The 576,716-nt window shown below is 40.1% G+C and overlaps 15 protein-coding genes and 1 pseudogene across 32 annotated transcripts; all 16 read right to left on the bottom strand.

The window, feature by feature from the left end:
• Positions 1-610: 610 nt before the first annotated feature.
• On the bottom strand, positions 611-10,834 carry LOC105748996 (annotated as a pseudogene).
• LOC100919382 (zinc finger protein OZF) lies at positions 10,204-24,640 on the bottom strand. 3 transcript variants are annotated; one of them, XM_031957110.1, is made up of 5 exons: positions 24,220-24,640; positions 22,860-23,084; positions 16,536-16,662; positions 15,374-15,469; positions 10,204-13,644 (listed from the first exon to the last, which is right to left on the bottom strand). In XM_031957110.1, the coding sequence occupies exons 2-5, from the start codon at positions 22,890-22,892 to the stop codon at positions 12,686-12,688; spliced, it is 1,215 nt and encodes a 404-aa protein (XP_031812970.1). In that variant the 5' UTR covers positions 22,893-23,084; positions 24,220-24,640; the 3' UTR covers positions 10,204-12,685. The 3 variants fall into 3 exon arrangements, with proteins under 3 accessions (XP_031812970.1, XP_031812971.1, XP_031812972.1); XM_031957111.1 differs by lacking the exon at positions 24,220-24,640 and adding an exon at positions 23,539-23,951; XM_031957112.1 differs by lacking the exon at positions 22,860-23,084.
• Positions 24,641-24,850: 210 nt separating this feature from the next.
• LOC116422027 (zinc finger protein OZF-like) lies at positions 24,851-42,121 on the bottom strand. Of its 2 annotated transcripts, none has more exons than XM_031957099.1 (5): positions 41,888-42,121; positions 40,790-40,969; positions 34,521-34,647; positions 33,448-33,543; positions 24,851-27,948 (listed from the first exon to the last, which is right to left on the bottom strand). In XM_031957099.1, the coding sequence occupies exons 2-5, from the start codon at positions 40,862-40,864 to the stop codon at positions 26,519-26,521; spliced, it is 1,728 nt and encodes a 575-aa protein (XP_031812959.1). In that variant the 5' UTR covers positions 40,865-40,969; positions 41,888-42,121; the 3' UTR covers positions 24,851-26,518. The 2 variants fall into 2 exon arrangements, with proteins under 2 accessions (XP_031812959.1, XP_031812961.1); XM_031957101.1 differs by having other exon boundaries at positions 40,920-40,969.
• Positions 42,122-49,512: 7,391 nt separating this feature from the next.
• Positions 49,513-65,005, bottom strand: LOC116422029 (putative protein ZNF720). Its single transcript, XM_031957113.1, has 3 exons — positions 64,853-65,005; positions 51,658-51,784; positions 49,513-49,599 (listed from the first exon to the last, which is right to left on the bottom strand). The coding sequence occupies exons 1-3, from the start codon at positions 64,880-64,882 to the stop codon at positions 49,520-49,522; spliced, it is 237 nt and encodes a 78-aa protein (XP_031812973.1). The 5' UTR covers positions 64,883-65,005; the 3' UTR covers positions 49,513-49,519.
• A 19,225-nt stretch (positions 65,006-84,230) lies between these two features.
• LOC100923396 (zinc finger protein 32) lies at positions 84,231-98,145 on the bottom strand. Its single transcript, XM_031949413.1, has 6 exons — positions 97,262-98,145; positions 96,345-96,394; positions 93,287-93,413; positions 92,151-92,246; positions 86,785-87,500; positions 84,231-84,404 (listed from the first exon to the last, which is right to left on the bottom strand). Exons 2-6 carry the CDS (start codon positions 96,372-96,374, stop codon positions 84,231-84,233), a joined length of 1,143 nt encoding a protein of 380 aa, XP_031805273.1. The 5' UTR covers positions 96,375-96,394; positions 97,262-98,145.
• Positions 98,146-110,458: 12,313 nt separating this feature from the next.
• Positions 110,459-128,419, bottom strand: LOC100924801 (zinc finger protein 568). Of its 3 annotated transcripts, none has more exons than XM_031957107.1 (5): positions 127,443-128,413; positions 126,983-127,031; positions 116,872-116,998; positions 115,727-115,822; positions 110,459-111,686 (listed from the first exon to the last, which is right to left on the bottom strand). In XM_031957107.1, exons 2-5 carry the CDS (start codon positions 127,010-127,012, stop codon positions 110,554-110,556), a joined length of 1,386 nt encoding a protein of 461 aa, XP_031812967.1. In that variant the 5' UTR covers positions 127,013-127,031; positions 127,443-128,413; the 3' UTR covers positions 110,459-110,553. The 3 variants fall into 3 exon arrangements, with proteins under 3 accessions (XP_031812967.1, XP_031812966.1, XP_031812968.1); XM_031957106.1 differs by having other exon boundaries at positions 127,799-128,413; XM_031957108.1 differs by lacking the exon at positions 110,459-111,686 and adding an exon at positions 114,678-114,931 and having other exon boundaries at positions 126,983-128,419.
• A 5,520-nt stretch (positions 128,420-133,939) lies between these two features.
• LOC116422028 (zinc finger protein OZF-like) lies at positions 133,940-139,197 on the bottom strand. The gene is made up of 2 exons (XM_031957105.1): positions 139,020-139,197; positions 133,940-135,426 (listed from the first exon to the last, which is right to left on the bottom strand). The coding sequence occupies exons 1-2, from the start codon at positions 139,054-139,056 to the stop codon at positions 134,009-134,011; spliced, it is 1,455 nt and encodes a 484-aa protein (XP_031812965.1). The 5' UTR covers positions 139,057-139,197; the 3' UTR covers positions 133,940-134,008.
• Positions 139,198-155,204: 16,007 nt separating this feature from the next.
• LOC100915214 (zinc finger protein 345-like) lies at positions 155,205-174,745 on the bottom strand. Of its 3 annotated transcripts, XM_031957096.1 has the most exons (6): positions 174,130-174,745; positions 171,167-171,289; positions 168,778-169,268; positions 162,838-162,964; positions 160,317-160,412; positions 155,205-156,786 (listed from the first exon to the last, which is right to left on the bottom strand). In XM_031957096.1, exons 3-6 carry the CDS (start codon positions 169,009-169,011, stop codon positions 155,315-155,317), a joined length of 1,929 nt encoding a protein of 642 aa, XP_031812956.1. In that variant the 5' UTR covers positions 169,012-169,268; positions 171,167-171,289; positions 174,130-174,745; the 3' UTR covers positions 155,205-155,314. The 3 variants fall into 3 exon arrangements, with proteins under 3 accessions (XP_031812956.1, XP_031812957.1, XP_031812958.1); XM_031957097.1 differs by lacking the exon at positions 171,167-171,289; XM_031957098.1 differs by lacking the exons at positions 171,167-171,289; positions 174,130-174,745 and adding an exon at positions 173,729-173,763.
• A 4,266-nt stretch (positions 174,746-179,011) lies between these two features.
• Positions 179,012-211,272, bottom strand: LOC105749191 (zinc finger protein 2 homolog). Of its 3 annotated transcripts, XM_031957104.1 has the most exons (8): positions 211,085-211,267; positions 210,061-210,264; positions 206,256-206,578; positions 201,829-201,955; positions 200,690-200,785; positions 185,782-185,822; positions 182,244-182,370; positions 179,012-181,074 (listed from the first exon to the last, which is right to left on the bottom strand). In XM_031957104.1, the coding sequence occupies exons 3-8, from the start codon at positions 206,556-206,558 to the stop codon at positions 180,971-180,973; spliced, it is 798 nt and encodes a 265-aa protein (XP_031812964.1). In that variant the 5' UTR covers positions 206,559-206,578; positions 210,061-210,264; positions 211,085-211,267; the 3' UTR covers positions 179,012-180,970. The 3 variants fall into 3 exon arrangements, with proteins under 3 accessions (XP_031812964.1, XP_031812962.1, XP_031812963.1); XM_031957102.1 differs by lacking the exons at positions 179,012-181,074; positions 182,244-182,370; positions 185,782-185,822 and adding an exon at positions 189,629-196,213 and having other exon boundaries at positions 211,085-211,272; XM_031957103.1 differs by lacking the exons at positions 179,012-181,074; positions 182,244-182,370; positions 185,782-185,822; positions 210,061-210,264 and adding an exon at positions 189,629-196,213 and having other exon boundaries at positions 211,085-211,272.
• A 12,569-nt stretch (positions 211,273-223,841) lies between these two features.
• On the bottom strand, positions 223,842-238,165 carry LOC100929704 (zinc finger protein 2 homolog). 3 transcript variants are annotated; one of them, XM_031957093.1, is made up of 6 exons: positions 237,974-238,165; positions 236,974-237,207; positions 232,787-233,865; positions 229,303-229,429; positions 228,525-228,620; positions 223,842-224,678 (listed from the first exon to the last, which is right to left on the bottom strand). In XM_031957093.1, the coding sequence occupies exons 3-6, from the start codon at positions 233,843-233,845 to the stop codon at positions 224,146-224,148; spliced, it is 1,815 nt and encodes a 604-aa protein (XP_031812953.1). In that variant the 5' UTR covers positions 233,846-233,865; positions 236,974-237,207; positions 237,974-238,165; the 3' UTR covers positions 223,842-224,145. The 3 variants fall into 3 exon arrangements, with proteins under 3 accessions (XP_031812953.1, XP_031812954.1, XP_031812955.1); XM_031957094.1 differs by having other exon boundaries at positions 236,974-237,175; XM_031957095.1 differs by having other exon boundaries at positions 236,974-237,064.
• A 9,688-nt stretch (positions 238,166-247,853) lies between these two features.
• Positions 247,854-425,408, bottom strand: LOC111718933 (zinc finger protein 300-like). 6 transcript variants are annotated; one of them, XR_004232628.1, is made up of 5 exons: positions 414,339-415,272; positions 411,599-411,725; positions 410,465-410,560; positions 406,688-407,093; positions 247,854-248,933 (listed from the first exon to the last, which is right to left on the bottom strand). XR_004232628.1 is itself a non-coding variant. In XM_031957091.1 (4 exons), exons 1-4 carry the CDS (start codon positions 415,260-415,262, stop codon positions 406,798-406,800), a joined length of 1,443 nt encoding a protein of 480 aa, XP_031812951.1. In that variant the 5' UTR covers positions 415,263-415,272; the 3' UTR covers positions 402,411-406,797. The 6 variants fall into 6 exon arrangements, 2 of the variants coding, with proteins under 2 accessions (XP_031812951.1, XP_031812952.1); XR_004232629.1 differs by lacking the exon at positions 247,854-248,933 and adding an exon at positions 409,538-409,630 and having other exon boundaries at positions 406,973-407,093; XM_031957091.1 differs by lacking the exon at positions 247,854-248,933 and having other exon boundaries at positions 402,411-407,093.
• On the bottom strand, positions 249,301-265,200 carry LOC111718748 (zinc finger protein 420; the record flags this gene model as incomplete). The annotated part of the gene is made up of 7 exons (XM_031949412.1): positions 249,301-250,426; positions 250,595-251,223; positions 251,305-252,450; positions 255,644-255,739; positions 256,764-256,890; positions 258,003-258,171; positions 265,133-265,200. Coding segments are annotated over 7 exons (2,802 nt in total), but the record flags the coding sequence as incomplete, so codon positions are not given.
• LOC111718848 (zinc finger protein 883-like) lies at positions 265,201-382,548 on the bottom strand. The gene is made up of 8 exons (XM_031949411.1): positions 382,424-382,548; positions 361,772-362,246; positions 357,183-357,309; positions 356,065-356,160; positions 354,070-354,321; positions 267,249-267,339; positions 265,581-265,821; positions 265,201-265,359 (listed from the first exon to the last, which is right to left on the bottom strand). Exons 1-8 carry the CDS (start codon positions 382,546-382,548, stop codon positions 265,201-265,203), a joined length of 1,566 nt encoding a protein of 521 aa, XP_031805271.1.
• Positions 401,821-500,891, bottom strand: LOC111718837 (zinc finger protein 260-like). 2 transcript variants are annotated; one of them, XR_004232627.1, is made up of 7 exons: positions 500,639-500,891; positions 499,590-499,683; positions 493,708-494,282; positions 490,262-490,388; positions 489,326-489,421; positions 484,323-485,987; positions 401,821-402,218 (listed from the first exon to the last, which is right to left on the bottom strand). XR_004232627.1 is itself a non-coding variant. In XM_031957087.1 (6 exons), the coding sequence occupies exons 3-6, from the start codon at positions 494,260-494,262 to the stop codon at positions 484,456-484,458; spliced, it is 2,310 nt and encodes a 769-aa protein (XP_031812947.1). In that variant the 5' UTR covers positions 494,263-494,282; positions 499,590-499,683; positions 500,639-500,891; the 3' UTR covers positions 481,720-484,455. The 2 variants fall into 2 exon arrangements, 1 of the variants encoding a protein (XP_031812947.1); XM_031957087.1 differs by lacking the exon at positions 401,821-402,218 and having other exon boundaries at positions 481,720-485,987.
• Positions 446,443-457,395, bottom strand: LOC105749245 (zinc finger protein 345-like; the record flags this gene model as incomplete). The annotated part of the gene is made up of 4 exons (XM_031957090.1): positions 446,443-449,498; positions 452,325-452,420; positions 453,351-453,477; positions 456,400-457,395. Coding segments are annotated over 4 exons (1,785 nt in total), but the record flags the coding sequence as incomplete, so codon positions are not given.
• Positions 500,892-516,221: 15,330 nt separating the features above from the next.
• Positions 516,222-548,088, bottom strand: LOC100929703 (zinc finger protein 2 homolog). Its single transcript, XM_023495480.2, has 7 exons — positions 547,816-548,088; positions 546,099-546,192; positions 529,364-530,442; positions 524,602-524,725; positions 523,456-523,551; positions 520,206-521,360; positions 516,222-517,373 (listed from the first exon to the last, which is right to left on the bottom strand). Exons 2-6 carry the CDS (start codon positions 546,133-546,135, stop codon positions 520,255-520,257), a joined length of 2,442 nt encoding a protein of 813 aa, XP_023351248.1. The 5' UTR covers positions 546,136-546,192; positions 547,816-548,088; the 3' UTR covers positions 516,222-517,373; positions 520,206-520,254.
• Between the last annotated feature and the right edge of the window lie 28,628 nt (positions 548,089-576,716).

The following is a 576,716-nucleotide window of genomic DNA, read 5'->3' as shown; positions in this document are numbered from 1 at the left end:
CAACAGGATGTAGTTTTAGAATTTCTCATGTCTTTCTATCTCTCCAAACTGCCAATCATAGCCAGAAAGTTTGGTGAAGGCTCTGAGGTATTGGGTCTAGTCGGAAGCTGAGGATCCAGCAAGAAATGGCAATGAGTGGGATTCATATTCAAGCTCCACTTTGGTTTCTCAAAGCAGTCAGAGTTGGAAGAGATCCTAACCCTAATCTAAAAGCTCAAAGACCTGTGGAGTTAATGTAAGTTCACAAGGCCACAGAGGTTCAGAATCCAGAATTCAACCCTTGTCCTGAGTCCTGATCCTACTGTACTGCCTTTCAAGTAGGGCACCAGGGGAAAGAAGGATCCAGTATGCTTCTGAAGCTGTCTCCTATCCCTAGTCATCTTTTACTTCCTTCCTCATACTCCCCATAAGGTTAAAGGTAGAAGGATAATTATGGAAGGCAGTAGCACAACCATCTTCTCCCAGTGATCTCTATCAAATCCAATTTCCCCTTATTTTAATGCCTTGACATTTCCTCACAGATCTGGTGAGAACCAATCAAATTTTTATGAAACTTTTTCTATATTAATTTCATTGATGAGATTTCTTTCCATTGTGGATTCTTTGATGTTCTGATGTTAAGATTTCCCTTTTGACTAAAAGCCTTTCCACACTGGTTACATTCATAAGATTTCTCTCAGTGTGGATTCTCTGATGTAGAGTGAGAGATTTTTGTATATAAAACCCTTTCCACACTGGTTACAATCATAAGGTTTCTCTCCACTGTGCAATCTCTGATGTAAAGAGAGAGATTGTTTTTGTCTGAAACCCTTTCCACACTCGTTACATCCATAAGGTTTCTCTCCAGTGTGGATTATTTGATGTACAGTAAGATGTCCTTTTTTCTAAAAGCCTTTCCACACTGGTTACACTCATAAGGTTTCTCTCCAGTGTGAATTCTCTGATGTACAGTAAGAGATTCCTTTTTTCTAAAAGCCTTTCCACACTGGTTACATTCATAAGGTTTCTCCCAGTGTGGATTCTCTGATGTCTAATAAGAGTTCCCATTATTGTAAAACATTTTCCACACTGGTTACATTCATAAGGTTTTTCTCCAGTGTGGATTCTCTGATGTATAGTAAGAGTTGTATTATCTCTAAAAGTCTTGCCACACTGGTTACATTCATAAGGTTTCTTATCAGTGTGGCTTCTCTGATGGAAAGTAAGAGATTTTTGTATATAAAACCCTTTTCACACTGATTACATTTGTAAGGTTTCTCTCCACGGTGGAATCTCTGATGTGAAGTGAGAGACTGTTGGTGTCTAAAACCTTTACCACATTGGTTACACTCATAAGGCTTCTCCCCAGTGTGGATTCTCTGATGTACAGTAAGATATCCCTTGTATCTAAAAGCCTTTCCACACTGGTTACATTCATAAGGTTTCTCATCAGTGTGGATTCTTTGATGTACAGTGAGATGCCCCTTATTCCTGAAAGTCTTTCCACATTGGTTACATTCATAAGGTTTCTCTCCAGTGTGAATTCTCTGATGTACAGTAAGATATCGATTATATCTAAAAGTTTTACCACACTGGTTACATTCATAAGATTTTTCTCCAATGTGTTTTTCCTCATGTGTAGCACAGATTTCTCTCCAAATGAAGTTTTGCTTGTGAGTACTTTCTTTCATTTCAAGTCTGATCTCACTTTCTGTAACAATAAAAGAACATGTAAAAAAAAAGGAGAACAACAGGAAAAGACACCACACACACACACACACACACACCATTCCCTCCATCAACAGAATAGAAGCCGAGTTAAAATCTATTTCCCCAGGCAAAGAGAAAACTCTTATATGCTCAGAATCAGTCCTTAAAGATCCCATTAGCTCACATCCCAAACATGATGTAATTTCTAATGGGCTTCAAGCACAAATAAATTCAATCCTCACAATAAATCTGTGATAACACAGAATACTTTCATTCCCAGTATAAGCCCAATTCAGGACATTATTCCACAGGGGTTGAGGAACTTGTCTCCAAAAGCAGCAGCTGAGACTGGAATTCACACCCAGTGAATGGGCAGACTATGTCTTCAGGATTTGACAAATTAGTTCAACTCCCATTTTTCCCTTTTCCTTTCATTGTGCGCATTTTCTGGTGATCATTTTCTATTATGGGCCAGAATTCTGAACTTGAAAGAAAGGATTCTTAAATGATGCTAAGTCAGTGGAACTCATAGAGATAATGGTTGTTTAGCCTGGTGCTTAACAGTTCTCTAGTCCAGTACTTAGTACTTAATAAGGTTCCACAAGATTCACATCTATGATAAGAGAGCATATAAGGTGGGACAACCTCAGCCAGAATCAGAACTAGGGAAGACAGAGACAGTGGTGGTCCTCTTGCCTCCCCACAGAAACCAAGATACATTCAGGAGGACCTCAAGAAAGCTGGCCTGGGCCTCAAGCAAGGATACAATAAAGGATTTGGACTTCAACCTCTGGCTACTCGTGTGATGATTACTGAACTGAAACAAAGGCTACTTCCAGAGACCCCAAGAAAAACGAACAAAGAGAATATTACAACTTTCAGTTTTAATTTTTGCCCGTTATATTATCTAGTCACATTCAGAATGCGTTTGTTTGTTGGTTTTAACCTGAAGTATAAGATTTTATTTTGATGTAATACTTTTTTATTGATAGCCACTGCTTATCCTCATTTCCCTGCATATCCTTTTAACAAACACAATGTTTTAAAAATGTTGGAAATCACCCACATCTGAAAATGTGTCTCATATAGAAAACTGAGTTAATCATCCTGTGGCATGGAAGGGCAGAGCTTGCTATTGTACATCTTTCCCTTTTCAAGTTCACAACCTCCTTGAAGGAGGGAGACAATAATCCAAGGATTTGACCTAAAATTTGTCAGTACAGAGACTGGAGAAGTTGCAAATTGTCCACTGGGACAAGAAGTATATGTTTATATGTAGCTTAACTATTATCTTTCTCAGTAACACAATCAGTAACACAATCTCAGTGATCACAATCAGGAATACACAGCTTTTGGGGTTCATGGGGTTCTTTCCTCAAACTCTGCCAGCTTCTAAGTGCAACTAGATTCTTTCAGATTCTCAACTTGACAACAAATTGTTTTCAAAATTCCAGGAAGGTTGGACATTCACGAATAAAGGGCCACAGGCCTTCAAGGACCCTCAGTGGCTCTTTCACTGCCCCAGAACAGGTCTCTCATTCCCGAGTTACCTAATGACATGATCATATCTCATTAAACCTGTAATCTCCAGATCAAGACATTATCTTGGGACAGGATTCTGAGAAGATGGTGAAGTATGTTGAAAATTCAAGCTTCCCTATTTCCCTCGCAAATAGAACCAATTTGTGTCTGAGGGAAAGAGAGTGGTGAAAATCAAGATCTGAAGACCACAGATTGAGGATTAATATGGGGAAGTGTGCTACCTCTGTGGAAACATCCCATGGGATCTCTTCAGAATGTTGGGTGTGGTTGCAACCTCAGCAGGGCCCACAGAGACTTTTGCCTACTGGAGTAATTGGGAAGTAGGGATATGAATCTGGGAAGACCACGGAACCTTCACAGATTAGAAACTCCAGGCCCAGCTGTGTTGCTGAGACTGGAGATTCTGTGACTGGACCAGGAATAACTGAAAAGAATTCCAAGGCTGGTCTTTCCCCAGAACCGAGCATTTACTTCATGGTAGCTCCTAGGAGTCTCTTAAACCACAACTCTCACATCTCTGCTGTCACCTCACTCACCTGGAGAGCAGCTCCTCAGGCTTTCTTGGTCCAGCACCCAGGGTGCTTGCTTTGCTTAAAATAAGAGATCACATCTTCTCTGGGAACTAGAAGCCCTGATCATGGAAATAAGGTAGATATCAAGGAGAGAAGCTTGAAACTGAATTCTTTTTAGGGAATGGGGTGAGGATCCAGAGCGGCCCCATTGTGAGATTTGTTAGATTCTTACAAGGTACTAAAAGAGTGGATTTGATAGAGACAATAATTATCTAATTTAGCCTGGTTCAGTATGATTGATGTGATTCTACAAGGAGATGTTATAGGCCAGAACTTGAAACAAAGTACTAAGTGGAACTGAGGAGACAGTGATTTAATCCTACAACAAATAATGGTTTCCTAGTGATATAATGATTGGTGTATACTTGGTGTACAGCATATAAGCAAAAGCTCTCAGGGCCAGACACAGAAGCCCACTAGAAGCTCTGAGAGGCTCAGACAGATTTATTCCATCATCCACTTTTGTTGCAGCTTGAGGCTCAGCACAAACCTTTGGATTTGGAGGAGAAGCCCACTAGAAGCTCATTCAGAGGGAGCTAGAGGCTGAAGCTGGCAGAGACAAAGGACAAGTGGAGGAACCCTCGGAACCAAGGAGAGAGATAGGCCTCTAAGAAAGCTAACCTGGCCCAAGAAAGGAGACAATACTAGGAAGGAGAAAATAAAGGATTTGGACTTTAATCCCTGGTTGCACTTGTGGATTGATTACTGGTTGCCTCCAGAAGCCCCCAAGAAACCTGCTCCAAAGAACAATATATTTTAGAGAAGAACATTACAGAGATTCACCCCATTCTATTGAAACATATGAGTGTATGGTCACCCACTAGTGCTTGTAATGCAAGAAAGCACAATAGGGTTTGTCCCATTATCCTGTTGTACAATTTTTATTTGAAGAAAGAGTCACATAATCTTCTCCCCTTCCCCACCAGTTATCCTATTAGGTTCATTTCTGGAAGAAACCTCTAATCCCAGTCCTGGATAAAAGGGTAATTGTAAAATTATTCTGTACCTATTTCTATTAGTTCTTTATCTGGATGCAAGTCACATCTTTCTTCATTTCAGCTTTTTCATTAATTTGGGTATTTAGAATAATCAAATTAACTTAATTGTCAGAAGTTTTCCTCAACAATGTTGTTCCTAAATGTATTGTAAAGAAGGCATAAGGCACAGCCATGGGAAACAGTAGATGAAAATGAATGCTCATTCCCTTCCCTTCCTTTCCCACCACTGGTGCTGAAATTTGAAGGCAAGAGGAAAGGAGCTTCAGGATAAGTTTTTGTACTAGAAACAACCATGGGCTTTGGGTTACAAAATGATGCTTGGAAAAAGAAGAGTATTCCCAATCCTAGCCCCGTGCCAAAGAGGGACAGGTTATCAGCAATAGATCTGCTGGAGCAATTTTCAGACTGGTAGACCAATCTGTCCAGGTAGAGGTCAACCAAAATCAGCTGATTAGATCCTTGTATAAGATGCTTCCACACTGGTTTGATGTTTGACTTGAAGCAATCTACAACTGGTAAGTGACAGCTTCAGGAACAACCAAGGACACCCTCAGTTTTCTATGATATCAGGCAAATTTATACAGGAGGACTCTGATGCTTGCATATAGCAGACCAGCCCTTTCTCCTTTCTAACTGATAAACTTCCCTAACTGTGTACCCAAGGAAATGAAGATACATCCCTAGATTGCAGCTTCAGAGTTGCCCAGGGAAATGTCCTTACCCAGGGAGAGCAAGTTCCGGGCATTCTCCAGCATGACCTCCTTGTACAACTTCTTCTGAGAAGGATCCAAGAGGCCCCACTCCTCCTGGGTGAAGTCCACAGCCACATCCCTGAATGTCACCATGTCCTAAGACATCAAAAATCATGAGAAATAGAGCTGAAAGTCACTTCAAAATTCAAGAATCCAACCAACCCTCTCCAATTTACAGGAGCAAACTCAAGCAGAGAAGGGATTTGCTCAAAACTCGACACCGCTCCTGCAAGAATGGTCATTAAGAGTCTTTTGAATTTTGAGGAAAAGCATTTTATAGAAGCAGTTGGAGTAAAGCTGAGAAATGTCTTATTATTGAATACATTTCCTTGTGGAATCAGAAAGAGTTTGTGTTTTATCTGTGAGGCAGTTGGATCTGTGCAGAGCAGGAGGGTGATGGGAAATTTCTTCCTCAACGAAAGGGATTTAAGTAATGTATTCTAAGGAAATTCTGTAAAGAGTCTGAGAAGTTAGCAAGTACAGCACGCTCTGGGAAAAAATTTATTTCTTCTGTAAGGTTCCCTGGGGATGATGTTGGTATGGCAAAACAGATCATACCTTTATTGGTCATTGCTTTCCTTTGTTTAAGGCAAATATTCCTCAATTTTATATTTCATTACAGGGGAAAAAGAGGCTTCCTTCATTAATTAAAAAAAAAGGGAAAATATTGCCATTTACTTTATAAGAAATAAATGTTTTACAAAGATGCCTAGCAATGAACAATCTGGGGAGAAACAGAAATGTTTGGAGAAATAAAGAAACCACAGGTCACTCTGATGAGACGGCTCTGAGTTGTGACCCACAACTGTGCTTTCCCCAGTTCCCATCACAACCTTACACAGTGAAAAGAACATCCCTTTCCAGATAAAAAGCAGCTGTCTTATAATAAAGGAGGGAAAACGACTCACATGTACAAAAATATGTATTGGAACCCTTTTGTAGTAGCAAGAAACTGGGAACTGAGTGAATCCCCATGAATTGGAGAATGATTGAGTAAGTTATAGTTTATGAATGTGATGTAATATTATTGTTCTATAAGAAACGATCGGCAGGATGATTTCAGAGAGGCCTGGAGAGATCTACATGAACTGATGCTGAGTGAAATGAGCAGAACGAGGAAGTCATTGTACATGGCAACAGAAAGATTATAAGATGATGAATTCTCATGGATGTGGCTCTTTTCAAGAATGAGGTGTTTCAGGCCAGGTCCAATGATCTTGTGATGGAGAAATAGGATCATGGGGAGTGAGTGCGGATCATAGCATAGCATTTTCACTCTTTTTTTGTTGTTGTTGGTTTGAATTTCATTTTCTTTTTCATTTTTTTTCCTTTATGAGCTGACTTTTCTTGTGCAGAAAGGAAATTGTATAAATATGTATGGCTATTTTACATTAACATATATTGGATTACTTGCTATCTAGGGGAGGCGGTGAGAAGAAAAGGGTGAGAATTTGGAACACAAGGTTTTGCAATGGTTATGGGGGAAAATTATCTTTGTTTTCAAAATAAAAAGCTTCAAAAAAGAAAAAAAAAGAAAAACAAAGTCCTTCCATACATTCCTTTTTTTTTTTTTTTTTTTTTCTTTTTTGCTGAGGCAATTGGAGTTAAGTGACTTGCCCAGGGTTACATAGATAAGAAATGTTAAATGTCTGAGGCCAGATTTGAACTCAGGTCCTCCAGACTTCAGGGCTGGTGTTTGTGATTGCTGATGTGGGTCAGGTCTGGATGGAGGGCACTCACCTGCTCAGGTCCTAGGCTCCCAGGGCTCATTCTCTCAGGCTCCCGGCTCCCTGTGTACACAGAAAAGTAACCAAGGTGACTCCGTGTTGTAAAGTTCCTCCAACTGGGCCCTCATCTCTATCTACCTGAGAGTCCTGCTGCTCTCAGCCTTTATAGCCCCACAAAGGGACCAGCTACCAAAGGTCTGAATAATGGAGGTCACAGCCAACCAAGGCAGCGTTTTAATTCTTTGCTTTTCAGAACCTTACGAGACCACCAGGAGCCTCCTGGAAAGTCCAGACAAAACCCATACTGGGATTGAGCTCTGACGGTTATGAAAGAAGGGCCAGGGAAGGAGATCTGGGCAACAGTGGGAATGTCTGCGAAGCAAGACAGACCAATGCAGGTCATGGAGGGAGGTCAGGGCCACTAGATTGGAACAGCTGAATCAGGGAAAGCAGGAAGCTGTTGTCCCGAGGTCGACCTGGGAGCTGAGGAAGACTGCAGACTGCGGGGCTGCTCTGCTAGAGCCTGGGCTGGGAGTCCGGAAAGGGAAAGTGCAGACAGGGAGCGGAAAGCCCAGGAGCTAAGGAGAAGCAGCCCAAGAGCCGCGAGTTCAGATAAAAGGAAGCAGGAAAGAGGGTGGGTCACTGGGTCCAAGTGAGCTATTGGGACCAGGAAGACGGGATACTTAAAAGAGATTGGGTCTGGAGGATCTGAAGGGAGATAGGACCTCCCGGTCCTGATCAGAGGCTGAAATCGGGACCCCCGGATTTCTAGGGACAAAGTCTGAAATCTCGGAGGTAAATCTGGGCACGGGAGCCAAGAAGTTGGGGAGCTCATCCAGCAGAGAGGCTTAAGTGGGTGCTCTCCGCAGACCTGGAAGACACTCTCCCCAAGGTTAGAGGAGGAGACTCTGGCTGGGGCAGTCCGCGGAAGCCAGCAAGTGCGAGGAACGCTGGCTCCCACCTACCTGGGAGATGCGCGCACGGTTCTGACTTCCAGAAGTCAAAGCGACCTGAGCACCCCGGAAAAAGGAGAGAGCCCGGAGCTCCCTGGGAAGGGAGGACGACCAGAGAGGTAGGCAGTCAGATGGCAGCTCCAAGACTTCCGGCTTCCAGCCAACACCTCCGGGAGGGTCTTCTTAGTCCTCAGAGTCCCGCCCTGTCCATCTCCCAGATGGATGAAGCTTTCTCCTCCGCTCCCGGGCAGGGCGAGGACTGCAGGCCCTTCCCCCGGCCCAGTGCGCTCTTCCACCCCAAAGTCTTCCCAGGCGCCCCAATCCCACCACCACCACCGTTTCTGGATCTTCTTCCTCAAATCCTCCTTGGAGCTCCCTCCATTAGCTCTTTGCGGGTCACAGACTCATCCACTTTGGGGTTTTTACATGTAGCCAAACTTTGACATCCTGTTTTCCCACTTTATCTGTTAATCTTTCTTATCATCATCGTGTAATAAGATTTTGTGATCCCCTGATTTTATGGGGAGGGGGCGTCCGTTCTAACAATAAGTCTGTAGCCCCAAATCTTCTAGGTTTGGAATCTGCCTCAGGAACCCCACTCCCTTCCCCTAATCTGACCATTCCTTAGTGAGATAGCTCTCCCACAGAACAAACTCCAGAGACAATAATAAGACCACTCCTCAATTCATTGCCCACTGGTAATCTTGTCAGTAATAATGGGGTAAACCCAGGATCAATCCTTCCAAAGACCAGTCCTTCCTACTTATGGGCCATAGAATTAGCATATCTATGATTGAAAGCTGGATAAAAGTATCTCCTTGCTTCTTTTTCCCTGCTGAAATTCCTTTAGAATTCCAGCCTGCTTTTGTAATGACACTATAATGACTATTGCCATGCAACTTTGCCCCTTGACTAGGAGATGAGTTCAAGCCTGCAAATTCTTTTGAGATACCTCACAACCCCCGTCAGGGAACTCAAACTTTTAGGGTCCCCATTTTCCCAACCTCAACAATCATAATATCTATTTCTGATTTCCTTTTTGGTGAGTTTGTGTGTGTATGTGTTTCTGTGTATTTTTCCATTTGATTTCTTGACTTTTGTGATCCTGGGCTAGGAGGACACTTTCCCAAGCATCTGGTATTGGGTTTGGGCTCTGACTGCTGGCCTGAGGGGTGGGGGTCTCAGTCCTGCTTTGCTGGGATGTAGCCTGAGCCTTCCTGGCCTGGAGGCCACCTGTGCTAGATTGTATTCACCCTTGACCTTAGTGAGACAGATCTTTCCTGCTAAAAAAAAATGGAGAAATTGTTTCACCTTGTCCTTTTATTAGTTCTTCTGCCCCGGGATTCAATTTGAGGTTTATTTTATACTTGGAGGCTAGTCAGGTACAGATCCTGCCATGGTCTGCCATGTTGGCTCCAGTATGCTGGATTTTCTGCTGAGAGGGGAGCAAGCAAGCATTTTGGAGCACACATTGGGAGGGGAGAACAGAGGAAGAAGAGGGTATTGGAGAGGTTTGGTTAGAATAAAGGAAGTGAGGAAGTCAAAAGGAAGTGAGGGAGTCAGTAGAGTTTAACCATTAGTGATCAGAGTTTCAGGGAGTCGGGAGGCAGAGTCAGGAGGCATTTAGGGTTAGAGTCGGGAGAATAGAATATGAGGGGGTGGGAATCAGCACCAAGAAGCAGCAGTGGGGGGTGGGGGGGATGATCACTGAGGGAGGCAGATCATTACTGCTCAGTGCCCTCCATCCAAGTCCAACCTGGTAGCAGGTGGTAGGAAGTTCAGGGGTTGTTCTACACAGCAGTTAGGGTTATAGTCTATGGACTGTACAGTCTAGTGTTACAGGACCCACCTGCTAGTGGCTGCTGGGGATCTAATTTGGACTGACAGAATAGATCCCTTCATATGAGATAATGATAATGACACAAGGAGACTGAGAGGCTGTTGCATTTTTTGACCTTGTTCCTCTTCCCTTTTTTCCTCCCATTTATTTCATTCCCAATTCACAAGCAACATCTGTCTCAGTATAGGCTAATTTGTAATTCCTTTAAGTGTTAATGACCTACAACTACAGGGGTTTTAGGAGAACCCATCTGCCCTTATTGGTATAGTACCCTTGAACCGTTTAAAGGATCTAGCACCTCGCTTGGCCTTCCAAGGAAATCTGGAGCCTCCCCCAAACCAAGGGACAGCCTTCCATCAAGAGGAGCTCACTGATCCTGAAAAAGGAGGTCAGAAGCTCTATTATGATTATACAAGTCCTTTAATAATCAAATGGGGTACTTTCACTGGGACACAGTATGGGGTGGCTGCCAGATAATTGAGTGAATGGCCAGAAAAACCCCCAAATAAGTTCTATGGTAATTACAGAAATCTGACAGAAGGAGGAGTTAGAGAGCCTCTTTGCATACATTAATGCGGTTTTGGCTGAAGTTTTGATTTAGGCTCAGGACTGAAGCTCCTTTTCGATCTTGTATGCAAGGCTTATGTTCTAGGATACCGGCCTGAACAAGCAAGGCCACGAACTGGTCACTAGGTGCCTGCTGGGACTGTTACCTTCTCGCGGGGGCTTTCATCGGTGGGGACCCCACAAGGCTGTGTCATGGTCAGTGGAATAAGTTCCTAGACACACACAAGGTGATGTTTTTGGACCCAGTCCTTGAATGAGCACTCACCCTCACCTACCTGGCTTTCAACCTCCTGACAGGGATTTCAGCCATTGGGAGCCACACCAAGTGGGAAAGACCCAAGTCTAGCAGTGAGAAGCTGCCAGAGAAGGACCAAAGAGAGGCTGGCAGCTTGGGGGCTGCAGGTAGTCACAAGCAGGGAGGATGCTTGGTTCTAGTGCTGGAGGCAGCCCTCGGTGATGGAGTCGGGTTATGTGGCTGGGCAGGTGCAAAGAGTAGTTTTTAGTCGTTTACTAAGAGGTCTCTGGGAGAGATGAGGGCTGGGTGCTTGCTCCTGGGCTGTTTAAGATTTTTCCAATGACTTGATCATGAAGGCAGAGAGAGTACTCAACTATATTTCTGACAAAGCAAAGCTGGGAGAGAATGAATAATTGGATGACAGTCAGGATTATAAAGAATCCTCCAGGGAAGAGACCTGGGCCTAATATCAGAAAATGAAGGTCAATGTCTATTGCAGAGACTTGTATAAACTGATGTAAGAGAAGGGAATAAATCTTGAAAGACCATTTATACCATAACCAAAACATCTGAAAGGCAAAGAACTTTGGAAGAGGCAAGAGGTCCGATCACTCCAATGAACAGTGAAGGATTCTAGTGGACCAAGGATGATGCAGAATGAGACATCCATTTTAAAACATGGCTGATGTGAGAATTTCTTTTGGTTTACTCTGCATATATGTTACAAGAGTTCCCTTTTCCTTTCCTGTTTTTCTCCACTGGATGAAGACTGTTAGGGACAGACAAGGAATGCCTGTCAATTGAAAAACGAATCAAAATAAAACTAAGAACGAAAAAAAAAAGATGCATTTACTTTTGTAAATTTATACACAAATTTATTCCAGGGCAGGGAAAGATACCCAAATTATTCTGAAAAAAAGGAACTGAGGCTTTGAATAGACCTGCCACAAGGTCAGCATGAGTAAGACCTGGGATGCAATAGTCAAACAGTTTAGTGTCATACTGGAAGGCAGTAAATGAGCCAGGAACAGGCAGGGGATTGATGAAGGGCAAATGATGAGATGCAAGAATGGAGGGTAAGAGATCCCCTAATAGCAAGGCCATCTCCTTGGCTGGTGGCAGGTTTTGTGAAAGAATTCGCAAATCCCAGTGAATACAGGCTAGAGGTTTGTGGCAAAGGATGGGTTTACTGCAGTAAGAAGCCAACTTGCTAGGAAGACAGACTTCTCAGGATGTAGTTTTAAAATTTCTCATGTCTTTCTACCTCTTCAAACTGCCAATCATAGCCAGAAAATTTGGTAAGTCTATGAATTATTGGGTTGAATCTGAAGCTGAGGATCCAGCAAGAAGCAGCAATGAGTGGAGTTCATCTTCAAGCTGCAATTTGGGTTCTCAAAGCAGTAAGAGCTGGAAGAGATCCCAACCCTATCTAAAAGAATGAAAACTTGTGGAGTTAAAGTAAGTTCACAAGGCCACAGGGGTTCAGAACCAAGAATTTCAACCCTTGTTCTGAGTCCTGATCTACTGATCTTTCAATCCCACTGTACTGCCTTTCAAGTAGGGGACCAGGAGGGAAAGAAGGATCCACTATGCTTCTGAAGCTATCTCCTATCCCTAGTCACCGTTTACTTAACCTTCCTCATCCTCCCCAGAGGGTTAAAGTTAGAGAAGGCTAACTATGGAAGGTAGTCACACAACCATCTTCTGCCAATGATCTCTCCCAAATCCAATTTCTTCCTTATTCTGATGCCTTAACATTTCCTCACACATCTGGTGAGAACCAATCAGGTTTTTATGAGCTTTTTCCATATTAATTACATTCATAAGGTTTCTTTCCATTGTGGATTTTCTGATGTACAGTAAGATGTCCCTTTTGTCTAAAACCCTTCCCACATTGCTTACATTCATAAGGTTTCTCTCCAGTGTGGATTCTCTGATGTGAAGTAAGATATCTCCTTTTTCTAAAAGCCTTTCCACATTGGTTACATTCATAAGGCTTTTCTCCACAGTGGATTCTTTGATGTACAGTAAGATCTCCCTTTTGTCTAAAAGCCTTTCCACATTGGTTACATTCATAAGGTTTCTGGTCAGTGTGGATTCTTTGATGTATAGTAAGATGTCCCTTCTGTCTAAAAGCCTTTCCACATTGGTTACATTCATAAGTTTTCTCTCCAGTGTGGATCATCTGATGTTTAATAAGGTTTTGCTTATACCTACAAGTCTTTCCACAATGGTTACACTCATAAGGTTTCTCTCCAGTGTGGATTCTCTGATGTACAGTAAGAGATTCTCTTTTTATAAAAGCCTTTCCACATTGGTTACATTCATAAGGTTTTTCATCAGTGTGGATTCTCTGATGTACAGTAAGATGTCCCTTCTGTCTAAAAGCCTTTCCACACTGGTTACATTTATAAGTTTTTTCTCCAGTGTGGATTCTCTGATGTTTAATAAGATTTTGCTTATATCTACAAGTCTTTCCACATTGGTTACATTCATAAGGTTTCTCCCCAGTGTGGATTCTCTGATGAAAAGTGAGAGATTGTTTTGTTGGAAAGGCCTTTCCACATTGCTTACATTCATACGGCTTCTCCCCAGTGTGGGTTCTCTGATGTACAGTAAGATTTGCCTTATCTCTAAAAGTTTTTCCACACTGGTTACATTCATAAGGTTTTTCTCCAATGTGTATTTTCTCGTGTGTAGCACAGATTTCTCTCCAAGTGACGGTTTGCTTCTGAGTACTTTCCTTCATTTCAAGTCTCATCTCACTTTCTGTAACAATAAAAGAACAGTTTTTAAAAGGGGAACAACAAACAGGAAAAGACACCAGACACATACACACACACACACACACACACACACACACACACACACACGCTCAGTTAAAATCTCTTTCCCCAGGCAAAGAAAAACTCTTACAAGGGCAGAATCAATCCTTTAAAGATTCCATTAGCTCACATCCCAAACATGATGTCATTTCTAATGGGCTTCAAGCACAAATATATTGAATCCTCACAATAAACTTGTGACAACACAGAATACTTTCACTGTCACTACTTTCACAACTCAGGCCACCAGCTCAGAAGATAGAGGAACTTGAGCCAAAGTCCTATAGTTGAGACAGGAATTCACACCCAGTGAATGGGCAGGCTCTGCCTTCACTATTTTTGACAAATTAGCTCGATTCTCATTTTTTCCCTTTTCCTTTCATTGGTTGCATTTTCTGGTAATCACTCTCAGTTTTATTTTTTGTCTGTTATATTATCTGAAGTCATATTCAAAATGTGTTTGATTTTTTTTAACCCAAGGCATGAGATTTTGTTCTGATGCAATACTATTTTATTGATAGCCACTGCTTATCATCATATCCCCCTATATATACTTTTAACAAATACAATTTTTTAACAATGCTGGAAATCACCCACATCTGAAAATATGTGTCTCACATAGGAAACTGAGTTAATCGTCCTGTGACATAAAAGGGCAGAGCTTGCAATTGCAACTCTTTCCCCTTTTCAAGTTCCTAAGCTCCTTGAAGAAGGGAGACAATGATCCAAGGATTTGACCCCAAAATTTGTCAGTACAGAGACTGTATGAAGTTGCAAATTGTCCACTGGGACAACAAGTATGTGCATATATCTACCTTAACAAATATCTTTCTCAGTAACTTCAAATGATCATGATCAGGAATACACAGGTTTTGGAGTTCATGGGGTCCTTTCCTCAAACTCTGGCAGCTTCTAAGTGCAACAGATTCTTTCAGATTCTCAGCTTGACAATCATTTCCAAAATTTCAGGAAGGGTGGACATTCATGAATAAAGGGCCACAGGCCTGCAAAGACCCTCAGTGGCTCTTTCACTACCCCAGAACAGTTCTCTCCTTCCTGAGCTGCCCAATGAGATGATCACATCTCATTAAACCTGTAATCTCCAGATTAAGGAATTATTTTGGGAGAAGATTGTGGGAAGAGGGTGGAGTATGTTGCAAAATTTTAAGCTCTCACCATTTTCCCCACAAATAGAACCAATTTGTATCTCAGGGCAAAGAGTGGTGAAAAATCAAGATCTGCGGCAGAAGAGGAGTCCTCCTGATCCCATCTGAGGAGATCTGAAGAAAGACCCCAGACAGAGGATTAACTTGTGGGAAGTGTGCTACCTCTGCAAAAACATCCCAAGGGGAGCCCTTGGGAAAGCTGGGTGTGGTTGCAACCTCAGCAGGAACCAGCGACTTTTGCCTACTGGAGTAACTGTGAAGTAGGGATATGAGTCTGGGAAGACCAAGGGAATCTTCCTAGAATAAAATCTCCAGGCCCAGTGGCATTACTGAGACCTGAGATTCAGTGAGTAGACCAGGAATAACTGAAAAAGAGATCTGCCTAAAAAGTATCTAAGAAAGAATTCCAAGGCTGGTCTTTCCCCCAGAACTTAGCATTTACTTCATGGTAGCTCTCTGGAGCCCCTTAAACCACAACTCTCACATCCCTGCTGTCACCTCACTCACCTAGAGAGCAGCTCCTCAGGCCTTCTTGGTCCAGCACCCAGGGTACTTGCTTTTGCTTAAAGTAAGAGACCACATCGTCTCTGGGAACTGGAACACCTGAGCATGGAAATAAGGTAGGTATCAAGGAGAGAAGCTTGAAATTTAGTTCTATTTAGGGAATGGGTGAAAATACAGAGCTTCCCCATTGAGATTTAGCCCATTATGTTTAAACACATGAGCCTATAGTCACCCATTAGTGCTTGTCATGCAAGAAAGCCACAATAGGATTTGTCACATCATCCTGCTGTACAATTTTTATTTGCAGGAAGAATCAAATAATCTCCCCCCGCCCCCCATCTGTTATACTATTAGGTTCATTTATGGAAAAAACTTCTAAACCCATGACTGGATAAAAAGGGTAATTGTAAAATTATGTAAAAAAAAAAATTGTAAAATTGATACATATTTCTATTAGTTCTTTATTTGGATGCAAGTCACATCTTTCTTCATTTCAGTTTTTTCATTAATTCGGGTATTTAGAATAATCAAAGTAACTTAATTGCCAGAAGTTTTCCTCAATAATGTTGTTCCTAATGTATTGTAAAGAAGGCATAAGGCAAAGCCCATGGGAAACAGTAGATGAAAATGAATGCTCATTCCCTTCCCTTCCTTTCCCACCACTGGTGCTGAAATTTGAAAGCAAGAGGAAAGGAGCTTCAGGACACATTTCCTATACTAGAAACAACCATGGGCTTTGGGCTACAGAGTGATGCTTGCTAAAAAGAAGAGTATTCCCAATCCTAGCCCCATGTCAAAGAGGGACAGGTTGTCAGCAATGGATCTGCTGGAGCAATTTTCAGAGCTTTGGTAGACCAGTCTGTGTCCAGGTAGAGGTCAGCCAAAATAAGCTCAGATTAGATCCTTTTGTGAGATGCTTCCACACTGGTTTGATGTTTGACTTGAAGTTACCTAGAACTGGTAAGAGACAGCTTCAGGAACAACAAAGGACACCCTCAGTTTTCTATGATACCAGGCAAATTTATACAGGAGGAATCTAGTGCTTGGACATAGCAGACCAGCCCTTTCTCCTTTCCCACTGATACACCCCCAAACCCTGCACCCCAGGAAATGATGATACATCCCTAGATTGCAGCTTCAGAGTTACCCCGGGAAATGTCCTTACCCAGGGACAGCAGGTTCCGGGCATTCTCCACCATGACCTCCCTGTACAATTGCTTCTGAGGAAGGTGCAAGAGGCCCCACTCCTCCTGGGTGAAGTCCACAGCCACATCCCTGAATGTCACCAAGTCCTAAAGCACCAAAGTCATGAGATGTAGAGCTGAAAGTCACTTCAGAATTCAAGAATCCAACCAACCCTCCCCAATTTACAGGAGGAAAGTCAAGCAGAGAAGGGATCTGCTCAAAGCTCATGTCATTTGTGACTGCAAGCACGGTCATGAAGAGTTTTATTGAATTTTGAGGAAAAGCATTTTATAGAAGCAGTTGGACTAAAGCTGAGAAATGTCTTATTATTGAATGTATTTCCTTATGGAATCAAGAAGAGTTTGTATTTTATCTGTGAGGTAGAAGGATCTGTGGAGAGCAAGAGGGTGATGGGAAATTTCTTCCTCAGCAGAAGTGATTTAAGTGATGTATTCTAAAGGAAATTCTGTAAAGAGTCTGAGAAGCTGGCAAGTACAGCATGCTCTGAGAAAAAAAAAATTATTTTTTCTAGACTATAGCATTGGTTCAGGACAAAGCCCATGGCAGCTCTAAGAATAGACAGGGAGGGAAAGCATGTAGGTACTTGTTGACTTTTATTACTAATTACAAATTAATTCATTTGCAAACTTGCCAGATTTCTTGATATCAAATGTGTGAGCAAAGTCATCAGCCCTGAGAAATGAGATAGTTTGGGTTATGGAATTCCGAAATAGGGAAATTGTTTTGCAAGTTTATGTGTAATACGGAAATGATTTCTGATTAATCTTTACAACATAATGACTTTAAACTCAAGAAGAAAAGAAAAACAAGTAAAAGATATTAAGAGAAATCTCTTGGGTACTATGAGTCCTGGCAAACTTCTTTTGTTACTGTAACTTCGTGAGAGTAAAATAACAGTATTTAGCCTTAAACTGTTATTAGTGAACCTTGCCATTTGTGATAAAATCTCTTGGGACTGTAACTGATATTGTGAATTTGAATCCAGGTATAATCGACAGATCATCAAGTCAGTAATCCACATTTGAGAGAAATGTCATAAACTTCTCAGAGGAATGTGATCCTGAACTGCTACTACTGGAGGTCTGCATCTGGACAAATGTGGAGTAGCTTATCTTTGGCTAGCCCAAGGTGGATCCTTTTAGCCCAGTTTCCCCTCTGTGTTCCTTTGAACAGGAATGTTTCATACCTAAATTGTCCTGAGTTTGACTACAAGAGCAAATGGTTACTGTGTGGTTGGTTCTCAACTGTGACTTGAAGTCAAAGCAAAAATGCTTTCTCCTGCCATTTATGTGCCATTAGGCTTGAGTAGGAAGGAACAGTTTGATGCTGTTACAATCATATCGCTGGTTTTCATTTCCATGTATAGATATAGATATATAGATACACGCACGTACATATATAATTAGATCCTTAAATGTATCAAAAGGATGTGAGAATAATGGGGTATTCTTTGATCCAGCAATGCTGCTACTGGGTCTGTATCCCAAAGAGATCATAAAACAGGAAGTTTGTAGCAGTTTTCTGTGGGAGCAAAGAATGGGAAACTGAGATGCCCATCAGTGGGGGAATAGCTGAATGAATTATGATGTATGATATATGCAATATTATTCTATAAAAATGAGAAACAGATTGATTTTAGAAAGGCCTAGAAAGATTTACAAGAAGTGATGCTCAGTGAACAAGCAGAACCAGAAGAATATTGTACACAATAGGAAGATTGTGTGATGAGCGACTGTACTAGACTTGATTCTTCTCAGCACTTCAGTGATTCAATCCCAATAAACTTTAGATGGAAAATGCCATCTGCATCCAGAGAGAGAAGTATGGAGACTGAATGTAAATCAACACATGTTCTGCTCACTTCTTTTTTCTGTTTTTTTCCTCTTTCGTGGTTGTCCCTTTTCCCAATATGATTCATAAAGAAATGTGTATTTTGAAAGTTAATATACATGTATAGCCAGAAAAAAATAAACCAATTTAAAAAATAAAATAAAGAAAAAAGCTAGGAAAAACCAAATTAAAAACCCACAATTAAATACCAAATTAGAGATTCTGAAAATGAGAGACTGAATGTAAAACAACACATGCTATGTTCATTGTTTTTTTCCCTTCTAGTTTTTTTTTTCTCATGTAGTTTTTCTTTTTTGTTCTGATTTTTCTCTCCCATGATTCATAAGGAAATATATTAAAAAGATGAATGTACATGTATAACCAAAAAAAGTTGTTTTTTACATATAACTGGGGAAAATGGCTTATTTATTATTATTTTTTTTTTTTATTTTTAAGAATAATTGAGTGTTAATACAACTAAAAATCAGGGATGGCTCTGGAAGTATCTCCATCTCAGCCCACAGAGTGAAGTGATCAGACAACTGGAGAGAAGGAGATTACCAGGGTCCTTCTGTTGGCATTGGGAGCAGGTCTCTGCTGCTTTGCTTACACATGGATCAAGGTAGCAGTCCCAAGATTAGAGTTTGTGGCCACTGGGGAGCAAGGACCCTCCTCTAGGACAGAAAAGAGTGCTTGTTGCTGCTCACAGACCAAATACAAGATACACAGACAACTCTCTTTTAGCTCATATCACCTTGGCAAAACTAAAAAGTTACAGTGCACCTTCCACCCTGAAAACAGAGATCCGCCTTAACAAAGAGTTACAAATCAAAAAACAGTCTGGGAAAATGAGCAAAAAGAAAAGAAAATCTGAGTATAGAAAATTACTACGGTGACAAGTACAATAAAAAAAACAAACTAATTAGGATAACACAAGATTTAGAAACTTCTACATCAATAGAATAGAATACATTTTTGGAATATAATATTCTGAAGGGCAAATGGGATTGAACTACAACCATGAATCACCTCCCAGTCAAACTCAGTATAGCCCTTCAGGGGGAAAACATAGATTCCAATGAAATAGAAGAGTTTCAAGTATTATTAATGAAAAGACCAGAGTTGAATAGAAAATTGGACTGTCAAATAAAAGACTCAGGAGAAGTATAAAAAGGTAGAGAAATTTCATAAGGGATTCATTAAGTTAAACTATTTGCATTCCTATAAAGGAAGATGATACTTCTAATTTCTAAGAACTTTATCATTATTAGAGCCCTTGGTAAGAATATATATAAATGGAGGGCACAGATGTGAGGTGAATATGATAAAAATGACATTTAAAAAACATGAAATTGTGGTAGCTAGATGGCACAGTGGATAGAGCACCTGTGCTCTGAAGTCAAAATGACCCGAGTTCAAATCAGGCTCAGACAATCAGTACTTTCTAGCTATGTGATCTTGGGCAAGTCACTTGATTCCAATTGTCTCAGGCAAAAATGAAGAAAGGAAAAAAGAAAAGAGAAAAATATAAAATTAAGAGGTGAGGAAAAGGAATGTAGTAGGAATAAGAGAAAGGGAGAGAGAGTGGAATAAATTATCTCACACAAAAGAGGCAGAGAAGAGTTTTTACAGTGGAGGAAGATTTGGGGGAAATGACAGGAAAGACTAGAAACTTACTCTCATCAGAATTGTGTCAAAAAAGGACAACACACATTCACTTGGGTATAGAAATATATCTACAGAAAAATAGGAGAGGGAAGATAAAGAAGGGGGGTTTGGATAGAGCACCAGCCTTGAAATCAGGAGGATCTGAGTTCAAATCTGACCTCAACATTTAACATTTCCTAGCAGTGTGACGATGGGCAAGTCACTTAACCCCAATTGGTTCAGCCAAAAAAAAGGAGAAAGAGAGAGAGAGAGAGAGAGAACGGGGGTAATGCTCACAGAGGGGAGGGAAATTGATAGAGATGGTAGTCTAAAGTAAAACAGTTTGAGGAGGGACAATGTGAACGGAAGAATAGGATGGAGGGAAATAAAGGTAGCAAATATAAGTGTAAAAACAAACTGACGAAAGTTTCTCTAATAAAGATCTCCCCTCTCAAATATACAGATAAATGAGTCAAATTTATAAAAAGAGCCATTTGTCCATTGTAAATGATAAAAACAGGAAGTCAGTTTTCAGATGAATTAATCTGAAATTCTCTATAGCCATATGGAAAATCACTATTGATTGGACAAATGCTAATTAAAACAATTCTGAGATACTGCCTTACTTCTATTAGATTGGCTATCAGAAAAGAAAATCAAAATGACAAATATTGGAGAGGATGTGGGAAAACTGAGACACTAATACTGTTGGTGAAATTGTATACTGATCCAACAATTCTGTAAAGCAATTTGGAACTATACCCACAGGACTTGTAAAACTACCTACACCCTTTGACCCAGCAATTCTACTAGTAAATCTGTATTCCAAAGAGATAAAACCAGGAAAATGATCTATATGTACAAAAATATTTATAGCAACTCTTTAGTGGTGACAAAGAAGTGGAAACTGAGGTGGATGCTCATCAATTGGGTAATGGCTGCACAACCTGCAGTATATGTTTGTGATGGAATATTATTGTGCTAAGCGAAATGATGGGCAGGATGCTCTCAGAAAAACCTGGGGAGACTTTTATGAACTGATGCAAAGTGAGATGAACAGAACCAAGAGAACACCGTACACAGGAGCAGCAATATTGTATGATGATCAACTGTGAATCCTTAGCTATTTTCAGCAATAAAGTGATCCAAAAAAATTCTGAAAGAATTATTGTGAAATAGTTATCTTCTGAGAACTGATGGCGTCTGGATGCCTACTGAAAGATACTTTTGTTTACTTTTTCTTTTTTTGTTTTCTATCACATCATGACTACTTCTTAATGAGGGTGAAAGGGAGGGAGGGGAGAATTTGAACACTGATTCTGAAATAATTAATGTTTAAAATATTTCTACATGCCTTGGGGAAAATATAAATATTAAATGAAGAACAAAGAACAAAAGTATCCTGCCAGAATCCATTCACAAAGGAGACAAAAGTCAAAACAAAGAAAATAAACCCCAAGCCAATATCATTAGTGAATATTGCCTCAATAATTTTAAACCAAATCCTGTCCTATATTTGACAATATATTTGACATCTATGGAACAGATGGATCCCCTCCCCACTCATGGTGCCCATTCCCTTTGAAGTGGACACAAACAGCGGCAGCAAACGTGCTTAGTGTATCTTGTGCTGCCTTATCCAGGTTGTCACCTGTCAACAACCCTGAGAATTGTGGCAACTGGATCAAATGAGAGAAAAAGTATAAGCTGAATAAGGAGGCACATAATGGGGAGATATAAACAGCCCCAACTTCCTTCCCAGTCTTCCTACCCCTCATTCCCTTGTTTTTCTTCTCCATTCCCTGGACTCTGTGCCTTTACAATGATCATCTCCCATGATGGGAAAGTTCTCAATCCTGAATTCGGGCTTTGGACTTCCTTCAAGTCCCAGCTAAATTTTTACTTTCTGGAAAAGTTATTTTTTCTGGTTCCCCAAAGTATTAGGACATTCCCTCTCAGAATTAACTGCCTTTTATGCAGTCCTGAGTTTGTGTGGAAACAGCTACTGACAAGTTGGGGCTACTGAGTGGCCCTGTCGATGGAGGGCTGGCCTTGGACTCAGGAGGATCTGACTTTGAATCTTGTCTCAGACACTAGCTGTGTGATCCTGGGCAAGTCACTTCACCCTGCCTGCCTCAGTTACCTCATTTGTAAAATGAGCTGGAGAAGAAAATTCCACTCCCCTTCAGGGTCTGCCAAGAAACTCCATAAGAAATCATAGACATTCAGATGTCACTCAACTAACTGAACAAGCCGCCATATTGTTTTTTCCTTCATTGGGTCCAAGGCAGTTTTGAACAGTGCCCCACAACACATCCATTTCCTAAAAGCTGTGTGACCCGGAGAAAGCCACTCCAGCCCTTTTGTCCCCAGTGTCCTCATCTGGAAAATGAACTAGAGAAAGAAACAACAAAGCCTCTCTGCCAAGAACAACCCAAATGGGATCACAAAGATTCAAGAGTTGAACATAACTAAAAAACCATTCAACAAGCACTGAGTGGACCCAAGAAATGATAACTGGGAGGATTAGGGAAGATGGGAGAAGACATCCGGGACTTCTTCTGATGAGGGAAAATTAAAAACCAGCAGGGGAGTTAGTGCTGCAGGTACCCAAGTTCCAGTGAATCCGTTTAAAACATGGAAGAAAGCAGGGCAGTGCTGTGACTACCTTATTCCATTTGAAGCCTGCTTTTTTGAAGAAAGAGTCTGTGAGTAAGGGTTAGTCAGCTTCACAGACTGTCCTCTAGGCTTATGGAAACGATCTCTTTGGCTGCTGTGGGTCAGGCTCTGGACAGACCATACTCACCTGGGCTGGGGGGCTGGGGCTCCCAGGGGCCATTCCCTCTGGCTCCAGACTCCCTGATTGGGCCAGGCTTTGGTCTTCTGCAGACTGACCTAGGGAAGAAGGATCCCAGAGAGGGATCTCTAGTCTCTTTCCATGCAGGAGGCTGACCTACCAGGATGTCCAGAGGGTGAGGCCCCACAGCAGTAAGAAAGGCCCTGGTCCTGATCTCAGGAGAGAGACTCTCACCTGCAGAGAGAGAGAGGAAGCAGGAAGGGTCAGACTTGGAACTGAAGATGGTCTCAACAGGAAAGCTACTTTCCTTCCTCTTTTACTCCTACTCTTCTGCCCTCTCCTCCTACAGAGACCCCAGAGGTATAAGGGTTTGGGATCCCAGATGGGATGAGACCAATCAGAACTCTTCTTCCAAATGGTTCTCTGCTCTCCCTGCATCCCCCTCCCCATACTATCTGAATAACTGACTGACTGTGTGATCTAGGAGGACTGAGGATGGGGAAGACTGGAAGGGAACCACCAGGGAAGGATCAGGGGAAGCCTGGGATTGGAAGACAAGGTTCAGTCTCGGATTCAACCAAAGATTGCTCTTTACTTTGAAAGTAGAGGGGCCAGGGAAACAGGAGGCTTGGGAAGGGAGGAAGAGTGGGGTCTGGGAGGCAAGACTTAACACAGCTCTAACAGATACCTTAGGGACACAAGAGTGACAGAAGTGCTCCGTGAGGACAGCTGAGCCTGGGAAAGCAGAAGTTTCTGCCTTGAGGTCTGACTAGGAGCTAGGGAGGACTTTGGGACCTTCTGATAGAGCCTTGGAATTCTTAGAGAGAAAGTGGACACAGACAGCCCGAAATCTGAGAACCAGCTCAAGAGACAGGGTTCAGTTAACAAGAGAGGGTAATTGTGTTCAGTGGGGGGAGGGAGGGAAGGGTAATGGGGGTAGGAAGGCAAGACTCCTGGATCCTTAAAGGGATTGGATTTGAAGGCAGGAAACTGAACCTGTAACCAAGAGATGGGGCCAGGGAGGCAAGACCCCTGGGTCCTGATCACAAGGCTGAAAGTAGAACTCCCAGACTCCTCTAGGCAAAGTTGGAAGTCTGGGATGCAAATCTGGGGAGCATAAGTCGGGAAGTTTGGGGAAGGAGTTGGGCGTCTGGAAAAGACTCAGGGCTGGGAAGGACATTCAGCAGGCGGAGAGGAACCCTGAAATGCAGCTGCTTCTGGCACACCTGAGGACACGCTCCATGAGGTCATGTGAGAAAATGAGACCCCCCTTTGCCCTTCCCCCATGGCAAAGAGAGCCAGCTGAAGCCAGGAAATTGAGGGGCAGGGGGGGGAGGGAGAGAACTCAGTGTCTCGGGCTCAGACCTACCTGGGACCTGCGAGCACAGAGCGGGCTTCCAGAAGGCAGAGAGAGCTCAGCTGCAGGCGAGGGAGGATGATCTCAGGCCTGGGAAGGAGAAGGATCTCTGATGCAGGGGAGTGGTCTCAGCTTCAAGGGAGGCAAGGGGACCATAGCTGCAAGGAAGGCAGGGGACCTCAGATTCAAGGAAGGCACGGAAATCTTAGCTGCGGGGAGGAGAGGGGATCCCAGCACCCAGAGAATGGAGGGAAAGCAGAGGGATCTCAGCTTCACGGAGGGCAGGGGGATCGTAGCTGGAAGGAAGGCAGGGGGATCTCAGTTCCAAGGATAGGGAGGGGATCCCATCTCTCAGGGAAGGGGAAGGGTCTCAGATGCAGGGAAGCCAGAGTGATCTTAGTCAAACATTTCCTAGCTTCCTGTCCTCAGCTCAAAGACTCCCTGCTTCCGGATTACTGCGGAGGGGAGTGGGGAGGGGAGGGTGTGGGTCCTCCTAGTCCCAAGACGGAGACTCTGTCCAGCAGCTGAAGCCTCTGGGTTGATTTAACCCTTTCTTCTCATCACACCCTGTGTCATCACTTAGGACTCCTCCCGCCTTTGCTCCCTGATCCCCTCCCCCACCACACAATAACCCCCTCTCCTGCCCGAGACCCCTCCCAGGCTCCCAAACTCCGCCTCCGGGCTCACACTCCCCCTGGGCCACCGCCTGCCAGGCTGCGCCCCTCTGAGAGCTCCTCTTTCCCAAAGCCGCCTCCCATCCCCTCCTCTTCCTCCCCAGCAGAAAGACTATCCAGCTACCCCGGCAGCCCCACATTAAGCCAAAGCGATGGATCTTATTCTTTGAGGAACTTGCCCCAAATGGCTCGCGGGGAAATCGGGGCACTACCGTTACTACTTGCGGTGGTAAATGGGGATTGGATTGCACGGAGCTCTCCCACTAGGACTGGGATCTTTGCCCCTTTTGGGTCTCCCTTGACAAGCAGACCGGACTTGAAGGCAAAATACCCTTCACATTGGGCTTTTAGGTCATGTGATCGGGAGCTGTAACAGTGAGCATGAAAGGTGATCGAGTCAGCCTGGCTCTCTTACTGGGCTATATATAGGGTGTATTCAGAGAAGAGGTAATAGGTTTTGTTGGTAATATGGTGAGTTTGAGATGCCCATTGGCTATCTACTTCAAAATGTCTGGAAGGAATTTGGATGGGTGCACTAGGACATTAGGCTACATCCCACAAAGTTTTGGTATGTTATCTCATTGCTGTAATTGTTGGAATGAAATTATTTTTCCTATGATTTGCTCTTGTACCTAATCAGCCTCTAATTATTTTTATTTTAGTGTTTTATTTAAACATTTACTAGTAAAGCTACTTTTTAACTTTCATCTTGATACAGTTTCAAGTTCCAAATTATTTGACTTCCTCTCTCCAGCTCCGCTCCCCAAAATGACAAGCCATGTGATATAGAATTTACATATGCAATCATGGTCCACATTATTCCATATTAATCACATTGTGAAAGAATCAGAACTGAAGTTTTTCTTTATATAAAAGTACCTGATGGAAGAACTGAACAACTGAAGTCATGGGCTGTTTCTGTGAGATTATTACTGTTGGCCCTTGGCTCTTGAAGTGGACTGAGGCCATCAGAGAGTGATAATCTTGACTAGCAAGTGGGATGGATTCTCTTTGTTGAACTTATGTGAGACACAGGCAAGAAGAACATGGGATGGACAGAAAACATACTTCTTTTTTTTTTTTTTTTTAAAGCTTCTTATTTACAAAGCATATGCATATTGCACTAACTGCAGAGGACTTATTCATTTAGGAATGTGTAAGTTTCCTAATTCAACAGGATGTAGTTTTAGAATTTCTCATGTCTTTCTGCCTCTCCAAACTGCCAAACATACCCAGAAGGGTTCTCAAAACAGAGCTGGAAGAGATCCTAAGCCTAATCTAAAATGAAGACCTGTAGAGTTAAATTACGTTTACAAAGCCACAAAACCCAGAATTTCAACTCTTGTCCTAAATCCCAATCTAGTGATATTTCAGTCCCACTGTACTGCCTTTCTAATACACCAGGTGGGAAAGAAGGATCCCATATATTTCTGAAGCTGTCTCCTATCCCTAGTCATCTTTTACTTTCCCTTCCTCATCCTCTCCATAAGGTTCAAGATAGAAGGATAATTATGGAAGGCAGTAGCACTACCATCTTCTCCCAGTGATCTCTACCAAATCCAATTTCTTCCTTATTTAATGCATCTCCTCACAGTTCTAGTGAGAACCAATCAAGTTTTTTTATGAAACTTTCCATATTAATTACATTCATAAAGTTTCTTTCCAGTGTGGATTCTCTGATGTACAGTAAGACCTCCGTTTTGTGTAAAAGCCTTTCCACATTGGTTACATTCATAAGGTTTCTCTCCAGTGTGGAATCTCTGATGTTTATGAAGATGTCCTTTATTTCTAAAAGCCTTTCCACACTGGTTACATTTGTAAGGTTTCTCTCCAGTGTGGATTCTCTGATGTGCAGTAAATGATTCCTTATACCTGAAAGCCTTTCCACACTGATTACATTCATACAGTTTCTCCCCAGTGTGGCTTCTCTGATGTCTAATAAGAACTCCCTTTTGCCTAAAACCCTTTTCACACTGGTTACATTCATAAGGTTTCTCCCCAGTGTGGATTCTCTGATGAAAAGTGAGAGATTTTTTGCATGTAAAACACTTTTCACACTGGTTACATTCATAAGGTTTCTCTCCAGTGTGGCTTCTCTTATGTACAATCAATGATTCCTTATAGGTGAAAGTCTTTCCACACTGGTTACATTCATAAGGTTTCTCTTCAGTGTGGATTCTCTCATGTAGAATAAGTGAGCTATTGTCTGTAAAACCCTTTCCACATTGGTTACATTCATAAGGTTTCTCTCCAGTGTGGATTCTCTGAGGTTTAGTAAGAACTCTTTTTTGCCTAAAACACTTTCCACATTGGTTACATTCATAAGGTTTCTCTCCAGTGTGGATTCTCTGATGTCTAATAAGACTTCGCTTATGTCTAAAACCCTTTCCACATTGATTACATTCATAAGGTTTCTCTGCAGAGTGAATTCTCTGATGTAGACTAAGATCTCTCTTATACCTAAAAGTCTTTCCACATTGGTTACATTCATAAGGTTTCTCTCCAGTGTGGATTCTCTGATGACCAATGAGACCTTTCTTACTTCTATAAGTTTTTCCACATTGGTTACATTCGTAAGGTTTCTCCTCAATGTGGATTCTTTGATGTACGGTAAGATGCATCTTATTCCTGAAAATCTTTCCACACTGGTTACATTCATAAGGTTTCTCTCTGGTGTGGATTCTCTGATGTGCAGTAAGAGATCTCCTTTTTCTAAAACTCTTTGCACAATGTTTACATTCATAAGGTTTCTTACCAATGTGAATTCTCCGATGTACAGTAAGATCTCCTTTTTGTTTAAAAGCTCCACTGTGGATTCTCTGATGTATGGTAAGATACTCCTTATTCCTGAAAGCCTTTCCACATTGGATACATTCATAAGATTTTTCTTCACTGTGGATACTCTGATGTAGAATAAGAGATTGCCTATTCTCAAAACTCTTTCCATACTGGTTACATTCATAAGGTTTTTCTCCAATGTGTATTTTCTCACGTGTAGCACAGATTTCTCTCCAAGTGAAGTTTTGCTTGTGAGTACTTTCTTTCATTTCAAGTGTGATCTCACTTTCTGTAATAATAAAAGAACATTTCAAAATGGGGGGAATAACAAACAGGAAAAGACACCACACATACACACACACACACACACACACACACACACACACATTCACACACACATACCCTTCCCTTCCCTCCATCAACAAAATGGAAGAAGCTCAGTTAAAATCTATTTCCCCAGGTAGAAAAACTCTTACATGGGTAGAATCAGTCCTTAAAGATTCCATTAGATCACATCTCAAGGATGATTTAGTTTCTAATGGGCTTCAAGCACAAATATATTGAATCCTCACAATAAACCTGTGACAACACAGAATATTTTCATTGTTACTATTTGCCCAGCTCAGGCCACCAGCCCAGAGAGAGAGACTTGAGTGAAAGCCCTGCAGCTGAGACAGGAATTCATACCCGTGAATAGGCTGGCTCTTGTAAGAAGAGCAGGACTAGGGCATTCACAAATGAAGTGATTGCCCAGGGTTAAGCAGTTTGTTCTTTACAGATGACACCAACTTAAGCACATGGTAGAATGTCAGTGCCTTGAAGAGTAATATTCAAAAATCAATATTAATATTTGGAATTAATATTCAGGGAGAACCAGTAGAAATCCTGCCTAGAAGGAAGGCAGAGACTTCTTACAAAGTGAAAAACTTCAGACTTCATGAGTGCAAGTAGCTGAAGTGAAGATCTCTCATAATCCTAAAGTAGATCAAGCCTATACACCTAAGTTTTGGTTTCTTGAAAATCATGTGGTAGGGGAGGGAAAGAAAGATTTAACCTGTCAACATTCCAGTTCCTAATCAGGGAACACAACCTCTATAGCCAATCAGAATTTATATGAGGGGTACTGGGAGTGGGTCTGGGTTTTTCTAGGAGTACTCTGTATAAAAGTTGCAAGTGGGCACTGGGGGCAGCTGTCTCCTGGCTCCGGACACATCCCTTTGGCTGGGAGTCTGGATGACCGCCTGGCCCTCATGAAGTTCTAATAAAGCTTTTGTTCTATACCTTGAGACGCCCCTGAGAGTTTACTTTTGGATAAAATTGTCTCATACACTTCATTAGGCATAGGATAGGAACAACTTAACCAAGGACATTTACAAGCTTTTCTAAGTCTTTGGAATTCCCCAGAATTTGTTATAAGAAGGAAATTTGGGGAATGGAGAATGTTTATTGATCCAAGAAAAGGAAATGGACACGTGGAGATAATGAAAGCTCTTCAGCTTGGGTTTCCATCTCTCAAATTGCCTAAGGAATGGTCTTTTAGGATAAAAATTCTATTCCTCTAGATAAGGAGGATATGAAAGAATTTATTTTTCACTGCCCAGCATTAATTCAGCTGGGCCTTATAAAGGATTTGAATGGACAGATTTGTCACAGGGTATAAAGAACAGCCCTACTTTGTGTAAAGGGTGTGTGGCTGCTGACCTTGCTCCTGTGAGAAAAGTATCTCCAAGAGTTATGGTGGTATTACCTTTAAGAGAAGACAGTGTTTTAGACCCACAATGCTAGCTTACAAAAGAAGCTCTAGAGACTCTAAAAGAGATTGAATTGGCTTTATCTAATATGGCTGAAAAAATGACTAAAGAAATATTGGAAATATCAAATTTTGTTACAAAAAGGCACCCACAGCAATCCTTCATCAAGGAGACAGTATGAAGAAGTGGTGAACCTCTAGCACAATCAAAAAAAATTCATTTTACCTAGTGTTTGTGTTTAGAATTTCAATAAAAGCCATTGAGAGAGTAGTAAAATTATCTGGGACAAGACCTGGCAAAATATACACCAATTATACTAATACACAAATTGATGTGTGTTATGAAGCCATCCAGATGGAAAAATTTATTGGCTACAACTCCAAGCCTTGCACATGGGTATGTAAAAATAATTTTTGATTCGATCTATTCAGTAGATGTGGTACAAAGAATTGTCACAGCTCAAATAAAATTTGTAGTCTTTAATATATATTATCAGCTCTTTATAGAACTTCGAGAGTGAGTGAGAAAGCGCTCGGGTAATTATATCCTACATGTATATTTTCATGTGAACTTTCAGATCATATTTTTATCATCAGGTTGCTAGAGCCTTATATCTACAAATTGTGATAACTAAAGAGGAAGCTCAGAGCATAGCAAAAGGCTGTACAGTTTGACTTTCCTTTTACTCTCCTATGTTCTCTCTAGGACAAAACCCTTATGGTTTGAAATTTAATGCTTTAAGGCAAATGGACATTACTCACTTTAAGAGATAGTGTGTCCATGTAACTGTGGATATACATTCTCAATTCCTTATGGCTTCATTCCAATCTGGAGAAGCAGTGAGGCATGTGATCGGCCATCTTTCCATTGTAGGAATCTCACATGCCCTTAAGATAGGTAATGGATTAGCTTATACATCTTCTGCCTTTAGATCTTTTGCATTGAATTTGACTTTGCCCATTCCATTAGCATTTCTTATAACCCTACTAGCCAAGTCATCATGGATAGACTATTTATAACCCCAAGATGTTCCAGTTCATACAAGAGAAGGAATTTTGGGATATGCACAAGATGTGGCGATACATACATGTGATTGCCTGCAATTTTTACATTGTTTGGATTTTACTCCAGCAATGCACTTCTGACACACAGAAAGTGAAGCTAACTAGCAGACTGACTAACAAGGACAAGAACTTTCTTTCCACACTGATGTGGAAAGGCCTGGATGGCACCTGGAAAGGCCCAGGCTGGATCAAGGTTTGGGGCCCCGGATATATTCTTTTCATTTTGGATGCAGATCCAACAGCAGAAGAGGGATCCCAACCAGAGACATTTATGACCTGGGGATCCAAGAAGAGAAGGGCACACAACAGCCCAGAGGGACCAGCCAGATGTCAGCAGACCTTTAGATGCTGATGGCAGCCATGTCCCTCCTGACTGTGACACCAGAGACAGCAGACACAGCTCCAGTGTAGCAGCTGAAATGGACTGTCTTGGGGTGATGTGCAATATAAACAGACTGTTGAATGCACAATGGGCCTGCTTGCTTCTCCCATGCCTGCTCGCCATATGGTGGCCTGGGGAGAGGCTTTGCCCTGTGGTTTCTATTTATGGACTATGCCTCTAAATTAGTGGGTGAAAAACCAACATGTCCACCTGCCAATGTAACTGAGGACATGAATTTGCTTCTATACACCTTTCCCTGTGTTTTCTTTCAAAAGATGGATACAATTGTAACTAGATATTGTAACAAATGTAACTAGAATTGTGACAAGTGTAACTAGAATTGTGGCAAGTATAACTAGAATTGTGACAAGTGTAACAAATTGTAACACCCTACCTCACTGATATTTTACCTTACTGATATCCTACCTTGTTGATATCCTACCTCTTTGGAATATTAGCTCCTTGAGTACAACTTTATTGAATGGGTTGAACGCTTGGTCACTGTTGAGCCTAGTTCTCATTGTCATACTTTTATTTATTGTTCTGCTACCTCTTACCTCCTTGGGCATGATACTCTGTGATCTCATGGATCAAGAGAACTATTGCTGATGCTAAAAGTTAGCTTGATGAGATGACCAATTCCCACTTTACGCAAGAAGGGAATTGTTAGGTCAAAGGACAAATGTTTCAGCCCAGTGCAAAAAGGAAGTAAAGAAGCCGGAGATGCTTGAGGTTCCCAGAGGTAATTTCTGTGGTCAGAGATTGCCTAGTGAGTGGGACTCTGCTCATATGGAGATAGCCTCATTAATGGGAGTGTCTCCTTCTTTGATTAGCTGTGCATGTGGCCTCACAGACCCTATTTAAGCCTGGTATAGGAAGGGGTCAGCCTCTTTTTCCTGGGATAGCCAAGAAGATGGATAGCTGAGAGGTAAGGAGCCAGATAGTGAACTCGTGGATCTTTCGCAGACCTGGCGTTCACATGGGAGTTAACAGGTCAGAGCAATATGTGAGCAAGTATAATAAAAGACTTAAAGTTTGCATGTGGCTGTTCTTGAGCACGCTATTGGTTGGTTATTCAACTACGGTTTACCAAATCGTAGCCAAAGACATCTGAAGAACTCAGAAGAGGTAAGCCCGGTTAAAGTTGGTGTATACACTGCAAAGATCAGTGGCCAGAGGATTCTTTGAAGCTCTGGGAATTAGGAGAGACTGGCAATGTAAAGAGCAGGACTAGGACATTTGCAAATGAAGTGACTGCCCAAGGCTAAGCATTTTGTTCTTTACAAGCTCTGCCTTCACTATTGACACATTAGTTCAATTCTCATCTTTTCCTTTTCCTTTCATTGTGTGCATTTTCTGGTGATCACTTTCAGTTTTATTTTTATCTGTTACATTATCTGGTCACATTCTAGAATGTATTTGTTTGGTTTTTAACCTGAGATATGAGATTTTGTTCTGATGCAAGACTTTTTATTGACAGCCACTGTTTATCATCATATCCCCCTGCATAATCTGTTAACAAACACAATTTTTAAAAATGCTAGAAATCACCCACATCTGAAAATATGTGTCTCATATGGAAAACTGAGTTAATTGTACTGTGGCATGGAAAGGCAGAGCTTCCTATTGCAACTCTTTCCCCTTTTGAAGTTCACAAGCTCCTTGAAGGAGGGGAAACAATGATCCAAGTATTTGACCCAAAAATTTGTCAATACAGAGACTGTATGAAGTCATAAATTGTGCACTGGAACAATAAGTATGTGCATATATCTACCTTAACAATTATCTTTCTCATTCAAATGATTATGATCAGGACTACACAGATTATGGAGTACATGGGGTCCTAACCTCAAACATTGATGGCTTCTAAGTGTTACAGATTCTTTCAGATTCTCAGCTTGACAAAAATCATTTCCAAAATTCCAGAAAGGTTAGATATCCATGAATAATCTCCAGATCAAGATATTAACTTGGGAGAAGATTCTGGGAAGATGGTGGAGTATGCTGCAAAATTTCAAGCTCTCACTATTCTTCCCACAAATAAAACAATTTTGTGTCACAGGGCAAAAAGAGAATGGTGAAAAATCAAGAGCTGGGACAGAAAAGGAGTCCTATGATCCCATCTGAGGAGCTCTGAAGAAAGACCCCAGACTGAGGATTAACTTGTGAGAAGTGTGCTACTACTGTGGAAACATCCTATGGGGATCCCTTGGGAAAGCTGGGTATAGTTGCAGCCTCAGAAGGAACCAGAGATTTTTGCCTACTGGAGTCATTGTGAAGTAGGGATATGAGTCTGGGAAGACCAAGGAACCTTCCTAGATTACTTTTGCCTACTGGAGTAACTGTGAGAAGAAGAGATTGGGAAAACCAAGGGAACCTTCACAGATTAGAAACTCCAGGCTCAGCTGTGTTGCTGAGACCTGAGATTCAGTGACTGGATCAGGAATAATTGAAAAAGAGATCTGCCCAAAAAGTATTTGAGAAAGAATTCCAAGGCTGCTCTTTCCCCCAGAACCCAGCATTTACTTCATGGTAGCTCCCAGGAGCCCCTTAAACCACAACTCTCACATCCCTGCTTTCACCTCACTCACCTAGAGAGCAGCTTCCCAGGCCTTCTTGGTCCAGCACCCAGGGTGCTTGCATTTGCTTAACATGAGAGATCACATCATCTCTGGGAACTGGAAGCCCTGAGCATGGAAATAAGGTAGGTATCAAGGAGAGGGTTCAAAGTGAGTTTATTTTTAGGGAATGGGGTGAGGATCCAGAGCTGCCCCATTTTGAAATTCACCCTATTCTATTGAAACAAATGAATCTATGGGAACCCCTAGTGCCTTTCATGCAAGAAAGCCATAGTAGGGTTTGTCACATTTTAGGTTCATTTCTGGAAGAAACTTCTAACCCCATTCCTGGATAAAAAGGGTAATTATAAAATTATGCTGTACATATTTCTATTAGTACTTCATCTGGATGCAAGTCACATGTTTCTTCATTTCAGCTTTTTCTTAATTTGGGTATTTAGAATAATCAAAGTAACTTAATTGCCAGAAGTTTTTCCTTAACAATGTTGTTGTTAATGTATTGTAAAGAAAGCATAAGGCACAGTCCATGGAAAACAGTAGATGAAAATGAATGTTTATTCCCTTCCCTTCCTTTGCCACCACTGGTGCTGAAATTTGAAGGCAAGAGGAAAGAAGCTTCAGGACAAGTTTCCTATACTAGAAACAATCATGGGCTTTGGGCTACAGAGTGATGCTTGCTAAATAGAAGAGTATTCCCAGTCCTAGCCCTGTGCCAAAGAAGGACAAGTTTTCAGCAATGGATCTGCTAGAGCAATTTTCAGAGCTTTGGTAGACCAGTCTGTGTCCAGGCAGAGGTCAGCCAAAATCAGCTCAGAGTAGTTCCTTGGGGGAGATGCTTCCACACTGGTTTGATGTTTGACTTGAAGCTACCTAGAACTGGTAAGAGACAGCTTCAGGAGCAACCAAGGACACCCTCAGTTTTCTATGATAGCAGGCAAATTTATACAGGAAGAATCTGATGCTTTGACACAGCAGACCAGCCCTTTCTCCTTTCCCACTGATACACCCCCCCAAACCCTGCACCCCAGGAAATGATGATACGTCCCTAGATTGCAGATTCAGAGTTAACCAGGAGATGTCCTTACCCAGGGACAGCAGGTTCCAGGCATTCTCCACCATGACCTCCTTGTACAACTCCCTCTGAGGAGGGTCCAAGAGGCCCCACTCCTCCTGGGTGAAGTCCACAGTCACATCCCTGAATGTCACCAAGTCCTAAAGCACCAAAGTCATGAGATGTAGAGCTGAAAGTCACTTCAAAATTCAAGAAGCCAACCAACCCTCCCCAATTTATATGAGGAAAGTCAAGCAGAAAAGGGATTTGCTCAAAGCTCATGCCATTTGTGAGTGTCAGTCAGCTCCTGCAAGAATGGTCATTAAGAGTCTTATCGAATTTTGAGGAAAAGCATTTTATAGAAGCAGTTGGAGTAAAACTGAGATATGTCTTATTATTGAATGCATTTCCTTGTGGAATCAGCAAGAGTATGTGTTTTATCTGTGAGGTAGAGGGCTCTGTGGAGAGCAAGAGGGTGATGGGAAATTTCTTCCTCAGCAGAAGTGATTTAAGCAATGTATTCTAAGGGAAATTCTGTAAAGATTCTGAGAAGTTAGCAAGTATAGCATGCTCTGGGAAAAAAGTTTTATTTCTTCTGTGAGGTCCCCCTGGGGATGATGTTGGTATGGGCAAAACATATTATACCTTTATTGGTCATTGCTTTCCTTTGTTTAAGGCAAATATTCCTCAATTTTTATATTTCATTACAGGGAAACAAGAAACTGGAAAAGAGGCTGCCTTCATTAATTAAAAAAAACATAGGGAAAATATTGCCATTTACTTTATGAGAAATAAATGTTTTACAAAGATGACTAGCAATGAACAATCTAGAGAGAACAGCAATCATAAAAATAAGTTAAGAAGCCCAGAGATGGACCCTATATAGGAGAAGGTGGGCAGAACTGGGAATACCCTGATACTCGGGAGGGGCCATCTCTATTTCCCACCTGCTACAAGTACATCATTTTGGATTTCTTCTTTGAAACATCTGGTTTTTGTTCTAATGTGGACTTTCAGCTTATTCACTCCCTTTGTCAGCAAGAACCCAACCTGCCATTATCAGGCATAACCAAGTCCCAAACTGGCCTGTCTGCATAGAGTGACTGGGAGAATGGAAATCTTTTTCATCCTCCACTATCTATCCCTCAAACCTTTGGGCATTTATAAACAACATTTGAGATTCTGATTACGATGTTTTGGGCTTGGGACCCGATCTGCCAGGTGGATCCCATCTGGTTCCTCTTTGATCCCTCCCTGTGAGCTCCCAAATGTTTGCCTGGTACTTCCCCCTCCTGCCCTAAGAAACCTTCAATCCTGTATCTCACCCATCAAACATGTACCCAAGATCAAGAGTTTTGCCAAGTCCTTCTCAGGACAAAACCCACTATGGAGTAGTCTCTCCCTCCCTCCTCATAGTGCCTTCAATTTACTGGTGACTTTGTCCTTAAGACAGCTAACCCTATACAGTTATAAATAGTATAAATATATAGTATAGCTAACTATAACTAACTTTGGTTAGTTTGCTAAACTACCTTATGCTTCTAGGGTGCCATTCAATGTAACAATCTTTTATGTTCCTTTAATGGAGCCTTCCAAATTCTTTTCCAGAGTAATCCTATTGCTCTTTTAGATCTATTTCCTACTTCCCCCTGCTGGTTCTTATTTTATCTCTTCATTTTGTCTATAATTTCTTCTCCTAAATAATAAATAAAAAATAAATAAATAAACCTACCTTTTGCAAAGAGAATGGCTTTTGTGGACTTGTGACATATTTCTTTCTAACTAGGAAGTGCTACCCTGACCTTCTCATAGTCTTTGTGTGATCCACATTTCAGCTTTCCTTTTCTCTGTTCTATTTTTTCACTTCTGAACAAATGAGGAATTTATTGCTCTTTTACACTTTTTGAGATTCCCATGGATTACTAAATCTTTCCTTTTCTCTTGGGTCCCTTTCTCAGTAAAGGCAGGCAGTCCTTTTCCTGATGGACAAGTCATCTCTGATTGATTCCTTAACTCACATCTAAGAGAAGATGTTGCAAATCTTTCTTTCACAAGCATCCCACAGCCCCATTTACCAAGATGAGGGGGGCTAGTGCACTCCTAACCTTCTCTTAAAGAGAAAGCCCAGCTACCTCCTCATTATTCACTGGCTAGCCTCCTTCGGGACTTTTCTGACTGGGCTTTCCACAAATCCCTGAATCAAGAGGCTCCTTCCCACCCAGACCTCTTTCCATATTTCTTGGGCCTCTTGATTTCTTTTGATCATTGCCAAGATGCAGGAATAGAATACTGAAATTCTGCCATGGTAACTCTTCCCAAAGAAACAAAAGAGAGAATAGACAGGGAATAAAAATATACAAAAGTGAAGGACAGCCCAGAGGAAATGAAGTAAACAACAATTAACAGTCAAAAAACATCTGCCTTTGCTGAAAGCAAGTGTATTGAAGGGAAACACAGCTTGAACAGAGAGAAGCTAATGATGGGAGGTCTCATGGAATGAACACTGGTTTAAGAAAATGGACACCATCCTAAAGGAAATGGTCAAAAAGAAATGCTCATTTCTGTACAGAGAAAATGAAAATCCAATGGAAAGAACCCCTCACTCACCCACAGAAAAACCCAACCCAACCTGGAAAAGAAAAACAAAGCCATGGCTACACACTCACATCCAGGTCAGAAACTCACAGAGCTCTCAGCAGGAGGCCCAGGATCAGACCACTTTCAGCATAGGCCCCTTTCCTGCCCCTGAGATGCTGTAGTAAAACAATCCATACACCAAGGAAAGCAGCAACAGGACCAGCCCAGACCTTCCCTTCAGGAGGGCTGCAGAGCCCAGCTCTGTCTTCAGGTCTAAAGTCAGGAAGTCTGCTGGACAGACAAGCAAAACGGACCCTCCCTAAAATAAGCAATATCCTCATCTAAGACACTCAGGGCAGCCAGACCAAAGAGTGCCTCCTGTCTCCAAGCACTGCCTCAGCTGAGGGAATTTGGGCACAAACCCAAGCAGGATTCTGGGAAAAGGAAGACCAAGAGATAGACGAGCTAATGAATGAGATCCTCGAGGGGAAACTGGTTGGAGAAGAAATAAGGGCAGTGACAGAAAGAATCAAGAGTTATAAAAACCTTGCCCACACAGACAACCCTCTCAACATTTGTACAGACCAAATGGAAGCCACAAGGCAATGGCAAAAACTAAAGCAAATGCAAGAGACTTTTTAAAAAAAAAAAAAAGGGAAGTGAATGTAAAACATAAGAAATAAGTCACACAGAAAAGAGAGCAAGGCAAAAGTTGTATTACAGATATCACCAGACTATCAGAATACCAACAAACACCAGCCTAGATACAAGACTTCAAGAAACTTAAGGAGAAATAAAGAAATCACAGATGACTCTGATGAGATGGGCCCCGAGTTGTGCCTCACAAATGTGTTTTCAGGGGTTCTAATAACAACCTTGCACAGTCAAAAGAACACCCCTTTCCAGATAAAAGCAGTTTTCTTATATTAAAGGATAGAAAAGTCCCACATGAACAAAAATGTTTGTGGCAGCCCTTTTTGCAGTGGTGAGAAACTGGGAACTGAGGGGATGTCCCTCAATTGGAGAACAGCTGGACAAGTAATGGTACATGAAGGTGATGGAAGAAACAATCTGTAAGAAACAATCAGCAGGACAATTTCAGAAAGGCATGAAGAGTCTTACATGAACTGATGCTGAGTGAAATGAGCAGAACCAGGAGATCTTTGTACATGGCAACAGCAAGATTATAAGATGATGAATTCTCACAAATGTGATTCTTTTCAACAATGAGGTGATTCAGACTAATTCCAGTGATCTTGTGATGGAGAGAGAAGTCTACACCCAGAGAGAAGAGTATGGGGACTGAGTGAGGATCATGGCATAGCATTTTCACTCTTTTTGTTGTTGTTTGCTTGAATTTCTTTTTCTTTTTCATTTTTTTCCCTTTATGATCTGACTTTTCTTGTGGAGAAAGATAATTGTATAAATATGTATGGCTATTTTAGATTTAACATATATTGGATTACTTGCTATCTAAGGGGGGGGGGTTAAGGAGAAATGGGTAGGAAATTGGAACACAAGGTTTTTCAATGGTCAATGGTGAAAAATTATCTTTGAATGTTTTCAAAATAAAAAGCTTCAAAAAAAATAAAGAAAAAGAAAAACAAAGCCCTTCCATACATTGTTTTTTGTTGTTGTTTTGTTTGTTTGTTTGTTTGTTTTTGCTGAAGCAACTGGGATTAAGTGACTGCCCTGGGGCACACAGATAGGAAGTGTTAAGTGTCTGAAGCTAGATTTGAACTCAGGTCCTCCTGACTTTAGGGCTGGTGCTCTATCCACTGCACCACCTAGCTTCCCCCCATAAATTCTTAATGAAAAGAATTAAAAATAAATGGAGAAAAACTTTGAAGATCAAACACAAGTAAAGAGAAATGAAAAAAAGAAATTTGGGATGAACTAGAATTTCAGAATAAAACAAATTTGTCCTTCAGTGACTCAAAAGGACAAACTTGTTTAATTCAATCATGATGAGATGGCAAGTGTCTCCTCTCATCCCTACTGGGGCTCACAGAGGGAATCAAAGCAGAGTAAAGCTGGGAGTGGTTCTGTCATGTCTTGATGATCTTCAGGAGAGAGTGGAAAGAGGGAAAAAGGAATACCCTAAGATGACTTGAGAGAAAGGAGGGATGGAAAATCTTATCTAAGGTAGGGAGGGTCCCTAAGTCAACATCTCTACCAACAGGGAGGAAGGAGTAGTTGGGGACATCTGAGTTCTGAACCTCAGTCATCTAGTCCAAGGAAGGAAGAATACACACAACACAGAGATGAAAGGAGAAATACATTTTACTCAGCAGTGAAAAAGTGGGGAAGAATTCAAAGGGGAGGCAGAATAAGAGGCTGGAGTGATCCCCAGATGTCCCTGACTATATAAATAAAATAAAAAGGAGATAATACAATGTAGCTTGCTGATTTTCCTGTGAGGATCCATGAAGATACTGGCAAGGTGCTTAACTCAAGTGTCTGCAGCTTAGTAGATACTTTATAACAAATGCTGGTTTTCTTCCTTTGCCCAGGCTAGAAGTTAAGTTGAAAACTGCCCTGATGGTTGTCAAAGGTGGTACCTCCCTGCTGAGCTTATCAGCCACCCTCTCCTGGAGTTCTGTCCTTCCCTGCTACATGGTTAGGTCAGTCCTGTTTATTTATAACATGACAAAGTTGCCCCAGAAGCAGACACACAGAGTGGGCAAAGGCTCCACGTGCCTCCCTTCAAGCAGGATTCTGACGGGCTCTGGACAAAGCAGGGAGGCTGCCCGGAGGCCTCAGGATCCACCCCTGGGAAAGCAGGTCCTGCAGATATGACAGATTTCCCAAGATGGCCCATTGCCACCCCCTGCTCTGCTGACCAGTGCACTTCCCCAGGAAAGCAAGGGGAGCCCTGTGCACTCAGGCTAAAGAACTGCAGTGTCCTGACTGGACGCCCGCTCTGTGCTGTGCTCAGGTAAGCCTCCTTTTACTGGTGGGAGGCCCTAGCAGAGTCTGACTGTTGCTGAACATGCAAACTAAGCATTGCCAGGGGTCAGTCCCATCCATGAAACTCTTCCAGGTCAAACCAGGACCTGCTGAAGGCGACAGCAGGGTCACAGCTTCCAAGAAATTGCCCCAAGTCCCATGACTCACTGACGCGGCTCTTTTCACCCTTCCTTTCTCGCTGCTGTTCTCATGTTTCTCATGCTGTTCTTTCTGCCAGTGCCTGGCTCTCTACTCGGGGTAACCCCAATGACACCACCAGGAAACCGAGTTCAACAGTAACAGGGCCCATCGTGCTGGAGCCGGGAACCCCAGGGGCAAGGAGGAGAATCCCAGGAGCTGCTTTGAAACAGCAGAGATCCGGCCCTGGACCAGGAGAGGTCTTAGAGACATCAGGGCCTAGATCATGCCCAGGAGTTTGTGCCCTGGGGACAAAGGACTGCTGCAAAGGGCAAGAACTGGGGAAGCCATCAGAGCTCTGCTCCAGGTCCGGACTGACAAGGGTGAAAGGTGAAGGGAAAAGGGAGACGGGTGAAGGTTGAAGGTTTTAGGGCTTTCCTGGACCTCCAGTTATTAATGAAGGGAGAGCCTGACTACCAGAAGAAGGAGGGAGGGGAGGGTGTGTGTTTGTCTGTCTGTCTGTTTGTCTGTCTGTCTGTCTGTCTGCCTGTGAGCATATGCGCCATGCTAGGCAGGAGGAAGAGGGGGAGGAAGAGGAGGAGGAGGAGGAGGGGAAGAAGAGAACAGTGTTGTTCCTACTGTGCTCAAGCTGATGCCGACTTTGGTAAAGGCACAGCACAAGTCAGGCAGTGCCAGCTTCACACCCCCCTCCATGGCTCCAGACACCTGTGATGGCTGATGGGGGTCAGGTCTGGAGGACAGCACTCACCTGAGCAGGTCTCAGGCTCCCAGAGCCCATTCCCTCCGGCTCCGGGCTCCCTGTATACACAGAAAAGGAACCAAGGTGACTCCAGGTTGTAAAATTCCTCCCGCTGGGCCCTTGTCTCTCTCTCCCTCACAGCCCTGCTGCCTCCAGCCTTTATGGCCCCACAAAGGGAGCAGCTACCAAAGGCTTGAGTAATGGAGGTCACAGCCAACCAAGGAGGTTTGAATTCTTTGCTTTTCAGAGCCCAGTGAGACCACCAGGAGCCTCCTGGAAAGTCCAGACCAAATGCAGGCTGGGATTGAGCTCTGAGGGCTGTGAGAGAAGAGGGGCCAGGGAAGGAGAAGGTCTGGGGAGCAGGGGGAGGGTCTCAGAGGCGAGACAGACCAATACAGGTCCCGGCAGGGAGGTCAGGGCCACTAGAGGGGAACAGCTGAGCCTGGGGAGGCAGGAAACCTGTGTCCCCAGATCCATCTAGGAGCTGAGAACGACTGTGGGGCTGCTCAGGGGGAGCCTGGGCTGGGAGTCCCTAAAGGGAAAGTGCAGCCAGGGAGCTGCAAGCCTGGACCAAGAGCCACGGATTCATTAAAGGGGGAGCAGGAAAGAGCATTGGTCACTGCTCCCAGGTGAGCTCCTGTGGGGTAGGAAGACGGGATACTTAAAGGGATGGGCTCTGAAGCAGGGTCTGAATCTCTTAGCAAGAAGTGGGTCCAGGGAGACAAGACCCCCGGGTCCTGATCAGAAGGCTGGAATCAGGGCTCTCGGATGCCAAGGGTCAAAGTCTGAAATCTCGGAGATAAATCTGGGCAGGGGAAGACAGCAAGCTGGGTGCATATCCAGCAGCGAGGCTTAAGGGGGTGCTTCCGGTAGACCTGGAAGATACCCTCCACGAGATGAGAGGAGGGGTTGGAGATTCCGTACCCGGGGCAGCCCGCGGAAGCCAGCAGGCGTGGAGGACGCTGGCTCTGACCTACCTGAGAGCTGCTAGCACAGTTCTGGCTTCCAGAAGCCAAAGCGATAGGAGCTCCCCAGGAAAAGGAGGACGAATCCAGGGGCAGGCAGCCAGATCACAGCTCCAAGACTTCCGCCTTCCAGCCAAGCCCCTTTGGGAGGGTCTTCCTGGTCCTCAGAGCCTGGTCCTGTCCATCCCGCAGGAGGATGGAGCCTTCTCGCCCCGGAGCTGAGCCAAGCCTGTAGGCCCCGCCCTCGGCCAATTGTCGGTTCCGCCACCCCCCCCCCCAATCCCTGCACCTCCCCCGTTCCCAATATTCTCCCTCCCCTTTGGTTTGCTTCTTTAAATCCTCCTTGGAGCTCCCTCCCGTCCCTCTCTGTGGGTCACAGATTCATCCACATTTGAGTGTTTACACACATGTAGCTAACTGACATCTTGTTTTGCCACCTTATCTTTCAAGCTTTCTTGTCACGGTACTATCTTTTTATGGACTACTTTTTTGGGGGAGAGTGTAGGGTGTGTGTATGTATTTTTCCATTCTATAGCTTGACTTCTAAAATTCATATTAAAGTTGGATTGTGGTTCTGGGACAGGGAGGCACTTCCCAAGCTTCTTCCCTTGGGGTCTGGTTCCTGGCTCCTGGCCTGTTGGGGCGGGGGCTCTCAGTCCTGCTTTGCTGGAGTGCAATCTGCTTCTTCCTGGGCTGGAGTCCACCTGTGCTGGATTGTACTCTTCCTTGACCTCTGTGAGACAGATCTTTCCTGCTGAACTTCTGGGCTGAAAAATGTTTCACCTTGTCCTTTTGTTGCTTCTTCTGCCCCGGGATTCATTTTGTGTATTATTTTATACTTGGAGGTGAGTCAGGTAGAGTTCCTTCCATGCTCCATCATGTTGACTCCACCATGCTGGATTTTCTGCTGAGGGGAGCAAGTGTTTTGGAGCACACATTGGGAGGGGAGAATAAAGGAAGAAGAGGCCTTTGGAGAGGTTTGGTCAGCATAAAGGAAGTGAGGAAGTCAGTAGAGAAGGAGGGAAAGGTCGACCATTAGTGATCAGAGTTTCAGGATAAGTGGTGAGAATAGAGTATGAAGGGGTGGGAATCAGCTCCAAGAAGCAACATTGGGGAGAAATGATCGTTGAGAGAGGCAGTAGTAAGTGATAGGAAGTATCAGGAGGTCTGTTACCTAGCAAGCAGGGTTACAGTCTGTGGAGGAGGGGAACATGTAGGGTCCAGTATTCCCCTCCCAAGGAAATTTGGAGGCTTCCCCAATCCAAGGGGCAGCCCTCAACCAATGGGTCTTATTCATTCTAAAAAAAATTATAAAAATCCTTTTATAATCATATGGGTTACTTTCATAGTGACCCAGTGAGGGTGACTGCCATATAATTCAGTGAATAGCCAGAAAGACACTGAATAATTGTCATAGTAATTTTAGAAATCTCACAGAGGGAGGAGTTCGAGAGCCTCTTTGCATACATTAATGCAATTTTGGCTAAAGTTTTGATTTACTGCTCAGGATTTAGCCTCCTTCTAGAACCTGTGTGCAAGGCTTGTGTTCTTGGATACCGGCCTGAACAAGTAAGGCTACATACGGGTCATTATGTCCCTGCTAGGACTGTCACCTCCTTACTAGGGGTTTCACTGGTGGGGATCCCACAAGGCTGTGTCATGGTCAGTGGAATAAGTTCCTAGACACACACAGGGTGATTTTTTTTAGACCCTCATCTACCTGGCTTTCATCTTCTTGGCAAGGCTTTCAGCCTTTGGGAGCCACACCAAGTGAGAAAGACCCAAGTCTAGAATGAGAAGCTGCCAGAGAAGGACCAAAGAGAGGCTGGCATCTTGGGGGCTGCAGATAGTCACAGGGCGGCTGCTTGGGTCTATTGCTGGCAGCAGCCCTCAGTGATGGAATCAGGTTGTGTGGCTGGGCAGGTGCAAAGAACAGTTTTTAATTGTCCAATGCCAACATACCAAGAGGTCTCTGGGACACATGTGGGCTAGGGGCTCGCTCCTGGTCTGTTTAACATTTTTCCAATGACTTGAATAGTGAAGGATTCTAGGAGAGCAAGAATGATACAGAATGAAACCTTGGATTTAAGACATGGCTGATGTGAGATTTCTTTTGGTGGACTATGCAAATTTATTCCAAGAGTTTGCTTTGTCTTTCCTTTTTCCACTAAGTGAGGAATGTAAAGGAGAGAAATAAATATCTTTCAATTGAAAAAGGAATCAAAATAAAACTAAGAAAGAAAAAAATGAATTTACTTTTGTAAAGGTTCACACAAATGGGACTGGCTCACTGAGGGATCTGCCACAGAAATGAGGATGGAGCCTTGGCGTCTGGATATGACATCACCGCTGCCACAGAAATGGGCGGAGCTTCATCATTCACTGGCGCCTCTTTGGTCCCACAAGACAACGCCAAGCAGTGAATTAGGAAAAGGAACAAGGCTTCCTCTCAGGACCAGGGTTTTCTCTAGTGGCCGCTTCCGGCTGCCCAGGGCTGTGGCAGTAGTTAACAGTCCAGGACCCACTGCAGAAAACGCATCAGTGCCTCCCAATGAGCTGGCTGACCAACCAACCAAAACCACAGCTGCCTCTTTGCAGTTCCTGACAGAACAGCTCCCGTAGTAGAGGACCCCAGGGAACTGTCAGTTGACCCCATGGCATGGCCTTAGCATAACTGGTTCTGTCATTTATCAAGGGACCCAGGGGATTGCTGATAAAGCATTTTCTGAAATTCCTCTGCTGGGATAATTTACATTGCTCATAATTCTCATAAGAGAATTGTAGAAGAAGAGATGAGCCGGCTTCACAGGAAGGGAGAATACTGATAGGTGGACAGCCAGAACACTCTACAAGTGCCCTTGAATTGGTAGGAGAACATAGGGAAGGACTCCTTCATGTGGGATGGATCCTCTGAGGGGAACTTATGTGAGACTCAGGCAAGAGCCCCACAGGATGGACAGACAGACAGCATCTACACTGCTGGAAGGAATTAAAAGAGATTTGAAGAGATCACTGATCAGACCAGCTTTCTGAGTATTCAGGAGTCACAGAGTATATAGTTTATCTTGATTTTGCTCACTTCAGTCTATCTCCATTCATTTACATATCCCCATGCTTCTCCAAATTCTTCCTAGCCACTGTTTCTTATGGCACAATATTCCAATATGTTCATGAACTTTAATATCTTCTCCAACTGAGAAGCACTCATTTTCTATTTTGCATCTATATTGCTTTTCCTACCACCCCTCAAATATACAAACGAAAACACTGCAATGATTATGTTAGTGAAGCTAGAACCAATTTTCCCTCACTTCCTTACAGCTGATGCCTTTCTATAGGGTCTCTGTCTCACAAAGTATAGGCACTTGACCCTTTTTTAATAAACCTGAATACCAAATGGCTTTTCAGAAGAGTTGGATCAATTCATAGCTACATATGCATCAGGCTGCTGTAATTCTATGTACACAGTCTTCAACGCTATGTCCAGCTTTTGGAGTCATCTCTGCTGATTTGGTGGATGAAAGCTGAAACCTCGGAGTTGAAATCTTTCTTAAAAGTATCTTTAAAAAAATTTCCTGTCTGAACAAATATGGCAGGAAACCTATTTCATTAGTTGCACAGGAGTTGTGTATTTAGGAATGATGTGCAAGTTTCCTAATTCAACAGGATGTAGATTTAGAATTTCTCCTATCTTGCTGCCTCTGCAAACTGCCAATCATAAATCATATCCAGAAGGTCTGAAGTGAGTTATTGGGCTGAATCTGAAGCTGAGGATCCAGCAAGAAGTGGCAATGAGTAGGTTACCTTCAAGCTCCACTTTGGGCTCTCAAAGCAATAAGAGCTAGAAGAGACCCTAACCTTAATCTAAATGCACCAAAACCTGTGAAGTTAAATTGCTTTCCTGAGGCCACAGAAGTACAGAACCCAGAATTTCAACCTTTGCCCTCAGAGTCCCAATCTACTGATCTTTCCATTTCATCATACTGCCTATCAAGTGTCAAGGTTGAAAAGGAGGATCCAGTACACTTCTAAAGCTCTCTCCTATCCCTAGTCATCTTTTATTTTCCTTTCCTCATCCTTTCTATAAGGTTCTAGCTGTAAAAGGTTAATTATGGAAGGAATTAGCAACACCCTATCTTTTCCCAATGATCTTTAGAGAATCCAGTTTGCTCTTTATTTTAATACCTTTTCATTTCCTCACAGATCTGGCAAGAACCAATCAGATTTTTCCATTAAACTCTTTCCATATTCCTTACTTTCATAAGGTGTCTCACCACTGTGAATTCTCTGATGTCCAGTAAGACTTCTCTTATATCTAAAAGCCTTTCCACAATGGTTACATTCATACGGTTTCTCTCCAGTGTGGATTCTCTGATGTACTGTAAGTTGTCCCTTTCTTCTAAAAGTATTTCCACACTGGTTACATTCATAAGATCTCTCTTCAGTGTGGATTCTCTGATGTTCAGTAAGAGATTCCCTTTGTATAAAAGCCTTTCCACATTGGTTACATGCATAAGGTTTTTCTCCAGTGTGGATTCTCTGATGCCGAGTTAGATATTGCCTTTTTTTAAAACGTTTTCCACATTGGTTACATTCATAAGGTTTCTCCCCAGTGTGGACTCTCTGATGTACAGTAAGATGTCCCTTATAGCTAAATGTCTTTCCACATTGGTTACATTCATAAGGTTTCTCCCCAGTGTGAATTCTGTGATGTATAATAAGAGCTTTCTTAATGCTAAAAGTCTTTCCACACTGGTTACATTCATAGGGTTTTTCTCCACTGTGAATTCTCTGATGTACAGTCAGATCCTGCCTTTTTTTAAAACCCTTTCCACATTGATTACATTCATAAGGTTTCTCTCCAGTATGGATTCTTTGATGTACAGTAAGAGTTCCCTTTTCTCTAAAAGTTTTTCCACAATAGTTACATTCATAAGGTTTCTCTCCAGTGTGAATTCTCTGATGTACAGTAAGTTGTCCCTTTTCTCTAAAAGTCTTTTCACACTGACTACATTCATAAGGTTTTTCTCCAGTGTGAATTCTCTGATGAAGAGTAAGAGATTGCCTTTTTTTAAAACTTTTTCCACACTGGTTACATTTGTTAGGTTTTTCTGAATTATGTAATTTCTCATGTGTAGCCCGGATTTCGCTCCTAGTGAAGTCACGGGGACTCATGAATCTTTGCTTGTGAGTACTTTCCTTCAGTTCAAGTTGGATCTCTCGCTCTGAAAATAAATAAGAAAATAAGAAAAATAACCAATAACAAACAGTATAACATACTACACACACACACACACACACACACACACACACACACACACACTTATATCAATTTCCCCCCATCATTAGAATAGAAACTCAGGTATTTACTATGTCCCCAGACAAAGAGAAAAATCTTAAATGTGCACAATCAATCTCTTAAAAATCTTATTAGCTCACATCTGAAGGATGATAGAATTTTTAATGTGTTTCTAACACAAATACATTGTATTCCCACAGTAAACCTGTGAAATACAGAACACTTTCATTCTCACTACTTGGACAACTCAGACCATCAGCTCAGAGGGACTGAGGGACTTGACCTAAACCCTGCCAAATGAGACTGGAATTCACACTCTGAGAATGGGCAGGCTCTGCATATAGTATTTGACTAATTAGTTCCATTTTCATTTTTTCCCTTTCCCTTTCATTATTTGCACTTTCTGATGATCACTTTCATTTTATTTTCTATTACATTATCTGATGTCACATACAGAATATTAACACTATTGTTTTTGCATATTTCTTTTTAAAATTTTATCTAAGGCATTTGTGATTTTGTTCTAATGCATTACTTTAAAAAAAAATAGCCATGGCGTATTTCCTTTAAAAAATTTATCATCATATCCCCCTACATATCTTTTTAAGAAAGGCAATTTTTTATTCAATGGAGGAAATTATCCACATCTGAAAAATGTGTTGCATACAGAAATTTGAACTTCAAAGATGAAAATAATTTTTTGAAAATTAAAATTGGGCAAGGGGAAACCATTGAAGATATGAGATCAAGAAGTAACAAAACATTATAAAGAATGAGAAAAAGACCAAAATATGAAACATCTTAAATCAATCAAAGCTATCAAAAGAACTTGGCCTGCAGCCAAAAAATATCATATCCAGAAAAATTATGTATAAATTTGAATGAGAAAAAATGGACAATCAATGAACTTGCAGATTTTCAGAGGCTTTCTTTCACCCAAACCTAAACTTAACAGAAATTTAACCTATAAGAGCAAATATCAAAAACAGTATTAAGGAACTCAACATGGACAAATTGTTTAAACAAGGATAACTAGTTTGCTTGTTTTTTTTCTTTATGTTTAAGATTCACATCAACAATAGGGGTAACTACACCTAGGGAGAGGACTGAGGGAACTGAGTGTGATTCACAACATAGAATTTTCACTCTTTTTGTTGTTGTTTGCTTACATTTTATTTTGCTTCTCTTTTTTTCCTTGTTTGACATAATTGGATAAATATGTATACGTATATTGGATTTAATATATATTTCTACCATGTTTAACATATATTAAACTACTTGCCATTTAAGGGAGGGGTTGGAGTAAGGGAGGGAAAATTGGAACACAGGGTTTTGCAAGGATTAATGTTGAATAATTGTCCACTGTTTTGAAAAATTAAAAGCTTTAATAAAAACAAACAAACAAACAAAAACCCAATCGAGTAGCTCTAAAAAAAAAGATTGGCAGAGTTAAGGTAAAAATAGTAATGAAGTTCAGAGGAAGAATAGACACAGAGAGACAATAGAAGTAAGAGAAGGGCTCGTAGTTCTACTCACATAAGGAATGAGTTCAATAAGCAACATTCCATATGTACCATGAAGGACAGAGCGCACCCCTGAGTGGGGAGGGATGGGCTGATAGGGAAGCAACATGTGAGGGAAGAAGGCAAGGGAGGGAATCATTCAGTGGGGGAAGTTTAAGTAATAGCAAGGCAAATTATAAAGCAGATTTTAATTTAAGAGTCAGTTCGTACAGAGAGGCATGTTAATGTAAATGAAGGAGCAGAGGTGTTTGTGAGTGTATGTATGATGGATATATCTACCTATGTACACATAAATATATCTCAACATAGCTTGCTGGAGGGTCGGAGGGATGAAAGGGGAAAAAATTATGTAAATAAGATGCACAGCACCCAAGAACAATTTACAAGGAAATAAAGAACAAATGGAGAGTCTGAATATAATTTCTTCTACTTAGATACTTTCTTGATCTGGCAATTCATTATTATATATTTTGAATCCCTCCCTGACGTTTTACTAGGCACATGAAAATGTCCTCTTTTGTTTTACTTTATTTTGTTTTGCATTCCTTTCCTGTTTTTCTTTTGTTCTTGCTGTTTTTTCAAATAGAATAGAATTTTTCAAAAGATATCTGGATCTGCATTCTTGCAGGAGTGATGGCAAACTACTATAAAACTATGGTCAGTAAGAATGCACAGTAGAGCCTATTATGAAATCATCATGGGAGACCACAATGTTTCTACAAAACAGACCTTAACGAGCTACTCATTGAAATGCTGAGGTTATTTTTTTACCACAACTCTTATATCCCTGCTTTCATGCCACTCACCTAGGTGAGCACCTCCTCACGCCTTCTTGGTCCAGCAACCAGGAGTCTCCCTTTGCTTAAAATAAGAGATCACATCTTCTGTGGAAACTGGAAGCCCTGAGGATGGAAAGCAAATTATCATGAAGGAGAGAAACTTGACATTTATTTCTCTTTAAGGAATGGGTTGAGGATCCAGACTTGCTCCCTTTTGAGATTCACCAATTATATTGAAACATATGAGTCTATGGTCATCTCCTAATGCTTGTAATGCAAGAAACCCATAAAAGGGTTTGTCACATTATTCTGTTGTATGACTTTTTGGGGAAAAGTGTTAAATGCTCTTCCCCTCACCTGTTATCCTATTAGGCTCCATTCCAGCAGAAACTGTTGAAATCCAGCTCCAGTAATGAATTTAAGGGTGTGTAAGTCAGGGGCCAGGTGGAGTGAAGTTTGATATGAACACTTCAAATTTTAATGATCAGAAATGATGAACAGAACCAGCTACACTCAGAGAAAGAACACTGGGAAATGAATGTGGACCACTTGCATTTTTGTTTTTCTTCCCAGGTTATTTTTACCTTTCTGAATCTGATTTTTCTTGTGCAACAAGAGAACTGTACAAATATGTACACATATATTGTATTTAAGATATACTATAACATGTTTAACATGTTTGAGACTTCCTGCCATCTACAGAAGGGGTAGAGGAAGGAAGGACAAAGTTGGAACAGAAGTGATGGCAAGGGACAATGATGAAAAATTATCCATGCATATATTCTGTCAATAAAAAGCTATAATAAAAAAGAGAGAAAAACCCACCAATTTTATTGATCAGAAAGGCAAATATATATACCTCCAATGCTTGGATACTTGATACAAAATCCATTCTTTGATATTCCTATGGCAGGATCTACTGAGATGGAAATGGTTAAGTCTGGATCTTGGTTACTTAGAGATATAAACAGTTGAGATTCACATTAGAGTAAAATTATCATACCAATGTCCTCAAATACCTTTCTCCCAAATACTTTTAGTCTTCATTGTGAGCTGTTTTTCCTGTCCCTTTAAACTACTGAATAGCAGATTTTGCATTTTTAGTTGACAGACTTATCATTATATTAAAATGTATGTCTTTGGTATTCAACAAGAAAAGGGAGAATGGTGAGCCAACTTACTGTAAGATTCAAGACCTGGCATGTATACTTATTGTGTATCTCATTTATATTTTAATATATTTAACATCTACTGGTCATCCTGCCATCTGGGGAGGGAGTGGGGGAAAGCGGGGAAAAATTGGAACAAGAGGTTTGGCAATTGTCAATGCTGTAAAGTTACCCATACATATAACCTGTAAATAAAAGGCTATAACATAAGAATAAAAATAAAAAGATTCAAGACCTGAATGGATTCTTACCTCATGGCACTCTACAACATACCTGGGTAAATTAGATTATGGAGCCTGATGTAAAATTGTGCTATTCATATTTCTATTTGTCCTCTATCTGGATGCAAATCAAATCTTTCTACATTTCTGCTTTTTCATTAATATGGGTATTTAGAATAGTCAAAATAACTTATTTACTGGAAGATTTTCTTAAACAATACTGTTGTTAAAGTATTGTAAAGAAAGCACAAGGTCCAGCACCTGGCAAATAGTAGGTGAAAAGAAATGCTTATTCCCTTCCATTCCTTGCTTAACACTTGTGCCGGAATTTGAGAGTAAAAGGATGGCAACATTCAGGATAAATTTCTTATACTAGAAACAACTATGAGCTTTGGGCTACAAACTGCTTGATAAAAAGAAGACTATTCCAAATCCCATCCCCATTCCAAAGAGGAACAGATTGTTAGGAACAGCTGCAGGAGTAATTTTCAGAGCTTTGCTAGATTAATCTGTGTCCAGGTAGAGGTCAGTCAAAAGAATTTGAGACTAATTCCTTGTGTGAGATGCTTCCACATGGGTTTGATTTCTCACTTGAAGCTTCCTAGAACTGCTAAGAGAGAGCTCCAGGAGCAACACACCCTCAGTTTTTACCATAAAAGGAGAGACATACAGGAGGACTCTGTTGCTTGGACACATCAGACCAGCACTTTCTCGGTTCTGATATACCCCCAAACCCTACACCCAAGGAAATGAAGATATGCCCTTTGAGTTACCCAGAGAAATGTCCTTACCTAGGGAGAGCAGGTTCTGAGCATTCTCCAGCATGACCTCCTTGTACAACTTCTTCTGAAGATGGTCCAAGATGCCCCACTCCTCTTGGGTAAAGTCCACAGCCACATCTCTGAATGTCACCAAGTCCTAAAGCACCAAAATCATGAGAAATAAAGTTGAAAGTCACTTCAAAATTCAAGAATCCAACCAAGCCTCCCCAATTTACAGGAGGAAACTCAAGCAGAGAAGGGATTGGTTCAAAGCTCACGCCATTTTTGAGTGTCAGTTAGCTCCTCCAACTATGGTAATTAACAGTTCTATTGAAATTTGGGGAAAGTGTTTTATAGAATCAGCTGGAGTAAAGCTGAAAAAATGTCTTATTATTGAATGCATTTCACTGTGGAATCAGGAAGAGTTTGTGTTTTATTTGTGAAGTTGACAGATCTGTGGAGAGCAAGAGGGTGAGGGAAGTTTGTTCCTCAGCAGAAGGGATTTAACTGATATATTCTAAAGAAAATTCTGTAAAGACTGCGAGAAGCTGGCAAGTACAGCATGCTCCGGGAAAAACAAACAAACAAAACAAAACTGTTGCTTCCTGAGGTCCCTCTGGCTATGATGTCGATATAGGCAAAATAGCTACTGCCTTTGTTTGTAATTGCTTTCATTTGTATAAAGCATAACTTTTAAACTTGAATATTTCACTGCTGAGAAACAAAATTACTAGAAAGGATGCTTCCTTTATTAATTAAAAATGAATTCATGGAGAAAATATTGCCAATTTCTTTATGAGAAATAAATGTTTCATAAAGATGCCTAGAAATCTATCATCTTGGGAGAAACAAGAATCATGAAAATAAGTTAAGAACCCAATAGATGGAGCATATATAGGAGAAAGTGGCCAGAATGGAGAACACCCTGATACTTGGGAGGGTCATCTATATTTCCAACCTGCTACATATAAATCATTTTGGATTCTTCTTGAAACATCTGATTTACAGTTCCAATGAAGCAGTAATGAAATGAACCAGCTATGCCCAGCAAAAGAACTCTGGGAGATGACTAAAACCATTACATTGACTTCCAATCCCTACATTTTTGCCCACCTGCATTTTTTGATTTCCTTCACAGGTTAATTGTACAACATTTCAGAGTCCGATTCTTTTTGTACAGCAAAATAATGGTTTGTTATGTATACTTATTGTGTATCTAATTTATATTTTAATATATATAACATCTACTGGTCATCCTGCCATCGAGGGAGGGTGGGAGGAAGGAGGGAAAAATTGGAACAAGAGGTTTGGCAATTGTCAATGCTATAAAGTTACCTATACATATAACATGTAAATAAAAGGCTATTAAAAAAAAAAAGAAATATCTGATTTAGAGTCTGGTGTGGACTTTGAGCTTTCTCACTTTCTTTGTCAGGAAGAACCCAACCTGCTATTATCAGGAATAACCAAGTCCCAGGCTATCCTGTATGCAGAGAGTGATGGAGGGAATTTCTCAGTCTCCATTGTGTATCCCTCAAACCTCTGGGCATCTATAAAAACCTTTGACATTCTGTTGAACATGTTTTAGATCTGGGACCGAATGCCAGGATCATCCCATTTAACCCCTCTTTGATCCCTCCCTGTGAGCTCCCAAATTCTTGTTGGGTACTTCCCCTCCTGCCCTAAGTAGCCATCAGTGCTATATTTCACCTATCAAAAATGTACCCATGAAAACGTTTTTACAGTCAAAGGTTCTGATAAAGGCCTCATTTCCAAACTATATAGAGAATTGACTCTATAAGAAATCAAGTCATCCTCCAATTGATAAATGGTCAAAGGATATGAACAGACAATTCTCAGATGAAGAAAGTGAAACTATTTCTAGCCATATGAAAAGATGCTCCAAGTCATTATTAATCAGAGAAATGCAAATTAGACAACTCTGAACTACCACTACTGTCAGATTGGCTAGAATGACAGGGAAAGATAATGTGGAATATTGGGGAGGATGTGGGAAAACTGGGACATTTATGCATTATTGGTGGAATTGTGAATATATCCAGCCATTCTGGAGAGTGATTTGGAACTATGGTCAAAAAGTTATCAAACTGTGTATACCCTTTGATCTAGCAGTGTTTCTACTGGGCTTATATTCCAAAGAGATCTTAAAGAAGGGAAAGGGTCCTGTATCTGCAAGAATGTTTGTGGCAGCCCTTTTTGTAGTAGCTAGAAACTGGAAATTGAATGGATGCCCATCAATTAGAGAATGCCTGAATAAATTGTGGTATATGAATGTTATGGAATATTATTGTTTGGTAAGAAATGACCAGGAGGATGATTTCAGAATGGCCTGGAGAGACTTATATGAACTAATGCTGAGTGAAATGAGCAAGACCAGGAGATCATTATAAACTTCAAGAATACTATATGATGATCAATTCTGATGCATGAGGCCCTTTTCAACAATGAGATGAACCAAATCAGTTCCAATTGAGCAGTAATGAATTGAACCAGCTACGCCCAGCGAAAGAACTCTGGGAGATGACTATGAACCATTACATAGAATTCCCAATCCCTCTATTTTTATCTTCCTACATTTTTTATTTCCTTCACAGGCTAATGGTACACTATTTCAAAGTCTGATTCTTTTTGTACAGCAAAATAACTGTATGGACATGTATACATATATTGTATTTAACTTATACTTAAACATATTTTACATGTACTGGTCAACCTGCCATCTGGGGGAGGGGGTGGGGAGAAGGAGGGGAAAAATTGGAAAACAAGGTTTTGCAATTATCAATGCTGAAAACATACCCATGCATATAGCAATAAAAAGCTATAATAATAATAATAATAAAAATGTACCCATGGTCAAGAGCTTTGCTAAGTTCTTTTAAGGACAAAACCCATTACAGGTCACCCCCCCCCCCCCCCCCCACCATAGTGCCTGCACTTTAATGGTTGCTAGGGTTTGGGCCCCTGACAAGAGGGAGTACAGTGGCCACCTCAACCTGTGATACATAATAAGGGATCAGCTTGACAGTCACAGAATAGTTGCTTGTAAGCAGGTTGTTGACATGTCTGGATGGGCTGTCCTCCCATTGGCAGATACCATGCATAGGCAAAACCCATGAGCTGCTTTTCTGAATGGTGATTGGCGATTGCCTACTGTTCACATACTGATCATGCTTGCAAACAAGTATATCAACAAGGCTGTGCGGCATAATAAACTGGAGCTCTTTTCACAGTCTATGAATCTCCCGCCCCAATCATCTTGCCTCTGAGATCAAAGGACCCTTATACTTTGAGCTCTCAATCAGGAGGGCTGCAACAACTGGTGCCTGAGAAACAGGGACTTGAAATGAAAGGAGCCAGGGTGATCACTGTGTGGTCAAGCACTACTACAACCTCCAAGAGTGGCTCCAGAGGGAGAGCCCGCTGAACTGTGTTGTTTCTAGATCAGGCAAAGGGTGGCAGAGACAGTTAAGTAACCTACTGGGGCAGAAAATGTCTGCTAAACCAGTAAATTGGCAAAAAGATGGAAAGACAGGAACCATTTTCCCCTTAATAGGTGACCTGCATATTAACTTATAGGGTAGGGATATTTTACACCAATTAAGGATGATAATCACCACCGATTTTTAGGAGGGGGTCATTGCTGCTGTGGCCTCCACTGCTACAAAAATGATTTGGACTACTGACACCCTGATATGGGTGGAGCAATGTCTCCTGACTAAAGAAAAAACAGCTGCTCTGCATCAGTTAGTACAAGAACAATTAGAGTTAGGACACATTGAGGAAACAAACAGTCATGGAACTCCCTTGTATTTGTAATAGAGAAAAAGCCAATTTTAAGCCAAGCTATAAAATACTCTCTGGTAAATAGGGATAGAGATACCATAAAAGATAACACCTTTTCTTCATTAAGAACTCTCCCTAAGACTGAGATCATCAATGAATGAAATGAAATGTAATGAAAAACGGTCCTGAAGAGTGGGAGGGACTCTCTAGGGTTCTAATGTGGGGGCCAGGATATGCTGTATCTCCACAGGAGAAAACTTTCAGCAGTGGATCCCCACTCAAAGTTGTCCATAGAACAGAAAAGAAAAACAAGGAAGAGATGATGGTCAAAAAGGAGAAGACGTGCCCCCAGGACTACTTTCTATATATATGGATTTGTATTACACACAATCAGAGTAACAACAAAGGCCAAAAGATGGTTTATCATGATGGACCTACCCTGGTCCAGGATTGTCTCATGGGGGTGTGGTATCATGTGATGCCTGCTGGGCATGCAGGAGACGCCCTCTCATGGTGACACCCTCATCCACACAGAGCGTTGCAGCAGTGTGTCTACATCATCAGGCTGGCCCCTCAGAAAGCACAAGCCTCCATGGGACACATTCTTGTCACTCAAGAATGGGACCGGCAGTTGGCAGATGGAAAACACTCTTGGGTCTGGGCTTCTTGGATAAATGGCAGGAGAGTGGGATACCAGTCCTACACTAAAGCCTGTCTGGGAGGGAGACTCTGTAACTGTTACCAAGGAAATGTTAGATTTATACAATGTTACTTGTTGGAATTGTGCAGTCAGTGATTCTCTAGATAATGAAATTGAAAGTCAGACTGTGTGCTCACTCAGGTATCAATGCTTCCTGACAAAAGTGAGAAATGTATCATACTAAGACTGATCATATGTTCAATCCCATAATAGAAAAGAAGGAAACAGACCTTAGTCTCGTTAGAAAAGAGAAACATATTAGCTGGGTCATATCAGGTATCAATCACTCTGTGGATTTCAAATTATAGCATCATCAGTCTCTCTTGCAATGTCCATGTCTAATGTACTAAACCGTGTACTATGAGCTAGATATAGAGAGGAACTAGCTAGGAATGGCTCAATGAGTATTGCCCAACAAGCTAAGGTAGATGAACAATTGGATCAGATAATAAAAGACTTAAGGGAAGTGTCATTGGAAACAGGAGCAGAAGTAGAGTTATTGAAACTCCAGGCTGAATCTAACAATGTAACTACAGATATACAAAGGTTTGTGTAAACCTTTTGCTGTATCATCATACATGACCAAGATTGGGACAGTACCAAGAGGCATTTGAATGGTTTATTTGTCAATAACACAATTGAAGAGGACATAGAAAGTTTATATAATTTAGCATCTGATATAAAGCTTCTCATGAAGATTTGAATCCAGATAAGATGCTGAAAAAATCATACATTGGTTTGATAATACCTCTTCATGGTGGTTAAAATTTGAATCATGGATTGCCCTGTGTGTTGTTATGTTGTTACTACTTTGTTGTTGCCCTGTAATATTAGGATGCTTTCATAGATCTTTCTCCACCATCCTTTCAGAGGTTGCAGCTCAAGAAAGGACTTTTTATCTCAAAGATAAAAAGGGGGAATTGCAAGGTTATGGGACTCTACCAAGAGGGAGTACAGAGGCCACCTTGACCTTTGGTGCACAATAAATTTTCTGCCATGTTGCAGAAACGCCATTGTTGAGCAAGGAGCACTGATGTGTGTCGTGGGAAAGGGATTAGCCTGAGGGTCACAGCTAGTAGTTCATGAGCAGGGATGCCTGAATAGGGCTTCTGTGAGCAGGTTACTGGAATGGCTGGATCATCTCTCCTCCCATTGGCAGATACCATGCACACACAAAGCTCAAGAGGTGCTTTTCTGAATGGGGATTGTGTACTGTTCATGTGCTGATCATGCTTGCAAAAATGTATATCAACAAGGCTGTGTAGCATAATGAACTCGAGCTCTTTTCACAGTCTAGGAGTCACCCACCTCATTAATCTCACCTCTGAGATCATAGGGTTTTTAAACTTGGAGCTCTTAATCAAGATGGCAGCAACAAATGGTGACTCTGTCTTTACTATAGCTAACTCGATAGTTACATATATATTATAGATAACTATAACTAAGTCTAGTTTGCTAAACTCCTTTATGTTGCTAGACTGTCAGTCAATGGAATAATCCACCACTTTCCCTTAATGGAGCCTTCCAAATTATTTTCTTGGGTAACCCTATTGCTCTTTCAGCACTATTTCCTATTTCCCTCTGCTGTCTCATATTTTATCTCTTCATTTTCTCTATAACCTCTTCTCCTAAATAAACCTACTTTTTGGCAAAGAGAATGGCCTTTGTGAATTTGTGATGATTATTTCTAACGAGGAAGTGCTACTCTGACCTCCTCATGGTCTGCACCTAATCCACACTTCACCTTTTCTTTTCTTTGTTCTATATTTTCACTTCTGAACAACTGGGGAATTTATTATGAAGTACCATCCCAACATTTAAACTAGCAGTTGCCTAACCTTGGAAGCTTAGATAACTACTTAGATAACAATTATCTAACAAGTGATGATAATTAATATTAATAATAATAACAAATAAAAGTACAGTGAAATCCCTGTGGCCCAAAAGGAACAACTGCTATTTCACCATACTCTGCATGACTTAACTCACCTGATCTCCAAGACAACCCCAGATAATGCTCTAGATCCTGGGCTCTACCCCTTGCACACAATGGATAAGCACAAAGGCCACATCCTGCACCCAATCCCCCTGCAAACACCCCTACTGGGCCCATCATTGAAAAGCTCCCCATTCTCTCAGGCCTTAAGTGTTGTTTTTCAATCAGCCCCCTCTTTAACTCCCTGGAACATCTGAGGTAGCATGAGGTCTTAAGACATTCTGTCAATCCCCAGATAAGTAGCTAAGGACTAACTTTTTGTTTCCTTGCTTATGGTGACAAAGACCTTGTAAGCTAGAGGCTTACTTCAAAAGAGGATGGAAGAACAGACAGGCCCTCTTTCATTTCAGGGAAGCAGGCCCATGTTGATGTTCCAGGCTCCCTAGAACCAAACAGTTTCAGTCTTAGTATATGTCCTCTCCCGACTCATTTCCCAGTCAGTGATTGTGGAGTCTGGTAAAATCCTCTGCGGTAATAAGTACCATTTCTGGTTCTGTTTGAGCCTGGGCATCAGGTGAGAGTGGGTTGGGAAAGTCAGACATGACAGAGATCCCTCTTTCAAGGTGTCCCTGAGATGTCAGGAGACACATCTGTTTCTATAACATGGGAAAACAACATCTCTCCCTGGTCCCTTTAGACCACCTTTTGACTCATTTTCAGGAAGGATTTAAAGATAGTGTTGACTATGTTTACCAGACTAAATCTAATAATAATATAAGACTAAATTGATCCTGTTCTGTCAAAAGGAGTGGCCAAGGGAAAAGTCAGTTAGCTTCTGCATCTGGTATTATAATGTACTGACTGTGTGATTTATAGTAAGTTATTTTATCTCTGCCCAGTGTTCTGATTTGCAAAAAGAAATAGTTGTTCACATGATGGCAAAGGCACTTAGCATAAAGCAATGCTATGATTGGAAAGAACTGCTTCGTATTTGATTTTTTTTCTCTAAGATATGTTATTTGAGGTATGACAATAAAAGTAATTTCAAACTAAAGGGATAGCCAAATTGTCATCTCTTTGCCCTGACACTGAAGTTACTTATCCTCAATTGCCTCAAGCAAAAAAAAAATATTAAAAACAAAGTTCTAGTGGGTTACCCTAAGGGATCACATAGTAGTATCCCCTAATTAGATGCAGTATGTTGCTTTCTAAAATGTATATTGGGTAATTTTGTAAAAATTGTGAACTATGATTTAAAATGTCAGTTCTGCTAAACATATGTATCAGTTTTATGCAATTTGGTCCAAAATTTTGTGAATCTTAAAGTTTAGAAAAAAAAGTGATTTAATAACAAGGGACAAAAAGATTGATTTGCAAAAGCAACTGATAGTTTGAATGGAACATCTAGTTAGAATATCCCAAGGTAAAGTATTGATTTTTTTAAATAAGCTTTTAATTGGTGTGTATGTTAAAATTGGAAAAGACTATAAATTACATGAGATTCCTATCCATTTTTGTGATAGGCTGTATTATATTTATTTGGTTATTATGAAAATTGTGAAATTGCTAAGTTATTTGGAGTTATTGTTGTAATGTTGAAACCTAAAATTTTGGGGTATCATGTGGATTATCTAGATGCCAGATGATGACAAGCATGAAAGTTGGGTTTTGGGTTTGGGTGATGTTCTGAAGAATTCACACTGGCCATTACCTTTAGTAAAAGGTAGATTTATTGTGGAAAGGTGTAATGGGCTGAAAACTCTAAGCAGATGCACTGAGGTCAGAGCACTTAAAGCCAATTACCAATTGGACAATGTGCTTGGAGAAAGAATGGCCCTGCCCACTACGCTGCAGGCTTGATCTGTAGTATAGGAGATTGGGTGGAGGAGTTGGTGGGTGGAGTGAGAAAACCAGAGTCCCTCCTGGCCGGATTTGTGTAACGTTTTGCTCTCACTTCGTATTGCCATCCTGTTCACCTCCACAAAGAATAAAGATCAAGGACTTTCGTTTATCCTAACTCCAACTGATTCTAAAATATCCAGTGTGCTAACGCGGTCATTACAGAAGGGGCAAGCTCTTAGTGGGATTTGCTATTTGCTGGAGGGAAGGAAGCGGCCCATGAGGTTGAGGCAAGTCCTTAGCTGGCAGGCTAAATGCTGAAAGGGACTTGATACCCTAAAAGAGTTAGTTTGCTATAAGGAGAAGAGGGGTTGGGGAGTATGGTGGAGTTGGGAGAGACTACACGTGAAGTGGCAGAAGGGGAAAGGGAAAGATCTGTCTGCTTGGAAAGGAGATTTAACTCTCCCTCCCTCCCCACTGGATATGGCTGCTTCTTAGAAGTGAAAGAACAAACTCCACTCACTAAAGCTCAATTCCACCCCCCCTCCCTTGCACCTTCCCCCCTTGCTAGTTAAATGAAATTACTTTAACATTAATCGCTTTTATTGTTTAAAGGAATAGCTTACATTTACATGGTGTTAATAGCTGAAGGTCTGTTTTGATTTTAGTTTATGGCTGCTTTATGGCAAGGTCATTTTTAATGCTGCATCAGATTCTGCTATTTAAAAATGCGAGAACATTTTAAGATGTTATTAGAACTTCAAGTTCTCTGAAAATGATTATTTCTACCAAGGTTTCCATCTGTCTTCAGCAAATGATTTACTATTCATTTAAGTGCATAACAGTCTCCTTGTTTAATGAATATGGAACTGTTATGGGCCATATAAGCTGGGACAAACTCAGCCAGACAGATTCATTTCATCTCCCACCTTTGTGGTGGTGGGAGGCTGGAGCTGTCGGACTGAGACAGACTTCAAGACAGAGACCATCGCGGTGGTCCTCCTGCCTCCCCCACAGAAACCAAGACACATTACAGAGAACCCCAAGAAAGCTGGCCCGGGCCCCAAGCAAGGAAACTAGACTGTGAAAGAGGCAATAAAATTTTTTGGACTTCATCTCTGGCTATTCTCATGGTAGTTACTTAATTAAAATGAAGCCTAGTCCAGAGACCTCCAGAAAACCAACTGGAACACTACATGGAACAAATATTATCTAAAGTTTTCTTAAAGTATCTAGAGCAGAAATTTAACCTGATATCCCTGCACTAGTTGTGACTGTATTTTGCAGGTACATTTGATCAGTTATGCACAATTGTTTGAAAGATTTTTTTGTGTTTATATATGCCTGAAGCCCCTGATTAGTGAAGAGATGAAATCTCTTGGGACTGTGACAAATTTTGTTTTGAATTTAGAATGTGCATATGATTGCCTGATGGATCATTAAGTCAGTAACTCATAAATTTCCAGAAAACAGTCATATGTTATTCAGAGGGGTACCTTACACATGGATTTCTCATCTGAGCAAGAGCTAGAAGGACAACCTCAGCCTCTGCTTAAGGTGGTATCCTTCTGTCTCAGTTTACCAGTTCTGTTTCTTTGCTTCCCTACTGATTATTCCTGAATCTGACTATGAGGTGGAAATTGTTACTGCATGATTGGTTGTCAGAGGTCAAGATGCTGTCAGGTTTATGCTCCCAAGCCTGAAAGACCAGTTTTGGTGTTATAATCATGCCCCCTGTTTTTCCTCCTATACCACATTTCTACAATCACAGCAAATGATCACTGGAAGCCATGAATACAATTCAATTATGTAATCGTTCTCTGTTTTCAATCTGACTTTACATAGTCAATACATACTAAATAATGAGGTGAATGAGTATTTGGCCTAGTTATCTATCACTTTATGTCTGTAGGAAATAAAGTCCTTAAAGGTTTTCAAAATAATGTAAGAACAATTGATACAACTGAGTGTAAGACCTATATTGTTTATTGAGACTATAGCTGACACATCTTTACCATTTGTCTGTACTATCTCATCACAACCTTGCACTGACAAAAGTTCCTATCCCAGATAAAAGCAGTTATCTTATCTTAAAGGAGGGAAACATGCGCAAAAACATTTGTAGCGGCCCTCTTTGTAGTGACAAAAAACTGGAAACTGAAGGGATGCCCATCAATGGGAATGGTTGAGTAAGTTATGGGATATGAATGTTATGGGATATTATTATTCTGTAAGAAATGACCAGCAGGATGATTTCAGAGAGATCTGGAGAGACTTACAGGAACTGATGCTGAGTGAAGTGAATAGGATAAAGATAACATTATACACAGCAACAAGAAGATTATATGATAATCAATTCTGATGGACGTGGCTCTGTTCAACAATGAGATGATTCAAGGCAATGCCAATGATCTTGTGATGCAGAGAGCCACCTACACCCATAGAGAAGACTATGGGAACTGAGTGTGAATCACAACATAGCATTTCACTCTTTTTGTTGTTGTTTGCTTGCTTGCATTTTATTTTCTTTCTAAATTTTTTCCTCTTATGGTTTGATTTTCTTGTGCACTAAAATAATTATATAAAGATGTATGTCTATATTGGGCTTAAAATATATTTTAACCATGTTTAATATATATTGGATTAGTTGGCATCTAGGGCAAGGGATAGGGGAGAAAATTGGAACACAAGGATTTTGCAAGGAGCAATGTTGAAAATTATCCATGCATGTTTTAAAAATAAAAAGCTTCAATAAAAAAGAAATTAAAAAAAAATAAAAGCAACTATCTTAGAGATCATGGGGAATTGAGTGAATGAATCAGTTCCATAAATGTAACAGAAGACTCTTGCATTGAAGTCAGATTAGCATAAAACCTGACCAAGATTCCAGAGGAACAATAATAATTAAACATCCCGTCTATAATTTACAGTTGGAAGACTGGTACAGACTGAGAAATAATTTTTAGGATATAGTGGTGGGATTTTTTCTCCCATCAGATTAATGGTACATTGTGGGTAATGGATATGGTTTTATTTGTGTTCTCAGTGGAACAGTGAGTGAGGGGGGAAAAGGTAGATCTCTTGATTGATATGAATGTATGTGTACAGGTGTGTATACATATATAAGAACTCCGATGAATGCAATGATCAAACAATTCCTGAGGACTCATGGTGACATGTTTTCTATGTCTTGATAAAGAAGCAATTCTCAGAGTACAAACAGAGATATAATGTTCCTTAGAAATTTTGTTTAGCTTGACTATATACATTCTTATGAAAAGTGGTTAATTTTTTTTTTTTTTTTTTTTGGCTTTCTCAATGGAAGAGAATGGCAGAAAGGAGGATAGAGAAGCCTAATTTTTTGTTGTTAAAAAAAAATAAAATAAATCAATAGTCTCATTTACCTAATGCACTCAATCTCCAGATCTTTGTGAGTATATAAATAAAAATAAAATGGGGATAATGAAATTTAGTTTGTAGGTTTTGTTGTGCGATCATGGAGATATTGGTATGATGCTTAATTCAAGTGTCTGCCACTTAGTAGGTACTTGATATCTGTCCTTCCCCTGCTACATGGTTAGGTCAGTTTTGCCCATTTATAACATGACAAAATTGTCCCAGGAACAGACTTGCAGAGTGGGCAAAGGCTCCATGTGCCTCCCTTCAAGCAGGATTCTGACGGGCTCTGGACAAATCAGGAGGCTGCCCTGGAGGCCTCAGGATCCACCCCTGGGAAAGCAGGTCCTGCAGATATGACAGATTTCCCAAGATGGCCCATTGCCACCCCCTGCTCTGCTGACCAGTGATCTTCCCCACGAAAGCAAAGAGAGCCTTGTGCACTCAGGCTAAAGAATTGCAGTGTCCTGACTGAACACCCGCTCTGTGCTGTGCTCAGGTAAGCCTCCTTTTACTGGTGGGAGGACCCTGCAGCTCTGACTCTTGCTGAACATGCAAACTAAGCATTGCCAGGGGTCAGTCCCATCCATGAAAGTCTTCCAGGTCAAACCAGGACCTGCTGAAGGTGACAGCAGGGTCACAGCTTCCAAGAAATTGCCCCCAAGTCCCATGACTCACTAACACGGCTCTTTTCATCCTTCCTTTCTCCCTGCTGTTCTCATGGTCTCTGCCAGTGCCTGGCGCTCTGCTAGGGGTAACCCCAATGACACCACCAGGAAACCAGGTTCCACAGTAGCAGGGCCCATCGTGCTGGAGCCGGGAACCCCAGGGGCAAGGAGGAGAATCCCAGGAGCCGCTTTGAAACAGCAGAGATCAGACCCTGGGCCAGGAGAGGTCTTAGAGACATCAGGGCCTAGATCATGCCCAGGACTTTATGCCCTGGGGACAAAGGACTGCTGCAAAGGGGAAGAACTGGGGAAGCCATCAGAGCTCTGTTCCAGGTCTGGGCTGACAAGGGTGAAAGGTGAAGGGAGAAGAGAGATGGGTGAAGGGCTTTCCTGGAACTCCAGTTGTTATACAGGGAGATCCTGGCTACCAGAAAGAGAAGGGAAGGGTGTGTGTGTGTGTGTGTGTGTGTGTGTGTGCTCGCCATACTAGGCAGGCATTCAGAGAGCAGAGACACAACCCTTGGAGAACAAAGAGCAACGAGTGAGGAGGTCATCCCTTGTTAGTCACTTGGAAAGAGAAGGAGCTTAAACACAGGGAGGACACACTGTGTTGGCTGAGTCTCAGGGCTCATTGAAGCATGGGAAACACAGAGTTGGAGGAGGGGGAGGAAGAGGAGGAGGGTGAAGAAGAGGAGGAGGAGGAGGAAGAGGAGAGGAGGAGGAGGAAGAAGAGGACAGTGTTGTTCCTACTGTGCTCAAGTTGCTACTGACTTTGGCAAAGGCACAGCCCACAAGTCAGGCAGTGCCAGCTTCACACCCTCCTCCATGGCTCCGGACACTTGGGATGGCTGATGGGGGTCAGGTCTGGAGGACGGCACTCACCTGAGCAGGTCCCAGGCTCCCAGGGCCCATTCCCTCCGGCTCCAGGCTCCCTGTATACACAGAAAAGTAACCAAGATGACCGTGTTGTAAAGTTCCTCCAACTGGGCCCTAGTCTCCTCTCTCCCTCACAGTCCTGCTGCCTCCAGCCTTTATGGCCCCACAAAGGAGCAGCTACCAAAGGCTTGAGTAATGGAGGTCACAGCCAACCAAGGAGGTTTGAATTCTTTGCTTTTCAGAGCCCTGTGAGACCACCAGGAGCCTCCTGGAAAGTCTAGACAAAATGCAGGCTGGGATTGAACTCTGAGGGCTGTGAGAGAAGGCCAGGGAAGGAGGAGGTCTGGGGAGCAGGGGAGGGTCTCAGAGGCGAGACAGACCAATACAGGTCCTGGCAGGGAGGTCAGGCCACTAGAGGGGAACAGCTGAGCCTGGGGAGGCAGGGAAACCTGTGTCCCCAGATCCATCTAGGAGCTGAGAACGACTGTGGGCTGCCTAGGGGAGCCTGGGCTGGGAGTCCCTAAGGGAAAGTGCAGCAGGAGCTGCAAGCCTGGACCAAGAGCCACGGATTCATTAAAGGGGGAGCAGGAAAGAGCATTGGTCACTGCTCCCAGGTGAGCTCCTGTGAGTAGGGAAGATCGGGATACTTAAAGGGATGGGCTCTGAAGCAGGGTCTGAATCTCTTAGCAAGAAGTGGGTCCAGGGAGACAAGACCCCGGTCCTGATCAGAAGGCTTGAATCAGGGCCTTGATTCCAAGGGTCAAAGTCTGAAATCTGGAGGTAAATCTGGTAGGGAAGACAGCAAGCTGGGGCATATCCAGCAGCGAGGCTTAAGGGGTGCTTCCGGTAGACCTGAAGATACCTCCACGGAGAGACCCAGTACCTGGGCAGCCTGGAAGCCAGCAGGTGTGGAGGAACTGGCTCTGACCTACCTGGGAGCTGCAAGCACGGTTCTGGCCTTCCAGAAGCCAAAGCGATCGGAGCTCCCCAGGAAAAGGAGAGAGCCCGGAGCTCCCCGGAAGATAGGAGGGGCAGGCAGCCAGATCACAGCTCCAAGACTTCCGCCTTCCCACCAACCCCCTCTGGAAGGGTCTTCCTGGTCCTCAGAGTCTCGCCCTGTTCATCCCGCAGGGGATGGAGCTTTAGTTTCTTGAGCAGAGCCAAGCCTGCAAGCCCTGCCCCGGCCAATTGTCTGTTCCGCCCCCAAATCCTCCCAGGCCCCCAATCCCTCCACCGCCCCTTTCCTGATCTTCTCCTCCTCTCTGGTTTGCTTTTAAGTCCTCCTTGGAGCTCCTTCCTGTGGCTCTCTGTGGGTCAAAGACTCATCCACATTTGGGTGTTTAACATACGCAGTTAACTTTGACATCTGTTTTCCCACCTTATCTTCCAATCTTTCTTGTCACTGTACCTTTTTTCTGGACTTTGTATCCCATCCTAGAGGCAACAGAGAGTGACTGAGCAGGAGTGACTTGGAAGCGATCATCAGTGTAGAAGCTTCCTGGAAAGATTAGACAGAGGCCTGATTCAAATGATAACCCGAGGAAGCTGTGAGAAGAACCTGAATTGTAATTCAGATGCTGTGTGAATGAAGGTGTGATAGAAAAGATATAGTGGTTATAGGAATAACCAAATTTGGCCGACATCAGAGTTCAGAGATAGTACAGACTTAAGAATAAAAGTGAGGTTATGAATTGGGGTGACTGGAGGACTGATGTTAGTCTCAAGTAAGGAAATTTGGAAGATGGGTGCATTTGGGGAAAGGTAATAAGTTTTGTGGATATGAGGAGTTTAAGTTGCCATTGGCTATCTAATTCAAAATGTCTGGTAGATATTTGGATGTGTGCAATAGGATATTAGGTCTGCCACAAATTTTTGGTATATTACCTCATTGCTCTAAGTTTTAAAATGAATTTTTTTTCTCGAATTTGCTGATTGACCTAATTATTTCCACTTTAGTATTTTTTACACTTATAAAGCTGCTTTTCAGCTTTCATCTTTGTAAGATATTGAGTCCTAAATTATTTGACTTCCTCCTCTCCACCTCCTCTCCCAAAATGAAAAGCCATCTGATATAGATTTTATATATGCAATCATGGTCCACATTATTCCACATCAATCACACTGTGAAAGAATCAGACCAAAGTTCTTCATTTAAAAGTGCCTGATGGGAAAACTGAACTTTTGAAGTCATGAGCTGCTTCACCCAGAGGCTGTTGTTGGTCCTTAGCTGTTAAAGTGGACTGAGGTCATCAGAGAGTGATAATCTTGACCTGAAAGTGAATTGATATAAGTAAGGTAGGACAGTTCACAGTCATCAGCCTCATCCTTTCCTCTGGAGTATCTGAGTCAGGCAAGACATAGTTGAAGACAACAGCTGGCGATGGCCCCCATTTCTGCCTAATGCATAAGCCCATAGATACCTGATTGTAGGGTCCCAGAGAAGTGGTTTTCCTGTTGTTAGCACAAACAAATTTCAAAATTAAAGGATTTTACAATTTAATTCATTTCTGGAGCTGCCTCCCTCCCTTTGTCAAGGGAGTCAGAGGTCTGCTGATGAATGCATTCTGAAGATCCTCTGTTGGGATAATTTATATTGCTCATACTTCTCATGAAAGAAGTGTAGAAGAGATAACAGGCTTCAAAGTAAAGGAGAGCACTGATAGGTGGACAGCCATGTCTTTGTGATGGAAAGAGAAAGTAGGGAAGGGCTCCTTCATGTGGGATGGATCCTCTGGGGGCTCCCATGTCTTTCCTCCATTTTTCTTTTACTTACTTGATATCAAAATTTTGTTGGATGTCTTCCAAGACAACTGTTTGAGCTTGAGTCCAATTCACATTCCCTTTGAGGATTTACATGTGTGTATTTTGCCACTTTTGTCCTCTTCTGAGTTTGTGATGTGTTCTTTCCTGTCACCATAGTAGCATTCTATGGTCAAGTTCTTTTGCTTTTTGACTCACTTTAAAAGTTGAGCTCTGTTCCTGGGGACAGGGAGATTGTCCCAAGCTTTTTTGCAGGGGACAGGGACCCTTCACTGGCTTACCTCAATGGGACCAAAAGTACTGGAAGCTTTCCCTCAGCACAAGGCTAGTCTGCCTGTTGTGCTGGGATTCAGAGGATCAGAATTTGCTTTTTTACACTAGTACTGCCGGTCTCACAACTGGCCTTCTTAACCACTGGTAAGTTACCTCAGTTGCTGATCTTTGCCATAGCTAAGAGCCATTGGCTAGTTTGCCAGCACTCTACCTGTGCTCCCCTTTGGCCCAAGATAGACAGAACTTTTCTGAAGTCCTTCCAAGTTATCTTGAGTTGGAACATTGCTTCACTTTAAGTTTTTATGGGTTCTGTCGGTCCAGAATTCATCTAGAGACTTACTTTTTAGTTGTTTCTGTGAGAAACTAGGGACAGCACAGACTTTCCTGACTTCTCATCTCCATGATAGCTCTACCTCTGATCACTTTCAATTTTATTTTTTTCTGTTGCATTATTGGAGGTCCCTTGCAGAATACCAACTTTTTTTTTCATATTTAACTGAGACATAGGTAGCCTTTATCGGTTCCTGGTTACAAATATGCTTTGTTTATGGTCTGTATGTTTTCCCAGTGGGTCAAAGTCTTACTCTATCATACTGACATTGCTTTTGGGTAGCAAAAATCTTCTAAGAAAAAAGTGATTCTATTATGGGGGGGTGTCATTAAAAATACATAATGATAAAAGTACCAATTTCAGAGGAGCTTTATTAGTTAAGCTGCTTTCATCCTGGTCAATCCCCCAAATTGTCTCTCTTCCCAGGGAACTGCTCCACTGAAGTTCCTCTCTGCTTACAGTTGTCCCTCCAACAGAGGCTTGCTTTCCTGCCCATTGTGACCCGGTTAGCACTGGTTGAATTCGTGACGGTACTGCAGCCACCTTTGATATGCTGTGCCCCTCTGATAGGACCCTCTTGGCAGAACTAGCCATAGACTAGCTGCCAAAAGCAGGTTGATTGACTTCCCCTTGTGGTACTGCAAAATCAAAGGGTGCTGGACATCCTAATGCTGAGGTAGAAGGGAGAGGTTGCGCCATCATTAGGGAAAAATGTTGTATGTCAACTATTTATTTCAAATAGAGGACGACTTCAGTGTCTAAACAAACAAGTCGAAGATTTAGGGAAGAGGAGTCAGAATGTTCTGAACAACATCTCTCCCTCACCTTGCTGTGATCTACACTTCTGCTCACCTGGACTCCTTGCCATTATTCTTCATTCTGTCCTTCCCGGGCTGATGCTTCCCTAATTTAATGGTCTTGTCATGTACTTTAGCATTCACTTTGTTGTTCACTTACTCTTTTTCTTTTCAGTTATAATTAATTTATGATGTAAATCTTGATCCACATTTTAGAATTTTGAAGATCACATTTAATGGCATTTGTCTTAAAAGGAAAACAACCAACAAACTTTTAGAATTCTTTGAGTGTTTTAAATATTCTTTCTAAATACTTATTTGTCAAATGCCCAAAAAATCTGAGAAAGTATTAAAAGTGACATTAACATCAGTGCAGTAGAGAATGCAAAAAAGTATAAGGCAAGTAAGGAATTGACTTATTCTTACATAAAATCAAAATCATGTCTTAGAATAGTGTTCCTGATCAATCTGCTGGGCCATCCTGATCTTTGATTGAAAGGGAACATGAAAAGTATTATGATGATTTTCATATAATATGTGAAATACACGTACTGAGTTTTTAGATTCCTCAGAGCTGTCTTGGGAGTCAGAAACTCACAATTTTAGACTATCACTCATTCTCACAGAGACTATCTTTTTGTGTAGAGGGCCAGTTTTGAATAAGTCCCACCTACAGGAAGAGTTCAGCTGATATTACTTCAGACCTACTCTCTGTAAGGGCAAATGATTCAAAGTATTGGCTCACCACTTCCCCTAACAATGAATGAAAGATGTGCTGGAGATAAATTTAGGATAATTTTGATGGAGAATGTATGTGATAGGAATCAGACATCACAACTATGCTATTTATAACTGTTTTGACAATTACCTTGTTAGTAATAGTTACTGTTATTTATGACCATTTTATGATAGATACCTTTTTATTGATAGTTACTGTTATTTACAATGCTGTTTTGACAAATAACTTGTCACTAATAGTTACTGTTATTTATGACTCTGTTTTGTTGTTTTTGATAGTTTCTACTATTTACAAACCTATTATGACAGATACTTTGTTATTGATAGTTACTGTTATTTACGACTGTTTTGACCTATATCGTGTTGACAGTTACTGATAACAACACTGTTTTGACAAATACATTGTTTTTGAAAGTCTCTGTTTACAACTCGTTTTTGACAAATACCTTGTGATCAATAGTTACTATTATTTATGACTTTGTGATAATAGATACCTTGTTGTTGCTCCTTGAGGTCAAAGTGAAATGTGGACGTATGGTTTAAGGATTAACCTTGTAATGTACATAGTACCACCTGGACTCAGCTGGTGTTAATGCCACAATAGTGTAAAGAGTACATAACATAAACTCTGGTTCTCAGTTTAATGAAGGAAGGTGACAGATCATATCTTCTGCCTGGCCTAGGTTATTCAATTCAGATTCACACTCTTGGTATTCACAAGAGCTGGACTCCGACAGGACAGCATGGAGACAGGGCTGTAAGGAATACCAGTGAGGAATTCCAGGGAACCTTGGTCACTCCTTTGTATAAACTTGTTTGCTGAGAACCTTGGAAGGTGCTCACAGTTGTTGGATAGAATCTCAGGAAGCATAAGAAGGGACGGCCACCCTTTGTGCCTTAATTGATGAGCATCCTTTATGACAGGCCTGTGTTTACCTTGGAATCCTGCCCAGTCCCTGGAATAAACATAATCCGTATGATGGAATAAACCAATATTTTCTTTGGACAGCCTCTTGTAGGGGAGCATCCTGCACTTAAAGGGGCTGCTCTGCCTGAAGAGTCACATATTAAAGGAGAATACTGAGTGTATTGCCTTTTTTGTTCTCAGCATGATGGTTGTCAAAGGTAGTACCCTCCTTACTGAGCTTATCAGCCATCATCTCCTGGAGTTCTGTACTTCTCTGCTAGATAGTTAGGTCAGTAAGTATAATGTTCCTAAAGGAATAAACCAATATTTTCCTTGGAGAGCCTCTTGTGGGGGAGCATCCACATCTGTGGGGGCTGCTCTGCCTGAAGTCAAAGGAGAATACCGAGTGTAGTGCCTTCTTTGTTCTCAGCCTGTAGAAACCCCTTAGCGGAAAAGGACTTTGAGAATTCAGGTGAGGAAGCCTTGAACAACTTGCCTAGCAATACCTCCTCTTAGAGTCTTTAAATAGATGGGATGTGACCATGTGTGGTGTTTTTCTTCTTTAAAATATAATGGTTCTCTCCGGGAGCAGGTTTCTTGGGGAGGTTTTTTTGGAGGCAGCCTTAGTTTCAGCTAAAAATAATAATCACCCAAATGCAGCCAGGTGCTAAAAGTTTAGATCTTTTGTCTCCAATATAACCCGGTTAGCTTTCTTAGAGACCTATCTCTCTGCTTGGTTCCAAGAGCTCTTGCAGTTGTCCTTTGCCTCTGCCTCTGCTTTCTTCAGCCTCCAGCCAGCACAAAGATGGACGTTGGAATGAATCTCTCTTGCCTCCAAGAGAGGGCTTCTCCTCAACTGACTGATGCTCCCCTCTCAATCTTTTCAGCTGCACTCCCAACTGAGCCTCTGTCCGCTTCTTTTATTTCATCTCCCAAAGGCTGACTCCTGTCCTCCGAGGCAGGGATTAAGGCAGGTGGGAATTCACAAAGTTACAAAGTTAATTTTGTGAATCTCCCATACTCTTGAACTCCAGTGAGTACTTAAATACTTCTGGCTTATATGAGCTCTCTAAAGGTGTGAACACAAGCTTTATTGTCTATCAGTTCTATTTAGTACCTTGTTTCTTCTGGCCCATAACATCTCCTTGTAAGATCAGATCAATCATACTGAACCAGGCTAAATTAGATAATTATTGTCTCTATCAACTCTAATGACTTTACACTTTGTAAGGATTCCAACAACCATGGATTCTCCCAGACAAGGGATGCAGATGTTTTGTGCTTCCTTGTGGTACTGATGATGTATGTTGTAGATTATTTGTTTGTTTGTTGTAGTGGCCACTGTGGTTGTTAATTGTCTATTCCTTTTATGCTATGAGGTTCTTCTTTTGTGTCTTATTTGAATCAAGATTCTCAGCAATAATAAATTTGTACCCACATTCTTTAAGACTATGTCGGTTGGATGCAAATTCTAAACCTAGATTAGTCTTTCATAAATTCTCATCATGAAAAGGATTCACAATCAACATGCTGTTCTTAAAGTGAAAAATAGACAAGAAAAAGAAAGAAACTGATATTCACAGATGAGATTAAATATAGCAAAAGAATGGACTAAAGGAATGTTCCTCTGTGAGATTTAGTGGAGTCATTTACAATCTACCAATCAGGCACAGAATCCATTTAAATATTCAGGATAACTTCTCTAACTTTGTGCAAATCATTTTTTCTTTTGGGCTAATTCAATCTATTTTGCTTGTAGAACACAGCATCGATTTTGGGTCCATATTGCTTTTTGCTATCACCCCCCCCCAAATATGCAAAATAAAACACGACAATATATATATTTTAGTGTAGCTAGAACATTTTTTCCTTCACTTCCTTACATATTTAAGGTTTCTCTCCAGTGTGGATTCTCTGATGTACAATAAAAGATTTCCTCTCTATAGAACCCTTTCCACATTGGTTACATTCATAAGGTTTCTTGTCAGTGTGGGATCTCTGATTTACAGTAAGATTTACTTCCTTTAAAACCCTTTCCACATTATTACATTCACTTGTTTTTTCTCCAGGGTGGTTTTCACTGATGTACAATAAGATGTATCTTTTGTCTAAAAATCTTTGCATACTGGTGACATTCGTAAGATTTTTCTCCTGTGTGGATTCACAGATGTCACTAAAATACTTTTTGTCTAAAATCCTTTCCTACAATCATCACATTTCTCTCCAGTGTGAATTATCTGATACACATTAAGAAGTTTCATTTCTGTAAAAACCTTTCCACACTGGTTACATTCATAAAGTTTCTTTTCAGTGTGGATTCTCTGAACTATAGTAAGTCTTACCCTTCTGTAAAAGCTTTTCCATACATTACATTCATAAAGTTTCTCTCCAGTGTGGATTCTCTAATGTACAGTAAGATGTACCTTATATCAAAAGGCCTTTCCACACTGGTTATATTCATAAGGTCTCTCACCAGTATGGGTTCTCTGAAGTACAGTAAGAATTCCCCTTTCTATGAAAACTTTCCCACACTGGTTACACTCAAGGTTTCGCTTCAATGTAGATTTCCTGATGTACAGTAAGATGTACATTATATCTAAAAGTCTTTTAACAGAAAGGTCTTGAATCAACAAGGCTTGAGTATTCATCCCACCTCAGCAACTTGCTAATCAAGTTACAGGCCCTCTGTTTGCCTCAGTTTCTTTATCTGTAAAATAGGCACAATAATAGCACCCAAGTCCTAGGGTTCTCATGAGAAAAGAATGAGCCAATATTTATACAGTATATCACACAGTAGGTGCTGTATAAATACTAGCTATGTTATTTAATTTTAACTATTTCCTCCCTAACTTTGCTCTCCTTGTTAAAGCATTATTATCTTAATTAATTAGTGATTTAGTGAGGCATTAAATATATCTAATGTATCTGCTCTACAGTGGGTTTCTATGTTGTTGGTGCATTGTTTGTCCCACCAGTCTATGACCACCAAGAGAACAGGGGATGTCCCTTGTAACCCTTTATGTTTCTGGTGCTTAGCCGAGGACTTGTCTTATAGCAGGAACTTAAATGTTTGCTGACTTGAAGAAGTTCTAAGAAATCTGATCCCTTTTTGACACTTTTAGGAAAACTGTATTGCCCCATATTCCCAATGACTTTTTATAGGATTATAGACTGTTAAGATTCTTACAAGGTGCTAAGTAAGTGGAATTGAGGAGACAGTGGTTAAATCTAGTTTAGCATTGATTTAATCCTACAACAAATAATTGTTTCCTAGTGATATAATGATTGGTGTATACTCAGGAGGAGCTCTCCTGGGCCAGAAATAAGGAGGAGCTGTCAGGGCCAGAAGGAGAAGCCCACTAGAAACTCTTGGAGGAGGAGACAGATTCATTCCATCTTCCTGTGCTGGCTGGAGACATTTGGAGGGAACTAGAGGCAAAAGCTGGCAGAGGCAAAGGACTAGTGGCAGGAGCTCTTGGAATGAAGGAGAGAAGTAGACCTCTAAGAAAGCTAACCAGGCCCAAGAAAGGAGACAAGACTTTGAAGGAGACCACAAAAGATTTGGATCTTTAACTCCTGGTTGCATTTGGGGTGATTACACTAAACTAAAATGAAGGATGCCTCCAGAAGCCCTTCCCAAGAAACCTGCTCCCAGAGAATACTACATTTTAGAGAAGAATATTATAATAGACGATCACTGGAAGGGACCTACAAGGTCATGGAATGCAACCCAGTCATTTTATAAAGGGAAAACTGAGATTCAGTGACTGGCCCAGGAGTATCTGGAAAAGAGATCTATCTTAAAAGTGTCTGAAAATGAATAACAAGGCTGGTCTTTCTCCACCAAAACTAGCATTTACTTCATGGTAACCTAGAAGCCTCTTTAATCACAATATTCCTACTTTCACCTCACTTACCTGGAGAGCAGCTCCTCAGGACTTCTTGATCCAGCATCCAAGTTGCTTCCCTTTGCTTAAAATAAGAGTTTATATCTCCTCTGGGAACTGGAAGCCTGGGTATGGAAATAAGGTTGGTATCAAGGAGAGGTTTAAAATTTAGTTTTCTTTAGGGAATGGGGTAAGGATCCAGAGCTGCCTCATTTTGAGATTTACCCCATTATATTGAAACATATGAGTCTATGGTCACTCACTAGTGCTTGTATTGCAAGAAACCTTGTGACATCATCCTGTTGTACAACTTTTTTTTGGAGAAATAATCAAATGCTCTCTCTCTCCCACTGCCCCCCCACCTGTTATCCTATTAGTTCCATTCTGGCAGAAACTTCTAGTCCCATACCTAGTTAAAAAGAGTAATTGGGCGTGATGTAAAATTATGCTATACATATTTCTAATTAGTTCTTTATCTGGATGCAAATCACATCTTTATTCATTTGTGCTTTATCACTAATTTGGGCACTTTGAATAATCAAAATAACTTATTTGTTGGAAGTTTTTCTTAAACAATATGTAATGTGTAATCTGAAACAAGGATTCTTACAAGGTGTTAAGTCAGTGGAATTGATAAAAACAGTGGTTGTCTAGTTTAGCATGGTGCTTAATAGTTCTCTAAATTCAGTATGATTGATTTAATCTTACAACAAATAATGGTTTCCTAGTGATATAATGATTGGTTTATACTCAGTGTAGAGCATATAAGCTGGGAGCCTCAGCCAGATTCATGCAGAGCATGGAACACAAGCAGACTGAGAGGCAGGAGCTAAGTTCTTAGAGCCAAGGAAAGAGAGATTCATTTCCATCTTCATCAGCCTTGTGGTGGTTGGCTTGTCTCTTGCATTTTCTCCACTTAAACCAAGTCCTCTCTGAAGGCCACGAGAAAGATAGCTGAGCATCAGGCAAAGGAGACAATAAAGACTTTTGGACTTTAACACCTGGCTATTCTTGTGGTGATTACTGAACTGAAAAGAAGGCTGCCCCAAAGACCTCCAGAAAACCGAACAAAGAACATAGTAATGTATTGTAAAAGACAAAAACCAAAACCAAACATATGACACAGCACCTGGCAAATAGTACGTGAAAAGACATACTTATTCCCTTCCATCCTTTTCCCACCATGGGTGCTGGACTTTGAGGGCAATAGGAAGGAAGATCAAGGACAAGTTTCCTGTACTAGAAACAACTATGGGCTTTGGGCTACAAAGTGATGCTCATTAAAAAGAAGAATATTCCAAATGCTAGCCTCATGCCAAAGAGCCAAAGAGCCATTCCTTGTCAGGAATAGCTGTGGGAGCAATTTTCAGAGTTTTGATAAACCAAGTAGAGGTCAGCCAAAATACCCTGAGATTAGCTCCTTGTATGAGATGCTTCCACATTGGTTTGACTTTGACTTGAAGCTACCCAGAGTTGGTAAGAGACAGCTTCAGGAGCAACCAAGATCACTATCAATTTTCAATCATAAAATGCAAAGAAATACTGGAGGACTCTGGAGGCCCCACTCCTCCTGGGTAAAGTCCACAGCAACATCCCTGAATGTCACCAAGTCTGAAGGCACCAAAATCTTGAAATGTAGAGCTGAAAGTCACCTCAGAATTCAAGAATCCAACCAACCCTCTCCAATTTACAGGAGCAAACTCAAGCAGAAAAGGATTGGCTCAAAGCTGATGCCATTTTTGAGAGTCAGAGTCAGCTCCTACAACCATAGTCATTAAAAGGTTTTCATTGAATTTGGGAAAAGCATTTATACCATCAGTTGGAGTAAAGCTAAAAAAATCTTATTATTGAATGATTCTAAATCTTCTGGGTTTGAAATCTGTGACCGTGAGGCCCTCTGATCTAAGAATGTATTGTTCTGTCAATGACTATGAAAGTCATATTGTTGAGGTTGGGAAAGGGGACTCCAAAAGTTTGAGATCATAGACTGGCATCATGAGGTATCTCAAAAGAATTTGCAGGCTTGAACCCATCTTCTCAGCCAAGGGGTGTAAAGGGCTGAATCTCTGAGCTGATGCACTTGGATAACCAAGCACTTTAGGCTAATTACCAATTGGAAAATACTCTATTAGCATTTGCTTGGAAAATGGCCCACCCCACCATTCTGTGCTGGCTCAATCTGTTGGCCTATAGAGAGATCTGGAGAAGGGAAAAAAGGGTGGAGTAGGATGAGGGAGGTGACTCTGGGATGCAGAAGAAAGAGGAGATTCCTGTGTCCACTCTCTCTCCTCTCAATTCGACAAAGAATAAAAATCAAGGACTTTTGCTTATTCTGACTCCGGCTGATTTTAAAGTATCCAGGCTGTTAACATGGCCATCACAAAGGGGCAAAGTATATTATAATTGTAATAAAAGCCAGCTGAATTTCTAAAAGAAATTAGCAAAGAAACAGAAGCAAAGAGTCACATTTATCCCGCTTTCAGATTGGCAGAACAATACCATTTCTAGACTGGGTGCTTGGGGGTGGGAGGTTCAGAACCTAGAATGTCAACCCTTGTCCTCCGAGTCCCAGTCTAGGGATCTTTCCACCCACCATATTGCCTTTCAAGTAGGTGACCAGGTGGGAAAGAAGGATCCAATATGCTTCTGAAGCTATCTCTTATTCCTAATCATCTTTTATTTTCCCTTCCTCAACCGCCACATAGGGTTATAGCTAGAGAAGGCTAATTATGGAAGGCATTACCACTTCCCCATCTTTTCCCAATGTTCTCTACCAAATCCAGTTTCCTCATTTTAATGCCTTTACATTTCCTCAAAGATCTGGTGAGAAAGTCAGATTTTTCTGTAAAATCCTTTCTATATTAATTACATTCATAAGATTTTTCTCATGTTGATCCTTTGGTGTACAGTTAAGAGTTTTTTTCCTATAAGTCTTTCCACACTGGTTACATTTATAAGATTTCTCTCCAGTGTGGATTCTCTGAAGTATAGCAAGAGCTCCCTCATTGCTGAAAGTCTCAGTGTGAATGTACAGTAAGATTTCCTGTTATTGTAAAGTGTCACTAGTTACACTCATACAGTTTCTCTCAAGTGTGGATTTGCTGATATACAGTAAGTGCTCCCTTATGGGTGGATGTAAGCTATGGGATTTTTAAGGGATTGATTCTACCCATTTAAGATTTCTGTCTTTGCCTGAGGAAATAGAAAATAATTGAGTTTCTACCCTGCTGATGGAGGGAAGGGGATTTTAATGTGAGTGTGTGTGTGGGGGTGTGTAGTGTGTTTTCCTTTTTATTATTGTTGAAGAATAAGACACCCTAATGGAATTCGGGGGAGCCCAGGGAAGTGTCGCAGGTTTTGAGAAAAAATTCTCAGGCCCAGTCTCCAAGTTGGCAAAAAAAAAAGGTTCATTGTGACACTGAGAGTTCCCAGTGGGCTAAGCTCTTTATTAGTACTCCACTGGATTCTCACAGAAACCTGTGACAACACAGAATACCTTCATCCTCACTACTTGCACTACTCAGGTCATCAGGCGAAAGGGGTTGAAAGACTTGATTTAAATTTCAGCAGCTGAGACAGGAATTTACACCTTATGAATGGTCAGACTATGCCTACATTATCTGAAAAATTAGTTGCACTCTCATTTTTTTTTTTTTCCTTTCCCTTTCATTGTGTAGTTCCTGGTGATCACTTTCAGTTTTTTCTGTTACATTATCTAAAGTCACATTCAGAATGTTTTTTTTTTTAATTATTATTTTACTTATGGCATATGGAATTTTGTTCCAATGAAATACTTTTTGTTTTTGAGATAGACACTACATTCATGAACAAAGGGTCACGGACCTGCAAAGGCCCTCAATGGCTCTCTTCCTGCACCAGAGCAGTTCTCTCATTGCTGGGTAACCTAGTGATCACAGCTCATCAAACCTGTAATGATCAGTTCAAGATATTGTCTGGGGGGAGGATTCTGCGAAGATGGAGTAGGATGGAAAATTTCAAGCTCTCCCAATTTCTCCCACAAATAGAACCAATTTGTGCCTCAGGACAAAAAGCCTGGTGAAAAATCAAGATCTGGGGTAGAACAGGGGTCCTCCTGTGTTATGGGCTAGAACTTGAAACAAGGAGCTAAGTCAGTGGAATTGATAGAGACAATGGTGATCTAATTTAGCATGGTTCAGTATGATCGATTTAATCTTATAAGATGTTATGAACCAGAATTTGAAACAAGGTACTACGTGGAATTGAGGAGACAATGGTTAAATCTAGTTTAGCATCAATTTAATCCTACAACAAATAATCGTTTCCTAGTGATATGATTGGTGTATACTCAGTATGGGGCATATAACCAAGAAGCTCTCAGGGCCAAAAGGACAAGGGCACTAGAAGCTCTCGGAGCCTCAGACAGGATTCAGTCGAGCAGATTCAGAAGCCAGAGAAGGCAGGCCTCTCAGAACCAAGGAGAGAGATAGGCCTCCAGAAAAACTAGCCAAGCCCCAAGTGAAGGAGACAAGACTTCGAAGGAGAAAACAAAGGATTTGAACTTTGACTCCTGGCTGCATTTGAGGTGATTATTGAACTGAAAAGAAACCTGCTCTCAGAGAATATTTTATTTTAGAGAAGAATATTACATTCCTGCTCTAATATGAGGAGACTTGAAGAAAGACCCCAGACTGAGGATTAACTGTGTGAAGTTCTCTACCTCTGCAGAAACACCCAGTGGGGATCCTTCAGCTAGCTGGGGGTGGCTGCAGCATCAGCAGGAACCACAGAGACTTTTGCCTCCTAGACTGTTTGTAGAGTAAGGGTCTGAGTCTGGAAGACCAAGGGAAGTTCCATGGATTAGGAACACCAGGCCCAGCTGTGCTGCCGAGACCACACCAGGCCTAGCTGTGCTGCTGAGACCCAGCCCAGGGTCATTAGGAACCAGCACCAAGTAAGTGCAGAGGCTGTGGGACAGGGACCCTGCTGGCTGCAGGCACTAGCAAGAGAGGGGAGCTCTTGGGCTGGGGCTCCTGCTCAGAAGGGAGGGCCAAAAGGAACTTGAGGCAGCATCTTCTCATCCCATGATTAGAAATGCTTACACTAAAACCTCTTTATTAAAAACAACAACCAAAAAACCTGCAAAGAAAAGAGCCCCACCATTGAAATATTTTTAAAAACAAATAATTCAAATGAGACACTGAAGAAAAAACAAAACAAACAAAAAAATTAGAACCACATGGAATGGGTTCAATAGGCAACACTCCATATGTACCATGAAGGGCAGAGAACCCCTGAGGCAGATGGGGAAGCAATGGGTGAGGGGAGAAGACAAGGGAGGGAAGTCTTGGGTGGGGGGAGGTTAAATAATAACAAAGCCAGTTATGAAATAGAATTCAATTAAAAAGTCAGCAGGGATAGGAAAGACACATGTATTTGTGGGGTAGGTGCTTGTGAGTATGTGTATGTATACATGGATATATCTACATAAGTATACATAAATATATCTTCTTGACTATAGCTTGCTTTGCACTGGGGGAGGAATAAAAGGGGGAAAAATAAACAAGGTACACAGTATTGAACCAAAGACCAGTTTACAAGGAAGCAAAGTAAAAACGGACACTCGTGAATGTAATTTCTTCTACTTAGATTCTTTCTTGATCTGATAATTTATTATATATTAAGAATTCTCCCTGATATTCTGCTGGCACATGACTAAGTTCTCTTTCATTTTGCTTTATATTCCTTTTCCAGTTTTTCTAACTCTGTTTTTTCAAATAGAATAAATTTTTTTAAATGATATTATCTGGGTCTGCATTCTTGGCACAGTGCTGGCAGCCTACTTGAACACCATGTTCACTAGGAATGAACAGTAGAGGCCATCATGAGATCAACATGGGAGACCACATTTCTACAAAAACAGACCATAAAGTGACCACCATTAAAATGTTGAGGTGGCTTTTTAATTTGAACTTATCCTCTATTTATGTTATTCTTCCATCTGGCAGTTTCTCAAAGGAATTGGTCAGCACCATGGGTTTCAGTGACAGTAGCCAAAACAAAGTAATATCTGAAGAAATGCTTTCCTTTTAAAGGCTGTTTTGCTTATAAACATTTTTTTTTAAAATTATTATTTAAAATTGACCTTTGAGTACATTTGTGATTTAATATGTTTGTCCCGAGTCAATGGAAATAAACCTTTTTAAAATAGTAATTAGCAAATAATCTCTTTATATTCCTGGAGGTTAGCTCAGAGCCTGGCATATAGCCGGCACTTAACTGCTCATTTGAAGAAGTTCTAAGATCTGGGACAACCTGATTCCCCCCTTTTGGCATTTTCAGGATAATTGCATTGCCCCAAATACCAAAGAATATTTTCTTATAGGATCACAGATGATCAATGGAAGGGTCCTACAAGAGCCATGGAATCCATTTTAAAGATCAGAACCTAAGATTCAGTGACTGGCCTGGGAGTATCTGAAAAAGAGATCTGCCTAAAAGGTATCTGAAAAATAATTCCAAGGCTGGTCTTTCTCCCCCAAACCTAGCATTACTTCAGGGTAACTCCTAGAATCCTCATGGACCACAACTCTCATATCCCTGCTTTCATCTCACTCTCTTGGAAAGCAGCTCCTTGGACCTTCTTAGTCAAGCATCCATGGAGCTTCCCTTGGCTTGAGATAAGAGATCACATCTTCTCTGGGATCTGGAATCCTGGGCATGGAAATAAGGTATGTATCAAGGAGAGAAGCTTGAAATTTAGTTCTCTTTAGGGAATGGGGTGAGGATCCAGAGCTTCTTCATTTTGAGATTCACCTCATTATTGTGAAACATGAGTCTATGGTCACCCACTAGTGCTTGTATTATAAGGAACCCATAATAGGACTTGTCACATCATCCTATTGTACAAAGTTTTTTGGAGAAACAATCAAATGCTCTCTCTCTCCCCCTGCCCCTCACCTGTTATCCCATTGGTTCCATTCTGGCAGAAACTTCTAATCCCCTACCTGGTTAAAAAGAGTAATTGGGCCTGATGTAAAATTATGCTATACATAATTCTATTAATTCTTTATCTGGATGCAAATAACATCTTTATTCATTTGTCCTTTTTCATTAATTTGGATATTTAGAATAGTCAAAATAACTTATCTTCTGGAAGTTTTTCTTAAAAGAATATTGTTAATAGTGTACTGAAAAGAAAGCATATGGCATAGCTCCTGGCAAACAGCAGGTGAAAGAAATGCTGATTCCCTTTCATTCCTTTCTCAATACTGTTGCTGGAATTTTGAGGACAATAGGAAGACTTCTCCCAGCCCCCTCCCTTTTCTATGGTTATCACAGGACCGTCCATTCTGGATTCTGGAAGTGTTCATGTCCTTTCTAGGATCATGTCCTTATCACTAATTAGTGTGGCACAATCACCACTGAGTAGTTGAGAAGCACTCTAGATCTTGGGCTCATTAACAGCCTTCAAGGAATCATAAAGATACTTTGGATTATTCCTATCAGCAGAAAACTGGATTTTATCTATCTTCTTACTCAGTCAAGAATCCTGTATCTCTCTAAGCATCAATTGTGCATTATCCTGGAGGAATTAAAGGCTGCCTTCTTAGAGATGGATGAACTCTTGTGTTGGTACATCCTGTGAAGTTTTCATTTTTCATTTAACAGCTTCTGAATTTCTCTACGTGGTAGTCTTTTTGCCTTGGGGCCACACCTTTTGTTGAATGCAAATACTCATGTTGGAGAGGATATGTCTATGATCAGTCCAACACTCTGCAACACACCTTGCAGAAAAATTAATAGGTGTTCAAGAAGGCACCCTAGATGGATTTTTACTTTTTAAACATGACTTAGTGTAGCCAGGCAGGTCAGTATAGATGCAAGACTAAAAATCAGAAGAGAAATTATGGCAGGAAAGGTAAAAGATCTGTGAATCATCAGAATAAAGACATTAAATCCAAAGTAGCTGATGAGATCAATTAGTGTAGAGAGAGAAGAGAAGAGGACCAAGGAGGAGGGACACCTATGACTGAAGGGGTGTGATCTGGAGGAAGACCCAAGAAAGAAGATCATGAAGTAGTGGTTGGATTGGTAGAAGGAAAGCCAGGAAAGTGCTGTCTTAAATATCTAGAGAAAGAGAGAGTGGTCACCATTGTCAAAGGCTGGAGAGAAATTCAGGAAAATGAGGCTTCAGATGAGTTTCAGACAGAAAACATAGGATGGTGAAGAGCAAAGGAACAAGACTGAGAAGGTGGCGAACAGAAGACCTGACCTGAGAGGTGACAAGGGACTCCAATAACCAAGATTCTTATGGGTGAGGGCAGATGGGGTTCTCCCATCTCCCACTCCCAGGGAGTCTTGGGCGTTCCTTTGTTAATTTGTTTGCTGAGAAACTTAGAATACTCAAGTTATCTGATAGAATCTCAGGAAGCCCAAGAAAGGCCCCTACCCTTCTGGTGCCTTCAATAATGAGTATTCTTTATGTCAGGCTGGGGGTTAGCCTGGAAACCTGCACAGTTCCTGGGATAAACATAATCTTCCTGAAGGAATGAACCAATATTCTCCTTGGCGAGCCTCTTGTGAGGGAGCATCCTGTACTTCAAGGGACTGCTCTGTCTGAAGAGTCACATATCAAGAAGAACAGGAAGCATAATTCCTTCCTTGTTCTCATCCTGTAAAAACACCTTGGTGAAAAGGGACTATGAGAATTTCAGCCAGAAAACCTGTACCCTAGCAATGCCTTCCATATGACCATGGATTTACCTGGCCAAGGAATTTAAATCGTGGTGCTTCCTTGTGGCGGATGTATGTTGTATGTTATTTGTTTGCTATAGTGGCCCCTGTGTTTGTTAATTGTGTATTGCTTTTTCTCACATGCCTTATTTGAATCAAGGTTCTGAGCAGAAATACACTTGTATCCATCCCCTTGAAGACTATGACTGTTGAATGTGAATTTGGAAGCTAGATTAATCTTACAAAGGTTGAGATTTCTAGGGAAATAAAAAGGTCACCAGAAATGGGTATGATGGAATATAAGCTGCAATGACAGGCCCTAACTTCATCATCAAAATCATCATCTCACTCTTTCTCTTTCTCAGCTTATTAGAACAAAATGACCTTTTACACTTTTCCATGACTAAAATTCTGTTAACATTTGATCGTGGCAGCAGTTTAAGGGGTGGATATAAAAGTGAAGCCTTGAACTTTCCACTGTATGAGTGCAGGGACTTGGAGCTACTGGACCATTTCCCAGAGCCCCAACTCACCTTGTCCATCGATGCTCCAACGGGCTCCATCATCAGCCCAGCCTCTGAGCACGCCTGCCTTGCACAGGGAGCAACAGTCCTTTTCCTGTTCTGGATCACTTTGGGAAGGTCTGCTTGCCTTTTGCGCTGGCTCTTGCATGTGGCTTCTCTCTCGGATAACTGCCTGTCCAGCTACAAACCACAGGGGCTCTTTTCTGCATGCTGCCCATCTTATTGTTTAGGAATCGTTTATCTGGCTGCACCGGAGGGAAACCGCCTCAGAGGGAGCAGACTGGGTCTGGCTCAGTGAGAGATCTGCCACACAAATGAGGATGGAGGCTTGGGGGCTGGGTTTGACATCACCGCTGCCATAGAAGTAGGCAGGGTTTCATCATTCCCTGGCCCTCTTTGGCTCCACAAGCCAATGCCAGGCAGTGAATTAGGAAAGGAAACAAGGCTTCCTCTCAGGACCAGCCTTCCGGCTGCCCCAGGCTGTGGCAGTAGTTAACAGTCCAAGGCCCAGTGCAGAAAACGGCATCTGTGCCCCTCAGTGATCTGGCCGACCAACCAGCCAAAACCATGGCTGTCTCTTCGCAGTTGCTGACAGAACAGCTCCCGTAGTAGAGGACCCCAGGGAACTGTCAGTAGGCCCCATGGCATGGCCTTAGCATACCTGATTCTGTCATTTGTCAATGGAATCAGCGAGTTGCTGATAAAGCATTTTCTGAAGTTCCTCTGCTGGGATAATTTACCTTGCTCATACTTCTCATGAGAGAACTGTATAAGAGATGAGCCGGCTTCACACAGGGCACAGGCAAGAGCCCTACAGGATGGACAGACAGACAGGCATCTACATTACTGGAAGGAATTTCAAATTGAAGAGATCACTGACCAGGCTTTCTGAGTATCTGAGGGAGTCACAATGTATATAGATTTTCTTGGTTTTGCTCACTTGAGGATATCTCCATTCCTTTACATATCCCCATGCTTCTTCAAATTCTTCCTAGCCAGTTTCTTATGGCACAATATTCCAATTTGTTTGTGAACCAAAATTCCTTAAGACCTCCAACAGAAGAGCTCCTATTTTCTATTTTGCATCTATATGGTTTTTTGCTACCACCTCCCTCCAATATAAAACCTAAAACACTGCAATGGCTATTTTAGTGTACCTAGAACCATTTTTCCCTTACAGCAGATGTCTTGCCATGGAGTCTTTGTCACAAAGTACGGACTTCTGATAACCTTTTAATAAATCCTAATACCAAATGGGTTTTCAGAAAAGATGAACCAATTCACAACTACATACACATTGCATTGTTGTGCCTCTAATTATATAGCCCCTAACACTACGTACAGCCTTGGGGGTCATCTCTGCCAATTTGATGAAGGAAAGCTGAAACCACAAACTTGAAATATTTCATAAAAGCATCTTAATAAAATATTTTTGGCCTGAACAAATATGGCAAGAAATCGATTTCACTAGTTGCACAGAAGTTGTATATTTAGGAATGATGTACAAATTTCCTGATTCAACAAGATGTAGATTTGGAATTTCTCATGTCTTTCTACCTCTCCAAACTGCTACTCTTACCCCGAAGGTTTAGTGAAGTCCCTGAGTTACTATGCTGAATCTGAAGCTGAGGATCCAGCAAGAAGTGGCAATGAGTAGGGTTCATTTTCAAGCTCCACTTTGGCTTCTTGAGGCATTCAGAGCTGAAACAGATCCTGAACCTAATGAAAATGTACTGAGATCAGTGAAATTAAATTACTTTCCCAAGAACCCAGAATTTCAAGCCTTGACCTCTGAATCCCAATCTAGTGATCTTTCCATCCCACTACACTGGCTTTCAAAGTGATCAGATGGAAAAGAAGGATCCAATATGCCTCTGAAGACATTTCCTATTCCTAGTCACCTTTGATTTTCCCTTTCTCAGCCTCTAAAGGGTTACAGCTACAAAAGGCTAATTATGAAGGCATTAACAACACCCCATATTCTCTGATTGATCTCTAACAAATCCAGTTTCCTCCTTCTTTTAATGCCTTTTCATTTCCTAACACATCCTAACACATTGGCAAGAACCAATTAGGTTTTTATGACATTGTTTCCACATTAATGTCATTACGTAACATTTCTTTCCAGTGTGGATTCTCTGATGTCCAGTAAGATGTGCCTTTTTCTAAAGTCTTTGCACAGTGGTTACACTCATAACGTTTCTCTTCAGTGTAAATTCTCTGATGTAAAGTGAGACTGTTTTATGGAAAATCCTTTCCACATTGGTTATATTACATTCTCATCAATGTGGCTTCTCTGATGTCCAGTAAGACTTTTCTTACATCTAAAGCCATTCCACACTGGTTACATTCATAAGGTTTCTCTCCAGTGTGGATTCTCTGATGTATAGTAAGAGTTGCTTTATCTCTAAAAGTCTTTCCACAATGGCTACATTCATAAGGTTTCTCCCCAGTGTGCATTCTCTGATGTACAGTAAGAGCTCCACTTTCTGCAAAAGCTTTTCCACAGTGGTTACATTTATAAGGTTTCTCTCCAGTGTGAATTCTCTGATGTACAGTGAGATGTCCTTTTTTTCTAAAAGCCTTTCCACATTGGTTACATTCATAAGGTTTCTCTCCAGTGTGAATCCTCTGATGAAAAGTGAGAGATTGTTTCTGTGGAAAAGCTTTTCCACATTGGTTACATTCATAAGGTTTTTCTCCAGTGTGGATTCTCTGATGTCCAGTAAGAGATTCCCTTTGTATAAAAGCCTTTCCACATTGGTTACATTCATAAGGTTTCTCCCAGTGTGTTTTTCTGATGTAGAGTGAGAGAATGTTTGTATGTAAAAGCCTTTCCACATTGGTTACATTTATAAGGTTTCTCTCCAGTATGGATTCCCTGATGTACAGTAAGAGATTCCTTTTGTAAAACTCTTTTCCACACTGGTTACATTCATAAGTATGGATTCTCTGATGTATAGTAAGAGATTGCCTTTTTTTTAAAAGCCTTTCCACACTGATTACAGTCATAAGGTTTCTCTCCAGCATGAATTCCTGATGTACAGTAAGAGACTGCCTTTTTGTAAAACACTTTCCACATTGCTTACAATCATAAGGTTTCTCTCCAGTGTGGATTCTCTGATGTTGATTAAGAGTTCCTATTGTGGTAAAAGCCTTTCCACATTGCTTACATTCATAAGGTTTCTCTCCAGAATGGATTCTCTGATGTAGAGTGAGAGAATATTTTTGTCTAAAAGCCTTTCCACACTGGTTACACATATAAGGTTTTTCTCCAGTGTGGATTCTTTGATGTACAATAAGATGTCCCTTGCTGCGAAAAGCCTTTCCACATTGGTTACATTCATAAGGTTTCTGTCCAGTGTGCATTTTCTGATGTAGAGCGAAAGAATTTTTGTGTGTAAAAGCCTTTCCACACTGTTTACATTCATAAGGTTTTTCTCCAGTGTGGATTCTTTGATGTTGAGTTAGATATTGCCTTTTTTTAAAGCCCTGTCCACATTGGTTACATTCATAAGGTGTCTCTCCAGTGTGGATTCCCTGAGGCACAGTAAGAGCTCCCTTATTGCTGAAAGTCTTTCCACACTGCTTATAATCATAAGATTTTTCTCCAGTGTGTATTTTTTCATGTATAGCACTGATTTCTTTCCAAGTGAAGTCACAGGGACTCATGAGTGTTTGTTTGTGAGTACTTTTCATCATTTCAAGTCTGATCTCACTTTCTGAAATAAAAAGAACAAATTAAAAAAATACAACAATCAACAATAAACAGGAAAACATACTACACACACATTTATATCTACTTTCCTCTATCAGCAGAATAGAAACTCAGTTATTTTCTATTTCCCAGGCAAAAGGACAAATCTTAAATGGGCAGAATCAATCCCTTAAAAATCCCATTAGCTTATATCCCAAGGATAACTTAATTTTTAATATGCTTCATGCACAAATACATTGGATTCTCACAGTAAACCTGTGACAACACAGAATACCTTCATTCTCACTACTTGCACAACTCAGACCATCAACTCAGAGGGATTGAGGGACCTGACCCAAATCCCAGCAGCTGATACAGGAATTCACATTCTGTGAATGGGCCGGCTGCTTACAGTATTTGACAAACTAGTTCCATACTCATTTTTCCCTTTTTCTTTCATTATATGCACTTTCTGCTGGTTACTTTCAAAAAAATTTTTTTTCTGTTAAATTATCAGAAGTCACATTCAGAACATGCCTTAATAAATTTTATCTGAGGCATACTGGCTTCTGATGCAATACTTTTTTTTTTTTTTTTTTAAGATAAGACATTGCAGGGGCAGCTAGGTGGAGCAGTGGACAGAGCACCAGCCCTGAAGTCAGGCAGACCTGGGTTCAAATCTGGCCTCAGACACTTAACACTTCCTAGCTGTGTGATCCTGCACAAATCACTTATCTCTGAAAGCCTTTCCACACTGGTTACATTCATCAGGTTTCTTCCCAGTGTGCATTCTCTGATATACAGTAAGAGCTCCACTTTCTGCAAAAGCTTTTCCACACTGGTTACATTTATAAGGTTTCTTAAACCCCAATCACCTCAGCAAAAAAAAGAAAAAAAAGATAGCCATTGCTTATCATCATATCTCCTGCATATCATTTTAACAAAACAGTTGTCTAAAAATGGAAGAAATCACCCATATCTAAAAATATTGGCATGCAAGGGTAGAGCATGCCATTGCAACTCTTTCCCCTTTAAAAGTTCACAAGCTCCTTGAAGAATTGTAACAATAATCCAAACCATTCAACTCCAAAATGTGCCAGTGCTGTAATGTGGCAAATTGTTGCTTGAACAAGTAGGGGCCAATATCCACCTTAACATATCTCTTTCTCGGTGACTTGAAATGATCATGAACATGCTGGTTTTGGGGTTCACGGGTGCTTCCTCAATCTCTGATGGCTTCTAAGTGCAATATATTTTCAGATTCTCAATTTGAGAACCAATTGTTTCCAGAATACCAGGAAGGTTGGACATTTATGTACAAAGGGCCACAGGCCTGCAAAGCCCCTCCGTGGCTCTCTCCCTGCACCAAAACAGTTCTGTCATTGCTGGATTACCTTGTGATCACAGCTCATCAAACCTTCAATCTCCAGATCAAAATATTGTCTGGGGGGAGGATTATGGGAAAATGGTGGAGTAGGTTGGAAAATTTCAATCTCTCCTTATTTCTCTAAAAAATAGAACTAATTTGCACCTTAGTGTGAAAATAGACTGGTGGAAAATCAAGATCTTGGGCAGAACAGGAGTCCTCCTGCTCCAATATGAGGAAATCTGAAGAAAGACCCCAGACTGAGGATTAACCCATGTGAAGTTCTCTACCTCTGCAGAAACACCCAGTGGGGACCCCTCAGCTAACTGGGGGTGGTTGCCAGCATCAGCAGGAACCACAGAGACTTTTGCCTCCTGGACTGTTTGTGGAGCAGGAGTCTATGTCTGGAAAGACCAAGGGAAGCTCCAAAGATTAGGAACACCAGGCCCAGCTGTGCTGATGAGACCAAGCCCAGAGCCAGAAAAAATCAACACCAGATGAGTGCAGAGGCAGTGGGCAGGGACCCTGCTGGCTGTAGACACTTGCAGGAGAGGGAGCTCTTGGGTTTTGGGTTCCTGCTCAGAGGCTAAAGAGAAGCCTGAGGCAACATCCTCCCACCCCATGCTTAGAAATGCTTGCATCAATACCTCTTATTTTAAAAAAAAACCTGCAAAGAAGAGGCCCACATCTGAAACATATTTAAAATCAAATGAAAGACACTGACAAAAGACTAAAAAATTAGAACCATCCAAGAAAAACAGCATTATACAAAAAACTTAACCAAATAGGGAAAGAAGGTACAGAGTCTCAAAGATGAAAATAATTCTTTGAAAATTAGAATTGGGCAAGGGAAATCAGTAAAGGTATGAGACCAAGAAATAATAAAACAGATTATAAAGGATAAGGAAATAGAACAGAATGTGAAACATAAGACAATCAATCAAAACAATAAAAAAACTTGGCTCATGGCCAAAAATATCATATCCAGCACAATTATGTGTAATTTTGAATGATAAAAATTCAGTGAACTTGCAGATTTTGAAAACTTTCTATCAATGAAACCTGAACTTAACAGAAAATTTAAGCTATAAGAGCCAAAGATCAATATGAAGGAACTCAACATGCACAAACTGTTCAAATATGGAAAACTTGTTTGTTTTCTTCCTTTATGTTTAAGATTCCCATCAACAATAGGGCAGCTCAAAGAAAGATTGGCAGTTAAGCTAAAAAGAGTAATCCTGTTATACAAATGAGGTGCAGAGGAAGAATAGACAGAGAGGTACTAGAGGGGGGGAGGAGGACTCAAAATTCTGAAAACCTACTCATATCGGGAATGGGTTCAATAGGCAACACTCCATATATACCATGAAAGGCAGAGCACCCCAGTGGGAGGATGAATGAGTTGATGGGGAGCAACAGGTGAGGGAGAAGACAAGGAGGAATCCTTGGGTGGAGGAGGTTAATAGCAAGGCAAGTTATGAAGCAGAATTCAATTAAAGAGTCAGCAGGGGTAGGAAAGTCTTGTGTCTGTATGTGGGATTGTGTTTATGACTGTGTATGAATGGATATATCTATGTAAGTATACATAAATGTATCTCTTAACTGTAGCTTGCTAGGGTAGGGAGAATGAAAGGGTGAAAAAATAAATAAGGTGTACAGTAGAGAACCAAAAACCAGTTTACATGGAAATAAAGAAAAAAATGGACAGTCATGAATGTAATTTTCTCTACTTACTTTCTTGTTATAAATTATGAATCTTCCCTGATATTTTGCTTTATTTTGTTTTGTATTCCTTTTCTGTTTTCTTTTTTTTCCTTACTGTTTTTTTTTTCAAATACAATAAATTAAAAATAAAAATACAATCTGTGTCTCCATTCTTGAAGCAGTGCTGGAAACCTACTGGAAACCATGGTCACTAGGAATGCACAGTAGAAGCCATCATGAAATCACCATGGGAGACCACAACCTTTCTAAAAAAAAAAGACCTTAAAAGGTCACTCATTGAAATGCAAAGGATTGTTTTTTTAATTTGAACTTATCCTTTGTTTGTTTCTCTTCTCCCACCTGGCAGTTTCTCAAAGGAATTAGTTGGCAACATGGGTTAATCTTTAAGTAGAGTTTCAGTGAGAGTAGCTAATTTACCAATAGTTAAAAAAAAAAAAAACACAAAAAAACCAGAAACTAATATCTGAAGATATTCTATCCTTATTTTTTGAATTAAACATTAAAAAAAAAAAAACAAGAAAACAGCATATTTGAAAGTGACCTTTAAGTACATTTGTGATTTAATGCAATGCTTGGCTCAAGCCCATAAAAATATAACTCTTTTAAAATAGTAATTAACAAATAATTTTGATTGTTTAACATTTCAAAAAAAATGAGATTCTATCTCTCAAGAAGAGCTTGTTCATGTTTCCTTCCACTGTCTACCTCATACATATGAGACTACTTTCCTCATATCTGTTTCAGAATCAGAATAGAGCTGAAGGTACAAGGGAAAAAGTGTGAACAGGGCCTTGAATCAGCCAGACCTGAGTATTCATCCCACCTCAGCAACTTGCTGAGGTAGGATTGTGCCAAATTGGGCACAATCCAATTTTTGCCCAAAAAAAGGCACAATAATAGCACCCAAGTCCTAAGATTCTCATGAGGATAAAACGAGACAATACTGACACACTGCATGTCACAGCAGATGCTGTATAAATGCTAGGTATGGTATTTCATGCTGACCATCATCTCCCCAATTTTATTCTCCTTCTTAAACCATCATTACCTTAATTACTTAGTGATTTAAGGAGGCACTAAATTGATCCAATTTATCTGGCCCACAGAGGGGTTCTACAGACTCACTGATGTACTGCCTGCCCCAGCTGTCTGTGACCTCCAGGAGAGCAGGGGAAGTCCCTTGTCTCTATATATGTTCCTGGGGCACAGCCCAAGGCCTGGCTGATAGCAGGCACTTAAAAGTTTGCTGACTTGGAGAAGTTCTAAGAACTGGCTCATCTGGGACAACCTGATCCCCTTTTGGCACTTTCAGGAGAATTCCATTGCCCCAAAGTGAAATAATGACTTCTTATAGGATCCCACATGATCACTGCAAGGGACCTACATGATCCTAACCCACTCATTTTATAAATGGGAAACTGAGATTCAGTGACTGGAAGAGGAGAATCTGAGAAAGAGATCTTCCTAAAAAGTATCTGAAAAAGAATTCCAAGGCTGGTCTTTCTACCCCAAACCTACATTTTCTTCGGGGTAACTCCCAGAAGTCATTAGTATTGCTCATATCCCTGCTGTCACCTCACTCACCTGGAGAGCGGCTCCTCAGGCCTTCTTGGTCCAGCATCCAAGGTACTTGTCTTTGCTTAAAATACGAGATCACATCTTCTCTGGGAACTGGAAGCCCTGGGCATGGAAATCGGGGAGGGATAAAGGAGAGAAGCTTGAAATTGAGTTCTCTTTAGGGAATGGAGAGGGGATCCAGAGCTGCTCCACTGAGATTCAGCCCATTATATTGAAACATATATGAGTCTATGGTCACGCACTAGTGTTTATAATGAAAGAAACTCATAATAGGGTTTGTCATATCCTGTTGTACAACTTTTTTTGTAAGAACAGTCAAATGGTTTCCCCCTCTATTATCCTGTTAGGTTACGTTCTGGCAGGAGCTTATAACCCCATATCTGGGTAAAAAGGTTTATTGGGCCAGATGTAAATTATGCCATACATGTTTCTATTAGTTCTTTATCTGTACACAAATCACATTTTTCTTCCTTTGTGCTTTTATGATTAATCTGGCTACCTTGAATAGTCAAAATAACTAATTTGCTGGAAGTTTTTTTGTAAAAAATATTGTTAATGTATTGTAAAGAAAGCATAATGCAAAGCACCTGACACACAGTAGGTGAAAAGAAATGCTTTAAATCCCTTCCCTTCCTTTCGCACCACTGGTGCTGGAATTTGAAGGCAATCAGAAAGAAGCTTCAGGACAACTTTCCTATACTAGAAACAACCACGGGCTTTGGGCTACAAAGTGATGCTTGTTAAAAAGAATATTCCAAATCCTAGCCCCATGACAAATAGGGACAGCTTGTCAGCAATAACTCTGGGAGCAATTTTCTGAGCTCTGGTCAACCAGTCTGTGTCCAGGTAGAGGTCAGCCAAAATCAGCTCAGAGTAGATCCCTGGGTGAGATGCTTCCACACTGGTTTGATCTTTGACTTGAAGCTACCTCGAACTGGTAAGAGACAGCTTCAGGAGCAGCCGAGAACACCCTCAGTTTTCTATCACACAAGGCAAAAACACTGAGGAGGACTCTGGTGATTGGACATAGCAGAAGAGCATTTTCTCCTTTCCAACTAATATACTCCCCAACCCTGCACCCCAGGAAATGAAGATACGCCCTTTGATTGCAGATTCAGAGTTACCCGGGGAAATGTCCTTACCCAGGGACAGCAGGTTCCGGACATTCTCCAGCATGACTTCCCTGTACAACTGCTTCTGGGGAGAGTCCAAGAGGCCCCACTCCTCCTGGGTGAAGTCCACAGCCACATCCTTGAATGTCACCAAGTCCTAAAGCACCAAAGTCATGAGACGTAGAGCTGAAAGTCACTTCAGAATTAAAAAATGCAACCAACCTTCTCCAATTTACAGGAGGAAACTCAAGCAGAAAAGAGATTTGCTAAAGCTCATGCTCATTTCTAAGTGGCAGAGTTGGCTCCTGCAACCAAGGTCATTAAAAGTCTTATTGGGGGGTGAAGGGGACAGCTAGGTGGCACAGTGGATAGAGCACCAGCCTTGAAGTCAGGAGGACCTGAGTTCAAATCTGGTCTCAGACACTTAACACTTCCTGGCTGTGTGACCCTGGCAAGTCTCTTAACCCTAATTGCCTGGGGGGGGGGGGGGGGGGGGGAGAAGAGTCTTATTGAATTTTGGAAAAAGGATTTTATACCATCAGCTGGAATAAAGTTAAGAAATGTCTTATTATTGAATGCATTTCCTTGTGGAATCAGGAGGAGTTTGTGTTTTTTTTCTGTGAGGTAGATGGATCTGTGGAGAGCAAGAGGATAATAGGACCTTTCTTCTTCAGCAGAAGTGATTTAAGTGATATTCTAAAGAACATTCTGTAAAGACTGTGAGAAGTTGGCAAGTACAACATCTCTGGGAAAAAAGTTTTATTGCTTCCCTGAGGTCACTCTGAGTATGACATTAGTATGGCCAAAACAGCTCATGCCTTTGTCACTGTTTTCACTTATTTCAAGCCTATTAGCTTTAATTTTAATATTTCATTATAGAAAAATAAGAATAAGTAGAAAGGAAGCTTCTTTCATGACTTACAAAAATTCATGAGAAAAATATTGCCAATTTCTTTATCAGAAATAAACATTTTACAAAGATGCCTAGAAATGTATAATCTTGGGAGAACAAGAATTATGTATATGGAGAAGGTGGGCAGAACTGGGAATAACCTGATACTTGGAAGGGGCCATCTCTATTTCCAACCTGCTACAAGTACATCATTTTGGATTTCTTCTTTGAAACATCTGTTTTTTGTTCTGATGTGAACTTTGAACTTATTCACTCCCTCGTCAGCAAGAACCCAACCTGCCATTATCAGGCATAACCAAGTCTCAAACTAACCTGTCTGCATAGAGTGACTGGGAGAATGGAAATCTATCCCTCAAACTTTTGAGTATCTATAAATAACATTTGAGATTCTAATTACCATGCTTTGGGTCTGGGACCTGGTCTGCCAGGTGGATCCCATCTGGTTCCTCTTTGATCCCTCCCTGTGAGCTCCCAAATTCTTGCCTAGTATTTACCCCTCCTGCCCTAAGAAACCTCCAACCTCGTATCTCACATATCAAAAAGTCTCCATGATCAAGAGCTTTGCTAAGTCCTTTTTAGGACAAAACCCATTATGGAGAACTCTCTCCCTCCCTCCTCATAGTGCTTTCAATTTACTGTGATTTTGTCCTTACTAGAGTTAACTCTGGTTAGTTTGCTAAACTCCTTTATGTTTTTAGGCTGTCAGTTAATGGAATAATCCACTAAATTCCTTTAATAGAGTCTTCCCAATTCTTTCCCTAGGTAATCCTATTGCTCTCTTGGCACTATTTCATATTTCCCCCTGCTGGTTCTCATTTTATCTCTTCATTTTCTCTACAGTCTCTTCTCTTTTGCCAAAGAGAATGGCCTTTGTGAACTTGAGACATGTTTGTTTCTAACTAGGAATTAGTACCCTGACATCCTCATGGCCTTTGTATAATCCACATTTCACCTTTCATTTTCTCTTCTATTTTTTCGCTTCTGAACAACTGCTGAATTTATTTCTCTTTTACACTTTTTGACATTCCCCGGGATTGCAGAATATTTCCTTTTCTCTAGAGTCCCACCCGGCTAGCCTCTCCCATGACTAGCTTGTAAGCTTTCATGAGAATGGACCTTCTCATGGCCAGGAGAAAATCCTTGAATTCTCTATCTACCTCGAACCACAGATCACTTCCGGAAAGAGATCTCTGAATGAAAACTCCCAGAAACACTATAGCCAAAATGCTGACTTTCTAAGTCAATGAGAAAAATTCTGCAAGCAGCCAGCAACTCCAGGACAATTCATGTACTAAGGAGCACCTTTCGGACCAGACACAATAGAACATCTATTAAGGAGCACGGAACTTGGAATAAGACAGGCCAGAAGGCAAAGGACAGGATCTTATGGCCAAGAGTAATTTGTGAAACAAAACTGAATATAATATTAGAAGGGATAAAGGACTTTTATGGAAAGTCCTTACAAATATTCTTAATGAAAAGACCATAAATGGAGAAAACCTTAGAAATTCAAGTACAAGTGAAGAAAAATAAAAAAAAGTAATCCAGGACTAGTCTTGAGGAACTCAAAAGGACAAAGTAGTGATATGCAATCAAGATGAGATCAGAAGCATCCCCTCTGGACACTTGGGGCTCACAGAGGGAATCCAAGTAAAGTTGGGAGTGATTCTGTTATGTCTTGAGGATCTTCCGGAGAGACTGGAAAGAAGAGGGGAAGAGGAATACCTGAAGGTGGGTGGAGAGAAAGGAGGACTGGGAAATGTTATCTCAGGTAAAGACATCTCTACAAATAGGGAGGAAGGAGTAAGTGGGAACATCTGATGTCTGAACTTCAGTCACCTAGTCCAAGGAAGGAAGAACACCCACAACACAGAGATGAATGGAAAAACACATTTTACTCACCAGTGAAAAGGAGGGGAAGGATTGGAGAATAAGAGGTCAGAGTGGTTGGGTGGGTCTCACAGGACTCAGTGAATCAGGGAAACACAGAACAGCAAGAGGAGGAGGGGAAAGAGGAGGAAGAAGAGGACAGTGTTGTTCCTACTGTGCTCAAGCTGCTACTGACTTTGGTAAAGGCACAGCCCACAAGTCAGGCAGTGCCAGCTTCACACCCCCCTCCATGGCTCCAGACACCTTGATGGCTGATGGGGGTCAGGTCTGGAGGACGGCACTCACCTGAGCAGGTCTCAGGCTCCCAGGGCCCATTCCCTCTGGCTCCGGGCTCCCTGCGCACACAGAAAAGGAACGAAGGTGACTCCGTGTGTAAAGTTCCTCCAACTGGGCCCTCGTCTCTCTCTCCCTCACAGCCCTGCTGCCTCCAGCCTTTATGGCCCCACAAAGGGAGCAGCTACCAAAGGCTTGAGTAATGGAGGTCACAGCCAACCAAGGAGGTTTGAATTCTTTGCTTTTCAGAGCCCTGTGAGACCACCAGGAGCCTCCTGGAAAGTCCAGACCAAATGCAGGCTGGGATTGAGCTCTGAGGACTGTGAGAGAAGAGGGGCCAGGGAAGGAGGAAGTCTGGGGAGCAGGGGGAGGGGCTCAGAGGTGAGACAGATGAATACATGTCATGGCAGGGAGGTCAGGGCCACTAGAGGGGAACAGCTGAGCCTGGGGAGGCAGCTGGGAAGGACTGTGGGGCCACTCGGGGGAGCCTGGGCTGGGAGTCCCTAAAGGAAAAGTGCAGCTTTCCTGGGACCTGGGACCAAGAGCCACGGATTCAGTTAAGGAGGAGCAGGAAAGAGCCTTGGTCACTGCTCCCAGGTGGGCTCCTGGGAGGTAGGAAGACGGGATACTTAAAGGGATGGGCTCTGAAGCAGGGTCTGAATCTCTTAGCAAGAAGTGGGTCCAGGGAGACAAGACCCCCGGGTCCTGATCAGAAGGCTGGAATCAGGGCTCTCGGATTCCAAGGGACAAAGTCTGAAATCTCGGAGGTAAATCTGGGCAGGGGAAGACAGCAAGCTGGGTGCATATCCAGCAGCGAGGCTTAAGGGGGTGCTTCCGGTAGACCTGGAAGATACCCTCCACGAGAGAGACCCAGTACCCGGGGCAGCCCGGGAAGCCGGCAGGCGTGGAGGACACTGGCTCTGGCCTACCTGGGAGCTGCAAGCGCGGTTCTGGCTTCCACAAGGCAAAGTGATCAGCGTTCGCCCGGAAGGGAGGAAGACCCGAGGGGGAGGCAGCCAAGTAGCAGCTCCAAGACTTCCGGCTTCCCGCCAACCTCCTGTGGGAGGGTCTTCCTGGTCCTCAGAGCCCCGCCCTGTCCATCCTGCAGGGGGATGGAGCCTTCCAGGCTCCGCAGCAGAGCCAAGCCTGCAGGCCCCGCCTCCGGCCAATCGTTTGTTCCGCCCCCAAGTCCTCCCAGGCCCCCAATCCCTCCACCGCCCCCTTTCCTGATCTTCTCCCTGTCTAGTTTACTTCTTTGAGTTCTCCTTGGTGCTCCCTCCATAGCTATTCGTGGGTCACAGATTCATCCACATTTGGGTCTTTACACGTAACTAACTTTGACATCCTGTCTTCCCACCTTATCTTTCAATCTTTCTTGTAAGGATGCTATTTTTTTTTTTTGGCGGGAAGTGTGAGTGTGTATTTTTCCATTCTATTTCTTGACTCCTAAAATTCATATTAAGTTGGACTGTGATCCTGGGTCAGGGGGACATTTTCCCAAGCTTCTTGCCTTGGAGTTTTGGATCTGGCTGCTGGCCTGTCGGGGGATAGGCTCTCAGTCCTGCTTTGCTAGGGCGCTGCCTGCTCCTTCCTGGCCTGGGGGAGGGGGGAGTCACCTGTGCAGGACTGTACTCGTATCATCTTAGCCAATCTGAGAGGTGTGAGGTGGTACCTCAGACTTGTTTTAATTTGGATTTCTTTTATCAATAGTGATATAAGCATTTTTTCATAACTATAAATGGCTTTCATTTCATCGTGTAAAACTTGTCTGGTCATATCCTTTGACCATGTATCAGTTGGGCAATGACTTGTATTCTTATATATTTGACACAGTTCTTTATATATTTTAGAAATGAGATCTTTATCAGATATACTGGCTTTAAAATTTTTTCCCAGCTTTTTACTTCCTTTTTAATCCTGTTTCTGTTGGTTTTGTTTGTGCAAAAACTTTTAATTTAATGTAACCAAAGTGTGGATTTTGCCCTTGATAATGTTCTATACTTATGTCATAAATTCCTCCCTTCTCCAAAGATCAGATAGATTGTCTCTTGTTCTAATTTATTTATGGTATCATTCCTTATGCCCAGATAATGTACCCATTTTTATCTTATTTTGGTATAGGGTGTGAGATATAAGTCAATGCTGAACTTCTGGCCTATTATTTTCCATTTTTTCCAGCAATTTCTGTCAGATAGTGAGTTCTTATTTCCAGAACCTGGAGTTTGAGGGTTTATCAAATACTACATTGCTATAGGCCTTGATTATTGTGTTGTATGTATCTAATCTATTTCACTGATCCACCACTCTTATTTCTTAGCCAGTACCAAATCGTTTGATTACTGCTGCTTTACAACATAGTTTTAGGATTGGTACTGCTAAGCCACCATCCTTTGCATTTTTTCCCATTATTTCCCGTGATATTCTTGAACTTTTCTTCTTCCAGATGAATTTTGTTATTTTTTTCTACTTCTCTAAAATAATGTTTTGGCAATTGACCCTAACCCTCCAAATATAGGACTCAAGAGAAACATAAAAAGGCAAAAAGAAATCTTGGAAACTATATTTCTCTTATGAATATATAAAAAGAATACATGTATAATTTAGCTTTACTGTTATAATATAAAAAAGAAGCTAGAAATGGAAAGGAAATTGTACCAGAAAAAGGGAAAAGTGAAGGTACTACATCTCATGAAGAGAGAAAGGAAACCCATTATATCTGAGGGAAAAAAGGGAGGGGAATGAACATAGTATGAATCTTACTCTTATCAGAAATGGCTCAGAGAGAAAATATTAGACATATTTGATTTACAGAGAAACTTCTCCCACCTTATTGAAAAGTGGGAGGGGAAAAGCAAAAAGGAAAGGAGTAAGCTAAATAGAAGGCAATATAGAAATTGTAAGGGAAAGGTTTAAGAAAAGGGAAAGGACTCTAAGGGGTGGGAGGGATCCTAAAGAGGGAGGGCTACATGAGGCAAGTGGTGCTCATAAGTTTAATACTGGGGAAGGGGGGAAGGGGGAAAGGAAAAAGAAAAGCATAATTAGGGGTTAACAAGATGCAGGAAATACAGAATTAGTAATTTTAACCATAAATGTGATTGGGTAAACTCCCCAATAAAGTGGAGATGGATTTAATCCAAACTGGATTAAAAGTCAGAATCCTACAATATGTTGTTTACAGGACTCACACTTGAAGCAGGGCAATATATATAGAGTAAAGGTAAAAGGCTGGAGCACAATCTGCTATGCTTCAGGTAAAGCCAAAAAAGCAGGGGTAGCCATCCTGATTTCAAATCAAGCAAAAGCAAAAATTGATCTAATTAAGACATAAGGAAGAGCACTATATCTTGCTAAAGGGTAGCGTAGATAATGAAGCAATATCAATATTAAACATATATGCACCAAGTGGTGTAACATCTAAATTCTTAAAGAAGAGAGCTGCAAGAAGAAATAGCAAAACTATAATAGTGGGAGATCTCAACCTTGCATTCTCAGAACTAGATAAATCAAACCACAAAATAATTAAGTTAAAGAGGTGAATAGAATACTAGAAAAGTTAGGTATGATAGATCTTTGGAGAAAACTAAATGGAGACAGGAAAGTTTCTTTTAACCTTATGCTCTCTAGTTTGTTTTTTGTTTTTTTAATAGGAATGGGTGCCATATTTTGGCAAAAGCTTTTTTTTGTATCTAATGAGATTATTATATGATTTTGATTGGTTTTGATATTGATACCATAATTGTCAATTATGATATGTTTTTCTGACACTGAGCCAGCCCTGCATTCTTGATATAAATCCCACTTGGTCAAAGTGTATTATCCTGAACATATGTTGGTATAATCTTTTTGCTAATATTTTATTTAAAAATTTTACATCTATATTCATCAGGGAGATTGGTTTGTAATTTTCTTTCTCTGTTTAAGCCTTTTTTGGTTTAGGGAACTTCCTTTGCATTTTTTTTTTCATTAATTCCCTTGAAATCCTGTGTTTTTGTTCTTCCAAATGAATTTTTGTTAGTATTTTTCCAGCTCTATGAAGTAATTTCTTACAGTTTGATTGGTATGGCACTGAATAAGTACATTGATTTTTGGTAGAATTGTTATTTTCATTTTATTATCTTGGCTACTCATAAGCACTTGACATTCTTCTAATTTCTTATATAAAACTATATTTCTGTGAAAAGTGTTTTATAATTGTGTAGATATAGTTCCTGGATTTCTCTTGGCAGGTAGACACTCAAATATTTTATATTGTCTACAGTTATGTTAAATGGGATTTCTCTTTGTAGTTCTTTCTGCTGATGATTTATATCAGTTTATTTTATACCTTTCAATTTTGCTAAAGTTGTTAACTGTTTCTTGAAGTTTTTTAGGTGATTCTCTAGGATTGTCTATGTCATATCATCTGCAAAGCATGGTAGATTTGGTTCTTCATTACCTACTCTAATTTCTTTCTTTTTTGCTAAAGCTATCATTTCTAGTACAATGTTGCATTATACTAATGAAAATGCAACATTGTTTCACCCCTGATCTTATTGGGAATTAGGCTATTTTAATAACCCAAGCATGAGGTGATCTAGACATGCACATGAATAGTGGTAGAATGGGGCATATTCTGGAGATGCTGCAATGGTGAAACTGATGGACATTTGCACCATATTGGATATACATGTATATGTAGTCAGGAATACTGAGGAGGCCAGGATGACTCACAGTTCAAGCCAGATCTCAGCTGCTAGTGTATTTACCCCTTCCCTTGGCATGCATGGCACGAAGGGTAGAGCAGCTAGAATAGGGTGGCCTTCCTTATCATGACTGTTTAGTCACTGGATTCTCATGACCAAGCCTTCCTATTTCATACTGCCTTCTTCCTCTGGCCTCCAAAAAGTATAAAAACTTTACCCATGGGTCCTTTTGTAATTGGAAACACAGTGGACATCCCTTAGGTTGGTAGATTTGCTACCTATTACCCTCAGTTAAAAGAAGCTTTGCTCTCAACTCATGGCTTGGGGCACAAAAGGGATATTTGAAAATCATCAAAATATAGATAGCAATTAAATTCGTAGTAGCTGATGAAATCAACAAGAAAAGTAATATAGAAGGAAAGAGAAAGAGGATCAGAGACAGAATTCCAAGGGACCCATATGGTTGGAAATTTTGATCTCAGGAATATCTAAAAAGATAGAAAAGAAGTAGTCAGAGAATAAGAAGGGGGGAAATCAGGAAAACCCTAGAGAGCAGAGAGCATCATGGAAAAAAAAAGTATCAAAGCCCAAAGAGAAGTCAAGGAGAATGAAGATGGAGAAGGTGCCCTCTATGGTCTCAAAAACAGCAATGCATACAGGAGATAAAAGAAGTGGTGAAGGTGGAGAAAGAAGGGAGGCATTGCTTTGTCCGTTGCAGGCTGCCCCTACTGCACACTGAGCCCCAGTTTAAAAAAAAATAGGGGATGGCTCTGGAAGCTTCTCCATCTCTCAGCCCACAGAGTGAAGTGATCAGACAACTGGTGAGGAGATTACAAGGGTCCCTGTGCTGACATTGGGAGCATGTTTCTGCTGCTTTGCTCATACCTGGATCTAGCTAGTAGTCCCAGGATTAGAGCTTGTGGCCACTAAAGCAAGGATCCTCCTCACAGTTCTAGGACAGAAAAAGTATTTGCTCATATAACAATAGACAGATAACTCTCTTTAGCTCATATCACCTTGGCAGAACTAAAAAGTTACAAAGCACCTTCTACCCTCAAAGCAGAGACCTGCCTTAACAAAGAATTACAATTCTTTTTTTTTTTTTTTAATAGCCTTTTATTTACAGATTATATGTATGGGTAACTTTACAGCATTGACAATTGCCAAACCAAAGAGTTACAATTCAAAAAACAGTCTAAAAAATAGAGCAAATAGAAAAGAAAATCTGACTATAGAAAGTTACTATGGTCACAAGGACAATAAAAACACATACTTGGAAAAAACAGAGTCAAAACTCCTACATCCAAAGCTTTAAAGAAAATATGTGAATTAGTTTCAGGCCATGGAAGAGCTCAAAAAAAGATTTTTAAAATCAAGAAAAAGAGATGGATGAAATGGGAAAAGAAATAAGTGATTCAAGAAAATCATGAAAAAAAGAGTCAATAGCTTGGTTAAGGAAGCACAAAAAATTTTCTGAAGAGAATATCATTTAAGAAACATAATTGGCCAAATGGAGAAAGAGGCACAAAACTTCACTGAAGAAAAGAACTCCTTAAAAAATTAGAATTGGCCAAATTAAAAGAAGATACAAAATCTCACTGAAGAAAATAATTCCTTAAAAATTAAAATTGAGCCAAAGGAAACTTATGATTCTAGGAGACATCAAAAAACAAACAAAACAAAACAAAAACTGTAGAAATAGAAGACAATGTGAATTATCTACTTGGAAAAACAACTGACCTGAAAAATGGATCCAGGACAGATAACTTAAAAATTATTGGACTTCCTAAAAGCCAAGATAAAAAAAAGAGAATATAGACATCCTCTTTCAAGAAATCATCAAGGAAAACTGCTCTGATGTTCTAGAAACTAATAGTAAAACAGAAACTGGATGAATCCACTGATCACCTCCTGACAGAGATCCAAAAGCAAACCTTCCTAGGAATATTATGCCAAATTCTGGAATTCTCAGATAAAGAAGAAAATATTGCATGCAGCTAAACAGAAATAATTCAAGGTAATTACAGTGTAACAGAATTCCTTTTTTCCCCCTAAGGCAATTGGATTAAGTGACTTGCCCAGGGTCACATAGCCAGGAAGTGTTACATGTCTGAAGCCAAATTTGAACTCAGGTCCTCCTGACTTCAGGGCTGGTGCTCTATCCACTCCACCAACTAGCTGCAGACTTCTTTAAAAAGGCAATTTAAACACATAACAAAGACAGCCAAGGTGCAATCACAGACTACACAAATGCAACAGAATTTTTCAGACTGACTTCACCATATATCAACAAATACAGAACAGGGCAATTCCTGATGTTTTACGATTGCCATGATGGGAGACTTCATCTATCCATATGACAATCTCTCACTAGAAGAGACAGACCAGATGAGCTCTCCCAAGGAGCACCCAGAAGAAGGAACCTGGATGTCAAATCTGATGCAGAATTCTCCTGCAACCAGATATCTAGACCCAAGACCAGAACAGACTTACCTGCATGGTCAAGCACTGCTATGTGGTCAAGACAACCTCCAAGAGGACTCCAGAGGGAGAGCCCACCAAACTGCGCTGTTTCCAGACCAGGTAGAGGGCAGCAGAAACAGTTAAATAACGTACTGGGGCAGAAAATAAGCACCCTACTCTCTTCAGACACAGAAGCATATGTCAGGACTATATATAAATGTACAAAAGAGCAAGGGTGCACAGTTCAATTAGGAAACATTAGGAAATTCCTGGACATTGCTTACAAAGTTTCTCTATGGTTACCTGAGGAGGGCTGTTATAATTATGAGAGGTGGATTGTTCACCACTTACAATAAGCAATGCCCAGAAGAAATACAAAAAAAACATTTTACTATATATAATCTTATTATACAAAGTTTGAAATCAGAACCAGAAAAAGAGGTCAGGAAATTTATGGTCTAAGGACAGAACAGCCAGTCTCTTAGCAGTAGATATCCCTTTCCTGAGTCTGAGGATGATAATGAAGGGGCTCTCCCCCTTCCACATCACACCTACTCTTGTGTCTATCCAGATTTACAGCCTTTCAAAGACTCTCCCCTAAGGTAAAGTTTAAGAATGAAATCTGGATGAAAGAATTTTTAGAACAGACTCAGTTGATTGCCATTCAGGTTGCTCTAGGGGCACATGAACTTATACTTAGTGGCAGGGGTAGGAGGCAGTACGGAAACTTTGATGTCCACTGAACTGGTAAACTGGTATAAAGATGGAAAGACAGGAACCATTTTTCCTTTAATAATAGATGGATTATATATTCATTTATGGATTATGAATATTTTACACTAATTAAGGATGAGAATCACCACAAATTTTTTAGGAGTCATTGCTGCGGCAGCCTCCACCACTCCAGAAATGACCATACCAGTGTATAGGTGAAGCAATGACCAAAGCCAAAGAAAAAAAGTCACTCTATATCAATTAGTGTAAGAATAATTAGAATTAAACACATTAAGGAAACAAACAGCACATGGAACTCTCCTGTATTTGTTATAAAGAAAAAATTTGGTAAATGGAGAATGTTAACATATTTGAGACAAGCAAAATCAGTACTGGAAAACATAGGTTCTTTACAGGCAGGTTTGTCACCCCCAAACATGATCCCCAGGGAATGGCCTTTATGGATAATAGATATTAAACATTGCTTTTACTCTATATCCCTTCACCCTGAGGACAGGTATAAATTTGCTTTCTCAGTACCAATATATAATTCTCTAATTCCTATGAAGAGATTTCAGTGGAAGGTATTGCCACCAAGTATGAAAAATAGCCCTACTATATGCCAATGGTATGTTGCTAGAACTATTAGCAAGATAAGGAAACATTACCCCAGTGCAGTCATCCTCCATGACATAGATGATATTTTGGCTGGTCATCCACAATCTGAGGACTTGGAAGAGATGTTACAAATGACAGAAAGAGAATCAAAACATTTAAGTTTGATAATATCAACAGAAAAATATCAAAGACACCCCCTTTTTAGCTATTTGGATTTCAGTGTTCAGCCTCAGGGTATATATCAAAAACCACCTGAATTCTGGACTGATCAGTGTACACACATTAAATCAGGTCCAAAAATTGACTGGGGACATTCAATGGCTTAGGCCCCCAGCTTGTATACCCAACATTTTGGTGTTTCCTCTGTATAAAATGCTAGAGGGCAACCCTGAGTTAGGTTCTAGCAGGACATGGACTCCTGAAGCCCTTGACAGCATAAAGCAGATAATACTATATAAAAACAAAAGCAAGCACTCAGAGAGTGCATCCACAAAAAATGTTATGTGGCTCTGTTATATAGCTCCTGTACAAACCATTGGAGTTATACACCAAAACAATGACATTTATGAATGGTTATATATCTCAAAAGACTAGAACCATACTGAGACATGAAGCTGAAGTAGCAAGGAAAACGTGACTCAGGATTATAGAATCAATAGTAGAAACAGGAATCACATGGATTAATATAGACAAGGATAGGTTAGATTGTTTAATAGCAGGAAAAATCCTGACCCAGTTACCATTCTATAAACAGTGGCAATGGATATTTCCCACAAAAACAAAAACACATCCACTTAAAGGCCCTAATGTGTTCACTGATGCTACCAAGCAAAATAAAGCAGCCATCTATTCCCCACAATTGGGCATCTTTAATGTATGTACCGCACCTTACACCTTGACACAGCAAAATGAACTGTCTGCCATTATACAAGCATTGAGAATAGACCAACCCAGCCCTCTTTAGAGTGGCTAGAAACTGGAAACTGAGAGGATGCCCATCAGTTGGAGAATGGCTCAATAAATTGTGGTATATGAATATTATGGAATATTATTGTTCTGTAAGAAATGACCAACAGGATGATTTCAGAAAGGCCTGGAGAGACTTACACGAACTGATGCTGAGTGAAATGAGCAGGACCAGGAGGTCATTATATACTTCAAATTCAATACTATATGATGACCAGTTCTGATGGACCTGGCCATCCTCAGCAATGAGATCAACCAAATCATTTCCAATGGAGCAGGAATGAACTGAACCAGCTACGCCCAGAGAAAGAACTCTGGGAGATAACTAAAAACCATTACACATTGAATTCCCAATCCCTATATTTATGCCCACCTGCATTTTTGATTTCCTTCATAAGCTAATTGTACCATATTTCAGAGTCTGATACATTTTGTACAGCAAAAAACCGGTTTGGTCATGTATACTTATTGAGTATCTAATTTATATTTTAATATATTTTTTAAAAAAGTAATTTAAATACAGTTTAGTCTCTTTTAAACTGCATATAGGGATTTATGTTAATAGAACAAGGTACTTCATTAAAGTTTTTCCTCAGTGTCTCCTAAGGAAAAAAAAAAAAAAGAGAATAGACCAACCCATCAATATCATTTCAGATAGTCACTATGCATTTGGGGTGATCCAGAGAATAGGAGAGCATGTATAACTCAAACAGGACCTATCTTCTCATTGTTTCAGGCGGTACTTTTACCGCCTGAACAGGAGAGTAATTTTAATGAGAGTTCACCCTTTTATGTAATGACATCCACTCTCATACAGATGGGCTGGGACCTATATTCAAAGGGAACAAAATAGCGGATGGTCTGCTTACACAATGTATTCTTCTCTGTTCTCTAGAACAAGCAATAAAAGTTCACAAACATTTGCATCTGTCTGTCAGATCTTTCTGGAGATTATGGATGTCACAACAAGCAGCAAGCATATTGTAAAAAGATGTGCAGCTTGTGTACCCTATTCTCAAAGACCTGTGGGGACAGCAATTAACCCCAGAAGTGGCACGCCAAATGATATATGGCAAATGGATGTTATACATAAGGGTAAAACATGCATTCATGTTACAGTCGATACTTATTCAGGCTTTGTATTTGTATCCTCTCAAGGAGGGGAAGCTGCTTCACATGTGATAAATCACTTATTTCACTGTTTTGCTTCTATGGGTATCCCACACACCATCAAGACCGATAATGGACCCTCATATACCTCAAAAATATTAAAACAGTTCTTACAGGAATTCTCCATTCATCATATTTTGGGAATTCCTTACAACCCCACAGGACAGGCCACTGTAGAAAGGACTAATCAGACCCTCAAGAGATTTATCAAAAAACAAAAAGAGGGAGATGGAGTTAGGTTCACTCAGAAAAATATGGATAAAGCAGTGTACACAATAAATTACTTAAAATTTGTTTCAAATGATTTAAGTCCAAATATGAAATATTCTCTGATTAACATAGAAAATGACTCAAAGATAACACCCCATCTTCCTTAAGAAGGCCCCCTAAGAACAAGACCATGGTAATGAAAAAGGGTCCTAAAGGATGGGAAGAACCCTGTAAGGTTCTAACGTGGAGGCCAAAATATGCTTTTATCTGCATAGGGGAAAACCTTCAGCAGTGGATCCCCGCCATACATCTCAAAAGTTGTCCATAGAGCAGAAGCAAACAAGGAAGAAGAGGTGATGGTCAGAAAAGGAGATGTGCCCCCAGGACCATCAACAAGAGGCTTTCTATATACATGGTTTTGTGTTACACACAATCAGGGCTGGCAACAGAGGCCAAAAGGTGGGCTATGGACCCACCATGGCCTAGGATTGTCTCATGGGGGATGGGGTATCATGTAACATCTACTGGGCATGCAGGGGACGCCCTATCATGGCAACACCCTCATCCGCGGGCGGGTTGCAGCAGTGTGTCTACATCATCAGATTGGACCCTCAGAAAGCACAAGCCTCCACGGGACACATTCTTGTCACTCAAGAACTGGGCCGGCAGTTGGCACATGGAAAACATTCTTGGGCCTGGATTCTTAGACAAATAGCAGGAGAGTGGGATACCAGTCCTACACTAAAGCCTGTCTGGGAGGGAAATAGGTGTTCATGTGGGGAGACTCTGTAACTGTTACCAAGGAAACAGTAGATTTATACAATGTTACTTGTTGCAATTGCACAGTCAGTGATTGCCTGGATACTGAAACTGAAAGTCAGACTGTGCTTGTGGTCACTGGAGCTCATGTATCAATGCTTCCTGTCAAAAGTGAGAAATGTATCATACTAAGACTGACCATATGTTCAATCCCATAATAAAAAAGAAGGAAACTGACCTTTGTCTCGTTAGAAAAAAGAGAAGTATCAGTGGAAATAGGAGCAGAAGTAGAGTTATTGAAACTCCAGGCTCAATGACAATGCGAAGACAGATATACAAGGTTTGTGTCACCTTTTTGTTGTATAATCATACAGGAAGACTATGATTGGGACACTATCAAAAAGCATTTGAATAGTTTATTTCTCAATAAGACAATTGAAGGGGACATAGAAAGTTTATATAAACTAGCATCCGACATTGAAAAAGCTTCTCATGAAGATTTGAATCCAGATAAAACTGTTGAAAAAAATCATACATTGGTTTGATAATACCTCTTCATGATGGTTAAAATTCGAATCATGGACTGCCCTGTATTATGCTGTTACTGCTTTGTTGTTGCCCTGTAATATTAGGATGCTTTCATAGATCTTTCTCTACCATCCTTTCAGGGGTTGCAGCTCAAGAAAGGACTTTTTATCTCAAAGATAAATAGGGGGAAATGCTAAGTATGGGATTCTGCTGAGAGGGAGCACTGAGGACACCTCGACCTCTGGTGCACACTAAGTTTTCTGCCTCATTGCAGAAACGCCCTTAATGAGCAAGGAGCAATGACTTGTGATGATGTGAACAAGTTTTAAGCCTGAGGGTCACAGTCAGTGGCTGGCAGGGATGTTTTGACAGGTCCTCTGGCCTGTGAGCAGGTTGCTGGAATGGCTAGATTGTCTCTCCTTCCATTGGCAGATACCATGCATATGCAAAGTCCAGAGCTGCTTCTCTGAATGGTGATTGGGAATTGGCTACTTTGCAAAAATGTGTATCAACAAGGCTGTGCTGCATAATGAACTGGAGCTCTTTTCACAGTCTATGAGTCTCCCACCTCATTCATCTCACCTCTGATGCCAAAGGGCTCTTATAGTTTAACTCTCAATCAGGAAGCCCATAGCAGATAGGACCTTGAATCAGCAAGCTCTGAGTATTCCTTCCATGTCAGTAATTTGCTATTCAAGTTACAGGACCTCTTTTGCCACAGTTTCTTTACCTCTAAAATGGGCACAACAATAGCACACAAGTCCTAGGGTTTTCATGAGGATAAAATAATATTGATACAGTGCATGACACACAGTAGGTGTTGTATAAATGCTAGCTACATTATTTTATTTTGATCATTTCCTCCCCAATTACACACTATTTCTTAAAGCAGTATTATTTTAATTACTTAGTGATTTGGGGAAGCCCTAAATTTATCCAATTTATTTGCTCCATAATGGGTTTTTATATACTTACTGGTGTACTGTCTGCCCCAGCAGTCTGTGACCTCCAGGAGAGCAGGGGATGTCCTTTGCATCTTTTATGTTCCTGGTGCTTAGCCCAGAGCCTGGCTTTTCACAGGCACTTAAAAGTTTGCCAACTTGGAGAAGTGCTAAGAAATGGCTCATCTGGAACAACCCTTTACCCCTTTTGGGACTTTCAAGAGAATTGCATTGCCCCAAGTGCAAACAATGACTTCTTATAGGATCCCAGATGATCACTGGAAGGGAACTACAAGGCCAAGAAGTACACCCCCCTCATTTTATAAATGGGAAACTGAGACTCAGTGATTGGCTCAGGGGAATCTGAAAATGATATCCACTTAAAAGGTATCTAAATAAGAATCCAAGGCTGGTCTTTCTCCCCCAGACCTAGCATTTACTTAATGAGCTGAACACTCAGTTGAAATCTTTCATAAAAGCAACTTAATAAAACATTTTCTGCCTCAACAAATATGGCAAGAAACCTATTTCACCAGGTGCATAGAAGTTGTGTATTTAAGAATGATGTGCAAGTTTCCTCAACAAGATGTAGATATAGAATTTCTCATACCTTGCTGTGTCTGCAAACTGCAATCAGACCCAGGTTTGGTGAAGTCTCTGAGTTATTGGGCCAAACCCGAAGCTGAGGATCCAGCAAAAAGCAGCAATGAGTAGGATTCATCTTCAAGTTTGTCTTTGACTTCTCAAAGGATTCAGAGCTGGAAGAGACCCTAATTGTAATCTAAAGTCATTGAGACCCATGGACTTAAATTACTTTCAAAGACCATAGCTACAGAACCCAGAATTTCAACCCTTGTCCTCCGTGTCCCAATCTAGTAATGTTTCCATTCCAACAAACTTCAAGTAGGTGACCAGGTGGAAAACAAGAATCCAATACATCTCTAAAGACAATTCCTATCTCTAGTTATTTATTTTCCCTTCCTCATCTTCCCCATAGCATTACAGCTAGAGAAAGCTAAATATGGAAGGTATCGGCAATACCCCATGTTCTCCCAATGATCTCTACCAAATGCAGTTTTCTCCTTATTTTAATGCCATTACTTTGCCTCACATATATGGAAAGAAACAAGCAGATTTTTCTATGAATCCTGGTCCATATTAATTACATTCTTAAGGTTTCTGTCCAGCATGGCTTCTCTGATGTACAGTAAGTGATTCCTTATAGCTGAAAGTCTTTCCACACTGGTTACACTCATAAGGTTTCTCTCCAGTGTGGATTCTCTGATGTCCATAAAGACTTCTCTTATATCTAAAAGTCTTTCCACACTGGTTGCATTCATAAGGTTTCTCTCCAGTGTGGATTCTCTGATGTACAGTAAGATATCCCTTATCACTAAAAGTCTTTCCACATTGGTTACATTCATAAATTCTCTCTCCAGTGTGGATTCTTAGATGTATAGTAAGAGATTCCTTTTTTCTAAAAGACTTTCCACACTGGTTACATTCAAAAGGTTTCTCTCCTGTGTGGATTCTCTGATGTCTAGTAAGAGTTCCCGTTATTGTAAAACCCTTTCCACAATGGTTACACTCATAAGGTTTCTCTCCAGTGTGGATTCTCTGATGTACAGTAAGATATCCCTTATCACTAAAAGTCTTTCCACACTGGTTACATTCATAAGTTTTCTCCCCTGTGTGAATTCTCAGATGTATAGTAAGAGATTCTTTTTTTCTAAAAGACTTTCCACATTGGTTACATTCATATGGTTTCTCTCCCGTGTGGATTCTCTGATGTCTAGTAAGAGTTCCCGTTATTGTAAAAGCCTTTCCACACTGATTACATTCATAAGGTTTCTCTCCTGTGTGGATTCTTTGATGTACAGTAAGAACTCTCTTATCACTAAAAGCCTTTCCACACTGGTTACACTCATAAGGTTTCTCTCCACTGTGGAATCTCTGATGTAGAGTGAGTGATTGTTTATGTGTAAAACCCTTTCCACACTGGTTACATTCATAAGGTTTCTCCCCAGTATGGATTCTCTGATGTCCAGTAAGACTTGTCTTATACCTAAAAGTCTTTCCACACTGGTTACATTCATACGGTTTCTCCCCAGTGTGGATTCTCTGATGTATAGTAAGATATCCCTTATTGCTGAAACACTTTCCACACTGGTTACAATCATAAGGTTTTTCTCCAGTGTGTACTTTCTCATGTGTAGTACACATTTCTCTCCAAGTGAAGTCACAGGTGCTCCTGAATCTTTGCTTGTGAGTACTTTCCTTCACTTCAATTCTGATCTCACTTTCTGAAACAAAAAAAGAACAAATTTTTTTTTAAAAAAGAAAACAAGGAACAAGAAACAGGAAAACACACTACACACACATTTATATCCCTTTCCCTCCACCAACACAATAGAAACAGATTGAATTTGAGGGATTCAATCCCTCAAAAATCCCATTCACTCACATCCCAAGGATGATTTAATTTTTAATGACCTTCAACCATAAAAATATTGGATCCTCACAGTAAACCTGACAACACAGAATAACTTCATTCTCACTACTTGCACAACTCAGGCCACCAGCTCAGTGAGAATGAGGCTTGACCCAAAGCTCAGCAGCTTAGACTGGAATTCACACTCTGTGAATGGGCCAGCTCTGCCTACAGTATTTAACAAACTAGTTCCATTCTCATTTTTTCTCTTTTCCTTTCATTGTGTGCACTTTATTTTTATGTCTATTACATTACCAGAAATCACATTTGTCATACTCATAACACTTTCAAAAAAAATTTTCCATGAGGCTTATAGGATTTTGTTCTGATGCAACAATTCCTTTTAGAAGTTCACAAGCTTGAATTTGAAGAATTGAGACACTGATCTAAGAGATTCGATCCCAAAATGTGCCAGTGATGCATTAAATGGCAAATTGTCCCTTGGGCAGGAAGTATGTGCATATATCCACCTTAACAACTATCTTCTTCAGTGACTTCAAATGATCATGATCAGGAACACGCAGCTTTTGGATCCTTCCCTCAAACTCTGATAGCTTCTAAGTGCAACAGATTCTTTCAGATTCTCCACAATTGTTTCCAGAATTCTAGGAACATTGTGGATATTCATGAACAAAGGCCCTCAGGGCTGAAAAGACCCTAAATGGCTCTCTCACTGCACTAGAGCAGTTCTGTCATTACTGGGTAATCTAGTAATCACATCTCATTAAACCTGTAATTTCCAGATCAGGATATTATCTGGGGGAAGGATTCTGGGAAGATGGTAGAGTAGTTTGGAAAATTTCAAGTTCTCCTTATTTCCCCCACAAATAGAACTAATTTGTACTTCAGGGCAAGCATAGACTAGTGAAAAATCAAAAAGATCTGGGGCAGAATAGACATCCTCTTGATGGAATCTGAGGAGATCTGAAGATAGATCCCAGACTGAGGATGAACCAGTGTGAAGAGCGCTACCTCTGCAGAAACACCCAGTGGGGACCCCTCAGCTAGCTTGGGGTGACTGTAGTCTCAGCAGGAACCAGAGAAACTTTTGCCATCTGGACGTTTGTGGAGCAGGGGTCTGAGTCTGGGAAGACCAATGGAAGCTCCATGGATTAGGAATACCAGGCCCAGCTGTGCTGCTGAGACTTGTCCCAGGGCCAGAAGGAACCAGCACCAGGTGAAGTCAGAGGTTGTGGGACGGGGACTTTGCTGGCTGCAGGCACTTGCAAGAGAGGGGAACTTTTGGTTTGGGGTTCCTGCTCAGGCCAAAGGGAAGCTTGAGGCAGCATCCTCCCACTACATGATTAGAAATGCTTATAATAATGCCTCTTATTAAAAACAAAAAATCCTGCAAAGAAAGAGGTCTACCATTGAAACATTTAAAATCAAATTTAAAAAATAATCAGACAGAAAAAAACCTAAAAAATAATTAGAACTATCCAAGAAAAAACAAGATTATGAAAAAAAAGTTAACCTATTAGGAAAGGAGGTACAGAGTTTCAAAGATGAAAAGAATTCTTTAAATTAGAATTGGACAAGAAGAAGCCAGTGAAGGTATGAGACCAAGAAATAACAAAACAAATTATAAAGAATGAGAAAATAGAAAAGAATGTGAAACATCTTATAAGAAAAACGATCAATCAAAAAACGTGGAACACAGGGAAAAATATCATATCCAGCAAAATTATGTATAATTTTGAATGAGTAAAAATGGACATTAAATAAATTTGCAGATTTTTCAATACGTTCTATCAAACAAACCTGAACTTAATAGAAAATTTAACCCATAAGAGCAAATATCGAAGATCACTTTTAAGGAACTCAACATAGACAAACTGTTTAAACGAGGACAAGTTGTTTGGCTTTTTTTTTTTTTTTTAAACGTTTAAGATTCACATCAAGGAACACAAGGGAGAGAATTCTTGATGCGGGGAAGTGAAGTAATAGCAAGACAAGTTATGGAGCAGAATTTAATTAAAGAGTCAGCAGGGATAGGAAAGAGAAGTGTGTATATGGGGGGAGATGTTCGTGACTGTGTCTATGTATGGATATGTCTACAGAAACATCTTTCTTAACTATAGCTTGTTTGGGAGAGGGAGATGAAATGTGGTGGGGGGGAATAAAGTAAATAAGGTGCACAGCACAGAACAAAGAACAATTTACAAGGAAGTAAAGAAAAAATGACAGAGATGAATATAATCACTTCTACTCAGATACTTTCTTGATCTGGACATTTCGTTCAATATATGTTGATTCTCCCTGTTACTCTGCTGGGCATATGACAATATCCTATTTGTTTTCCATTCCTTTTTTGTATTTCTTTTTTCTTACTGTTTTTTCAAATAGAATTTTAAAAAAAACAACGTATTATCTGGGTCTGCATTCTTGCTGCAGTGCTGGCAGCCTACTGAAAACAAGGGTCACTAGGAATACACAGTAGAGACCATCATGAAATCATCATGTTTCTATAAAAACAGAAATGCTGAGGTTTTTTAATTCAAATTTATTTTCTGTTTATGATTTTCCTTCTTCTATCTGGCAGTTCCTGAAAGGAATTGGTCGGCAATGTGGGTTAATCCTTCCATAAAGCTTCAGTGAGAGTAGTTACTTTACCAGTGGTAGGAAAAAAAAAAAAAAAAAAGAAGATATTCCATCCTTTTAAAGTTTGGTTGTGAATAAAATATTAGTTAAAAAAAAAAAAAACAAGATAAAATAATCTTTAAAATTGACGTTTGAGTAAATTTTTATTTAATTCAATGCTTGTCACAAGCTAATAGAAATATATTCTTTTTAATAGTAATTATTAAATAATTTTAACTGGTTAGCATTTTTAAAAATGAGATTCCATCTCTCAAGGGGAGTTTGTTTATTTATCCTTCCACTATTCACCTCATACACTTCTGAAAGTTTTCATCATTATCTGTTTCAGAATCAGAATAGAGCTGATGGTACAAGGGAAGGAATGTAGGTAGGGCCTTGAAACAACAAGACCTGAGTATTTGTTCCACGTCAGTAACTTGCTAATCAAAGAGGAGCTGTTTGCTTCAGTTTCTTTATCTGTAAAACAGAAATAATAATCCCCAAGTCCTAGGATTCTCATGAGGATAAAATGAGACACTGATAATGCATGATGTATGGTAGGTACTATAGCTATGTGATTTTATTTTGACTATTTCCTCTCCAATTTTGCTCTCCTTCTTAAACCATCATTACCTTAATTACTTAGTGATTTGGGGAAGTACTAAATTGATCCAATTTATCTGGTCCACAAGGGTTTGACTATTTCCTCTCCAATTTTGCTCTCCTTCTTAAACCATCATTACCTTAATTACTTAGTGATTTGGGGAAGTACTAAATTGATCCAATTTATCTGGTCCACAAGGGTTTCTACATACAGCCTGGTGTACTGCCTGTCCAGCAGTGTGTGACCTCCAGGAAAGCAGGGGATGTCCCTTGCCTCTCTTTATGTTCTTGGGGCACAGCCCAGGCTCTGGCTGCACATACTTGCAGGAGAGGGGAGCTCTTGTTTTGGGGTTCCTGCTCAGAGGGGAGCTGACTTGGAGAAACTGGCTCATCTGGGACAACCTGATTCCCCTTTGGCACTTTCAGGAGAATTGCATTGTCCCATATTCTCAATAATGACTTTTTATAGAATCACAGATGATCACTGGAAGGGATCTACAAGGCTATTGAGTGCATTTTATAGAAGGAAAACCAAGAGTCAGTGACTGGTCCAGGAGTATCTGAAAAAGATTTCTGCCTAAAAAGCATCTGAAAAAGAATTCCAAGGTTGGTCTTTCTCCCCCTAGAAGCCTCTGTTAATTCTCAAATCCCTGCTGTCACCCCACTCACCTGGAGAGCGGCTCCTCAGGCTTTCTTGGTCCAGTACCCAGGGTACTTGTCTTTGCTTAAAATAAAAGATCACATCTTTTCTGGGAACTGGAAGCCCTGGGCATGGAAATCAGAGAGGGATGAAGAAGAGAAGCTTGAAATTTAGTTCTCTTTAGGTAATGGGGTCAGGATCCAGGGCTGCTCCACTCTGAGATTCACATCATTATTATATTAAAACATATGAGTCAACATATGAGTCTGTGGTCACCCACTTGTGCTTCTAATGCAAGAAAACCATAATAATGTTTGTCACATCATCCTGGAGAAATAGTAAAATGCTCTTCCCTACCTTCCCTCCTCCCCCTTTCCCACCTTTCCCCTAGCTTCCCTTATCCTATTAAGTTCCATTCTGGCAGAAACTTCTAAACCCATACCTAGATAAGAAGGGTTATTGGGCTGATGTAAAATTATACTATACATGTTTATTATTTCTTTATCTGTGCTTTTTCATTAATTTAGGTATTTAGAATAGTCAAAATAAATTTTTTGCTGGAAAATTTTTTCTTAAATAATATATTGTGGCTATAAAGAAAGCATATGGCACAGCTCCTGGCAAACAGTAGGTGAAGAGAAATGCTGATTCCCTTCCATTCCTTTTCCATCAGTGGTGCTAGAATTTGAGGGCAATAGGAAGGAAGATCAAGGACAAGTTTCCTATATCAGAAATTACGATGACCTTTGGGCTACAAAGTGATGCTTGCTAAAAAGAAGAGTATTTCCAATCCAAGCTCTGTGCCAAAGAACAAGTTGGCAGGAATAGCTGCAAGAGCAATGTTCAGAACTTTTGTAGACTAATCTGTGTCCAGGTAGAGCTAAGCAAAATACCCTGAGATTAGTCCCTTGTTTCAGAGGTCTCCACACTGATTTGATCTTTGACTTGAAGTTACCTAGAACTGGTAAGAGACAGTTTCAAGAGCAGCAAAGGACACCCTCAGTTTTTTACCATACAAAGGAGAGACATGTAGGAGACTCTGGTGCTTGGACACAGCAGACCAGCACTTTCTCCTTCCTGACTGATATACCCCCTCCCTCTCTAACCCTGCACCCCAGGAAATGAAGATACACCCTTTGACTGCAGATTCAGTTACCCAGGGAAAAGTCCTTACCCAGGGACAGCAGGTTCCGGGCATTCTCCACCATGACCTCCTTGTACAACTCCTTCTGAGGAGGGTCCAAGAGGCCCCATTCCTCCTGGGTGAAGTCCACAGCCACATCCCTGAATGTCACCAAGTCCTAAGGCACCAAAGTTATAAGATGTAGAGTTGAAAGTCACTTCAGAATTCAAGAATCCATCCAACCCTCTCCAATTTACAGGAGCAAACTCAAGCAGAGAAGGGATTGGCTCAAAAGCTCATGCCATTTCTGAGCATCAATCAGCTCCTGAAACCACAGTTATTAAGAGTCTTATTGAATTTTGAGAAAAGCATTTTATACAATCCATTGGAATAAAGCTGAAAAATGTCTTACTGAATGAATTTCCTTGTGGAATCAGGAAAAGTTTGAGTTTTATTTGTGAGGTAGATGTATCTGTGGAGAGCAAGAGAGTGATGGGAAGTTTCTTCCTCAGCAGAAATTACTTAAGTGATATATTCTAAAGAAAATTCTGTAAAGATTTTGTGAGAAGTTGGCAAATACAAGATACTTTTGGGGAAAAATATTGTTGCTTCCCTGAGGTCACTCTGGTTAGGGTGTTGTCATGGGCAAAACAGCTCAACCCTTTATTTGTAATTGCTTTCATTTGTCTAAAGCAAATATTCCTTAATTTTAATATGTGATTACAGACAAACAAGAGTAATAAAAATATTTGGCTTCCCACATTAATTAAAAAAATTCATGGGGAAAATATTGCCAGTTTCTTTATTAGAAATAAACGTTTTACAAAAATGGCTAAAAATGTACAAACTGGGGAGAACAAGAATCATGAAAATAAGTTAAGAAGTCAACAAACAGACCCTCTATAGGAGAAGGTGGCTAGAAATGGGAATACCCTGATACTTGGGAGGGGCCATCTCTATTTTCAACATGCTACAAATACATCATTTTGGATTCTTCTTTGAAGCATCTGATGCTTGGTCTGATGTGGACTTAGAGCTGACTCACTTCCCTTATCAAGAAGAACCTAACCTGCCATTATCAGATATAACCAAGTCCCAGGCTATCCTGATAGAGTGATTGGGGGAATGAAATTCTTTGTCAGCCTCCACTGCTGATCCCTCAAACCTTTGGGTATCTGTAAAGTCTCTGAGAGTCTGATGACCATGTTTTAGGTCTGGGACCCGATCTGCCAGGAACATTCCATCTGGCTCCCCTTTGATCCCTCCCTGTGAGCTCCCAAATTCTTGTCTGCTACTTCCTCCCCCCTAGAAACCTCCAATATGTATCTCACCCACCAAAGATGTCCCCATGATCAAGAGCTTTACTAAGTCCTTTTCAGGACAAAACCCACTATGGAGAAATCTCTCCCTCCCTCCTCATAATACCTTCAATTTACTGATGACTTTTCCTTGCTAGAGCTAACTCTGATTAGTTTTCTAAATTCCTTTATGTTTTGAGGCTGCCAGTCATTGGAATAATGTGAAACATTTCTTTAATGGAGAACATATTGCAAACCCATTTCCTTCACAAGGCTCCCACAGCTCTCCTTTACAAAGATGAGGGGGGCTAATACACTCCCAACCTTCTCTTAAGGAGAAAGCCAAGCCAACTCCCTCATTATTCCCCTGTCTTTATTTCTTTGGGACTTTTCTAACTGGGCCTCCACATCCCTGAATCCCCACCCAGACCTCTTTGCATTGTTCTTGGACCTCAGGATTTCTTTTGATCATTGCCAAATGAGGGAATATGAAACTGAGATTCTGCCATGCCATTTCTTCCCACTGAAACAAAAAAGAGGACAGGGAATAAAAATATTCAAAAGTGAAGGACAGCCCAGAGGAAATTAAGTAAACAATAATTAATATTAAATAAAAAGCTGCTCTTCTTTAAGGAAGTATACTGAATGGAAAGAGAGCTTGGACATAGACAAGCTAAGGATGGTAGATCTCAAAGAAGGACACAAGTGGTAAAAAAAATGGACACCCTCATGAAGGAAATGGTCCAAGAAAACTGGTCACTTCGGAAGAGAGAAAATAGAATTTCAATGGAAAAATTGTGCACGTCATCCACAGAAAAATCAAACTCAACCTGGAAAGCAAAAATCAAACCCATGGCAAACTGCCAGCCTGGTAGTAGTCACCTTTAACAATTCAATTCAGAAGCACAAAGTTCTACCAGCCTTGAGGAGAAAGACTAGCCATAAGCCTTGAAGAGAAAGACCTGCTCATACCCTGAACTGATTGACTCTGGAATAATGTCAGACCAATGCAAACCAAGGAGATAAGGGCAAGGGCTTAGAACAATGGGTTCCAGAGAGCACAGGAGCGAGATGGGGCCCAGGGTGACCTAGCCTGCAGAGGGGAGCTTAACAATAAGGAAGAAAAAGGGGGCATTCTGTGGTGAACAGAAGCCTGAATTCAGTAAGAAGACAAAAAGATGGTCAGATAAGGAGGGGAAAGCCAGGAGGAGAGCCAGGTCCTACAAACAAAAGAGAAGAGAAGGACCCTGGAGGGAGAGAGAGTCACCAGGAATGTGAAAGGCTGGAGAACAATTAAGAAAATCAGGGATTGGGGAGGAAGATCCATAGACTTGAAAGATAAGACCACCTGAGTGGTCAGGGAAGAAGCTGGTGAGACTTTGAGGGATTGGTGGATATTCTCACCCTGAGGTTTGCATGTTTAGTGTCTGAAAAGAATACTTTGTCTCTTTGGGTTAGGGGAACGAGCATTGGGAGGAGCAGGAGAACATGAAGACAGGGTTAAAATTCTAGGAGAATGCTGAAGAAATGAAAAGGAGAAAAGAAAGGGTAAATATTAGGGGCAATGTTCTACATTGGAGCAGTGTTGTCTATAACCCTGCAGTGACACACAGTATTCTGAAAGGAAGACACCATGGAGAGGAGGAATCTGTGGGACTGGCCTAGAAGCAATGGCAGGAATGACCTACAGCACAGAGTTCAGAAGGATCACCTTGGGGGCTTTCATTGTCAGAAAATACATGGGAAAAGACAGAGAACGAGGAAGAGCGGAGCTGTGAATCAGAGAATGAGAATCTAGGCAAAACAGAAAGTGAAGTGGGACAGTGAGGAGGAAAGAAATCCTCATTGAAAGGGAAGAAAATGGACAGGAGTAGCTAAAGGGCAAGAGAAGAAGGGTAATCTACAAGAAAAGCAAAAACAAAAGGGTGATAAAGAAATGTAGAATGGGATGAGGCAGAAGAGATCTGAAGTAATGTCTAAAGAAACTAGAGGTAAAAGGACTACTTATGGCATCTTCAAATTGGGACAATTACATATGAAACATCGATAAAAATTAACCACTGAGATAAAAATAATGCACATAGAGATACTGCAAATAAATAAATATTGCAGAAATAATTACTGCATTCATTCATTTACTGATAACATAAGAATGCAAAGATTTGCATCCTACAGGGAGATTTACTAGTGACATATTAAATAATGACTGAATCAGAGAAAAGATCTCAGCAATAATTTTGCAAAAAAGAAAATGATGAAACAATATCACAGATTCATGAGATTCAGCTAACGTAGTCCTCAGAACTTAGAAAAAGAATAAATTGAATCTGTATTCCAAAAAAATTAGAAAATTAAATGAATATACCTCGAATAATTTTAAATGAAAAGATATTAAAATGGGAAGGGAAATAGATGAATAGGAAATAACAAAAAATTTAAATGATAAATGGCTTCTTTGAAAAGATTAATAAAGTTGAGAACTCTAAATTCAAGAACAGACAATCATAAATCCAATCACTAAAATAGCATAAGGCAGAAGTAAAATGAGAAAAAAGGTAGAAGAAATAAAAGGGATAATTAGCATGTTATGCAGCTTTATGCTAAAGAAAACTGAAAAAAAAAAGAATGCCAAGAGGAACTACCAACAATATGATATATTGAAGTCATCAGAAGATAAGAAAATTAACTAAGAATAGTTAATATCCATAGTTTACCACTAATTTCTCCAAATAAGTAAGTATCCTACCAGAATTCTTTCATTAGTCTAACAAAGACTCAGTAGCAAAAGCAGGGAAAATACAAATGCAGAAAGTGAAATTGCAAGCCAATGCATAAACATTGTATCTCTCCACCCTTCCCAAATTTAAACAAAATCCTATCCAAACAACCACCCTGAATTCCAAGGAATCATTCATTATGCTCAAGTGGAATTTGTACCAAGGATGTAAGAATAGTTCAACACTAGGAAAACAATGAACATAATCCATTATATTATAAACCAAAACATTTAAAACCATACAGTCATTTCAACAGATGAAGGGAGTGCTTTGGACCACTTCTGAGGTAAAAACGTAATTAGAAGTACAGGCCTAGTGGGACCATTTTCAAGGTCATAATATCTATCAAAAACTTAAAAGCATTGCATGAAATGGGGTTGTGTTAGAAACATTTCCAATAAATGCAGGGGTAAAGCAAGAATGTTTACTTTCCCTACTCTTCTGACAATGCTAGCAATAGCAACAAAACAAGAGAAAGGAAAGAAAGGAATAAACATGGGTAAAGAAGAGCTCAAACTAGCCCCGTTGTTGATGACAGGATGCTTCACTTGGAAATACACAGGTAATCAGCAGAGACATCAAGTAGGATAGTTAAGATTTAACAGTTTATGCAAAGTTGCAGGTTACACACAGAATCCTCCCAAGATTATTTCTAGGAAATAGAAACAAAGTCCAGGAAGCAATAATTGAGAGAAAAATCCCACTCCAAATAAGTAAAATGTGGATTCAATATCTAGGAATTAAAAGAGTTGTACAAATTCAGTTGCAATGCCATCCTTAAAGTAATGCATGACAACTTAAAAGCTAAAGGAATATCCAGTGCTTGGGCTAGGCTGCATCAGGATATAAAAATGGCAAGACTGCCCCAAATAATCCACACCTTTAATGCTATGCTAATGTCATTGAAGTCTTGCTCAAAGGGGGATCTTGGGGAAGCAATGCAGTGAAATCCTGCCCACAGACTCCTAAGAGATCTGGACAATGCAATTGATGGATTGTATCTTGATGGGGGAAATTCAGAAAAATCAGAATCCTTTGTCCAGTTTGGCTCTGGGGGGAAGAGAGGGCTATAGGTCCTGGGGAAAAGTCTACTAAGGAAGATACCTTACAAGGAGCATCCCTGCAATCAGATCTCGTTTGACAGGATTAAAGGAGTCACATTGGGCAAATGCAACAGGATGGTTTGTCACCAGGTCACATAACCAGGACCAAGGGAATCTGTGTGAATCAGAGGAAGTCCTGGGTGGGGAGACTCTGGGGAAGGAAGCCAGGAAGTTCAGAAGCCTGCAGAAGCTGGGCCATGTCTCAGGCCGGAGATGCAAATCAGGTCTGGCTTCCAATATCCAGCCCAGACAGTAATGGAGTAACTAGGGAGGGAATTAGGTGGCCAGGAGGCCAGAGTCCAGCAGTAATCTACTTTTGCAGAGACTCACACTCAGGTCAGAAACTCACAGAGCTCCCAGCAGGAGGCCCAGGATCAGACCACTTTCAGCACAGGCCCCTTTCCTGCCCCTGAGATGCTGGAGTGAAACAAACCATACACCAAGGAAAGCAGCAACAGGACCAGCCCAGACCTTCCCTCTAGGATGGCTACAGAGCCCAGCTCTGTCTTTGGGTGTGAACTCCGGAATTCTGCTGGACAGACAAGCAAAACAGGCCCTCCCTAAAATAAGCAATATCCTCATCTGAGACACTCAGGACAGCCAGGCCGAAGAGTGTCTCCTGTCTCCAAGCACTGCCTCAGCTGGGGGACTTTGGGCACAAACCCAAGCAGCATTCTGGGAAAACGAAGAGCAAGAGTTAGACAAGCTAATGAATGAGATCCTCAAGGGGAAATTAAATGGAGAAGAAATAAGGGCAGTGACAAAAAGAATCAAAAATCATAAAACCTTGCCCACACAACCAACTCTCTGAACATTTGTACAGACTAAATTGGAAGCCACAAGGCAATGGCAAATACTAAAGCCGATGCAGGAGACTTAAAAACTGGGAGCGAATGTAAAACATCAACAAGTCATGCAGAAAAGAGAGCAAGGCAAAAGTTGTAATACAGGCATCATCAGACTATCAGAATACCAACAAACAGCAGCCTAAATGTAAGACTTCAAGAAACATTTAAGGAGAAATAAAGAAACTACAGATCACTCTGATGAGACGGGCCCTGAGTTGTTCCCCACAAATGTGCTTTCTGGGGCTCTAATCACAACCTTGCACAGTGAAAAGAACATCTCTTTCCCAGATAAATGCAGCTATCTTATATTAAAGGAGGGAAAACGACTCACATGTACAAAAACATTTCTTGGAGTCCTTTTTGTAGTAGCAAGAAACTGGGAACTGAGGGGGATTCCCATGAATTGGAGAATGACTGAATAAGTTAAGTTATGGTATGTCAGTGTTATGGAATATCATTGTTCTGTAAGAAACGACCAACAGGATGATTTCAGAAAGGCCTGGAGAGACTTACATGAACTGATGCTGAGTGAAATGAGCAGAACCAGGAGATCATTGTACACAGCAACAACAAGATCATACGATGATCAATTCTGAGGGATTTGGCTTTTTTCAACAACGGGATGATCCAGGCCAGTTCCAACGATCTTGTGATGGAGAGAGCGATTTGCATCCAGAAACAGGATCACAACATAGCACTTTCACTCTATTTGTTGTTGTTTGCTTCCATTTCATTTTCTTTCTCATTTTTTCCTTTTATGATCTGACTTTTCTTGTGCAGCAAGATAATTATATAAATACGTATGGTTATATTGGATTTAAGATATATTTTTACTATGTTTAACATATATTGGATTCCAATATAAGTATTCCAATATACTTGCCATCTAGAGAAGAAGTGGGGGAGAGAGGGTGGTAAACTGAAACAGAAGGTTTTCCAAGGGTCAACAGTGAAAAATTATCCTTGCTTATATTTTGAAAATAAAAAGCTTCAAAGAAAAAAAGGAAAAAAAAGACCTTCCAAACATTCTTAATGAATAAACCATAAAAGGACAAAATGTTAGAAATTCAAAAACAAGTGAAGAAAAAAAAAATTCGGCATGAACTCATCTCAGGGAATCAAAAGAATACACTCATTTCATTTAATCATAGAGAGATGACAAACATCCCCTCTGATCCCTACTGGGGCTCACAGAGGGAATCAAAATAAACCTGGAAGTGGTTCTGTTATGTCTTGAAGATCTTCAGGAGAGAAAGAGAACAAGAGCAATACTCTAAGGTGGATGGAGAGAAAGGAATAGGTGGGGACATCTGATATCTGAACCTCAGTCATCCGGTCCAAGGAAGGAGGAATACACACAACGCAGAGATGAATGGAGAAATACAAGCAAAACAAATTCAAAGGTTGTACAAGAATACAGTTTTCTTCAGGTACAAGAAGAAGCGGAGGGATTTTCTGTTCATGGGGAATTGAGTCAATAAATCAGTTCCATAAATGTAATTTAAGACTCTTGTATTGAACTCAGATGAGCATCAAGCCTGACCAAGATTCCTGAGGAACAGTAATAATGAAACCTGCTGTCTACAACTTACAGGTGGAAGACTGGTACAGACCGAGAAACACTTTTTAGGACATAATTTCTTCCTTTCTCGCTGCTGTTCTCATGGTCTCTGCCAGTGCCTCTGCCTCATGGCCTCTACCCCATGCAGGGGGTAACCCCAATAACACCACCAGGAAACCGGATTCAACAGTAACAGGGGCCTATTCTGTTACCCCTGCTCCCCCCAGATTAATGGTACAATGTGGGGAAGGGATTTGGTTTTATTTGTGTTCTCAGTGGGCAGAGAGTGAGGGGGTGAAAAATTGAGAATGTTGATAAAAATGTGCGTGTGAGTGAGTGTGTGAATGAGTGTGTGTATGTGAATGTGTGTGTGTGTGAATGTGAGGGAATGTGTGTGTGTGTGATTGTGTGTCTGTGAATGTGTGAGTGAGTGTGTGTGTATAGATAGATAGATACATACATACATAGCAACTCTGATCAATCAGTTCCTAAGAACTCATGATGACATGTTATCTATCCTCTGAGATGTAATATTCTTTAGATATAACCAATGAGAAATATTTACCTTGATACATGAATATGCACTTAAATGCCCGAGTACATATACATATGCATGTATAAGTACACATATGTAATTACATGTATGTGTGCACATATAGTACCTCTAGTGAATGCAATGATCAATCACTTCCTGAGGACTCATGGTAACATGTTTTCTACATCTTGATAGAGAGATGATCCTCAGAGTACAGACTGAAATTTCCTTAGAAATTTTGTTCAGCTTGACTACATATACCCTTGTGAAAGGTGGTTAATTTTTTTCTTTCTCAATGAGAGGGAATAACAGAAAGGGGGAGAGAGAAGGCTAATTTTTGTTGTAAAAAAGCAAATTACAATTAAAAAATCGAGATACATCAATATGCTCATCTACCCCCTCAACTTAATTTCCAGGTCTTCCTGGATACATAAATAAAAATATAATGGGGAAAATGAAACCTGGCTTGCAAATTTTGTGGTGAGGTTCCCAAGAAATATTGGTAAGGTGCTTAACTCAAGTGTCTGTGCTCAGTAGATACTTTATAACAAATGTTGTTTTTCTTCCTTTGCCCAGGCTTGAAGTTGAAGACGCCCCTGATGGTTGTCAAAGGTGGTACCTCCCTGCAGAGCTTATCAGCCAGCCTCTCCTGGAGTTCTGTCCTTCCCTGCTACATGTTAGGTCAGTTCTGTTTATTTATAACATGACAAAGTTGTCCCAGGAACAGACACACAGAGTGGGCAAAGGCTCCATGTGCCTCCCTTCAAACAGGATTCTGAGGGCTCTGGACAAAGCAGGGAGGCTGCCCGGAGGCCTCAGGATCCACCCCTGGGAAAGCAGGTCCTGCAGATATGACCGATTTCTCAAGACGGACCGTTGCCACCCCCTGCTCTGCTGACCAGTGCGCTCCCCCCGGAAAGCAAGGGGAGCCTTGTGCACTCAGGCTAAAGAACTGCAGCGTCCTGACTGGACGCCGCTCTGTGCTGTGCTCAGGTAAGCCTCCTTTTACTGGGGGGAGGGCCTAGCAGAGTCTGACTGTTGCTGAACATGCAAACTAAGCATTGCCAGGGGTCAGTCCCATCCATGAAACTCTTCCAGGTCAAACCAGGACCTGCTGAAGGTGACAGCAGGGTCACAGACGCCAAGGAATTGCCCCAAGTCCCATGGCTCCTAACGCGGCTCTTTTCACCCTTCCTTTCTCGCTGCTGTTCTCATGGTCTCTGCCAGTGCCTGGGGCTCTGCTCGGGGTAACCCCAATGACACCACCAGGAGATCGGGTTCCACAGTAACAGGGCCCATCGTGCTGGAGCTGGGAACCCCAGGGGCAAGGAGGAGAATCCCAGGAGCTGCTTTGAAACAGCAGAGATCAGACCCTGGGCCAGGAGAGGTCTTAGAGACATCAGGGCCTAGATCATGCCCAGGAGTTTGTGCCCTGGGGACAAAGGACTGATGCAAAGGGCAAGAACTGGGGAAGCCATCAGAGCTCTGCTCCAGGTCTGGGCTGACAAGGGTGAAAGGTGAAGGTTGAAGGGTTTAGGGCTTTCCTGGACCTCCAGTTGTTATGAAGGGAGAGCCTGGCTACCAGAAAGGGAGGGGTGTGTGTGTGTGAGTGTGAGGGAGTGTGTGAGTGTGTGTGTGAGTGTGAGTGCGTGTGCTGGCCACGCTAGGCAGGCATACAGAGAGCACAGACACGACCTCTGGGGAACAAAGCGAGGAGGTCCAGTCCCCTGGAAGGGGAGGGAGCTTAAAACCCAGAGAGGTCACACTCCTGGCTGGGTGGGTCTCACAGGGCTCAGTGAATCAGGGAAACACAGAGCAGCAGCAGCAGCAGCAGCAGGAGGAGGAGGAAAAAGGGGAGGAGGAGGAAGGGGAGAAAGGAGAGGAGGGGGAGGACAGTGTTGTTCCTACTGTGCTCAAGCTGATGCCCACTTGGGCAAAGGCACAGCCCCCCGGGTCAGGCAGGGCCAGCTTCACGCCCCCCTCCCCGGCCCCAGACACCTGGGAGGGCTGACGGGGCCCAGTTTGGAGGACGGCACTCACCTGTGCGGGTCCCGGGCTCCCAGGGCCCATCCCTCCGGCTCCGGGCTCCCTGTGCACACAGAAAAGGAACCCAGGTGACTCCGGGTGTCAAGTTCCTCCCGCTGGGCCCCGTCCCTCTCCCCCTCACAGCCCCGCTGCCTCAGCCTTTACGGCCCCACAGAGGGAGCAGCCACCACGGCCTGAGTAAGGGAGGTCACAGCCCGCCAGGGAGCTTTGGGTTCTTTGCCCCGTGAGACCCCCAGGGAGAGCCTGTACTAAACCCAGGCCGGGAGAGAAGCCGGGCCGGGGGAGGCCGGGGAGGGGCTCAGAGGCAGAGCAAGCCAGGTCCGGGCCCCCGGGGGGGAGCAGCCGGGCCGGGGCGGCAGGAAGCCGGTGCCCCAGGGGTGCGCCTGCGCGCTGGGGAGGCTGCGGGGCCGCGCGGGGAGCCTGGGCTGGGAGCCCCGAAGCCGCGAGCTCGGACCTGGGACCCAGAGCCGCGGCTGAGCCGGCGCCGGAAGGAGCCTCGGTCACTGCTCCCAGGGGGCGCCGGGGCGGGAGCGCGGGACGCTTAAAGGTGCCGCCTCTGAGGCCAGGGACGGGCACCGGAGCCGGGCCTGAGCAGAGGCTGACAGCAGGGCTCCCGGACGCCGAGGGACCGAGTCTCTCAGCGGGGAGGGAAATCCGGGCGGGGGGAGCCCCGGGGTAGGGGAGCGCCCCCAGCAGCGGGGCTCAAGGGGCAGCTCCCGCTATGCGCGGGGGACCCTCTCCCAGCTCCGGGGAGGGGGAGACTCGGCGGCCGAGCCGCGGCAGGGGCGGGGGGCGCCGGCTCCGACCTACCCGGGGAACGCGCGCGCGGCTCAGGGTTCCGCAGACAAAGCGACCGGAGCCCCCGGGACAGCAGGACCAGCCAGGGGCAGGGGGCAGAGCGCAGCTCCGAGACTTCCGGCGTCCCACCGCCCCCCCGGGGCGGGACTTCCTGGTGCTCAGAGCGGGCCCTGACAGTCCCACAGGCGGAGGGAGCCTTCTCTCCCAGGCCGGGCCGGGACTGCAGGCCCCGCCCCCGGCCCCGCAGACCCCGCCCCCGGCCCCGTGACTTCTTCCGCTCCCACGTCTGCCCAGCCCCCCCCACTTCCGCCCAGGCCCCCTTCCCCTGAAGTTCTTCCTGCGCTCTCCCTCCCCTGGCTCAGGGGGGCACAGGCGCCTCCTGCGCTTTTGGGCTGTTTCACGTAGCCAGCTCTGACGTCCTGTTTTCCTGCTTGATCTTCTGATCTTCCTCGTCAGTACATGGTTTTGGCCCCGTGCTTTGGGGTGGGTGGGTGTGTTTTCTCATTCTTTTTCCTGACTCCTAAGTTCATGTTAAACTGGGGTCTGGCTCCTGGCCTGGCGGGGCCTCGGGCTCTCAGTCCCGCTTTGCTGGGGCGCAGCCTGCCCCCTCCTGGCCTGGCGGGGCCTCGGGCTCTCAGTCCCGCTTTGCTGGGGCCCAGACTGCCCCCTCCTGGCCTGGCGGGGCCTCGGGCTCTCAGTCCCGCTTTGCTGGGGCGCAGCCTGCCCCCTCCTGGCCTGGCTGGGCCACTGGCTCTCAGTCCTGCTTTGCTGGGGCCCAGCCTGCCCCCTCCTGGCCTGGGGGAGATCTGGGCCGGAATGGACACCCCTTGACCTCAGGGAGACAGGTGTTTCTGAAAGATGGGAACCATGGTTCACCTTGTGCTTTGGTTGGTTCCTCTGCCCCAGAATTCACTGCGAGTATTATTTTGTGCTGGGAGGGGAGTCAGGCAGAAAACCTGCCACGCTCCCCACGCCGGACTTTGCTCTGGGAGGGAGCACAGGTCCTGGAGCCACCTTGGGAGGGAGGACAGCGGAGGAGGAGGAGGGAGTCTGGCCGAGGAGGAGGAGGGAATCTGGCCCTCAGTGACCGAGGCTCGGGATAAGTGGGAGGACAGAGCAGGAGGGGGTGGGAACCAGCGCCGGCAGCAGCCCCAGGGGGCACTGAGGGGGGCAGCGCGTCCCTGCGCGGGGGGCCCCCAGCCCAGGCCGGCAGCTGGGGGAGAAGGCGGCTCAGACTCCGGGACCGGAAGGAGGTCAGGGGCAGGTGATGAAGACTAGGGGCAGGGGCGGGAACCGAGGGGAGCGGTCTGGCTCCCGGCAGCCCTTGGGACTGGGGGCGAGGGCCCGGAGATGTGGGGGAGCCCTTGGGGCGGTACAGAGGGTCTCGGGAAAGGAGTTTCCGGACCGAAAACCTGGATGCATAAAAGGGCTTATTATGGGCGCGGAACGTTAGAATCCTGGCAGAGGCGTGAAGCCCAGTTAGGGCGCTGGGGGAGGGAAGAGAGGGCGGCGCAGAGAGAGCGTCCCGGAGGCAGAGGCCCCGCATCCCGAGCCTGGCACAGCTGGCAGGGCCGCAGCCTCTGCGAGGAGAGGACGCCAGTGTGGCTCTTTTACGTGGGTGTCTCAGGCTGGCTCAGACCCAGTGGGCGCTGGGAGGGCCCCCATGGCCTGCTGGAATTCCAAGGGACGCTTTTGGCGCAGGATTTGTGGTGGAATCCGAGGCTCCCGGAAAGACAACCTGTCTGGGAAGGATTGTTTCCATTCTATCCCTCTGGATAAGGAGGATATGGAAAGATTTGCCTTTTCCATGCCCAGTGTTAACTTAGCTGAGCCTTATAAAAGATATGAATGGACAATTTTGCCACAGGGAATGAAAAATAGCCCTACCTTGTGCCAAATGTATGTTGCTGCTGTCTTACTCCAGTGAGAAAAGTGTTTCCAAAGGTAATATTGTTGCATTACATGGATGACATTTTGGGTGTGCAACCTGAGGGATAAATGTTAGAAGCATATCTACAAAAGACCATAGAAACACTAAGAAACTACAAACTTCATATTGCTTACAGAAAAATTCAAAGGCATGCTCCTTTTCAATATTGAGGATATGAAAGATACCCTAAGGCACTTACAGTACAAAACTGTCTTTAAGAACAGAGAAGTTAAATACTTTGAATGATTTCCAAAATTGATAGGAGATATCCAATGGATGGGTCCAGTGCTAGGCTTAGCTACCAATCAATTGCAACCCCTATATGACATTTTAAGGGGACACACCTTTAAATTCACCACGCCAGCTTACAAAAGAAGCTCAAGAGGCTTTGAGAGAAGTTGAACTGGCTTTATCCAATGTGGTTGAAAGAGTCACCAAAACCCTGAGAAATTTCAGTTTTACCACACAAGAGGCACCACAGCAGTCCTTCATCAAGGAGACAGTGTGATAGAGTGGGTGAACCTCCTGGCACAACCAGAACAAAGCCTTACACCCTACCCAGAGCTTGTGGCTAGAATTTTATTAAAGGCCACTAAGCGAACAGTACAATTATCTGGGACAAGACCTGATAGGATATATACCTTTATACTAACGACAAATTAATGTATGCTGCAAGACTATCCCACAGTGGCAAATTTTATTGGCCACAGATATAAATTTTGCACACGCTGCCTCCATTAAAGATAACCAGACTATTACATAATTGGCAATGGATTTTTGAGATTTCCAAAGTTCCTCTTAAAGGACCTACTATCTTTACAGACACATCTAAACAAAATATTTGTGCTGTATATCTTGTGATTTAACAATAAAAAGCAGTCATAACTCCTTTTCAGTCCACTCAGCAGAACGAATTATATGCAATCATGCTAGCTCTCACTTATTTATTACCTAGGTGATATAAATATAATATCTGATTCAGCCTACTCAGTAGGTGTCGATAAAGAATTACCACAGCCCAAATAAAATTGCAGCTTCTAATATATATCATTTCTTTAAGGAACTTCAAGAGCAAGTGAGAAAGCATCCAGGCAAGATTTATATCTTGCATGTCCACTCACATAGTGGATTTCCAGGTCCTATTTTTGATGGAAATTCAAAGGCAGATAGCGTTTAACTATGTTAGCTAGTACTCCTTTATTTCAGGAGGCCCAGGAATCCCATTCTAAATACCATCAGGCTGCTCAGGCTTTACGTTTACAATTTGAATAACAAGAGAGGAAGCTAGGAGCATAATAAAAGCCTGTACGGCTTGCCTTCCTTTCCACGCTCCTACACTGCCTCCAGGGAAGAACCCTGGTGGTTTGAGACCCAATGAAATCTGGCAAATGGATGTGATCCATTATAAATCTTTTGGGTGTCTGTCTTTTATCCACCTTGTGGTAGACACCTTTTCAGGATTCACTTTTGCAATGCCAGCAGCAAAAAGACAGCCCGAGTGGTCACTGAATTCCTCATATAAGCATTTGCAATTATGGTGTGCACAAGAAATAAAACAGATAATGAACCCACATAGACTTCCAAACATTTTGAACACTTTTGTGCACAGTATAAGATTTTACACACCACTGGCATACCCTTTAATCCTCAAAGTCAGGCAATCAGAGAGAAGAAACAGAGACATTAAGACACTCTCCAAAACAAAAGAAAGGGGAGCCATAGGTAACCCTAGAGAACTTCTAAATTTAGTTTTCTATAGCATTAATTTTTAATTTTTGATAAAGATGCACTGGCTCCAGCAGACAGGTTTTATAACCCATCAGAAGAGCAATGTTCAGTGTGAGCAGCTCCACTATCTTTAGATAATCACCAGGTGATGTAGAGAGATCCAGAAAGTGGTGAATGGAAGGGACCAGATAGGTTAACTGCTTGGGGAAGAGGGTTTGCTTTGTATCTCCACAGGTGGAGAAGGAATCAGATGGGTGCCAACAAGCGATATTCGCCTTTGTCCATCAGAGAGAAACAGAAAAATAGAAAAACCTCAAAACAAAGGAGATTTAAGAAACATCTAACACTGAAGGAACATGGCTGACAATCAGACTGTTAAAATAACTTTAAAATCTTCAGGAATCATTGGATTTCCTAACACAAGATGAGACTCTTTCAGTTCTTGAAAACTAGCAAGAATCATTGGATTCCTTGAGATGAAAATTGTTGATGAGACTATTGCAGTATTCAGAGCTAACAGGAATTATTGGATTCCTGGCACATGATCTAATAGACAACGGATTCCTTTGGGACTATTTTTAGGACTTATGGACATGTATAATTCTGTATGTTGATTCATGTTATGAAAAATTGTTTACTTCAAAGCTTACAGGAATTATTGGATTCCTGGCACATGAACTAATGGACAATGGGTTCATTTTGGACTATTTCTAGGACTTATAGACACATATAAGTTCTCGTGTTGATTCATGTTATTTGTTACATTACTACTAGCCTCTGTTATATTGCTATGTGCTTATGTATTTTATGTAATTATGTGTAATGCCTCCCATGTTGATGGATTTTGTACACCTTGTTTCATACCTGTTTCAAGTGAGCCCCTTTAGAAACCTGCTAATCTGATTTGATTTTCTATTTCCTTTGATGGTTTCATCTCCTTCCTGAGATGTCAGGGAGGGCGTGACCACCTTTTTATGATGTTTTTACTCCTTTTTGAGCAGTCAGGAAGGTGTGATCACCTTTTGGGGTTCTCACCTCCTTGAGAAGTCAGGGAGGTCATGATCACCTATGTGCTAAATCAAAAGAAAAGGAGATGTTGGAATCTTTACAAACTGTTGTCATTAGAGTTGATAGAGACAATAATTATCTAATTTAGCATGGTTCAGGAGGATTGATCTGATCCTAGGAGGAGATGTTATGGGCCAGAATTTGAAAGAAGGTACTAAGTACAACTGATAGAAACAATGCTTGTGTTCACACCTTTAGAGAGCTCATATAAGCAAGAAATATTTAAGTACTCATTGGAGTTCCACGTTTGGGAGATTTCAGGGTTTAGTATGAGATATCTGAATTCACACCTCCCTTAATCCCTCCCTTGGAGGGGCGGAGTTGACCTTTGGGAGATCATATATATAGAGGCTCTTAGCTTTGGGACTTACTTCGAACATTGTGAGAGATTGAGAGGAGCACTCTGGGAGGAAGCCCACAAACCCTCTCTCCGAGGCAAGAGAGATTCATTGCATCTTCCACCTTGGTGCTGGCTGGAGGCTGAAGAAAGCAGAGGCAAAAGCAAAGGAAAAGCTGCAAAAGCTCTTAGAATCAAGGAAAGAGAGAGAGAGAGGCCTCTAAGAAAACTAACTGGGCTATATTGGAGACAATAAAAGATCTGAACTTTTATCACCTGGCTGTGCTTTGGAGTAATTATTTACTTTTAACTGAAACTAAGGCTGCCTCCAGAAAACCTCCCCTAAGAAACCTCTCTCCTAGAGAGAACCATTATTATTTTAAAAAGAAAAACACCAACACATCACCATGCTAAGTACTAAGTATATAGGGGAAGTAAAGTAAAGAACAAGCATCTCATCAGTTTCACTGAGTTAACCCCTTGATTCAAGTGTACTTTTCCAGAGTTCAGGCTCTATAAAGATGTGCAGTGAAGAGGAGAAACCTTATTGGAAAGGGGAAGAAAAAGTGATAAAATTTAAAGACCAATGAGCAGAGGTAGCTAAAGGGCAAGAGAGGAAGGGGAATCTACAAGAGAATCTAAAGGGAAAGGGGGCATGAAGAAATGTAGATTGAGATGAAAGCAGAAAAGATGAACTAACGTCTAAAGAAAGCAGAGATAAAAGACATATTTATGACATCTTCTAAATGAGAAAACACACATAAAACATCTACCAAATTGCCAAGTTAAGAAAATGGAATCAGGGAATAGAAATACTAGAATCTGCCATAACATCACTCACCAAAGAAAGAAAAGCGAAGGATACCTAGAAGAAGTGAAGGAAAAAACAACATTCAAAAAAAAAATTGGTCCCTTTCTAATAATTTTACTCTTTTTAAAAATTCCTGGGGCAGCTAGGTGGCACAGTGGATAGAACATCAGCCTTTAACTCAGGAGGACCTGAATTCAAATCTGGTCTCAGACACCTTATACTTTCTAGCTGTGTGACTCTGGGCAAGTCACTTAACTCCAATTGCCTAAGAAAGAAAGATTCCTTTATATGTCCTTACAAATGTGGAAAAATCAATCAGAATTTTCTACAAAACCCTTTCCATATTCATTACTTATTTTTTTTTCCAGTATGGCTGATCTGATGTCCAATAAGACTTCCCTTTTGTCTAAAAGTCTTTCCACATTGGTCACATTCATAAGGTTTCTCTCCAGAGTGGATTCTCTGATGTACAGTAAGAAATCCCTTTTGTCTAAAAGTCTTTCCACATTGGTCACATTTGTAAGGCTTTTCTCCAGTATGGATTCTCTGATGTACTGTTAGAGCTCCCTTATATCTAAAAGTCTTTCCACATTGGTTACATTCATAAGGTTTCTCCCCAGTGTGGATTCTCTGATGTCCAATAAAACCTTCCTTGCTTCTAAAAGATTTTCCACATTGGTTACATTTATAAGGTTTCTCTCCAGTGTGGATTCTCTGATGTACAGTAAGATATTCTTTTTGTCTAAAAGTCTTTCCACATTGGTTACATTCATAAGGTTTCTCCCCAGCATGACTTCTCTGATGTTTAGTAAGATTTCCCTTTAGTCTAAAAGCCTTTCCACAGTGGTTACATGCATAAGGTTTCTCTCCAGTGTGGATTCTCTGATGTACAGTAAGATATTCTTTTTGTCTAAAAGTCTTTCCACATTGGTTGCATTCATAAGGTTTCTCCCCGGCATGGCTTCTCTGATGTACAGTAAGATTTCCCTTTAGACTAAAAGTCTTTCCACATTGATTACATTCATAAGGTTTCTCTCCACAGTGGATTCTCTGATGTTCAGTAAGATCTCCCTTGTCTCTAAAAGCTTTTCCACATTGGGTACATCCATAAGGTTTCTCTCCAGTGTGGATTCTTTGATGTTTAGTAAGATATCCCTTTACTCTAAAAGTCTTACCACATTGGTTGCATTCATAAGCTTTCTCCCCGGTGTGGCTTCTCTGATGTACAGTAAGATTTCCCTTTAGACTAAAAGTCTTTCCACATTGATTACATTCATAAGGTTTCTCTGCAGAGTGAATTCTCTGATGTACATTAAGATGTGACTTTTGTCTAAAAGTTTTTCCACATTGGTTACATTCATAAGGTTTCTCTCCAGAGTGGATTCTCTGATGTTCATTAAGATGTGACTTTTGTCTAAAAGTTTTTCCACACTGGTTACATTCATAAGGTTTCTTCCCAGCATGGCTTCTCTGCTGTATAATAAGAACTCCCTCATATCTAAAAGTCTTTCCACACTGGTTATATTCATAAGGTTTTTCTTCAGTGTGGATTCTCTGCTGTATCCCAAGGGTTATCCTTTCTCTACAACCCTTTCCACATTGGTTATATTCATAAGATTTTTTGCCAGTGTGGATTTTCTCATGTGAAGCACAGATTTCTTTGCAAGTAATGTCATAGTGATTTCTCATTCTTGGCTTGTAAAGTTCTAGCACAGAAAGGCTTATCTCCTCAGGAGTGTCTTTCATTTCAAGTCTGATTTCTTGCTCTGAAAAAACAACAAAGAACAAACAATAAAATAGAAACTATACACACCTATACATTATTATCCCCTTCCCTCCATTAGCGAACAAAATCTGTTATATTCTATTTTCCCAGGAAAAGAGAAAAACCTTTATTTTCCTTTTTTATTCAAACTTTTTATTTTCAACATATATGCATTGATCATTTTTCAACATTTACCCTTGCAATACCTTGTGTTCCAAATTTTTTTTCTCCCTTCCTTCCCCCAACATCCTCCTCCAAATGGCAAATAATCCAATGTATGTTAAACATGTGCAATTCTTCTATACCTACTTCCACAGTTATTATGCTGGACAAGAAAAATCAGGTCAAAAAGGGAACAAATGAAAAAGAAAACCAAATGCAAGAAAACTACTAAAAACAACTAGGTGAAATACTAAGTTGTCATGCTTAGTCAATCCCCATGGTCCTCTCACCACTTCAGAAAAGGCTGTTACAAATATTTTTGCACATGTGGGTCCTTTTAACTCCTTTATTCTTTATCTTTATGATACAGGTTTAATAGAGACACACCTGGGTTAGAAGGTATACACAAGGTATACACAAGCCTTTTAGGCTTAGTTCCATGTTGTTCTCCAGATTGACTGGATTAGTTCACAATTGCAACAATGTATTAGTCTCCCAGTTTTCCCACATCCCATCCAACATTTGTCATTGATCTTTTCCTCTTATCTTAGCCACTCTGAGAGATGTACAATGATAACTCAGAATTGTCTTAATTTACATTCTCTGAATGATTTAGAAAAAATTTTTTTTTCATTTTAACTGAGCCGTTTGGAGTTAAGTGACTTGCCCAGGGTCACACAGCCAGGAAGTGTTATGGTTTTAGGGCAAATTTGAACTTGGGTCCCCCTGACTTCAGGGCTGGTGCTCTATCCACTATGCCTTCATTCTGGATTCTCACAGTAAACACAGAAAGTATTTTCATTTTCACTATGGGCACAACTCAGGCGTCAGCTCAGAATGGTTCATTGACTTGACCCAAATCCCAGCAGTATGACTCGAAATTACACCTCATGAATGGGCAGCCTCTGTCTATAGTATTTGACAAATTGTCTTCACTCTCAATTTTTCCTTTCCCATTCATGGTCTGCACTTTCAAGTTGTCACTTTCATTTTTTTTTTTCTGAAACAATATTTGAATACTAATCCTGTTGAGGTTTTTATGTATTTTATCAGAGGTATATGAGATTTTGTTCAAATGCTTTTCTTCTTTCAAATAATCATTGCTTGTTTCTTTTTTAAAATTTATCACATGCCCCTGCATATTCTTTTAACAAACCTAATTTTTAAAAATTGCAGGAAATCACACACACATGAGAATATGTATCTGATCCTGAACACAGCGTTAATCATCCTGTGGCATGGAAAGGCACAGCATGCTATTGTAACCTTCCCCTTTAGAAGTTCAAAAAACCTGGGGCAGCTAGATGGCACAGAAGATAGAACACCAACCCTGAAGTCAGGAGGACCCGAGTTCAAATCTGATCTCAAACACTTCAAACTTCCTAGCTGTGTGACCCTGGGCAAGTCACTTAACCCCAATTGCTTAAAATTGCAAAAAAAAAAGAAAGACAGAAAGTTCAAAAGGCCCTTGAAAGATTGAGACAATAATCCAAGGGATTTGATCCAAAAATGTGCCAGTAGTAAATTATTGTCCCTTGGACAACAAGTATGTGCGTACATCCACCTAACCAACTACCTTTCTCAGTGACTTCAAATGATCATAATCAGGAACACACCGGTTTGGGGGGTTCATGATTCCTCAAACCATGACAGCTGCTATGTGCAACATATTCTTCCAGATTCTCAGTTTGACAACAAACTCTCTCCTGAATTCCAAAAAGCTTGGACATTCATGAACAAAGGGCCAGGGGCCTGCAAAGGCCTCAGTGTCTCTCCCTGCAGCAGAGCAGTTCACTCATTGCTGGGTTCCCTAGTGATCTCGATCATGAGAGTCCCTGGTTCTACAGTCTGGCCCCAGGGCTGGCAGCCTACCTGAGGAATGCCCAGTAGAGGCCATCCTGAAATCCCCATGGGAGACCACAACCCTTCCACAAAAAGAGCCCTAAGGTGCCACTCACTGACATGCTGAGGTGGTCTTTTAATTTGAACTTATCCTTGCTTATGTTTGTGGCATGTATGTGGCAATTTCTCAAAGGATTTGATTGGGTTAAATGTTCAGTAAAGTTTCAGTGAGATAAGCCACATTACCAGTGGTAAAAAAAATAAATAAATAAATAAACCACCAAATATCTGAAGACATTCTATCTTTTTAAAAGTTTTAAAGGATATTTTAAAAAATTAAACATTATTAAAAAACAGGAAAAAAATATAATTTGAAATTGACCTTTGAGTACATTTGTTATTATTTAGTGAATACTTTTCATGAGCCAATGGAAATATAGTTCTTTTTAACAGTAATTACAAGCAATTCCCACTGGTTAGCATTTAAAAAAATGAGATTCCATCTCTCAAGGGGAGCTTATTCACCTCTCCTTCCATTGTCCACTTCATAAACTTGTGACTGTTTTCATCACATCTGTTTCAGAATCAGAATAGAGCTGAGGGTGCAAGGGGAAAAGTGTGAACAGGGCCTTGAATTAGCAAGACCTCAGTGTTCATCCCATCTCAGCAACTTGCTAGTCAACTTACAAGACCTCTGTCTGCCTCAGTGACTTTATCTATAAAAAGGGCACAATAATGGCACGCGAGATCTAGGGTTCTCATGAGGATGAAATGAGACAACACTGACACAAATTAGTCTAGGCAGTGAGGAAATACCACTATCATTCTTTGCAGATGCTATCCTAGAGAATCATGCAAAAACCTACTTGAAACAATTAACAGCTTTAGGAAAACTGCAGGATATAAAATAAACAAAGGCAAACCATCAGCATTTCTAAATATTACTGACAAAATCCAGCAGCAAGACACAGAAAGTAGGTCACAGTAGGTGCGGTATAAATGCTAGATATGGTATTTTATTCTGACCATCATCTCCCCAATTTTACTCTCCTTCTTAAACCATCATTACCTTAATTACTTAGTGATTTGGGGAGGCACTAAATTGATCCAATTTATCTGGCCCACAGAGGGTTTCTACATACTTACTGGTGTACTGTCTGCCCCAGCTGTCTGTGACCTCAAGGAGCGCAGGGGATGTCCCTTGCCTCTCTTTATGTTCTTGGAGCACAGCCTAGACACTGACTGCACGCTCTTGGTTTGGGGTTCCTGCTCAGAGGGGAGCTGACTTGGAGAAGTTCTAAGAAGTGGCACATCTGGGACAACCTGATCCCCCTTTGGCACTTTCAGGAGAATTCCATTGTCCCATATTCTCAATAATGACTTTTTATAGAATCACAGATGATCACTGGAAGGGATCTACAAGGCTTTTGAGTGCATTTTATAGAAGGAAAACCAAGAGTCAGTGATTGGTCCAGGAGTATCTGAAAAAGATTTCTGCCTAAAAAGCATCTAAAAACGAATTCCAAGGTTGGTCTTTCTCCCCCTAGAAGCCTCTGGAAATTCTCAAATCCCTGCTGTAACCCAACTCACCTGGAGAGCAGCTCCTCAGCCCTTCTTGGTCCAGCATCCAAGGTACTTGTCTTTGCTCACAATAAAAGATCACATCTTCTCTGGGAACTGGAAGCCCTGGGCATGGAAATCAGAGAGGGATGAATAGAGAAGCTTTAAATTTAGTTCTCTTTAGGGAATGGGGTCAGGATCCAGGGCCTCCACTCAGTTCCTATAAAAAAGGTTCTAAAGGTCTTAGGCCCCCTTTGCCTAATGCAAGAAAACCATAGGGTCACATCATCCTGGAGAAAATAAAAATGTTTCCCTCCTTCCCTCCTCCCCTTTCCCCTTTCCCTAAGCCCTTTCCTTTAAGTTCCTTCGGCAGAAACTTCAAACCCATACCTAGATAAGAAGGGTTATTGGGCTGATTAAATTATACTATACATGTTTATTATTTCTTTTTATCTGTCCCATTAATTTGGTATTTAGAATAGTCAAAATAAATTTTTTGCTAAAATTTTTCTTAAATTATATTTTTTATAAAAAGCATATGGCCCTCCTGGAATACATAGGTGAAAAGAAATGCTGATTCCCTTCCATTTCCTTTTTCCATAGTGGTTGCAAATTTGAGGGCAATGGGAAGGAAGATCAAGGACAAGTTTCCTATTCAAAATTCGATGACCTTTGGGCTACAAAGTGATCTTCTAAAAAAGAATATTTCAATCCAAGCTCTGTGCCAAAGGGGGTTGCAGGAATAGCTGCAGGGCAATTTCAGAACTTTGTAGCTAATCTGTGTCCAGGGAAACTAAGCAAAATACCCTAAATTATCCCTTGTTTAAATCTCCCACACAAATTTGATCTTTGACTTGAATTCCTAGGGGGTAGAACAGTTTCAAAACAAAGGACACCCTCAGTTTTTACCATACAAAGAGAAATGGGAGGACTCTGGTGCTTGGACACACAGAAACACTTTCTCCTTCCTGACATTACCCCCCTCCCTCTCTAAACCCACCCCAGAAATGAAAACCCTTTGACTGAATTCAGTTCAGGGAAATGTCCTTCCAGGGCAACTTGGGTTCCCAAAACCTCCTTCTGGGAGGGCCAGAGGCCCCCTCCTCCTGGGTGAAGTCCACAGCCCTTGAATTCACCAAGTCCTAGGCACCAAAGTTATAGTTGGCAGAAATCACTTCAAAATTCAAGAATCCATCCAACCCTCCAATTTACAGGACAAACTCAACAGAGAAGGGTTGGCTCAAAGCTCATCCATTTCTATTCAGTCAGCTCCTGAAAACAATAAGAGTCTTAGAAATTTAAAAACTTTTATACAATCCATTGGAATAAAAAGCTCTCTTTTAGGCAATTTCCTTGTGGAATCATAAGTTTGTGTTTTATTTGTAGGTGTGATCTGTGGAAACAAGAAGTGATGGAAGTTTCTTCCTCAACAAAAGTGACAAGTGATATATTCTAAAAAAAATTCTTGAAAGATGCTGCAAGTACAACATACTTTTAAAAAAATTTTTTTCTTCCTTAAGGGTCCTTATTAAAAGGGTGTTTCATGGCAAAACAGCTCAAAATTTTAATTCTTTCATTTGTCTAAACAAATATTCCTTAAATTTTAATATGTGATTACACAGAAACAAAGTAATAAAAAATTTGGCTTCCCTCATTAATTAAAAAAAATTCATGGAAAAATAATTTCTTTTAGGAATAAATGTTTAAAAAATAAAAAAAATTACAAGCTGGGGAAACAAGAATCATGAAAATAAGTTAAGAATCAACAGATGGACCTTATATAGGATAAGGTGGCAGAAGTGGGAATACCCTGATACGGGAGGGAGTCTATATTTCCAACCTCTACAAATTCATTTTGGTTCTTCTTTGAACATCTGATGCTTGTCGTGTGGACTTAGGGAAACTCACTTCCCTTATCCAAAAGAAAACCTGCCATTTGATATAACAAGTCCCAAGCTATCCTGATAAGTGATTGGGGGAATTTCTTTTCAGCCTCCACTGCATCCCTCAAACCTTTGGTATCTTAAAGTCTCTAATCTGATGACCATGTTTTAGGTCTGGGACCCGATCTGCCAGGAACATTCCATCGGCTCCCCTTTTTGATCCCCCCTGTGACTCCCAAATTCTTGTCCACTTCCTCCCCTAGAAACCTCCAATATGTATCTACCCCCAAAGATTCCCCATGATCAAAGAACTTTACTAATCCTTTTCAGGACAAAACCCTAAAACTCTCTTCTTCCCTCCTCATAATGCCTTCAATTTACTGATGACTTTTTCCTTACTAGACTAACTCTGATTAGTTTTTCTAAATTTTTTTATTGTTTTGAGGCTGCCGCCATTGGAATAATTGAATATTTCTTTAATGAAACATATTCAAAACCATTTCCTTCACAAAGGCTCCCACAACTCTCCTTTACAAAAGATGAGAGCTAATACCTCCCAACCTTCTCTTGAGAAAGCCAAGCCAACTCTTCATTATTCCCCTGTCTTTATTCCTTTGGGACTTTTCTAACTGGGCTGTCCACAAATCCCTGAATCCCCACCCAGACCTCTTTGCATTGTTCTTGGACCTCAGGATTTCTTTTGATCATTGCCAAATGAGGGAATATGAAACTGAGATTCTGCCATGCCACTTCTTCCCATTGGAACAAAAAAGAGAACAGACAGGGAATAAAAATATTCAAACGTGAAGGACAGCCCAGAGGAAATTAAGTAAACAATAATTAATATTAAATAAAAAGCTGCTCTTCTTTAAGGGAAGTGTACTGAATGGAAAGAGAGCTTGGACATAGACAAGCTAAGGATGGTAGATCTCAAAGAAGGACACAAGTGGTAAAAAAAAAAAATGGAAACCCTCATGAAGGAAATGGTCCAAGAAAACTGGTCTGAAGAGAGAAAACAGAATTTCAATGGAAAAATTGTGCACGTCATCCACAGAAAAAATTGAACCCAAACTGGAAAGCAAAAATCAAACCCATGGCTACAAACTGCCAGCCTGGTAGTAGTCACCTTTAACAATTCAATTCAGAAGCACAAAGTTCTATCAGCCTTGAGGAGAAAGACTTGCTCATAAGCCTTGAGGAGAAAGACCTGCTCGTATCCTGGAACTGACTGACTCTGGAATAATGTCAGACCAATGCAAACCAAGGAGATAAGGGCAAGGGTTAGAACAATGGGTTCCAGAGAGCACAGGAGCGGAGATGGGGCCCAGGATGACCTAGCCTGCAGAGGGGAGCTTAACAATAAGGAACAAAAAGGGGGCATTCTGTGGTGAACAGAGGCCTGAGTTCCAGTAAGAAGACAGAAAAGTGGTCAGATAAGGAGGGGAAAGCCAGGAGAGAGCCAGGTCCTACAAACAAAGAGAAGAGAGGACCCTGGAGGAGAGAGAGTCACCAGGAATGTGAAAGGCTGGAGAACAATTAAGAAAATCAGGGATTGGGGAGCTGAGATCCATAGACTTGGAAAGATAAGACCACCTGAGTGGTCAGGGAGGAAGCTGGTGAGACTTTTGAGGGATTGGTGGATATTCTCACCCTGAGGTTTGGCGGTTTAGTGTCTGAAAAGAATACTTTTGGGTTAGGGGGAACTAGCATTGGGAAGAGCAGGAGAGCATGAAGACAGGGTTAAAATTTCTAGGAGAATGCTGAAGAAAAATAAAAGGAGAAAAAGAAAGGGTAAATATTAGGGGGCAATGTTCCCCACATTGGAGCAGTGTTGTCTATGACCCTGCAGTGACACACAGTATTCTGAAAGGAAGACACCATGGAGAGGAGGAATCTGTGGGACTGGCCTAGAAGCAATGGCAGGAATGACCTACAGCACAGAGCTCAGAAGGATCACCTTGGGGGCTTTCATTGTCAGAAATATACGGGGAAAAGACAGAGAACGAGGAAGAGCGGAGCTGTGAATCAGAGAATGAGAATCTAGGCAAAACAGAAAGTGAAGTGGGACAGTGAGGAGGAAAGAAATCCTCATTGGAAAGGGGAAGAAAAATGGACAGGAGTAGCTAAAGGGCAAGAGAAGAAGGGTAATCTACAAGAAAAGCAAAAAAACAAAAAGGGTGATAAAGAAATGTAGAATGGGATGAGGCAGAAGAGATCTGAAGTAATGTCTAAAGAAACTAGAGATAAAAGGACTACTTATGGCATCTTCAAATTGGGACAACTACATATGAAACATCAATAAAAATTAACCACTGAGATAAAGATAATGCACATAGAGATACTGCAAATAAATAAATATTGTGGAAATAATTACTGCATTCATTCATTTACTGATAACATAAGAATGCAAAGATTTGCATCCTACAGGGAGATTTACTAGTGACATATTAAATAATGACTGAATCAGAGAAAAGATCTCAGCAATAACTTTGCAAAAAAGAAAATGATGAAACAATATCACAAAAATTCATGAGATTCAGCTAACGTAGTCCTCAGAACTTAGAAAAAGAATAAATTGAATCTGTATTCCAAAAAAATTAGAAAATTAAGTGAATATACCTCAAGTAATTATAAATGAAAAGATATTAAAATGGGAAGGGAAATAGATGAATAGGAAATAACAAAAAATTTAAATGATAAATGGCTTCTTTGAAAAGATTAATAAAGCTGAGAACTCTAAATTAGCAAAGACAAGTGCATGAAATCCAATCACTAAAATAGCATAAGGCAGAAGTAAAATGAGAAAAAACAGCTAGAAGAAATAAAAGGGATAAACAGCATGTTATGCAGTTTTATGCTAAAGAAAACTGAAAATAAAAGAATGTTAAGAGGAACTATCAAAACATGATATATTGAAGTCATCAGAAGATAAGAAAATTAACTAAGAATAGTTAATATCCATAGTTTACCACTAATTTCTCCAAATAAGTAAGTATCCTACCAGAATTCTTTCATTAGTCTAACAGAGACTCAGTAGCAAAAGCAGGGAAAATACAAATGCAGAAAGTGAAATTGCAAGCCAATGCATAAACATTGTATCTCTCCACCCTTCCCAAATTTAAACAAAATCCTATCCAAAACAACCACCCTGCATTCCAAGGAATCATTCATCATGCTCAAGTGGAATTTGTACCAAGGATGTAAGAATAGTTCAACACTAGGAAAACAATGAACATAATCCATTATATTATAAACCAAAACATTTAAAACCATACAGTCATTTCAACAGATGAAGGGAGTGCTTTGGACCACTTCTGAGGTAAAAACGTAATTAGAAGTACAGGCCTAGTGGGACCATTTTCAAGGTCATAATATCTATCAAAAACTTAAAAGCATTGCATGAAATGGGGTTGTGTTAGAAACATTTCCAATAAATGCAGGGGTAAAGCAAGAATGTTTACTTTCCCTACTCTTCTGACAATGCTAGCAATAGCAACAAAACAAGAGAAATGAAAGAAAGGAATAAACATGGGTAAAGAGGAGCTCAAACTAGCCCCTTTGTTGATGACAGGATGCTTCACTTGGAAATACACAGGTAATCAGCAGAGACATTAAGTAGGATAGTTAAGATTTAACAGTTTATGCAAAGTTGCAGGTTACACACAGAATCCTCCCAAGATTATTTCTAGGAAATAGAAACAAAGTCCAGGAAGCAATAATTGAGAGAAAAATCCCACTCCAAATAAGTAAAATGAGGATTCAATATCTAGGAATTAAAAGAGTTGTACAAATTCAGTTGCAATGCCATCCTTAAAGTAATGCATGACAACTTAAAAGCTAAAGGAATATCCAGTGCTTGGGCTAGGCTGCATCAGGATATAAAAATGGCAAGACTGCCCCAAATAATCCACACCTTTAATGCTATGCTAATGTCATTGAAGTCTTGCTCAAAGGGGGATCTTGGGGAAGCAATGCAGTGAAATCCTGCCCACAGACTCCTAAGAGATCTGGACAATGCAATTGATGGATTGTATCTTGATGGGGGAAATTCAGAAAAATCAGAATCCTTTGTCCAGTTTGGCTCTGGGGGGAAGAGAGGGCTATAGGTCCTGGGGAAAATCTACTAAGGAAGATACCTTACAAGGAGCATCCCTGCAATCAGATCTCGTTTGACAGGATTAAAGGAGTCACATTGGCCAAGTGCAACAGGATGGTTTGTCACCAGGTCACATAACCAGGGCCAAGGGAATCTGTGTGAATCAGAGGAAGTCCTGGGTGGGGAGACTCTGGGGATGGAAGCCAGGAAGTTCAGAAGCCTGCAGAAGCTGGGTCATGTCTCAGGCCAGAGATGCAAATCAGGTCTGGCTTCCAATATCCAGCCCAGACAGTAATGGAGTAACTAGGGAGGGAATTAGGTGGCCAGGAGGCCAGAGTCCAGCAGTAATCTACTTTTGCAGAGACTCACACTCAGGTCAGAAACTCACAGAGCTCCCAGCAGGAGGCCCAGGATCAGACCACTTTCAGCACAGGCCCCTTTCCTGCCCCTGAGATGCTGGAGTGAAACAAACCATACACCAAGGAAAGCAGCAACAGGACCAGCCCAGACCTTCCCTCTAGGATGGCTGCAGAGCCCAGCTCTGTCTTTGGGTGTGAACTCCGGAATTCTGCTGGACAGACAAGCAAAACAGGCCCTCCCTAAAATAAGCAATATCCTCATCTGAGACACTCAGGACAGCCAGGCCGAAGAGTGTCTCCTGTCTCCAAGCACTGCCTCAGCTGGGGGACTTTGGGCACAAACCCAAGCAGCATTCTGGGAAAACGAAGAGCAAGAGTTAGACAAGCTAATGAATGAGATCCTCAAGGGGAAATTAAATGGAGAAGAAATAAGGGCAGTGACAAAAAGAATCAAAAATCATAAAACCTTGCCCACACAACCAACTCTCTGAACATTTGTACAGACTAAATTGGAAGCCACAAGGCAATGGCAAATACTAAAGCCGATGCAGGAGACTTAAAAACTGGGAGCGAATGTAAAACATCAACAAGTCATGCAGAAAAGAGAGCAAGGCAAAAGTTGTAATACAGGCATCATCAGACTATCAGAATACCAACAAACAGCAGCCTAAATGTAAGACTTCAAGAAACATTTAAGGAGAAATAAAGAAACTACAGATCACTCTGATGAGACGGGCCCTGAGTTGTTCCCCACAAATGTGCTTTCTGGGGCTCTAATCACAACCTTGCACAGTGAAAAGAACATCTCTTTCCCAGATAAATGCAGCTATCTTATATTAAAGGAGGGAAAACGACTCACATGTACAAAAACATTTCTTGGAGTACTTTTGTAGTAGCAAGAAACTGGGAACTGAGGGGATTCCCATGAATTGAGAATGACTGAATAAGTTAAGTTATGGTATGTCAGTGTTATGGAATATCATTGTTCTGTAAGAAACGACCAACAGGATGATTTCAGAAAGGCCTGGAGAGACTTACATGAACTGATGCTGAGTGAAATGAGCAGAACCAGGAGATCATTGTACACAGCAACAACAAGATCATACGATGATCAATTCTGAGGGATTTGGCTTTTTTCAACAACGGGATGATCCAGGCCAGTTCCAACGATCTTGTGATGGAGAGAGCGATTTGCATCCAGAAACAGGATCACAACATAGCACTTTCACTCTATTTGTTGTTGTTTGCTTCCATTTCATTTTCTTTCTCATTTTTTCCTTTTATGATCTGACTTTTCTTGTGCAGCAAGATAATTATATAAATACGTATGGTTATATTGGATTTAAGATATATTTTTACTATGTTTAACATATATTGGATTCCAATATAAGTATTCCAATATACTTGCCATCTAGAGAAGAAGTGGGGGAGAGAGGGTGGTAAACTGAACAGAAGGTTTTCCAAGGGTCAACAGTGAAAAATTATCCTTGCTTATATTTTGAAAATAAAAAGCTTCAAAGAAAAAAGGAAAAAAAGACCTTCCAAACATTCTTAATGAATAAACCATAAAAGGACAAATGTTAGAAATTCAAAACAAGTGAAGAAAAAAAATCTGCATGAACTCATCTCAGGGAATCAAAAGAATACACTCATTTCATTTAATCATAGAGAGATGACAAACATCCCTCTGATCCCTACTGGGGCTCACAGAGGGAATCAAAATAAACCTGGAAGTGGTTCTGTTATGTCTTGAAGATCTTCAGGAGAGAAAGAGAACAAGAGCAATACTCTAAGGTGGATGGAGAGAAAGGAATAGGTGGGGACATCTGATATCTGAACCTCAGTCATCCGGTCCAAGGAAGGAGGAATACACACAACGCAGAGATGAATGGAGAAATACAAGCAAAACAAATTCAAAGGTTGTACAAGAATACAGTTTTCTTCAGGTACAAGAAGAAGCGGAGGGATTTTCTATTCATGGGGAATTGAGTCAATAAATCAGTTCCATAAATGTAATTTAAGACTCTTGTATTGAACTCAGATGAGCATCAAGCCTGACCAAGATTCCTGAGGAACAGTAATAATGAAACCTGCTGTCTACAACTTACAGGTGGAAGACTGGTACAGACCGAGAAACACTTTTTAGGACATAATTTCTTCCTTTCTCGCTGCTGTTCTCATGGTCTCTGCCAGTGCCTCTGCCTCATGGCCTCTACCCCATGCAGGGGGTAACCCCAATAACACCACCAGGAAACCGGATTCAACAGTAACAGGGGCCTATTCTGTTACCCCTGCTCCCCCCAGATTAATGGTACAATGTGGGGAAGGGACTTGGTTTTATTTGTGTTCTCAGTGGGCAGAGAGTGAGGGGGTGAAAAATTGAGAATGTTGATAAAAATGTGCATGTGAGTGAGTGTGTGAATGAGTGTGTGTGAGTGTGAGGGAGTGTGTGTGTGTGTGAGGGAGTGTGTGAGTGAATGTGTGTGTGAGGGATTGTGTGTGTGAGTGTGAGGGAGTGTGTGAGTGTATGTGCGTGTGCTGGCCATGCTAGGCAGGCATTCAGAGAGCACAGACACGACCTCTGGGGAACAAAGCGAGGAGGTCCAGTCCCTTGGAAGGGGAAGGAGCTTAAAACCCAGGGAGGTCACACTCCTGGCTGGGTGGGTCTCACAGGGCTCAGTGAATCAGGGAAACGCAGAGCAGGAAGAGGAGGAGGAGCAGGAGTTGGAGGGGGAGAGGGAAGAGCAGGAGGAGGAGGAAGAGGGGGAAGAGAAAGAAGGTAAGGGGGAGGAGGGGAGGAGGAGGGGGGAGGAAGAGGAGGGAGGAAGAGGGGAGAGGAGGAGGGGAGGACAGTGTTGTTCCTACTGTGCTCAAGCTGATGCCCACTTGGGCAAAGGCACAGCCCCCCAGGTCAGGCAGGGCCAGCTTCACGCCCCCCTCCCCGCCCCCAGACACCTGGGAGGGCTGACGGGGCCCAGTTTGGAGGACGGCACTCACCTGTGCGGGTCCCGGGCTCCCAGGGCCCATCCCTCCGGCTCCGGGCTCCCTGTGCACACAGAAAAGGAACCCAGGTGACTCCGGGTGTCAAGTTCCTCCCGCTGGGCCCCGTCCCTCTCCCCCTCACAGCCCCGCTGCCTCAGCCTTTACGGCCCCACAGAGGGAGCAGCCACCACGGCCTGAGTAAGGGAGGTCACAGCCCGCCAGGGAGCTTTGGGTTCTTTGCCCCGTGAGACCCCCAGGGAGAGCCTGTACTAAACCCAGGCCGGGAGAGAAGCCGGGCCGGGGGAGGCCGGGGAGGGGCTCAGAGGCAGAGCAAGCCAGGTCCGGGCCCCCGGGGGAGCAGCCGGGCCGGGGCGGCAGGAAGCCGGTGCCCCAGGGGTGCGCCTGCGCGCTGGGGAGGCTGCGGGGCCGCGCGGGGAGCCTGGGCTGGGAGCCCCGAAGCCGCGAGCTCGGACCTGGGACCCAGAGCCGCGGCTGAGCCGGCGCCGGAAGGAGCCTCGGTCACTGCTCCCAGGGGGCGCCGGGGCGGGAGCGCGGGACGCTTAAAGGTGCCGCCTCTGAGGCCAGGGACGGGCACCGGAGCCGGGCCTGAGCAGAGGCTGACAGCAGGGCTCCCGGACGCCGAGGGACCGAGTCTCTCAGCGGGGAGGGAAATCCGGGCGGGGGGAGCCCCGGGGTAGGGGAGCGCCCCCAGCAGCGGGGCTCAAGGGGCAGCTCCCGCTATGCGCGGGGGACCCTCTCCCAGCTCCGGGGAGGGGGAGACTCGGCGGCCGAGCCGCGGCAGGGGCGGGGGGCGCCGGCTCCGACCTACCCGGGGAACGCGCGCGCGGCTCAGGGTTCCGCAGACAAAGCGACCGGAGCCCCCGGGACAGCAGGACCAGCCAGGGGCAGGGGGCAGAGCGCAGCTCCGAGACTTCCGGCGTCCCACCGCCCCCCCGGGGCGGGACTTCCTGGTGCTCAGAGCGGGCCCTGACAGTCCCACAGGCGGAGGGAGCCTTCTCTCCCAGGCCGGGCCGGGACTGCAGGCCCCGCCCCCGGCCCCGCAGACCCCGCCCCCGGCCCCGTGACTTCTTCCGCTCCCACGTCTGCCCAGCCCCCCCCACTTCCGCCCAGGCCCCCTTCCCCTGAAGTTCTTCCTGCGCTCTCCCTCCCCTGGCTCAGGGGGGCACAGGCGCCTCCTGCGCTTTTGGGCTGTTTCACGTAGCCAGCTCTGACGTCCTGTTTTCCTGCTTGATCTTCTGATCTTCCTCGTCAGTACATGGTTTTGGCCCCGTGCTTTGGGGTGGGTGGGTGTGTTTTCTCATTCTTTTTCCTGACTCCTAAGTTCATGTTAAACTGGGGTCTGGCTCCTGGCCTGGCGGGGCCTCGGGCTCTCAGTCCCGCTTTGCTGGGGCGCAGCCTGCCCCCTCCTGGCCTGGCGGGGCCTCGGGCTCTCAGTCCCGCTTTGCTGGGGCGCAGCCTGCCCCCTCCTGGCCTGGCGGGGCCTCGGGCTCTCAGTCCCGCTTTGCTGGGGCCCAGACTGCCCCCTCCTGGCCTGGCGGGGCCACTGGCTCTCAGTCCTGCTTTGCTGGGGCCCAGCCTGCCCCCTCCTGGCCTGGGGGAGATCTGGGCCGGAATGGGCACCCCTTGACCTCAGGGAGACAGGTGTTTCTGAAAGATGGGAACCATGGTTCACCTTGTGCTTTGGTTGGTTCCTCTGCCCCAGAATTCACTGCGAGTATTATTTTGTGCTGGGAGGGGAGTCAGGCAGAAAACCTGCCACGCTCCCCACGCCGGACTTTGCTCTGGGAGGGAGCACAGGTCCTGGAGCCACCTTGGGAGGGAGGACAGCGAAGGAGGAGGAGGGAGTCTGGCCGAGGAGGAGGAGGGAATCTGGCCCTCAGTGACCGAGGCTCGGGATAAGTGGGAGGACAGAGCAGGAGGGGGTGGGAACCAGCGCCGGCAGCAGCCCCAGGGGGCACTGAAGGGGGCAGCGCGTCCCTGCGCGGGGGCCCCCCAGCCCAGGCCCGCAGCTGGGGGAGAAGGCGGCTCAGACTCCGGGACCGGAAGGAGGTCAGGGGCAGGTGATGAAGACTAGGGGCAGGGGCGGGAACCGAGGGGAGCGGTCTGGCTCCCGGCAGCCCTTGGGACTGGGGGCGAGGCCCCGGAGATGTGGGGGAGCCCTTGGGGCGGTACAGAGGGTCTCGGGAAAGGAGTTTCCGGACCGAAAACCTGGATGCATAAAAGGGCTTATTATGGGCGCGGAACGTTAGAATCCTGGCAGAGGCGTGAAGCCCAGTTAGGGCGCTGGGGGAGGGAAGAGAGGGCGGCGCAGAGAGAGCGTCCCGGGGGCAGAGGCCCCGCATCCCGAGCCTGGCACAGCTGGCAGGGCCGCAGCCTCTGCGAGGAGAGGACGCCAGTGCGGCTCTTTTACGTGGGGGCGGCTCAGACCCAGTGGGCGCTGGGAGGGCCCCCATGGCCTGCTGGAATTCCAAGGGACGCTTTTGGCGCAGGATTTGTGGTGGAATCCGAGGCTCCCGGAAAGACAACCTGTCTGGGAAGGATTGTTTCCATTCTATCCCTCTGGATAAGGAGGATATGGAAAGATTTGCCTTTTCCATGCCCAGTGTTAACTTAGCTGAGCCTTATAAAAGATATGAATGGACAATTTTGCCACAGGGAATGAAAAATAGCCCTACCTTGTGCCAAATGTATGTTGCTGCTGCTCTTACTCCAGTGAGAAAAGTGTTTCCAAAGGTAATATTGTTGCATTACATGGATGACATTTTGGGGTGTGCACCTGAGGGATAAATGTTAGAAGCATATCTACAAAAGACCATAGAAACACTAAGAAACTACAAACTTCATATTGCTACAGAAAAAATTCAAAGGCATGCTCCTTTTCAATATTGAGGATATGAAAGATACCCTAAGGCACTTACAGTACAAAAACTGTCTTTAAGAACAGAGAAGTTAAATACTTTGAATGATTTCCAAAAATTGATAGGAGATATCCAATGGATGGGTCCAGTGCTAGGCTTAGCTACCAATCAATTGCAACCCCTATATGACATTTTAAGGGGACACACTCCTTTAAATTCACCACGCCAGCTTACAAAAGAAGCTCAAGAGGCTTTGAGAGAAGTTGAACTGGCTTTATCCAATGTGGTTGAAAGAGTCACTCAAAAACCCTGAGAAATTTCAGTTTTTACCACACAAGAGGCACCCACAGCAGTCCTTCATCAAGGAGACAGTGTGATAGAGTGGGTGAACCTCCTGGCACAACCAGAACAAAGCCTTACACCCTACCCAGTGCTTGTGGCTAGAATTTTATTAAAGGCCACTAAGCGAGCAGTACAATTATCTGGGACAAGACCTGATAGGATATATACCTTTTATACTAACGCACAAATTAATGTATGCTGCAAGACCATCCCACAGTGGCAAATTTTATTGGCCACAGATATAAATTTTGCACACGCGTCTCCATTAAAGATAACCAGACTATTACATAATTGGCAATGGATTTTTGAGATTTCCAAAGTTCCTCTTAAAGGACCTACTATCTTTACAGACACATCTAAACAAAATATTTGTGCTGTATATCTTGTGATTTAACAATAAAAAAGCAGTCATAACTCCTTTTCAGTCCACTCAGCAGAACGAATTATATGCAATCATGCTAGCTCTCACTTATTTATTACCTAGGTGATATAAATATAATATCTGATTCAGCCTACTCAGTAGGTGTCGTATAAAGAATTACCACAGCCCAAATAAAATTCGCAGCTTCTAATATATATCATTTCTTTAAGGAACTTCAAGAGCAAGTGAGAAAGCATCCAGGCAAGATTTATATCTTGCATGTCCACTCACATAGTGGATTTCCAGGTCCTATTTTTGATGGAAATTCAAAGGCAGATAGCGTTTTAACTATGTTAGCTAGTACTCCTTTATTTCAGGAGGCCCAGGAATCCCATTCTAAATACCATCAGGCTGCTCAGGCTTTACGTTTACAATTTGGAATAACAAGAGAGGAAGCTAGGAGCATAATAAAAGCCTGTACGGCTTGCCTTCCTTTCCACGCTCCTACACTGCCTCCAGGGAAGAACCCTGGTGGTTTGAGACCCAATGAAATCTGGCAAATGGATGTGATCCATTATAAATCTTTTGGGTGTCTGTCTTTTATCCACCTTGTGGTAGACACCTTTTCAGGATTCACTTTTGCAATGCCAGCAGCAAAAAAGACAGCCCGAGTGGTCACTGAATTCCTCATATAAGCATTTGCAATTATGGGTGTGCCACAAGAAATAAAAACAGATAATGAACCCACATAGACTTCCAAACATTTTGAACACTTTTGTGCACAGTATAAGATTTTACACACCACTGGCATACCCTTTAATCCTCAAAGTCAGGCAATCGTAGAGAGAAGAAACAGAGACATTAAGACACTCCTCCAAAAACAAAAGAAAGGGGGAGCCACAGGTAACCCTAGAGAACTTCTAAATTTAGTTTTCTATAGCATTAATTTTTTAATTTTTGATAAAGATGCACTGGCTCCAGCAGACAGGTTTTATAACCCATCAGAAGAGCAATGTTCAGTGTGAGCAGCTCCACTATCTTTAGATAATCACCAGGTGATGTAGAGAGATCCAGAAAGTGGTGAATGGAAGGGACCAGATAGGTTAACTGCTTGGGGAAGAGGGCTTGCTTGTATCTCCACAGGTGGAGAAGGAATCAGATGGGTGCCAACAAGCGATATTCGCCTTGTCCATCAGAGAGAAACAGAAAAATAGAAAAACCTCAAAACAAAGGAGATTTAAGAAACATCTAACACTGAAGGAACATGGCTGACAATCAGACTGTTAAAATAACTTTAAAATCTTCAGGAATCATTGGATTTCCTAACACAAGATGAGACTCTTTCAGTTCTTGAAAACTAGCAAGAATCATTGGATTCCTTGAGATGAAAAATTGTTGATGAGACTATTGCAGTACTTCAGAGCTAACAGGAATTATTGGATTCCTGGCACATGATCTAATAGACAACGGATTCCTTTGGGACTATTTTTAGGACTTATGGACATGTATAATTCTGTATGTTGATTCATGTTATGAAAAATTGTTTACTTCAAAGCTTACAGGAATTATTGGATTCCTGGCACATGAACTAATGGACAATGGGTTCATTTTGGACTATTTCTAGGACTTATAGACACATATAAGTTCTCGTGTTGATTCATGTTATTTGTTACATTACTACTAGCCTCTGTTATATTGCTATGTGCTTATGTATTTTATGTAATTATGTGTAATGCCTCCCATGTTGATGGATTTTTGTACACCTTGTTTCATACCTGTTTCAAGTGAGCCCCTTTAGAAACCTGCTAATCTGATTTGATTTTCTATTTCCTTTGATGGTTTCATCTCCCTTCCTGAGATGTCAGGGAGGGCGTGACCACCTTTTTTATGATGTTTTTACTCCTTTTTTGAGCAGTCAGGGAAGGTGTGATCACCTTTTTGGGGTTCTCACCTCCTTGAGAAGTCAGGGAGGTCATGATCACCTATGTGCTAAATCAAAAGAAAAGGAGATGTTGGAATCTTTACAAACTGTTGTCATTAGAGTTGATAGAGACAATAATTATCTAATTTAGCATGGTTCAGGAGGATTGATCTGATCCTAGGAGGAGATGTTATGGGCCAGAATTTGAAAGAAGGTACTAAGTACAACTGATAGAAACAATGCTTGTGTTCACACCTTTAGAGAGCTCATATAAGCAAGAAATATTTAAGTACTCATTGGAGTTCACACGTTTGGGAGATTTCAGGGTTTAGTATGAGATATCTGAATTCACACCTCCCTTAATCCCTCCCTTGGAGGGGCGGAGTTGACCTTTGGGAGATCATATATATAGAGGCTCTTAGCTTTGGGACTTACTTCGAACATTGTGAGAGATTGGAGAGGAGCACTCTGGGAGGAAGCCCACAAACCCTCTCTCCGAGGCAAGAGAGATTCATTGCATCTTCCACCTTGGTGCTGGCTGGAGGCTGAAGAAAGCAGAGGCAAAAGCAAAGGAAAAAGCTGCAAAAGCTCTTAGAATCAAGGAAAGAGAGAGAGAGAGGCCTCTAAGAAAACTAACTGGGCTATATTGGAGACAATAAAAGATCTGAACTTTTATCACCTGGCTGTGCTTTGGAGTAATTATTTACTTTTAACTGAAACTAAGGCTGCCTCCAGAAAACCTCCCCAAGAAACCTCTCTCCTAGAGAGAACCATTATTATTTTAAAAAAGAAAAACACCAACACATCACCATGTAAAGTACTAAGTATATATGGGAAGTAAAGAACAAGCATCTCATCAATTTCACTGAGTTAACGCCTTGATTCAAGTGTACTTCTCCAGAGTTCAGGCTCTCTATAAAGATGTGCAGTGAAGAGGAGAAATCCTTGTTGGAAAGAGGAAGGAAAAGTGATAAAATTTAAAGACCAATGAGCAGAGGTAGCTAAAGGGCAAGAGAGGAAGGGGAATCTACAAGAGAATCTAAAGGGAAAGGGGGCATGAAGAAATGTAGATTGAGATGAAAGCAGAAGAGATGAACTAATGTCTAAAGAAAACAGAGGTAAAAGACATATTTAAAACATCTTCTAAATGGGAAAACACATAAAACATCTACCAAATTGCCAAGCTAAGAGAATAGAACCAAGGACTACAAATACTAGAATCTGCCATGACAACACTCACCAAAGAAAGAAAAGCGAAGGATACCTAGAAGAAGTGAAGGAAAAAACAACATTAAAAATAATTGGTCCCTTTCTAATAATTTTACTCTTTTTAAAAAATTCCTGGGGCAGCTAGGTGGCACAGTGGATAGAGCATCAGCCTTTAACTCAGGAGGACCTGAATTCAAATCTGGTCTCAGACACCTTATACTTTCTAGCTGTGTGACTCTGGGCAAGTCACTTAACTCCAATTGCCTAAGAAAGAAAGATTCCTTTACATGTCCTTACAAATCTGGCAAAAACCAATCAGAATTTTCTACAAAACTCTTTCCATATTCATTACTTATTTTCTTTCCAGTATGGCTGATCTGATGTCCAATAAGACTTCCCTTTTGCCTAAAAGTTTTTCCACATTGATCACATTCATAAGGTTTTTCTCCAGAATGGATTCTCTGATGTACAGTAAGAAATCCCTTTTGTCTAAAAGTCTTTCCACATTGGTCACATTCGTAAGGCTTTTCTCCAGTATGGATTCTCTGATGTACTGTTAGAGCTCCCTTATATCTAAAAGTCTTTCCACATTGGTTACATTCATAAGGTTTCTCCCCAGTGTGGATTCTCTGATGTCCAATAAAACCTTCCTTGCTTCTAAAAGATTTTCCACATTGGTTACATTTATAAGGTTTCTCTCCAGTGTGGATTCTCTGATGTACAGTAAGATATTCTTTTTGTCTAAAAGTCTTTCCACATTGGTTACATTCATAAGGTTTCTCCCCAGCATGGCTTCTCTGATGTTTAGTAAGATTTCCCTTTAGTCTAAAAGCCTTTCCACAGTGGTTACATGCATAAGGTTTCTCTCCAGTGTGGATTCTCTGATGTACAGTAAGATATTCTTTTTGTCTAAAAGTCTTTCCACATTGAGTGCATGCATAAGGTTTCTCCCCGGCATGGCTTCTCTGATGTTTAGTAAGATTTCCCTTTAGACTAAAAGTCTTTCCACATTGATTACATTTATAAGGTTTCTCTCCACAGTGGATTCTCTGATGTTCAGTAAGATCTCCCTTGTCTCTAAAAGCTTTTCCACATTGGGTACATCCATAAGGTTTCTCTCCAGTGTGGATTCTTTGATGTTTAGTAAGATATCCCTTTACTCTAAAAGCCTTTCCACACTGGTTACATTCATAAGGTTTCTCCCCAGTATGGATTCTCTGATGTACAGTAAGATTTCGCTTACATCTAAAAGTCTTTTCACACTGGTTACATTCATAAGGTTTCTCTGCAGAGTGAATTCTCTTATGTACATTAAGATGTGCCGTTTGTCTAAAATTCTTTCCACACTGATTACATTCATAAGGTTTCTCTCCAGAGTGGATTCTCTGATGTTCATTAAGATGTGCCTTTTGTCTAAAAGTTTTTCCACATTGGTTACATTTATAAGGTTTCTTCCCAGCACGGCTTCTCTGATGTATAATAAGAACTCCCTTATATCTAAAAGTCTTTCCACATTGGTTAGGTTCATAAGGCTTCTCTCCAGTGTGGATTCTCTGCTGTACCCTAAGTGTTATCCTTTTTCTAAAACCCTTTCCACATTGGTTATATTCATAAGGTTTCTTGCCAGTGTGGATTTTCTCATGTGAAGCACAGATTTCTTTGCAAGTAATGTCACAGTGATTTCTCATTCTTGGCTTGTAAGATTCTAGCACAGAAAGGCTTATCTCCTCAGGAGTGTCTGTCATTTCAACTCTGATTTCTTGCTCTGAAAAAACAACCAAGAACAAACAATAAAATAGAAACTATACACACCTATACATTATTATCCCCTTCCCTCCATCAGCAGAACAGAATCTCAGTTATATTCTATTTCCCCAGGAAAAGAGAAAACCCTTTTTTTTTTTCTTTTTTATTCAAACATTTTATTTTCAATATATATGCATTGATCATTTTCAACATTCACCCTTGCAATACCTTGTGTTCCAAATTTTTTTCTCCCTTCCTTCCCCCAACACCTTCCTTCAAATGACAAGTAATCCAATGTATGTTAAACATGTGCAATTCTTCTATACATACTTCCACAATTATTATGCTGGACAAGAAAAATCAGGTCAAAAAGGGAACAAATGAAAAAGAAAACCAAATGCAAGAAAACTAACAAAAAAAAAACTAAGTGAAATACTTAGTTGTGATCCTTAGTCAATCCCATGGTCCTCTCACCACTTCAGAAAGGGCTGTTACAAATATTTTTGCACATGTGGGTCCTTTTAACTCCTTTATTCTTTATCTTTATGATACAGGTTTAATAGAGACACACCTGGGTTAGAAGGTATACACAAGGTATACACAAGCCTTTTAGGCTTAGTTCCATATTGTTCTCCAGATTGACTGGATCAGTTCACAATTGCAACAATGTATTAGTCTCCCAGTTTTCCCACATCCCATCCAACATTTGTCATTGATCTTTTCCTCTTATCTTAGCCACTCTGAGAGATGTACAATGATAACTCAGAATTGTCTTAATTTACATTCTCTGAATGATTTAGAAAATTTTTTCATAAGCCTAGAAATTGTTTTTTTTCATTTTAACTGAGCCATTTTGAGTTAAGTGACTTGCCCAGGGTCACACAGCCAGGAAGTGTTAAGATTCTAGGCCCAAATTTGAACTTGGGTCCCCCTGACTTCAGGGCTGGTGCTCTATCCACTGAGCCACTAAGCTGCCTCAAGGATTTAATTTCTAATGAGCTTCATTCTGGATTTTCACAGTAAACACAGAAAGTATTTTCATTTTCACTATGGGCACAACTCAGGCATCAGCTCAGAAGGGTTGATTTACTTGACCCAAATCCCAGCAGTATGACTCGAAATTAAACCTCATGAATGGGCAGCCTCTGCCTATAGTATTTGACAAATTATCTTCACTCTCAATTTTTCCTTTCCCATTCATTGTCTGTTGAGATTTTTATGTTTTTTATCAGAGGTATATGAGATTTTGTTCAAATGCTTTTCTTCTTTCAAATAATCATTGATTGTTTATTTTTAAAAATTTGTAATCACATGGCCCTGCTTATTCTTTTAAAAAGCCCAGTTTTTAAAAATTGCAGGCAATCATGCACACATGACAATATGTATCTGATCCTGAACACAGCGTTAATCATCCTGTGGCATGGAAGGGCACAGCATGCTATTGTACCCTTCCCCTTTAGAAGTTCAAAAAACCTGGGGCAGCTAGATGGCACAGAAGATAGAGCACCAACCTTGAAGTCAGGAGGACCCGAGTTCAAATCTGGTCTCAGACACTTCACACTTCCTAGCCGTGTGACCCTAGGCAAGTCACTTAACCCCAATTGTGTCCACAAAAAGAAAGAAAGAAAGAAATTTCAAAAGGCCCCTTGAAAGATTGAGGAAATGATCCAAGGGATTTGATCCAAAAATGTGCCAGTGCTGTATTAAGTGGTAAATTGTCCCTTGGACAACAAGTATGTGCGTACATCCACCTTAACAACTACCTTTCAAAAATAATAATAATAATAAATTAATTAATTAAAAAAAAAAAACTACCTTTCTCAGTGACTTCAAATGATCATAATGAGGAACACACCGGTTTGGGGGTTCATGATAACTCAAACCCTGACAGCTGCTAAGTGCAACACATTCTTCCAGATTCTCAGTTTGATAACAAACTGTTTCCCGAATTCCAGGAAGGTTGGACATTAATGAACAAAGGGCCAGGGGCCTGCAAAGGCCCTCAGGGTCTCTCTTCCTGCACCAGAGCAGTTCCCTCATTGTTGGGTTCCCTAGTGATCACATCTCCTCAAACCTGTAATTACCCGATCATGAGAGTCCCTGGTTCTGCACTCTGGCCCCAGTGTTGGCAGCCTACCTGAAAACCAGTCACGAGGAATCCCTAGAGGCCATCCTGAAATCCCAATGGGAGACCACAACCCTTCCACAAAAAGAGCCCTAAAGAGCCACTCATTGACATTCTGAGGAGGTCTTTTAATTTGAACTTATCCTTGTTTATTTTTTTGGCATGTATGTGGCAATTTCTCAAAGGATTTGATTAGGTTAAATGTTCAGTAGAGTTTCAGTGAGATAAGTGAGATAAACTACATTACCAGTGGTTAAAAAAAAAAAAAGAACAAACAAAAACCCTCCAAATATCTGAAGACATTCTATCTTTTTAAAGGTTTTAAAGGATATTTTAAAAAATTAAACATTACTAGAAAACAGGAAGAAAATATAATTTGAAATTGACCTTTGAGTACATTTGTTTTTATTTAATGAATACTTTTCATGAGCCAATGGAAATATAGCTCTTTTTAACAGTAATTACAATTTCCACTGATTAGCATTTAAAAAATGAGATTCCATCACTCAAGGGGAGCTTATTCACCTCTCCTTCCATTGTACACCTCATAAACTTGTGACCATTTTCATCACATCTGTTTCAGAATCAGAATAGAGCTGAGGGTACAAGGGGAAAAGTATGAACAGGGCCTTCAATCAGCAAGACCTGAGTGTTCATCCCACCTTAGCAACTTGCTAGGCAACTTACAAGACCTCTGTCGGCCTCAGTGACTTTATCTGTAAGAAGGGCACAATAATGGCACCTGAGTCCTAGGATTCTCATGAGGATAAAATGAGACAATACTGACACACTGCATGTCACAGCAGGTGCTGTATAAATGCTAGGTATGGTATTTCATGCTGACCATCATCTCCCCAATTTTATTCTCCTTCTTAAACCATCATTACCTTAATTACTTAGTGATTTAAGGAGGCACTAAATTGATCCAATTTATCTGGCCCACAGAGGGCTTCTACAGACTCACTGATATACTGCCTGCCCCAGCTGTCTGTGACCTCCAGGAGAGCAGGGGAAGTCCCTTGTCTCTATATATGTTCCTGGGGCACAGCCCAGGGCCTGGCTGATAGCAGGCACTTAAAAGTTTGCTGACTTGGAGAAGTTCTAAGAACTGGCTCATCTGGGACAACCTGATCCCCTTTTGGCACTTTCAGGAGAATTCCATTGCCCCAAAGGGCAAACACTGACTTCTTATAGGCTCCTAGATGATCACTGGAAGGGACCTACAAGATCCTAACCTACTCATTTTATAAATGGGAAACTGAGATTCAGTGACTGGCAGAGAAGAGTCTGAGAAAGAGATCTTCCTAAAAAGTATCTGAAAAATAATTCCAAGGCTGGTCTTTCTCCCCCAAAACTTGATTTACTTCATAGTAACCCCTAGAAGCCGCTTCTGACTCTCATATCCCTGCTTTCACCTCACTCACCTGAAGAGTGGCTCCTCAGGCCTTCTTGGTCCAGCACCCAGGGGGCTTTCCTCTGCTCAAAATAAGAGATCACATCTTCTCTGGGAACTGGAAGCCCTGAGCATGGAAATCAAGGAGGGATGAAGAGAGAAGATTAAAATCGAGTTCTCTTTAGGGAATAGGGAAAGAATCCAGAGCTGCTCCATTGAGATTCAGCCCATTATATTGAAATAGGAGTCTGTGGTCACCCACTAGTGCTTGTAATGTAAGACATCTATGATAAGGTTTGTCCCATCATCCTGTTGTACACCTTTTTGGAGAAACGGTCAAATGTTCTTCCCCCCTCCCCCTCCTGTTGTCCTATTAGGTTCTGTTCTGGGAGAGGGTTCTAACCCCACCTGGATAAAAAGGTTACTGGGCCTTTAGTAAATTTATGCCATACATGTTTCTATTAGTTCTTAATTGGATACAAATCACATCTTTTTTCATTTATGCTTTTTCATTAATTTGGGTATTTAGAATAATCAAAATAACTTATTTTTTGGAAGTTATTTCTTTTTTTTTTCCTTTTTTTAAATTATAGCTTTTTTATTTACAAGTTATATGTATGGGTAATTTTACAGCATTGACAATTGACAAACCTTTTGTTCCAATTTTTCCCCTCCTTCCCCCCATCCCCTCCCCGAGATGGCAGGTTGACCAATACATGTTAAATATGTTAAAGCATAAATTAAATACAATATAAGCATACATATCCAATATTTTTGCAAAGAAGGGGTATGGAATAGAGAGAGATAAGGTGAAGAACTTACAGGGATGTATGAATTCTTTTTCTGTATTTTATTTTCATTATTTCTGTGTTTCCCCTATGACCTGTATAATATGTGCAGGCTCATGTCTACTTGAGCCTTGGCCAGCTAGAAACATATTTACTTAACCTGAGCTGATGACATTTATTGGTATTTGACATTTATCGATATTTAGTCTATTAGCTGGACCACTGTCTGCTTGATTAAGCCTGAAGGCCTGACTTACTGTTTCCTTGAAATCAGGAGATTTCAGGGAAACAGAAATCTTTCATTCCAATCTCCCCAAATAGCAACAACCAATTAGATGCCTCCCCCTCCCCTGCTCAATGCTCTCTTACTTGTGATGTAATTTCTTGTATAAAAGCTATGTATCTTTACTACTTCTTTAGCCCTCCTACTGCGAGCTTTCTCTTTCTTATCTCACGATGGGACGGCTCATCCTCTGGAGTCTGTGGTCCTCAATAAACAACTTTTCTGCCTTCTACTGAGTAATCTCTTGTTGGAATCCTAGTGTCAACTCAACTTGAAACAAGGTGAAAACTGACGTTGGCATCTTTACAAAGTGTTAAGCCATTGGAGTTGATTTGATTTTAGAAGAAGATATTTTGGGCCAGAATTTGAAACAAGGTACTAAGTGGAACTGATAGAACAATGCTTGTGTTCACACCTTTAGAGAGCTCATAAGTATCTAAGTACTCAATGGAGTTCACATGTTTGGGAGATTTCAGAGAGCATGCTGGGAGATATCCCACAATCCCAGTCTCAGAGAAGTAGCATAAATACAGTTCCAGTGAGCGACTCAAGGGAGTTTTTGGGGGAACATTGACTGGGGTTGGAAACAGACATTCTGGAAGAAAGCCTACAAGCCCTATCTTCGAGGCAAGAGAGATTCATTCGTATCTTCTAACTTGGTGCTGGCTGGAGGTTGAAGAAAGCAGAGGCAGAAGGCAAGGACAAAGCTGCAAGATCTCTTGGAGCCAGACAGAGAGATAGGCCTCAACTAACCGGGCTAATTTGGAAGGAGAAATAAACGTTTGCATCTTTACCAGCTGGCTGCATTTTGGAGTAATTATTTTATTTCAACTGAGACTAAGGCTGCATCCAGGAAAACCTCAACAATCTCTGAGCAGTCATTTTGGGTAAGGGTCTTCTACATCCCTCACAAAGGCATAAGGCACAGCACATGGGAAGCTGTAGCTGAAAAGAAATGCTGATTCCTTTCCTTTCCTTTCCCACCACTGGTGCTAGAATGTGAGGGCAATAGGAAGGAAGATCAAGGACAAGTTTCCATACTAGAAACAACTATGGGCTTTGGGCAACAAAGAGATGCTCATTAAAAAGAATATTTAAAATCTTACCCTGGTGCCAAAGAAGGACTAATTATCAGCAATAACTGTGGAAGCAATTTTCAGAGCTCTGGTCGACCTGTCTGTGCCCAGATAGAGGTCAGCCAAATAAGCTCAGAGTAGTTCCTTGGGTGAGATGCTTTACACTGGTTTCATCTCTGACTTGAAACTACCTAGAACTGGTAAGAGACAGCTTCAGGAGCAACCAAGGACACCCTCAGTTTTTTATCCCACAAGGAAAAGACACACAGGAGGACTCTGTTGCTTGGACACAGCAGACCAACACTTTCCCCTTCCTGACTGATACACCCCCAAGCCCTGCACCCCAGGAAATGAAGATATGCTCTTTGATTGCAGATTCAGAGTTACCCAAGCAAATGTCCTTACCCAGGGACAGCAGGTTCTGGGCATTCTCCAGCATGACCTCCTTGTACAACTCCTTCTGAGGAGGGTCCAAGAGGCCCCACTCCTCCTGGGTGAAGTCCACAGCCACATCCCTGAATGTCACGGAGTCCTAAAGCACCAAATCAAAAAATGAATTCTGAGGTGACTTTCAGCTCTACAAGAATCCAACCAACGCTCTCCAATTTACGGAAGGAAACTCAAGCAGAGACAGGATTGTCTCAAAGCTGAGGCCATTTCTGAGGATCAGAGTCGGCTCCTGAAACCACGGTCATTAAGAGTCTTACTGAGTTTTTAGAAAAGCATTTTATAGAAGCAGTTGGAATAAAGCTGAGAAATGGGTTATTATTGAATGCATTTCCTTGTGGAATCAGGAAGAGTTTGTGTTTTATCGGTAAAGTAGATGGATCTGTGGAGAGCAAAGGAGTGATGGGAAGTTTCTTTCTCAGAAGTGATTTAAATGATATATTCTAAAGAAAATTCTGTAAGGACATTGTGAGAAGCTGGCAAGTACAGCCATGTTCTGGGAAAAAAGTTTTATTGCTTCCCTGAGATAACTCTGGGTAGTATGTTGTCATGGACAAAATAGCTCATGCCTTTACTGTTCACTGCTTTCATTTGTTTCAAGGAAAAACTACTTAATTTTACTATTTCATTACAGAGAAATAGGAATAACTAGAAATGAAGCTTCCTTCATTAATTAAAAACATTCATGGGAAAGATATTGCCAATTTCATTATAAGAAATAAATATTTTATAAAGATGCCTAGAAATCTATAATCTTGGTTAAACAAGAATCAAGAAAATAAGTTAAGAGGCCAAGAAATAGACCCTTTATAGGAGAAACTGGCCAGAATGGAGAATACCCTATACTCGGGAAGGGTCACCTCTATTTCCAACCTACATGCACATTATTTTGGATTCTTCTTTGAACCATCTGATTCATGGTCTGATGAGGACTTTGAGTTTGCTCACGTCCCTTGGCAGGAAGAACCCAGCCTGCCATTATCAGTAATAACCAAGTCCCAGGCTATCCCCATATAGTGATGGGGGAATGGAATTTTTTGTCAGCCTCAATTGTCTATCCCTCAAAGCTCTGGACATCTGGAAACAACCTTTAAGATTCTGATTACCATGTTTTGGGTCTGGGACCTGGTTTGCCAGGTGGATCCCATCTGGTTCCTTGTTGATCCCTCCCTGTGAGCTCTGAAATTCTTGCCTAGTACTTCCCCCTCCTGTCCTAAGAAATCTCCAGTCTTGTATTTCAACTATCAAAAACGTACCCATGGTCAGGGTCTCTGCTAAATACTTTTTAGAACAATACCCACTATAGGGCACTCTCTTCCCCACCTCCTTATAGTGTCTTTTAATGTTGACTTTATTCTCACTATAGTAACTATACAGTTATATATGGTGTGTATATATATATATAGTATAGCTAACTATAAATAACTCTGGTTAATTTGCTAAACTCCTTTATGTTTCTAGGCTGTCAGTCAATGGAATAATCCAGCATTTTCCTTTAATGGAGTCTTTCAAATTCTTTCCCTGGGTAACTCTATTGCCCTTTCAGCATTATTTCATATTTCCCCCTGCTGGTTCTCATTTTATTTCTTCATTTTCTATATATATATATAGAAACCTCTTCTCCTAAATAATGTTACCTTTTGGAAAGGAGAATGGCCTTTGTGAACTTGTGACATCCTTGTTTCTAACTAGGAATTACTGCCTTGACCTCCTTGTGGCCTTTGTGTGATCCACCTTTCAGTTTTACTTTTCTGTATTTGTTCACTTTTGAACAACAGAGGAAGTTATTGCTTTTTTCACTTTTTGAGACTGCCATGGATTGCTGAATCTTTCCTTTTCTCTAGAGCCCTTTGATTTCTTCTTCATCCATAGGGTGTATTTTTAGTAAAGGGAGGCAGTCCTTTTCCTGATGGACATCTTATCTCTGACTGATTTCTTAACTCACACCCAAGAGAAGATGATGCGAATCTTTCCTTCACAAGCCTCCCACAGCCCCCCTTTACCAAGAGAAGGGAGGCTAGTGTAATCCAAACCTTCTCTTAAGGAGAAAGCTCAGCTACCTTCTCATTATTCACTGGCTCTACTCCTTTGGGATTTTTCTGACTGGACTCTCCACAAATCCCTGAAACAAGAGGCTCCTTCCCAGCCGGACCTCGGGATTTCTTTTGATCATTGCCAAGATGCAGGAAAAAAATACTTAAATTCTGCCATGGTAACTCTTCCCAAAGTAACAAAAAAGAGAATAGACAGGGAATAAAAATATACAAAATTGAAGGACAGCCCAGAGGAAATGAAGTAAACAATAATTAACTGTCAAAAAATCCACCCTTGCGGAAGTAAAGTATCCTGAAGGGAAATACACAGTAGGGACATAGAAAAGCAAAGGATGAGAGCTCTCAGGGAAGGACACAACTGGTTAAAAATAATGGACATTATTATAAAGGAAATGGTTAAGGAGACTGGTCACTTCTGGACAAAGAAAATGAAAATCCAATAGAAAGGACTCCCAGTTTACCCACAGAAAAACCAAACCTGATCCCGGAATCCAAAAACTAAACCCATGGCTACAAACTGCCAGGATGGTAGCTCTTTGAACTTCTGATTCTTCTTTGAACCATCTGATTCATGGTCTGATGAGGACTTTGAGCTTGCCCACGTCCCTTGGCAGGAAGAACCCAACCTGCCATTATCAGTAATAACCAAGTCCCAGGCTATTCCCATATAGTGATGGGGGGAATGGAATTCTTTGTCTTTTAATACAATGTTCTACTAGCCTTGAGGAGAAAGACCTTCTCATACCCTGGAACTGACTGACTTTGGAATAATGGCAGACTAATGCAAACGAAGGAGATAAGGGCAAGGGATGGAACAATGGGTTCCAGAGGGCACTGGTGCTGAGATGGAGCCCAGGGTGACCTAGCCTGCAAAGGGGAGCTTAACAATAAGGAACAGGGTCCATGATTTAGACATAAAGAACGAGATTATAAACAAATTGGAGGAACATAGGATAGTTTATCTCTCAGACTTGTGGAAGAGGAAGAAATTTGTGACTAAAGACGAACTAGAGACCATTATTGATCACAAAATAGAAAATTTTGATTACATCAAATTAAAAAGCTTCTGTACAAACAAAACTAATGTAAACAAGATTAGAAGGGAAGCAACAAACTGGGAAAACATCTTCACAGTTAAAGGTTCTGATAAAGGACTCATTTCCAAAATATATAGAGAGCTGACTCTCATTTATAAGAAACCAAGCCATTCTCCAATTGATAAATGGTCAAAGGATATGAACAGACAATTTTCAGATGATGAAATTGAAATCATTACCACTCATATGAAAGAGTGTTCCAAATCATTATTAATCAGAGAAATGCAAATTAAGACAACTCTGAGATACCACTACACACCTGTCAGATTGGCTAAGATGACAGGGAAAAATGATGAGTGTTGGAGGGGATGTGGGAAAACGGTGACACTGATACATTGTTGGTGGAGCTGTGAACGAATCCAACCATTCTGGAGAGGAATCTGGAATTATGCTCAAAAAGTTATCAAACTGTGCATACCCTTTGATCCAGCAGTGTTTCTCCTGGGCTTATACCCCAAGGAGATACTAAAGAAGGGAAAGGGACTAATGTGAGCCAAAATGTTTGTGGCAGCCCCGTTTGTAGTGGCTAGAAGCTGGAAACTGAGTGGATGCCCAGCAATTGGAGAATGGTTGGGTAAATTGTGGTATATGAATGTTATGGAATATTATTATTCTGTAAGAAATGACCAGCAGGATGAATACAGAGAAGCTTGGAGAGAATTACATGAACTGATGCTAAGTGAAATGAGCAGAACCAAGAGATCGTTATATATGTCAACAACGATACTGTATGAAGATGTAATCTGATGGAAGTGGATTTCTTTGACAAAGAGACCTAATTCAGTTTCAATTGATCAATGATGGACAGAAGCAGCTACACCCAAAGAAAAAACACTGGGAAATGAATGTAAACTGTTTGCATTTTTGTTTTTCTTCCTGGGTTATTTTTACCTTCTGAATCCAATTCTCCCTGTGCAACAAGAAAACTGTTTGGATCTGCACACATACATTGTATCTAGGACATACTAGGACATATTCAACATATATAAGACTGCTTGCCATCTAGGGGAGGGGGTGGAGGGTGGGAGGGAAAAATCGGAACAGAAGTGAGTGCAAGGGATAATGTTGTAAAAAAAAAATTACCCTGGCATGGATTCTGTCAATAAAAAGTTACTATAATAAAAGAAAAAAAAAACAATAAGGAACAAAAAGGGGGCATTCTATAGTGTAGAGGGGCCTGAGTTCCAGTAAGAAGACAGAGAAGTGGGCAGATAAGGAGGGGAAAGTCAGGAAAGAGCCGTGTCCTAAAAACTAAGAGAAGAGAGAACCCTGGAGGAGAGAGAGTCACCAGGAATGTCAAAGGCTGAAGAACAATCAAAAAAATCAGGGATTGGGGAGATGAGCTCCATGGACTTGGAAAGATAAGACCTTTTGATAAGTCAGAGAAGAAGCTGGAAAGATTGAGGAAAGGGACGAAACTTTGAAGGATTGATGGATATTCTTATAGGAAACAAGGGGCCTGACTCTGAGGCTTGGGAGTTTTTTGCCTGAAAAGGCTACCTGTCTTTGGGTTACAGGGAGCTGCGCTCCTGGGGGGAACTAGCACTGGGAGGAGCAGGACAGCATGAAGCCAGGGTTGTAATTTCTAGGAGAATGCCGAAGAAAAAAATAAAAGACAAAAAAGATGATAAATATCAGGGGGCAATGTTCCCCACAATAGAGCAGTGTTCTTTCTGACCCTGCAGTGACACACAGTATTCTGAAAGGAAGACACCATGGAGAGGAGGAATCTGTGGGACTGGCCTAGAAGCAATGGCAGGAATGACCTACATCGCAGAGCTCAGAAGGGTCACTATGGGGGCTTTCACTGTCAGAAGTATACAAGGAGAAGACAGAGACCAGAGGAAGAGAGGGGCTGGGGATCAGAGAATGAGAATGTAGGCAACACAGACAAGGGAGAAGGAGAGTGAAGAGAGAAATCCTCACGGGAAAGGGGAAGAAAAATGGAGAAGGAGAATCTGCAATAGAATTTAAATAGAAATGGGGAACGAAGAAATGTAGATCTAGATGTAAGCAGAAGAGACGAACAACTTTCTGAGGAAACTAGAGGTAAAAGACTTATTTAAGGCACCTTCTAAATATGAAACATTTAAACGACCAGGCCAAGGGAACAGAAATATTAGACTCTGTCTGGGCAAACCTCCTGAAAGAAAAAAAAAAAAAGAAAGAAAGAAAGAGAACAGTGAGGGACTGGAAATACTGAAAAAGGAAAGGACAGCTTAGAAGAAGTGAAGTTTAAAAAAAAATATATTAAAAACAAAAACAAAAACTGGCCCCTTGCTGAAATAAAGTGCATTCTATTCTAAGACAGCAAGCACACAGACACGCTAAGGATCATGGATCTCCCAGAAACACATACCTGGAGGGAAAATGGACTCAAGGATGAAGAAAACAATCCAAGAGAACTTACCAGAACTTTTTAACAGAGAAAAACTGAAATTACAAAGGAAAGGATTCTGAGATCACCTACAGAAAAACAAAACAAAACAAAAAACCCATGGCTTCTAATTCCAAGGCCAATAGCAGCTATATTGAATAATTCAGTTCAGAAGCACAAAGTCCTACAAGTCATGAGAAAAAAGACCTTCTCATATAAGCAATCTGACTGACTTCTGTAGGCAGATCTCTCCCCATGTTCTCTACCAAATTCATTTTCTTCCTTATTTTAATGTCTTTACATTTCTTCACAAATCTGGTAAGAACTAATCAGATTTTTCTACAAAATCCTTTCCATATTCATTACTTACATAAAGTTTCTCTCCAGTGTGGATTCTCTGATGTCCAATAAGAATTCCCTTTTCTTTAAAAGCCTTTCGACATTGATCACATTCATAAGGCTTCTCTGCCATGTCAATTCTTTGAGGTACAGTAAGAGAGTCACTTTGTATAAAATTCTTTTCATATTGGTTACATTCACAAGGCTTCTCCCCAGTGTGGATTCTCTGATGTACCGTAAGATTTTCCTTTTTTCTAAAAGCCATTCCACACTGGTTACATTTATAACGCTTCTTACCAGCATGGATTTTCTGATGTCCAATAAGATTTCCTTTGTTTCTAACACCCTTTACACACTGGTTACATTCATAAGGTATCTTGCCAGTGTGGATTTTGTCATGTGTAACACAGATTTCGTTCCAAGTGAAGTGACAAGGACTTAGGGATCTTCACTTCTGAGATTCTGCCACAGAAAGGATTATCTCCTCAGTAATGTCCTTCATTTCAAGTCTGATCTCTTGCTCTGAAAAAACAACCAACAATAAAATAGACACCACATACAGATATAATAATATCCCCTTCCCTCCATTAGTAGAACAGAATCCCAGTTATTTTCTATTTTCCCAGGAAATGAGAAAAATCTTTTGGTTTTTTTTTTATTATTAAAACTGTTTATTTTCAAAATATATGCATAGATATTTTTCAACATTCATTCTTGCAATCCCTTGTGTTCCAAATGTTTCGCTCTTCCTTCCCCTACCCCCTTGTTCTACATGGCAAGTAATCCAATGTATGTTAAACATGTGTAATTCTTCTATACATACTAATTTTAATGTTGTATAAGAAAATCAGATCCACAATAGAAAAAAATGAGAAACAAAAACAAAGACAAGTAAACTAAAAAATAGGTGAAATACTAGATTGTGATGCATACTCAATCCCCATAGTCCTCCCTCCACTACAGAGAGAGCTACTACAAACATTTTTGCACATGTGGGTTCTTTTCTCTCCTTTATAATCTCTTTGGGATACAGGCTCAGTAGAGACACTGCTGGATCAAAGGGTATGTACACCGTGATAACCCTTTAGGCATAGCTCCATATTATTCTCCAGAATGACTGGATCAGTTCACAATTCCAAAAACAATGTATTAATAACCCAGTTTTCCCTCATCCCTTCAACACTCATCATTATCTTTCCCTGTCATCTTAGCCAATATGAAAGATCTGGTAGCTCAGAATTGTCTTCATTTACATTTCTCTGATCAACAGCGATTTAGATCATTTTTTCATAGGACTAAAAATGATTTTTCTTTTTTCATCTGAAAATTGTACAACCTTTTGACCATTTATCAATTGGAGAATGGCTTGTATTCTCATAAATTTAAGTCGATGAAAAGGGAAAAGTCTTAAATGGGCAAAATTATTCTCTTAAAAATCACATTAACTGACATCCCAAGAAGGAGTTAATTTCTAATGACCTTCATGCACAAATATTTGGATTCTCACAGTAAATCTGGGACAACAGAGAAAGTGCCTTCATTCTCACTACTTGTACAACTTAGGCCACCCAGTTCAGAGGGATTCAGTGATTTGACCCAAATCCCAGCAGCTGTTCCTGGAATTCACACCCTGTGAATGGCCAGCCTCTGCCTACACATTTGACACATTCTAAATTTATCCTTTTCCCTTTAACTGTCTGCACTCTGAAGTGATCACATTCAATTTTTTTTCTGATATGTTATTTGAATACTAACACTTGGTTTTTTTCTGGGAGATTTTCCTACTTTATCTGAGGCACATGTGATTTTGTTATGATTCTTTACTTCGAGGTAATCATTGCTTATTTATTTTTAAAAATTTATCATCATTCCCCTCCACATTCTTTTAATGAATCCAAATTTTTAAAAATGCAGGAAATCATTCACATCTGAAAATATGTGTCTCATCCAGAAAATGGAGTTAATCATTCTGTGGCATGGAAGGATAGAGCATGCTATTGCACTCTTCCCCTTTAGAAGTTCAAAAATCCCTTGAAGGATTGAGATAATGATCCAAGGGATTTGATCCAAAAATTGGTCAGTGCTGTATTAAGTGGAAAACTGTCCTCTGAGACAAATTGTGCATATGTCCATCTTAACAATTCTCTTTCTCAGTGACTTCAAATGGTCATGATCAAGAATACGCAGCTTTTGGGGTTGATGTAGTGCTGCAATCAAACTCTGATGGCTTCTAAGGGCAAGAGATTCTTCTCAAATCTCAATCTGACACCAAATTGTTTCCAGAATTCCAGGAAGGTTGGATATTCATGAACAAAGAACCATGAACCTGCAAAGGCCGTCAGTGTCTCTCTCCCTGCACCAAAGCAGTTTTCTCATTTCTGGGTTTCCTAGTGATCACATCTCCTCAAACCTGTAATCACCTGATCTAGGCAGTCCCTGGTTCTGCACTCTTTCCCCAGTGCTGGCAGCCTACTTGAAAACCAGTCACTAGGAATCCCCAGCCGAGGCCATCCTAAAATCACCATGGGAGACCACAAACACAACTGGAGAAATAAACAAAACAAAGAGTTGGTTTTATGAAGAAACTAACAAAACAGATAAATCTCTGGCTAATTAGTTGAGGGGGAAAAAAAAGAGAAAAAAATCACCAACATCAAAAATGAAAGGGGGGAATTCATTATCAATGAAAAAGAAATTAAATCAATAATTAGGAGCTCTTTTGCCCAACTCTATGACAGCAAGTCTGACAATCTAACTAAAATGCATAGATCGTTTTTCCACATTAACTTTTGCAAAATCTTGTCTTCCAATTTTCCCTCCCCTAGATGGCAAGTAACATTATATGTCAAACATGGGAGAAATATATGTTAACTATATGTTAAAGTCACTATATGCATATATATTTATACAATTATCTTGCTGCACAAGAAAAATCAAATCAAACAGGAGGAAAAATGAGAAAGGAAGTAAAATGTAAGTAAACAACAACAAAAAAAATGAAAATGCTATGTTGTAAACCACACTCAGTTCCTACACTTCTCTCCCTGGGTGCAGATGGCTCTGTTCATCGCAAGATCATTGGAACTGGTCAGAATCATCTCATTATTGAAGAGAGTCACTTCCATTAAAATTTTTCATTGTATAATCTTCTTGTTGCCCAGTACAATGATCTCTTGGTTCTGCTCATTGCACTTAGCCTCAGTTCATGTAAGACTCTCTAGGCCTCTCTGAAATCATCCTGCTGATCATTTCTTATAGAACAATAACAGTCCAATACATTCATATGTCATAACTTATTCAGCCATTCCCCCACTGATGGGCATCCATTCAGTTGACAATTTCTTGCCACTACAGAAAGAGCTGCCACAAACATTTTTCCACATGTGGGTCTCCTTTCATACTTTAAGATCGCTTGGAATCCCAATAGACTTTGGACAGAAAGTGCCATCTATCATCTAGAAAAAGAAATAAGGAGACTGAATGAAAATCAATACATGCTATGCTCACTTCTTTTTTACTGTATTTTTTCTCTCTCCCATGGTTTTTCCCTTTTCCTCTGAATTTTCTTTCCCAACATGATTCATAAAGGGATGTGAATTAAAAATAAATCATCTTATATTATTGTAATGTAAGAAATGACCAGCAGGATGAATACATAGAGGCTTGGAGAGACTTACATGAAGAGATGCTAAGTGAAATGAGCAGAGCCAGGAGATCATTGTACACAGCAACAATATTATATGAGGATCAATTCTGATGGAAGTGGCTAACTTCAACAATGAGAGGATCCAAATCAGTTCCAATTGATCAGTAATTAATAGAACCAGCTATACCCAGCAAAAGAACACTGGGAAATTAGTGTAGACCACAACATAGCATTTACACTCTTTCTGTTATTGTTTACTTGCATTTTTCCTTTACTTTGCAGGTTATTTTTACCTTCTTTCTAAGTCTGATTTTTCTTATGTAGCAAGACAACTGTATAAATATGTATACATACATTGTATTTAACATATATTTAACATGTATGGAACTACCTGCCCTCTAGGGGGAGGGGATGGAGTGAAGGAGGGGAAAAGTTGTAACAAGTTTTTGCAAGGGTGTTACTACTGGGCCTATATCCCAAAGAGATACTAAAGAAAGGAAAAGGACCTGTATGTGCCAAAATGTTTGCGGCAGCTCTTTTTGTAGTGGCCAGAAACTGGAAAATGAGTGGATGCCCATCAATCGGAAAATGCCTGGGTAAATTGTGGTATATGAATGTTATGGAATATTGTTGTTCTGTAAGAAATGACCAGCAGGATGAATACAGAGAGGATTGGAGAGACTGACATGAACTGATGCTGAGTGAAATGAGCAGAACCAGGAGATCATTATACCCTTCAACAACGATACTGTATGAGGATGTATTCTGATGGAAGTGGATTTCTTTGACAAAGAGAAGATTTAATTCAGTTTCAATTGATCAATGATGGACAGAAGCAACTACACCCAAAGAAAGAACACTGGGAAATGAATGTAAACTGTTTGCATTTTTGTTTTTCTTCCTGGGTTGTTTCTACCTTCTGAATCCAATTCTCCCTGTGCAACAAGAGAACTGTTCGGTTCTGCACACAGATATTGTATCTAGGACATACTGTAACATATTTAACATGTTACCATCTAGGGGAGGGGGTGGAGGAAGAGAAAAGTCGGAACAGAAGTGAGTGCAAGGGATAATGTAAAAAATTACCCTGACATAGGTTCTGTCAATAAAAGGTCATGATTAATTTAAAAAAAAAAAAAAAAAAGTTTTTGCAAGGGTCAATGTTGAAAAATTACCCATGCAAGTTTTGTCAATAAAAAGCTATAATGAAAACATAAAATAAAAACAAATCCTCTCACTACAATTAAAAAAATTAGAATTCCAAGGCTGGTCTCTCTCCCCCAAAATCTAGCATTTACTTCAGGGTAACTCCCAGAAGCCTTTTGTGATGCCATACCCCGGCTGTCACCTCTCTCACGGGGGGGGGGGGGGAGCAGCTCCTCAGGCCTTCTTGGTCCAGCATCCAGGTTGCTTCGCTTTGCTTCAATAAGAGATCACGTCTTCTCTGGGAACTGGAAGCCTGGGATGGAAATCGGAGAGGGAAGGTGAGAAGCTCGAAATTGAGTTCTCCTTAGGGAATGGGCTGAGGATCCGGGGCTGCTCTACTCTGAGATTCACCCGGTTACCCTGAAACAGGAGGGCAGCACCACCCGGCAGGGCAGCACCACCCGGCAGGCCGCGCACCGCAAGACAACCCTAATGGGGTTTGTCACACCATCCCGCTGCTTTTTGGAGGAAGAGTCCCCCAAACTGTGATGCGATTAGCTTCCCCTCTGGCGGAAGGTCCCGCCTCCATACCTGGGTACACAGGGCTCCCGGGCCTGCGCAGCCTCCCGAGCCTGCGCAGCCTCCGGCCCATCAGTCCCGGGGAACCTCCCGCCGGCGAGATGGGGGCACGCGCGCTGGGGCTAAATCGGGACTCCCGCGCCGAGTCTCCCGTTCGGACAAGGGCAGCCAGGAAGCGGAGAGCGCGCCCGGCAGCGAGGCTCAAGGGGCGCTCACAGGAGGACGCTCTCCGAGGCCAGAGGAGACTCGGGGACGGGGCAGCGCGCCAGCGGGAGGAGCGCCGGCTGCGAGCTGCCCGGGGGAGGCGAGCACGGCTCTATTTCCCAGAAATCCGAGCGCTCAGGGCGCCCCGGGAGGGAGGAGGAGAAGCGAGCAGGTAGATGCTAGACCGTAGCTACAAGACTTCCGGCTCCTGTGAACCCTCTCTGGGAGGGTCTTCCTGGTCCTCGTAGCCCCGCCCCGCACAACCCCTAGAAGGGTGGGGCCTTCTGCAGGCCCCGCCCCCGGCCCAATGATCTTTCACTCCCAGCTGCTCCCAGGTCTACTTTTGCTTTTGTGTAGCAAAAACCCTCTCTGTTGTGGGGGTTCGTAAGGAACTGTATCCGTCCTGAGAGAGGTGCCCGTTCCCCAGGAGCTGCACTGGCTCAGCTGCTTCCGTCCTGGCCGATCCCCCAAACTGTCTCTTCCCGGGAACCGCCCGCCGAAGCTCCCCCTGCTTACGCCTGCCCCCCCAGAGTCTGGCTCCCCCCGCCCGCCGTGGCTGTGGGCCCTGGGATTCCCGGCCGCTCTGTCGTGCCGCGCCCTCTGCTAGGACCCTCGCGGCAGAACTAGCCGTGGTCACTTCTCCTCGTGGTTTCCTAAAATCAGGGGGCGCTGGAAGACCCGTGAGGGCCCTTGGCTGCATGCAGCAGTTCTATTTCTCCCTCCCGATTCACCCCCAGACCCGCGCGCCGGGTGCCCAGGGAGAGCAGGCTCCGGGCATTCTCCGCGCGACCTCCTCGCCCAACTCCCCCTCCTGGGCCAAGTCCCGGCCACACCCCTGAACGTCAGCGAGGCCTGGGCAGCGCGCATCTTTAGCCACAGGCACGCGAGGCGGAGCCGAAAGTGTCACTTGGGAATTCAAGAATCCGCCCCGGAAGCAACTGCAGCGGAGAAGGGATTGGCTCAGAGCTCACGCCAGTTCTGAGCGTCAGAATGAGCCCCTGCTCCCTGGGTCTTTAGGAGTCTTACTGAGTTTCTAGGGAAGCGTTTTATAGGATCCGTTGGAACACAGCTGAGAAATGGCTCATTATGGAATCCATTTACTTGCGGAATCACTTGTGGAAGAGTTTGTAAAGAGAATCCGTAAAGTAGATGAATCTTTGGAGAGCAAGAGGGTGATGGAACATTTTTTCCTCAGCAGAACCGATTGAATGATATATTCTAAAGAAACTTTTGTAAAGACTTCGTGAGAAGCTGGCAAGTGCAACATACTGTTGGAAACGTTTTTTATTCCCTGAGGTCACTTTGGGTAGAATGTTCTCATGGACAAAAGAGCTCATGCTTTTATTTGTAATTGTTTTCATTTGTTTAAAGCAAATATTGCTTAATTTTAATATTTCATTATAGAGAAAGAAGAGGCTTCCTTCATCAATAAAAACAAATTCATGGGGGGAAATCTTGCCAATTTCTTTATGAGAAATAAATGTTTCACAAAGATCTGTAGAAATGTATAGTCTTGGGAGAACAAGAATCATGAAAATAAGTCAGGAAGAATCCAGCCTGCTATTATCAGGCATAGCCAAGTCATAGACTATCCCCATAGAGTGACTGGGGGAAGAGAGATAAAATAAGTACCAGCCTGTAAGGGTCAGGGGAGGAAGTATGGAGAGTGTAATCAGGAAGTACAAAGGCCTTGAAGCCTGAGACCCCAACCCCTCCCCCATGTGGTTTTTGGTGACCAGCATGGACGGAGTAAGTCAGGGAAGAATCTGGAAAGATTGAGCTGGTAGAGAGAGGAAAGGCATCAGGTTTTGGGAGATTGAAGGATATTCTTATAGGAGATAAGGAACATTAGCTTGAGGCTTTTGGGGTTTTAATGCTTGAAAAGGCTACTTGTCTTTGGGTTGGGGGAGCTGAAACTTCTGGAGGGAACTAGCACTGCGAGGAGTTGGAGAGCCTGGAGACAGGGATGAGATTTCTAGGAGAATGCTGAAGAAAAATAAAAGGAGAAAAAGAAAGGGGAAATATCAGGGGGTTGTGTTCCCCACAATGGAGCAGTGTTCTCTCTGACCCTGCAGTGATACACAGTATTCTGACCATGGAAAGGAGGAATCTGTGGGGCTGGCCTAGAATCAATGTAGGTCAGAAATGATCTACATTGCAGAGCTCAGAAGGGTCACTTTGGCGGCTTTGACTCTAGGAAGTGTACAAGGAAAAGCCAATGACTAAGAGGAAGTGAGGGGCTATAGATCAGAGAATGAGAATCTAGATTAAAAAAAAAGATGTACAACGAAGAGGAGAGAAATCATCATTGGAAAGGAGAAGAGAAATGGATGAAATTTAAAAACTAATGAGTAGGAGTAGATAAAGGGTAAGAGAGGAAGGGGGATCTACAAGTGAATTTAAAGGGAAAGGGAGAATGAAGAAATGTAGATTGAGATGAAAGCAGAAGGGATGAAGTAATTTCTAGAGAAATTAAAGTTAAAAGATTTATTTATGACATCTTCTAAATGGGAAAACACATCTACAACACTGCCAAGCTAAGGGAGTAGAAATCCTAGAATCTGCCACGGCAACCCTCCCAAAAAGAAAAAAAAAAAAAAAAAAAAGAGGGAACAGTGAGGGAATGCAAAGACTCAAAAAGGTAAAGATAACCTAGAAGTGAAGTAAAAAACAGGAACACACAATAAAATTTAACCCCTTGCTAAAATAAAGTGCATTGAATTCTAAGAGTGTAAGTACACAAATATCCTAAAGATCAATGATCTCCCAGAAAGACATAAAGGGGCGAAATGGATGAAGGATGAAGAAAACAACTCAAGAGAACTGGTCAGAACTTCTAAGCAGAGAAAAACTGAAATTACAAAAGAAAGAATTCACAGATCAACTACTGAAAACCAAAACAAATAAAAAAGCCATGGCTCCAGACTCCAATTCAGAAGCACAAAGTCCTACAAATAATGAGGAGAAAGGGCTCATACATACAAGGATTCTCATACAAGGGCTCTGACTGACTTCTGTAGACTGATCTCTCCCAATTTCGCTACCGAATTCTTTTTCCTGCTATTTTTAATGCCTTTACATTTCCTCACAAATCTGGCAAAAAACAATCAGAATTTTCTACCAAACCCTTTCCATATTCATTACTTATGTAATATTTCTGTCCAGTGTGGCTGATCTGATGTCCAATAAGACTTCCCTTTTGTCTAAAAGTCTATCCACACTGGTTACATTTATTAAGGTTTCTCTCCAGTGTGTGTGCTCTGATGTACACTAAGGTGGTCCTTACATTTAAAATCCTTTCCACATCGGTTACATTCATAAGGCTTCTCCCCAGGGTGGATTCTCTAATGTATAATAAGAGTTGCCCTATTGCTAAAAGCCTTTCCACCCTGGTTACATTCATAAGGTTTTTCCCCAGTGTGGATTTTCTGATGTCTAATAAGATTTCCATTACAACTAAAAGTCTTTCCACACTGGTTACATTCATAAGATTTCTCTCCAGAGTGGATTCTCTGATGTACATTAAGAGATCCCTTTTCTCTGAAAGCCTTTCCATATTGGTTACATTCATAAGGTTTTTCTCCACAGTGGATTCTTTGATGCGCAGTAAGAACTCCCTTGTGTCTAAAAGTCTTTTCACACTGGTTACATTCATAAGGTTTCTCTCCAGTGTGGGTGCTCTGATGTACACTAAGGTTGTCCTTACGTGTAAAAACCTTTCCACAGTGGTTACATTCCTTACGTGTAAAAACCTTTCCACACTGGTTACATTCATAAGGTTTCTGTCCAGTGTGGATTCTCTGATGGAGAGTAAGTGATTTCTTATATCTAAAAGTCTTTCCACCCTGGTTACATTCATAAGGTTTCTTCCCAGTGTGGATTCTCTGATGTCTAATAAGATTTCCTTTACATCTAAAAGTCTTGCCACACTTGTTACACTCATAAGGTTTCTCCCCAGTGTGGATTCTCTGATGTATTGTAAGGGTTCCTTTTCTTCTAAAACCCTTTCCACATTGGTAACATTCATAAGGTTTCTTGCCAGTATGAATTTTCTCATGTGTAGCACAGATTTCTCTCCAAGTAAAGTCACAGAGACTTATGATTCTTGGCTTGTGAGGTTCTACCAGAGAAAGATTTATCTCTTCAGTAGTGTCCTTCATTTCAAGTTTCATCTCTTGTTCTGACAAAACAACCAACAACAAACAATAAAATAGATACCATACCCATATATATATATTAATACCCCCTTTCCTTTATCACCAGAACAGAATCTGTTATTTTCTATTTCTCCAGAAAAGAGAAAAATATTTTTTATTCAACCTTTTTATTTTCAAAATATATGCACTCATCATTTTTAACATTCACCCTTGCAATGCCTTATGTTCCAAATTTTTTTCTCCCTTCCTTCCCCCAATTGCTTCCTCAAAATGGCAAGTAGTATAGGCTCTGCCTATAGTATTTGATAATTTGTCTTCACGCTCAATTTTTCTATTTCCCATTCATTATTTGCACTTTCAAGTTATCACTTTCAATTTTTTTTCTGATATATTATTTGAATACTAACCCTGTTGAGGTTATTGTTTTGTTTTGTTTTTTTTAACCAGAGGTGTACGTGGTTTTTTTCTAATGTTTTTCTTCTTTCAAATAATCATTGCTTATTCCTTTTTAAAATTTTATTATAACATGCCCCTGCATATTTTTTTAAAAACCCAATTTTTTAAAATTGCCTGAAATCACACACACATGAGAATAAGGGGTCTCATCCAGAAAACAGAGTTAATCATTCTGGGGCATGGAAGGACAGAGCATGCTATTGCACCCTTCCCATTTAGAAGTTCAAAATCCCTTGAAGGATTGAGATAATGATCTAAGGGATTTGATCCAAAAATATGTGCTGTATTAAGTGGTAAATTGTCCTCTGAGACAAGTTTGTGCATATATCCACCTTAACAACTGTCTTTCTCCGTGACGACAAATGGTCATGATCAGGAATACACAGCTTCTGTGGTTCATAGGAAGCTTCCATCAAACTCTAACAACTTCTAAGGGCAAGAGATTCTTCCAGATTCTCAATCTGACACCAAACTGTTTTGAGAATTCCAGGAAGGTTGGACATTCATGAACAAAGGGCCACGGCCTGCAAAGGTCCTCAGTGTCTCTCTCCCTGTACCAGAGCAGTTCTCTTATTGCTGGGTTCCCTAGTGACCACATCTCCTCAAACCTGTAATCACCTGATCTAGACAGTCCCTAGTTCTGCACTCTGGCCCCAGGGATGGCAGCCTACTTGAAAACCAGTCACTAGGAATGCCCAGTAGAGGCCATCCTGAAATCCCCATGGGAGACCACAACCCTTCCACAAAAAGAGCCCTAAGGGGCCACTCACTGACATGCTGAAGAGGTCTTTTAATTTGAACTTATCCTCTGTTTATGTTTCTTTTGCTCCATGTGGATTTGGTTGCCGATGTGGATTAAATGTTCAGTACAGTGTCAGTGAGACAAGTGACTTTACCAGTGGTTAGAAAAAAAAAAATCTGAAGATATTCTATCCTTTTAAAACATGTTTTTGAGAATTAAACATTATTAACAACCAAGAAAACAATATAATGTACTATTTGAAATTGACCTTTGAGTACATTTGCTATTTAAAGCACTATTTGTCATGGGCCAGTGGAAATATAGCTCATTTTAAGAGTAATTTGCAAGTAATTTCCAATAGTTAGCATTTAAATAAATGAGATTCCATCTCTCAAGAGGAGCTTGTTCACCTCTCCTTCCACTGTCTACCTCATACACATGTGACTGTTTTCATCATATCTGTTTCAGAATCAGCTGATGTCTTACAAGGAAAAAATGTCGATAGGGCCTTAAGTCAGCAATAAACTGAGTGTTCATCCCACCTCAGCAACTTGCTAATCAACTTACAAGACCTCTGTTTGTCTCAGTTTCTTTATGTATAAAAAGGACACAATAACAGTACCCAAGTCCTAGGGTTCTCATGAGGATAAAATGAGACAATACTGACACACTGCATGTCATAGAAGGTGCTGTATATATGCTAGGTATGGTATTTCATTTTAACCATTATCTCCCCAATTTTACTCTCCTTAATTATTACCTTAATTACTTAATGATTTAGGGAGGCACTAAAGTTCTCTAATTTATCCGGCCCACAGTAGGTTTCTACAGACTTACTGGTATATGTGCCCCAGTGATGTGTAAACTGCAGGAGAGCAGGGGAAGTCCCTTGCATCTTTTTATGTTCCTGGGGCATAACTCAGGGCCTGGCTTATAGCAGGCACTTAAATGTTTGCTAATTTGGAGAAGTTCTAAGAAAATGGGTCATATGGGACAATCTGATTCACAATTTGGCAATTTTTAGAGAACTTCTTTGCCCCAAAGTGCAAACAATGACTTCTTGTAGGATCCTAGATAATCACTGGAAGGGATCTACAAGGCCATGGAGTGCCTCCCACTCATTGTACAAATGGGAAACAGATTCAGGGACTGGAGCAGGAGAATCTGAAAAAGAGATCTGCCTAAAACATATCTGAAAACGAATTACAAGGATGGTCTTTCTCCCCCAAACCCAGCATTTTCTTCAGGGTAATTCCTAGAAATTCCATGTAACTCTCATATCCCTGCTTTCACCTCACTCACCTGCAGAGCAGCTCCTCAGGCCTTCTTGTTCCAGCACCCAGGGGGCTTCCCTCTGTTTAAAATATGAGATCACATCTTCTCTAGGAACACAAAGCCCTGGTCATGGAAATCAGAGAGGGATGAAGGAGAGAAGCTTGAAATTTAGTTCTCTTTGGGGAATGGGGAGAGGATTCAGAGCTGCTCCATTCAGATTCACCCCACTATACGGAAACATGAGTGCATGGTCACCCACTATTGGTTGTAATGCAAGAAATACTTTTCTTGTCCCATTATCCTCCTGTACAACTTTTTTTAGAGAAAGAGTCAAATGCTCTTCTCTCCTTGCCCTCCTGTTATCCTATTAGATTCCATTCTGGCATAAGATTCTAACTCCATTCTTGGATAAAAAGGGTTATTGGGTCTAAAGTAAAATTATGCCATACATGTTTCTATTAGTTCTTTATCTTAGTACAAATCACATCTTTGTTCATTTGTGCTTTTTCATTAATTTGGGTATTTAGAATAATCAAAATAACTTATTTGCTGGAAGTTTTTTCTTTTTTTTTTTCTTTTTTTTTTTTATTATAGCTTTTTATTTACAAGATATATGCATGGGTAATTTTTCAGCAATGACAATTGCAAAACCTTTTGTGGCAGTTTGTTCTTAAACAATGGGAAATTGTTTTGTATTGTATTGTTGTTAATGTATTATAAAGAAAGCATAAGGCACAGCACGTGGGAAACTGTAGCTGAAAAGAAATGCTCATTCCCTTCCTTTCTTTTCCCATCAGTGCTGGTAGAATCTGATGGCAAAAGGAAGGAAAATTCAGAACAAGTTTCCCATACTAGAAACAACCATGGGCTTTAGGCTACAAAGTGATGCTCATTAAAACAAATATTCCAAATCCTGGCCATGCCAAAGAGGGACTACTTATCAGCAATAACTGTGGGAGCAATTTTCTGAGCTTTGGTAGACCAGTCTGTGTCCAGGTAGAGGTCAGCCAAAATAAGCTCAGATTAGATCCTTGTGTGAGATGCTTCCACAGTGATTTGAACTTTGACTTGAAGCTACCTAGAAGTGGTAAGAGACAGTTTCAGGAGCAACCAAGGACACCCTCAATTTTCTATTATACAAAAAAAGACACACAGGAGGACTCTGTTGCTTGGAACACAACAGACAAGCACTTTCTCCTTCCTAAGTAATATACCCCCAAATTCTGCACCCCAGGAAATGAAGCTATGCCCTTTAATTGCAGATTCAGAGTTACCCTGGGAAATGCCCTTACCTAGGGAGAGCAGGTTCCAGGTATTCTCCAGCATGACCTCCTTGTACAACTCCCTCTGAGAAGGGTCCAAGAGTCCCCACTCCTCCTGGGTAAAGTCCACAGCCACATCCCTGAATGTCATCAAGTCCTAAAGCACCAAAGTCATGAGATGTAGAGCTGAAATTCACTTCAAAATTCAAGAATCCAACCAAACTGCTCCAATTTACAAGAGGAAACTCAAGCAGAGAAAGGATTTACTCAAAATTGATGCCATTTCTGAGTGTTAGGGTCAGTTCCTACAACCATGGTCATTAAGAGTCTTATTGGGTTTTTAGAAAAGCATTTTATAGAATCAGTTGGAATAAAGCTGAGAAAAGTCTTATTACTGAATGTATTTCCTTGTGAAATCAGGAAGAGTTTGTGTTTTACCCATGAGGTAAATGGATCTGTGGAGAGTGAGAGGGTGATGGGAAATTTCTTCCTCAGCAAAAGTGACTTAAGTGATATATTCTAAAGAAAATTCTGTAAACACTTTGTGAGAAGCTGGCAAGTACAGCATGCTCTGGGAAAAAAGTTTTATTGCTTCCCTGAGGTCACTCTGCGTAAAACATGTCATGGGTAAAACAGCTCCTGACTTTATTGGTCATTGTTTTCCCAGGTTACCAGAATATACTGCTTAATTTTAATATTTCATCACAAAGAAACAAGATTAAGTGGAAAAGAAGCTCCCTTCTTTAATTAAAAACATTCATGGGAATGATAGTGCCAATTTCTTTATAAGAAATAAATATTTTGTAAAGATGCTTAGAAATCTTTAATCTTGGTTGAACAAGAATCATGAAAATAAGTTAAGAAGCCAGCAGATGGACCCTATATAGGAGAAGGTGGCCAGAAGTGGGAATGCTGTGATACTGGGGAGGGGCCATCTATATTTCCAACCTGCTAGAAGCATATCATTTTGGATTTCTTCTTGAACCATCTGGTTCATGGTCTGATGTGGATTTTGAGCTTACTCACTTTCCTTGGCAGGAAGAACCCAACCTGCCATTATCAGGAATAACCAAGTCCCAGGCTATCCCCATAGAATGATTGGCGGAATAGAATTCTTTCTCAGCTTCAATTTTCTTTCCCTCAAAGCTCTGGAGATCTGGAAACAACCTTTGAGATTCTGATTACCATGTTTAGGTCTGGGATAGGTCTGCCAGGAGCATCCCATCTGACTCCTGTTTGATCCCTCCCTGTGAGCCCCTAACTTCTTGCCTGTTACTTCCCCCTCCTGCCCAAGAAACCTCCAACCTTGTATTTCAACTATCAAAGATCTCCCCGTGGTCAAGGTCTCTCCTAAGTATTTTTTAGAACAAAACCCACTACAGGGCACTCTCTCCTTATACTGCCTTCAATTTAATGTTGACTTTATCTTAATATAGCTAAGTATACACAGTTATATATAGTATAGCTAACAATAACTGGTTAACTTACTAAACTTCTTTATGTTTCTAGGCTGTCAGTCAATGGAATAATCCACCATATTCCTTCAATGAAATCTTCAAAATTCTTTTCTAGGGTAATGCTATTGCCCTTTCAGCACTATTTCATATTTCCCGTGGCTGGATCTTATTTTATCTCTTCATTTTCTCTATAGCCTCTTCTCCTAAATAAACCTACCTTTGGCAAAGAGAATGGCCTTTGTGAATGTGACATATTTGTCTCTAACTAGGAAGTGCTACCTTGACCTCCTCATGGTTTTTGTGTAATCCACATTTCAGCTTTATTTTTCTATATTTTTCACTTCTGAACAACTGAGGAATTCAGGGATTGGGGAGATGAGATCCATGGACTTGGAAAAAGAAGACCACTTGAGGGGTCAGGCAGGAAGCTGGAAAGATTGAGAAGGTGAAGAGAGGAAGGGGCCAGACATTGGGGGATTGGTGGATATTCTTATAGGAAATAAGAGACATCACCTTGAGACTTGGGGGTTTAGTGCCTTAAAAAGCTACTTGTCTCTGACTCTGAAGTGATACACAGTATTCTGAAAGGAAGACACCATGGAAGGAGGCATCTGAGGGACTGTCCCTAGAAGCAATGGCAGAAAGCACCTACAGAGCAGAGCTCAGAATGGTCACCTTGGGGGCTTTCATTGTCAGAAATATACAGGGAAAAGATAGACTACAGAAAAGGAGGGGCTGTGGCTCAGAGAATGAGAATCTAGGCAAGACAGACAAGGAAGAGGGAGAATGAGAAGAGAAATCCTCATGGGAAAGGAGAATAAAAAGGGAGGAAATATAAAATCCAATTGACAGGAGTAGATAAAGGTCAAGAGAAGAAGGGGAATCTATAAGAGAATTTAAAGGGAAAGGGGGAATGAAGAAATATAGATTGAGATGAAAGCAGAAGAGATGAACTACTCTCTGAAGAAACTAGTGGTAAAAGACTTATTTATGTCATCTTCTAAGTATGAAACATTTACACAAGGCCAGGCCAAGGGAACAGAAATCTCAGAATCTATCATGGCAAATCTCCTGAAAGAAAAAAGAAAGAGAATAGTGAGGGAATAGATATACTCAAAAAGGAGGGGATAGCTGTTAGGACTCTTACAAGGTGCTAAGTCGGTTGTCTAATTTTAGTATGGTGCTTAGCAGTTCTCTGCTTCACTAATGTGCTCAGTACTTGTTAGAGTTCTGCAAAGAGTTCACACCTCTAAAAGAGCATATAAAAGGACAAGTCCACTGGAAGCTCTGGGAGATTCAGAGCCAGGATTCAGTCGAGAGATTCACAAGTCCAGGAGATTCACAAGTCAGAAGGACAAGCCCACTAGAGGAGGAGCCTAGACAGATTCATTCCAACTTCCACCTTTGTGCTGGCTGTAGACATTAGGAAGAAGAAAGGCTGAAGCTGGCAGAGGCACATGACTAGCAGCAAGAGCTCTTGGAATCAAGGAGAGAGATAGCCTCTAACTGGGCCCCAGGAAGGAGATTCAGAAGCCAATGATAATAAAGGATTTGGACTTTAACAGCTGGCTGCATTTGAGGTGATTATTGCTCAGAACTAAAAGCAAACCCGCCTCCAGAAGCTCCCCAAGAAACCAGCCCCAGAGAACACTATATATTAGAGAGGAGAACATTACATTTTGGCACCCGACCGTGGGACAAACACAATCCTGATTTCTCCAAAACCCTTTCCATTTTCATTACTTACATAAGGTTTCTCTTCAGTGTGGATTCTCTGATGTCCAATAAGAATTTCCTTTTCTGTAAAAGCCTTTCCACACTGGTCATATTCATAAGGCTTCTCTGCCATGTAGATTCTTTGTATACAGTAAGAGATTCTCTTTGTCTAAAATTCTTTTCACATTGGTTACATTCATAAGGTTTCTCTCCAGTGTGGATTCTCTGATGTACTGTAAGAGTTACACTTTTTCTAAAACCCTTTCCACACTGGTTACATTCATAAGGTATCTTGCCAGTGTGGATTTTGTCATGTGTAGCACAGATTTCGCTCCAAGGGAAGTCACAACGACTTATAGATCTGACTTCTCAGATTCTACCACAGAAAGGCTTACCTTCTCAGTAGTGTCCTTCATTTCAAATCTGATCTCTTGCTCTAAAAAAACAACCAACAAACAGTAAAATAGACATGACACACATATATATTAATATCCCCTTCCCTCCATCAGCAGAACAGAATCCCAGTTATTTTCTATTTCCCCATGCAATGAGAAAAATCTTTAGTTTTCATTTTGAATAAAACTCTTTATAGTCAAAATATATGCATAGATAATTTTCAACATTCACCCTTGCAAAACCTTGTGTTTCAAATTCTATTCTCCCTTCCTTCCCCAGCTCCCTCCTCTATATGGCAGGTAATCCAATGTATGTTAAACATGTGCAGTTCTTCTATACATAATTCCAAAATTTTTATGCTGCACAAGAAAATCTGATCAAACACTGAAAAAATAAGAAAGAAAAACGAATACAAGCAAACTAAAAAAAAAATTAAGTGCAATACTATGTTGTGATGCTTACTCAATTCCCTTAGTCCTTCCTCCACTACAGAAAGAGCTACTACAAACATTTTTGCACATGTGAGTCCTTTAGCCTCTTTTTATCTGTATCTCTTTGGGATACAGGTTCAGTAGAGATACTGCTGGATCAAAGGGTATGCACACTGTGCTAGCTTTTTGGGCATAGTTCCATATTATTCTCCAGAATGACTGACTCAGTTCACAATTCCACCAACAATGTATTAGTGTCCCAGTTTTTCCTTTCAACACTCATCATTATCTTTCTCTGCTATCTTATCCAATATGAAAGATCTGGTACCTCAGAATTGTCTTCATTTACATTTCTCTGACCAATAGTGATTTAGAGCATTTTTTCATGTGACTAGAAATGATTTTTATTTTTTCATTGAAATCCTTTGACCATTTGTCAATTGGAGAATGGCTTGTATTCTTACAAATTTGAGCCAATTCAAAGAGAAAAGTCTTCAATGGTCAGAATCAATCACTTAAAAATCCCATTAACTGACATCCCAAGAAGGAGTTCATTTCTAATGACTTTCATGCATAAATACTTTGGATGCTCGTAGTAAATCTGGGACAACACAGAAAGTGCCTTCATCCTCACTATTGGTACAACTCAGGTCACCAGCTCAGAAGAATTGAGTGACTTTACCCAAATCCCAGCAGTTGTGCCTGGAATTCACACCTTGTGAATGGGCAGCCTCTGGCTCTGGTATTTGAGAAATTCTAAATTTTTCCTTTTTCCTTTAATTGTCTGCACTCTGAAATGATCACATTCATTTTTTTTTTTTCTGATACATTATTTGAATACTAACGCTGTTGGTTTTTTTCTGGGAGATTTTCCTATTTTATCTGAGGCACATGTGATTTTGTTCTGATGCTTTATTTCTTTGAGATAATCATGGCTTATTTATTTTTTAAAAATTTATCATCACATTCCCCTCCATATTCTTTTAACAAACCCAATTTTTAAAAATTGCAGGAAATCATGCCACGAGTATATGTGTCTCATCCTGTAGCATAGAAGAACAAAGCACACTATTGCACTTCCCTTTTAGAATTTCAAAATCCCTTAAACAATTGAGATAATGATCCAAGGGATTTGATCCAAAAATTTGCCAGTGCTGTATTAAGTGGTAAATTGTCCTCTGAGACAAGTTGTGCATATGTCCAGCTTAACAGCTATCTTTCTCAGTGACTTCAAATGGCCATGATCAGGAATACACAGCTTTTGGGATTCATGGGGTGCTTCCATCAAACTCTGACAGCTTCTAAGGGCTACAAATTCTTCTAGATTCTCAATTTGACACCAGATTGTTTCCAGAATTCCAGGAAAGTTGGACATTCATGAACAAAGAACCATGGATCTGCAAAGCCTCTCAGTGGCTCTCTCCCTGCACCAAAGCAGTTCTCTCATTGCTGAGGAGAACCTACAGGTTCTTCTCAAACCTGTAATCACCAGATCAAGATGGTACCTGGTTCTGCACTCTTGCTGGCAGCTACTTGAAAACTCCAGTCACAGGAATGCCCAGTTGAGGCAATCGTGAAATCACCATGGGAGACCACAAATACAATTTGAGTAAAGCAAAACTAAGAGCTGGTTTTATGAAAAAAACTAACAAAACAGATAAATATTTGATTAGTTGAGAAAAAAAAGAAAAAAATCACCAACATCAAAAATGAAAGGGGCGAATTCACCACCAATGAAAAAGAAATTAAATCAATAATTGGGAGCTCTTTTGCTCAACTCTATGACAGTAAGTCTAACAATCTAACTGAAATGCACAATTCATTTTTCAGCATTAGCCCTTGCAAAACCTTATCTTCCAGTTTTCCCTCCCCTAGATAGTGAGTAATCCAATATATGTTAAACATGGGAGAAATATATGTTAAAGTCACTATATAGAAAAATCAAATCAAACAGGAGGAAAAATGAGAAAGAAAGTAAACTGTAAGCAAACAATAACAAAAAGAGTGAAAATGCTATTTAGGAACTACACTCAGTTCCCACAATCCTCTCTCTGGGTGCAGATGGCTCTCTTCATCACAAGATCATTGGAACTGGTCAGAATCATCTCATTATTGAAAGAGAGCCACTTCCATCAAAATTTTTCATTGTATAATCTTCTTGTTGATCGTTTCTTATAGACCAATAACATTCTAAGACAGTCATATGTCATAACTTATTCAGCCATTCACCCACTGATGGGCATTCACTCATTTGCCAGTTTCATGTCTCTATGGAAAGAGCTGCCACAAACATTTTTCCACTCGTGGATCTCTTTCCCTCCTTTAAGATCTCTTGGTTAAAATCTCTTTGGGACATAAGCCCTGTAGTAACACTTCTGGAATCTACTGGACTTATATCCCAAAGACATTTTTAAAAAGGGAAAGGGACCTGTATGTGCAAGAATGTTTGTGGCAGCCCTGTTTGTAGTGGCCAGAAACTGGAAACTGAATGGATGCCCATCAGTTGGAGAATGGCTGAATAAATTGTAGTATATGAATATTATGGAATATTATTGTTTGGTAAGAAATGACCAACAGGAGGATTTCAGAAAGGCTGAGGGAAATGAGCAGCACCAGGAGATCATTATATACTTCAACAACAATACTATATGATGATCAATTCTGATGGACGGGGCCCTCTTCAGCAATGAGATGAACCAAATCAGTTCCAATGGAGCAAGAATGAACTGAACCAGCTACACCCACTGAGAGAACTCTAGGAAATGACTATGAATCATTACATAGAATTCTCAATCCCTCTATTTTTGCCCGCCTGCATTTTTGATTTCCTTCACAGGCTAATGGTACACTATTTCAAAGTCTGATTCTTTTTGTACAGCAAAATAACGGTTTGGATATGTTTACATATATTGTATTTAATTTATACTTTAATATATTTAACATGTATTGGTCAACTTGCCATGGGGGGCGGGGGGAGAGGAGATGGGGGAGGAAGGAGGGGAAAAATTGGAACAAAAGGTTTGGTAATTGTCAATGCTGTAAAATTACCCATGCATATAACCTGTAAATAAAAAGCTATATTAAAACAAACAAATAAACAAAAAACATTGCTGCATCAAAGGGTATGCACAGTTGGATAACTTTTGGGGCATAATTCCAGATTGCTCTCCAGAATGGTTGGACGCATTCACAATTCCACCAACAATGTACGTGTCCCAGTTTTCGCACATTCCCTTCAGTCTTCCGCATTATGTTTCCCTGTCATTCTAGACAATCTGACAGGTGTGTAGTGGTATCTCAGAGTTGTCTTAACTTGCATTTCTCTGATTAATAATGACTTGGAGCATCTTTTCATATGGCTAGAAATAGTTCCCACTTTATCTTTTAATCTTCCTTGTCACCATAATATCTTTTTATAGTCTTTTGGTTTGGGGTGTGTGTGTGTCTGAGTCTGTGTCTTTGTGAGTGTGCATTTTTCATTCTATTTCTTGACTTCTAAAATTCATATTAAGTTGGGCTGTGACCCTTGGCTAGGAGGACACTTTCCCAAGTTTCTTGCTATGGGGTTTGGGGGTGTGGCTGTTTGCCTGTGGGTGCCATGGGATGCAGCTTGCTCCTTCCTGGGCTGGGGCCACCTGTGTTGGATTTACTCTCTTTTGACCTTGATATAAAAAAAACTGAGGTTTTTTTTTGGGGGGGTGGGGGGTGGGGGGTAGAGTTTGAAAGTTATCTTGGGGGAAAGGTGGTCCTGTGTCTCAAACCCTCCAGGCCTCTGGGAAGAGCTCCACCCTCCTGTTCATAAGGGCAACTCCCATATAAGTAATCTCATTTAATTGGAGATCTTGGCTTGGGGTATAATCACCACCCTCTATTGGACTGGATTAGTCCCTCAAACTGCTCTACCCCACATACCTGAGGTCTGTCAATCCATCTCGGCTAGTTCCTGATCAGGAAAGCCCATCGAGTTGCTTCTCAGTGTAAACCCATCTTTGCACTAATTCTAACAGGATTTTGCCCCCTAGGAAAGCTGTCTTCTTAATGTCATAAACCCACCTTTGCCACAAACCTAGAGCCTGTATTTATTGGGGTTTGTGACTTTTTCCCAGAGCCTGTGGATCAGCCTGGGGGACCCCACTGCTGTTAGAAGATCTCTCAACCCTCATTTCTCACACCTCAACAACCTCAGGGAGGCAGATCTTTCCTGCTGAACTTCTAGGCTCAAAAAATGTTTCACCTTGTCCTTTTGTTGGTCCTCTATTGGGGGAATTTATTTTAAGGCATTATTTTGTACCTGAAAGTGAATATGAATAGAGTTCCTGCCATGCTCTGCCATATTGGCTCCACCATGATGGATTTTCTTCTGAGAGGGGAGCAAGCATTCTGGAGCCCACAAAGGGAGGGAAGGCCAGAGGAAGAAAAGGGCATTGGAGAGGTTTGGTCAGCATAAAGGAAGTGAGGAAGTCAGTAGAGAAGGAGGAGTGAAAGTTTGGCTATTAGTGATCAGAGTTTCAGGATAAGTTGTGAGAATAGAGTATGAGGGGGTGGGAATCAGCTCCAAGAAGCAGCAGTGGGGAGAAATGACCACTGAGGGAGGCAGATCATTAGTGCACAATGCCCTCCATCCAATTGCAACCTGGTAACAGGTGGTAAGAAGTATCAGGGGATCTGCTCTTTGGCAGGCAAGGTTATAGTCTGGGGAAGAGGGGAACATGTAGTGTCCAGTATTTCCCTCCCAAGGAAATTTGGAGCTTTCCCCCAAACTAAGGGGCAGCCTTCCACAAAGGGGGCTTATTGATGCTGAAAAAGGAGGTCAGGAGCTCTATTATGATTATAAAAGCCCTTTAAAGGGTCACAGTGTTGGGTTGATCACCAGATAATTCAGTGAATGGCCAGAACGACTCTGAATAAGTCCCATGGTAATTATAGAAATCTTAAAGAGGGAGGAGTTCGAGTGCTTTTTTGCATACATTAACACAGTTTTGGCTAAAGTTTTAATTTATTGCTCAGGACTCAAACATGTCCTAGAGCCTGTGCATAAGGCGTATATTCTAGGATACTGGCCTGAACAAGTAAAACCATGTACTGGTCACTGTGTCCCTGCTAGGACTGTCATCTCCTAGGGCTTTCACGGTAGGGAGCTCACAAGGCTGTGTCATGATCAGTTGAATAAGTTCATAGACACACACAAGGTGATTTTCGGGACCGTATCCTTGAATGAGCATTCATCCTTTTGGCAAGACTTCAGCCATGGGAGCCACACCAAGTGGGAAAGAACCAAGTCTAGCGTGAGAAGCTGCCAGAGAAAGATCAAAGAGAGAGGCTGGCAGCTTGGTGGCTGCAGGTAGTCACAGGGAGATTTCTTGGTTCTAGTGCTGGAGGCAGCCCTCGGTGATGGAGTCAGGTTATGTGGCTGGGTAGGTGCAAGGAGTAGTTTTTAATTGTTCAATGCCAGAATACCAAGAAGCCTCTGGGAGAGACATGGATCTGGGTGCTCGCTCCTGGGCTGTTTAAGATTGTGCCAATGGCTTCAGCATGAAGGTAAAGAGAGCCTACTCAACAATATTTCTGACAAAGCAAAGCTGGGAGAGAATGAGTAACTGGATGACAGAGTCGGGATTATAAAGCGTTCTCCAGAGAAGAGACCTGGGCCAAATATCATAAGATGAAGTTCAATATGTATTGGAGAGACTGTACGTATGTATAAACTGATGTAAGAGAAGGGAACAAACCCAGAAAGAATACCATAACAAAATCATCTGAAAGGCAAAGAATTTTGAAAAATGCAAGAGATCTGATCACTGAAATGAACAATGAAGGATTCCAGGGGAGCAATGATGATTCAGAATGAATCATCTTAAATGATGATTTTTATCAAAAAAAATGATTATTTTATCAATCTTAAAACATGGCTGATACAAGAATTTCTTTTGATTGACTCTACATGTGTGTTACAAGAATTTGCTTTTCCTTTCCTTTTTCCACTGGGTGAGGGATATAGAGGAGAGAAAAGACATACCTGTCAAGTGAAAAAAGAATCAAAATAAAACTAAGAAAGAAAAAAAAATGAATTTATGTTAGAAAATGTAGAGAGCTGAACCTCTGGAAAAGGTGTGCTTGAATCAGACAAGAGAGCACTTAAGGCTAATTACTCATTCTATGTGAGATAATGGCTATATAAGCATATTTAGATAATGGCTCTCCTCACCATTGGCACCTGCTGAATGGGTGGTAGTAAGGTAATCATAAGCAAGGATTGGAGGGCTGAGGAAGAGAAGTGAGTCTCACATGGCTGCAGGATGAGGAGGAGAGAGGCTGGAGAATCTGGACTCCAGAATCCCGGATCCATCTTTGCCAAGACGCATGGCAGCTCACCTGCCTCTTTCACTTCTCCCGCTAAAGACCAAGAACTTTTGAGTTATCCTGACTCTGTTTGATCCTGAGGCCCTCCAGGGAGCTAGCCCATACACTAAAGTAAAGGTTCACAACAATGCATTTCTGGCAGGAGAAAGACACCAGACACAAGTTGTTATGGAAAATAGGATTTAGGGTTTGAGCACAAGCTCGGCATGTGTGAGCCCTGGGGGGCAGAAGTGAAACAGCTCAGTGTCATCTGGGGAGGCATGAAGTGAGGCAGGAACAGGCAGGGGATGATCCCTCTGAGCTGCTGTCAGACATCAGCTGCATTATTGTCCCCCATTCCAGGCAACTGAGTTGAAAAAGATCTCCATACCTTATACCATGTATAGAGAAGTATTTCCAGGAGTGGGAAGCAGCTCAAGTCCCAGGTATGTGAGCAAGCTTGTCCTGCTGAGCCTCAGAGGGCAGAGCTGGGAGTCTCTAGTGGAAGTAAGAAAGAGACTGATCTAGGCCTGATCTCAGGAAAGACATTTTAATAATTAAAACTGGCTGAAAGTGAAATGGGTCACCTTGACAGGTGGTGGGGACTCCAACCTTTGAAGCCTCGGTGTACTGTCAATGAGAAGTAAAGGAAAAGCTCCAGGGTGGCTCAGAGAATGGTCAGACCATTACCAGCACTTGAGATGGCAAAATGGGAGCTGGAGGAACTGGATAATAATCACGTGATTGCCATTCACTAATGAGGAAGTCTTACCCAGACACCCATCTACTAAATGTCTGAGGCTGAATTAGAACCCAGTTCTTTGTGACTCAAGATCCAGAACTGTATCTATTTGGGGCTCTCCACAAATCCCTAAATTGAGAGGCTCCTTCCCACCCAGAGTTCTTTCCATCTTTTTTTATGATCAGATAGGGAGGGGGAAAGTCAGGAAAGAGTCCTATCCTAAAAACTTAGAGAAGAGAGTCCTTAAGAATGTCAAAGGATAGAGAAGAGTCAAGAAAATAGGGATTGGGGAGATGAGGTTTATGGATTTGGAAAGAGAAACCATCTGAGAAGTCAGGGAGAAAACTGGAAAGATTGAGAAGGTAGACAGAGAGTGGGGGGCCAGATTTGGGGGGATTGGGGATATTCTTACAGGAGATAAGGGACATCAGCCTGAGGTTTGTGGGTTTAGTGCCTGAAAAGGCTGCTTGTCTTTGGGTTGGGGGAGCCGTCACTCCTGGTACTGGGAGGAGTAGGAGAGCATGGAAACAGGGTTGAGGTTACTAGAATGCTCAAAAAAAAAAAAAATAAAATAAAAGTAGAAAAAAGGGTAACTATCAGGGGGGGCAATGTTCCCCACAATGGAGCTGTATTCTCTCTGACTGCAGTGATACACAGTATTCTGAAAGGAAGACACCATGGAAAGGAGGAATCTCTGTGGCAGGCCTAGAATCAATGTAGATCACAAATGTCCTACATGGCAGAGCTCAGAAGGGTCACTTTGGAGGCTTTGACTCTAGGTGTACAAGGAAAGGCAATGACTAGAGGAAGAGAGGGGCTGTGGATCAGAGAATGAAAATCTAGATTGAAAAGAAAGGGAAGATGGACAGTGAAGAGGAAAGAAATCCTCATTGGAAAGGGGAAGAAAAATGCATGAAATTTAAAATCCAATGAGCAGAGATAGCTAAAGGGCAAGATAGGAAGGGGAATCTAAAACAGAATTTAAAGGAAAAGGGGGAATGAAGAAATGTAGATTGAGATGAAAGCAGAAGAGATGAACTAATATGTAAAGAAAGTAGAGGTAAAATACTTATTTATAGCATCTTTTAAATGGGAAATCATATATAAAACACTTACAAAACTGCAAAGCTAAAAGAATAGACATAAGGGAATAGGAATCCTAGAATCTGCCATGGCAACCCTCCCCAAATGAGAAAAAAAAAAAAGAGAGAATAGTGAGGGAATGTAAATATTCAAAAAGGGAAGGACAGCCTAGAAGAAGTGAAGTAAAAAACATGAATTCATTAAGAAAAAAAAACCAAAAAATTGGCCCCTTGCTAAAATAAAGTGCATTGAATACTAAAAACATAAGCACCCGGACATCCTAAAGATCAATGATATCCCAGAAAGACATAACTTGGGGGGAAATGGACACAAGGATGAAGAAAACAATCCAAGAGAACTAGCCAGAACTTCTAAACAGAAAAAAAACTGAAATTACAAAGGAAAGGATTCAGACATCAACTACTGAAAACCAAACCAAAAACAAAACAAAAAAAGTCATGGCTATTGACTCCAAAGCAGTAGCAATTACATCGAACAATTCAATTCAGAAGTACAAAGTCCTACAAGTCATTAGAAGAAAGACCTTCTTATACAAGGGATCTGAATCTACTTCTGTAGACTGATCTCTCCCAATGTTCTTTATGGATTATTTCTGGGGTTCTCTAAGTTTACCATCATATCATCTGCAAAGAGTGATAATTTGGATTCCTCATCACCTACTCTAATTCCTTTAATCTCTTTCTCAACTCTAATTACCAAAGCTAGCATCCCAATGTTCTTTAACAAATTCATTTTCCTCCTTATTTTAATACCTTTATATTTCCTCACTAATCTGGCAAAAATCAATCAGCATTTTCTACCAGAGCCTTTCCATATTAATTACTTATTTCTCCCCAGTGTGGATTCTCTGATGTTCAGTAAGAGCTCCCTTATATCTAAAAGTCTTTCCACATTGGCTACATTCATAAGATTTCTTTCCAGTGTGGATTCTCTGATGTTTAGCAAGAGCTCCCTTTCGTCTAAAAGCCTTTCCACATTGGTTACAATCATATCGTTTCTCCCCAACATGGCTTTTCTGATGCTTAGTAAGAACTCCCCTTTGTCTAAAAGTCTTTCCACATTGGTTACATTCATAAGATTTCTCTCCAGTGTGGATTCTCTGATGTTCAGTAAGAACTCCCCTGTATCTAAAAGTCTTTCCACATTGGTTACATTCATAAGATTTCTCTCCAGTGTGGATTCTCTGATGTTCAGTAAGAGCTCCCTTTCGTCTAAAAGCCTTTCCACACTGGTTACATTCATAAGGTTTCTCTCCAGAGTGGATTCTCTGATGTACATTAAGATGTGCCTTTTGTCTAAAAGTCTTTCCACACTGGTTACATTCATAAGGTTTCTCTCCAGTGTGGATTCTCTGATGTACAGTAAGTGATTCCTTATAGCTGAAAGTCTTTCCACACTGGTTACATTCATAAGGTTTCTCTCCAGTGTGGACTCTCTGATGTTCAGTAAGAGTTTTCCTTTCAGTAAAACCCTTTCTACACTGGTTACATTCATAAGGTTTCTCTCCAGAGTGGATTCTCTGATGTACATTAAGATGTGCCTTTTGTCTGAAAGTCTTTCCACATTGGTTACATTCATAAAGTTTCTCTCCAGTGTGGATTCTCTGATGTATTGTTAGGGTTCCTCTTTTTGTAAAACCCTTTCCACATTGGTTACATTCAAAAGGTTTTTTGCCAGTGTGTATTTTCTCATGTGTAGCACAGATTTCTCTACAAGTAAAGTCACAGCAACTTTTGATTCTGGGCTTGTGAGGTTCTGCCACCGAAAGGCTTATCTCCTCAGGAGTGTCTGTGATTTCAAGTCTGATCTCTCTTTCTGGAAAAAAAAAAAAAAAAAAAAAACAACCAAAAACAAACAATAAAGATAGACATTACACATATACATATATAAATATCCCCTTCACTCCATCTCCAGAACAGAATCTCAATTATTTTCTAATTCTCCAGGCAAAGAGAAAAATGTTATTCTTTTTTATCAAAACTTTGTTTTCAGAATATATGCGTAAAAATTTTCAACATTCACTCTTGTAAGAGCTTGTGTTCCAATTTTTTTTCCTCCCTTCCTTCCCCCACTCCTTCCTCTATATGGCAAGTAATCCAATGTATGTTAAAAATGTGCAATTCTTCTATACATACTAGCACAATTTTTATGCTGCACAAGAAAAATCAGATCAAAAAGGGAAAAAAATGAAAAAGAAAACCAAGTACAAGCAAACTACCAGAAAAAAATTAGGGTAAATATTAGGTTGTGATCCTTACTCAATCCCCATAATCCTCTCTCCACTACAAAAAAGGCTACTACAAACATTTTTGCACATGTGGCTCCTTTTCCCTCCTTTATCATCTCTTTGGGATAAAGGTTCAGTAGAGACACAGCTAGATTAGAAGGTATACACAGGGTGATAGTCATTTGGGTTTATTTCCATATTTTTCTCCAGATTACTTCTCTACAACTCCATCAATAATGTATTAGTCTCCCAGTTTTCCCACATCCCATCCAACATTTGTTATTATCTTTTCCTGTCATCTTAGCCAGTCTGAGACATACAACGGTAACTGAGAATTGCTTTAATTTACATTTCTCTGACCAAAAGTGATTTAGAACATTTTTTCATAGTATTAGAAAAAATTTTTTTCCATCTTAAAATTGTTCAAATTCTTTGACCTTTTATCAACTGGAGAATGACTTGTGTTCTTACAAATCTGAATCAATTCAAAAAGAGAAAAATCTTAAATGGGAAGAAGCAATCACTTAAAAATACTATTAGCTCACTCACATCCCAAGAAGGATTTTTTTAGATGAGCTATTTGGGGGTAAGTGACTTGCCTAGGGTCACACAGCTAAGAACTATTAATTGCCTGAGGTCAGATTTGAACTCAAGTCATCCCGATTTCAGGGCTTGTGCTCTATTGCCTGCGCCATTTAGCTGTCCCAAAGATTTAATTTCTAATGAGCATCATCCTCGATTCTCACAGTAAACCTGGGACAACACAGAAAGTATTTTCATTTTCACTATGGGCACAACTCAGGCCATCAGCTCAGAAGGGTTCAGTGATTTGACCCAAATCCCAGCAGCCCTGACTGGAAATTATACCCTATGAATGGGCAGGCTCTGCCTATAGTATCTGACAAATTTTCTTCACTGTCAATTTTTCCCTTTCCCATTCATTGTCTGCACTTCCAAGTTATCACTTTTTCAATTTTTTTTCTGAAACATTATTTGAATACTAATCCTATTGAGGTTTTTATGTATTTTATCTGAGGTATATGTGATTTTGTTCTAATATTTTTATTTTTTGAAATAATCATTGGTTATTTATTTTTAAAAATTTATCATCATATGCCCCTGCATATTCTTTTAACAAACCCAATTTTTAAAAATTGCAGGAAATCACATACACATGAGAATACGGGTCTCATCCAGAAAACAGACTTAATCATTCTGAGGCATGGAAGGACAGAGCATGCTACCGCACCCTTCCCTTTTAGAAGTTCAAAAAAATCCTTGAAGGATTGAGACAATGATCCAGGGGATTTGATCCAAAAATGTGCCAGTGCTGTATTAAGTGGTAAATTATCCCTTGGATAAGTATGTGTGTATATCCACCTTTTGAACTATATTTCTGAATGACTTCAAACGATCATGATCAGAAACATGTTGGTTTGGGGGTTCATGGGGAGCTTCCCTCAAACTCTTATGGCTTTTAAGTGCCACAGATTCTTCCAGATTCTCAGTTTGACATCAAATTATTTCCAGAATTCTAGGAAGGGTGGATATTCATGAACAAAGGGCCAGGGGCCTGCAAAGGCCCTCAGTGTCTCCCTGCAGCAGAACAGTTCCCTCATTGCTGGGTTCCCTAGTGATCACATCTCCTCAAACCTGTAATCACCCGATCAAGACAGTCCCTGGTTCTGCACTCTGACCCCAGGCTGGCAGCCTACCAGAAAACCAGTCACAGGAATGCCCAGTAGAGGCCATCCTGAAATCACCATGGGAGACCACAACCCTTCCACAAAAAGAGGCCTAAGGAGTCACTCATTCACATATTGAGGTGGTCTTTTAATTTTATTCTCTGTTTATGTTTCTCTTGCTCCATGTGGCAGTTTCTTAAAGGATTTGATTGGCAATATGGGTTAAATGTTCAGTAGAGTGTCAGGGAAATAAGCTACTTTAATAGTGGTAAAAACAACAACAATAACAACAACAAAACTCCAAATATCAGAAGATCTTCTATTCTTTGAAGGATTTTTAAAAATTAAACATTATTAAAAAACAAGAAAACAACATAATGTAATATTTGAAATTGACTTCTGACTACATTTGCTATTATTTAATGCAATATTGTCATTGACCAATGGAAATACAGCTCTTTTTAATAGTAATTAGCAAGTAATTTCCACTGTTTAGCATTTAAATAAATGAGATTCTACCTTGCAAGGGGAGCTTGTTCACTTCTCCTTCCATTGTCCATCTCATGCACATGTGACCATTTTCATCACATCTGTTTCAGAATTAGAACAGAGCTGAGGGTACAATGGGGTAAAGTGTGAACAGGGCCTTCAATCAGCAAGACCTGAGTGTTCATCCCACATCAGCAACTTGCTAGTCAAGATACAAAACTTCTGTTTGCCTCAGTTCCTTTATCTATAAAAAGGGCACCTGAGTCCTAGGGTTCTCATGAGGATAAAATGAGACAACACTGATACACTGTATGTCACAGCAGGTGCTGTATAAATGCTAGGTTTGGTATTTCATTCTGACCATTATCTCCCCAATTTTACTCTCCTTCTTAAACCATCATTACCTTAATTACTTAGTGATTTAGGGAGGCACTAATTTGATCCAATTTATCTGGCCCACAGAGGGTTTCTACAGACTCACTGGTATACTACCTGCCCCAGCTGTCTGTGACCTCCAGGAGAGCAGGGGAAGTCCCTTGCCACTCTTTATGTTCCTGGGGCACAGCCCAGGGCCTGGCTGATAGCAGGCACTTAAAAGTTTGCTGACTTGGAGAAGTTCCAAGAACTGGCTCATCTGGGACAACCTGATCCCCTTTTAGCACTTTCAGAATTACATTGCCCCAAAGTGCAAACAATGACTTCTTACAGGATTCCAGATGATCACTGGAAGGGACCTACAAGGCCATGGAGTGCCTCCCACTTATTGTACAAATGGGAAACTGAGATTCAGTGACTGGCAGAGGAGAATCTGAGAAAGAGATCTTCCTAAAAAGTATCTGAAAACGAATTCCAAGGCTGGTCTTTCTCCCCTAAACCTGCATTTTCTTCAGGGTAATTCCTAGAATTGCATTGTTGGTGGAATTGTGAACACATCCAGCCATTCTGGAGAGCAATTAGGAACTATACTCAAAAAGGTAGCAAACTGTGCATACCCTTTGATCCAGCAGTGTTACTACTGGGCTTAAACCCCAAAGAGATACTAAAGAAGGGAAAGGGACCTGGCAGATGTGCCAAAATATTTGTGGCAGCCCTGTTTGTAGTGACTAGAAACTGGAAAATGAATGGATGCCCATCAGTTGGGGAATGGTTGGGTAAATTGTGGTATATGAATGTTATGGAATATTATTGTTCTCTAAGAAATGACCAGCAGGATGAATACAGAGAGGTTTGGAGAGACTTACATGAACTGATGCTGAATGAAATGAGCAGAATCAGGGGATCATTAAACACTTCTACAACAATAATATATGAGGATCAATTCTGATAGAAGTGGCTATCTTCAACAATGAGATGAACCAAATCAGTTCCAATTGTTCAATGAAATGAATGTGGACCACACCATAGCATTTCCACTCTTTCTGTTATTGTTTGAGTGTATTTTTGTTTTCCTTCCCAGGTTATTTTTACTTTCTTTTTTGTTGTGCAACAAGATAACTGTATAAATATGCATACCTATATTGGATTTAACATATACTTTAACCTATTTGACATGTATTGGACTACCTCCCATCTAGAGAAGGGGGTGGGAGGAAGGAGGGGAAAAGTTGGAATAGAAGATTTTGCAAGGGTCAATGCTGAAAAATTACCCAAGCATATGTCTTGTAAATAAAAAGCTGTTAAAAAAAAATAGAAAAGAAATGGGAAACTGAGATTCAGTGACTGGCAGAGGAGAGTCTGAGAACAAGATCTGCCTAAAAAGTATCTGAAAAAGTATTCCAAGACTGGTCTTTCTCCCCCAGACCCAGGATTTATTTCAGGGTTTGAATCCAGGAGTTCAGAACTCCTAGAAGTCACTTGTGACTCTCACATCCCTGCTTGCACCTCACTCACCTGGAGAGCAGCTCTTCAGGCCTTCTTGGTCCAGCATCCAGGGTACTTGTCTTTGCTTAAAATAAAAGATCACATCTTCTCTGGGAACTGGAAGCCCTGGGCATGGGAATCAGGGAGGGATGAAGAGAGAAGCTTGAAATTGAGTTCTCTTTAGGGAATGGGGAGAGGATCCAGAGCTGCTTCATTGAGATTCACCCCAATATATTGAAATATGAGTCTATGGTCACCCACTAGTGTTTGTAATGCAAGAAATCTATGATAAGGTTTGTCCCATCATCCTACAGTACAACATTTTTTGAATATACAGTGAAATGCTCTTCCCCCCTCCTCTCCTGTTATCCTATTAGGTTCCATTCTGGCAGAAGGTTCTAACCCCATCCCTGGATAAAAAGTGTTATTGGGCCTGCAGTAATATTATGCCATACATGTTTCTATCAGTTCTTTATCTGGATGCAAATCACAGCTTCCTTCATTTGTGCTTTTTCATTAATTTGGATATTTAGAATAATCAAAAATACCTTTTCTGGATATTTTCTTAAGCAATATTTTTGTTAATTGTTTGTATTGTAAAGAAAGCATAAGGCATAGCACCTGGCAAACAACATCTGGAAAGAAATGCTGGTTCCCTTCCTTTCCTTTCCCACCACGGGTGCCAGAATGTGAGGGCAATAGGCAGGAAGATAAAGGACAAGTTTCCTGTACTAGAAACAACCATGGGCTTTGAGCTACAGAGTGATGCTTGCTAAAAAGAAGAGTATTCCCAATCTTAGCCCTGAGCCAGAGGGACAGGTTTTCAGCAATAACTGTGGGAGCGATTTTCAGAGCTCTGGTCGACCAGTCTGTGTCCAGGTAGAGGTCAGCCAAAATAAACTCAGAGAAGTTCCTTGGGTGAGATGCTTCCGCACTGGTTTCATCTCTGACTTGAACCTACCTAGAAGTGGTGACAGTTTCAGCAGCTACCAAGGACACCTTCAGTTTTCTATCATACAAGAAAAAGACACACAGGAGGACTCTGGTGCTTGGACACAGCAGACCAGAACTTCCTCTTTCCTGACTGATACACCCCCAAACCCTGCACCCCAGGAAATGAAGATACGCCCTTTAACTGCAGATTCAGTTACCCCAGGAAATGTCCTTACCCAGGGACAGCAGGTTCTGGGCATTCTCCAGCATGACTTCCTTGTACAACTCCTTCTGGGGAGGGTCCAAGAGGCCCCATTCCTCCTGGGTGAAGTCCACAGCCACATCCCTGAATGTCACCAAGTCCTAAAGCACCAAAGTCAGGAGATGTCGAGCTGAAAGTCACTTCAGAATTTAAGAATCCAACCAACCAATTTACAGGAGGAAACTGAGCAGAGAAGGGATTGGCTCAAAGCTGAGGCCATTTCAGAGGGTCAGAATTGGTTGCTGCTGTCATTGAGTCTTACCGAGTTTTTAGAAAATCATTTTATACCATCATTTGGATTAAAGCTGAGAAATGTCTCATTATTGAATGCATTTCCTTGTGTAATCAGGAAGAGTTTGTGTTTTGTTTGTGAGGTAAATGGATCTGTGGAGATCGAGAGGGTGATGGGAAATTTCTTCCTCAGCAGACGTGACTTAAGTAATATACTCTAAAGAAAATTCTCTAAACACTTTGTGAGAAGCTGGCAAATACAACATGCTCTAGGAAAAAAAACTTTTATTGCTTCCCTTAGGTCAGTCTGGGTAGGATGTTGTCATGGGTAAAACAGGTAATGCCTTTATTGGCCATTGCTTTCACAAGTTACCAGAATATACTACATAATTTTAATATTTCATTACAGGGAAACAAGAATAACTAGAAAAGAAGCTTTCTTCATTAATTTAAAACATTCATGGGAAAGATATTGCCAGTTTCTTTATGAGAAATAAATATTTTATAAAGATGCCTAGAAATCTTTAATGTTGGTTGAATAAGAATCATGAAAAAAAGAAGCCAGCAGATGGACCCTATATAGGAGAAGGTCAGAATGGAGAATACCCAAGTACTAGGGAGGGATCATCTATATTTCCAACCTGCTACAAGTTCATCATTTTGGATTTCTTCTTTGAACCATCTGATTTATGGTCTGATGAGGACTTTGAGCTTGCTCACTTCCCTTGGCAGGAAGAATCCAACCTGCCATTATCAGGAATAACCCCCATATAGTGATGGGGGAATGGAATTCTTTGTCAGCCTCACTAGTCTATCCCTTAAAGCTCTAGACATCTGGAAATAACCTCTCAGAATCTGATGACCATGTCTGAGGTCTGGGACCCAGACTGCCAGGAACATCCCCTTTCGCTCCTCTTTGATCCCTCCTTGTGAGTTCCCAAATTCTTGTCTCCCCTCCTGCCCTAAGAATCCTCCAACCCTATATCTCACCCATCAAACATGTACCCATGATCAAGAGCTTTGCTAAATATTTTAGAACAAAAACAACTAGAGGGCACTCTCCTCCCCCACCTCCTCATACTGCCTTCAATTTAATGTTGACTTTATCCTTACTATTGCTAACTATACACTTATATATAGTATAGCTAACAATAACTATCTCTGGTTAATTTGCTAAACTTCTTTATGTTTCTAGGCCATCAGTCAATGGAATAATCCATCATATTTTTTTAATGGAGTCTTCCAAATTCTTTCCCTGGGTAACTCTATTGCCCTTTCAGCATTTCATATTTCCCCCTGAAGATCCTTATTTTATCTCTCCATTTTCTCTATAACCTCTTCTCCTAAATAACATTACCTTTTGGAAAGGAGAATGGCCTTTATGAACTTGTGACATGTTTGTTTCTAACTAGGAAGTGCTACCCTCCCATCCTCATGGTCTTGGTGTAATCCACATTTCAGCTTTACTTTTCTGTATTTTTTTACTTCTGAACAACTGAGGAAGTTATTAATTTTTTCACTTTTTGAGATTGCCATGGATTCCTGAATATTTCCTTTTCTCTAGGGCCCTTTGATAGCTTCTTCATCCATAGGACATCCTCTGCCATCCCTATGGATGAAGTAATCCTCATTACTGATGATTCTCAGTAAAGGCAGGCAGTCCTTTTCCTGATGGACAAGTCATCTCTGATTGATTCCTTAACTCACACTCAAGAGAAGATATTGCAGACCCATTTACTTCACAAGCCTCCCACAGCCCCCCTTTACCAAGGTGAGGGGTGCTAATGCATTCTCACTCTTCTCTTAAGGAGAAAGTCCAGCTATCTCTCATTCTTCACCCGGCTCTACTTCTTTGGGATTTTTCTGACTGGGCTCTCCACAAATCCCTGAATCAAGAGCCTCCTTCCCACCCAGACCTCTTTCCATCCCTCTTGGACCTCTGGTCTTCTTTTCTTTAATTGCCAAAATAAGGGAATAGAAAACTGAGATTCTGCTATGGCAATTCTTCCCAAAGAAAGAAAAAAGAGAACGGACAGGGAATAAAAATATATAAAAGTGAAGGGCAGCCCAGAGGAAATGAAATAAGCAATAATTTACTGTCAATTAACTGCCCTTGTTGAAGGGAAGTGTACTGAAGGGAAATACAGCAGGGACATAGAAAAAGGATGTGAGCTCTCATGGAAGGCCAATAGTTTAAAATAATGGATGCTCTCATGAAGGAAATGGCCAAAGAGAAGTGTCTTCTCTTTGTGACACTTCTTGTCCAGAAGTGACAAGAAAATGAAAATGCAATGGAAGGAATCCCCAGCTCACCCACAGTGTTCCAAAAACCAAACCCAGGATCCAAAAACCAAACCCATGGCTACAAACTGCCAGGCGGGTAGTAGTCATTTTTAACAATTCAATTCAGAAGCACAATTCAGAAGAATCCTACAAGAGGATTTGAGCCTTGAAGAGAAAGACCTTCTCATGCCCTGGAACTGACTGACTTTGGAATAATGCCAGACCAATGCAAACCAGGAGATAAAGGCAAGGGATGGAACAAGGGGTTCCAGAGAGCCCTGAAGCTGAGACAGACCCAGGGTGACTTAGCCTGAAGATGGGAGATTCACAATAAGGGACAAAAAGGGGACATTATATAGTAAAGAGGGGCCTGAGTTCCAGTAAGAAGACAGAGAAGTGGTCTGGAGGAGAGAGAGAGTCATCAGGAATGTCAAAGACTGGAGAACAATCAAGAAAATTGGGGAGATGAGCTCCATGGACTTGGAAAGAGAAGTCAGGGAAGAAGCTGCAAAGACTGAGGAAGGGGACAAGAATTTGAGGGATTGATGGATATTCTTATAGGAGATAAGGGCCCTGACCCTGAGGCTTGGGAGTTCAGTGCCTTACAAGGCTACTTCTCTTTGGGTTGGGGGAGCCGTCACTCCTGGAAGAACTAGTACTGGGAGCAATAGAACAGCACGGAGACAGGGTTGAGATTTCTAGGAGAATGCTGAAGAAAAATAAAAAGAAAAAAGGAAAGGGTGAATATCAGGGGGCAATGTTCCCCCACAATGGAGCAGTGTTCTCTCTGACCCTGCAGTGATACACAGTATTCTGAAAGGAAGACACCATGGAAAGGAGCAATCTGTGGGATGGCAGGAATGACCTACAGCGCAGAGCTCAGAAGGGTCACCTTGGAGGCTTGCACTATCAGTATCACAAATATAAAGGGAAAAGACAAAGACCAGAGGAAGAAAGGGGCTATGGATCAGAGAATGAGAATCTAGGCAAGACAGAAAGGGAAGAGGGAGAGTGAAGAGGAGAGAAATCCTCATTGGAAAGGGGAAGAAAAATGGAGGAAATCTAAACCCAATGGACAGGAGTAGCTAAAAGGCAAAAGAAGAAAGAGAATCTACAAGAGAATTTAAAGGGAAAGGGGCAATAAAGAAATGTAGATTGAGATGAAAGCAGAAGAGATGAACTAATGTCTAAAGAAAGTAGAGGTAGAAGACTTATTTATAGCATCTTCTAAATGTGAAACATTTACAAAACATCCAGGGCAAGGGAATAGAAATGTTAGAATCTGCCATGGCAAACGTCCTGAAAGAAAAAAAAAAAAGAAAGAGAACAGTGAGAGCCTGGAAATACTCAAAAAGGAAAGGGTAGCCTAGAAGAAGTGAAGTTAAAAACAAGAACATTAAAAAAATGGCCCCTTGCTGAAATAGAGTGCATTCTATTCCAAGACAACAAGTACACAGAGACCCTAAGGATCATGGATCTCCCAGAAACATATAACTGGAGGGAAAATGGACTCAAGGATGAAGAAAACAATCCAAGAGAACTGGCCAGAAGTTTTAAGCAGAGAAAAATTGAAATTACAAAGGAAAGAATTTAGAACTCACATACAGAAAAACAAAACGAAACAAAACAAACAATCCATAGTTCCTGATTTCAAGGCCAGTAACAGTTACATTGAACAATTCAATTCAGAAACACAAAGTCCTACAAGTCTTGAGGAAAAAGACCTTCTCATATAAGGGATCTGACTGGCTTCTGCAGACTGATCTCTCCTAATGTTCTCTACCAAATTCATTTTCCTCCTTATTTTAACACCTTTACATTTCCTCACAAATCTGGCAAGAACTAATCCATATTTATTACAAAACCCTTTCCATATTGATTACTTACATATGATTTCTCTCCAATGTGGATTCTCTGATGTAAAGTAAGAACTTTTCTTTCAATAAAAGGCTTTCCACAGTAGTTACACTCATAAGGTTTCTCTTTAGAGTGGATTCTCTGATGTACAGTAAGAGCTCTCCTTTTTCTAAAACCCTTTCCACACTGGTTACATTCATAAGGTTTCTTGCCAGTTTGGAGTTTCTTATAAGTAGCACAGATTTCTCTCCAAGTAAAATCACAGCAACTTATAATTCTTGGATTGTGAGGTTCTGCCACAGAAAGACTTATCACTTCAGTAGTGTCCTTCATTTCAAGTCTGATCTCTTGTTCTGAAAAAAAAACAACCAACAATAAACAGTAAAATAGACACTTTACACTCATATATATTAATATCCACTTCATTCCATCAGCAGAACACAAATTATTTTTTATTTGCACAGGCAAAGAGAAAATCGAGTGTTTCTTTTTTTAGTGAAACTTTTTATTTTTAAAATATATACATAAAAGAGAGTTGAAAAGATTGAGAGGGGAGCATCAGTTGGAGATTGAGAAGCCACGAGTCGGAGTTGAGCTGGAGGCAGAAGCTGGCAGATAAGCTGCAAGATCTCTTGGAACGAAGAAGGGAAATAGGCCACCAAGAAAACTAACCTATTTTGGAGGAACAATAAGAGATCTGAACTTTTAACACCTCGCTGCCTTTGGAGTGATTATTACTTGGAACTGAAACTAAGGCTGCCTCCAGAGAACCTCCCCGGAAAAACCTGCTCTCCCAGAGAACCATCATATATTATAGAAAAAGAAGAGAACACCACACATATATAATTTTCTTTTCTTTTCCTTTTTTTTTTTGCTGTAGCAATTGGGATTAAGTGACTTGGCCAGCGTCACACAGCTAGGAAGAGTTAAGTGTCTGAGACCACATTTGAACTCGGGTCCTGCTGACTTCAGGGCTGGTATTCTATCTACTGCGCCACCTAGCTGCCCCTCCACATAGATAATTTTCAACATTTACCCTTGCAATACCTTGTGTTCCAAATTTTTTTCTCCATTTCCTTCCCCCAACTCCCTTCTTCCATAAGGCAAGTAATCGAATGTATGTTAAACATGTGCAATTTTTCTATACATACTTTTTATGTTGCACAAGAAAAATCAGATCAAAAAGGAAAAAAAATTGAGAAAAAAACCAGATGCAAGCAAACTAAAAAAAAATAGGTAAAATACTATGTTTTACTCAAACCCCATAGTCCTCTCTCCACTACAGAAAAGGATGCTACAAACATTTTTGCACATGTGCAAGGCCTTTTCCCTTCTTTGTAATCTCTTTGGGATACAGGCTCACTAGAGACACTGCTGGATCAAAGGGTACGTACACTGTGATAGCCCTTTGGATACAGTATTATACTGTTCTCCAGAATGATTGGATCAGTTCACAACTCCAACAATGTATTAGTGTCCCAGTCTTCCCCATTTCCTTCAACATTCCTAATTATTTTTTCCTTGTCATCTTAGTCAATCTGAAATATATGGTACCTCAGAGTATCTCTTAATTTACATTTCTCAGACCAATAGTGATTTAAAGCATTTTTTCATATGACTAGAAATGATTTTTATTTTTTTCATCTGAAAATTGTGTGTTCAAATCCTTTGAGAATCAATCCTTTCAAATCAATTGGAGAATGGCTTGTATTCTTATAAATTTGAACTATTTCAAAGAGAAAAGTCTTAAATAGGCAGAATCAATCAGTTAAATATCCCATTACCTCACATATATGCTTATATTGTATTTAATTTATACTTTAACATACTTAACATGTATTGGTCAACCTGCCATCAGGGGGACGGGGAAGGAGGGGAAAAATTGGAACAAAAGGTTTGGCAATTATCATTGCTGTAAAATTACCCATGCATATAACTTGTAAATTAAAAAAAAATTCTCTTTAAAAAAAAAAAGAAAAAGAAAAAGAAACTGAACAAGTCATTAATGAACTCCCTAGGAAATATCTCCAGGGCCAGTCAGATTCACAAGTGAATTCTCCCAAACCTTTAAAGAACAATTAATTCCAATATTATTGTGGGGATCTATACAGGTGATAAGGCCACATTCCTAAGACTGCCTTAGCCTTGAATAGGCAGACATCTAGGCATCATCTAATCACATCCTGGAGCTTCCTACATGACCAAAGACACCTGGTCAGCTCATCCTTTGGCGGGAAACCAATCCTTTATCTAGGACCCCCTCCCTGTACTGAGTTTGTGCAACCCTGCTTCCTTTCCTATTGCTATAAATACTTGTACTATTGCACTCATTAAAACGAGACTTGATCAGATTATTTTCTCTTGCCTCCCCTCAGCACTTCCCCTGTCTCTTGCTCTTGTCTCTCTTCTTCCAGGGTCCACACACTCTGCCTCGCGGGCCAAGGCATATTATATCATCCATTTGGAAAAATAGGTGAAGAAGGAGTACTGCCAAATTCCTTTTACAACACACTTATGGCACTGATCCCTAAAACAAGAAGGGCTAAAATAGACCAATTACAGACCAATATCCCTGATGAATACTGATGCACAAATTCTAAATAAAATATCAGCAAAGAGATTACTACAACTTATCAGCAGGATAATGCACTATGACCAAGTGGGATTTATATCAAGAACGCATGGCTGGTTCAAGTATCAGGAAAACTTACTATAATTGATCATATAAATAACAAAACCAAATAAAATCATATTATAATCCCAATAGATGTAGAAAAGGCTTTTGACAAAATACAGTACCCATTCCTATTGAGAAACACTAGAGGGCATAGGGATAAAGGGATAAAGGGAACTTTCCTTAAAACAATAAGCAGTACTTATCTAAAATCTATAGGAAGCATTATTTGAAATGAAGAGAAGCTGTCCGCATTCCTAATAAAATCAGGGGTAAAACAAGGATGCCCATTAACACGACTATTATTCAACATTGTTCTAGAAATGTTAGCTTCATTGATAAGAAAAGAAAAAGAAATTAAAGCAATTAGAATGGGTGATAAGGAAATAAAACTATCACTCTTTGGAGATGATATGATGAGATACTTCAAGAATCCTAAAAAACCATCCAAATATCCGCTGAAAAGAATTCAGAGCTTTAACAAAGTTGCAGTGTAGATGGCTCTCTTTATTATAAGATCATTGGAACTGGTGAGAGTCATCTCACTAAAGAGAGCTTCTTCCATCAGTATTGATCATCGTATATAATCTTCTTATTGCTGTGTACAGTGAACTCCTGGTTCTGCTCATTTCACTCAGCATCAGTTTATGTAAGTCTCTCCAGGCCTTTCTGAAATCATCCTGCTGATTGTTTCTTATAGAACAATAATATTCCAACACATTCATATATCATAACTTATTCAGTCATTTCCCAACTGATGGGTGTCTACTCAGTTTCCAGTTCCTTGCCACTACAGAAAGAGCTGCCACAAATATTGTTCCACATGTGGGTCTCTTTCCCTCTTTTAAGATCTCTTTGAATCCCAATAGACTTTGGACAGAAACTGCATCTGCATCTAGAAAAATAACTAAGGAGGCTGTAAATTGACACATGCTATATTCTTTTTTCTGTATTTTTTATCTCTCCCAAGGTTTTTCCCTTTTCCTTTGAATTTCTTTCTCAACATGATTCATAAAGCGATGTGAATTAAAAATAAATCATCTCATAATTAAAAAAAAAAAATTCCAAGGCTGGTTTTTCTCCTCCAAACCTACTATTTACTTCAGGGTAACTCCCAGAAGCCTTTTGTAAGACTGATATCCCTGCTTTCACCTCACTCACCTGGAGAGCAGTTCCTCGGCCTTTTTGGTCCAGCATCCAGGTTGCTTGCCTGTGCTTAAAATGAGATATTACATCTTCTCTACCAGCTGGAAGCCTGGGCTGGAAATCAGGCAGGCATAAAGGAGAGAAGCTTGAAATTTAGTTCTTTTTGGGGAATGGGGAGAGGATGCAGAGCTGCTCCATTCTGAGATTCACCCTGTTACACTGAAACAAATGAGTGTACGGTCACTCGCTAGTGCTTGCAACGCAAGAAAACCATAATAGGGTTTGTCACATCATGCTGTTGGTTTTTTGGAGAAAGAGTCAAATGCTCTTCCCCCCACCTCTTATGCGATTAGCTTCCATTCTGAGAGAAGCTCCTAACTTCGTACCTGGGTAAAAAGGGCTACTGGGTCTGCGCAGGCTCCAGCCTGATCAAAAGGGACCTTAGCGTTAGCACACCTGCTTCCTAGAACAGACTCATTCCCTAGTTTCCATCAGGGGACAGGCGAACCTAGGAAAGCAGGAAGCCCGTGTCCCGAGGTCTACTTAGGAGCTGGGGAGGATTGTGCGGATACTCTGGCGGAGTCGGGGCTGGGAGTCCCTAAAGGGCAAGTGAAGAAGACAAGGAGCCGCAAGTCTGGGAACCGATGGGAACCAGCCTAAGGAGGGTTCATTTGACGGGGACCAGGAAAGGGCTTTGGTCACTGGGTCCATGGTGGGCTCCTGGCGGTAGGAAGAAGGGACTCGAGGATCCCCAAAGGGACTGGGTCTGAAGGCGGTTCTAAATCAATAAGCTAGAGATGGGGACAGGGAGACTGGACCCCTGGGTTCTGATCAGAAGGCTGAAATCAGGACTCCCGGATTCTTAGGGAGAAAGACTTCAATCTGGGCTAGGAGACCCAGGAAGTTTGAGGGCTCACCTACCAGCGAGACTTAAGGGGGTGCTCCCGGTAGAACTGAAAAACACTCTCCACGAGGTCAGAGGAGGAGGAGGAGACTCAGTGGCCCAGGAAAGCCGTGGGAGACGCTGGCTCCGACCTACCTGAGAGATACACGCACGGTTCTGGCTTCCAGAAGTCAAAACGATCGGAGCTTGTCGGAAGAAGAAGAGAGAACCCAGAGGTCCCCGGGAAGGGAGGACGACCCGAGGGGCAAGCAGCCAGATAGCTGCTCCAAGACTTCCGGCTTCCCGCCAACCCCCCTGTGGGAGGGTCTTCCTAGTCCTCAGAACCCCGCCCTGTCCATCCCCCAGGAGGACTGCAGGCCCTGCCCCCCGGCCCAATGATTTCTTCCACTGCCAACTCACAGGTCTCCCCACTCTTTCCACTGTCCCCTTCCCCGATCTTTACCCCCCTGTCTAATTTGCTTCTGCAAATCCTCCTTGGAGCTCCTTCCATTAGCTTCTTGTGTCACAGACTCGTGTAGGTTTGGGTTTTTACACGTAGGCAACTTTGGCATCTTGTTTTCCCTCTTTATCTTTTAATCTTCCTTGTCATACTATTTTTTTTTTTAATGATCTACTACTTTTTTGGGGGAGGGGGGTGTAAGTCGTAACAGGATTTTCCCCACTAAAAAAGCTGTGTTCTTAATGTAAAAAACCCATCTCGGCCACTAACCCTAGCCTGTATTCATTGGGGTTTATGAATTCTTTTCCAAAGCCTCCAGACCTGCCCGATGACCCCACTGCTATTAGGGGATGTCTCAACCCTCATTTCTCACACCTCAGCTACCTCAGTGAGACAGATCTTTCCTGCCGAACTTCTGTGCGGGAATAATGTTTCACCTTGTCCACTTGTTGGTTCTCCCTCCACGAAATTCATTTTGAGGCATTGTCTTATACTTGGAGGTGAATCTGTTGGAGTTCCTGCCATGCTCCCCCATGCTAGATTTTCTTTTTAGTGGGCAGCAAGCATTCTGGAACCCACCTTGGGAGCAGAGGACAGAGGAAGAAGAGGGCATGGGGGAGGTTTGGTCAGCATAAAGGAAGTGAGGAAGTCAGTAGAGAAAGAGGAGTGAAAGTTTGACCATTAGTGATCAGAGTTTCAGGATGAGTGGGAGAATAGAGTATGAGGGGGTGGGAATCAGCTCCAAAAAGCAGCATTGGGGGGAAGGGGAGGGAATGATCATTGAGGGAGGCAGATTATTACTGCTCAGTGCCCTCCATCCAAGTCTAACCTGGTAGCAGACATATTTATAGTCCGTGGAGGAGGGGAACATGTAATGTCCAGTATTTCCTTCCTAAAGAAATTTGGAGCCTCCCCCAAACTAAGGGTCAGCCTTCCACCAAGGGGGCTTATTGATCCTCAAAAGGTAAGTCAGGAAATCTATTATGATTACAAAAGTCCTTTAATAATCATATGGGTTATTTTCACAAGGACACAGTGTTGGGTGACCACCAGATAATTCAGTGAAGGGCCAGAAAGATCCTGATTAAGTCCCATGCTAATTATAGAAGTATGACAGAGGGAGGAGTTCCAGGGTCTCTTTGCATACATTAATGCAGTTTTGGCTAAAGTTTTGATTTACTGCTCAGAACTGAATCTCCTTCAAGAACCTATGAGCAAGGCTTATATTCTAGGATTCTGGTCGTTACAAGCAAGACCATGTACTATTCACTGTGTCCCTTCTAGGACTATCACCTTCTTACTAGGGCTTTCACTGGTAGGGAGCCCACAAGGCTATGTCATAGTCAGTGGAATAAGTTCCTAGACACACACAAGATGATTTTCTGGACCGGTCCTTGAATGAGCACTCACCCTCACCTACCTGGCTTTCATCCTCTTGGCAAAGCTATCAGTCATTGGGAGCCACACCAAGTGGGAAAGACCCAAATCTAAAGTGAGAAGCTGCCAGAGAAGGACCAAAGAGAGAAGCTGGCAGCTTGGTGGCTGCAGCTAGTCACAGGGAGACTGCTTGGTTCTAGTGCTGGAGGCAGCCCTCAGTGATGGAGTCAGGTTATGTGGCTGGGCAGGCTATTAAAACCTGGGCAGGTTTCCTTGTGGAATCAGGAAGAATTTGTATTTTATCTGTGAGGTTTTATCTGGAAAGTTTCTTCCTCAGCAGAACTGGTTGATTTGATATATTATAAAGAAAATTCTGTAAAGAGCTTGTGAGAAGCTGGCAAGTACAGCATACTCTTGGGGAAAAGTTTTATTGCTTCCCTGCGGACACTCCATGTATGATGCTGTCATGGGCAAAACAGCTCATGCCTTTATTTGTCATTGCTTTCATTTGTTTAAGGCATATATTCCTCAATTTTAATATTTCATTGCAAAGAAACAAAAATAATTAGAAAAGTAGCTTTCTTAGTTAATTAAAAAAAAATTCATGGGGAAAATATTGCCAGTTTCTTTATGAGAAATAAATGTTTTACAAAGATGCCCAGAAATGTATAATATGGGGAGAACAGGAATCATGAAATTAAGTAAGGAATCCCCCAAATGGGCAGTATATTGGGAAAGGCGGCCAGAACAGAGATTACTCTCATACTTGGGAGGAGTCATCTATATTTCCTAACTGCTACATGTCCAACATTGTTCAATGCACTTGAATTCTGATGGTTCACTTATTTATTTTCTGCTATTTATATCATATGCATAGGATTCATTTTACTAGCCTTTGTGACATTTACTCTCCATTATTCTCCATCATATACATAAAATTGTCCCATTTTTCATCATTTTGATTTTTTTCTTTAAAACTTCTGATGTTTGGTCTGATGTGGATTTTGAGCTTGCTAACTTCCCTTGTCAGGAAGAACCCAATCTGCTATTATCAGATATAACCAAGTCCCAGGCTATATCCCCAAGCAGGCTATAATTAACACACACACATGCACATAACACACACATACTATATACATATATACATAGAGCAAAATGCAGACATATCTAGATACACTCACACACATAAACATGTATACACATATGCAGTTACCCATATGTAAACTTATAACTAAAAGAATATTAGAATGGTTGAGATATAGTGAAAGTTTCTGTCATCTTTCTTTTCTTTCTTTTTCTAATAAATTCAACTGATCTGTTGTAGTATTTATGCACATCTCTTCATTCCTGTCTCTGCCAAGTCTTCTACTTTACTTCTTCCCTTTAACATGCTCCTTAACTATTAACTTTCCTGCACACATGGATCCCTCCTTTATTTTCTCTCCCCAGCTTTCCATCCCCCTCAGTTTTTCTTTTCTCCCTTAATTTTTTATAGATTTGAGGGTGCTATATTCTTTATGCCCTATAAGTAATGTTGCTTATTTAACCCATTCCTGATGCGAGTAGGTTTTCAGAAAGAAGAGTCCTCTTCCTCCCCCTAACAGATCTCTTTATTCTTCCTCTGTACCTGATTTGTATAAATCATTCTTCTGAGCTACCTGCTTCCTGATGTCAGTCATTTTCATAGGAAACAGAAACAATTTGTCCACTTGAATGAAGTTCCTTAAAACTAATCTTTCATATTGGCTTTAATATGTTAATTTTCCAGAAATGGGGGAGCAGAGCCAAGACGGTGGAAAGCAGACATGATGCGCTGTGACCTCCTCTGATCTTATCTCAAACCAACAGCAGATTAAGCCTCTAAACTGGTCTTGGAGTCACAGAACCCATAAATATTTGGAGTAAAACACATTTCTAGAAGTTACCTTAGAAGAACTTTAGAACACAAATGGGCAGGGGGACAGTCTGCTGAGCCCAGACCACAAAAAAGGGAGACCAGAGCAAGAAGCTGGAGCTGGAAGTCAGAGTTTTGTAGCTTCTGCATACCTGGGAATCTGCTGTGAGCCTCTTAGGCCACTCTGTAAAAGGCAAATTGTAAACCACTGAGTCCCAGAACCACAGACCTAGACCAGGTTACCCAGCACTGAAAATCAATCAATAGAACTACCCAAGGGCAATTTAAAAGAGAGCTGGAAGAAAAATGGGGAAATGAAATGAGATCATTGCAAGAAGGAATGGAAAAAGCATATAATGCCCAACAAAAGAGATATGAAAAAGAGATATGAAATTCACTGAAAAACAAAATTTGTGAAATGGAAAAAGAAGGCAATGAACAAAAAAAAAAACAATTGGCCAATTGAAAAGGAGCTAAAAAAGGTAACTGAAGAAAATAATACACTAAAAATTAGAATTGAACAAATGGAAGTGAATGATTCAATAAGACTTCAAGAATCAAACAAAAACAAAAACAAAAATGAAAAAATAGAAGAAAACATGAAATATCTTCTAGGAAAAACAACTGACCTGGACAACAGATAAAAGAGAGACCATCTAAGGATTATTGGTCTTCCTAAAAACCATGATGAACAAAAGAACCTAGACACTACCTTACGGGAAATCATAAAAGAAAACTGCCCTGATATTTTAGAATCAAAATGTAAAAAGAATTCATTGATCACCTTCTGAAAGAGACTCCAAAATTAAATCCCCAAGGAATATTGTTTCTAAATTTCAAAAATATTCAGCAAGGAAAAGATATTGCAAGCAGCCAGAAAGAAACAATTTAAATACCAAGGAGATACCTTGGTATCCTAGGACCTAGCAGCATCCACCTTAAAGGATCGAAAGGGCTGGAATCTGATATTCCTAAAGGCATAGGAACTTGGATTATAGCCAAGAATAAGATTTCCAGCTTAAATGAGCATTATCTTTCAGGAAAGAAGATGGACATTCAAAGATATAGGTGAATTTCACCTATTTCTAATGAAAAGAGCAGAACTGAATAAAAAATTTGATCTCCAAACACAGAACTAAAGAGAAGCATAAAGAGGTAAAAAGGAAAGAACTTTTAAGAACTATATTTTTGTTATGGGTATACTTGCTAAAGGGTACCACAGATAATGAAGCCATATCAATACTAAAAAATATATGCACCAACTGGTATAGCATCCAAATTCCTAGAGGAGAAGTTAAGAGAGATGCAAGAAGCAATAGACAGGAAAACTATACTATTGGGATATCTCAACTTTGTTCTCTCAGAACTAGATAAATTGAACCACAAAATAAATAAGAAAGAAATTAAGGAGGTAAAGAAAATGTTAGAAAACTTAAGTATGATAGATCTATGGAGAAAATTGAATGGAGACAGAAAACAGTTCGCTTTTTTCTCAGCAGTTAATTGAAATTACATAAAAACTGACCTTGTTTTGGGCATAAAAACTTCAAAATCAAATGCAGAAGGGCAGAAAGAGTAAATGCATTTTTTTTCAGATCATAATGCATAAAAATCACATGCAATATAAAGCCAGAAAAAAAATAGACCAAAAGTTAATTGGAAATAAAATAATGTAAGCCTAAAGAATGAATGGGTAAAACAACAAATAGACACAATCAATAATTTCATCCAAGAGAATGACCATAATGAGACAACATACCAAAATTAGTGGGATACAGCCAAAGCAAATATAAGGAGAAATTTATTTGGGCTTACAACTAAAAAAAGCTAGAAAAAGAACAAATTAAAAAGCCCTCAATTAAATACCAAATTTGAAATTCTGAAAATAAAAGAGTAGGTTAGTAAAATTGAAAATAAGAAAACTATTGAATTAATAAATAAAACTGAGTTGTTTTATGAAAAAACAAACAAAATAGATAAACCTTTAGTTAATTTGATTAGAAAAAGGAAAGAAGAAAATCAAATTGTTGTATCAAAAATGAAAAGGGAGAACTTTCCACCAAGGAAGAGGAAATTAGAGCAATAATTAGGAGTTACTTTGCCCAAATATACACCAATAAATTTGATAATCTAAATAAAATGGAGGAATACCTTCAAAAATATAGATTGCCCCGGTTAACAGAAGAGGAAATAAATTATTTAAACAGCCTAATTTTAGAAAAAGAAGTAGAACAAGCTATTAAGGAACTCCCTAAGAAAAAATCTCCAGGGCCAGATGGATTTACATGTGAATTCTACCAAACATTCAAAGAACAATTGATTCCAATACTATATAAACTATATGAAAAAAAAATAGAGAAAGAAGGAATCCTACCAAATTCCTTTTATGATACAGATATGGTGCTGATAGTTAAACTGGGTAGGATAAAAACAGAAAAAGAAAATTGTAGCATTCTTTTCTTTTCTAATATATGATCATTCTCTGGGGGAAGGTTTCTTGGGGAGGTTTTCTGGAGGCAGCCTTCATTTCAGTTCAAAATAATAATCACTCCAAATGCAGACAGGGATTAAAGTGTCTCTTTCAAAATAGCCCAGTTAGTTTTCCTTGGTTCTGACAGCTCTTGTTAGTCCTTTGCTTCTGCCTCTAGCTCAACTCTGACTCCTGGCTTCTCAATCCCTCCAACTCAATCCTCACTGACTCCAAGAGCTTCTTATATATGATCTCTTAAAGGTGTGAACGCAGAGGTTGACTCCTCCTCTGAGAGTGGGATAGTGGGAGGTGTAAATTCATGAAGTTACAAAGTTAATTTTGTGAATCTCCCATACTTGTGAACTCCAATGTGTGAGCTAATGTGTGAATTCTTAAAGGGGAAAACTTAAAAACTTTCTATCAATTCCAGTGAGTTATCACCTTGTATCAAATTCTGGCTCATAACAGAAAATTACAGACCAATTTCCCTAATGAATATTGATGAAAAAAATCTTAAATAAAATATTAGCAAAGAGATTACAAAAAGCCATGCCTAGAATAACACACTATGACTAAGAAGGATTTATACCAGTGATGCAGGGCTGGTTCAATATTAAACTATCAGCATAATCAACTATATCAGTAACCAAACTAACAAAAATCGTGTGATTATCTCAATAGATGTCAAAAAAGCATTTGATAAAATCCAAAACCCATTCCTATTAAAAAACACTACAGAGTATAGGAATAAATGGACTTTTCCTTAAAATGACGAGTAGCATCTATTTAAAACCATCAGCAAGCATCATATGTAATAGGGACAGATCAATCCTGATCTTATTGGGATCAGGAATGAAACAAGGCTGGCCACTATCACCATTACTATTCAATATTGTGGTAGAAATGTTAGCTTTATCAATAAGAAAATAAAAAGAGATTAAAGGAATTAGAATAGGCCCAGTTTTTGATAGTTTACCTCTCAGATCTGTGGAAAAGCAAGGAATTTGTGTCCAAAGAACTGGAACTCATAACTGAAGACCAGATAGATAACTTTGATTATATTAAGTGAAAAAGTTTTTTTATACAAACAAAACTAATGCAGACAAGCTCAGAAGGGAAGCAATAAATTGGAAAATCATTTTTACATTTAAGGGTTTTGATAAAGGCTTCATTTCTAAAATATATAGGGAATAGACTCAAATTTATAAGAATCCAAAAGGATATGAATAGACAGTTTTCAGATAAAGACATTTAAATTATTTCTAATCATATGAGAAGGTGCTCTAAACCACTATTGATCAGAAAAATGCAAATTAACATAACTCTGAGGTACCACTATACACCTCTTAGATTGGCTAAAATGGCAGGACGAGATGACGAATATTGGGAGGGGATGTGAGAAAACTGGTATTTTGTTGATGAAGACTGATATTTTGTTGGTGGAGTTGTGAACAGAGCCAGCCATTCTGGAGAGCAATTTGGAACTATGTTCAAAATGTTATCAAACTGTGTATACCCTTGGATCCAGCAGTGTTTCTACTGGGCTTATATCCCAATGAGATATTAAAGAAGGGAAAAGCACAACAAGATTATGTGATAATCAAATCTGATGGATATGGCTCTCTTCAATAAATGAGATGATTCAAACCAGTTCCAATTGTTCAATAATAAAGAGAGCCATACATATCCAGACAGAAGACTATGGGAAATGAGTATGGACAACATAGCATTTTCATTATTTCTGTTGATGTTTGCATTTTTGTTTTCCTTATAAATTTTTTTTTCTAGACCGCATTTGTCTTGTGCAGCAAGATAACTGTATCAATGTGTGTATGTGTATATTGCATTTAACATATATTTTAACATGTTTAATATGTATTGGGCTACCTGCCATCTAGAGGAGGGGGTGGAGGGAAGGAAGGGAAAATTTGGAACAGAAGATTTTGCAAGGGTCAATGTTGAAAAAATTACCCATGCATTTGTTTTGTAAATAGAGCTATAATCAAGAAAATAACAGTTGAAAAAAATAGTAATCATGTTATACAAATGAGATGCAGAGGAAGAAAAGACACAGAGGCATTAGAGGGGGAAGGAATGTTCATAGTTCTGAAAACCTACTCATATTTGGGATGGTTTCAAAAGGCAACACTCCATATATACCATGGAGGTCAGAGCACCCTGAGAGGGGAGAGATGGACTAATGAGGAAGCAATGATTGAGGGAAGAAGACAAGGGAGGGAATCCTTGGATGGGGGGAGATTAAGTAATAACAAAGTAAGTTGTGAAGCTAAATTTAAAGAGTCAGCAGGGATAGGAAAGCCTTGTGTGTGTATGTGAGGGGAGATATTTGTGAGTATGAGTATGGATGGATATATCTACATATGTATACATAATTATATCTTGCTTGGGAATTGGGGGGGGGGGCATGAAAAGGGAAAAAATAAATAAGGTGGGCAGCAGAGAACCAAAGAACAATTTAAAAGGAAATTTTAAAAATGGACTGTCATGAATATATAGAACTTAGATATTTTCTTGTCCTGGTAATTTATTGGTATATATTTTGAATCCTCCTTGATACTCTTCTGGGCACGTGACAATGTTCATTTTTGTTTTGCTTTAATTTCTTTTGTATTCTTTTTCTGTTTTTCTGTTTCTTACTGTTTTTTCAAATAGAATAAATGTTTTAAAAAGATATTATCTAGGTCTGCATTCTTGCCACTGTGCTGGCAGCCTATGGAAAACAATGGTCACTAGAAATGCCCAGTAGAGGCTGTCGTGAAATCATCATGGGAGCCCACAAAATTTGTACAAAAACAGATCTTAAAAGGTCATTCATTGAAATGTGAAAGGTTTTTTTTTTTTTTTTTTAAACTTTGATCTTACCCTCTGTTTATCTCTCTTCTTTCATCCGGTAGTTTCCCAAAGAAATTGGTTGGCAGTATGAGTTGGTCATTAAGTAGTTTCAGTGACAGTGTAGTCAAAACAAAGTAATATCTGACAAAATCCTATCCTTTTAAAGGTTGTTTTGTATATTAAACATTATTTTAAAAATAAGAAAACCACATCAAGAAATATTTAAAGTTGACCTTTGAAGATACCTGTTATTTAATGCAAGGTTTGTCATGAGCTAATAGAAATATAATTCTTTTTAATAGTAATAATTAGCAAATAATTTATGTTCCTGATAGCCAGGGCCTGCCATATAGCTATAACTTAAATGTTTGTTGACATAAAGAAGTTCTAAGAACTGTCTTATCTGGGACAACCTGATCCTCCTTTGGCACTTTCAAGATAATTGCATTGCCCCAAATTACAAACAATGACTTCTTATAGAATCCTAGATGTTCGCTGGAAGGGACCTACAATGTAGAAAGAGATTAAAGCAGAAGAGATGAACTAACGTCTAAAGAAACTAAAGGTAAAAGAATTATGACATCTAAGTGGGACAAACACATATGAAACATCTAAAAAACTGCCAAGCTAAGGAAATAGTGTAGAGGGCCGAAAATCTGGTGAAGTATACTTGAAATAAGGATACTTACAAGGTATTAACTCAGTGGAATTGATAAGATAATGGTTCTTTATAGTTCACATATACTTCGTACTTAGCATGATGATATAATGGTTCTCTAGTTCACACATATTCAGTATGCTGTAATGATGTAATTGTACTAAGGTATATAAGGGCTGAGAGGACTGAAAATGAGACATTCCACTTTTGATCATCCTCCTGGTGGCTCTCCTGCCTCCTGCACCCCTTAATTCCAGAAAGCTAGTCCAAACATTACATTTTGGCACCCAAACATGGACATACAGACCTACACTCAGCAGCTCAACTGACATGATTGTTAAGTTCAGTGGAGAAGTCCCTGTGACCAAGAAATAGGTTAAGTAAACTAGTCACTTTTGTCTTTCAGTTAAAATGGGGCAAATATTAAGAAAACAGCCTTTCCCACCCCAAGGGAAGTGTGTAGCAAGCACAGATAGGACAAGATACATCTGATTTGAAAATACCATACCCTGTGAATGAAGAGTTTGACTCTTCAGGTCAAGAAAAAAGAAAATACACTCCTTTTAATTTGGAAATTATCAAAGATCTGAAAAAGTCTTGCATTCTTTATGGGGCTACATCATCTTATGTTAAGATGGTATTAGAGAATTTGGTTTATGAAATCTAACCCCTAGTGATTGGAAATCTATAGCAAGGGCGTGTTTAGAACCTGGACAAAACTTGTGGCTTTCTGAGAATAGTGAACTCTGTAGAATACAAGCCCAATGAAACAGGCAAACTGGACTTAATATAGCAGCCACCTTAGATCAACTAACATTATGCAGACACTTTAACACAGATTAATTATCCTATAGCAGCATATGAGCAAATTGCTGCTGCTGCTATCAAAGGATGGCGCACCCTCCCATGAAGGCAAGATAGAGGGGAAGCCTTCACAAAAATAGAACAAGATCCAAATGAACCTTTTGCTGAATTGTGGGATGTTTACAACTTTCACACGAACTACTGGTGAAAATGCAGCAACAAAAATTATGATAAGACAACTTTCTAGAGAAAATGCTGATGAGGTTTGTAGGAGAATTGGACTAGGACTACACAAGGATCCTCCTTTAGAGCAGATCATCAGACGTTGTGCCAACAGTGGGCACAAAAATTTTATACCCAGGCTATGATGCAGACTTCTCAAGATACAAACATGGCAAGATAAGAGTCCCTTTTAGCAAGGGACTTCCAGAGAGACTCATCAATGCTTTCATCATGGTAAAGTAGGGCATCTGAAAGCTCAATGTTGGCATAAAAGACAGGGTGGGAGAACAAAACCCAAAACCCAACGTCAAAATGCAACAAAGGCTTCCATTAAGCATCAGAATGTAGAATGACTCAGGGAAACAGGAAGCGGGACCCAGCTATAGGGTCCCAGGCAAAAAACACTTGGGGCATGATGTCAGTCTTTGTTACACCCAAAGAGTCTTTAGAAGTTCAGTACTCCAATATGATCAATTAGTTGAGAAGAACCTGATGGGAGAAAGGAATTACAATTGGGGAGAAGAGTTGTATACAGCTGGGACTACTGGGATATCCCCTGGAAAGGTGAAATCTGTTCCTCTCCAGCCTATGGATCCCTTGCCTTCAGGCACTGTAGGCTTGACCATTTCACTCCCTGAGTGCTTACAAAACAGTGTCCATCCATGAACTGATTTGGAAAACTGGGGAATGTATAGATAAAATTCCAGTCACACAGACAGGTAGACAACGTATGACTTATCAACCAGGAGAAGTAGTAGCATCAGGTTTACTGATACAGACTCTTAATAAGCAATCTGGTGATAGTCCCCCAGATTCTGACTCCAAGCAACAAAATCCAGGAATATACTGGACAGCAGCTGTACCAACTAACCAACCTATGCTCACTATCTATATAAATGGCCTTCCATTGGAAGGATTGGTAGACACGGGTGCAGATCGTACAGTCATTAGAGGTGCCAACTGGCCCAGTCACTGGCCAAAGATTAAGGCAGACACCTACATGTCTGGCATAGGAGAATCAATAGCAGCTGAAGTTAGTGCTACCTCTTTGAGATGGACTTTTGAAGGTGAAATAGGAATTTTTACTCCTTTTGTAGTAGAAAAAATCCCCATCAATCTGTGGGGAAGAGACATCTTATAATAGTTAGGATTAAAAATGAGTACTTCGGTTTTTTAGGCAGGGCTGTTGAAGGCCTGCCAATACTTTCACCTGTTCCTATCCAATGGAAAACTGATACACCAGTGTGGATAGAACAGTGGCCGTTGGGTAGCGATAAAATTCAGGCCTTATTAGAGATACTACAGGAGCAACTTGACCAAGGAACTTATAACCTTCTATAAGTCTTGGAATTCCCCAGTATTTGTTGTAAGAAAGAAATCTGAAAAATGGAGGATATTGACTGATTTGAGAAAAGTAAATGAACAAATGGAAATTATGGGAACTTTTCAGCCTGGACTTCTGTCTCCTATTCAGTTGCCTAGAGAATGGCAATTTTGGGCTATAGATATTAAGGATTGTTTCTATTCTATCCCTCTAGATAAGAAGGATATGAAAAGATTTGCCTTTTCAGTGTCCAGTGTTAACTTAGCTGAACCCTATAGAAGGGACATGAATGGACAGTTTTGCCACAGAGAATGAAAAATAGCCCTACAATGTGCCTAATGTATGTGGCTGCTGCTCTTACTCCAGTAAAAGTTATGTTGTTACATTACATGTACTCCAAAAGTTATGTTATTACATTACATGGATGATATCTTGGGGTGTGCACCTGAGGAGCAAACGTTAGAAGCATGTCTACAAAGGACCATAGAAACAGTAAGGAACTACAAATTGCACATAGCCACAGAAAAAATTCAAAGACATGTTCCTTTTCAATATTTAGGATATGAAGTATATGCTAAGGTACTCACAGTACAAAAGCTTTAAGAACAGAGAAGCTAAACACTTTAAATCACTTTCAGAAATTGATAGGAGATATATATTTAAGTCTAATACTGGATGCATCCATTGTATATCGACTGCAACCATTATATGACATTTTAAGGAGAGATACTGCTTTAAACTCACCACATCAGCTTACAAAAGAATATCAAGCTATAATAAAAATAAATAAATTAAAAAAAAAAAAAAAAAGATCAAGAAACTTTGAGACAGATTGAACTGGCTTTATCCAATGTGATTGAAAGAGTCACTCAAAAACCCTTGGAAATATCAGTTTTTGCTACAAAAGAGGCACCCACAGCAGTCCTTTATCAAGGAAACAGTGTGATAGAAGGGATACAAGGAATCTGATAGACTTCTGTAGACTGATCTCTCCCCGTGTTCTCTACTAAATTCATTTTCCTCCTTATTTTAATGTATTTACATTTCCTCACAAATCTGGCAAACACCAATCAGTATTTTCTACCAAATCCTTTCCATATTCATTATTTATATAATTATATACGATATATAATATTTCTCTCCAGTGTGGCTAATCTAATGTCCAAAAAGATTTCCCTTTCCACATTGGTTACATTCATAAGCTTTCTCCCCAGCATGGCTTCTCTGATGTTTACTAAGATTTCCCTTTTGTCTAAAAGTTTTTCCACATTGGTTACATTGATAAGGTTTCTCTCCACTGTGGATTCTCTGATGTACAGTAAGATCTCCCTTTTGTCTAAAAGCCTTTCCACACTGGTTACATTCATAAGGTTTCTCCCCAGTGTGGATTCTCTGATGTCCAGTAAGAGTTTTCCTTTCAGTAAAAGCCTTTCCACATTGGTTACACTCATAAGGTTTCTCTCCAGTATGGATTCTCTGGTGTACTGTAAGGGTTCCCTTTTTTCTAAAACCCTTTCCACACTGGTTACACTCATAAGGTTTCTTGCCATTGTGGATTTTCTCATCTGTAGCACAGATTTCTGTCCAAGTAAAGTCACAGGGACTTATGGATGGTGGCCTGTGAGGTTCAGCCACAGAAAGGCTTATCTCCTCTGTAGTATCCTTCATTTCAAGTCTGATCTTTTGCTCTGAAAAAAAATTCAACAACAAACAATAAAATAGATACTACACAGACATCTATATCCCCTTCCCTCCATCACCAGAACAGAATCTCAGTTATTTTCTATTTCCCCAGGCAAAGAGAAAATTTTTTTTTCCTTTTTTATTAAAACTTTTTATTTTCAAAATATATTCATAGATCATTTTCAACATTCACTCTTGCAAAACTTTGTGTTCCAAATTTTTTTCTCCCTTACTTTCCCTATCCCCCTCCTCCAGATGGCAAGTAATCCAATGTATGTTAAACATGTGAAATTCTTCTATACACCCACAATTTTTATGCTGCACAAGAAAAATCCGATCAAAAATAGAAAAAATGAGAAAGAAAACCAAATGCAAGTAAACAAAAAAATAGGTGAAATTCTAGGTTATGATGCTTACTTAATCACCCATAGTCCTCTCTCCACTACAGAAAGGGCTGTTACAAACATCTTTGCACATGTGTATAAAGGACTGAAACTCTTGGGTTGATGTACTGAGGTTGGACAACTGAGCACTTAAGGCTAACTACCAATTGGACAATACTCTATTAGCATATGCTTGGAAAATGGCCCTTCTCACTATTCTGTGCTATCTCAATAATTGGTGTATACAGAGAATTGTAGGAGGGACTAGGGGATGGAATAAGACTAGCTAGGGTCACTTTTAATGGTAGAACAAGAGAGGAGAGGCCATGGAAATCCTGTGTCCATTCCCTTCACTTCTATCCCTAAAAACCAAAAATAAAGACCAAGGACTTTTGCTTATCCTGACTCCGGCTGATTCTAAGGCATCCAGATTGGTAACTCGGTCTTCATACATGTAGCTCCTTTTCTATCCTTTATCATCTCTTTAGGATACAGATTTAGTAGACACAGCTGGATTAGAAGCTATACACAAGATGACAGCCTTTTGGGCTTAGTTCCATATTTTTCTCCAAATTGACTAGATTAGTTCACAACCCAAACAATGTATTAGTCTCCCAATTTTCCCATCCCATCCAACATTCATCATTATCTTTTCCTGTTGTCTTAGCCAATCAGAGATGTACAATGGTAACTCAGAATTGTCTCAATTCACATTTCTCTGACCAATAGTGATTTAAAACATTTTTTCATAGGACTAGAAGTGGTTTTTATTTTTCATCTTAAAATTGTTCAAATCCTATGACCATTTGTGAATTAGAGATGGGTTGTATTCTTATAAATTAGTCAAGTCAAAGAGAAAAACCTGAAATGGGCGGAATCACTTAAAAATCCTATTACCTCACATCCCAAGGAGCATTTATTTTATTTTTTTATTATTTTTTTTAGCTGAGCAATTTGGGGGTAAGTGACTTGCCCAGGGTCACACATCTAGGAAGTGTTAAGTGTCTGAGACCTGATTTGAACTCAGGTACTCCTGACTTCACAGCTGGTGCTCTATCTACTGCACCACTATGCTTCCCCAAGGATTTAATTTTTAATGACCTTTATGCTCAAATACATTGAATTCTCAGTAAACCTGGGACAACACAGAAAGTATTTTCATTCTCACTATGGGCACAGCTCAGGCCATCAGCTCAGAATGACTGAATGACTTAACCCAAATCCCAGCAGCATGACTGGAAATTGGGCAGGCTCTGTCTATAGTATTTGACAAATTATCTTCATTCTCAATTTTTCCCTTTCCCATTCATTGTCTGCACTTTCAACTTATCACTTTCAATTTTTTTTCTGATATATTATTTGAATATTAATCCTATTGAGGTTTCTATGTATTTTATCTGAGGTATATGTGATTTGGGTCTAATGCTTTTCTTTGAAATAATTACTGCTTACTTGTTTTTAAAAATTTATTATCACATGCCCCTGCATGTTCTTTAACAAAACCCAATTTTTAAAAATTGCAGGAAATCATGCACATGTGAGAATATGGGTTTCATCCAGAAAACGGAATTAATCGCCTATGGCATAGAAGGGCAGAGCAAGCTATTGCACCTTTCTCCTTTAAAAGTTTAAAAAAAAAAAAAATCCCTTGAAGGATTGAGACAATGATCCAAGGGATTTGACCCCAAAATTTGCTAGTGCTGTTTTAAGTGGCAAATTATCCCTTGGACAACAAGTATGCGCTCATAGCCACCTTTTCAACTATATTTCTCAGTGATTTTAAAAAGTCAGGAGCATGCTGGTTTGAGGGTTCGTGGGGAGTTTCCCTCAAACTCTCACAGCTGATAAGTGCTACAGATTTTTCCAGATTTGTAGTTTAACACCAAATTATTTCCAGAATTCCAGGAAGGTTGGACATTCATGAACAAAGGGCCAGGGGCCTGCAAAGGCCCTCAGGGTCTCTCTCCCTGCAGCAGAACAATTCCCTCATTGCTGGGTTCCCTAGTGATCACATTTCCTCAAACCTGTAATCACCAGATCAAGACAGTCCCTGGTTCTGCACTCTGGCCCCAGGGCTGGCAGTCTACCTGAAAATCCGTCACGAGGAATGCCCAGTAGAGACCATCCTGAAATCCCCATGGGAGACCACAACCCTTCCACAAAAAGAGCGCTAAAGAGCAACTCATTGATATGCTGAAGAAGTCTTTTAATTTGAACTTATCCTTGTTTACGTTTCTTTTCTTCCATGTGGCAGTTTCTCAAAGCCTTTGATTGGCAACGTAGGTTAAATGTCCAATAGAGTGTCAGGGAGATAAGCTACGTTACCAGTGGTAATAAAAATAAAAAAAATCTGAAGATATTCTATTCTTTCAAATGATGTATTTGTGAATTAGACATTATTAAAAAAAAAAAAAAGAAAACGACATAATGTAAGATTTGAAATTGACTTTTGAGTACATTTGCTATTTAAAGCAATACTTGTCATGAGCCAATGGAAATATAACTAATTTTAATGGTAATTAGTAAGTCATTTCGAGTGGTTAGCATTTAAAGAAATGAGATTCCACCTCTCAAGGGGAGCTTGGTCATGTTTCCTTCCACTGTCTACCTTATACACATGTGACCATTTTCATCACATCTGTTTCAGAATCAGAATAGAGCTGAGATTATAAAGGGAAAAGTGTGAAGAGGGCCTTGAATCAGCAAGACCTGAGCGTTCATCCCACCTCAGCAATCTGCTACGCAACTTACAAGACCTCTGTCTGCCTCAGTGACTTTATCTATAAGAAGGGCACAATAATGGCACCCGAGTCCTAGGGTTCTCATGAGGATAAAATGAGACAATACTGACACACTGCGTGTCACAGCAGGTGCTGTATAAATGCTAGGTATGGTATTTCATGCTGACCATCATCTCCCCAATTTTACTCTCCTTCTTAAACCATCATTACCTTAATTACTTAGTGATTTGGGGAGGGACTAAATTGATCCAATTTATCTGGCCCACAGAGGGTTTCTACAGACTTACTGGTGTACTGCCTGCCCCAGCTGTCTGTGACCTCCAGGAAAGCAGGGGAAGTCCCTTGTCTCTCTTTATATTGCTGGGGAGCAGCCCAGGGCCTGGCTGATAGCAGGCACTTAAAAATTTGCTGACTTGGAGAAGTTCTAAGAACTGGGTCATCTGGGACAACCTGATCCCCTTTTGGCACTTTCAGGAGAATTCCATTGCCTCAAAGTGCCAACAATGACTTCTTATAGGATCCCACATAATCATGGGAAGGGACCTACAAGGCCATGGAGTGCCTCCCACTCATTTTATAAATGGGAAACTGAGATTCAGTGACTGGCAGAGGAGAATCTGAGAAAAAATAACAAGGCTGGTCTTTCTCACCCAAAGCCAGTATTTCCTTCAGGGTAACTCCCAGAAGTTACTAGTACTGCTCATATCCCTACTTTCACCTCACTCACCTGGAGAGCAGCTCCTCAGGCCCTCTTCATCCAGCTTCCAGGAGGCTTCCCTCTGCTTAAAATAAGAGATCACATCTTCTCTGGGAACAGGAAGACCTGGGCATGGAAATTAGGGAGGAATGAAGGAGGAAAGCTTGAAATTTAGTCCTCTCTAGGGAATGGGGAGAAGATCCAGAGATGCTCCCCTGAGATTCACACCATTATATTGAAACATATGAGTATTGTACTTGTAATGCAAGAAATCTAGGACAGGCTTTGTCTCATCATTTTGTTGTACACCTTTTTTAGTGAAACAGTCAAATGTTCTTCCCTCCTCCCCCTCCTGTTGTCCTATTAGGTTCCATTCTGGTAGAAGATTCTAACTCCATACCTGGATAAAAAGTCTTATTGGGCCTGAAGTAATATTATGCCATACATGTTTCTATCAGTTCTTTATCTGGATGCAAATCACATTTTTCTATATTTGTGCTTTATTATTAATTTGGGTATTTAGAATAAATAGAATAACTTATTTGCTGGAAGTTTTTCTTAAACAGTATTTTTGTTAATGTAAAGAAAGCACAAGACCCAGCACACAATAGGTGAAAAGACAGTTTCAGGAACAACCAAGGACACCTTCAGTTTTCTATCACACAAGGCAGACATACAGGAGGACTGTTGCTTGGACACAGCAGACCAGCACTTTCTCCCTCCTGATACATTCCCCAGCCCTGTAACCAAAGAAATGAAGATAAGCCCTTTGATGGCAGATTCAAAGTTATCTAAGAAATGTCCATACCTAGAGAGAGCAGGTTCCGGGCATTCTCCAGCATGACCTCCTTGAACAGCTCCCTCTGAGGAGGGTCCAAGAGGTCCCACTCCTCCTGGGTGAAGTCCACAGCCACATCCCTGAATGTCACTAAGTCCTAAGGCACCAAAAGTCATGAGATGTAGAGCTGAAAGTCACTTTAGAATTCAAGAATTCAACCAACCCTCCTGCAAATTAGGAAACTGAAGCAGAGAAGGGATTTATTTCCTCAAAGTTCATGGCATTTCTGAGGGTCAGTCAGGAACCTGTAAGCACGATCATTAAGAGACTTACTGAGTTTTTAGAAAAGCGTTTTATATAATTAGTTGGAATAAAGTGGTTTAATGTTTAATTTTAATTTAATTTAATTTAAGTTTAATTTAATGTTGACTTTATCCTTAGTTATATATAGTATATATAAAGTATAGCTAACAATAACTAACTCTGGTTAGTTTGCTAAACTCCTTTATGTTTCTAGGCTGTCAGTCAATGGAATAATACACCATATTCCTTTAAAGGAGCCTTCCAAATTCTTTTCCTGGATAACCCTATTGCTCTTTCAGCACTATTTCATATTTCTCCCTGCTAGTTCTTGTTTTATCTCTCCATTTCTCTATAATATCTTGTCCTAAATAAACCTACCTTTTGGCAAAGAGAATGGACTTTGTGAGCTTGTGACAGTTTGTTTCTAACTAGGAAGTGCCACCCTGATTTGCTCATAATCTTTGTATAATCCACATTTCAGATTTCCTTTCCTCTGTTTATTTTTTCACTTCTGCACAATTGCAGAATTTATTGCTCTTTTACACATTTTGAAATTGCCATGAATTACTGAATCTTTCCTTTTCTCTAGGGCACTTTGATCCCTTTTTCATCCATAAGATAGATTCTTAGTGAGGAAGTCAGTCCTTTTCCTGATGGACAACTCATCTCTAATTGATTCCTTAACTCACACCCAAGAGAAGATATTGCAAATCTTTCTGTCACAAGCATCCCACAGTCCCCTACTACTAATAAGGGGGGAAAAGGGGGGGGGGCAGTTAATGCACTCCAAACTTTCTCTTAAGGAGAAAGCCAAGCTATCTCCTCATTATTCACCTACCTCTCCTCCTTTGGGACTTTTCTGAGATTCTTCACAAATCCCTGTATCCAGTGCCTCCTTCCCACCCAGAACTCTTCCTACCCTTCTTAGACCTCTGGTCTTCTTTTGTTTAATTGATAAAATGAGGCTATAGAAAAGTGAGATTCTGCCATGGCAACTCTTTCCAAAGAAAGAAAAAAGGGAATAGACAGAATAAAAATATAAACTTACTCTCTGATCCACAGCTCTGATCCACAAAAAGTGAAGGGCAGTCCAGAGGAAATGAAGTAAACAACAATTAAGTCAAAAAATCTGCCCTTGCTGAAGGGAAGTGTACTGAAGGGAAATACAGCAGGGACATAGAAAAGCAAAGGATGGGAGCTCTCAGGGAAGGACACAACTGGTTAAAAATAAAGGACACTCTCATGAAGGAAATGGTCAAAGAGACTGGTCACTTCTGGACAAAAAAAATGAAAATCCAATGGAAAGAACCCCCAACTCCCTCACAGAAAAACCAAACTCAAATCCAGGATCCAAAAACCAAACCCATGGTTACAAAGTGCCAGGCTGGTAGTAGGCACCCTGAGCAATTCAATTCAGAATCCTACCAGCCTTCAGGAGAAATAACTTCTCATACCCTGGAAATGACTGACTTGGAATAATGGCAGACCGATGCAAACCAAGGAAATAAGGGCAAGGAATGAAACAATAGGTTCCAGAGAGCACTGGAGCTGAGATGGAGCCCAGGGTCACCTAGCCTGCAGATGGGAGCTTAACAATAAAGGACAGAATGTGCACATTGTATAGTAAAGAAGAGCCCGAGTGCCAGTAGGAAGACAGAGAAGTGGTCAGATAGGAAAGGGAAAACCAGGAGACAGCCAGGTCCTAAAAACTAAGAGAGGACCCTGGAGGAGAGAGAGCCATCAGGACTGTCAAAAGCTGGAGAACAATCAAGAAAATCAGGGATTGGGGAGATGAGATCCATGGACTTGGAAAGAGAAGACCATCTGAGGAGTCAGGGAGGAAGCTGGAAAGATTGAGGAAGGGGGCGAGACTTTGAAAGATTGGTGGATATTCTCATAGGACATAAGGGTCTTCACCCTGATGCTTGGGGATTTAGTTCCTGAAAAGGCTACTTGTCTTTGGGTTAGAGGGAGCTGCACTCCTAGGGGCAACTAGCACTGGGAGGGGCAGGAGAACATGAAGAGAGGGTTGAAATTTGTAGGAGAATATTGAAGTAAAATAAAAGGAGAAAAAGAAAGGGTAAATATCAGGGGGCAAAATTCCCCACAATGGAGCAGTGTTCTCTCTGACCCTGCAGTGATACACAGTATTCTGAAAGGAAGACACCATGGAAAGGAGGAATCTGTGGGACTGGCCTAGAAGCAATGGCAGAAATGACCTACAGGGCAGAGCTCAGAAGGTCAACTTGGAGCCTTTGACGCTAGGAAGTATACAGGAAAAGATAAAGACCAGAGGAAGAAAGGAGCTGTGGATCAGAGAGTAAGAATCTAGAAAAAACAGATAGGGAAGAGAGAGAGTGAGGAGGAGAGAAATCCTTATAGGAAAGGGGAAGAAAAATGGAGAAAATCTAAAAACCAATGGACAGGAGTAACTAAAGGGCAAGAGAAGAAGGGGAATCTACAAGAGGATTTAAAGGGAAAGGAGTAATGAAGAAATGTAGATTGAGAGGAATGCAGAACAGATGAATTAATCTCTGAGGAAACTAGAGATAAAAGACTTATTTATGGCATCTTCTAAATATGAAACATTCACAAAACGGCCAGGGCAAGGGAACAGAAATCTTAGAATCTGCCATGGCAAACCTTCTGAAAGAAAAAAAAAAAGAAAGAGAATAGTGAGGGACTAGAAATACTCAAAAAGGGAAGGGCAGCCTAGAAGAAGTGAAATAAAAAACATTTTAAAAAATGGCCCCTTGCTTAAATAATGTACATTCTATTCTAAGACAGCAAGCATACCCTAAGGATCATGGATTTTCCAGAAACACATAACGAGGGAAAATGGACAAGGATGAAGAAAACAATCCAAGAGAACTGGCCAAATCTTCTAAACAGAGAAAAACTAAAATTACAAGGAAAGAATTCAGAGATCACTCACAGAAGAATTAAACAAAACAAAAAAGCCATGGCTCCAGATTCCAAGCCCAGTAGCAGTTCATTGAACAATTCAATTTAGAAGCACAAAGTGCTACAAGTCATGAGGAGAAAGACCTTCTCATACAAGGGATCTGGCTGACTTCTGTAGATTGATCCCTCCCAATGTTCTCTACCAAATTCATTTTCCTCCTTATTTTAATGGCTTTACATTTCCTCACAAATCTGGCAAGAACCAATCAGAAATTATTACAAAACCGTTTCCATACCGATTACTTACATAATATTTCTCTCCATTGTGGCTTCTCTGATGTTCATAAGGACTTCTGCTTAATGTAAAAGTCTCTCCGTATTGGTTACATTCATAAGGTTTCTCTGCCATATCAATTCTTAGATGTACAGTAAAAGATTCCCTTTGTCTAAAAGTCTTTCCACACTGGATACATTCATAAGGCTTCTCCCCTGTATGGATTCTCTGATGTACAGTAAGTGATTCCTTATAGCTGAAAGTCTTTCCACACTGGGTACATTCGTAAGGTTTCTCCCCAGTGTGGATTCTCTGATGTACAGTAAGATCTCCCTTTTGTATAAAAGCCTTTCCACACTGGTTACATTCATAAGGTTTCTCCCCAGTGTGGATTCTCTGATGTATAGTAAGAGATTCTTTTGTTGTAAAAGCCTTTCCACACTGGTTACATTCATAAGGTTTCTCCCCAGTGTGGATTCTCTGATGTACAGTAAGTGATTTCTTATAGCTGAAAGTCTTTCCACACTGGCTACATTGATAAGGTTTCTCTCCAGTGTGGATTCTTTGATGTAAAGTGAGAGACTGTTGTTGTCTAAAAGCCTTTCCACACTGGTTACATTCATAAGGCTTCTCCCCTGTGTGGATTCTCTGATGTCCATAAAGACTTCTCTTATATCTAAAAGATTTTCCGCATTGGTTACATTCATAAGGTTTTTCCCCAGTGTGGGTTCTCTGATGTACAGTAAGAGCTCCCCTTTTTCTAAAAGCCTTTCCACACTGGTTACATTCATAAGGTTTCTCCCCAGAGTGGATTCTCTGATGTTCAGTAAGAGTTTGTCTTTTTATAAAAGCCTTTCCACACTGGTTACACTCATAAGGTTTCTCTTCAGAGTGGATTCTCTGATGTATAGTAAGAGCTCTCCTTTTTCTAAAACCCTTTCCACATTGGTTACATTCATAAGGTTTCTTGCCAGTGTGGATTTTCTCATGTGTAGCACAGATTTCTCTCCAAGTAAAGTCATAGGGACTTAGGGATCTTGGCCTGTGAGATTCTATCACAGAAAGGTTTATGTCCTCAGTAGTGTCCTTCATTTCAAGTCTGATCTCTTGCTCTGAAAAAACCACCAAGAACAAACAGTAAGACAGACACTGTACACATATATACATTAATATCCCCTTGACCCCATCAGCAGAACACAAATTCAGTTATTTTTTATTTTAAAAGGCAAAGAGAAAAATCTTTGGTTTCTTTCTTTTACTAAAACTTTTTGTTTTCAAAATATATGCATACATAATTTTCAACATTCACCTTTGCAATATCCTGTGTTACAAATTTTCTCCTCCCTTCCTTCCCCCCACTCCCTCTCCTTTATATGGCAGGTAAAATCCAATATATATTAAACATGTACAGTTCTTCTATACATATTTCCACAATTTTTATGCTGCACAAGAATAATCATATCAAAAAGGGAAAAAATAAGAAAATCAAATAAATGCAAGCAAATTACTAAAAAAAAAAAAAAAAAAAATAGGTGAACTACTAGGTTGTGATGCTTACTCAATCCCCATAATCTTCTCTCCACTATAGAAAGGGCTGCTCCAAAAATTTCTGTACATGTGGGTTCTTTTCCCTCCTTTACAATCTCTTTGGGATACAGGCTCAATAGAGGCACTGCTGATCAAAGGTATTCAAATTGTGACAGCACTTTGGGCATAGTTCCATATTGTTCTCCAGAATGATTGGATCAGTTCACAACTCCACCAATGTGTTAGGGTCCCAGTTTTCCCCCATCCCCTTCAACATTCATCATTATCTTTCCCTGTCATCTTAGCCAATCTGTAAGACTTGGGTACCTCAGAGTTGTCTTAATTTACATTTCTCTGAGCAATAGTGATTTAGGGCATTTTTTCATAGGATTAGAAATGATTTTTATTTTTTAACTGAAAATTGTTCAAATCCTTTGACCATTTATCAATTGGAGAATGGCTTATATTCTTATAAATTTCAGTCAATTCAAAGAGAAAAGTCAAAAAAAGGGCATAATCAATCACTTAAAAATCCCATTAGCTCACATCCCAAGAAGGAGTTAATTTCTAATGACCTTCATGCACAACTGCATTGGATTCTCACAATAAACCTGGGGCAACACAGACAGTACCTTCATTCTCACTACTTGGAAGAAGATAGGAAATATTGGAAAATAGGAACATGATCTGGGCATAAAGGATGATGCCATAAACCAATTAGGAAAACAAAGGATAAATTATCTATCAATCTTTCCAGAATGGAGTAATTTATGCTCAAGGAAGAACTAGTTATAATTATCAAAGGCAAAATAGACAACTTTGATTACATGAAATTAAAAACTTTTTGCACAAACAAAACCAACAGAAACAAGATCAAGAGGGAATTAGAAAGCTGGGAAAAAATCTTTACGGCCAGTATATCTGTTAAAGGTCTCATTCCTAAGATATATAAAGAACAGTTTCAAATTTATAAGAATACAAGTCATTCCTTACTTGATACATGGTCAAAGGATATGAACAGACAATTTTCAGATGAGGAAATTAAAACCATTTACAGTTATATGGAAAAATGCTCTAAATCACTATTGATAATAGAAATGCAAATCACATACCTCTGAGGTACCACCTCACACCTCTCAGATTGGCTAAGATCACAGGAAAAGATAATGACAAATATTAGAGGGGATGTGGAAAAGTGGGACACTAATGCATTGTTGGGGACTTCCGGAATGATCCAAACATTGTGGAGAGTAATTTGGAACTATGTCCAAAGGGCTATCAAACTGTGCATACCCTTGGATCCACCAGTGTCTCTACAGGGTCTTTATCCCAAAGCCATCATTAAAAAGGGACAAGGACCCACATGTGCAAAGATGTTTGTAGCAGCTCTTTCTGTGGTAACACAGAACTGATAAAGGAATGGATGCTCATCAACTGGGGAATGGCTGAACAAGTTATGGTATATGAAGCTTATGGACTATTATTGCTCTAAAGAAATGATGAACAAGCTGATTATAGAAAGGTGTAGCACTATTTACTTGAACTGATGCTGCAAGAAACAAGTGCAACCAGGCATACATTGTGCACAAGAACAGCCAGGATGTGCAATGGTCAACCAGAAAAGGATTGGTTCTTCTCAGTAGTTCAGTGATCCCCAAGTAATCCCAAGAGACTTTGTGTATATATACAATATCAAAAATTTACCTTCAAAATATATGCATAGATAACTTTTCAACATTAAGCCTTGCAAAACCTTGTCTTCCAATTTAACTTCCCCTTCCTCCAACCCCTCCCCTAGATTGCAAGTAATCCAATATATGTTAAACATGGGAGATATATACATTAAATCATCCATATGCATACTTATGTATACAATTATCTTGTTGCACAAGAAAAATCAGATCAAACAGGAGAAAAAATGAGAAAGAAAGAAAAATGCAAGCAAACAATGAAGCAAAGAATGAAAATGCTATTTGTGAACTACACTCAATTTCTACACTCTTCTCTCTGGGTGCAGATGGCTCTCTTCATCACATCATCAGAACAGGTAAGAATCATGTCATTATTGGAGACAGCCACTTGCATCAGAATTGATCATCACATAATCTTCTTGTTGCCCAGTATAATGATCTCCGTTTCTGCTCATTGCACTTAGCCTCAGTTCATGTAAGACTCTCTAAACCTCTCTGAAATCATCCCGCTGATTGTTTCTTATAGAATAGTAACATTCCAAGACATTCATATGTCATAACTTATTCAGCCATTCCCCACTGATGGCCATCCACTCATTTGCCAGTTTCATGCCACTACAGAAAGAGCTGCACAAACATTTTTCCATATGTAAGATATTCTCCTTCCCTCCTTTAAGATCTCTTTGAATCCCAATAGACAGAAACTGTCATCTGCATTTACAAAAAGAACTAAGGAGACTGAAAGCAAATCAACACATGGTATGTTCACCTCTTTTTTCTGTAAATTTTTTTCTCTCCCATGGTTTTTCCCTTTTCCTCTGAATTTTCTTTCCCAACATGATTCATAAAGAAATGCATATTAAAAATAAATAAACCCACTACAATTAAAAAAAAAAAAAAGAATTTCAAGGCTGGTCTCTCTCCCCCAAACCCAGCATTTACTTCATAGTAACTCCTAGAATTCTTTTGTAACTCTCATATCCCTGCTGTCACCTCACTCACCGGGAGAGCAGCTCCTCAGACCTTACTCCAGCATCCCGATTGTTTCCCTTTGCTTCAATAAGAGATCACATCTTCTCTGGGAAGTGGAAGCCTGGGCATGGAAATCAGGCAGGCATGAAGGAGAGAAGCTTGAAACTGAGTGCTCCTTAGGGAATGGGCTGAGGATCCGGGGCTGCTCCACTCTGAGATTCATCCCATTATACTGAAACACGAGTCTACGGTCACCTGCTAGTACTTTTAATACAAGAAAGCCATAATAGGGTTTGTCACCTCATGCTGTTGTTTTTTGTAGAAAGAGTCCAATGCTCTTCTCCCAAACTGTGATGCGATTAGCTTCCATTCTGGCAGAAGCTTCTAACGCACCACCTGGGTAAAAAGGGTACTGGGCCTGCGCCCTTAGCACACCATGGAACATGGAACATTGCCTAGTTTCCACCAGGGCCTCTCAAGGGGAACAGCTGACCCCGGGAAAGCAGGAAGCCCGGGTCCCCAGGTTTGCCCAGGAGCGGGGGAGGCCCGCGGGGACGCCCCGGTGGAGTCGGGGCTGGGGGCCCCTAAAGGGAAAGTGCAGACAAGGAGCCGCAAGTCTGGGACCGACGGGAACCAGCCTAAGGTGGGTTCACTTAAGGGGCCGGGAAGGCGCTTTGGTCTCGGGTCCGTGGCGCGCTCCTGGCCGTAGGAAGGGGGGTCTCGAGGATCCCTAACGGGACTGGGTCTAAGGATCTAAATCAGTGAGCAAGAGGTGCGGACAGGGAGGGCCTGGGTCCCGGCTGCTGAGCAGAAGGCTGAGACCGGGACTCTCGGACAAAGTCTTCAATCTGGGCACAGGGAGCCAGGGAGTTGGGGAGCTCATCCAGCGGCGAGACTTCAGGGGGTGCTCCCGGCAGACCGGAAGGACACCCTCTACGAGGTCAGAGGAAGAGGTGAAGGAGGAGGGGACCCGGTTGCCGGGGTAGCCATCGGTCACTAGCACGTGTGGGCGACGCTGACTGCGACCTACCTGGGCGAGGCACTCACGGGTCTGCTTTCCAGACCAAGCCATGGGCGTTCGGCGGGAAGGGAGGCACAGCCCGATCACAGCTCCGAGACTTCCGGCTTCCCGCCAACCTCTTCTGGGAGGGTCTTCCTGGTCTTCAGAGCCCCGCCCTGTCCGTCCCTCAGGGAAGGAGCCTTCGGCGGGCCCCGGCCCCGGCCCCGTGATCTCTTCCCTGCCGGCTCCTCCCCGGCTCCCCCCTGCCTCCACTCCCCTTTTCCCAGATCTTCTCCCTCTGCGGCGCTTCTGAAGCCCTCATTGGAGCTGCTTCCATCATTCTTCTTGGGTCACAGGCTCATCTACGTTTGGGATTGTACACTTAGCCAGCTTTGACATCCTGTTTTCCCACTTTATCTTTTAACCTTCCTGTCACCATACGATCTTTTTATGGTCTACTTCTTTTTGGGTTGTGTGTGTGTGTGTGTGTGTATTTTTTCATTCTATTTCTTGACTTCTAAAATTCATATTAAGTTGCGGTGTGATCCTGGGCTAGGAGGACACTTTCCCAAGCTTCTCGCTATGGGGTTTGGGGTCTGGCTGCTGGCCTGTCTGGGCATGGGCTCTCAGTCCTGTTTTGCTGGGGTGCAGCCTGCTCCTTCCTGGCTTGGGGACCACCTGTCCTTGAGATGAACTGAGATTTTTGGGAGGACGGTTGGAAGGAATCTTTGGGGGAAGGGTGGTCCTGGGTCTCGAACCCTCCAGGCCTCTGGGAACACCCTCCTGTTTATAAGGGCAACTCCCATATGAGTAATCACATTTAGTTAGAGATCTTGCCGTGGGGCATAATCGATCCTCTCTATTGAACTGAAAGATTAGTCCCTCAAACTGCTCCACCCCTTATACCTGAGGTTTTTCAATCCATCTCTGCTAGTTCCTGATCAGGAAAGCCCACTGAATTGCTTCTCAGTGTAAATCCATCTTTGCACTAATTCTAACAGGATTTTGCCCCCTAGGAAAGCTGTCTTCTTAATGTCATAAACCCACCTTTGCCACAAACCTAGAGCCTGTATTCACTGGGGTTTGTGAATTCTTTCCCAAAACCTGCAGACTGGCCAAGGGACCCCACTGCTGTTAGAAGATCTCTCAACCCTCATTTCTCACACCTCAACAACCTCAGGGACACATCTTTCTTGCTGAACTTCTGGGCTGGAATAATGTTCTCCCTCCCCAGAATTCATTTTGAGGCATTATTTTGTACCTGGAAGTGAATCTGAATAGAGTTCCTGCCATGCTCCACCATATTGGCTCCACCATAATGGATTTTCTTCTGAGAGGGGAGCAAGCATTCTGGAGCACACATTGGGAGGGGAGGCCAGAGGAAGAAGAGGGCTTTGGAGAGGTTTGGTCAGAATAAAGGAAATGAGGAAGTCAGTAGAGAAGGAGGAGTGAAAGTTTGACCATTAGTGATCAGAGTTTCAGGATAAGTGGTGAGAATAGAGTATGAGGGGCTGGGAATGAGCTCCAAGAAGCAGCAGTGGGGAGAAATGATCATTAAGGGAGGCAGAGCATCCACTGCTCAGTGCCCTCCATCCAAGTCTAACCAGGTAGCAGGTGGTAGGAAGTATCAGGGGGTCTGCTATCCAACAGGCAAGGTTATAGTGTGTGGAGGAGGAGAACATGTGGTATCTAGTATTCCCTTCCCAAGGAAATTTGGAGACTTCCCCAATCCAAGGGCAGGCCTCCACCTAGGGGGCTTATTGAGCCTGAAAAAGAGGTCAGAAGCTTTATGATGATAATAAAAGTCCTTTATTAATCATATGGGTCATTTTCATAGGGACACAGTATGGGGTGGCCACCATATAATTCAATGAATGGCCAGAAAGACCCTGAATAAGTCCCGTGTTAATTATAGAAATCTGACAGAAGGAGGAGTTCCAGGGTCTCTTTGCATACGTTAATGCAGTTTTGGCTAAAGTTTTGATTTACTGCTCAGGACCGAACCATATTCTAGAGCCTGTACACAAGGCTTGTATTCTAGAATACTGGTATGAACAAGCAAGGCCACGTACTGGTCACTGTGTCCCTGTTACGAATGTCTCCTCCTTGCTAGTGTTTTCACTGCTGGGTACCTCACAAGGCTGTGTCAAAATCAGTAGAATAAGTTCTTAGATACACACAAGGTGATTTTTCTGGACCATGTCCTTGAATGAAGGTTCACCCTCTTAGTGTGGCTTTCATCCTCTTGGCAAGGCTTTCAGCCATTGGGAGCCACACCAAATAGGAAAGACCCAAGTCTAGCAGTGAGAAGCTGCCAGAGAAGGACCAAAGAGAGAGGCTGGCAGCTTGGTAGCTGCAGGTAGTCACAGAGCGGCTGTGTGGTTCTAGTCCTGGAGGCAGCCCTCGGTGATGGAATCGGGTTATGTAGCTGGGCAGGTGCAAAGAGGAGTTTTTAATTGTTCAATGCCAAAAATACCAGGAGGTCTCTGGGAGAGATGTGGGCTCGGTGCTTGGTTGTTGCTGCCATCTTAAGAATTCAAAGCATATGAGCCCTTTGATCTTAGAGGCGAGATGAATGAGGTGGGAGACTCCTAGACTGTGAAAAGAACTCCAGTTCATTATGCTGCACAGCCTTGTTGATAGACATTTTTACAAAAATGATCAGTGCAGGAATAGAAGGCAATCCCCAATCACCATTCAGAGAAGGAGCTCGTGGGCTTTGCGTGTGCATGGTATCTGCCAGTGGGAGGAGAGCCCATCCAGATATTCCAGCAACCCACTCACAGGCCAGAGGTCCTGTCAAGGCATCCCTCCTCACAGGCTATTGGCTGTGACCCTCAGGCCCATCCCTTTCCCATGACATACATCAGTGCTCCTTGCTCAACAAGGGTGTTCCTGCAACATGGCAGAAAACATTGTGCACCAAAGGTGGAGGTGACCTGTATACTCTCTCTTGATAGAGTCCCATAACCTTGCAATTCCCCTTTTTTATCTTTGGGATAAAAGATCCCTCAGCTGCAACCTCTGAAAGGATGGTGGAGAAAGATCTATGAAAGTATTCTAATATTACAAGGCAACAACAAAGCAGTAACAACATAACACACAGGGCAGTCCATGATTCGAATTTTAATCGCCATGAAGAGGTATTATCAAACCAGTGTATGATTTTTTTCAGCAGTTTTATCTGGATTCAATTGTTCATCTATTTTAGCTTGCCAGGCAAATCCCACTGCGACATTCCTAGCTAGTTCCTCTTAGACATGGACATTGCAAGAAAGACTGATGACACTATAAGTGAAACCGACAGAGTGATACCTAATATGACCCAGCTGATACGTCTCTTTTTTCTAATGAGACTAAGGTCAGTTTCCTTCTTTTTTATTATGGGATTGAACATATGGTCAGTCTTAGTATGATACATTTCTCACTTTTGACAGGAAGCATTGATATATGAGCGCCAGTGACCACAAGCACAGTCTTGACTTTCATTTTCAGTATCCAGGCAATCACTGACTGCACAATTCCAACAAATAACATTGTATAAATCTAACGTTGCCTTGGTAACAATTACAGAGTCTCCCCACATGAACACCTATTTCCCTCCCAGACAGGCTTTAGTGTAGGACTGGTATCTCCTGCCATTTGTCCAAGAAGCCAGGCCCAAGAGGGTTTTTCATATGCCAACTGCCGGCCCCGTCTTTGAGTGACAAGAATATGTCCCATGGAGGCTTGTGCTTTCTGAGGGGCCAGCCTGATGATGTAGACACACTGCTGCAACCCTCCCATGGATGAGAGTGTCACCATGAGAGGGTGTCTTCTGCATGCTCAGCAGGTGTGTCACATGATACCCCATACCCCAAACTGGCATTTTGAATGCCAACATACCAAGAGATCTCTGGGAGAGATGTGGACTAAGTGCTTGGTCCTGGGCTGTTTAATATTTTGTCAATGGCTTGAGCATGAAGACAAAGAAAGCCCACTCAACAATATTTGACAAAGCAAAGCTGGGGAAAAGAGAAGAATTGGATGACCGAGTCAGGATTATAAAGAATCCTGGCAGGCATATATTTTAACACATTTAACATGTATTGGACTAGCTGCCATGTAGGGGAGGGGGTGGGGGGAAGGAGGGAAAACTTTGTAATAGAAAGTTTTGCAAGGGCCATTGTTAAAAAATTCCTCATGCATGCATTTTGGAAATAAAAAGCTTTAATAAAATAAGAATCATGTCAGGGAGGAGACGTGGGCTTAATATCATAAAATGACTTGTATGAGCTGATGTAAGAGAATGGAATAAACACAGAAAGATGATCTATCCCATAACAAAAACACCAGAAAGTCAAAGATGCAAGAGATCTGATCACTGCAATGAACAGTGAAGGATTCCAGGGGAGCAAGGATGATGCAGAAGGAAACCTCAATCTTAACACATGGCTGATGCAAGAATTTCTTTTGGTTGACTCTGCATGTGTTACAAGAGTTTGCTTTTTCTTTCCTTTCTCCACTGCGTGAGGAGAGAAAATGAATGCCTGTCAAGTGAAAAATGTTATCAAATTAACACTAAGAATGAAAAAAAAGATGAATTTACTTTTTAAAGATTCACACAAATGTATTCCTGGCCAAGAAATACACACTAGACACAGGTTGTGCTGAAAAAAACTAAGGAATTGGGGCTCGAATGGAGCCTCCACAAGCTTAATGAGAGTCGGCATTGGAATGCAGGAGTCAAAGAGTTTAGTGTCATCTGAGGGATGAATTGAGGCAGGAATGGGCAGGGGATGATCCCTCTGAGCTCCTGTTAGACATCATCTACATTATTGTAGATGTCTCCAGACATTGTAGCATATACAGAGAAGTATTGCCAGGAGTGTGAGAGACTTGAGTCCCAGGTATGTGAGCAGCCTTGTCCTGCTGAGCCTCCGAGGGCAGAGGTGGGAGCCTCAAGTGGAAGGGACGAGACTGATCTAGGCCTGATGTCAGGAAAGACCGCTCAACAATGAAAGCTGGCCCAAAGGAGAATGGGTGGTGGGTCCCTCAACTTTTGAGACCTCCATGTATTCTCAATGAGAAGCAAAGGAAAAACACCTGGGTGCCCCAGAGAATGGTCAGAACATTAACAGCATTGGGGATAGTGAAATGGGGGCTGGGGGAGCTGGATAATAATTACAGAGTTTGTCATTTATTAATGAGGAAGATTAAATGACTTACCTAGACACACATCTAGTAAATGTCTGAGGCTGAATTTGAACTCAGTTCTTTGTGACTCCAGGTCTAGAATTGTACCTACTGTGTCTCCTCTGTGGATTTAAGGAGATCATTTTCTGATTGTAGAATTCAAGTTCTAGGCAGAAAATCAAGGTAGAAATGCCTAAAAAATAGTTCAATTGAAATGAGGGAGCTTAGGGAAAGGGTGACATTAGAAATCTCACATTTAGAATGAGCCTTCAAAGCTGAGACAGTGAATGAGCTCTGTCGGGGTACAGGTGACATTGAGAGAAGCAGACTTAGAATTGACCTAATGGATACTGAAGTCCAGCAGGGAAGGCAGCAGTGAGCTGTGCTGTCAAGAGGATGTAGACATGGGAGATCATTTTAGTGATGCTGAGAAACCCAGCCAGCAATCCAGGATGCTGAAAGTGACAAGAGGTACCCATTTCCCAGGAGTTTCATTAGCTAAACTGTTTTCCTTCTGACCAATCACCCAAGCTGTTTCTCTTCCCAGGGAGCCATTCTACTGAAGTTCCTCTTTGCTTAAAGTTGTTTCTCATGCAAATTAAGACAATTCTGAGATACCACTACATACCTGTCGATTGGCTAAGATGATGGGAAAAAATAATGATGATTGTTGGAGGGGATGTGGGAAAACTAGGACATTGATGCATTGTTGGTGGAGTTGTGAACGAATCCAACCATTTTGGAGAGTAGTTTGGAACTATGCTCAAAAAGTTATCAAACTGTGCATACCCTTTGATCCAGCAGTGTTACTACTGGGCTTATGTCCCAAAGAGATTATAAAGAAGGGAAAGGGACCTGTATGTGCACGAATGTTTGTGGCAGCCCTTTTTGTAGTGGCTAGAAACTGGAAACTGAGTGGATGTCCATCAGTTGGATAAATTGTGGTATATGAATATTATGGAATATTACTCTTCTGTAAGAAATGACCAACAGGATGATTTCAGAAAGGCCTGGAGAGACTTGCATGAACTGATGCTGAGTGAAATGAGCCGGACCAGGAGATCATTATATACGTCAACAACAATATTATATGATGACCAGTTCTGATGGACCAGGCCATCCTCAGCAATGAGATCAACCAAATCATTTCCAATGGAGCAGTAATGAACTGAACCAGCTACACCCAGAGAAAGAACTCTGGGAGATGACTAAAAACCATTACATTGAATTCCCAATCCCTATATTTATGCCCACCTGCATTTTTGATTTCCTTCCCAAGCTAATTGTACAATATTTCAAAGTCTGATTCTTTTTGTACAGCAAAATAACGGTTTGGTCATGTATACTTATTGTGTATCTAATTTATATTTTAATATATTTAACATCTACTGGTCATCCTGCCATCTGGGGGAGGGGGTAGGGGGGTAAGAGGTGAAAAATTGGAACAAGAGGTTTGGCAATTGTTAATGCTGTAAAGTTACCCATGCATATAACCTGTAAATAAAAGGCTATTAAATAAAAATAAATAAAAAAATAAATAAAGTTGTTTCTCCATTGGCAAAAGAGACTTGCTTTCCTGCCCATTGTGGCTCTGTTTCCATTGGTTGGATTCCTGACTGATACTGCAGCCACTTTTGACCAGATGTACCTTTCTCATGAGACCCTCTCAGAAGCACTAGCAATGGACTAGGTGGCAAAAGCAGGTTGATTCACTATTATAGCAAAATCAAAAGGTGCTGGACACTACTGGCCAGGGGTGGGGGGGTGGGGGAATGGGGCTGGTTGTGCCATCATTGGGGAGAAATGTTGTTGTATGTCAATTATTTGTCTCAAATAGAGGAAGACCTTAGTGGTCTTAAAAAATAAGGAGATTTAGGGAATTGGAGTCAGAACATTCTGAAGCCTGTCTCTCCCTCAGCTTCCCTGACCTACACTTCTGGATGCCAGGACTCCGACATCATTCTCCATTCTGTCCTTCCTGCACTGATGCTTCCCTGCCTTTTTTGCCTTGCCGTCTGATGGGCCCTGATACCTTACACCCCCCCCCCCACCCTGTGTTCCATGACCCCTATAACAAAATGCCTTGGCTACAGTACAAACCAGAATTGGGTTGAGGCACCTGGGCATGTGTTCTGTTGACAGGTATGTACTAGGTGTTCCAGCAAGAGTTATGGCGCAAACAGTCATACATTGAGTATGTGCCAAGAATAGGTCAAGCACTCCCCTCCTTTGGAAGGATTGTTGCTGAGGCATGTGACCATGGGGGAAAGGGAGGATGGTTGGGGGGAAGATACAAGGGACAAGGGAGAGAGAGAGACATCTTGGGAAACATCATGAGCTGTACCAAATAAAGTGTACCTGCTTCAATCTTCAACAGGTGTGGTGACTATGTCATCTGTGTATCCAGAGATATCTGAAGAGTCATTGAGGGGACTGGATAAGGAAAGGTACTGCCGGTTAAGAAGTAGCGCCCCCCTGGCGACAGGTATATTAATTGGTCAAGCAGCAGGGGTTGAGGTAGATCTGAAACAATGCAGATGCTTTGTGAAAACCATCTTTACAGTGTCCCCGTGGACAGAACATATGGGCTAGATCCTGAAAAGTGGGAGACAGTGGGTTATCGGATGGCCTCCTATGATACTGGTGAGGTCTAGATATGGAACATCTAAATGAAATTGGGGTTTAATTGAGGTCTAGTGGCAGGTTCGGGGTACAGGGAGTCAAATAGAGCTCCCCTGCAACCCCTTTAGATTCAGCGCAATGATATGGAGTTAAATAAGGTCTAGAAATGGAGCAAGAGTTCCCTGTAAAGGAATTTACAAAAGCTAGATTGATAAAAGAGGTTTATTATGGGGTTTGGAAGTAAGGTTAAAGTCTAGTTAAGGGAATAGGTGAAGACAGAGATAAGAGGACACTGGAAACAGGATTCCAGTGGACAGAGATCCCTGACATGCCAGGCGTAAGGCTGGCATGTTTGGAACCTCTGCAAAGAGAGGACTCCAGCTTGACTCTTTTATAAGGATTCAGCTAGAGGGGCCTGTGGATGGAGTCCCAAGTTGGCTCCTTTTGGCTTTCAGTGGGGGCTTCAGTTTGCTTGGTGGGGGTTGGGAAACCTGAGCAGATCATTAGAATGGGGACTGGGAGAGCCCAAGTTGGCTCAGATCCAGATGGGGGCTGGTACAGGCCCAGATCTTCTATTGGAATTCAAAGGGGTGCTTTTGACCAGGATTTGTGAATCCAAGGTCCTAGCTTTCTGGATTGATAATGCATCAGCTAGGAGGGGTTGGGAATCAGAAATAAATCAATTCTTAAAGGGACCACAACCCACATAAATACTTTCCCTGGATTGTTGATAGATACCATATGCATAGAGAAAGCAGCCTTTACAGGGCCAGAAAAGAACCCCCTTAAATGCCCAATTGCTGTTCAGATGGGATTCTTTGGATGAAAATGAAAGCAGCAGCGAGGTAAAGAACGAACAACTCCCACTTTCTAATCCCCTCTTAGGCCCATGTACACCCTTATGTTGCATCCTTCCCCCATACTCTCCTGCTCAGCATTCCCCCATGGCCCCTCAGTGCCCGCAACAACTGCCTCACTATCAGCCCCATGGATTGTAATTCCTTCCGGTAATAGAGAAAAGCACTGGGACAGGGAGTGACTTGGCTTTCTGACTGACTGAGAGAATAAAAAAACCCGTCTGGGCCTCAGGAGAAAGGGGGCGTGGGACAGCAGCTCCCCCTGTAGACCCAACTCCAACAGCTCCTAGAGATGTTGCAAAAGGCGCTTCAGCGGTCCAAAAATCCGTAAAGATTGCTCAATCTCAGGAACCGTGGGAGGACATGGACGGCTGGGACTCAGTGCCATTTCCTTGGACACGGACCCTTTTTGGGGCAGGTCGAATATACTCCTGTTCCATTCAAAATGTTAAAGGAACTCAAAACTGCCTACTCCTCCTACGGGACAAACTCTAATACAACTGTTAAGACCATCTAACTAAAAGAACTCCCTTTATTCCTAATGACTTTCACTCCCTGGCCACGCATGCTTAATGCTTATCTGGGATGCCCTATTTCAAATGGAAGCAACCACCTGGCTCAGACACAATCCACAACTAAATGAGCAGTGAGTCAGTCATACGGATGATAACGGACACAGACCTTAGGCAGGAACCGATGTCCAGATTGGCTCTGACCTAGGACCTTTTTGATAGCAGCCAGCTGTGCCCTGAAAGCATGGGGCCAAGTAGAGGCCTCAGGTCCCATCCACACCCGGGTAACTGGACTGAAACAAGGTCCTGATAAATCAGTCCAAGACTTTGTGGCTAGAGTAAAAACAGTATGTGACAGGGTGATCAGCAAAGGAGAAGGCTCCAATACATTGTTTTTGAAACTGAGGGAGGGGTTGAATAAACCCTGTGCTACAGCCACTAGTACTTTGGGACCTGAGGGTTCCCTCCAAGATATATGGGATGGATATTTCTCCATAGACTGTGCTCATTTAGAGATAGAAGCCCTGGCATCAGCTATAGCCCAGGGCGTTGCCAAAGGAATAGGGAACCGACAGAAAAATCAGGGACCATGCTTCTCCTGTAACAGAATGGGCCATTTCCAAAAACAGTGCCGATATCCCAAAGGGAAGAGGTGTTTCAGTTGTGAGAAGCCAGGTCATTTTGCCAAAAGTGCTGAGACAAGAGGCAGGGAAACGGGTGCCCCCCCCCCCCACACCTCACAGTGGACCCGCAACGAACCCAGGCACAGGCATTTCCTCTCCAACAAGTGCAGCCTCCTTCTCCCTTCCTTCAGGAATACCAGAAGCTCCGGCTCTAAGATGGTGGCCAGTGACCACCACCACAGGGATACAGATAGAACTGTGGCCCACCACACCGCCAGAGTTGGAGACTAAGGATATAGCTAGATTGATATTAGGACTTCATGATTATTCCCCCTGTATTAATAGTCCATACCATTTTGTTCTAAGACAGGAAGCACACAGACACCCTAAGGACCATGGATCTCCCAGAAACACATACCTTGAGGGAAAATGGACTCAAGGATGAAGAAAACAATTCAAAAGAACTGAGCAGAACTTGTAAACAGAGAAAAACTGAAATTACAAAGGAAAGAATTCAGAGATCACCTGTACAAAAACAAAACAAAACAAAACAAAAAAAAAACCTACGGTTTCTGACTCCAAAGTCAGTAGCAGTTACATTGAACAATTCAATTTAAAAGCACAAAGTCCTACAAATCATGAAAATAAAGACCTCCTCATACAAGGGATGTGGCTGACTTCTGTAGGCTGATCTCTCCCAGTGTTCTCTACCAGTTTAATTTTCCTACTTGTTTTAATGCCTTTATATTTCTTCACAAATCTGGCAAGAACCAGTCAGATTTTTCTACAAAACCCTTTCCACATTCATTACTTACGTAAGATTTCTCTCCAGTGTGGATTTTCTTATTTTATCTCTCCATAAAGACTTCTCTTGAATCTAAAAATCTCCCCATAGGTTACATTCCCCTCAGTGTGGATTCGACAATCCTTTCATGTAAAAAGCCTTTCCACACTGGTTACATTCATAAGGTTTCTCTCCAGTGTGGATTCTCTCATGTCTAATAAGAATTCCCTTTTGTCTAAAACACTTTCCACACTGGTTACATTCATAAGGTTTCTTGTCAGTTTGACTTCTCTTGTGTAACACAGATTTCTCTCCAAGTAAAGTGACATGGACATATGGATGGTGGCCTGTGAGGTTCTACCACAGAAAGGCTTTTCTCCTCTGTAGTGTCCTTCATTTCAACTCTGAACTCTTGCTCTGAAAAAACAATCAACAGTCAAGAGACACTATATGCACATTTATATTCATATCCCCTTCCCTCCAAAAATGAACACAAATTGTTATTTGTTTGCAAAGCCAAAAGAGAAAAATCTTGTTTCTTTTTTTTTTTTAATGAAACCTTTATTTTCAAAATATATGCATAGATCATTGTCAACATTCATCCTTGCAATACCTTGTTTTCCAAATTGTTTCTCCCTTCCTTCCCGGTCCCCTCCTTTATATAACAAGTAATTCAATGTATGTTAAAACATGTACCATTATTCTATACATACTTCCACAATTTTTATGCTGCACAAGAAAAATATGATGAAAGAGGGGGGAAATGAGAAAGAAAACCAAATGCAAGCAAACTACAAAAAAAAAAAAAAAAAAAAAAGGTGAAATACTAGGTTATGATGCTTTCTCTATCCCCACAGCCCTCTTTCCACTATGGAAAAGGCAGCTAAGAAAGTTTATTATACATTCTTGCGAGAAAAAAACCCATGGTTGCCGACTCCAAAGCCAGTACCACTGACATTGAACAATTCAATGCAGAAAAGCCCAAAGCTCTACAAGTCATGAGAAGAAAGACCTTCTCATATAAGGAATCTGGTTGACTTCTGTAGGCTGTTCTGTCCCAGTGTTCTCTACCAAATTCATTTTTCTCCTTATTTTAACGCCTTTACATTTCTTCACAAATCTGGCAAAAAGCAATTAGATTTTTCTACAAAACCCTTTCCATATGAATTACTTACATAAAATTAGCCTCCAATGAGGATTTTCTGATGTCCATAAAGACTTCTCTGGAAACTTAAAAGTTTCCACATTAGTTACATTCATTAAGGATTTTCCAAAGTGCAGATTCTCTTATGGAGAATAAGACAGTCCTTTCATATAAAAGCCTTTCCACAGTGGTTATATTCCTAAGGTTTCTCCCCAGTGTGGATTCTCTCATGTATAATAAGATTTTTCTTGCGGCTAAAACCCTTTCCACACTGGATACATTCATAAGGTTTCTCTCCAGTGTGGATTCTCTGATGTTCAGTAAGCTCTCCCTTCCTTCTAAAAGCCTTTCCACACTGGTTACATTCATAAGGTTTCTCTCCAGTGTGGATTCTCTGATGTACAGTAAGCTCTCCTTTGCCTCTAAAACCCTTTCCACACTGGATACATTCATAAGGTTTCTCTCCAGTGTGGATTCTCTGATGTTCAGTAACCTCTCCCTTCCTTCTAAAAGCCTTTCCACACTGGTTACATTCATAAGGTTTCTCTCCAGTGTGGATTCTCTGATGTTCAGTAAGATATCGCTTCGTTCTAAAAGCCTTTCCACACTGATTACATTCATATGGTTTCTCTCCAGTGTGGATTCTCTGATGTACAGTAAGAGTTCCCTTGTCTCTAAAAGCCTTTCCACACTGATTACATTCATAAGGTTTCTCTCCAGTGTGGATTCTCTGATGTATATTAAGATTTGCCTTGCTGCCAAAACCCTTTCCACACTGAATACATTCATAAGGTTTCTCTGCAGTGTGGGTTCTCTCATGTATAATAAAATCTCCCTCGCTTCTAGAACCCTTTCCAGATTGGTTACAATCATGAGATTTCTCCCCAGTGTGGATTCTCTGATGTACAATAAGAGCTCCCTTTTGTGTAAAAGCCTTCTCACACTGGTTACATTCATAAGGTTTCTCTCCAGTGTGGATTCTGTCATGTATAATAAGATATCCTTTGCTGCTAAAAGCCTTTCCACACTGGATACATTCATAAGGTTTCTCTCCGGTGTGGATTCTCTGATGTATATTAAGATTTCCCTTGCTGCCAAAACCCTTTCCACACTGGATACATTCATAAGGTTTCTCTGCAGTGTGGGTTTTCTCATGTATAATAAAATCTCCCTCGTTTCTAGAACCCTTTCCAGATTGGTTACAATCATGAGATTTCTCCCCAGTGTGGATTCTTTGATGTACAGTAAGAGCTCCCTTTTGTGTAAAAGCCTTCTCACACTGGTCACATTCATAAGGTTTCTCTCCAGTGTGGATTCTGTCATGTATAATAAGATATCCCTTGCTGCTAAAAGCCTTTCCACACTGGATGCATTTATAAGGTTTCTCTCCAGTGTGGATTCTCTCATGTCTAATAAGTTCACTCTTGGTTTTAAAAGCCTTTCCACATTGATTACAATCATGAGATTTCTCTCCAGTGTGTATTCTCTGATGTTCAGTAAGATTTCCCTTACTTCTAAAAGCCTTTCCACAGTGGTTACATTCATAAGGTTTCTCTCCATTATGGATTCTCTGATGTTCAATAACATTACTCTTGTTTCTAAAAGCCTTTCCACACTGGTTACATTCATAAGGTTTCTCTCCAGTGTGAATTCTCTGATGTTCAGTAAGATGTGCCTTCCTTGTAAAAGCCTTTCCACAGGATTTACATTCATAAGGTTTCTCTCCAGTGTGGATTCTCTGATGCACAATAAGATGTGCCTTCCTTGTAAAAGCCTTTCCACAGTATTTACATTCATAAGGTTTCTCTCCAGTGTGGATTCTCTGATGCGCAATAAGATGTGACTTGCTTCTAAAAGCCTTTGCACAGTGGTTACATTCATAAGGTTTCTCTCCATTGTGGATTCTCTGATGCGCAATAAGATGTGCCTTGCTTCTAACAGCTTTTCCACAGTGCTTACAATCATGAGATTTCTCTCCAGTGTGTATTCTCTGATGTTCAGGAAGATGTGCCTTGCTTCTAAAAGCTTTTCCACAGTGTTTACATTCATAAGGTTTCTCCCCAGTATGGATTCTCTGATGTTCAATAAGATTTCTCTTGCTTACAAAAGCCTTTCCACAGTGTTTACATTCATAACGTTTCTCTCCAGTGTGGGTTCTCTGATGTACAATATGATCCCTCTTGCTGCTAAAAGCTTTTCCACATTGGTTACATTCATAAGATTTTTCTCCAGTATGGGTTCTCTCATGTCTAATAAGAGGTCCCTTGCTGCTAAAAGCCTTTCCACAGTGGTTACATTCATAAGGTTTCTCTCCAGTGTGGATTCTCTGATGTACAATATGATCCCTCTTGCTGTTAAAAGCCTTTCCACACTGGTTACATTCATAAGGTTTCTCTCCAGTGTGTATTCTCTGATGTTCAGTAAGATTTCCCTTGGTTGTAAAAGCCTTTCCACATTGGTGACATTCGTAAGGTTTCTCTCCAGTGTGGATTCTCTGATGTAAAGTAAGATTTCCCTTGGTTGTAAAAGCCTTTCCACAGTGGTTACAATCATAAGGTTTGTCTCCTGTGTGGATTCTCTCATGTATAATAAGAAATGCCTTTTTTCTAAAAGTCTTTCCACACTGGTTACATTCATAACATTTCTTTTCAGTTTGACTTTTCTCTTGTGTAACACAGATTTCTCTCCAAGTGAAGTGACATGGACGTATAGATGGTGGCCCGTGAGGTTCTCCCACAGAAAGGCTTATCTCCTCTATAGTGTCATTCCTTTCAATGCTGATCTCTTGGTCTGAAAAAAACAACCAACAACAGTCAAATAGACACTATACACACGTATATATTAATATCCACTTCCCTCCATCAAATGAACATAAATTAAGTTATTTTTTATTGGTAAATTCAAAAGAGAAAAATCTTGTTTCTTTTCTTTTTACTAAAATTTACTTTCAGATTATATGCATAGATCATTTCCTACATTCACCCTTGCAATCCCTTGTGTTCCAAATGTTTTTCTCCCTTCCTTCCCCCACCCCCTCCTCTATATAGCAATAATTCAATGTATGTTAAACATGTACCATTCTTCTATATATACTTCCACAATTTTTATGCTGCACAAGAAAAATCAGATCAAAAAGGGAAAAAAATGAGAAACAAAACCAAATGCAAGCAAACAACAAAAAAAAAAATAGGTGAAATACTATGTTATAATGCTTTCACAATCCCCATAGTTCTCCATTACAGAAAAGGATGCTACAATCATTTTTGCCCATGTAGAAGGCCTTTCCCCTTCTTTATAATGTTTGGGATAAAGGTTCAGTAGAGACACTGCTGGATCAAAGGGTAGGAACAGTGTGATAGCACTTTAGGCATAGTTCCATATTGTTCTCCAGAATGACTGGATCAATTCACAGCTCCACCAACAATGTATTAGTGTCACAGTTTTTCCCCATTCCCTTCAACATCATTCAACATCATTATCTTTCCCTGTCATCTAAGCCAATCTGTAATATCTGGTACCTCAGAGGTGTCTTAATTTACATTTCTGTGACTAATAGTGATTTAGAGTATTTTTTCATATGACTAGAAATGATTTTTATTTTTTCATCTGAAAATTATCTGTTCAAATCCTTTGACCATTTATCAATTGGAGAATGGCTTGCATCCTTATAAATTTGAGACAGTTCCAAGAGAAAAGTCTTCAAGCAAGAAGCGGAATCAATCACTTAAAAACCCCAGTTGCTCGCATCCCGAAAATGATTTAATTTCTTATGCCTTTCAAACACAAATACACTAGATTCTCACAGTCAACCTGGGACCACACAGAAAGAACCTTTGTTCTCACTACTTGTACACCTGAGGTCACCAGCTCAGAGGGTTTGAGTGACTGTGCCTGGAATTCACACCCTATGAATGACCAGCCTCTGCCTCTGATGCTTTACTTCTTGGAGATAATCATGGCTCATTTATTTTCAGAAATTTATCATCACACTCCCCCCTCCACATTCTTTTAACAAACCCAATTTTTTAAAAATGCAAGAAATCATCTACGTCTGAAAATATATGTCTCATCCTCAAAACAGAGTTAATCACCCTGTGGCATTGAAGGACAGAGTTTGCTATTCCACTCTTCCCCTTTAGAAATTCAAAACATCCTTGAAGGACTGAGACAACGATCCAAGGGATTTGATCCAAAAAATATGCCAGTGCTGTATTAAGTGGTAACTTCTCCCTTAGACAACAAGTATGTGCACATATGCAACTTAACTCTTTCTCAGTGATTTCAAATGACCATGATCAGGAACATGCAGCTTTTGGGCTTCATGGGGTGCTTCCATCAAACCCTGACGGCTTCTAAGTGCAACAGGGTCTTCCTGATTCTCACTTTGACAAAAAATTGTTTCCAGAATTCCAGCAAAGTTGGACCTTAATGAACAAAGGGCCAGGGGCTTGCAAAGGTCCTCAGTGTCTCTCTCCCTGCACCAGAGCAGTTCCCTCATTGCTGGGTTCCCTAGTGATCACATCTCCTCAAACCTGTAATTACCAGATAAAGATTGTACCCGGTTCTGCAGTCTGGCCCCAGTGCTCGCAGCCTACTTGAAAACCAGTCACCAGGAATGCCCAATAGAGGCCATCCTGAAATCCCCATGGGAGACCACAACGCTTCCACAAAAAAGCCCTAAAGAGCCACTCATTGACATGCTGAGGTGGTCTTTTAATTAAAACTTATGCTTTGTTTACGTTTCTCTTCTTCCATGTGGCTGTCTCTCAAAGGATTTAGTTGGCAATGTGGGTTAAATGTCCAGTGGTGTCAGTGAGATAAGCTACTTTACCAGTGGTAAAACAAAACAAAACAAATAAAAAACTGAAGACATTCTATCCTTTCAAATGATCTTTTTCTGAATTAAACATTATTAAATAAACATGAAAACAACATAATGTAATATCTGAAATTGGCGTTTCAGTACCTTTGCTATTATTACTGTAATACTTGTCATGAGCCAATATAAATATAGCTCATTTTAATAGTAATTGGCAAGTAATTTCCACTGGTTACATTTAAAGAAATCACATTGCACCTCTAAAGGGGGCTTGTTCACCTCTCCTTCCATTGTGCACCTCAAACATGTTTTCATCACATCTGTTTCAGAATCAGAATAGAGCTGAGGGTACATGGAGAAAAGTACGAACAGGACCTTCAATCAGCAAGACCTGAGTGTTCATCCCACCTCAGCAACTTGCTAGTCAACTTACAAGACCTCTGTCTGCCTCAGTGACTTCATCTGTAAGAAGGGCACAATAATGGCACCCGAGTCCTAGGGTTCTCAGGAGGACAAAATGAGACAATACTGACACACACTGCATGTCACAACAGGTGCTGTATAAATGCTAGGTATGGTATTTCATGCTGACCATCATCTCCCCAATTTTACTCTCCTTCTTAAACCATCATTACCTTAATTACTTAGTGATTTAGGGAGGCACTAAAATGATCCACTTTATCTACCCCACAGAGGGTTTCTACAGACTCACTGGTATACTGCCTGCCCCAGCTGTCTGTGACCTCCACGAGAGCAGGAGGAGTCCCTTGTCTCTAATATGTTCCTGGGGCACAGCTCAGGGCCCGGCTGATAGCAGGCACTTAAAAGTTTGCTGGCTTAGAGAAGTTCTAAGAACTGTATCATCTGGGACAACCTGATCCCCTTTTGGCACTTTCAGGAGAATTCCATTGCCCCAAAGTGCAAACAACGACTTCTTATAGGTTCCCAGATGATCACTGGAAGGGACCTACGTGATCCTAACCCACTCATTTTATAATTGGGAAACTGAGAGTCACTAACTGGACCCAGAGAATCTGAGAAAGAGACCTTCCTAAAAAGTATCTGAAAAAGAATTCCAAGGCTGGTCTTTCTCCCCCAAACCTGCATTTTCTTCGGGGTAACTCCCAGAAGTACTGCTCATATCCCTGCTGTCACCTCACTCACCTGGAGAGCGGCTCCTCAGGCTTTCTTGGTCCAGCATCCAGGGTACTTGTCTTTGCTTAAAATACGAGATCACATCTTCTCTGGGAACTGGAAGCCCTGGGCATGGAAATCAGGAGGGAAGAAGAGAGAAGTTTAAAATTAAGTTTTCTTTAGGGAATGGGGAAAGGACCCAGAGTGGCTCCATTGAGATTCAGCTCATTATATTGAAATAGGGGTTTGTGGTACCCACAAGTGCTTGTAAATGCAAGACATCTATGATAAGGTTTGTCCCATCATCCTGTTATACACCTTTTTTTGGAGAAACAGTCAAATGTTCTTTCTCCCTCCCCCTCCTGTTGTCCTATTAGGTTCCATTCTGGCCGACACCTGCATAAAAAGTGTTATTGGGCCTGAAGTAAAATTATGCCATACATGTTTCTATCAGTTCTTTTATCTAAATGCAAATCACATCTTTCTTCACTTGTGCTTTTTCATTAATTTGGGTATTTAGAATATTCAACGTATTTTGTTTCCTGCAAGTTTTTTCTTAAACAAAATTTTTGTTAATTGTTTATATTGTAAAAAAAGTATAAGGCACAGCACCCAGCAAACAACATCTAGAAAGAAATTCTGATTCCCTTCCTTTCCTTTCCCACCACGGGTGCTAGAATATGAGGGCAATAAGAAGGAAATCAAGGACAAGTATCCTGTACTAGCAACAACCATGGGCTTTGGGCTACAGAGTGATTTTTGCTAAAAAAGAAGAGTATCCCCAATCCTGGCCCCGAGCCAAAAATGGACAGGTTTTCAGCTATAACTATGGGAAGAATTTTCAGAGCTCTGGTCGACCAGTCTGTGTCCAGGTAGAGGTCAGCCAAAATAAGCTCAGAGTAGTTCCTTGGGTGAGATGCTTCCACACTGGTTTCATCTCTGACTTGGAGCTACCTAGAAGTGGTAAGAGCTTTAGGAGCAACCAAGGACACCTTCAGTTTTCTATCATACAAGGAAAAGACACACAGGAGGACACAGCAGAACAGAACTTTTCCCTTCCTGCCTGATACACCCCAAACCCTGCACCCCAGGAAATGAAGATACGCCCTTTGATTGCAGATTCAGAGTTACCCCCAGGAAATGTCCTTACCCAGGGACAGCAGGTTCCGGGCATTCTCCAACATGACTTCCTTGTACAACTCCCTCTGAGGAGGGTCCAAGAGGCCCCATTCCTCCTGGGTGAAGTCCACAGCCACATCCCTGAATGTCACCGAGTCCTAAAGCACCAAAGTCAGGAGATGAATTCTGAGGTGACTTTCAGCTCTATAAGAATCCAACCAACCCTCTCCAGTTTACAAGAGGAAACTCAAGCACAGAAGGGATTGTCTCAAAGCTGAGGCCATTTCTGAGGGTCAGAGTCGACTCCTGAAAACACGAGCGTTAAGAGTCTTACTGCGTTTTCAGAAAAATATTTTACAGAAGCAGTTGGAAGAAAGCTGAGAAATGTGTTATTATTGAATGCATTTCCTTGTGGAATTAGGAAGAGTTTATGTTTTATCTGTGAGAGAGCAAGAGGGTGACGGGAAGTTTCTTCCTTAGAAGAAGTGATTAAAGTGGTGGCTGACTTTCCCCCTCTGCCCTCTGCCTCCAATTTATCTCATTCCCAGCCCAGGCTCTCCTCCTTTGGGACTTTTCTGACTGGGCTCTCCACAAGTCCCTGAATCAAGAGGCTCCTTCCCAGGCAGACCTCTTTCCATGTTTCTTGGACCTTGAGATTTGTTCTGATCATTGTCAAGATGCAGGAATAGAATACTGAAATTCTGGCGTGGTAACTCTTCCCAAAGAAAGAGAAGAGGGAATAGACAAGAAATAAAAATATACCAAAGTGACGGAGAGCCCAGAGGAAATGAAATAAACAATTAACAATCAAAAAATCTGTCCTGGATAAAGGAAAATACACACCAGGGACATAGAAAAGCAAAGGATGGGAGCTCTCAGGGAAGGACACTGGTTAAAAATAATGGAAACTCTCATGAAGGAAATGGCCAAAGAGAAATGGTCACTTCTAGATAAGAAAATGAAAATTCCATGGAAGGAATCCCCAGCTCACCCACAGTGATCCCAAAAACAAACCCAGGATCCAAAAACCAAACCCATGTTTACAAACTACCAGGCTGCTAGTAGTCACCTTTAATACAAAATCCTACCAGCCTTGAGAAGAAAGAACTTCTCATACAAGGGATCTACCTGACTTCTGTAGGCTGATCTCTCCCAGTGTTCTCTACCAAATTCATTTTCATGCTTATTTTAATGCCTTTACATTTCTTCACAAATCTGGCAAGAACCAATCAGATTTTGCTACAAAACCCTTTTCATATATATTACTTACATAAGATTTCCGTCCAGTGTGGATTTCCTGATGTCCATAAAGACTTCTCTTGCATCTAAAAGCCTTTCCACACTGGTTACATTCATAAGGTGTCTTATCAGTTTGACTTTTCTCTTGCGTAACACAGATTTCTCTCAAAGTAAAGTCAAAGGGACTTATGGATGGTGGCCTGTGAGGTTCAACCATAGAAAGGTTTTTCTCCTTAGTAGTGTCCTTCATTTCAATGCTTATCTCTTGCTCTGAAAAAACAACCAACAACAAACAGTAAAATAGACACTATACACACACATATATTAATATCCTCTTCCCTCCTTAAAATGAACATAAGTTAAGTCATTTTGTATTTGCAAAGCCAAAAGAGAAAAATCTTTTGTTTCTTTTTTTTTTTTACTAAAACTTTATTTTCAAAATATATGCATAGATCATTTTCCACATTCACTGTTGCAATACCTTGTGTTCCAATTTTTTTACTCCCTTCTTTCCGCGACCCCCTCCTCTATATAGCAAGTAATCCAATGTATGTTAAAATATATACCATTCTTCTCATACTTCCACAATTTTTATGCTGCACAAGAAAAATCAGATCAAAATGGGAAAATAATGAGAAACAAAACCAAATGCAAGCATTTGGTGAACTTAGGTGAAGTACTAGGTTGTGATGCTTACTCAATCCCCATAGTCCTCTCTTCATTACAGAAAAGGTGGCTACAAACATTTTTGCCCATGTGGAAGGCCTTTATCATCTCTTTGGGATACAGGTTCAGTAGACACTGCTGGATCAAAGGGTATACACAGTGTGATAGCCCCTCAGGCATAGTTCCATATTGTTCTCTAGAATGACTGGATCAATTCCCAACTCCACCAACAATGTATTAGTGTCCCAGTTTTTCCCCATTCCCTTCAACATACATCTTGCCCTGTCATCTTAGCCAATCTGAAATATCTGGTATCTCAGCCTTGTTATAATTTACAATTATCTGACCAACAGTGTTTTAGAGAATTTTTTCATAGGACTAGAAATGATTTTTGTTTTTTCATCCAAAAATTTTCTGTTTAAATCCTTTGACCATTTATCATTTGAAGAATGGTTTGCATTCTTATAAATTTAAGGCAGTTCCAAGAGAAAAGTCTTCAATGGACAGAATCAATCTCTTAAAAATCCCAAAAACTCACATCCCAAGAATGATTTAATTTCTAATGACCTTCAGGTACAAATACATTGGATTCTCATAGTCAACCTGGGACCACACAGAAAGAACCTTTGTTCTCACTACTTGTACAGCTGAGGCCACCAGCTCAGAGGATTGAGTGAATTGACCCAAATCCCAGCAGCTGGGCCTGAAATTCACACCCTATGAATGACCAGGCTATTCCTACAGTATTTGACAACTTCTAAATTTTTCCTTTTCTCTCTCAGTGTCTGATCTCTGACATAATCCCATTCAATTTTTTTTTTTTCTGATACATTATTTGAATACTAAGGGTGTTGGTTTTTTCTGGAGGATTTTCCTATTTTATCTGAGGCATATGTGATTTCGTTCTGATGCTTCTCTTCTTTGAGATAATCATGGCTCATTTATTTTTAGATATTTATCATCACATACCCCTCTTCTTTCATTCTTTTAACAAACCCAATTAAAAAAAAAAAAAAAGCAGGAAATCAGCCACATCTGAAAATATATGTCTCATCCTGAAAACAGCGTTAATCATTCTAAGGCATGGAAGGAAAGAGCATGCTATTGCAAACTTCCCCTTCAGAATTTCAAAACATCTTTGAAGGACTGAGACAATGATCCAAGGGATTTGATCCATACCTCTGCCAGTGCTGTATTAAATGGTAAATTCTCCCTTGGACAACAAGTATGTGCATATATGCAGCTTAACAAACCTTTCTCGATTTCAAATGACCATGATCAGGAACACGCAGCTTTTGGGCTTCTTGGGATGCTTCCATCAAAGCCTGATGACTTCCAAGTGCAACAGGGTCTTCCAGATTCTCACTTTGACAAAAAATTGTTTCCAGAATTATAGGAAAGTTGGACATTCATGAAGAAAGGGTGACGGGACTGCAAAGGCCCTCAGTGTCTCTCTCCCTGCACTAGAGCAGTTCCCTCATTGCTGGGTTACCTAGTGATCACATTTCCTCAAACCTGTAATCACCCGATCATGATAGTTCCAGGTTCTGCACTCTGGCCCCAGTGCTGGCAGCCTAGCAGGGTCCATCCTGAAATCACCATGGGAGACCACAACCACAATTGGTCCAATACACAAAACTAATAGTTGGTTTTATAAAAAAACTAACAAAACAAATAAATCTTTGCCCACATTTGATGATGAGAAAAAGAAAAGAAAATAAAGCCCAAATCACCAACATCAAAAGTGAAAGGGGTGAATATACCACCAAGGAAAAAGAAATTAAAGCAAATATTAGGAGCTTTTTTTCCCAACACTATGGCAACAAGTCTGACAATCTAACTGAAATGGAAGAATGTTTACAAAAAATACAAATTTCCTAGGTTAACAGAAGAGGAAATACAATATTTAAATAGCTCCATTTCAGAAAACGAAATTGAACAAGTCATTACTGAAGCCCCTAAGAAAAAATCTCCAGCACCAGTTGGATCCACCAGTGAATTCTCCCAAACATTTAAAGAACAATTACTTCCAATACTACGTCAACTATTTGGAAAAAATAGGTGAAGGAGTACTGCCACATTTCCTGTACGACCCAGTTATGGCACTGCTACGTAAAACACGAAGGGCTAAAACAGAGAAAAAAAATTACAGACCAATATCCCTGTTGAATACTGATGCACAAATGCTAAATAACATATTAGCAAAGAGATTACAGCAACTTATGAGCAGGATAGTACACTACAACCAAGGGGATTTATACCAGTAATGCAGGGCTGGTTTGGTATCAGGAAAACTTAACTACAGCCGATCACATCAATAACAAAACCAACCAAAATCATATTACAATCCCAATACAAGCAGGAAAAGCTTTTGACAAAATACAGTACCCATTCTTATAAAGAAACACTAGAGGGCATAGGGATAAAGGGAACTTTCCTGAAAACAATAAGCAATGCTTCGTTAAAACCTATAGAAACATTATGGACAGAAGCTGGATGCATTCCCAGTAAAATCAGGGGTTAAATTATCACCACTATTATTCAACACTGTTCTAGAAATATCAGCTTCATTGATAAGAAAAGAAAAAGAAACAAAAGGAATTAGAATAGGCAATGAGGAAATAAAACTACTCTTTGGAGATGATATGATGAGATATTTTGAGAATCCTTGAAAACCATCAAAATATCTACTGAAAACAATCGCAGCTTTAGCAAAATTGCAGTATATAAAATGAAATCACACAAATCATCAGCATTGCTCTATATAACTGATAAAGCCCATAAGTAAGAGATACAAAGAGAAATTCCATTGAAAATGTCTATAGACAAAATAATTAGGGATCAAGCTGCCAAGGCAAACGCAAATACCATATGAACACAATTACAAAACACTTCTCACGCAAAGAAAATCAGATCTAAACAAAAATATTAATTGTTCATGGCTAGGTTGAGCTCATATAGATCACAATTCTTCCTAAATTAGTCTATTTGTTTAATGCCCTAACAATCAAACTGAAAAAACATTATTTTATAGAACTAGAAAAAAACCAACAAAAGGTCAACAATATCAAGGGATTAACAACAACAACAAAATACAAAGGATGGTGGCTTAGCAGTACCTACCCTAGAACTATGTTACAAAGCCGCAGTAATCAAACCATTTGGTACTGGCTAAAAAATAGCATGGGCCATCAGTGGAATAGATTAGATATATAAGGCACAATAATCAAAGCCTATGGCAATGCAGTATTTGATAAACCCCAAACCTCCAGGTTCTGGAATAAGAATTCTCTGTATCACAGAAATTGCTGGGAAACATGGACAATAACATGTTAGAGACTCAGCACAGACCTACATCTTATACTCTATTCCAAAATAAAGGCAATAGGAACATCTTCTGGGCATAAAGGATGATACCAATTAGGAGAATAAAGAATAATTTATCTATCAAATCTTTGCAGAAGGGAGGAATTTATGACCAAGGAAGCACTAAAGAATATTACTAAAGGCAAAATGGACAACTTTGATTTCAATAAATTAAAAGTTATTGCACAAACAAAACCACCAGAAACAAGATTAAGAGGGAAGTAGAAAGCTGGGGAAAAATCTTTATGATCAGTATATCTGTCAAAAGTCTGATTTCTAAAATATATAAAGACCTGTTTCAAATTGATAAGAATACAAATCATTCATTACTTGATACAAGGTCAAAGAATATGAACAGAGAATTTCCAGATGAGCAAATTAAAGCCAATTAGAGGTATAAGAAAAAATGCTCTAAATCACTACTGATAAGAGAAATGCAAATTACACAACTCTGAGGTACCACCTCACACCTCTCAGATTGGCTAAGATCACAGAAAAGATAATGATAAATATTAGAGGGGATGTGGGAAAAGTGGGACACTAATGCGTTGTTGGGGAATTCTGAAATGATCCAACCATTGTGGAGAGTAATTTGGAACTATGCTCAAAGGGCTATCAAACTGTGCATACCCTTGCATCCAGCAGTGTCTCCACAGGGTCTTTATCCCAAAGACATCATCAAAAAGGGACAAGGACCCACATGTGCAAAGATGTTTGCAGCAGCTCTTTCTGTGGTAACACAGAATTGATAAAGGAATGGATGCTCACCAACTGGGGAATGGCTGAACGAGTTCATTGCTCTAAAGAAATGATGAACAAGCTGATTATAGAAAGGCGTAGCATTATTTACTTGAACTGGTGCTGAGTGAAACAAGGGCAACCAGGAATACATGGTGCACAATAACAGCCAGGATGTGCAATGCTCAACCAGAAAAGGATTCGTTCTTTTCAGTAGTTCAATGATCCCATGCAGTCCCAAAAGACACTGTATATATATATAATATATGTGTATATATATGAATGTATGTATGTGTAATTATTATTAAAGCTGCTTACCTTCAAACATATACAGAGACCATATTTCAACATTAACCCTTGCAAAATCCTGTCTTCCAATTTTCCCTCCCCTAGATGGCAAGTTATCCAATACATATTAAACATGGTACAAATATGTTAAATCCACTATATGCATACATATTTATACACTGATCTTGCTGCACAAGAAAAATCAGGAGAAAATAAAAGTAAAATGTAAGAAAATAACAATAAATAGAGTGAAAAGGCTATTTGTGAACCACACTCAATTCTACACTCCTCTCTCTGGGTGTTGATGGCTTTGTTCATCACAACATCATTGGAACAGTCAGAATCATCTCATTATTGGAGACAGCCACTTGCATCAGAATTGATCATCATATATATTGTTGCCTTCTACAATGATCTCCTGGTTCTGCTCATTTCACTTAGCCTCAGTTCATGAAAGACTCTCTAGGCACTCTCAGATTAGAAGGGAAGCAACAAACTGGGAAAACATCTTCACAGTGAAAGGCCTCATTTCCAAAATATATAGAGAATTAACTCTAATGTATAAGAAATCAAGCCATTCTCCAACTGATAAATGGTCAAAGGATATGAACAGACAATTTTCAGATGATGAAATTGAAAGTATTTCCACTCGTATGAAAGAGTGTTCCAAATCACTATTGATCAGAGAAATGCAAATTAAGAAACTCTGAGATACCACTACACACCTGTCAGATTGGCTAAGATGACAGGAAAAAATAATGATGAATGTCGGAGGGGATGTGGGAAAACTGGGACACTGATGCCTTGTTGGTGGAGTTGTGAACGAATCCAACCATTCTGGAGAGCAATCTGGAATTATGCCCCAAAAGTTATCAAATTGTGCATACCCTTTGACCCAGCAGTGCTACTACTGGGCTTGTACCCCAAAGAGATAGTAAAGAAGGGATAGGGACCTTGAATGTGCCAAATGTTTGTGGCAGCCCTGTTTGTAGTGGCCAGAAACTGGAAAATGAATGGATGTCCATGCATTGGAGAATGGTTGGGTAAATTGTGGTATATGAATGTTATGGAATATTATTGTTCTGTAAGAAATGACCAGCAGGATGAAGAGAGGCTTGGAGAGACTTACATGAACTGATGCTGAGTGAAATGAACAGAACCAGGAGATCATTATATACCTCAACAACGATACTGTATGAGGATGTATTCTGATGGAAGGGGATATCTTCGGGAAAGAGAAGATCTAACTCAGTTTCAATTGATCAATGACGGACAGAAGCAGCTACACCCAAAGAAAGAACACTGGGAAATGAATGCAAACTACTTGCATTTCTGTTCTTGTTCCCGGGTTATTTTTACCTTCTGAATCCAATTCTTCCTGTGCAACAAGAGAACTGTTCGGTTCTGCACACATATATTGTATCTAGGATATACTGAGACATATTTAACGTATATAGGACTGCTTGCCATCTAGGAGAGAGGGTAGAAGGAGGGAGGGATAAAATTGGAAACAGAAGTGAGTGTAAGGGACAATGTAAAGAAATTTTTTTCAAAATAAAAAAAACATTAAAAACAAAAAAGACTCTCTAGGCCTCTCTGAAATAATCCTGCTGATCGATTCTTATAGAATAATAATATTCCAAGACATTCATATGTCATAACTTATTCAGCCATTACCCCACTGATGGGCATCCACTCATTTGCCAGTTTCTTGCCAGTACAGAAAAAGCTGCCAGTTTTCCACATGTGGGTCTCTTTCCCTCCTTTAAGATCTCTTTGAATCCCAATAGACTTTGGACAGAAACTGCCATCTGCATGTTGAAAATGAACTGAGGAGATTGAATGCAAATCAACACATGCTATGTTCATTTCTTTTTTGTTTATTTTTGTTTTTTACCTCTCCCTTGGTTTTTCCCTTTTCCTCTGAATTTTCTTTCCCAACATGAGTCATAAAACAATGTGAATCAAAATAAATCATCTCACTACAATTAGAAAAAAAAAAGAATTCCAAGTCTTGTCTTTCTCCCCAAACCCAGCATTTACTTCATAGTAACTCCTAGAAGCCTATTATAACGCTCATATCCCTGCTGTCATTTCACTCACCTGGAGAGCAGCTCCTCAGGCTTTCTTGGTCCAGCATCCAGGGGGCTTGTCTTTGCTTCAATAAGAGATCACGTCTTCTCTGCCAACTGAAAGCGCTGGGCATGGAAATCAGGGAGGGATGAAGGAGAAAGCCTGAATTGAGTTCTCCTTAGGGAATGGAGCAGGATCCAGGGCTGCTCCACCTTGAGATTCACCCTGTTACATTGAAACATATGAGTGATCATCACCTGCAAGAAAACCATATAGGTTTGTCACATCATCCTGCTGTTTTTGGAGAGAGTCAACCGCCTTCCCCAAACTGTGATGCGATTAGTCCATTCTGGGAAGCTTCTAACTCCCTACCTGGGCAAAAGGGCCACTGGGCCTGGCAGCCTCCAGCCTTAGCACACCTGCTTCGGAACAGATCCATTGCCTAGTTTCCACCAGGGCCTCCTAAGGAACAGCTGACCCCGGAAAGCAGGAAGCCCGGTCCAGGTTTGCCTAGGAGCGGGGAGGCCCTGGGGACGCCCTGGTGGAGTCGGGCTGGGGCCCCAAAGGAAAGTGCAGACAAGGAGCGCAAGTCTGGGACCGACGGAACCAGCCCTAAGGAGGGTTCACTTAAGGGCCGGGAAGGCGCTTTGGTCTCGGGTCCGTGGCGCTCCTGGCCGTAGGAAGGGGGGTCTCTGAGGACCCAACGGACTGGTCTAGATCTAAATCAGTGAGCAAGAGGTGGACAGGAGGGCCTGGGTCCGGCCCTGGAGAAGGCTGAGACCGGACCTGGGCTTACTTCGGGAAAGTCTTCAATGGGGCAAGGGAAGAGGAAGTGGGAGCCATCCACAGCGAGTTATGGGGGCCCGGCAGACCCGGAGGACACCCTCACGAGGTCAGGAGGAGGAGCCTCGGGGCCGGGCCAGCGGGCCGCCAGCAAGTGCGGGACGCTGGCCTGACCACCTGGGAAACGCACCAGGTTCTGGCTTCCGAAGACAAACTCATCAGGGTTCGAGGGAAGGGAGGAGGGCGAAGGGCAGGAAGCTCCGACAACCCTCTGCGGCCTTCTGGTCCCTCCTAGCCCGCCCTGTCCAGCCCCCAGGAGCAGGAGGCCTTGCAGGGCCAGGACTACAGGCCCCCCCCGCCGGATCTCCCCCACCTCCACCCCTCCAGGCTGCCCCACTCCCTCCACGCCCCTTTCCCTCTCTGCTCCGCCTCTGATTTGTTTCCTTCAAATCCTCCCAGGAGCTCCCTCCCTTCTCTTATAAACGTGGAGCTTATTTCTGGACTTGTTGTCCCTCTCTGGAAAGGAAGAAACAAAGTGCAGAAATGGAGTTAAGTCGAGTCTAAGCTGTGCAGGGAAGGAGTGTTGATGAGTCATCCCCCCCACTTACCCTTTAAATACCTTTGCCAGAAAGGTGTCCACCTGTCAGGTGACTGGGCCGAGATTGGTGAATGCTGAGTGAGGGCTGGACATATAACTATTAAGATAAGGGTGAATTTTGCCAAGTGCAGGAAAACGGACTAGATTCCAAACCGAGCTTACAATTTCACGAGGGTGAACTGCTTAGCAAAGTCAGGATAAGAAACAAAAAGGGAACTGGACCTACCTCCCGCTACGCTGGTCACTGAATTCCACCAGTCCGGGCAATGAAAGTGATACATGGAGTGCTTCTCTATGTAACATAATTTGGAACTATTCACCTGAATTGATTTCATTTGACTGGGAGTGATTTTATTTTATTAAAAACTATCATATACTTTATTACTTTCCAATTTTTTGGTATTGAGAGTTGGGGAAACTCCTCAGGTATGAAATGTTGCTAATTTCCCTCCCTTTCATCAGCCTTTCCTCTTCCCTTTGTTTTCCTCTTTCCCTTCCTACCTTCCTATGGGGCAAGGCACATTTCTCTACCAAACTAAGTGTGTGTGTTATTCTCTTCAAACCGAATCCCATGACTTAAACAATGCTCATCCCCCTCCCTTCCTTCCTGCTACTACCGTGTTTCCCCGATAATAAGACCTATCCTGAAAATAAGCCCTCCCCCGAAAATAAGCCCTATTGATATTGCTACTGTAGTGAAGGTGATCCCCTGCGCTACACGGTACATTACGGTGCCCTCTGTATCCACCCTTTCCCCCCCCCAACCTCCCCAGAGCTGCAGCGGTGAGCTCGTCATCCTGTTCTTCCCCAGTGATTTGCTTGCTGGCGCCATTGAGAGCAGTGCCGGAGGCGAGAGCTGAGGCAGGACAACATAAAAACCCAGTATATAAGCGGGAGTGAGGGGGCATGATGGAGGATAAAAGAAGAACTCAGGAGGCATCATGGAGCATAGAAGGAGCACTAGAGCATGATGGGGTTAAAATATTATTGAGGGGCATGATGAGTGAAAAGAAGGACTGATGGTCATAATTAATTATTCTGTCTGTTTTACCTACATGAGTACAAAAAAGGAAGAGCTATACTGTTGGGTACAAGAACAATTTAGGAGTCACATGGTAAGAATCTTGCAGTTTTCTGTAAAGAAAAACTTTTGGATCTTGAATGGTCAGAAATGGAAAGCAGATTATAAACCTCAATCAACAGGTGGATGAGGAAAGGAAAAGCACAGGTCTGGATCAGGTCGCAACCCTTATATCCTGACTTGGAGATCCTCATTGGTTAATGGATTGCTGACAGGAGAGCAAAGGCCTTGGTTGTGCTGTCAGTGTTCATTAAAATAAGCCCTCTCCCGAAAATAAGCCCTCTGGTGTTTTTCTGTCCAAAAAAAAAAAAAAATTAAGACAGTGTCTTATTATCGGGGAAACAGGGTACAACGGTTCTTTTGTGCTATATTTTACTCCATTTAACCTCCCCATTGCTATTCTACCTATAGAATCCTGTTTCTGCCCCTCAATTTCTTTTTTATACCATCACATCAAACTCAACTTAGACCCACCCTTTCTGTCTAGGAATGCGCCTTCTAACTCCCCTAATTCTCAAGAGTCATGGGTTACAAATGTCATTTTCCCACATAAGAATATAAACAATTTAATGTTCAAATAACATTTTTTCCCCTTTCCCATTTGTCTTTTTATGCTTCTCTTGAGGCTCGTATTTCCAAATCAAACTTTCAGCTCTGGTCTTTTCATCACAAGTGACTGAAAATGCCATATTTCATTAAATATCGCTCTTTTCCCTGAAAGGTAATGGATAGTGTTTCCATGTGAGGACCAAGTGAGCATCCTTGAGATGCCTTAGAATCAGCTGGAGTCAGGATAAGCAAAAGTCCTTGGTCTTTATTCTTGATCTTAAGGGTAGACATGAATTGGATGGACCCAGGATCTCCACCACTTTCCTTCCTCTTCCTCTACTGCCAAAGTGACTCTGGCTTGTCTTACTCCACCCCTAATCCCTCCTACAATTCTCTGTATACACCAACAGAGTGAGACAGCACAGAATAGTGGGAAGAGCCGGTTTCCAAGCATATGCTAATAGAGTATTGTCCAATTGGTAATTAACCTTAAGTGCTCAGCTGTCCAACTCCAGTGCATCAACTCAGACTTTCAGTCCTTTACATTTCCCTAAGAGGTGATGGTCAATGGCAGTTGATTCTTGGCTGTAGAGCAAGCTACTTTATTTTCCACAATGTCACAATCCAGGTTCTTCCTTCTTTTCATGTGGAAATTGCCAAAACCTGGGTAATCTGGACTGTGAGTCCTCAATATTTGAACTATTTCTTCCTGGCTCCTTGCAGCGTTTTCTACTTGACCTAAAAATTCTGGAATTTAGCTACAATATTCTGATGAGGTTTGAATGGTTTAGATTCTTGGTGGTCTAGAGGTTAGTGGCTATAATTTCTTATCGCCACTTAGAGTTGCTAAGAATCCCCTTTAAATTGGCCACAGGTTCTAGGAGTGAAAGAATTCACTCATTCTCAAATTACTAGTTGCAAAATGAAAGTTTATTGTTAGATAGAAATCAGTTTACCAAGAGACTGACTTCTATAGTGGCAGATCTATTGGAAAATGGAATTTTGCACTGAGAGAATGTAGTTCTCGGTGGACAGAAGGGCCTGAGAGTGTTGAGCCACAATTCCCTTTTAATGACTGACCCACTTTCCCTAACTGTCCTATTCAGTTACTCTTCCTCAGGTTATAACCATTCCCTCTTAATGTTAGGGGTGCTTCCCCTAGTTTAGCCCATTCAAAGGCAAAGAGAAACTGGGAGTCTGTAGGTAAAGGAATGCAGCAAAAGGCATCTTTTAGATCCAGGGGGGAGAACCATTGAGTATTCCCAGGCATCTGGGTGAGGATCTATATGAATTAGGCACCAGGGGATGGATCGGAATGACCGCTTTATTAATCACCCTGAGATCCTGTACCATGCGGTATTCTCTGGTCGCTTTTCTAACAGAAGGAATCAGAGTGTTACAGGGAGAATGGCAGCGAATTAGGAACTTGTCAATCAGAGTAACCCTATCCTTTCTGCCTGCTTAATTGGATATTGGCGCCTTCGAGGAAATACTCTAGGATCCCGCAGCTTAATGGGGTCTGGGGTACCTGTGTCACCCTTGCCGGGATACCCTGGTCCCAAACAGAGGAGGGGTCAATGCCCTCCCAGATTTCACAGGGAATGTGGGGGGGCTTGGAAAGGAGCAGAAAAATATCACTTGGAGGTTTGAGCAGAGAGAATTGGGCCCCCAGCTTCACCATCAAGTCTCACCCCAATAAAGGAATGGGACAGGAAGGAATAATTAAAAAGGAATGTGGAAACAATAAGTCCCTGAAACAGCAAGGCACGGGGAGAGTTTCCAAGCAGTTCTGGAGGTTCCCCTCAATCCCTATTATCTTATTGGGGGGGGTGGTGGTGAGTGGAACCAGAGTGCCATAGCAGGACCAAAAAAGAGGCCCTCAAATAGAAAAGAAACTCAATGAGCTTACCTGCTACATCCAAAGAAACTCTGGGTTCATCTGCACTGATAGACAAAGGGGGGGCCTCAGCGAACCTCAGGATAGGTTGAGTGAATGTCATAAAGAAGACAATACTACCTAAATTAATTTATTTAGTGCTATGACAATCAAACGTCCAAGAAACTATTTTAGTGACCTAAGAAAATTGCAACAAAATTCATCTGGAAAACAAAAGTTCAAGAATTTCAAGAGAATTAATAGGAAAAAAACCCAAAAAAACAAAAAAATAAAGGAAGGTGGCCTAGGTGTACCAGGTCTAACACTCTATTAAAATGTAGGAGACATTAAAACCATTAGATACTGGCTAAGAAATAGAATAATTGATCAATGGAAAAGGTTAGGTTCACAGGACAAAATAGTCAAAGATTATAGTGGTCTGGTGTTTCACAAACCCAAAGAACTCAGCTTTTGGGATAAGAATTCACTATTTGACAAAAATGTCTGGGAAAATTGGAAACAAGCATGGCAGAAACTTGGCATCAGCCCACATTTAACACCATATACCAAGATAAGGTTGAAATGAATTCATGATCCAGACCTAAAGAATATTATAAACAAATGAGAAGAACATAGGATAGTTTACCTCTCAGATCTGTGAAGGAGGAAGGAGTTTTTGTCCAAAGAAGAACTAGAGGTCATTATTGAAAAATGGATAATTCTGATTATATCAAGTTTTTGGACAAACAAAACTAATGCAGACAAGATTAAAAGGGAAGCAGTAAACTGGGAAAACATTTTTACATTCAAGGGTTTGGATAAAGGCCTCATTTCTAAACTATATACAGAATTGACTCGAATTTATAAGACTTGAAGCCATTCTCCAATTAATAAAGGGTTAAAGGATATGAAGAGACAGTTTTCAAATGAAGAAATTGAAAGTATTTCTAGTCACATTAAAAGGTGTTCCAAATCACTATTGATCAGAGAAATGCAAATTAGACAACTCTGAGGTACCAGTACATACTTGTCAGACTGGCTAAGATGCTAGGAAAAGATAATGAAGATTATAGGAGGGGATGTGGGAAAATTGGAACACATACATTATTGGTGGAGCTATGAATGTTATTCAATCGTTCTGGAGAACAATATGGAACTATGCTCAAAAAGGTATAAAATTGTGCATACCCTTTGACCCAGCAGTGTTTCTATTGGACTTATATCCCAAAGAGATCTTGAAGAATGGAAAGGGACACATGTGCAAAAATAGTTATGGCAGCCCTTTCTGAAGTGACTAGTGGACTCCATCAATGGAGAATGGCTGAATAAGTTATGGTATATAAATGTTATGAAATATTATTCTGTAAGAAACGGCCAACAGTTTGATTTCATAGAGGCCTGGAGAGACGTATATAAACTGATGCTGAGTGAAATGAGCAGAACAAGAACGTCATTATACATGGCCACAACAAGACTATTTGATGATCAGTTCTGATGGATGAGGCTCTCTTCAACAATGAAATGATTTAAACCAGTTCCAATTGTTCAGTGATGAAGACAGTCATCTATATCCAAAGGACAGTGGGAAGTGAATGTGGACCACAATATAGCATCTTCACTTTTGCTGTTGATGTTTGCTTGCATTTTGTTTTCTCAGTTTTTTTCCTTCTTTACCCAATTTTTCTTGTCCACCAAGATGACTGTACATATATATATATATATATATATATATATATATATGATTTAGCATATATTTTACCATATTTAACATGTATTAGACTACTTCCTATCTGGTGGAGTAGGAGGGAAAATTTTGAAACAGAAAGTTTTGCAAGGGTCAGTGCTGAAAAAATGACCCATGCATGTTTTGTAAATAAAAAGCTTTAATAAAATTTGAACAAACAAAAAAAGCTGTGCTTGATCATCAAGGTCTTTGCTATGTACTTTTTAGAACAAAACAGGGACCTACCCCCTTCATATTGTTTAATTTAGGGATGACTTTTGTTTATTTATATATTTTAAAAATATATATATATATATATATATATATATATATATATATATATATATATATATATATATAGAATAGCTAACTATAAGTAACTCTTGTTAGTTTGCTAAACTCCTTTAAGTTTATAGGCTGTCAGTTAAAGGAATAATCCACCATATTCTTTAATGGAGTCTTTCAAATTTTTTTTCCTGGGCAACCCTATTATGCTTACAGAATTATTTCATATTTTGCATGGTAGAAAATATATGTCTCATCCTAAAAACAATATTAATCATTCTTATTTTTCTCTTCATTTTCTCCGTAACACCTTCTCCTAAATAAACCCACCTTTCCAGAAAAGAATTGCCTTTGTGAATTTGTCACATGATTATTTCTAACTTGAAATTTCTACCCTGACCTCCTTATGCTCTTTGTGTAATCCACATTGCAGCTTTCATTTCTGTATTTTTTCATTTCTGAACAACTTAGGAATTTATTGCTTTTTTACAGCAGTTTCTTGCACCTCCCCAGTTCCCCTCTGGGTGGAATTCCTGGATTTGGTTCCTACTGGCCCCTATACTAAATCCTCTTCTGATTATTATCCCTTTGCTCATATTTGGTCCCTGTATTTTCACATTGCTCTTGAGATTTGTTGTCTCTAGGCTCAGAGCTGCAAACTCCCAGGTTCTCTTACAACCTGGAGATCCTGAGACAAGGATGGGAACCCACCACTGGGCCCCCTGGGGCGCCAGATCTGGCTTTCTCCTACACACCCCAGTCCCCCAACCTGTTAGGGTGACCTCTATGGCCATTTCCAGCAGGAAGTAGCTACAGAAGATCTGAGATCTCTGACCCTTTTCCAAAAGAATTTGTGCTCATTAATTGACTCTAAATTATAAGAAATCCAGCCTTTCTCCAATTGATAAATGGTCAAAGAATACCAGATAATTCTCAGATGAAGAAATTGAAACTATTTCTAGCCATATGAAAAGATGCTCCAAGTCATTATTAATCAGAGAAATACAAGTTAAGACAACTCTGAGATACCACACATTTATCAGATCTAGAATGAAGGAAAGGTAAAGGGAACTGATACATAATTGGAGAATTGTGAATTTATATTCTGAGAAGTTTGGAATTGCCCAAAAAAGTTATCAAACGTGATACCTTTGATCCAAGTGTTACTACTGGGATTATATCCCAAAGAGATTATAAAGAAGGGAAAGGGATTTATGTGCACGAATGTTTGTGGCAGCCCTTTGTAGTGGTTAGAACGGAAACTGAATGGATGTCCATCAGTTGAGAATGGCTGAATAAATTGTGGTAAGAAAATTATGGAATATTACTGTTCAAGAAATGACCAACAGGATGATTTAGAAAGGCTGGGAGACTTACAATAACTGATGCTGAGGAAATGAGGAAATTGGAAAATATACTTCAACAATAATTTAGATGAACCAGTTCTGATGGACAGGCCATCCTCAAACAGATCAACCAAATTTTCTAATGGAGCAGTAATGAACTGAACTATATACCCAGAAAAAGAACTCTGGGAGATGACTAAAACCATTACATTGAATTCCCAATCCCTATATTTATGAACCTGCATTTTTGATTTCCTTCACAAGCTAATTGTACAATAATTCAGGTCTGATTCTTTTTAACAGCAAAATAATGTTTTTCATTAATTATTGTGTATCTAAGTTATATTTTAATATATTTAACATCTATTATCCTGCCATTTAGGGAGGGGGTGGGGGGTAAGAGGGAAAATTGAAAAGGGTTTGGCAATTGTTAATGCTGTAAAGTTACCCATGTATATATCCTGTAAATAAAAGGCTATTAAATAAAACAAACAAACAAACAAACAAAAAAAAAAACAAACAAACTGTGCATACCCTTTGATCCAGCAGTGTTACTATTGGGCTTATACCCCAAAGAGATCATAAAGAAGGGAAAGCGGCCTGTATGTGCATGAATGTTTGTGGCAGTCCGGTATTAGAAACTGAAACGAGGGATGCCCATCAATTGAGAATGGCTGAATAAATTTGGATATGAATATTAGGGAATATTATTGTTCAAGAAATGACCATCAGGAGGATTTCAGAAAGGCCTGGAGAGACTTACACGAACTGATGCTGAGGAAATGAGCAGGGCCAGGAAATCATTATAACTTAACAAAATATAGATATAATTCTGATGGACCTGGCCATCCTCAGCAATGAGATGAACCAAATCATTTTAATGGAGCAGAAGAACTGAACCAGTTACCCCCAGTAAAGAACCTGGGAGATGACTAAGAACCATTACATTGAATTCCCAACCCTTATTTTGCCTGCCTGCATTTTTGATTTCCTTCACCAGCTAATTATACAATATTTCAGAGTCTGACTTTTGTACAGCAAAATAAGGTTTGGTCATGTATACTTATTGTGTATCTAATTTATATTTTAATATATGTAACATCTACTGGTTATCCTGCCATCTGGGAGGGGGGGGGGGGAAAGAGGGGAAAAATTGGAACAACAGGTTTGGCAATTGTCAATGCTGTAAAGTTACCCATACATATAACCTATAAATAAAAGTCTATTAAAATAAAAAAAAAAAAAAAAAGAAAAAAAGGATTTGTGCTCATTGTTTGAGGGGGAAGAACAGCCCTGTAAAGTTATGTAAAATCACCAACAAAAAGTTATACAAGCTTAAATGGACTTACATTCTCTGCAACAAGGAAGAATTTCCAGAGAATGACTCTTTTCACATACAAACCTAAAAGGTCCCACACCCTCTGGAACCAGGAAGAATATCCAGAGAATGTACCTTTTCATATACAAACTTGAGTGGCCTTGCCTATTCTGTTTTATTGTTCTATTTGTGTATAAAGTAGGCCTTCAGAAAATGTCTCTTTGCAAAATCAATTCTCTCTTGAGAATGATATTATCCCCAAGAGGGCCATCTTGGGGCCTTTCTAACAATAAAAGCCTTTTTATCACAGCCTTTTAGTAAGAAAATTTCCTTCTCTACCAGCCAGGCCTAGGCTTGGTGCCTTGGAGAAAGAGGATACCACACCCATCCCTGCCCCGCCTCTCCTTCACCACCCACCACCCTCATCAAAAAGGCTACTTGGCTTTGAGTTAAAGGGGGAACTAGCACTGGGAGGGACAGGAGACCATGAAGTCAGGGTTGGGATTTCTAGGAGAATGCTGAAGAAAATTAAAGGGAGAAAGAGGGGGTAAATATCAGGGGGCAAAATTCCCCACAATGGAGCAGCATTCTATTCTCTCTGACCCTGCAGTGACCCACAGTATTCTGAAAGGAAGACACCATGGAAAGGAGGAATCTGTGGGACTGGCCTAGAAGCAATGGCAGAAATGACCTACAGGGCAGAGCTCAGAAGGGTCACACCTTGGGGGCTTTGACTCTAGGAAGTATATAGAGAAAGACCACAGGAAGAAAGGGGAAATGGAACAGAGCATGAGAATCTAGGCAAGGCAGAAAGGGAAGAGGGAGAGTGAGGAAGAGACCAATCCTTATGGGGAAGGGGAAGAAAAATGGAGGAAATCTAAAAACCAATGAACTGGACTAGCTAAAGGGCAAGAGAACAAGGGGAATCTACAAGAGAATTTAAAGGGAAAGGGGGAATGAAAAAATGTTGACAGAGATGAAAGCAGAAGAGATGAACTACTCCTTGAGGAAACTAGAAGTAAGACTTACTTATCGCACGTTCTAAAGATGAAACATTTACAAAATGGCCAGGGCAAGTGAATAGAAATCTTAGGATCTGCCATGTCAAACCTCCTGAAAGAAAAGAAAAAAAAGAAAGAAAGAATAGTGAGGGACTGGAAATACTCAAAAAGGAAAGGGCAGCCTAGAGGAAGTGAAGTAAAAAACAAGAACGTTCAAAAACTTGGCCCTTTGCTGAAATAAAGTGCATGTTGTTCTAAGACAGGAAGCACACAGACACGCTAAGGACCATGGATCTCCCAGAATCTCATACCTGGAGGGAAAATGGACTCAAGGATGAAGAAAACAATTCAAGAGAACTGGGCAGAACTTGTAAACAGAGAAAAACTGAAATTACAAAGAAAAGAATTCAGAGATCACCTGTACAAAAACAATACAAAACAAAAAAAACCGATGGTTTCTGACTCCAAAGCCAGTAGCGGTTACATTGAACAATTCAGTTTAAAAGTCCAAAGTCTTACAAATCATAAGAAGAAAGACCTTCTCATACAAGGAATCTGGCTGACTTCTGTAGGCTGATCTCTCCCAGTGTTCTCTACCAATTTCATTTTCCTACTTGTTTTAATGCCTTTACATTTCTTCACAAATCTGGCAAGAAGCAATCAGATTTTTCTACAAAACCCTTTCCATATTCATTACTTGTTAGAATCCTAGTGTTAACTCAATGGAATTGATACAATGCTTATTTGTTCATACATTAGAGCAAATCCTTACAAGGTGTTAAGTCACTAGAATTGATAGAAACAATGCTGAAGTTAACACCTTTCAGAGTTCACAAATTTGGGAGATTCCACGGTTCAGTATGAGATATCCAAATTCACATCTCCCATAATCCCACTCTCAGAGGAAACAACTTTTGAGTTTACACTTAAAAGAGAAAAAGAGCTTCAGCGTCATATTCAGAGATTGCCACGAGTCAGAGTTGAGCTAGAGGCAGAAGCTGGCAGAGAAGATTTGAACATTTAATACCTGGCTGCATTTGGAGTGATTATTACTCTGAACTGAAACTAAGGCTGCCTCCAGAAAACCTACACAGGAAACCTGCTCACAGAGAGAATCATATATTATAAAAAAGAAGAGAACACAACAATTACTTACATAAGATTTCTGTCCAGTGTGGATTTTCTTATTTTATCTCTCCATAAAGACTTCTCTTAAATCTAAAAGTCTCCCCATAGGTTACATTCATAAGGGTGGATTCAACAACCCGAGAAAGTTTTTCCCCACATTCATAAGGTTTCTCTCTGTGGATTCTCCTGTCTAATAAAAAATTTTGTCTAAAAAACACTTTCCACACCGGGTTACATTATAAGGTTTCTTGTCAGTTTGATTTCCTTTTTAAACGATTTTCCAAGTGAAGTGAATGAATATGGATGGTGGCCTGTAAGTTCTAAACAAAAGGTTTTTTTTCTGTAGTTTCCTTTTTTTCAATTTGAATTTGTGAAAAAAACAACAAAGTAATAGACATATAGGAATATATTATCCGTCCTATCAAATGAAAAAATTGTTTTTTTTATTTGAAAGAAAAGAGAAAAAATTTGTTTTTTAAAAATAAATTTTTATTTGAAAATATATAGATTTGTTTAAATATTCTTTTAAATTTTTTTTTAAATTTTTCCTTGTTTTCCCCCGACCCTTTTATATAGAAGAATCCAATGTATGTTAAAAAATGTAATTTTTCAATATATTCCACAATTTTTTATGTACAAAGAAAAAAATGATAAAAAAAGGGGAAAATGAAAAGAAAAAAATGCAAATCCAAAAAAAAAAAAATAGGTGAAATATAGATTATGCTTTTTTAATACCCATAGACCACTAAGAAAAGGTGTTTAAAAATTTTTGAATGGAAGGGGTTTCTTTTTATAACTTTTTGGGAAAAGGAGTTAGAAGCCAATGGGTTGAAGTGTGATTGTCTGGGATAGTTCCATATTGTTTTGAAATTTATTGGAAATTTAAACCAACAAGGTGTTTCCCAAATTGCTAAATATATCAGTATTTTCCTTGTGGGGCAGAAATGGTGAGGGTCAATTTAATAAAAGTAGAGATTCTAGAAGAAAGTAAAGTTTTAAAATTTGTGAGAAAAAGAGAGGGGATAAAGGTCCATGAAACTGAAAATTTAATGAGAAGAAAGCGAAAGTCCTAAGAAGAAAGACCTTTCTAAAAGGGATTGGGTGATTTGGATGATCCCTAGCCTGTAGATGATCCCTTTCCCAGTGTTCTTCCAAATTATTTTTCCCTCCTTTCTTTAAATTTAAATTTTTCACAAATTGGAAGAAAATGATTTTTCTAAAATTTCCATATTTTAATTTAATAAGATTTTCCTCCAGTGTGGATTTCTGATGTCCATAAAGTTCTTGAATTAAAAGTTTACATTGGTTTAATTATGTTGTTTTCAATGGGTTTTTTAAGGATAAAAACTTTTTTGAATAAAGTTTTCCCAATGGTTGAACAAAATTTTTCCTTGGGTTTCTTCATGTTAATAAGATTTTCCTTGTTTTAAAAAAATTGTAAAGTGGTTAATTTATAAGGTTGTTTCCAATGTGATTTTCTCATGCTTAATAAGAATTTCTTTCTAATTTTTACCTGTTATTTTAAGATTTTTTCCACTGGGTCTCCGGATGGAAGTTTTTGTTTGGTTTCAAAACCCAATGGTTAAATTTAAGGTTTTCTCCAGAGTGTTTTCTGAGTCCGAAAACTCCCTTGATCTATAGGTTTTTCCCACTGGTTAATTCTAGTTTTCTTTCCAGTGTGGATTCTCTCGGTAACAAGATTTCTTTCTTAAAACCATTTCCACACTGGCTAATTATAAGGTTTTCCAGTGTGATTCTTATGTTCAATAACAGCTCCTTTCTTCTAAACCCTTCACATGGTAATTCATAAGGTTTTCCCAGTGGATTTCTGATGTAAATAAGAATTTTTCTAGTAAAGTTTTCCACATGGTTAATTCATAAGGTTTTCTCCAGTGTGGATTTTTCATGTTTGTAAGAGTTCCCTTTTTGTTTAAAAGTTTTTTCCAAGTGGTTAATTCATGATTGCTCCTTTGGGGTTCTTCATGTTAATAATATCTTTGTAAAAAACCCTTTTCCACAGTATTTACAAACATGAGATTTCTGTCCAATATGTATTCTCTGATGTATAGTACAATCCCTCTTGTTCCCAAAAGCCTTTCCACAGTGGTTACAATCATAAGGTTTCTCCACACTGTGGATTCTCTGATGTACAGTAAGATCTCCCTTCCATCTAAAAGCCTTTCCACACTGGTTACATTCATAAGGTTTCTCTCCAGTGTGGATACTCTCATGTATAGTAAGATTTCCCTTGCTTGTAAAAGCTTTTCCACACTGGTTACATTCATAAGGTTTCTCTCCAGTGTGGATTCTCTCATGTCTCCTAAGAGATCCCTTGCTGATAAAAGCCTTTCCACACTGGTTACATTCATAAGGTTTCTCTCCAGTGTGGATTCTATGATGTACATTATGATCCCTCTTGTTGCTGAAACCCTTTCCACACTGGTTACATTCATAAGGTTTTTCTCCAGTGTGTATTCTCTGATGTTCAGTAAGATTTCCCTTCCTTCTAAAAGCCTTTCCACATGGTTAATCTTAGTTTCTCTCCCTGTGGATTTTTCATGTCTAAAAGATATCGTTGTCTTTAAAACCTTCCAATGGTTACATTCATAAAGTTTTCCAGTGTTTTTGATGTTACAGATCCCTTTGTTGTTTTTCCAAATGGTTATAATTATGAGATTTTTTGCCCAATGTTATTTTCTGATGTTGTAAGATTTTTGTTTTTTTGTTTTCCAACGGTTAATTATGTTTTTCCCGTGTGTATTCTTTATGTTTGTGGTTTCTTTTTTAAAAGTTTTCCCAACTGGTTACATTTTATTTTTTGGGGAGTTCATGTTCATTAAGATATTTTGCTGCAAAAGTTTCCACAGTGGTTAATGAGTTTTTCCCCGTGTGGATTTTTGATAGAAGGTTTTTTTTGTTTTAAAAGCCTTTTCCCACTGGTTATCATGGTTTTTCCTTGTGGATTCTGTGATTACAATAAGACGTATTTTGTCTAAAAGCCTGTCCACAGGGTTGATCATAAGGTTTCTCCCTATGGGATTCTTTGATGTAAGATGTCCCTTTCCCAAAAAGCCTTTCCAAGTGGTTAAATTATGGTTTTCCGTGTGGATTCTCTCATGTATATAAGAATTCTTTTTGTTTAAAAGTCTTTCCACACCGGTTACATTCATAAGATTTCTTGTCAGTTTGACTTTTCTCTCGTGTAACATCATTTTTCCAAGAAGTCAAGGGACGATGGATGGTGACCTATGAAGTTCTATCAGAGAAAGGCTCATCTTCTCAGTAGTGTCCTTCATTTCAACTCTGATTCTGTTGAAAAAACAACCAAAAAAAAATAGTAAAATAACACCAACACACACACACACACACACACAAACATTAATTCCCCTTCCTCCACTTTGTTTTTTTTATTTGCAAAGCCAAAAGAGAAAAACCTTGTTTCTTTTTTTAAATAAAATTTATTTTCAAAATATACGCATAGATCATTTTCAACATTCACCCTTGCAATCCCTTGTGTTCCAAATTTTTTTCTCACTTCCTTCCCTCAACCCCTCCTCTATATATCAAGTAATCCAATGTATGTTAAAATACCATTCTTCTATACATACTTCCACAATTTTTATGCTGCACAAGAAAAATCAGATCAAAAGGGGAAAAAAAATGAGAAACAAAACAAAATGCAAGCAAACTACAAAAAACTAGGTGAAATACAAGGATATGATGCTTTCTCAATCCCCATAATCCTCTATCCAGTACAGAAAAAGCTGTTATAAACATTTTTGCACATGGGGAAGGCCTTTCCCCTTCTTTATCATCTCTTTGAGATATAGGTTCAATAGAGACACTGCTGGATCAAAAGTTATGTACATTGTGATAGCCCTTTAGGCATACTTCCATATTGCTTTCCACAATGACTGGATCAATTCACGACTCCATCAACAATGTATCATTTTCCGCCTCTATTCCTTCAACATACATCATTATCTTTCCTTGACAGGTCTCTTAATTTGCATTTCTCTGACCAATAGTGATTTAGAGCATTTTTTCATATAACTAGAAATGATTTTTGTTTTTTCATCTGAAAATTGTCTGTTTAAATCCTTTGACTATTTATCAATTGGTGAATGGCTTGCATTCTTATAAATCTGAGGCAGTTCCAAGACAAAAATCTTCAATGGGCAGAATCAATCACTTAAAAATCCAATAGCTCACATCCCAAGACTGATTTAGATTCTAATGACCTTCATGCACAACAAATACATTGGATTCTCACAGTCAACCTGGGACCACACCAAAAAAACCCTCATTCTTGCTACTTGTACACCTGAGGCCACCAGCTCAAAGGATTGAGTGACTTGACCCAAATCCTAGCAGCTGTGCCTGGAATTCACACCCTATGAATGACCAGCCTCTGTCTACACTATTTGATAAATTCTAAATTTTTCCTTTTCTCTTTCAGTGTCTGATCTCTGGCATAATCCCATTCAATTTTTTTTTTCTGATGCATTATTTGAATACTAAGGCGGTTGGTTGTTTCTGGAGAATGTTCCTATTTTATCTGGGGCACATGTGATTGTGTTCTGATGCTTTACTTTTTTTGAGATAATCATGGCTTATTTATTTTTAGAAATTTATCATCACACTCCCCTCCACATTCTTTTAACAAACCCAATTAAAAACAAACGCAGGAAATCAGCCACATCTGAAACTATATGTCTCATCCTGAGAATAGCGTCAATCATTCTGAGGCATGGAAAGACAGAGCACGCTATTGCAACCTTCCCCTTTAGAATTTCAAAACATCCTTGAAGGACTGAGACAACGATCCAAGGGATTTGATCCAAAAAATGTGCCACTGCTGTATTAAGTGTTAAATTCTCCCGAAAAAGTATGTATATATGCAGCTTAATCTTTTTCAGTGATTTAAAATCCAGATGAAATGCAGTTTTGGGGTTATGGGGTGCTTCCATCAAACCCGACGGCTTCTAAGGCAAAGGGTCTTCCTGATTTTTGACAAAAAATTGTTTGAATTCCAGAAAGTTGACATTCATAAACAAAGGGCCAGGGGCTTGCAAAGGTCCCTTTGGTTCTCCCTGCACCAGAGAGCCCATTTGGGTTCCCTAGTGATCAATCTCCTAAACCAATTACAGATAAAGATTGTACCCCTTTTCGTTCCCCCAGTGTCGGCCACTTGAAAACATCACCAGGAAGCCTAAAGAGGCTTCCTGAAATCCCCATGGGAGACCCACAAGCTTCCACAAAGCCCTTAAAGAGCCACCCAACATGTGAGGTGGTCTTTTTAATTAAAACTTATGCTTTTTTATTTCTTTCTTCATGTGGAGTTCCAAAGGATTTGGTTGGCAATGTTTAAAATGTCCAGTGGTTCGGAGATAAGCTACTTTACCAGGAAAACAAAACAAAACAAATAAAAACTGAAGACATTCCTATCCTTTTTCAAATGGATCTTTTTGAATTAAAATTATTAAAAAACATGAAAAAAATAATGTAATATCTGAAATTGGCGTTTGTACCTTTGCTATTCCTAAATATAGCCATTTTATAGTAATTGGCAAGTAATTTCTTTACATTTAAAGAAATGACATTGACCTTTAAAGGGGCTTGTTATTTTCCTTCCATTTCCACCCAAACATGTTTTCATCACATTTTTCAGAATCAGAAAGAGCAACAAGGAGAAAAAGCCAAAGGGCCTCAATCAGCAAGACCTGAGGGTTCATCCCACCTGCAATTGCCGAATTTTCAAGACCTCTGTTGCCCTTTGGGTGATTTATTATAAGAAGGGAAAAGGAAGGTCCTGGGTTTTGAGGATAAAATGAGAAATTGACAATGCATGTACAGAGGTGCTGATAAATGTAGGTATGGTTTTCTTCTTACATTATTCCCAATTTTATTTCCCTTCTTAAAATATTCCTTAATTATTTAGGGAAGGACTAAATGACAAATTTATTTCCCCAAGAGGGTTTAAGACTATGATATTGTTGCCCCAGGTGTTTGATTTCCATGAGAGAGGAACTTTGTTTTTTTTATGTTTTGGGCAGAGGGTTGGTGATAAGGACTTAAAAGTTTGGCCCAGAGGTTTAAGAACTGGTTATTTGGGAAAGTGACCCTTTGCCCTTTTGGAGAATTTATTGCCCAAAGTGAATTGCTTCTTACAGGATCCCAGAATAGGGAAGGGACCTAAAGGGTGGAGCCCCACTTTGGGACAAATGGGAAATGAGATTGGATGGCAGAGAGAACTGAGAAAAGATTTCCTAAAAGTTTAAAAGAATTTAAAGTGGTTTTTCCCCCAAACCTGATTTTTTTTAAAAAAGTTAGTATGTATATCCCTGTGTACCTTACTTCCCCGGAGAGTGTTTGGTTTTGGTTTCCAGATTGGGATTGTTTTTAAAAAATAAGAGTTTCCCATTTTCTTAAATAACCAGAAATTCGGGAGGGAAGGAATTTTGAAAAGTTTCAAAGGGGGCCCCCGTCCTTTGTTTAGCCATTTTTGTAGGAGTTTACCCACTAGTGTTATAAACCAAGAAATGATAAGGTTTTGTATCATTTGTTGAATTTTTTTGAAAAAAGCAAAGCCCCCTGCCCCCTTTTTTTTTTTTTTCCTTCTTAAAAATTGCTAAAATGTTAGGGGGAAGAAATTAGATAATTTTTATAGAAAAATTGTTGTTAAGTTTATTTGTAAAGAAAGATAAGGCCCAGAGGAAACAAATTTGGAAAGAAAATTTTTTTTCCCTTTTTACCACTTGGTCAGGTGAGGGCAATAAGAAGAAAGTCAAGGATAAGTTTCCTTACTGAAACCACCATGGTGGGGGAAAGGATCTTCAAAAAGAAGAGACCCACTCCTCCTGAGCCCAAAGAGGGAAATTTTAGATAAAGTGGGAAGCAATTTTCGGTACTTGTGCCCAAGGCAGCCAAAATCCAAGATTCCCCAGTTTTAACCTTTTCACCTCTTGAAGCCCAAGAAGGGTAAATTTTGGAAAACCAAGGAATCAATTTTTTAAAAAAGGAAAAGAATTTGGGGACAAGAATTAAATTTTCTTTTGTGTAAACAAAGAAGGAAATGAAGTGTTTTTGAAGGTTAGAGTTAAAGGGAAATTTCTTTTAGGGCAGAGGTTGGATTTTAGTTGATTTTGTATAAGCTTTTGGGAGGGTAAGAGGCCCATTTGGAAGAAGAATTCTTGAAGCAAATTAAAGAAAATTAAGATGAATTTGGGGTGATTTCCTTCCTGAAACCCTTTATTTTTACGTGGGGAAAAGCCAAAATTGGGTTAAAATGAGGATTTTAGGGTAGGTTTTCCGAAAATTTTAAAATTTAATGTTTTTGAAAAGATTTTGGCCCATTGAAAAAGGAAAAGGGTTATTAGGGAATGTTTTTCCCTTGTGGAATAAAAGATTTGGGTTTAATTTTGTAGGAATGGGATCTGGAGAGAAAGGGTGATGGAAATTTTTTCTTTAGAGAAGTATTTTGGGTTTATTTTCCTTTCCCTCTGCCTATTATTATTAGTAAGTCACAAAGGCTGCCCTTTAATTTCCTGGATATGTACAAGGGGGAGGTTTCCAAATTTCTGTCCCCAAACCCAATGTTCATTTGCCATTTTCCCCTTTTTTCCTCCAAAAAGAAAAAAGGGTTTGGGAGGTGGGGAATGAAGTCCCTTCCTCCTGTCCTGTTGGTTTTTAATTTCTTTTATTTCATTGTTTGCAATTAGAATATGTTAATTATAATGTATTGAATGGAATTTTCCCAGAAACTTAAACCAGTCTTTTAGTTGAGAAACCTGTTTAATTACCATTCTTTTCATTAATTCTTAACTAATAAAAAAGAACTTTTTATAACTTTTTTCTAAACCTTTATGCCTCCCATTCAAGAAAAGGATTTTTTTAATGGGGTCTTCCTTTAATTTTTTGGTTTTCCCAAGTCTTTAAAACTGTTTTTTTCCTCTTCCTGGTTCTTATTTTTTCTTTTTTTTTTTAAAATTTTTTTCCCATTTAAATTTTGTAACTTTTAAAGGGGAGAAAATTTTAAGGAAATTTTGGGGGAACTGGAAAAACCCTACTCCTCAGGTTTCCCTTTAAAAGCAAAATATTGGGCCCCTTTAAATTTGGCCCCTTTTAAAAATTAAATAAATTCTCTTTTAAAGAAAAAGGCCTAAATTCTAATTTCTCCAAACTTTCTATCCAAAACCAAAAGGAAAAATCAGGTGCTTTTCCTTTTTCTTAACCTTAGAAGAAGATTTCAAAAAATTTCTTGAAATTTTGGGGATTTCCCAAAGGGAAAGGGATAAATAATTTCAAAGAAAACCATAAAATTAAATCATTTTAAAAATTCCTTCCTGGATTTTCTGATGGGCTTAAAGTTTCTTGAAAAAAGGTTTTTTAAAAGGCTTTCCATGGTTTTTTCTGGGATTTGAAAGTTTTGTTTAAAAAATTTTCCAAAATGGGAAAAATAAAATACTGAAATTTTTTTTAAACTCTTAAAAGAAAGGTTTTTGGGGAATAAAGGGTTTTAACCAAATGGGCCCAAAATTTTTTTCCAAAATTAAAAAAATCTCCCTTTTTTAAAAAACCAAGGGTTTAAAAACAAAGGTTTCTCCAGGGGGCCTGGTAATAAGAAATTTCTGTTTAAATTTCCAAGCAAACTGGTTTTCCCTTGACCAGAAAATGCCCTTTGAAAGTTTCCCAGGTTCACAAAGGTTTCCAAACCAAAACTGGGTTTTCCCAAAAAACCCACAGGGCTATTTTTCCCAGGGCTTCGCCCCAAAACCCTTGAAAAGCCTTCACAAATGCTATTCTTGGGTTTCTGATTTTCAAAAAATTTTCACCTTTTTTAAACTTTCCCTTTTTAAAAATTGCAGGGAAAATTTTCCCCCAAAAAGAAGAAAATTTGTGTTTTTTTTTAAAACCTTTTTTTTTTTTCAAAAATATTTTTGTTTTAAAAAATTTAATTTAATATCCCTCCCTTCAAAATCCCTTTTTTTGGGTTTGGTTTTTTAAAAATTTTTTTTAATTTTTTTCTTTCTTCCCTGAAACTCTCCTCTTTTTATATCAAGTAATCCAATGTATGTTAAAATATGTACCACTCTTCTATACATACTTCCACAATTTTTATGATGCAAAAGAAAAATCACATCAAAAAAGGAAAACAATGAGAAAGAAAATCAAATGCAAGTAAACTATCAAAAAGATGAAATACTAGATTGTAATTGCTTACTCAATCCCCATAGTCCTTTCTCCATTACAGAAAAGGTGGCTACAAACATTTTTGCCCATGGGGGCAGAAAGAATAGATCAATTCACAACTCCACCAAGGATGTATTAGTGTCCCAGTTTTTCCCCATTCTCTTCAAGATATATTATCTTTCCTTGTCATCTTAGCCAATCTGAAATATCTGGTACCTCAGCTTCATTTTAATTTACGTTTCTCTGACCAATAGTGACTTAGAGCATTTTTTCATAGGACTAGAAATGATTATTATTTTTTCATCTGAAAATTGTGTTCAAATCCTTTGACCATTTATTAACTGGAAAATGGCTTTCATTCTTATAAATTTGAGGACCTACAGAAAAGGTTTAATGGGCAAATAGCATTTAAAAAACCAGTAGCTCAATCCCAATATTGATTTAATTTTAATGACCTTCAGGACAAATACATTGATTCTCACAGTCCCTACAAAAGAACCTTCATTCTCACTCCTTGTCACCCAGAGGGATTGAGGACTTGACCAAATCCCCGGCTTGGCCTGAATTCACACCCATGAATGGCCAGCCTCTTTGTGTATTTGACAAATTCTAAATTTTTCCTTTTCTTTTTTTCAGTGTCTGATTCTAATAATCACATTCAATTTTTTTTTTCTGATAATTATTTGAATACTAACACTGAAGGTTATTCTGGGGATTTTAAGAGGATATGTAATTTTGTGCTTTACTTTGAGATAATCATGGCTCATTTATTTTTAGAAATTTATCATTACATTCCCTCCACATTCTTTTAACAAAGTCAATTAAAAAAAAAAAAGCAGGAAATCATCCACATCTGAAAATATATGTGTCAACCTGAAAATGGAGTTAATCGTCCTGTGGCATATAAGGACAGAGCATGTTATTGCAGTCTTCCCCTTTAGAAGTTCAAAACATCCTTGAGGGATTGAGACAACAATCCAAGGGATTTGATCCAAAAATGTGCCAGTGCTGTATTAAGTGGTAAATTCTCCCTTGGTCAACAAGTATGTGCACATATATAGCTTAACAATCTTTCTCAGTGATTTCAAATGACCATGATCAGGTTCACGCAGCTTTTAGGCTTCATGGGGTGCTTCCATCGAACCCTGACGGTTTTCTAAGTGCAACAGAGTCTTCCAGATTCTCACTTTGACAAAAAAATTGTTTCCAGAATTCCAGGAAAGTTGGACATTCATGAACAAAGGACCACGGGCCTGCAAAGACCCTCAGTGTCTCTCTCTGTGTACCAGAGCAGTTCCCTCATTGCTGGGTTCCCTAGTGATCACATTTCCTCAAGCCTGTAATCACCTGATCATTATATATAGTTCCTGGTTCTGCACCTCCCCTTGGCCCTATTCCAGTCCTAAATTCAACCTTAAATTGGGAACCACCCCAAAAATGAAAAAAAACAAGAGTTGGTTTTATGAAAACAAATAAATCTTTGCCTACATTTGACGATGAGAAAAAGAAAAGGAAAAAAAAACTAAATCAACAACATCAAAAATGAAAGGGGTGAATTCACCACCAAGGAAAAAGAAATTAAAGCAATAATTAGCAGCTTTTTTCCCCAACAATATGGCAGCAAGTCTGACAATCTAACTGAAATGGAAGAATGTTTACAAAAAATCAAATTTCCCAGGTTACCATTAGAGGAAATAAAATAAATATAATATATAATATATATAAATAAATATAAAAATAAAATAAAATAGTTCTATTTCAGAAACAGAAATTGAATAAGTCATTAATGAATTCTCTAAGAAAATCTCCAGGGCCAGTTGGATCCACCAGTGAATTCTCCCAAACATTTAAAGAACAATTACTTCCAATACTACGTCAACTATTTGGAAAAAAATAGGTGAAGGAATACTACATTTCCTGTAAAACCCAGTTATGGACTGCTAGAAACACGAAGGGCTAAAACAGAGAAAAATTACAGACCAATATCCTGTTGAATACTGATGCACAAATTTAAATAAATATTAGCAAAAGATTAGCAACTTAAGCAGGATAATTTAAACAACCATTTGGGGATTTAAAACCAGTAATGGGGTTTGGTTTGTTATCGAAAATTACTCCAGTGGACCACATCAATAGAAAACGAAAGAATATATTACAATCCAAAAAGAGAAAAAGCTTTGAAAAATAAAGTACCCATTTATTAATAAAACTAAAGGCCATATGGATAAAGGGAACTTTCCTTAAAAAAAGCAATACTTCTTAAAACCTTATAGAAAGATTATATGAAATGAAGAGAAGCTGGATGCATTCCCAGTAAAATCAGGGTTAAATTTCACCACTATTATTCAATGTTGTTCTAGAAATGTCAGCTTCATTGATATGAAAAGAAAAAGAATCAAAAGGAAATAGAATAGGCAATGAAGAAATAAATCTATCACTCTTTGGAGATGATATGATGAGTTACTTTGAGAATCCTAGAAAACCATCAAAATATCTACTGAAAACAATTCACAGCTTTAGCAAAATTGCAGTATATAAAATGAAGTCACACAAATCATCAGCATTGCTCTATATAACTGATAAAGCCCATAAGCAAGAGATACAAAGAGAAATTCCATTGAAACTATCTATAGACAAAATAAAATAACTGGGGAGCAAGCTGCTAAGACAACCAAATACAATATGAACACAATTATAAAACACTTCTCACACAAAGAAAATCAGATCTAAAAAAATATTAATTGTTCATGGGGGTTATTTTAATAATACAATTTCCTTTAAATTGGCCTATTTGTTCAGTTCAACAATCAAACTGAAAAACATTATTTTATAGAAGAGAAAAACCAAAAAAGCATCTAGAAGAACAAAAGGTCAAAGAATATCAAGGATTAAAACAACAAAATACAAAGCATGGGGTTTTAGTACCAATCGAACTATGTATGTTAAAACAGCAGTAATCAAAAACCATTTTATGGCAAAAAATAGCAGGGCCATCATGGAATAGATTAGATATATAAGACAAAAATCAAAGCCTATGGCAATGCAGATTTGATAACCCCAACCTCCAGGTTTGAATAAGAATTTCTTATCACAGAAATTGTTGGGAAAATGGACAAAAGTCAGAATAGCAAGACCTACATCTTATACTCATTCCAAAATAAAGGCAATAGGGAACATCATTTGGGCATAAAGGATGATACCAATTAGAGAATAAAGAATAATTTATCTATCAAATCTTTGCAGAAGGGAGGAATTTAACCAAGAAGACTAAATAATATTATCAAAGGCAAATGGACAATTTTGATTAAATAAATTAAAAGTTTTTTACAAACAAACCACAGAAACAAGATTAATTGGGTAGTAGAAATAGAAAAAATCTTTTGGCCAGTATTGGTGGTCCTATTTAAAATATATAAAGAACGTTTCAAATTGATAAGAATACAAATCTTAATACTTGATACAAGGTCAAAGAATATGAAAGAGAATTTCCAGATGAGCAAATTAAAGCAGTTAGAGGTATATGAAAATGTCTAAATCACTACTGATAAGAGAAATGCAAATTAACAACCTGAGGTACACCCATTTCCTAGATTGGCTAAGATCACAGGAAAAGGTAATGATAAATATTAAGGGATGTGGAAAAGTAGGATACAATGCATTGTTGGGGAATTTGAAATGATCCCAGTGGAGAGTAATTTGGAACGATGTCCAAAAGGCTATCAAACTGTGCATACCCTTGGATCTAGCAGTGTCTCTACAGGGTCTTTATCCCAAAGACATCATAAAAAAGGGACAAGGACCCACATGTGCAAGGATATTTGCAGCAGCTCTTTTTGTGGTAACACAGAAGTGGAAAAGGAATGGATGATCATCAACTGGGGAATGGCTGAACAAGTTGTGGTACATGAAGCTTACGGACTATTATTGCTCTAAAATAATGATGAAAATGTTATAGAAAGGGAAACCATTTACTTGAATGATGCTGGGGAAAAAGGCAACCAGGAATACATTGTGCACAATAATAGCCAGGATGTGCAATGGTCAACTAGAAAAGGATTGGTTCTTCCCAGTAGTTCAATGATCCCAAGCAATCCCAAGAGACATTGTTTTTATATGTTATATATATAAATTAATATAAAATATATTATATACAAATATAAATATATGTCTATATATGCATGTATGTATGTATAATTATTATTAAAGCTGTATACCTTCAAAACATATGCATAGATCATTTTTCAACATGAACCCTTGCAAAATCTTGTTGTCCAATTTTCCCTCCCCTTGACCTAACTCCTGCCCTAGATGGCAAGTAATCCAATATATGTTAAACATGGTACAAATATATATTAAATCCACCATATGCATACACATTTATATAATTATCTTGCTGCACAAGAAAAATCAAATTAAATAGGAGAAGAAATGAGAAAGTAAAATGTAAGCAAATAAACAAAAAGAATGAAAATGCTGTTTGTGAACCACACTCAATTTCTACACCTTCCCTTCTGGGGCAGAATTTCTTCATACAACATCATTGGAACAAGTAAGAATCATGTCATTATTGGAGACAGCCACTTGCATCAGCATTGATTTGATAATCATCTTGTTGCCCAGTACAATGATCTCCTGGTTCTGCTCATTGCACTTAGCCTCAGTTCATAAACTTTCCCTAAGCCCCTCTGAAATCATCCGCTGATCTTTTCTTATAGAATAGTAAATTCCAAGGATTATATGTCATAACTTATTCAGCCATTCCCCCACTGATGGATCCACTTTTGCGTTTCATTCCTAGGAAAGAGCTGCAAAACGGTTTTCCCATGTGGGTCTCTTTCCATCCTTTAAGATCTCTTTAACCAATAGACTTTGGACAGAAACTGCCATCTGCATTTAGAAAAAGTACTGAGGAGACTGAATGCAAATCAACACATGCTATGCTCACTTCTTTTTTTTTGTATTTTTTACCTCTCCCATGGTTTTTCCCTTTTCCTCTGAATTTTCTTTCCCAACATGATTCATAAACAATGTAAATCAAAATACATCATTTCACAACAATTACAAAAAAAAAAAAAAAATTCCAAGTCAGGTTTCTTCCCCAAACCTAGATTTTCTTCGGCTACCTCCCAGAAGCCTTTTGTAAAGCTCAATCTCTCTGTCACCACTCACCTGCAGAGCAGCTCCTCAGATCTTCTTTCCGATCCAGGGGCTTCCCTTTTTAAAAGACCATCTCTTGGGCTAACTTGGGAAAAATGGGAATGGGAAAGGCCTTGAGTTCTCTTTTAGGGAATGGGAGAGGACCAGGGTGCTCCACTTTTGAGATTCACCCTGTTCATTGAAAATATAAATGTATCATCGCCTTAGGGCTTGACCGCAAGAAAAATTAATAGGGTTTTCATATCTTTTATTTTTGGAGAAAGAGTCAAATGTTCTTCCCCAAACTGTGATGGATTAGTTTCCATATCAGAAGCCCAACCCGAACCTGGGTAAAAGGACTACTGGGCCTGGCAGCCTTCAGCCAGCCTTAGCACACCTGTCATGGAAAGATCCATTCCTAGTTTCCAAAAAGGCCCAAAGTGAACCTGGGCAGGAACCCCCCAGGTTTGCCCAGGAGCTGGGGAGGCCTGGGGGGACGCCCCGGGGAGCTGGGCTGGGAGCCCCAAAAGGAAGTGCAGACAAGGAGCCGCAAAGTCTGGGACCGATGGGAACCAGCCTAAGGAGGGTCACTTAAGGGGCCGGAAAAGCTTTTGGTCTCTGGGTCCGTGGTGGCCCGGCGGAGGAAGGGGTTTCGAGGATCCCAACGGATTCTAAGGATCTAAACAGTGAGCAAGATGGGAAGGGAGGGCCGGGTCCCGGCCCGATCAAAAAGTGAAACCGGACCTCTTATTCGGGGAGAAAGTCCCCAATGGGGGCAGGGGGGGAGCCTACCAGCAGCGAGTTAAGGGGGTGCCCGGCAGACCCGAGGACACCCCCACGAGGTCAGGGAGCCCTGGCGGCGGGCCGCCCCGCCAGCAAGGTGGGGACCCGGGCGGGACCTACCTGGGAAACCGCAGGTTCTGGCTTCCAGAAGACAAAATCAGCGGTTCGAGGGAAGGGGAGGAGGGGCGAAGGGGGAAGCTTCCGACAACCCTCTGCGAGCCTTCTGGTCCTCCAGCCCGCCCGTCCAGCCCCCCAGGGAGCAGGGAGGCCTTGAGGCCAGGACTACAGGCCCCGGCCCCCCCGATCTCCCCCCCACCCCCCCTCCCAGGCGCCCCACCCTCCACGCCCCTTTTTCCCTCTGCTCCCCTGCCCTTATTTGTTTCCTTAACCTCCCAGGAGCTCCCTCCCCTTCTCTTAAAAGTGGAGCTTATTTCTGAGGTTTCCCTTCTGAAAGGAAGAAACAAAGTGCAGAAATGGAGTAAGTCGAGTCTGTTGGGCAGGAAGAGGGATGAGTCATCCTCCCCTTACCCTTTTTAAACACCTTTTGCCGAAAGGTGTCCACCCAAAGGGACGGGCGAGATGGGAAGGTGCATTAATATTAAGATTGGGAATTTTCCGAGGGGAGGAGGATAGATTCCAAAGAGCTTAAATTTCCCGAGGGTGAACCGAAAAAGTCAGAATAAGAAACAAAAAAGGGAATGGACCACCCTTTGCCATAACCCAAGTCCGGGCTTGGGAAAGGATAAGGAGTGCTTTCTATGTAAATAAATGGGAACTACAACTGAATTGATTTTATTTGATCCAGTGATTTTTATCATACTAAAAAATCTTGATATTTTAGGTTCTAATTTTTTGTATTGAGAGTTGGGGAAAACCCCGGTATGAAATGTTCAATTTCCTTTTATTTTTTCCTCTTTTCCCTTTGTTTTCTTTTTTCCTTCCTAACTTTCTATTAAGAAAATTTCTACCAAACGTGTGTAGTTTTCTCTTCAAACCAAACCAAATTTTAAAAATGCTATCCCTCCCTTCCTTTCTTAAAACATTTTTTTTTGCTATATTTTTTAAATTTAAGCTTCCTTGTATTCTCCCAAGAATCCTGTTTCTGCCCCCTCAATTTTTTTTACCCACATCAAACTCAATTAGACCCATCCTTTCGGCAGGAATGATTTTAACCCCCTAATTTTTAGAGAAATTAAAAACATTTTTAATGTGAAAAAAGTTTATCCCTTAAATAATATTTTCCCCCTTCCATTTGTCTTTTTATGCCCTTTTTGAGTCTTAATTTTAAAATTTTTTTTTAGTTTAACCGTAAGATCTTTTTATTTTTTTTTAATCTTTTTTATTGGAACCTTTAAGGGTAAATTTTTTACAACATCATCCTTGCACTCACTTCTGTTCCTGATTTTTCCTTTCCTTCCTCCACTCCTCCGCAGATGGCAAGCTAATCCATACATGTTAAATAGGTCGCAGTATATCCTAGATACAATATATGTGTGTAGAACTGAACAGTCTTCTTGTACAGGGAGAATTGGATTCAGAAGATATAAATAACCTGGAAGAAAACAAAAATGCAAACAGATTACATTCATTTCCCAGTGTTCTTTCTTTGGGTGTAGCTGCTTCTGTCCATCATTGATCAACTGAAACCGAGTTAGATCCTCTCTTTGTCGAAGAAATCCACTTCCATCAGAATACATCCTCATATAGTATAATGATCTCCTGGTTCTGCTCATTTCACTCAGCATCAGTTCATGTTTCAAGCCTCTATATTCATCCTGCTGGTCATTTCTTACAGAACAATAATATTCCATAACATTCATATACCACAATTTACCCAACCAATCTCCAATTGATGGGCATCCATTCATTTTCCAGTTTCTAGCCACTACAAACAGGGCTGCCACAAACCTTTTGGCACAATCAGAACCCTTTCCCTTCTTTTAGTATCTCTTTGGGGTATAAGCCCAGTAGTAACATTGCTGGATCAAAGGGTATGGACAGTTTTGGGCATAATTCATGATTGCTCTCCAGAATGGTTGGATTTGTTCACAACTCCACCAACAATGCATCAGTGTCCCAGTTTTCCCTGCATCCCCTTCAACATTCATCATTATTTTTTCCTGTCATCTTAGCCAATCTGACAGGTGTGTAGTGGTATCTGAGAGTTGTCTTAATTTGCATTTCTCTGCTCAATAGTGATTTGGCATACTCTTTCATATGAGTAGAAATAGTTTCAATTTCATCATCTGAAAATTATCTGTTCATATCCTTTGACCATTTATCAATTGGAGAATACCTTGTCCATATCAAATTTTTGTTCACCTCTGGTCTTTTCATCAGAAGAGACTGAAAACACCTTATTTCATTAAATATCGTTCTTTTCCCCTAAAAAGTAATGTTCAATGGTAGTTGATTCTTGGCTGTAGTCCAAGCTCCTTTTCTTTCCATAATTTCATAATGCGAATCTTTCCTTGTTTTCATGTGGAAACTGCTAAATCCTGGGTAATTGGGACTGTGGTTCCTCAATCTTTGAATTGTTTCTTCCTGGTTGCTTGCAATGTTTTCTACTTGACCTAAAAATTCTACAGACCTAAAAATAGCTACAGTATTCTGATGTGGTTTGAGTGTTCTAGATTTCTGGTGGTCTAGAGGTTAGTGGCTGTAGAGAGTTGCTAAAAATCCCCTTTAAATCGGCTGCAGGTTCTAGGAGTGAAAGAATTAATTCATTCCCCAATGAAGTTAAAAAGCTTTTGTACAAATGCAGAGAAGATTAGAAGGGAAACAATAAGCTGGAAAAACATTTTTATAGTTAAAGGTTCTGATAAACGACTCATTTCCCAAATATATAGAGAATGAACTCTAATTTATAAGAAATCGAGCCATTCTTCAATTGATAAATGGTCAAAGGATATGAACAGACAATTTTCAGAAGAAGAAATTGAAACGATTTCTAGTCACATAAAAAGATCTCAAAGTCATTATTAATCAGAGCAATGCAAATTAAGACAACTCTGAGATACCACTACAGAAGTCCCCGATTGGCTAGGATGACAAGAAAAGATAATGCTGAATGTTGGAGGGCATGTGGGAAAACTGGGACACTGATACATCGTTGGCAGAATACTATTTTTCTGTAAGAAATGACCAGCAGATTGAATACAGAGAAGCTTGCAGGGACTTACCTGCACTGATGGTAAGCGAAATAAGAAGAACCAGGAGATCATTATACACTTCAACAACAATACTATATGATGATCAATTCAGAGGGATGTGGCTCCCTTCAGCAACCAGAGGATCCAATTCAGATTCAAATGATCAGTGATGAACAGAACCATCTACATCCAGCGAGAAAACACTGGGAAATTGGTGTAGCCTGCTTTCATTTTTGTTTTCCTTCCCAAGTTTTTCCCTTTCTAAATCTGATATTTCTTGTGCTACAAGAGAACTATATAAATATGTACACATATATTGTATTTTTGATATATTTTAACATGTTTAACATGTATGAGACTGCCTGCCATCTAGGGGAGGGAATGGAAGGAGGGAGGGGAAAAGTTGGAACAGAAATGAGTGCAAGGCTCAATTTTGAAAAATTACCCATACATAGGTTCTGTCAATAAAAGCTATAATTTATGTATATATATAAATATACATATTTATATATATATATATATAAATAATATTTTTCACATTCACTTTATATAGTGAATAAAGTGAATGTGAAAAATATTATTTTCACATTAATGAAAATGATATGTGTAAGAAATAACCTAATAATTCAGATTCTTTAGAGCTGTCACATTTCAGTTTCAGACTACCAATCATTCTCATAGTGACTATATTCTTGTATTGTGCTCTACTTGTATACAATATGTGAAGGGAATCCAGAGCTATAGAGAACTCTGTTTCTGTGCCATGAGGAGGGTGTGTCCTGACCCTCAAAATAGGAACAATCCAAGAATTGTTGTATTGTGTTCCATTCCTGAGCTTGTCTTGACAAACCAATCCACCTCTGGGAATGATTGCATTGTCCTGTATATTCACACTTCCTTCTCACTTAGGATTTGTGTATTTGTAAGGCAAGAAAATCAGACCAAAGGGGAAAAAGATCATGATATCTCTATTATTTTTTTCATTTTTTCATTTAATAGAAAATAGAAAAAAAAAAAAAAGCAGAACATTAACATATGCCCAACAGAATGTCAGGGATGACTGAAAATATAATAATGAATTTTCAGTTCAAGAAGTTATATTTAATAATAAAAGAAATTCTATTCATGATGGGCCACCTTTACTTTCTGGCAGGTTTTTCTTTTGTTCTCTGCTGTGTACTTTTTTACTTAGTTCTGTTTTCTTCTTTCCACTTCCCCTAAGCAGCCTATGGTTTTTTTATTTTTTTATTTTTTATTTAATAGCCTTTTATTTACAGGTTATATGTATGGGTAACTTTACAGCATTAACAATTGCCAAACCTCTTGTTCCAATTTTCACCTCTTACCCCCCTCCCTCAGATGGCAGGATGACCAGTAGATGTTAAATATATTAAAATATAAATTAGATACACAATAAGTATTCATGACCAAACCGTTATTTTGCTGTACAAAAAGAATCAGACTCTGAAATATTGTACAATTAGCTTGTGAAGGAAATCAAAAAATGCAGGTGGGCATAAATAGAGAGATTAGAATTTAATGTAATGGTTTTAGTCATCACCCAGAGTTCTTTCTCTGGGGTAGTTAGTTCAGTTCATTACTGCTCCATTGGAAATGATTTGGTTGATCTCGTTGCTGAGGATGGCCAGGTCCATCAGACCTGGTCATCATCTAATATGTATTGTTGAAGTATATAATGATCTCCTGGTCCTGCTCATTTCACTCCAGCATCAGTTCAGTGTAAGTCTCTCAGGCCTTTCTGAAATCATCCTGTTGGTCATTTCTTACAGAACAATAATATTCCCTAATATTCATATACCACAATTTATTCAGCCATTCTCCAATTGATGGGCATCCACTCAGTTTCCAGTTTCTAGCCACTACAAAAGGGAGCAGCCTATGTTTAATACATACATACACATACATACACACACACACACATTAATACCCATCCACAGACCCACACACAGATACATAAATCTATATACACATCTACATAGAGTAACATGCATACATATCTACATAAATGCTTATAAACATCTATACACATGCATTTCCCCATAAGTAAACTTGTATCTAAATTAACATTAGTGTGGCTGAGAAATAATATATTTTTTCTTTTCTTTCTTTTTTAAAATAACTTTAACTCCTGATCTGTTGTAGTATTTCTTCACATCTCTTCCTATCTCTACCATGTCTTCTACTTTAATTCTGCTCCTTACTATTACTTTCTTGCACCCTTGGATCCCTTCTTCATTTTTTCTTCTTACCTTTCCATCCTTCTGCACATAATCCTCCTAAAGGAATAAACCAATATTTTCCTTGGAGAACCTCTTATGAGGGAGCATCCTGCACCTGAGGGGGCTGCTCTGCCCGAATAGTCACATATCAAAAGAGAATACTTAGGGTAGAGCCTTCTTTGTTCTAAGCCTGTAAAAACCCTTAGTGGAAAGGGAATCTTTTAATTCAGGCAAAGAAGCCTTGTTCAACTTGCCTAGCACCGTCTCCCACTAGAGACTTTCAATAGATGGGACATGACCATGCATTCTCCCTGACAAGTGATTTAGATGTCTGTGCTTCCTTGTGGTGGTGATGATGTATGTTGTAGTTTGTTTATTGTAGTGGCCACTGTGGTTGTTAATTGTGGATTACTTCATGCTATGAGTTTCCTCTTATGTTTTATTTGAATCAAGGTTCTCAGCAGTAATAAACTTGTACCCACGTTTTTTAAGATCACATCTATCGGATGTGAATTCTGAACCTAGATTAATCTTACATAAATTCTCGTCACAAACAGGATATACCATCATCATGCTGTTGGTAAAGTGAAATATAGACAAGAAAACGAAAGAAACTGATACTGATGGATGGGACAAAATATAGCAAAAGAATGAGCTAAAGGAAGGGGTCTCTGGGAAATTTGGGGGAGTCCTTTATCATGTACAGCTCAGGCACAAAGAGTCCATATGAATAAGGTCAATAACTTTGTGCATCTCATTTTTCTTTTGGGTTAATTCAATGTCTTTTACTTATAGAACACAGCATTGATTTTGCATCTATAGCTATTTTCACTACCATCCCCCCTACCCCAAAAAATATGAAAGGAAAACATGGCAAGGAATATTTTAGTGTAGCTTGAACCTTCCTCCCCCCCTTCCATACATTTATATGGTTTCTCTCCAGTGTGGGATGTATAATAAGGGATTCCCTCTCTATAAAACTCTTTTTACATTGGTTACATTCATAAGGTTTCTCTCCACTGTGGAATCTCTCATGTACAGTAACATGGACCATATATCTAAAAGTCAACAGAAACGCCTTGAATCAACAAGGCCTGAGAATTCAACACACCTCACCAACTTGCTGATCAAGTTATAGGCCCTCTGTTTGCCTCAGTGTCTTTATCTAAAAAATGGGCACAATAATAAGTACCCAAATCCTAGGGTTTTCATGAGGCTAGAATGAGACAATACTTATACAGTACATGACAAACAGTAGGTGCTGTACAAATGAAAGCTATGTTATTTCATTTTGACTATATTCTCTCTAATTTTGTCCTCCTTCTTAAACTATTATTATCTTAATTAATTAGTGATTTAGTGAGGCAGTAAATATATCTAAAGCATCTGGTCCACAGTGGGTTTCTACATAGTTGTTGATATACTGTCTGCCCCAGCAGTGTGTGACCTCCAGGAGAGCAGGGGATGTCCCCTTGTCTCTCTTTATGTTCCTGGTACTTATCCCAGGGCCTGACGTATAATAGGCACTGAGATGTTTGCTGACTAGGAGAATTTCTAAGAAAAAAGCCTCAGCTGGGATAACTGCATCCCCTTCAGGCACTTTCAGGAGAATTGTATTGCCCCAGATTACAAACAATGGTTTCTTATAGGATCCCAGATGATCATTGGAAGGGACCTACAAGGCCATGGAGTGCAATCAACTAATTTTGTATATAGGAAACAGATTCAGTTGTACTAAGGAACTTAGCAACAAGAATGCTAGGGAACAGAATAACAAGAGTCTGCATCAATCTTGAGACCCTTCATCATGTACCTTGCACACAATGCCTCATTTGCATAGGCAACAAGTCTGTGCAAAGACAAGTCTTGTGCAAACTTGACCCTTGTGGTCTTTGGCTGGTTGGATCGCAGACAGCTCACTCTTGGGAATGGATGTTGAGGCCTTGGGTGTGGGTTCTGCCTACAGGTCTGGGGTATACCCTGTAGACACGCCAGGACAGGCATCGAGCACGCACCAAATTGAGATTGCTCCCACCGGCTCAGGAGTTGGGCTCCTGGATACACAAGCTAAACACATACTGCTTATTGGGGCACGTTGGCAGGGGAGATGAGAGGGGTATATATATAGGACTGAAGAGGGAGAGAAAGTTAGGAGAGGCAAGATGATGCAACCAAGCAATAAAGCTTCTTTAACTGCATTAGTGGTGTCAGAACTGCTGTGTCATATCCAGAGACTTTGAAGGTCATAGAGGTGATGATAATTGTGGGTAAGTGCTTAGATTCCAACTGGTGTCAGCAAATCTGCACTAGCTGGGGACCCCAACACAGTGGCTGGTCCAGGAGCACAGGAAACAAGATTGGCCTAAAAAGTATCTGAAAGAGAATTCCAAGGCTGGTCTTTCTCCTCCAAACCCAGCATTTACTTCTAGGTAGCTCCTAGAAGTCACTTGTGACAGTCATATCTCTGCTTTCATCTCCCTCCCCTGGAGAGCAGCTCTTCAGGTCTTCTTGGTCCAGAATCAAAGTGTCTCCCTTTGTCCAAATGAGAAATTACATCTTCTCTGGGAACTGGAAGCCTGGATGTGGAAATCGGGCAGGCATGAAGGAGAGAAGTTTGAAATTTAGTTCTCTTTGGGGAATGGGGTGAGGATCCAGAGCGACTCCATTCTGAGATTCAGCCCATTATATTGAAACATATGAATGTATGGTCACCCACTAGTGCTTGTAATGGAAGAAACCCACAATAGGGTCAATGTTATCATCCTATTGTACAACCTTTTTTGGACAAACAGTCAAATGCTCTTCCCTCCTTCCCCCCCAATTGTTATTTTATACATTCCATTCTGGCAGAAACTTCTAACCCCATACCTGGGTAAAAGGGTTATTGAGTCAGATGTAAAATTATGCTATTCAAATTTCTATTAGTTCTTTATCTGGATGCAAATAACATCTTTATTCATTTGTGCTTTATCATTAATTGGGGCACTTTGAATAGTCAAAATAACTTATTTGCTGGAAGTTTTTCTTAAACAATATTGTTATTAATGTATTTGAAATAAAAACATAAGGCACAGCCCTTGGCAAACAGAAAGTGAAAAGAAATGCTTATTCCCATTCATTCTGTTCCCTCCACTGGTGCTTGAATCTAAGGGCAAGAGGAAGGAAGATCAGGACAAAATTCTTATACTAGAAACAACTTATGGGCTTTGGGCTAAAAACTGGTACTTGGTAAAAAGAAGAATATTCCTAATCCTAGCCACCTGCCAAAGAGGAACAGCTTGTTAGGAATAACTGTGGGATCAATTTTCAGAGCTCTGGTAGAGCAGTCTGTGTCCAGGTATAGGTCAACCAAAATAAGCTCAAATTAGTCCTTTGTTTCAGAGGCTTCCACACTGGTCTGGTCTTTTACTTAAAGCTACCTAGAATTGGTAAGAGACAGCTTCAGGAGCAACAGATTGTGCCATGATAACCCTCCCCAAAGAAAACAAAAGAGAGAATAGACAGGAAAATATACAAACTTGAAGGAGAGCCCAGAGGACATTCAAGAAAAATCTGCCTGTGCTGGAGGCAAGTATACTGAAGGGAAAGACAGTGGGAACATATGAAGGGGATTGTTGTCTTTTTAAGAAACTGATTTGTGATTCCTTTCAGATTGATTTCTGCAGATTACTCCCAGCCCCTCCTGGCTGATGCACCATCACTTCAGGAAGCCTGCACCTTTGATTCACAAATCCTGGTCTCTTTGAATTCCAATAGATCTGGGCTTGTCCCAGCCCCCATGGGATCTGAGCCAACTTGGGCTGTCCCAGCCCCCATTCTAATAACCTGCTTGGGCTTCCCAACCCTCACCAAGACAAGAAATATAATGAGCTTCCATCAGCTAAGGCTTTTGCAGATGGACCTTGGCAGTGTCCTTTACAACCAGGATCTTTCTGCCCACTGGAATACTGTTTCCAGTGCTATCTTCTCTTTACCTTCACCTATTTCCTTAACCAGATTTTAACCTTACTTCTAATCCCCATAATAAACCTCTTTTATCAATCTAGGTTTTCAGGTCTGTAAATTCCTTTACAGGGAATTTCTTGCTCCGGCAGAAGGGAGTTCCCCAAAACTCCTTACCGTTGTACTGAATCCAGAGGGATTGCAGGGGAGCTCCATTTGACTTCCTGAACCCCAAATCTGCCACCAGACCTCATTTAACTCCTTGACCACCAAGACCTTAATTTCATATGGGTACCCCAAATCTAAACCTCATCACATAGAAAAGCTATGGATGGTAGGACTCTTGGAAAGACAAGAGTGGTTAAAAAAATGGACACCATCATGAAAGAAATGGTCCAAAAGAACTGGCTATGATGTAAATTGTGTTCCCTTTGTGTGGTTCAGACAGCATTTAATAAAAAAAAAACTGGAGAGTTCTCTAGAAGCAAAGCAAAGTTTATTATATGTTCTCAGGAGAATAGGGAGTCCCACCCATCGAGCAGACAATCGAAGGGAGGAGGCACCGTAGGGGCCAGGGTCAACACTTTTAATCCCTAATGCAAATGCCCACTCCCACCACTGACCCTCATCCTTATTGGCTGAAGATCTTACATTCTAAAGACGGGAACTACCCAAGAAATTGAACTTGACCAATAAGTACATAGTTGCCCATAGTTGCCTGAAATAGGGAGGATAACAAGGAGGGGGCATAAGTATACCCTCAGGAGGATAGCAGGGAGGGGACTTAAGTATGCCCTTGACTTAATGCTTAAAGTCCTTCAGACCTACTCAAATTTTGAAATAGATGAAGCCTTACTCGATTTTCACAGCTGTCTTGAAAAATCTCACCTCATCTCATTCAGTCCCCCCTCTTATTTGTACACTGAGATCTCTTCAAATTCTGGTAGCATAACTTCACATTCCCTATCGAATTCCTTATCCTCTTCTGATTCCTGTTGGTCCTCTTGGACCACTGGCTCCCATCCTTTTAACATCTTTTAACACCATCAATCTAACAGACCCTTCAGCTTTCTCTTCCAACCTAATTATTCTAAATAATGAGTTTTGGACTATTCTGTTATCAATTGGATCAAACAAGGTATGCAGATAGAGAGTAATATAACACTACTGAGAGCTATAAGGCCAAACCAAAGGAGCTGCTTCCACCAGCTTCCCCCAAACCAGGACCACCAAGAAGTATTGAAGGGTGAAGTCCAGGTCTGTACAAGAACATGAGCAAGTTCCCTAATGTTCTTAATGACTTATTTTACTAGATTTCCATTGTCATCAATCTTTATACAACAAATATACAAATTTAGTTTCGCACAAACTCCCCTTTACTCAGCCAACAAATAATCCAGCACAAGTCTATGTGGTAAAACGGCCTCTCTGGTTTTGAGTAGCTTGGTCAGCCAAAAGATCTAGTGCCTCAGCCATCTGATTGGTGATAATCTCTACAACTGCTTGAAGCTATATTGGGGTTCTATATCCCCAACTTCCATCTTGACCCCAAGTGGCTGGCTCATACTCTTTAACTATTCTTGCTGGAGGCCAGGCATCACCCCAATCATTTGCATCTCCAGTCTGAGTAATGGAGGTATCTAAACCTCGTTTCTCTCTTCCCAAATCATCATACAACTGAATCCCTAAATATTGGTTTGCCTATTCAGGAAGAAAGAAAAATTTTGGCCTTATTAGTCCAATATAGCAAATCCCTGTCCAATTAAGAGGTAGGTAAGTATCAGCAGTTAAGCCACAGATCCATTAATGTCCCTTTAGAGCAGGGTGTTACCTCGAAAATATGTCTGAACTATTCCTTGTAAAAGGGTAATATGGCTGGCCTCTCGTCCCTAGGGGACCTTCCCCTACAAAGGTGACATTTCTATAAACCCTGCTCCTTCCTCCAACTACAATTGGCAACTGGCCATTGACCTATTAAGTTAGAGGTATTCCAAAATGTGGGAAACAGAGTCCCATGTTTCCCAGGTGTCCCTGGGGTGACATTGTATCAACCCCATTGATGTCTAGACAGGTAAAAATTTTTAGTTTTCCAAATCCTTGCAGCATCCCTCACATCTCCTAGAGACAGAGCAGACAAAAAGAAAGCCTTTTGTCAATATGCAGCAATTCCTAAGGAATTGTGCCAGAGCTCCCAAGAGCTCCAAACGACGACTCCCACTGCAAGATAAGGAAAAAGTCTTTTAGTTTGTCCAGAGTTAAGTCCATTCACATACACTATTTCCCAGCTTCAAACTTTGCCCTCTTTTACAAATCCTATCTTCTGTCAATGGCCACTCCTGTTTCTCTTCTAAGTTCCAGAAATCAGTCCCATTATAAATTTGGGATCAGTAACTAAGGATCCAGGCTGGGCTTAAGGGGACAGGTACCCATGGCCATTAGCTCAATTGTTGGGGTCCACCACAGATCCAACAATTTGATAAGTTAAAAGTTCTCCCTATATTCTGCATGAGCAGGAAACTGGTTCTCATCTCTGGAAGGTAAAGGTCTGGTTTCTATGGCAATCATGAGGAAATAGGCTAACCCAAAGCTCAGGGAAAGCCCCATGAGGGTTTCCCAAAGTAATTCCCAAAGTAATTAATGTAAGAAAAGTCATACAGTTACAATGCACTGGATTCAGAGTTTGTGGGTTCCCATTCAGTGGAGGTCCCTTCCTCAGGTGTAATTTGAGGTCTCCCCATCTTCAACTGTCCACTCAGATAAAGGTGGCACCACAGGTCCTTTTGTCCTGGTGTGGTATGTCCAGCCTCGTTCCTGGGTGTGAATTGCAGTGTCCGTAGTATCCCCTAGTATCCCCTAGTAGGGTCCACCCCAGCATGGAGTCAGCTTCTCATCCTTGCAGGAACGGATTAACACCCAATCTCCAACCTCAATTCTATGAACAGGGAAACCTAGGAGTCCGAGCTATTAACCTTTTTGTTGAAGTCCTAGCAATGACTTAACATATCTCTTAAGAAATAAATCCTTTGTCTCTAAGATAGGGTCCCAGTTTCCCATAGGACAAGCCTGAAGAGGATGACCGTACAATAATTCATAAGGTGAAAGCCCTCTATCTCTATGTGGCTTGATTCTGATTCTGATCACAGCATGAGGAAGACATTTAGTCCAAGGTAGTGGGGTCTCTAAAGATAATTTAGTTAGTTGCTGTTTTATTTCTTGATTCATCCTTTCTACTTTCCCAGAAGAGGGAGGATGCCAAGGGGTGTGGAGATCCCAAGTGATTTCTAAGGCCCCAATCAGATTTTCCAATACTTGGGGAGAAAAATGTGTTCCCTGAGCCAAGTCTATCCTTTCCACTATTCCATATCTAGGAATAATTTGTTCTAATAAGACCTTACTGTCAAGGCAGTTGCTTGGGCTGAGGGGAATGCCTCCACCCATGAAGTCAGATGGTCTACTATGACCAGCAAATATTTGAGGCGACCCACTGGTGGCAGCTCAGTGAATTCCACTTGGATGCTTTAGAATGGTCTGATTCCCGGAGCTTGTCTCCCTTTTGGGATCTGGTGTTGAGCAGCCTTGTTACTCCTTCGACAAACGAGACAGTCGTCCACCAGTTGTCAGGCCATATATAGGTCAGGGGTAACATACCTTGTCAGCACAGCATCACACAGGTTTTGGACATCCCAGTGACTGCCCTGGTTAAGGACCTGCCTCATACTTGCTTTGGTCAGTACCTCTCTGTCATCAGGTAAGAGCCATCATCTTTCCGAGTTTCCAGCTGCTCCGAGAATCAAGGCCTTCTCTTTTTCCTTCTGGGTAAAACTGGGAGAGGGTAGACTAGGGGGAAGTACAGGTATCAAGACCATTATATGAGAAATCTCTTGGTCTCCAGCTCCCTTGGCCTCCTCATCTGCTAATCTATTTCCCCTTGCTCAAAAGAATTTCCCATCTACCACTTTTAGAAGATCCATCTATAAACCAATTTACTCCCCTAGGCATTGGGGATTCTTGTGAATCCTCTTACTTTCATCTGAAAATCAATTAAGCAACAATATTCCTCTGCAGGGGTGGTGCTGTTCCAAGGGACAGGAGGCTGGATTAAGATTATCAACATTTTGGAATCTGTGAGCTATTTCCCAGCCCTCTGATTTACTATTGTTCTTACTTGGTGTGGGACACTTACTATAACACTGCCTCCAAAGGTGAGCTTCCTACTCTCTTCTGCCAAGAGTGTGGTAGCAGCTACTGCTTGTACACAGGTCAGCCATCCTTTGGCTACCGGGTCTAATACTTTAGAAAGGAAAGCCACTGGTCAGGAGCAAAGAATCAGCAATGCAACATGGGCAGCTGATCCTATAAGCCTCCTTCCCTTCACCTGGAGTGAATTCCCCTTCATTTCATTTTCTCTGCGTATTGAATGGGGAATTGTTTGGGTGTCAAAAGTTCTCTCTCAATATAGTCCCCCTCCCCCCATCATGAAAAACATGAAAAACACATGTAAAGATACTATAGATCTTTAATAAGTAAGTCAGGGGCCTAGGATTGGGGTTCAGTGATAGCCCTGCCTTCCATCAACATACAGTGCAAAAGGCTCTCTCTATACCTAAACCTTAGCCTAATCAGGGCTTGATGAAATTTCCGGCTTTTTCAAAAGGCAAGGTGGAAGTGGCCCCAAGTACTTGGGCAAAGTAAACCTTTAGATAAAGAAACTCTAGCCCCTGGAAGTAAAAAGGTTAAAAGATTAATATCAGCAACTAAAGTCTGGCCGCAAATTAAAATATCTATTTAAGGCACTTTTACTTCAGGTATCTGTCCTTAAGTTTAACAATTCCACCTTATGACCTATGCAGTCACACCCGAATTCAAAATTCCCAGCAAATACTAGCTGCAGTGGCAAAAGATTTTATCTCCTACAGCAGTTATCATTTATCAAAGCTTTGGATGAATCTAGTTCAAGAATCACAGTAAAATCACAAAGGTTCACAGTTTATATAGCTTATCTTTCTTATCTGAGTAGTTTAACATTACACAGATCATTTTGCCTTTAAAATACTCAAATAAAAAAAATTCTAAATTGCATGTTGTCCTTCCCGTTTCCACTTAAAAGAAACTTTCAGATCCTTCAGATTTAACATTAATGTTCTCTTCATTCTAAAAAAAAAAAAAAAAAGGATTTTTTTTTTTTTTTTTGGAAATAACCCTATTAAATTATCAGATCAGATTAAAATCCTGCTCTAGATATTTTTAACATCTTTAAACAAGGAGACTATCATGCACGTAAATAAACATTAAATAATTTGCTTTAGACAGATGGTGTAATGCCAAAGTTCACTTTTAATGGGGTGACCAGTCCCTACAATTGTCCTATTTCGTAATTCTGCCTTAAAGTCATGACTGTCCCCTCTTACTGGTTGAGATAAAGGTGTTATAGACATTCCTTAATGTCATTAGAATATCAGTAACCTCCATCTATGAGGCTATCCCCACCTAGGTCTCTGCATTATGTTCCTGTTATTCCATAAAAGGCTTGCTGTCCCGATACTCGGGGCTAGACTCTTTGAGATGATAGTCTTGTCTAGCCTTGGGATCCATTGGTTCCAGTATTTCTCTCCATTTAGTAAACTATTGAATTGGTCTCTAATCTCTGTCCTGCTCAGTTTCTTTTGGCATTACAATGGGATCTTAGTAGAAATAAATCGCTTTCAGATAACTTACAGTTCCAACAAACTTCTTAGAGCAGCTATAGACTTGAAAAATAAAAATAAAACATTCAGTTATTAACACCATATAAATGTAGGTTGTTCCTTTAAACAGTACAAGCAATTGATATCCGAACCAGCAAGATGTGGCAGCCACCATACTTAATGAGGAAGGGGAATTAGATCACCTGACAAGGTCCCTCTCCACGTGGCCACCCTTCCCCCACTCCACCATGCTTCCCTACCCTAATTTATCACAGCTAATTTTTTTTAGGGTGCCATTTCCCTAGGATCCAATCTGCCAGCTCAAGACGGGCCCCAACCTCATGGGATATATCTCCTTTTCCTATGGCAAATGGCAGATTCACTATGGAATTGTGCCTTTTTCTTCCCCATTTCTGGAGAGCTATTTTCCTTTCTTTTTCTCTCACACTATCTCTTCTTGTCCCGTGTCTCTCCTTCTGAAGCTTAATTGCTTAAACCTCCTCCAACATCTGTTAAACACTCCCAAACCAATACTAGATACTCCATTTAAACTATTAATTGCTTTTGCAAATCAATCTTTCTTGTTCGCAAATAACTGAACCAAATTTCATAAAACTTATACATGACCAACAGAGATGACAAATTTTTAAGACATAAGCCAGTTACAAATTACCCAATACCTCTAGAAAACAACACACCATCTAAGTAGGGAGATACAACCCCAACCTCCCCTAAGGTAAACTACCAGCATTTTGTTTTAATAACCTATATTTTAAGTTAAAATCCCAAACGCGGCTTTAAATTCCCAATAATATAAAACCACTTTCACCATCATATTTAAAATAATGAATTTCACCAAATAGCAGTTTCTTTCCTTTGGTCCCACGTGGCCCTGCTGCAGTCAGGACCCATGGGAAAGGAAAGAAGTCACCATCTTCACTCTCTTTCACATCTTTCACATCTTCACTCCCACATACTTCCCTGATATATAGGGTGATTGTGCTCCCAATTGGGATCTGTTAAAGGTATTTCTGGTCAGCTGAAACTACTCTTGCAGCTGGAGGGTTTCTCCTGTCCCACTCCTTCATAGCTGCACCTCTAATTAGGCCCCTCTCCTCTTGTGAGAAGAGAGAATTCAAAATAGACATAAGTTCTCCTCCTGGCCCAAGGGCCCTTGGAGGAGCTGATGGTGATGAGGTATGGATCGTGGCAGGAATATGGGTTGGTCTCCTAGTTCTCCAAAACACCAAGTTATGGCGGGTTCGCAGCAAGAAACACTACACAAAAGGCTATGATAAGAAAAGGCACTTTATTAAAGAGAGAAAGACACTAAGATGTTCTCTTAGTGGGCAATATCAGAGAATTGCAAGGAGACATTTTCTCGAACTTACTTATATACAGAAACAAAACAATTTGGGTTTTGCGTTGGAAAGGAAGGTACTTGGGATGGGTTTGCATCCAAAAGCTGCATAGGTTTTACATCTGAAAGGGACATACTTGGGCTGGGTTTGCATCCAAAAAGGTGAGCATCTGAAAGGAACATTTTAATGCAGATGCTCTCCAGGGCGAGGCTGTATTGTCCTCATCAATGGAATTAAATCCTTTCCTTCTCTTTCAGGTACAAATTCAGTCTTTGGCACACCCACTCTTCAATAGTGCCTTCCCCAATATTTTGTCACCACAGAAAAAAAAACAACAATACCTTATCGGCTTTTTCTTTTTCCTTGTTTTTTCCTTATATATTTTGACAGTTCGTTCCAATTACTTAATTTATCTCCCAAGGGACTATCTACTGGTATTTTCTGATCATTTTTCTCATTTCTCTCCACGAGAGCTGGCTGGGACTGGGCCTACCCATTGAATTTGGATGGAATCTAAATTCCAAAACACCCAAACACGCCAATGTCGCCAGTTGACTCCAGTCACCCTAGAAGGCTTGGCCAAGCTTATTCTGTCCAGAGACCCAGAGTTTAAGACTCCAGGCCTTGCAGGCTCCTGTCCAGAGACCCCTCCAGCAAGGGCCTCACAGTGGGCTTATTTTATCCTGTCCAGAGACCCAGAGTTTAAGATTCCAAGCCTCAGGGTCCTGTCCAGAAACCCCTCCAGAGTTTATGACTCAAGGGTCTCACAGGGGGCTTTCCTCTGGGTTGTTGAGCAACAAATTGCTTGACTGATGGATCTGTCCTCCACCAACCAGTTGGAATTTTTACCTTTTACCGCGGAGTTTCTCCCTTTGCTTTGCTGAGTTTCTCCACTTCGGTCCCACTTTACATTGGGGAGTAAGAAGAAGCCCTGGATGCTGGCGGGCTGCCTAAATCAGGGCAGGGCGCCACCCTGCTAGCACCCCAGGGGTTCACCTACTCACCACAAGTAGTGTGATCCCGGACAAGCCCCCCAAACTGTGTGGCTTGGGAACAGAATAACAAGAGTCTGCATTAATCTTGTGACTCTTCATCATGTACATTGCACACAATGCCCCATTTGCATTTAATAAAAAAAGCTGGAGAGCTCTCTAGAACCAAAGCAAAGTTTATTATACGTTCTCAAGAGAATCGGGCATCCCACCCATCCAGCAGACAATCGAAGGGAGGAGGCACTGTAGGAGGCAGGATCAACACTTTTAATCCCTAATGAAAATAGCCCCTCCCACCACTAACCCTCATCCTTATTGGCTGAGGATCTTACATTCTAAACGTGGGAACTACCCAAGAAATTGAACTTGACCAATAAGTACATAGTTGCCCATATTTGACTGAAATAGGGAGGATAACAAGGAGGGGGCTTAAGTATGCCCTTGATTTAATGCTTACAGTCCTTTAGGCCTACTCAGACTTTGAAATAGATGAAGCCTTACTCGATTTTCACAGCTGTCTTGAAAGATCTCACCTCATCTCATTCACCTTTAAACTTAGGAGGGGCCCTGAAAATGAGCCCCCGTTAATCTCTGGGGGAAGGGTAATTTGGGGTCTCAAACGCTCCTCTACAATGGAATCTATAAACAACCTTTGGGAGTCTGATGACCTTGTTTTAGATCTGGGACCTGGTGTGCCAGGCCCATCCCTTCTGCTTCCTCTTTGATCCCTCCCTCTGAGCATCCAAATCCTCACCTGGTATTTCCCCTTCCTGCCCAAAGAAAGCTCCAACTCTGCATCTCATCTAGGAAAGATGTATCCATGGGGTGGAGCCAAGATGGCAGAGAACAGACAAGACTTTTGGTGACCTCCTCTGACCTTCTCTCAAACCAACAGTAGATTAAACCTCTAAACTGGTCTCAGAGTCACAGAACCCACAGAACCCCACAAATGTGAGGTACAGCACATTTCTAGAAGTTACCTGGGAAGAACTTGAGAACAGCTCTGTTTCAATCAGGTTGGGGTACAGTCTGTGAGCCCAAAGTGCAGCACAGGGAGACGGGGAAAGGAGCTGGGGCGGCAAGTCAGAGCACTGTGGTTCCCTGCTGCTGAAAATGTTCTGGGAATCTCTCAGGTTACTCTGTCCTGGCTGCAAGCAAGTCGTTTGTTAAATTTGATACTAAAGGCAAATTAAAAACCACTGAGCCTTGGAAGAAGGTGGGGAGGGGCAACCTAGCCTCCTACACAGCACTGGAAATCAATCAGCAGAACTGTCCCAGGGGAAATTAAAGCAGCTGTCACTCCTTTGCTTTGAACAGAACTTAAGCCTTAAAAGAAAAAAAAAAGAACTTTTGCTAGGGAACCTAGCAACAAGAGTGCTTGGGAACAGAATAACAAGAGTCTGCATTAATCTTGTGACCCTTCATCATGTACCTTGCACACAATGCCCCATTTGCATAGGCAACAAGTCTGTGCAGACAAGTCTTGTGCTACCTGACCCTTGTGGTCTTTGGCTGGTTGGATCTTGGTCAGCTCATTCTTGGGAATGGATGTTGAGGCCTCAGGTGTAAGTTCTGCCTGGCTGGCTACAGCTCCAGGGCACACCTTGTAGACATGTCAGGACAGGCATTGAGCAGATTTCGTGGGGGACTTCTGGAGGCAGCCTTACTTTCAGATCAGAGTAATAATCACCTCAAATGCAGGGAGGAGTTAAAAGTTCAGATCCTTTATGGTTTCCTTCAACATAGCCCGGTTAGCTTTCTTAGGGGCCTATCTCTGTCCTTGGTTTCGAGAGCTCTTGATGCTAGTCCTTTGCCTCTGCCAACTTCAGCCTCTCTTCTTCCAAATGTCTCCAGCTAGCACAAAGGTGGAAGTTGGAATGAATCTTTCCTGCCTCCAAGAGTGGGCTCCTCCTCTAGTGGGCTTGTCCTTCTGACTTGTGAATCTCCTGAACTTGTGAATCTCCTCCACTGAACTTATGAATCTCCTGAAGTGCCTATCAATTCCAGTGACTTAGCACCTTCTAAGAATCATAACATCTCCCTCTTTCTTTTGATTTAGAACATAGGTGGTTATGACCTCCCGCACTTCTCAAGGAGGTGAGAACCCCCCAAAATAAGATGATCACACCTTCCCTGATTGCTCAAAAAAGGAGTGAAAATACCATAAAAAGAAGGTGGTCACATCCTCCCTGACTCCTCAGGAAGGGAGTTGAACTCACCAAAGGATATGGGAAATCAAATGTTTCTGAAGTGGCTCATTTGAAACAGGTATACATAAATCAATCAATATAGGAGGTATTACACATAATTACATAAGCACATAGTAACATAACACAGGCTAGTAGTGATGTAACAAATAACATGAATCATCATGAGAATTTATACATGTCTATAAGTCCTAGAAATAGTCCAAAAGGAATCTATTGTCCATTACTTCATGTGCCAGGAATCCAATAATTCCTGCAAGCTTTGAAGTCCTGCAATAGTCTCATCTTGTGTTAGTGAATTCAATGTTTCCTGCTGGTATTCAAGGACTGCAACAGTCTTTATCAACAATTTTTCATCTCAAGGAATCCAATGATTCCTGCTAGTTTTCAAGTCCTGCAACAGTCTCATTATCAACCATGCTCTTTAAGTGTCAGATGTTTCTTAGATCTTCTCCTTTGTTTTGGGTTTTTCTCCTTTACTTTCTCTCTCCAGATGCTCATTGCCACTCATCTGTTTCCTTCTCCATCTGTAGGAATTCAAGCAAACCCTCTCCCCCAGGCAGTTAACCTATCTAATTCCCTTCTATTTACCACTTTTGGGATTTCTCCTCGTCATCTGGCAATTACATTGGATTTTGCCTGGATAATCCCTTTTTTAAAAGGCCTTATTCTCCCCAACTTAATCTCTTTCTTCTGTTGCTTTCTGTTGGTTGATCATGTAATCCCTTTCTGAGGTATTATTTTTTAGGCTGATTGATCAATGCGTCCCTGATTCTAAACTCTGTGGGGTTAAACTTAGCTGCCATCATACCTATCTTTTTTGAACAGGATGGGTTGCCTCTCATTTCCGTGGGTCAATCTACATTCCGAGGCCCAGTGGAAGCCTCAGTTGCATTTTGGACATAGGGTTTTAGGTCTTCTCTCACCTTGTCTTCTCACTCTATCTCTATATCTGCATTGGGTGCTCAGATGTCCAATCTTTCCACACTGAAAACATCAACGAATTTCTCTAGAAGTTCCTTGCCAAAAGTGACACTGTCTTCCCATTTCTCTAGTCTGGGTATTTGTGCCCACTGTGGCACAGCTTCTTATGATCTCCTTTAAAGGAGCATCTTTGTGGAGTCCCCATGTAATTCTTTTCAAAAATCTCATTAGCATTTTCCTTAGTTAGATGTCTGATGTCCCACAAAATCCGCAAAGGGTTCATTGGGACCTTGATCTATTTGTGTGAAGGCTTTACCTTCATCTTTCTTCCAAGGGAGGCGTGTGGTCCCCCACTCCCAAGAGGATCTCAATGGACTCTTACCTTAGGTTTCAGATGTCTCTGGCCGTCTCTTTAGCTGTTTCTTTCCCCAAGTACCAGGGACACCAGATGTTTTTGCCGAACATTTATTAAGCACCTACACATAATGGCCTTCTCCTCTTGCAGTTACTTTCCTCCTTATATACCATCTCCTTACATCATCATAACCAGCTTTCTTTGTTCTTTACCCTGCCATGGTACAGGCTACTCAATAACAAAATCATTAATCTTGGGGTAAACCTTTCACTACTGCCTTCCCGTTTTCCTTCTCACACAATGTTCCCCCTCCTCAGGTTATTTCCTGCCATACAGCTCCTTTTGCTACGAACACTTAAAGTCACCTAACAACTCCCTTTTCTTGTTAAACAGGGACTGCGCAGGTAAAAGGTGAGGGACACCCCATTCCAAGTCAAGCAGAGGAATCAGCCTCCTTTGGGCCCAGTTAAACTGGACTCGGCTCCTCAACAATAAGCCCTGTCCGTTGTCTGTGATTCCCAATTGTGAAGATCGTGTATTTTTAAATCCGCAGGAGTCAGGAATTCAGGTTAGGGGAAAATCGTCAGTCTTTATTCTCAGTGAAGAAGGATTGGGGTGGAAGAGAATCGCGATAGCAATGTGTGCAACTGAGTCAAAAGCTAGCTAGAACACCACCCACAACCAACTTGGGTCTCGAACCCGGCCCAATCTCTCCCAGCCTCTTCCTGTCTCTCTCTCTCGCCTCCACCCACCAAAATCGTCATTCCTTCAACACATCAGGACTTGCACGGAGGTGGGAGGGACCATTCTTTATCCAATCATGTATATTAATAAATATGCCCAATTTTTAAGCCTCATGTCTTGGGACCTCAGTGCATCAACTCAAACCTCAGCCATTACATCTCCCCTTTCTTTTATTTTAGAACACAGGTGGTCATGCCATCCCTGACTCCTCAGGAAGTCAGAGCCCCCAAGGGGTGATCCAGCCTCCCCTAACTTCTCAAAAGAGGGGGAAACACCAAAAGGAGGTGATCACAGCCTCCCTGACTTCTCAGGAAGGCGTAAAGCACTAAAAAGGAGATGATCACCCCTACCTGTCTCAGGAAGGAGATGAAAAACACCAAAGGAAATGGGGGTTGCTAGCGGGTTTCTGGGCTGAAGGGTCTTATTCTGCACAAACCCATCAGCATGGGAGGTTTACACAAGCCAATAGCAAAACCAGAGCCTAGTAGGGATGACCCTCCCCTCAGTCAGTGCAGGCTCGCTCGTTGGTTAACAAACATGAATTGCCCAATAATGAAACAATATAAATCAACATGGTGTTGGAAAAGATACCAAAGTCCGAGGAGGAGGGTATAACAACAGTCCCACATACACCTTCTTCACAGAAGATGTCAAAACCAATCTTTGTCCATTGTTTTCCCATGTCCAGGGAATCCAATATCCCCTGAGTTTTGAATCCTGCAAAGTATTTTTATGTGTTGGGGAATCCAATGATTCAGCAGATTTTGAAGTCCTGTAACAGTCTTATCATTTTTCAAGAATCAATGATTCCTGAGGGTTTCAAGTCCTATGTCTCAGAGAATCCAATGATTCCTGGGGTTTGAATCCAACAATTTTTGTGTCCATGGTCAAACTCCATAACCCATCTTTCAATGGTGAGCCAATCAGCAACGAACCACCCGATTTTCTTGGATCTTCTCCTTTGTTTCAAGGGGTCTGCTCCGTCTTTGTGATGGACAAGGCAAATTGCTCGTTGGCACACATCTGATCCCTTCTCCACCTGTATAGATACAAAACAAACCCTCTCCCCAAAGCAGTTAGCCTTCTGGTCCTTTCCATTCACCATTTTCTGGGTCTCTCCCTCCCTGGCGATTATCTAAAGATAGTGGGCTGCTCCACTGGACACTGACCTTCCGTGGGTTATAAAACCTGTCTGGGGAGCCAGTCATCTTTGTCAAAAATCAAAGAAGTTAACAGTATAAAGAGCTGTTTAGAAGTTCTCTAGGGTTACCTGTGCCCCCTTTCTTTTTGTTTTGGAGGGACATCTTAATTCTGTTTCTCCTCTCCCTTTGCCTGTCCTTGAGGATTAAAAGGTATGCCCGTGGTGTATAAAATCTTATACTGTGCACAAAAAGTGTGAAATGTTTTTTGAAGTATAAACGGGACATTGTCTGTTTTATTGTTTGGCACACCATAATGATTTGTATGGGGAATTCAGTGAACCCTCGGGCTGTCTCTTTTTGCTGCTGGTTGCAAAAGTGGGTCCCGAAAAGGTGTCTACCACAACGTGGATGAAGATAGACGACAAAAGAATAATGGGTCCTCCATTTGCCAGATTTCATTGGGTCTCAAACCATGGGGTTCTTCCCTGGAGGAGTGTGGGGTGGAAAGGGGCAAGCCTAAGGCTTTTACTATGCTCCTAGCTTCCTCTCTTTTATTCCAAATTGAAACGTAAAGCTCAGGCACCTGATGATATTTAGAATGAGATGCCGAGCTTCTTGGAACAAAAGGGGTATTGACCAACATGAAGGCTATCTGCCTTTTTCCATCAAATATGGGACCTGGAAGTCCACTATGAGAATGGACATGTAATATATAGATCTTACCTGGATGCTTTCTCACTTGCTCTTGAAGTTTCTTAAGAGCTGATATATATTAGGGTCAAAAATTTTATTTGGGCTGTGGCAATTCTTTTCCACACCACTAATAGGCCGAATCAGATATTATTTTATTTCTGGAAAAAGTAAGGGCTAGAATGATCGTCAATTCATTCTGCTGGTGGACTGAAAAGGAGTTCTGACTACTCTCTTTATAGTTGTTGGGTACACAGCACAAATTTTATGTTTGGATGCATCCGTGAAGATAGTTGGTCCTTTAAGAGGAACTTTAGAAACTTTTTTTCAAGAATCCATTGCCAATTATGTAATAGTCCTAGTTATCTTTAATGGGCCTTATAAAATTTGGGACCATTTAAAATTTCCCTCTGGGATGGTCTCACAACACAATTAATTTGTGTTTGGATAAAAGGTGTATATCTTGTCAGATCTTGCCCCAGATATGCTGCTCGCTTAGTGGCCTTTAATAAAATTCTAGCCAAAGCACTGGGTAGGGTGTAGGCTTTGTTCTGGTTGTGCCGGGAGGTTCCCCCTCTATCCCCTTATCCTTATGAAGGACTGCTGTGGGTTGCCTCTTTGTGAAAACGTATCTCAAGGGTTTTTAGTGTCTTTCACCACTTGGATAAAACCAGTTCCTTCTCTCAAAGCCTCTTGAGCTTCTTTTTGTAAGCTGGCGTGGTGAATTTAAAGCACTGTCTCCCCTTAAAATGTCATAAACGGTTTGTAACATGGTAGTCAAACCCTAACCTGGTCGCATCCATTGGATATCTCCTATCAATTTCGAAAATCATTCAATGTGTTTTTTTGTTCTTAAGGAGGTTTTGAACTGGCACCTTAGGGAACATATCCTAAATTTGAAAGGACATATCTTTAATTTTCTGGTGCTATGTATAATTTGAATTCCTTGTGTTTCATGGTCTTTTGAGCATGCCTCTAACATTTGTTCCTCAGGTGCACATCCCAAAATGCCATGTAATGTAATACTAACTTTTGGGGTGCTTTTCTTACTGGACAAGGCAACAAATACATTTGACATAGTAGGGCTGTTTTCATTCCTGTGGGGCCTGTCCTTCCTTATTTTTGGCTCAGCTAAGTTAACCTGGGCACTGAAAAGGAAATCTTTTCATTCCTTCTTTCAGAGGGATGGGAATGAAACAATCAATTCTATTGCCGGGGCCCTCTGGCAACTGAGTAGGAGATGGAAGTCCAGGCTGAAGAGTTCCCATAGTTTCCATCTGTTCATTCCTTTTCTTAAATCCATTAACATCCTCCATTTTTCCAGATTTCTTTTCACCAAACATGGGGAATTCCAAGGACTTAGAGGGTTTAAGTTCCTTGGTCAAGCTGCTCCTTATATATCTAAAAGGCCTGAATTTTTATCTTTATTAAGGGCCACTGCTGTATCCCACACTGGTTATCGTTTTTCCATTGGATAGGAACAGGTGAAAGTGTTGGGAGCCTTCAACACAGCCCTGCTTAAAAACCAAATACTCATTTTTTAACCTAATTGCTTAAAGTCTCTTCCCCACAGATTGATGGGGATTTTTCCAACTATAAAGGGTAAAAACTCCTGTTTTGCCTTAAAGTCCATCTCATAGGGGCAGCACAACGCTGCTATTGATCCTCCTACGCCAGACATGTGGGTTCCTTTAGGCCCAGCTGGTTAATGACTGTCATCTGCAGTGTCTAAATCCTTCCAATGGAAGGCCATTTATATAGATTGTGAGCATAGGTCGGTCGTTGTTCCTGCTGTCCAGGAAATTGGATTTTGTGATCTAATTGGAATCTGGGTGACTACACCAAGGTGCTTATTAGGATTCTGTATGGTAAACCTGATGCTCTATTTCTCCTGGGGTTAAGTCCCTTTTTCCTGTATTGGTGACTGGGATATTATCTCATTCCCCATTTCCCACATCAGTATGTGGATGGACACTTTTTTCGTATCTCAGGGGTAAAAGGTCCAAGCCTTGTGCCTGGGGCAAAGGGATCCATACTGGAGAGGAACGATTTCCCTCTCCAGGGGTATCTCAGTTGTCTCATGCATACAACTCTATTCTCCCTAATTGTAATCCCTTTCTCCCATCAGGTTTTCCTGGCTGATTGATTGTGTAATCCCTTTCTGCCATCTTGGCTTCCTGGCTGATTGGTTATTGGGGTTTGGCCGTCTAGGTACTCTCTGGGTACCATTGGGCCCCATCATGCCCCAAGTCTTTTTGCCTGGGGCCCTGGGGCTGGGCCCCTCCCGTTCCCTGAACCTGTCTCATTCTGAGGCCCAATGGGCCTCTGTTGCATTTGGACATGGGGTCGGGTCTTGTTCTCCCCCCTGTTTTCTCCCTCCTCTTACCATCATTGACTTTCAGATGCCCTACTTTCCACATGAAAGCATTGACTGTCTCTCTAAGTCCCTTGCGGAAGGGACCCTGTCTACCAGTTGGGATCTTGGGAAGTCTGCATCATAGCTGGCTTAAAAAGGCATTTGTACCCACTGTGGCCGCGTCTTATGAACTCCTCTGGCATCCTTGTGCAGTCCCAATTTAATCCCTTTGCACACCTCATTAGCATTTTCCTTGGTTGCCTTATTAAAACATCTGTTGATGGATTTCCCCATTAGTTCTTGTATACAGTCTGCAAACTCCCCAAAGTCAACAAACCATCTGGCCCCATTATTTTTGAACCTCCCTTTGTCATTTTTTATTGTGAATCAAGCCCACCTTTGATAGCATTAGGGCAATTTGCTCAATGCTGCTCTGAATAATTAATCTGTGCTGCGTCTGCAATATGGACCCTATACCTGTTAGTGGGTCATGGTGATCCCAGCATGAACAGCATTTGACTATTTTGTTGGGCTTGTTCCTGAACTCACTATATTCAAAAGCCACATGTAATTTTGTCCAGGTTCTAGGCATCCCGCTATAGATTTCCAGTCATCAGGGTCAAGATTTAAAAGCCAAATTCTGTAACAGCATCTTAACATAAGCTGATGTAACCCCAAAGAGTGCAACCTTTTTAAATCTTTAATATTTCATGTTAAAGGGGTATCTTGGCTTTGTTGACTGGAGGCATTAGACTGGGAAATTACAGAAACATAAATGGCTAGCTCCCGGATTCCACCCTTTTCTTTGGCCTTCATTAAGCCCTCTTGTATCTACTCATGTTGGATACGGGATGTGGGGGAGGTTTGGTGCTGTCACTGCCCCCACCGCCCCCTCCCTCCATCCCGGAGGGTGGGTTGAGTGGAGGGGTAATCCTTGCTCCCTGGGGTGGATCGAAGCTGCCTCTTGGGTGGAAAGTCACCCACCCTTGCTCTAAGTTCCATGCCCCGGGGGATATGGTCATTAATCTCTTCATTGTCTTCCTCCTTAATATCATGGCTAATTTGAGGGAGAAGGGGCCAGGGTTTTCTTTCTTCCATGGAAGGGCTTGTTAACTAATTATATTGTATAAATAAAATGCCTCGATGGAAATTGAATGGGGACCATTCTCTGAAATGGACATCTCTTGTCCAACCAGGGACCAATTATCTCGGAGATCTGCTCCTCCTCTACAGAAAAAGGGGAGATGTGTTTTGTAACAAATCTCAACCCCAAGTTTAAATCCCATTATTTCTATCAACAGCATGCTTTCTATAGCACCACTCTTGGGTGGGGTTGGGGGCAGGGATGGAGAGTCTTTAGCTAGCATTTGTCCCATTTGAAAAAGATTACTGGTTTAGTTTTTAAGAAAATAAGTTCCTTTTTGTCTTTAAAATTCCCAAGTTCCTGGTCCGGAGACTTCTTCAGTCCTTGGTTCCCCACCGTTGGGGCCAAATTGAAAGATCTTTTTTAAATCCCAGGAGTCAGGAATTCAGGTTGGGGGAAAAATCGGTCTTTATTCTCAGTGAAGGTTGGAGGTGGAAAAATCGGTATGCAATGTGTGCAGCTGGTCAAGCTATAAATCACCAGCCCACAACCAGCAGCTTGGAGTCTCGACCCAGGCCCAATTCTCCCACTTCCTTTTCTCTCTCTCGCCTCCCACCCACCAAAATTTTTCCTATACAACACATGGGACGGAGGTGGGCGGGATCTTCTTTATCCAATCTTATTTTAAAAGGTATAGCCCAATTACTTTTACCTCATGTACTTGGGACCTCAGTGCATCAACTCAAACCTCACCCATTACATCTCCCCTTTCTTTTTTTTTTTGAACACAGGTGGTCATGCTCCCTGACTCCTCAGGGGAGGTCAGAGCCCCAAGGGGAGGTGATCACAGCCTCCTAACTTCTCAGGGAAAGGGTGAAAGCACCAAAAAGGGAGGTGATCCGCCTCCCTGACTTCTCAGGAAAGGCAGTGAAAGCACTAAAAAGGACATGATCACGCCCTACCTGACATCTCAGGAAGGGAGATGAAAACACCAAAAGGGAAATGGGGTTCTGGGGTTTCTGGGCGAAAGGTCTTATTCTGCACAAACCCATCAGCATGGGAGGATTACACAACACATACAATAGCAAGGGCTTTAGGGGACTCTCCCCAAATCAATTTAGGCTCGTGGGTGTAACAAACATGAATTGTACAGAAGTAGCGGCATAAACAATATAAATCAACATTTTGGAAAAAATCCCAGAAGTCCTAGAAGATATGAAAAACAGTCCCACCCAACACCTTCTTCCAAAAATGTCCAAAACCAATCTATTGTCCTTAGGCCGAGGATGGTATTGTGCAAAAGCATTTATCACTATTTTTCTCATAATTCCACTAAGCACGGAAGACACAAAAGCAGTAGGAAAATTATGTTACTCCAACTATGACACTATAAAACCAAAGGGAAAAGTAGATAATTTAGATTGGATCCAATTTATAAAATCTTGTGATGCATCATCAAATAATTGAAATTGTGTAGCCATATCATTAATGTCTTTGACTAATTTAGCCAATTCTTCAATTTGGTTAGAAACCTTCACTGCCAACAAGGCCCCTCTTAAATGATCTCGCACCTTAATCTAAGTGTTATTGAGTGCTGTATGTTTCCATGGCAAAGGGGTAACACATAGAGGGTGATATCCATAATGACAAGGTATAGATTGTAACAAAGTGTGGAGGACCAATTCCTCTCCTAATCACTCTACTGTAATCTTTAAAGCATATATCTAATACAGTCCTACACTTAAAACTAAAAGATAATAACCCAATTCTACCTCTTTGAGAGGGCCCATACTCAAGGATTCCATTACCCATGGAATACATTTCTTGGGAGACCCAATCACCCCCATGGAAAAACAAATGGGAGCAGAATAAGTAATAAAAGTGGAATTATTTAAATAAGTGTCCATCAATCTTGCCTGGGATATATTGGTACTATAATGTCCTGTTAACTGTGATGCATTGCCGTATACATGAAAATCAGGTGTTTGTTGTCCCCACCCTACCATATGCACCACCGGTGGTCCGGGTATAACCCCCCAAGTCCATTGTCCCTTTTCATCAGCCAGGTGTTGTGCTGGTGCCACAAAGTTACTCCACTTTCTTTGTGCTGTGTCTCCTGTGTTGTGGCTCATAAGAGATAACAGTCCCAATCGAGATTACAGTTCTCCTTTCCATCTCCATTTTTAGTCCTGGGAGCTTCTTCTCTGTGGTTCTTTCTGCCTTTTCTTCTTGTTCCATTGGATACTGTTTATCTTCTCTGATGACCCAGATCTTTTTGGTCAGCAACCACTGCTCACATCCATTGTCATCTGCAACAATAAGAGCATGCCCTGGATCCCACACCTCGACTGTCCCTGGACCTGCCCAATTTCCTTCCTCTGTTTTCCACAACACTCTATTGATTTTATCCTTTTGTAATTGTTGATGTTGTACTTTTGTGACAGACTGTATCCTTTCAAATGTATGCCAAAAACGAATGGCTGGCATTAGTTCATTAGCAGAAAATTGTAAATAATTATATGTAAATAGGCTTTGTCTAACAAACTTTGAGTTAAATGATCTTTTGGCCTATCCCCATGACATTCCCTTTTCTTGTTTGACAAGGAGTGCCTTGTCAAATTCAGAACAGAAGGACTGAAAACCTTTTGAGGTGTAAGAAGGTCCATTATCTGTCTTTATCTGTTGAGGCACACCAATAGAAGCAAAACAATGGTATAAGTGAGAAATAACATGTTTTAGTGCCTCTCCAGGTTGAACAGTAGCTACTATAAAATTAGAATGAGTATCTACTGTTACATGAACACACTGTGACCTCCAATGGGTAACATCCATTTGCCAGATATCATTAGGCTTATCTCCTTTTGGATTATGGGTGGGATCACATTTATGAGGGGCAAAAGGAATCAATTTTAAACACTTCTTTACTATCTCTGTAAATTCTTAACCACTAAATAAGCATACTGATTATCTGTAATAATATTAAAAGGTGGGGAGGTATAATACATATAGAATAGCATATAATTCATTTTTCTGGGTAGAGTCATAAGGAGTAGATAAAACGCATAGAGCATTCATGGCATGTATATAAAAACTAACTCTATGATCTTTTGTAGCATCTGTAAAAATATTAGGGCTATCAACAGGAGTTACACTAATCACAGAAGGAGGGATAATTATGTCAAGCTGTTGATATAATTGAGTAATTTTTGGTAATTTAACATTAGTAAGAGAGCAAAAAGGTAATAGGGGCTCCAGAGACATCCTTCCCCTTGTCTGCTGCTCTAATAATAACCTCCGCCACTTTGGTATGTTCGCCACTAGGGGGAGCTCTTGGACTATTTATAACCTGTATTTCTTTTTGAAACAGTTGAAACTGCTTCGATTCCTTTATCAAGTCTCCACCTCCTGCAGTAACTTTCTGGCTTCCTTCTCTTCTAGGGGTGTGTCCTGCTCTGCCTTTGTTTGCCACTTACTGGGAGGGGACCTCAATTTGTCTAAATTTATCTCTATAGTCCCCTCCTGGGCTACCCCTTCAGTTTTAAAACGACCCAACGAGGGGTATAAAGGGCGATGGGTAGGCGTTCCTTGCCCAGGGACTTGGGACTCCGGGGAGGGAGGCGGCTGTGAGGGTGGGGGCAGTGGTCTCCCCGTACTTTCACTTTTTTGGCTACTATTCTTATCTGGGCATGGCCCTTCATCACAAGCAAAGAATTACCAGTCCGAGCTTCCTCACTCACTAAGATGGGTGAAAGCATAGAGCCTCCCTGGAGGGCAGTTTTGATTAGATTGTCTTTAAAAAAATCAGGATTCTCTTTCTCATAAGAAGCCATTTGTGAACCCACCACTTTCCATGCTTTTAGATCTAGTCCTGTATGTTCTAACCAAATGGGAAGATTTCCAGAGTTTCTCTACAAATTGTTTGCAAAGTTTTATATTGACCTGTGTCCTCTGCCCCTTAACTAGGTTATAAATGTGGTGTGCGTAAACTTCACTATCTCCAGGTTTTATGATGTGGACTGACTTAAATTGCCCCATCTTTCTAGCACTCCCCCAACTTCTTGCAAATTTTGCAAGGCTGTGAGGACTTCCTCCAAAGGACCCTTGTCCAGCAGAATGTCCCTGTTGGGGCGCCAGTTGTAAGGGTCCCTCTACTCACCAAGAGGGTCTAAACTGGACTCTTACCTTCCCAGGTCTTCAGATGTCTATGGCACAGCTCTCTTTAGCTGTGTTCTTTCCCCATAGAACACCAGGGACACCAGATGTTGTTAAGCACAGTAAACATTTATTAAGCACTCTACATTTTCTATAATGGCGTCTCTCCTCTCACAGTTACTTTCCTCCTTATATACCATCTCCTTACATCATCACATACCTAGATTTCTTTGTTCTTTACCCTGCCACAGTACAGGCTACTCAATAACGAAGTCATTAATTTTGGGGTAAACAACCTTTCACTACTGCTTTCCTGTGTTCCTTCTATGCACACAATGTTCCCCCTCCTCAGGTTATTTCCTGCTATACAGCTCCTTTTGCCACGTACACCTAAAGTCACCTAACAAGAGAACCCCAAGCTTTTATTGCTGCTGTTGCGATCTGCTCATAAGCTGTTATGGGGTAATTAATTTGTTCTGAATTCTCTCTATGTTATGGGCCAGAACTTGAAACAAGGTGTTAAGTCACTAGAGTAGATAGAAACAATGCTTATATAATTGGTTCACACATTGGAGTTCACACCTTTGAAGAGCATATATAAATTAGGAGCCTCAACTAGGATTGACTTTGGGAGATTCACAAGTCCAGGAGATTTACAAGTTCAGTGGAGGAGATTCACAAGTTACAGCTCCCACAATCCCACTCTTGCAGGAGGCATCAACCTTTGAGTTCATACCTTTAAGAGATTATATATAAGAAGCTCTTGGAGCCTCAGCCAGGAGTCAGTTGAGGAGATTGAGAAGCCAGAGACTGCAGTAGGGGATTCGGAAGAAGAGAGGCTGAAGCTAGAAGAGGCAAAGAGCCACAGAGCTCTTGGACCCAAGGAGAGAGATAGGCCTCTAAGAAAGTTAACTTGGCTATTTTGGAATAGAAAATAAAGGACTGAATTTTTAACAGCTGGCTGCATTTGAGGTAATTATTACACTGAACTGAAACTAAGGCTGCCTCCAGAAGCCCCAAAAGAAACCTGCTCACAGAGAACGATTATATATTAGAAAAGAAGAACACTACCTCTCCATACTGACCTTCACCAGCTAGTTGGTCAAAAGTGATTTGTACATTAACTTCTGTTTGCCTGTTGCATCTGGCTTGAATCCTACATAATTCATGATACTCAGAAAGACACAACAAGTTTTGTCCAGCTTCTAAACATGTCCTTGCTATGGATTTCCAATCACTCAGGGTTAAGATTTCATAAGCCAAACTCTCTAGTAACATCTTAACATAAGGTGATGTAGCCCCATGAAGAGTACAACCCTTTTTCAAATCCTTAATTTTTTCCAGATCAAAAGGAGCATATCTTTTCCTATTTTGACCTGAAGAGTTAATCTCTTCAATCACAAGGTATGCATTTATAAAATCAGATACATCCTGTCCTTCATTTTTTGCCTTAACTAATGCCTTTTCTAATCTTGTCACAGACTGCTTCATAGGAGGCTAAATTCGCCTCTCCTCCTCCTCCTTCTCCCTCCACCCATGAAAGGTTAATTGAGGAGAGAGGGTCATGAGATGTGGAATGATCTAATTTCTCCTGCTGTGAATTCTTATCTGATTCTTCATCCTTTTCACCTAGTTTAGTTGGCACCTCCCCCTCCTGCTCTTTCTTCTTTTTCCTTATTCTAACACTTATATGATTTCCTAAAGCCAGTTGTATTAAATTATATGTATTAAGTGTGTCTGGTCCATTATCATTATACAATTGACAAAGTTTCTTTCCTACCAATTTCTATTCCTCTAGATCCAGTTCTTTTTCCATAGAGAACCAAGGAAATGTGCACTGAACAGTTTTTAAAAGATCAGTGATCTGCTCCCAAGATATAATTAAATCTTGATTTTTTTATAAGTCTGGCAATGGTCTCTAAACATTTTCCTCGAAAAGAAGGCTGTTTTCTAAATATCTGTCCCATTTCAGCTGAAATATTACTTTAGCCCTTTAACAAAGTTTCCTTGATGTACTCCCCTAATTTCTGGGTCAAGGAGACTTTTCCACTGGATCAGGATCAGAGATTTTTCCACTGAAATCAGGATTCTGTCTACCCCACATTGGGCGCCAAAATGTAGTGTTCTCTAAAGTATAATGTTCTCCTAGAGCAGATTTCTTGGGGACTTCTGGAGGCAGCCTTAATTTCAGTTCAGAGTAATAATCACCTCAAATGCAGTTAGGAGTTAAAAGTCCAGTCCTTTATTGTCTCCTTCAAAATAGCCCGGTTAGCTTTCTTGGAGGCCTATCTCTCTCCTTGGTTCCAAGAGCTCCTGTTGCTTGTCATTTCCCTCTACCAACTTCAGCCTCTAGCTTTCTCCAACTCCACAGCCTCCAGCCAGCAGAAAGGTAGAAGTTGGAATGAATCTGTCCTGCCTCCAAGAGTGGGCTGCTCTTCTCTAGTGGGCTTGTCCTTCTGACTTGTGAATCTCCTGAAATGCCTATCAATTCCAGTGACTTAGCACCTTGTAAGAATCATAACAGTTGGGCTCCTGGATACACAAGCTAAACATATATTTGTTGCTGGGGCATGTTGGCAAGTGCAGACGAGAGGAATATAAGTACAGGACAGAAGAGGGGAGAAAGTAAGGAGGGACAAGATGATATAACCAAGCAATAAAGCTTCTCTAAATACATAAGTGGTGTCAGACTACTCTGTCACATCCGGAGACTCTGAAGTTCGTAGAGGTGATGATAATTGTGGGTAAGTGCTCAGACTCCAGCTGATGTCAGCAGGTCTGCACTAGCTGAGGACCCTAACAAACCCTCACCATTGACAGCTTTTATGGAGAGAGAGACAGAAGAACAGGCCTCAAATCCTGAGACTTTTGAAGAGAAAGACATTCCAAATAAAGCTCCAAAGGGAGACATGAATTGGTTCCAGTTTCACAAGGCTTTCTTGGAAGATTGCATAAATAACCTTAAAAAAGAGAATTAGAAGAAAAATGGGGAAATGAAATGAGATCAATGCAAGGAGGAATGGAAAAATCATATAATGCCCTACCAAAGAGATACAAAAAAGACACCAATTCATTGAAAAACAAAATTTGTGAAATGGAAAAAGAAGGTAATGAACAAAAACATTCAATTGGTCCATTACAAAAAGAGCTAAAAAAGGTAATTGAAGAAAATATTATACTAAAAATTAGAACTGAACAAATGGAAGTGAATGACTCAAATAAGACTTCAAGAATCAAACAAAAACAGAAAAATGAAAAAATAAAAGAAAATATGAAATATTTCCTAGGAAAAACAACTGACCTGGAAAATAGATCTAGGAGAGGCAGTCTAAGGATTATTGATGTTCCTGAAAGCCATGATGAACAAAAGAACCTAGACACTATCTTACAGGAAATCATAAAAGAAAACTGCCCTGACATTAGAATCAGAAGGTGAAATAGCTATCAAAAGCATTCACTGATCACCTGAAGGAGATCCCAAAATTAAATCCACAAGGAATATCATAGCTAAATTTCAGAACTATAGCACCAAGGAAAAGATATTGCAAGCAGGTAGGAAGAAACAATTTAAATACCAGAAGCCACAATTAGGATTACCACAAACCTAGCAGCTTCTGCAGTAAAGGATTGAAGGGCCTGGAATCATATATTTCCTGAAGGGCAAAGGAAATTGAATTGCACCCCAGAACAAGGTATCCAGCTAATATGAGTATTACCTTTCTGGGAAGAAGAAGGACATTTACTGACATCAGTGAATTTCACCTATTTCTAATGAAAACACCAGAACTCAACAAAAATTTAATCTCCAAAAACTGAACTCAAGAGAAGTATAAAAAGGTAAAAAGCAAAGAACTCTTGAGAACTATATTTCTATTATGAGTGTACTTGTCCCTGTTCGGGTGCCAAAATGTGGTGTTCTCTTCTTTTGATGGTTCTCTGTGAGAGCAGGTTTCTTGGGTAGGTTTTCAGGAAGCAGTTTCGGTTCAAAGTAATAATCATTTCAAATGCAGCCAGCTGATAAAATCCAAACATTTACTTATCTCTTTCCTTGGGATTGGTTAGCTTTTTTAGAGGCCTATCTCTCTGCTTGGTTCTAAGAGCTCTTGCAGCTTGTCCTTTGCATCTTCTTTCTTCAGCCTCCAACCAGCACAAAGGTGAAAGTTGGAATGAATCTGACTTTGCTTCCAAGAGTGGGCTTGTGGGCTTCTGTATCTCCCAGAGTGCTCTTTGGCCCTGAGAGCTTCTTGCTTATATGCTGTTCACTGAATACACACCAATCATTATATCACTGGGAAACCATTATTTATTGTATGATTAAATCAATGCTAAACTAGATTTAAACATTGTCTCCTCAATTCCACTTAGTACCTTGTTTCAAGTTCTGGCCTATAACATCTTCTTTTAGGATCAAATCGATCATACTGAACCATGATAAATTAGATAATTATTGTCTCTATCAATGACAACACTTTGTAAGGATTCCAACAACAGAATTCGGGTATAATTTGATTTCATTAGGTTAATATGAAAAAGAAACTAGAGGTGGATATTGGAAATGGTTTGAGATTTTGGGGATGGGGGAGATGTTAATAAGTCTGGCTGTTTATTAGGATAATTCAATTTAATCTTACTTGGATCAGATTTCTCTGTATGGCTATAATAGCCCTATTGTTTTATTCCAAGTGCTTCTAAGAAAGATTTGCTGACTTGGCATAGAGTTGCAGGTTTTGGAACTGTGGTGTTTTTTTTTTTTTAATTGCTGTTTTATTTTTAAGTATCGGTGGTATATTTGATTGATTACCTGAGGAATATCCTGATTCTTTCTCCATTTCAGGAAAGAAACTAGAGGTGGAAAGATGAAAAAGAAGGCAAAATAAGGAAAATTACATCTCTTGAAGAGGCAAAGAAAACCTATTATAATAGAGGGAAAGAAGAGAGGAGGATGAACTTTGTGTGAATCTTACTCTCATCAGACTTGGCTCTAAGAGAGAATATCACGCATATTTAGTTTCGCAGAGAAACTTGTCTCACCTTATAGTGAAGTGGGAGAGAAACGGAGAAAGAATGGGAAAGACCAATAGACAGAGAAAAAGCAGTATTAGGGAAAAAGTGTAAAAAAGGGGGAGGGGCTATAAAGGGGGAGAACAGTTTGAGGGAGGTGGTCATTAAAAGCAAAATACTGTAGAGGAGGAAAGGGGGAAAGGAAAGAGAAAAGCATAATTTAGTGTAAATAAGAGGCAAGAATTAGTTATTTTAATTGTGAATGGGATGAACTCTCTCATAAAACAGAAGAGCATAGCAGATTGGATTAAAAGTCAGAACCCTACAATATGTTGTTTAAAAGAAACACATTTATCAAATTTATATTTTAATATATTTAACATCTATTGGTCATCCTGCCATCTGGGGGAGGGGGTGGGAGGTAAGAGGTGAAAAATTGGAACAAGAGGTTTGGCAATTGTTAATGCTGTAAAGTTACCGATACATATAACCTGTAAATAAAAGGCTATTAAAAAAAAAAAAAAACACATTTAAAAGATAGTAATACATACATAGTAAAGATAAAGGGCTGGAGTAGAATCTATTATGCTTCAGATGAAGTAAAAAAAAAAAAAAAGGAAGGATAGCAATCCTGGTCTGAGATCAAGTGAAAGCAAAGATAGATCTAATTAAAAGAGATAAGGAAGAAAACTCTATCTTGCTAAAGAGTACCACAGACAATGAAGCCATATCAATACTAAACATACATGCACCAACTGGTATAGCACCCAAATTCCTAGAGGAGAAGTTAAGAGAGATGCAAGAAGAAATAGATAGTAAAACTATACTACTGGGAGATCTCAATCTTGCTCTCTATAACTAGATAAATCAAACCACAAAATGAATAAGAAAGAAGTTAAAGAGATATATAAAGTGATGGGGTTAGGGTTCCTGGTTGTCAGGAAGTTCACCAAAGGATAGGAAATTGTGGGAACCTCTTCTGGCGATACAGAATTTTGTAAAAGAATTATGAACCCAAAAAGTTAGATTGTAAAAGAAGTTTATTATTGGCATTGGGAAGTCAGCCTTTGCTATGTATGAATAGAAAGACTGAATTCCTTGGTGGCAAAGTCCCGACAGAGAAGTAAAGTTTCTAATGGAGGAGTCCCGAAAGAGAGGTATAAAGTCCTCTTAGGGATATAGGTGAGAAAGATAAAAAGAAGGTAATGCTGAAAGAGAATATCATTTCAGCAGAGGGTTGCTGCTATGTCAAAGAGAGAGATTCCTAGGCATGGTGTATTAGATCCTCAGCAAGTACTGAGCTGGAATTAGAATAGAGAATCTTGGAATTGAATGAGTGTCTGTGGACTAATCTTTACCTCTATAGAGCTTAATTAGTAGTGAGTGTTATCAATGGAGGTGGTGCCTGTCTCTCAAAATAACAGAATGAAGCTGTTTATCCTGTTTCCCTCGGTGCGGTCTTTCACAGAGGCCAGGATTCAAAGAGACTTTCTCCTTGAAGGAGTTTTAGAGAGAGAGTTTCAGGGTCCCTCCTTGTCAAAACCCCCTCATCAAAAGGAGGAACTATATGAGCAAAACTACAAAACACTTTCCACATAAATAGGCAGATCGAAACATTTGGAAAAATATCAAGTGCTTTTGGATAGGTCAAGTGAATATCATAAAGATGACAAGACTACCTAAAGTAATCTATTTATTTAGCGTTATACCAGACTCCCAAAAAACAAAACATATGGAAAAACAAAAGGTCAAGAATTTCAAGGGAACTATGAAAAAAAATCAAATGAAGGTGGCCTAGCTTTACCAGATCTAAAATTGTATTATAAAGCAGCATTAACCAAAACCATTTGGTACTGGCCAAGAAATAGACTAGTTGATCAGTGGAATAGGTTAGGCTCAAAGGACAAAATAATCAATAACTTTAATAATCTAGTGTTTGACAAACCCAAAGACCCCAGCTTTTGGGATAAGAATTCACTGTTTGACAAAAACTGCTGAAAATTGGAAATTAGTATGGCAGAAACTAGGCATTGACCCACACTTCACACAACACCAAGATAAGGTCAAAATGGGTTCATGACCTAGACATAAAAAATATTATAAACAAATTAGAAGAACATAGGATAGTTTACCTCTCAGACCTGTGGAAGAGGAAGGAATTTATGACTGAAGAAGAACTAAAGATCATTATTGATCACAAAATAGAAAATTCTGATTATATGAAATTGAAAAGTTTTTCTACAAACAAAACTAATGCAGACAATATTAGAAGGGAAGCGATTAACTGGGAAAACATTTTTACAGTCAAAAGTTCTGATAAAGGCCTCATTTCCAAAATATATAGAGAATTAACTCTAATTTATAAGAAATCAAGTCATTCTCCAATTGATTAAATGGTCAAAGGATATAAACAAGAAAATTCTCAGATGAAGAAATTGAAACTATTTCTAGCCACATGAAAAGATGCTCCAAGCCATTATTATCAGAAAAATGCAAATTAAGACAGCTCTGAAATATCACTATATACCTGTTGGATTGGCTAGAATGACAGGGAAAGATAATGCGGAATGTTGAAGGAGATGTGGGAAAACTGGGACAGTGATACATTGTTGGTGGATTTGTGAACACATCCAGCCATTCTGGAGAATGATTTGGAACTATGCTCAGAAAGTTATCAAATTATGCATATCGTTTGATTCAACAGTGTTACTACTGGGTATATATATATATATATATATATATATATATATGCATACATATTTATACAATTATCTTATTATCTTGCTGGACAAGAAAAATCAAGTCAAACAGGAGAAAAAATGAGAAAGTAAAAGGCAAGGAAACAACAACAAAAAAGGGTGAAAATGCTATGTTGGGAAGCACATTCAATTCCTACATTTCTCTATCTAGGTGTAGATGACTCTTCATCACAAAATTATTAGAACTCATCTGAATCATTTCATTATTGAAGAGAGCCATAGCCATCAGAACTGCTCATTCTATAGTCTTGTTGTTGCCATGTACAGTGATCTCCTGGTCCTGCTCACTCCATTCAGCATGAATTCATGTATGTCTCTCCAAGCTTCCCTGAACCATCCTGTTGATTGTTTCTTACAGAGTGATTCCATACCATTCACAACCAGAATTTACTCAGCCATTTCCCCACTGATGGATATCCACTCAATTTCCAGTTTCTTGTCACTACAGAAAGGGCTTCCACAAACATTTTTCCACATGTGGGTCTCTTTCCCTCCTTTAAGATCTCTTTGAATCCTAATAGACTTTAGACAGAAAATGCCATCTGCATCTACAAAAAGAACTAAGGAGACTGAATGTAAATCAATACTTGCTTTTGAAGTGCCCACGTGAGAGAAAATACAGGACAGCCAAAAATCATAAAAGTTTTTAAGAAAGTTTATTACTGGCCAGGACTGATTCCCCCAACACTAGGACAGGAGGGGTCAGTGAATGAGTGGTCTCAGGGTCACGTATTTGTAGAAAGAAGAGAGAGACATCAAAATGGTTCTTGATGCATTTGTCATAATAAAATGAACTTCTATTCTAGAAAGAAGGCAAAGGTTATCACTCTAAGGGTGCCATTCCCAGAGGGTAATAAGATCATATTTCTTTATGTTTATCAAGGTGTCAAGGTCTTAGGTTTTTTTAGGGCAACACATGTAGGGGTATAACAATACAGTTTACGTTAGGACATGAAGAGCTACTAATAAACTTCTAATTACAGAGTTTCAAGATTATGTTCCTCATGGTCCCATCTGTGGTGCTTTTCTACTTCACTATGTCTCCTTCTTGTTTTTCCTGTATTTTCTGTTTTTCACAAGATTTTTCCCTTTCCCCCAGAATTTTCTTTCCCAACATGATTCATAAAGCAATGTGGATTAAAAGTAAATAATCTCACCACAATTAAAAAAAAAGAATTCTAAGGCTAGTTTTTCTCCATGAATCATTTACTTCATAGTAACTCCTGGAAGCCTCTTGTAACTCTCATATCCCTGCTTTTACCTCACTCACCTGGAGAGGCCCCAGCATCCAGGGGGGTGTCCCTTTGCTTAAAAAAAAGATCACATCTTCTCTGGCAACTGGAAGCCTGGGCATGAAAATCAGGGAAAGATGAATGAGAGAAGCTTGAAATTTAGTTCTCTTTAGGGAATAGGGTGAGGATCCAGGGCTGCTGCATTCTGAAATTCACCCTGTTACACTGGAACATATGAGTGCTAGTGCTTGTAATGCAAGAAAACAATAATAGGGTTTGTCACATCAACCTGTTATGCTATTAGCTTCCATGCTGGCAGAAGCTTCCAACTCTGTACCTGGGTAAAAAGGGCTCCTGGGCCTGCGCAGCCTCTAGCCTTAACCTTAGCACATCTGCTTCATAGAACAGACTCATTCCCTAGTTTCCATCAGGGCCTCTAAAGGGGGACAGCTGAACCAGGGAAAGCAGGAAGCCTGTGTCCAGAGGTCTACCTAAGAGCTGGGAAGGACTTGGGGATGCCCTGGTGGAGTCTGGCCTGGGAGTCCCTAAAGGGAAAGTGCAGACAGGGAGCCGCAAGTCTAGGACTGATGGGAACCAGCCTAAGGAGGGTTCACTTAAGGAGGCCAGGAAAGAGCTTTGGTCACTGGGTCCATGGTTGGCTCCTGACAGTAGGAAAGAGGGGACTTGAGGATCCCTAAAGGGATTGGGTCTTAAGGAGGATGTAAATCAATAAGCAAGAGGCGGAGACAGGGAGAGACTGGACCCCTGGGTCCTGATCAGAAGGCTGAAATCAGGACTCTCGGCTTACTAAGGAGAAAGTCTTCAATGTGGGCAAGGAGAAATAGGAAGTTGGACAGCTCATCCAGCAGTGAGTCTGGGGGGTGCTTCCGGCAGACATGGAGGACACTCTCCACGAGGTTAGAAGAGAAGGAGGAGACTCATTGGCCGGCAAGTGTTGGGGATGCTGGCCCCTTGGAAATGCACTCATGATTCTGGCTCCCAGAAGACAAACTAATCAGCTGTGCGTGGGAAGGGAGGACATCCTGAAGGTCAGGCAGCCCAATAGCAGCTCGAAGTTTTCCCACTTCCCAACAACCCCCTTTGCAAGTGTCTTTCTGGTCCTCATAGCCCTGCCCTGTCCATCCCCCCAGGAGCAAGAAGCCTTTTGCAGGGCCAGGACTGCAGGCCCGGCCCTTGAATCCTGATCTCCTCCACCTCCAACTCCTAAGCTTCCCCACTCCCTCCACAGCCCCTTTTTCCCTATCTATTTCCCCCTCTATGATTTGCTTCTTCAAATCCTCTCTGGAGCTACCTCCCTTATAAGCTGTCTCTTATGTTTATAAGAGCTTTTTTGAGCTTATCTCTTGAGTATTTTTTCTCTGGAAAGGAAAAAACCATAAAGTGGACAAATGGAGCTAAATTGAGTCTTAAGAGGTGCAGGGAATGAGTGTTCATGGGCTGTTGTGCAGGGACTCAGAAGATCAGGATTTGCTTTTTAAACCGGGCTGGAGGTCTCCCAGCTGGCCTTTTAACCCTTGGAGAGAGGCTTCAGCTACTGATCTTTGCTGCAGCTGAGAACTTCTGGCTAGTTGAACACACTGTCCCTTTGCTCTCCATGCACCCTAACATCCTGTTACCTTTAGCTGGAACATTGCTGCACTCTAAGTTTTTGTGGATTTGGTCATTCCAGAATTCATTTAGAGACTTGTTTTTTTAATTGTTTCTGAGGGAAACTAGGGACAGCTCACACACTTTCCTGGCTTCTCTCCTCCAGGATAGCTCTGCCTCTGATCACTTTCAATTTTATTTTATTTTGTTACATTATTGGAGGTCACTTGCAAAATAACAACATAATGGTTTCCTAGTTATATAATGATTGATGGATATGCAGTGTACAGCATATAAGCAAGAAGCTCTCAGGGCCAGAGACGGAAGCCCATGAGAAGCTCATTTGGAGGAAGCTTGGGGTACCCTTCCAGGGAAAGATGAAGGTAAAGCCTTCACAAGAATAGAGCAAGGTCCCAATGAACCCCTTGAGGATTTTATGGGACATTTGCACACAGCTGTCACAAGAACCATTGGAGAAAATGCAGCTACAATAATTATGATAAGAAAACTGGCTAAGGAAAATGCTAATGAGGTTTGCAGAAGAATTATATGGGGACTACACAAAGATGCTCCTTTACAGGAGATCATAAGAAGCTGTGCCACAATGAGCACAAATGCTTATTATACCCAGACTATGATGAACATGGGAAGACAGAGTCTCTCTTGGTGGGACTTGTACAGAGAGTCATCGATGTTTTTAGTGTGGAAAAAATTGACATCTGAGAACTCAATGTAGGTACAGAGATAAAATGAGAGGTTTTCTCTCACTCAAAACCCCATGTCCAAAATGCCACAAAGAATGCAGATTGACCAAGGAAATGAGAGGCAGGGCCCAGCCCCAAGACATAATACAAAAGACAGGTGGAGAATGATGGCAGCTTTGTTTCCATCCAGAGAGTCTTTAGAAGGTCAGGATTCTGATGTGATCTATCAGCCAAAAGCCCTTCTGTTAGGTTAAAAAGCCTGTATTCTCCCCAATTACAATCCCTTTCTGCTACCTGATTGCTTTTGGATGACTGATCATGTAATCCCTTTCTTCCATGTGATTGCTTTTTGGCTGATCCATCAGAGGGATACAGAAAAAGAGAAAAATCTGGAAACAAAGGAGAAGACCTAAGACTAAAATCTGCAGGCATCATTGCATTCCCTTATACAAGATGAGACTCTTGCAGGACTTGAAAACCAGCAGGAATCATTGAATTCCTTGAGATGAAAAATTATTGATGAGACTATTGCAGGACTTCAAAACTTCTAGGAATTATTAGATTCCTGGCACATGAGCTAATGAACAATAGATTCCTTTTGGACTATTCCTAGGACTTATGGACATGTATAATTCCTCATCTTGATTCGTGCTATTTGTTACATTACTACTAACCTGTGTTACATTACTACTTGCTTATGTAATTTATGTAATTATGTGTAATACTTCCCATACTGATGGATTTATGTATACCTGTTTTAAGAGTGAGCCCTGTTCTGTAAGAAATGACCAACAGGATAATTTCAGAAAGGCCTGGAAAGACTTACACGAACTGATGCTGAGTGAAATGAGCAGGACCAGGAGATCATTATATACTTCAACAACAATACTATATGATGACCAGTTCTGATGGATCAGGCCATCCTCAGCAACGAGATCAACCAAATCATTTCTAATGGAGCAGTAATGAACTGAACTAGCTATGGCCAGAAAAAGAACTCTGGGAGATGACTAAAAACCATTACATTGAATTCCCAATCCCTATATTTATGCCCACCTGCATTTTTGATTTCCGTCACAAGCTAATTGTACAATATTTCAGAGTCTGATTCTTTTTGTACAGCAAAATAACGTTTTGGTCATGTATACTTATTGTGTATCTAATTTATATTTTAATATATTTAACATCTACTGGTCATCCTGCCATCTAGGGAGGGTAGAGGTAAGAGGTGAAAAATTGGAACAAGAGGTTTGGCAATTGTTAATGCTGTAAAGTTACCCATGTATATATCCTGTAAATAAAGGCTATTAAAAAAAAAAGTGAGCCCCTTCAGAAACCCACTAATATGATTTGATTTCCCATTTCCTTTGGTGTTTTCATCTCTCTTCCTGAGCAGTCAGGGAGGGCATGATCACCTCCTTTATATGGTGTTTTCACTCCTTTTTTGAGCAGTCAGGGAAGGCATGATCACTTTCTTTTTTGGATTCTCACCTCCTTGAAAAGTCAGGGAAGTCATGCCCATCTATGTTCTAAATCAAAACAAAGCAGGAGATGTTAGGATTCTGACAAGGTGCTAAGTCACTAGAATTGATGGAGAAAATAATTATATAATTTAGCATGATTCAGTATGATTGATCTGATCCTACAAGGAGATGTTATGGGCCAGAACTTGAGACAAGATACTAAGTGGAATTGAGAAGACAATGGTTAAATCTAGTTTAGTATTGATTTAATCCTCCAACAAATAATGGTTTCCTAGTGATATAATGATTGGTGTGTACTCAGTGTACAGCATATAAGCAAGAAGCTCTTAGGGCCAGACACAGAAGCCCACTAGAAGCTCTCGGAGCCTCAGCCAGGATTCAGTCAAGGATATTCACAAGCCAGAGAAGGCAGCTTAAGCTCTCAGAACCAAGACTACAGAAGGCCTCTAAGAAAAACTAGCTGAGCCCCAAGTGAAGGAGATAAGATTTGAAGGAGACAATAAAGGATTTGGACTTAAACTCCTGGCTGCATTTGAGGTGATTATTGAACTGAAAATAAACCTGCTCCCAGAGAACTTTACATCTTAGATGAGAATATTACAATGATCTTCCTGAAAGTCATGATGAACAAAAAAGCCTAGACACTATCTTACAGGAAATCATAAAAGAAAACTGCCCTGATATTTTAGAATCAGAAGGTAAAATAGCTATCGAAAAGAATTCACTGATCACCTGAAAGAGACCCCAAAATTAAATCCCCAAGGAATATCATGGCTAAATTTCAGAACTATAGCACCAAGGAAAAGATATTGCAAGCAGCCAGGAAGAAACACTTTAAATACCAGAAACAACAATTAGGATTACCCAAAACCTAGCAGCTTGTACAATAAAGGATTGAAGGGCCTGGAATCAGATATTTCCTGGAGGGCAAAGGAAATTGGATTGCAGCCAAGAATAAGCTATTCAGCTAATATGAGAATTATCTTTCTGGAAGAAGGACATTCAGTGATATGGGTGAATTTCACCTTTCTTTTTTTTTTTATTTTATTTTATTATTTAATAGCCTTTTATTTACAGGTTATATGTATGGGTAACTTTACAGCATTGACAATTGCCAAACCTCTTGTTCCAATTTTTCCCCTCTTTCCCCCACCCCCTCCCCGAGATGGCAAGATGACCAGTAAATGTTAAATATATTAAAATATAAATTAGATACACAATAAGTATACATGACCAAACTGTTATTTTGCTGTACAAAAAGAATCAGACTCTGAAATATTGTACAATTAGCCTGTGAAGTAAATCAAAAATGCAGGTAGGCAAAAATATGGGGACTGGGAATTCAATGTAATGGTTCTTAGTCATCTCCCAGAGTTCTTTCGCTGGGTGTAGCTGGTTCAGTTCATTACTGCTCCATTAGAAATGATTTGGTTCATCTCATTGCTGAGGGTGGCCAGGTCCATCAGAATTGGTCATCATATAGTATTGTTGTTGAAGTATATAATGATCTCTTGGCCCTGCTTGTTTCACTCAGCATCAGTTCATGTAAGTCTCTCCAGGCCTTTCTGAAATCTTCCTGTTGGTCATTTCTTATAGAACAATAATATTCCATAATATTCATATACCACAATTTATTCAGCCATTCTCCAACTGATGGGCATCCACTCATTTTCCAGTTTCTAGCCACTACAAAGAGGGCTGCCACAAACATTCGTGCACATACAGGTCCCTTTCCCTTCTTTATGATCTCTTTGGGATATAAGCCCAGTAGTAACACTGCTGGATCAAAGGGTATGCACAGTTTGATAACTTTTTGAGCATAGTTCCAAACTGCTCTCCAGAATGGTTGGATTCGGTCACAACTCCACCAACAATGTATCAGTGTCCCAGTTTTCCCACATGCCCTCCAACAATCATCATTATTTTTTCCTGTCATCTTAACCAATCTGACAGGTGATTTCACCTATTTCTAATGAAAACACCAGACTGAACAAAAATTTAATCTCCAAATACTGAACTCAAGAGAAGCATAAAAAGGTAAAAAGGAAAGAACTCTTGAGAATTATATTTCTCTTATGAGTATACTTACAGAATTCGGGTATAATTTGATTTTATTAGGATAACATGAAAAAGAAACTAGAGGTGGAAAGGGACTGGAAATGGTTTGAGATTTTGGGGATGGGGAGATGTTAATAAGTCTGGCTGTTTATTAGGATAATTCAATTTCATCTTACTTGGATCAGATTTCTCTTTGTGGCCATAATAGCCATATTGCTTTATTCCGAGTCCATCTAGGAAAGATTTGCTGAACTTGGCATAGAGTTGCAGGTTTTGGAACTGTGGTGTTTTTTTTTTTTTAATTGCTGTTTTTATTTGTAAGTATTCATGGTATATTTGATTGAATAACTGAGGAATATCCTGATTCTTCTTCCATTTAAGGAAAAAAAAAACTAAAGGTGGAAATTACTAGGAAAAGATGAAAACGGAGGCAAAATAAGAAAAAATTACATCTCATGAAGAGGCAAAGAAAACCTATTATAATGATGAGGTTTAGATTTAGGGAACCAAAATGAAATTAGTGTTTCTGGTACTCAAGGAGTTAAATGATAAGTTCTAGTAGTAGATTGGGGGTTCAGGGAACCAAATGGATAAGTTTTGCTCTTTTGCAACCCCTTGGGATTTGACAAGGGTAGGGAGTGTTGGGGACTCCCTTCTGGCAGCGCAGGGTTCTCTGTAAAGGAATTTACAGACCTGAAAACCTAGCTTGATAAAAGAGGTTTATTATAGGAATTGGAAGTAAAGTTAGAAATCCTGACAGAGAGGCATAAAGTCTGGTTAAGGAAATAGGTGAGGATAAAGAGAGGATAACACTGGAAAAGATTATTATTCCAGCAGGCAGATCTATAGAAAATGCAGTTTGCACTAAGAATGCAATTCTCAGTGGGTAGAAGGTCCTGGCAGCAAAAAGAGCTGCCAAGGTCCATCAGCAAAGACCTTAGTTGATGGAAGTTCATTATATTGGTTGTCTTGGTGGGGGTTGGGAAACCTGAGCAGATCAGAACCAGTGGGGGCTGGGAGAGCCCAAGTTGGCTTAGAGTCAGTGGAGGCTTGGACAAGCCCTGATCTCCTATTGGAATTCAAAGGGAGGCTTTTGACCAGGATTTTTGAATCAAAGCCCCGGGCAAGGCAACTTTGTCTGGGGAGGATATATCTCAGCCAGGAGGGGCTGAGAATCTGAAAGGAATAACAGATCAATAGGAAATATAGTTTCTTAAAGGGATCACAACTGCTTCAATGATAGAGGGAAAGAAGAGAAGGGGATGAGCTTTGTGTGAATCTTACTCTCATCCAATTGATGAGAGTAATATCAAACATATTTGGTTTCACAGAGAAACTTATTTCATCTTATAAAGAAGTGGGAGGGAAAGGGGGAACTTGGGAAAGACCAAAAGAAAGAGTAACAGTGTAAAAGGTGTAAAAAGGGGGAGGACACTTTGAAGGAGGTGGTCATTAAAAGCAAAATACTAGGGAGGAAGGAAGGGGGAAAGGAAAGAAAAAAAAGCATAATTTAGGGTAAATAAGATGGCAGGAAATACAGAATTAGTTATTTTAACTGTGAATGTGAATGAGATGAATTCTCCCATAAAATAGAAGGGAATAGCAAACTGGATTAAAAGCCAGAATCCTACAATATGTTATTTACAAGAGACACATTTAAAACAGTGATACATACAAAGTAAAGATAAAGGGCTGGAGTAGAATGTTATACTGCAGATAAAGTTAAAAAAAAAAAAAAAAAGATAGCAATCCTGATCTCAGATCAAATAAAAGCAAAGATAGATCTAATGAAAAGAGATAAGGAAAGAAACTATATCTTACTAAAGAGTACCAAAGATAATGAAGCAAGATCAATACTAAACATATATGTACCAAGGGGTATAGCACCCAGATTCCTAGAGGAGAAATTAAGAGAGATGCAACAAGAAATAGAAAGTAAAACTATACTATTGGGAGTTCAACTTTGCTCTCTCATAACTAGATATATCAAACCACAAAATAAATAAGAAAGAAATTAAGGAAGTAAACAAAATGATGAGGTTAGGGTTCCTATGGTTCAGGAAGTTCGGCATAAGGTAGGGAGGTGTGGGAACCCCTTCTAGCAGTGCAGAGGTCCTTTATAAAGGAAATACGAACCCAGAAAGACAGACTGGTAAAAGAAGTTTATTATTGGCATTGTAAAGTCAGCCTTTGATATGGATGAATAGAAAGACTGAATTCCTTGGTGGCAAGGTCCTGATGGAGAAGTAAAGCTTCTAGTGGAGGAGTCCTGGCAGAGAAGTAAAGTTTCTAGCAGAGAAATCCCCACAGAGAGGTATAAACTCTTGTTAGGCAAATAGGTGAGAAAGATAAAAAGAGGGTAATGCTGAAAGAGAATATCATTTCAGTGGGCAGACAGTTGCTGCTATGTCAGGGAGAAAGATTCCTTGGCATGGCATATTAGATCCTCTGCAAGCATTGAGCCCCAAGTTGGCTTATTTTAATTGATATCTTGGCTACAAGCTGGGGTTTGCTCTTGATGGAGGTTGAGTGCACCTTGAGCTGGAATTAGAATAGAGAATCTTGGAAGTGAATGAGTGCCTGTGGACCAATCTTTACTCCTATAGAGAGCTTAATCAGTAGTGAGTGTTATCAATAGGGTTGGTGCCCTTCTCTCAAGATAACAGAATGAAGCTGTTTATCCTGTTTCCCTCAGGCGGGGTCTTTTTTTTTTTAATTTAATTTAATTTTTTTTTATTTAATAGCCTTTTATTTACAGGATATATGCATGGGTAACTTTACAGCATTAACAATTGCCAAACCTCTTGTTCCAATTTTTCACCTTCTACCCCACCCCTCCCCCAGATGGCAGGATGACCAGTAGATGTTAAATATATTAAATATAAATTAGATACATAATAAGTTACATGACCAAAACGTTATTTTGCTGACAAAAAGAATCAGACTCTGAAATATTGACAATTAGCTTGTGAAGGAAATCAAAATGCAGGTGTACATAAATAAGGGATTGGGAATTAATGTAATGGTTTTTAGTCATCTCCAGAGTTCTTTTCTGGGCATAGCTGGTTCAGTTATTATGTTCCATTGGAAATGATTTGGTTGATCTTGTTGCTGAGGATGGCTTGGCAATCACAACTGGTCATCATATAGTATTGTTGTTGAAGTATATAATGATCTCCTGGTCCTGCTCATTTACCTCAGCATCAGTTCATGTAAGTCTTTCCAGGCCTTTCTGAAATCATCCTATTGGTCATTTCTTACAGAACAGTAATATTCCATAATATTCATATACCACAATTTATTCAGCCATTCTCCAACTGATGGACATCCATTCAGTTTCCAGTTTTTAGTCGGGCGGGGTCTTTTACAGAGGCCAGGATTCAAAGAGACTTTCTCCTTGAAGGAATTTTAGAGAGAAAGTTTAGGGGTCCCTCCTCGTCATTCCCCCCTCCTCAAAAGGTGGAACTATACGAACAAAACTACAAAACACTTTCCACACAAATAAAGTCAGATCTAAACAGTTGGAAAATATCAAGTGCTCTTGGATAGATTGAGTGAATATCATAAAGATGGCAATACTACCTATATTAATTTATTTAGTGCTATGCCAATCAAACTCCCAAGAAACTATTTTACTGAAATAAAAAAACAAACAAACAAACAAAATTCATCTGGAAAAACAAAAGGTCAAAAATTTCAAGAGAATTAATGGAATTAAAAAAAGAAAAAGCAAATTAAGGTGGCCTAGCTGTACCAGGTCTAACACTATATTAAAACATAGCGGACATTAAAACCATTAGATACTGGCTAAAAAATAGAATAGTTGACCAATGGAAAAGGTTAGGTTCACAGGACAAAATAGTCAAAGACTATAGTGATCTGGTGTTTGACAAACCCAAAGAACCCAGCTTTTGGGATAAGAATTCACTATTTGACAAAAATGTCTGGGAAAATTGGAAACAAGTATGGCAGAAACTTGGCATCGACCCACATCTAACACCGTATGCCAAGATAAGGTTGAAATGGGTTCATTATCTAGACATAAAGAATTTTATAAATAAGTTAGAAAAACATAGAATAGTTTACTTCTCAGATCTGTGGAGGAGGGAAGAATTTTTGTCCAAAGAAGAACTATAGATCATTACTGAAAAATAATTTTGATTATATTAAGTTTTTTGTACAAACAAAACTAATGCAGACAAGATTAAAAGGGAAACAATAAACTGGGAAAACCTTTTTACATTCAAGGGTTTGGATGAAAGCCTCATTTCTAAAATATATACAGAATTGACTCAAATTTGTAAGAATTCAAGCCATTCTCCAACTGATAAATAGTCAAAGGATATGAACAGACAATTTTCAGATGAAGAAATTGAAACTATTTCTAGTCTCATTAAAAGGTGCTTCAAATCACTATTGATCAGAGAAATGCAAATTAGACACACTTGTCAGACTGGCTAAGATGATAGGATAAGACAATGTCAATTGTTGGAGGGGATGTGGGAAAACTGGAACACTGATACATTGTTGGTGGAATTGTGAATGAAATTCAATCATTCTGGAGAGCAGTTTGGAACTATGCTCAAAAAGATATCAAACTGTGCTTAGCATTTGACCCAGCATTGTTTCTACTGGACTTATATCCCAAAGACATCTTAAAAGAGGGAAAGGAACCCACATGTGCAAAAATGCTTGTGGCAGCCCTTTTTGAAGTGACTAGCGACTGTTATCAACTGGAGAATGGCTGAATAAGTTATGGTATATTAATGTTATGGAATATTATTGTTCTGTAAGAAACAACCAACAGGATGATTTCAGAGAGACCTGGAGAGACTTACATGAACTGATGCTGAGTGAAATGAACAGATCAAGAAGATCATTATACATGGCCACAACAAGACTATACGATGATCAATTCTGATGGACCGGGCTCTCTTCAATAATAAGATGATTTAAATCAGTTCTAGTTGTTCAGTGATGAAGAGAGCCATCTACATCCAGAGGAATGTGGGAAGTGAGTGGGGAACCACAACATAGCATCTTCACTTTTTCTGTTGATGTTTACTTGCATTTTGTTTTCTTTCTCAGTTTTTTTTTCCATCTTTACCTGATTTTTCTTATGCACCAAGATGACTGTATAAATAAATAAATATTGGATTTAGCATATATTTTACCATATTTAACATATATTAGACTACCTTCTATCTGAGAGTCAGGGGAGGGGGGGAAGGAGGGAAAATTTGGAACAGAAAGGTTTGCAAGGGTCAGTGCTGAAAAAATGAGCCATGCATATGTTTTGTAAATAAAAAGCTTTATAAAATTTAAACAAACAAGCAAAAAAAGCTGTGCTGATGATCAAAGTCTTTGCTAAATACTTTTTAGAACAAAACCCACTACAGGGCACACTCCCTCCCCCCCCCCCCCAAGACCCCTTCATAGTGCCTTCAATTTAGTGGTGACTTTGTGCTTACTCTAACTGACTCTATATAGTTATTATATACATAATGACTAATTATAACTAATTATTGTTAGTTTGCTAAACTCCTTTATGATTATAGGCTGTCACTTAAAGGAATAATCCACCATATTCCTTTAATGAAGTCTTCCAAATTTTTTTCCTAGATAACCCTATTTCTCTTATAGAACTATTTCATATTTCGTATGGCAGGTTCTCATTTTTTTCTCTTCATTTTCTCTGTAACCTCTTCTTCTAAATAATCCTACCTTTCCACAAATAGAATTCCCTTTGTGAATTTGTCAGGTGATTATTTCTAACTTGAAATTTCTACCCTGACTTCCTTATGGTCTTTGTATAATCCACATTGCAACATTCATTTCTCTATTTTTTCACTTCTGAACTGAGGTATTTATTGCTTTTATACTTTGGGCAATTCTCATGGATTGATGAAATCATTCCTTTTCTCTAGGGTGCCTTGATTCCTTCTTCATCCATAGGATGGGTTCTCAGTAAAGGCAGTCAGTCCTTGTCCTGATGGACATCTCATCTCTGATTGAGTCCTTAACACACCCAAGACAAGATATTGCAGACCCATTTCCTTCACAAGCCTCTCACAGCCCCATTTTACTAACATGAGGTAGGGGCTAATGGAATCCCAACCTTCTCTGAAGGAGGAAGCCCAGGTATCTCCTCATTATTTACTGGCTCTACTCATTTGGGAGTTTTCTGACTGGGCTCTCCACAAATCAAGTGCCTCCTTCCCACCTCTTTCCATCTTTATATCTTGATCAGATGGGGGCGGGGGAGAGGAGAGACAGAGAGAGTCGAATCCTAAAAACTTAGAGAAAAGAAAATTATGTAGGAGAGAGTCCTCAAGAATGTCAAAGCCGAGAGAAGAATCAAAAACATCAGGATTGGGGAGATGAACTTTATGGACTTAGAAAGAGAAAATCACCTGTGGAGTCTGTCTGGAAAGAAGCTGGAATGATTCAGAAGGTGGAGAGAAGGGCCCAGACTCTGGGGATTGGTGGATATTCTTATAGCAGATAAGGGTTTATTAGCCTGAGGCTTAGGAGAGGTTTGGTGTCTGAAAAGGCTATTTTTCTTTGAGTTGGGGGAGTTGCAGTCTTAGGGGAATTAGCACTGGGAGGATTAGGAGAGCATGGAGAAAGGGTTGAGATTTCTGAGAATGCTGAAGAAAAATAAAAGGAAGACAAGAGAAGTTAAATATCAGGGGGCTATGCTCCCCACAATGGAACAGTGTTGTCTCTGACTTCTGCAGTGTAACACAGTATTCTGAAAGGAAGATACCATGGAAAGGAGAAGTCAGTGAGGCTGGCCTTGAATAAAGGGCAGAAAGTACCTACAGGGTAGAGCTCAGAAGCTCCTTTTCTCTCTCAGTATCTGCACTCTCACGTGATCACATTAAAAAATACTAACCCTGTTGGTTTTTTCTGGGGCATTTTCCTATTTTTTCTGAGGCATATGTGATTTTGTTCTGATGCTTTCCTTCTTTTGTTGAGGTGTAGATCAAATGTCTAGATTTGGAGTACCTAAATGAAATCAAGGTTTAGTTAGTTCTAGTGGCAAATTTGGGGTATAGGGAGTCAAACAGAGATCCCCTGCAACCCCTTGGATTTGGCTCAAGGATACGGCGGTAAATGAGGTCTAGTAGCGGCCCAGATTTCTCAATAAAAGCATTTATTGGCCCGGAGAGCTAGATTGATAAAAGAGGTTTATTACTGAGTTTAGAAGTAGGAAATAGGTGAAGGTAGAGACAAGGAGGGCACTGGACAGAGGGTCCAGTGGACAGAGGGTCCAGTGGACAGAGGGTCCTCACATGGCTAGCATGTTTGGAATCTCTGCAAAGAGGGGTTCCCAGTGTGGCCCTTTTAAGTCGGAGACTTAGCTTGAGGGGCTTTTGGGTGTAGCCCCAAAGTTAGCTCAGGTGGGGCTGGGACAGGTCCAGATCTATTGGAATTCAAAGGGACCAGGATTTGTGAGTCAAAGGGTAATTTACATTAACTGGGGGAGGTTGGGAATCAAAGATTGAAATCTTTCCGCATCACTTTGAGATAATCATTGTTTATTTATTTTTAAAATTTATCATTACACTCACCTCCACATTCTTTTAAAAAACTCAGTTTGGTAAAAATGCAGGAAATCATCTACATCTGAAAATATATGTCTCATCCTTAAAACAGTGTTAATCATCCTTTGGCACGGAAGGACAGAGCATCCTATTGCACCCTTCCCCTTTAGAAGGTCAAAAAAATCCTTGAAGGATTGAGACAACGATCCAAGGGATTTGAGTAAAAAACGTGTCAGAGCTGTATTAAGTGGTAAATTAACCCTTGGACAATAAGTATGTGCACATATGCAGCTTAACTCTTTCTCAGTGATTTCAAATGACCATGATCAGGAACACGCAGCTTTTGGGCATCATGAGATGCTTCCATCAAACCCTGACAGCTTCTAAGTGCAACAGAGTCTTCCAGATTTTCAATTTGACAAAAAAGTGTTTCCAGAATTCCAGGAAGGTTGCACATTTTTGAACAAAGGGCCATGGGGCTGCAAAGGCCCTCAGTGTCTCTCTTCCTGCACCAGAGCAGTTCCCTCATTGCTGAGTTCCCTAGTGATCACATCTCCTCAAACCTGCAATCACCCAATCAAGATAGTCCCTAGTTCTGCACTCTTGCCTCAGTGCTGGCAGGCTACTTGAAAACCAGTCATTAGGAATGCCCAGTAGAGGCTATCTTGAAAGCACTATGGAAGACCACAACCATAACTGGGCAAATAAACAAAACTAAGAGTTGGTTTTATGAAAAAACTAACAAAACAAATAAATCTTTGCCTACATTTGATGATGAGACAAAGAAAAGGAAAAAAAAACCAAATCACTAACATCAAAAATGAAAGGGGTGAATTCACCACCAAGGAAAAAGAAATTAAAGCAATAATTAGCAGCTTTTCCCCAACAATATGGCAGCAAGTCTGACAATCTAACTGAAGTGGAAGAATGTTTACAAAAAATACAAATTTCCTAAGTTAACAGAAGAGGAAATAAAATATTTAAATAGTTCCATTTCAGAAAAAGAAATTGAACAAGTCATTAATGAACTCCCTAAGAAAAAATCTCCAGGGCCAGTTGGATCCACCAGTGAATTCTCCCAAACATTTAAAGAACAATTACTTCCAATACTATGTCAACTATTTGGAAAAAATAGGTGAAGGAATACTGCCAAATTTCTTGAATGCCACAGTTATGGCACTGCTACCTAAAATACAAAGGGCTAAAATAGAAAAAAAAATTACAGACTAGTATCCCTGTTGAATACTGATGCACAAATTCTAAATAATATATTAGCAAAGGGATTACAGCCACTTAGGCGCAGGATACTATACTACAACCAATGGGATTTATATCAGTAATGCATGGCTGGTTCAGTATCAGGAAAAGTTACTATAGGCAACCATACCAATAACAAAACCAACCAAAATCAAATTGCAATCCAATTGAAGCAAAAAAAGCTTTTGACTAAATACAGTACCCGTTCCTATTTTTTTTTTTTTTTAGTACCTGTTCCTATTAATAAACACTAGAGGGCATAAGAATAAAGGGAACTTTCCTTAAAACAATAAGCAATGCTTAGTTAAATCATCACCACTATTATTCAACATTGTTCTAGAAATGTTAGCTTCACTGATAAGAAAAGAAAAAGAAACAAAAGGAATTAGAATAGGCAATGAGGAAATAAAACTATCACTCTTTGGAGATGAGATATTTTGAAAATCCTAGAAACCCATTAAAATATCTACTGAAAACAATTCAGCTTTAGCAAAATTGAAGTATATAAAATGAAGCCACACAAATCATCAACATTTCTCTATATTACTGATAAGGCCCATAAGTAAGAGATAGAAAGAGAAATTCCATTGAAAATATCTATAAACAAAATAAAATAATTGGGGATCAAGCTGCCAAGGCAAACCCAAATATCATATGAACACGATTACAAAACACTTCTCACACAAAGAAAATCAGATGTAAACAACTGGAAAAATATTAATTGTTCATGACTAGGTTGAGCTGATATAAATCACAATTTTGCCTAAACTGGTCTATTTGGTCAGTGCCATAATAATCTAATTGCAAAAACATTACTTTATAGAACTAGAAAAAAACAACAAAAGCTATCTAGAAGAATAAAAGGTCAAGAATATCAAGGGATTTACTACAACAACAAAATACAAAGGATGGTGCCTTAGCAGTACCTAGAACTATGTTACAAAGCAGTATTAATCAAACCATATATATATATATATATATATATATATTTTTTTTTCATCTTAGCTGAGTCATTTGTGGTTAAATGAATTGCCCAGGATCAGACAGCTAGGAAGTGTTAAGCTTCTGGGGCCAAATTGGAACTCAGGTCTTCTGCCTCAGGACAGAGCTCAGAAAGGTCACCTTGAGGGCTATGCCTCTAGTAAGTGTACAGGGAAAAGAAAGAGACCACAGATAAAAAGGGCTATGGATCAGAGAATGAGAATCTAAGCAAGACAGAAAAGGAAGAGGGAAAGAGCCATCCTTATGGGAAAGGGAAAGAAAAATGGAGGAAATCTAAAAACCAATGAACTGGACTAGGTAAAGGGCAAGAGAACAAGGGGAATCTACAAAAGAATTTAAAGGGAAAGGGGGAATGAAAAAATGTAGATTGAGATGAAAGCAGAAGAGATGAATTAATGTTTGAGGAAATTAGAGGTAAAAGCCTTAATTATGGCATCTTCTAAATATGAAACATTTACAAAACTTCCAAGCCAAGGGAATAGAAATCTTAGAATCTGTCATGGCAAACCTGAAAGAAAAAAAGAAAGAGAATAGTGACATTGGAAATACTCAAAGGAAAAGGCAGCCTGGAAGTGAAGTAAAAAACAAGAACATTCAAAAAAAATTGGCCCCTTGCCAAAATAAATTGCATTTTTTTCTAAGACAGCAAGCACACAGACACCCTAAAGATCATGGATCTTCTGGAAACACATAATAGGAGGGAACATGGATTCAAGGATGAAGAAAATAATTTAAAAGAAGTGGGTAGAAATTCTAAACAGAGAAAAAATGATATTACAAAGGAAAAGAATTCAGAGATCACCTACAGAAAAACAAAACAAAAAATCCCATGAGTCCTGACTCTAAGCTAAGAGCAGTTATATTGAACAATTCAATTGAGAAGCACAAAGCCCTACAAGTCATGAGAGGAAAAACCTTCTCATACAAGCGATCTGGCTGACTTCTGTAGACTGATCTCTCCCCATGTTCTCTACCAAATTCATTTTCCTCCTTATTTTATTTCTTCACAAATCTGGCAAGAACCGATCAGATTTTTCTACAAAACCCTTTCCATATTCATTACTTTACGTAAGATTTCCCTCCAGTGTGGATTTTCTGATGTCCATAAAGACTTCTCTTGAATGTAAAAGTTTCCACATTGGTTACATGTTAGAATCCTAGTGTTAACTTAATGGAATTGGTAGAAACAGTGCTTATTGGTTCACACATTAGAGCTAATCCTTACAAAGTTATTAGAGCTGATGGAAACAATGCTTGTGTGTTTAGGATTTACACCTTTGGGAGAATTCACACATTAGCTCACACATTGGAATTCACAAGTTTGGGAGATTCACAGATAAGAAACCCACAATCCCACTCTCTCAGAGGAGTCAACCTTTGGGTTCACACCTTTAAGAGATCATATATAAGAAGCTCTTAGAGCTTCAGTTAGTCAGTCAATTGAAAAGATTGATAGGGGAGCATCAGTTGGAGATTGAGAAGCCATGAGTCAGAGTTGAGCTAGAGGCAGAAGCTGGAAGAGCTAAAAGACAAGCTGCAAGAGCTTTTGGAACCAAGGAAGGAGAGAGGCCTCCAAGAAAGCTAACAGGCCCAAGGAAAGAGACAAGACTTGGAAGGAGAAAATAAATGTTTGGATTTTATCAGCTGGCTGTATTTGAGATGATTATTACTAAGACCTGAAATAAAGGCTGCCTCCAGAAAACCTCCCCAAGAAACCTGATCCCAGAGAACCATCATATATTTTAGAAAAGAAAAAGAACACCACAGTTACATTCATAAGGATTTTCCTCAGTGGGGGTTCTCTTATGGATAATAAGAGTTGCCTTGCTTTGAAAAATCTATCCACCGAGGTTACATTCATAAAATTTCTCTCCAATGTTGATTTTCTCATGTCTAATGAGAATTCCCTTGTTTCTAAAACCTTTTCCACAGAAGTTATATTCACAAAATTTTTCTCTACTGTGGGTTCTGTCATGTCTAATAAGAATTTCCTTGCTTCAAAAAGCCTGTCTATAGTGGTTACATTCATAAGGTTTTTCTCCAGTGTGGGTTCTGTCATGTCTAATAAGAGTTTCCTTGCTTCAAAAAGCCTTTCGACAGTAATTATATTCATATGGTTTCTCTCCACTGTAGATTATCTCATGTCTAATAAGAGTTCCCTTGCTGCTAAAAGCATTTCCACACTGGTTACATTCATAAGGTTTCTCTCCAGTGTGGATTCTTTGATGTACAGTAAGAATTCCCTTTCTTCTAAAAGCCTTTGCACAGTGGTTACAATCATGAGGTTTCTCCCCAGTGTGGATTCTCTGATGTTCAATAAGAGCTTCCTTGCTTCTAAACCTTCCCAGACTGATTACATTCACAAGGTTTCTTGTCAGTTTGACTTTTCTCTTGTGTAACACAGATTTCTCTCCATGTGAATTCACTGGGGCTTATGGATGGTGGCCTGTGAGGTTCTACCACAGAAAAGCTTTTCTCCTTAGTAGTGTCTTTCATTTCAAACTCTGAAAAAACAACCAACAACACATAGTAAAATAGACACTCTACATACATATATATTAATATCCCTTTCCCTCCATCAATGAATACAAATTAAGTTATTTTTTATTTGCAAAGGCAAAAGAGAAAGTTTCTTTTTTTTTATTAAAACTTTATTTTCAAAATATATGCATAGGTAATTTTCAACATTCATCCTTGCAATACTGTAATTTTCTTCTCTAAAATGTAATATTCTCTGGTAGGAGGTTTCCTGGGGGCTTCTGGAGGCAGCCTTAATTTCAGTTCAATTTAATCACCTCAAATGCAGTCAGGAGTTAAAGTCCAGATCCTTTATTGTCTCTTCCAAAATCTTATCTCCTTCAGTTGGGGCTCAGCTAGTTTTCTGGAGGCCTTCCGGATCTTGGTTTCAGTGTTCTCCACAGAACAGCTTGACACCACTTCTCTGTCTTCCCTAGTTCTGTCCGACCACCTTCTCTGGCTTCTGAATCTCCTGGACTTCCAAGGGTTTGTGCTTAGTCTCCAGCCACAACAAAGGTGGAATGAATCTGTCTGCTCCCCCAAGAGGTTCTAGTGGCCTTGTGTCCTTTGGCCCCGAGAGCTCCTCCTTATATATGTTCTCTTAAAGGTGTGAATCTTGTGGAATTATAGTAAGTTACTTAGTACTTACTACTTACATGTACTTAGTACATGTAAATTAAAGAATCATTATCTCAGCAATTCCACTGACTTGGCACCTTGTAAGAATCCTAACACAATACCTCGTGTTCCAATTTTTTTTCCCTTCCTTCCCTCACCTCCCTCCTCTATATAGCAAGTAATCCAATGTATGTTAAAATATGTCATTCTTTTATACATACATCCACAATTTTTATGCTGCACAAGAAAAATCAGATCAAAAAGGGAAATAATGAGAAACAAAACCAAATGCAAGCAAACCACAAACAGGTGAAATACTAGGTTGTGTGCTTACTCAATCCCATAGTCCTCTCCAATAAAAAAAAGGCGGCTACCAACAGTTTTGCACGTGTGAAAGGCCTTTTCCCTTCTTTATGATCTCTTTGCGATACAGGTTCAGTAGAGACACTGCTGGATCAAAGGGTATGCACAATGTGATAGCTTTTAAGGCATAGTTCCATATTGTTCTCCAGAATGACTGGATCAATTCACAACTTCACCAACAATGTGTTAGTGTCTTAGTTTTTCCCCATTCCCTTCAACATACATTATTATCTTTCCCTGTCATCTTAGCCAATCTGAAAGATCTTGGTACGTCAGAGTTCTCTTAATTTACGTTTCTCTGACCAATAGTGATTTAGAATATTTTTTCATAGGACTAGAAATGATTTTTATTTTTTCATCTGAAAATTGTCTGTTTAAATCCTTTCCCCGCTGGGGCTAGTAACGCAAGAAAACCGTAATAGGATTTGTCACATCATCCTATTGGTTTTTTTTGGAGAAAGAGTCAAATGTTCTTCCCCAAACTGTTATGCTGTTAGCTTCCATTCTGGCAGAAGGTTCTAACTCAGAACCTGGGTAAAAAGGGCTCCTGGGCCTGCGCAGCCCCCAGCCTGATCAAAAGGGATCTTAACCTTAGCACCCCTGCTTCACAGAACACATTCATTGCCTAGTTTCCATCAGGGCCTCTAAAAGGGGCGCTTTCAGCAAACCTGGAGGACACTCTCCACGAGGTCAGAGAAGGAGGAGACCCAGTGGCCGGGTCAGCCCGCGGAAACCAGCAAGTGTGGGGGACGCTGGCTCCCACCTACCTGGGAAATGCACGCATGGTTCTGCCTTCCAGAAGACAAACTAATCAGTGCGAAAGGTCTGTGGGAAGGGAGGACCACCCGAAGGGCAGGAAGCTTCCCAACAACCCCCGTCTGTGACTGTCTTTCTGGTCCTCTTAGCCCCGCCCTGTCCATCCCCCAGAAGCAGGAGGCCTTTTGCAGGGCCAGGACTACAGGCCCCGCACCCGGCTCGGATCTCCTCCACTATCCCCTTTCCTCTATTTCCACCTCTCTGATTTGCTTCTTCAAATCCTCCCTGGAGCTCCCTCCTCTCTAAGCTTTCTCTTATAAACATTGAGCTTATTTCTTAAGTTGTTATCTCTTCTCTGGGAAGGAAGAAACCATAAAGTGCAGAAATGGAGCTAAGTTGAGTCTAAGCTGTGCACAAAATGAATGTCAATGAGTCATTCCCACCCCTATTCTTTAAATACCTTTACAAAAAAGGTATTCACCTAACAGGTAACTCGACTGAGATTGGTGAATACTGAGTGAGGGGGTGGACACATATAAGATAATGGTGAAATTTGCCAGAGTACAGGAGGACAGACTAGATTCCAAAATATGCTCCAAGTGCTCGGCCACAGGTTGGGCGCAGATATGTTCTAGTTGAATGTTGCAGGTAACTGCCTAACTTTGGGCCTCTCATGTTTCCTTTGGGCTCTCGATTCCTTTTTGCTTATAGAGCACAGCATTGGTTTTGCATCTGTCTTGCTTTTCGCTACCAGCCCCCCAATCTCAAAAATGACCTGAGTTCCGCAGACTTGGAAAGAGAAAACCATCTGAGAAGTCAGGAAGGAGGCTGGAAAGATTGAGAAGGTGGAGAGAGGAAGGGGGCCAGACTTTGGGGGACTGGTGGATATTCTTATAGAACATAAAGGCCCTCATCCTCCTGAGTCTTGGGGATTTAGTGAGAGAATAGTGAGGAAAGGCAAATACTTAAAAAGGGAAGGACAGCCTAGAAGAAGCAAAGTAAAAAACATGAAGATTAAAAAAAACAACTAGCTGCATTCTAAAATAAAGTGCATTGAATTCTAAGAGTGTAAGCACACAGACATCATAAGGATCATTGATCACCCAGAACAACATAACTTGGGGGAAAATGGACACAAGGATGAAGAAAATAATCCAAGAGAACCGGTCAGAACTTCTAAACAGAAAAAAATTGAAATTACAAAGGAAAGACTTCAGAGATCATCTTCAGAAAAAACAAAACAAAACAGCCATGGCTCCCGACTTCAACTGAGAAGCACAAAGTCCTACAAGTCATGAGAAGAAAGACTCTCATACAAGGGATCTGGCTGACTTCTGTAGTCTGATCTCTCCCAATGTTCTTTACCAAATTCATTTTTCTCTTATTTTAACGCCTTTCCATTTCTTCACAAATCTGGGAAGAACCAAACAGAATTTTCTACCAAACCCTTTACATATTCATTACTTACATAAGATGTGCAATAAGATTTCCCTTTTTCTGAAACCCTTTCCACATTGATGACAGGTAGAGGACTGGAACTCTGAAAAGGTGCATTAGAATCTAAGAGAGCAGAGCACTTCTGACTTCCTACTCAAGATATGATAATGGTTCTATAAACATACGGTGATGTGATGGCTCTCCTCATGATTGGTGCTTGTTGAATGTGTTGTGATGAGATAATCAGAGGCAAGGATTGGAGAGCAGAGGAAAAGGATCAGAGCTTCTCTGCCAGAGCACTCTAAGGAGAGAGGACTTCAGGCTCCAGATGCCAGAGTCCAGGATTCATCTTTGGCAAGTGCATGGTGGCTTGCCTGCCTCCTTCACTTCTCCTAAAGCGCAAGGACTTTGATCCTGACTCTGACTGATCCTGAGGCTCTGTAGAGAGCTAGCCCGGACGTTATAGTTATATTCATTAGGTTTGTCCCCAGGATGGCTTCTGCGATGTACAGCAAGTGATTCCTTATATCTAAAAGCCTTTCCACACTGGTTACATTCATAAGGTTTGTCCCCAGTGTGGATTTTCTGATGTACATTAAGATGTGCCTTTTGTCTAAAAGTCTTTCCACACTGGTTACATTCATAAGGATTTTCCCCAGTGTGGATTCTCTGATGTACAATAAAACCTCCCTTTTGTGTAAAAGTCTTTCCACACTGGTTACATTGATAAGGTTTCTCTCCAGTATGGATTCTCTGATGTACAGTAAGTGATTCCTTATAGCTGAAAGTCTTTCCACATTGGTTACATTCATAAGGTTTCTCTCCAGTGTGGATTCTCTGATGTACAGTAAGAGATTCCCTTTCTGTAAAACGCTTTTCATGTTGGTTACATTCATAATGTTTCTCCCCAGTGTGGATTTTCTCTTGTGTAGCACAGATTTCTCTCCAAGTGAAATTGCAGGGACTTAGGGATCTTGGCCTGTGAGGTTCTACCACAGAAAGGCTTTTCTCCTCAATAATGTCCTTCATTTCAAGTCTGATCTCTTGTTCTGAATAAAAACAACCAACAATAAACAATATGCATTCCCTTCCATTTATCAGCAGAAAACTTTTTTTTTTTTTTCGTCTTAGCTGAGCCATTTGGGGTTAAGTGACTTGCCCAGAATCACACAACTAGGAAGTGTTAGGCATCTGAGGCCGAATTTGAACTCGGGTCCTCCTGCCTTCATGGCTGGTGCTTTATCCACTGCACCACTGAGCTGCCCCAAAGATTTGCTTTCTAATGAGCTTCATGCACAAAATCATTGGATTCTCACAGTAAACCTGGGACAACACAGAAAGTATTTTCATACAACTCAGGCCTTCAGCTCAGAAGGTTGAGTGACTTGACCCAAATCGCAGCAGCACTGACTAAATATTCCACCCCATGAATGGGTAGCCTCTGCTTATAGTATCTGATGAATTATCTTCATTCTCAATTTTTCTCTTTCTCATTCATTTTCTGCATTATCAAGTTATCACTTTCATTTTTTTTTTCCTGATACATTATTTGAATACTAACCCTGTTGAGGTTTTAAATTATTTTATCTGAGGCATATGTGATTTTGTTCTAATGCTTTTTTTCTTTCAAATAATCACTGCTTATTTGTTTTTTAAAATTTATTATCACGTGCCCCTGTATATTCTTTAATAAACATTATTAAAAACCAAGAAAACAACATAATATAATATTTGAAATTGACCTCTGAGTACATTTGCTACTATTTAAAGCAATACTTGTCATGAACAATGAAAATATAGTTCATTTTAAGAGTAATTAGCAAGTAATTTCCACTGGTTACCATTTAAATAAATGAGATTCCATCTTTCAAGGGGAGCTTGTTCACCTCTCCTTCCATTGTCCACCTCATACACATGTGACCATTTTCATCACATCTGTTTCAGAATCAGAATAGAGCTGAGACTGTAAGGGGAAAAGTGTGAATAGGGCCTTGAATCAGCAAGACCTGAGTGTTCATCCCACCTCAGCAACTTGCTAGACAACTTACAAGACCTCTGTCTGCCTCAGTGACTTTATCTATAAAAAGGGCACAATAATGGCACCCGAGTCCTAGGGTTCTCCTGAGGATAAAATGAGACAATACTGACACACTGCATGTCACAGCAGGTGCGGTATAAATGCTAGGTATGGTATTTCATTCTGACCATTATCTCCCCAATTTTACTCTCCTTCTTATACCATCATTACCTTAATTACTTAGTGATTTGGGGAGGGACTAAATTGATCCAATTTATCTGGTCCACAGAGGGTTTCTACAGACTTACTGGTGTACTGCCTGCCCCAGCTGTCCGTGACCTCCAGGAGAGCAGGGGAAGTCCCTTGTCTCTCTTTATGTTCCTGGGGCACAGTCCAGGGCCCGGCTGATAGCAGGCACTTAAAAGTTTGCTGACTTAGAGAAGTTCTAAGAATTGGCTCATCTGGGAAAACCTGATCCCCTTTTGGGACTTTCAGGAGAATTCCATTGCCCCAAAGTGCAAACAATGATTTCTTACAGGATTCCAGATGATCGCTGGAAAGGACCTACAAGGCCATGGAGCGCTTCCCACTCATTTTACAAATGGGAAACTGAGATTCAGTGACTGGCAGAAGAGAATCTGAGAAAGAGATCTTCTTAAAAAGTGTCTGAAAAAGAATTCCAAGGCTGGTCTTTCTCCCCCAAACCTGCATTTTCTTCAGGATAACTCCCAGAAGTCACTAGTACTGCTCATATCCCTGCTGTCACCTCACTCACCTGGAGAGTGGCTCCTCAGGTCTTCTTGGTCCAGCATCCAGGGTACTTGTCTTTGCTTAAAATACAAGATCACATTTTCCCTGGGAACTGGAAGCCCTGGTCATGGAAATCAGGGAGGGAAGAAGAGAGAAGCTTGAAATTGAGTTTTCTTTAGGGAATGGGGAGTGGACCCAGAGCTGCTCCATTGAGATTCTGCCCATTATATTGAAATAGATGTTTGTGATACCCACTAATGCTTGTAATGAAAGACATCTATGATAAAGTTTGTCCCATCATCCTATTGTACACTTTTTTTTAGAGAAACAGTCAAATGCTCTTCCACCATTCTGGCAGAGAGTTCTAACCCCACACCTGCATAAAAAGTGTTATTGGCCTGAAGTAATATTATGCCATACATGTTTCTATCAGTTCTTTATCTGGATACAAATCACAGCTTTCTTCATTTGTGCTTTTTCATTAATTTGGGTATTTAGAATTGTCAAAGTATCTTATTTCCTGGAAGTTTTTTCTTAAACAAAATTTTTTTTTAATTGTTTGTATTGTAAAAAAAGCATAAAGCACAACACCTGGCAAACATCATCTGGAAAGAAATGCTGATTCCCTTCCTTTCCTTTCCCACCACTGGTACTAGGAATATGAGGGCAATAAGAAGAAAGATCAAGGACAAGTTTCCTGTACTAAAAACAACCATGGGCTTTGGGCTACAGAGTGATGCTTGCTAAAAAGAAGAGAATTCCCAATTCTGGCCCCGAGCCAAAGAGGGACAGGTTTTCAGCTATAACTGTGGGAGCAAATTTCAGAGCTCTGGTAGACCAGTCTGTGTCTAGGTCCCTACATGGACAAAATAAGCTCAGAGTAGTTCCTTGGATGAGATGCTTCCACACTGGTTTCATCTCTGACTTGAAGCTACTTAGAAGTGATGAGACAGCTTCAAGAGCAACTAGAGACACCCTCAGTTTTCTATCCCACAAGGAAAAGACACACAGGAGGACTATGGTGCTTGGACACAGAAGACCAGAGCTTTCCCCTTCCTGATATACCCCCAAACTCTGCACCCCAGGAAATGAAGATACACCCTTTGACTACAGATTCAGAGTTACCCTGGGAAATGTCCTTACCCAGGGACAGCACGTTCCGGGCATTCTCCAACATGACCTCCTTGTACAGCTCCTTCTGGGGAGGGTCCAAGAGGCCCCACTCCTCCTGGGTGAAGTCAACAGCCACATCCCTGAATGTCACCAAGTCCTAAAGCACCAAAGTCAGGAGATGAATTTTGAGGTGACTTTCAGCTCTACAAGAATCCAACCAACCCTCTCCAATTTACAAGAGGAAACTCAAGCAGAGATGGGATTGGCTCAAAGCTCATGCCATTTCTGAGGGTCAAAGTCGGTTCCTGAAACCACGGGAAAAGCTTTTTATAGAAGCAGTTGGAATAAAGCTGAGAAATGTCTTATTATTCAATGCATTTCCTTGTGTAATCAAGAAGAGTTTGTGTTTTATCTGTGAGGTAGATGGATCTGTGGAGAGCAAGAGGATGATGGGAAGTTTCTTCCTCAGCAGAAGTGACAAGTGATATATTCTAAAGAAAATTCTCTAAACACTTTGTGAGAAGCTGACAAGTACAGCATGCTCTGGGAAAAAAGTTTTATTGCTTCCCTGAGATACCACTGGGTATCATGGCCCATGTTGTCATGGGCAAAACAGCTCATGCCTTTATTGGTCACTGCTTTCATTTGTTTCAAATAATTACTCCTTAATTTTAATATTTCATTACAGAGAAACAAGAATAACTAGAAAAGAAGATTTATTAACTAAAAACCTTCTGGGGAAAGGATATTGCCAATTTCTTTATGAGAAATAAACGTTTTACAAAGATGCCTAAAAATGTACAAGCTGGGGAGAACAAGAATCATGAAGTTAAGAAGCCAAGAGATGGACCCTATATAGGAGGTGGCCAGAAGTGGGAATGCCCTGATACTGGGGAAGGGCCATCTATATTTTCAACCTGCTATAAGTACATGATTTTGGATTTCCTCTTTGAACCATCTGATTCATGATGTAATGTAGACTTTGAGCTTGCTGATTTCCCTTGTGAGGTAGAACCCAACCTGCCATTATCAGGAATAACCAATTCCTAGGGTATCCCCTTAGAGTGATGTGAGGAATGGAATTTTTTGTCAGCCTCAATTGTCTATCCCTCAAAGCTCTGGACATCTGGAAATAACCTCTAAGAGTCTGATGACCATGTCTGAGTTCTGGGACCCGAACTGCCCAGGAGCATCCCCTCTGGCTGCTCTTTGATACCTCCCTGTAAGATCCCAAATTCTTGTCTGCTACTTCATCTTCCTGCCCCAAGAAACCTCCACCCCTGAATCTCACCCATCAAAGATGTCCCTATGGTCAAAGTCCGTGCTAAGTACTTTGAACAAAACTCACTACAGGACACTCTCTGCCTCATCTTTATAGTGCCTTCAATTTGATGTTGCTTTATCTTTATAGCTAAGTCTATAAAGTTATGTATACTATACACAAAATAGAGCTAAGTATAACTAACTCAGGTCAGTTTGCTAAACTTTTTTGTGTTTCTACGCTGGTAAGGCAATGGACAAATCCAGTATTTTTCTTTGGAGTCTTCCCAATTCTTTTCCTGGGTAATCCTATTGATCTTTAAGCACTATTTCATATTTCCTCCTGCTGGTTCTTATCTTATCTCTTCATTTTCTCTATTATCTCTTATCCTAAATAAACCTACCTTTGGCAAAGAGAATGGCTTTTGTGAACTTGGGACATGTTTGGTTCTAACTAGGAAGGGCTACCCTGATGTCCTCAATGGTCTTTGTATGATCCGTATTTCAGCTTTACTTCTGACTTCTTTATTTGTTCACTTCTGACCAACTGAGGAAGTTATTGTTCTTTTACACTTTTTGAGATTGCCATGGATTGCTGAATCTTTCTTTTTCTTGAGGGAGAACTTCTTCATCCATAGGGTAACTTTTCAGTAAAGGAAGGAAGTCCTGATGGATGACTCATCTCTGATTGATTCCTTAACTCACACCCAAGAGAAGATATTGCAAAGCTCTCCTTCACAAGCCTCCCACAGCCCCCTTTACCAACATGAGGTGGGCTTAATGCACTCCAAACCTTCTGCTAAGGAGAAAGCCCAGCTACCTCCTTATTATTCACTGGCTCTCCTCCTTTGGGACTTTTCTGACTGGGCTCTTCACAAATCCCTGAATCAAGAGGCTCCTTCCCAGCTGGACCTCTTTCCATATTTCTTGGACCTTGGGATTTTTTTAAATCATTGCCAAGATGCAGGGATAGAATACTGAAATTCTGGCATGGTAAGTCTTCCCCAAAAAAGGGAAGAGAGAATAAACAGGAAATAAAAATATACCAAAGTGAAGGACAGCCCAGAGGAAATGAAGTAAACAACAATTAACAGTAGAAAAATCTGCCCTTGCTGAAGGGAAGTGTACTGAAGAAAAATACACAGCAGAGACATAGAAAAGCAAAGGATGGGAGCTCTCAGGAAAGGACACTGGTTAAAAAGAATGGACACTCTCATGAAGGAAATGGCCAAAGAGAACTAGTCACTTATGGACAAGAAAATGAAAATACAATGGAAGGACTCCCCAGCTCACCCACAGTGTTCCAAAAACCAAACCCAGGAACCAAAAACTAAACCCATAGCTACAAACTGCCAGCCTGGTAGTCGTCACCTCTAACACTTCAATTCAGAAGCACAAAGTCCTATCAGCCTTGAGGAGAAAGACCTTCTCAAGCCCAGGAACTGACTGACTGGAATAATAACATACCAATGCAAACCAAGGAGATAAGGGCAAGGGACAGAACAATGGGTTCCAGAGAGCACAGGAGCGGAGATGGGGCCCAGCATGACCTAGCCTTATCCTAGGTCATCCTGGGTGCAGAGGGGAGTTTAACAATAAGGGACAAAAAGGGGGCATTCTGTGGTAAAGAAAGGCCTGAGTTCCAGTAAGAATACAGAGAAGTGGTCAGATAGGGAGGGGGAAAGGCAGGAAAGAGCCGAATCCTAAAAACTAAGAGAAGAGAGGACCCTGGAGGAGTCACCAGGAATGTCAAAGACTGGAGAATAGTTAAGTTAATGGAGGACTGGGGAGATAAGCTCCATGGACTTGGAAAGAGAAGACCACCTGAGGGGTCAGTCAGGAAGCTGGAAAGATTGAGAAGGTGGAGAGAAAAAGGGGCCAGATTTTGGGGGATTGGTGGATATTCTTATAAGAGACAAGGGACCTCAGCCTGAAGTTGGAGGTTAAGTGCCTGAAAAGGCTATTTGACTTTGGGTTAGAGGGAGCTGCACGCCTAGGGGGAACTAGCACTGGGAGGGGCAGGAGAACATGAAGCCAGGGTTGAGATTTCTAGGAGAATGCTGAAGAAAATTAAAAGGAGAAAGAGATGTCAAATATCTTTGCCAAAGGTAGGTTTATTTAGGATAAGAGATAATAGAGAAAATAAAGAGATAAGATAAGAACCAGCAGGAGGAAATATGAAATAGTGCTTAAAGATCAATAGGATTACCCAGGGAAATTGCCCTGTGGGGCCAAAGTTCCCCACAATGGAGCAGCATTCTCTCTGACCCTGCAATGACACACAGTATTCTGAAAGGAAGACACCATGAAAAGGAGGAATCTGTGGGGCTGGCCTAGAAGTAATGGCAGAAAGTACCTACAGGGCAGAGCTCAGAAGATCACCCTGGGGACTTTGACTCTAGGAAGTGTACAGGGAAAAGAGAGACTATAGGAAGAAAGGGGTATGGATGAGAGCATGAGAATCTAGGCAAGGTAGAAAGGGAAGAGAGAGAGTGAGGAGAAGAGAAATCCTTATGGGAAAGGGGAAGAAAATGGAGGAAATCTAAAAGCCAATGAACTGGACTAGCTAAAGGTCAGGAGAAGAAGGGGAATCTACAAGAGAATTTAAAGGGAAAGGAAGAATGAGGAAATGTAGATTGAGAGGAAAGTAGAAGAGATGAACTACTCTTTGAGGAAACTGGAGGTAAAAGACTTATTTATGGCATTTTCTAAATATGAAACATTTACAAAACAGCTAGGCCAAGGGAAGGGAAATCTCAGAATCTGCCATGGCAAACCTCCTGAAAAAAAAAAAAAAAGAAAGAGAATAGTGAGGGAAAGGAAATACTTAAAAAGGAAAGGGCAGCCTAGAAGAAGTGAAGTAAAAAAAAGAACATTCAAAAAAATTGGCCCCTTGCTGAAATAAAGTGCATTTTATTCTAAGACAGGAAGCACAGACATCCTAAAGATCATGGATCTTCCAGAAACATATAATTGGAGGGAAAATGGTCTCAAGGATGAAGAAAAGAATTCAAGAGAAGTGGGTAGAACTTTTAAACAGAGAAAAACTGAAAATATAAACGAATGAATTTATAGATCACTTACAGAAAAACAAAAAACCAGATAACCCATGGTTGCTGACTCCAAAGCCAGTAGCAGTTACACTGAACAATTCAATTCAGAAGCACAAAGCCCTATGAGTCATGAGAAAAAAGACCTTTTCATACAAGGGATCTGCCTGACTTCTGTAGGCTGTTCTGTCCCAGTGTTCTCTACCAAATTCAATTTCCTTCTTGTTTTAATGCCTTTACATTTCTTCACAAATCTGGCAAGAACGAATCAGATTTTTCTACAAAACCCTTTCCATATTTATTACTTACATAAGATTTCCCTCCATTGTGGATTTTCTGATGTCCAGTAAGACTTCTCTTGAATCCAAAAGTCTCTCCACATTGTTTACATTCATAAGGCTTCTCCCCAGTGTGGATCCTCTGATGTAGAGTGAGAGATTTTTTGCATATAAAACCCTTTCCACACTGGTTGCATTCATAAGGTTTCTCCCCAGTGTGAATTCTCTGATGTACAATAAGATCTCCCTTGATTCTAAAACGCTTTCCACACTGACTACATTCATATGGTTTCTCCCCAGTGTGGATTCTCTGATGTTCAATAAGAGCTCCCTTTTTTCTAAAATCCTTTCCACACTGGTTACATTTATAAGGTTTTTCCTCAGTGTGGATTCTCTTATGGATAATAAGACAATCCTTTCGGGTAAAAGCCTGTCCACACTGGTTACATTCATAAGGTTTCTCTCCAGTGTGGGTTCTCTGATGTACAGTAAGATGTCCCTTCCTTCTAAAAGCCTTTCCACACTGATTACAATCATAAGGTTTACCTCCAGTGTGGATTCTCTGATGTACAGTAAGATCTCCCTTGCTTCTAAAAGCCTTTCCACAGTGGTTACATTCATAAGGTTTCTCTCCAGTGTGAATTCTCTGATGTTCAGTAAGAGATCTCCTATTTCTAAAACACTTTCCACAGTGGTTACAGTCATAAGGTTTCTCTCCAGTGTGAATTCTCTGATGTGCAATAAGAGCTCCCTTTTGTGTAAAAGTCTTTCCACACTGGTTACATTTATAAGGTTTCTTGCCAGTTTGAATTTTCTCTTTCATAACACACACTTCTCTCCAAATGGAGTCACAGGGACTTATGGATGGTGGCCTGTGAGGTTCTACCACAGAAAGGCTTATCTCCTCAGTAGTGTCCTTCATTTCAACTCTGATCTCTTGCTCTGAAAAAACAACAAAAAACAAACAGTAAAATAGATACTACACACACATATATATTAATATCCCCTTTCCTTGATCAAGTAAACACAAATTATTTTTTATTTGCAAAGCCAAAAGAGAAAAATCTTGTTTCCTTTTTTTTTTACTAAAATTTATTTTCAAAATATATTCATAGATAATTTTCAACATTCATCCTTATACCTTGTCTTCCAAATTTTTTCTCCCTTCCTTTCTTCACCCCCTTCCTTTAAACAAGTAATCCAATGTATGTTTAAAACATGTACAATACTTCTGTACATACTTCCACAATTTTTATGCTGCACAAGAAAAATCAGATCAAAAAGGGAAAAAAATGAGAAAGAAAACTAAATGCAAGCAAACTACCAAAAAAAAAAAGGTGAAATACTAGGTTGTGATGCTTACTCAATCTCCATAGTCCTCTCTCCACTACAGAAAAGGCTGCTATAAACATTTTTGCACATGTGGAAGGCCTTTTCCCTTCTTTATGATCTCTTTGGGATACAGGTTCAGTAGAGACACTGCTGGATCACAGGGTATGAACAGTGTGATAGCTCTTTGGGCATAGTTCCATATTGTTCTCCAGAATAACTAGATCAGTTCAAAACTCCACCAACAATGTATTAGTGTCCCAGTTTTTTCCCTCATTCTCTTCAACATACATCATTATCTTTCCCTGTCATCTTAGCCAATCTGAAATATCTGGTCCCTCAGAGGTCTTAATTAACATTTCTGTGACTAGTAGTGATTCAGAGCATTTCTTCATAGGACTAGAAATGATTTTTATTTTTTCATCTGAACATTGTCTGTTCAAATCCTTTGACCATTTATCAATTGGAGAATGGCTTGCATCCTTATAAATTTGAGTCAGTTCCAAGAGAAAAGTCTTCAATGGACAGAATCAATCACTTAAAAATCCCAGTAGCTCACATCTGAAGACTGATTTAATTTTGAGTGACCTTCATGCACAAATATATTCGATTCTCACAGTAAGCCTGGGACAACACAGAAATGACCTTCATTCTTACCACTTGTACAACTCAGGCCACCAGCTTAGAGGGATTGAGTGACTTGACCTAAATCCCAGCAGCTCTGCCTGGAATTCACACCTTGTGAATGGCCAATCTCTTCCTACAATATCTGACAAATTCTAAATTTTTCCTTTTCTCTTTCAGTGTCTGCATTTTGACATAATCACATTCAAAAATTTTTTTTTTCTGATACATTTGGATACTAAGGCTGTTGGGTTTTTTCTGTGGGATTTTTCTATTTTATTTGAGGTATATGTGATTTTGTTCTGATGCATTACTTCTTTGAGATAATCACTGCCTATTTATTTTTAAAAATTTATCATTACATTCCCCTCCACATTCTTTTAACAAGCCCAATTTTTTAAAAATGCAGGAAATCATCCACATCTGAAAATGTATGTCTCATCCTGAAAACAGCGTTAATCATCCTTTGGCATTGAAGGACAGAGCATGCTATTGCACTCTTCCCCTTTAGAAGTTCAAAACATTCTTGAAGGATTGAGACAACAATGCAAGGGATTTGAATTAAAAATGAGCCAGTGCTGTATTAAGTGGTGAATTCTCTCTTAGACAACAAATATGTACACATATGAAGCTTAACAGACCTTTCTCAGTGATTTCAAATGACCATGATCAGGAACATGCCATTTTGGGGATTCATGGGGTACTTCCATCAAACCCTGAAGGCAAGTGCAACAGCGTCTTCCAGATTCTCAGTTTGACAAAAATTGTTTCCAGAATTCCAGGCAATTTTGATATTCGTGAACTGCAAAGACCCTCAGTGGCTCTCTCCCTGCACAAAAGCAGTTCCTTCATTGCTGAGTTCCCTAGTGATCACATGTCATCAAACTTATAATTACCAGATAAAGATATTACCTGGTTCTGCACTCTTGCCTCAGTGCTGGCAGCCTACTTGAAAATCAGTCAGAAGGAATGACCAGTAGAGGCCTTCCTGAAATCCCCATGGGAGACCACAACCACAATTGGAGTAATAAACAAAACAAAGAGTCAGTTTTATGAAAAAATTAACAAAATAAACAAATCTTTGCCTACATTTCATGATGAGAAAAAGAAAAGAAAAGAAAAAAAACCAATCACCAATATCGAAAATAAAAGGGGTGAATTCATCACCAACAAAAAAGAAATTAAAGCAATAATTAGGAGCTTTTTTCCTGAACACTATGGCAACATGTCTGACAATCTAACTGAAATGGAAGAATGTTTACAAAAAATACAAATTTCACAGGTTAACAGAAGAGGAAATAAAATATTTAATAGTTCCATTTCAGAAAAAATAATTGAACAAGTCATTAATGAACTCCCTAAGAAAAAATCTCCAGGACCAGTTGGATCCACAAGTGAATTCTCCCAAACATTTAAAGAACAATTGCCTCCAATACTACGTCAATTCTTTGGAAAAAATTAGGTGGAATACTGCCAAATTTCTTGTAAAGTACAGTTTTGGCAGTGCTACCTAAAACATGAAGGACTAAAACAGAAAAAAAAGATTATAGACTAATATCCCACTTGAATACTGATGCACAAATTGTAAATAACATATTAGCAAAGATGTTACAGCAACTTATCAGCAGGATAGTACACTATAACCAATTGGGTTGTACCAGTAATATACCAGTAATGCATGGCTGGTTCAGTATCAGAAAAATTTACTATAGTCAACCACATCAATAACAAAACTAACCAAAATCATATTACAATCCCAATAAAAGCAGAAAAACTTTTGACAAAATAAATTACTCATTGCTATTAATAAACACTAGAGGGCATAGGGATAAAGGGAACTTTCCCTAAAACAATAAGCAAAACTTTGTTAAAACCTATAGAAAGCATTATATAAAATGAAGAGAAGCTGGATGCAGTCCCAGTAAAACCAGGCATTAAATTATCACCACTATTATTCAATATTGTTCTAGACATGTTAGTTTTACTGATAAGAAAATAAAAAAAAAACCAAATGGAATTAGAATGGGCAATGAAGAAATAAAACTATCACTCTTTGGAGATGATATGATGAGATACTTCGAGAATCCTAGAAAATCATCAAAATATCTACTGAAAACAATTCACAGCTTCAGTAAAATTGCAGTACATAAAATGAAGCCACACAAATCATCAGCATTTCTCTATATTACTGATAAAGCCCATAAGGAAGGGATACAAAGAGAAATTCCATTGAAAATGTCTATACACAAAATAAAATAATTAGGGATCAAGCTGCCAAGGCAAACCCAAATACCATATGAACACAATTACAAAACACTTCTCACACAAAGAAAATCAGATCTAAACAACTGGAAAAATATTAATTGTTCATGGCTAGGTTGTTCTGATATATAAATCACAATTTTGCCTAAATTGGTCTATTTGTTTAGTGCCATAACAATCAAACTGCAAAAACATTTTGTAGAAATAGAAAAAAACAACAAAAACTGTCTAGAAGAAAAAATGGTCAAGAATATCAAGGGATTAACAACAACAACAAAATATAAAGGATGGTGGTTTAGCAGTACCAATCCTTGAGCTATGTTACAAAGCAGCAGTAATCAAACCATTCGGTACTGGCTAAGAAATAGAGTGGTGTTGGAATCCTTACAAATTGTTAGCTCTTTAGAGTTGATAGGGACAATAATTATCTAATTTAGCATGGTTCAGTATGATTGATCTGATCTTACAAGGAGATGTTATGGGCCAGAAGAAAAAAGTATTAAGTGGAGCTGATAGAAACAATGCTTGTGTTCACACCTTTAGAGAGGCTCATATAAGCAAGAAGCTCTTAGGGCCAGAGAGCAAGCATTCTGGGAGGAAACCCATAATCCCACTCTCGGATCCCACAATCCCACTCTCGGAGAAGGAGCATAAATAGAGCTTCAGTGAGTTAGTCAAGTCAGTTCAGGAGAAGCTCTCTTGGAGGCGCAACCAGATTCATTCATCCCACCATGGTGGCTGGCCTGAAAGGCTCTCCAGAAAGCTGCCCAGCCCCAGGCAAGAAGGCAAGACTCGAAGGAGCACTCTGGGAGATTGAGAGCCAGAAGCCCTCTCTCAGAAGCAAGAGAGATTCATTCCATTTTCCACCTTTGTGATGGCTGGAGGCTGAAGGACAAACCTTTGGATTTGGAGACATTTGGAGGGAGCTCTTGGCACCAAGCAGAGAGACAGGCCTCTAAGAAAGCTACCTGGGCCCAAGGAAGGAGAAAATAAACATTTGCATTTTATCAGCTGGCTGTGTTTGGAGTGATATTACTTTTAACTGAAACTAAGGCTGCCTCCAGAAAACCTCCCCGAGAAACCTGCTCCCAGAGAGAACCATCTTATATTTTAAAGAAGAACACCACCACATTTTGGTGTCCGAACATGGGACAAAATCCTGATTCCAGTGGAAAAGCCTCTGATCCTGATCTCAGTGGAAAAGCCTCTGATCCTGATCCAGTGGAAAAGTCTTCCCAACCCAGAAATTAGGGTGAGTACAACAAAGAAATTTTGTTAAGAGTTAAAGTAGAATTTCAGGTAAGATGGGACAGATGTTTAGAAAACAGCCTTCTGTTTCTGTTTAAGGAAAATGTTTAAAGAGCATTGTTAAAGTTATGAAAAGCCAAGGTTTGATTATAATTTTGCAGCAGATCACTGAACTTTTAGAAATTAAGAACATATGTCCTTGTTTCTCTCTGGAAAAAAGAATTGGATTTAGACGAGTGGAAATTAGTAGGAGAGGATCTTTGTCAATTCTACAATAAAAATGGACCTCACTCAATTTCCAAAGACATACGTAATACATATAATTTAATACACCTGGCTTTAGGAAATTTTATAAGTGTTAAAATAAGGAAAAAGAAGAAAGTGCAGGAAGAGGAGGTGCCAACTAAACTAAGTGAAAAGCAGGAAGAATCAGATAGAATGGAGTTAAGTACAATTCTGAGTGTGATACTTCACAGAAGGATAAATTAGATCATTCCACATCTTATGACCCTCCCCCCTCAATTAACCCTTCATGGGTAGAGGAAGAAGTAAGAGGGGGAGAGGGAATAATGCAATCAGAACCACCTATTAAGGCATGTCCTATGAAGCAGTATATGACAAGATTAGAAGAGGCATTAAATAAGGCAAAAAATGAAGGAGAAGATATATCTGATTTTATCAATGCATACCCTGTGATCGAAGAGCTTGACTCTTCAGGTCAAAAAGGGAGAAGATACACTCCTTTTAATTTGGAAAAAATTAAAGATTTGAAAAAGGGTTACACTCTTTATGGGGCTAAATCCTCTTATGTTAAGTTGTTACTAGATAATTTGTCTTATGAAATCTTAACCCCGAATGTTTGGAAATCCATAGCTAGGACATGCTTAGAATCTGGACAAAATTTATTGTGGCTTTTGGAGTTTCATGAATTATGTAGGATTCAAGCCCAACACAATAGGCAAACAGGAGCTATTAGACAAATCACTTTTGACCAACTAAATGGTGAAGATCAGTATGGAGAGAATTCAGAACAGATTTATTATCCCTTAACAGTGTATGAGCAAATTTCTTAGGCTGCATTAAAAGCTTGGAGTTCTCTCCCTGGACAGAAAGATGGATGTAAAGCCTTCACAAAAATAGAACAAGGTCCCAATGAACCTTTTGCAGATTTTGTGGGACATTTGCAAACAGCTGTAACAAGAACCATTGGAGATAATGCTGCTACAGAAATAATGACCAGACATCTGGCTAAGGAAAATGCCAATGAGGTTTGCAAAAGAATTATATGGGGAGTAGACAAAGATGCTCCTTTGCAGGAGATCATAAGACCCTGTGCCACAGTGGGCACAAATGCTTATTATATCCAAACTATGATGAATGTGGAAAGACAGGGTCCCTCTTGGCAAGGGACTTCTAGAGAAACTCGTCGATGTTTTCAGTGTGGAAAAGTTGGACATTTGAGAGCCCAATGCAGATACAGAGAAAGAGTGAGAGGACAGAGTGAGAGAATAAAACCTAAAACCCCATGTCCAAAATGTAAGCAAGGCTTTCACTGGGCTCTGTGGGGGACCTGGAGAAATGAAAGGTACTCTTGGGCATCCAAGGTATCAATCAAAAGCAAGGGACATGTGAGCTGAGGCTAGACCAGAAAGTCTTTAGCAATTCAGGACTCTGATGTTATCAACCAACAGAAAAAATGGATTACAGTTGGGGAAAACAGGCCTTTTAACCCAACAGGGCAGTGTCCATGCAATACAGTTCCAAATTCAGATCAGAGGAAACGAAAAAGAGAAAACCCAAAACAAAGGAGAAGATTTAAGAAACATCTGAATGGCATGGCTGACAATGAGACTGTTAAAAGAACTTTTAAATTCAGCCCTGTTCTTGCCAGCAGGAATCAATTCCTAGAAAAAATTTTGTGAGACTTTGAGTACTTAGAACATGAACTAATGGACAATGGATTTTGGACTATTTTGGACTTTGGACTAAAACTTGTTGATTCATGTTTTTTACTTACTATAGCCTGTGTTCTTTATTGCTTATGTCATTATGTGTAAGCTTCCCATATTGATGGTTTTATGTATACGTTTCAAGTGGCCCTTTAGAAACCCACTAATCTATTTGATTCCCCATTTCCTTTGGGTTTTTATTCCTTCCTGAGATGTCAGGGAGGGTGTGACCACCTTCTTTATGGTGTTTTCAAGTTCTCACCTCCTTAAAATCAGGAGGCTGAACCATGTAAACAAAAAGGGGAATGGAACTACAAAGTGAATTTTAAGTTGATAGAACAAAATTATCTTTTACATGTAAGATTGATTGATTTTCAAGGAGGTTAGGGAGTTAAACAAACTAAGAGAACTGATAGAAACAATGCTTGTTCACACCTTTAGAGCCAATGCAAGCTCTTAGGGCCAAGAGCACCTGGGAGGAAACCCATAATCCCACTGGAAAGGGAATAAAAGGCTCAGTGAATCAGTCAAGTCAGTTCAAGAAAAGCCCCTGGAGGAACCGATTTATTCATCCCTTGGCTGGCTTGAAAAGGCCTCCCAGAAAGCTGCCCAGCCCCAGGCAAGAAGACGTTTCGAAGAGCCCTGGGAGAAGGGAAGCCCTCCTCAGAAGAAGAATTCATTCCATTTTCCACCTTTGTGATGGCTGGAGGCTGAAGGACAAAACCTTTGGATTTGGAGACATTTGGAGGGAGATCTTGGAACCAAGCAGAGAGATAGGCCTCTAAGAAAGCTACCTGGGCCCAAGGAAGGAGAAAATAAACATTTGCATTTTATCAGTTGGCTGTGTTTGGAGTGATTGTTACTTTCAACTGAAACTAAGGCTGCCTCCAGAAAACCTCCCGGAGAAACCTGCTCTCAGAGAGAACTATTATAAAAAAGAAGAACACTACAATTTGGTGCCCAACATGGGGCCAAAGCTTCTTGCATATATGAGCTCTATAAAGGTGTGAATACAAGCATTATTTCTATCAGTTCTACTTAGTATGTTGTTTCAAGTTCTGGCCCATAACATCTCCTTGTAAGATCAGATCAATCATACTGAACCATGCTAAATTAGATAATTATTTTCTCTATCAACTCTAATGAGTTAACATTCTGTAAGGATTCCAACAGAGTGGGGCATCAGTGGAATAGATTAGACATATAGGATACAATAATCAAGCCTATGGCAATGTGATATTTGATAAACCCCCAAACTCCAGATTCTGGAATAATAATTCTCTATGTATGCTGGGAAACATGGACAATTCTCTATGTATGCTGGGAAACATGGACAATAACATGTCAATAGAGTCTAGCAAAGATCTACATCTTATACTCTATACCAAAATAAGGGCAAAATAGGAACATGATCTGGGCATAAAGGATGATACCATAAACCAATTAGGAGAACAAAGAATTTATCTATTAGATCTTTGAAGAAGGGATGAATTTATTGTAATGTTGTCTCTATAATGTAATGTTTTCTGTTGAGATTTTCTTGGGGTCTCTGGGGGCAGCCTTTGTTTCAGTTTAGTAATCACTACACGAGTAGCCAGGGGTTAAAGTCCAAATCCTTTATTGTTTCTTTCAAAGTCTTGTCTCCTTTCCTGGTGCCTGGTTAGCTTTCTTGGAGACCTATCTTTCTCCTTGGTTGTGAGAGCTTGACCTCCTGCCTCCTTCTCTGCCCTCTGAATCTCTTTGGATACAAAGATTTGTGCTTCAGTCTCCAGTTATCACAAAGGTGGACCATGGAATGAATCTGATTCAGCCTCCAAGAGCTTCTAGCATATATTGTTCCTAATCATTATATCACTAGGAAAGCATTAGTTGTTGTAGGATTAAATCAATGCTAAGCTAGATTTAATCATTGTCTCCTCAATTGCACTTAGTACCTTGTTTCAAGTTCTGGCCCATAACATCTCGTAGGATTAAATCAATCATACTGAACCATGCTAAATTAGATAACTATTGTCTCTATCACTTCCACTGACTTAGTACCTTGTAAGAATCCTTTGATCAAGTTCAGAGTTCTGGCCCCTAATATCGCTCGCTTTCTTTTGTTTTCAGAATATAGGTGATCATGACCTTCCTGACTTCTCAAGGAGGTAAGAACCCTCAAAATGGAGGTGATTTCACCTTCCCTGACTGCTCAAAAAAGGGGTGAAGACACCATAAAAGGAGGTGATTATGTCCTCCCTGATGTCTCAGGAAAGGCAATGAAAACACTAAAGGAAATGGGAAATCAAATTAGATTATTAGGTTTCTGAAGGGTCTCACTTTGAAACAGGTATACATTAATCCATCAATATGGGAGGTATTACACATAATTATATAAGCATATAGTAGCACAGGCTAGTAGTGATGTAACAGGTAACATGAATCATCATGAGGATTTATACATGTCCATAAGTCCTAGAAATAGTCCATAAGCAATCTATTATCCATTACTTCACACGTGTAGAGAATTCAGCTATTCCTTATGGTTTTCAAGTTCTACAACAATCTTGTCAACAATTTTTTATCTCAGGAAATCCAATGACTCCTGCTGGTTTTAAAGTTCTGTAACAGTCTCATCAGCCATGCTCTTTCAGTATCAGATGTTTCTTAGGTCTTCTCCTTTGTTTTGAGGTTTTTCTCTTTTTCTATCTCTCTCCAAGTACTTGTGGGCACCCTTCTGTTTGCTTCTCCATCTGTAGGAATACAAACAAACCCTTTCTCCCAAGCAGTTAACCTATCTAGTCCCTTCTATTTACCACTTTCTAAATCTCTCATCACCTGGTAATTACATTGGAGCTGCTTGCAATGGACACTGCCCTTCTGTTGGGTTAAAAATCTTGTATTCTCCCCAATTGTAATTCCTTTCTCCCATCTGATTGCTTTTTGGCTGATTGATAATATCAGAGTCCTGAACTTCTAAAGGTATAACCTGGGCTGCCATTATCCCCACCTGTCTTTTGTTTGAGATCTTGGAGCTGGGCCCTGCCTCTCATTTCCCTGGGTCAGTCTACATTCTGAGGCCCAGTGGAAACCTCGGTTGCATTTTGGACACAGGGTTTTGGGTCTTCTCTCACCCTGTCTTCTCACTCTATCTCTATACCTACATTGAGCTCTGAGATGTCCTACTTTCCCACATAGAAAGCATCGGCGAATCTCTCTAAAAGTCTTTTGCCAAGAGGGACCCTGTCTTTCCATATTCATCATAGTCTGGGTATAATAAGCATTTGTGCCCACTCTGGCACAGCATCCTATTATCTCCTCTAAAGGAACATCTTTGTGTAGTCCTCTTATATTTCTTCTGCAAACCTCATTGGCATTTTCTTTAGCCAGTTGTCTGATCATAATTCTTGTAGCTGCATTTTCTGCAATGGTTCTTGTGACAGCTGTTTGCAAACATCCCACAAAATCAGCAAAAGATTCATTGGGACCTTGCTCTATTGTCGTGAAGGCTTAACCTCCATCTTTTCCTGGGAAGGTACCCCAAGCTTTTGTAGTAGCAGCAGCAATTTTCTCATATGCTCCTATGGGGTAATTAATGTGTGCTGAATTCTCTGCATACTGACCTTCACCTGCTAGTTGGTCAAAGGGGATTTGTATGTTAACTCCACTTTGGTTATTGCATTGGGTTTGTATCTTACATAATTCACTATATTCCAAAAGCCACAACAAGTTTTGTCCAGGTTCTAAACGTGTCCTTGCTATGGATTTCCAGTCACTAGGGGTTAAGATTTCATAAGCCAAACTCTTTAGTAATATCTTAACATAAGACGATGGAGCCCTGTAAAGAGTGCAACCCTTTTTCAAATCCTTAATTTTTTTCAGATCAAAAGGAGTGTATCTTGTCCTTTGCTGACCTGAAGAGTCAAGGTCTTCAATCACAGGGTATGCATTTATTAAATCAGATATATCCTGTCCTTTTTTTTTTTTTTTTTTTTTTTTTTTTTTAACCTTAACCAGTGCCTTTTATAATCTTGTCATAGGCTGCTTCATAGGTGGTGTTGATTGTGCTACTGCCTCTCCTCCTCCTCCTCCTCCTTCTCCCTCCACCCATGAAGGGTTAATTGAGGGAAATAGGCCAGGGGATGGGGAATGCCCCAATTTCTCCTTCTGTCAAGCACCACACTCAGAATTGTACTTAACTCCATTCTTATCTGATTCTTCATAATTGCTACATGGTCAAAGGATATGAACAGACAATTTTCAGATGGGAAATTAAAGCCAATTAGAGTTATATGAAAAAATGCTCTAAATCACTATTGATAAGAGAAATACAAATTACATATCTCTGAGGTACCACCTCACACGTCTCAGATCGGCTAAGATCACAGGAAAAGATAATGATTAATATTAAAGTGGATGTGAGAAAAGTGGACACTAATGCATTGTTGGGGGAATTCTGAAATGATCTAACCATTGTGGAGAGTAATTTGGAACTATGTCCAAAGGGCTATCAAACTGTGCATACCCTTGGATCCAGCAGTGTCTCTACAGGATCTTTATCCCAAAGACATCATAAAAAGGGAAAAGGACCCACATATTCAAAGATGTTTACAGCAGTTCTTTTTGTGGTAATACAGAAATGGAAAAGGAATAGATGCTTACCAACTGGGGAATGGCTGAACGAGTTGTGGTACATGAAGCTTATGGACTATTATTGCTCTAAAGAAATGATGACCAAGCTGATTATAGAAAGGCGTGACAATGTTTACTTGGACTGATGCTGAGTAAAACAAGTGCAACCAGGAATACATTGTGCACAATAACAGCCAGGATGTACAATGGTCAACCAGAAAGGATTGGTTCTTCTCAGTAGTTCAGTGATCCCAAGAAGTCCCAAGAGACATTGTTTATATCTATATCTATATATAGATATAGATATATACACACATGCATGTATAATTATTAAAGCTGTTTACCTTCAAAACATATGCATAGATCATTTGTCAACATCTTGCAAAATCTTGTCTTCCAATTTTCCATCCCCTTGACCCAACCCCTCCCCTAGATGGCAAGTAATCCAATATATGTTAAACATGGTGCAAATGTATGTTAAATTCAATATAAGCATACATATTTATACAATTATCTTGCTGCACAAGAAAAATCAAATTAAACAGGAGAAAAATGAGAAAGAAAGTAAAATGTAAGAAAATAACAACAAAAAGGGTGAAAAAGCTATTTGTGAACCACACTCAATTTCTACACTCCTCTCTCTGGGTGTAGATGGCTCTCTTGATCACAAGATCATTGGAACTGGTCAGAATCATCTTATTATTAGAGATAGCCATTTGCATCAGAATTGATCATCATATAATCTCCTTGTTGCCCTAATGATCTCCCGGTTCTATTCATTGCACTTATCCTCAGTTCATGTAAGACTCTCTAAGCCTCTCTGAAATCATCCTGCTGATTGTTTCTTAGAGAACAATAACATTCCAACACATTCATATGTCATAACTTATTCAGCCATTCCCCCACTGATGGGCATCCACTCATTTACCAGTTTCTTGCCACTACAGAAAGAGCTGCCGCAAACATTTTTTGCAATGTGGGTCTCTTTCCCTCCTTTAAGATCTCTTTGAATCCCAATAGACTTTGGACAGAAACTGCCATCTGCATGTAGAAAAATAACTAAGGAGACTGAATGCAAATCAACACATGCTATGCTCACTTCTTTTTTCTCTATTTTACCTCTCCCATGGTTTTTCCCTTTTCCTCTGAATTTTCTTTCCCAACATGATTCATAAAGCAATGTGAATTAAAATACATCATCTCACTAGAATTAAAAAGAAAAAAAGAATTCCAAATCTGGTCTTTCTCCCCCAAACCTAGCATTTACTTCATAGTAACTCCTAGAAGCCTATTGTAACTCTCATATCCCTGCTGTCATTTCACTCACCTGGAGAGCAGCTCCTCAGGCCTTCTTGGTCCAGCATCCAGGGGGCTTCCCTTTGCTTAAATAAGAGATCACATCTTCTCTGGGAACTGGAAGCCTGGGCATGGAAATCAGGGAGGGATGAAGGAGAGAAGCTTGAAATTTAGTTCTCTTTAGGAAATGGGATGAGGATCCGGGGCTGCTCCATTCTGAGATTCATCCTGTTACACTGAAACATATGAGTGTATCATCACCCGGTAGAGTTTGTAACGCAAGGAAACCATAACAGGGTTTGTCACATCATCCTGTCGTTTTTTGGAGAAAGAGTCAAATGCTCTTCCCCAAAACTGTTAAGCTGTTAACTTCCATTCTGGCAGAAGCTTGTAATTCCCTACTTGGGTAAAAAGGGCTACTGGGCCTGCGCAGCCTCCAGCCTGATGAATGAGGATCTTAACCTTAGCACATCTGCCTCATAGAACAGACTCATTCCCTAGTTTCCATCAGGTCCTCTAAAGGGGAACAGCTGAACCAGGGAAAGCAGGAAGTCTGTGTGCCGAGGTCTACCTAGGAGCTGGGGAGGAGTGCGGGGACGTCCTGGTGGAGTCGGGGCTGGGAGTTCCTAAAGGGAAAGTGCAGACAAGGACCGATCGAACCAGCCTAAGGAGGGTTCACTTAAGGGCACCAGGAAAGAGCTTTGGTCACTGGGTCCATGGTGCGCTCCTGGAGGTAGGAAGGAGGGGTACTCGAGGATCCCTAAAGGAATTGGGTCTTAAGGAGGATGTAAATCAATAAGCAAGAGGTGGAGACGGAGAAACTGGGTCCTGATCACAAGGCAGAAATCAGGACTCTCCGACAAAGTGTTCAATCTGGGCAAAGGGAGCCAGGAAGTTGGACAGCTCATCCAGCAGCGAGACTTAAGGGGGTGCTCCCGGCAGACCCGGAGGACACTCTCCATGAGGTCAGAGGAGGAGGAGACTCAGCGGCCGGGCCAGCCCGCGGCCGCCAGCAAGTGCGGGGGACGCCGGCTCTGACCTACCTGGGAAATGCATGCACGGTTCTGGCTTCCAGAAGACAAACTAATCAACGGTCCGCGGGAAGGGAGGACGACCGAAGGGCAAGCAGCCAGATAGCAGTTCCATGTCTTCCCGCTTCCCAAGAACCCCCCTCTGGGAGTGTCTTTCTGGTCTTCATAGCCCCGCCCTGTCCATCCCCCAGGAGCAGGAGGCCTTTTGTAGGGCCAGGAGTACAGGCCCCGCCCCCGGCTCGGGATCTCCTCCACCTCCACCTCCTCCCAGGCTGCCCCACTCTCTCCACCACCCCTTTCCCCCTCTCTGCTTCCGCCTGTCTGATTTGCTTCTTCAGATCCTCCCAGGAGCTCCCTCCCCTTCTCTTATAAACGTGGAGCTTATTTCTGGAGTTGTTGTCCCTTCTCTGGAAAGGAAGAAACATAAAGTGCAGAAATGGAGCTAAGTCGAGTCTAAGCTGTGCAGGGAAGGAGTGTTGATGAGTCATCCCCCCCACTTACCCTTTAAATACCTTTGCCAGAAAGGTATTCACCTATCAGGTGACTTGGCTGAGATTGGTGAATGCTGAGTGAGGGCTGGACATATAACTATTAAGATAATGGTGAATTTTGCCCGAGTACAAGAAAACGGACTAGATTCCAAACCGTGCTTACAGTTTCACGAGGGTGAACTGCTTAGCAAAGTCAGAATAAGAAACAAAAAGGGAACTGGACCTACGTCCCGCTACGCTGGTCACTGAATTCCATCAGTCCGGGCTATGAAAGTGATACATGGAGTGCTCTTCTATGTAACATAATTTGGAACTATTCAACTGAATTGATTTCATTTGACTGGGAGTGATTTTATCATACTAAAAATCTATGATATACTTTATTACTTTCTAATTTTTTTGGTATTGAGAGTTGGGGAAAATCCTCAGGTATGAAATGTTGCTAATGCTTCCCTCCCTTTTATCAGCCTTTCCTCTTCCCTTTGTTTTCCTCTTTCCCTTCCTACCTTCCTATGGGGCAAGACACATTTCTCTACCGAACTAAGTGTGTATGTTATTCTCTCTTCAAACCCAATCCGATGAGTTTTAAACGATGCTCATCCCCCTCCCTCCCTTCCTGCTACTACAACAGTTCTTTTGTGCTATATTTTACTCCATTTAACCTCTCCATTCCTATTCTCCCTACAGAATCCTTTTTCTGCCTCTCAATTTTTTTTTTCTAACATCACATCAAAATCAACTTAGACTCACCCTTTCTCTCTAGGAATGCTCCTTGTAACCCCCTAATTCTCAAGAGTTACAAATATCATTTTCACATGTAAAAATGTAAATAGTTTAACCTTTAAGTAACATTTCCCCCCCCTTATCCATTTGTCTTTTTATGCTTCTCTCATTCCAAATCAAATTTTCAGTTCAGCTCTGGTCTTTTCATCAGAAGTGATTGAAAATTTCATATTTCATTGAATATCAATGTTTTCCCCTAAAAGTTGATTCTTGATTGTTGTCCAAGCTTCTTTTCTTTCCACAATTTCATAATCCAGATCCTTCCATCTTTTCATGTGGAAGCCTCTAAATCCCAGTAATCTGGACTGTGGTTCCTCAGTATTTGAATTGTTTCTTCTTGGCTGCTTGCAGTGTTTTCTATGGGACCTAAAAATTCTGGAATTTAGCTACAATATTCTGATGAGGTTTGAGTGGTTTAGATTCTTGGTGGTCTAGAGGTTAGTGGCAATAAGAGAATCCCTGGCTGCAGGTTTTAGGAGTGAAAGAATTCGCTCATTTCTGAATTATTAGTTGCAAAATGAAAGTTTATTGTTAGATAGAAATCAGTTTACCAAGAGACTGACTTCTATAGTGGCAGATCTGTTGGAAAATGGAGTTTTACACTGAGAGAATGCAGTTGTCAGTGGACAGAAAGGTCCTGATAGCTGAGTGAGCTATCTGGGTCCATCTGCAAAAGACCCTCATTGAGGGAAGCTATTATATTGGTGTCTTGGTGGGGGGCTGGGACACCCTGAGCAGGTCAAATCCAGTGGGGACTAGTGGGTGGAGTGCCAAGTTGGCTTATCTACAAGCTGGCTTTCAGCTTGAGCTGGAATTGAATAAAATTGAATGAATTTCTTTAATTCAACAGAGTTGGAATTCTTTTGCTCAGGACTGAACCAACCTCACCCAGATAACAGAATGAAACTGTTTTGTCTTGTTTCCCTGGAGTGGGGTCCCTCACTGAGGCAGAGTTGAAGATATTCTCCTTCAAGGAGTTTTAGAGTTTCGGGGTCCCTTCCTCATATTCCTTGGAGTTTTTTGTTTTTTTAAGAGTCTCTTGCAGGAGGTGATCAGTGAATTCTTTTTTCAATGACTATTTTATCCTCTAGTTCTATAATAGCAGGGCAGTGTTCCTTGATGATTTCTAGAAAGTTATTCATGCTCTTTTTTTGATCATGGCTTTTAGGTAATCCCCTGATTCTTAAATTGTTTCTCCTAGATTTTTTTTCCAAAAATTTTTTTTTCAGTAAGGTATTTTACTTAAAAAAACAAAAAACAAAAAACACAACTGTTCGCTTCTGGATATCTCTGAGTCATTTGTTTCCACTTGTCCAATTCTAATTCTTAATGAATTTTTGGGGGGGTTTAGTTTTCTTTACCTCCTTTTCTGTTTGGTCAACTCTACTTTTAAAGGATTTGTTTTGTTCAATTGATTTTCCCACCTCTAATTTGCTTTAAGCAGTTGTTTTCTCCAGTATATTTCTTTTCCTTTTGCCATATCTAGTTTTTAAACAATTTTCTTCAATATATTTTTGTGCTTCCTTTTCTCCTTTAAGCTGATGACTCCCCTTCCATAGTTGCTCTACTAAACTGCCATTTCTTTCTCCCATTTTTCTTCTATGTCTCTTACTAGAAAGAGAGAATAGAGACAGAGACAGAGAGAGGGAGGGAGGGAAGGAGAAAAGGAGGGAGGGAGAGAGGAAGTGTGTCAGAAATGCTTTTGGAGGTCTTCCAAGAGTGCTGTTTGAGCTGGAGACCTATTTATATTCCTTTTTGGGATTCCCATGTAGGCATTATCCACTAATGTCCTCTTCTGAGTTTGTGATCCGATCTTCCCTGTCACCACAGTACCTTTTTATAGTCAGGGATCTATTTGCTTATTTTATAAAATTGAGCTCTGACTCTGGGGCATAGGGGAGATTGTCCCAAGCTTCCTTTGCAGGACCCACGGTCCTGTCACATGACAACAGGGGCCTCTCTCTGGCTTACCTCCCTGGGGCCAAAGTTACTGCAGCTTTCCCAGTGCACTGGGCTGGGCTGGCCTGTTGTCCTAGGACTCAGGCAATCAGGATTTGCTTTTTACACCGGGGCTGGAGGTCTCCCAGCTGGCCTTTAGTCCCTGGGGAGAGGTTTCAGCTGCTGATCTTTGCTGCAGCTGAGAGCTTCTGGCTAGTTGAACAGCACTGCCCCTTTGCTCCCCCCTGCACCCTGACGTCCTATGTTACCTTTAGCTGGAAAATTGCTGCACTCTAAGTTTTTTTTGAGTTTGGTCACTCCAGAATTCATTTAGAGACTTATTTTTTATTGTTTCTTAGGGAAACTAGGGACAGCTCACACACTTTCCTGGCTTCTCTCCTCCAGGATAGCTCTACCTCTGATCACTTTCAATTTTATTTTATTGTTACATTATTGGAGGTCACCATTATTGGAGGTCACCATTATTGGAGGTCACTTGCAGAACACCAACTTTTTTTCATATTTACCTGAGACATAAATAATTTTGTTCCTTTTTTGAGATTCCCTTTACCTGCTCATGCTTACAATACTCTGTATGTTTTCCCAGTGGGTGGAAGTGTTCTCCAATCATACTGTCCCTGTCTCTGGATAGCAAAAATCTTCTGAGAAAAAAGCAACTCTATTGTGGGGGTTCATAAGTACATGGTGATAGGGGTATCCATTTCCCAAGAACCTTTATTAGCTAAGCTATTTTCCTTCTGGCCAATCACCCAAGTTATTTATTCCTCTTCCCAGGGAATTATTCCACTGAAGTTCCTCTTTGCTTAAAATAGTTCTTCCATTGGCAACAGAGGCTTTCCTGCCTTATTTTTTCCCAAAGCCATCAGTTGGATTCCTGACTGGTACTGCAGCCATCTTTGACCTGTGGTACCCCTCTGCTAGGACCCTCTCAGCAGCACTAGCCATGGACTAGGTGCCAAATTTCCACCTTGGTTGCATTCATAAGAGCCAAATCCTAAAAACTAAGAAAAGAGAGAGTCACCAGCAATGTCAAAGGCTGGAGAACAATCAAGAAAACAGGTGATAAGGGAGATGATCTCCATGGACTTAAAGAGAAGACCACCTGAAGGGCTAGGTAGGAAACTGGAAAGATTGAGAAGGTGGAGAGAGGAAGGGGCTAGATTTTGGGGGATTGGTAGATATTCTTATAAGAGACACGGGACCTCAGCCTGAGGCTTGGGGGTTACCTGAAAGTAGCCTGAAAAGATTACTTTGAGTTAAGGGGAGCTGTTACTCGGGAAGGGAACTAGCACTGGGAGGAGCAGGAGAGCATGCAGCCAGGGTTGAAATTTCTAGGAGAATGCTGAAGAAAATTGAAAGCAGAAAGTGATGGTAAATAACAGAGGGCAAAGTTCCCCAGAATGGAGCAGTGTTCCCTCTGACCCTGCAGTGACACACAGTATTCTGAAAGGAAGACACCATGGAAAGGAGGAATCTGTGGGACTGGCCCAGAAGCAATGGCAGAAATGATTCATGGGAAGAGTGAAAAGCTCAACGGGGCTTTGATTTGGAAGTGTCGGAAAGAAACCCAGGAAGGGGAGGCTAAAATAGAACAAAAGAAAGGGGGGAAAGGGGTTTAAAAAAAAAAGGAAAACAAAAAAAAAAGTAAAGGGAAGAAAAAATCTGGAAAAGGAAAAATAAAAATTAATGGGGAAAGAAAAAGAATTAAAGGGAAATGGGAAATTTAAAGGCAAAATGAAAAAACAAAACTTAAGGAAGGTTTAAAAATGGAAATCCAAAGAAAAAGGGAAAGTGGGGATAAGAAATACCCAAAAAGGAAAGGGCCAGAAGGTGAATAAAAACAAGAACATTCAAAAACTTGGCCCCTTCCTGAAATATGTGATTTTATTCAAGACAGAACCCTAAGGATTTGGATCTCCAAAACACATAACTGGGGAAAAAGGCTTGGATGAAGAAAACAATTAAAGAAAATGAGAGAACTCTAAACAGAAAAACTGAAATTACAAAAAAGTATTCAGAGATCCCTAAGAAAAACAAAACAAAAGGAAAAAAACCATGGTTGTTTGCCCAAAACTGGGGCAGTTATATCCAAAATTAATTCAAAAGCACTGTGTTTGGAGTCATGGAAAGAAAGACCTTCTCATACAAGGGATCTGGCTGACTTCTGTATGCATCTCTCAGTGTTCTCTTCAAATTCGTTTCATGTCTTTAATTTTACATTTCTTCCCAAATTTGGCAAGAACAATCAGTTTTTCTACAAACCCTTTCCATATTCATTACTTACATAAGATTTCCCTCCAGTGTGGATTTTCTGATGTCCATAAAGATTTGTCTGGAATCTAAAAGTTTCCACATTGGTTACATTCATAAGGATTTTCCTCAGTGTGGATTCTCTTACGTATAGTAAGACAGTCCTTTCCTGTGTACATTATTTGAATGCTGAAGCTGTTGGTTTCTTCTGGAGGATGTTCCTATATTATCTGAGGCACATGTGATTTTGTTCTAATGCTTTACTTTTTTGAGATAATCATTGCTTATTTATTTTTAAAATTATCATTAAATTCCCCTCCACATTCTTTTAACAAACCCAATTTTTTAAAAATGCAGGAAATCATTCACATCTGAAAGTATGGGTCTCATTCTGAAAATGGAGTTAATCATTCTGAGGCATGGAAGGACAGAGCATGTTATTGCACTCTTCCCCTTTAGAAGTTCAAAACATCCTTGAAGGATTGAGACAACGATCCAAGGGATTTGATCAAAAAATGTGCAGTGCTGTATTAATGGTAAATTCTCCTTTCCAAAGTAGTGCACAATTAAGCTTAACAATCTTTCTCAGTGATTTCAAATGACCATGATCAGGAACATGCAGCTTTTGGACTTCATGGGGTGCTTCCATCAAACTCTGATGGCTTCTAAGTGGCACAGAGTCTTCCAGATTGTCAGTTTGACAACAAACTGTTTCCAGAATTCCAGGAAGGTTGGACATTCATGAACAAAGGGCCAGGGGCCTGCAAAGGCCCTCAGTGTCTCTCTCCTTGCACCAACAGTTCCCCATTTGGGTTCCTTGGTATCACATCTCCCTCAAACCTTTAATCACCCGATCTGATGTTCCTGGTTCTGAACTCTTGGGGCTGGAGCCACCGAAAACCAGTCACCAGGAATGGGGGGTCCTGAAATCCCTGGGAAACCACACGCTTCCAAAAAAGCCCAAGGGGCCACCATTGTGGTAAAGGGTCTTTAATGGAACTTATGCTGTTTGTTTTCTTCTTCCATGGGCGTTCTCAAAGGTTTGGATGGCAAGTGGGTTAAATGTCAGTAGAGTGAGGGAGGAAACATTTACCATTGTTAAAAAAAAAAAAAATCTGAAGATATTCTGTCCTTTCAAATGGTGCTTTTGTGAATGAAACATTATTAAAAAAACAAAAAAATAACATAATGTAATATCTGAAAGTGAGGTAGAGTACATGTGCTATTTAAAATAATACTTGTCATGAGCCAGTGGAAATAAAGCTCAATTTAATAGTAATTAGCAAGTAATTTCCATTGGTTACTATTTAAAGAAATGACATTGCACCTCTAAAGGGGAGCTTGTTCACCCTCTCCTTCCATTGTCCACCAGTGGTGGACCATTTTCATCATATTTGTTTCAGAATCAGAATAGAACTGAGGGTACAGAGGGAAAAGTGTGAACAGGGCCTTCAATCAGCAAGACCTGAGTGTTCATCCCACCTCAGCAACTCGCTAGTCAACTTACAAGGCCTCTGTTTGCCTCAGTTTCTTTATGTATAAGAAGGGCCCAAAAATGGCACCCAGGTCCTAGGGTTCTCAGGAGGATAAAAAAAATCTGTCTTAGCCCGGTAAGTGTAAATATTAGGTATAATATTTCATTTTGACCATTATCTCCCCAATTTTACTCTCCTTCTTAAACCATCATTTGGGGAGGCACTAAATTAATCCAATTTATCTGGCCCACAGAGGTTCTCTACAGACTTAAGTGTGTATTGTCTACCCCTGCAGTCTATGACCTGCAGGAGAGCAGGGGAAGTCCCTTGCCTCTCTTTATGTTCCTGGGGGCCGCCAGGGGGCCTGATAGCAGGCACTTAAAATTTTGTTTTTGCTCGGAGAAGTTCTAAGAACTGTATCATCTGGGACAACCTGATTCCCTTTTGGCACTTTAGGAATTCCTTGCCCCAAAGTGCAAACTGACTTCTTATAGGATCCCAGTCACTGGAAGGATACAAGACCATGGGTACCTCCCCCATTTTTAAATGAAATAGTTCATTATGGCAGAGGGAGAATCTGAGAAAAGAGACCTTCCTAAAAAGTATCTGAAAAATTTCCCAAGGCTGGTCTTTCTCCCCAAACCTGCATTTTCCTTGGGGTAACCCCAAAAAGTCATAGTACTGTCTATCCCTGCTGTCACCCACTCACCTGGAGAAATCCTCAGGCCTTTTGGTCCAGCATCCAGGGTTTTGTCTTTCTTAAAAATAAGATCACATCTTCTTGGGAACCGGAAGCCCTGGGCATGGAAATCAGGAGGGAAGAAGAGAGAAGCTTGAAATTGAGTTCTCTTTAGGGAATGGGGAGAGAACCCAGAGTGGCTCCATTGAGATTCAGCTCATTATATTGAAATAGGAGTCTGTGGTCACCCACTATGCTTGGTCCAAGACATCTATAAAGGTTTTCCCATAATCCTGTTGTGCCCTTTTTGGAGAAAAGTCAAATCTCTTCCCCTCTCCCCCTCCTGTTGTCCTATTAGGTTCCAGGGGAGGGTTCTGCCCAAAAAAGTGTTATTGGGCCTGAGTTTATTATGCCAACATGTTTTTATCAGTTCTTTTATCTGGATGCAAATCACAGCTTTTCCCTTGTGCTTTTTCATTAATTTGGGTATTTAGAATTGTCAAAGTGTCTTATTTCCTGGAAGTTTTTACTTAAACAAAAATTTTTTAAATTGTTTTTATTGTAAAGAAAGCATAAGGCACAACACCTGCCAAACAACATCTGGAAAGAAATGGTGATTCCCTTCCTTTCCTTTCACCACTGGGTGAATATGAGGGGTGGGGAAGATCAAAGGGACAAGTTTCCCTTAGAAACCACCATGGGCTTTGGGCTGCAGGTGATGTTGCTAAAAAGAAAGTATCCCAATCCTGGCTCTAGCCAAGAGGGACAGGTTTTCAGCTAAACTGTGGGACAATTTTCAGATTGGTCGACCAGTCTGTGTGCAGGTGGGGGCCCAAAAATAAGCCAAGTGTTCCTTGGGTGAGATGTTTACACTGGTTTCATCTTTGACTTGAACCTTGGAAAGGTAACAGCTTCAGCAACCAAGGACATAGTTTTTCTATTCCCGGAAAAGACACAAGGAGGACAATCAGACCAGAACTTTCCCCTTCCTGACTGATAAACCCTACCCAGGAAATGAAAAGCCTTTGATTGTAATTCAGAGTTCCAAGGAAATGCCGGGACAGCAGGGTTGGGCATTTCCAACATGACGTCCTTGAGGTTCCTTCTGGGGAGGACCAAGGGCCCCCCTCCTGGGTGAAGTCCACAGCCACATCCTGAATTAAAGTCCAAAGCACCAAAGTCAGGAGATGTTCTGAGGTGACTTTCAGCTTACAAGAATCCAACCAACCCTTCCAGTTTACAAGGGAAACTCAACAGAGACAGGATTGTCTCAAAGCGGGCCATTTCTGAATTCCGAAACCAGAATCTTGCATTTTTAAAAAGCATTTTATGAACTTGGAAAAAAGGAAAATTCTTATTGTTGAAATTTTCCGGGAATCAGGAAGAGTTTGGTTTTATCTTAGAGATGGATCTTTGGGAGAAGAGGGTGATAAAGCCCTTAGCAAGTGACTTAAGTGGTGGCTGACCTTCCTCCTTTCCCCCTTCCCCAATTTATCTCATTCCATCCCCACCTGTGCCAGCAAAGGGCTGCCCTGCAACTCCTTCAGATCTGTGATCCACAGCAATGGAGGCTCTGAAATTAGCCCTCAACCCCTTGTTTTCCACATTCCCTTGTCCTTCAGAGAGAGGAGGAAGAAGAGGCCCCCAGGGAGTTGGGAGATTGTTGGAATCTTTACTGAACTAGGGAACTCACACCTAAACTAGGGTAATTCTTTTATTTCTGAGTTCCCTGTTTCAATTTGCTTCTCCAGAGTTCTGGCTCATTAAGTTCTATATACTATATAAAGTAAAGTTAACTATAACTCTTGGTACTTTGCTAAACCCTTTTTCTCCCATTTAATTTACAACTGTTATGTTCCTTTAAGGGAGTCTTCCCAGTTCTTCTCCTGGATAACCCTATTTACCTTTCAGCACTATTTCATATTTCCCGCTGTTGGTTCTTATTTTCTCTCCATTTTCTCTATAAGCTCTTCTCCTAAATAAGTTAACTTTTGGTAAGGAGAATGGCCTTTGTGAATTTGGGACATGTTTGGTTTTAACTATCAAGTGTTGCCCTGTTATCCTCATGGTCTTTGTGTAATCCACATTTCAGCTTTACTTTTCTGTATTTGTTCATTTCTGAACAACTGAGGAAGTTATTGTTCTTTTACACTTTTTGGGATTGCCATGGATTGCTGAATCTTTCTTTTTCTTGAGAGGGCTTCTTCATCCCATAGGGTAAGTTTTCGTAAGGAAAAAGTCCTATGGACCATCTCTGTTGATTCCTTAACTCACACCAAGAAGATATTCAAACTTTCCTTCACGCCTCCCCAGCCCCTTTACCCACATGATGGGCAGTTAATGCCTCCCCTCTTAAAGAGAAAGCCCAGCTACCTCCTCATCATTCACTGATTCTCCTCCTTTGGGACTTTTCTGATTGGGCCTTCCCAAGTCCTAATCAAGGGCCCTTCCCAGCCAGACCTCTTTCCATATTTCTTGGACCTCGTGATTTCTTTTGATCATTGCCAAGATGCAGGAATAAAATCCTTAAATTCTGCCATGGTAACTCTTCCCAAAGAAAACAAAGAGAAAATAGACAGGAAATAAAAATATATAAAAGTGAAGGACAAAAAAAAGTAAAAATTTCACAGTAAAATCTGGCCCTTTGCTAAGGGGAAATCCAGGGACATAGAAAACAAAGGATGGGATCAGGAAGGACACTGGTTAAAAATGGACAGCTCAGGAAGGAACGGGCCAAAGAAACTGGTCCTGGGACAAAAATAAAATCTGGAAGGAATCCCAGCACCCCGGGATCCAAAACCAAACCGGTCCCCCCGGCTTCTGAGGCTGCTAAGTCCCTTTAAAAAAGTCCTGCCTTGAGGAAAAAGATTCCTCAAAGGGCTGGCCCAGGTGTTCCCAGTGTTCTCCCAAAGTCATTTTCCTCCTTGTTTTAATGCCTTTACATTTCTTCACAAATGTGGCAAGAACCAATCAGATTTTTCTGTAAAACCCTTTTCATATACATTACTTACATAAGATTTCCCTCCAGTGTGAATTTTCTGTTGTATGGTAAGATTTCTCTTGCTTCTAAAAGCCTTTCCACAATGGTTACATTCATAAGGTTTTTTCTCCCATGTGGATTCTCTGATGTACAGTAAAATATACCTTTTATCAAAAGCCCCCAAGGTTATTCTAGGTTTCCCCCAGTGTGGATTCTTAGTAATAACATTATTGTATCCAAAAGCCTTTCCACAGTGGTTACATTCATAAGGTTTCTCTCCAGTGTGGATTCTCTGATGTTCAAATAGCTCTCTTTTTTCAAATCCTTTCCACATTGGTTACATTCGTAAGATTTCTTTCCAGTGTGTATTCTCTGATATTCAGTAAGATATCCCTTGCATCTAAAAGCTTTTCCATAGTGGTTACAATCATAAGATTTCTCTCCAGTATGAATTCTCTGATGTCCAATAAGGTTGTCCTTCAGTCGAAAAGCCTTTCCACACTGGTTACATTCATAAGGTTTCTCTCCAGTGTGGGTTCTCTGATGTACAATAAGAGCTTCCTTGCTTCTAAAAGCCTTTCTACATTGGTTACATTCATAAGGATTCTTGCCAGTTTGAATTTTCTCTTGTGTAATACAGATTTTCCTCCAAATGAAGTCACAGGGATTTATGGATGGTAGCCTGTGAGGTTCTACCCCAGAAAGGTTTATCTCCTCTGCAGTGTCCTTCATTTCAATGGCTGATGTCATGCTCTGAAAAAACAACTAACAACAAACAGTAAAATAGACACTATACACACACATATATTAACATCTCCTTCTCTCCATCAAATGAACAAAAGTTAAGGCATTTTAAATTTGCAAAGCCATGTTGTTCTTGTCTTCAAATTTTTTCTCCTCCTTCTTCCATCCCCTCCCTATTAAATAATTAAAGTATGTTAAAACATGTACCATTTTCTATAGATACTTCCACAATTTTTATGCTGCAGAAGAAAAATTAGATGAAAGAGGGGGGAAATGAGAAAAAATACCAAATGCAAGCAAACCACCAAAAAAATAGGTGAAATACTAGGTTGTGATGCTTACGCAAGCCCCATAAACCTCTTTCCACTACAGAAAAGGCTGTTACAAACATTTCTGCACATGTAGAAGGCCTTTTCGCTTCTCTGTAATCTCTTTGAGATACAGGTTCAGTAGAGATACTGCTGGATCAAAGAGTATGTAAAATTTTAGGCATAGTTCTATATTTTTCTCCAGAATGACTGGATCAGTTCATAACTCCACCAACAAAGTATTACTGTCCCAGTTTTTCCCCATTCCCTTCAACATACATCATTATCTTTCCTGTCATTTTAGCTAATCTGAAATATCTGTTACCTCAGAGGTGTCTTAATTTACATTTCTCTGACCCATAGTGATTTAGAACATTTTTTCATAAGACTAGAAATGACTTTTGTTTTTTCATTTAAAAATTGTTCAGATTCTTTGACCATTTATCAATTGGAGAATGGCTTGCATTTTTATAAATTTCTGTCAGTTCCAAGAGAAAAGTCTTCAATGGGCAGAATCAATCACTTAAAAAATCCAGTAGCACACATCCAAACACTGATTTAATTTCTAATGACCTTTTATGCACAAATATATTGGATTCTCACAGGAAATCTGTGATAACAGAGAAAGAACCTTCATTTCGCTAGATACCTGAGGCCCCAGCTCGAGGGTGGTGACTTCCCTAAATCCCAGCAGGTGTTCCTGAATTCCACCCTTGAATGGCCAGCTTCTGCCTACCGTATTTGACAAATTCTAAATTTTTCCTTTTCTCTTTCAGTATCTGCCCTTACATAATCACATTCAATTTTTTTTTCTGATACATTATTTGAATACTAAGGCTGTTGGGTTTTTTTCTGGGGGATGTTCCTATATTATCCAAGGCATATATGATTTTGTTCTGATGCTTTTCTTCTTTGAGATAATCATATTTATTTTTAGAAATTTATCATCACATTCCCCTCCACATTCTTTTAACAAACCCAATTAAAAAAACCCCAGGAAATCATCCACATCTGAAAATATATGTCTCATCCTGAAAACAGTGTTAATCATCCTGTGGCATGGAAGGACAGAACATGCTATTGCACTCTTCCCCTTTAGAATTTCAAAAAATCCTTGAAGGATTGAGACAACGATCCAAGGGTTTTGATCCAAAAATGTGACAATGCTATATTAAGTGGAAAATTCTCCTTTGGACAACAATTATATGCACATATGCAGCTTAACTACCCTTTCTCAGTGATTTAAAATGACCATGATCAGGAACATGCCATTTTGGGGGTTCATGGGGTACTTCCATCAAACCCTGAAGGCAAGTGCAACAGCGTCTTCTAGATTCTCAGTTCAACAACAAATCATTTCCAAAATTCCAGTAAGTTTGGACATTCATGAACAAAGGGCCACAGGCTTGCAAAGGTCCTCAGTGGCTCTCTCCCTGCACAAAAGCTGTTCCTTCATTGCTGGGTTCACAATCTAACTGAAATGGAAGAATGTTTACAAAAAATTTCCCAGCTTAACAGAAGAGGAAATAAAACATTTAAATAGTTCCATTTCAGAAACAGAAATTGAACAAGTCATTAATGAACTCTCTAAGAAAAAATCTCCACATGATTCTGAACCTATGCTAACCAAAACTTGGTAACATCACATCAAAGTAATTAAAATACCAGGATCAAATGAAGTTTCATGGAAATCAATAAAGCAATTAAAACAAACAAACAAAAAGAAAAGAAAAGAAAATCTCCAGGGCCACTTGGATTTGCAAGTGAATTCTCCCAAACATTTAAAGAACAATTACTTCCAATACTATGTCAACTATTTGGAAAAAAATAAGGAAGGAGTATCCCTTTTTGTTTTAAAATTATGGATTCTACCAAAAACAAAGGGCTAAAAGAAAAAAAAATAAATTAAGACCAATATCCCAATCTTAAAATTTAAATAACAATTAGCAAAGAGTTTAAAGCCTTATGAGCAGGATAGTACACAATGGGATTTATACAGAAATATTGGGTCAGTATCAGGAAAACTTAATATTGGCCCACCAATAACAAAACGAACAGAATTATTACAATCCCAAAAAAGAGAAAACGACAAAATACATCCCATTCCTATCAATAAACACCAAAAGGCATATGGATAAAGGGAACTTTCCTTAAAACAATAAAAATCTTTTAAAACCATAAAACATTATATGAAATGAAAGAAGCTGGATGCATTCCAGAAATCAGGGGGTTAAATTACACCACTGTTATTCAATTTGTTCTAGAAATGTTAGCTTGTTGATAAGAAAAGAAAAAAGCAAAAGGAATTAGAATAGGAAAGGGAAATAAAACTATTACTTTTGGGGTGAATGATGAGTTACTTTGAGAACCTAGAAAACCATCAAAATATCTACTGAAAACAATCACAGCTTTAGCAAAATTGCAGTATATAAAATGAAGCCCAAACAAAATCAGTATTTTCTTATTATTGATAAAGCCCAAGCAAAGAGATACAAAGAAAATATCTATAGACAAAATAAAATAAATGGGGAACGCTGCCGGCAAAACTAAATACCAAGAACACAATTACAAAACACTTCTTACACAAAGAAAATCACGACAAACAACGGAAAAATATTTCATGGTTGGGTTGAGCATATAAATCCAAATTCTTCCGAAACTTCTATTTTTGGGGCCAAACAATAAACTACAAAAAACATTTTATAGAACTAGAAAAAACAACAAAAGCTATCAGAAGAACAAAAAGGTCAAAATATCAAGGGATTAAAACAACAACAAAATACGGATGGTGAATAGCAGTACCTACCCTAGCTATTTACAAAGCACAGTAAGCAAACCATTTGGTACTGGCTAAAAAAATATTAGCATCACTGGGATTATATATAGGACACAATAATCAAAGCCTATGTCAATGTAGTATTTGATAAACCCAAACTCCAGGAACGGAATAAGAATTTCTGTATCACAGAAATTGTGGGAAAATACAATAAATGTGAGACTGGTAGACCATTTATACTCTCTACCAAAATAAGGGCAAAATAGGACATGATCTGGGCATAAATGATGATACCATAAACCAATTAGGAGAACAATGAATAATTTGTCTTTGAGCAAGGAAGCACTAGAGAACATTATCAAAGGCAAAATGGACAACTTTGATTACAATAAAGTAAACGTTTTTGCACAAACAAAACCACCAGTAACAAGATTAAGAGGGAAATAGAAACCTGGGAAAAAATCTTTATGGCAAGTATATCTGATAAAGGTTTCATTTCTAAGATATATAAAGAATTGTAAATTTATAAGAATGCAAGTCATTCCTTAATTGATACATGGTCAAAGGATATGAATAGATAATTTTCAGATGAGGAAATTAAAGCCAATTAGGATTATATGAAAAAATGCTCTAAATCACTATTGATAAGAGAAATGCAAATTACACAATCTGGTACCATCTCACACCTCTCAGATTGGCTAAGATCACAGGAAAAGATAATATTAGAGGGGATGTGGGAAAAGTGGGACACTAATGCATTGTTGGGGGACTTCTGAAATGATCCAAATATTGTGGAGAGTAATTTGGAACTATGTCCAAAGGGCTATCAAACTGTGCATACCCTTGGATCCAGCAGTGTCTCTACAGGGTCTTTATCCCAAGACATCATCAAAAAGGGACAAGGACCCACATGTGCAATAATATTTGCAGCAGCTCTTTTTGTAGTAACACAGAATTGGAAAAGGAATGGATGTTCATCAACTGGGGAATGGCTGAACAAGTTGTGGTACATGAAGCTTATGGATTATTATTGCTCTAAAATGATGAACAAGCTGATTATAGAAAGGTGTGGCAAACACTATTTACTTGAACTGATGCTGAGTGAAACAAGGGCAACCAGGAATACATTGTGCACAATAACAGCCAGGATGTGCAATGGTCAACCAGAAAAGGATTGGTTCTTCTCAGTAGTTCACTGATCCCAAGCAGTCTCAAGAGACATTGCTATATATATATATATAAATATAAATATATATATACACATTATATATATGTAAATATATATAATGTATGTATGCATAATTATTATTAAAGCTGTTTATCTTCAAAACATATGCATAGATCATTTTTCAACATTAACCCTTGCAAATCTTGTCTTCCAATTTTCCCTTCCCATGACCCAGCCCTCCCCTAGATGGCAAGTAATCCAATATATTTAAACATGGTACAAAATATATTAAATCCACTATATGCATAATTTATAAATTATTTGCCAAGAAAATCAAATTAAAAGGGAAAAATGATAAAGAAAGGAAATATAACAAATAAAAAAAAGAATGAAAATCTATTTCGAGCTACCTCAATTTCTCACTCCCCTCTCTCTGGGTGCAGATGGCCTCTTCATCACAAGACATTGGAACAGGTAAGAATCATGTCATTATTGGAACCATTGATCAGAATTGATCATCATATAATCTTCTTGTTGCCCAGTACAATGATTCCGTTTCTGCCATTGCATTAGCCTCAGTTCATTGGACCTCTAAACCTCTCTGAAATCATCCTGCTGATCGTTTCTTATAGAACAATAAATTCCAAGGCATTCATATGTCATAACTTTTCAGCCATTCCCCATGATGGGCATCCACTCATTTGACATCCACACAAAGAGTGCAAAACATTTTTTCCCCATTGGTCTCTTTCCTTCTTTAAGATCTCTTTGAATCCCTTTTAGACTTTGGACAAAACCCATCTGCATCTCAAAAGCGAGGGACTGGATAAAATCCAAACATCTATGTTCATTTCTTCTTCTTTTTTTTTTTCCTGTATTTTTTATCTCTCCCATGGTTTTTCCCCTTTCCTCTGAATTTTATTTCCCAACATAATTCATAAAGCAATGTGAATTAAAAATAAATCATTTCACTATAATTAAAAAAAAAGAATTCCAACTCAAATCTTTCTTCCCCAAACCTAGCATTTTCTTCAGGCTAACTCCCAGAAGCCTCTTGCAATGCTCATATCCCTGCTTTCACTTCCTTCACTGGAGAGCAGTTCCTAGACCTTCTTGGTCCAACATCCAGGGTACTTGCCTTTGCTTAAATAAAAGATCACCTTGTCTCTGCCAACTGGAAGTCCTGGCCTTGGAAATCAGGGAGGGATGAAGGAGAGGAAATTTATTCTTTTAGGGAATGGGGTCGGACCAGACCTCCATTCTGACTTTTCATATGAGTGCACACCCATGACTTTAGCAAGAAAATCATAAAGGGGTCACTTCCTTTTTTTTGGAGAAAAGAATCAAATCTTTTCCCCAAAATGTTATGATTGTTTCCATTCTGGCAGAACTTCTAACTCTGTACCTGGAAAAAGGGCTCCTGGGCCTGGGCGTCAAATTACCTTCCTCCTTTCATAGAACAGATCCATTGTCTAGTTTTCATCAGGGCCTCTAACGGGGAACAGCTGAACCTGGGAAAGCAGGAAGCCTGGGTCCCCAGGTCTACCTACGAGGGAAGACTGTGGGGATGCCCTGGTGGAGTCTGGGCTGAGAGTCCTAAAGGGAAAATGCAGACAACGAGCCGCATGTCTGGGACCAATGGGAACCAGCTTAAGGATGGTTCACTTAAGGGGGCCAGGAAAGAGCTTTGGTCACCATGGTGCAATCCTGTATAGTCTTGTTGTTTCTTTGTATAATTGGAAGGAAGGGACTCGAGGATCCTTAAAGGGGTTGGATCTTAAGGAAGATCTAAATCAATAAGCAAGAGGTGGGGACAGGGAGAGATTGGACCCCTGGATCCTGATCAAAAAGCTGAAATCAGAACTCTGGGCTTACTAGGGAGAAAGTCTTCAATGTAGGCAAGGAGAACCAGGAAGTTGGAGAGCTCATCCAGCAGCGAGACTTAAGGGGTTGCTTCCAGCAGGTGAGGGTAAAGAGAGGATGGCACTGGAAAGAGGATTCCAGTTGAATGAGATGAGGTGAGATCTTTCAAGACAGTTGTGAAAATTTGAATAAGGCTTCATCTATTTTAGAATTTGAGTAGGCCTGAAGGATTGAAGATTGAATCAAGGGCATACTTAAGTCCCCTTCCTGCTATCCTCCCATGACATCATTTTCTCCCTATTTCAGTTAAATATGGGCAATTATGTACTTATTGATCAAATTAATTTCTTGGGTAGTTCCTGTGGTTAGAATATAAGATCCTCAGCCAATGAGGATGAACTTTTAAAAAGAGAATTAGAAGAAAAATGGGGAAATGAAATGAGATCAATGCAAGGAGGAATGGAAAATCATATAATGCCATACAACAGAGATATGAAAAAGACACCAATTCATTGAAAAAAAAAATTGTGAAATGGAAAAAGAAAGTAATGAACAAAAAAATTCAATTCGCCAATGACAAAAAAGCTAAAAAAGGTAACTGAAGAAAATAATATACTAAAAATTAGAATTAAACAAATGGAAGTGAAGGACTCAATAAGACTTCAAGAATTAGTCAAATAAAAAAGGGAAAAAAGAGAAGAAAATGTGAAATATTTCTTGGAAAAACAACTGACCTGGAAAATAGATGTAGGAGAGATAATCTAAGGATTATTGATATTCCTGAAACCCATGATGAACAAAAGAATCTAGACACTATCTTACAGGAAATCATAAAAGAAAACTTCCCTGATATTTTAGAATCAGAAGGTAAAATAGCTATCAAAAGAATTCACCAATTACCTGAAGGAGACCCCAAAATTAAATCCCCAAGGAATATCGTGGCTAAATTTCAGAACTATAGCACCAAGGAAAAGATATTGCAAGAAGTCAAGAAGAAACAATTTAAATAGCAGAAGCCACAATTAGGATTATCCAAAACGTAGCAGCTTCTACAATAAAGGATTGGAGGACCTGAAATTAGATATTTCCTGAAGGGCAAAGAAAATTGGATTGCAGTCAAGAATAAGCTATCTAGCTAAAATGAGTATTATCTTTCTGGGAAGAAAAGGACATTCAGTGACATTGGTGAATTTCACCTATTTCTAAAGAAAACACCAGAACTCAAAAAAAAAATTTAATCTCCAAACACTGAACTCAAGAGAAGCATAAAAAGGTAAAAAAGAAAGAACTCTTGAGAATTATATTTCTGTTATGAGTATACTTACAGAATTCGGGTATAATTTGATTTTATTAGGATAACATGAAAAAGAAACTAGAGGTGGAAAGGGACTGGAAATGGTTTGAGATTTTGGGGATGGGGGAGATGTTAATAAGTCTGGCTGTTTATTAGGATAATTCAATTTCATCTTACTTGGATCAGATTTCTCTGTGTGGCCATAAAAGCCATATTGTTTTCTTCCAAGTGCATCTAGGAAAGATTTGCTGACTTGGCATAGAGTTGCAGCTTTTAGAACTGTGGTGGTTTTTTTTTTTTTTAATTGCTGTTTTTTTTGTTTTGTTTTGTTTTGTTTTTTTAAGTATTTGTGGTATATTTGATTGAATACCTGAGGAATATCTTGATTCTTCCTCCATTTAAGGGAAGAAACTAGAGGTGCAAAGTACTGAAAGAAGATGAAAAAAGAGGCAAATTAAGGAAAATTACATCTCATGAAGAAGCAAAGAAAACCTCTTATAACAGAGGGAAAGAAGAGAATAGACAAGGAAGAAAGCTCCCATTTGAGCTTTGTGTGAATCTTACTCTCATCAGATTTAGCTCTAAGAGAGAATATCAAATATATTTGGTTTCACAGAATAACTTGTCTCACTTTATAGGGAAGTGGGAGGGAAACGGGGGAATGAAAGGGAAAGACCAATAGAAGGGGAAAAAGAAGTATTAGGGGAAAGATATAAAAAGGGGGGTGGGAGGGGCTCTATGAGTGCTGGGCCAGAGGTTGGGCACAGATATGTTCTGGCTGAATGTTGGAGGTAACTACCCTAACTTTGGGCCTCTCCTGTTTCCTTTGGGCTCTCGATTCCGTTTTGCTTATAGAGCACAGCATCGGTTTTGCATCTGCCTTGCTTTTTGATACCAACCCCCCAATCTCAAATTCGACCTGAGCTCCATGGACTTGGAAAGAGAAAACCATCTGAGGAGTCAGGGAGGAAGCTGGAAAGATTGAGAAGATGGAGAGAGGAAGGAGCCAGACTTTGGGGGACTGCTGGATATTCTTATAGCAAATAAGAGACATTACCCCGAGTCTTGGGGATTTATGGACAGCTTTGCCACAGGGGATGAAAAACAGTCCTACTATGTGTCAAATGTATGTTGCTGCTACTCTTACTCCAGTAAGGAAAGTATTTCCAAAAGTTATGTTATTTTATTACATGGATGATATATTTGGATGTGCATCCGAGGAATAAATGTTAGCCTGTCTACAAAAGACCATGGATACACTAAGATACTACAAATTGCACATAGCTCCAGAAAAAATTCAAAAACATGCTCCTTTTCAATATTTAGGATATGGAGTATATCCTAAGGTGTTCACAGTATAAAAACTTTCCTTAAGAACTGAAAAGTTAAACACCTTAAATGACTTTCAGAAACTGATAGGAGATATCCAATGGATGTGATCAGTGTTAGGCTTGACTACCTATTAATTGCAACCATTATATGACATTTTAAGGGGAGACAGTGCTTTAAACTCACCACGTCAGCTTACAAAAGAAGCTCAAGAGGCTTTGAGAGAAGTTGAACTGGCTTTATCCAATGTGGTTGAAAGAGTCACTCAAAACCCTTGGAAATACTCAGTTTTGCTACACAAGAGACACCCACAGCAGTCCTTCATCAAGGAGACAGTGTGATAGAGTGGATGAACCTCCGGCACAACCAGAACAAAGCCTTACTCCTTACCCAGTGCTTGTGGCTAAAATTTTATTAAAGGCCATTAAGCCAGCGGTACAATTATCTGGGATAAGACCTGACAAGATATGCACCTTTTATAATAATGCACAAATTAATGTATGCTGTGAAACCATCCCAGAGTGGCAAATTTTATTGGCCACACCTCCAAATTTTGCACATGGGTCTCCATTAAAAATAACCAGACTGTTACATAATTGGCAATGGATTCTTGAAGAGAAGGTTTCTAAAGTTCCTCTTAAAGGACCAGCTATCTTTACAGATGCATCCAAACATAATATTTGCGCTGTATACTCTCGTGACTTTATAGTTAATAAAGAGAATACTCAGAACTCCTTTTCAGTCCACTCAGCACAACGAATTGTATGCACTCATTCTAGCTCTTACTTATTATCCAGGAGATATAAATATTATATTTGATTCGGCCTATTCAGTAGGTGTGGTACAAAGAATTGCCACAGCTCAATTAAAATTTGTAGCCTCTAATATATACCAGCTCTTCAAGGAACTTCAAGAGCAAGTGAGAAAGCATCCAGGTAAGATTTATATTTTGCATGTCCACTCTCATAGTGGATTCCAGGTCCAATTTTTGATGGTAATTCAAAGGCAGATAGCCTTCTAACTATATTCTTTCATTTCAAGAAGCTCAAGAATCTCATTTTAAATATCATCAGGCTGCTTGAGCTTCACGTTTACAATTTGGAATAACAAGAGAGGAAGCAAGGAGCATAGTAAAAGCCTGTACAGCTTACCTTCCTTTCCATGCTCCTACACTGCCTCCAGGGAAGAACCTTGGGTTCCCTTAGTTTGAGACCCAATGAAATTTGGCAAATGGATGTGACCCATTATAAATCTTTTAGTCGTCTGTCTTTTATCCATGTTGTGGTAGACACTTTTTCAGGATTCACTTTTGCAATACCAGCAGCAAAAAGGACAGCCCGAGTGGTCATTGAATTCCTTATACAAGCATTTGCAATTATGGGTGCACACATAGCCATAAAGCCATAAAACCACAAGCCATAAAAACAGACAATGGACCTGCATATACTTCCAAATATTTTGCATACTTTTGTGCACAGTATAAAATTTTTACATATCACTGGCATACTCTTTAATCCTCAAGGATAGGCAATAGTAGAGAGGAGAAACAGAGACATTAAAATGCTCCTCCAAAAACAAAAGAAAGGAAGAATCACAGGTAACCCTAGAGAACTTGTAAATCTAGCTCTTTGTACTATTAATTTCTTGATTTTTGACAAAGATGCATTGGCTCCAGCAGACAGGTTTTATGGGTTCATTAGAAGGGCAGTGTCCAGTGCAAGCAGCTCCACTATTTTTAGATAATCACCAGGTGATGTGGAGAGACCCAGAAAGTGAATGGAAAGGACCAGATAGGCTAACTGCTTGGGGGAGAGGGTTTGCTTGTATCTCCACAGGTGGAGAAGGAATCAGATGGGTGCCAACGAGCCATATTCACCTTTTCCATTGGAGAGGATGGAGCAGACCCTTGAAACTAAGGCAAAGACCCAAGAAACATCAGATAGTTTCATTGCTGACTGGGCCCACCACTGAAAGAGCATGACAGTTATGGCGTTTGACTCACAGACATCGAAAATTGTTGGACTTCAAAACCCTCAGGAATCATTGGATTCTCTGAGAAATGATAAGACTGTTGCAGGACTTCAAAAACTTGTGGGGATCATTGGATTCCCTAACACATGAAAAAAAACTGTTGCAGGACTTCAAAAACGTGTGGGTATCATTGGATTCCCTGACACGTGAAGCAATGGAGAATAGATTGGTTTTGGACTATTTCTTGGTTGCTGAAGAAGGCGTATGTGTGACTGTTGTTTACATACCCTCCTTCTAGGACTTCTGGAAATCTCTTATAACACCTTATTGATTTATTTATATTGTTATATCATGACTTGCATATACAATTCATGTTTGTTGCACCAAATTAAGCCTGAACTGGTTGTAGGGAGAGTCATCACTAATGGCCTGTGCGTTATTGCTATGTGCTCGTGTAATACCTCCCATGCTAATGGGTTTGTACATAGCTGTTTCTAATAAGAACCTTCAGCCCAGAAACCCAGTAGCAATCCCCACTTCCCTTTGGTGCTTTTCATCTCCCTTCCTCAGAAGATGTTGGGGAGGGCATGATCATCTCCTTTTAGTGTTTTCACCTCCCTTCCTGAGAAGTGGGGGGGGGGCGTGATCACCTCCTTTTGGGGGCTCTCACCATCCTGAAAAGTCAGGGATGTTGTGACCACCTGTGTTCTAAGACAAAAGAAAGCGGGTGATGTAGAGGGCTGAAACTCTTGAATTCAATGCACTGAGGTCAGGACTGTCCAGCGCTTGAGGCTAACTACTGATTGGACAATACTCTCTGGGCATATGCTTAGAAAATGGTCATTTCCACTATCCATACTGGCTCAATGATTGGTGTATAGAGGATTGTAGGAGGGACTATGGGGTGGAGTAAATCTAGTCAGGGACACACTCTTGATGGTAGATGAGGGGGAAAGTGGTCGTGGAGAATCTGCTTCCATCCTGTTCAATCCTGAGTTTAAGACTCAAGACAAAGATGGACTTTGGCTTGATCCTGATCAGCTGATCTGGGTAGTGTCCTAGGTGCTGAGGCTAACTACTGATTACAATAACTCTGAAGGATTACAAATCAGCCTTTACTGACCAGATGTTGCTTGTGGATGGGAATTGGAACTAAATTGGAGGAAAGAGGGAAAGAGGACGTCAGAGAATGCAATCCTCTCAGTCCTCCTTGTATCATCCTTTTACATGAAGAGATCCATTCTACAGCCTCCCCATCTGGCAGGGGCTCTGTTCACAATCAGGAATGAAGAAAATGGTTGAGATGAACAGATGTAAGAGATGAATAATATCTAAAGAGAAACTATCTTCTCATCCTGGAAAACACATGAAAATCATCTAGCTCAAACTACTCAAAACTAAGAGAATAGGTCTAGAGACAGAAACTAGAGAATCTGCCATGACAACCCTCCCCAAAGGTAAAAAAAAAAAAAAAAAAAAAAGAGAAAGAGAGAGAGAGAGAGAGAGAGAGAGAGAGAGAGAGAATGAATAGTGAGGGAATGCAAATTCTTAAAAAGGAAGAACAGCCTGAAAGAAGCAAAGTAAAAAACATGAAGATTCAAAAAAAAAAAAAAAAAAAAAAAAACTGGCCACATTCTAAAATAAAGTGCATTGAATTCTAAGAGTGAAAGCACACAGACATCATAAGGATCATCGATCGCCCAGAAAGACATAACGGGGGAAAATGGAGACAAGGATGAAGAACATAATCCAAGAGAACTGGCTAGAACTTCTAAATAAAGAAAAACTTAAATTAGAAAGGAAAAAATTCAGAGAATCACCTACAGAAAAACAAAACAAAACAGCCGTGGCTCCTGACTCCAGCTAGGAAGCACAAAGTCCTACAAGTCATAAGGAAAAAGACCTTCTCATAAAAAGAATCTGGCTGACTTCTGTAGGCTGATCTGTCCCAGTGTTCTCTACCAAATTCATTTTTCTTTTTATTTTAATGCCTTTACATTTCCTCACAAATCTGGCAAAAACCAAATAGAATTTTCTACCAAACCCTTTCCGTATTCATTACTTACATAAGATTTCTTCCAGTGTGGTATAAGATTTCCCTTTTTCTAAAACCCTTTCCACATTGGCGACATGTAGAGGGCTGGAACTCTAAAAAGGTGTATTGGAACCTAAGAGAGCAGAGCACTTAAGGCTAATTTCCTACTCAAGATATGATGATGATCTATAAACATAAGGTGATTGATGGCACTCCTCATGATTGGCACTTGCTGAATGTGTTGTGCTGAGGTAATCAGAGGCAAGGATTGGAGAGCAGAGGGAAAGGGTCAGAGCCTCTCTGCTAGAACATACTAAGGAGAGAGGACTTGAGGCTCCAGACATCAGGATTCACCTTTGGCAAGCCATGTGGCAGCTTGCCTGTGCCTTCACTTCTCCTAAAGCCCAAGGACTTTGACTGATCCTGAGGCCCTGCACAGAGCTAGTCTGGACATTATAGTTATATTCATAAGGTTTCTCCCCAGCATGGCTTCTCTGATGTACAGCAAGTGATTCCTTATATCTAAAAGTCTTTCCACACTGGTTACATTCATAAGGTTTCTCTCATGAGTGGATTCTCTGATGTATGGTAAGAGATTCCCTTTCAAATCAAGCCATTCTCCAAGTGATAAATGGTCAAAAGATATGAACAGAGAATTTTCAGATAAAAAAATTGAAACTATTTCTATCCATATGAAAAGATCCTCCAAGCCATTAATCAGAGCAATGCAAATTAAGACATCTCTGAGATACCACTACACACCTGTCATATTGGCTAGGATGACAGGAAAAGATAATGCTGAATGTTGGAGGGGATGTGGGACATTGATACATTGTTGGTGGAATTGTGAATACATCCAGCCATTCTGGAGAGGAATTTGGAACTCTGCTCAAAAAGTCATCAAACTGTGTATACCCTTTGATCCAGCAGTGCTACTACTGGGCTAATATCCCAAAGAGATTTTAAAGGAGGGAAAGGCACCTGTATGTGCCAAAAGGTTTGCGGCAGCTCTTTTTGTAGTGGCCAGAAACTGGAAATTGAATGGATGCCCATCAACTGGAGAATGGCTGAATAAGTTGTGGTATATGAATGTTATGGAATATTATTGTTCTATAAGAAATGACCAGCAGGAGGATTTCAGAAAGGCCTGGAGAGATTTACATGAACTGATGCTGAGTGAAATGAGCAGGACCAGGAGATCATTATATAGTTCAACAATAATACAACATGATGATCAATTCTGATGGATTGATCTTAAACAATGAGAAATCAGTTCAATTTGTTCAATAATGAAGAGAACCAGCTACACCCAGCAAAAGAACTCTGGGAAATGAATGTGAAACACAACATAACATTTCCAATCCCTTTGTCTTTGTTTGCACTTTTGATTTCCTTCTCAGGTTAATTTTACCTTATTTCTAAGTCTGATTTTTCTTGTGCAGCAAAATAACTGATTGGATATGTATATATATGTGTTGTATATAACATATACTTTAACATATTTAACATGTATTGACCTACCTATCATCAAGGGGAAGGGGTGGAGAAAGGAGGGGAAAAATTGGAACACAAGGTTTTGCAAGGATCAATGCTGAAAAAATTACCCATGCATATATCTTGTAAATAAAAAGCTATAAAGAAAAAAAGAGAGAGAGAAGTTCCCTTTCTGTAAAATGCTCTTCGTTATAGTTACTTTGACTTATCAAAGTTTGTCCTCAGTGTGGCTTCTTTAATGTACAGTGAGAAACCCTTATATCAAAAAGTCTTTCCACACTGGTTCCATTAATAACATTTCTCTCATGAGTGGATTCTCTGATGTACAATAAGAGATTCCCTTTTGGTAAAACCCTTTCCACATTGGTTACATTCATAAGATTTCTCCCCAGTGTGGATTTTCTCATGTGTAGCACAGATTTCTCTCCAAGTGAAGTCACAGGGACTTATGGATGGTGGCCTGTGCGGTTCTCCACAGAAAGGCTTTTCTCCTCAGTAATGTCTTTCATTTCAAGTCTGATCTCTTGTTCTGAAAAAAACAATAAGATACAATACAAACAAGAACAAACACTATACATCTATAAATATTTATATCCCCTTCCTTTTATTAGTAAAAAAAATTTTTTTTTCATCTTAGCTGAGCCATTTGGGGGTAAGGGACTTGCCCAGGTCACACAACTAGGAAGTGTTAAGCATCTGAGGTCAAATTAGAACTCAAGTCCTCCTGCCTTCATGGCTGGTGCTTTATCCACTGCACCACTGAGCTGCCCCAAAGATTTGATTTCTAATGAGCTTCATGCACAAAATCATTGGATTCTCACAGTAAACCTGGGACAATACAGAAAGTATTTTCAGTCACACAATGGGCACAACTCGGGTCTTCAGCTCAGAAGGTTGAGTGACTTGACCCAAATCCCAGCAGCCTTGACTGAATATTACACCCCATGAATAGGCAGCCTCTGCCTATAATATCTGATGAATTATCTCCATTCTCAATTTTCTCAATTTTTCCCTTTTTCATTCATTTTCTGCACTATCAAGTTATCACATGCATTTTTTTCCTGATACCTTATTTGAATACTAATCCTGTTGAGGTTTTTAATTATTTTATCTGAGGTATATATAATTTTGTTCTAATCCTTTTCTTCTATCAAATAATCACTGCTTATTTGTTTTTTTTAATTTATTATCACATGCCCCTGTATATTCTTTAATAAACCCAATTTTTAAAAATTGCAGGAAATCACACATACACAAGAATATGGGTCTCATCCCAGAAAATAGAGTTAATCATTCTATGGCATGGAAGGAAAGAGCATGCTATTGCACCCTTCCCTTTTAGAAGTTCAAAAACTCCTTGAAGAATTGAGACAATGATCTAAGGGATTTGACTAAAAAATGTGTCAGTGCTTTGTTAAGTGGTAAATTCTCCCTTGGAAAACAAGCATATGTGCATATGAGAAAGGAAAACAACCCTTTCTCAGTGATTTCAAATGACCATGATCAGGAACATTAGGACAGGAGGAGAGACATTCATTCATTCCATCTCCCACCTCCCTGGTAGCCTGTTTTTTCTTCTCTCTCTGATGGACAAAGGGAATGCGGCAAACAAACATTGGGGAATTGTTGGGGGACAGATAATTCCCCAAGAGCCTCCATTGCTGTGGATCACAGCATCTGAAGGAGTAGCAGGAAAGCCTTTGGTGACATAGGTGTTGGGGATTGGGAATGAGATAAATTAGAGGCAGAGGGAAGAGGAGGGAGGTCAGCCACCACAGAGGTGGGAGAGGGAATGAATGTCTCTCCTCCTGTCCTTGTTGGCTCTTATGTATTCTATTATAATTACATCATTGTAGTTGTCAATCTTGTAGAACTATGTTAAGTACTAAGTACATGTACTGAACTAGGGAACTCACAGCTAAACTAGGTAACCATTGTCTTACCTATTGCTCTGAGTTAACACCTTGTTTCAATTATGCTTCTCCAGAGTTCTGGCTCATTACAGTTCTATATACTATATATAAAGCAGAGCTAACTATAACTAACTGGTCAGTTTGCTAAACTCCTTTATGCTTCTAGGCTGCCATTCAGTGTAGCTGTTATGTTCCTTTAATGGGGTCTTCCCAATTCTTTTCTTGAGTAACCCTATTGCCCTTTCAGCACTATTTCATATTTCTCCTTGCTGGTTCTTATTTTCTTTCCATTTTCTTTATAACCTGTTTTCCTAAATAAGTTACCTTTTGGTAAGGAGAATGGCCTTTGTGAACTTGGGACATTTTTGGTTCTAACTAGGAAGGGCTATCCTGACCTCCTCATGGTCTCTGTGTAATGCACATTTCAGCTTTACTTTTCTGTATTTGTTCCCTTTTGAACAACAGGAAGTTTTTGAGATTGCCATGGATTGGTGAATCTTTCTTTTTCTCGAGGGAGAACTTCTTATCCATAGGGTAAGTTTTCAGTAAAGGAAGGAAGTCCTGATGGAAGACTCATCTCTGATTGATTCCTTAACTCACACCCAAGAGAAGACATTGTAAATCTTTCCTTCAACAAGCCTCCCACAGCCCCTCTTTACCCACATGAGGGGTGTTAATGCACTCCCAACCTTTTCTTAAAGAGAAAGCTCAGCTACCTCCTCATTATTCACTGGCTCTCCTCCTTTGGGACTTTTCTGATTGGGCTCTCCACAAATCCCTTAATCAAGAGGCTCCTTCCCAGCCAGACCTCTTTCCATATTTCTTGGGCCTCTGGATTTCTTTTGATCATTGCCAAGATGCAGGGATAGAATACTGAAATTCTGACATGGTAACTCTTCCCAAAGAAAGAGAAGAGAGAATAGAGAGGAAATAAAAATATACAAAAATGAATGAGAGCCCAGAGAAAATGAAATAAAGAATTAACAGTTGAAAAATCTTCCCTTGCTGAAGGAAGTGTACTGAAGGGAAATACACACCAGGGACATAGAAAAGCAAAGGATGGGAGCTCTCAGGGAAGGACACTGGTTAAAAATAATGGACAGGCTCAGGAAGGAACTGGCCAAAGAGAACTGGTCACTTCTGGACAAGAAAATGAAAATGCAATGGAAGGAAGCCCCAGCTCACCCACATTGTTCCTCCAAACATCAAATCTGGGATCCCCAAACCAAACCCATGGCTACAAACTACCAGGCTGCTAGTAGTCACCTTTAATACAAAGTCCTACCAGTTGAGGAGAAAGACCTTCTCATGCCCTGTAACTGACTGACTTTGGAATAATAACATACCAATGCAAACCAAGGAGATAAGGGCAAGGAACAAAACAATGGGTTCCAGAGAGCACTGGAGCTGAGATGGGGCCCAGGATGACCTAGCCTGCAGAGGGGAGCTTAACAATAAGGGACAAAAAGGTGGCATTCTGTGGTAAAGAGGGGCCTGAGTTCCAATAAGAAGACAGAGAAGTGGTCAGATAGGAAGGGGAAAAGGCAGGAGAGAGCAGAGTTCTAAAAACTATGAGAAGAGAGGACCCTGGAGGAGAGAGAGTCATCAGGAATGTCAAAGGCTGGAGAACAATCAAGAAAATGGGGGATTGAGATCCATGGACTTGGAAAGAAAAGACCACCTGAGGGGTCAGGCAGGAAATTGGAAAGATTGAGAAGGTGGAGAGAGGAAGGGGCCAGACTTTGCAGGATTGGTGGATATTCGTATAAGAGACAAGGGACCTCAGCCTGAGGCTTGGGGGTTAAGTGCCTGAAAAGGCTACTTTGAGTTAAGGGGAGCTGTCACTCGTGAGGGGAACTAGCACTGGGAGGAGCAGGAGAGCATGGAGACAGGGTTGTGATTACTAGGAGAATGCTAAAGAAAATCAAAAGAAGAAAGAGATGGTAAATATCAGGGGACAAAGTTCCCCAAAATGGAGCAGTGTTCCCTCTGACCCTGCAGTGACCCACACAGTATTCTGAAAGGAAGCACCATGGAAAGGAGGAATCTGTGGGACTGGCTTAGAATCAATGGCAGAAATGACCTACATGGAAGAGCTGAGAAAGTCATCTTGGGAGCTTTGACTGTAGGAAGTGTACAGGGAAAAGAGAGAGAGCACAGGAAAAAAGGGGCTATGGATCAGAGCATGAGAATCTAGGCAAGGTAGAAAGGGAAGTGGGAGAGTGAGGAGAAGAGCAATCCTTATGGGAAAGGGGAAGAAAAATGGAGGAAGTCTAAAAACCAATGAACTGGACTAGCTAAAGGGCAAGAGAAGAAGGGGAATGTACAAGAGGATGTAAAGAGAAAGGGGGAATGAAGAAATGTAGATTGAGATGAGAGCAGAAGAGATGAATTAATCTCTGAGGAAACTAGAGGCAAAAGACATATTTATGGCATCTTCTAAATATGAAACATTTAAAAAACAGCTAGGCCAAGGGAATAGAAATCTTAGAATCTGCCATGGCAAACCTCCTGAAAGAAGAGAAAAAGAAAGAGAATAATGAGGGACTGGAAATACTCCAAAAGGAAAGGGAAGCTTAGAAGAAGTGAAGTAAAAAACAAGAACATTCAAAAAAATTGGCTCCTTGCTGTAATAAAGTGCATTTTATTCTAAGACAGCAACCCTAAGGATCATGGATCTCCCAGAAACACACAACTGGAGAGAAAATGGACTTAAGGATGAAGAAAACAATTCAAGAGAAATGAGCAGAACTCCTAAACAGAGAAAACTGAAAGTACAAAATAAAGGTTTCAGAGATCACCTACAGAAAAACAAAACCAAATCAAATAACCGATGGTTGCTGACTCCAAAGCTATTGGAGCAGTTATATTGAACAATTCAGTTTAGAAGCATAAAGCCTTATGAGTCATGAGAAGAAAGACCTTCTCATACAAGGGATCTGGCTGACTTCTGTAGACTGATCCCTCCCAGTGTTCTCTACCAAATTCATTTTCCTCCTTACTTTAACACCTTTACATTTCTTCACAAATCTGGCAAGAACCAATCAGATTTTTCTACAAAACCCTTTCCATATTCATTATTTACATAAGATTTTCCTCCAGTGTGGACTTTCTGATGTCCATAAAGCCTTCTCTGGAATCTAAAAGTTTCCACATTGGTTACATTCATAAGTTGTTTTCTCAATGTGGGTTTTCTTAAGGATAATAAAACGGTCCTTTTTGAATAAAAGCCTTTCCACAGTGGTTGCAATCATAAGGTTTCTCTCCATTGTGGATTATGTCTTGTCTAATAAGATGTCCCTTGCTTCTATAACCCTTTCTACACTGGTTACATTCATAAGGTTTCTTGCCAGTTTGAATTTTTTCTTGTGTAACACAGATTTCTCTCCAAGTGAAGTCGCAGGGATTTTTGCATGGTGGCCTGAGAGGTTCTACCACAGAAAGGTTTTTCTCCTCAGTAGTATCCTTCATTTCAATGCTGATCTCTTGCTCTGAAAAAAACAACCAACAACAAACAGTAAAATAGACACTATACACACATTAATATCCTCTTCCCGCCATCAAATGAATACAAATTGTTATTTTTTATTTGCAAAGCCAAAAGAGAAAAATCTTGTTTCTTTTTTGTTTTTTACAAAAGTTTATTTTCAAAATATATGTATGCATAGATAATTTTCAACATTCATCCCTGCAATACCTTGTGTTCCAATTTTTTTTCTCCTTTCCTTCCCCCACTTCCCTCCTCTATCTATCAAGTAATCCAATGTATGTTAAACATGTACAATTCTTCTATACATACTTCCACAATTTTTATGCTGCACAAGAAAAATCAGTTCAAAAAGGGAAAACAATGAGAAAGAAAACCAAATGCAAGTAAACTACCAAAAAGGTGAAATACTAGGTTGTGTTGCTTACTCAAGCCCCATAGTCCTCTCTCCAGTACAGAAAAGGCGGCTACAAACATTTTTTGCACATGTGAAAGGCCTTTTCTTTTCTTTAAGATCTCTTTGAGGTACAGGTTCAGTAGAGACACTGCTGGATCAAAGGGTATGCACAGTGTGATAGACTTTTAGGCATAGTTCCATATTGTTTTCCAGAATGACTGGATCAATTCACAACTCCACCAACAATGTATTAGTGTCGCAGTTTTTCCACATCCCCTTCAACACACATCACAATCTATTCCTGTCATGTTAGACAATCTGAAAGATCTGGTACCTCAGCATTGTTTTAATTTACATTTCTCTGACCAATAGAGATTTAGAGTATTTTTTCATAGGACTAGAAATGATTTTAATTTTTTTATCTGAAAACTGTCTGTTTAAATCCTCTGACCATTTATCAATTGGCAAATGGCTTGCATTCTTATAAATCTGAGGCAGTTCCAAGACAAAAGTTTTCAATGCGCAGAATCACTTAAAAATCCAATAGCTCACATCCCAAGAATGATTTAATTTCTAATGACCTTCATGCACAAATACATTGGATTCTCACAGTCAACCTGGGACAACACAGAAAGAACCTTCATTCTTGCTACTTGTACACCTCAGGCACCAGCTCAGAGGATTGAGTGACTTGCCACAAATACCAGCAGCAGTGGCTGGAATTCACACCCTGTGAATGGCCAGCGACTGTCTACAGTATTTGACAAATTATAAAATTTTTCCTGTTCCCTTTCATTGTCTGTACTTTTAAGTGATCATTTTCAATTTTATTTTATTTTTTTCTGATAGATTATTTGCATACTAAAAATGGTTTTTTTTGTGGGGATGTGGTTTCCTATTTTATCTGAGGCACATGTGATTTTCATCTGATGGTTTACTTCTTTGAGATAATCATTGCTTATTTATTTTTTAAAATTTATCATTACATTGCCCTCCACTCTTTTAACAAACCCAATTTTTTAAAAAATGCAGGAAATCATCCACATCTGAAAATATGAGTCTCATTGTGAAAATGTAGTTAATCATTGGAAGGATAGAGCATGCTATTGCACTCTTCCTCTTTAGAAGTTCAAAAATTACTTGAAGGATTGAGATAATGAGTGAAGGGATTTCATCCAAAAATTTGTCAGTGCTGTATTAAGAGGAAAACTATCCTCTGAGACAAGTTTGTCCATATATCCATCTTAACGACTCTTTCTCAGTGACTTTAAGCTGCCATGATCAGGAACATGCAGCTTTTGGGCTTCATGGGGTGCTTCCATCAAACCCTGATGTCTTCTATGTGCAACGGAATCATCCAGATTCTCAGTTTGACATCAAATTATTTCCAGGATTACAGGAAGGTTGGACATTCATGAACAAAGGGCCAGGGGCCTGCAAAAGCCCTCTCTCTCCCTGCACCAGAGCAGTTCCCTCATTGCTAGGTTCCCTAGTGACCACATCTCCTCAAACCTGTAATCACCCAATCAAGACAGTCCCTGGTTCTGCACTCTGGCTCCAGGGCTGGCAGCCTACTTGAAAACCCATCACGAGGAATCCCCAGTAGAGGCCATCCTGAAATCCCCATGGGAGACCACAACCCTTCCACAAAAAGAGCCCTAAGGGGCCACTCATTGACATGCTGAGGTGGTCTTTTAATCGGAACTTATGCTTTGTTTACGTTTCTCTTCTTCCATGTGGCAGTCTCTCAAAGGATTTGATTAGCAATGTGGGTTAAATGTCCAGTAGAGTGTCAGGGAGATAAGCTACTTTACCAGTGGTTAAAAAAAAAAATCTGAAGATATTCTGTCCTTTAAAATGATGCTTTTGTGAATTAAACATTATTAAAAAAAAAACCCCAAAAAACAACATAATGTAATATTTGAAACTGACGTTTGAGTACATTTGCTATTTAAACTAATACTTGTCATGAGCCAATGGAAACAAAGATCAATTTAACAGTAATTAGCAAGTAATTTCCACTGGTTACATTTAAAGAAATGACATTGCACCTCTAAACGGGAGCTTGTTCACTTCTCCTTCCATGGTCCACCTCATACACGTGTGACCGTTTTCATCACATCTGTTTCAGAATCAGAACAGAGCTGAGGGTAAAAGGGGAAAAATATGAACAGGGCCTTCAATCAGCAAGACTTGCGTGTTCATCCAAACTCAGCAATTTGCTAGTCAACTTACAAGATCTCTGTCTGTCTCAGTTCCTTTATCTATAAAAAGGGCACAATAATGGCACCCGAGTCCTAGGGTTCTCATGATGATAAAATGAGACAATACTGATACACTGCATGTCACAGCAGGTGTGGTATAAATGCTAGATATGGTATTTCATTTTGACCATTATCTCCCCAATTTTACTCTCCTTCTTAAACCATCAGTACCTTAATTACTTAGTGATTTGGGGAGGCACTAATTTGATCCTATTTATCTACCCCACAGAGGGTTTCTACATACTTACACGTGTGTATTGTCTGCCCCAGCTGTCTGTGACCTCCACGAGAGCAGGAGGGGTCCCTTGTCTCTCTTTATGTTTCTGGGGCACAGCCCAGGTCCCGGCTGATAGCAGGCATTTAAAAGTTTGCTGACTTGGAGAAATTCTAAGAATTGGCTCATCTGGGACAACCCGATCCCCTTTTGGCACTTTCAGGAAAATTCCATTGCACCATTATGCAAACAATGACTCCTTATGGATCCCACATGATCACTGGAAGGGATCCAAGGCCACGGAGTGCCTCCCACTCATTTTATAAAGGGGAAACTGAGATTCAGTGACTGGCAGAGGAGAATCTGAGAAAGAGATCTTCCTAAAAAGTATCTGAAAAAGAATTCCAAGGCTGGCCTTTCTCCCCCAAACCTGCATTTTCTTTGGGGTAACTCCCAGAAGTCACTAGTACTGCTCATATCCCTGCTGTCACCTCACTCACCTGGAAAGCAGCTCCTCAGGCCTTCTTGGTCCAGCATCCAGGGTACTTGTCCTTGCTTAAAATAAGAAATCACATCTTCTCTGAGAACCGGAAGCCCTGGGCATGGAAATCAAGGAGGGATGAAGAGAGAAGCTTGAAACTGAGTTTTCTTTAGGGAATGGGGAGAGCACCCAAAGCGGCTCCATTGAGATTCAGTTCATTATATTGAAATTGGAGTTTGTAGTCACCCACTAGTGCTTGTAATGCAAGACATCTATGATAAAGTTTGTCCCATCATCCTGTTGTACACCTTTTTTGGAGAAACAGTCAAATGCTCTTTCCCTCCTCCCCCTCCTGTTGTCCTATTAGGTTCCATTCTGGCAGAGGGTTTTAAGCCCACAACTGCATAAAAAGTGTTACTGAGCCTGAAAATTATGCCATACATGTTTCTATCAGCTCTTTATCTGGATGCAAATCACAGCTTTCTTCATTTGTGCTTTTTCACTAATTTGGGTATTTAGAATTGTCAACTTATCTTATTTCCCGGAAGTTTTTTCTTAAACAAAATTTTTGTTAATTGTTTATATTATAAAGAAAGCATAAGGCACAGCACCTGGCAAACAACATCTGGAAAGAAATGCTGATTCTCTTCCTTTCCTTTCCCACCACTGGTGCTAGAATATGAGGGCAATAAGAAGGAAGATCAAGGATAAGTTTCCTGTACTAGAAACAACCATGGGCTTTGGGCTACAGAGAGATGCTTGCTAAAAAGAAGAGTATTCCCAATCCTGGCCCTGAGCCAAAGAGGGACAGGTTTTCAGCTATAACTGTGGGAGCAATTTTCAGAGCTCTGGTAGACCAGTCTGTGTCCAGGTAGAGGTCAGCCAAAATAAGCTCAGAGTAGTTCCTTGGGTGAGATGCTTCAACACTGGTTTCATCTCTGACTTGAACCTACCTAGAAGTGGTAAGTGACAGCTTCAGCAGCAACCAAGGACACCCTCAGTTTTCTATCCCACAAGGAAAAGACACACAGGAGGACACAGCAGACCAGAACTTTCCCCTTCCTGACTGATACACCCCCAAACCCTGCACCCCAGGAAATGAAGATACGCCCTTTTACTACAGATTCAGAGTTAACCCAGGAAATGTCCTTACCCAGAGACAGCAGGTTCCGGGCATTCTCCAACATGACCTCCTTGTACAACTCCTTCTGGGGAGGATCCAAGAGGCCCCATTCCTCCTGGGTGAAGTCCACAGCCACATCCCTGAATGTCACCAACTCCTAAAGCACCAAAGTCAGGAGATGAATTCTGAGGTGACTTTCAGCTCTACAAGAATCCAACCAACCCTCTCCAGTTTACAAGAGGAAACTCAAGCAGAGACAGGATAGTCTCAAAGCTGAGGCCATTTCTGAGAGTCGGCTCCTGAAACCAGAATCTTACTGCGTTTTTACAAAAGCATTTTATAGAAGCAGTTGGAACAAAGCTGAGAAATGTCTTATTGTTGAATGCATTTCCTTGTGGAATCAGGAAGAGTTTGTGTTTATCTGTGAGGTAGATGGATCTTTGGAGAGCAAGAGGGTGATGGGAAGTTTCTTCCTTAGCTGAAGTGACTTAAGTGGTAGCTGACCTTCCTCCTCTTCCCTCTGCTCCCAATTTATCTCATTCCCAGTCCCCAACACCTGTACCAGCAAAGGCTGCCTTGCAACTCCTTCAGATGCTGTGATCCACAGCAATGGAAGCTCTTGGGCAATTATCTGTCCCCTAAAAATTCCTCGATATTTATTTGCCACATTCCCCTTGTCCATCAGAGAGGGAATGAAGAAGAGGCCCTCAGGGAGGTGGGAGATTGTTGGAATCTTTACAAACTGTTAAGTCATTAGAGTTGATAGAGACAATAATTATCTACTTTAGCATGGTTCAGTATGATTAATCTGATCCTACCAGATGTTATGTGCCAGAACTTGAAACAAGGTACTAAGTACAACTGATAGACAATAATGCTTGTATTCACACCTTTAGAGAGCTCTTATAAGCAAGAAGTATTTAAGTATTCATTGGAGTTCACACGGGAGATTTCAGAGTTTAGTATAAGATATCAGAATTCACCCCTCCCTTGAAGCTCTCAGGACCAGAGAGCACTCTGGGAGAAACCCATAATCTCTTTCTCTCAGAAGAGATCCTATATAAGAAACAGACAGAGGCTCTCTCAGGGAGTTGAGCTGAAAACATTGAGAGAAGAGTTCATCTGAATTAGATTGAAGAAGGGAGCATCGGTCAGTTCAGCAGAAGAGATGGAATGGATGTCTCTCCTCCTGTCCTTGTTGGTTCTTATATACTCTATTATAATTACATCATTGTAGGTGTCAATCTTGTAGAACTATGTTAAGTACTAAGTACATGTACTGAACTAGGAAACTCACAGCTAAAGTAGGTAACCATTGTCTTATCTATTGCTCTGAGTTAACACCTTGTTTCAATTATGCTTCTCCAGAGTTCTGGCTCATTACAGTTCTATATACTATATATAAAGCAGAGCTAACTATAACTAACTGGTCAGTTTGCTAAACTCCTTTATGCTTCTAGGCTGCCATTCAATGTAACAACCTGTTATGTTCCTTTAATGGGGTCTTCCCAATTCTTTTCTTGGGTAACCCTATTGCCCTTTCAGCACTATTTCATATTTCCCCTTGCTGGTTCTTATTTTCTCTCCATTTTCTCTATAACTTGCTCTCCTAAATAATGTTACCTTTTGGTAAGGAGAATGGCCTTTGTGAACTTGGGACATGTTTGGTTCTAACTAGGAAGGGCTACCCTGACCTCCTCATGGTCTCTGTGTAATGCACATTTCAGCTTTACTTTTCTGTATTTGTTCACTTCTGAATAACTGAGGAAGTTATTGTTCTTTTACATTTTTTGAGATTGCCATGGATTGCTGAATCTTTTTCTCGAGGGAGAACTTCTTCATCCATAGGGTAACTTTTCAGTAAAGGAAGGAAGTCTTGATGGACAACTCATCTCTGATTGATTCCTTAACTCACTCACAAGAGAAGATATTGCAAAGCTTTCCTTCACAAGCCTCCCACAGCTCCCCCATTAACCAACAGGAAGGGGTCTTAATGCACTCCCAAACTTCTCTTAAAGAGAAAGCCCAGCTACTCCTCATCATTCATTGGCTCTCCTCCTTTGGGACTTTTCTGACTGGGCTCTCCACAAGTCCCTGAATCAAAAGGCTGCTTTTCAGGTAGACCTCTTTCCATGTTTCTTGGACCTTGAGTTTTGTTCTGATGATTGTCAAGATGCAGAAATAGAATACTGAAATTCTGGTGTGGTAACTCTTCCCAAAGAAAGAGAAGAGAGAATAGAAAGGAAATAAAAAATATACCAAAGTGAAGGAGAGCCCAGAGGAAATGAAATAAACAACAATTAACAGTCAAAAAATCTGCCCTTGCTGAAGGGAAATACACACCAGGGACATAGAAAAGCAAAGGATGGGAGCTCTCAGGGAAGGGCACTGGTCAAAAATAATGGAAACTCTCATGAAGGAAATGGCCAAAGCAAACTGGTCACTTCTGGACAAGAAAATGAAAATGCAATGAAAGGAATCCCCAGCTCATCCACAGTGTTCTAAAAACCAAACTCGGGATCCAAAAACCAAACCCATGGCTATAAACTACCAGGCTGCTAGTCGTTACCTTTAATACAAAATCCTACCAGCCTTGAGAAGAAAGACCTTCTCATACAAGGAATCTGCCTGACTTCTGTAGGCTGATCTGTCCCAGTGTTCTCTACCAAATTCGTTTTCATGCTTATTTTAATACCTTTACATTTCTTCAAAAATCTGGCAGGAACCAATCAGATTTTTCTACAAAACCCTTTTCATATACATTACTTACATAAGATTTCCTTCCAGAGTGGATTGTCTGATGTCCATAAAGACTTCTCTTGAACATATAAGTCTCTCCACATTGGATACATTCATAAGGCTTCTCCCTATTGTGTCTTTTCTGATGTACAGTAAGATATCTCTTGCTTCTAAAAGCCTTTCCACAGTGCTTACAATCATAAGGTTTCTCTCCACTGTGTATTCTCTGATGTACCTTAAGATGTCTCTTGCTTCTAAAAGCCTTTCCACACTGGTTACACTCATAAGGTTTTTCTCCAGTGTGTGTTCTCTGATGTACAGTAAGATCTCGCTTGTATCTAAAAGCCTTTCCACAGTGGTTACAATCATAAGGCTTCTCTCCAGTGTGTGTTCTCTGATGTACAGTAAGATCTGCCTTGCATTTAAAAGCCTTTCCACACTGCTTACATTCATAAGGTTTCTCGCCAGTGTGGATTCTCTGATGAATAATAAGAGCTACCTTGCTTCTAAAAGCCTTTCCACATTGGTTACATTCATAAGGTTTCTCTCCAGTATGGATTGTCTCATGTCTAAGAAGAGCTACTTTGCTTGTAAAACCCTTTCCACACTGGTTACATTCATAAGGTTTTTCTCCAGTGTGCATTCTCTGATGTACAGTAAGATCTCTCTTGCATCTAAAAGACTTTCCACAGTTACATTCATAGGGTTTCTCTCCAGTGTGGGTTGTCTCATGTCTAATAAGAACTACCTTGCTTGTAAAACCCTTTCCACACTGGTTACATTCATAAGGTTTCTCTCCAGTGTGGGTTCTCTGATGGGTAACAAGTGCTCCCTTCTTTCTAAAGGCTTTTCCACAGTGGTTACAATCATAAGGTTTTCTCTCCAGTGTGTGTTCTCTGATGTTCAGTAAGCTCTCCCTTGCTCCTAAAAGCCTTTCCACAGTGGTTACATTCATAAGGTTTCTCTCCATTGTGGATTCTCTCATGTCTAGTAAGAGTTCCCTTGCTCCTAAAAGCCTTCCCACAGAGGTTACAATCATAAGGTTTCTCTCCAGTATGAATTCTCTGATGTCCAATAAGATTGTCCTTAATTCGAAAAGCTTTTCCACACTGGTTACATTCATAAGGTTTCTCTCCAGTGTGGATTCTCTGATGTACAGTAAGATGTCTCTTGCTTCTAAAAGCCTTTCCACAGTTACATTCATAAGGTTTCTCTCCAGTGTGGGTTCTCTGATGTACAGTAAGATGTCTCTTGTTTCTAAAAGCCTTTCCACAGTTACATTCATAAGGTTTCTCTCCAGTGTGTGTTCTCTGATGTACAGTAAGATGTCCCTTGCTTCTAAAAGCCTTTCCACACTGGTTACATTCATAAGGTTTCTCTCCAGTGTGGATTCTCTGATGTATAATAAGAATTCCCTTTTGTCTAAAACACTTTCCACATTGGTTACATTCATAAGGTGTCTTGCCAGTTTGAATTTTCTCTTGTGTAACACAGATTTCTCTCCAAGTGAAGTCACAGGGACTTATGGATGGTGGCCTGTGAGGTTCTACCCCAGAAAGGCTCATCTCCTCAGTACTGTCCTTCATTTCAATGCTGATCTCTTGCTCTGAAAAAACAACGAACAGTAAAATAGACAGTATACACACATATATATTAGTATTCCCTTCCCTCCTTAAAATGAACACAAGTCAAATCATTTTGTGTTTGTAAAACCAAAAGAGAAAAATCTTTTGTTTCTTTTCTTTTTTTTTTTTACTAAAACTTTATTTTCAAAATATATGCACAGATCGTTTTCAACATTCATTCTTGCAATACCTTGTGTTTCAAATCTTTTCTCCCTTCCTTCTCCCCCCCTCTACATAGCAAGTAATTTAATGTATCTTAAAATATGTACCATTCTTCTCTACATACTTCCACAATTTATATGCTGCACAAGAGATATCAGATCAAAAAGGAAAAAAATGAGAAAGAAAACCAAATGCAAGCAAACCACCAAAAAAAATAGGTGAAAGTGGTGATGCTTACTCAATACCCACAGCTCTCTCTCCACTACAGAAAGGACTTCTACAAACATTTTTGCACATGTGGAAGGCCTTTTCCGTTCCTTATGAAGGGAAGGTCCAGAAATTCCATTCCCTTGAGAGAAAAAATGAATGAAAATCTATTTGCCCCTTTCATCTGCTCTCCTATTATAGGCATCTCTACTCTACCTATTATTATACTATTTCCTTAGTCTTTACAAGGCCCAAGCATTGACTACCTAATTGAATCCAAATTCTACAAATCTGACTTATCCCACTCATCACCAAGCAAATAATATCAATACATAACAATCTCGGTCAAACATAAGCCCTAATGCTTATAACCCTAATCCTATTTATTGCAACCACAAACCTTCTTGGACTCCTCACTTACTCATTCACTCCTACTACACAACTCTCAATAAATATCAGTATAACCGTCCTCCTTTGAATGGGAACAGTGGTACTAGGATTTCGCAATAAACCAAAAACTTCACTGGCCCACTTCCTACTACAAGGAACTCCAACACCTCTAATCCCCATACTAATTATCATCGAAACAATTAGCCTGTTTATTTAACCACTAGCCCTAGCAGTGCTACTAATAGCTAATATCACTGCCTGCCACCTATTAATTCACCTAATCTCCCGGCTGCCCTAGTACTCATATCCATTAACATCGTATTATCATCAATCACACTCATTATCCTTTTCCTCCTCACAATCCTAGAATTGACTGTAGATATAATCCAGGCCTATGTCTTTACCCTACTAGTAACTCTTTAGGATACAAGTTCAGTAGAGACACTGCTGAATCAAAGGGTATGCACAGTGTGATAGCCCTTTAGGCACAGTTCCATATTGTTTCCAGAATGACTGGATCAATTCACAACTCCACCAACAATGGATTAGTGTCCCAGTTTTTCCCTATTCTTTTCAACATACATCATTGTCTTTCCCAGTCATCTTAGCCAATCTGAAGTATCTGGTACCTCAGAGGTGTTTTAATTTGCATTTCTCTGACCAATAGTGATTTAGAGCATTTTTTCATAGTACTAGAAATGATTTTTATTTTTTCATCTGAAAACTGTCTGTTTAAATCCTTTGACCATTTATCAATTGGAAAATGGTTTGTGTTCTTATAAATCTGAGGCAGTTCCAAGAGAAAAGTCTTCAACGGGCAGAATCAATCACTTAACAATCCAATAGCTCACATCCCAAGAATGATTTAATTTCTAATGACCTTCATCCAAAAATACATTGGATTCTCACAGTAATCCTGGGACCACACAGAAAGAACCTTCATTGTCACTGCTTGTACAATTCAGGCCACCAGCTCAGAGTGATTGAGTGACTTGTCCCAAATCCCAGCAGCTGTGCCTGGAATTCACACCCTATGAATGGCCAACTTCTGTCTACAGTATTTGACAAATTCTAAATTTTTCCTTTTCTCTTTCAGTGTCTGATCTCTGACATAATCACATTCAATTTTTTTTCTGATACATTATTTGAATACTAACACTGCAAGGTTTTTTCTGGGGGATTTTTGTATTTCATCTGAAGCACATATGATTTTGTTCTGATGCTTTACTTCTTTGAGATAATCATGGCTCATTTATTTTTAGAAATTTATCATTACATTCCCCTCCACATTCTTTTAACAAACCCAATTAAAAAAAAAAAGCAGGAAATCATCCACATCTGAAAATATATGTCTCACCCTGAAAACAGAGTTAATGATCCTGTGTCATGGAAGGACAGAGCATGGTATTGCACTCTTCCCCTTTAGAAGTTCAAAACATCCTTGAAGGATTGAGACAACGATCCAAGGGATTTGATCCAAAAATGTGCCAGTGCTGTATTAAGTGGTAAATTCTCCCTTGGACAACAAGTATGTGCACAACACGCAGCTTTTGGGCTTCGTGGGGTGTTCCCATCAAACCCTGATGGTTTCTAACTGCAATAGAGTCTTCCAGATTCTCACTTTGACAAAAAATTTGTTTCCAGAATTCCAGGAAGGTGGGACATTCATGAACAAAGGGCCACGAGTCTGCAAAGGCCCTTACTTAGTCTCTCTCTCCCTGCACCAGAGCAGTTCCCTCATTGATGGGTTTCCTAGTGATCACATTTCCTCAAACCTGTAATCACCCTATTATGATAGTTCCCGGTTCTGCACTCTTGCCCCAGTGCTTGCAGCCTACTTGAAAACCAGTCACTAGGAATGACCGGTAGAGACCATCCTGAAATCCCCATGGGAGACCATAACCACAATTAGACCAATAAACAAAACTAAGAGTTGGTTTTATGAAAAAACTAACAAAACAAATAAATATTTGCCTACATTTCATGATGAGAAAAAGAAAAGAAAAAAAACCAAATCACCACCATCAAAAGTGAAAGAGGTGAATGTACCACCAAGGAAAAAGAAATTAAAGTAAAAATTAAGAGCTTTTTTCCCCAACACTATGGCAGCAAGTCTGACACTCTAATTGAAATGGAAGAATGTTTACAAAAAATACAAATTTCCCAGGTTAACAGAAGAGGAAATAAAATATTTAAATAGTTCCATTTCAGAAACAGAAATTGAACAACTCATTAATGAATTCTCTAAGAAAAAATCTCTAGGGCCAGTTGCATTCACCGGTGAATTCTCCCAAATATTTAAAGAACAATTACTTCTAATACTACGTCAACTATTTGGAAAAAATAGGTGAAGGAGTACTGCCACATTTCCTCTACGACCCAGTTATGGCACTGCTACCTAAAACACAAAGGGCTAAAAGAGAGAAAAAAAATAAATTACAGACCAATATCCCTGTTGAATACTGATGCACAAATTCTAAATAACATATTAGCAAAGAGATTACAGCAACTTATGAGCAGGATAGTACACTACAACCATTTGGGATTTATACCAGTAATGCATGGCTGGTTTGTTATCAGGAAAACTTACTCCAGTGGATCACATCAATAGCAAAACGAACAGAATCATATTACAATCCCAAAACAAGCAGAAAAAGCTTTTGACAAAATACAGTACCCATTCCTATAAATAAACACTAGAGGGCACAGGGATAAAGGGAACTTTCCTTAAAACAATAAGCAATACTTTGTTAAAACCTATAGAAAGCATTATATGAAATGAAGAGAAGCTGGATGCATTCCCAGTAAAATCAGGGGTTAAATTACACCACTATTATTCAATGTTGTTCTAGAAATGTTAGCTTCATTGATAAGAAAAGAAAAAGAAGCAAAAGGAATTAGAATAGGCAATGAGGAAATAAAACTATTACTCTTTAGAGGTGATATGATGAGTTACTTTGAGAATCCTAGAAAACCATCAAAATATCTACTGAAAACAATCACAGCTTTAGCAAAATTGCAGTATATAAAATGAAGCTACACAAATCATCAGTATTTCTCTATATTACTGATAAAGCCCATAAGCAAGAGATACAAATAAAATATCTATAGACAAAATAAAATAAATGGGGAACAAGCTGCCAAGGCAAACTGAAATACCATATGAACAGAATTACAAAACACTTCTTACACAAAGAAAATCAGATCTAAACAACCGGAAAAATATTGTCATGGTTAGGTTGAGCTGATATAAATCACAATTCTTCCGAAACTGGTCTATTTGTTCAGTGCCATAACAATCAAACTACAAAAACATTTTATAGAACTAGAAAAAAAAAACAACAAAAAGCTATCTAGAAGAACAAAAGATCAAGAATATCAAGGGATTTACAACAACAAAACATAAAGAATGGTGGTTTAGCAGTACCTACACTAGAACTATGTTACAAAGCAGCAGTAAGCAAACCATTTGGTACTGGCTAGAAAATAGAGTTGGGCATCAGTGGAACAGATTATATATGTACAGGACACAATAATCAAAGCCTATGGCAATGTAGTATGTGATAAACCCTAAATTCAAGGAATGGAATAAGAATTCTCTGTGTGACAGAAATTGCTGGGAAACATGGATAATAGTATGTCACAGACTCAGCATAGATCTACATCTTACACTCTATGCAAAAATAAAGGGAAAATAGGACATGATCTGGGCATAAAGGATGATACCATAAACCAATTAGGATTACAAAGAATAATTTATTTATTACATCTTTGCAGAAGGGAGGAATTTATGGGCAAGGAAGCACTAGACAACATTGTCAAAGGCAAAATGGACAACTTTGATTACCATAAATTAAAAGTTTCTGCACAAACAAACCACCAGAAAACAAGATTAAGAGGGAAGTAAAAAGCTGGGAAAAATATTTATGGCCAGTATATCTGATAAAAGTTTCTTTTCTAAGATATATAAAGAACTATTTCAAATTTATAAGACTACAAATCATTCATTACTTGATAATATAGTCAAAGGATAGGAACAGACAATTTTCAGATGAGGAAATTAAAGCCAATTAGAATTATAAGAAAAAATGCTCTAAATCACTATTGATAAGAAAAATGCAAATTATATAACTCTGAGCTATCACCTCATACCTCTCAGATTGGCTAAGATCAGGAAAAGATAATGATAAATATTAGAGTGGTTGTGGAAAAGTGAGATACTAATGCATTGTTGGGGGAATTCTGAAATGATCCAACCATTGTGGAGAATAATTTGGAACTATGTCCAAAGGGCTATCAAACTGTGCATACCCTTGGATCCAGAAGTGTCTCTACAGGCTCTTTATCCCAAAGACATCATCAAAAAGAGACAAGGACCCACATGTGCAACGATGATTGCAGCAGCTCTTTTTGTGGTAATACAGAAGTGGAAATGGAATGGATGCTCGCCAATTGGGGAATGGCTGAACAAGTTGTGGAACATGAAGATCATGGACTATTATTATTATTATTATTATTATTTTAAATCAGTAATTTATTTGAAACCACCACACAGGTCTCCTCTATTCTTTTTTTTTTTTTTTTTAATACTTATAACTTTTTATTGACAGAACCCATGCCTTGGTAATTTTTTATAATATTATCCCTTACACTCACTTCTGTTCTGACTTTTCCCCTCCCTCCATTCACCCCCTCCCCAAGATGGCAAGCAGTCCTATACATGTTAAATTTGTCACAGTATATCATAGGTAAAATATATGTGTGCAGAACTGAACAGTTTTCTTGTTGCAAGGAAGAATTGGATTCAGAAGGTAAAAATAACCCGGGAAGAAAAACAAAATCGCAAACAGTTTACATTCATTTCCCAGTGTTCTTTCTTTGAGTGTGGCTGCTTCTGTCCATCACTGATCAATTGAAACTGAGTTAGATCCTCTCTTTGTCGAAGAAATCCCCTTCCATCAGAATACATCCTCATACAGTATCATTGTTGAAGTGTATAAGGATCTCTTGGTTCTGTTCATTTCACTGAGCATCAGTTCATGTAAGTCTCTTCAAGCCTCTCTGTATTCATCCTGCTGTTCATTTGTTACAGAACAATAATATTCCATAACATTCATATACCACGATTTACCCAACCATTCTCCAATTGATGGGCATCCATTCATTTTCCAGTTTCTGGCCACTACAAACAGGGGTGCCACAAACATTTTGGCACATCCAGGTTCCTTTCCCTTCTTTAGTATCTCTTTGGGGTATAAGCCCAGTAGTAACACTGCTGGATCAAAGGGTATGCATAGTGTGATAACTTTCTGATAATAGTTCCAAATTGCTCTCCAGAATGGTTGGTTTCATTCACAACTCCATCAACAATACATCAGTGTCCCAGTTTTCCCTCATACCTTCCAACATTCATCATTAATTTTTCCTGTCATCTTAGCCAATCTGACAGATGTGTAGTGGTATCTCAGAGTTGTCTTAATTTGCATTTCCCTGATCAATAGTGATTTGAAACACTTTCATATAAGTGGAATAGTTTCAATTTTATCATCTGAAAATTGTAAATTCATATCCTTTGACCATTTATCAATTGGAGAATGGCTTGATTTCTTATAAATTAGAGTGAATTCTCTGATATATTTTGGAAATAAGGCCTTTATCAGAACCTTTAACTGTGAAAATGTTTTCCCAATTTGTTGCTTCCCTTCTATTTAATTTGATATAATCAAAATTTTCTATTTTGTGATCAATAATGATCTCTAGTTCATCTCCACAAGTCTGAGATGTAAACTATCCTATGTTCCTCTAATTTATTTATAATCTCGTTCTTTATGCCTAAATCATGGACCCATTTTGATCTTATCTTGGTATACAGTGTTAAGTGTGGGCCCATGCCTAATTTCTGCCATACTAATTTCTAGTTTTCCCAAACTAGCCAAATAATGAATTCTTATCCCAAAAGTTAGGATCTTTGGGTTTGTCAAACACTAGACTGCTATAGTTGACTATTTTGTCTTGTGAACCTAACCTATTCCACTGATCAACTAATCTATTTCTTAGCCAATACCAAATGGTTTTAGTGACTGCTGCTTTATAATATAGTTTTAGATACAGCTAGGCCACCTCCATTTGTTTTTGTTTTTCATTAATTCCCTTGAGATTCTCGACCTTTTGTTCTTCCATATGAATTTTATTGTTATTTTTTCTAGATCATTAAAATATTTTCTTGGGAGTCTGATTTGTATAGCACTAAATAAATAGATTAGTTTAGGGAGTATTGTCATCTTTATTATATTTCCTAGGCCTATCTTATGGACCATTATTGCTCTAAATAAATGATGAACAAGCTGATCATGGAAAAGCGTAGCAATGTTTACTTGAACTGAGTGAAACATGCTCAACCAGGAATACATTGTACACAATAACAGCCAGGATGTGCAATGTTTAACCAGAAAAGGATTGGTTCTTCTCAGTAGTTCAGGGATCCCAAGCAGTCCCAAGAGATATGTGTGTGTGTGTGTGTGTGTGTGTGTGCATGTGTGTATAATGATTATTGAAGCTGTTTACCTTCAAAACATATGTATACATCATTTTTCAACATTAACCCTTGCAAAATCTTGTCTTCCAATTTTCCCTTCCCTTGACCCAAGCCCTCCCCTAGATGGCAAGTAATCCAATATATGTTAAATATGGTAGAAATAGATGTTAAATCCACTATATGCATACATATTTATACAATTATCTCGCTGCACAAGAAAAATCAAATTAAACAGGAGAAAAAATGACAAAGTAAAATGTAAACATATATGAAAAAGAGTGAAAATGCTATTTGTGAACCATACTCAATTTCTACCCTCTTCTCTCTGGGTGTAGATGGTTCTCTTCATCACAAGATCATTAGAACTGGTCAGAATCATCTCATTATTGGAGATAGCCACTTGCATTAGCATTGATCATCACATAACCTTCTTGTGCCCAGTACAATGATCTCCTGGTTCTGCTCATTGCACTTAGCCTCAGTTCATTTAAGACTCTCTAGGCCTCTCTGAAATCATCCTGCTGATCATTTCTTATAGAACAATAACATTCCAAGACATTCATATGTCATAACTTATTCAGCCATTCCCCCACTGATGGGCATCCACTCATTTGCCAGTTTCATGTCACTATGGAAAGAGCTGCCACAAACATTTTTCCAACGTGGGTCTCTTTCCCTCCTTTAAGATCTCTTTGAATCCCAATAGACTTTAGACAGAAACTGCCATCTATCTGCATCTACAAAAAGTACTGAGGAGACTGAATGCAAATCAAGACATGCTATCTTCACTTTTTTTTTTCTGCATTTTTTACCTCTCCCATGGTTTTTCCCTTTCCTCTGAATTTTCTTTCAAAACATAATTTATAAAGCAATGTGAATTTAAAATAAATCATCTCACTACAATTAAAAAAAAACAAAACAATTCCAAGTCAGGTCTCTCTCCCCAAACCTAGCATTTTCTTCAGGCTACCTCCCAGAAGCCTATTGTAATGCTCATATCCCTGCTGTCACCTCACTCACCTGGAGAGCAGCTCCTCAGGCTTTCTTGGTCCAGTATCCAAGGGGCTTGTCTTTGCTTCAATAAGAGATAACGTCTTCTCTGCCAACTGAAAGCGCTGGCATGGAAATCAGGGAGGGATGAAGGAGAGAAGCTCGAAATTGAGTTCTCTTTAGGGAATGGGGTCAGGATCCAGGGCTGCTCCACTCTGAGATTCACCCTGTTACATTGAAACATATGAGTGTATCATCACCTGCAAGAAAACCATAATAGGGTTTGTCACATCATCCTGCTGTTTTTTGGAGAAAGAGTCAAATGCTCGTCCCCCAAACTGTGATGCGATTAGCTTCCATTCTGGCAGAAGCTTCTAACTCTGTACCTGGGTAAAAAGGGCTACTGGGCCTGCGCAGACTCCAGCCTTAGCCTTAGCACACCTGCTTCATGGAACAGATCCATTCCCTAGTTTCCATCAGGGCCTCTAAAGGAGAACACCTGAACCAGGGAAAGCAGGAAGCCCGTGTCCCGAGGTCTACCTAAGAGCTGGGGACGCCCCGCTGGAGTCGGGGCTGGGAGTCTCTAAAGGGAAAGTGCAGAGGAGCCGCAAGTCTGGGACCGATGGGAACCAGCCTAAGGAGGGTTCACTTAAGGGGGCCGGGAAAGCGCTTTGGTCACTGGGTCCATGGCGCGCTCCTGGCCGTAGGAAGGGGGGTCTCGAGGATCTCTAAAGGGACTGGGTCTAAGGATCTAAATCAATAAGCAAGAGGTGGGGACAGGGAGGGACTGGATCCCGGCTCCTGATCAAAAAGCTGAAATCAGGACTCTGGGCTTACTCGGGAGAAAGTCTTCAATGTGGGCAAGGGGAAGCAGGAAGTTGGGGAGCTCATCCAGCAGCGAGACTTAAGCGGGTGCTTCCGGCAGACCCGGAGGACACTCTCCACGAGGTCAGCGGAGGAGGAGACTCAGCGGCCGGGCCAGCGCGCGGCCGCCAGCAAGTGCGGGGGACGCTGGCTCCGACCTACCTGGGAAACGCACGCACGGTTCTGGCTTCCAGAAGACAAACTAATAAACGGTCCGCGGGAAGGGAGGACCACCTGAAGGGCAGGAAGCTTCAGACAACCCTCTGCGAGTCTTTCTGGTCCTCATAGCCCCGCCCTGCCCATCCCCAGGAGCAGGAGGCCTTTGCAGGGCCAAGACTACAGGCCCCGCCCCCGGCTCGGGATCTCCCCCACCTCCACCTCCTCCCAGGCTGCCCCACTCCCTCCACCGCCCCTTTCCCCGTCTGCTTCATCTCTGATTTGTTTCCTTCAAATCCTCCCAGGAGCTCCCTCCCCTCTAAGCTTTCTTATAAACGTGGAGCTTATTTCTGGAGTTGTTATCCCTTCTCTGGAAAGGAAGAAACATAAAGTGCAGAAATGGAGCTAAGTTGAGTCTAAGCTGTGCAGGGAATGAGTGTTGATGAATCATTCCCCCCACTTATCCTTTAAATACCTTTGCCAGAAAGGTATTCACCTATCAGGTGACTCGGCTGAGATTGGTGAATACTGAGTGAGGGGTGGACATATAACTATTAAGATAATGGTGAATTTTGCCGGACTAGATTCCAAACTGTGCTTACAATTTCATGAGGGTGGACTGCTTAGCAAAGTCAGAATAAGAAACAAAAAGGGAACTGGATCTATGTCCTGCTACGCTGGTCACTGAATTCCATCAGTCCGGGCTATGAAAGTGATACATGGAGTGCTTCTCTATGTAACATAATTTGGAACTATTCAACTGAATTGATTTCATTTGACTGCCAGTGATTTTATCATACTAAAAATCTATGATATACTTTATTACTTTCTAATTTTTTTGGTATTGAGAGTTGGGGAAATATTGCTAATGCTTCTCTCCCTTTTATCAGTCTTTCTCTTCCCTTTGTTTTCCTCTTTCTCTTCCTACCTTCCGATGGGGCAAAACACATTTCTCTACCAAACTAAGTGTGTATGTTATTCTCTCTTCAAACCGAATCCGATGAGTTTTAAACGATGCTCATCCCCTTCCTTCCTTCCTGCTACTACAATAGTTCTTTTGTGCTATATTTTACTCCATTTAACCTCTCCATTCCTATTCTCCCCCCAGAATCCTTTTCTGCCCCTCAATTTCTTTTTTATACCATCACATAAAACTTGACTTAGACCCACCTTTTCTGTCTAGGAATGCTCCTTTTCAGTCCCCTAATTCTCAAGAGTTATGGGTTTAAAATATCATTTCCCACGTAAAAATGTAAACAGTTTAACCTTCAAATAACATTTTTTTCCCCCTTTCCCATTTGTCTTTTTATGCTTCTCTTGAGTCTTATAGTTGCAAATCAAATTTTCGGTTCAGCTCTGGTCTTTTCATCAGAAGTGTTTGAAAATGCCATATTTCATTGAATATCACCGAACCCTAATGGACAGTTCCCTTAAAAGCTAATGCTCAATGGTAGTTGATTCTTGGCTGTAGTCCAAGCTTCTTTACTTTCCACAATTCCATAATCCAGGTCCTTGTGATTGTTTGGGATAAAAAGACCTACCCAAATTGACTACTACAGAGATCACTCATAGAAAGCAGAATTATTTTTTAGAATCTCAAGAAGCAGAGCCCATCCTGATCTGTGAGCAAAACTTCACAGCAGGATAGGGCCAGAGCCTTGAAAATGCTTACAGCTTTTATACATTTCAGACAAAGAACCTCCAAAATCCCACCCTCTATATGTTGTGATTGGTCACATAAATCTACTGCTCCCCTAGTTGGTCAGTGGAATGTAGTGGACAAGGTGATACACAGCTTCTTCCAGGTTTTATCTAAAATCCAGGCTCCAGAGAAGCTGAAACTGAGGCCTATAAGGCTTGATCTACTTTAGAATCTGTAAGTTCTTCACCTTTTCCCACACAGTCCCCCTTGTTATTCATAATTATATTTGTACATGTAGTTCCTCATGAAGAACTAAAATTGTGGTCAAATTCGATGAACATTTCTACATATTGCTTATTAATCTCCTCATCTGGATCATCCCCCGTTACTGCCTCCCATCCCTCTTTCTGTAAAATCATTATTTAAGTGGCATCCTCTGTATGTAAGATTCTTACCAGTGATCTTTGAACTATTCTTGTTATCAATGTAATTATACAGGGTAAACATAGTAGCAACAGAATAATACCACTGATTGCAATGTCTGTACAATAAGAGCTGTTTCCACCAGCCACTATCAAACCAAGACCACCAGCTATTTGTGAAGTGAGATTTCCAAATTTGTATAGTCACATGAACTATCCTGCGAATGACCTTAGTAATTTCTTTTACTGGTTGTCCATTGTCATCAATTTGCATACAACATTGTTTCTCACAGACCCTTCCCTCCTCCTTCCTCTGCTAACAGGTAATTTGAAACCAATCTAGGTTATAAAACTACTTCTCTTGTCTGGGTGGCTTGATTGGCTAATAGATTAAGGGCCTGAGCAGTTTGGTTAGTTGTTACCTCTAAGACTGTTTGCAGTTGAATTAATCTGTTATATATATATATATATGGTCTTTGTGTAATACACATTGAAAATTTCATTTCTCTATTTTTTCACTTCTGAACAAGTGAGGAATTTATTGCTCTTTTATACTTTTGGGGATTCCCATGGATAACTGAATTTTCTTTTTCTCTAGGGTGCCTTGATTCCTTCTTCATCCATAGGATGGCTTCTCAGTAAAGGCAGGCAGTCCTTGTCCTGATGGACATCTCATCTCTGATTGAGTCCTTAACTCACACCCAAGAGAAGATATTGTAGACCCATTTCCTTCACAAGCCTCCCACAGTCCCCTTTTACTAACATGAGATAGGAGCTAATGGAATCCCAGGCTTCTCTGAAGGAGGAAGCCCAGGTATCTCCTCATTATTTACTGGCTCTACTCATTTGGGAGTTTTCTGACTGGGCTCTCCACACGCCCCTGAATCAAGTGCCTCCTTCCCACCCAAAGTTCTTTCCATCTTTCTTTATTGATCAGATGGGGGGAAAAGCCAGAGGGGTCGTCCAAAGAAGAGAAAACCTTGAATGAATGGTAAGTTTAATTTGATGTTTAGGTCCCAAGTAATGAGGCAAATAGTAATTGGACTATACTCTATTAATAACATGATTGGATAAAGAATGGTCCCCGCCCTCTCTGTCAAGTCCTGATGTTTTAAGGGAAATGAGATTTTGGTGGTGGAGGCAGAGAGAGGAAAGGGAAAGCTGGGAGGGTTGGGTCTGGTTCCATTCTCCGGCTGGTCGTGTGGCTGGTGATCTAGCAGCTTTTGCTAGTGACAATTGTTCGCCCGATTTCTTCCACCTGATCCTTCTTCATTGAGGTAAGCGCGTTTTCCCCAACCCAATTCCTACTCCTGGGGTTTAAAAAATAATGGCTTTAATTGGCAAATGGGAAACAACTGAAGAAGTCTCCAGTACCAGGAACTTGGGTGGGTATTGTTAATGACAAAAGGGAACTTTTTTCTTAAAACTAAACAGTAATCTTTTTTTTTTTGCCAAAAGGGGACAAATGTAGCTAAAGCTTCCTGCCCCCAACCCTTTCCCCCGAACCCTAAACCCCACCACGAGTGGGTTAAAAGCATCTTGTGATAGGGACAAATTATCTTGGGAACAGGTAGCTAGACTTTGGGACATTAAACCATCTCCCTTGGTTTGAAGGACCGATCTCTCGAGATCTGGCCCTGTTGACAAAGATGTTATATTAAATGAAAAGGCCTATTCAATTATGGGTATTTTGTTTTTTACAATATAATTCAGTTAGCATTAAGAAACCCTATCCCTGAAAAAAACCCTTTTACCCTTGGAGCCAAAGGGAGGTCCAAAGGAAGAAGGCCAGAAGAATTAATGACCATATCCCCACAGGGCATGGGATTAAGCAAGGTGGATGACTTTCCACCTCAGGAGGAGCTTCAGCCCCCATCTCAGGAGAAGGATTGAATCTCCTCCTCCAATTTCCCCTCCAGGGATAGAGGGAGGAGGGGCAGGGGTGGGGCGGACAGTACCACATCCCCGCATCCCGTATCCAATTAGAGAAAAAGAGGAATGAAGGCCAAAGAAAAGGGCGGGACTGAGAGCTCCAACCCATATCTTTCCCCTGTTTTTTTTGTCTCCAGTAAAAATAAGATGCCCCTTTTGACATAGAAATACAAAGACCGAAAAGGCCCTTTCTTTTAGGGGAAAAATATTAAGATGCTATTATAGAATCTTTTGAAATCTTTATTAATGATGGAAATCTATAGGGGGATGTAGAATGGGAAAAATTAATGTGGCTTTCAAAATAGGACCTTGGGAACAAGCCCAAAAATAGTCAAATGGATGGCAATCACCATGACCACTAACAGGTATAGGTCCATTAGATAACAAGATTGATTTCCAGAGAAATATGAGCAAAATTGCTAATCTATAAATCATGGATTTTGATTCAAATAAAATGACAAAAGGGAGGTTTAAAAAAATGACACAAGGGGAGAACCCTTTGTTGACTTTGTGGGAGTTTGAACGTATCAAAGAACTAATGGGGAAAATTCATCAAAGATGTTTTAATAAGGCAACTTCAAGGTAAATGGGTGGCGAAGGATTATACTAGGACTGCAAGGATGCCCTTTAGAGGGTTCATGACGTTGTGCCAAGGGGACAAATGCCTTTTATAGGACTATATGGACTTCCCAAGATCCCAAATGGGGAACAGGGTCCCTTCCGGCAAGGGACTTCAGAGAACGTCAAGCCTGTGGTGAGGGCATCTGAAAGCTCAATGTTTTATAGAGGCAGGGAGAAAGCAGGGTGGGAGAACAAGACCCAAACCCCATGTCTAAATGCAACAGAGGGCTCCCATTGGGCCTCAGAATGTGAAAGGTTCAGGGAAATGGGAAAGGGCCCCCCCAGGAAAAAACACTTGGGGGGATGGCCCAAAAGTGCCCCCAGAGGTTAGAAGTCCAAACCCAGACGACCAATCAGCCAGGAAGCCATATGATGGGAAAAGGGATTAAAATCAATCGGGGAACCGGATGGGAGAAAGGGATTACAATTAGGAGAAAGAGTTTAGGCTGAGAAATAGATACTCCCCTGGAGGTGAAATCTTTCCTCTCCATATGGACCCTTGCCCAGGCACATAGGCAACCATTTTACCCCCAAAGAGTCAAACAGTGTCCATCCACACACTGATGGGGCTGGGAATGTAATAATATCCCAGTCACCAATAAGGGAAATGTGGACTTATCACCCAGGAGAAATAGTAGACGGTTTACTCATACAGAATCCTAATAAGCAGCTTGGTATCACCAGATTGCGATTTCAATCACAAAATAGCAATATTTGGACAGCAGTTGAACAACTGACGACCTTGCTCCGATCTATATAAAATGGCCCCATTGGAAGGATTGGTGAAATGGTACAGATCGGAGTCATCAGAGGGCCAGCTGGCCCAGTCATCCAAAGATTAAAGCGACATACATGTCTGGTGTGGAGGACCAAAGATGAAAGGGCGCCCTATGAGATGGACTTTTGAAGGCAAACAGGGTTTTTACCCTTTTAATGAAAAAATCCCCATCAATCTGTGGGGAAGAGATTTTACAGCAATTAGGGAAAAAATGAGTATTTCGGTTTTTAAGGGGCTTGTTGAACCTGCCAACACTTTCACCTGTTCCTATCCAATGGAAAACTGATACACCAGTGGGATAGAGAGTCCCTTTAAGTAAAGATAAAATTGGCCTTATTAGATATGTATAGGAGCAGTTGACCGGACACTTTAAAACCTTCTAAGTCCTTGGAATTCCCCAGTGTTTGTTGAAAAAAGAAATCTGAAAAATGGAAGATGTTAAGGATTTAAGAAAAGGAAAACAGATGGAAACTAGGGAACTTCACCTGATTCCATCTCCTACTCAGTTGCCTAGAGAAGGCCCGGGTAAATAGATATTAAGATTTTTCTATTCTATCCCTCTGATAAGGAGGATTGAAAAGATTTTCCTTTTCAGTCCCAACATTAACTTAGCTGAGCCTTATAAAAGATATGAATGGACAGTTTGCCCAAGGGAATGAAAACAACCCTACTATGTGTCAAATTATGTTGCTGCTCTTTGCCCAGTGAAAAGCATCCCCAAAAAGTTATCTTCTTTACATGGATGACATTTTGGGATTATGAGGAACAAATGTTAAACGTTCAAAGATCATAGAAACCTGGAATTACAAATTTAAAAAAAAATTAAAGGGCCTTTTCAATATTTGATTGGAAGTAACCCTAAGGTGCTTAATTCAAAAAACTGTCCTGAAAGAAAAGCAAAGACACGAATATTTTCAGAAATTGATGGGAGATATCCAGTGGTACCAGTGAGGTTTGACTACCTACGTTACAATGTTATATGACATTTAAGGAGAGAAGTGTTAAATTCACCACGCCTGTTACAAAAAAGTCAAAAACTTTGAGGAGAAGGAACTGGCTTTATCCAATGTTTTAAAAGGTCCCAAAACCCTTGGAATTGTTTTTGCCACAAAGAGGACCCACAGGTCCTTCATCAAGGCAAGGTTGAGTGGGGTGAATCTCCTGGCACAACCAGAACAAACCTTACACCCTACCCGTGCTTGTGGCTAAATTTTATTAAAGGCCACTAAGGGGAACAAATTTATCTGGGACAAGACCTGATAAGATATACCCTTTTATCCAATACACAAATTAATTGTGTTGTGGACCATCCAGGTGGCAAATTTTATTAGCCATGGCTAAATTTTTTAATGGGTTCCATTAAAGATAACTAGATATTACATAATTGGGATGGACCCTTTGAAGAAAAGTTTGAAAGTTCCTCTTCAAGGACCAACAATCTTTAGGATGCATCCAAACATAATATTTGTGCTGTGATTTTCATGATCTAACTATAAAGAGAGGAAAACTCCTTTTAGTCCACCACAGAATGAATTTCCCATCATTCTAGCTCTTCATTATCCAGGAGACATAAAAAAATTCTGATTCGGCCTATTATAGGGTGGTAAAAAAATTGCCACAGCCCAAATAAAATTTCGTCTAATATATAATATTTTTGAAACTTCAAGAGCAAGGAGAAACATCCAGGTAAATCTATATATTAATGTCCATTCTCATAGTGGACTTCCAGGTTATATTTGATGGCAATTAAAGGCAGATAGCCTTCTAACTATGTTTAATAACCCTTTGTTCCAAAAGCCCAGGATCTCATTCTAAAATACATCAGGCTGCTCGGCTTTTACGTTTACAATTTAAAAAAAGAGGAAGCTAGGAGATGTAAAAGCCTGGCTTGTCTTCCTTTCCACCTCCACACTGCCTGGGAAGAACCCTGTGGTTTGAGATCCAGGAAATCTGGCAAATGGATTGACCCATTATAAATCTTTTGGTCATCTTCTTTATCCAGTTGTGGAGAAAATTTTCGGGATTCACTTTGCAATGCCCAGCAAAAGAGACAGCCGATCTCACTAATTTTCATAAAGCATTTGCCATTAGGGGCCACAAGCAAAAAACAGACAATGGTCCTCTTATACTTAAAACATTTGACACTTTTGCACAGTATGATTTTATACACCAAGGCATACCTTTTAACCCTCAAGGACAGGCAATAGTGGGAGGAGAAACAGAGATATTAAGACGCTCCTCCAAAAAAAAAAGAAAAGGGGGAACCACGGTAACCCTAGAAACTTCTAAATCTAGCTCTTTATTATTAACCTTTGATTTTTGATAAAGATGCCTGGCCGGCGAAGGTTTTATAACCCACCAGAAGGTCAGTGTCCAGTGCAGCATACTATCTTTAGATAATTGCCAGGTGATGTGGAGACCCAGAAAGTGGTGAATGGAAAGGACCAGAAGGCCCTTTGGGGAGGGGTTTGCTTGTATCTCACAGGTGGAGAAGGAATCAGATGGGTGCCAACAAGCCTTATTTGATTGTCCATCCAGAGAGACGGACAACCTTGAAACAAAGGGGAAGACCCAAAAATACGGTGGTTCTGTTGCTGATTGGTACCATTGAAAAGGGCAGTTATGGTGTTTGACTCATGGACATCAAAATTGTTGGACTTCAAACCCTTGGAATCATTGGATTCTCTTGAGACATGATAAGATTGTTGTAGGGATTGAAAACCCCAGGAATCATTGGATTCCTCTGGGCCATAGGATTTAAAACCCTAGGAACTGGATTCTCTGAGACAAGGACTTAAAACCTCAGGAATCATTGATTCTCTGAGAAATGATAAGACTGTTACAGGACTTCAAAATCTGCTGGAATCATTGGGCCCCTAAACCATAAAAAGATTTTTGAGGACTTCAAAACCAGGGGGAATTGGATTCCTGACATTGAAACAATGGACAATAGTTGGTTGGACTATCTTGGCTGCTGAAGGTTTGTGACTGTTGTTTCTACTCTCCTTCTAGGACTTCGGGATTTTTTCCAACACCATGTTGATTTTATTGTTTGTTGCGCTACTTGCATGTACAATTCATGTTTGTTACACCACATCGAGCCTGCACTTTGGGGAGAATCTCCCAAATACCTCTGATTATTGCATGTGCTTGTTTACCTCCCATGCTGATGGGTTTGTGGGAATAAGACCTTCAGCCCAGAAACCCGCTGAACCCCACTTTTTGTTTGTCATCCCCTTCCTGAGATGTCAGGGAGGGCGTGATCCTTTTTTAGTGCTTTCCGCCTTTCCTGAGAAGTCGGGGGCTGTGATCACCTCCTTTGGTGCTTTCACCCTCCTTCCCTGAGAAGTTAGGAGGCTTACACCTCCCCTTGGGGGTTCTGACCCCTGAGGAGTCAGGGAGGCATGAACCTGTGTTAAAAAAAAAAGAAAGGGAGAAATGGGCTGAATTTGAGTTGATGCACTGGGTCCCAAGTACATGAGGCTAAAATAATTGACTCTCTATTAATATACATGATTGGATAAAGAATGGCCCTGCCCACTCTCTGTGAAGTCCTGATGTGTTGTACGGAAATGAGATTTGGGGGTGGAGGCGAGAGAGACAGGAAGAGAAGCTGGGGAGAGGGCCTGGTTCATTCTCCGGCTGGTCGGTGGTGGTGATTGCTAGCTTTTGACTAGCTGCCCATTCTATCACCGATTCTTCCACCTCCAATCCTTTCTTCTTGAGAGAAGACTGAGATTTTCCCCAACCTGAATTCACTTTGGTTTAAAATACATGGTCTTCACATAGAAGAGAGTCCTCAGGAATGTCAAAGCCTAGAAAAGAGTCAAAAAACATCAGGATTGGGAAGATGAGCTTTATGGACTTGGAAAGAGAAAATCACCTGAGGAGTCGGGAAAGAAGCTGGAAAGATTGAACATTTATTACTGGCCAGGACGGGAGGGGTCAGTGAATGAGTGGTCTCAGAGCCACCTATTTATAGAAAGAAGAGACATCAAAATGTTCTTGATACATTTATCATAATAAAGGAATTTCTATTCTAGACAGAAGGCAAAGGTTATCACACTAAGATGCCATTCCCATATGGCAAGAAGACCTCATTTCTTTATGTTAATCAAGTTCTCAAGGTCTTAGGTTTTTTAGAGCAGCACATCTGGGGGTGTAAAAACACCATCTACATTAGGGCATGAAGAGCTACTAACAAACTTCTAACTACACAATTTCAAGGTTTTGTTTCTCACGGTCCCATCTGGGGTGCTTTTCCACTTCACTATGTTCCCTTCTTCTTTTTTTTTTTCCTGTATTTTCTGTCTCTCCCAAGATTTTCCCCTTTCCCTCAGAATTTTCTTTCCCTACATGATTCATAAAACAATGTGGATTAAAAGTAAATAATCTCACCACAATTAAAAAAAAAAACTCCAAGGCTGGTTTTTCTCTCTCAGAATCATTTATTTCATAGTAATTCCTAGAAGCCTCCTGTAACTTTTATGTCCCCACTGTCACCTCACTCACCTGCAGAGCAGCTCCTCAGGCTTTCTTGGTCCAGCACCCAGGGGGCTTCCCTTTGCTTAAATAAGAGATCACATCTTCTCTGGCAACTAGAAGCCCTGGCCTTGGAAATCAGGGAGGGATGAAGGAGAGAAGCTTGAAATTTAGTTCTCTTACTGATGTTGAGTGAAATGAGCAGGACTAGGAGATCATCATATACTTCAGCAACAATACTATATGATGATCAATTCTGATGGATGTGGCCCTCGTCAACAATGTGATGAATCAAATCAGTTCCAATAGAGCAGTAATGAACTGAACCAGCTACACCCAGCAAAAGAACTCTAGGAGATGACTGTGAACCACTACATAGAATTCCCAATCTCTCTATTTTTGTCCACCTGTGTTTTTGATTTTCTTGACAGGTTAATTGTACAGTATTTGAAAGTCTGATTTTTATTATACAGCAAAATAATTGTATGGACATGTATACATATATTGTATTTAACTTATACTTTAACCTATTTTACATGTATTGATCAACATGCCATCTGGGGGAGGGGGTGGGGAGAAGGAGGGGAAAAATTGGAACAAAAGGTTTTGTAATTGTCAATACTGAAAAATTACCCATGTACATATCTTATAAATAAAAAGCTATTAAAAAAAAAAAGAAAGTGTAGAGGGCTGAAACTCTTGAGTTGTTGCACTGAGGTCTTTCAAGCACTTAAAGCGAATTACTGATTGGACAATTCTCTATGGGCATATGCTTGGAAAATGATCCTTCCCACTATCCTGTGATGACTCAATGATTGGTGTATACAGAAGATTATAAGAGGGACTAGGGGGTAGAGTAAGATGAGCCAGAGTCATTTTTTGTGGTAGATGAGGAAGAAGGTGGTCATAGACATTCTGCTTCCATCAATTCCATCTGCTTCTACCCCTAAACACCAAGAATAAAGATGAAGGACTTTTGCTTATCCTGACTCCGGCTGATTCTGGGGTGTCTGGGGTGCTAGCGCAGTCATTACAGAAATAAATTTAGTTTTCTTTAGGGAATGGGGAGAGGATGCAGAGCGTGTATTTAGAAAGCTATAATAGGGTTTGTCTTATCATCCTGTTGTTTTTTGGAGAAAGAGTCAAATACTCTTCCCCAAACCTCTTCTGCAATTACCTTCCATTCTGGCAGAAGATTCTAACTCCATACCTGGGTAAAAAGGGCTACTGGGCCTGCACAGCCTCCAGCCTGATCAATGAGGACCTTAGCCTTCGCACTCCTGCTTCATAGACTAGACCCATTCTTTAGTTTCCATCAGGGCCTCTAAAAGAGAACAGCTGAACCTGGGAAAGCAGGAAGCCTGTGTCCTGAGGTCTACCTAGGAGCTGGGGAGGACCGTGGGGATGCCCTGGTGGAGTCTGGGCTGGGAGCCCCTAAAGAGAAAGTGCAGACAAGGAGCCACAAGTCTGGGACCTATGGGAACCAGCCTAAGGAGGGTTCACTTAAGGGGGCCAGAAAAGAGCTTTGGTCACTGGGTCCATGGTGCACCCCTGACAGTAGGAAGGAGGGGACTCGAGAATCACTAAAGGTATTGGGTCTTAAGGCGGATCTAAATCAATAAGAGGTGGAGATAATTCAGTGAATGGCTACAAAGACTCAAGTATCATAAAGGGAGGAGTTGAAGAGTCTTTTTGCATACATTAGAGCAATTTTGGCTAAAGTTTTGATTTACTGCTCAGAACTGAGTCTCTTTCTAGAGCCTGTGTACAAGGCTTGTGTTCTAGGATTCTGGCCTGAACAAGCAAGGCCATGTACTGGTCACTATGTCCCCGCTAGGACTGTCACCTCCTTACTAGGGATTTCACTGGTAGGGACCCCACAAGGCTGTGTCATGGTCAGTGGAATAAGCTCCTAGACACACACAGGGTGATTTTCTGGACCCTGTCCTTGAATGAGCGCGCACCCTCTCAGTGTGGCTTTCATCTTCTTGGCAAGGCTTTCAGCCACTGGGAGCCACACCAAGTGGGAAAGACCCACACGCATATAGATAAATCTATATACACAGCTACAGAGAACCACATGCATACGTATCCACAGATATGCTTACAAACACCAACATATAGACACACATGCATTTCCCCATATATAAACTTGTGTCTAAACAATATGGCTGAGATATAATGAAAGTTTCTCTCTTAATAATTTCAACCTCTGATCTGATGTATATTTATGCACATCTCCATTCCTATATTTGCCAGGTTTTCTCCTTTTATTCTGCTCCTTACTGTTACTTAACTTTCCTGCACCCATGGATCCCTCCTTTTTTTTTTTTCTGTCCCCACCATTCCATGGCCCTCTGCCTTTTCCTTCCTCCTTATTTCTTTACAGATTTTGGAGGGTTCTGTACCCTTCATGGCATATAAGGAATGTTGCCTGTTTAACCCATTCCTGATGTGAGTAGATTTTCAGAACGAAGAGTCCTCCTCTAATGTAGTGTTCTGGTTGGTTTTCTGGGGTTCTCTGGAACAGCCTTTGTTTGTGTAGAGCAATCACCCTGAGAATGGCCAGGGATAAAGTCCAAATTCTTTATTGTCTCTTTCACAGTCTTGTCTCTTTGCCTGGTGCTCAGCTAGCTTTCTTGTGGCCTTCAGATGGGACTCGGTTTCAGAGAAGAAATGCAGGAAGCCAGGCCAGGCACCACGGTGGTATGAGATGGAGGAAATCTGTCTCTATTTGGCTCCCAGAGCTCCAGCTCCTGCCTCCAGTCCTCTCTCTTCTCTGAGACTGACTCTGGCTGACTTTGCCCCACTTTATATGCTCTATTTTAATGACATAATCTTACATGTGAATCTTGTAGAACTATATTAAGGACTAAGTTCATGTACTGAACGAACTGTTAATCACCAGGCAACTGGATAGCCATTGTCTTATCGATTCCACTGAGTTAGCCCCTTGTAAGAATCCTTGTTTCAAGTACAGAGTTCTGACCCATAACACTCTAGCGCCTCTCTTTATTCTTCCCCTGCACCTGATCTGTATAAATCCTTCTTCTGAGCTATCCACTTGCTGATGTCAGTCATTTCCATGTAGAAAACAGAAACAATTTGCTCACTTGAAGCACCTTACAGCTAACCTTGGTTCTTGGCTTTGAAATGTTAAATTTCCTACTGAGCTTGGGTTTGCTGGATAGAAAGTCCTGAGAATCTGCATTTTGCATCCCTGGAGGATGCTTGGGTGCAAGTCACATCCCTCTCTCTCCTCTTTGGGGTGGGCTTTTATTTAGGGCCAGTTCTATGCCCCTAAGCCCGAAGCAGTTAGGAAAGATCAGTCTTCATTGTCACCATCACCATCACCATCTTATTCTCCCTCTGTCTCTGTCTCTGTCCCTGTCTCTCTCACCTCATTAGAACAAAATGATCTTTACATTTTTCCATGACTAAAATTCTGTTGACATTCGATTGAGGCAGCAGTTTAAGGGGTGGATATAAAAGTGAAGCCTTGAACTTTCCACTGTATGAGTGCAGGGACTTGGAGCTACTGGACCATTTCCCAGAGCCCCAACTCACCTTGTCCATCGATGCTCCAACAGGCTCCATCATCAGCCCAGCCTCTGAGCACGCCTGCCTTGCACAGGGAGCAACAGTCCTTTTCCTGTTCTGGATCACTTTGGGAAGGTCTGCTTGCCTTTTGCACACATGCTGGCTCTTGCATGTGGCTTCTCTCTCGGATAACTGCCCGTCCAGCTACAAACCGCAGGAGCTTTTTTCTGCATGTTGCCCATCTTATTGTGTAGGATTTGATTAACTGGCTGTACCGGAGGGAAACCGCCTCAGAGGGAGCAGACTGTGACTGGCTCACTGAGGCATCTGCCACACAAATGAGGATGGAGGCTTGGGGGCCGTGTATGACATCATCCTGCCATAGAAGTGGGTGGGGCTTCATCATTTCCTGGCGCCTCTTTGGCCCCACAAACTAACGCCAGGCAATGAATTAGGAAAGGAAACAAGGCTTCCTCTCAGGACCAGGCTTCTGGCTGCCCCGGGCTGTGGCAGTAGTTAACAGTCCAAGGCCCAGTGCAGAAAATGGCATCCGTGGCCCCCAATGATCTGACTGACCAACCAGCCAAAACCACGGCTGTCCCTTCGCAGTTGCTGACAGAACAGCTCCCGTAGTAGAGGACCCCAGGGAACTGTCAGTAGGCCCCATGGCATGGCCTTAGCATACCTGCTTCTTGTCCCCCTTTCTCCAAGAAGACCAAAATGACATCACTTTTTAGCATGGAGCTGCAGTGTGTCCCACAGCGGCTGGTCCGACCACCAGGAGCTCCAAGTGCTGGGCCACAAGTTGGGCACAGATATGTTCTGGCTGAATGTTGTAGGTAACTGCCCTAACTGGGCTTCTCATGTTTCCTCTGGGCTCTTGATTCCGTTTTGCTTATAGAGCACAGCATCGGTTTTGCATCTGTCTTGCTTTTCGATACCAACCCCCCCAGTCTCAAATATGACCTGAGCTCCATGGACTTGGAAAGAGAAAACCACCTGAGGAGTCAGGAAGGAGGCTGGAATGATTGAGAAGGTGGAGAGAGGAAGGGGCCAGACTTTGGGGGACTGGTGGATATTCTTATAGCAAATAAGAGACATCACTCTGAGTCTTGGGGATTTAGTGTCTGAAAAGGCTACTTGGCTTTAGGTTGTTGGAGCTGTCACTCCTGGGGGAAGGAGCACTGAGAGGGGTAGGAAAGCATGAAGTCTAGGTTGAGATTTCTAGGAGAATGCTGAAGAAAAATAAAAGGAGAAAATGAGACAGTAAACATCAGGGGGCAATGTTCCCCACAATGGAGCAGCGTTCTCTCCGACCCTGCAGTGATACACAGTATTCTGAAAGGAAGACACCATGGAAAGGAGGAATCTGTGGGGCTGGTCTAGAAGCAATGGCAGAAATGACCTATAGGCAGAGCTCAGAAGATCACTTTGGAGGCTTTCACTGTCAGAAGTATACAGGGAAAAGACAGAGACTAGAGGAAGAGAGGGGCTGGGGATCAGAGAATGAGAATCTAGAGAAATGGAAAAGGGAAGATGGAGGGTGAAGAAGAGAGAAATCGTCTTTGGAAAGGGGAAGAAAAACGGATGGAATTTAAAGACCAATGAGCAGGAGTGGCTAAAGGCTAAGGCAGGAAGGGGAATCTACAAGAGAATTTAAAGGGAAAGGGGGAATTGTTAAGGACCAAGCCTAAGTGTGAAGGGACAGGTCGGTTCTCCAAAAGCCCCCAGAGCTGTGAATCATAACAACCCTGAAGGAATTACAAATCAGCCTTTACTGACACAGATGTTGCTTATGGATGGGTAATGAAATAAATTGGAGGCAAGAGGAGAGAGGTCAGAGAATGCAACTGCCTCTCAGTCTCCTTGTATCATCCTTTCACATGAAGAGATCCACTCTACAGGTCTCAGTTAGATCCCCAGCAGCCACTAGCAGGGGGCTCCCGTATCACAACAGGGAATGAAGCAGTGTAGATTGAGATGAAAACAGAAGAAATGAACTAATGTCTAAAGAAACTAAAGGTAAAAATTTATTTATGACATCTTCTCAATGGGAAAACACATAGAAAACATCTACAAAAGTGCCAAGCTAAGAGATTAGGCTCAGGGAATAGAAACCCTAGAATCTGCTATGACAACCCTCCCCAAAAGAAAAAAAAAGAGAGGGAATAGTGAGGGAATGCAAATTCTTAACAAGGGAAGGACAGCCTGGAAGAAGCAAAAAACGTGAAGATTAAAAAAAAAAACACAAAAAAAAAACTGGCCGCATTCTAAAAGAAAATGCATTAAATTCTCAGAGTGTAAGCACACAGACATCATAAGGATCATCGATCGCCCAGAAAGACATAACTTGGGGGAAAATGGAGACATGGATGAAGAACATAATCCAAGAGAACTGGCCAGAACTTCTAAACAAAGAAAAACTGAAATTACAAAGGAAAGAATTCAGAGATTCACCTAACCGAAAAACAAACCCAAAAAATCCCCATGGTTCCTGACTCCAAAGGCAGTAGCAGTTACATTGAACAATTCACTTCAGAAGCACAAAGTCCTACAAGTCATGATGGAGTGCCCAGGTGAGAGAAAAACAGGGCAGCCAAAACAATGAAGTTTTAAGAGTGTTTATTGCTAGCTAGCGACTGAACCCCAACCCCAACACGGGAGGGGTCAGTAATGAGTGGCCTCAGGGCCATATATTTATAGAAAGAAGAGAGAGACATCAAAATGTTTCTTGATACATTTGTCATAATTAAGGAATTTCTATTCTAAACAGGAGGCAAAAAGTTATCACTCTAAGGGGGGTCATTCTCAGGCAGCAACAGCAGCATTTCTTTAAGTTTATCAGATTGTCAGGGTCTCAAGACTCTCAGGACAGTACATTTGGATTGTTAAAAATACCATCTGCATTAGGGAGTGAAGAACTAGTAATAAGCTTCTAACTACAAAGATTGAGGATTATGTTTCTCACGGTCCCATTTTGGGCGCTTTTCCACTTCACTCCCCCCTTTTCTTGAGACCATCAGAGACTGGATTCATCAGAGGCCAGGGGAGGGAGAGTAAGTGACCCTGGCAACAAACAACTTAACAGCCTGGATCCTCTTCCTGATATGTGTGGTTAAACAATCAAATGAGGGGCATTCAGTAGATCCAGCAGAAATAGGGTAAGGGGGCCTATCTGGGGGGTCACAAGAGAGGTTACCCAGGGGGGAGCAACTTAAAAGTGACTGGGACCAAGACAATGATTGGCATTGGGACATCTCCCAGTCCTTGATCCGCTATCTAACTGCAGAGAGGGATTCTCTTATTACCCCAAAGTCGTCAGCATAGAAACAGCAAGCTGCCTCAAGGGCCATACTTACCCCTCCTTGCTTAAGATAATCTAGCCCCCGGTGATTCTGTAGGACCACCTCTGCCAAGGAGTTTAGGGAGTTCTCCAAGAAGGATATTTTATTTCCCAGGTCCTTCAATTCCTGGTCCACCTGAGAATCCAGAGCCAACAGCTGGCTGTTCCCCATAGATCAGGGCAGTGGTCCCCACAGCCATGGAGCCTGCTATCCCCAACCCCACTAGGAGGGGAACTAGAATAGGAGCAGCCCTCCTTGCCCTAAGAGACCAAAATATTCTTCGACTCCTTCCTCAGAATACAGATAGACCCGAGGGAGCACGTACACAAGCAGGCAAAACTCAGGAGATTCTTTCAAGGTTAAAGTGAATTCATTGATACAAGGGGTTAATCCCATAGTGCATGCAAACTAAGACCCTGTGGGAGGCCGCATTAGACAGTTTACAGTATCTTTGTGTGGGGAAACAGCAACAACTTCCACACAGTGTTTTTTGTATGGGGAGTGCTCCAGATTGGAGCCCTCCAACTTGATGCACCTTGCCTCCCCCTGCACCCCTCCCAAAGTTACCCAGGGAACGTGGGCAGTGCACTCTTGGGGCAGGTTCTCAGCTGAAAATGAAAGGTTCAGGATGGAGGGGGCCTCTGTCCCCCAAATGGCACGTATATCTATGCCCATAAAGTGGGGGGGGGGGCAGGTCCAGGCAAAGTCAGCAGCTTGTGGCAAGAATAGGGTTGGTCATGTTTATCAGCTGGTGTATCTCATCAAGGGCTGACATACAGGTCCCATAGGGAGACAGCGATTCTCAGGGAGTGAAGGCTGAGGAGGTGTATTAGGGCCTATGGGGATGTTTTCCCTCAGGAGGGTCCTTCTTTGGGTTATGAGCAGGGCTCCCCAATCTCTTCCTGCAGCATAAAACCTGACACCCTAGGTCCTCCCCAAGAGCTGGCATAGGCCCAGATAGAACCATGACTGCCCGTAAGTCTCATTTCCGGCCTCCACCTCCCCCCAGTAATTCATATTAAGGTCCATGCATATCTATGGGGAGAATAGTGGCCAGGCTTCCTCAATGGGGGGCAGGGAGAAAGAGAGAGAATCAGGCCATAAAAGGGGATGAGACAGGAAAACACTGTCTTCCTGAGTCGGGTCCTGCAGGTGCATCAGGAGCAAGGCAAGGCCTTACATGTGAACGATGGATCCAAGCCTTGCGGTTGGCCACCTTCACCGCTGAGGGATTGGAGAGGATGACCTGGTGAGGGCCGGTCCAGTGGGGTTCCAATGCAGAACCACGAGGAAATTTTCTGGTCAGGATCCAATCACCCTGTTGGAGGTCCAGTCCAGCAGCTGGGGCCGGGGAGGCCAGGCACAGGCGCTTAGAGAGGCCTGACCACTGCCCGGTGGTCCTGGAGAGCCTGTAGGGACTTGAAAAGGGAACCAATAGCAACATCATAAGAGCCATCCTGCCCCAAGAGGGGAAGGATGGGGGGTGGAGGACCAAACAGGATCTTAAAGGGTGAGAGGGAGAGAACAGAAGGATTAGGAATACACCTGGCCCTAAAGAGGGCAAAGGGAAGAAGCCCACCTAGGGATGCCAATGTCCAACCGGAGCTTAGAAATGTGCTCCTTCAGTGTCCCATTCATCCTTTCTACCTGACCCGAACTTTGTGGACGATAAGCACAGTGAAGGCGCAACCTGAACCCAAGAGCTTTAGCCAGAGACTGAACAACCTTAGAAATGAAGGCCGGGCCATTGTCAGATCCGAGGGAGAAGGGGGGCCCAAACTGGGGAATAATCTCAGTTACAAGTTTCTTAGTCGTGATCAAAGCAGATTCGGACCTCACAGGAAAGGCTTCAGGCCATCCTGAGAAGGTGTCAACAAACACCAAGAAAAAACGATGTCCTTGAGCCTGAAATTCCATGTCCGTGAAATCAACTTCCCAGTGTTCCCCGGGTGATAGCCCTCGGGGGCGCAGGGCAGGCACAGTTGGGGAACGGGCAGGATTCACCTTGGCACAAGTCAGGCATTGGCGGGCAGCAGTTCCAGTGAGGGTTTTCATCCCAGGCAAAGAAAAGAAATGGGAAAGCAGATCATATAAGGGAGTCTCCCCTAAGTGAGTTAGAGAGGGCAGTTCTGAAACAAAGAATAGCACAAGGCTCTTGGAAGATTCACCTGTCCTTCTATAGGGCGCCGCCAGCCCTGGCCATCAGCTGGGTCAGGAGGATCTTGAGGCCCATAGGAGGATCAGTTGCCCATAGGTTTCACTGAACTCCCCCTTATCTAGAGTTGGCATACGTACAAGTAACTAGCCCTAAGTTATATCAGTCCTAATGAACAGGAGGGGGGAGCTTGCAAACAGGGGAACTGAGATAGGGCCATTTAGGTAACTGTGGCATAACAGTCCAATTCATTGAATTACCTTCCCCTAGATACCTGGAAGGTCTCAGAACCATAATGTTGCCAACCCTATTTGAGGCAGATAAACCAAAATAGAAATAGAAAAATGCAAGGACTTATATGGCAAGGGCAAGTCTCTTCCTGACAACCCCAAAGGCTCCTGTTGCAGCATGACAGAGGGAGCACCATCTCAGCCAGAGAATCCAGTTTGAGATGGACAGTTCACTCTGAGTTAGATGGTATGCAGCCATTTGTGCCCTTAACTCAGCTTCTGCTTATATAGGGAGTAGCAGGGCTCAAGCCAGTTGTGCTGCCCACTCAGAAGGGCCTCCCCACTCCAGGGGAGAAGGGTGAGGCCTGGAGTAGCTCCATCTGTCTCCACCCAGGATACAGATTTCTGAGCAGAGTTATGAGAGTATGTACAGTTATACCCTCAAGGCAGGTAAACTCTGGACTTTAGAAGCCTGGAATGTCCTTTGAGAAGGCTGAGATACCAATTAAAAACCTGGGGTTACAGTACTGGACACTACCAAGTCCCAAGGTGCCTGACTTCTGGTTGTTTCAAAAAAAAAAAAAAAAAAAAGGTGCCAAACACTGAGTCTGCTAGGGCAACTCCAACAGAATATGGGGTTTCAAGGTTAAAGCATAACCAGCAGTCACAGTCCAGTAGGTTTAAGCAAGGAGTAAAAACGAAAAAGGACTGCTTAAAGGACTTCTAATTCAATCTGAACTAGTGAGAGAGGGGGTGGGCAGAAGTACCTAGGGCAAAGTGAACAGGAAACTAGGGGTTCCTCTTTCCCCAATTTCCTATCTCTTCTTCCCTCCCCTTTTTACTCAGGCAAATGGAATCATCCAAAAAAAAAAAAAAAAAAAGCAAATAAATTGTCAAATAACCATCCCACCTATAAATTCCAAGAGTGAATTCCTATACATACCACAGTGGGGTTTCCTAAAAATCATTCAAACATAACAGTAAGAGTTACACAATTTTAACAATTTCCATCCCAATCTCAACACGCAGTAATAAATGACCCATGAAGGGTTTAACAGTCATTCATGAACCATTTTCCAATTCCCATATTAGTCTATCAGGGGCAGGGGGCGAAGCATCTCATCCAAAAACTGCTTCATACTGATAAGGGGCGAAGACAGTCTGAGATAGAAAGACTGGTCCACAAGGACTACGGTAAGATGTGAGGAGGCCAAAATAGACCGTCCAGCAGCTGCCCATGGAAAGAAACATGTTTGTCTCACAGGATAGCCAAATGCCTGTCAGCTATAGTCCCAATAAAAACAGCAGTTAGGTTTCACAAACCACTGTTAATTGTCCTCTCATCATTTAGAAACCTATAAAAACCTGAATATTTTTGGACACGAATGTCCAGTAACAGATAGATGAGCAGGCCAAACACTTATTTGCCTAAGTATTTAGGATATAATGATTACATATAATCAAATTTGAAACAGCAAGGTATGACACAATTGAATTGCATTAACAAATTCTAGTGACCATTGGGTCCTATTAGGCACAGGAGAGAGAAAAATGCAGAAATATGAGTATAACATAATCTAAAAACTGATCCTTCAGCACATACAGGACACAGGATAAAGAAACCTTAATTTAGTCATACTCCAGGTAATTGTCCTACTAAACATCAGAGGGTGGAGCTTAAAAACTCCCTATAAATATTAATTACAAGCCCAACAAATTTTACCTCCAATAACAAATTCCATTGAACAAAGTTTCAGGTAGATCCCAAACAGGTATTTACCATGACCTTATATTGATAACAGTAAGAAATTTGTTCCAGTAAGTTCGCAAATCATCTTTCATATCTAATAAGGCAGTGTCATAAGTCGAACATTATACAAATCATTTTGCATTAAAATACCTAATACACAGAAAACTTCCAAATTACATATTGCCTATAACAGAAACATTTCCAAAAGATCAAAGAAAAAACTATTATTTTCAGAAGTCTTTTAAATGATGGGCATACAATCAATACAATCAATTAAAATTTATACAGAATATCCTATAGTCACATAAAAGAATCTGAAAGATTCTTTAAAACATCAATTAAACTTTTAAAAATAACTTTACCAAATTATAGATCACTTTTATGACTATATTCCTTAACCAAGGAAATCATTATATATCCAAAAACAAAAACAAAAACAAATGTAGGCTGTCCTTTTAAAATGACAGTTGTTCCTGTCAGCCAGCTGTGACTTGACAAAAAAGGCTGGAACACACTTAGTGGGAGAGAGAGGAGGGGTAGAGGAGGAAAGGAAGGTGAGCTAAATCTGCACAAAAGATTCCCCCCTGTTCCCATTCAGGCTTCCCCACACAGAAATCCTTCCATTAAAATCCTTCCTACTTAACTCTTTTCTTTCCCTCTGATACATACTATAAACACGTTTTAACAATCCTTCCTTTAGATGCTCCATTGCTAAAGTAGCAGAAGCAGTGTGGGGTGGGGTGGGGGGGTGAGGAAGGGAGTTGTAAGTTGAATCTTTACCTTTGAAGACAAAAGATCCTCTCCCGTTTTTCTTACCCCCACCTCTTCTCTTTTCTTACTCCTAAAACCCTTCAAACCTACAACTGCTCCTACAAATCAATCTTTCATAAATCACCGTCATTCTCCTTTTCCTTTTAGAAGTTTTAAGATTCACAGTACAGTAAATAGTTAAATAACTCTATAAAACCCACATGTTCAGCAAACATAACCCATAATGTTAACAAATTACCCAATGTTTCAGAAGCAAATCAAATAGGGTTTTTTTTTTTTTTAAGTTTTTCTTCCTTCTGCCTGAGTGTTTCAAGGCCACTAACATAAACTTCTTTTTCCCAGGTAGCATTAAGCAGATAAGGTTTTGTTGTCATTACTCTTCTTTAGCAGACTTTGAAAATCTGCTTTTCAGGAAAAACTTCCCCACCAGTTTAAAATAGTCAAGTTTTTTTGTTCTTTTACTTACAAATTAGTACAACAGGTCAAAAAGTTTAAAATCATCAAAAAAATGTTTTTTATACCAAGCATAGTTGCAATATGGAAATAACCAATTGCCAAATTTCTTAACCATTTTTCTTAAAATTTAACAGAGCTCTTTAAATCAACACAACAGCCAGACAAGTCATAAACATGCAACAAAAATCACACAGACATAGGGGGCACAATTACAACATTAAACAAAACATTTAACATATATAGACTAAGGGCTATCCAGAAACCTTAGAATAGCCCTGAGGGAAGTTGTTGCAGCTCTAGAGCCTTCCCTCCCAGAAACCAAATGGAGCATTTTAGGCTTCTGAGCCCCAGTTTGGTGCATTTCTCTGCCTTCACAGAGAATGCCTAGAGAACCAGATAATGCCAAAAGGCACTCAGAATCAGAGTTGTGCCACTGGCACACAGAACCAGATAGTCACAAGTACTCTTAAACACAAAGAGACAGTAGACAAATAATTCTGGAACACAAAAGACCGACAACCAGCCAGGGCACTGCGACAGCATCCTGTGGAGGCCAGTAGGTGTTACTATTACTGCGTCCAGCGTAACCACCTACAATCCTTGAGTACTCGCCCAGGAATAAACCACTTCCCAGAACGCTCAAAGCCAATTGAGTCAAATTTATGTCTCCTCTCCGGTCCACAAAGGTAGATTACTGAGGTCTGAGGCCAAGCAACGGCTCTTTTTGGTCACCCTCTAGAACCGGTAACCCCTTTGCCCTCTAGGGAAAGGGACTGGCTGTTGAAACAGAGCCAAAGGCTATCTCACTGGGAAGCCTCAAATGAAGTGCCCAGGCAAGAGAAAAACAGGGCAGCCAAAATGATGAAGTTTTAAGAGCGTTTATTGCAAACTAGCGACTGGACCCCAACACCAACATGGGAGGGGTCAATACTGAGTGGCCTCATTTTTTGATACATTTGTCATAATAAAGGAATTTCTATTCTAAACAGGAGGCAAAAAGTTATCACTCTATGGGGGATCATTCTCAGGCAGCAGCAGCAGCAGCAGCACTTCTTTAAGCTTATCTGGTTGTCAAGGCCTCAAGACTCTCAGGACAATACATCTGGATGGTTAAAAATACCATCTGCATTAGGGAGTGAATAACTAGTAATAATCTTCTAACTACAAAGATTGAGGATTATGTTTCTCACGGTCCCATTTTGGGGTGTTTTCCACTTCAATGAGAAGAAAGATCTTCTCATACAAGAGATCTGGCTGACTTTGGTAGACTGATCTCTCCCAATGTTCTCTACCAAATTCATTTTCCTCCTTATTTTAACGCCTTTACATTTCTTCAAAATGTGGCAAGAACCAATCAGATTTTTCTACAAAACCCTTTCCATATTCATTACGTACATAAGATTTGCCTCCAGTGTGGATTTTCTGATGTCTAAAAAGACTTCTCTGGGATATAAAAGTTTCCACATTGGTTACATTCATAAGGATTTTCCTCAGTGTGGATTCTCTTATGGAGAATAAGACAGTCCTTTAGTGTAAAACCCTTTCCACAGTGTTGACAACATTCATAATGTTTCTATCTAGTGTGGATTCTCTCATGTCTAATCAAATTTCTCTTGCTTCTAAAACTCTTTCCACACTGGTTACATTCATAAGGTTTCTCTCCAGTGTGGGTGGTCTGATGTACAGTAAGATGTCCCTTCCTTCTAAAACCCTTTCCACAGTGGTTACATTCATAAGGTTTCTCTCCAGTGTGGGTTCTCTGGTGCAGAGTAAGACATCCCTTCTTTCTAAAAGCCTTCCCACACTGTTTACATTCATAAGGTTTCTCTCCAGTGTGGATTCTCTGATGTACAGTAAGATCGCTCTTGCTTCTAAAAGTCTTTCCACAGTGGTTACAATCATAAGGTTTCTCTCCAGTGTGGATTGTCTCATGTCTAATAAGAATTCCCTTTTGTCTAAAACACTTTCCACAGTGGTTACATTCATAAGGTTCCTTGTTAGTTTGAATTTTCTCTTGTGTAACACAGATTTCTCTCCAAGTGAAGTCACAGGGACTTATGGATGGTGGACTGTGAAGTTCTACCACAGAAAGGCTTTTCTTCTCAGTAGTGTCCTTCATTTCAAAGCTGATCTCTTGTTCTGAAAAAAATAACCAACAACAAACAGTAAAATAAACACTTTACACACACACATATATATTAATATCCCCTTCCCTCCATCAAATGAAAACAAGTTAAGTCATTTTGTATTTGCAAAGCCAAAAGAGAAAAATCTTGTTTTTTTTTTTTTTTTTACTAAAACTTTATTTTCAAAATGTATGCATAGATCACTTTCAACATTCATCCCTGCAATACACTGTTTTCCAATTTTTTTCTCCCTTCCTTCCCCCACTTCCCTCCTCTATATAGCAAGTAATCCAATGTATGTTAAAATATGTACCATTCTTCTATACATACTTCCACAATTTTTATGCTGCACAAGAAAAATCAGATCAAAAAGGGAAAAAATATGAGAAAGAAAACCAAATGCAAACACACCACCAAAAAAATAAGTGAAGTACTAGGTTGTGATGCTTACTCAATCCCCATAGTTCTCTCTCCACTACAGAAAAGGCGGCTATAAACATTTTTGCACATGTGGAAGATCTTTATCATTTCTTTGGGATACAGGTTCAGTAGAGACACTGCTGGATCAAAGGTTATGCACAGTGTGATAGACTTTTAGGCATAGTTGCATACTGTTCTCCAGAATGACTAGATCAATTCACAATTCCACCAAAAATGGATTAGTGTCCCATTCCCTTCAACATACATCATCATTATCTTTCCCTGTCATGTTAGCCACTCTGAGGTATTCTCAGCGTTGTTTTAATTTACGTTTTTCTGACCAATAGTGATTTAGAGCATTTTTTCATAGGACTAGAAATGATTTTTGCTTTTTCATCTGAAAATTGTCACTTCAAATCCTTTGACCATTTATCAACTGCAAAATGACTTGCATTCTTATAAATTTGAAGCAATTCCAAGACAAAAGTCTTCAATGGGTAGAATCAATCACTTAAAAATCCAATAGCTCACATCCCAAGAATGATTTAATTTCTAATGACCTTCATGCACAAATACATTGGATTCTCACAGTCCACCTGGGATCACACAGAAAGAAACTTCATTCTCACTACTTATACACCTCAGGCCACCAGCTCAGAGGGATTGACTTGACCCAAATCCCAGCAGCTGTGCCTGGAATTCACACCCTGTGAATGGCTAGCCTCTGCCTACAGTATTTGACAAATTTAAACTTTTTCCTTTTCTCTTTCAATGTCTGATCTCTGATGAAAGCACATTCATTTTTTTTTTTTCTGATACATTATTTGAATACTTAGGTTGTTGGTTTTTTTCTGGGGGATTTTTCTATTTTATTTGAGGCATATGTGATTTTGTTCTGATGCTTTGCTTCTTTGAGATAATCATGGCTTATTTATTTTTAGAAATTTATCATTAAATTCCCCTCCACATTCTTTTAACAAACCCAATTTTTAAAAAATGCAGGAAATCATCCACATCTGAAAATATATGTCTCATCTGGAAAACGGAGTAATCCAATGTATGTAATCGTCCTGTGGTATGGAAGGACAGAGCATGCTACTGCACTCTTCCCCTGTAGAAGTTCAAAACATCCTTGAAGGATTGAGACAATGATCCAAAAATGTGCCAGTGCTGTATTAAGTGGTAAATTCTCTCTTGGATAACAAGTATGTACATATATGCATCTTAACAACCCTTTCTCAGTGATTCCAAATGATCATGATCAGGAATGTGCAGTTTTGGGTGTTCATGGGATGTTTCCATCAAAAGGATGCTTTTGTGAATTAAACATTATTAAAAAAACAACAACAAAAAAACAATATAATGTAATATCTGAAACTGAGGTGGAGTACATTTGCTATTTAAAGCTATACTTGTCATGAGCCAATGGAAACAAAGATCAATTTAATAGTAATTGGCAAGTAATTTCCTCTGGTTACATTTAAAGAAATGACATTGCACCTTTAAAGGGGGCTTGTTCACCTCTCCTTCCATTGTCCACCTCAAACATGTTTTCATCACATCTGTTTCAGAATCAGAATAGAGCTAAGGGTACAAGGAGAAAAGTACGAACAGGGCCTTCAATCAGCAAGACCTGAGGGTTCATCCCACCTCAGCAATCTGCTACGCAACTTACAAGACCTCTGTCTGCCTCAGTGACTTTATCTATAAGAAGGGCACAATAATGGCACCCGAGTCCTAGGGTTCTCATGAGGATAAAATGAGACAATACTGACACACTGCATGTCACAGCAGGTGCTGTATAAATGCTAGGTATGGTATTTCATTCTGACCATTATCTCCCCAATTTTACTCTCCTTCTTAAACCATCATTACCTTAATTACTTAGTGATTTGGGAAGGCACTAAAATGATCAAATTTATCTACCCCACAGAGGGCTTCTACAGACTCACTGATATACTGTCTGCCCCAGGTGTCTGTGACCTCCATGAGAGCAGGGAAGTCCCTTGTTTCTCTTTATGTTCCTGGGGCACAGCCCAGGGTCTGGCTGATAGCAGGCACTTAAAAGTTTGCTGGCTTAGAGAAGTTCTAAGAACTGGCTTATCTGGGACAAGCTGATCCCCTTTTGCCACTTTCAGGAGAATTTCCATTGCTCCAAAGTGCAATCAATGACTTCTTACAGGATCCCAGATGATCACGGGAAGGGACCTACAAGGCCATGGAGCGCCTCCCACTCATTGTACAAATGGGAAACTGAGATTCCGTGACTGGCAGAGGAGAATCTGAGAAAAAGATCTTCCTAAAAAGTATCTGAAAAAGAATTCCAAAGCTGGTCTTTCTCCCCCAAACCTGCATTTTCCTTGGGGTAACTCCCAGAAGTCACTAGTACTGCTCATATCCCTGCTGTCACCTCACTCACCTGGAGAGCGGCTCCTCAGGCCTTCTTGGTCCAGCATCCAGGGTACTTGTCCTTGCTTAAAATAAGAGATCACATCTTCTCTGGGAACTGGAAGCCCTGGGCATGGAAATCAGGGAGGGAAGAAGAGAGAAGCTTGAAATTGAGTTCTCTTTAGGGAAGGGGGAGAGGATCCAGAGCTGCTCCATTGAGATTTAGCCCATTATATTGAAATAGGAGTTTACCCACTAGTGCTTATAACACAAGACATCTATGATAAGGTTTGTCCCATCATCCTGTTGTACACCTTTTTTGGAAAAACAGTCAAATGCTCTTCCCCTGCCCCCTCCTTTTGTCCTATTAGGTTCCATTCTGTCAGAGAGTTCTAACCCCATACCTGCATAAAAAGTGTTATTGAGCCTGAAGTAATATTATGCCATACATGTTTCTATCAGTAATAAGCAATATTGTTGTTAATTGTTTATATTGTAAAGAAAGCATAAGGCACAGCACCCGGCAAACAACATCTGGAAAGAAATGCTGATTCCTTTTTTTTCCTTTCTCACCACTGGTGCTAGAATGTGAGGGCAATAAGAAGGAAGATCAAGGATAAGTTTCCTGTACTAGAAACCACCATGGGCTTTGGGCTGAAGAGTGATGCTTGCTAAAAAGAAGAGTATTCCCAATTCTGGCCCGAGCCAAAGAGGGAAAGGTTTTCAGCTATAACTGTGGAAGCAATTTTCAGAGCGCTGGTCGACCAGTCTGTGTCCAGGTAGAGGTCAGCCAAAATAAGCTCAGAGCAGTCCCTTGGGTGAGATGCTTCCACACTGGTTTCACCTCTGACTTGAAGCTACCTAGAAGTGGTAAGAGCTTCAGGAACAACCAAGGACACCCTCAATTTTCTAACACACAAGGAAAAGACATACAGGAGGACACAGCAGACTAGAACTTTCCCCTTCTTGACTGATACACACCAAAACCCTGCACCCCAGGAAATGAAGATACGCCCTTTGACAGCAGATTCAGAGTTACCCAAGGAAATGTCCTTACCCAGGGACAGCAGGTTCCGGGCATTCTCCAGCATGACCTCCTTGTACAACTGCTTCTGGGGAGGGTCCAAGAGGCCCCATTCCTCCTGGGTGAAGTCCACAGCCACATCCCTGAATGTCACCAACTCCTAAAGCACCAAATCACCAGATGAATTCTGAGGTGACTTTCAACTCTCCAAGAATCCAACCAACCCTCTCCAGTTTACAAGTGGAAATTCAAGCACAGAAGGGATTGGTTCAAAACTGAGGCCATTTCTGAGGGTCAGAGTCGACTCCTGAAACCATGGGCATTAAGAGTCTTACTGCGTTTTCAGAAAAGCATTTTATAGAAGCAGTTGGAATAAAGCTGAGAAATGTGTTATTACTGAATGCATTTCCTTGTGGAATCAAGAAGAGTTTGGGTTTAATCTGTGAGGCAGATGGATCCTTGGAGAGCAAGAGGGTGATGGAAAGTTTCTTCTTTAGCAGAAGTGATTTAAGTGGTGGCTGACTTTCCTCCTCTTCCCTCTGCCTCCAATTTATCTCATTCCCAGTCCCTGTGTCAGCAAAGGCTGCCCTGCAACTCCTGCAGATGATGTGATCCACAGCGGTGGAGGCTCTCCGGAAATTATCTGTCCCCTAACAATTCCCCAATGTTCATTTGCCATATTCCCCTTGTCCATCACAGAGAGAGAGAAAAAAAGAGGCCCCCTGGGAGGTGGGAGAGGGAATGAATGTCTCTCCTCCTGTCCTTGTTGGTTCTTATATATTCTATTATAATTACATCATTGTTGGTGTCAATCTTGTAGAACTATGTTAAGTACTGAGTACATGTACTGAACTAGGGAACTCACAGCTAAACTAGGTAACCATTGTCTTATTGATTGCTCTGAGTTAACACCTTGTTTCAATTATGCTTCTCCGGAGTTCTGGCTCATTACAGTTCTATATACTATATATAAAGCAGAGCTAACTATAACTAACTGGTCAGTTTGCTAAATTCCTTTATGCTTCTAGGCTGCCATTCAATGTAACAAGCTGTTATGTTCTTTTAATGGGGTCTTCCCAATTATTTTCTTGGGTAACCCTATTGCCCTTTCAGCACTGTTTCATATTTCCTCTTGCTGGTTCTTATTTTCTCTCCATTTTTTTTTATAACCTGCTCTCCTAAATAATGTAACCTTTTGGTAAGGAGAAGGGCCTTTGTGAACTTGGACATGTTTGGTTGTAACTAGGAAGGGCTACCCTGACCTCCTCATGGTCTCTGTGTAATGCACATTTCAGCTTTACTTTTCTGTATTTGTTCCTTTTTGAACAACTTAGGAAGTTATTGTTCTTTTACATTTTTTGAGATTGCCATGGATTGCTGAATCTTTTTCTCCAGGGAGAACTTCTTTATCCACAGGATAACTTTTCAGTAAAGGAAGGAAATCCTGATGGAGGACTCATCTCTCATTGATTTCTTAACTCACATGCAAGAGAGGATATTGCAAACCTTTCCTTTACAAGCATCCCATAGCCGCCCCACCTTTACCAACAGGAAGGGGGCATAATGCACTCCCAAACTTCTCTTAAAGAGAAAGCCCAGCTACTCCTCATCATTCATTGGCTCTCCTCCTTTGGGACTTTTCTGACTGGGCTCTCCACAAGTCCCTGAATCAAAAGGCTGCTTTTCAGGTAGACCTCTTTCCATGTTTCTTGGACCTTGAGTTTTGTTCTGATGATTGTCAAGATGCAGAAATAGAATACTGAAATTCTGGTGTGGTAACTCTTCCCTGTTGGAATCTTTACAAACTGTTAAGCCCTTAGAGTTGATAGAGACAATAATTATCTAATTTGGCATGGTCCAATGATTGATTTGATCTTGGAAGGAGATATTTTGGGCCAGAACTTGAAACAAGGTACTAAGTACAACTGATAGAAATGATGCTTGTGTTCACACCTTTAGAGCGCTCATAGAAGCAAGAAATATTTAAGTACTCATTGGAGTTCTCATGTTTGGGAGATTTAGGGTTAGGGTTAGAAAGAGATATTGGAATTCATACCTCCCTTGAAGCTCTAAGGGCCAGAGAGCATGCTGGGAGATATCCCACAATCCCACTCTGGAGAAGTAGCATAAATACAGCTGCAGTGAGCCACTCAAGAGAGTTACTTGGGAACATTCCCAGGGGTTGGAGAGGAGCACTCTGGGAGGAAGCCCACAAGCCCTATCTTCAAGGCAAGAGAGATTCATTGCATCTTCCACCATGGTGCTGGCTAGAGGCTGAAGAAAGCAGAGGCAGAAGCCAAGGACAAAGCTGCAAGAGCTCTTGGAACCAAGCAGAGATAGGCCTCTGAGCTAACCGGGCTATATTGAAGGATACAATAAAAGATCTGAACTTTTATCAGCTGGCTGTGATTTTGGAATAATAATTTATTTCAACTGAGACTAAGGCTGCCTCCAGAAAACCTCCCTGAGAAATCTGCTTTCTCTCAGAGAGAACTCTTATTTTAAAGAAGAAAAACACCAACACTTCCCAAAGAAAGAGAAATAAGAATGTAAAAAACTTAATCAGAGCCCAGAGGAAATGAAATAAACAACAATTAACAGTCAAAAAATCTGCCCTTGCTAAAGGAAAGTGTACTGAAGGGAAATACACACCAGGGACATAGAAAAGTAAAGGATGGGAGCTTTCAGGGAAGGGCACTGGTTAAAAATAATGGACAATCTCATGAAGGAAATGGCCAAAAAGAACTGGTTCCTTCCTGAAAAGAAAATGAAAATGCAATGGAAGGAATCCCCAGCTCATCCACAGTGTTCTAAAAACCAAACCCGGGATCCAAAAACCAAACCCATGGCTACAAACTGCCAGGCTGGTAGTAGTCACCTCTAATACAAAGTCCTAGCAGCCTTGAGGAAAAAGACTTTCTCATACAAGGGAGCGGGCTGACTTCTCTAGGCTGATCTGTCCCAGTGTTCTCTACCAAATTCATTTTCATGCTTATTTTAATGCCTTTACATTTCTTCACAAATCTGGCAAGAACGAATCAGATTTTTTTTTTACAAAACACTTTTCATATACATTACTTACATAAGATTTCCTTCCAGAGTGGATTTTCTGATGTATAGCAAGATCAACCTTGTATCTAAAAGCCTTTCCATATTGGATACATTCATAAGGCTTCTCCCCAGGGTGGGTTCTCTGATGTACAATAAGCTCGCTCTTCCGTCTAAAAGCCTTTCCACACTGGTTACAATCATAAGGTTTCTCTCCAGTGTGGATTCTCTGATGTTCAGTAAGAGCTCCCTTGTATCTAAAAGTCTTCCCACACTGGTTACATTCATAAGGTCTCTCTCCACTGTGTATTCTTTGATGTACAGTAAGATGTCTCTTGCTTCTAAAAGCCTTTTCACAGTGGCTACATTCATAAGGTCTCTCTCCACTGTGTATTCTCTGATGTATAGTAAGATGTCTCTTGCTTCTAAACGCCTTTCCACAGTGGTTACATTCATAAAGTTTCTCTCCAGTGTGGATTCTCTGATGTACAGTAAGAGCTCCCTTGTCTCTAAAAGCCTTTCCACAGTGGTTACATTCATAAGGTTTCTCTCCAGTGTGAATTCTCTGATGTATAATAAGAATCCTCTTAATGCTAAAAACCTTTCCACAGTGGTTACAATTATAAGGTTTCTCTCCAGTGTGGATTCTCTGATGTATAGTAAGAGCTCCCTTGTATCTAAAAGGCTTTCCACAGTGGTTACATTCATAAGGTTTCTCTCCAGTGTGAATTCTCTGATGTATAATAAGAATCCTCTTGATGCTAAAAACCTTTCCACAATGGTTACAATCATAAGGTTTCTCTCCACTATGTATTCTCTGATGTCCAGTAAGATGGCTCTTGCTTCTAAAAGCCTTTCCACAGTGGTTACATTCATAAGGTTTTTCCCCAGTGTGAATTCTCTGATGTATAATCAGAATCTTCTTGGTGCTAAAAGCCTTTCCACAATGGTTACAATCATAAGGTTTCTCTCCACTGTGTATTCTCTGATGTAGAGTAAGATCTCTCTTGCTTCTAAAAGCCTTTCCACAATGGTTACATTCATAAGGTTTCTCTCCAGTGTGTATTCTCTGATGTTCAGTAAGATATCCCTTGTATCTAAAAGCCTTTCCACAGTGGTTACATTCATAAGGTTTCTCTCCAGTGTGGATTCTCTGATGTACAGTAAGAGCTCCCTTGTATCTAAAAGCCTTTCCACAGTGGTTACATTCATAAGGTTTCTCTCCAGTGTGGATTCTCTGATGTATGGTAAGATCTCTCTTGAACCTAAAGGACTTTCCACAGTTACATTCATAATTGTTCTCTCCAGTGTGAGTTCTCTGATGTACAGTAAGATATCCCTTGCATCTAAAAGACATACCACAGTTACATTCATAAGGTTTCTCTCCAGTGTGGATTGTTCCATGTCTAGTAAGAGCTACCTTGCTTGTAAAACCCTTTCCACACTGGTTACATTCATAAGGTTTCTCTCCAGTGTGGGTTCTCTGATGGGTAACAAGTGCTACCTTATGTATAAAGGCCTTTCCACAGTGGTTACAATCACAACGTTTCTCTCCAGTGTGTATTCTCTGATGTACAGTAAGAGCTCCCTTGCTCCTAAAAGCCTTTCCACAGTGGTTACAATCATAAGGTTTCTCTCCAGTGTGGATTCTCTCATGTCTATTAAGAATTCCCTTCTGTCTAAAACACTTTCCACATTGGTTACATTCATAAGGTGTCTTGCCAGTTTGAATTTTCTCTTGTGTAACACAGATTTCTCTCCAAGTGAAGTCACAGGGACTTATGGATGGTGGCCTGTGAGGTTCTGCCCCAGAAAGGCTTATCTCTTCAGTACTGTCCTTCATTTCAATGTTGATTTCTTGCTCTGAAAAAAACAACAACAAACAGTAAAATAGACTGTATACACACATATATATTAATATTCCCTTCCCTCCTTAAAATGAACACAAGTTGTCATTTTGTATTTGCAAAGCCAAAAGAGAAAAATCCTGTTTTTTTTTTTACTAGAACGTTATTTTCAAAATATATGCATAATCATTTTCATATTTCATTCTTGCAATACCTTGTGTTCCAAATCTTTTCTCCTTTCCTTTTCCCACCCCTCTCCTCTACATAGCAACTAATCCAATATATGTCAAAATATGTACCATTCTTCCCTACATACTTCCACAATGTTTATGCTGCACAAGAAAAATCAGATCAAAAAGGCAAAAAAATGAGAAAGAAAACCAAATGAAAACAAACCATCAAAAAAAAATAAGTGAAGTACTAGGTTGTGATGCTTATTCAATCCCCATAGTCCTCTCTCCACTACAGAAAAGGCAGCTACAAACATTTTTGCACATGTGGAAGTCCTTTTCCATTCGTTATGATCTCTTTGGGAAACAGGTTCAGTAGAGACACTGCTGGATCAAAGGTCATACACAGTGTGATAGCCCTTCAGGCATAGTTCCATATTGCTTTCCAGAATTACTGGATCAATTCACAACTCCACCAACAATGTATTAGTGTCCCAGTTTTTCCCCATTCCCTTCAACATACATCATTATCTTTCCCTGTCATCTTAGCCAATCTGAAATATCTGGTACCTCAGAGGTGTCTTAATTTACATTTCTCTGACCATAGTGATTTAGAGCATTTTTTCATAGGACTAGAAATGATTTTTATTTTTTCATCTGAAATTTGTCTGTTTAAATCCTTTGACCATTTATCAATTGGAGAATGGCTTGCATTCCTATAAATTTGAGGCAGTTCCTAGACAAAAGTCTTCAATGGGCAGAATCAATCACTTTCAAATCCAATAGCTCACATCCCAAGACTGATTTAGTTTCTAATGACCTTCATGCACAAATACATTGGATTCTCACAGTCAACCTGGGATCACACAGAAAGAAACTTCATTCTCACTTCTTGTACACCTCAGGCCACCAGCTCAGAGGGATTGAGTGACTTGACCCAAATCCCAGCAGCTGTGCCTGGAATTCACACCCTGTGAATGGCCAGCCTCTGCCTACAGTATTTGACAAATTCTAAATTTTTCCTTTTCTCTTTCAGTGTCTGATCTCTGACATAATCACATTCAATTTTTTTTTCTGATACATTATTTGAATACTAAGGCGGTTGGGTTTTTTCTGGGGGTTTTTCGTATTTCATCTGAGGCATATGTGATTTTGTTTTGATGCTTCACTTTTTCGAGATAATCATGGCTCATTTATTTTTGGAAATTCATCATTATATTCCCCTTCACATTCTTTTAACAAACCCAATTTAAAAAAAAAAAAAAAGGAGGAAATCATCCACATCTGAAAATATATGTCTCATCTTGAAAACAGCATTAATCATTCTGAGCCATGGAAGGACAGAGCATGCTACTGCAACCTTTCCTTTTAGAAGTTCAAAACATCCTTGAAGGATTGAGACAACGGTCTAAGGGATTTGATCCAAAAATGTGCCAGTGCTGTATTAAGTGGTAAATTCTCCGTTGGACAATAAGTATGTGCACAGCTTAACAACTCTTTCTCAGTGATGTCAAATAACCTCAGGAAAACATAATTTTGGGGGTTCAAGGGGTGCTTCCATCAAACCCTGACGGCTTCTAAGTGCAACAGAGCCTTCCAGATTCTCACTTTAACAAAAAAAAATTGTTTCCAGAATTCCAGGAAGGTTGGATATTTATGAACAAAGGGCCACAGGCCTGCAAAGGCCTTCAGTGTCTCTCTCCCTGCAGCAGAGCAGTTCTCTTATTGCTGCGTGTAATGGGCTGAAGCTCGAGTTGATGCACTGAGGTCCCAAGCACGTGAGGCTAAATAGTAATTGGACCATACTCTATTAATATATATGCTTGGAGAAAGAATGGCCCCCGCCCACTCTTTGTGCAAGTCCTGATATGTTGTATAGGAAACTGATTTTGGTGGGTGGAGGCAGAGGAGCGGGAAGAGAGGCGGAGAGAGACTTCTGGCTGGCTTCTTGTCCCAGCTGCTCACATTGCTACCACCATCCCTCTTCATCTTCACAAAGAATAAAGATTGAAGATTTTCCCCTAGCCTCAATTCCTGATTCCGGCTGATTTTAAAATACATGGTCATCACAGCTGGGTTCCCTAGTGATCACATCTCATGAAATCTGTAATCACTTGGTTATGATAGTCCCTGGTTCTGTACCCTTGCCCCACAGCTGGAAGCCTACTTGAAAACCAGTCATTAGGAATTCCCAGTAGAAGCCATCCTGAAATTCCCATGGGAGAGCACAACCACAATTGGACCAAAAAATAAAACTAAGAGTCGGTTTTATGAAAAAACTAACAAAACAAATAAATCTTTGCCCACATTTGATGATGAGAAAAAGAAAAAAAAAACAAATCACCAACATCAAAGATGAAAGGGATGAATTCACTACCAATGAAAAAGAAATTAAAGCAAAAATTAGGAACTTTCCCCCCCAACACTATGGCAGTGACTCTGACAATCTAACTGAAATGGAAGAATGTTTAGAAAAAATACAAATTTCCCAGGTTAATAGAAGAGGAAATAAAATATTTAAATAGTTCCATTTCAGAAATAGAAATTGAACAAATCATTAATGAACTCTCTAAGAAAAAAAAATCTCCAGGGCCAGTTGGATCTACTAGTGAATTCTCCCAAACATTTAAAGAACAAATTACTTCCGATAGTACGTCAACTATTTGGAAAAAATAGGTGGAGTACTGCCATATTCCTTGTACAACACAGTTATGGCACTGCTACCTAAAACAAGAAGAGCTAAAAGAGAAAAAAAAATTATAGACAAATATCCCTGTTGAATACTGATGCACAAATTCTAAATAACATATTAGCAAAGAGATTACAGCAACTTATGAGCAGGATAGTACACTACAACCAATTGGGATTTGTAATGGGCTGAGGCTTGAGTTGATGCACTGAGGTCCCAAGCACATGAGGCTAAATAGTAATTGGACCATACTCTATTAATATATATGCTTGGAAAAAGAATGGCCCCCGCCCACTCTCTGTGCAAGTCCTGATGTGTTGTATAGGAAATGTCGATTTTGGTGGGTGGAGGCAGAGGGGCAGGAAGAGAGGCGGAGAGAGACTGCTGGCTGGGTTCTGTTCTGGTGGCTTCTGGTCTGGCTGAGTTCTTGACACAGCTACTGACATTGCTAATCTCCCTTTACCTCTGATCCTTCTTCACCTCTACTGAGAATAAAGACTGAAGATTTTCCCTTAACCTGAATTCCTGACTCAGGCTGATTTTAAAATACGCGGTCGTAAAGTTTGACGTCCAAGTGTGGGAACCAAGGACCCTACTTTCACTGAAGAAGTCTCCAGTGACCAGGAACTTGGGTGAGTATTGTTACTAGACAAACAGGGAACTTATTTTCTTAAAAACTAAACTAGTAACCTTTTTTTTTTTTTTTTTTTTTTTGCTGAAATGGGACAAATGCTAGCTAAATATTCTCCATCCCCTCCTACCCCCAACCCCTTCAACCACACCCAGGAGTGGTGCTATAGAAAGCATGCTTAAGCTGTTAGAAGACCAAGGGCTACTTATAACTTGGGAACAGATAGCTAGACTTCTGGGTACATTAAAACCCACCTCCCCTTGGTTCTTAGAGGAAGAGCAAATCTCTTGAGATAATTGGACATTAATTGGGCAACAGCTCTCCGCATATCACAAGGAAAACGGTCCTCATTCAATTTCCATCGAGGCATTCTATCTATATAATATAGTACAGTTGGCCCTAAAAACCCTATGATTTCTAGAAGAAAGAAAAAAAAGCTCTAGAAATAGCCAAATGGGGAACCCTGAGATAAAGGAGGAAGACAATGAAGAGATTAATGACCATATCCCCACAGGGCATGGAGACTTAAGTGAGGCTCAAGGGTGTGGGGAATGTGAGGCAGCTCCATCCCTACCTAAGGAGCAGGTAATTGACTCTCCTCCATCAATTCCATGCTCTGGGATGAAGGCAGGAAGAGTAGTTGGTGGGGGGGGAGGGGCACTGACAGCATCAGCACCTCCCCCCCAGCCTCCAACTACTCCTATGACTAGATTGCAAAAGGGACTAATGAAGGCCAAAGTGGAAGGGGTTGATGTAGCAGAAATCCAACATCACATTTTCCTGTAATACAAGAGTTTAATTCTTCAGGTCAAGAAAGTAGAAAATACACTCCTTTTGACACAGAAATCCTCAAAGACTTAAAAAAGGCTTGCACTCTTTATGGGGCTACATCAGCTTATGTTAAGATGTTATTACAGAATTTGGCTTTTGAAATCTTGACCCGTAATGACTGGAGATCTATAGCAAGGGTATGCCTAGAACCTGGATAAAACTACTTGTGGCTTTCTGAATATAGTGAGCTCTGTAGGATGCAAGCCCAATAAAATAGTCAAAGTGCAGTTCATGCTGCAATCACCTATGACCTCCTAACAGGTATAGGTCCCTATGCAGAAGTCACAGTACAGATTAATTATTCCATAGCAGCATATGAGCAAATTGCTGCTAATGCTATCAAAGCGTGGGCTTCTCTCCATAATAAAGATGACAAGAGTGAGGCATTCACAAAAATAACACACGGACCAAATGAACCCTTTGCTGACTTTGTGGGATGTTTGCAAACTGCTATCACAAGAACTAATGGTGAAAATGCAGCAACAGACATTTTGATAAGGCAACTTGCTAAAGAAAATGCTAATGAGGTTTGAAGAAGAATTATACTAGGACTGCACAAGTATGCTCCTTTAGAGGAGTTCATAAGATGCTGTGCCACAGTGGGCACAAATGCCTTTTACAGCCAGTCTATGATGCAGACTTCCAAAGATCCCAACATGGGAAGACAGGGTCCTTTCTGGCAAGGGACTTTCAGAGAAACTCGTCAATGCTTTCAGTGTGGCAAAGTAGGGCATCTGAAAGCTCAATGTTGGTAGAGACAGAGTGAGAAAACAGGGTGGGAGAACAAGACCCAATAGCCCATGTCCAAAATGCAACAGAGGCTTCCCCTGGGCCTCAGAATGTAGACAGGTTCAAGGAAACGGGATGAAGGGCCCAGCCCCAGGGCACCAGGCAAAAAACCCTTGGGGCATGATGGCATCCAATGGTGCCCCCAGAGAGTGCCTAGAAGTCCAAAACCCAGACATGACCAATCAGCCAGGAAGCCATATGATGGCAGAAAGGGATTACACAATCAATCAGCCAGGAAGCAACCTGATGGGAGAAAGGGATTACAATTAGGGAGAATAGAGTTGTATGTAGCTGGGACAACTGAAATACCCACTGGAGAGGTGAAATCTGTTTCTCTCCAGCCTATGGATCCCTTGCCTCGAGGCACAGTAGGCTTGACCATTTTACCTCCTGAAAGTACGTACAAAACAGTGTCCATCCACACTGATGTGGGAAACTGGGGAATGTGTAGATAATATCCCAGTACAGGCAGACAATGTGTGACTTAGCAGGAGAAGTAGTAGCATCAGGTTTACTCATACAGAATCCTAATAAGCGAGCTGGTGATAGTCACCCAGATTCTGACCCAGACCACAAAATCTAGGAATATACTGGACAGTAGCTACTAACAACTGACTGACCTAAGCTCACTATCTATATAAATGGCCTACCATTAGAAGGATTGGTAGACACAGGTGCAGATCATACAGTCATTAGAGGTGCCAACTGGCCCAGTCACTGGCCAAAGATAAAGGCAGACACCTACATATCTGGTATAGGAGGATCAATAGCAGATGAAGTTAGTGCTGCCCCTATGAGATAGCCTTTTGAAGGCAAAACAGGAGTTTTTACTCCTTTTATAGTTGAAAAAAATCCCCATCAATCTGTGGGGAAGAGACGTTTTACAGCAATTAGGGTTAAAAATGAGTACTTCGGTTTTTTAAGCAGGGCTGCTGTTGAAGGCCTGCCAACACTTTCACTTGTTCCTATCCAATGGAAAACTGATACACCAGTGTGGATAGAACAGTGGCCCTTAGGTAGCGATAAAATTCAGGCCTTATTAGATATAGTACAGGAGCGGCTTGACCAAGGACACTTACAATCTTCTCTAAGTCCTTGGAATTCCCCAGTATTTGTTGTAAAAAAGAAATCTGGAAAATGGAGGATGTTAACAAATTTAAGAAAGGTGAATGAACAGATAGCAACTATGAGAATTCTTCAGCCTGGACTTCCATCTCCTACTCAGTTGCCTAGAGAATGGCCTCTTTGGGTCATAGATATTAAGGATTGTTTCTATTCTATCCCTCTGGATAAGGAGGATATGAAAAGATTTGCCTTTTCAGTGCCCAGTGTTAACTTAGCTGACCATTATAAAAGATATGAATGGACAGTTTTGCCACAGGGAATGAAAAACAGCCCTACTATGTGTCAAGTGTATGTTGCTACTGCTCTTGCTCCAGTAAGAAAAGCATTTCCAAAAATTATGCTATTATATTATATGGATGATATATTGGGATGTGCACCCAAGGAACATATGTTAGAAGCATATCTACAAAAGACCATAGAAACACTAAAGAATTACTAATTATACATAGCACCAGAAAAAATTCAAAGACATGCTCCTTTTCAATATTTAGGATATGAAGTATACCCTAAGGTGCTTACAGTACAAAACTGTTCTTAAGAACAGAGAAGCTAAACACATTGAAAGATTTTCAGAAATTGATAGGAGATATCCAATGGATGCGACCAGTGTTAGGCTTGACTACCTATCAGTTACAACCGTTGTGTGACATTTTAAGGGGAGCTAGTGCTTTAAGTTCACCACGCCAGCTTACAAAAGAAGCTCAAGAGGTTATGAGAAACGTTGAACTGGCTTTATCCAATGTGGTTGAAAGAATCACTCAAAAACCCTTGGAAATATCAGTTTTTGCCACACAAGAGGCACCCACAGCAGTCCTTCATCAAGGAGACAGTGTGATAGAATGGGTGAACCTCCCAGCACAACCAGAACAAAGCCTTACTCCTTACCCAGTGCTTGTGGCCAGAATTTTATTAAAGGCCATTAAGTGAGCAGTACAATTATGTGGGACAAGACCTGACAAGATATACACCTTTTATGCCAATACACAAATTAATGTGTGTTGTGAGACCATCCCAGAGTGGCAAATTTTATTAGCCATGGCTCCAAATTTTACACATGGGTCTCCATTAAAGATAACCAGACTATTACATAATTGGCATGGATTCTTGAAGGAAAGTTTCTAAAGTTCCTCTTAAAGGACCAACTATCTTCACGGATGCATCCAAACATAATATTTGTCTGTGTACTCTCATGATCTAACTATAAAGAGAGTAGTCAGAACTCCTTTTCAGTCCACTCAGCAGAATGAATTGTAACGATCATTCTAGCCCTTACTTATTATCCAGGAGACATAAATATAATATCTGATTCGGCCTATTCAGTAGGTGTGGTACAAAGAATTGCCACAGCCCAAATAAAATTTGCAGCCTCTAATATATATCAGCTCTTTAAGAAACTTCAAGAGCAAGTGAGAAAGCATCCAGGTAAGATTTATATCTTGCATGTCCACTCTCAAAGTGGACTTCCAGGTCCCATTTTTGATGGCAATTCAAAGACAGATAGCCTTCTAACTATGTTGGCCAATACTCCTTTATTCCAAGAAGCCCAGGCATCTCATTCTAAATATCATCAAGCTGCTCGAGCTTACATTTACAATTTGGAATAACAAGAAAGGAAGCTAGGAGCATAGTAAAAGCCTGTATGGCTTCCCTTCCTTCCTCCGCTCCTACACTGCCTCCAGGGAAGAACCCTCATGGTTTGAGACCCAATGAAATCTGGCAAATGGATGTGACCCATTATAAATCTTTTGGTCGTCTGTCTTTTATTCACGTTGTGGTAGATAACTTTTCAGGTATATGCAATACCAGCAGCAAAAGAGACAGCCCAAGTGGTCACTGAATTCCTCACACAAGCATTTGCCATTATGGGTGTGCTGGAAGCAATAAAAACAGACAATGTTCCTGCTTATACTTCCAAACATTTTGCACACTTTTGTGCACAGTATAAGATTTTACACACCACGGGCATACCTTTTAATCCTCAAGGACAGGCAATAGTAGAGAGGAGAAACAGAAATATTAAGATGCTTCTCCAAAACAAAAGAAAGGGGGAGCCACAGGTAACCCTAGAAAACTTCTAAATCTACCTCTTTATACTATTAACTTCTTGATTTTTGACAAAGATGTACTGGCTCCAGCAGACAGGTTTTATAACCCACCATAAGGTCAGTGTCCAGTGCGAGCAGCTCCACTATCTTTAGATAATTGCCAGGTGATGTGGAGAGACCCAGAAAGTGGTAAATGGAAGGGACCAGATAGGCTAACTGCTTGGGGGAGAGGGTTTGCTTGTATCTCTACAGGTGGAGAAGGAATCAGATGGGTTCCAACGAGCCGTATTCGCCTTGTCCATCACAGAAAGACAGAGTAGACCCTTGAATCGAAGGAGATGACTCAAGAAATATCAGGTGGTTCTGTTGCTGATTGTGTTCACCATTGAAAGAGCGTGTCAGTTATGGCGTTTGACTCATGGACATTGAATATTGTTGGACTTCAAAACCCTCAGGAATCATTGGATTCTCTGAGACATAAGATTGTTGTAGGACTTGAAAACGCTCAGGAATTATTGAATTCTCTGAGAAATGATAAGACTGTTACAGGACTTCAAAATATGCTGGAATAATTGGATTCTCTAACACATAAAAAGACTTTTGCAGGACTTTAAAAACTTAGGGGGATCATTGGATTCCCTAACATGTGAAGCAATGGACAATAGATTGGTTTTGGACTATCTCTTGGCTGCTGAAGAAGGCATATGCGTGACTGTTGTTTACATACCCTCCTTCTAGGACTTCTGGTGATCTTTTACAACATTATCTTGATTTATATTGTTTGTTATTCTGCTACTTGCATGTACAATTCATGTTTGTTACACCACATCGAGCCAGGGATGGCATGACCACTTGTGTTCTAAAACATAAGAAAGTGGGAGATGTAATGGGCTGAGACTTGAGTTGATGCACTGAGGTCCCAAGCACGTGAGGCTAAATAGTAATTGGACCATACTACCATACTCTATTAATATACATGCTTGGAGAAAGAATGGCCCCCACCCACTGTCTGTGCAAGTCCTGATGTGTTGTATAGGAAATGTTGATTTTGGTGGGTGGAGGCAGAGGGGCAGGAAGAGAGGCGGAGAGCCGGAGAGAGACTGCTGGTTGGATTCTGGTCTGGTGGTTTCTGGTCTGGCTGGCTTCTTGATTCAGCTGCTGACATTGCTAATCTCCCTTTACCTCCAATCTCCCTTTACCTCTGATCCTTCTTCACCTCTACTGAGAATAAAGATTGAAGATTTTCCCTGAACCTGAATTCCTGACTCAGGCTGATTTTAAAATATGTGGTCATCACAGGGATTTTTACCAGTAATGCATGGCTACTTCAGTTTCAGGAAAACTTACTACAGTCGACCTCATCAATAACAAAACCAACCAAAATCATATTATAATCCCAATACAAGCAGAAAAAGCTTTTGACAAAATACAGTACCCATTCTTGTAAATAAACACTAAAGGGCATAGGGATAAAGGGAACTTTCCTTAAAAAAATAAGCAATACTTCATTAAAACCCGTAGAAAGCATTATATGAAATGGATAGAAGCTGGATGCATTCCTAGTAAAATCAGGGGTTAAATTATCACCACTATTATTCAACACTGTTCTAGAAATGTCAGCTTCATTGATATGAAAAGAAAAAAAAATAAAAGGAATTGGAATAGGCAATGAGGAAATAAAACTATTACTCTTTGGAGATGATATGATGAGATACTTTGAGAATCCTAGAAAACCATCAAAATATCTACTGAAAACAATTCACAGCTTTAGCAAAATTGAGGTATATAAAATGAAGTCTCACAAATCATCAGTATTTCTCTAAATTACTGATAAAGCCCATAAGCAAGAGACACAAAGAGAAATTCCATTGAAAATGTCTATAGACAAAATAAAATAATTGGGGAGCAAGTGCCAAGGCAAACCCAAATACCATATGAACACAATTACAAAACACTTCTTACACAAAGAAAATTAGATCTAAACAACTGGAAAAATATTAATTGTTCATGGTTAGGTTGAGCTGATATAAATCACAATTCTGCCTAAATTGGTCTATTTATTCAATGCCATAACAACCAAACTGCAAAAACATTTTATAGAACTAGAAAAAAACAACAAAAGCTATCTAGAAGAACAAAAGGTCAAGAATATCAACAACAAAAAAAATATACACAACAAAACAGAAAGGATGGTGACTTAGCAGTACCTACCCTAGAACTATGTTACAAAGCAGCAGTAAGCAAACCATTTGGTACTGGCTAAGAAATAGCATGGGCTATCAGTGGACCAGATTATATGTATAGGACATAATAATCAAAGCTTATGGCAATGTAGCATGTGATAAACCCCCAAACTCAAAGGATGGAATAAGAATTCTCTGTGGGACAGAAATTGCTGGGAAACATGGACAATAACATGTCAGAGACTCATTATAGACTTACATCTTATACTCTATGCAAAATAAGGGCAACATAGGAACAGGATCTGGGCATAAATGATGATACCATAAACCACTTAGGAGAACAAAGAATAATTTATTTATCACATCTTTGTAGAAGGGAGGAATTTATGAGCAAGGAAGCACTAGAGAACAGTATCAAAGGCAAAATAGACAACTTTGATTACAATAAATTAAAAGTTTTTGCACAAACAAACCACCAGAAACAAGATTAAGAGGGAAGTAGAAGGCTGGGGCAAAATCTTTATGGCCTACTAGTATATCTGATAAAGGTTTAATTTCTAAGATATATAAAGAACAGTTATAAATTTATAAGAATGCAAGTCATTCCTTAATTGATACATAGTCAAAGGGTATGAACAGACAATTTTCAGATGAGGAAATTAAAGCCAATTAGAGTTATATGAAAAAATGCACTAAATCACTATTGATAAGAAAAATGCAAATTATGTAACTCTGAGCTACCACATCATACCTCTCAGACTAGTTAAGATCACAGGAAAAGATGATAAATATTAAAGGGGATGTGGAAAAGTGGGACACTAATGCATTGTTGGGGGATGTCTGAAATGATCCAACTATTGTGGAGAGTAATTTGGAACTATGCCCAAAGGGCTATCAAACTGTGCATACCCTTGGATCCAGAAGTGTCTCTACAGGCTCTTTATCCCAAAGACATCATCAAAAAGGGACAAGGACCCACATGTGCAATGATGATTGTAGCAGCTCTTTTTGTGGTAGCACAGAAGTGGAAATGGAATGGATGCTCACCAACTGGGGAATGGCTGAACAAGTTGTGAAACATGAAGATCATGGACTATTATTATTATTATTATTTTAAATCAGTAATGTATTTGAAACCACCACACAGGTCTCCTCTATCCTTTTTTTTTTTTTTTTTTTTAATAATTATAGCTTTTTATTGACAGAACCCATGCCTTGGTAATTTTTTACAACATTATCCCTTGTAGTCACTTCTGTTCTGACTTTTCCCCTCCCTCCCTTCATCCCCTCCCCTAGAGGGCAAGCAGTCCTATACATGTTAAATCTGTCACAGTATATCCTAGGTACAATATATATGTGCAGAACCAAACAGTTCTCCTGTTGCACAGGAAGAATTGGATTCAGAAGGTAAAAATAACCCGGGAAGAAAAACAAAAACACAAACAGATTACATTCATTTCTCAGTGTTCTTTCTTTGGGTGTAGCTGCTTATGTCCATCATTGATTAACTGAAACCAGTTGATCCCTCTTTGTTGAAGAAATCCACTTCTATCAGAATACATCCCTCTAAGTATTGATTTAATGTATAATGATCTCCTGGTTCTGCTCATTTCCTCAGCATCAGTTCATAAAATCTCCAACCTTTCTTGTATTCATCCTGCTGGTTTTCTTTACAGAACAATAATATTCCATAATTCATACCAAAATTTACCCACCTTCTCAATTGATGGGCATCCATTCATTTTCAGTTTCTATCAAACAGGGCCCACAAACATTTTTCAGCCGGTCCCTTTCCCTTCTTTTATTCTTTGGAGTTGCCGTAGTAGCACAGCTGGATCCCAAAGAATATCACAGTTTGTAACTTTTTGGATAATTCAGATTTCTCCCAGAATGGTTTGATTCATTCACAACTCCACCAACAAGGCATAGTCCCAGTTTTCCTGCATACCCTCCAACATTCATCATTATTTTTCCTGTCATCTTAGCCAATCCCCAGGGTGTTGGTATATTAAAGTTTTTTAATTGCATTTCTCTGATCAATTGATTTGGAACACTCTTTCATCAGTGGTAATAGTTTCAATTTTATCATGAAAATTGTCTTTCATATCCTTTGACCATTTATCAATTGGAGAACGATTTCTTATAAATTGAGTCAATTCTCTATATATTTTTAAATAGGCCTTTATCAGAACCTTTAACTGTAAAATGTTTTTCCCATTTGTTTCTTCCTTTCTAATCTTTTTCATTAGTTTTGTTTATACAAAAGCTTTTTAATTTAATATAATCAAAATTTTCTATTTTGGATAATAAGATCTCATTCATCTCCACAAGTCTAATGTAAACTATCCTATTTCCTCTAATTTTTTATAATCTGTTTTCTGCCAAATCATGGACATTTTATCTTGGTATACATTTAAGTGTGGGTCCTTGCCTAGTTCTGCCATACAATTTCTAGTTTTCCCAACTTTTGTCAAATAATGAATGTTTATCCCAAAGTTAGGTTTTGGGTTTGTCAAACACTAGACTCTTATTGACTTTTTGTCTTGTAACCTAACCCATTCCACTGATAACTAATCTTTTCTTAGCCAATACCAAATGGTTTTAGTGACTGCTGCTTTATAATATAGTTTTAGATACAGCTAGGCCACCTTCATTTGTTTTTTTTTTTTTTTTCCCCATTTTTCCCATTCCCATTCCCATTCCCATTTTTTCCCATTTTCCCATTAATTCCCTTGAGATCCTCGACCTTTTGTTCTTCTATATGAATTTTGTTTTTTTTTCGATATTAAAATATTTTTCTTAGTCGACTGGTATGCACTAAATGATTAGTTTAGGGGTATTGTCATCTTTTTATTATATTTCCTAGGCCTATCTTTGGACCATTATTTTAAAAATAAATGTAACAAAACTGATTATAAAAGGTGTGGAAATATTTATTTCAACTGAGTGAAACAAGCTCAACCAGGAATATATTGTACACAACAACAACCAGGATGTACAATGGTTAACCAGAAAAGGATTGGTTCTTCTCAGTAGTTCAGGGATCCCAAGCAGTCCAAGAGACATTCTTTTTATATATATGTGTGTGTGTGCATGTGTATAATGATTATTGAAGCTGTTTACCTTCAAAACATGCATAAATCATTTTTCAACATTAACCCTTGCAAAATCTAGTCTTCTTTTCCCTCCCCCTTGACCCAAGCCCTCCCTAGATGGCAGGTAGTCCAATATATGTTAAATATGGTAGAAATATATGTTAAATCCACTATATGCATACATATTTATACAATTATCTTGCTACACAAGAAAAATTAAATTAAACAGGAGAAAAAATTGAGAAAGTAAAATGTAAGCAAATAACAACAAAACGAGTGAAAATGCTATTTATGAACTACACTCAATTTCTACACTCTTCTTTCTGGGTGCAGATGGCTCTCTTCATCACAACATCATTGGAAGTGGAATCATCTCATTATTGGAGACAGCCACTTGCATCAGCATTGATCATCACATAATCTTCTTGTAACCAGTACAATGATGTCCCGGTTCTGCTCATTGCACTTAGCTTCAGTTTATGTAAGACTCTCTAAGCCTCTCTGAAATTATTCTGCTGATTGTTTCTTATAGAAAAATAACATACCAAGACATTCATACGTCATAACTTATTCAGCCATTCCCCTACTGATGGGCATGCACTCATTTGCCAGTTTCATGTCACTAAGGAAATAGCTGCACAAACATTTTTCCACATGTGGGTCTCCCTCCTTTAAGATCTCTTTAAATCCCAATAGACTGGACAGAAACTGCCATCTATCTGCATCTACAAAAAGAACTGAGGAGACTGAATGCAAATCAACACATGCTATGCTCACTTCTTTTTTTTTTTTCTGTGTTTTTTACCTCTCCCATGGTTTTTCCCTTTCCTTTGAATTTTCTTTCAAAACATAATTTATAAAGCAATGTGAATTTAAAATAAATCATCTCACTACAATTAAAAAAAAAAATTCCAACTCAGGTCTCTCTCCCCGAAACCTAACATTTTCTTCAGTCTACCTCCCAGAAGCCTTTTGTAATGCTCATATCCCTGCTGTCACATCACTCACCTGCAGAGCAGCTCCTCAGGCCTTCTTGGTCCTGCACCCAGGGGGTTTTCTTTTGCTTAAATAAAAGATCACATCTTCTCTGGGAACTTGAAGTCCTGGGCATGGAAATCAGGGAGGGATGAAGGAGAGAAGCTTGAAATTTAGTTCTCTTTAGGGAATGGAGTCAGGATCCAGGGCTGCTCCACTCTGAGATTCACCCTGTTACATTGAAACATATGAATGTATCATCACCCGCAAGAAAACCATAATAGGGTTTGTTGCATCATCTTGTTAGTTTTTGGAGAAAGAGTCAAATGTTCTTCCCCCAAACTGTGATGCGATTAGCTTCCATTCTGGCAGAAGCTTCTAACTCTGTACCTGGGTAAAAAGGGCTACTGGGCCTGCGCAGCCTCCAGCCTTAGCACACCTGCTTCATGGAACAGATCCATTCCCTAGTTTCCATCAGGGCCTCTCAAGGGGAACAGCTGCACCCGGGAAAGCAGGAAGCCTGGGTCCCCAGGTCTACCTAGGAGCTGGGGAAGACCGCGGGGACGCCCTGGTGGAGTCTGGGCTGGGAGTCCCTAAAGGGAAAGTGCAGACTGGGAACCACAAGTCTGGGACCGACGGGAACCAGCCTAAGGAGGGTTCACTTAAGGGGGCCGGGAAAAACCTTTGGTCTCTGGGTCCATGGCGCGCTCCTGGCGGTAGGAAGGAGGGGACTCGAGGATCTCTAAAGCAAGAGGTGGCGACAGGGAGGGCCTGGATCCTGGCTCCTGATCAAAAAGCTGAGACCGGGACTCTGGGCTTACTCGGGAGAAAGTCTTCAATGTGGGCAAGGGGCAGGGTTGGGGGACCAGCAGGACTTAGGGGGGTGCTTCCGCAGACCGGAGGACCTTCCCACGAGATCAGAAGAGGAGGAACTCAGCGGCCGGGCCAAGCGGGCCGCCAGCAATTTGGGGGGACGCTGGCTGGACCTACCTGGGAACGACACAGGTTCTGGCTTCCAAAACAAACTAATCAGCGGTTGAGGGAAGGGAGGAGGCCGAAGGGCAGGAAGCTTCCGACAACCCTCTGCGAGCCTTTCTGGTTCCTCCTAGCCCCGCCCTGTCCATCCCCCAGGGCAGGAGGCCTTTGCAGGGCCAGGACTACAGGCCCCGCCCCCGGCCGGATCTCCCCCACCTCCACCTCCTCCCAGGCTGCCCCACTCCCTCCACCGCCCCTTTCCCCCTCTCTGCTCCCTCCTCTCTGATTTGCTTCTTCAAACCCTCCCAGGAGCTCCCTCCAAGCTTTCTCTTATAAACTTGACCTTATTTCTGGAGTTGTTATCCCTTCTCTGGAAAGGAAGAAACCATAAAGTGCAGAAATGGAGTTAAGTTGAGTCTAAGCTGTGCTGGGAATGAGTGTTGATGAGTCATCTCCCCTACTTATCCTTTGCAAAAAAGGTATTCACCTATCAGGTGACTGGGCCGAGATTGGTGAATACTGAGTGAGGGGGTGGACATATAACTATTAAGATAATGGTGAATTTTGCCTTAGACAGGAGGGGAGTAGATTAAACTGTCTTAAATTTCAATTTGTTTTCAAAGAAACAAAAAGGAACTGGACCTACATCCTCAAATTTGGTCACTGAATTCCATCAGTCGGCTATGAAAGGATAATGGAGGTTTTCTATGTAAATAATTTAATATTCACCGAATTGATTTCATTGACTGTCAGTATTTTATATCCTAAAATCTATCATATACTTTAATTTTTCTAATTTTTTTGGTATTGAGGTTGGGGAAAACCTCAGGTAGAAATGTTAATTCCCCCTTTTCTACCTTTCCTCTTCCCTTTTTTTCCTCTTTCCCTACCTTCCTATGGGGCAAGGCACATTTCTCTACCAAACTAAGTGTGTATGTTATTCTCTCTTCAAACCAAATCTGATGAGTTTTAAACTATCCTCCATTCCTTCCTGCTACTGCAACAGTTCTTTTGTGCTATATCTTACTCCATTTAACCTCTCCATTCCTATTCTCCCCCCAGAATCCTTTTCTGCCCCTCAGTTTCTTTTTTATACCATCACGTCAAACTCAGGCCATCCTTTCTGTCTAGGAATGCACCTTCTAACTCCCCTAATTCTCAAGAATTATGCTTTACAAATATCATCTCACATCTAAGAATGTAAACATTTTAACCTTTAAATATCACTTTTTTCCCCCTTTCCCATTTTTCTTTTTATGCTTCTCTTGAGTTTTATATTTCCAAAACAAATTTTCGGTTCAGCTCTAGTCTTTTCATCAGAAGTTATTGGAAATGCCATATTTCATTGAACATCAGTCTTTTTCCCTGAAAGGTAATGGACAGTGTTCCCCTAAAAGGTAATGCTCAATGGTAGTTTATTCTTGGCTGTAGTCCAAGCTTCTTTACTTTCCACAATTTCATAATCCAGGTCCTTCTGATAAGGTTTAGATTTAGGGAACCAAAATGAAATTAGGGTTTCTGGTGGTCAGGAAGTTAAACGATGAGGTCTAGTGGTAGGTTTGGGATTCAGGGAACCAAATGGAGAGGTTTGCCTCCCCTGCAATCTCTTGGGATTTGGCACAAGGGTAGGGAGATTTGAGGGCTCCCTTCTGGCCAAAAATGGTTCACTGTTAAAGAATTTACAGATCTGAAAACCTGGATTGATAAAAGGGTTTATTATGGGGATTGGAAGTAGGGTTAGAAATTCTGACAGAGAGGCATAAAGTCTGGTTAAGGAGATAGGTGAGGATAAAGAGAGGATGGCACTGGAAAGAATATTCCAGTTGAACGAGATGAGGTGAGATCTTCCAAGACAGTTGTGAAAATTCGAGTAAAGCTTATTATTTAAGTTTGAGAGCCTGAAGGATTTAAAGATTGAGTCAAGGGATCAAGTCCCTTCCTCATTCCCAGCATCATTTTTCCTTATTTAGTTAAATATGGCAACTTTAAACTTATTGGTCAAATCAATTCTTGGGTAGGTCTTTCTTTAAGGTCCTCAGCCAATGAGGATGAATCTTAAAAAGAGAATTAGAAGAAAAATGGGGAAATGAAATGAGATCAATACAAGGAGGGATGGAAAAAACATTTAATGCCTTACAACAGAGATAAGAAAAAGACACCAATTCATTGAAAAACAAAATTTGTTAAATGGAAAAAGAAAATAATGAACAAAAAAATTCAATTGGCCAATGACAAAAAGAGCTGAAGAAAATAATATACTAAAAATTAGAATTTAACAAATGGAAGTGAATGACTCAATAAGACTTCAAGAATCAGTCAAACAAAAAAATGAAAAAAGAGAAGAAAATATGAAATATTTCCTAGGAAAACAACTGACTTGGAAAATCGATCTAGGAGAGGCAGTCTAAGGATTATTCATGTTCCTGAAAGCCATGATGAACAAAAGAACATAGACACTATCTTACAGGAAATCATAAAAGAAAACTCTCCTGATATTTTAGAATCAGAAGGTAAAATAGCTATCAAAATAATTCACTGATTATCTGAAAGAGACCCCCCAAATTAAATCCCCAAGGAATATTGTGGCTAAATTTCAGAACTATAGCACCAAGGAAAAAATATTGCAAGAAGTCAAGAAGAAACAATTTAAATAGCAGAAACTACAATTAGGGATTACCCAAAACCTAGCAGCTTCTACAATAAAGGATTGAAGGGCCTGGAATTAGATATTTCCTGTAAGGCAAAGGAAATTGGATTACAGCCAAGAATAAGCTATCCAGGTAAAATGAGCATTGTCTTTTTGGGAAGAAGAAGGACATTGAGTGACAAAAGTGAATTTCATTTATTTCTAAAGAAAACACCAGAACTCAACAAAAATTTAATCTCCAAACACTGATCGCAAGAGAAGCATAAAAAGGTAAAAAAGAAAGAACTCTTGAGAATTATATTTCTGTTATGAGTATACTTACAGAATTCGAGTATAATTTGATTTTATTATGATAATATGAAAAAAACTAGAGATGGAAAGGACTGAAATGGTTAGAGCTTTGGTAATGGGGAGATGTTAATAAGTCTGGCTGTTTATTAGAATAATTCAGTTTCATCTTATTGGATCAATTTTCTGTGTGGCCATAAAAGCATATTGTTTTCTTCCTTTGATGTGGGGAAAGATTTGGTGACTTGGCATAGTTGCAGCTTTTGGAACTGTGGTGTTTTTTTTTTTTTTTTTTTTTAATTGGTGGCTTTTTTTTGTAAGTATCTGTGCTATATTTGATTGAATACCTGAGGAATATCCTGATTCTTCCTCCATTTCAGGAAAGAAACTAGAGATGGAAAGTACTGGAAAAAGATGAAAAAGGAGGCAAAATAAGGAAAATTACATCTCATAAAGAGGCAAAGAAAACCTATTATACTAGAGGGAAAGAAGAGAGGAGGGAAAGAAGAAAGCTCCCATTTGAGCTTTGTGACAATCTTACTTTCATCAGATTTGGCTCTAAGAGAGAATATTAAATATATTTGGTTTATTGGAAACTTGTTATCTTTATAAAGTAGGGAAAGGGGGAATGAAAAGGAAAGACTAATAGAAGGGGATAAAGAAGTATTAGAGGAGAGGTGTAAAAAGGGGGGAGGGGCTCTAAAGGGGGAGGACAGTTTGAGGAAGGGGTGGCTTAAATGCAAACTACTGGGGAGGAGGAAAGAGGGAAAGGAAAGAAAAGTTTACCTTAAAGAAATAAGATGGAGGAAATAAAATTACTTATTTTAATTGTGGAATGGATGAAAGGCCCCCTAAAACAGAAAGGGATAAGACTGTTAAAAGTGTCCAAATATTATTTAAAAAACATTTAAAGATAGTAATACAAAAGGAAGATAAAAGGCTGGGTAGAATTTATTTCTTCAGATAAGTAAAAAAGGAGGGATAGAAATTTATTGAATCAAGTAAAAGCAAAGATAGATCTAATTAAGAGAGATAAGGAAGGCAACTCTATCTTGCTAAAGGGTACCACAGATAATGAAGCAGTATCAATACTAAACATATGCACCAACTGGGATAGCATCCAAATTCCTAGTGGAGAAGTTAAGAGAGATGCAAGAAGAAATAAAGCAAAAACTATACTATTGGGAATGTCAACTTTCCCTCAAACTTAAATCCATCCAAAAATAAATGAGAAAGAAGTTAAGGAGGTAAACAAAGTGATGATGTTAGGGTTCCTGGTGGTCAGGGAGTTTGGTCCAGGGAAGGGAGTTGTGGGAATCCCTTCTGGTGGTGCAGAAGTCCTTTGTAAAGGAATTTACGAACCCAAAAAACTAGACTGGTAAAAGAAGTTGGCATTGGGAAGTCAGCCTTTGCTATGCATGAATAGAAAGACTGAATTCCTTGGTGGCAAGGTCCCAGCAGAGAAGTAAAGCTTCTAATGGAGGAGTCCTGGCAGAGAAATCCCTACAGAGAGGTATAAAGTCTTCTTAAGCTAATAGGTGAGAAAGATAGAGAGAGGGTAATGCTGAAAGAGAATATCATTTCAGAGAGCAGAGGGTTGCTGCTATGGCAGGGAGAGAGATTCCTAGGCATGGCATATTAGATCCTCTGCAAGGACTGAGCCCCACTTTGGCTTTTTTTTTTAACAGAGGTCTTGGCTACAAGCTGGGGTTTGCTCTTGATGGGGGCTGGGTGCAGCCTGAGCTAGAATTAGAATAGAGAATCTTGGAAGTGAATGAGTGCTTGTGCACCAATCTTTACCTCTATAGAGCTTAATTAGTAGTGAGTGTTATATATGGGAGTGGTGCCCCTCTCTCAAGATAACGAAAAGAAGCTGTTTATCCTGTTTCTCCCAGGTGGAGTCTTTTACACAGGCCAGGCTTCAAAGAGACATTCTCCTTGAAGGAGCTTTAGAGAGAGAGTTTCGGGGTTCCTCCTCGTCATAACCCCTTCATCAAAAGGATGAACTATACGAGCAAAACTACAAAACACTTTCCACACAAATAAAGTCAGATCTAAATAATTGGAACAATATCAAGTGCTCTTGGATAGGTCGAGTGAATATCATAAAGATGACAATACTATCTAAATTAATTTATTTAGTGCCATGCCAATCAAACTCCCATGAAACCATTGTAGTGGCTTAGAAAAAATAACAAAATTCATCTGGAAAACAAAAAGTCAAGAATTTCAAGAGGATTAATGGGGAAAAAAAAACAAACGAAGGTGCCCTAGGTATACCAGGTCTAACACTATATTAAAACGTAGTGGACGTCAAAACCATAAGATACTGACTAAGAAATAGAATAGTTGATCAATGGAAAAGGTTAGGTTCATAGGACAAAATAACCAAAGGCTTTAGTGGTCTGGTCTTGGACAAACCAAAAGAACCCAGCTTTTGGGATAAGAAGTCAGTATTTGACAAAAACTTCTGTAAAAATTGAAAAAGATTATGGCAGAAACAGGGTATCAACCCACATCTAATACCATATAACAAGACAAGGTTGAAATGGGTTCATGATCTAGACATAAAGAATATTATGAACAAAACAGAAGAACATAAGTACCTCTCAGATCTGTGGAGGAGGAAGGAATTTTTGTCCAAAGAAGAACTAGAGGTCATTATTGATCACAAAATAGAAAATTTTGATTATATTAAGTTTTTTTGTACAAACAAAACTAAGGTAGACAAGACTAAAAGGGAAGCAATAAACTGGGAAAAGATTTTTACATTCAATAGTTTGGAGAAAGGCCTCATTTCTTTTTCTTTTTTTTATCTCTTTTTTTTAATTTTATTTTTTTTTATTATAATAACTTTTATTGACAGAACCCATGCCAGGGTAATTTTTTTTTACAACATTATCCCTTGCACTTACTTCTGTTCCGATTTTTCCCCTCTCTCCCTCCACCCCTTCCCTAGATGGCAAGCAGTCCTATATATATTAAATATGATACATGTATATCCTAGATACAATATATGTGTCAGAACAAACCTTGTTGCACAGGAATGGATTCAGAAGGTAAAAATAACCCAGGAAGAAAAGCAAAAATGCAAACAGTTTAGATTCATTTCCCAGTGTTCTTTCTTTGGGTATAGTTGCTTCTGTCCATCACTGATCAATTGAAACCGAGTTAGATCCTCTCTTTGTTGAAGAAATCCCCTTCCATCAGAATACATCCTCATACAGTATTGTTGACGTATATAATGATCTCCTGGTCCTGCTCATTTCACTCAGCATCAGTTCATGTAAGTCTCTCCAAGCCTCTCTGTATTCATCCTGCTGGTCATTTCTTACAGAACAATAATATTCCATAACATTCATATACCACAATTTACCCAACCATTCTCCAATTGATGGGCATCCACTCAGTTTCCAGTTTCTAGCCACTACAAACAGGGCTGCCACAAATATTTTGGCACATACAGGACCCTTTTCCTTCTTTAGTATCTCTTTGGGGTATAAGCCCAGTAGTGACACTGCTGGTTCAAAGGGTATGCAGTTTGATAGCTTTTTGATCATAGTTCCAAATTCTTCTCCAGAATGGCTGGATGTATTCACAATTCTACCAATAATTTATCAGTGTCCCTGTTTTCCCACATCCCCTCCAACATTCCGCATTATCTTTCCCTGTCTTTCTAGCCAATCTGACAGGTGTGTAGTGGTATCTCAGAGTTGTCTTAATTTGCATTTCTCTGATTAATAATGAATTGCAGCATCTTTTCATATGACTAGAAATAGTTTCAGTTTCTTCATCTCAGAATTGTCTGTTCATATCCTTTGACCATTTATCAACTGGAGAATGGCTTGATTTCTTATAAATTAGAGTCAATTCTCTCTATATTTTGGAAATGAGGCCCCAAAGACATCTTTAAAAAAGGAATGGGACCCACAGGTACAAAAATGTTTGTGGCAGCCTTTTTTGTATTGGCTAGTGACTCCATCAGTTGGAGAATGGCTAAATAAATTATGGTACATGAATGTTATGGAATATTATTGTTATGTAAGAAATGACCAACAGGATGATTTCAGAGAGGCCTGGACTTACATGAACTGATGCTGAGTGAAATGAGCAGAACAAGATCATTATATATGGCCACAACAAGACCATAAGATGATCAATTCTGATGGAGGGGGCTCTCTTCAACAATGAAATGATTCAAACCAGATCCAATCGTTCAGTGATGAAGAAAGCCATCTACACACAGAGTACTGTGGGAACTGAGTGTGGACCATAACATAACATCTTCGCTTTTTCTGGTGACGTTTGCTTGCCTTTTGTTTCCTTTCTCAGTTTTTTTTTTTTTTCCTCTTTACCGTATTTTTGTTGTACAGCAAGATAATTGTATAAATAAATATATTTGATTTAACATGTATTTTACCATATTTGACACATATTAGACTACCTGCTATCTAGGGGACGGGGTGGGGGAGGAAGGAAAAATTTGGAATAGAAATTTTTTCCAGGGTCAGTGATGAAAAAATGACCCATGCATATGTTTTGTAAATAAAATTTAAACAAACAAACAAAAAGCTGTGCTGATGATCAAGGTCTTTGCTAAGTAATTTTTAGAACAAAACCCTCTACAGGGCACTATCTCTTCCTCCCCCTCCCCCCAATCCCTCTTCATATTGCCTTCAATTTAGCGGTGACTTTGTGCTTACTCTGTATAGTTATATATATAGAATAGCTTAACTATAACTAATTCTTGTTAGTTTGCTAAACTCCTTTATGTTTATAGGCTGTCAGTTAAAGGAATAATTCACCATATTCCTTTAATGGAGTCTTCCAAATTTTTGTGTGTGGGGGGGTAACCCTATTGCTCTTACAGGACTATTTTATATTTCGCATGGCAGGTTCTTATTTTTTCCCTTCATTTTCTCTGTAACCTCTTCTCCTAAATAAACCTACCTTTCCAGAGAATTGTCTTTGTGAATTTGTCACGTGATTATTTCTAACTTGAAATTTCTACCCTGACCTCCTTATGGCCTTTGTGCAATCCACATTGCAACTTTCATTTCTCTATTTTTTCACTTCTGAACAACTGAGGAATTTATTGCTCTTTTACACTTTTGGGGATTCCCATGGATGACTGAATCTTTCCTTTTCTCTAGGGTGCCTTGATACGTTCTTCATCCATAGGGTGGCTTTTCAGTAAAGTCAGGCAGTCTTTGTCCTGATGGACATCTCATGTGTGATTGAGTCCTTAACTCACACCCAAGAGAAGATATTGCAGACCCATTTCCTTCACAAGCCTCCTACAGCATCCTTTTACTAATATGAGGTAGGAGCTAATGGAATCCCAACCTTCTCTGAAGGAGGAAGCCCAAGTATCTCCTCATTATTTACTGGCTCTACTCATTTGGGACTTTTCTGACTGGGCTCTCCACACGTCCCTGAATCAAGAGGCTCCTTCCCAGCCAGACCTCTTTCCATATTTCTTGGACTTCGGGATTTCTTTTGATCATTCCCAAGATGCAGGAATAGAATACTGAAATTCTGGCATGATAACTCTTTCCAAAGAAAGAGAAGAGAGAATAGACAGGGAATAAAAATATACCAAAGTGAAGGACAGCCCAGAGGAAATGAAGTAAATAAAATTAAAGTCAAAAAATCTGCCCTTGCTGAAGGGAAATACACTGCAGAGACATAGAAAAGCAAAGGATGGGCGCTCTCAGGGAAGGACACTGGTTAAAAATAATAGACATGCTCATGAAGGAAATGGCCAAAGAGAACTAGTCACTTCTGGACAAGAAAACGAAAGTGCAATGGAAGGAATCCCCACCCACAGTGTTCCAAAACCCAAACCCGAGATCCAAAAACAAAACCCATGGCTACAAACTGCCAGGCTGGTAGTCGTCACCTTAAACAATTCAATTCAGAAGCACAAAGTTCTACCAGCCTTGAGGAGAAAGACCTTCACAAGCCCTGGAGCTGACTGACTGGAATAATGCCAGACCAATGCAAACCAAGGACATAAGGGTAAGGGATGGAACAATGGATTGCAGAGAGCACTGGAGCTGAGATAGGCCCAAGGTGACTTACCCTGCAGAGGGGACAAAAATGGGGCATTCTGTGGTAAAAGGGGCCTGAGTAAGAAGACAGAGAAGTGGTCAGATAGGAAGGGGAAATCCAGGAGAGAACAGAGTTCTAAAAACTTAAGAGAAGAGAGGACCCGGAGGACAGAGTCACCAGGAATGTAAAAGGTTGGAGAACATTCAAGAAAATGTGGGATTGACTTCCATGGGCTTGAAAAGAGAAGACCACCTGAGGGGTCAGGCAGGAAGCTGGAAAATTTGAGAAGATGGAGAGAGGAAGGGGCCAGACTTTGAGGGATTGATGGATATTCTTATAGGAAATAAGAGACATCACCCTGAATTTTGGGGATTTGGTGCCTGAAAAGGCTACTTGTCTTTTAGTTAGAGGGAGCTGCACTCCTAGGGGGAACTAGCACTGAGAGGGGAAGGAGAGCATGAAGTCAGGGTTGGGATTTCAAGGAGAATGCTGAAGAAAATTAAAGGGAGAAAGAAATGGTAAATATCAGGGGGCAAAATTCCCCACAATGGAGCGGCGTTCTCTCTGACCCTGTAGTGACCCACAGCATTCTGAAAGGAAGACACCATGGAAAGGAGCAATCTGTGGGACTGGCCTAGAAGTAATGGCAGAAATGATCTACAGCACAGAGCTCAGAAGGGTCACCTTGGGGGCTTTGCCTCTAGGAAGTGTAAGGGGAAAAGAGAGAGACTACAGGAAGAAAGGGATGAGAGCATGAGAATCTAGGCAAGGCAGAAAGGGAAGATGGAGAGTGAGGAGGAAAGAAATCCTTATGGGAAAGGGGAAGAAAAATGGAGGAAATCTAAAAACCAATGAACTGGACTAGCTAAAGGGCAAGAGAACAAGGGGAATCTACCAAAAGATTTAAAGGGAAAGGGGGAATGAAGAAATGTAGATTGAGATTAAAGTATAACAGATGAATTAATCTCTGAGAAAACTAGAAGTAAAAGACTTATTTATCTCATCTTCTAAACAAGAAACAAAATGACCAGGCCAAGGGAATAGAAATCTTAGAATTTGCCATGGCAAATCTCCTGAAAGAAAAAAAAAAAAAGAAAGAAAATAGTGAGGGACTGGAAGTACTCATAAAGGAAAGGGCAGCCTAGAAGTGAAGTAAAAAACAAAAACATTCAAAAACATTGGCCCCTTGCTGAAATAAAGTGCATTTTATTCTAAGACAGCAACCCTAAGGATCATGGATCTCCTGGAAACACATAACTGGAGGAAAAATGGGACTCAAGGATGAAAACAATTCAAGCAAAGCAGGCAGAGAAACAGAGAAAAACTGAAAATATAAAGGAAAGAATTCAGAGATCATCTACAGAAAAACATAACAAAACAAAAATTCCCATGGTTTCTGACTCCAAAGCCAGTAGCAGTTACACTGAACAATTCAGTTCAGAAGCACAAAGCCCTATGAGCCATGAAGAGAAAGCCCATCTCATAAAAGGGATCTGGTTGACCTCTCCCAAATTCATTTTCCTCCTTATTTTAATGGCTTTACATTTATTGAAAAATCTGGCAAGGACCCATCAGGATTTTTCTACAAAACCCTTTCCATATTTATTATGTACATAAGATTTCCCTCCAGTGTGAATTTTCTGATGTCCACAAAGACTTCACTTGAATCTAAAAGTTTCAGCATTGGTTACATTCATAAGGATTTTCCTCAGTGTGGATTCTCCTATGGATAATAAATCAATCCTTTCATGTAAAAGCCTTTCCACACTGGTTACAATCACAAGGTTTCTCTCCAGTGTGGATTCTCTCATGTACAGTAAGATCTCCCTTGCTTCTAAAAGCCTTTCCACACTGATTACATTCATAAGGTTTCTCTCCAGTGTGGATTCTCTCATGTACAGTAAGATCTCCCTTGCTTCTAAAAGCCTTTCCACAGTGGTTACAATCATAAGGTTTCTCCCCAGTGTGGATTCTCTGATGTATAATAAGGTCTCCCTTGCATTTAAAAGCCTTTCCACAGTGGTTACATTCATAAGGTTTCTCTCCAGTGTGGATTCTCTCATGTATAATAAGATGTCCCTTGCTTGTAAAAGCCTTTCCACAATAGTTACATTCATAAGGTTTCTCTCCAGTGTGGATTCTCTGATGTCTAACAAGAATTCCCTTAACAATAAAACCCTTTACACACTGGTTACATTCATAAGGTTTCTCTCCATTGTGGATTCTCTGATGTACAATAAGATCTCCCTTGCTTCTAAAAGCCTTTCCACACTGGTTACACTCATAAGGTTTCTCTCCAGTGTGTGTTCTCTGATGTACAGTAAGATCTCCCTTGCTTCTAAAACACTTTCCACAGTGTTTACATTCATAAGGTTTCTCTCCAGTGTGGGTTCTCTGATGTGCAATAAGATCTTTCTTTTGTTTAAAAGCCTTTCCACAGTGGTTACAATTATAAGGTTTCTCTCCAGTGTGGATTCTCTCATGTCTAATAAGAGCTCCCTTGCTGATAAAAGCCTTTCCACAGTGGTTACACTTATAAGGTTTCTCTCCAGTGTGGGTTCTCTGATGTAAAGTAAGATTTCCCTTGCTTCTAAAAGCCTTTCCACAGTGGTTACAATCATAAGGTTTCTCTCCATTGTGGATTCTCTCATGTATAGTAAGAGTTCCCTTGCTGCAAAAAGTCTTTCCACACTGGTTACACTCATAAGGTTTCTCTCCAGTGTGAATTCTCTTATGTGTAATAAGAGTTCCCTTGCTGCAAAAAGCCTTTCCACACTGGTTACAATCATAAGGTTTCTCTGCAGTGTGGATTTTCTCATGTCTAATAAGAATTCCCTTGCTCCTAAAAGCCTTTCCACACTGGTTACACTCATAAGGTTTCTCTCCAGTGTGAATTCTCTGATGTGTAATAAGACCTCCCTTTTGTGTAAAAGCCTTCTCACAGTAGTTACAATCATAAGGTTTCTCTCCAGTGTGGGTTCTCTGATGTGCAATAAGAGCTCCTTTTTTCCTAAAACCTTTTCCACAATGGTTACATGCAAAAGGTTTCTCTCCCGTGTGGATTTTCTGATGTACTGTAAGGGTTCCCCTTTTTCGAAAACCCTTTCCACATTGGTTACATTTATAAGGTTTGTTGTCAGTTTGACTTTTCTCTTGCGTAACACAGATTTCTCTCCAAATGGAGTCACAGGGACTTATGGATGGTGGTCTTTGAGGTTCTACCACAGAAAAGCTTTTCTCCTCAGTAGTGTCCTTCATTTCAACGCTTATCTCTGGCTCTGGAAAAACCAACAACAAACAGTAAAATAGACAGTATACACACATATGTATTAAAATCCACTTCTCTCCATCAAGTGAACACAAACTAATTTATTTTTTATTTGCAAAGCCAAAAGAGAATAATCTTGTTTCTTTCTTTCTTTCTTTTTTTTTTTTTAACTAAAACTTTATTTTCAAAATGCATGCATAGATAATTTTCAACATTCATCCTTGCAATAGCTTGTGTTCCAAATTTTTTCCTCTTCCTTCCCCAACTCCCCTCTTCTATATGGCAGGCAATTCAATGTATGTTAAATATGTACCAATCTTCTATACATACTTCTGCAATTTTTATGCTGCACATGAAAAATCAGATCAAAAAGGAAAAACCAAATGCAAGTAAACTACCAACAAAATAGGTGAAATACTAGGTTGTGATGCTTCGTCAATTCCCATAGCTCTCTTTCCACTACAGAAAAGACGGCTACAAAGATTTTTGCACATGTGGAAGGCCTTTTCCCTTCTTTATGATCTCTTTGGGATACAGGTTCAGTAGAGATACTGCTGGATCAAAGGGTATGCACAGTGTGATAGCTGTTTGGGCATATTGCTCTCTAGAATGACTGGATCAATTCACAACTCCACCAACAATGTATTAAGGTGCCCCTATTTCCCCATTTCCTTCAACATACATCATTATCTTTCTCTATTATCTTAGCCAATCTGAAATATCTGGTACCTCAGCATTGTTTAAATTTTCGTTTCTCTGACCAATAGTGACTTAAAGCATTTTTTCATAGGAGTAGAAATGATTTTTATTTTTTCATCTCATAACTGTCTGTTCAAATTCTTTGACCATTTATCAATTGAAGAATGGTTTGCATTCTTATAAATTTGAGTCACTTCTAAGAGAAAAGCCTTTAAGGAGCCGAATCAATCTCTTAAAAATCCAGTAGCTCACATCCCAAGATTGATTTAATTTCTAATGACCTTCCTGCAGAAATACATTGGATTCTCACTCAACATGGGACCACACAGAAAGAACCTTCATTCTCACTCCTTGTACACCTGAGGCCACCAAATCCCAGCGCGTGTCTGGAATTCACACCCTGTTAATGGCCAGCCTCTGCCTACAGTATTTGACAAATTCTAATTTTTTCCTTTTCTCTTTCAGTGTCTGCATTCTGACATAATCACATTCATTTTTTTCCCCCTAATACATTATTTGAATACTAAGGCTGTTGGGTTTTTTTGGGGGGGATTTTCCTATTTTATCTGAGGCATATGTGATTTTTTTCTGATGTTTCACTTCTTAGTGAGATAATCATGGCTTATTTATTTTTAGAAATTTATCATCACACTCCCCTCCACATTCTTTTCACAAACCCAATTTTTTAAAAATGCAGGAAATATCTACATCTGATAATATATGTCTCATCCTGAAAACGGAGTTAATCATCCTGTGGCATGGAAGGACAGGGCATGCTATTGCACTCTTCCCCTTCAGAAGTTCAAAAACTCCTTGAAGGATTGAGACAACGATCCCAAGGATTTGAATCAAAAGTGTGCCAGTTCTGTTTCAAGTGGTAAATTCTCCCCTGGACAACAAGTATGTGCACATATGCAGTTTAAGAACTCTTTCTCAGTGATTTCAAATGACCATGATCAGGAACATGCAGCTTTTGCGGTTCATGGGGTGTTTCCATCAAACCCTGATGGCTTCTAAGTACAATAGAGTCTTCCAGATTCTCGGTTTGACAACAAATTCTCTCCCAAATTCCAGGAAGGTTGGACATTCATGGACAAAGGGCCAGGGGCCTACAAAGGCCCTCAGTGTCTCTCTCCTTGCACCAGAGCAGTTCCCTCATTGCTGGGTTCCCTAGTGATTACATCTTCCCAAACCTGTAATTACCCGATCTAGACAGTCCCTGGTCATGCACCCTGGCCCCAGTGCTGGCAACCTACCTGAAAATTTGTCACAAGGAATCCCTAAGAGGCCATCCTGAAATCCCCATGGGAGACCACAGCCCTTCCACAAAAAGAGCCCTAAAGAGCCACTCACTGACATGCTGAGGTGGTCTTTTAATTTGAACTAATACTTGTTTATGCTTCTCTTCTTCCATGTGGTAGTTTCTCAAAGGATTTGGATGGCAACGTGGGTTAAATGTCCAGTAGAATGTCAGGGAGATAAGCTACTTTATCATTGTTAAAAAAATATATATATAAAAAAATCTAAACATATTCTTTCCTTTCAAACGATGCTTTTGTGAATTAAACATTATTAAAAAAAATAAAATAATGTAATATCTGAAACTGAGGTGCAGTACATTTGCTATTTAAAGCAATACTTGTCATGAGCCAATGGAAATAAAGCTCAATTTAACAGTAATTAGCAAGTAATTTCCACTGGTTACATTTAAAGAAATGACATTGCACCTCTAAATGGGAGCTTGTTCACCTTCTCCTTCCATTGTCTACCTCATAAACTTGTGACCATTTTCATCACATCTGTTTCAGAATCAGAATAGAGCTGAGGGTACAAGGGGAAAAGTATGAACAGGGCCTTCAATCAGCAAGACCTGAGTGTTCATCCCACCTCAGCAACTTGCTAGGCAACTTACAAGACCTCTGTCTGCCTCAGTGACTTTATCTGTAAGAAGGGCACAATAATGGCACCCGAGTCCTAGGGTTCTCAGGAGGACAAAATGAGACAATACTGACACACTGCATGTCACAGCAGGTGCGGTATAAATGCTAGGTATGGTATTTCATTCTGACCATTATCTCCCCAATTTTACTCTCCTTCTTAAACCATCATTACCTTAATTACTTAGTGATTTGGGGAGGCACTAAAATGATCCACTTTATCTACCCCACAGAGAGTTTCTACAGACTTACTGATGTACTGCCTGCCTCAGCTGTCTGTGACCTCCACGAGAGCAGGGGAAGTCCCTTGTCTCTCTTTATGTTCCTGGGGCACAGCCCAGGGCCTGGCTGATAGCAGGCACTTAAAAGTTTACTGACTTGGAGAAGTTCTAAGAACTGGCTCATCTGGGATAATTTGATCCCCTTTTAGCACTTTCAGGAGAATTCCATTGCCCTAAAGTGCAAACAATGACTTCTTACAGGATCCCACATGATCACTGGAAGGGACCTACAAGATCCTAACCCACTCATTTTATAAAGGGGAAACTGAGATTCCGTGACTGGCAGAGGAGAATCTGAGAAAGAGATCTTCCTAAAAAGTATCTGAAAAAGAATTCCAAGGCTGGTCTTTCTCCCCCAAACCCGCATTTTCCTTGGGGTAACTCCCAGAAGTCACTAGTACTGCTCATATCCCTGCTGTCACCTCACTCACCTGGAGAGCGGCTCCTCAGGCGTTTTTGGTCCAGCATCCAGGGTACTTGTCTTTGCTTAAAATACAAGATCACATCTTCTCTGGGAACTGGAAGCCCTGGGCATGGAAATCAGGGAGGGATGAAGAGAGAAGTTTGAAATTGAGTTTTCTTTAGGGAATGGGGAGAGGACCCAGAGCTGCTCCATTGAGATTCAGCTCATTATATTGAAATAGGAGTTTACCCACTAGTGCTTATAACGCAAGACATCTATGATAAGGTTTGTCCCATCATCTTGTTGTATACCTTTTTTGGAGAAAGTCAAATGCTCTTTCCCTCTCCCCCTCCTGTTGTCCTATTAGGTTCCATTCTGGCAGAGTTCTAACCCCACACCTGCATAAAAAGTGTTATTGGGCCTGAAGTAATATTATGCCATACATGTTTCTAGATGGAAATCACATCTTTCTTCATTGTTCTTTTTCATTAATTTGGGCATTTAGAATAATCAAAATAACTTATTTGCTAGAAGTTTTTTCTTAAACAAAATTTTTGTTAATTGTTTGTATTGTAAAGAAAGCATAAGGCACAACACCTGGCAAACAACATCTGGAAAGAAATGCTGATTCCCTTCCTTTCCCACCACTGGTGCTAGAATATGAGGGCAATAAGAAGGAAGATCAAGGACAAGTTTCCTGTACTAGAAACAATCGTGGGCTTTGACCTACAGGCTGATGCTTGTTAAAAAGTAAAGTATTCCCAATCCTGGCCCTGAGCCAAAGAGGGACAGGTTTTCAGCTATAAGTATGGGAGCAATTTTCAGAGCTCTGGTCGACCAATCTGTCACACAGCAGACCAGAACTTTCCCCTTCCTGCCTGATACACCCCAAACCCTGCACCCCAGGAAATGAAGATACACCCTTTGACTACAGATTCAGAGTTACCCCGGGAAATGTTCTTACCCAGGGACAGCACATTCCGGGCATTCTCCAACATGACCTCCTTGTACAACTCCTTCTGGGGAGGGTCCAAGAAGCCCCACTCCTCCTGGGTGAAGTTCACAGCCACATCTCTGAATGTCACCAACTCCTAAAGCACCAAAGTCAGGAGATGAATTCTGAGGTGACTTTCAGCTCTTCAAGAATCCAACTAACCCTCTCCAATTTACAAGAGGAAACTCAAGCAGAGACGGCATTGGCTCAAAGCTGAGGCCATTTCTGAGGGCCAGAGTCGGCTCCTAAAACCACGGGCATTAAGAGTCTTACTGCGTTTTCAGAAAAGTATTTTATAGAAGCAGTTGGAATAAAGCTGAGAAATGTCTTATGATTGAATGCATTTCCTTGTGGAATCAGGAAGAGTTTGTTTTATCTGTGAGGTATCTTTGGAGAGCAAGAGGGTAATGGGAAGTTTCTTCCTCAGCAGAAGTGACTTAAGCGATATATTCTAAAGAAAATTCTCTAAACACTTTGTGAGAAGCTGGCAAGTACAGCATGCTCTGGGAAAAAAGTTTTATTGCTTCCCTGAGATACCTCTCGGTAACATGTTGTCATGGGCAAAACAGCTCATGCCTTTATTGGTCACTGCTTTCATTTGTTTCAAGTAATTACTCTTTAATTCTAATATTTCATTACAGAGGAACAGGAATAACTAGAAAAGAAGATTCATTATCTAAAAACATTCTGGGGAAAGATATTGTCAACTTCTTTATGAGAAATAAACGTTTTACAAATATTCCTAAAAATGTGCAAGCTGGGGAGAAGAATCATGAAGATAAGTTAAGAAGCCAAGAGATGGACCCTATATAGGAGGTGGCCAGAAGTGGGAATGCTGTGATACTGGGCAGGGGGGAAGGGGGGATCTATATTTTGAATCTGCTACAAGTAAATGATTTTGGATTTGCTTGTTGAATCACCTGATTCATGGTGTGATGTGGACTTTGAGCTAGCTGACTTCCCTTGTGAAGTAGAACCCTGCCATTATCAGGAATAAGCAAGTCCTAGGGTATCCCCTTAGAGTAATAGGGGAAAGGAATTCTTTGTCAGGTTCAATTTTCTTTCCCTCTAAGCTCTGGACATCTGGAAACAACCTGCCAGTCTGATGACCATGTCTGAGGTCTGGGACCTGGAATGCCAGGTGCCAGATTGACAGCTAGGATGACATAATCTTAATAAAGTATACACGAGCCAACAAGGACTGGAGGAGAGACATTCATTCCATCTCCCACCTAAATGATGACTGACCTCCCTCCTCTTTGCTCTGCCTCCAATCTCATTCCCAGTGCCCAACACCTGTGTTGGCAAAGGCTGCCCTGCAACTCCTTCAGATGCTGTGGTCCCCAGCGGTGGAGGCTCTCGGGGAATTGTCTGTTCCCCAACAATTCCCCGATGTTTGTTTGCTGCATTCCCCTTGTCCATCAGAGAGAGGTGGGAAAAGGGGCCACCAGGGAGGTGGAAGATGGAATCAATGTCTTACCGTAGGTGTCAATATTGTAGAACAATGTTATGTCAAGTATGCTTCTCCAGAGTTCTGGCTCATAACATATAACTATAGACTTAGCTATCTGTATAAAGCAACATTAAATTGAAGGCACCATGAGGATGGGGACAGTGGGTTTTGGTTTAATAAGGACTTGGCAGAGACCTTGACCATGGGAACATCTTTGATGGGTGAAATACAAGGTTGGAGGTTTTCTGTGGCAGGAGGGGGAAGTACCAGGCAAGAATTTGAGGGCTCATAATGAGGGATCAAAGACGAGTCAGAGGGGACATACACTCAGATGTTGCTAATTCAAGGCTCTTTTCACACTTTTCCCCTTGTACCCTCAGCTCTATTCTGATTCTGAAACAGATGTTATGATTATATCACCGTAGATGTCAGTCTTGTAGAAGTATGTTAAGTACTAAGTACATGTACTGAACTAGAGAACTCACAGCTAAACTAGGTAACCACTGTCTTATCAGTTCCTCTGAATTAACACCTTGTTTCAATTATGCTTCTCTAGAGTTCTGGCTCATTACAGTTCTACATACTACACATAAATTAGAGCCAACTACAACTAACTGGTCAGTTTGCTAAATTCCTTTATGTTTCTAGGCTGCCATTCAATTTAACAACCTGTCATGTTCCTTTAATAGGGTCTTCCCAGTTCTTTTCCTGGGTAACCCTATTGCCCTTTCAGCACTATTTCCTCTTGCTGGTTCTTATTTTCTCTCCATTTTCTCTATAACTTGTTCTCCTAAATAATGTTACCTTTTAGTAAGGGGAATGGCCTTTGTGAACTTGGGACATGTTTGGTTCTAACTAGGAAGTGTTACCCTGACCTCCTCATGGTTTTTGTGTAGTCTACATTTCAGCTTTAATTTTCTATATTTGTTTACTTCTGAACAACTGAGAAGTTATTGTTCTTTTACACTTTTTGAGATTGCCATGGATTGCTGAATCTTTCTTTTTCTCGAGAGAGAACTTCTTCATCCCATAGGGTAAGTTTTCAGTAAAGGAAGGAAGTCCTGATGGACAACTCATCTCTGATTGATTCCTTAACTCACACCTAAGAGAAGATATTGTAAATCTTTCCTTCACATGCCTCCCACAGCCCCCTTTTACCCACATTAGGGGGTGTTAATGCACTCCAAACCTTCTCTTAAAGAGAAAGCCCAGCTACCTCCTCCTCATTCACTGTCTCTCCTCCTTTGGGACTTTTCTGACTGGGCTCTCTACAAGTGCCTGAATCAAGTGGCTCCTTCCCAGCCAGACCTCTTTCCATATTTCTTGGACCTCGGGATTTCTTTTGATCATTGCCAAGATGCAGGAATAGAATATTTTAAAAATTTTGCCATGGCAACTCTCCCAAAAGAAAGAGAAGAGGGAATAGACAAGAAATAAAAAAATATAAAAGTGAAGGGCAGCCCAGAGGAAATGAAATGACCAATAACTAACAGTCAAAAAATCTGCCCTTGCTGAAGGGGAGTGTACTGAAGGGAAATACAGCAGGGACATAAAAAACAGATGGGAGCTCTCAGGGAAGGATACTGGTTAAAAATAATGGACACCCTCATGAAGGAAATGGACAAAGCGAACTGGTCACGTCTGGACAAGAAAATGCAAATGCAATGGAAGGAATCCCCAGCTCACCCACAGTGTTCCAAACACCAAATCTGGGATCCCAAAGCCAACCCTATGGCTACAAACTGCCAGGCTGGTAGTAGTCACCTTTAATACAAAATCTACCAGCCTTGAGGAGCAAGACCTTCTTATACAAGGGCTCTGGCTGACTTCTGTAGGCTGTTCTCTCCCAGTGTTCTCTACCAATTCATTTTCCTCTGTATTTTAATGTCTTTACATTTCTTCACACATCTGGCAAGATCCAATCAGATTTTTCTACAAAATCTTTTTCATATTCATTACTTACATAAAATTTCCATCCAGAGTGGATTTTCTGATGTTCATAAAGACTTCCCTTGAATCTAAAAGTTTCTCCACATTGCTTACATTTATAAGGCTTCTCTCCAGGGTGGATTCTCTGATGTAGAGTGAGAGATTTTTTGCATATAAAACCCTTTCCACAGTGGTTACATTCATAAAGTTTTTCTCCAGTGTGGGTTTTCTGATGTTCAATAAGATAATCCTTGATTCGAAAAGCCTGTCCACAGCAGTTACATTCATAAGGTTTCTCTCCGGTGTGGATTCTCTGATGTACAGTAAGAGCTCCCTTGCTTCTAAAAGCCTTTACACAATGGTTACATGCAAAAGGTTTCTCTCCCGTGTGGATTCTCTGATGTACAGTAAGAGCTCCCTTTTTTCTAAAACCCTTTCCACACTGGTTACATTCATAAGATTTCTTGGCAGTCTGAATTTTCTCTTGTGTAACACAGATTTCTCTCCAAGTGAAGTCACAGGGATTTATGGATGGTGGACTGTGAGGTTCTACCACAGAAAGGCTTATCTCCTTAGTAGTGTCCTTCATTTCAATGCTGATCTCTTGTTCTAAAAAAACAACCAACAACAAACAGCAAAATAGACACTATAGATACATATATATTAATATCCCCTTCCCTCCATCAATTGAACAAGTTAAGTCATTTTGTATTTGCAAAGGCAAAAGAGAAAAATATTGTTTCTTTTTTTTTTTTTTTAACTAAAACTTTATTTGCAAAACATATGCCTAGATAATTATCAACATTCATTCTTGCAATACCTTGTGTTCCAAATTTTTTCTCCCTTCCTTCTCCTACCCCCTCCTCTACATAGCAAGTAATCCAATGTATGTGAAACATGTACCATTCTTCTCTACATACTTCCACAATTTTTATGCTGCACAAGAAAAATCAGATCAAAAAGGGAAAAAAAATAAGAAAGAAAAACAAATGCAAGCAAACGACTAAAAAAATAGGTGAAATACTAGGTTGTGATACTTGCTCAATTCCCATAGCTCTCTCGCCACTACAGAAAAGGATGTTAGAAACATTTTTGCACATGTGGAAGGCCTTCTCCCTTCTTTATGATCTCTTTAGGATACAGGTTCAGTAGAGACACTGCTAGATCAAAGGGTACCCACAGTGTGACAGCCCTTCAGGCATAGTTCCATATTGTTCTCTAGAATGACTGGATCAATTCACAACTCCACAACAATGTATTAGTGTCCCACTTTTTCCCCATTCCCTTCAACATACATCAATATCTTTCCCTGTCATCTTAGCCAATCTGAAATATCTGGTATCTCAGAGGTGTCTTGATTTACATTTTTCTGACCAATAGTGATTTGAAGCATTTTTTCATAGGACTAGAAATGATTTTTATTTTTTCATCTGAAAATTGTCTGTTCAAATCCTTTGACTATTTATCAATTGAAGAATGGTTTGCATTCATATAAATTTGAGGCAATTCCAAGAGAAAAGTCTTCAGTGGGCAGAGTCAATCACTTAAAAATCCAATAGCTCACATCCCAAGAATGATTTAATTTCTAATGACCTTCATGCACAAAGACATTGAATTCTCACAGTCAACCTGGGACAACAGAAAGAACCTTCATTCTCACTATTTGTACACCTCAGGCCACCAGCTCAAAGGGATTGAGAGACTTGACCCAAATCCCAGCAGCTGTGCCTGGAATTCACACCCTGCGAATGGCCAGCCTCCTACAGTATTTGACAAATTCTAAATTTTTCCTTTTCTCTTTTAGTGTCTGATCTCTGACATAATCACATTCATTTTTTTTTCCTGATACATTATTTGAATACTAAGGCTGTTGGGGTTTTTCTGGGTGATTTTCCTATATTATATGAGGTACATGTGATTATGTTCTGATGGTTTACTTCTTTCTGAGATAATCAGAGCTTATTTATTTTTAGAAATTTATCATCACACTCCCCTCCACATTCTTTTAACAAACCCAATTTTTTAAAAATGTAGGAAATCATCTACATCTAAAAATATATGTCTCATCCTGAAAATGGAGTTAATCACCTAAGAAAAAATCTCCAGGGACAATTGGATCCACAAGTGAATTCTCCCAAATGTTCAAAGAACAATTACTTCCAATAGTACGTCATCCATTTGGAAAAAATACACGAAGGAGTACTGCCACATTTCCTGTATGACCCAGTTATGGCACTGCTACCTAAAACACGAAGGGCTAAAACAGAGAAAAAAAATTACAGACCAATATCCCTGTTGAATACTGTCTAAATGACATATTAGCAAAGAGATTACAGCAACTTACGAGCAAGATAGTACCCTATAACCAATGGGATTTATAACAGTAATGCATGGCTGGTTCAGTATCAGGAAGACTTACTACAGTTGACCACATCAATAACAAAACCAACCAAAATCACATCACAATCCCAATTCAAGCAGAAAAGGCTTTTGACAAAATACAGTACCCATTCTTATAAGTAAACACTAGAGGGCATAGGTAAAAAGGGAACTTTCCTTAAAACAATAAGCAATACTTTGTTAAAACCTATAGAAAGCATTATATGACATGGACAGAAGCTGGATGCATTCCCAGTAAAATCAGGGGTTAAATTATCACCACTATTATTCAACATTGTTCTAGAAATGTTAGCTTTATGGATAAGAAAAGAAAAAGAAACAAAAGTTATCAGAATAGGCAACGAGAAAATAAAACTATCACTCTTTGGAGGTGATATGATGAGATATTACTATTATTCAACATTATTCTAGAAATGTTAGCTTCATGGATAAGAAAAGAAAAAGAAACAAAAGGAATTAGAATAGGCAACGAGAAAATAAAACTATCACTCTTTGGAGATGATATGATGAGATACTTGGAGAATCCTAGAAAATCATCAAAATATCTACTGAAAACAATCACAGTTTTAGCAAAATTGCAGTATATAAAATGAAGCTACACAAATTATCATCATTTCTCTATGTTATTGATAAAGCCCATAAGCAAGAGATACAAAGAGAAATTCCATTGAAAATATCTATAGACAAAATAAAATAACTGGGGAGCAAGCTGCTAAGACAAACCCAAATACAATATGAACACAATTATAAAACACTTCTCACACAAAGAAAATCAGATCTAAACAAAAATATTAATTGTTCCTGGCCAAGTTGAGCTGATGTAAATCACAATTCTTCCTAAATTGGTCTATTTCTTCAGTGCCATAACAATCAAATTGCAAAAACATTTTATAGAACTAGAAAAAAGCAACAAAAAGCTATCTAGAAGAACAAAAGGTCAAGAATATCAAGGGATTTACAACAACAAAACAGAAAGGATGGTGACTTAGCAGTACCTACCCTAGAACTATGTTACAAAGCACCAGTAAGCACACTATTTGGCTAAGAAATAGCATGGGCTATCCGTGGAACAGATTATATATATAGGATACAATAATCAAAGCCTATGGTAATGTAGTATTTGATAAACCCTCAAACTCCAGGAATTGAATAAGAATTCTCTGTTTGACAGAAATTGCTGGGAAACATGGACAACAACATGTCAGAGACTCAGCATAGACCTACATCTTATACTCTCTACCAAAATAAGGGCAAAATAGGAACACGATCTGAGCATAAAGGATGATACCATAAACCAATTAGGAGAACGAAGAATAATTTATCTATCAACTCTTTGCAGAGGGGAGGAATTTATGACCAAGGAAGAACTAGAGAACATTATCAAAGACAAAATGGACAACTTTGATTATATTAATTATTTTTTTTTTTCATCATAGCTTTTTATTTACAAGTTATATGCATGGGTAATTTTACAGCATTGACAATTGCCAAAGCTTTTTTTTCCAATTTTTCCCCTCCTTCCCCCCACCACCTCCCCCAGATGGCAGGTTGACCAATACATGTTAAATATGTTAAAGTACAAATTAAATACAATATTAGTATATGTTTGATTACATTAAATTAAAAGTTTTTGCACAAACCAGAAATGAGATAAAGGGGGAAGTAGAAAGCTGGGAAAAAATCTTTATGGCCAGTATATCTGTTAAAGGTCTCATTTCTAAGATATATAAAGAACTGTTTCAAATTTATAAAAATACAAATCATTCCCTACTTGATACATGGTCAAAGGATAGGAACAGACAATTTTCAGATGAGCAAATTAAAGCCATTTAGTGTTATATGAAAAATGCTCTAAATCACAGAACTCTGAGGTACCACTTCACACCTCTCAGACTGGCTAAGATCACAGGAAAATATAACGATAAATATTAGAGGGGATGTGGGAAAAGTGGGACACTAATACATTGTAGGGGGAATTCTGAAATGATCCAACCATTGTGGAGAGTAATTTGGAACTATGCTCAAAGGGCTATCAAACTGTGCATACCCTTGGATCCAGCAGTGTCTCTACAGGGTCTTTATCCCAAAGACATCATCAAAAAGGGAAAAGGACCCACATGTGCAAAGATGTTTGCAGCAGCTCTTTCTGTGGTAACACAGAAGTGGAAAAGGAATGGAAGCTCACCAACTGGGGAATGGCTGAACAAGTTGTGATACATAAAGCTTAAGTACTATTATTGCTCTAAAGAAATAATGGACAAGCTGATTATAGAAAGGCGTGGCAATATTTACTTGAATTGATGCTACATGAAAGAAGCACAAGCAGGAATACATTGTGCACAACAATAGCGAGTATATGCAATGGTCAACCAGAAAAGGATTGGTTCTTTTCGGTAGTTCAGTGATCCCAAGCAGTCCCAAGAGACATTGTTATATATATATATATAAAGGTAAATGTATATATATAAAAATATAAATGTATATATATGTGTATGTATGTATAATTATTATTAAAGCTGTTTACCTTCAGAACATATGCATAGATCATTTTTCAACATTAACCCTTGCAAAATCTAGTCTTCCAATTTTCCCTCCCCTTGACTCAAGCCCTCCCCTAGATGGCAAGTAATCCAATATATGTTAAATATGGTACAAATATATGTTAAATCCACAATATGCATACATATTTATACAATTATCTTCCTGCACAAGAAAAATCAAATTAAACAGGAGAAAAAATGAGAGAGAAAATAAAATGTAAGCAAATAACAACAAAAAGAGTGAAAATGCTATTTGTGAACCACACTCAATTTCTACACTCCTCTCTGGGTGCAGATGGCTCTCTTCATCACAAGATCATGGGAACAGGTAAGAGTCATGTCATTATTGGAGACAGCCACTTGCATCAGAATTGATCATCACATAATCTTCTTGTTGCCCAGTATAATGATCTCCTGGTTCTGCTCATTGCACTTAGCCTCAGTTCATGTAAGACTCTCTAAGCCTCTCTGAAATCATCCCGCTGATTGTTTCTTATAGAACAATAACATACCAAGACATTCATATGTCAAAACTTATTCAGCCATTCCCCTACTGATGGGCACCCACTTATTTGCCAGTTTCATGTCTCTATGGAAAGAGCTGCCACAAACATTTTTCCACATGTGGGTCTCTTTCCATCCTTTAAGATCTCTTTGAATCCCAATAGACTTTAGACAGAAACTGCCATCTGCATCTAGAAAAAGTACTGAGGACACTGAATGCAAATCAAGACATGCTATCTTCACTTTTTTTTTTCTGTGTTTTTTACCTCTCCCATGGTTTTTCCCTTTCCTCTGAATTTTCTTTCAAAACATTATTTATAAAGCAACGTGAATTTAAAATAAATCATCTCACTACAATTAAAAAAAAAAACCAATTCCAAGTCAGGTCTCTCTCCCCCAAACCTACATTTTCTTCAGGCTACCTCCCAGAAGCCTATTGTAATGCTCATATCCCTGCTGTCACCTCACTCACCTGGAGAGCAGCTCCTCAGATCTTCTTGGTCCAGTATCCAAGGGGCTTGTCTTTGCTTCAATAAGAGATCACGTATTCTCTGCCAACTGGAAGCCTGGGCATGGAAATCAGAGAGGGATGAAGGAGAGAAGCTTAAAATTTAGTTCTCTTTAGGGAATGGGGTCAGGATCCAGGGCTGCTCCACTCTGCGATTCACCCTGTTACATTGAAACATATGAACGTATCATCGCCCGCTAGGGCTTGTACCGCAAGAAAACCATAATAGGGTTTGTCACATTATCCTGTTGTTTTTTGGAGAAAAAGTCAACTGCTCTTCCCCCAAACTGTGATGCGATTAGCTTCCATACTGGCAGAAGCTTCCAACTCCGAACCTGGGTAAAAAGGGCTACTGGGCCTGCGCAGCCTCCAGCCTTAGCCTTAGCACACCTGCTTCATGGAACAGATCCATTGCCTAGTTTCCATCAGGGCCTCTCAAGGGGAACACCTGAACCAGGGAAAGCAGGAAGCCCATGTCCCCAGGTCTACCTAGGAGCGGGGGAGGACCGCGGGGACGCCCTGGTGGAGTCGGGGCTGGGAGTCCCTAAAGGGAAAGTGCAGACAAGGAGCCGCAAGTCTGGGACCGACGGGAACCAGCCTAAGTAGGGTTCACTTAGGGGGTCGGGAAAGAGCTTTGGTCTCTGGGTGCATGGTGCGATTCTGTATATTCTTGTTGTTTCTTTGTATAATTGGAAGCAAGGGACTCGAGGATCCTTAAAGGGTTAGGGTCTTAAGGAGGATCTAAATCAATAAGCAAGAGGTGCGGACAGGGAGGGCCTGGGTCCCGGCTCCTGATCAAAAAGCTGAGACCGGGACTCTGGGCTTACTCGGGAGAAAGTCTTCAATGTGGGCAAGGGGAAGCAGGAAGTTGGGGAGCTCATCCAGCAGCGAGACTTAAGGGGGTGCTTCCGGCAGACCCGGAGGACACTCCCCACGAGGTCAGAAGAGGAGACTCAGCGGCCGGGCCAGAGCGCGGCCGCCAGCAAGTGCGGGGGACGCTGGCTCCGACCTACCTGGGAAACGCACACACGGTTCTGGCTTCCAGAAGACAAACTAATCAGCGGTCCGAGGGAAGGGAGGACGGCCCGAAGGGCAGGAAGCTTCCCGACAACCCTCTGCGAGCCTTTCTGGTCCTCCTAGCCCCGCCCTGTCCAGCCCCCAGGAGCAGGAGGCCTTTGCAGGGCCAGGACTACAGGCCCCGCCCCCGGCTCGGGATCTCCCCCACCTCCACCTCCTCCCAGGCTGCCCCACTCCCTCCACCGCCCCTTTCCCCCTCTCTGCTCCCGCCTCTCTGATTTGTTTCCTTCAAATCCTCCCAGGAGCTCCCTCCCCTTCTCTTATAAACGTGGAGCTTATTTCTGGAGTTGTTATCCCTTCTCTGGAAAGGAAGAAACATAAAGTGCAGAAATGGAGCTAAGTCGAGTCTAAGCTGTGCAGGGAAGGAGTGTTGATGAGTCATCTCCCCCACTTATCCGACTGGATTCCAAACTGTGCTTACAATTTCAATTTGTTTCATAAGAAACAAAAAGGGAACTGGACCTACATCCTGCTACGCTGGTCACTGAATTCCATCAGTCCGGGCTATGAAAGTGATACATGGAGTGCTTCTCTATGTAACATAATTTGCAACTATTCAACTATATTGATTTCATTTGACTGGGAGTGATTTTATCATACTAAAAATCTATGATATACTTTATTAGTTTCTAATTTTTTAGGTATTGAGAGTTGGGGAAAATCCTCATGTATGAAATGTTGTTAATACTTCTCTCCCTTTTATCAGCCTTTCCTCTTCCCTTTGTTTTCCTCTTTCTCTTCCTACCTTCCGATGGGGCAAAACACATTTCTCTACCAAACTAAGCGTGTATGTTATTCTCCCTTCCTTCCTGCTACTGCAACAGTTCTTTTGTGCTATATCTTACTCCATTTAACCTCCCCATTGCTATTCTACGTATAGAATCCTGTTTCTGCCCCTCAATTTCTTTTTTATACCATCACATCAAACTCAACTTAGACCCATCCTTTCTGTCTAGGAATGCACCTTCTAACTCCCCTAATTCTCAAGAGTTATGCTTTACAAATATCATCTCACATGTAAGAATGTAAACATTTTTTCCCTTTCCCATTTGTCTTTTTATGCTTCTCTTCAGTTTCATATTTCCAAAACAAATTTTCGGTTCAGCTTTGGTCTTTTCATCAGAAATTATTGGAAATACCATATTTCATTGAATATTGATCTTTTCTTCTAAAAGATAATGCTCAGTGGTAGTTGATTTTTGGCTGTAGTCCAAGCTTCTTTTCTCTACACAATTTCATAATCCGAGTACTTCTGAAGAGGGAACCCCAAAGGAAAATCCTTAAAGGAGAAAATCTCCTTTAACTTTGCCTCAGTGAGGGGACTCCACCCAAAGCACAAACAGTTTCATCTTTGTTATCTGGGTGGGGTGGGCTCAGCCCTGAAACCCATTGAATTCAATTCAAATTCTAGCCCTACCTGAAACCCAGTGAGGAGCCAACCTGGAACTCCACCCAGGAGCCCCCTTCTGCTCGTAGCCAAAGCCCCTATTGTAAAAGAGCCAAACTAAAACCCTCTTTTTGCAGAGGTTCCAAACATGCCAGCCCTATGCTTGGCACGTCAATCCCACTGGAATACTGTTTCCCGTGTCCTCTTCTCTTTACTCTCACCCATTTCCTTACCTAGATTTTAACCTTACTTCCAATCCCCATAATAAACCTCTTTTATCAATCTAGGTTTTCAATCTGTAAATTCCTTTATAGATCATCTTGCACTGCCAGAAGGGACTTCTCCAAAACTCTCTACCCTTGCGCTGAATCCCAAGGGATGCAGGGGAGCCAAACCTATCCTGTACTCCAAACCTGCCACTAGACCTTATTTAACTCCCTGACCACCAGTAAACCTAATTTCATTTGGGTACCCCAAATCCTAACCTCATCACTTTCATCTTTTTATGTGGAAGTTGCTAACTCCTGGGTAATCCAGACTGTGGTTCCTTTATTTGAATTGTTTCTTCCTGGCTGCTTGCAGTGTTTTCTACTTGACCTAAAAATTCTGTAATTTGGCAATAGTATTCTGAGGTGGTTTGAGTGCTCTAGATTCCTGGTGGTCTAGACTCTAGACCAGTGGTTCTCAAACTTTTGTTCTTAGTATGTTCATATTGTTAAAAAGCTATCAAGGATCTGTTCAAAGAGTTTTTGTTCACATGCGTTATATTTATAGCTATTTACTATATTAGAAATAAAAAATGATTTTGAATTTGTAGACCCTCTGAAAGGGTTTCAGAGACCCCAACAATTCTTTGGACTACACTTTGAGGACCATTGGACTCTAGAGATTAGTGGCTATAAGAGAGTTGTTATGAATCCCCTTTAAATTGGCTGCAGGTTTTAGGAGTGAAAGAATTCGCTCATTTCCGAATTATTACTTTCAAAATGAAAGTTTATTGTTAGCTAGAAATCAGTTTATTAAGAGACTGACTTCTATAGTGGCAGATCTATTGGAAAATGGAGTTTTGCACTGAGAGAATGCAGTCCTCTGTGGACAGAAAGGTCCTGACAGCCGAGTAAGCTATCTGGGTCCATCTGGAAAACTTGATGAAAGATATTATATTAAGTGTCTTGGTTGGGGGCTGGAACAGGTCAGACCCAGTGGGGGCTAGTGGGTGGAGTCCCAAGTTGCTCATCTACAAGCTGGCTTTTAGCTTGAGCTGGAATTGAATTGAATGAGTTCTTTAATTCCATAGGGTTGGAATTCTTTTGCTCAGGACTGAACCAACCCCACCTAGATAACAGAATGAAACTGTCTCGTTTCCTTCGGGTGGGGTACCTCACTGAGGCAGAGCTGAAGATTGTCTCCTTTAAGGAGTTCTAAAGTTTCAGGGTCCCTTCTTCATATTTCTTGGAGTTTTTTTTTTTTTTTTTAAAGAGTCTCTTGCAGGAGGTGATCAGTGGATTCTTTCAATGACTATTTGACCCTCCAGTTCTACAATAGCAGGGTGAATGAGATGAGTTCTTTCAACAGTTGTGAAAATCGAGTAAAGCTTCATCTACTTCAGAGTTTGAGTAGGCCTGAAGGACTTTAGGCATTGAGTCAAGGGCATACTTAAGTCCCCTTCCTGCTATCCTTCTAAGACATCAGTATCTCCCTATTTCAGTGAAATATGGGCAACTATGTACTTATTGGTCAAGTTCAATTCTTGGGTAGTTCCTGTCTTTAGAATGTAAGATCCTCGGCCAATAAGGATGAGGGTCGGTGGTGGGAGGGGGTATTTGCGTTAGGGATTAAAAATGTTGACCCTGCCCCTGACTGTGCTTCCTCCCTTTGATTGTCTGCTTGATGGGCAGGACGCCCTTTTCTTGAGAATGTATAATAAACTTTGCTTTGCCTCTAGAGATCTCTCCAGCTTTTTTTTTTTTTTTTTTTAATTAAATGGTGACCGGTCACCATTTCTGAACCACACAAGGGCAGTGTTCCTTGATGAATTCTAGAAAGTTATTCATGCTCTTTTTTTGATCATGGCTTGCCTGGGCCCGCGAGGCAGAGTGTGTGGACCCTGGAAGAAAAGAGATAAGGGCAAGAGAGAGGGGACGCGCAAAATGGAGGCAAGTCAAATCATTCTGATCAAGCCTCATTTTAATGGGTGCAATAGTAAGGATATATATAGCAGTAGAAAAGAAGGCAGGGTTGTACAAACACAGTACAGGGTGGGGGTCCTAGACAAAGGGTTGGTATCCCGCCCAAGGATGAACTGCTCAGATGTTTCTGGTGGCAGGAAGCTCTATGATGTGATTAGGGGATGCCTAGATATCTGCCTACTCAAAGTTAGGATGTGATTAGGAGATTCCTATTCAGGAAGTCTTTGGTATAATGTGATTAGGAGATTCAGCCTATTCAAGGTTGGCCTTATGTGGCTGTAGATTAGTGCCGGTTCCCCACAATGGCTTTTAGGTAGTCCACTGATTCTTAAATTGGTTCTCCTAGATTTTTTTCCAAGATGGTTGTTTTTTCAATAGGTATTTTACTTAAAAAAACAAAAAACCCACAACTGTTTGCTTCTGGATGTCCCTGAGTCATTTGCTTCCACTTGTCCAATTTTAATTCTTAATGAATTTTTTTTTTTTTGGGGGGGGTTAGTTTTGTTTACCTCCTTTTCTGTTTGGTCATCTCTACTTTTAAAGGATGTATTTTGTTCAATGGATTTTCCCACCCCTATTTAAGGGGTGTAAGCAGTTGTTTTCTCCAGTATGTTTCTTTTCCTTTTGCCAAATGTAGTTTTAAGAATTGTTTTCTTCGATATATTTTTGTGCTTCCTTTTCCAAGCTCTTGGCTTTTCCCCTTTAAGGTGATGAGTCCCCCCTCCATAGCTCCCATTTCTTCCCCACATTTATCTTCTACCTCTCTTACGAGAGAGAGAGAGACAGAGACAGACACACACACAGAGAGAGAGAGAGAGAGAGAGAGAGAGAGAGAGAGAGACATGGCTAGGGAAAGGAAGGAGAGGGAGAGGGAGGGGGAGGGGAATGAGGAAGGGGAGGAAGAAAGGGCAGCTTTCCCACTGCACTGGGCTGGCATGTTGTGCTGGGACTCAGTGATCAGGATTTGCTTTTTACACCGGGGCTGGAGGTCTCCCAGCTCACCTTTTAGCCCCTGGAGAGAGGCTTCAGCTGCTGAAATTTGCTGCAGATGAGAGCTTCTGGCTAGTTGAACAGCACTGTCCCTTTGCTCTCTCTGCACCCTGATGTCCTTTTATGTTACCTTTTGCTGGAAAATTGCTGCACTCTGAGTTTTTGTGGATTTGGTCATTTCAGAATTCATTTAGAGACTTATTTTTTTTATTGTTTCTGAGGGAAAGTAGGGACAGCTCACACACTTTCCTGGCTTCTCTCCTCCAGGATAGCTGTAACTCTGATCACTTTCAATTTTACTTTTTTCTGTTATATTATTGGAGGTCACTTGCAGAACACCAACATTTTTTTTTCATATTTACCTGAGACATAAATAATTTTGTTCCTTTTTTGAGATTCCCTTTACCTGCTCATGCTCACAAATAAACTTTGTTTATGGTTTGTATGTTTTCCCAGTGGGTGGAAGTGTTCTCCAATCATACTGCCCCTGTCTCTGGATAGCAAAAATATTCTGAGAAAAAAGCCACCCTATTATGGGGGTATATAAGTACATAGTGATAAGCTTTCCCATTTTCCAAGGATCTTTATTAGCTAAGCTACTTTCCTTCTGGCCAATCACCCAAGTTGTTTCTCTTCCCAGGGAATTGTTCCACTGGTTCCTCTTTGCTTAAAGTAGTTCTTCCATTGGCAACAGAGGCTTTTCCTGCCCATTGTGGCCCTACTGCCATCAGTTGGATTCCTGACTGGTACTGCAGCCATCTTTGACCTGTGGTACTCCTCTGCTAGGACCCTCTCAGCAACACCAGCAATGGACTATGTGCCAAAAGCTGGTTGATTCATTTGCCCTCATTTATAGCAAAATCAAAGGGTGCTGGACACCCTAATGGCCAATGTGGGGGGCGGGGAGGGCTGGTTGTCCCATCACTGGAGAAATGTTGTTGTATATCAACTATTTGTCTCAAACAGAGAAAGACCTTATTGGTCTAAACAAACAAGGAGGAGATTTAGGGAAGAGGACTCAGAATATTCTGAAGCCTGTCTCTCCCTCAGCTTCCCTGATCTGCACTTCTGCTCGCCTGGACTCCTTGCCATCATTCTCCATTCTGTCCTTCCTGGGCTGATGCTGCCCTGTCTTATTTCCCTTGCTGTCTACCTTGCAGTCACTTTGTAACTCACTTAGTCTTTTTTTTTTCTGACAGTTACAATTAATTTATGGTGCAAATCTTGATCCACATTTTAGAATTTTGAAAATCACATTTAATGAGGTTTTCATAAAAAGACAACAAGACATTTAGAATTGTTTAATATTTAAATATTCCTATTAAATATTTGTCAAATGTCCAAGAAATCTGAGAAAGTGTTAGAAGTGACATTAACAGCAATCCAGATGAAAACTGAAAAAGTATAAGGCAAGAAATATACTCGCTTATTCTTACCTAAAATCAAAATCATGTCTCAGAAGAATGTTTCTGATATCTTCAGAGTCATCCTAACCTTTGATTAAAAGTGAATGTGAAAATAGTCATTAGCTATAGCAATCTAGTATCTGACAAACCCAAAGACCCCAACTTTTGGGATAAGAATTCACTACTTGACAGAAACTGCTGGGAAAATTGGAAATTAATATGGCAGAAACTAGGCATGGACCTACAATTCATACCATATACCAAGATAAGATTAAAAGGGATTCATGGTTTAGGCATAAAGAATGAGATTATAAATAAATTAGAGGAACATAGGATAGTTTATCTCTCAGACCTGTGGAAGAGGAAGGAATTTATGACCAAAGAAAAACTAGAGATCATTACTGATCACAGAATAGAAAATTTTGATTATATCAAATTGAAAAGTTTTTGTACAAACAAAACTAATGCAGACAAGATTAGAAGGGAAGCAATAAATTGGGAAAACATTTTTACAGTCAAATGTTCTGATAAAGGCTTCATTTCCAAAATATATAGAGAATTGACTCTAATTTATAAGAAATCATGCCATTCTCCAATTGATAAATGGTCAAAGGATATGAATAGACAATTCTCAGATGAAGAAATTGAAACTATTTCTAGCCATATGAAAAAATGCTTCAAGTCATTATTTGTGGTGTTCTCTGCTTTTCTAAAATATATGATGGTTCTCTGGGAGCAGGTTTCTCGAGGAGGTTTCTGGAGGCAGCCTTAGTTTTAGTTCAAAGTAATAATCACCTCAAATGCAGGTAGGGATTAAAGTACAATCTTTTATTGTCTCTTCCAAAATAGCCCATTAGCTTTCTTTGGTTCCGAGAGCTCTTGTTGCTACTCCTTTGCCTCTGCCAGCTTCTGTCTCTAGCTCAACTCCGACTCCTGGCTTCTCAATCCCTCCAACTCACTCAATCCTCACTGACTCCAAGAGCTTCTTATATATGATCTCTTAAAGGGGTGAATCCAGAGGTTGACTCCTCCTCTGAGACTGGGATTGTGAGAGGTGTAAATTCACAAAGTTAACTGTGAATCTCCCATACTTGTGAACTCCAATGTGTGAGCTAATATGTAACTCTCTTAAAGGTATGAGCTCTAAAGGTGTGAACCAATTACATAAGCTTTGTTTCTATCAACTCTAATGACTTAACACCTTATTTCAAGTTCTGGCTCACAACAATTATTAATTAGAGAAATGCAAATTAAGACAACTCTGAGATACTACTACACACCTGTCAGATTGGCTAGAATGACAGGGAAAGATAATGTGGAATGTTGGAGGGGATGTGGGAAAACAGGGACACTGATCCATTGTTGATGGAATTGTGAATACATCCAGCCATTCTGGAGAACAATTTGGAACTATGCTCAAAAAGTTATCAAACTGTGCATACCCTTTGATCCAGCAGTGTTACTACTGGGCTTATATCCCAAAGAGATACTAAAGAAGGGAAAGGGCCCTGTGCAAGAATGTTTGTGGCAGCCCTGTTTCTAGTGGCCAGAAACTGGAAACTGAGTGGATACCCCTCAATTGGAGAATGGCTGAATAAATTGTGGTATATGAATATTATGGAATATTATTGTTCAGTAAGAAATGACCAACAGGATGACTTCAGAAAGGCCTGGAAAGACTTACATGAACTGATGCTGAGTGAAATGAGTAGGACCAGAAGATCATTATATACTTCAACAATATTATATGATGATCAATTCTGATGGACGTGGCTCTCTTCAGCAATGATATGAACCAAATCAGTTCCAATAGAGCAGTAATGAACTGAGCCAGCTACACCCAGAGAAAGAATTCTGGGAGATGACAATGAACCACTACATAGAATTCCCAATCCCTCTATTTTTGTCCTCCTGCATTTTTGATTTCCTTCACAGGCTAATTGTACACTATTTCAGAGTCCAATTCTTTTTGTATAGCAAAATAACGGTTTGGTCATGTATACTTATTGTGTATCTAATTTACATTTTAATATATTTAACATCGACTGGTCATCCTGCCATCTGGGGGAGGGGGTGGGAGGAAGGAGGGGAAAAATTGGAACAAGAGGTTTGGCAATTGTCAATGCTATAAAATTACCCATGCATAAACTTCTAAATAAAAAGCTATAATAAAAAAAATAAATTAGAAGAACATAGGATAGTTTACCTCTCAGACTTGCAGAGGAGGAAGGAATTTGTGACCAAAAAAGAACTAGAGATCATTATTGATTAGAAAATAGAAAATTTCTATTATATCAAGTTAAAAAGCTTGTACAAACAAAACTAATGCAGACAAGATTAGAAGGGAAACAATAAATTGGGTAAACATTTTTATAGGTAAATGTTATGGGCCAGAACTTGAAACAAGGTGATAACTCAATGGAATTAATAGAAGCAATGCTTGTGTGCTTGGATTTGCACCTTTGAGAGTTCACATATTAGCTCACACACATTAGTTCACAAGTTTGGAAGATTCACAAGCGTTCACAAGTATGGGAGATACACAAAGTTAGCTTTGTAACTTTGTGAATTCCCACTTCCCATAATCCCACGCTTAGAGGAGGAGTCAATCTTTGACAGAGCATAAAAAGGAGCTGAGTAAGTGAAGTCAGTTCAGTTCGGAAGATTGCCAAGAGTCGAAGTTGAGCTAGAACTAGAAGCTGCTAGAGGCAAAAGATTAGCAACAAGAGCTTTTGGAACCAAAGAAAGCTCAAGTGAGTTCAGTCAAGGAGATTGACAAGCTAGAGACTGCAGTCGAAGCTACAAGAGCTCTTGGAACCAAGGAGGGAGAGAGGCCTCTAAGAAAGCTAAGTGGGCCCAAGGAAAGAGACAAGACTTGGAAGGAGAAATAAATGTTTGGATTTTATCAGCTGGCTGTATTTGAAGTGATTATTGATCTGAACTGAAACTAAGGCTGGCTCCAGAAAACCTCCCCGAGTAACCTGCTCTCAAGAGAACCATCATATTATAAAAAAGAAGAAAACGCCACAGGTAAAGGTTCTGATAAAGGCCTCATTTCCAAAATATATTGAGAATTGACTCTAATTTATAAGAAATCAAACCATTCTCCAATTGATAAATGGTCAAAGGATATAAGCACAACTTTCAGATGATGAAATTGGAACTATTTCTACTCGTATGAGTGTTCCAAATCATTATTGATCAGAGAAATGTAAATTAAGACAATTCTGAGATACCACTACACACCTGTCAGATTGGATAAAATGACAGGAAAAGACAATGATGATTTTTGTAGGCGATGTTGGAAAACTGCGACAATGATGCATTGTTGGTGGAGTTGTGAATGGATCCAACCATTCTGGAAAACAATTTGGAACTACGTTCAAAAAGTTATCAAATTGTGCATACCCTTTGATGCAGCAGTGTTACTACTGGGCTTATATCCCAAAGAGATACTAAAGAAGGGAAAGGGACCTGTATGTGCAAAATGTTTGTGGCAGCCCTTTTCACACTCGGTCTTATTAATAAAAGGGTGAGAGATATAAGGGGCAATGAGCGCTGCTCTCTCTTTGAGATGTGCCACGGTGCCTGTAAGTCAGCTGCTAGGATATGGCCTCTCAGGCAGGAGGTTGTGTCTGGCAGGAGTTAGGGAACTGCTACAGGTTTCCTGAGATGGCAAGGGATGTGTCCTCTTGCTAGATCTCCTGGGACCAGCCCAAACTCCAGAAGCCTTCAGTCTGAGAGGGCTGGGTGGGCACTATTGGAGGAGAGGCAGCTTAACAGACAACACTGAGCAGAGCTCCTCTCCTGCTCCGCCCACTGAGAGGATGACTGAATAAAGACAGAATGCTTGCACCTCCTGGGAGGTGGGATCTCTGTGGGATCCTGAAGATTGGTAAGTGGACCTTTCTGGGCCACTGATGGGTGGTCAGATAGAGTAGCCTTAAGGGACACTACCCCACAGCTGGTTCTTGTTTTATCTCTTCGATTTATCTATAACCTCTTCCCCTAAATAAACCAACCTTTTGTCAAAGAGAATGGCCTTTGTCAATTTATTAACTAGGAAATGCTACCCTGACTGCTCATGGTCTTTGTGTAACCCACATTTCAGCTATTTTCTCTAATTTTTTTCACTTCTGAACAACTGAGGAAGTTATTGCTCTTTTACACTTTTTGACATTGCCATGGATTGTTGAATCTTTCCTTTTCTCTAGGGCCCCTTGAATCCTTCTTCATCCCTATGGTGATTTTTCAGTAAAGGAAGGCAGTCCTTTTGTGATGGAGAATTCATCTCTAACAGATTTCTGGAGAAGATACCCTCATGGGAAAGGGCAAAGAAAAAAGGATGAAACTTAAAAAGCACTGAAAAGGACTAGCTAAAGGACAAAAGAGGAAGGGGAATCTACAAGGAAAGTAAAAGCAAAAATGGGGATGAAAAAATGTAGAAGGAGATGAAAGCAGAAGAGATGAACTAGATGTTAAAGACATATAGCATCTTCTAAATGGTACAAACATATAGGAAACATCTACAGAATTAAACACTGGGGTAAAGATACTGCACACAAACATAAAAAGGCAGAAATAATTACTACCTTCATTCATTTCCTGATGAAATGAGAATGGAGAATGGTTCAGTGATAACCAACAAAGGATGCAAATCTAAATGGAGATTTACCAGAGACATATTAAGTAATGACTGAGTCAGAGAACAGATTTCAGAAATTAGAACTCTGTAAAAAAGAAAATGACTAAAAATATCCCCAAAATTCTGAGATTCAGCTAAACTCATAAGTAAAGTAAAAAAAAGTAAATAAAATAAAGTAAATAATATAAAGTAAAAATAAATAAAGTAAAAAATAAGTAAATCTGCATCTAAAAATTGAGAAAATTAAGTGAATAAACCTCAAATAAGTATAAATGACAAAACATTAAAGAGGGAAAGGAAATAGATGAATTGAAATAAAAAAATCAAAATGATAAATGACTTCTTTGAAGATTAATAAAGTTGAGAAAAGTCTTAACTAGCTTATCTGATACAAAAACCTAGAGCAGAAAATCCAATCAATAAAACAGCACATGGCAAAGATAAAATCAGAAGAAAACTAGAAGAAATAAAAGGAATAATTAGCATGTTATGTAGTTTTATGCTAAAGAAAACAGAAAAAAGGTCAGTTAGGTGGAGCAGTGGATAGAGCACCAGACCTGAAGTCAGGAGGACTGGTGTTCAAATCTGGCATCAGATACTTAACACTTCATAACTGTGTGATCCTGGGAAAGTCACTTAACCCCAGTTGCCTCAGCAATTAATAAATAAATAAATTTGATAAAAATGTTTTTATGTGATGATAATTTCAATATTTCATGCTTTTGGTGGTTTCTCTTAGTTTCTTTCTTTCTTTCTTTGTTTTTTTTTTTAAGCTGAGGCAATGCAGGTTTAAGTTACCCAGGGTCACACAGCTAGGAAGTGTTAAGTGTCTGACCCAAGAATTGAACTCTAGTCCTCCTGACTTCAGGACTGGTGCTCTATCCATTGCACCACTCAGCTGCCTCTATCAAATTTATTAAGAATAGTTAATATCCAAACAATTTTTAGATGAAAAACTTGAAACCATTTCTAGTAATATGAAAAGGTGCTCTAAATCACTCTTGATTAGAGAAATACAAATTAAGAGATTCCACTACACAACTCTCAGATTGGCCAAGATGACAGGAAAAGATAATGGTGAATGTTGGAGTGGATTTGGGAAAAGTGGGATTGTAATACATTGTTGGTGGCATTGTGAAATGATCCAACCATGTTTCACTCCAGATCTTATTGGGAATGGTTGCAGTTTGTCTCCATTACATATGATGCTTACTGATGGTTTTAAATATATGCTCCTGACTATTTTAAGAAAAAGTCCATTTATTCCTATACTCTCAAGTGTTTTTAATAGGAATGGATGTTGGATTTTATCAAATGCTTTTTCTGCATCTATTGAGAATGATCATATGGTTTTTGTTAATTTTTTAACATGGCCAATTATATTGATAGTTTTCCTAATATTGAACCACCCTGCATTCCTGGTATAAATCCTACTTGATCATAGTGTATTATCTTGGAGATGATTTTTCTGTAGTCTTTTACTAATATCTTATTTAAGATTTTAGCATCAATATTCATTAGGAGATTGGTCTAAATTTTCTTTTCTCTGTTTTCTAGCCTACCTGGTTTAGGTATCAGTACCATGTCTGTGTCATAGAAGGAATTTGGTAGGACTCCTCATTCCCTATTTTATCAAATAATTTATATAGCATTGGGACCAATTGTTCTTTAAATGTTTGGTAAAATTCACATATAAATCCATCTGGTCCTAGGGATTTTTTCTTAGGGAGTTGTTTAATTGCCTGTTCTATTTCTTTTTCTGAAATGGGACTATTCAAGCAATTTACTTCCTCCTCTGTTAGTCTGGGAAGTCTATATTTTTGGAGGTAGTCATCTATTTCACTTAGGTTATCAAATTTATTGGCATAAAGTTGAGCAAAATAACTCCTTATTATTTCTCTAATTTCCTCTTCATTGGTGGAAAGTTCTCCTTTTCATTTTTAAGACTACTAATTTCATTTTCCTCCCTCTTTTTTCTAATCAGATTTACCAAAGGCTTGATATATATAGGAATAAATGGACTTTTCCTTAAAATAATCAGCAGCATCTATTTAAAACCATCAGTAAGCATCATATGTAATGGAGACAAACTGCAACCATTCCCAGTAAGATCTGGAGTGAAACAAGGTTGCCCACTATCACCGTTACTATTTAATATTGTATTAGAAATGCTAGCTTTAGCAATAAGAGCTGAGAAAGAGATTAAAGGAATAAGAATAGGCAATGAGGAAACCAAATTATCACTCTTTGCCGATGACATGATGGTATACTTAGAGAACCCTAAGATTCTGCTAAAAGTTATTAGAAATAATCCACAACTTTAGCAAAGTTGCTGGTTATAAAATAAACCCACATAAGTCATCAGCATTCTTATATATCACTAACAAAATCCAACAGTCAGAGTTACAAAAGAAATTCCATTTAAAGTAACTACTGATAATATAAAATATTTAGGAATCTATCTGCCAAGGGAAAATCAAGAAACTTTATGAGCAAAATTAAGACCACTTTTCACAACAAATTAAATCTGATCTAACCAATTGGAAAAATATTAAATGCTCTTGGATAGGGCGACAAATATAATAAAGATGACAATATTACCTAAACTAATCTATTTATTTAGCGCTATACCAATCAGAGTCCCAAAAACTATTTTAATGACCTAGAAAAAATAACAACAAAGTTCATATGGAAAAACAAAAGGTCAAGAATTTCAAGGAATTAATGAAAAAAAAATCAAATGAAGGTGGCTTAGCTTGCCAGATCTAAATTTATTATAGAGCAGCAGTTACAAAACTATTTAGGTATTGCTAAGAATAGATTAGTTGATCAGTGGAAATAGATTAGGTTCAAGGGATAAAACAGTCAACAAATATAGCAACCTAGTTTTGACAAACCCAAAGATCTCAGCTTTTGGGATAAGAACTTACTGTTTGATAAAATTGCTGGAAAATTGAAACAATATGGAAACTAGGCATTGATCCATACTTAAATACACCAAGATAAGGTCAAAATGGTTCATGACCTAGGATAAAGAATGAAATTTTAATAAATTAGAGAACAAGGATAGTTTACCTCTCAGACCTGTGGAAGGGAAGGCTTATGACCAAGCAAGAACCAGAATCATTATAATCACAAAATAGAAATTTCGATTATACCAAACTGAAAAGTTTTGTACAAACAAAACTAATGCAGCAAGATTAGAAGGAAGAATAAACTGGAAAATATTTTATAGTCAAGTTCTGATAAAGGCCTCATTTCCAAAATATATGAAGAATTAACTCTAATTTTATAAAAATCGGCATTCTCCAATTGAAAAATGGTCAAGGATATGAAGACAGTTCTCAGATGAAGAAATTGAAACTATTTCTAGTCATATGAAAAGATGCTCCAAGTTTATTAATCAGAGAAATCAAAATTAAAGACAACCTAAGATACCACTAACAACCTGTCAGTTGGTAAGAACAGGAAAAATAATGATGATTTTGGAGGATGTGGAAAACTGGGACATTGATGCATTGTTGGTGGAGTTGTGGAATCCAACCATTTGGAAGAGTAAGTTTGGAATATGCTCAAAGTTATCAAACTGTGCATCCCTTTGATCCAGCAGTGTTACTACTGGGATTATATCCCAAAGATTATAAAGAAGGAAAGGGATCTGTATGTGCACGAATGTTTGGCCCTTTTGTAGTGGAAAAATGAAACTGAATGATGTCCATCATTGGAGAATGGCTGAATAAATTTGGTATATGAATATTATGGAATGTACTGTTCTTAAAATGACCAACAGGATAATTTAGAAAGGCCTGAGAGACTTACACGAACTGATCTGGGAAATAGCAGGACAGGAGATCATTTATACTTCACAACAATAACTATATGATGACCAGTTCTGATGGACCAGGCCATCCTCAGCAACAAGATCAACCAAATCATTTCCAATGGAGCAGTAAGAACTGAACCAGCTAATCCCAGAAAAAGAACTTGGGAGATGACTAAAAACCATTACATTGAAATTCCAATCCCTATTTACACCGCATTTTTGATTTCTTAAAGTAATTTACAATATCTCAGAGGTTGATTCTTTTTGTACAAAATAACGTTTGTCATGTATACTAGTGTATCTAATTTATATTTTAATATATTTAACATCTACTGGTCATCCTGCATCTAGGGAGGGGTGGGAGGTAAGAGGTGAAAAATTGAACAAGGTTTGGCAATTGTTAATGCTGTAAAGTTACCCATGCATTATCCTGTAATAAAGGCTAAAAAAAAAAAAAAAAAAAAAAGATCCAACCATTCTGGAGAGCAATTTGGAACTATGCCCAAATGGTTATCAAAGTGTGCATGCCCTTTGATCCAACAGTGTCTCCACTAGATTTATATCCCAAGGAGATCTTAAAAGGAAAGAAAGGGACCCATATGTGCAAAAATGTTTGTGGCAGCCCTTTTGGTGGTGGCAAGAATCTGGAAACCGAAGGGATGCCCATCATTTGGAGAAAGGCCGAGTAAGTTATGGTATATGAATGGTATGGAATATTATTATTCTATACAAAATGATCAGCAGGCTGATTTCAGAAAGTGCTGGAGAGACTTACATGAACTGGTCCTAAGTGAAGTGAGCAGAACTAGGAGACCATTGTACACAGCAACATCAAGATTATATGATGATCAGTTCCAATGGTATGTGGCTCTTCTTAACAATGAGATGATTCAGACCGGTTCCAATGGTCTTGTGATGGAGAGAATCATCTATACCCAGAGAGGACTGTGGGAACTGACTGTGGATCACAACATAGCATTTTCATCTTTCTTTGTTGTTGTTTGCTTCCTTTTTGTTTAATTTCTCATTTTTTTCCTTTTGATCATTTTTTTCTTATGCAGCATAATTATAGAACTATGTATAGAAGAACTGTATGTTTAACATATGTTGGACTACTTGCAATCTAAGGGAATGGGTGGGGAAAAAGGAGAGAGAAAAAAAATTGAAACACAAGGTTTTGCAAAGATGAATGTTGAAAACTATACATATAATTTGAAAATAAAAACTTTAAAAAATATAAAATCCAAAAGTCTTCAATTTGCAGGAGGAAATGGAAACACAAAAAAGCGATTTGCTCAAAGCTCAAAAAATTTTTGATTGTCAGGGTCAGTTCTTTTTGTCATTACCACATTTATTTAATTTTCAAAAAAGTATTTATAGCATACTATGGGAGAAAAAAATTTTTATGTTTTCTTTTGTTAACTGCCAGGCTAAGAGAACAGAAATCCTAGAATCTGTCATGGCAACCCTCCCCAAAAGAAAAAAATAAAGGACACAATAATGAGAGAAGCAAATACTCAGCCTAGGAGAAGTGAAGTAAAAAACAAAAGTATTCAAAAGAATTTGGTCCCTTCCTAAAATAAAGTACATTGAATTCAAAGACAACAAGCACGTAGACACCCTAAGTATCATGGATCTTCCAGAAAGACATAACTGAAAGGAAAATGGACACAAGGATGAAGAAAACAACCCAAGAGAACTGGTCAGAACTTCTAAATAGAGAAAAACTGAAATTATAAGGGAAAGAATTCAGAGATCACCGACAGAAAAACAAACAAAAACAAACCCATGGCTTCTGACTCCAAAGCCAGTAGCAGTTATATTGAACAATTTAATTCATAAGCACAAAACCCTACAAGTCAGGAGGAGAAAGACCTTCTCATACACAAGAACTGACTGACTTCTGTAGACTGATCACTTCCAATGTTCTCCTGAATTCCTTTTCCTCCTTATTTTAATACCTTTACTTTATCTCACAAATCTGGCAAGAACCAATCAGATTTTTTTTCCAAAAGCCTTTCTATTTTCATTACTTACATAAGATTTCTCTCCAGTGTGGCTTCTCTGATGTCCAGTAAGACTTTGCTTATATCTAAAAGTCTTTCCACAATGGTTACATTCATAAGATTTCTCCCCAGCTTGGCTTCTCTGATGTCCAGTAAAACTTCCCTTAAATCTAAAAGTCTCTTCACATTGGTTACATTCATAAGCTTTCTCCCAGCATGGATTGTCTGAAATACAGTAAGAGTTCCATTGCATCTAAAAGCCTTTCCACATTGGTTATATTCATGTTAAACATAGAGAAAAACAAACAACTTTAGCGGAGCAGTACCTTTAATGATCATCCACCAGTCCTCAAAAATCAATTTCCCCCAACAGGGTGTTTTCTGTAAGATAGCTGCTCCCCACATCCCACCCCTAGTACTCCACTGTTGGAAATGTCTTTTTTTCCCCCCATAATTTTTAGGGAAGGATGGCAGCCATTTTCCAGGCCATACTTTGCTTATTTGGAATTTAATGATGTCACTGCTAAGGTAAGTGAGGCTTTTGAGAAACTCAGTGGGGACAAGTCCCAGACCATCAAAGATCTTCAAATGTCCTCTGAACCCTTGGCCTATGTAGTTCTGAACAACTGCATTGCTTTGAACCACTGGCTTCTGATCAACACTTCTTGTTACGTTTCTATCAACACCTCCTATGACATCGAACTATAAGTTGACCGAATCCTTGAGAAGGCCAATTGGATGTATGGTTTTCATGAGCAACTGCTTTTTAAAACAATTTATTTTATTTCTCCAAAAGTATGTAAAGACAGTTTTCAACATTCATTTTTGTAAAACTTCTATATATATGGTCCTTCCTTCTTTCCTTACCTTCCCCTCTCCAAGACAGCAAATACCCAGATATATGTTAAATATATGCAATTCTTTTAAACATATTTCAATTATTTCCAACAAAATTCAGACTAAAAAGGCAAAAAGATGATGAAATATTTATTATTTTTTTACTTAATAAAAAATAAAAACATAAAAAAAGAAAAACAACAAAAAAGCACAACATTATCATATGCCCCAAAAATGTCAGGGAGGACTCAAGATGTAACAATGAATTTCCAGTCCAAGAAATTATATTTAATAATAAAAGAAATTCTATTCATGATGGGCCTTCTCTACTTTATGGTAGGTTGTTCTTTTGTTCTCTGTTCCTTCTTTTATCCCCACATTCCCAAAGCAGGCTATGATTAATACACATACAGACATAGACACATGCTATATGCATATACACATAGAGGGAAAATGTATATATATATATAGATATACTCTTATACACATAAACATATAGAGACACATGCATTTACCCACATGTAAATTTGTAACTAAAAGAATATTGGTATGGCTGAGAGATAATGAAAGTTTCTGTCTTTTTCCTGTATATGTGATAGACCCTCTGGGGTAAATTTATGTGAGACACAGGCAAGAGCCCCAGGAGATGGACAGACAGACATGCTTCTACATTGCTAGAAGAAATTTCAAATTGAAGAGATCACTGATTAGTCTATCTGAGCACCTGAGGGAGTCACGCTGTATATAGTTCATCTTGATTTTGCTCAATTCAGTCTATCACCATTCATTTACATATCCCCATGCTTCTCCAAATTCTTTCAAGCCACTGTTTCTTTTGGCACAATATTCCAATTTGTTCATGTACCAAAATGTGTTAAGACCTTCTGCAATTGAAGTACTCCTCCTAGGTGAAGAGAGGGAGGGGGCCAGATTTTGGGTAATTGGTGGATATTCTTATAGGAGATAAGGGCCCTGACCCTGAGGCTTGAGGTTTAGTGCCTGAAAAGGCACTATTTGTCTTTGTCTTTGGGTTAAGGGGTGCTGTCACTTCTGGGGGAATTACCACTGGGAGGAGCAGGAGAGCATGAAGCCAGGGTTGAGATTTCTAGGAGAATGCTAAAGAAAATTAAAAGGAGTATAAAAGACAGTAAATATCAGGGGGCAATGTTCCCCACAATGGAGCAGTGTTCTCTCTGACCCTGCAGTGATACACAGTATTCTGAAAGGAAGACACCATGTGGGACTGGGCCTAGAATCAATGCAGAAATGACCTACATGGCAGAACTAAGTAGGGTCACCTTGGAGCCTTTAACTCTAGGAAGTGTACAGGGAAAAGGCAATGACTAAATGAAGAGAGGGGCTGTGGATCAGAGAATGAGCATCTAAGTAAAACAGAAAGGGAAGAGGGAGAGTAAGGAGGACAGAAATCCTCATTGGAAAAAGGAAGAAAAATGGATGAAATTTAAAAACCAGTGAGCAGCAGTAGCTAAAGGGCAAGAGAGGAAGGAGAATTTACAAGAGAATTTAAAAGAAAAGGGGGAATGAAGAAATGTAGATTGACATAAAAGCAGAAGAGATGAACTAATGTCTAAAGAAACTAAAAGTATGGGACAAACACATATAAAACATCTACAAAACTGCCAAGCTAAGGAAATAGAAATCCTAGAATGTGCCATGGCAACCCTCCCCAAAGGGAAAAAAAAAAAGATGGAATAGTGAGGGAATGCAAATACTTAAAAAGGGAAGGACAGCCTAGAAGAAGTGAAGTAAAAAAAAAACGAGAATATTAAAAAACAATCGGCCCCTTGGTAAAATAAGTGCACTGAATTCTGAGACATGGACACCCTAAGGATCATTGATTTGTAACTGGGGGAAAATGGACCCAAGGATGAAGAAAACGATCCAAGAGAACTGGCAGAACTTTTAAACCAAAAAACTAAAATTACAAAGAAAAGAGTTCAGAAATCACCTACTAAAAACCAGATCAAAACAAAAAATCCATGGCTCCCAATTCCAATTCAGAAGCATGAAATCCTCCAAGTCATGAGGAGAAAGACGTTCTCATACAAGATCTCTGACTGACTTCTGTAAATTCATCTCTCCCAGTGCTCTCTACCAAATTCATTTTCCTCCTTATTTTAATGCCTTTACATTTCCTCACAAATCTGGTGATAACCTATCAGAATTTTCTACAAAACCTTTTCCATATTAATTACTTACATAATATTTCTCTCCAGTGTGGCTTGTCTGATGTCCACTTCCCTTAAATCTAAGTCTCTCCACATTGGTTACATTCATAAGGTTTCTCTCCAGTGTGGATTCTCTGATGATCAGTAAGAGATTCCCTTTGTATAAATGTCTTTCCACATTGGTTACATTCATAAGGTTTCTCTGCACTGTGAATTCTCTGGTGTTCAGTAAGAGAATATCTTTTTATAAAACCCTTTCCACACTGCTTACATTCATAAGGTTTTTCTCCAGTGTGGATTCTCTGATGTCTATTAAGAGATTCCCTTTGTATAAAACCCTTTCCACATTGCTTACATTCATAAGGTTTCTCTCCAGTGTGGATTCTCTGATGTCCAGTAAGACTTGTCTTTTTGCTAAAAGCCTTTCCACACAAGTTACACTGATAAGGTTTCTCACCTTTGTGGAATCTATGATGTACAGTGAGAGCTTCCTTATGCCTAAAAGCCTTCCCACATTGGTTACATTCATAAGGTTTCTCTCCAGTGTGGATTCTCTGATGTCTAGTAAGATGTGACTTTTGCCTAAAAGTCTTTCCACAATGGTTACATTCATAAGGTTTCTCCCCAGTGTGGATTCTCTGATGTTCAGTAAGAACGTTCCTTTCTGTAAAACCCTTTCCACATTGGTTACATTCATAAGGTTTCTCTCCAGTGTGGATTTTCTGATGTACATTAAGAACTTTCCTTTCAGTAAAAGCCTTTCCACATAGGTTACATTCAAAAGGTTTCTCTCCAGTATGAATTCTCAGATGTACAGTAAAATATCCCTTACTGCTGAAAGTCTTTCCACACTGGTTACATCCATAAGGTTTCCTCACAGTGTGGATTTCCTGATGTACATGAAGAGCTTTCCTTTCAGTAAAACCCTTTCCACACTGGTTACACTCATAAGGTTTTTCTTCAGTGTGGATTCTCTGATGTACTGTAAGGGTTCCCCTTTTTCTGAAACCCTTTCCACGCTGGTAATATTCATAAGATTTCTCCCCAGTGTGGATTTTCTCATGTTTAGCACAGATTTCTCTCCAAGTAAGGTCACAGTGACTTATGGATCTTGGCCTGTGAGGTTCTACCACAGAAAGGTTTGTCTCCTCGGTAGTGTCCTTCATTTCTAGTCTGATCTCTTGCTCTGAAAAAACAACCAGCAACAAACAGTAACATAGACACTATAACACACATATACATTAATATCCCCTTCCCTCCATCAGCAGAACAAAATCTCAATTATTTTCTATTTCCCCAGGCAAAGAGAAAAATGTTTTTTTTTAATTAAAACTTTTTGTTTTCAAAATATATGCATAACTAATTTTCAATATTCACCCTTGCAATAGCTTGTGTTCCAAATTTTTTTACCTTCCTTCTCCTACCACCCTCCTCTATGTAGCAAGTAATCCAATGTATATGAAACATGTGCAATTCTTCTATACATATTTTCACAATTTTTATGCTGCACAAAAAAAATCAGATTAAAAAGGGAAAAAATGAGGAAGAAACTAAATGCAAACAAACTACCAAAAAAATAGGTGAAATACTAGCTTGTGATTCTTTCTCAACCCCCATAGTCTTCTCTCCACTATAGAAAGGGCTGCTAGAAACATTTTTGCACATGTGGGTCTTTTTCCTTCCTTTATCATCTCTTTGGGATACAGGTTCAGTAGAGACATTGCTAGATCAAAACATATACACAGGGTGACAGCCCTAAGGGTCTAATTGCATAGCATTCTCTAGATTGATTGGATCAGTTCACAACTCTACCAACAATATATTAGTTTCCCACTTTTCCCCCACCCCCTCCAACATTCATCATTATCTTTTCCTGTCATCTTAGTCAAGCTGAGAGATATACAATGGTAATTCAGAACTGTCTAAATTTACATTTCTTTGACCAATTTCGAGTATTTTTTCATATGACTAGAAATGGTTATTTTTTTATCTGAAAATTGTCTGTTCAAATCCTTTGACCATATACCAATTGGTGAATGGCTTGTATTCTTATAAATTTGAGTCAATTCAAACAGAAAAATCTTAAATGGGCAGAATCAATCACTTAAAAATCCCATTAGCTCATATACCAAGGATGATTTAATTTCTAATGACCTTCATGAACAAATATATTGGATTCTCACAGTAAATCTGTGACAACACAAAAAATATTTTCATTCTCGCTGTAGTCACAACTCAAGCCATCAGCTCAGAGGAGTTGAGTGACTTGACTGAAATCCTAGCAGCTATGCCTAAAAATCATACCCTATGCATGGCCAGGCTCTGCCTTCAGTATTTGATAAAGTAAAAAGTTTTCCTTTTCCCTTTCATTGTCTGCACTTTCAAGTGATCACTTTCAAATTTTTTTTTTCCGATACATTATTTGAATACTAAGCATGTTGGATTTTTTTTTTTTTTTGTATTTTATATGAGGTATAAGTGATTTTGTTCTGATGATTTTCTTCTTCAAAATAATCAATGCTTATTTGTTTTTAAAAATTTATCATCACATGCTCCTGCATATTCTTTAAACAAACTCAGTTTTTGAAAATTGCAAGAAATCACCAACATCTGAAAATATGTCTCATCCAGAATACTGAGTTAATCATCCTGTAGCATTTTATATGCTATTATCCCAATGCAAAAATACTGATACACTGCATATAGGTACTGTAAATGCTAGGTATGGTATTTCATTTTGACCATTATCTTCCCAATTTAACTCTCCTTCTTAAACCACTATTACCTTAATTACTTAGTGATTTAGGGAGGAACTAAATTTATCCAACTTATCTGGTCCATAGTATATTACTGGTGTACTGTCTGCCCCAGCGATCTCTGACCTCCAGGAGAGCAGGGGATGTCTCTGTCTCTCTTTATGTTCCTGGTGCTTAGGCCAGGGTCTGGCTTATAGCAGGCACTTAAAAGTTTGCTGACTTGGAGAAGTTCTAAGAAATGGCACATCTGGGATAAGCTTTTAGGCACTTTTAGGAGAATTGCATTGCCACAAATTCCAAAATGAGTTCTTATAGGATCCCAAATGATCACTGGAAGGGACCTACAAGGCCATGGAGGACAACCCACTCATTTGATAGATGGAAAACTGAAATACATTAACTGGCCCAGGAATATCTGAAAAAGAATAACAAGGCTGATCTTTCTCACCCAAAGCCAGTATTTTCTTCAGGGTAACTACTAGACATCACTTGTAACTCTCACATCTCTGCTGTCACCTCACTCACCTGGAGAGCAAGTCCTCAGGTCTTCTTGTTCCAGCATCCAGGGTATTTGTCTTTGCTTAAAATAAGAGATCATATCTTCTCTGGAAACTGGAAGCCCTGGGCATGGAAATCAGGGAGGGATGAAGGAAATAAGCTTAAAATTTAGCTCTCTTTAGGGAATGGGGTGAAGATCCAGAGCTGCCCCATTGAGACTGACCCCATTATATTGAAATATATGAGTCTGTGGTCACCCACTAGTGCTTTTAATGCAAGAAATCTATGATAAGGTTTGTCCCATTATCTTGTTGTACAACATTTTTTTTTTTTTTTTTTTTTGAGAAATAGTCAAATGCTCTTCTCCCCCTCCTCTTATCCTATTAGGTGCCATTCTGGCAGAGGGTTCTAATCCCATACGTGAATAAAAAGTGTTATTGGGACTAAAGTAAAATTATGCTATACATGTTTCTATTAGTTATCTGGATGCAAATCATATCTTTCTTTATTTGTGCCTTATTATTAATTTTGGTATTTAGAATAATCAAAATAACTTATTTCCTGGAAGTTTTTTCTTAAACAATGTTGTTGTTAATGTATTATAAAGAAAGCATAAGGCACAGGACAGTACATCAAAAGAAATGCTCATTCCCTTCGTTTCCTTTCCCACCACTGGTGCCAGAATTTGAGGACAATAGGAAGGAAGATCAAGGACAAGTTTCCTATACTGGAAACAATTATGGGCTTTGGGTACAAAGTGATACTTGCTAAAAAGAAGAGTATTCCCAATCCTAGCCCCGTGCCAGAGGGACATTTGCAGTAATAACTGTAGGAGCAATTTTCAGAGCTCTGGTAGACCATTCTGTGTCCAAGTAGAGATCAACCAAAATAAGCTCAGATTAGATCCTTGTGTGAAATGCTTCCTCACTGGTTTCATCTCTGACTTGAAGCTACCTAGAACTGGTAAGAGACAGCTTCAGGAGCAACCAAAGTTGAGCAAACCCTCAGTTTTCTATGATACCAGGCAAATTTATACAGGAGGACTTGTTGTTTGGACAGAGCAGACTAGCACTTTGTCCTTTCTGACTGTTACACCCCTAAACCCTACACCCCAGGAAATGAAGATATGGCCTTTGATTGTAGATTCAGAGTTACCCAGGGAAACGTCCTTACCCAGAGACAGCAGGTTCCGGGCATTCTCCAACATGACCTCCTTGTACAACTCCCTCTGAGGAGGGTCCAAGAGGCCCCATTCCTCCTGGGTGAAGTCCACAGCCACATCCCTGAATGTCAAGTCCTAAAGCACCAAAGTCATGACATGTAGAGCTGAAAGTCACTTAAAACTTCAAGAATCCAACCAGCCCTCCCCAATTTACAGGAGGAAACTGAAGCAGAGAAAGGATTTGCTCAAAGTTCATGCCATTTTTGAGTGTTAAAAGTCGGCTCCTGCAACCATGGTCCTTAAGAGTCTTATTGAGTTTTGGGAAAAGCATTTTATAGAATCAGTTGGAATAAAGCTGAGAAATGTCTTATTATTGAATGTATTTCTTTGTGGAATCAGGAAGAGTTTGTGTTTTATCTCTGAGGCAGATGGATCTGTGGAGAGCAAGAGGGTGATGGGAAATTTCTTCTTTAGCAGAATTGACTTAAGTGATACATTCTAAAGAAACTTCTGTAAAGACATTGTGAGACAAGCTAATTGTACAATAATTCAGAGTCTGATTCTTTTTGTACAGCAAAATAATGTTTTGGTCATGTATACTTATTGTGTATCTAAGTTATATTTTAATATATTTAACATCTACTGGTCATCCTGCCATTTAGGGAGGGGGGGGGTAAGAGGTGAAAAATTGGAACAAGAGGTTTGGCAATTGTTAATGCTGTAAAGTTACCCATGTATATATCATGTAAATTAAAGGCTATTAAATAAATAAATAAATAAAAAAAAAAAAAAAAAAAAAGACATTGTGAGAAATTGGCAAGTATAGCATGCTCTGGGAAAAAAAGTTTTATTGCTTCCCTGAGGTCACTCCGGGTAACATGTTGTCATGGGCAAAACAGCTCATTTCTTTATTATTTATTGCTTTCATTTATTTCAAGAATATACTGCGTAATTTTACTATTTCATTATAGAGAAACAAGAATAATTAGAAGTTTCCTTCATTTATTAAAAATATTCATGGGAAAGATATTGTCAGTTTCTTTTTGAGAAATAAGTATTTTATAAAGATGTCTGGAAATCTATAATCCTGTTTGAACAAGAATCATGAAGATAAGATAAGAAGCGAAGAGATGGAACTTATATAGGAAAAGGTGGCCAGAAGTGGGAATACCCTGATACTGGGCAGGGGCCATCTATAGTTCCAACCTTCTACAAGCACATGATTTTGGATTTCTTCTTTGAACCATCTAATTTATAGTCTGATGTGGACTTTGAGCTTGCTCACTTCCTTTGTCAAGTAGAACCTGATCTGCCATTATCAGGAATAATCAAGTCCCAGGCTATCCCCATATAGTGATGGGGAAATGGAATTCTTTGTCAGGCTCACTTGTCTATCCCTCCAAACTCTGGACATCTGGAAACAACTTCTCAGAGTCTGATTACATGTCTGAGGAATGGGACCCGGACTGCCAGGAGCATCCTATCTGACTCCTCTTTGATGTTTCCCTGTGAGCTCCCAGATTTTTGTCTGGCACGTCCCCCTTTTACCTTACGAAATCTCAAACCCTGCATCTCACCCATCAAAAATGTACCCATGGTCAAGGTCTCTACTAAGTACTTTTAAAAACAAAACCCAGTATAGGGCACTCTCCCCCCCGCATCCTCATAGTGCCTTCAATTGAATATTGACTTCGTCCTTACTATAGCTAACTTTATATCTATATCTACCTAACTATAACTAACTGATTAATTTGCTAAAGCCTTTTATGTTTCTAGGCCATCAGTCAATGGAATAATCCACCATATTCCTTTAATGGAGTCTTCCAAATTCTTTTCCAGGGTAACCCTATTGCTCTTCCAGCACTGTTTCATATTTCCCCCAGCAGGTTCTTATTTTATTGCTTATTTTCTCCATAACCTTTTCTCCTAAATAAACTTACCTTTGGCAAAGAGAATGGCCTTTGTGAATTTGTGACATATTTGTTTTAATTAGGAATTGCTACCCTGACCTCCTCATGGTCTTTGTGTAACGCACATTTCAGCTTTACTTTTCGATATTTGTTCACTTGTGAACAACTGAGGAATTTATTGTTTTGTTACTCTTTTTTGAGATTGCCATGGATTGCTGAATCTTTCCTTTTCTCTAGGGCCCTTTGATCCCTTCTTCATCCAAAGGGTGGATTCTCAGTAAAGGCAGGCAGTCCTTTCCCTGATGGATAACTGATCTCTGAGTGATTCCTTAACTCACACCCAAGGGAAGATATTGCAAATCTCTTTCCTTCACAAGCCTCCCACAGCCCCCCTTTACCAACATGAGGGGGTCTAATGCACTCTAAATCTTCTCTTAAAGAAAAAGGCCAGCTATGTCCTTATTATTCACCTGGCTCTATTCCTTTGGGACTTGTCTGACTGAGCTGTTCACAAATGCCTGACTCTAGTGCCTCCTTTCCATCCAGACCTTTTTCCATCTTTCTTGGACCCCTGGTCTTCTTTTGTTAATTGCCAAGATAAGGGAATAGATTCTGCCATAGCACCTTTTCCCCACCTCCCCCTCAAAAAAAAAAAAAAAAAAAAGAGAAAATAGACAGGAAATAAAAAATCCAAAAGTTATGGACAGCACAAAGGAAATGAAGTAAACAATAATTAACAGTCAAAAAATTTGCCCTTGCTGAAGGGAAGTGTACTAAAGGGAAATATACAGCAGGGACACTGAAAAGCAAAGGATGGGAGATGTTACGGAAGGAAACTGGTTAAAAATAATGGTCACTATCATAAAGGAAATGGTCAAAGAGAACTGGTCACTTCTTGACAAAGAAAATGAATAATAGAATAGATCTAATAGAAAGGATTCCCAGTTCACCCACAGAAAAAACAAATCTGATCCCGGGATCTAAAAACCAAACCCATGGCTACAAAGTGCCAGGCTGGTAGTAGTCACCTTTAACAGTTCAATTCAGAAGCACAAAATTCTACCAGCCTTGAGGAGAAAGACCTTCTCATGCCCTGGAACTGACTGACTTTGGAATAATGCCAGATCAATGAAAACCAAGGAGATAAGGCCAAGGGACAGAACAATGGGTTCCAGAGAGCCCTGGAGCTGAGATGGGGCCCACGGTGACACAGCCTACAGATGGGACCTTCACAATAAGGGACAAAATGTGGGCATTCTGTGGTAAAGAGGAGCCTGAGTTCCAGTAAGAAGAAAGAGAAGTGGTCAGATAAGGAGGGGGAAAGCCAGGAGAGAGCCAGGTCCTAAAAACAAAGAGAAGAGAGGACCCTGGAGGAGACAGAGTCACCAGGAATGTCAAAGTCTGGAGAACAATCAAGAAAATGAGGGATTGGGGAGATGAGCTCCATGGACTTGGAAAGAGAAGACCACCTGAGGGGTCAGGCAGGAAGCTGGAAAGATTGAGAAGGTGGAGAGAGGAAGGGCCTAGACTTTGGGGGATCGGTGGATATTCTTATAAGAGATAAGGGACCTCAGCCTGAGGCTTGGGGGTTAAGTGCCTGAAAAGAATACTTTGAGTTAAGGGGAGCTGTCACTCATGAGGGGAACTACCACTGGAAGGAGCAGGAGACAGGAGCATGGAGACAGGATTGAGATTTCTAAGAGAATGCTGAAGAAAAATAAAAGGAGGACAAGAGAAGTTAAATATCAGAGGGCAAAGTTCCCTCACAATGGAGCAGTGTTCTTTCTGACCCTGCAGTGACACATAATATTCTGAAAGGAAGACACCATGGAAAGAAAGAATCTGTGGGACTGACAGAAAGCACCTATAGGGCAGAGTTCAGAAGGGTCACCTTGGGGACTTTCATTGTCAGAAGTATACAGGAAAAAGACAGAGACTGAGGATGAGAGGAACTGTGGATCAGAAAATGAGAATCTAGATAAAATAGAAAGGGAAGAGGGACAGTGAGGAGAGAAATCCTTATGGGAAAGGGGAAGTAAAATGGAGGAAATCTATAAACCAATGGACTAGTGTAGCTAAAGATCAAGAAAAGAAGGGAAATCTACAAGAGAATTTAAAGGGAAAGGAGGAATGAAGAAATGAAGCAGAAGAGATGGATGAACTACTCTTTGAGGAAATTAGAGATAAAAGATTTATTTATAGCATCTTCTAATATGAAACATTTATAAAATGGCCAGGGGAAGGGAAGAGAGATCTTAGAATCTGCCATGGCAAACCTCCTGAAAGGGAAAAAAAAAAAAAAAAAGAAAGAGAATAGTGAGGGATTGGAAATATTCAAAAATAAAAGGACAGCATAGAAGAAGTGAAGTAAAAAATATGAACATTCAAAACAAAATTGGCCCCTTATTAAAATAAAGTGCATTCTGTTCTAAGACAGCAGGTACAGAGACACCCTAAGGATCATGGATCTCCTGGAAACACATAACTGGAAGGAAAATGGGCTGAAAGATGAAGAAAACAATCCAGGAGAATTGGGCAGAAATTCTAAACAGAGAAAAAGTGAAATTACAAAGAATTCAGAGATCATCTCCAGAAAAACAAAACAAAAAACCCATGGCTTCTGACTCCAAAACCAGTAGCAGTTATATTGAACAATTTAATTCAGAAGCACAAAGACCGACAAGTCATGAGAAGAAAGACCTTCTTATACAAGGGATCTGATTGACTTCTCCAGACTGATCTCTCTCAATGTTGTCTATCAAATTCATTTTCCTTATTATTTTAATGCTTTTACATTTCTTCACAAATCTGGCAAGAAACAAGTAGGATTTTCTACTAAACCCTTTCCATATTCATTACTTACATAAGATTTCTCTCCAGTGTGGCTGATCTGATGTCCAATAAGACTTCCCTTAAACCTAAAACCCTTTCCACATTGGTTACATTCATAAGGTTTCTCCCCAGTGTGGATTCTCTGATGTTCAATAACATTTCGCTTATATCTAAATGTCTTTCCACATTTATTACATTTGTAAGGCTTTTCCCCAGTGTGGATTCTCTGATGTACAATAAGATTGCGCTTATATCTAACAGTCTTTCCACATTGATTACATTCATAAGGCTTCTCCCCAGTGTGGATTCTCTGATGTTCAGTAAGAGATTGCCTTTGTATAAAAGTCTTTCCACATTGGTTACATTCATAAGGCTTCTCCCCACTGTGGATTCTCTGATGTTCAGTAAGAGACTCTCTTTGTATAAAAGTCTTTCCACACTGGTAACATTCATAAGGTTTTTCCCCAATGTGGATTCTCTGATGTTCAGTAAGATTTCCCTTATAACTAAAAGTCTTTCCACATTGATTACATTCATAAGGTTTTTCCCCACTGTGGATTTTCTGATGTACAATAAGAGAAACTCTTCTTATAAAAGTCTTTCCACATTGGATACATTCATAAGGCTTCTCTCCAGTGTGGATTCTCTGATGTACAGTAAGATCTCCCTTTTGTATAAAAGCCTTTCCACACTGGTTACATTCATAAAGTTTCTCTCCAGTGTGGGTTCTCTGATGTACTGTAAGGGTTCCCCTTTGTCTAAAAGCCTTTCCACATTCATTACATTCATAAGGTTTCTCCCCAGTGTGGATTCTCTGATGTTCAGTAAGAGTTTGTCTTTTTATAAAACCCTTTCCGCACTGGTTACACTCAAAAGGTTTCTCTTTAGAGTGGATTCTCTGATGTACAGTAAGAGCTCTCCTTTTTCTAAAACCCTTTCCACACTGGTTACATTCATAAGGTTTCTTGCCAGTGTGGATTTTCTCATGTGTAGCACAGATTTCTCTCCAAGTAAAGTTACAGCGACTTATAATTCTTGGGTTGTGAGGTTCTATCACAGAAAGGCTTATCTCCTCAGTAGTGTCCTTCATTTCAAGTCTGATCTCTTGCTCTGAAAAAATAACAAACAACAAACAGTAAAATAGACACTATACACAAGTGTATATTAATATCCCTTTCCTTCCATCATAAGAACAGAATCCCAGTTATTTTCTATTCCTACAGGCAAAGAGAAAAATCTTTTCTTTCTTTTATTAACTATAACTTCTTATTTTCAAAATACATGCATAGGGGCAGCTAGGTGTCACAGTGGATAGAGCACCAGCCCTGAAGTCAGGAGAACCTGAGTTCAAATCTGGTCTTAGACACTTAACATTTCCTAGCTGTGTGACCCTGGAGCAAATCATTTAACTTCAATTGCCTCAGCAATTTTATATATATATATATATATATATATATATACACACACACACACACACACACACAGATTATTTTCATCATTCACCCTTGCAATACCTTGTATTCCAAACTTTTCTCCCTTCCTTCCCCCACCTCCTTCCTCTAAACAGCAAGTAATCCAATGTATGTTAAAACATGTACCATTCTTCTACATATACTTCCACAATTTTTATGCTACACAAGAAAAATCAGATAAAAAAGGGGGAAAAAAATGAGAAAGAAAACCAAATGCAAACTACCAAAAAAAAAAAAAAAATAGGTGAAATACTAGATTATGACTCTTTCTCAATCACCATAGCCCTCACCACTACAGAAAAGGTGTCTACAAACATTTTTGCACATGTGGAAGGCCGTTTCCCTTCTTTATAATCTCTTTGGGAAACAGGTTCAGTATAGACACTGCTCAATCAAAGGGTATGCACAGTGTGATTGCCCTCTGGGCATAGTTCCATATTGCTTTCTAGAATGATTGGATCAATTCACAACTCCACCAACAATGTATGTGTCCCAGTTTTTCCACATCCCCTTCAACATTCATCATTATCTTTCCCTGTCATCTTAGCCAGTCTGAAAGATCTGGTACCTCAGAGTTGTCTTAATTTATGTTTCTCTGACTAATAGTGATTTAGAATATTTTTTCATAGGACTAGAAATGATTTTTATTTTTTTCATCTGAAAATTGTCTATTCAAATCCTTTGACCATTTATCAATTGGAAAATGGCTTGCATTATTATAAATTTGAGTCAGTTCCAAGAGAAAAGTCTTCAATGGGCAGAATCAATCTCTTAAATATCCCAGTAGCTCATATCCCAAGAATGATTTAATTTCTAATGACCTTCATGCAAAAATACATTGGATTCTCACAGTAAGCCTGGGACAACATGGAAAGTGCCTTCATTCTCACTGCTTGTACAACTCAGGCCACCAGCTCAGGGGGATTGAATGACTTGACTCAAATCCCAGCAGCTGTGCCTGGAATTCACACCCTATGAATGGGAATGCTCTGCCTACAGTATTTGACAAATTATAAAATTTTTCCTTTTCCCTTTCATTGTCTGTACTTTTAAGTGATCATTTTCAATTCTATTTTATTTTTTGGTGGTGGTGGTGGTGGGGGTTCTTATTTTATCTGAGGCACATGTGATTTTCTTCTGATGCTTTACTTCTTTGAGATAATCATTGCTTATTTATTTTTTAAAATTTATCATTACACTGCCCTCCACTCTTTTAACAAACCCAATTTTTTAAAAATGCAGGAAATCATCCACATCTGAAAATATGAATCTCATCCTGAAAATGTAGTTAATCATTCTGTGACATGGAAGGACCGAGCATGCTATTGCACTCTTCCCCTTTAGAAATTCAAAAATCACTTGAAGGATTGAGATAATGATCGAAGGGATTTCATCCAAAAATTTGTCAGTGCTATATTAAGAGGAAAACTATCCTCTGAGACAACAAGTTTGTCCATATATCCATCTTAACGACCCTTTCTCAGTGTCATGATCAGGAACACACAGCTTTTGGGGTTCATGGGTGCTTCCATCAAACCCTGATGCCTTCTATGTGCAACAGAATCATCCAGATTCTCAGTTTGACATCAAATTGTTTCCAGAATTCCAGGAAGGTTGGACATTTATGAACAAAGGGCCATGGGCCTGCAAAGGCCCTCAGTGGCTCTCTCCCTGCACCAGAACAGTCTTCATTCTTGTTCTTTATACGCAAGATTGAACAGGATGGAAGCAGAATATCCACAACCACCTTTTCCCCTGTCTACGGCCAAAGTGTGACTCTGGCTAGTCTTACTCCACCTCCTAGTCCCTCCTACAATCCTCTGTATACAACAATCATTAAGCCAGCACAGGATAGTGGGAAGGACCATTTTCCAAGCATATGCCCATAGAGTATTGTCCAATCGGTAATTACCCTTAACTGCTTGAACCCACCTCAGTGCAATGACAAGAGTTTCAGCCCTCTACATTATAATCACCAGATCAAGACAGTCCCTCATTCTGCATTCTTGCCCCAGTGCTCATAGCCTGTTTGAAAACCAGTCACTAGGAATCCCAAGTAGAGGCCATCCTGAAATCACCATGGGAGACCACAACCACAATTGGAGTAATAAAGAAAACTAAGAGTAGGTTTTATGAAAAAAAAAATAACAAAACAGATAAATCTTTGGACAATTTGATGAGAAAAAGGAAAGAAAACAAAAACAAATCACCAACATCAAAAATGAAAGGGATGGGACTCCCAACCAAGATGGCGAAGAGGACGCATACATCTATCTAGGCTCCTTCTTACCCTCCAATACTTTTTTTCATGACTAGGCCTCGGAATTAGTGCTTGACTGACAAAACCCACATACACATTACCAACAGAAGATATCCACGAAATTCGCCAGAAAAGGTCTGTTTTTGCTTGTGGGTGGCAATGGTTAGATCGGGCGCAGGCTGAGGGCAGTCAGGGAGAGCACGGAAGGCAACTCATACTGAGCAGACCAGTGGGGCGTGGGGTGTGATCTCAGCCATTTCTGTGGGGAGAATTTTACCACAGTATCAGCTGCCCCGCTCTGGCAGCAAGCCAGTAGATCAGCAGAGAAGCTCTAAACACAGGGGGTAAAGACCATAACTCCTGAAAAGCTAGGGTCTCCCCGGACCTGGCCACACCCACCTGAAGTGACTCAGCACGCTAGAGAGTCTCAGAGTGCAGACGCAGTACAGCCATTGTTGCTCTGCTAGTGCCTCACTGCTGCCCCCTGCAGTCTGTAGAGGAAACTTGGTAATACCATGCAGCAGACCACATTTGCTTTTTTTGTTTGGTTGTTTTCTTTGATTCTTTGGCAAAATGAGGAAAAAATTAAAGCTTTCTCTAACAATAGATAGCTTCTATATAGATAGAGAGCAGAGTTCAAACCCTGAGGAGACTAAAAAACAGATTATTTCCAGATGAATCCCCAAAGGGGGGGGGTATGATCTGGTCCCCAAAACACAAGATTCTCATAGAAGAAATTTAAAAGGCTCTCACAAGAGAGCTAGAAGAAAAATGGGGAAAGGAAGGAGAAGCTTGGCAAGAGGGTCTGGATAAGTCATCCCACTCATTTAAAGTTAGAGTGGATAAAGAAATCAAATCCCTGAAAAATAGTATTAGTGAATTGGAAAAGGTAGACAATTCCAAGGAAAACAGAATTAGTGAATTGGAAAAAAAAAATGGCTCTCTAAAAAATAAAATTGGTGAAATGGAAAAAAATTCCATAGAATAAAACAACTCACATAAAAACTCAATTGAACAATTAGAAAAATATATTTAAAAAGTGAGTGAAGAAAACAATTCATTGAAAATCAGAAATGAACAAATGGAAGTGAATGACTTGAGGAGACCAAGAATCAGTCAAACAAAACCAAAAAAATGAAACAATGGAAAAAAATGTCAAATATTTTCTTGGGTAAACAACAGACCTGGAAAATAGATATAGCAGAGATAATCTGATAATTATTGGACTTCCTGAAAGTTATAATGAAAAAAAGAGCCTAGACACTATTTTCCAAGAAATTGTCAGAGAATTGCCCAGATGTTATAGAAACAGAGAATAAAATAGACATTCAGAGAATTCTTTGATCACCTACTGAAAGGGACCCTAAAATCAAAACTCCAAGAAATATTGTGGCTAAATTCCAGAACTATCAGACAAAGGAAAAAATACTACAAACAGCTAGAAAAAAACCAATTCAAATATAGAGGAGCCACAATAAGGATTACTCAAGCTCTAGCAGCGTCCACCTTAAGGATCATAGGGCCTGGAATCTGATATTCTGAAAGGCTAAGGAACTTCGTACATAGCCAAGAATAACTTACCCAGCTAAAATGAACATTTTTTTTTTCCAGGGAAGAAGATGGACATTCAATGAAATAGGTGAATTACATTTCTTTCTGATGAAAAAACAGAACTAAACAAAAGTTTGATCTCCAAATATAGAACTCAAGAGAAACAAAAAAAGGTAAAAAGAAATCTTGGGAACTATATTTCTGGATAAAGATATACAAAGAACACATATATACTTTGTTCTAGAAACTAGAGGTGGAAAGGAAATTGTACCAGAAAAAGGGTAAAGTGAGGGTACTACATCTCATGAAGAGGCAAAGGAAACCTATTCTATCTGAGCGAAAGACGGCAGGGAAATGAACATAGTGTATATCTTACTCTCATTAGAATTGGCTTAAAGAGAAAAATATTAGACATATTCAATTTACGGAGACATTTCTCCCACCTCATTGAAAAGTGGGAGGGGAAAAGTGAAAAGGGAAGGAGTAAGCTAAGTGGAAGGGAATACAGAAATTGTGAGGAAAAGGGGTAAAAAAAGGGGAGGAATTCTAAGGTGGGGGGTGGGATCCTAAAAAGGGAGGGCTATGAGAGGCAAGTGGTGCTCACAAGTTTAATATTGGGGAGGGGGATAAGGGGAAGGAAAGGAGAAAACCAAAAGCAAAAGATGGCAAGCACTACAGAATGAGTAATTTTAACCATAAATGTGAATGGGGTAAACCCCACATAAAGCAGAAGCGGATAGCAGACTGGATTAAAATCCAGAATCCTACAATATGTTGTTTACAGGAAACACATTTAAAGCAGGGTGATACATACAGAGTAAAGGTAAAAAGCTGGAGTAGATGTTGGAATCCTTACAAAGTGTTGTTATTAATTGATAGAGATAATAATTATCTAATTTAGCATGGTTCAGTATGATTTCTCTGAACCTATGAGGAGATATTATGGCCTAGAACTTGAAACAAGGTACTAAGTTGGAATTGAGGAGATACTATTTAAATCTAGTTTAGAATGGACTTAATCCTACAACAGATAATGGTTTCCCAGTGATACAATGATTGGTGTGTACTCATTGAACATCATATAAGCAAGAAGCTCTTAGGGCCAAAGAGTACTCTAGGAGATACAGAAGCCCACTCTCAGAGGCGGAGACAGATTCATTCACTTCATCACACACCACCATGGTGGCTGGCCTCCTGCACTTCCCACACTGAGACCAAGGCTGGTCTGAAAGGCTCTCCAGAAAGCTGCCCAGCCCCAGGCAAGGAGACAAGACTTGGAAGGAGAAAACGAACGTTTGGATTTTATCAGCTGGCTGTATTTGAGGTGATTATTACTTTGAACTGAAACTAAGGCCACCTCTAGAAAACCTCTCCAAGAAACCTGCTCCCAGAGAGAACCATCATATTATAAAAAAGAACAAAACACCACAAGTAGAATCTACTATGCTTCAGGTGAAGTCAAAAAAGCAGGGGTAGCCATCCTGATCTCAGATCAAGCAAAAACAAAAATTGATCTAATTAAAAGAGAAAAGAAAGGGAACTTTATCTTGCTAAAAGGTACCATAGATAATGAAGCAATATCAATATTAAACATATATGCATCAACTGGTGTAGCATCTAAATTCTTAAAAAAGAAATTAAGAGAGCTACAAGAAGAAATAGACAGCAAAACTATAATAGTGGGAGATCTCAACCTTGCACTCTTAGAATTAGATAAAGCAAACCACAAAATAAATAAGAAAAAGCCAGGGAAAGAGAATACTAGAAAAGTTAGGTATGGTAGATCTTTGGAGAAAATGAAATGGAGACAGGAAGGACTACAGTTTCTTCTTAGCAGTTCATGGAACCTATACAAAAATTGACCATATTATTAGTACATAAAAACCTGAAATTCAAATGCAGAAAGGCAGAAATAGTAAATGCATCCTTTTCAAATCACAATGCAATGAAAATTACATTCAACAAAAAGCCAGGGTAAATTGGCCAAAAAGTAATTGGAAACTAAATAATCTCACCCTAAAGAATGATTGGGTGAAACAGCAGATCACAGACATAATTAATAACTTCACCCACGAAAATGACAATAATGAGATGTCATATCAACATGTGTGGGATGCAGCCAAAGCGGTAATAAAGGGAAATTTTATATCTCTAGAGACCTACTTGCATAAAATAGAAAAAGAGAAGGTCAGTGAATTGGGCTTGCAACTAAAAAAGCTAGAAAAGAACAAATTAAAAACCTCCAGTCAAACACTAAACTTGAAATTCTAAAAATAAAAGGAAAGATTAATAAAATTGAAAGTTAAAAAAAAAACTATTGAATTAATAAACAAAACTAAGATTTGGTTTTATGAAAAACCAACAAAATAGATAAACCCTTAGTAAATCTGATGAAAAAAAAGGAAAGAGGAAAACCAAATTGTTAGTCTTAAAAATAAAAAGGGAGAACTCGCCACTAAGGAAGAGGAAATTAAAGCAGTAATTAGGAGTTACTTTGCCCAACTTTATGCCAATAAATTCAATAACTTAAATGAAATGGAATAATACTTTCAAAAATATATCTTGCCCAGATTAACAGAAGAAGTAAATTCATTAAACAGTCCCATCTTGGAAAGAAATAGAACAAGCTATTAATCAACTGCCTAAGAAAAAATCCCCAGGATCAGATGTATTTAAATGTGAATCCTACCAAACATTTAAAGAACAATTAATTCCAATGCTATATAAATTATTTGAAAAAATAGGGATTGAAGGAGTCCTACCAAATTCCTTTTATGACACAGACATGGTACTGATACTTAAACTGAGTAGGCTGAAAACAGAGAAAGAAAATTATAAACCAATTTCCCTAATGAACATTGATGCAAAAATCTTAAATAAAGTATTAGCAAAAAGATTACAGAAAATCATCCCCAGGATAATACACCATGACCAAGTAGGATTTATACCAGGAATGCAGGGCTGGTTCAATATTGGGAAAACTATTAGCATAATTGACTATATCAATAACCAAATTAACAAAAACCATATGATCATCTCAATAGATGCAGAAAAAGCATTTGATAAAATCCAACATTCATTCCTAATAAAAACACTTGAGAATATAGGAATAAATTGACTTTTCCGTAAAATACTCAGGAGCATTTATTTAAAACCATCAGCAATCATACGTAATGGGGATAAACTGGAACCATTCCCAGTAAGATCAGGAATGAAACAAGATTGCCCTCTATCACCATTATTATTCAATATTGTATTAGAAATGCTAGCTTTGGCAATAAGAGTTGAGAAAGAGATTAAAGGAATTAGAGTAGATAATGAAGAAACCAAATTATCACTCTTTGCAGATGATATGATGGTATACTTAGGGAACCCCAGAGATTCTACTAAAAAGATATTAGAAATAATTGACAACTTTAGCAAAGTTGCAAAATACAAAATAAAGCCACATAAATCCTCATCATTTTTATACATCAACAACAAAATCCAACAGCAAGAGATACAAAGAGAAATTCCATTTAGAATAAGTGTTGATAGCATAAAATATTTGGGAATCTATTTGCCAAAGGAAAGTCAGGAATTATATCAGCAAAACTACAAAATACTTTCCACACAAATAAAGTCAGATTTAAACAATTGAAAAAATATTAAGTGCTCTTGGATAGGCCAAGTGAATATAATAAAGATGACAATATTCCCTAATCTATTTATTTAGTGCTATACCAATCAGACTCTGAAGAAACTATTTTAATGATCTAGAAAAAAATAACAATAAAATTCGTCTGAAAGAACAAAAGGTCAAGACTTTCAAGGGAACTAATGAAAAAAAAATCAAATTAAGGCAGCCTAGCTGTACCTGATCTGAAAGTATATTATAAAGCAGCAGTCACCAAAACCATTTGGTATTACCTAAGAAATAGATTAGTTGATCAGTGGAATAGGTTAGGTTCACAGGATAAAATAGTCAATAACTACAGCAATCTAGTCTTTGACAAACCCAAGATCCCAACTTTTGGGATAAGAATTCACTATTTGACAAAAACTGCTGGGAAAAGTGGAAATTAGTATGGCAGAAACTAGGCAAGGACTCACACTTAACACTATATACCAAGATAAGATCAAAACGGGTTCGTGATTTAGGCATAAAGAACAAAATTATAAATAAATTAGAGGAACACAGGACAGTTTACCTCTCAGACCTGTGAAGGAGGAAGGAATTTGTGACCAAAGAAGAACTAGAGACCATTATTGATCACAAAATAGAAAATTTTGATTATATCAAATTAAAAAGTTTTTGTACAAACAAAACTAATGCAGACAAGATCAGAAGGGAAGCAATAAACTGGGAAAACATTTTACAGTTAAAGGTTCTGATAAAGGTCTAATTTCCAAAGTATATAGAGAATTAACTCTAATTTATAGGAAATCAAGCCATTCTCCAATTGATAAATGGTCAAAGGATATGAACAGACAATTTTCAGATGATGAAATTGAAACTATTTTTACCCATATAAAAGGGTGTTCCAAATCACTATTGATCAGAGAAATTCAAATTAAGACAACTCTGAGATACCACTATATACCTGTCAGATTGGCTAAGATGACAGTAAAAGATAATGATGAATGTTGGAGGGCATGTGGGAAAATTGGGACACTGATGCATTGTTGGTGGAATTGTGAACAGATCCAGCCATTCTGGAGAGCAATTTGGAATTATGCTCAAAAAGTTATCAAACTGTGCATACCTTTGATCCAGCAGTGTTACTACTGGGCTTTGTATCCCAAAGAGATACTAAAGAAGAGAAAGGGACCTGGGTATGCCAAAATGTTTGTGGCACCCTTTTTGTAGTGGCTAGAAACTGGAAAATGAATGGATGCCCATCAATTGGAGAATGTTTGGGTAAATTTGGTATATGAATGTTATGGAATATTATTGTTCTCTAAGAAATGACTGGGAGGATGAATACAGAGAGGCTTGGAAAGACTTACATGAGCTGATGCTGAGTGAAATGAGCAGAAATGAGGAGATCATTATAAACTTCAACCACAATAGTTTATGAGGATGTATTTTGATGGAAGTGTATATGTTCGACAAAGAGAAGATCCGATTCAGTTCCAATTGATCAATGATGGACAGAACCAACTATAACCAGAGAAGGAACACTGGGAAATGAATGTGGACTACTTGCAGATTGTTTTTCTTCCCAGGTTTTTTTTTATCTTCTGAATCCAATTTTTCTTGTGCAACAAGAGAACTGTACGGATCTGCACATATATATATTGTATCTAAGATATACTTTAACATGTTTAACATGTATGAGACTGCCTGCCATCTAGGGGAGGGGGTTGAAGGAGGGAAGGGAAAAATTGGAACAGAAGGGACTGTAAATGTAAAATTGTAAAATGTAAAAAATTACCTATGTATTTGTTGTGTCAATAAAAAGCTTTAATTTAAAAAAAAAAATGAGAGAGAGGAATTCACCACCAATGAAAAAGAAATTAAAGAAATGATTAGGAGCTCTTTTGCCCAACTTTGTGGCAGCAAGTCTGACAATCTAATTGAAATTGAGGAATGTTTACCCAAAAATACAAATTCCCCAGGTTAATAGAATAGGAAATAAAATATATAAATATTTCCATTTAAGAAAAAGAATTTGAACAAGTTATTAATTAATTCCTGTAAAGTATGGGCTAGATCCATGGAGGGCTTCAGGGTCAGCCAGAGTCAGCATAAATCAAAATCCTTGGTCTTTAGGGGGAAAAGTGAAGGAGGCAGGCAAGCTGTTGCCCAAGATGTATCTTGGATTCTGGAGTCCAGAGTCTCCAGCCTCTCTCTTCCTTGTCTTGCTGCCAAGTGACTGTGGCTTCTCTCCCTTGTCTGGCCATAACCTCCCCTCCGCACCCCCCCATCCTTGCCTATACCAAACATTCAGCAAGCACCAATGGTGAGGAGAATCATCACATCACCATCTCATCTAAATATATATAGAGTCACTGTCTCACATCAAATAGATAATTAGCCTTAAGTGCTCAGTTGTCTGATTCAAGCATATCTTTTTGGAGATTCAGCCCTCTACAAATTCCCTAAGAAAAAAATCTCCAGGACCAGTTGAATTCACAAGTGAATTCTCCCAAACATTTAAAGAACAATTAATTCCAGTACTATGTCAACTATTTGGAAAAACAGATGAAGAAGGAGTACTGCCAAATTCCTTGTATGACACCATTATGGCACTGAATCTAAAACAAGACAGCTAAAACAAAGAAACAAAATTGCAGACCAATCTCCCTCTTGAATACTTATGCTCAAGTTCTAAATAAAATGTTACCAAAGAGATTATAGCAATTTATCAGCAGGATAATACACTATGAGCAAGTGGAATTTATACCAGGAATACATGGCTGGTTCAGTATCAGGAAATCTTACCATAATTGACCATATCAATAACAAAACCAACCAAAATCATATTATAATCCCAATAGATGCAGAAAAAGCTTGACAAAATACAGTACCCATTCCTATTAATAAACGCTAGAAGGCATAAGGATAAAGGGAACTTTCCTGAAAACAATAAGCAGTAACCTATCTAAAACCTATAGGAAGCATTATTTGTAATGAAGAGAAGCTGGATGCATTCTCAATAAAATCAGGGGTAAAGCAAGGTTATCCATTATCACTACTATTATTCAGTATTGTTCTAGAAATGTTAGCTTCACTGATAAGAAATGAAAAAGAAATTAAAGGAATTAGAATAGGCAATGAGGAAATAAAACTATCACTCTTTGGAGAAGATATGAGGAGATACTTTGACAATCCTAGAAAATCATCCAAAAATCTACTGGAAACAATTCACAGCTCTAGCAAAATTGCAATATATAAAATGAACTCACACAAATCATCAGTGTTTCTCTATATTACTGACAAAGATTATAAGCAAGACATACAAAGAAAAATTCCATTGAAAACAACTATAAGCAAAATAAAATACTTGGGGGAGTCTACCTGACAAGACAAATCCAAATACCATATAAACACAGTTACAAAACACTTCTCACACAAAGAAAATCAGATCTAAACAACTGGAAAAATATTAATTGTTCATGGCTAGGTTGAGCTGATATAATATAAACCACAATTCTGCCTAAATTGGTCTACTTGTTCAGTGCCATAACAATCCAACTGCAAAAACACTATTTTATAGAACTAGAAAGAAAAAAAGCAAAAGCTATCTAGAAGAACAAAAAGTCAAGAATATCAAAGGATTAATGAATAAAAAAATACAAAGGATGGTAGCTTAATAGTACCAACCCTAAAACTATGTTACAAAGCAGCAATAATCAAACCATTTGGTACTAGCTAAGAAATAGAGTGAGGCATCAGTGGAATAGATTAGATACATAGGACACAATAATCAAAGCTCATAGCAATGTAGTATTTGATAAACCCCCAAAATCCAGGTTCTAGAATAAGAATTCTCTATGTGATAGAAATTGCGGGGAAACAGACAATAATATGTCAGAAACTCAGTATAGACCTACATCTCCCACTCTATACCCAAACAAGGTCAAAATAGAAACATGATCTGGACATAAAGGATGATTCTACAAACCAATTAGGAGAAGAAAGGATACATAAATTTATCTGTTGGAATCCTTACAAAGTGTTTGTTGGAATATTTACAAACTGTTAAGCTATTAGAGTTGATAGAGACAATAATTATCTAATTTAGCATGGTTCAATATGATTGATTTGATCTTAGAAGGAGATATTTTGTGCCAGAAGTTGAAACAAGGTACTAAGTACAACTGATAGAAATAATGCTTATGTTCACACCTTTAGAGAGCTCATAAGTATTTAAGTACTCAATGGAGTTCACACATTTGGGAGATTTCAGGGTTTAGTATGAGATATCCAAATTCACACCTCCCTTAGGGCCAGAGAGCACTCTGGGAGATAACCCATAATCCCATTCTCTCAAAGGAGGAGTTAACCTTTGGGAGAACATATATATAGAGGAAGCCTTAGAGCTTCAAGAGACTTACTTCAGAACATTGCTCTGGGGTTGGAGAGGAGCACTCTAGGAGGAAGCCCACAAGCCCTCTCTCTGAGGCAAGAGAGATTCATTTTCATCTTCCACCTTGGTGCTGGCTGGAGGCTGAAGAAAGCAGAAGCAGAAGCAAAGGACAAAGCTGCAAGAGCTCTTAGAACCAAGCAGAGAGATAGGCCTCTGAGCTAACCGGGCTATATTGAAGGACACAATAAAAGATCTGAACTTTTAGCACCTGGCTGTGTTTTGGAAAAAGAACATCAAAAGTTTAACTCATTAGAGTTGATAGAGACAATAATTATCTAATTCAGCCTGGTTCCGTATGATTGATCTGATCCTACGAGGAGACGTTATGGGCCAGAACTTGAAACAAGGCACTAAGTGGAAATGAGAAGACAATGGTTAAATCTAGTTTAGCACTGATTTAATCCTACAAGTAATGGTTTTCCAGTGATAGAATGATTGGTGTGTACTCGGTGAACAGAATATAAGCAAAAAGCTCTCAGGGCCAGAGAGCACTCTGGGAGATACAGAAGCCCGCAAGGCCACTCTCGGAGGCGGTGAGATTCATTCCATCTTCTACCTTTGCGCTGGCTGGAAGCTGAACAAGGCAGAGGCAAAGGACAAGCTGTGAGAGCTCTTGGAGAAAATAAACATGTGGATTTTACCAGCTGGCTGCATTTGAAATGATTATTACTTGGAACTGAAACTAAGGCTGCCACCAGAAGCCCCCCAAGAAACCTGCTCCCAGAGAACCATCATATATTATATAAAGAAGAGAACATTTATCTATCAGATTTTTGCAGAAGGGAGGAATTTATGACCAAGAAAGAACTAGAGAACATTATGAAAGGCAAAATGGACAACTTTGATTACATTAAATTAAAAAGATTTTGCATAAAACAAAACCAAGATTATAAGAGGGAAGAAGAAAGTTGGGGCAAAAAATCTTTATGGCCAGTATATCTGCTAAAGGTCTCATTTCTAAAATACATAAAGAACTGTTTCAAATTTATAAGAATACAAGACATTTCTCAGTTGATAAATGGTCAAAGGATATGACCAGATAATTTTCAGATGATAAAATTAAAGCCATTTATAGTGCTCTATTTTTTTTTTTCTGATGCAATTGGGGTTAAGTGACTTGCCCAGAGTTAAACAGCTAGGAAGTATTAAGTGTCTGAGACCAGATTGTATTCAGGTCCTCCAGACTTCTGGAGGGGAGGAGGGGGAGGGAATAATTCTATCAACTCACAATAACAAACCACGAGAAATCAAGATTAAGAGGGAAGTAGAAAGCTGGGAAAAAATATTTATGGCCATCCCTATATTTATGCACACCTGCATTTTTGATTTCCTTCACAAGCTAATTGTACAATATTTCAGAGTCTGATTCTTTTTGTACAGCAAAATAACGTTTTGGTCATGTATACTTATTGTGTATCTAATTTATATTTTAATATATTTAACATCTACTGGTCATCCTGCCATCTAGGGAGGGGTGGGGGTAAGAGGTGAAAATTGGAACAAGAGGTTTGGCAATTGTTAATGCTGTAAAGTTACCCATGTATATATCCTGTAAATAAAAGGCTATTAAATAAAAAAAAAAAAAAAAAACATTTGGAATTACAGAAAAAAAAATAAAATAATCTGTTTTGGGAAAACAAAACAAAACAAAAAAACAACAAAAAAAAAATTTATGGCCAGTATATCTGATAAAGGTCTCATTTCTAAGATATATAAAGAACTGTTTCAAATTTATAAAAATACAAATCATTCATTACTTGATACATACTCAAAGGGTAGGAACAGACAATTTTCAGGTGAGGAAATTAAAGCGAATTAGAGTCATAAGAAAAAATGCTCTAAATCACTATTGATAACAAATGCAAATTAAAACAACTCTGAGGTACCACTTCCCACCTCTCAGATTGGCTAAGATCTCAGGAAAAGATAATGATAAATATTGGAAGATTTAGGAAAAGTAGGACACTAATGCACTGTTGGGGACATTGTGAAAGGACCCAACCATTACAGAGAGCAATTTGGAACTATGTCCAAAGGGTTATCAAACTATGCATACCCTTTGATCAGCAGTGTCTCTACAGGGTCTGTATCCCAAAGAGATCATAAAAAAAAGGACAAGGACCCACATGTACAAAGATGTTTGCAGCAGCTTTTTGTGGTAACCAAACATTGGAAAAGGAGTGGTACATGAAAGTAATGGGATATTATTGCTCTATAAGAAATGCTGAACAAGTTCATTATAGAAAGGCCTGGAAAGATTTACAGGAACCAAGGCTGAGTGAAACAAGTGCAACCAGGAATACATTGTGCACAATAACAGCCAGGATATGCAATGATAAATCAGGAAAGAATTAATTCTTCTTGATACTTCAGTGATACCAAGCAAGGCCAACAGATTTCTATATCTATCTAATCTATCTGTCTCTCTCTCTCTCTCTCTCTCTATATATATATAAAGCTTTTTACTTTCAAAACATATGCATAGATCATTTTTCAGCATTAATCTTTGCAAAACCTTGTGCTCCAATTTTTCTTTCCCTTATCCCAACCTCTCCCCTAGATGAAAAGTAATGCAATATCTGTTAAATGTGGGGGAAATATGTTAAATTCAATATATGCATGCATATTTATACAATTATCTTTCTGTACAAGAAAAACCAAATCAAAAAGGAGAAAAAACGAGAAAGTAAAATGCAAGTGTTGCGACCCACACTCAGTTCCTACACTCCTCTCTCTGGGTGTAGATGGCTCTTTTCATCACAGGAGCATTAAAACTGGTCTGAATCATCTCGTTCTTGAAGAGAGCCATGGCCATCACAATTGATCATCATACCTCTTGTTGTTGTATAATGATCTCCTAGTTCTGCTCATTTCACTTGGCATCAATTCATGTAAGTCTCTCCAGGGCTCTCTGAATTATCCTGTTGATCATGTCTTACAGAACAATAATATTTCATAACATTCATATACCATAATTTATTTAGCCATTCTCCAATTGATGGGCATCCACTCACTTTCCAGTTCCTTGCCATTACAAAAAAGGCTGCCACAAACATTTTTCTACATCTTGGTCTCTTTACCTCCTTGAATCATAATAGACTTTGGCCAGAAAATGCCATCTGCTCTAGAAAAAGAACTAAGGAGACTGAATGTAAATCAACACATACTATGTTCATTTCTTTTTTTTCTGGATTTTTCCAATCTCCCAATGTTTTTTGCTTTTCCTCTGAATTTTCTTTCCCAACATGATTTATAAAGAAATGTGAATTAAAACTAAATAATCTCACTACAATTTAAAAATAATAAAAATTCCAAGGCTGGTCTTTCTCCTCCAAACTTAGCATTTACTTCAGGGTAACTCCCAGAAGACTTTTGTAATGATCATATCCCTTCTTTCACCTCACTCACCTGAAGAGCAGCTCCTCAGGCCTTCTTGGTCCAGCATCCAGATTGCTTCCCTTTGCTTAAATAAGAGATCACATCTTCTCTGAGAACTGGAAGCCTGGGTATGGAAATCAGGGAGGGATGAAGGAGAGAAGCTTGAAATTTAATTCTCTTTAGGGAATGGGGTGAGAATCCAGGGCTGCTCTATTCTGAGATTTACCCAGTTATATTGAAACATATGAGTCTACGGTCACCCACTAGTGCTTATAATGCCATAATAGGGTCTGTCACATCATCCAGTTGTTTTCTGGAGAAAGAGTCAAATGCACTTCCCCCAAACTGTTATGCTATTAGCTTCCATTCTGGCAGAAGCTTCTAACTCCGTATCTGGTTAAAAAGGGTTACTGGGCATGCGCAGCCTCTAGCCTGATCAACGAGGACCTTAACCTTAGCACACCTGCTTCACAGAACAGACTCATTCACTAATTTCCATCAGAGCCACTAAAAGGGGAACAGCTGAACCTGGGAAAGCAGAAAGCCTGTGTCCAGAGGTCTACCTAGTATAATGCTGGAGAAACTGAGCAAGATAGAGATTAGAGAACAATTTAATAGTTTACTAAATGGAGAGATTTAATGGGACCAAATGGATCCATGGTTGGTCCCAGGACTGAATGAGACTATGGTCTCAAAGAATCCAACAGTAAATGTGAGATACAAGATTCTTTTATAAGGTTACAAGAACAATGATATAATGGGGGAGATACCTGGATGGGGATGACCTAATGGGGGGAGGAACCTAGGATGAGGATGACATAATGGAGGGAGGTACTGGAGAGGCTCCTGATATTCTAATGATGTCTAAAATGGATAAAGACCTTTATTCCATTAAATAGTAAGTATACATACTTATTTTGTATTTAATTTATACTTTAATATATTTAACATGTATTGGTTATCCTGCCATCTTGGGGAGAGGGTGGGGGAAGGAGGGGAAAATTGGAACAAAAGGTTTGGAAATTGTCAATTCTGTAAAATTACCCATGCATATAACTTGTAAATAAAAAGCTATTAAATTTTTTAAAAAGTATAAGTATACAATAAGTATAGCCTAAGGTCTAAGATATAAGACCTTTATCCTATCAAACATTAAGAGGGAATGGTTATAACCTGAGGAAGAGTAAAAATAGGACAATTAAGGAAACTGGATCAGGACATTAAAAGAGAACTGAGGCACAACACTAGGAGCTGGGGAGGACTGCAGGGACGCTTTGGCAGAGTCTGGGCTGGAAGTTCCTAATGGGAAAGTGCAGACAAGGAGCCGCAAGTCTGGGACCGATGGGAATCAGCCTAAGGGGGGTTCATTTAAGGGGGCCAGAAAAGACCTTTGGTCATTGGGTCCACGGTGGGCTTCTGGCGGTAGGAAGGAAGGAATCGAAGATCTAAGGGACTGGGACTGAAGGAGAATCTAAATCAATAAGCAAGAGGTGGAGACAGGGAGCGTGGATTCCGGGTCAGTCTGATCAGAAGGCTGAAATCAGGACTCCCAGATTCCTAGGGAGAAAGTCTTCAATCTGGGCAAGGAGAGCCAAGAAGTTGGAGAGTTCAACCAGCAGTGAGACTTAAGGGGGTGCTCCCGGTAGACCTGGAGGACACTCTCCATGAGATCAGAGGAGGAGGAGACCCAGCGGCCGGGTCACCCCGCGGAAGCCAGCAAGTGTGGGAGACGCTGGCTCCGACCTACCTGGGAAATGCACGCTCGGTTCTGGTTTCCAGAAGACAAAGCAATAGGAGCTCCCCGGTAAGGGAGGACGACTTGAAGGACAGGCAGCCTGATGGCAGCTCCAAAACTTCCGGCTTCTCGCCAACCTCCTTTGGGAGGGTCTTCCTGGTCCTCAGAGCCCCGCCCTGTCCACCTCCAAGAGGGTGGAGCCTTCTCCTCTGCTTCTCTGCAGGACCAGAGAAGCCCAGTCCCGTCCTGCTGGTCTCTTCCGCCCCTAACCCCTCTCAGCCCCTCCTCCTTTCCGCCACCTCCCCCTTTCCCTGTCTTTGAGCTCCTCTCTGGTTTGCTTCTTTAAACCCTCCTTGGAATTCTCTCCATATCTCTTCTTGGGTCACAGATTCATCCACATTTGGGCTGTTACGCATAACCAACTCTGACATCCTCTTTTCCCACTTTATCTTTTATTCTTCCTTATCACCATACTTTCTTTTTATCGTCTGCTTCTTTTTGGGTTGTGTGTGTATAGCTGTGTGTCTATGAGTGAATGTGTATTTTTCCATTTTTGTTATGAGCCAGAACTTGAAACAAAGTGATAATTCAAGGGAGATGTTAGAATCCTAGTGTTAACTCAATGGAATAGATACAGTGCTCATTGGTTCACACTTTAGAGCAAATCCTTACAAAGTGATGTCAGTTGCCTAATTTAGCATGGTACTTAGCAAATTCTCTAACTCACTAATGTATTTAAGTACTCATTGGAGTTCACAAGTATGGGAGATTCACAAAGTTAACTTTGTAACTTTGTGAATTCACACCTCCCTTAATCCCTCCCTCAGAGGAGGAGTCAACCTTTGTGTTCACACCTTTAAGAGATCTTATATAAGCTCTTGGACCATTAGTGATCAGAGTTTCAGGATAGCTGGTGAGAATAGAGTATGAGGAGGTGGGAAGAAGCAGCATTGGGGGGAGAATGATCATTGAGGGAGGCAGATTATTACCCATCAGTGTCCTCCATCCAAGTGCAACCTGGTAGCAGGTGGTAGGAGGCATTATGGGGTCTGCTGCCCAGCAGGGATAGTTATAGTCTGTGGAGGAGGGGAATATGTAGGGCAAAGTATTCTCCCAAGGAAATTTGGAGCCTCCCCCAATCCAAGGAGCAACCCTCCACCAAGAGTCAGGAGCTCTATTATGATTATAAAAATCCTTTAATAATCATATGGATTACTTTCATAGGGACAGAGTGTGGGATGGCTGCCACATAATTCAGTGAATGGCCACAAAGACTCTTAATAAGCCCCATGCTAAGTATAGAAGTATGACAGAGGGAGGAGTTCAAGAGCCTCTTTACATACATTAATGCAGTTTTGGCTAAAGTTTTGATTTACTGCTCAGGACTGAGCCATATTCTAGAGCCTGTGCACAAGGCATGTGTTCTTGGATACAGATCTGAACAAGGAAAGCCATGTACTGGTCACCGTGTATTTATTAGACTGTTAGCTCCTCGCTGGGACTGTCACTGGTTGGGACCCCACAAGGCTGTGTCATGGTCAGTAGAATAAGTTCCTAGACATATACAAGGTGATTTTCTGGACCCTGTCCTTGAATGAGCAATCAATTTCTTTCTTTCTTTCTTTCTTTCTTTCTTTCTTTCTTTCTTTCTTTCTTTCTTTCTTTCTTTCTTTCTTTCTTTCTTTCTTTCTTTCTTTTTTTTTAGAGAACTTCCCATGTGTTTTAATTTGATTTAAAGATACAAAAAAAGACATCAACTTATAAAAATATTAAGCAGAGTAAGTCTAAGGAGACCTTCCCATGGAATTCTAGTTTGATATATATATATATATATATATATATATATATATATATAATATATATATATATATATATATATATATTTATTAGTTTATAATAGTTGGGTCTAGGTTTTGAATTCGTTTTTTTTTTTTTTTTTTTTGTTGTTGTTGTTGTTATTGTTGAAATCCCAGGTAATATTTTATTTATTTACAATCTATGTTTTTTGTGACAAATTCCAACATAATACCTTGTAGTGTCCTCTCTGTCCTTTTAGTGCAGAGTCTGGCAGTTTTTTTTTTTTTTTTAAATAACTTTTTATTGACAGAACCCTTGCCAGGGTAATTTTTTACAACATTATCCCTTGAACTCACTTCTGTTCTGATTTTTCCCCTCCCTCCCTCCACCCCCTCCCCCAGATGTCAAGTAGTCCTATACATGTTAAATAGGTTACAGTATATCCTAGATACAATCTATGTGTGCAGAACCAAACAGTTCTCTTGTTTCACAGGGAGAATTGAATTCAGAAAGTATAAATAACCCGGGAAGAAAAACAAAAATGCAAGCAGTTTACATTCATTTCCCAGTGTTCTTTCTTTGAGTGTAGCTGCTTCTTGATCAAATGAAACTGAGTTGGATCTTCTCTTTGTCGAAGAAATCCACTTCCATCAGAATACATCCTCATACAGTATCATCGTTGAGGTATATAATGATCTCCTGGTTCTGCTCATTTCACTTAGCATCAGTTCATGTAAGTCTTGCCAAGCCTCTCTGTATTCATCCTGCCGGTCATTTCTTATGGAACAATAATATTCCATAACATTTATACACCACAATTTACCCAACCATTCTCCAATTGATGGGCATCCATTCATTTTCCACCTTCTAGCCACTACAAACAGGGCTGCCACAAACATTTTGGCACATCCAGGTCCCTTTCCCTTCTTTAGTATCTCTTTGGGGTATAAGCCCAGTAGAAACACTGCTGGATCAAAAGGTATGCACAGTTTGATAACTTTTTTGAGCCTAGTTCCAAATTGCTCTCCAGAATGACTGGATGTGTTCACAATTCCACTAACAATGTATCAGTGTCCTGTTTTCCCACATCTCCTCCAACATTCCGCATTATTTTCTCTGTCATTCTAGCCAATCTGATAGGTGTGTAGTGGTATCTTGGAGTTGTCTTAATTTGCATTTCTCTGATTAATAATGATTTGGAGCATATTTTCATATGGCTAGAAATAGTTTCAATTTCTTCATTTGAGAATTATGTGTTCATATCCTTTGACCATTTATCAATTGGAGAATGGCTTGATTTCTTATAAATTAGAGTCAATTCTCTATATATTTTGGAAATGAGGCCTTTATCAGAACCTTTGACTGTAAAAATATTTTCCCAGTTTATTGTTTCACTTCTAATCTTGTCTGCATTAGTTTTGTTTGTACAAAAACTTTTCAATTTGATATAATCAAAATTTTCTATTTTGTAATCAATAGTGGTCTCTAGTTCTTCTTTGGTCATAAATTCCTTCCTCTTCCTTAGGTATGAGAGGTAAACTATCCTATGCTCTTTCAATTTATTTATAATCTCATTCTTTGTGTGTGACCTAGGGGTCATGAACCCATTTTGGCCTTATCTTGGTGTACGGTGTTAAGTGTAGGTCAATGCTTAGTTCCTGCCATGCTAATTTCCAATTTTCCCAGCAGTTTTTGTCAAATAATGCGTTCTTTTCCCAAAAACTGGCGTCTTTGGGTTTGTCAAATACTAGATTATTAAAGTTATTGGCTGTTTTGTCCTTCGAACCTAATATATTCCATTGATCAACTAGTCCATTTCTTAGCCAATACCAGATGGTTTTAGTAACCACTGCTTTATAATATACTTTTAGATCTGGTACAGCTAGGCCACCTTCATTTGATTTTTTTTCATTAATTCCGTTGAAATTCTTGACCTTTGTTTTCCATATGAACTTTGTTTGTTATTTTTCTAGGTCATAAAAATAGTTTTGGGAATCTGATTGGTATAGTACTAAATAAATAGATTAGTTTAGGTAGTATTGTCATCTTTATTATATTTGCTCACCAATCCAAGAGCATTTAATATTTTTTCCAGTTGGTTAGATCAGACTTAATTTGTGTGGAAAGCATTTTGTAGTTTTGCTCATAAAGTTTCTGGTTTTCCCTTGGCAGATAGATTCCTAAATATTTTATACAATCAGAAATTTCTCTTTGTAGCTCTAACTGTTGGGTTTTGTTAGTTATGTATAAGAATGCTGATGACTTTTGTGGGTTTATTTTGTAACCTGCAACTTTGCTAAAGATGTGGATTGTTTCTAATAACTTTTTAGTAGAATCTCTGGGGTTCTCTAAGTATACCATCATATCATCAGCAAAGAGTGATAATTTGGTTTCTTCATTGCCTATTCTTATTCCTTTAATCTCTTTCTCAGCTCTTATTGCCAAAGCTAGCATTTCTAATACAATATTAAATAGCAACGGTGATAGTGGGCAACCTTGTTTAACTCCTGAAATTATTGGGAATGGTTGCAGTTTGTCCCCATTACATATGAGAGCACTCACTTTCTTAATGTGGCTTTCATCTTCTTTGCAAGGCTTTCAGCCACTGGGAGTCACACCAAGTGGGAAAGACCCACACGCTTATATATAAACCTATATACACATCTACATAGAACAACATGCATGCATATCTACATATATACTTACAAACACAAACATATATACACACATGCATGTATAAACTTGTGTCTAAAGCAGTATGGCTGAGATATAATGAAAGTTTCTCTTTTTTCTTCTTTTCTTTCTTTTTAAATAACTTCAATTCCTAATCTGGTGTAACGTTTATGGACATCTCTCCATTCCTCTCTCTGCCAAGTGTTTTGCTTTAATTCTGCTCCTTGCTGTTACTTAACTTTCCAGCACCCATGGTTCCCTCCTTTATTTTCTCTCCCCACCTTTCCATCCCCCTCAGACTTTTCCTTCCTCCTTATTTCTTTACAGATTTCAGAGGGTGTTGTACCCTTCATGGCATATAAGTAATGTTGCCTATTTAACCCATTGCTGATATGACAAGTTTTTTTTTTTTTTTTTTTTTTTTTTAAGAAAAAAGGGTCCTCCTCCTGCCTCTAACACTTCTCTTTATCTTTCCTCTGAACCTGATTTTTACAAATCTTTCTTCTGAGCTACCCACTTCTTGATGTCAGCCATTTCCATGTAGGAAACAGAAACAATTGGTCCACTTAAAGCTCCTTAAAACTAACTTTGGATATTGGCTTTGATATGTTAAATTTCCTACTGAGCTCTGGTTTGGTTGATAGAAAGTCTTGAAAATCTGCACTTCTCATCCCTGGAGGATCCTTGGGTTCAAATCACATCCATCTCTACCCTTTTTGGTTTTTATTTAGGGCCAGTTCTATGCCCCTAAGCCTGAAGCAGTTAGGGAAGATCAGTCACCATCATCGTCACCATCACCATCATCATCTCATTCTCTCTCTCTCTCCCTCTGTCTCTCTGTCTCTGTCTCTGTCTCTCTCAACTCATAAGAACAAAATGATCTTTTACATTTTTCTACAACTAAAATTCTGTTAACATGCGATTGTGGCAGCAGTTTTAAGGAGTGGATATAAAAGTGAAGCAGGGATTTGGAGCTACTGGACCATTTCCCAGAGTCCCAACTCCCCTTGTCCATTAATGCTCCAACGGAGGGATCTGCCACAGAAATGAGGATGGAGCTTGGGTGGCTGGGTATGACATCACCACTGCTACAGAAGTGGGCGCAGCTTCATCATTTCCTAGCACCTATTTGGTACCACAAGCCAAAGCCAGGCAATGAATTAGGAAAGGGAACAAGGCTTTCTCTCAGGACCAGGTTTCTCTCTAGTAGCCCTCTTCCTACTTCCCTGGCTGTGACAATAGTTAATACTCCGGGGCATAGTGCAGAAAACAGCATCCGTGTCCCCAAATGGCCAATCAACCAGCTAAAACTACAGCTGTCTCTTCCTGACAGAACAGCTCCCGTAGTAAAAGACCCCAGGGAACTGTCAGTAGGCCCCACTGGCATGGCCTTAGCATACCTGGTTATTGTCTCCCTTCCTCCAAGGAGACCAAAATGACATCACTTTGTTAGTACGGAACTTCAGTGTGTCCCACTGCAGCTGATCAGACCACCAGGAGCTCTAAGTGCTTGGCCACAGGTCAAGCGCAGATATGTTCTATCTGAATGTTGGAGGTAACTTCCCTAACTTTGGGCCTTTCTTGTTTCCTTTGGGCTCTCAATTCTGTTTTGCTTATAGAGCACAGCATCAGTTTTGCATCTGTATTGCTTTTCACTACTAATCCACAACCCCCCAAAATGTATAAAACAAAACATGCCAATTAATATTTTAGTGTAGCTAGAGCATTTCCCCCCCTCACTTCCTTACATTTATAAGGTTTCTCTCCAGTGTGGATTCTCTGATGTACAATAAGGGATTCCCTCTCTATAAAACTTTTCACATTGGTTAAATTCATAAGGTTTCTTGCAAGTGTGGAATCTTTGATTTATAGTAAGAGATTCCCTTCTTTTAAAACTCTTTCCACACTGATAACATTCATATTGTTTTTCCCAGTGTGGTTTTGTACAATAAGATGTATCTATTCTTGAAAAGTCTTTCCACACTGGTTATATTTGTAAACCTTCTCCCCAGCATGGATTCTCTTTTGTATAATAAGATATACTTGTTATCTAAAAGTCTTTCCACATTGGATACATTCATAAGGTTTCTCACCAATGTTGTTGAATAAGACTTCTTTTCATAAAAGCCTTTTTACATTGGTTACATTTTACATTGGTTACAATCATGCAGTTTCTTTTCAGTGCAGATTCTCTGTTGTACAGTAAGATGTATCTTATATCAAACTCTTTCCATACTGGTTACCTTCATAAGGTTTTTCTCCTGTGTGGATTTGCTGATGTACAATAAAATGTACTTTTTGTCTAAAATCCTTTCCACATTGGTTACATTGATAAGGTTTCTCACAAGGATAGATTTTTTGATGTAAAATAAAAGATTGCCATATTTTAAAACCCTTTCTGCGCTGGTTACATTCATAAGGTTTTTTTTTTTTCCCTGTGTGGATTCACTGCTGTACAATAAAATATACTTTTTGTCTAAAATCCTTTGTACATTGGTTACAATCATAAGATTTCTTTTCTGTATGGTTCTCTGATGTACAGTAACAGTTCCCCTTTTTGTAAAAGCTTTTCCACACTGGTTATAATCTTAAGGTTTCCCTCCAATGTGGCTTCTCTGATGGTGAATCAGACTATTCCTTTGTATAATAGCCTTTTCACACTGGTAATACCCATAAGATTTCTCTCCTGTGTGGATTCTCTGATGTACAGTAAGCTGTACCTTCTCTCTAAAAGTATTTCAACAGGAAGGGTTTTGAATTAACAAGGGCTGAGTATTCATCCCACTTCAGTAACTTGCTAATCAAGTTACAGGACCTCTGTTTGCCGTGTTTTCTGTAAAATGGGCACAATAATAGCCCCCAAGTCCTAAGGTTCTCATGAGAATAGAATGAGACAATATAGTGAATGACACATTAAGTACTGTATAAATGCTATGTTATTATATTTTGACTATTTCATCCCCAATTTTGCTCGCTTTTTCAAACCATTATTATCTGAATTAATTAGTGATTTATTGAGGCATTAAGTATATTTAAAGTATCTGGGTTTCTACATAGTTGTTGATGTATTGTCTGCCCCAGCAGTCTGTGACTTGTGAGCAGAGAATGTCCCTTGCCTCTCTTTATGTTCCTGAGGCATAGGCCAGGGCCTGGCTTATAACAGGCACTTGCTGACTTGGAGAAGTTCTAAGAAATGACTCATCTAATATAACTGGATGCCCTTCTGGCACTTTCAGGAGAATTGCATTGCCTCAAATTTCCAACAGTGCCTTCTTTTAGGACTCACATGATCATTGGAAGGGACCTACAAGGCCATGCAAAAGTGAGATTCAGTGGCTGGATCTGGATTATCTGAAAACAAAATCTGTCTAAAAAGTATGTGAAAAAGAATTCCAAGGTTGGTCTTTCTCCCACAAATATAGCATTTATTTTATGGTAACTCCTAGAAGATTCTTGTGGCCACAACTCTCATATCTTTGCTTTCACCTCACTCAACTAGAGAGCAGCTCCTCAGGCCTTCTTGGTCCAGCACCCAAGGTGCTTCTCTTTGCTTAAATAAGAGATCACATCTTTTCTGGGAACTGGAAGCCCTGGGCATGGAAATCAGGTAGGTATCAAAGAGAGAAACTTGAAATTTAGTTCTCTTTAGGGAATAAGGTGAGGATCCAGAGTTTGCCTATCAAGGTGAAATGGGAAAGTTCTCTCTGCCCTGCTAAAAGAGACCATAAGTGTTCTCGCTCAACAGGGACTGGTAGTAGCCCCAGAAAAGATCCAACATAAGTATCCCATCATTGACCTGGGGCTCTTCATGGGGACTTCTACAGTGACTAATTAGATACCTAGCTTACAATTAAACAAGGTGAATACTCTGAACCTATTTCAGAAACTGGTTGGACCAATTCAATGGTTAAGGGCTTGTGCCCCTATTCCTGTTTCTTTAATGTAGTCATTGTTTGACATCTTGAAAGGAGAGTCTGATTTAAACTCCCCTCATAAATGGACCTCCTCCACAAAGGACACAATTTATAAGATCATTGCTCTCACTCCCAAATCTGAAATGGTGAGATGGAACCCCACATGTTCTGTAGAGGTCTTTTTAGTAGACCAAAAAAGTCCCTTCACATTATTACATCAAGGTAGTGAAATTTTAGAATATGTGGACATAAAAAGATCACAGAAAGTATTATCAAACCATATTGAAATGCTGGGAGAACTTGCCCTTGAGGCAGTGAAAAGAGCTTCTCATCTAACAGGGAAAAGACCCTTACTATATTTACCCTTTGAACCAGGAGCTAGAGAAATCATGATGCAAACTTATTGGCGATGGGCGTATTGTGCCCAACAGGCTACACTAAGCCTACATTCTACATGCTTGCTCTTTCCTTTGCTGTCCCATATTATGGGTACGGCCCCCTTGTAAGATGGTTGTTGATGATCCTGTGTCTTTACTGACACCACTATGAACCACAAGGTCTCAATTTATCATGAGCGCTCAAAAGAGATTCTGGTGTTAGAGACGCCTTATGATTCCACCCATGAAAATGAGCTTTTCGCTCTCCTCCAGGCCTGTAAGAGATACCCAGAGCCCATTAACATCATTATCAGACAGCTTATATGCTGTCTGAGTGCTCAGAGGCATTGAAGATTCTGTCCTACAACTTCAGAACTCTTCAATTGCTAACCTTCTTCCTGAATTGCAGCTGATTTTACAGACTAGGAAACATCTCATTTACGTCCTACATGTGTACTCTCACCAATGCTGTGCAGGAGGTGGCAATGAGGTGGCGGACCATGCTTTACATGCTCCCTTCTCATGATTGCCACACCCCTGAACGTGCCCATGATTTTCTCCACTTGCCAGCCTTTATGGTCTCACCCAGGAATAAGCCCGCCAGGTTGTGAAGCAGTGGGTTCAGTGTATTCTGTTTCTCCCTCCCCAACCTAGTAAAAGAGTTGATCCCCGGGGTTTATTCCTCAATGATTTGTGGCAGATGGATGTGACACACATAGGCTGGGTAGCCATCCATGTTTGAATTGACACCTTTTCTAAATTCCTTTGGGCCATGGTGGCCTCCCATGAGAATACTCCATTGGTCATTAAACATTTGTTTAGCTGCTTCTCCTCTCATGGAGTTCCTAATACCATAAAGAATGACAATGGTTCAGCTTATACCTCCAAGTAGATGGCCACCTTCCTCGCCATGATCGCCATTTAAACATGTTACAGGGATTCTTTATAATCCACAGGATCCATAGTACTCTGAAGGCCACCCTTGTTAAAAAGAAAGGGGAGGAAGTAGACAGAACCCCCGATGGCTCACACAGGTGGATGTGGATAAGGCCTTATATACTGTAACCTCCCACCCAGCAGTTACCGATTGCCAGCTTACCTGGCAAGATCTTGGACATCTTCAGCCACGCTACCTCACTGAGCAGTGGTTCTTGTTCAACAGAAAAGCCTGGATACAGATGCTTGCAAGCACAAGTCTTTATTCCATGCAATCACATCCTGCACTACCACTGAACTCCCTCCCAACCTCCTGGTGAACTCCTAATGAACTCCATCTACTTCCTGGTTCCCATTGCTTATCTAGGGTCTGTAAGGTCACAAGCACAGCCAAGGAGAAGGAGATGTCTCCTGTTGATGACTCATTCTCTCCTGCTGGAGAGGCGTTGCCTGCTGGCTGCAGAAATTATATCTGCATGCCTCAGGCTTCAAGGCCTCTGTACTTCCTCTTATGCTACGTGAGACTCCTCCCCTGACCCAAACACCTCCCTTTTCTTGTTTAGTGGGGACCCTCCATCACATCAAATTAATTTTAACAAAAACAATAGCTTGCTTAATTAATGACATTACAAGGTGTATAAAAATAAGACAAAAGCAAACAAAAGTAGAACAGTAAGAACTAGACTCAACAGGGACCAAAACCAAGAAAGGATAACATAGTGTTCAATCCACTCAAGAAAGTCATGTTCATGGAGGTAGGACGTCATAAGTCTGTGGTTTCAATTATATACACCTTCTGGTAGCTAGTAAAGAAAGCATAGAGGAAGGTGTATACAAGAAAAGTCATGTCTGGTAGCACTGCCTCACTAACTTTGGCAGGTGGACGTGTTGGTTTTTCACCTACTGGAAAACAGGGTGGAGCCTCTCCCCCAGCCACCATAGGCAGAGCAGGTAGCCATGAGAGAAGTACACAAGCCCATTGTCCAGTTCTGTCAGTCTCTAGGTGTTGCACATCACTCAAGACAGTCCAGTTCAGCTGCTACACTGGTGCTGCGTCTGCTGTCTTTGGTGTCACGGTCAGGAGGGACATGGATGCTATCAGCTTCTGAAGGGCTGCTGATATCCGGCCATCCTTCTGGACAACTGTTGTCTGGTCCTTTTCTTCTTGGTTCCCCAGGTGCCTGATGTTTCTGGTTGGGATCCATTCCTCTGTTGTTGGGTCTGCATCTGGAATGACAAGAACATACCTGGGACTCCAAACCTTGACCCAACCTGGGCCCTTCCAGATGCCATTTAAGTTCTTTGGAGAGAGGGCTAATATCCTAATAGAGGACTAATATCCTATCCTCTGGAAAGAAAGGAACCATAAACTGCAGAAATGAAGCTAAGTTGAGTCTAAGCTGTGCAGGGAATGAGTATTGATGGATCATTCCCTCTTATACTACTTAAATATCTTTGGAAAAAAATTATTAATCTATCAGGTGAGAAGCAACCTAGACTGGTGAATAATTAGTGAGGGGGTGGACATGTAACTATGAAAATAATGGTGAATTTTGCCTGAGTATCAGCAGGACAGACTTGATTCCAAAATATGCTTAAAATTTCATGGCTGCTTGCAGAAGTTTCTACTTGTTCTAATAATTCTGGAATTTAGCTATAATATTCCTTAGAGTTTTTATTTTGGGGTGTCTTTCAGGAGGTGATTAGTGGATTCTTTCATTGACCATTTTATCCTCTAGTTCTATAATAACAGGGAAGTTTTCCTTGATGATTCTTAGAAAATTGTTCATGGTTTTTTTTTTTTTTTTTTTTTTGATCTTGGCTTTCACATAGTCCAATAATTCTTAAATTGTTTCCTGGATCTATATTCCAAGTAGGTTGTTTTTCCAATGAGGTATTTTACATTTAAAAAAAAAAAACCGCTATTTGTTTCTTGATGTCCCATTGAGTTATTTGCTTCATTGTCCAATTTTAATTCTTAATCAGTTTTTTTTTGGGGGGGGGGTTAGGTTTTTTTTTTTTTTTATCTCCTTTTTCATTTTGTCAACTTTTCTTTTAAAGGATTTATTTTTTTTCAATGGATTCCCCCATCCATATTTTGTCAATTCTATTTTTTAAGCAGTTGTTTTTTCCAGTATATTTCTTTTCCTTTTTGCTAAATCTAATTTTTAAAAAGTTCTTTACTTCAATATATTTTGTACTTCCTTTTGCAAGCTGTTAGCTTTTCCTCTCCAAGCTGTTGAGGTGGAGTCAAATTCATTCCAACTTCCACCTTTGTGCTGGCTGGAGGCTTTGGATTCAGAGGGAGTTAGAAGCAGAAGCTAGAAGAAATAAAGGATTAGCGGCAGGAGGTCTTGGAACCAAGAAGAGAGATAGGCCTCTAAGAAAGCTAATCGGGCTACTTTGAAGGAGACAATAAAGGATTTGGACTTTAACTCCTGGCTGCATTTGAGGTGATTATTATACTGAACTGAAAGGAAGGCTGCCTCCAGAAGCCCCCCCCTCCCCAAGAAACCTACTTCCAGAGAAGATTATACTTTAGAGAAGAGAATATTACAGGTTGCCACAAACATTCTTGCACATTTCCCTTCTTTAAGATCTCTTTGGGATATAAGCCCAGTAGCAACACTGCTGGATCAAAGGGTATGAACAGTTTGATAACTTTTTTGAGCATAGTTCCAAATCATTCAATGGCTGGATGTATTCACAATTCCATCAACAATGTATCAGTGTCCCAGTTTTCCCACATCCCCTCCAACATTCAGCAGTATCTTTTCCTGTCATCCTAGCCAATTTGACAGATGTGTAGTGGTATCTCAAAGTTGTCTTAATTTGCATTTTTCTGATTGAAAAATCTTAAATAGGAAAACCCTGAAACACCCCATTAGCTCACATTCATAATTTCTAATGTGATGTATTGAATCCTCACAGTAAACTTGTGATGACATAGAATATCTTCATTCTCATTACTTGCACAACTCAGGCCATCAGTCCAGAGGCTTGACTCAGAGCCCAGCAACTGAGAATGGAATTTACATCCTATGAATGGAGCAGGCTCTGCCTCCAATATTTGACAAATTAGTTGCACTCTCGTTTTTTTCCCTTTCCCTTTCATTGTGTGTGCTTTCTGGTGATCACTGTCAATTTTTTTCCCTGTTATATTATCTGAAGTTATAACCAGAGCCCCCCCTTTTTTTTTAATTTTCCCTGAGGTGTATGGGATTTTGTTCAGATGCAATACTTGTTTTTTTTTTTTTTTGAAATAGCATTGCTTATCATCACTTCCCCCTGCATAACCTTTTGACAAACACAGTTGTTTAAAAATGGAGGAAATCACTCACATTTGAAAATACGTGTCCCCTAACTGAGTTAATCATCCTGTGACATTACAGGGAAGAGCATGCTATTGTATTCTTCCCCTTTAGAAGTTCAGAAGCTCCTTGAAGAACTGAGATTATAATCCAAGGAATTTGACCCCAAAATGTGTCAGTGTTGTATTGAGGTAAATTGTCACTTGAACAGCAAGTATGTGCATATATCCACCTTAACAACTGTCTTCCTTAGTGACTTTAAGTGATTATGATCAGGAATACATAGCTTTTGGGGTTCCTAAGGTGCTTCAATCAAACTCTGATGGCTTCTAAGGGCAAGAGATTCTTCCAGATTCTCAGTTTGACACCAAATTGTTTCCAGAATTCCAGGAAGGTTGGACATTCATGAACAAAGATCTCTCAGAGCTGCAAAGACCCCCAATGGCTCTCTCGCTGCACTAGAGCAGTTCTGTCATTAGAGAGTTACCTAGTAATCATATCTCATCAAACTTGTAATCACCAGATCAAGATATTATCTGGGGAAAGGTTTTTGGGAAGATGATAGAATAGTTGGAAAATTTCAAGTTCTCCCAATTTCTCCCACAAATAGAACCAATTTGTGCCTCAGGGCAAACATAGACTGGTGAACTGAGAAGATGGAGAAATGAAGGAGACCTGACTTGGGAGGTAACAAGGGACTCCATTGACCAATATTCTTGTGGGTAAGGGGAGGTGGAGTTGTCATACTGTGGCTGCAGAGGCCAGTTGTGTTGGGGCTGGGGGAGCTGCTATTCCTCGGAAAACCAGCACTAGGAGGAGCAGGAGAACATGGAGAAAGGGTTGTAAGGAAGCCTAATGAGGAATCCCAGGGAGTCCTGGGCATGCCTTTGTGTAAATTTGTTTCCTGAGAACCTTGGAACATGCTGATAGTTACCTGATAGAATCTTAGGAAACATAAGAAGGGCTGGCCACCCTTTTGTGCCTTAATTGATGAATATCCTTTATGGCAGGCCTGTGTTTACTGCCCTGTGAAAACTGTTCAGTTCCTGGAATAAACATAATCCTCCTAAAGGAATGAATGAATATTCTCCTTCATGGGCCTTTTGTGAGGGAGAATCCTGTACCTGAGGAGGCTGCTGTGTCCGAAGAGACATGAATCAAAGGAGAATACTTAGCATAGTTCCTTCTTTGTTCTCAGCTTGTAAAAACACTTTGGTGGAAAGGGACTGTAAGAATTTGGGCCAGAAAAACCTAGCCTACATTAGCAATACCTACCAGGTGACCATGGATTCACCAGTCAAGGAATTCAAATCTTGCTGCTTCTTTGTGGGAATGATGATATATGATAGGTTGTTTGCTATAGTGGGGCATTGTGTTTGTTAATTGCATATTGCTTTTTTGATAAGAGTTTTCTCTTATGTCTTATTTGAATCAAGGTTCTGAGTAGAAACAAACTTGCATCCACTCTCTTGAAGACTATACTTGTTGAATGTGAATTCTGCTTAATCTTACAAGGGTTGAGATTTCTAGGGAAATAAAAAAGTCACCAGGAATGGGTATGGTGGAATATAAGCTGCAGGCACAGGCTCTATCATTATCATCATCATCATCATCACCATCATCAGCTCACTCTCTGTCTGTCTCTCTCACCTTATTAGAACAAAATGACCTTTTATATTTTTCTGTGACTGAAATTCTGTTAATATTCATTCATGGCAGTAGTGGATATAAAAGTGAAGTCTTGAACTTTCCACTGTATGAGTGCAGGGACTCGGAGCTACTGGACCATTTCCCAGAGCCCCAACTCACCTTGTTTATCGATGCTCCAACGGGTTCCATCATCAGCTCAGCCTCTGACCATGCCTGCCTTGCGCAGGGAGGAACAATCCTTTTCCTGTGCTGGATTACTTTGGGAATGTCTGCTTGCCTTTTGGACACACGTTGGCTCTTGCATATGGCTTCTGTCTTTGATAACTGCCTGTCCAGCTACAAATCGTAGGAGCTCTTTTCTGCATGTTGCCCATCTTATTGTGTAAGAATCGTTTACCTGGCTGCATCAGAGGGAAACTGCCTCAGAGGGAGCAGACTGTGACTGGCCCACTGAGGGATCTGCCACAGAAATGAGGATGGAGCCTTGGGGGCTGGGTATGACATCACCCCTGCCACAGAAGTGGGCGGGAAAATAGTCCTTCCCCCTATTCTGTGCTGGTTCAGTGATTGGTGTATACAGAAGATTGTAGGAGGGACTAGGGGGTGGAGTAAGACTAGCCAGTCACTGGCAGATGAGGGAAAAGGTGGTCCCAGAGATGCCGCTTCCATCCTGTTCAATCCTGCATCTAAGGACCAAGAATAAAGAGTAAGGACTTTTGCTTATCCTGACTCCGGCTGATTCTGGGGTGTCCTGGGTGTTAGTGCGGTTGTCACACCCCATTACCCAGGAGCTGGGCACTAACAGCTGCCTGTTCGGGCCTCCCACTGATTATATATTAGCTTAATACTAGGCCAGCCCTTCAGAGACAGTAACCTGCCTGCTCCATGTGGGCATCCCCCCAGGGAGAGCAGCATTGGCCAGTTGCATGCCAAGTACATGCTACCCTCTCATTGGCCAAGCCATCAACATGAGAGTGACACACCGAGGGCGGGCCAATCACAAGGTAATACCCCCCCCCTTCAACAGGTCAGCTGAATTCCATTTTCTACAGGCCCTTGTCTAGTAATCAGCTATAATACATTTAGGGTTTTGCTAGTTGTGACTGATTAATGGGGGGATGTGGGATTCTGGCTCTTGTAAGGAAGCTACAGATGTTGTCACTAAGAGACCTTGAAGAGAGGAGGAGTCACTGAATGCGGGCAGATCTCACCTCTCCCCCCCACTTTGCTGCCCAATTCTCCCTTGGATCTTGTTGTGATAGTTTAGGGGATGAAACTTGGGGTTCTAGAGTGACAGAGAGTTTGCAGCCTTCTGTGGGGGTTCAGCTCCTTCCCAGACATTCTCAGGTAAGTACACATAGTCTGGAGAAGAAAATAAAGCAAAGCAACTTGTGCAAGGAATGCAATCATATCAGTGAGTGCCCAAGGAAGGTTCAGCAAATCTGGCTTACTTTGTTTAAATGCTATGAGATGGGACTGTTAAAATGATGATTTATAACTAAAGAATAACAAAAGAGCTTTGTTTTAAAATGTCACATATGTATATATATGTATGTATGTATATCGATATATGGGTTGTGGGGGAGCAATTTAATGCTTTGAATCATCAGGGAAAGATCTTTCATTTTTTCCAAACTAGATAAATCAATGTAGAGGAACATAGTTTTTAGATATGAAACTGATGGATGCTCATGGTAAAGCCTTCAGAACTATAATCATGATGAGAAGGTGAGAGAATTTCAATAGGATGGGGCTCGAACTTTTTCAAGGGTATAGAGAATAAGATTAGGAGAGTGGAGGAAACAGATAAAGGATGAGAATTTAAAGGACTGAATAAAATAAGGAATAGAAGGGTGAAAGAAAGGAGCAGGGATACAGTAAAAGGAGAAGCTAATGAAGAAAGTAGGGAGTAAAAATACGATAGAAGGTAATACACAAATAGCAAATAGAACATTGTTAAAGACATAAGAATATGAGTTATTCCCCCAATGGATAAATGAAATGAATGGACAGTTTTTCAAAGAAGAATTCAAAAGAATTTATAGTCATGTTTTTAAAAGGTTCTACATCATAATAGATCAGAGAAATTCATATTAAAACTACTTGGAAACATCATTTTACTCTTACCACATTGTCTAAAGTGATAGGAGAAAGTGACAAATGTTGAAGAGCTTGTGGAAAAACTGAGAAAGAATTAATTGTTGGTGGGAATTGTAAAATAAAACAACCATTTTGCAGAGTCCTTTGGGTATACCAAGACTGGATCCATTCTAGTTGACACTAGGATTCCAACATCGATGTTGGAATCCTAGTGTCAACTCATTCTAAACATTATGTTTGAAAAATACATTAAAAATGTTCATAGCTGCACTCTTTGTGGTGGCTAAGAATTAGAAATTGCAGAGATGCCTGTCACCTGGGGAACGATCACATAAGTTGTGGTACATGATTATGATGGAATACTACTGTGCTATAAGAAGTGATGAGCTCCAGATTTTAGAAAAACATGGAAGCCTAGTACAAAATACAGACTGATGAAAGGAACAGAAATAAGACAACATTGTATGCAGTAATGGCAATATTGTTTGAAGAATAACTTTGAATAAGTTACTGTATCTATTATAAATATCCAAATTTTACCAGAGGGCATATGAAGGCAGACACTATATGTATTAAGAGAAAGAATTGATGAAGAAAAATGAATAGAAAATAATTTTCAGATATATACTTATTTATATCTAATGGTAGCCAGGTCTAGGGTATTGGAAGGAAGAAAAAGAGAAAAGAATTACATGATTTTTTTTTTTGTTGTCCATTTGAAAGGAATAGCAAGTTGTGTATATTCAATTTATAATTTCATGTGCAGTCATACTTTTTACTGTATTGTTAGGAAAATACTTGTTTCATTCCATAAATTAAAAAACAAACAGTTGAAGCTAAATTTAAAAAAAGAGACACAAAAATCTTGTCAGACAAAGGGAGAAGAAATGGAAGCGGTGTCATATTTTATAGCCTTGTGTTGGAATCTTTACTAAAGTGTTAAGACATTTCTTTTACAAAGCTATCAAAAACCTTCAAACTCTAAACACATGCATATAAATAAAAAGGAATGATATTAAGGCTCTTGATTATTAAGTTAATAGATCAAATATACACAGTGATTAATAAAAAAGAATTATTTACATAACTATACAAACTTCTACTTTTGACACATTTTCCTCTTTAAATTCTTCATTTTACCAGCAACTGCTGACATTGATTTCCCCCCTCCCCCAACAAAAATACAATAAAAAAAAAATAATAAACATTTGTGATAGTTGCTGTGGTTCTGAGCTGCAAAGGCACTTTCAGATACAGAACTAGTTGTATGTCACCATAAAACCAATATACAAATAAACTCACAAAAAATTCAATAAATATAAATAAAATATATTCGTCTAAGACCGCAATAAAGTCGGGACACCTGGCAAAAATGGAAACTAAAGGACAGTTCACAAGGCCATGCAATATCTGAGGAAACGTTCTGTGATGGATCAGCTGCAGTGGAAGTTACATTAGGGCATTCTGACTAGTTTTGCATAGATGTGAAATGCAGCCACATTTGGTATTCCAGCCAACCACAGCAACTATCATTGCCAGTGTAAGCCAGCTGGTAAAAATGCAAACGTTTATTTCTCCTTCCAAATTCAGCGCGGTTAGTTGAGGCCTAGCTCTCCGCCTGGCTCCAAGAGATCTTGCAGCTTTGTCCTTGGCTTCTGCCTTCTTCAGCTTCCAGTCAGCTCCAACTTGTGGCTTCTCAATCTCCAGTCTGTGGCAAGTAGTCTTTTCTTCCAGAGTGTTCTGTCCCAGAGCCCTGTTGATGTTCCGGAGAAATTCTTCCTAGCTCCAAGAGCTTCCTCCATATATATCATCTCCCAAAGGTTAACTTCTCCTTCTCGAGGCAGGGATTACGGGTTATCTCCCAGAGTGCTCTCTGGTCCTAAGAATTTCAAAGGAGGTGTGAATTCAGTTCTTGTTTCAAGTTCTGGCCCAAAATAACTCTAAGATTAAATTAACTCCAATGTCTTTAACACTTTGTAAAGAAATGTCTTAACACTTTAGTAAAGATTCCAACATCTCCCCCTTTTCTTTTGATTTAGAACATAGGTGGTCATAACCTCCTTGACTTCTTAAGGAGGTGAGAACTCCAAAAAGGTGATCATGCCTTCCCTGACATCTCAGGAAGGGAGATGAAAATACCAAAGGAAATAGAAAATCAAATCAGATTAGGGGGTTTCTCGAAGGGCTCACTTGAAACAAGGTGTACAAAAATCCATCGTTATGGTAGGCATTACACATAGTTACATAAGCACATAGTAATATAATACAGACTAGTAGTAATGTAACAAACAACATGAATTAACATGAGAATTTACACATTTAAACATTGTCCATTAGTTCATGTGCCAGGAATCCAATGATTCCTGTTAGCTTTGAGGTAAATAATTTTTCATAATATGAATCAACATACAGAATTATACATCTCCATAAGTCCTAAAAATAGTCCCAAAGAAATCCATTGTCCATTAGTTAATGTGCCAAGAATCCAATATCAGCCATGCTCTTTCAGTATCAGATGTTTTCTTGAATCTTCTTTGTTTTGAAGAACTTGAAACAGTCTCTTCTTGTGTTAGAAATCCAATGATTCCTGAAGATTTTAAACGTCTTTTAATAGTCTCATTGTCAGCCATGCTCCTTCAGTGTCAAATGTTTCTTGAACTCTGGTCTACAAGCAGTGGCAACACAGGCTCAGAATGGGGAGCTTGGCACCTTTGACTGCATGAAGTGTCAAGAAAAAAAGACCCAGTGAGCAGAGGAGCTGTGTGACAGAGAATGAGAATCTAGGCAAAAGAGCAAAAGAAGGGGACAAATGAGGAGGGGGAGAGAAATCCTTGTTAGAAAGGGGAAGAAAAATGTATGAAATTAGAAAAGTAAGGAACAGGACTAGTTGAAGGTTAAGAGAGGGAGGGGAATCTACAAGAGAACTAAGAGGAAAAGGGGATGAAGAAATGCAGAATGAGATAAAGTAGAAGAGATGAACAAATGTCTAGAGAAACTTGAAGTAAAAGACTTATGGCATCTTCTAAATGGGAGAAAAAGAGGAATATGCATATTTCTTTACAACACATGGTACTTTTATAAAAATTAACCACTGGGATACAGAGATCCTCCTCGCAGATGAAAAAAGGAAGAAATAACCAATATACTCTTTCATTCCCTAAAGAAATATGAATGAAAATTGGTTCAAAGATCACCAACAAAAAATATAAACGTAAAAGGACATTTACCTGTGACTTATTAAATAATGACTGAGTCAGAGGACAAATCTTAGAAATGATAACTTTGTAAAGGAAAATGAATATGATTAAACAATATCCCAAAATTTCTGGGGTTCAGCTAAAGCAATCCTCAGGTGGGTAAACGGAGACTTACCATCACACATTAAGAATAAGAGACATTTAATTGAATATGTGATATTAAAAAAAATAGAAAAAATAAATGAAAAATCCAATATAAGTACAAAATGAGATATTTAAATTAGAAGGGAAACAGATGAATAGATAAAATGGATATAAAAAAATGACAAATAAAAACAAAAATGGCTTCTTTGAAATGATTCAAAAAGTGGAGAAAACCCTTATTAATATGATCTAAAAGAAGAGAGATAAAATCCATTCACTGAAATAGCAAATGGCAAAGGTGAAATGGCCAACCTCCTTTGGTAGCCTCTGCCATGAGTAGCCTGTATGCTTTCATGTGAATAGAGCTCCTGATGGTCAAAAGAAAAATTCTCAGATTTCTTTCTGCATCTACCTTAAAAAATGCCAGCTTCCTGAAAGAGATGTCCAAAGGAAAATTCCCAGGAAACCATCACCAAAATGCAGAGCTGCCAAATCAATGAGAAAAATCCTGCTAGCCTCCAGAAAGTCCAGTACAATTCAAGTACCAAGGAGCCACCATTAGGACCAGACACAATTTGGCAGCAACTTGCATTAAGGAGCAGAGAACTAGGAATAGGATAGGGCAGAAGACAAAGGACCTGACCTTATGGCCAAGAGTAAATTATGAAGCAAAAACAAATGGAATGCTTTTAGGGGAAAAGGACCTTTAATGAAAGTCCTTCCAAGCATTCCTTAGGAAAAGACCATGAATGTAGAAAACTTACAAAGTTCAGATGCAAGTGAAGAGAAACAGAAAAAAGAATCCAGAATGAACTAGCCTCAAGGACTCAAAATGAAAGGAAGAACTAGTTACATACATTCATAGTGAGTGACATGTGTTCCCTCTGATTCCTATTTGGGTTCACAGGGAATCAAATTAGAATAAACCTGAGAAGGGTTCTCTTATGTCTGGATAATCTTAAGGAGATACTGGAAAGAGCGAAAGAGGGTGGAGAGAAAGGAGGGCCAGGAAATGTAGTCTCTGGCATGGAGGGTCTACAACTAGACATATCTACAAACAAGGGGGTGGGTACATCTGAGCCTCGGTCATTTCGTCAGAGGAAGGAAGAATGCCCAGGACATAGGCAGATGAAGAGAGAAATGCAGTTTACTCTCCAGTGAATTGACTGGAGTCAGTTCTATCCAGTATATTCTTCCAAGTCAACCTAGGGCCTGCTGCAGCTTAGAATAATCATAATATTCAAGCCTGCAGTGCCATGACACACTAATGTGACTGTCTTAATCCTTCCTTTACTTTCACTTGTTCTCATGGTCTCTGCCAGTGCCTGGCACTCTGCACAGGGGAGCCTTAGTTAAAGCATCAAACAAACAAACAAACAAACAAACAAACAAAAAAACAAAACCCCCAAAACCCAGTTGGTATAGTACCTTGGGGCCCAGGAACGACAGAAGTGAGGAAGAGAATCCCAGCAACCTCTTTTAGACAGGAGAGATAGTTCCCTGTGCCAGGGCAGGTGTTAGAAGCACCAGAGCAGCAGGATGGCCCAAAGCTCTATGTACTATGTACATAGTCCTGAGGTTGGACCCAGGGCCTTTCTGAGTGATTATTGGATGGATCCAAGAAATGGTCAAGAGGAGAGATTTGGGGAGACCTTGGAAGACTTTGGTGGACCTGATGCAGAAGGACAGTTTCCACTCTGGTGACCAGGACAAGAGGAAGCTCCAGGCTCGGCTCCCGGCCTGACCAAGACTCTCTTTAACGGGTTTTCTGAGCTTCGGGGAACTTAGCACAGGAATCCAAGAGGAAGGGGAGAGACTTTGGGTGGGGAGGGGTACTGGGCAGGCCCAATGAAAGCGACCTGCTCCCTCTGGAATGGAGATTCATGATGTGGTGAACTTAGTCCATTGTAATGAGGAGGGATGTAGAAACAAATGATGAAGTGTTTTTTTTGTGTGTGTGTGTATGTGTGTGTGCGTCTGTTTGGGGTTCCATAATGCTAAGGGTCCAAGGATGCAGCTGTGCAGGGTAGTGTTACTACTGGGTTCCCCCTCTTTTTGTACAGAAATGACCCATACATCAGGCCCTGACAGCTCCACAGCCCGTCCTCCATGTCTAGGGAAATGGCTGTGACTGCTGATGTTGGTCAGGTCTGCACTCACCTGAGGAGGTCCGAGGCTCCCATGGCCCATTCCCTCTGGCTCCAGGCTCCCTGTAGAAGTAGCAAACACCCAGAGTGACTCCTTTTTCTCAAGTTCCTCCTTCTCTTGCATTGTCTTTATCTCAGGGTCCTGCAGATCCCACTATTGAGGGCCCCACAAAAGTGACAACAGCCAAAGCTCGTACTAACAAAGGTCACAGCTAACCATGGGGGGGAAGGGGAGCTTTAATTTTAAGTCTCTCTCAAAACCCAGAGAAAGCCAGGAGCCCCCAGGAGAGTCCCTCCCTTCTTTCCCTCTGCATAGAAAAGCCCAGCTTCCCCTCAATCTGGTCCCAAGCTGACTGCCTTTGATTTCATAGCCTTGGAGAATCTGTTTGGGGCCCTGACAGTAAAACTGTTCTAATTTCACCCCACTTTTGGTGTCTGCCTTTGACCCAATTCCTGGGCCAGTTCTAGGTCACCAGAAGAAGCTGGAGAGGGAGAAGCATCCCAGAGAAGGAGAGGACTTTCCCTGTCTTTTTGTAGGCAGGAGGCAAACCTACAGCGATTGCTGATGGAGCGTGAGGTCCTCCAGAAGTTCCAAAGGCCCTGGCCCTGGGTGTTCTATACCCCACAGAAGGAACAATACAAGGAGGGTCAGGATTGGTAAGGGAGGTGGTCTGAAGGGAAGGGAACAGTCTTCCTCTCCTTTTACTCCTCTTCTCCCTCCTCTCTCCATCCTTCTACTGAGACGTTAGAGGTACAAGGAGCTTTGGGATCCCAGATGAGAGGAGACCACTCAGCCTCCATGGCTCCTGAGTCAGAGCTCTCTCAACCAACTGCTCCTCTGCCTCCCTGTCTCCCCTCCACCCAATTAACACACACATTATCATTCTGGACAACAGACTGACTGCTTTGGGGAAGAGGGAGCAAAAGTGAGGAAGTGGACGGCCCTGGAACGGAACCTCCGGGAATGACTAGGGCAAACCTGAAAAGGGGGGTAGAATTAATGATAGATGCACTTGGGCTACTTCCTTTACATTAGCTACTGCTTGATGAAGCAGAGCAAGACAGGTGGCTTCTTAGTCTGGAGAGGTTCAGGAGTTTTGGAACAGGACCACTCAGCTGGATTGCAGAACCTCTGGGTGACCTGACCTTGACAATCCAATGGTGTTCTGTAGGTTCTGCCATCTTTTAAGATGTGACAGGTGGAACCACAAATATACAACCTTGAGTCTGGCTGAAGTGGGAGTGGTGAGCAAGGACTTCAAAGGGACCTTTCCACCATGGCTCCAAGGAAGGCTTTCAGAGATTCCAGTAGACCTAGTCACCAGACTGGATTAGGAGCTGAGCCTCAGTTGTGATTCCTAAAGAATAGGACTCCTAAAGAGAGTCAAGTTGGTAAGTGTCTGGTATTGCCTGTAGACATTATCACAGTAGATTTCTATGGGAGGGAGCATTAAGTTGTTATGCTTCCCACTCATGGATAAAGTGCATCAAGGGTCCTGATATTATCTCATAAAGACTTAGCTTCTCCCTATCTTGCTCTTCCCAGGATTTAATAAGGGAGGTCTTAAGTATCCCATTAACTCTTTTCCATCCTGATGACTGGGGGTAAAAGGCACAATGTTGGTCCTGAGTAATTGACCAGCAAGAAAGCAGCTTAGGTAATGAAGCTCTTGTAAAATGGGCACATCTATTACTATGTATTTCTTTAAGAATCCTACATAATGGAATGATTTCTTTTTCCTAGTAAATTTATTTATTCTTTATTTGCATTGCTTTATGAATGTTCTTAGTAGAGAAAAATCAGCGCCAAAGTGTAAAACCATTTAAGAGATTGGGAAAAAAAAAAAGTAGTGAACATAGCATGTGTTGATTTATATTCAGTCTCCTTGATTCTTTATGTGGATGCAGATGCCATTTTCTGTCCAAAGTCTGTTGCTTTGGATCCCTGAATCTCTGAGAAAGACCAAGTCTTTCACAGTTGATCATCACACAATTTGGCTATGACTGTACAATGTACTCCTGGTTCTGCAGTTTTGACAGTTTTTATTTCCATTCTAATCTTATCTGCATTGGTTTTATTGGAGCAAAAGATTTTTAATTTAATATAATCAAAATAGTCCAATTTGCATTTCATACTGTAATCCAGTTCTTCTTTGGCCATAAGTTCCTTTCTTTTCTATAGATCTGAGAGTACTTTATTTTTTGTTCTCCTTATTTGCATACAGTAGCATTCTTTATCTCTAAATCATGAGCATCTTTTGATCTTATCTTGGTTTAGTCCAAACCTGAGGTTGGCCAATGTCTAGTTTTTGCCATAATATTTCCCAGTTTTCCTAGCAGTTTCTGTCAAGTAGAGTTGTTATCCCAGAAGCTGGAGACTTTTGATTTATCAAACATTAGAATATGTGAAAGGGTTATTTTTATTTTTTTTTTTTTTGCTAGACCACTGTCTGTATGAAATGGAATAAAGTATCTTGTTGAGAGATAGTGAGTGTTAAGTCCAATCTAATTCCTTAAAGGCCTCAGGAACAGCCAGAGTCAGGATAAGTAAAAGTCCTTGGTCTTTAGGGGGAGAAGTTAAAAAAACAAAACCCAGGAGTTTTGCCAAAGGCCTCTCCTCGATTCTAGAGTCCAGAATCTCCACCTTTCTCCTTCTTGTCTTGCAACTAAGTGAAGTTTCTAATCTCTGTCACCCCATCCTCTAATCCTTGCCTACAATTCTCTTAATCCCAAACATTGAACCAGCATTAACTGTGAGAAGAGCAATTCCAAATACATGCTAATAGAGTCATTGCCCAATAGGTAATTAGCCTTAAGTGCTTGGTTGTCTGATTCAAGAATACCTTTTTGGAGTTTCAGCCCTTTACAATGAAGGGTTTTAAATGCCAAATAAAGGTCTTTCTATCTGATCCTAGAGGCAAAAGGAGTTTTTGGAGTTAATGAGTAGGAAAGTGACATTTGTTCCTTTGTGTTAGGGAGTATCACTTTGGCAACTTAATGGAAGAATTTAAGAGTAGAGAGTCCTGATAGAAATTTGGACCTCAATTGTGATAAGAACCTGAATTCTAATTCAATTGGTGTGTTAATGAAGGACTAATATTAAAGATGTGGTTTTCATAGAAATAATCACATTTAACAACTCAGTACTTATGAGAGTTGAGAAATGTTACAGGACTTTAAATTTGGGTTATTAGAAAGGTGGTAGTAATCTGAACCGGAGTATGGATCATGGAAGAGGGATATGATTTGGCTGGAAGTTAATAGGTTTTGTTTTGGATATGACGAATTTGAGATATCAAAGAAATACCTAATTGAAAATGTATGATAAGTAATTGGATGTATAGAATAGCATATTAGGCTGTATTCTATACATTTTGGAATATTGCCTCATTGTTTTAATTTTTAATGAAATTATTATTTTTCTATGATTTGCTCTTTGACATATCAGTTTCTAATTATTTTTAGTGCAATAATTCCTTTTTTTTTGCTTAATATTTTTTACAAATACATGTTAATAGTTTTCCACTTTCAGCATTATAAGATTGAGTTTCAAAATGCTTTTTTTCCCCTCCCTCTTCACCTCCCCTGCCCCAAACACCAACCATAGTGATGATAGATTATGCAGGTACAATCATGATAAACATTTTCCACATTAGTCATGTTGTGAAAGAAGAACCAGTTGTGAAAGAAGAACCAGAACACAAGGAAAGCCAAGGAAACAAGTCAAAACACTATGCTTTGATTTCTTTTTAGACTGTAGTTCTCTCCATGTATGTGCATAGCATTTTCCATCTTGAGTCTTTTGGAATTGTCTTAGATCATTGTATTGCTGAGAATAGTTAAGTCTATCATAGTTGATTGATAAAATTTTTCTCCAGTGTGGATTTTCTGCTGCATAGTGATTCCCCATTTCAAAAATCATTTGCCCAATGACTACATTCATAAAGTTTCTCTCCAGTGTGAATTATCTGGTGTCTAGAAGGAACTCTTTTTTAAAAATTTTTCATAGCTTCTGATTTTCAAAACATATGCATAAATTTTTTCAACACTGACATTTGCAAAACCTTATGTATCAATTTCAGCCTCTCCATCTCCCCACCCCCTCAGTTAGATGGTAAGTAATCCAATATAAAATATGGTAAAAATATATCTTAAATCTAATATATGCATATATATTTATGCAATTATCTTGCTGTACAAGAAAAATCAGATCAAAAGTGGAAAAAAATGTGAGAAAAAACAAAATGCAAGCAAATAACAACAAAAAGAGTAAAAATGCTATACTGTGATCCACACTCAGTTCCCACAGTCCTCTCTCTGGTATAGATAGCTCTTTTCTTAAATTCTTAAAAATTTGAGTGAATTCTCTATAGATTTTATAAAGTAGGCCTTTATCAGAATTGTTGGTTGTAAAAATGTTTTTCCAATTTATTGCTTCCTTTCTAATCTGGTCTGCATTGGTTTAATTTATACAAAAACTTTTTATCTTAATATAATCACAATTCTGTATTTTGTGCTCAGTAATGAGCCCCAGTTCTACTTTGGTCACAAATTCTTTCCTTCTCCACTGAGCTGAGAGGTAAACTATTTTTAAAAAATTTGCTCATAATATCACTCTTTTGGTCTAAATCATGGTATCTTGGTACATGCTGTCAGATGTGGGCCAATGCCTAATTTCTGTCTCACAAGTTTCCAATTTTCCCCAAGAGTTTTTGTCAAAAACTGAGGTCTTCAACTTTGTCAAACAGTAGATTACTAGAGTCACTGATCATTTTGTCCCATAAATTCTTAACCTATTCCACTGATTGACAGCTCTTTGTTTGGCCACTACTAATTGGTTTTAATGACTATTGCTTTATAATAATTTTAGTTCTGGTACAGATAAGCCTTTTAAATTACTCAGTATTTTTTTCATTGATTCCTTTATATAATCTTTAGATATTTTCTCTCTTCCAGATGAAGTTCATTATTATTTTTGATTGGTATCACACTGAATAAGTAGATTAATTTAGGTAGTATTTTTATTATACTAGCTCAGCCCACACATGAGCCCTTGATATTTTTCCAGTTGAATAGATCTGACTTTAGTTTTGTGGAAAGTGTTTTATAGGTGTATTCATATAGACCCTGGCTTTGCTTTGGCAAGAACTCTCTTATATTTAAAAGTTTTGTTTTTACATGGTTACATTCCTAAAGTTTCTCCTCAGTGAGGATTCTCTGATGTCCAGTAAGAACACTAATTTTTCTAAAAGTTATTCTACAAGGAGCAAGTGTATCTATATAGCTTCTCTCTTGTGTGTGTGGATTTTCTGATGATGAGTAAGAAACATCCTTTTGTCGTTTCCTCATTTGTTACATTCATAAGGCTTCTCTCTTGTGTGGATTTTCTCATGATGAGTAAAAACTTTGCTTTTTTTAATTTCTTTTTTTTATTAAAGCTTTTTATTTTCAAATTTTTTCAAAATTATTTTCAAAATTTTCTATGCATGATTCATTTTTAATATTCACCCTTGTAAAATCTTATGGCCAAAATTTTTTCCCTCCTTCGCCCCCAAACCCCTTTCCCTAGATGGCAAATAATCCAATTTCACCTAGCATCAGTTAATATGTCTTTCCAAACCTTTCTGAAATGATCCTTTGACCATTCCTTATAGAAAAATAATATTCTACAACATTCATATACCACAATTTATTCAACCATTCTCCAACTGATAGGCATCCACTCAAAAACTTTCCTTTAAAAAAAACTTCCCTACAGAAAATATTTACAGTCAGAGGTTCTGATAAACGCCCCATTTCCAATATAGAGAACTGACTCTAATATGAACAGACAATTCCTAGAAGAAATTGAACTATTTCTAGCTCCCTGTGGAGGAGGGGAAGGAAATTTGTGACTAAAGATGAACTAGAGACCATTATCGATCACAAATAGAAAATTTTGATTATTATATCAAATTAAAAAGCCTTTGTACAAAACAAACTAATGCAAAACAAGATTAGAAGGGGAAGCAATAAATTGGGAAAATACACCCTCACAGTTAAAGGTTCTGATAAAAGGCCTTCATTTCCAAAATATATATAGAGAATTGACTCTAATTTATAAGAAATCAACCCACTCTAATTGATAAATGGTCAAAGGATAAGGAAGAACAGACAATTCTCAGATGATGAAATTGCAACTATTACCATTCATATGAAAGAGTGTTCCAAATCACTATTAATCAGAGAAATGCAAATACAACTCTGAGATACTACTACACATCTGTCAGATTGGCTAAGAAGACAGGAAAAAATAATGATGAATGTTGGAGGGGATGGGAAAACTGGGACACTGATGTACTTCTGTTGTGAGTTGTGAATAAATCCACAACCATTCTGAGAGCAATCTGGAATTATGCCTAAAAAGTTATCAAACTATGCATATTTCTACCCAGCAGTGCTACTACTGGGCTTATACTCCAAAAGAGATATCAATACTAAAGAAGTGTGAAAGTAGAATTCCATGTGCCAAATGTTTGTGGCAGCCCTGTTTGTGGTGGCTAGAAACTGAAAAAATGAATCGATGCCATCAACTGGAGAATGGTTGTAAAAGTAAATTGTATATGAATGTTATGGGAATATTGTTGTCTTGTAAGAAATGACCAGCAGGATGGATACAGAGAGGCTT

Source organism: Sarcophilus harrisii, chromosome 2, assembly GCF_902635505.1.
Source record: "Sarcophilus harrisii chromosome 2, mSarHar1.11, whole genome shotgun sequence".
Lineage (NCBI taxonomy): Eukaryota > Metazoa > Chordata > Mammalia > Dasyuromorphia > Dasyuridae > Sarcophilus > Sarcophilus harrisii.
Note: the sequence above shows the minus strand (reverse complement) of the source record. Positions and strands in the feature narration are given on the sequence as shown.

Bases quoted from the DNA above. Each gene is read 5' to 3' on its own strand.
- LOC100919382 (XM_031957110.1), bottom strand. From the start codon at position 22,892: ATGGCCCCTGGGAGCCCCAGCCCCCCAGCCCAG. The intron at 15,470-16,535 runs GTAAGGACATTT...TTCCATGCTCAG, and splicing joins CCGGAACCTGCTGTCCCTGG to GTGTTCCAGTTCCCAGAGAC. The intron at 13,645-15,373 runs GTGAGTGAGGTG...TTATTGTTACAG, and splicing joins CCTGAGGAGCTGCTCTCTAG to AAAGTGAGATGAGACTTGAA.
- LOC116422027 (XM_031957099.1), bottom strand. From the start codon at position 40,864: ATGGAGGGGGGTGTGAAGCTGGCACTGCCTGACTTGTGCTGTGCCTTT. The intron at 34,648-40,789 runs GTAGGAACAACA...TTGGTGCTTTAG, and splicing joins TCGGCATCAGCTTGAGCACA to GACTTGGTGACATTCAGGGA. The intron at 27,949-33,447 runs GTGAGTGAGGTG...TTATTATTACAG, and splicing joins CCTGGGAAGCTGCTCTCTAG to AAAGTGAGATCACACTTGAA.
- LOC116422029 (XM_031957113.1), bottom strand. From the start codon at position 64,882: ATGGGCCCTGGGAGCCTGGGACCTGCTCAG. The intron at 51,785-64,852 runs GTGAGTGCCGTC...TTGGTGCTTTAG, and splicing joins GGAGCCTGGGACCTGCTCAG to GACTTGGTGACATTCAGAGA. The intron at 49,600-51,657 runs GTAAGGACATTT...TTCCATCCTCAG, and splicing joins TCAGAACCTGCTCTCCCTAG to GGCTTCCAGTTTCCACAGAA.
- LOC100923396 (XM_031949413.1), bottom strand. From the start codon at position 96,374: ATGGGCCCTGGGAGCCTGAGACCTGCTCAG. The intron at 93,414-96,344 runs GTGAGTGCCGTC...TTGGTGCTTTAG, and splicing joins GGAGCCTGAGACCTGCTCAG to GACTTGGTGACATTCAAGGA. The intron at 92,247-93,286 runs GTAAGGACATTT...TTCCATGCCCAG, and splicing joins CCGGAACCTGCTGTCCCTGG to GGCTTCCAGTTCCCAGAGAA.
- LOC100924801 (XM_031957107.1), bottom strand. From the start codon at position 127,012: ATGGGCCCTGGGAGCCCGGGACCCGCACAG. The intron at 116,999-126,982 runs GTGAGTGCCGTC...TTGGTGCCTTAG, and splicing joins GGAGCCCGGGACCCGCACAG to GACTTGGTGACATTCAGGGA. The intron at 115,823-116,871 runs GTAAGGACTTTT...TTCCATGCCCAG, and splicing joins CCGGAACCTGCTGTCCCTGG to GGCTTCCAGTTCCCAGAAAA.
- LOC116422028 (XM_031957105.1), bottom strand. From the start codon at position 139,056: ATGCTGGACCAAGAAGGGCTGAGGAGCTGCTCTCCAG. The intron at 135,427-139,019 runs GTGAGTTGGGTT...TTGTTTTTTCAG, and splicing joins GCTGAGGAGCTGCTCTCCAG to AGCAAGAAATCAGACTTGAA.
- LOC100915214 (XM_031957096.1), bottom strand. From the start codon at position 169,011: ATGGCTTTTAGAAAAAAGGAAAATCTTACGGTACATCAGAGAATCCAC. The intron at 162,965-168,777 runs GTAAGTAATGAA...TTGGTGCTTTAG, and splicing joins ACACTGGAGAGAAACTTTAT to GACTCCGTGACATTCAGGGA. The intron at 160,413-162,837 runs GTAAGGACATTT...TTCCATGCTCAG, and splicing joins CCAGAACCTGCTGTCCCTGG to GGCTTCCAGTTCCCAGAGAA.
- LOC105749191 (XM_031957102.1), bottom strand. From the start codon at position 206,558: ATGAAGGACACTACTGAAGTGATAAGTCTTTCTGTGGCAGAACCTCAC. The intron at 201,956-206,255 runs GTAAGTAATCAA...TTGGTGCTTTAG, and splicing joins ACATTGGAGAGAAATCATAT to GACTTGGTGACATTCAGGGA. The intron at 196,214-200,689 runs GTGAGTGAGGTG...TTTTTTTTCCAG, and splicing joins CCTGAAGAGCTGCTCTCCAG to AAAGAGAGATCAGACTTGAA.
- LOC100929704 (XM_031957093.1), bottom strand. From the start codon at position 233,845: ATGAAGGACACTACTGAGGACATAAACCTTTCTGTGATAGAATCTCAC. The intron at 229,430-232,786 runs GTAAGTAATCGG...TTGGTGCCTTAG, and splicing joins ACAATGGAGAGAAATATTAT to GACTTAGTGACATTCAGGGA. The intron at 224,679-228,524 runs GTGAGTGAGGTG...ATTTTTTTTCAG, and splicing joins CCTGAGGAGCTGCTCTCCAG to AGCAAAAGATCAGACTTGAA.
- LOC111718848 (XM_031949411.1), bottom strand. From the start codon at position 382,548: ATGGTGGCCCCTTGGGCTTTTTTGGAAGCGTGTGGTTTCCCAGGGATT. The intron at 362,247-382,423 runs GTGATTAAAGGT...AAAGGCTTTTAG, and splicing joins AACCAGGAACATCAGATCGG to AAGGAAGGGACATCTTACTG. The intron at 354,322-356,064 runs GTGAGTGAGGTG...GTTTTTATTCAG, and splicing joins CCTGAGGAGCCACTCTCCAG to AACAAGAGATCAGACTTGAA.
- LOC111718933 (XM_031957091.1), bottom strand. From the start codon at position 415,262: ATGAATGTAACCACTGTGGAAAGGCTTTTAGGAGCAAGGGAGAGCTTA. The intron at 411,726-414,338 runs GTAAGTAATGTA...TTGGTGCTTTAG, and splicing joins ACTCTGGAAGGAAATCTTAT to GAGTTGGTGACATTCAGGGA. The intron at 407,094-410,464 runs GTGAGTGAGGTG...TGTTTTTTTCAG, and splicing joins CCTGAGGAGCTGCTTTCCAG to AGCAAGAGATCAGCATTGAA.
- LOC111718837 (XM_031957087.1), bottom strand. From the start codon at position 494,262: ATGAAGGACACTACTAAGGAGATAAGCCTTTCTGTGGTAGAACCTCAC. The intron at 490,389-493,707 runs GTAAGTAATGAA...TTGGTGCTTTAG, and splicing joins ACTCTGGATGGAAATTTTAT to GAGTTGGTGACATTCAGAGA. The intron at 485,988-489,325 runs GTGAGTGAGGTG...TGGTTTTTCCAG, and splicing joins CCTGAGGAGCCGCTCTCCAG to AGCCAGAGATAAGCGTTGAA.
- LOC100929703 (XM_023495480.2), bottom strand. From the start codon at position 546,135: ATGCTGGACCAAGAAGGCCTGAGGAGCTGCTCTTCAG. The intron at 524,726-529,363 runs GTAAGTAATGAA...TTGGTGCTTTAG, and splicing joins ACACTGGAGAGAAATCTTAT to GACTTGACATTCAGGGATGT. The intron at 523,552-524,601 runs GTAAGGACGTTT...TTCCATGCCCAG, and splicing joins CCGGAACCTGCTGTCTCTGG to GGCTTCCAGTTTCCAGAGAA.